The sequence below is a fragment of the Trachypithecus francoisi genome, unplaced genomic scaffold (assembly GCF_009764315.1).
Source record: "Trachypithecus francoisi isolate TF-2019V2 unplaced genomic scaffold, Tfra_2.0 Lachesis_group0, whole genome shotgun sequence".
In the NCBI taxonomy this organism is placed as follows: domain Eukaryota; kingdom Metazoa; phylum Chordata; class Mammalia; order Primates; family Cercopithecidae; genus Trachypithecus; species Trachypithecus francoisi.
Genome location: NW_022681453.1, coordinates 188,281,347 through 188,836,562, shown reverse-complemented (window position 1 = coordinate 188,836,562; position 555,216 = coordinate 188,281,347). Strand labels below are relative to the sequence as shown.

The 555,216-nt window shown below is 38.1% G+C and overlaps 2 protein-coding genes, 1 long non-coding RNA gene and 1 pseudogene across 3 annotated transcripts; 2 read left to right on the top strand and 2 right to left on the bottom strand.

Annotated features, from left to right (window-relative positions):
- The first annotated feature begins 36,468 nt into the window (after window positions 1-36,468).
- On the top strand, window positions 36,469-211,695 carry P3H2 (prolyl 3-hydroxylase 2). Its single transcript, XM_033213046.1, is given in 16 exon segments — window positions 36,469-37,097; window positions 37,100-37,290; window positions 172,386-172,538; window positions 173,536-173,725; window positions 178,936-179,067; window positions 180,562-180,704; window positions 181,035-181,124; window positions 183,000-183,040; window positions 184,262-184,356; window positions 192,814-192,941; window positions 193,495-193,590; window positions 194,131-194,281; window positions 195,176-195,293; window positions 196,298-196,373; window positions 204,034-204,174; window positions 210,430-211,695. Coding segments are annotated over 16 exon segments (2,115 nt in total). The 5' UTR covers window positions 36,469-36,820; the 3' UTR covers window positions 210,523-211,695.
- On the bottom strand, window positions 117,487-120,690 carry LOC117084378. The gene is made up of 2 exons (XR_004437420.1): window positions 120,597-120,690; window positions 117,487-117,639 (listed from the first exon to the last, which is right to left on the bottom strand). It is a non-coding gene; the product is annotated as an uncharacterized LOC117084378 (long non-coding RNA).
- Window positions 196,439-198,112, top strand: LOC117084377 (annotated as a pseudogene).
- Window positions 211,696-270,726: 59,031 nt separating the features above from the next.
- Window positions 270,727-535,709, bottom strand: TP63 (tumor protein p63). Its single transcript, XM_033213045.1, is given in 15 exon segments — window positions 270,727-273,635; window positions 273,638-273,785; window positions 277,118-277,211; window positions 278,506-278,650; window positions 281,494-281,651; window positions 295,363-295,499; window positions 298,911-298,993; window positions 299,598-299,734; window positions 300,371-300,480; window positions 301,513-301,628; window positions 303,863-304,052; window positions 359,395-359,649; window positions 431,725-431,857; window positions 432,636-432,764; window positions 535,466-535,709. Coding segments are annotated over 15 exon segments (2,043 nt in total). The 5' UTR covers window positions 535,528-535,709; the 3' UTR covers window positions 270,727-273,489.
- Window positions 535,710-555,216: the final 19,507 nt, after the last annotated feature.

Below are 555,216 nucleotides of genomic sequence, written 5' to 3'. Positions count from 1 at the left end.
GATCTGCCCTTAATCTGGTGGACATGATCTAATCGGCTTCCACTGAATATAAAACAGGCAGAAAAATGTGAAAAGACAAGACAGGCCTAGCCTCCCAACCTACATCTTTCTCCCATGCTGGATGCTTCCTGCCTTTGAATATCAGACTCCAAGTTCTTCAGTTTTGGGACTTGGACTGGCCCTCCTTGCTCCTCAAACTTGCAGACAACCTATTGTGGGACCTTGTGATCATGTAAGTTAATATTTAATAGGCCGGGCGCAGTGGCTCACACCTGTAATCCCAGCACTTTGGGAGGCCGAGGTGGGCAGATTACTTGAGGTTGGGAGCTCAAGAGCAGCCTGGCCAACATGGTAAAACCCTGTCTCTACTAAAAATACAAAAATTAGCCGGGTGTGGTGATGCATGTCTGTAATCTCAGCTACTCGAGAGACTGAGTCAGGAGAGTTACTTGAACCTGGGAGTGGAGGTTGCAGTGAGCCAAGATTGTGCCACTGCACTCCAGCCTGGGCAATAGAGCAAGACTCCATCAAAAACAAAGCAAAACAAAACAAAACAAAAAAAACACTTAGTAAACTCATATATATATATATATATCTCCTATTAGTTCTGTTTCTCTAGCAAACCCTGACTAATATGGGATATAATAGATATTTGTAGATCATTTCATCCAATAGTTGCAGCATACTCATTCTTCTCCTCAGCAGGTAGATCACTCTAAAGAAAAGACCATATGTTGAGCCACGAAATGAGTCTTTAAAAATTCAAAAAACTTGAAATAATATCAAGTATCTTCTCTGACTACAATGGAATAAAACAAGAGGAATTTTGGAAACTCTACAAATACATGGAAATTAAACATGTTCCTGAATGACCAGTGGATTGATGAAGAAATTAAGAAGAAAATTTAAATATTTCTTGAAACAAATGAAAATGGAAATACAACATATCAAAACCTATGGAATACGGGTGAAAGCAATACTAAGAGGTAAATGTATAGTCATAAGCACCTACATCAAAAAAGTAGAAAAACTTCCAACCGATAACTTAGTGATGCATCTTAAAGAACTAGAAAGCCCCTTTGTTACACCATATACAAAAATCTACTTAAGATGGATTAAAGACTTAAATGGGCCAGGTGCCGTGGCTCTTGCCTGTAATCCCAACACTTTGGGAGGCCGAAACAGATGGATAACTTGAGGCCAGGAGTTTGAGACAAGCCTGACCAACATGGCAAAACCCTATCTCTACTAAAAATACAAAAATTAGTCAGGTGTGGTGGCACATGCCTGTCAGGAGGCTGAGGCAAAAGAATCACTTGAACCCAGGAGGTGGAGGTTGTAATGAGCCAAGATGGCATCACTGCACTCCAGTCTGGGCAACAGAGCAAGACTCCCTCAAATAAATAAATAAATAAATAAATAAAATTTTAAAAGCTGGTGGTATTTTTGTTAGTACAGCTCTCTTAATTTTTTTTTTTTTTTTTTTTTGAGACAGAGTCTCACTGTCCCTCAGGCTGGAGTGCAGTGGCATGATCTCGGCTCAATGTAACCTCCACTTCCTGGGTTCAAGCAATTCTTGTGCCTCAGCCTCCGGAGTAGCTGGGATTATAGGTGTGCACAACCACGCCTGGCTAATTTTTGTATTTTTAGTAGTGACAGGGTTTCACCATGTTGGCCAGGCTGATCTCGAACTCCTGATCTCAAGTGATCCTCTCGCCTTGGCCTCCCAAAGTGCTCAAATTACAGGAGTGAGTCACCATGCCCGGCCTCAACTATCTTAAATTTTGTTTATTTCCCAGAAAACAGATTCGATATCACTATTTACCCACAAAAAAAACCACGTCAATAATTTTTTTTAGAAAGATCTTACTCTCTGGAAATTTACGTGTAAAACAACTATGAAATGATGGCCCTTATGAACTTAGAATCTTTGGCCTAACTGACAAGGCATTGAAAACCAAAAAAAAAAAAAAAAAGAAGGAAGCTTATCAAAGCAGGAATAATGCATCTGGTAATGCTGCTTCTGTTCTGAGTTAAATAATATAAGACGGGGAACTGATGACTGAATTTGGTTCATGAGGCTTGTTCATAACTTTGTTAAATGGATTCAGTGTAGAGTGGAAGGGATTTCTGATTAGAGTGTGTTTGGAGTTAACAGGAGGAAAAAGGTGAAGGTAGAATGTATGGACTACTTTCTGAAGAGCAGAAAACATCAAATTCATAAGGGTTTGTTAAAGGTAAAATATATTACAGCACATTTATGTTGATAGAAATTAATTTAGAGAAAATATAACATTTATGATGTAAGAATAAAGTTCTTGAGAAGATAATAAGAAATAGATTTCTCTCTTTCTTCTTTCTCTCTTTCTTTTTTACTTTCTCCTTCCTTCCTTCCTTCCTTCCTTCCTTCCTTCCTTCCTTCCTTCCCTCCCTCCCTTCTTTCTCTCTCTCTCTCTCTCTCTCTTTCGTCTCACTCTGTTGCCTAGGCTGGAGTGCAGTAGCATGATCTCAGGTCGCCTCCAGGGTTCAAGCAATTCTCCTGCCTCAGCCTCCTGAGTGGTTGGGACTACCGGCACATAACACCATGCCTGGTTAATTTTTGCAATTTTAGTAGAGATGAGGTTTCACTCTGTTGGCCAGGCTGGTCTCAAACTCCTGACCTCAAGTGATCCAGCCACCTTGGCCTCCCAAAGTTATAGGAATACAAGCGTGTGCCACCACACCCGGCCAAGAAGTAGATTTCAGAGCACAAGTGAAAATTCTGATCTTAATTCGGAAAAGAGATATAGCTCATCATTTTAACAGAAAGTACAGCACAGAATATGAATTCTGATGCAGCTCAGCTACAGTTTGCTGGAGGGAAGATGATGAAACTCTGTTCTAATCACTTCTATTTTTTTCAAGTGAATATTTACGTAAAACAAAGTCCTATGCTGTCAGTGAGAAGGTAAGAAAGGTTTTCAGATACGGGGAAAATACTAAATAGGTGTCTAAAGAGAGGAGAATATATTAAATCATGAGACCTAGGTGAATTGCTTAGAAGCCCTGAGGTTATAAATCTAAAGTGAGTTGTAAACATAAAGTGAGCCCATGTTTTCCTTCAGCCATGTTTGGCTACTCAGGTGTGAACACAGAGTAATAACAAAGTTATCTTTTCGTAAATGAGATTAATGGAAAGAGAAAGGTACAAAGCGTAAGTCTGTGATGCATGACGGCCGTCCATCATGGTGTAGTTAGATGAGGAGATCAGTAAATAAGAAAGTAAGCTCTCCATCCCACCTCCCACTTCTACCCCGTTCTCACCTACTATAACCTATTCACAACAATGTTATTCCTTGTCTTCAAAAGAAAACTGAAAGAAAAATGACTTACAAAAATTGTTTTGAAATTCGAAGTTTGAAATTTGAAATTTGAAATTAATTTGCTATTAATACTAAAATGCAATAGCACTTTTTTCTTGGTTGATTATCCTGAGTAGCCTAGTGACATGAACTACTGTGTACTGAACATCTCCTTTACTTCAAGAGCTCTTACACAAATGTTATCCTTCACGTGATGATTGTAACAATTTTATAAGTGAGCATTTTGTCTCCGATTTTAGTTACAAATAAATTGAAGATCCTGTAAAGTAAATAATTCACCCCTGGTTTCACAGTTAATAAAAGACCTTTATCAACATTTTCCACATTGCTTTCCATCTCCCAAGCATAGAGATGAAAGCCCTTGGCAAGAGTGACAATGTGGATCTTGAAAAGACCTTTACATTATGCTTTCCAAATTATTTCTTTAAAGAGAAGCACAGACCTTACTTTGAATTAACTCACAAACCTCTGAGATGTAAGATGGGTAAGCCTCCAACATCATCAAATGAGAGAAGATATCTGATTGGACCAGATGTTAGAAATAGAACAAGAACCATAAAAATAGTTCAAGGTAGTAGCCAAGCACCTAATTTGTCGCTGAAGGAATTCTACAGGAAGCCTCTGCCCCGAGCAGTGTAGAAAAAGCCAGGGAGAGTCGCTGGGACTCAAGATCTGAGACCTCCGGGGTCAGCTGAACTGCACTCATCTTCATCTAACTGGGCCTTGAACTCTTGCTCTTTCCCTGACACTCTGAAGATCAGTGGCCATGTTTAGATCATCTTTCCCCTGAAATGCTAGAAGGTAAACAGCCGTGTTTTTCAGACACATATTTTTCAGAATTGTGCTTCCTTTGCATGAATTAGTGGAAAGGATTTGAAAGGCCACTGAATCAGCATGCTGAATAAAATGACTGAGTAATGTAGTTATCATATTCTCTGCTCCAAGGTCAAGATGTAGTCAGTTGAGAAAAATTTAAAAAAAAAAAAAAAATTTACTCTCAGATGAGGGCCCTGGAATCCTGAGAGGAGAAGCAATTTTCTAAAAATCTCGTGGGAAGAAAAGGTACAAGTAAGACTGACTCAAAGGCCTCTGATATTCAGACCAATGTTATCTCCACAGGGTAGGGAGAGTGGGGTGAGAATGAGAGCAAAGAAAAAACTCTGTCTCCATTCAGAATGTCACTCCAGCAAATATGTAGGTCACTCACACAAATGCTTTCAGGGTCTTTGGTGGTTTATTGCAAATCCCTAATTTTCCTGTGGAGGAGCCAGTCTGCATTATTACTGCAGCCAAGGTGACCCACCCTTTGGCAGGTTCAACAGACTCTTAAGCATGTAGTTAAAAGGGGCTCTTGTTTACAGTACAACCATCCAAGAAAGCTGGTTTTTCTTCACAAATAAACCTTCTTTGCCTGGAGAGTGTTGATTATATATTTATTCTTTATATGAGTAATAGATGGTCAACAGAAAGCTTTCTCTATTGGGTAAAGAGCAGTTTTGTACTCAACTTTTCTGATTGTTTTGAGGCTCATATTAGCTTCTCTCTGAGGTGGCCACCGGCCACCATCAGGGCAATAATTCCAGTTCTGACCTTCAGTTCATTTCTGAAATGTTGAGACTATATTTGTAGTATGTGATGTAGAAGTGACTCACTAGATATTGACCATCATCTAATAATGAATGATGGGTTTCTCTTACCTAGATTCTTGTGTTCCTTTCTCCAGACTCACATCAGTTCAATCATCCTCCATATCAGCAACAGCATTATTTTACTGAGAAGTACATCTGTAGCCCAAACACCTTAATATGACATTCTGGGCCTTTTATTAATTATCCCCAATTTCCAGGTCTATTTTCTGTCATTTACCTTTATAATCCATACCCAATTTATAATCCAATCACACAATACATTGTGTTGTTATATAAAATGTCTACTTGTTTTATATCTCTATGCCTTTATTTCTGCTGTCCCCCATTCCTGAACATCCTACTCTTTCTGAGTGGCCAATCAAAAATGTTTTTCTTCTTTGTAGTTTTTCTTGACTTCCCTTTTCTAACAAAAAGTACTATCTTCTTCATACATGTTTTCATAAAAGTTTATACTTACTGTTGTAATTGCGTGTGTGTGTGTGTGTGTATGAGTGTGTGTGTGTGTCTGTCTTTAGATATCAGATGCTCCCTGGAAGCATAGACTAAATGTTATCCTTGACATTGTTAATACCCTATACAGCATTCAATACATCGAATTAATACCATTGATTAAATGTTGTAAAAAGCACCACATGATTTTTTTTCTGTTCATGTTTGTATATTTACTTTTGGTTGGTTTAAGACCAGCAAAAATATAAACAACACCTACAAGCCCACTATACTGAAATTATAATTGATGATATTATAACAAATGTACTTCATGTCTTAAAAAATAAAATATTATACATAGTGTTGTGTGATACCATCCCAAACCCCAATTCCCTCTTCAGAGGAAATTGTTTTTATTGAGTTGGTGCATATGCAATCTATATTTTTATTCCTTTTCTAAATATGTATATAAAAATAAATAAATTATATTACTGTCATTATTTTTTAGAGTCAAGGTCATGGTATGCTGTGGCTTATTCGCTGGCATGATCATAACACACCACAGCATTGAACTCCTCGTCTCAAGTAGTTCTCCAAAATAGCTGGAAATACAGGTTTGATACCCAGCCATGACACCCAGCTACCATTCTATATATTTGTGTATGTGTATATATAAATTTTGCCATACTGAATGTATCCTTTTTCAACTTGCTTTTTCACTTATTATCTACAAATGTCAATTCTTATAGTTATTTATTTAATGGACATATGGTATTCTCTTATTGAAATAAAACACAATAAATTTAGTTATTCTGTAACTAATACAACTATTTCTAAATTTTTGGTTTCCAATCAACATTTCAATGAGCATACTTGCAAATGTCTTCTTATGTACACATGGAGACATTTATCTAGAAGTTATACCTACAAGTGAGATTGCTGGGTCATTTTCTGATTTAGTAAATGAGGACATATTCCTCTTGAAGGGGATTTTATAAACTGGCAGTATGTTAAATCGTTGTGTGCCCATGATCTTGACACACTAGTATTTGCATAATGTTTTTGGAAGGGTCGATCTATGGCTGCTCATCTTTCGTTCTAATTTTCCTCCTAGCCCGGAAGTACTAAATCCATGGATTTGGTCCCCTTAGATTCCTCCTTGAGAACAATATTTCTCTAGGTATGTCTTTTTCATTTGACTTAACTTTTTTTTTCTGAGATGGAGTCTCACTCTGTCGCCCAGGCTGGAGTGCAGGGGCACTATCTCGGCTTATGGCAACCTCTCCCTCCCGGGTTCAAGCGATTTGCCTGTTTCAGCCTCCTGAGTAGTTGGGATTACAGGCACCCACTACCACACCTGGCTAATTTTTGTTTTTGTTTTTTTTAGTAGAGATGGGGTTTCACCATGTTGCCCAGGCTGGTCTCACACTTCTGACCTCAGGTAATCTGCCCTCCTGAGTCTCCCAAAGAGCTAGGATTACAGGTGTGAGCAACCACGCCCTTCCTGACTTAATTTTTATTTTCCTTTTTTGGCTTGTTGTCATTGGGGAAAACACTGGGAGGTTGTCTCCATGCCCTTTATGCTGCTAATCCTGAATTCTCTGCTTGTGGTGGTTGGTCATTGTATATAACACTTACAGTTCTGCTTTTTTCAAGAAGCCTGAGACCAAAGCACCACCAACGGCTGTACCTGGACTGGATCCTTTTCTTCTCTGATAATATGTGGCTAGATTATTCCTTGTGTTCTCCCTAGGACCTCACTTTCAGTTCCTACCGGGCTTTCCCTCCCCAACCAAGAACGCTGTAGTATACTAGTTTAAATTCCTGCCAGTCCCTTTTCTGCACTAACAGGCCTCCAGCCTCTTCCCATGTCTGCATTTCCCTGATATTTCCAACTGCCTTTTCCTGACCATAATTTGACACTGTCACACCAGTTAGCTAATTCATAATCTTTTCACTGTCTGCTCTTTGAAGCCTCTGGACCATGGCCCAGGAACAACAAGATTCCCTTTGCTGCCTCCACCCACTTCTAGTCATCAACAGCAGTGGCACCTGGTGTATTCAGCCTACACAAGCTCTAGACAAAGTACTCACGTACTGGCAATTTAAACCCCTATGATTTCCAAGGGTGTTGGCCTTTTAACACCTGTATTAAAAATGTGGGTGGAGTGCACATACTGTGATTCATCCTAGACCAGGCACTCCCTAGAGACAATGAATACCTGTGATAGACACATTTTCAGTTTCCTGCCGCTCCCACAGTCCCTAGAAGGAGTGATCTTATATATTATGTGCCTTACCTGACCCTTACCACCACCATTACAGATGGATAACTGATCAAACACACACACACAAACCATTGGGTTATGTGGCCTGGCTTTAACTGTTGATCTAGGCCACTGGGTTGCTGCCCTGTCTGAATATTAGAGTCACCTGGGAAGCTTTATAAAAATTTACCAATGGTCGGCTGGGCACGGTGGTTCACGCCTGTAATCCCAGCACTTTGGGAGGCTGAGGCAGGCAGATCATGAGGTCAGGAGTTTGAGACCAGCCTGGACAACATGGTGAAACCTCATCTCTACTAAAAGTACAAAAATTAGCTGGGCATAGTGGTGCACGCCTGTAATCCCAGCTACTGGGGTGGCTGAGGCAGGAGAACTGCTTGAACCCAGGAGGCGGAGGTTGCAGTGAGCTGAAAATCGGGCAACTGCACTCCAGCCTGGTGACAGAGCAAGACTCCATCTCAAAAAAAAAAAAAAAAAAAAAAAAAAAAAATTTACCAATGGCTAAGCACCTCTCCTAAAGATAAAAATTTCATGTCCTGAAATGGGGTAAATCACAATACATGCCCTCCCTCTGCCACACAATTTTAATAAGAGATGGCATTGTGAATTGAGAAAAGAAACAATCTAAAACATGTAGCTCACTGAGTAAATTAACAGAACTTTAGAAAACTCTAGCCCAGGAAGAAGAGGTTCCAACTGACTTTATTGTCTGCTTTAAGAACTTCTTCCAGAAACCATTTCTCTGAACAACAGATACTCCTCTAGCTCTCCTTACCTGTTCATAGGACAATAGGTCACTTTAGTAGGCTCATCAAAAGACTGTTTACTCTTTAAGACTCTGAGAAACCCTCACTTTCTTGTGTTGACCAGTCCTAAACTTTTCTTTCACTAACTTGCCCAATCCAAAGTTGGTTCCAGCATTGAAAGACTCACCTTAAAATACACCTCTGAATCCTCAAATCCATGCCTGAAATCCATCACACCTTTGTAAGATGCTATTGAGATGGTCAAGACATTGTACTCCTTTATAACAGCAAGCAATAAACTCTGATTTGCTTTATCAAGAGATTATTTTGGTGACCAACAAGTTATCTTAATGGAATTTTCAGGGAGTGGGAAATAGATAGAACCACTAATCTGGGCCAAGCCGATTGCCTCTTTGATCTAAGAGACCCAGAGACTGTCACCAGTGGGGGCTGGACCTAAGAAATCATGATGTATGGCAAGGGATCACAGTCATACTGGGTTAAGTGCAAGATGAACTTGCAGAGGAAGTTGGAGAGCAAAGAGAGGGGAGTGGAGCAAACTTATGCAAAGAGAAGAAGCAACGGGAAAAATGGTGTGGCCTCTGAGAGTTAGACTCTTCCATGCCTGGTATTCCAGCTCTGTTCTCTGTGAGGCCTGAGTATAGCACCTTATTTCCCAACTCAGAAATCCAGGCAAATGCTGGTGGTGTCATAAAGCAGAGAAACTCTCTTGTGTTTGGGGAATTTATATACTTATTTATTTGTGCTGCTTTACCAAGAAGCCTACTTGCCAACTGATCGTGTATCAAGAAGGAATTAAATCACTCTCCCTTTTCTCCAGCTAGAAAAGTGCAGCAGTTGTGTTTCTATGAATTTAACCCCCACACATTGAATGAGGGCATAAAGTGTATTTTATGTTGCTAAGTCATGCATTTCCATGTGATTGGGCCATTCAATTCTTTATGATTAGGCATTAAGCCCATGAAGGACAAGAAACTGAACAGGAGTTTTGAAGAAGAAAGCCTAAGGAAGATGCATCAAGAAAGCAGAAAGGGAGCAATGATGCCTTATAGACACCATTCATTAAAGTGGACCATTGATGGTCTGCATCATATAAACCAGCAGGGTCTGAGGACCTTGACAAGGACCATTCAAGGGCCCAGAGCTCTGTTCAATAGAACTGACTCAGTACCTTGGCCAGCCGCTGATTCCTTAGGAAAAGCTGCTTTTGTATAAAGAGGAACATTGTTCTGCATGTACTTCAGAACTAAACATCTAGCCAAACTGTGAATGAATTAAATACATTCTCTACGCTTCAAGTTTTCACAGACCAAAATAAGTGTAGTGTTACCTGGTGAATTAAGAGCTAATTCCCTCTAAGCTGGACTAGACAATGCTAGTATGTCCCAAGTTGAGAACAGAAGACAGTAGGCCCACCCTCATCCAACCATGAAGAGTATTATCCTTTGTTTAAAATAGTATCCCTTTATTTAAAATAGTTTCTGTTCTTTGCAAGAAAAAATAGGGCATGTAGAAACTTCTAAGGCATTTAATAAAAGTTGACTTTGTTGAGCTTCAAAATAACCCTGGAAAGTAAATGTACTCATCTCCAATTTACTAATAGCTAAATAGAGGTACCATTTTACAACTAAAGCCGAGGTTGAGTAACTTGCCCAAAGTTCAATAGCACATTGAAAGAAGAATGAGTCAAATCCAGGTCTTCATTCCCCATTGTGCCATCTAAACTTTTTCAGGGCAGCTTATCTTACTAGGACTGAAGTAGGCAGGAAAATGATGACATATCCAAACGTCCAGCATAATTTCCATATCTGTTGCTAAAACTACACTCTGAAGAGGAATCCAAGGAGAATTATGATGCCTAAGGTAATTTTATTTTTCATGGCTCAAAAAAAAATTCCCAATGCTTCAGATTTTATGTAACGAAACAAATGGAAGATTTTGGCTTAAAAGGGGAAAACAAAAAAGCAAAAAACTTCACTATTATTTTCTCTTGATGATTACTAATGACTTTCATCTGCTATCTTATATAACTATTGAAAGTTTCCATTTGAAAAATAACTTAATAGTTTTAAAATACCAAAGAAATCAATTTTCTTTCTGTATGGGTGCCTTTTAGTCCCAATCAATATCATATTATTTTTAAAGAATGTATTTACTACTGAAACATATAAATAAAAAGAAAAAATAATGTAATACTATATTTAACTTTATATAAATAAGAATTATTTCTAATTTTATTACACTTTTCAGTGTTAATACTCAACAGTTTCATCATCTAGCTAATTTAATCAGTTATAAATATCTATTTTTTCTCTTTGAGGCCTAAAGAATGATGAACAGCTAGAATTATCTGTTAGCAATAAGAAGCCACTCGCCATCATTTTTTAGAACAATATTCCTTCAGTAAATTACTCAAATGGAATAATTATAAAGATATTTGCTTTTTTTTCTGAACACAGCCCAATATCATTAAACATCTAGCAGAATCCAATGCTTTCTTAGTTTGTTTTTGTTACAAATACTTATGGCTTTAATAGGAAAACATTGGCACAGCTATGTGTAAACTGTGCATATTTCCGTGCTTTTTGAAAGCTTTCAGAGATTTGTTTGCTCTGCAAGCTTTACTCATTCATTCATCTACCTCAGCAAAGTTGACCATCTATGGACACTCTTGTTTTTTTTTTTTTTTTAAGATGGAGTCTCCCTCTGTCACTCAGGCTGGAGTGCAGTGGCATGATCTCGGCTCACTGCAACCTGCGTGTCCCGGGTTAAAGTGATTCTTCTGGCTTAACCTTGTGGACACTCTTAAGCAAATTGATTTATCTGTTGTCGAGTGTCTAGCCATCTAATCAGACCTGTCCATTTGTTCACTCCTCAAACATGACAAATGCTTGAGAAACAAAAATACATAGATCAAAGTCCCTGGCTTGAGAGGTTAAAGGGGGAAGACAGACATACACACTCCAATTTGTAGGAATTTGATACATAAATTTTAAAGGCAAGAAAGAACTCACCTGATATTCTTTGAGAACACTGAGGAGAGTATGCGTAACACTGAAAGGAACAATTAAGAAAAGCTAATTAGGAAAATGTGAGTTGAATTTTGAAAGGTAACTCAATACAACTAATACTTACTGAGTTCTACGACAAGCCAGACATGTGTTCAGCCTCTACTGTTTTAATTCCTTGAATACTCACAACAACCATCTGAATTAAGTACTATTAGTATGCTACTATCTCACTTAATCCTCGTTTTAAGCGTGGGGAAATTGTAGAGTCATTAAAACATTGTGCCTGTGACTTGGTCAGGTAATACAGGAAATAAGAAAGACATTTTTCCTATCTTATTTTTGACTGAGGGGCTGATAAAATAACATCAGTTACCCAAGCATAAATCAGACCCCTTCCCATCAATGCAGTTTTATACATAAAATGATGCCTTGTCTATAAGAGGGTATGGTCAGGGGGTCTGCAGAGACTTCTTTTGGGGAATAGGTTGTTATGCTCTAAATCTCCACCCTACCCATTTATGGTGGAAGGCTGTGAACCTCTCACTTTAAATATAGCCAGAGAGGCTTCAAGGAAATAACTGCAAGGCCCCAGAAATTGGCTTCCGGTAATTGGGGAGATAGAAAGCACTTTGCTTGCCTCCGTTTTGAGAAAGCTTTGTCAAGTTGTCACTAGAAAATCTGAAGGGTAAAGCAGGCCTGGTTGTGGTGATAGAGCCTGAAGGGGGCTTCTGCATTGGAATCTGTCACCTCACACTAAGTAGGGCAGCTGAGGCTTTCCAAAGTCAGATAAAGGTCACATGAGAGAAAGCCCACAAAGGGCCTTCTTGCTCGGGTCTGATGGTGTTGCCTGGAGAGGCAAGGAGACCTCAGTGAAAAACCGCTGCATAGGTAACTGCAGATAGCCAGGTGCTGATAAAGGAATTACAAACAGCCACCTGAAAAGGAGGCTTCAAGGTGATTTAAGACAGAGACTCAGAGAGGAATCTCCACAGAAGTCACAAAAGCTTCACTAAGGCAGGGCGCGGTGACTCACGCCTGTAATCCCAGCACTCTGGGAGGCCGAGGCTGGCGGATCACGAGGTCAGGAGATGGAGACCATGCTGGCTAACACGGTGAAACCCCGTCTCCACTAAAAATACAAAAAACTAGCCGGGTGTGGTGGCGGCACCTGTAGTCCCAGCTACTCGGGAGGCTGAGGCAGGAGAATGGCGGGAACCCGGGAGGCGGAGTTCGCAGTGAGCAGAGATCGCGCCACCGCACTCCAGCCTGGGTGACAGAGGGAGACTCCGTCTCTAATAATAATAATAATAATAATAGTAAAAAGCTTCACTAAGAGAAAAGATCTGACACTTATCTGCCAGCCCACTTAGGGGCAGCACCTTTACTTGTCTGTCAGGTCCATAGATAAGAAAACCCCCCACCGAGTATGAAATATCCTATCCTTTTGTCTTTCCTCCTTTTCCTAATAAGATTCCTACAGAAAATAAAACCTGAAAACAACTAGCGAGTTTGTGAAAAAGCAAGCAGAGAGGGGGCAAACAGAGGAAGGACCTTGCCCCTTTCAGCTCACCCCTTGACTCATTCGAGGCCTCCAGTCTAAAGTGGACCCAGACTCCACCAGGGAGACAATTAGCAGATACATCAGGCCCAGGATTTTGTCTGGTATCTTGGACAGGACATTATAGTTTCCAAATTCGGACTGTGTCTACACTTAAAGTCACCAGAAGACCCTAACCCAAGAGTTTAGGCCACAGGCTTGCGGGAGTGTCATCCAACACCCCTGGGGACTGGCTCCACTGATGAAATTTTGGAGGGCAGTGGGAGACATACACGTGGTTCTATTTCATTTATGCCAGAAGTTTCACACATAAATTATACTAGTGAACGCTAAAGCCATCATTTCTAACTCATCCCTCAAAAATATACAAATCTCCAAATGTTCTCCAGGATGACAAAAATTGATAATCAGTGATGAATTTCCATGTTTCTGTAAACCTGGTTTTTCTATCTAAAAAACAAAAAAAAAAAAAAGAAAGAGAGAGAGAAAGAATATCAGACACCTAAGTTTACAGCCATTCTAGTTAAGTCTCTTTTATAAATCCTGGCGACTCACTTAATATCCTATTTGTAAAGCGGGTGTGGGAGGGTTATTTCAAAGAAAAAATAACAAGAAAATTTTGTAGTTTACACAATAAATGACAAACGTGTGTGTGTGTGTGTGTATTTCTTCCCAACATGGATAAAAGTTAGAATATAATGTTGAATTCAAAAATAAGGGGAAAAACAATATATACAAGGAAAGTTACATAGAGTTTAAATACCCCTCATACACACAATACAAAAGAATACTATATATTGTTCATAAAGATATATGTGTGTATACATACATACTTGCATGTGAGATATGTGTGTGAATGCGAAAGGTGGAAGTCACAGAAAACTTCAATTTTTTTTGTTTGCTTGTTTTTTAGTCAGAGTCTCACTCTGTCACCTAGGCTGGAGTGCAATGGTGTGGTCTCGGCTCACTGCAACTTCCACTTCCTGGTTCAAGTGATTCTCCCACCTCAGCCTCCGGAGTAGCTGGGACTATAGGCACGTGCCACCACACCTGGCTAATCTGTGTATTTTTAATAGTGACGGGGTTTCACTATGTTGGCCAAGCTGTTCTTGAACTCCTGACCTCTTAATCCGCACGCATTGGCCTCCTACAGTGCTGGAATTACAGGCGTGAGCCACCACGCCCAGCTCCGAAGACTTCAATTTTAAGTAGAAGGTGTTCCTTTAAAAAAAAAATGGCAGAATGTTAATAGATACTAATACTGGGTGTGAGAACTCAGAACTGTGTTATTCTTTGTATGTGTTTGTGTTTTTTAAACTCCATTTTTATAAACCCAGAAACACATATACACACATAAAGAATTAGAAAATAGATGTTCTAGTGGTATACAAACTGCAAACAAATGTTACATAAACATTATATAATAATATTCTAACATATTAAAACTTTTAATCTTGCAGTTTAAACTATGTTCAAGCTCTTTATACATTCCTTTTGGATAAATAACAAAGAATAACAAATACCCTGAGTCAACAATTGGTAAATGAAAAGTATTTTCTTACAAATCAAAACCACAATGAGATACCATCTCACACTCAGAATGACTATTATTAAACAGTCAAAAACAACAGATGCTGGGCCGGGCGTGGTGACTCATGCCTGCAATCCCAGCACTTTGGGAGGGTGAAGCGGGTGGATCACGAGGTCAGGATATCGAGACCATCCTGGCTAACACAGTGAAACCCTGTCTCTAATAAAAATACAAAAAAAAAAAAAAAAAAAAAATTAGCCAGGCTTGGTGGCAGGCGCCTGTAGTCCCAGCTACTCAAGAGGCTGAGGCAGGGGAATGGTGTGAACCTGGGAGGCAACCTTGCCATGAGCCGAAATTGGCCACTGCACTCCAGCCTGGGCGACAGAGTGAGACTCTGTCTCAAAAAAAAAAAAAAAAAAAAAAAAAAAGCAGATGCTGGTGAAGCTGTGGGGAAATGGGAATGCTTATATGCTTATATACTCTTGATGGGATTATAATTAGCTCAGCCACTACAGAAAGCAGTTTGAAGATTTCTGAAAGAACTCAGAATTAACCTTTAATCCAGCAATCCCATTACTAGGTATATATCCAAAAGAAAACAAATTATTTTACCAAAAAGACATGTGCACGTGTATGTTCATTGCAGCACTATTCAGAATACAAAGACATAGAATCAACCTAGATGCCCATCAACGGTGAATTGAATAAGAAAATGTGGTACATATATACTATGGAATACTATGCAGCCATAAAAAAGAACAAAATTATGTTATTTGCATCAACATGGATGCAGCCAGAGGCCATCAGCCTAAGTGAATTAATGAAGGAATGAAAAGTCAAATACTGTATGTTCTCATTTATAAGTGGGAGCTAAGTATTGAGTATTAGTGCACATAAAGATGGCAACAATAGTGGACAACTTGAAGGAGAAGGGAGTAAGGGAGCAAGGGTTGAAAAATGAACCATTAAGTACTATGGGTGATGGGATCAATCACACCCCAAACCTCAGCATCATGCAATATACCAGGTAACAAACCTGCACATGTACCCCCTGAATCTAAAGTAAAAGTTGAAATTATAAAGAAAAGAGAAATATTTTCTTGTAATTACAAAGGGTAACATATGGCCTTTAGTTTCATCAAGTCTGAGAGTCTGAACCATACAAATATTAGTCCAAATTTCTGAGCTTGGGCTCTATTTTCTAGAGCTCATTCTGAGCTCAAATAAGTGAAAACATCTCAAAATTTAAGCATAAAAAAGGATTTTTTTTTTCTTTTTGGAGAAGTATGTAATTTGTGGAAGATTTATGGAATACAAGAGTTAAGGTTTTAAAAAATCAAAACAACTCGTAATTCTACTTCCCAAAGATAATCTTTTTCTTCAAATACTTTTTTCTATTAATATGTACCTAGAATTATTGTTTCATGTATGCATAGGTGTTTTGTTATCACCTCAATTCTGGCTCATGTCATCAAATTTTTTTGGAAGTGTGTTTTTACTATTATATTGTAGCATTCATTGATACCATTGTTTGTCTTACACTCTTATTGACGAATGGATTATTTTCAGTTTTTTACTCTTATGTATAACACTCAGAAACCTCATTATTTATAAGTATTTCTATATGCTACTATTTTTCCTTAGATTAAGGTCCTGAGGATCTCCAACTTTTGGATTTTAGAAAGGTAATGTGTTGCCTTTAACATCTATTAAGTAACATCCTATTTGGAGTCTAGGGAAATGCTTTCCTTAGCAAAATGTATTGATAGTCTCATAAAGTAGAAGCAATAAAAACTATAAACAGCATCGTATGAATTCAAGTCAGCGTTTAGTGGCAAATGAGCTATGAAAAAACCTTTGAACTTTGAAAGTGTGGATGATGGATTGTGAATCCATACCAATTTACACTCCTTCCCAGAGTAGATGAGAACGGTGATTCATAGAATTTTCAGCCAGAATTATTTTTAGATTTTACCAGTTTAATAAGCTAAAATAGGAATATTTAAACATTTTAACGTTTAACACTCATTTATATTTTTTCATTCAGAATCCCTATTATGCCTTTTTTCTTTCATAGTTGAAGCATTTATCTTATTAATTTGTCAGAATTCTTTATATTAATAATAATACTGTATGTGTATTTGAAATGTATCTATATAGCTAAGTATTTAAGTATCTTATTTTGTAATTTATTCATTTGTTTTTATGTTCAGAAGTTATTTCCCCACTTACAGATCAAGCAGTGACTTTCATTTTTACCTATACCTTTATAACTACAGATTTTATATTGAACTTAGATTCTATTGAGATTGTATTTGGTATATGTTTAATAAAAGGGAGCAATTTATACTTCAGCTTTCCCTGTTACAAGTGGAGCTATTTCAGAGGATCTTTGGAATTCAGTTTTGGGCTATATTGGTATGTGCGTGAACCACAGCCTTCATCTGCTTTGATTTACGATCAGTTTGATAGAAAAACAATGTTTAATTAAAAATGTGAAAACAGAGATGTACAATATTTACATATGTAAAATCTTTACAATTCATCATTTATACATATTTGCATATCTTATGAATTCAAATTATACTTTATATTTTATGTTGATTTGATTCAGCTAAGTATGGATAATAAAAATTCCAACTCTGCTCGAAATGTCAAAAATCATTGCTAATCCTCTCCTTCCAACTTCCACCCTCAAGTTGTTCTTATTTTTGTATTTGTTACTATTAATGTTATTTGACTGAGGTTAGCTTTTGTTGGTGGTGGTGGTATTGTTTTCAGAATCAAGTGCTACTCGCACTCATATCCCTGAATCAAGTATATGAGTGCAAGCAGCATGGTTGAAAGATGATCCCAGGAAGAACTGTAAGGAAAGTGGTGAAATGAGAGAGAGAATGGAAGGAAGCTGGCGAACATTGTATTATGGAACGTGTTAATACTGTAGGCAATCGAGGCTCAGTTATACCGGAGAAACCTCACAGAATATAGAACATGTCTCATTTATCACAACTGAGGTCTAACTTTACTATCTCCGTTACCTACACCACATCCTACTTTGGGTTTATAGTACTACTTTCCAAGACAATTGCAGTAACCATCTTACTGAAAAGCTCCTGGTCAAGGGTTCCAGAGTACCTATTTAATATAATTGATGCATATGTCCCAGTCTTGTAAATGTGCTACTACCATGTGCAAAAGAGCTTTAACAGATTGCTATTCTCTGTAAATAAATAGAACCTAAAGCTTGGGAATCATTGGCTTTGAAAAATTGCTTTCATGTCTCCTTTCAGTCTATGTCTTACTGCTTCTCATAACATATGTTGCAGGAAAACTGGGCTCCTTTCTGTTTCTCAACTGTGTCCTGTATTTCTAAATGTGTGCATCATGTCATACTCTTTTTCTTTCTCTGGAATGCTGTTGTTTCTCTCCTAACTTCATTCTATTGAAATCTCACTTGTCCTACATAGTTGAGCTCAAATATTAACTCTTCCATGAATTTTCTGGCCACTAGCTAGAGTTAGTATAATATGTTCTTTTGAAGTCTCTTATAACACAAGCCACCTTTCTCTTTGAATTGTTTTTGTTTCTATGTCCCCTAGATTGTCTTCTTTGAGGAAAGGGTGTGTTATCTGATGCATTCTCCACTGAATTAAGTAAGTCCCTTGCACATAACAGACACATAAGGGATATCTAGTAAATTAATTCAATTATTAAGAATCTTACTGGCCGGGCGCGGTGGCTCAAGCCTGTAATCCCAGCACTTTGGGAGGCCGAGACGGGCGGATCACGATGTCAGGAGATCGAGACCATCCTGGCTAACACGGTGAAACCCCGTCTCTACTAAAAACTACAAAAAACTAGCCGGGCGAGGTGGCGGGCGCCTGTAGTCCCAGCTACTCGGGAGGCTGAGGCAGGAGAATGGCATGAACCCGGGAGGCGGAGCTTGCAGTGAGCTGAGATCCGGCCACAGCACTCCAGCCTGGGTGACAGAGCGAGACTCCGTCTCAAAAAAAAAAAAAAAAAAAAGAATCTTACTAATGATAAAGTCTTATTTTCAAATATGTGAGGAGATATCAAATAAATGGACTTAAGTTTTTTCTACTGTTCTCCCAGGGGATAATGAAAACAAATTGATAGAAGTTGCATCGGGCATGAAGGTTAGAAAGGAAGCTTTTCCTGCATTTTTTAGGCTGTATATCAGCTGAGTATTTGTTAGTTTTCTCTTTAGTTCTGTATTTATTCATCATTTTTTTCAATTAATTAGTCAATTGACAATATTGATAGGAGAAATTTCCAAAAAATGAGAATATAGAAAGGATCTGAGATGGGAAAGATTTGGGCAAGTTAAAAAAAAGGAGAGTTGTCCCATAGAAATAGGATGAGTTTAACATTGGGTAGATCATGTATGATTTTGTAGAAAAATGGAAGATTTCATATTTTAGCTCAATTGCAGTGAAAATTCATTGAAGAATATTAAGCTGGACAATGACATAATCATATTTGTATTTAAATTCTTTTAATTTCTATTTATTGATCACAGTAAATGGTTTCCTCCTAAACGAACGATAATAGTTAATCAAGTATTATTATTTAAAATTAACCTCTTTCTTAAAAACAAAATAACATATATGCATATATATTAAAATATAATTCTTTAAATTGTTTATTAAATATGAAGACACACAATAGAATAATTATTTTGATACATTTTCATAAATTTTAATGTCTTCTTATTTTACTTCTACTATTATATTACTAATTTTGTTTCCTAGAATTTATGCTGATTTTCAATGTGGTTTCTTTTATTTTTAATGTTTAACAGATTTATTGAGGTGCAATTTATATACCATAAATTTCACCCGTTTTAAGTGTACAATTTAATACTTTAAAATAAATTTACAGGTTTGGGCAAACATCATCATAAGGGATTTATATTTTTAACTTTATAAAATTACTGGTAACATTCTTCCAATCTTTTTTTATAATTAATTAATTTGAAATTATTGACTTCAATGGACTCTTCTCTAGAAAGTATATTTTTAAGTAAGAAAGTGATCAGTTAATTGATGCTGAAGTTTTTGATAAGTTCATGGCAAATTCTATCATAGATATTTTTAATTCTAACTGCCTTTAATATAAAAATATGTACATAATACTATCTAATTATTTTCACAGTGTCTTTTTGTTTTAATCACATTATATTTCAGCAATATCTAACAACTATTATTTAAGATAACATTTTTCAAATAAGTTAACTATTTTGAATGTTTTGCCATATTAATCCTGCAAAACTGTGGGCTTTCTATATCTTTTCTGTTCTAGTACACTACATTTTTATATTTCATTTTATTTTTAGGTTAGTTTCAGATTCACAACAAAATTGAGAGGAGGATATGAAGATTTCCCAAATACTCCCTGCCCTCACACACGCATAGCCTCCCCCATTATCAGCATCTCCGAAGGAAATGCCACATTTGTTACAATTGATGGACCTACGCTGACACATTGTTATCATCCAAAGTCCATAGTTTACATTTAAGTTTGCTATTGATGCTGTATAGACTATGTTCAGACAAATGCATAATGACATCTGTTCACCGTTATAGTATCAAAGAGTAATTTCACTGCCTTAAAAACCCTGTGTTCTTGCTAATGCTTGGCAACTACTGGTTGTACTGTTTCCAGTTTTATTTTTTCCAGAATTTCATCTAGTTGGAATCATACTGTATGTATCGTTTTCTGATTGGTTTCTTTCAATTAATGAGATACATTTAAGCTTCTATTTTTTGTGACTTTATAACTTTTTTATTTTTGCACCAAATAATGTTTCTTTGTTTGGACATATCACAGTTTATTACCTATTCACCTACTGAAGAACACCCTGGTTAACTTTGGTGACTATAAATAAAACTGCTATCAACATTTGTATACACGTTTCTGTGTGGACAATAATATTTCAACATTTTTGTGTTGATAACAGGAAACACAAAACTGTTGACTCACATGATAAGGGTATGTTTCGTTCTGTCATAAATTACCAAATTTTGTCCAAAGCAGCTGTACAATTTTGCACTCCTACTGGCAATGAATGAGTGTTCCTGTTGCTCCACTTCTTTGATAATATTTAGTATTGTCAGTGTTCTGGGTTTTTGCCATTCTAATGGGTGTGTGGTGGTATCTCGTTATTCAAATTTGGATTTCCTTGATGACATATGACATGGAGTATCTTTCCTTATGCTTATTTTCTATCTGTATAACTTTTTTGGTGAGATGTCTGTCAAGGTCTTTGGACTTTTTTTTTTTTTTTTTGAGACAGAGTTTCTCTCTTGTTGCCCAGGCTGGAGTGCAATGGTGCAGTCTCAGCTCACTGCAACCTCTGCCTCCCGGGTTCAAGAGATTCTCCTGCCTCCTGAGTAACTGGGATTACAGGCATGTGCCACCACATCTGGCTAATTTTTGTATTTTTAGTTGAGATGGGGTTTCACCATGTTGGCCAGGCTAGTGTCAAACTCCTGACCTCAGGTAATTCACCCGCCTCGGCCTCCCAAATTGCTGGAATTACAGGTGTGAGCCATCATGCCTGGCCTGGACCATTTTTTAATCACTGTTATTTTGTTTTTTCTTGTTGCTGAATTTTAAGTTTTTTTAGTGTAGGTTTTTTGTTTGTTTGTTTGTTTGTTTGTTTTTTCAGAAGGGCCTTGCCCTGTCACCCAGGCTGGAGTGCAGTGGCATGATCTCAGCTCACTGCAACTTCCAACCCCCAGGTTCAAGTGATTCTCCTGTCTTGGCCTCCTGAGCAGCTGGGATTACAGGCGCATGCCCCACCATGCCCAGTTAATTTTTGTATTTTTAGTAGAGACAGGGTTTCACCATGTTGGCCAGGCTGGTCTTGAACTCCTGACCTCAGGTGATCTTCCCGCCTTGGCCTCCCACAGTGCTGGGATGATAGACATGAACCAATGTGCCCAGCCAATAAGGGTTTTTAAAGTATATTTTGGGTAACAATTCTTCACAAGATATGTCTTTCGAAAGTATTTTCTCCCAATGTAGCTTCTTTTTTTATTATCTTGAAACTGCCTTTCACAGAGCAGAAAAGTTAAATCTTAATAAAGTTATGTTTATTAATTCTTTTTTCTCGTGAATTGTACTGTTGGTGTTGTATTGAAAAAGTTATCACTAAACTCAAGGTCATTTGGATTTTCTGTTATGTTATCTTCTTAAAGTTTAATAGTTCTGCATTTTCCATGGAGGTCTGTAATCCGTTTTGAGTTAACTTTTTTGAAGGCTGTAAAGTCTGTGTCTAGATTTGTTACTATGTTTTGCATATGACTGTCCAGTTGCTCCAGCACCATTTGTTGAAAAGAATCTTTTCTCCGTTGTACTGCCTTTGCTCCATTGTCAAAGATGAATTGAATGTATTTATATAGGTCTATTTCTGGGCTCTCTATTCTGTTCCACGTATGTATTTGCCTATTCTTCTACCAATACGACACAGTCTTGATTACTGTACCTGTATAGTAAGTATTGACATTGACTAGTGGTCATCCCCCAACTTTGTTCTTCTACTTTAATATTTTGTTGGCTATCCTGGGTCTTTCATCTATTTATATAAACTTTTAAATCAGCTTGTCAATATTCACAAAGCAACTTGCTGGAAGTTTTATTGGGATTGCTCTAAATTTGTAGATCAAAATGGGAAGAGCTGACATTTTGACACTATTGAGTCTTCTTATCCATGAACATCGACCATCATTCTACCTATTTAGTTCTTCTTTGATTTCTTTCAACAGAATTTTGTAGTTTTTCTCATATAGATTTTGTACATATTTTGTTAAATTTATACTTAAGTATTTCATTTTAGGGACTGCTAATGTAAATGGCATTTTATTTTTAGTTTCAAGTCCACTTGTTCATTGCTAGTATATAGAAAAGCAGCTGACTTTTGTATAGTAACTTTGGATCCTGCAAACTACTATAATTATCTATTAGCTCCAAGATATTTTTATTAATAGAGTTTTTTGTTTGTTGTATAGAGAAAAATTTTCAGGGGACAAGAATAGAAGCTGGGAGACTGGTAAGAAGCTATTGCAGTTTACCAAGTGAGAGATACTGGTTGTTTGTTGTGGAGTAGTGGCCTAGATTAGAAAGAAAGAAATTGGTTTAGTGAGATATTTTAAAAATTTTCAGTGGACAAGGCTGAGGGATTAGCTATTGAGTATGAGGAAAAATAGATCTCAACAATAATTTTAAGGGTTTTTGTTGTTGTTTGAGCAACTTGGTGTATGTTGAGAGATTTAATGATATGGAAAAGACTATAAAGAATAGATGAGATTAAGGGGAGGGGCACAAAATAAAGACAGCTTCTTATTTCTCCAGTGTTCCAAGATTAATGTGTTTGATTGACCAGTGGTTCTGCCTTCGTTTTTCCAAGTTTCTTCAACTTGTCTCTTGGATTTAACATTATTATTCAGAGTCTATCCCTGATCCCTCATTGAATCCCCATTGTGTTTAGATCCATCTTCATACTCTGCTGCTGGATCACAGTTGCCTGATTTGTTTCCTTGGTCATCGTGACCTATAACCTAGAAGTAACTGAGAATATTCTTCTCCATGGAAATGGAGAAAAACACACCATAAATGCAATGGAAAGTAAAAGCAAAAGCAACTTCTAAACTCTTGTGCAGTTGAACAACATTGATGTTTCACCTCTGAGCCCTTGATAAATCTTGTTTGTTTTCTTTGTCCTCAAAAATGTCTTCTTCACAGATCCTGCCTGGAGTTTATGGGGTGTGTTGGCAGTATGTGTGGCTTTTCTGAAGCTAAGATTTTTCAAAGTGTGAAGTAGCAGTATCTTATTATTTTTCTAATACATTGTATGCAAATAAAATCAAAGAGTTCTGGCCAAAGTGGGAGCAGGGATTCCAAAAAGCCTCAGAGACTCTAAAGAGCATCTAAGGATTCCACATGCAGTTTAACTACAGTTTTCATTAAATCAGCAAGGAAGAGTTTTAAATCTCAATCTTGATAAGGTCATTCTTAAAAAAAAATGAACTTTATCTACAAAAATATGATTTTTTTCTTCTTTTTTTCTTTTTTAATAAAGAAAAGAGGTTTAATAGACTCACAGTTCTGCATGGCTGTGGAGGCCTCACAAAACTTACAATCATGGCAGAAGGCACCTCTTCACAGGGCAGCAGAAGAGAGAATGAGTGCCAGCAGGGGAAATGCCAGATGCTTATAAAACCATCAGGTCTTGTCAGAACTCACTCACTGTCACCAGAACAGCATGAGGAAACTGCCTCAATGATTCAGTTACTACCGGGTCCCTCCCATGACGTGGGGATTGTGGGAATTATAATTCAAAATGAGATTTGGGTGGGGACACAGCCAAACCATATCATTCTACCCCTGGCCCATCCCAAATTTCATGTCCTCATATTTCAAAACACTATCATGTCTTCCCAACAGTCTCCCCAAATCGTAACTCATCTAGTCCGGCCACCAATCACTATAACATTGTATGTTAATCACTTTCTAATCTAGGCTTCAGCGTCTTCACCTGAATCAGGAATCCAGACTAGATGAACTTAAAAGATTATTCAGTCTGGAGCATCCAATGAGTTTAAGCATTCAAGATTATCTCTGTATAATTTCCATGCTCATGATGAGCTCTTCAACTTTCTTTTGGAATAGTATGTCAGTGTGTGGTTGTAGGGCAAAGGGAAGGTAATAGGAAGTTTGGACAAGTATGATAGTAGAAGACCGTGTGATTTGCCTAACCACTATTGGAAAGCTAGTCACTGAGCCTCATTTGCTGATTTAGTTCTAGATTCATTGTGAGATTTGGGATAAAGCATATCCTGAGGTCATAGTCTGTTTCATTATCAGGAAAATCTGAGTTTTAATCTCTAATCATGGGGAAAAAACAGAGATTTTGAATAAATACATAATCTGGCTACATTGTTCTATTCCTAAAATGTCAGATCAGAGGCTCTCTTACAAGGAATGTCACTGAAAAAAAAGTGAATAAATAAAAATTTTATCTCTGAATTCTAATGTCCTTATCAGAAAGTCTTAATCAATTACAGCATAATCTTCCAAGAGAAGGGTCATAAGTTTTGCCAATGAACATGAGGTAGCAAGTGTAATACAAGGGTAGACTACTGTTCTTTTCTGTTATCTTGCAATAATAGAGAAGCAGATCCCTGGAGAATTTCACATTTTGTGTAACAGAATCTGAGCTCTGGCAGTCTTTCAGATGCAGAGTTCAGCAATTGTTTTTTAGTGAATATAACAGGAATGAAGTAAGGAAAAAACAGAGAAAAAAAAAGACATTAAATAGCATCTCTTTCATATACCCTAACATTTGAGATTCATACTATTAAGTTTATTTCTCAAAATGTGGGAAAACTCTGGAGTACAGAGAATGTCTCTAGAAAGATAAATGTATTGCTTTAATAAAATTGTTTTCCTACTAGCTAAAGTTTTCAATAATGATGGAAATTTGAGGACTACATTATTTTGAAGTATAGAGTCCCAGGGTATAGTTAAGCAGATTGTCATCGGTTTACTAATGGCAGTCCCAAGGGGCAAGCAAGATTTTGAATTTCTCCTGCTTTGCAACACAACCCAAAGCCTTTATATAGGAAATGCCCAGAAGACCAGACCAGGTGGAGATACAACAGCTGTCTCACTATCATTTTACACATGTGAAAAGGCTTTGAAAATGATCAAGGGCTACAAAAATTAAAGTAATATTACATTTAAAAAATCATTATTACTATATATGAAATGATTATTCATTAATCAAAAGAAAAGTCTTTGAACATTTAGAAGACTGGCTTCAATTGCTATGATTTTTAATAAGGGTAATTCTTTATCTTTTGAAGTTTACTCAAATTCAGGAAACATCTAAATGTTGCCTGGAGTTGATTTTGGAAAATGAATTTAAAAAGACTCTTCTTTGGTAAAAACGAAAAACAATCAGTTTTGGTTAAAAAATACCATAAGAAATTTCTCTACAAGTCCTTCCCAAAGCATTGATATCATCAACGAGATCAGCATATGTAACACCAAGGTGTCTACTTTGAAGGAAATTAACTGTAATTTATTTGATATTTATTTTAACAAATCAACCTATAATTTGATTTTATGTGATAGAACCTGAGGGCTGGCAGTCTTCCAGAAGTAGAATGTCAAGTTAATGACTCATGTTTTCTCATGGGTGTATTAGGACTGAAGTGGGAATAAAAATGGAGATTTTGTTTATACAACTTGCATCACTGAAAGTAAGGAGTCATCTAAAGCTAGTCCTAGTCCTCTGAGCCTAAAAAGGTTTTAAGCATACATATGTTTATTTTTATAGTACCTCAAAAGTATTGATTAAAAGCTTGAAACTGGTTTAGAGTTAAATAAGTTTATTTTAAAATATAAAGTGTCTCCCTTCTTCAGAATTAAACTGGCTCAGTAAGTTTACTACTTACATTCTGAATTTCTCCAAGGACCAGAGTGGCAAGGGGTTCAATCCAATAGAAGAGAGGAGTTAAGATATTGCTTTAACCAATCATTTGCTATTATTTTAGGTGAACTTCATCATTGCACCTGGGTCTTAGCTTCTCTATTTATCACGTGAAGTAGTAGAATAGAGTAGCTGCACTTCTAGTCATTATTTTCCCTCAGTCCTGGATTTTTTTCATATTTCTTCCTTTCTATGGATAAAGGTCCAAAGACAGAAGGCGAACACGCATGCTGGACAAGACTGAAGTAAGGAGGTTCCCTAGGGAGCTGGGCATATGGATCAATTTGGTATTGCTTAGAATTGTTACTATGCTACGGGCTGGCTCAAAACAATAACAGTAGTCTCTTGCTCTACTGGCTGAGTCCAGCTGAGATTTCTAGGCAAAACCAACAAGCTCTGAGTAAAGCGAGACTTTTAATGACCCCAGAGGGAGCTTCAAAATTTGCTTGGGAATCAAAGTTTAACTTTATCCCAGAGACAGATGTAGGAAGAGGGAGAGCAATGCTTTGGGGATCTCTAGGAATGTGATAAAAGTATATATTTTAAATGAAAGAAAGAATATGGAGATCTAGGAGGCATCTCAGAGGTCTAGTTTCACATTTTCCATTTCTGATGGGAGCAAAAGAAGCCCAGAAAGGGACTTGCCTAAGATATCAGACCTACTTAACAGAAGAAACAGACCGGATCCAAGATACTCTAATTTTCTATCCAGGGTAATTTTTTTTTTTTTTTTTTTTTTGAGACGGAGTCTCGCTCTGCTGCCCAGGCTGGAGTGCAGTGGCCGGATCTCAGCTCACTGCAAGCTCCGCCTCCCGGGTTCACGCCATTCTCCTGCCTCAGCCTCCCAAGTAGCTGGGACTACAGGCGCCCGCCACCTCGCCCGGCTAGTTTTTTTTGTATTTTTTTTAGTAGAGACGGGGTTTCACCATGTTAGCCAGGATGGTCTCGATCTCCTGACCTCGTGATCCACCCGTCTCGGCCTCCCAAAGTGCTGGGATTACAGGCTTGAGCCACCGCGCCCGGCCTATCCAGGGTAATTTTATGTGCACATCTCTTTTGAAATATAAATTTATTTTGTTCACTCAGCAAAATATTATTTGCTAGAACATAGACACAGTGTTGATATCAAATAGATCTCTTTTTTTCCCAAGAGGCTAAGAGAATGATGATCACTAGTTTATCCCTTCAAATACATTTCCATATGGGCAATCCGCATATGGTCAGATACTGCTACTGAGAGGTAATTTGGAAATAAACACAGCAGGACTGGACTGGTGTAGGGGCAGCCTGTTTAAAGAAACCACAGACAGGCTGGTGAGGTAATCAGGAAGATGGGATCTATTTTCAGGGTAGCCAAGATGAGTAGTGAAGTCACAATATAAAATACTCAGGTATGATGAGTGAAGATTTCTCCAGAAGTCACATTGGTAAGTTCTGCCATTGTTTTCCTCTGAATGCATTTTTTGTTTGTTTGTTTGTTTGTTTGATACGGTGTCTTGCTTTGTGGCCCAGGCTGGAGTGCAGTGACATGATCTCGGCTCACTGCAACTTCCGCCTCCCAGGTTCAAGTGGTTCTCCTGCCTCAGCCTCCTGAGTAGCTGGGACTACAGGTGTGTGCCACCACGCCTGGCTAATTTTTGCATTTTTAGGAGAGATGGGGTTTCAACATATTGGCCAGGCTGGTCTCAAACTCCTGACTTCGTGATCCACCTGCCTTGGCCTCCCAAAGTGTTGGGATTATAGGCGTGAGCCACCACACCCAGCCTGAAAGTAGTTTTTAAAATTACTATGAGGAACAAAATAATCAATTTAGTGACATATCTATTTGGTATTTTAGCTTTGATAATTTTATTTTGATCACTAAAACATCAAGCAGTTTTAAATTTCTACAGAGTGAATTCAAGACACTTTTCTTTATTAAGAAAAAAACAAATCTGTTCTTTTTCCTCTGAACCTTTTTTTGCCCATGTGTATATGGGAGGAAAAAAATATATATGTATATATTTATAAAGTTGACTCTTTATCTAATTAGCTTTTAATCTATACTTGATAGTAAATCATATGAGTTGTTAATCTTTGTGACTACAAATCATAAAATATGAGCTACTGATGCTTTATATATATTTAAAGTAAAAGCATTATGTATTACATCATTTTATTACCTTCAAAGCAATTTCCTTAGATTTGCCACAGACAAGGCTGCTAATCAATGAGATGCTGAGATTTCTGAGGCCAGAGGTAAGGAAGGATTGTGCATTTCCTTGAGACTTGGAGGGGCCTTGTCCTGCATCTGACTGGAGTGGGCTGCTAGTACCCACCAGGCACTAAAGAAGAGAACACAAGAGGGGCCTCAACAGTCCTGGGGGAAGCACATCTAGATGCTATTCCAAGAAGCAGGGATGCAAGACTAAGTGGGAAAACTTGGTGCCAGCTTACAGGGTACCACAGGTTACATGATTCATAATGTAGATGTGGGGAAATGGTGATAAAGGTGGGCAAAGCAGTCTAGAATCATTAGAGTGGTGGATACCCAGCAGTAGAATTCAGATGGTCTTAGTAGCTGAGGCTTTACTGTCCTAGCATTCGGCTCTTTTAGTTTCCCTGTGATCCTACCAGATGATGAGTTCGGAGGCTACCAGAAGTCTGAAGAAATTGACTAGAACAAAGTCTCCTGTTTGCAGGTGCTGAAAGGAATTCCTGTCTGGAGGTCCTAACAAGAGAAGGAAGACATCTCCAGCAAAGTGAGCTCTGGATTCAGATTCAGCTCTCTACTGCCTAACTTATTTTTTTTCCTGTGGACTTAAAATATTTTTGAAATCCACAAAAAATCATAAATTAGGCAGTAAAGACAAGTATCTTTACAAATGTCGTCATTCGTAAAGTTTGTATAGTATCATATCCTTAATTTCTCCCTCTCTCTACCCAGGGATCAAATAAAATCACAAAAATGTTTCCAGTTTAGAATCCTCAAATAGTATTAGTTGAACCTGAACAAAAATGAGAGTTTAATGCTAGGAGGTAACTTAATGTAAATTTTCTGTCAGTCAACTAATATCTTTGTATTCCTTCCTGCACTTTTTATATTTGGCTTTCCATCTAGATCCCCGACAAAATGTAAAAACTGCAGCAGCCTGCATTTTTCTGAAAATGGGAACAAGATATGACTCACAATTGAAGTGTGCATCTCCATCCTTTTCCCATGAAGCTGAGGCCAGAGAGATAAGCACATCAATAGCTCTGTTGTAGCCAGAACACGCCTCAGTGCACTGTGTCAGCTCAGGGGCCCTGTCAGAAGCAGGGCAGCCCAGATCCAGAGGGAACGTCCTAGCAACCAGTCAGAACACTTTAGTGGACCAGACTTAGGGGTATATAGGCAGCAAGCAACAGGATGAAATGCAGATGTCCAATAGCAAAGCAGTCAGTATTCGGGTAGCTTTAAAAGGAGACAGGAAGATGCCATACAAGAGAGACGAAGCTCATACCCAAGGAATTTGATAGCAAGAGCTAGGTGCTGGTCCAGGTAGGTTAGTGGCATTACTGATATCTAAAAGCTATGAAAGGGACTTAGGTTTAGGAGCAATTTCAGTTAGAGCCAGAAGGAGTAAGGCAAGGGATCCATTTCAGAGGAAATAGGGTGATAATTATTGAGATAAGTAGAATGCTGAAGGAAGCCCTCATTTTTCTTAAATGTCTCAATGAGGAAATTTCTACAGTAATACTTCACACTTGGCCTGGGAGTAGGCAGGTAAGTTTGATTTGAGGGTGTGGTTGGCTGTAGAAATAAAAAGACCATTTACTGAAGATTAAAACCCATGTTCTTACAAAACTGCTTATTCAGCAATAAAGGTAATATTTGGGTAATTATCTCAAGTGATTCCAAATTTGAAGTTGGGAAAAGATAAGTCATTAATTATCAACCCTAATATACCTAAAGAGGAAAATGCAAGGGTTCAGTTTCTAAACCAGTGTTCCAAGGTAGAGTAGGCCAGTAGGAGAACAGTGGTATCTACTTTGCCGTGGGACAAAGCCTCCTGGAACTACAGAATGACCAGAGCCAGACTCGGTTCCTAGAGCCTGCAACAGGGATGGTTCTGAAATATGATATCAGGGAGCCCTCATGAGGAAGAGTGTAGCGATGGAAATGGGAAGAGGGTCTCAGGGACAGGGAGGGCGTAAGGGTTATCTCAGGATGACAGAACATCCCATGCATACAGAATATTCTTCTCTTCCAGAATTTCTGATACATAAGGTTTTTCTTTGCACCCATGAACAGTGTTCTGGCATCCCTTGTGTAGAAATGAATTAAGACCTATTTATTTGTATTGTTGTGAGTGTTCCTGTACACATTACATCGTCTATCAAGTTGAGTTCAAAGTTGTATTCAGCTTCTGTTCAATACCTATGGCTTTACACACACACACACACCCCTTGTCTGTATTTATTTTGCAAAATAATTTTATGAGTCTGGGACTCTAGCTGAATGATTATTATAAAACAAAGTTGGTGGTTGAAGCAAAAATGTGGTCTGTATAAGTTGAACCAAGGCAGAATTTTGACAGAAGCTACGAAGGTATTTTAGACCTGGAAGCAAGCACTGAGAAGCAGTGAGAAAAGCACTAAATAAGCTTTAGTCCTGGCTCTGTCACTTTCAAACTATTGCATTAGGCAAGTCATTTCTCTTTTATAAGCCTCAATTATTTCAAGGGTAACATTACAGTACAAATGTCTTACTCAAAGGGACCCTTGAAGGTTACACAACTTAATGTTTGTGAAAATAATTGGCAAAATGCTATACCCAATACTCTGGATTTCAACCTGAATTGTGTTTTTAGCTTCAATGATTTGGGGAATACTTAGCATCGTTAATTATTTATTTATTTATTTATCTTGAGTTGGAGTTTCACTCTTTTTGCCCAGGCTGAAATGCAGTGACGTGATCTCAGCTCACTGCAACCTCTGCCTCCCGGGTTCAAATGATTCTTTTGCCTTGGAGTCCCGAGTAGCTGCAATTACAGGTGGGGGCCACCACGCCTGGCTAAATTTTGTATTTTTAGTAGAGATGGGGTTTCACCATGTTGGCCAGGCTGGTCTCGAACTCCTGACTTCAGGTGATCCATCCTCCTCGGCCCCACATAGTGCTGAGATTACAGGTGTGAGCCACTGTGCCTGGTCAGCATTATTTATTGCACTTCTTTGTTGTTGTTGTTCAACTAAATGTGAGTCTTCCAAGGAATGAAGTTAGAATGTCTCCATAACATGAATGTGAGGACAGAGTGTTTGCATGTTTTGTTTGATTTGGAATTTTAAAGCTCAACTGAGAATTAAGGTAAGCACAAGGATGGAGCTATTAAAGAAATTGGAAAGGAACATCCAGTCCTGGAATGCGGCAGCTCCTGTTTGATTTTAAATGTAAGTTAAATATTAATTTTTCTAAAAAAAAAAAAAAAACTCTCTTTCTCCAGGGAGGGCTTTCTCTCTCACTCTCTTATGTTGACAGATTGTTGGTGGCTTGCCTTTCACGCTAACTTTTTGGAGAAAAAAAAAGTCTTCAGATGATTCTATTTGCGTAAGAAAAAAATGTCTCCAAAACAACTCCCTTGTCACCAGCATCAACAGCAGCTGAACAAGGCACTGGGTTGTTGCACAGTGATAATTATTCCTTTCATTTCAAAGGAATCAAAGATGTTTGGGGCAAGCAAGAGCCCTGGTTACATGTGATCAAAATATTGCTTTTGGAAAGTCTTAAGTCTACTGCTGAAGTCCGAGTACACTTTTATTGTTCCAAAAATATTTAGTAGAATGGAGAAAAGTTGGTTTTTAAAAACTAAGCTGATTTGGAGAAAATAAGAGGCCCTTAAAAATCTCTTCTGAAGTCCTACTTGCTAATGGTTCTCTAAAGCAAGACAGTGCAATTATGGTGTTGACTTGTAAACAGAAGTCAAAAGGAAATTCAAGCTCTGTCAAGACTCATTCCAAATATAATAAAAAGGGCTCTGTCACCCAGAATCTCTTTTAATGTTTTTGGATGGATTCTCTTGTGCTCTGGTTATTCTTTGATTTTTGTAAAGAATAGGAACAAAAGCATAATTTCAGTCTCCCAGTTCATACCTATCTTAGTAGAAATGTCAACATTTTATGTTCCAATGTCATCTTTTCTCAAATCATATTTCTTTCTTTCTTACTGTCATGTGCTTTTTTCTTTTGCTTTTTAAAAAAAGAATTTACAAAAATACTATCACCCACTGCCCCATGACATCTAGCATATATGTTTTATATTTTGCTATATCAAATGAAGCATTGCACTCCCGCTACTGCTTACCTGCGGGTCTAAGTATCCTCCTTTTTGAATGAAGGGAATTAGATGAGCCTTGAAATGCTCAAACTATGCTATATGCCTCAGGCTTGGCACTGCTGATACATTAGACTGAATAATTATTTCTTCTAGGTAGCTGTCTTGTGTATTGCAGGATGGTCAGCACCATCCCTGGTTCTACCCACTAGACACCAACAATATGAATGTTCCGACCCACCGCGCCCCAGATCCGACAACCAAAAATGCCTCCAGATATTGTCAAATGTCTTCTGGGAAGTACAATCAGTCTCAGTTGAGAACCGCTGCTCTAATTGAAGCTGTGATTCTTAAACTTTTGTTAGTATCTGCATCCCCTGAGAAACTGGTAAAAATATAAAGGCCCACACTAGATTCTAGTTCAAAAATCCAGAATCTTCATGATTTTACTAGCTTTTTAACAACACAACAAAGTTTTAGAACCATTGTTCATAAGAAATTAGATAATAAAGTATGGCCAGCACATCATCAAGGAACAAGTTAGAAATGCAAATCTGAAAGCTCCACCCCAGGTTTGGTGAATCGGGAACTCTGAGATGGAAGTCAGTTCAATAGGTAAGAAAAGGTACATTCTTGGCATATTCTACAAGAAGTTAAGGAGTGTAAGAGACTCGTGGACGACTGTGTGTTCCAACATAGAGTAAGTACCACTGGGAGAGCATGATCTGGAATCAGCTTCTTTGCACTGCATGGCTCTTATTACCATAGGGTCGTGAACTTTTTGTCCTGATCCAGCCTTAAAAAGCAGATCAGGCCGGGCGCGGTGGCTCAGGCCTGTAATCCCAGCACTTTGGGAGGTCGAGGCGGGCGGATCACGAGGTCAGGAGATCCAGACCATCCTGGCTAACACGGTGAAATCTCGTCTCTACTAAAAAAAAAAACCAAACAAATTAGCCGGGCGAGGTGGCGGCGCCTGTAGTCCCAGTTACTCTGGAGGCTGAGGCGGGAGAATGGCCTGAACCCGGGAGGCGGAGCTTGCAGTGAGCCGAGATCGTGCCACTGCACTCCAACCTGGGGGACAGAGCGAGACTCCGTCTCAAAAAAAAAAAAAGCAGATCAGATTGGCTCTCTTGGAAGGGAATATCTGGGGGATTACACAAAACCCTACCTACTCATGAAATCTACACAGCACCTGGAGCCCCAACTCATAGACTGATTCTTTGGGCTGTGGCATTAGCTGTAGACCTGTGGTTCTCAACTTTGGCTTCGTATTATAATCACCTGGGAAATTTCTAAAACTCCCAGCGCTCAGGTTATATCCCAGACCAATAAATCAGAATCTTTCAGAGCAGGAGCCAGACAACAATACTTTAACTTCTTAGGTGATTCTAATGTTCAAGCAAATTTGAGTTGTCAATGAATAGTTTCTCTCAAGTCAGGCAGAGATTGTAGGCAAGGTATATTACTTACTTACTACTTGTAGTAAGATTTAATAAATAAGGTAGTAGTACGTGAAGAAGGCTTGAAAGAACCTGGCCAATTTGGGAATCAGTAGAACGTGGTTGCAGTCTGTAGACTATTGACTGTGTGCTAACGCCAATTCTTTCCCTAAGTCTTTTTAGATCCTTCCAGCCAGAAGCTATTTTTGCAACCTCTGTATTCCCAGAGCACTTTCTTTTCTTTTCTTTTTTTTTTTTTGAGACAGAGTCCCACTCTGTCACCCAGGTTGGAGTACAATGGCACAATCTAGGCTCACCGCAACCTCTGCCTCCCGGGTTCAAGTGATTCTCCTGCCTCAGCCTCCTGAGTAGCTGGGATTAAAGGTGCCCACTACCACACCCAGCTGATTTTTGTATTTTTAGTAGAGATGGGGTTTCACCATATTGGCCAAGCTAGTCTCCAACTCCTGGGCTCAGGTGATCGGCCTGCCTTGGCATCCCAAAGTGCTGCGATTACAAGCATAAGCCACCGTGCTCGGCCAACACTTTCAATCTAATCTAACATGTAGCACATTCTACCTTGTATTAAAGCTCTATACATCATATATATCAAATTTGTTTCCTATACAGTACTGTGAGCTTCCCAGAGATAAGAATCCTGACTTATTCATCTTCTCTTTCACCTAGAATATTTACTTTAAGAGTAGGCATCAAAAATTGTTAATGTAATTGAAATATATTAAGTGATGTAGAAATGTCACCAAATGTACAAATAGAATGTAGCAAGGAATCCTGGCACTTTGCCCTCAGTCCCACAGCAGGAGTTCCTAGCCTGATGTGCTTCAAAACCTTCCACAAGTGGACTGATAACCCTGGACTAGACTCCAAAATCTTTATCTGAAAACAGAGACAATCTCTAGAGAAAAAGTCTTGGCAGATGACTGATGTGCTAATTCTGGAACACTGACCATCCAAGGCATTCAATATACATTCAGCTCCAAACTGGAGCTTTTTCATCAGTGATATGAGCCGAATTAGTAACGTTTCGTGGAAAAAAAAAAAAAAGAGCTTGATTCATCCGTGTCTCTTGGAATTACACAGCCAGGGCTGTTCATGGCCTGAGTGGTCAAACCTAACAAAATGAATGAAGGAATGAGCATGACTCTCTGGCAAGCCCCTCAGCATAGTGGTGATTCCACACAAAAGTCTTCTTCGGAAAAATCACAGCAACTAGATACTTTCATGGGTCTTTTTCCCATTGCCTGTCCCTCTGCTCACCATTGCAGGGACTGAAAGACTGGTGAGATTCTCACAGGTACGAGAAGACCGCAGAAATGCCTCCAGGAGGCAGGCTGGGATCCAGGGTCCAATGCATACTTTTGTGAGAGTGTGAAGCCAAGGAACACGAAAGGGGAACACCTTGGCTAAAAATGTATTTGTGATAGAGGAGAAGGGGAGGAACAGGAAGCCTCCAACTAGTCGTTTGGAATCTGGCAACCATTTCTGTCAGCTTTTCCATTCCTAGATTGATGCCCATTGCTTAATTCCTTAAGGTAAGGGATATACTAAATTGCCTCTTTGTTCAACTCTTACAATAAGAATTTCCCTCTCCCCTCCAGTCTCGCAGTCTCGTCCCCTCTCCTCCCCTCTTTTCCTTTTTTTTTTTTTTTTTCTGACGGAGTCTCACTCTGTCACCCAGGCTGCACAATCTCAGCTCACTGCAACCTTCACCTCTGAGGTTAAAGCAATTCTCCTGCTTCAGCCTCCTGAGCAGCTGGGACTGCAGGCTTGCGCCACCACGCCCGGCTAATTTTTGTATTTTTAGTAGAGAGAGGGTTTCGCCATGGTGGCCAGGCTGGTCTCGAACTCCTGACCTCAGGTGATCCACCCCGCCCCCCTTGGCCTACCAAAGTATTGGGTAAGCCACTGCACCTGGTCCACAGCAAGAATTTATTTCTGAATAGCATTTCACGGTTAGGCGTCTGGCTGTTTAACAGATAAGGAAACTGAGGCCCTCAGTTGCCAAGGTCACACAGCTGGTAAACGGACGGAGCCAAAATGTGAGTACAGCTCCTCCTGCCTCCAAAGGTTCTCTGGGCCCTGTAACACCACGGCTGCACAGGAAAGGCAGGCTATATATATTGTTCTTCCCCTGGCCCAGCGCCCTGATCCAATGCCCGGACACACATCCACACAAAGTGGGACGAAAAGGTAAGGGAGAGGCCTTCCCCAAGAGGAGCGGTAAGCTTTGATTCTAAAGGCCCTGGGTTGGGTCCGTCCTTTGCCGCTTCTCAGCTGTATGCATTTGGGCAAATGACTTCTCAAACCTCCGCACCTGGGCCTACAGGGCCTCTGTGATATTTATTTATTTATTTATTAACTTTAGGTTCCAGGATACATGTGCAGAATGTGCAGGGTTGTTGCATAGGTATACATCGTATCTATGGTTTTATTCTGTCTGAAATGGCGTTCCAGTCTTCGTTAGAAGGTGAAGCACTCTGTAAACTGCGAGGCCATACACAGATTCCCTAATACGATTAAGGCCCTAACTTGCTAAGCTGGATTTTCTTTATTTCCCAAAAAGAAGGCTGATACTATCCACTGTGCAACTAGAAGGGAACCCTCGTGTAAAGCACCTCGTCCCCGGCTGGCCTCAAGCGGCGCTAGCTCTCTGGCTGGCGCTGGAGTGTGCCGCCCCTGGCAGCCCCGCCGCTGCCGCAGGGAGCCTGGGAGAGCCGCTCCGGAGGCTCAGGCAGCAGGAGGAGCGTGTGAGCTGTGGGCGTCCCTTTAAGAGCGGCTGGCCAGGCACTGCCTCCGCCTCTCAGTACGCGGAGCGCCGGCGGTCACCTGGGGCTCGCGGGGTAGCCAGATCGCGGCGGGGTCGGCGCGCTTCCCCGAGCGAAGGTGGGAGAGGGGACCCGGACGCGAGGTGCCGGGAAGCCCTCTTGAGCGTAACCGTCCCGCGCCTCTCTGAGGCGGAGGATGCGGGAGCGCATCTGGGCGCCGCTGCTGCTGCTGCTGCTGCTGCTACTGCCGCCGCCACTGTGGGGCGGCCCCCCGGACAGCCCACGCCGGGAGCTGGAGCTGGAGCCCGGGCCTCTGCAGCCTTTCGACCTGCTCTACGCCAGCGGCGCGGCCGCCTACTACAGCGGAGACTACCGGCAAGCGGTGCGCGACTTGGAAGCGGCGCTGCGCAGCCACCGGCGCCTGCGGGAAATCCGCACGCGCTGTGCCCGCCACTGCGCGGCGCGCCACCCGCTCACGCCCCTCGGCGAGGGCCCGGAGCCGAGCTGCCCCTTTTCCGCTCCTTGTTGGGGCGGGCGCGCTGTTATCGCAGCTGTGAGACCCAGCGCCTCGGGGGCCCCGCATCCCGCCACCGCGTCAGCGAGGATGTGCGCAGCGACTTCCAGCGCAGAGTGCCCTACAACTACCTGCAGCGGGCCTACATCAAGGTACCCACAGAGCGCTCCTCCACTCCAAAGACCCTGCGGCTCTCACATGCTCTCTTGAGTCCTCCCTGCTGCCCCCGTCATCTCTGTCAGTCTTTCACATTGGGTGTCCTTAAATATGGGTCTCAGTTTGTCAATCCAGATATCTGGTGGCCCTGTCTCTGTACGCAACAATTGATTAACTTGGACAAGTCTTTTTCTCTCTTTCTCAGAGTCAACTTCTCTCTCAAAAAGAGGACTGTCCTGATAAGGTGAGGGTTAAAGTACCCATTCAGCACGAATTCGGGAGGCGTTGACAAAGCTGAATCTGGTACAAGTTATCTTCTCCTGCTCGCTTCCCATTTCTCTTCTCTCTCCTCTCTCATCCTTCCTATACTGTAGTCTGCACCTTTTCTCTGAAGTTTAAAAGAATCTTCAAAATAGTGAAATGGAAAGACCTGTTCCAAAACAAATTTCTCTCTCTTCTCCCCTTCACCTACACAAAAGTAAAGATCAAAGGTTAAAGAGAAAGTATGCTTGGAGGAGGCCAAGCTGTTTGAGGCAGTCTCTGTCAAAGTATCTACTCTAAGTGTTGACTTTTTCTCCTTTGATAGAGGGCTTCCGTTTTCTGGTGTTAGGCATTGGACTGCGTTACTGGGCATCAGTCCTCTCCTTCTAGTTTTATTTTTATATACCTAACTTACCTAAAGTTAGTGACAGGAGGTATAGTGTGCATACTGACGTATTTTTCACATACATAACTTTGAAGATCTCTCTGGATGCTTCAGCAGAGGGAATTTGAATGAGTTCTTCAGCCTCCACTGCCACTCACCCAATTTTGCTTCAAATTGACTCTCTTAACCCCTCTTTCTGGTTTTCTATGTTAATATATCAAAGTCTCTTCTACAACTATTGGAAAAGTGGAAGCTTTGGGGTTGGTTGGTCATGCTAGCCAATGGACCAGGCTGCTTTTCTTTTCTTTTCTTTTCTGTTTTTGATGGAGTTTTGCTCTTGTCACCCAGGCGGGAGTGCAGTGGTGCAATCTTGGTTCATTGCAACCTCCGCCTCCCAGGCTCAAGCAATTCTCCTGCCTCAGCTTCCTGAGTAGCTGGGATTACAGGTGTGCACCATCATGCCCGGCTAATGTGTGTGTGTGTGTGTGTGTGTATTTTTAGTAGAGACTGGGTTTCCCCATGTTGGCCAGACTGGTCTCAAACTTCTGACCTCAGGTGATCCACCCATCTCGGCCTCCCATAGTGCTGGGATTACAGGCGTGAGCACAACCGGACCAGGCTGCATTTTTAAGGAGATGAAAGTACATACCATGTTCAAATATCCAAATGCCTTTTGCAGCTCATCCCACAAAATCTCTGCCCTCATATGTGGTAGGGGTCTCTCAGATTGGCAACTGTTGGTGGAGTGCATGAAATTTCAACTAAGTATAAATCTTAACCTCCTGTGTATTGGCTAAGGTGTTGGAGTTCACTGGACTAGTATCTTGGGCAAGAAATGAGGAGAAAGCCTGAATCCTTTCCAGGACTTGTCTTCTACTTGCTTGTACCTCCTGATTGCTAAGACATATATGAAGTATAACTCTGATTTCTTCTAAGTGATTTACACAGTTTCTGGTGGTCTCACAGAAATCAGTCAACACCAGGCAGAGAGGGATCCTTGAGTGTCTGACAGTGATGTTATCATAAGCTAGTTCCCAGAGAAGAACATGGGTGGTCCCTGTACCTTGCTCCTCCCAGGAGTCTCAGATGTGAGGCTAGCAGTCCTGCTGTTAATTCCGTCACAAATTTTGGACATATTTTCCTTTCTCATATCTGGAGAAAGAATACATATTCATGGTCAGTCCTATAAAAATAAATAACCATGAGGTAACTCTCAATATGTGGGTTTCCCTGTTTCTGGAATTCTGCTTGCTTCACTGCTAATGTTAGCATTTGTCAGTCATTTCCCCTCCCGTTCCCTGGTTGAAGGTCAAAGAAGGTGAAGCCATAGGTTTAACATACCTCAGATTTTTGTGGTGAATTGATTACAGGAACAAGTCACACTCTGTAAGTGAATTACTGGATGTTGTCTGATGAATTAATGAAGTTCAAGAAGTTCTTTCAAAGGTGTGTGGCTTCATGTGTTCATTTCAGTTCTACCAGCAATATTTCTGAGAGCAGAACAAGTCTTGCATCTTCTCCCTTACTTCTCTTCTCTGGCAGTTTCTTGGATCTACATAATTGATAATCTCTTAGGAAGAAAATATTTTTATCCCTTTGGAAATTCATTGTTGAAAGTTGGAGTTTGTGAACATCTAAAAATGCATCATGGTTTTTCTCTCCCCTGCACCCCTCCCCCCACCCCCAAGAACTACACAATTTTAGCCTTTTCTTGACTTCCTTGGAATTTCACTTATGAATATGCACACCCACCATCTTTTGAGACTGAAAAAAAACCTCTCTCAAATAATAAAAGAACATCCTTGAGCTCTGACAGGTCTGGATTCTAGGGCATTAATTCCCTGACGTTAGGATGAGGAACTCCGTGCATGTGACTGGATATGGTCATAGTGCTTGTATTGCTGAATTGCTTTTGACATCAGTGATCCAGTTTGCACTTTAAAGGATAATCCTGGACCAGATCAAATTCAGTGAGGGAGGACTGGAATGCTTCATAAAGCTAAGAAAGTACAATTATTCTCAGCTAAGAGATTTTCCAACTATAGAAGCTCTCAGGAGATGTTGCTTCTCCCCCAAATCCTGCTGAGTGGGCCTCCAATGACAGCAGGTTATTCATGCTGGTATGTTGGAGGGGAAGAGGGATGAAGAATCATGAAATCTGAGACCCAGAGTTCAATTTCTTGGTTCACAGATAAGGAAAGGGATGTTTCTAAATGTTGAACAGAAAGGTAAAGAGGTTTGCTCAGTGTCACATATTTAGTGGCATACCAAATGATTTGTTGAAATGAGCACAGGGCTGGGAGTCAGGAGTCTGGATTCTTCCAATAACTGATTCCCATAGCTTTCCTGTGCCCACTGGCCTGTGGGTTCACATCAGGTCCCAGAGAATGCTGCATACCCCAGGGCTATCCTTGTGCCAGATTTGGACAGCTCCAGGGATGAGTATGTCCTTGTCTTGCAGGGTAACAGATACTCACTGTATCCTTCATAAGCCTTGCTCTGTTGGATTTTCTCAAGGCCTGGCATGTTGGGAATTTGCCTAGACAGCTATGAGGCAGTAGTTTCACCTGGCTCCTAGCCATACTTTTTGTTTAAAGGCGGGGTGAGACTCTTCAAACTTTTGATTTTTATCACTTAAGATTGTTAGATATAACCGATGATTCATAGCCCAAGACGTAAGATATAGCTTTTATCATTGCATTCTCCGCTCAGAAACCTTCAGCGGACTTCCTCTTGCTACCATATAAAGCTCAAATAGTTTACCATAGCATCCACAGCCTGGCTCCCTCTCAACTGTCCCAGCCCTGTCTTCCCCAACTCTGCCACCCTCCAGCCAAAGGTAACAATGAGTGCTTTGTCTTATGACTGACACTTCTGCATCTCTTGGCCTTGTTTAGTCTTTCTTGGGAGGTGTAGAGGCTTTAGAATAGGATAGACATGGGATTAATTTTTAATGTTCCCAATCTCTGTCTGTGTGACTGTCAGCAAATTACACCAGATTTTTCAGCTCTAGTTCTCCCATCTGCAAAATGGGGAAATAATGGGACCTACCTTCCTGTTTTAGGTTAAGTTTAAGAGATGAGTGATATAAAGCACCCAGAATGGGTCCTGATTCTCAGTAACCATTGGAGATATGTTTATTCTTATTATTAGTTAAAATAATAGACCTTTCCTCCTCCTTTTCTACATGTTCAAATCATAATATCCTAAGGAATGCACCTATTTCTGTGAGTTCTTCCTTCACTCCATCTACAACTCCCAAAAGTACATCATTTCTCCCTTTTCTGAATTCCCACAGCAACAGATTTGTTCCTCTTCTGTCATTTTTCATTTTTAACCTCATTTTGGAAAAACTGATAATTTTGCTGTTACTTATGTGAGCTTTTTGAAATCAAGAATTGTCTTAGTAATTCTTGTATCTCCTAAAGCAGAGGTTCCCAGATTTGAATGATTACTAAATGGGTAATTATTATTAATCATCAGGGGCATTAAAATGTGATTTAAAATTAGAGATAAAGGCTCAATAGGTCCGAGCTGGGTCATCGGCAACCATCTTCCCTCCAAATACCTAAAGCGGGGGATGGTAGCAGTAGACATTCAGTGTACGTTTGTTGAATGAATAATAACTTGGTTCCATGCATATGAAATGTTGTTGAGGAAGATTTCTGCACAGTGGCAGGAGGTTTTCTCACTTTAGTTGTTTGGCTTCCTGGCTGGTCAGTTGGGAGGGAACATTACAGGACTGTTGACTCCCTGACTTCTCACTATTTTCTCCTTACAAGTTCTGGCTAATGTTGCAAACTTTCACCCCCTTTCCCACAGCCCTTTTTCTTCTTTAGTTCTTATTACTTAAAACTGTACTTCAGAATATCCTTGACATATTGTACTTGTTTCATATACAATTCTGGAATTTAAACAAACATGAGGGATATTTTTCTTTCTTATCTGTGTCCTTTATAATCAGGAATGGTTTGACAGGGTCTGTTTTGTTTTTTTTTTCTACCACTTTTCCCAGCCATTTAAGAAAAAAAAAAAGAAAGAAAAGAAAAGAAAAAAAAAAAAAAAACTAGTGCTGTTTATTTATTTATTTTTCTACTCAAAACAAGCTTACCCCTGCTTCTTTTGTTTCTGGATTGTTGCTTTGTTCCATTTGACCTTCGTTTTTCTTCTTAGGATGGAAAGGAAGGGGAAAAATACAGACACAATTACACTGGGCAATTCTGTTTTGGTCCTAGAGGCCTCTCTTGAAACCTCCTGTATCTTGATCATAAGCTATTTGATTAGGATTAAAAGGAAGGGGAAAGATAAAGACACAATTACATTAGGCAGTTCTGTTTTGGTTCTAGAGTCCTCTTGAAGCTTCCTTTATCTTGACCGTAATCTATTTGATTAGTGGTTCCTAGGGGAAAAAAAAGTAAACTCTAGGAACTTCCTCACTCTTACTCTGTTTCATCAACTGCTATCTCTTTCTAGAACGAATGCCTTAAAAAGAAATTGACAACCCAGACAAGCGCATCATATAGATCTTATTAGTTTAGAATAAAAATGCTTTCCTGAATCTCGTATTTAAATTTTTTTTACCTATTTGTAGAATATGTATATTTTATCTGCAAATTATTTCAAATAGAAGGTTGATTTCATATCTTCTTGAAATAGCTGTTATGAAATTGCTGTAATGGTTATTTCCTCAAAAGATGAAGCGTTTCCCCCCTCTGTTTAACAACTGAACACTTTTTTGTGCTTAAATCATCAAAATGTACAAGTCACTATTATGTCTCACTCCTTAGGAAGAAAACCTGAGAGATTGTTCGTCTGGCTAGTTTTTAGGTCCTGTGCACTAAGGAATTAGAATCACAGTTGTTCCTCATTGGGATTGTCCCATATTTAAAAGCCTGGTCAGCTCCTTACCAGTCATCCATTGCCCTTATAAGTGATACGTGCCACAGAGGCTTAAAATTTAATTAGATGAGGCTGGGCACGGTGGCTCACGCCTGTAATCCCAGCACATTGGGAGGCCGAGGCGGGCGGATCTCGAGGTCAGGAGATCAAGACCATCCTGGCTAACATGGTGAAACTCCGTCTCTACTAAAAATACAAAAAATTAGCCGGGCGAGGTGGCGGGCGCCTGTAGTCCCAGCTATTCGGGACTGAGGCAGGAGAATGGCGGGAACCCAGGAGGCGGAGCTTGCGGTGAGCTGTGACTGCGCCACTGTACTCCAGCCTGGGCGAGAGTGAGACTCCATCTCAAAAAAAAAAGAAAAAAATTAATTAATTAGATGAGGGCAGCAACTGCTTGCAAGTATTTTCCCATGGTTAACCAGCTTGGTTAATCAGGGATTCCTTCCTAGCCTTTAACAAAGGAAATTAATAAACTGCTCTCTCCCTTTCTTCATAGACCTTAGAGGCAAATGGATTCTGTTACTAATATCATCTGCTCATTTATAAACTCCAAAGGGGTAACTGTGAAATTCTCTTGGAAATGCTTGATAAAATGTCAACTTCCTCATAGGCAAGACTTGATACATTTTGAAAGGTGGATTGGTTCACCTAAAATGAAAACTTACTGGATTTGACATAATGACTGTTCTTTTGTATTGCTAAGGAATTAAGTAAACTGTAGATTTCTTAGAGTCACAGATTTTAGAGCTGGAAGAGACTCCAAAGGAACATCTTCAAGTCAGATAACTGCTTTGGGCCAGTGACGTAGAAGTGAGGGAGGGAAGGATAGCAATTTTGTTCAAGAAATGTAATCTAACAAGGGTGGAAGTGGTAGTTATTAAAATTATAAAAATGCTATAGCTTGAAAGGCCCTCAAAGATCATGAAAAAATCTATCCCTGTCACTTAACAGATGATGACACTGGCCTCATAGATTCTACAACAAATCAAGAAGGGCCAGCAAATGGAGCTTAGTCCAGAATGTAGGTTTTCTGACTTCCAGTCTCCTACTCTTTCCAGCCTCTATGTAACAGTCATGGCTACCTCCTTGAGGGGTGGTCTGGTGAATCAGTGGTGCACTTGAGACCTGCAGTAAACCCATTGCCTTCAGAGACAAAGTGGACATAAGACACATGTTCCTGGACTGCCCCCTCCACCCTGCATTTTCATTCACATGATACGTAAGTTATTCAGCCAAGAGTCACAGCTGTCCGGTGGAAAACGTTGCGTTTCTCGTTAGGAAAAATAATTTCTCCTGTCTTTTTTTTTTCCATTCATCTTTCTTCTATAATTCTTTTTCTGTATTTTTATTCATCCCTCCTTTCCTGCTGTCTGATTTTCTAGCCGAGTATTTTCCACCAGACCTTGTCATCATTTGCCAAATGGCCTACACATATCTTTAAAAAAAAATAATTTGGTGTCAGCCTTCTGAGTGGCATTCCTAGTGTTGTATGTCTGTTTTGCTGGTTTTAGTACTGAAGAGGACTGCAGACTGTTGTTGAAAGAAGCTATTTCTCTTGACCACACTCCTTTCTGCCTTACTGTACTATATTGTTTCCTCTAGTTATTTCTCGGTTTTTCCTTGGCCGTATTCCTGCATTGTCCTCTTAGTGGTCTACACAATGAAAGCACATCTGAAAAGAAGACAGCAGAAGAGAAAATGGGGAAAGAGAAAATGCTGGTAGACCTAAGGTCAGGTTTCTAGCTGTAATAAAATAAAAGTCATTGAGCCTCTTATGTAATCTGATAAACAGTCATAGGTATCTACTTTTTGATACTGTTTTTCTGTCACTTACCCTCATGTGTGTTGTGTAAGACCTGGGTATGGGTTGGAAGAAGGTGTTCGCCACCAACTCTCTATCTTTCTGCCACTGCCCCCTGCCATAGTCATGAAACATCAGTACTCCAACCATTTCATTTTATGGATGGGGAAATAAAGCTCAAAAGAGTATTGAGTTGATCAAAGTAAATGCAATCAAATGGAAGATCCAGGATTAGAATCCAGGAACCCAGACACCCTCAACCCCTGTGACATTGCCATTGACCACTAGTTGTAATGTAAGATCCACACTAGAATAGGGCTCCTCCCATTAATGAGCTCACATCTAATATAGAGGATTTCAAGTGGCGCATAATTATAACATGAGACCCATGGGGAAAATTGTCAACCATAATACAAGTTATAGGATTATTTTTATTGCACTCCCCATTATTCCATTAATGATCAAGTGACTTAACCCTAGGTACATTAACGATTTCAACAAGTTTCACTTTTCTCTCTCGGAGCATCTTCCATGAATTCCTGTGAATTGAAGTGGCTGGACCAGCTTAATTATTTAGGTTCCTTCAGGTCTGTGATTCTGACATTGAGGCTGTCAAGAATATTGTTTATGGCAAGAATTCATGCATCAGGTAAATTAGATGCATGGGATTCTTTACAAAATTTTCTTTGTCTTTGAAAGTTCATAAGAAAGAAAGAGTCACATTCAAGTGAGGAATAGGAAGACCAGAAACTGGTTTCGTGGAGGAAGTGATGTTTAAAATCTTTTATTCTAGAGGGGCCAATGCTAGTTTCCAGATCGGGGTTTTGGATACACAGATGAAAGCTACAGTGTCATTTCTATATAAAGTATATTAAAATAGAGCCCCTCTGATTGATTTTTTTTAAAGGCATTCTTTCTCCCCACCCTTTACCACCCTATCTTTCTGCAGCTGCACCCTGCCACATTAGTGGAACGTTAGTATTCCAGGCATCCATTTTACAGATGGAAAATAAAGGCCAAAAGAGAACTGAGTGGCCCAAATTTTACAGCACCGTAAGAGAAGGACCAGAATTAGAATCCAAGAACCCTGACTTCCATTTCTGTGAAATTGCCATTGACCACTATTTGTAAGGTCCACTGTGAAAACACAAGCTTAACGAAGTTAAAACAAAACACACAGCATGCCACTTGCATTATTTGCTAAATGAAAGAGACCCTGAAATAAAAGCCACAATCTTCTTATGCAATGTTATTTCTTGCACTACTGTTCTGCCTACTTCTGGGAAACACTCAGAAGTAAGAACGCAAGTCAATGCTGTCTCCCAGTTAGCTTAATGAAAATGAATGAGGCAAAGGATCTTCTTTGGAAGGGAAGTAGAGGAATAGGAGCCAGAAAGGGGGAGATCCAAAACGTCAGAGTTTCTAGAAGTGCAGAGCTATCAGAATGATCCTGCTGGAATTCATTATCTACAAATATTAGATTCAGTGTTTGTGCACATAGCAGAAAACTTCTGGGAATTGCAGTTTAATTGTACTGGGACCCTGGAAAGGAATGTATAAAAGCAAAATGTGTAATAAAATAAATGAATACAAAATAAAGAAACTGTTAACAAATCTGGAAGCACAGGAAATTTGAACCAATTTTGACATATTCTCCTTGCCTGAATGCCAAATTTGTAAGTCTGCCAAAATCAATAGATTTGCATAGAGAAATTGACACACAATTAAGACCCCAGGCACAGAGAATTACCTTAAAAACAGATTTGGCTGTTTTTTTTAAAAATGAGCTCAAATTATGGTATCAAAGACTAATCCAGTAGACCATACAAATTATTTCTCCACTGAAGCATGTGCTACTTTAAAATAATATTTTTATATGAAATCCAGGATCAACAATCAGCATTTGATTCTAATACATGCTATTTATAAATGCCACCAGGGACAGAGACTTTCACAGTCAATCATTGTTTCTATAGGATTACCAAGGGCTCAGTTAAACAGTGGGGTTTGCAGGTTTTCAGGTCAATAAGCATTTCAGTCTGGGTTTCTCAGCCTGGGCTGATTGATGTTCTGTGATGAATAATTCTTTGTTGTGTCAAGCTGTCCTGTGCATTTTAGGATGGCCAGCAACATTCTTGGCTTTTACGTGTTATATCAGTAGTAACACATTCCACTCCTCTCCAAGCTGTGGTAACAAAAAATGTCTCCATATATTGCAAAATGTCACTTGGAGGTCAAAATCACCCTAGATAGAAAAACACTGATTTTAACATTTAGCCATATTTAAGATGACTGGCCCAGGTGTGGTGGTTCATGCCTGTAATCCCAGCACTTTGGGAGGCTGAGGAGGGTGGATCACCTGAAGTCGGGAGACTGGGACCGACCTGGCCAACATGGTGAAACCCCGACTCTACTAAAAATACAAAAATTAGCCGAGTGTGGTGGTGTGCCTGTAATCCCAGCTACTCGGGTGACTGAGGAGGGAGAATTGCTTGAACCTGGGAGGCAGAGGCTGCAGTGAGCCGAGATCACGCCACTGCATTCCAGCCTAGGCAACAGAGCGAGACCCTGCCTCAAAAAAAAAAAAAAAAAAAAAAAAAAGACTGGACATCAAGGTTAGTTAGATAAGGACAATTTATACTGGATTATACTAGATGACAGTTTGCCCACTGATGAGTTATAATGTTTATTTTAAAAGTTTGGCTGCAGCTAGATATCTTTTAGAGGAGAAATCTATTGGAAATAGAACTTCTCTCTTCAAGATGCAAAGTGCTGGGCTCATGTCCCATATCTAGTTCTCCATAGCTGCAGTAGCTCAGCTTATAGAAAAGATCAGATAGTTTTCTCTACGTATTGTCCTAACATGATGAGACAGGTTGCTTTAACAATACAAACTAACACATCTTAGTTTTGAATTTCAAACTCCAGAATGACTATATTTCTTTTTCAACTTGTAAAGTTCCCAAACCAAATTATTTATAAATAATCCACTGCAACCTGTAAGTTTTCTTTGGGTGAGCTCAGTGTCACATATATTCTTAGGAAGCAGCTTGACACAAAACAAAAATGCCAACTCACAGAAGACTGGGAAGTGGGGCAAATAAGAGGAGGTCAGGTGAAAGAAAAAAATATTAGAGAGAAAAAGAGAGAGGGAGGGTGATATAGAAATAGAGGAAGAAGGATGAAGAGATAATGAACAAAAGGGAAGTGAAGGAAAGCCAAGAGCAATCAGATTGGAGTCCAAAGGTTTCAGGCATGAAAAGAGTCTCACTAAAGAAAACTAGGATGTTTCCCACTCTGATATCTGCCTCTGTTGTAAAATTAACAATTGGGAAACAGATGTTTGTCTTTCTTCCACTCTCTATTGCTGTAAGACATATTCTGTTGAGATACTTCTGCCTTGCTGAAGTGCAGAACAGCAGAGCTAATCAGCTTCTTCAGGAAAGAGAAGGAAATAATTCCTCTGGCTAGAGACTCCACATGCACAACACTGAATATTTACCAAATGATATAATTCCCCTCTAAAAAAAAAAAACAAACAAAAGAGAAAGATCCCAAATAAAAAATGCTAGCTATTAGTTTTCATTAAATTGAACTCTTTTCTCTATCAGCAGTTAAAAAAAGTACTGAGGCCTTTTAGATGTAACCTCCTTTTTTAAGGCCCTGGAGATATGAAGATGAGTAAGACACTCCTCCTATCTCCAAGTAAGTCACAGTCCACTGAAAAAAAACAAATGTGTATATAGCTATAATATTGATTAACAGAATAAACAGAGGCACTCCTATGTGATTATGTAGTGTCAATTCAGAGATGCTTTGTATCAAATCAGTGAAATTAAGAAAAATTAAAGATTTACAGGCTGGGCATAGTGACTCACACCAGTAATCTCAGTGCTTTGGGAGGCTGAGGTGGGAGGATCACTTGAGCCCAGGAGTTTGAGGCTGCAGTGAGCCATGATTGCACCACTGCACTCTAGCCAGGGTAACAGAGCAACACCCTGTCTCAAAAAAGAAAAAAAAATTATAGTGTGTGAAACCTGCCATTTAAAAAATACTGGTAATTTTTAGGCTGGGCTCAATGCCTCATGCCTGTAATCCCAACACTTTGGGAGGCAGAGGCGGGAAGATTGCTTGAGTAAAGGAGTTCAAGACCAGCCTGTGTAACATAGTGGGTACCCCATCTCTAAAAAAAAAAAATAAAAATAAAAAATAAAAAGTAAAAATAAAATATTGGTATTTTTTAATCCTTAGATAGGAAAAGGGGATAAAAAACAAAAAATACTATTGGAAACAGACAGTGAAAAATTTGGAAAATTAATTTAATCAATAGTACAGGCAGTTTTAAGAATAAATTTGACTAATCATAGCTTGTAAAAGAATCTGTACTATTCTGAGGCTTGAAAGAAATATATGTATAGTAAGATATGAAACAATGCCCTTTAGGGGATTTTACTAATAGTTATAAAATCTATTACCTCAAAGCTAAATAAATGTAAGTGAGTTGTAGCTTTAAAGATTTTTTAAGTTTGATAAGGGAAATGTCATTTTGCCATTTCAGGTTCCTTTGAAATTCTAGGTGAAGCTCAACCTTCCCTTTTACAGTTCTCCAGATTGTTCACCCTCTTTGTGTCTCAGTTTCTATCTCTGTGAAAAGATAAATAATATAAATTACCTAACTCATAGGGTGGTTGAAAGGACAAAATGAGGAAATATCTGTGAAAGTCATTTCTGAGGGAGAGGATACATAAAATTAGGAGTGAGAAAATGGGGAAGTTAAAATCTCTCTCATAGACTGGATTATTCAAACAAAAATGCTATGAAAGCACAACAAGAAGAAAATCTTCTATTGCTTCATACAGCTGAAACACAGGTCAAAGAATCTCCCTACTTTATCAAAATAACTTGGCGAATTATTTTTTACCTCAGTAGGTATAAATGTCTATCTGTCTATCTTCTATCTATCTATCATCTATCATCTAAATATATTTCAAGAAAGTCATTAAACTAATAACGAAAAATGGTTTGTGTATGTACAGAAAGAATCAGACTAAATATTCATATAGAAAAAATTGTTAGCCTTTGAAGACCATATTATATTATCTTCTTGATGCACTTTGTTTACAAACAGATTATAAAGAAACCTGAAATGGCAAAATGACATTTCCTTTAACAGACTTAAAAAGTCACTGAAATCAAACACTTGATCTTAGTTTTGAAGGCAGTTATTTTTTATGACTATAGTTATTAGTGATAATGGATATTATTGACTATTACTATGTACCCGGCATTATGCTAAAAGCTTTATGTAAATTTTCTCATCAAGTTCTTTCAACAATCGTAAGATACAAACTCTAGTATATTCTTCATTTTTCAATAGGGATACTGAAGCCCGAAAGATTAAATAATGTGTCTGAGATTATGCTGCTAGCAACAGAATCAGAATCTGAATCCAGATTTTTCTGATCACAAATCCTGAGTTGTCATCCACTTCCCATAGCTTGAGTTTTGACATCAAACAGATACATAGTCAAAAAAAGTTCTGACTTATATCAGTTGTTTGAGACGGTATGAAACTTGTCTACATGAATCAGAATTTTCTATCAGGAAAATGGCGATAATCACACCTATTTTACAAGGTACTTGTGAGAAGTTAAAAAAAAAAAAACAACGAAAAGATTGTTCCTTGCCTCATAGCTTCTAGGCAGGTGGTGAATTTCTAAGAGAAGATGAAGGGCAAAAGAATATTGAGGCAAATATATCATGATATGTGGAGAAATTAATTACGTCTATAACAGGTACAGAACACTAGGGGACACATAAAACAGGCACTTGACCCATTCAGTCTCAGTAACTAGCTTCACGTTCAACACTCTGCACATTGTAGCACAGACTTACCAGCCTCTTCACCATCAAGATAAAACAAAAATCATCCTCTTAATGGAAATTCGAGGCTGTGTGTTTGCTATGTTAAGAAATGTTCTTTTCTTTCTTTCCCACTAAATTCTCCCATTCTCTGATTTCACAGTTTCCTTCAGATTGTGTCCTGTTCTTTGTATTTTTTTTTTAAATGGACTCTGTTCAAACACATTCCAAATCTTCTCTGTTTCATATTAATAGATAAAATCTCTTCCCACAGACACGTCTTGGGAATTTTAAACCTCTTTAAGCCTCCTTCCTACCCTGATTTCTTGTACCCATGGGAGATGACTTAACTTTGAGAATCAACAAACATTTCTTCATCATAGACACTGAAATGAAACTGCTTTTTGTTTAGCAGTCAGGTAAATGGGAGAGCAGCTCACAAAAAGAAGTAGAGGGTTACTAGTCTAGGAATCAAGCAATTTAGGCTCTCCACCCAGTTGTGTCATAAATAACTTTCTCTAGTCCTTGGGGTTTGCATTTGGACTAGGGCAGCATTGGGCCAGTTGCTTAATAAGAGCTTTTCTGCATCTGCCAGGGTGAGATGCTAAAATACTTTAGTAGACTGGTACAGCAAGCCAACAGTCTACCTGTGAAAACAGAAAATTGATGAGATTATAAAATAATGGAATATAAAATGCAATGGACATAAAATAGTGTAAAAGGTCACAGGAAAGGAATGACTTCCAGTGTATCTAATGCTGGTCCTCAACTTGGGGCAGTGAATCACTTTAAAGTAAAACTTGAAAGGGAGTTACACAATGGTACTTTAAGAAGACAGAAAAAAATAGGCCATGTTCAAGAAAGACAAAGAAGATAGATAAACGACTCGAAACCATATATGAGAAACAGCTGATATAGAAGATGAGTAAGCTAATGAAGAAAAGACAAGCAACAGCAAAAAAAATCTCCTTTTGGAGGTTCAAAAAAGATTATCATTTGAGGCGATCATTCCTGATATTTATGGCACTGGAGAATTGAAGTGTTAGGACCAAGTAACAGAAATTACAGAAAACAAGATCTTGGCTCAAATATGAAAGACGTTCCTCACACTAAGAGCTATTCTGAGATCTAATAGGAAGTCCTAGAAGGTGTTCAAACATGAGTCAAACAAACACCTAATGTAGAGGTTGTATTTAAGGTGCAAGCACCAGAGTGATGTTGAAAATAGTGAGATTGAAAACATTTTCCAATCCAAAGTCTATAAGACTCCATGATTTTGTGAAGTGAAACTTTGTCTTGTACCCACAGCAGGGATCATTAAAGTCTTTTTCATTGAAAAAGTCATACAGTTTTCTATCTTGCTTTTGAATTCTAGTTAATGTATTTCAGGCCATGGTTGCCAGCCTACTCCCTATAAATAATTACATAATGCAAAAAAGAAAAGAGGAAAAAACAGTACCAAGGCCCTAAAACACACATGCCAGAACACACATGCATGCAATATTTAGCAGTAATAATATCCACATGCATGATTGACATCAGTCCTCTGATTTTTGACTCATGTGTCCATAAGATGACATCTGAAATGGATTTAGTTGTGGTTACATAGTACCACTGGGGGTTTTAAGTTAAATTTATTACAACTTATGAGGACATCCATGCTTAGGAATTAGAAGTAGATATGCTTCTCTGAGCAAATATATCGCGATATACTAAGTAAAAGCAAGTTCATTTATAGAGGCTTTGCAATCCTATTCTGATTTGCTTCCTGTATGTGCTGTCCAGAGGCCAATCTTTAACCCTGGTGATGTACTACACTGTAATTCATTTCTCAAACTTTTACATTGTTTTTTTTTTTTTTTTTTTTTTTTTTGAGACGGAGTCTCGCTCTGTCACCTGGGTTGGAGTGCTGTGGCCGGATCTCAGCTCACTGCAAGCTCCGCCTCCCGGGTTCACGCCATTCTCCTGCCTCAGCCTCCGGGTAGCTGGGACTACAGGTGCCCGCCACCTCGTCCGGCTAGTTTTTTTTTTTTGTAGTTTTTAGTAGAGACGGGGTTTCACCGTGTAGGCCAGGATGGTCTCGATCTCCTGACCTCGTGATCCGCCCGTCTCGGCCTCCCAAAGTGCTGGGATTACAGGCTTGAGCCACCGCGCCCGGCCTACACTGTTAAAGAAATTTAAAGGGTATTAAAATATTAAATGTTTTAAGATAATATTTAAAGAATCCCTTTATCCAGCTCCCTCCTCTTTGAAGTTCTTCCCTTACTCTCTAGTTGGGAGAGGAGGAGTGCCCTGGTACCGCCCGCCACTGGAGTGGAGGTGAATGGCTGGAAGTCTATGCTGTGTCTTGGACCAGTTGACATAAAAGGTGAATTGAGCCATGGTTTTTGCCCCATGCTGTTTGGCTGAAGTAGAAGAGATATTATTATAAATATTTCCATTCTGCTATGTCTAATCCTTTGACTAGAGAGAGCATGGTTTCTAAACAATCTTTGAATGATGATGATGATGAATATAATTTGGAATGGATATGATTTCAGATCTCTAGCAGAGTTTTGTTGCCAGTACTTTACCACAAAAAGCTACTGAGGGGTGGGCACAGTGGCTCACCCCTGCAATCCCAGCACTTTGGGAAGCTGAGGCTGGTGGATCACTTGAGGTCATGAGTTCAAGACCAGCCTGGCCAACACAGTGAAACCCTGTCTCTACTAAAAATGCAAAAATCAGCCAGACGTGGTGGTAGGCACCTGTAATCCCAGCTAGCTGGGAGGCTGTGGCACGAGAATCAGTTGAACCTGGGAGGCGGAGGTTGCAGTGAGCCGAGATCGCACCACTGTACCCCAACCTCGGTGACAGAGTAAGACTTCATCTATAAAAAAAAAAAAAAGAAAAGAAAAAAGGGCTACAGAAAAACCTTTCTAATGTTGAATAAAAATCTCTAAATCAACTTTGTCACCACCACTAAATGAACCATAAGTAGGTGAACCGGATTGTGCTATAGTTCATGTCAAGTTGCTGAGTGTTCTTTCCTACCTCTGCCTTAGAAGGATGGAGAAGTCCCAGAGCTCTTTCAGCCTTGCCACCAGCCTGCCCTTTCTCTTGTTTATATGTCCGTAGATGAGGCTCCTCTGGGACACTGTGATTTAACTCTTTGTAAATAAATACAGATTTGATCATCCTGGTCCACTTTCCCAATAGCATAGTTAGCAAAGGTTTACCTAATGTGTTATTTATGGAAAACCAATTTACTCAGAGTTTGGAATAGGGAAAAAAGTTTCTAAGTAATGATTTTTTTCCTGTAACCCATTGTTCCAGATTAAGTGTGATAATCTTATGATCAATACCTCCTAAATTCCAGATTATTACGTGTGAATCTTTGACCTAAACATTTACATATGGCTGATAGTACTATTTGAGTCTTGAACGTGATGGAAATTCATGCTTGTTGAATTTGAATTGTCAGTTCTCCTAGGACATAGGTTTGTCCATATGATTTTACACATAGCTATTTGGAAAACTAGCATACCTCGGAAATACTGCAGGTTAGGTTCCAGACCATTGCAATAAAGCAAGCCTCACAATTTTTATTGTTTGGTTTCCCAGTGCATATAAAATTTGTGTTTCCATTATAATTTAGTCTATTAAGTATGCAATAACATTATGTCTAAAAAACAATGTACATACCTTAATTTTAAAAAATACTTTATTGCTAAAAATTATCTGAGCCTTCAGCAAGATACAGTCTTTTTGCTGGTGGACAGTCTTACCTCCGTGTTGGTGGCTGGTGACTGATCAGGTTGGTGGTTACTGTAAGTTGGAGTGACTATGGCATTTAAAACAAAAACGAAAACAAAAAAACAAAGTTTGTCCCATTAATTAACTCTTGCTTTTATGAGCACTTTCTCTGTAGCATGCTAAGCTGTTTGATAGCATTTTACTCACAGTAAACTTCTTTCCAAAGTGGTCAGTTCTCTCAAACCCTGCCACTGCTTTATCAACTAACCTTACGGAATATTCTAAATCTTTTGTTGTCATTTCAGCAGTGTTCACTGCATCTTCACCAGGAGTAGTTTCCACATCAAGAAACCACTTTTTTTGCTCATCCTTAAGAAGCAACTTTTTATCTATTCGAGTTTTACTATAAGATTTCAGTAATTAACTAACATCTTCAGGCTCCACTTCTTGTTTTACTTCTCTTGCTATTTCTACCACACTTCCATTACTTTCTCCACTGAAATCTTGAATTCCTCGAAATCATCCATGAGAGTTGGAATCAACTTCTTCCAAACTTCTGTTAATGTTGAAATTTTGACCTTCTCCTTATGAATCACGAATGCTATTAATGACATCTAGAATGGTAAATCCTTTCCAGAAAGTTTTCAGTTTACTTTGCCCAGATCCACCAGAGGAATCACTGTCTATTGCAGTCATAACTTTACAAAGTATATTTCTTAAATAATAAGACTTGAAAATCAAAGTTACTCCTGTATTGCAGGCTGCTGAATGGATGTTATGTTGGTAAGCATGAAAATGACATTAATCTCTTTGTTCGTCTCCATCAGAGCTCTTGGGTGACTAGGAGCATTGCCAATTAGCAGTAATATTTTGTAAGGAATCTTTTATTCTGAGCAGATAACAGTGGGTTAAAATACTCAGTAAACCATACTGTAAACAGATATGCTGTCATCCAGTCTTCGTTATTCTATTTATAGAGCACAAGCATAGTAGATTTAGCATAATTCTTAAGGGCCCTGGGATTTGGGGGATGGTAAATGAACATTGGTTCAAGTTAAAGTCACCAGCTGGATTAGCTCTAACAAGAGAGCCAGTCTATCCTTTGAAGCTTTAACATCGGTATTTAACTTATTTTTCTCTAGCTAAGAAAGTCCTATGTGACATCTTCTTCCAAGAAGATGTTTTATCTACAATGAAAATTTGTTGTTTAGTTCAACCACTTTTATTAATTATTTTAGCTAGATCTTCTGGATAACTTGTTGCAGCTTCCACCTTAACACTTGCTGCTTCATCTTGCACTTTCATGTTATGAAGACGGCTTCTTTTTTTAGACCTCATGAACCAACTTCTGCTTGCTTCAGACTTTTTTTCTGCAGCTTCCTCAGCTCTCTCAGCCTTCACTGAATTGAAGAGTGTTCAACTCTTGCCCCGAATTAGGCTTTGGTTTTAAGGAGTGTTGCGGCTGCTTTGATTTTCTATCCAGACCACTAAAGCTTTCTCCATATCAGCAATAAGGCTGTTTCACCTTCTTATTGTTCGTGTGTGCGCTATAGTAGCATTTTTAATTTCCTTCAATCACTTTTTTTTTTTTTTTTGCATTCACAATTTGGTGAATTGATGCAAGAAACCTATTTATTCTATGTTGGCTTTTGACCTGTCTTCCTCAGTAAACTTAATCATTTTTAGTTTTTAATTTAAGGTGAGAGACGTGTGACTCTTCCCTTAACTAGAACCCTTAGAGCCATTGTGGGATTATTGACTGACCTAATTTCAGTATTGTTGTGTCTCAGGGAATAGGGAGGCCTGAGGAGAGGGAGAGAGACAGGTGAATGGTGAGTTGATGAAGCCATCAGAACACACACAACATTTTTCTATTAAGTCTGCCATCTTATATAGGCATGGTTTGTGGGGCCTGAACCATCAAAGATCAGTTATCACAGTAACATCATAGATCAGTTATCACAGATCATCATAACAGTAATGATAACTCTGAAAAAGTTTAAAATATTGTGAGAATGACCAAAATGTAACATTGAGACATGGGGTGAGCGCATGCTGATGGAAAAGTGGCACTGAAGGCTTGCCTTCAAAGCGATTGAAGGAAATTAAAAATGCTACTACAGTGCACACACGAACGATAAGAAAGTGAAACAGCCTTATTGCTGATATGGAGAAAGCTTTAGTGGTCTGGATAGAAAATCAAAGCAGCCACAACATTCCTTAAAACCAAAGCCTAATTCGGGGCACGAGTCGAACTCTCTTCAATTCAGTGAAGGCTGAGAGAGCTGAGGAAGCTGCAGAAAAAAAGTTTGAAGCAAGCAGAAGTTGGTTCATGAGGTCTAAAAAAAGAAGCCGTCATCATAACATGAAAGTGCAAGATGAAGCGGCAAGTGTTAAGGTGGAAGCTGCAACAAGTTATCCAGAAGGCCTGATGCAAAGTTACCATAAGCCTTCAATTTGTGGAAAACAGTATCTGGAAAGTGCGGTAAAATGAAGCACAATTGAAAGAGGTATGCCTGTACTCACACACTTCAAAAATACCATTTTCTGCCCTTGATCAGAGTTTTGTAAAGACAGATCTTTCGTGATGATACCTACTTCATAGGTCAGTTTGAGAATAATAGCATGAAATTGAGTGGAACATCTCAGAAACTGTATTAGAGGAAGGAATTTAAATAAAGTGTGGCTCTAGGTTTAATTATGTCGCTAACTCTGTAGGGCTTTATAATAGTTAACCTTTTCTTGGCCTCAGTGTCTTCTGTTATAAAATGAGGTGATTGTAATATAAAATCTTGGAAAGTCTCCTTCAGCTTCAATATATTTTAATATTTGGCAGAATATTTCCTCTGATAAAAAAATTTATTACATGCTATTGAACTATGAAACTATCAGCAGTTGTTCATTCCTCATTTTAATCTTAATAAATCCTAGTATCTTATCCTCAATACCAAAAATTGTGACATTTAAACAGTAAGATAATAAGCTTAGGAAATATAAAATATTGAATATACTGCAGAGAAAGGTGACCTTGGCAAGCCCTATGCAATCAGAGAAGTGATTTTGTGTGTGTGTGTTGCAGGGGGGGAGTGGGGACAGGGTTTTGCTTTTGTCACCCAGGCTGGAGTGCCATAGCATGATCTCGGCTCACTGCAACCTCTGCCTACCTGGTTCAAGCAATTCTCCTGCCTCAGCCTCCCAAGTAGCTGGGATTACAAGTGCCCACCACCACGCCTGGCTAATTTTTGTATTTTTAGTAGAGATGGAGTTTCGCCATGTTGGGCTGGCCGGTCTCGAACTCCTGACCTCAGGTTATCCACCCACCTCGGCCTCCCAGAGTGCTGGGATTACAGGCATGAGCCACCACGCCCAGCCAAAAGTGGTCTTTCATAGCAGTGTCAGGGTTCTGAAGAAATATTTTAGTTTCATCACTCAATTCTACAATTAGCCTCAGTACCTCTTGCTCCTAACTTTAGTGTTAAAGTTTTGTACCTGCCACACAGTTCTGCAGACTCTGCTCCGAAATGATATAAACTGATGGTTCCCATTCAACTTTTTTCACAATTTTCCTTATTTGCCATAATGCTAAAAAAGATGAAGATACGTATTGTTAATACCAACTTTTTTCTATGAGTAAAGCAGTTTATGGATTGTCATTCAGGTAAGACTTCTTATTAGAAATGTGCTTTTTTGCTGCACAAAAAAGGTCAGTTCTGTATCATTCTTTATTGGAACCAACCTTGGTTCAACACATCCATGTTCTGATTTACACAATATTGTGAATTAAACCAGAGCGACAGAATCTTTCTTGCTATGTGATAAAGAAACAAGAAGTTTTTGCTGATAAAACCTTTGTAAAAACTATAAAGTTTTGTGATAAAGAAAAAAGAAGTTATTCTCCATATATACCTGGCATGTATACCAGTTGTCCAGATGTAATTCTTCTCTCATGGTTGGTCCAACTATAAAGCAATGGCTGTTATATCTACACATGTGGTAGTCATTGTCTTTCCCCATTGTGTGTATTATATCATATTATATTATGTGATCTACAACATCATTTGAAGATGAAATTTTGCCAGAAGTGTATTCTTCTTTCCACTCATAATTTGTTGTTCATGTTGAGGCATTTTTGACAAGCTTCCTGGCAATAATATTTAATGTAAGTATTTTTGCTGCAAGAAGTGAAACGTTACAAAATGTTTTTATTAGTTAAATTACTTTTAGATCTAGTATTTGTTATTATTTTAATATCTACTATTAGGCTTCAGTAAATCATGACAGAACACTTTTTCTTAAAAAAAAGCAGAGCTACAGCAAAATATAGCAATGGCATTAAAACTGCAAATTTAATAAAAGTAAACAACATTGTATCAACAATATTAAGTAAACAAGATTAAATAAACCTTGACAACTAAGTGGTACATGACAGAAAATGCCTGAGAGAATCCAGTGAAGAGCTTGTATGACCTTAAGAATGTCATAATTATTAAGAATATAGGCTGGGCGCGGTGGCTCAAGCCTGTAATCCCAGCACTTTGGGAGGCCGAGACGGGTGGATCACGAGGTCACGAGATCGAGACCATCCTGGCTAACACGGTGAAACCCCGTCTCTACTAAAAATACAAAAAACTAGCCGGGCGAGGTGGCGGCGCCTGTAGTCCCAGCTACTCCGGAGGCTGAGGCAGGAGAATGGCGTAAACCCGGGAGGCAGAGCTTGCAGTGAGCTGAGATCCGGCCACTGCACTCCAGCCTGGGTGACAGAGCAAGACTCCGTCTCAAAAAAAAAAAAAAAAAAAAAAAGAATATAATGGGATTGCTAGGAAAATCATAATTAAACTTGCATATTAATTCTGTGAAATACACCTAAACCAAATCATTTTTAAGTCTGAAACTGTTAGTGGTCCATGTAATAAATTATGAATGATCAATATATTTTGAGAAACATGGATCTAGAGAAATAAATGAAAAATTGTTTCTTGATTTGGGATAAGTTACTCGAAGTCTCTTTTGCCTCTGTTTTCTCATCCGGAAAGGAGGGATAAATGACAGTGGCACTGTGAGAATTTCATTAGTGAATACAAGTTAGGCACTTAGAATACTAACAGCTTATTGTAAGCACCAGTAAATAATAATTGTTATTGGTGTTATCATTATCATTTTTCTAGTGGGCTATCTATTATCCTGTCTCATTTGTATCAACTAAGGAAAATTATGACTGTTGTCACTTTCAGACCTCATCTCTTAATTTTCAGTTTTGTAGAGATTAACCTATTGTCATTTAACCTAAATTGTACACAATCTGATTATAAAACAATAATAGCGATTCCACAGATCCCTGCAAAAGTCATAAATTTTTTGGAAACTTAGTTGCTCTTTCTGTAAAATGGGGGCTACTAATATTGATTATGGAACAAGTTTGCAGTAAGGACTAAGGAAAGTATTTTGAAATGTTCAAGTTTTATACAAATGTAATGTATACAAATGTAATGTATACATTTACACGATCGTAAAGTTATTTCTCATATGAGAATTTGCATAGCTTAAAGTTGTTTCATTTTTAAAAATTACTTTTACCTTATTAATAAAATGTTTCTTTTTTGTTTTTCACCACACTCATTGCTTATTTTTACTTTAACAATGACAATACCCATACTAGCCACAAAGCTTAATGTGACCTAAAGTATTTTTCCAAATGCTATTGCGCTTACATAAATCAGACATGGATAGTGCAGACACAGAGAGCATATGTCAGGGTTTTTGGGGGCCTTGAAATGTTTAAGGCTTCTGACCTCCTTTAATACATTCCAGACTCATGCATGCCTTTAGCCTGGGGGGGTGTGAGTGGGGGATGGAAGCCGCTGCTTAAAACAACATTTCCAGTAGGAACTGTTTGATAAGGCCAATGGTTAGAATATTTGCAGCTTCTTGTTTTGAATTCTTATGATAATATCCACTCCCAAAGATTTTGTAGCAATCCAACAACAATAAAAATTAGATTTTCGGCCGGGCGCGGTGGCTCAAGCCTGTAATCCCAGCACTTTGGGAGGCCGAGACGGGCGGATCACGAGGTCAGGAGATCGAGACCATCCTGGCTAACACGGTGAAACCCCATCTCTACTTAAAAATACAAAAACTAGCCGGGTGAGGTGGCGGGCGCCTGTAGTCCCAGCTACCCGGGAGGCTGAGGCAGGAGAATGGCGTAAACCCGGGAGGCGGAGCTTGCAGTGAGCCGAGATCCGGCCACTGCACTCCAGCCTGGGTGACAGAGCGAGACTCCGTCTCAAAAACAAAAACAAAAACAAAACAAAACAAACAAACAAAAAAAATTAGATTTTCAAGTAAGACTTTGTAGATATGATACCTGAGGCAGAAAGAAAGAAGGGGAATATGTACCTGTGAGGGAGGTCTGAATTGGCCCCAGAGCACAGTATGTGGGGGCCTCATGGTTTTGCATGTCATAGCAGGTATAATCATAAGTTTTGTTTTGCTTTATTTTTTAGTCCATAGTTTGTTTGTAGGTATAAGTCAGTCTCTTCTTGACTTCTTTATTGAACTATATATGAGACACCAGCAACATTATTTCTGATTTTCAAATATATGGGAAGAACCAGTATTGGGAAAATCATAGCAGTTTTTTTGATTGTTTGTTTTACTTTAAGTAATGCAGCACATCTGTGAGAGTCAGTGCTTGCATGATATGTTTCAGCACTCAGTTTTACATTGATTCTCCTTGCTTTTGAATGGTGACAATTGCAGTGAGAAGGAAGATAATCACCTCTCATGTTTGCATCATGCTCTGAAATGCATGCTCTGAAACTTCATCACATACATCTTCCCTTCCTCAAGAGAGCCCTGTGAGAAATCTGAGGGTTAAGGACTTGTCCAGTCAGACACCGAGAGTGTGACAGGACTATGGCTCAGTAGAGAAGTTTCCTGACTCCAAGGCCAGTGCTCTTGCCAAAATGTCACAGTTGCTGTCTGTTCAGATTTGAAGTTCTTTGTAGACACAAAGCTACAAACTAATAAATTTCTTTCAAGGCTCTCATCTCTCATGATGCTGCTTTTATCTTTTCATAAAAAGTTGTCTTTTCATGATGCTGTCTTTATCTTTTCTGATAGGTGGTATTTCCAAGCTGAAGAGATTATAATTTAGCAATTCACCCCACTCTTTAATATATGGAGACCTTTTGGCCTTGTTGGGTGTCTCTGCTCATTAATCTATGATAGGCATGGAAGAAGGTGGGTGTGAGAATACTATTTCCGGCCAGTTGCTAACACAGTTGCATGACTGAATGTGGGATTACCCAAAAACTTTTTTCCATCTGAAGTGAAAGCTACACCCTTCTCTTTCTTTCTTAAGCATCCTGAATGTATTAGTTCATTTCACACTGCTATATATGGACTACCTGAGACTGGGTCATTGATGAAGAAAGGAAGTGTAATTGACACAATTCCACAGGAAGCATGGGTAGGAGGCCTCAGGAAACATAGTCATAGTAAAAGGCAAATGGGAAGCAAGCACGTGTTACCATGGCAAAGCAGGAAAGAGAAAGAGTGAAGTGGGGAGTGCCACACACTTTCAAGCCACCAGATCTTGTGAGAATTCACTGACTATCATGAGAACAGCAAGTGGGGGAATCAGCCTCCATGATCTAATCACCGCCCACCAGGCCCCTTCTCCAGTTCAACATGAGATTTGGGCAGGGACACAAATCCACACCGTATCACTGAATAATATTTCCAATCGTTCATTATTGTACTTAAAGGAAATGGCAGTTGTATGGTCCTAGGTCTATTTGTCGGGTTCTTGGCGTATGTTTGTGTTGTTTGTAAACATTCTGTTTGTGCTCTGTGTACACACTGATGGGCAGTGCTGTGTTTCACTCCCTAATCAGTTAAAGGACTACATGATTTTCAGAATCCGAGATAGGGCATCAAAAGAGATGGTTTACAATGAGACGGGTTTTTGTTGTTGTTGTTGCCTTTTATGCTGTATTTACTTGCCTTTCGCTTGAGTTGTAGTGAGTTAGAATTACAACTTGTTTTTGTTTTTTAGTTTCCCTCTCAATTGACATGTCTTCACGGACAGCTCTCTCTTATTGTTGCTCACTGTGGAACCCAAGAGAAATTTGAAATTAAATTCTACTCATAAACTTCTGGGTGAGATTTTTTTTGTTCGCTTACATTGCAGAATTGTAAGCAAAGTGTTGAACATTGTGTAATTCTTCTTGGTGTAGATATAGGTTCATTGCTTACCATTTTGAGATGATAATCCTTTTATATATATATATATATATATTTTTTTTTTTTTTTTTTGAGACAATTTGTCTTTAAGACGTGCGTCAACTTAAAGTTCCTGTATATAGGTGTGTAAATTTGGGTTAGATATTTAATGTCTGTAAGACTCAGGTTTGTCACCTGTAAAATGAACATAATAATAAGTCTCAGTTTTCATGTCTGTACAATGAGCAACTTCTAAAAATGTTTTAATAATTAAATAAGCTAATGCATATAAAATGCTTAGATATGCCTGTCAAAACATAAGCATAAAGCACATGTTAACGTTTCTGTTAAAACTAATGGATCTTGCTTTGGGAAATACTGGCTCTGTTCTTTTACTAAGTTTTCAAACTTGTGATATTGATGATATTTGGCCTGGCTGTGGCAGAATTGTCTTGATACAATGACATAGTCGTGGATGATCAGTCAAAAAATCTGAATAATTGTTCTCGTCATTCCTTTTCTAGCTGCCTAACTTTGGACCAGTCATTTACACCTCTGAGTCTTGTTTCTTTTGTCTTCTAGTGAAGAAAAGCAGTCCTCTCCCTTTGTAGGATGAACAGAAGGATGTTTCTTTGTATTGGCTGTGTTAAGTGTTTTGCAAATTGCGAAGTACTATATATGTCTTTTTATTATCTCAGCTTTATCAGTTCCTGTTTGGGGTTGGGCAGAATATCAGAGAGACCTAGTAACCCACTCTTGTTGGTATATTGTACTTAGGCACAACCAAATTGTTACATCAAAGCTATGAGCTTGAGTCAGCCTTTCCAAGGCCACCATTGTCCCAATGGTTATGGAGCTGTGCCTGAGTTCTGTGGAACCTGTAGGGAAAATGTGAATCAGTGGACTGTTTTACTTGGCTGCTAAATTTGGTTCACTGTTTCATAAATCAGAACAAGTCTGTCTAGAATGGTTCTGGTTGCTATCAGCAACCAAGGTCATAGAATTCAAGGACATCAGACATGTAAGAGAAATGGAAAATAACTTTTCAAAGTAATGCCTTCTGCAAGAATCCCGAGGCTAGTTGCAATACTAAACAACACTAAATAGAAACTATAACTTTAAGCTTGGAATTTCCTGCTTGTCACTTGGATGTTGTCACTAGGATATGGTCCAAGATTTTGCTTTCCTGGGTGGAAGAAATAGTATCAGTATTGGATTACTGATGAGTGTCATTGCAATTTATATAGCTCCATAGTTCCAGTCAATAGAGCAGATGTTAATTTTCAGAGAACCACATTCCCGATTCTGCTTTTACAGTATATCAGATTTTCAGCTATTGCTCTGTATCAGCGTTTGTGGAATTCTTAGAATTAATCAAAATTATTTTAGTTGATACTACATAGCACTACTTTTTTATTCTTGGGAGCCAAGTTTATAATGGGAAAAGGATGTGAAATTTTTATCATGTAAAATGAAAACTAAATGACTTCATGAGAATTTTTCAGTGAACCATTTAAACTTATAGCATATAATCTTCAATTTTAATGAAATTTTCATTAATGATTAATATGGTGAATTTTTGTAAAACTTACCAAAAAAGCAACCAGCATATTAATTATTTTCAGTGTATCTACTGCAAATCGTTTTGACAACAGTGTTAAGCCAAACCCAAAACAAAGCAAACAAACACTATAAATAGTAGCAATCACTTTTTTCTTCCACTCAGTTACATTTTCAGCAGTGCCATCTACTCTCTCTCTTCTCCATCCTGGACGCCTTTGATGACTTCAGTTTCTGGCTTGTGGTTCATCACAATCCTTCCTTTTTGTCCACTCTCCATTTACCAATGCCTGTGAATTCAACAACCATGAGGACACTGCCTTAATAATTTTCCTTTAATTTTTTCAGATTTCTTTATTTGATTTCACCCTTACTAGCTATCCAGCAGAACTTTCCTCTATGGCCTTCACTCCTCTTTCCCTTTCTCTCCAGACCAACCCCCAACTCATCATCAACCTCTTTAGCTATTCACTTGTATAGAAGCATAGGAGCCATTTGTATTGCAATAAGGATTGATGATCATTCTTTTCCTCAACTGTCTGTCTTGTCGAGCTTTACAGCACTCAACTACTGTTCACTGAGCACTGCAGACAAATGACACAGAGCTATGTCTCTGCCGTCTACTACGTATTGGTACTGTATGATCACAGCTAAGGTTTTAGAGTTGTTTATCAATTTTCTATTATCGTTGCTTAATATTTTTTCTTAGAATTGATGTCAGAATTTTTTCTACTTCTCAAACTGTATCCCTTCATTCTTTTCATGATTTTGTCTCCCACACTACTAAGGAAAGCTCTAATAAAGGGAGGAATTTAGGGTGGTGAATTGGGATAGGAGAAGAGAGGTCACATGTATGAGACACTAAGCAGGTGAAACTAATAGGTATTCGTATCATTTTTGGGGGAGATTAGAAAGTAAAGGAAGGGGATCAGAATTGACTCGGATATTTAAAGCCTGGGTGATTGATGGATTGTGATTCTATGAGCAAAAACAAGAACTACAGGAGCGGCTGTAGAATAGGAAGGAAGGATATTATTTTCCTTTGCCACTTCTTTTCCGCTTTGTCCTTTTAAAAGTCTCACTATTTTTGCCTAATTGCCTTAAATAACATAGAAAAATTTACTGCTTGAAATGAATGAGCTTTCAAAATAAAAGGTCACATACCAGTACGACTGAAAAGAGTTCAGATCCTGGCTTCCTGAAAGAATAATCCTCTTAATAAGGCAGCTGTAAGCTCTCTAATGCTGGATAACTAGAACAGCACTCTGCCTTTGGAAAAATGCCATAAGTCCCTTGCACTTTTCCTTATTTTTAAAGATACCCGTGTAAGCGATATGTACCTCTTAATGAGAGTATTTTCTAGACTTTGTTCCTTGCCTTAAGCACCAGCTATTTTGCTAAGCAACTGTCTTCTTGGAGGGCTTTGCTTTTTAGCAAACCAAAGATTGCCAAAGATTGACAGAGTTGGTGAGGAAGTGACTCATGGCATTGGGGTTATTTTAGTATAAACTACTTGCCCTGAGTACATGGTCCTTGTATATTATTTCAGCTGAAATATTTCTCCTTTGATAGAAATTTAGAGTTGCTAAGACCAACTGGAATTTTTTTTTTTTTTTTTTTTTATGAAGTCTTTCTCTGTTGCGCAGGCTGGCGTGCAGTGGTGCAATCTCAGCTCACTGCAGCCTCTGCCTCCTGGGATCAAGCTATTCTCTTACCTCAGCCTCTCAAGTAGCTGGGACTACAGGTGTCTACCACCATGCCTGGATAATTTTTGTATTTTTAGTAGAGATGGGGTTTCACCATATTGGCCAGGCTGGTCTCAAACTCCTGACCTCAGGTGATCCACCTGCCTTGGCCTCCCAAAGTGCTGGGATTATAGGTGTGAGCCACTGCACCCGGCTGGAAAACATTTTTTAATGTAAAACATGGCCCCACTTATTTAATGCACATTAGTAAAACCTGGTTCCAGGTTGTTTCTATTCTAATACATCAGATTATGCTCTCTCTTCCCTTTCTATAGTGTTTTTTTGTTTGTTTGTTTTGTTTTTTGTTTTTTTGAGATGGAGTTTTGCTCTTGTTGCTCAGGCTGGAGTGTAGCGGTGCAATCTTGGCTCACTGCAACCTCCACCTCCCAGGTTCAAGCGATTCCCCTGCCTCAGCCTCCCGAGTATCTGGGATTACAGGCATGCACCATCACTCCCCGGCTAATTTTGTATTTTTAGTAGAGACGGGGTTTCTCCACGTTGGTCAGGCTAGTCTCAAATTCCTGACCTCAGGTGATCCGCCCGCCTCAGCCTCCCAGAGTGCTGGGATTGCAGACGTGAGCCACTGTGCCCGGACCTATAGTGTTTTCTTTAATATCTCAGCCTCTTTGTATGTAACCTTTCCAACTTCACAGAGAATGTCAAAACAAAACCAAAGAAACAAATATGGCATTTCCAACATCTCCTTGCTTTTGTACTGTCAGAATACTGTTTTCCTCTGCCAGCCTGTGTACTCTTTAAAAAGTCTCATTTGCCATCATTCTTTTCAGAATTAGCTGGTAGTCTATTTGTTAAGGATCTGGCTTGTGCTATCTTTACTTTGAAACTTATATTGATTGGTATTTTTAAAGAAAACTTTCTAGTATAATATATATAAACAAATAGCCATTTATAGACATTAAGATGTATCATTTTATAACCTAAATTGTCACCTATGCTAAATTGATATTGTAGTAACACTTCCTTCCTTTTCTTAGTAACACTGGGAAATAGTCTGGGACATCCTATTGTATTATTTCATTAACTATGAATTATGCAGAAGTGTGAAGTTGAGAGTGTGTATTCATTAAAATAAGTTAATGTTAAGGTAACAAATGTGTCCACTTCGTGTTTCCATGTGGCAATCAGGACTCTTAGAACCACTTCCATCCATCTGAATGCTTTATATCAGACCAGAAAGCATTTCGCAAATTTGAGCTTAATGCTTTACCTTGGCAAACACAATCCAGAAGCTAAAACTGTCTCCACAAATCCAAATCAATACTAAAAGCCAACACATAATTTTTGGATTACTTGCTTTTTGATTTTTTTGTGGCTGACATTCCTCTTCACTTGCACAATAAAAACCTAGCTTTGATATTTATTTTATTTCTAGAACAAACATTATATTCCAAATAAGACTGAATACCTGGGTTGGCAGGTAGAAAGAACACAGATATACCTTATTTGTTCATAGTGTTGAGAGACAGCAGGCAGAATAAAAAAAAATAGTACATGAGAAGGCTATGATAGTACTGATGAGGGAGTAGGTAACGGAGTGAATGAAGGAAAACTTCTGTGAGAAATTGACATTGACATTATGCCTTGCAAAGGAGTAGAACATTCCACACAGAGGAAATGGGGTGGGGCTCTCCAAGGAAAAGGAATAATATGTATAAAGACTTGGAAGTGTTTAAGTGCCTCGTAAAGAATTCTACTAGGTTTACAGTTTGTTTTCTAAGGTAATAGGTGGTAAATGTTTTTTGAGTATAAAATATGCTCAGTGAGAACTGGGAAAAATATGTCCATAAGACGTTTATTTGCCTTTCTGTGCAGATTAGTATTTTGTTTTCAGTAAGCATTTTATTCAGCATATTTTTTAGTGCCTTTGATCCGGAATACTCCAGAAGGAAAAGAAGAAATGGAAAAAAATAAAAACGAGTAGTATCTTCTAAAGAAATGTCCAATCTATTTGGGGATGTAGCCATGTTTATTTCGTTAAGAAGCATTTGACCTGATGCATAATGAGAAATGGAAAGGCTCTGTAGGGACACAGAGGAAGGAGCAGTTCTGAAGGCTGACACACAAACCCCTAAATAAATCTACCTACAGAGAAGATTCATTGACTTCAGTCTTTCTACTTTATGACACAGACACCAAACCACAAGTTCTTTACCTCACTGACCACTGAGACTCCGCCAGACCCAGAAAACCTCCCCAACAAACGTCCCCATTCATCATTTCTTCACTCTGTGACTAAAATGTGATGTGGTGTCAGGCATTACTAGCTAAATATGGGATCAAAAACCCCAACTGCACCAGGATAGTAGGTTTGTGGTATCCAGGTCTTTTTAAACAGGCCCCACAAATTGAACTCCCATCTTGTCCTGCCCATATTATTATGACTCCATGGGTTTGGAAAGTCCCACATGACAACCAGCACTTGTTTCCAAGTTTCTGACATACTTACCCTCCCATGTCTCAGACGCCCATGACTTATTCCTATAAATGCTACATCCCTTTACTGACAAAATACAGAAAGAGGGGAGGTGGAGAAAGAAGCATAAGGTAAGTATGTGTGACCACCCTCTAGAGTCAAGACAGAACATCCATCCAGTCCTCCCGTTGGAAGGGCAGGAACAGAAGGTCACAAGGAAGGAGACATTAAGGCGTTTTTTAATGAACCAGTCTCTGGACGTGTGTGCCCATCCTCTGTTGCCCTTGTTTCAAACAACTACTTTGGAATTTTTGGTGAAATTTCAACATCTGATTTAACAATGAATTTTCTTTTCTTTTCTTTTCTTTTTATTATACTTTAAGTTCTAGGGTACATGTGCCCACCTTGCAGGTTTGTTACATATGTATACATGTGCCATGTTGGTGTGCTGCACCCATTAACTCATCATTTACATTAGGTATAGCTCCTAATGCTATCCCTCCCCACTCCCCCACCCCACGACAGGCCCCGATGTGTGATGTTCCCCACCCTGTGTCCAAGTGTTCTCATTAACAATGAATTTTCAACATCTGATTCACTCATTTGGAAACTTCCTTAGTCATTTGGCATGAATGCTGGCCCTAGGAGATAAGATAAAGGTCTAGAGAATGTGGTGTCAGTGTGGAGCTCCCAGTATCTGCCTGGGGACACCGCAGGGGCCATGGTGAAGACTTCTAACAAAACTGGGTCTGTTTCTTGTTCCCTCTAGTTTTCATACACTTTAAGTACTTAGGGTGGTGTAAGTGTGGGAGAGTTGAAGTGTGTGATAGGTAGGGGTCAAACACGGTATATTCCAAAGGTAGAGGGAGTTTGTTCATCTATGAACATCTGCAAGTATTATAGGAACTGTTTTCATGGCTGTAGTATATATAAAAATGCTATGTAAAAATTTTAATTTTAATAAGAAGTAATCTCATTAAGTTTCTTAATTTTTTTAAAAAATGAGAAAATCGGGCCAGGCGCGGTGGCTCAAGCCTGTAATCCCAGCACTTTGGGAGGCCGAGACGGGTGGATCACGAGGTCAGGAGATCGAGACCATCCTGGCTAACACGGTGAAACCCCATCTCTACTAAAAATACAAAAAGCTAGCCGGGCGAGGTGGCGGGCGCCTGTAGTCCCAGCTACTCAGGAGGCTGAGGCGGGAGAATGGCGAGAACCCGGGAGGCGGAGCTTGCAGTGAGCCGAGATCGGGCCACTGCACTCCAGCCTGGGCGACACAGCAAGACTCCGTCTCAAAAAAAAATAAATAAATAAAAAATAAAAATAAAAATAAAAAATGAGAAAATCAAGTACAAGGGTCATTCTTTTCAATCTTTAACATTCTCACAAGCCCATAACTATTATTCTGGGACAAAAAACCTATACCCATTTGCCCTCCTTCTGATCTGGTCTCTGTTAATGTTCTGTTAATTTTGACAGTAATAATTCAGTTATCAAGTACCATTCAAGAGCAGGGTATGATAGCAGAGTCAAATTTTATCCTTCCCTTCCCAGTTATCACTAATTTTGGTGACCACCTAAATACAAGAGAGATCTATGTGTTTTTTTTACACATCAGTATTGTAAAAAGGAGCACAGGCTTACCTTGTTTGCATTTGTCACTTTCCAAATTAACAAAGAAATATAGAATCATTGAGCTTAATGAATAACCTGCCTTCTCTCCCTAGACATCTAAGAATGTGTCCAGTTAAGGTTTTTCACCTAATATTGCCAAAGGAATTACTCCATAGCATGTTTATCCAGATGTGTTAGACATATTAATATTCTGAGGAAATAATATTTTAGGGATTTAGTTTTTTTTAATAATGTGTTCATTTTAAGAACCTAAGAAAGAGCTCCTTTAAAAATGGCTTTAAATTTTATGATTATCATCAATGAGATTTAGATCTATTGAAATAAAGATTATTTCCATGTGTGTCATATGAAATTTTATGTTTGGTCTCTATTACGCTTACCTTGAGTAAAGCCAAATTGAAAACTAGCGCATTAAGTTTTGATAAGAGGCCGGGCGCGGTGGCTCAAGCCTGTAATCCCAGCACTTTGGGAGGCCGAGACGGGCGGATCACGAGGTCAGGAGATCGAGACCATCCTGGCTAATACGGTGAAACCCCGTCTCTACTAAAAAAAAAAAAAATACAAAAAACTAGCCGGGCGAGGTGGCGGGCGCCTGTAGTCCCATCTACTCCGGAGGCTGAGGCAGGAGAATGGCGGGAACTCGGGAGGCGGAGCTTGCAGTGAGCTGAGATCCGGCCACTGCACTCCAGCCCGGGCGACAGAGCGAGACTCCGTCTCAAAAAAAAAAAAAAGTTTTGATAAGAAACCTTGCACAATAGAACTCCTATTGAGAGGGTGGAAAGTAATCACTTTCAGGAACTTGTTGAACACTTGGACCAATGCCTTTATTTCCAATATTTGTTAATGTGTGATATATAATAAGGCATTTTTGAGATCAATTAGCTGTGAAAACATAGATGATCAGGTCTGCTTTTAACTTACAGTAATCCAGAAGAATTGTTGTCTTGAAATCTTCTTTCTTCCACTTTTGCTTACTTTTTCCCACTCCTCTCCTACCCAAGAATCATTACCAGAAACACTAACAAAAACCCACAAAATTGGGATCATTATGAGATTTTATAGATCTGAATTTAGAAATACTGATTGTATTCAAATACTGACTTTCTATAATGCATTTAGATATCTAATTTATAAGGAAGAGCCAAATAAGTGGATGACATTGCCTTTTCTTGATGGTATTTTATCAAAGCAGATGATACAGGTGTATAAACAGCAGTGATAGAGTTTGAAGAGTATTTTTATAGAGTTAAATTCGGTGTGTAATAAAATATGTAGAGTAAGAATTTGTTCTACCTGGTAGTATTTGTAAGGCTAACTTAATTTAGTCTAGGGAAATGAACAGGAGTTTGCTGGATTTTCAAAGTAGAGGAAATAGCATGGATTTTCATAAAGGGATTACAGATTTAATTACTCCTACTCTTATGTGTAAATAAATTAAAGCTTATACTCCATAGCAGATAGAGTCTGCCTCTCAAGTTCCCATCTTACTTAGGCTGGGCAATGGAGAAGAATTTTAAATTGCCAATCAGTCCCCTTCTGGTTTTGTTTGTTTTAAATGGCTCAATCTTTTGGGGAGAATGCCTGGTCTTTCAGATTTCTTCTCTATTCTCAATTCCCCTTTCCAACACATTGCCTGGATATTTGAGAGGCTTTGTGTGATTTCTTGGTGCAGAGAGTATGTCTCTTTCAGGTCTTCATGGAGTCCCCTGGATGCTGGTCTGGTTGAGTCCCTGGGCTAACACTAACTGAGGTATGGTGTGTCCCGCTTGACCTTGAAGGGAGAATTTGGATTCATGATTTCCCTAGTCCGAACCATTTGTGAAATTGAGAAATGTGTATACTGAAACCTTACCACAGAACCTCAGGCCTATGCACAGCCACGATCTAATCAATTCTGAGGCTTCTTCTGTGCAAGCAGGAGTTCTGATTCTTATTCAGCTATATGCAGGGTAAGGAATCCAGGAGAACTGCTGAAGGTTGGGAATTAGAGAGATGAGCCGGGCATCTGGAGGTCAGCAACTACCCCCAGGAAGCACTCAGAGAAGCAGACACCTCATGCTGTGGTACTCTCTTTTGTAAGTATCTGTTTTTCTAGAGAGGTTTCAGTCTGAGCTGTCAATCTTCTTTGTTATGCAGTTCGAGGGTATTCAGTGATAGCCCCTAAGAGACTCCAAGTGAGAGACAATGAGATTCTAAAATAGGATAGTGGCTTTGGGGAATAAAAAAAGATAATGAGTCCAAGATGTATTAGGAAGATTAGAATCAAACAGATTTCGTTTGAATTTGGGGGATGAGTAGTTCCAGATGACCTCAACATTTGTTGCTTGGGTCATGGGGTAGCTAATGGTACCATCGAGCAAAGTGATGGGTTTGGGGGAGAATTTAGTGAGGTCAGTTTTGGTAATGAAGAATAATCTTTATTTAAATCTTTTTGGTAAATTTTGCTGCACCCAATGGAATATTCCCATCTGTCTTTACCTGTCCAGTGAAAAGTGTTACTCTAAAAATTCAAGAATTAGACCATTACATATTATTAATTTTGTAAAATTACTAGGGATATATACAAGGATGGAGTTTTAGGTTTGAGACCCAAGTAAGGTAAAGAGAATATTATCAACAAAGTAAAATAATGCCTTGATTTTTAAATCTATATTAATGTTACTTTATTAATCTAATCAATTTAATTAATTAATAAGATTATTCAATGTAATCTTATTAATTATTATTTTAATCTGTATTAATGAATAGAGGGAGAATTAATAAATATATTAAATATGCCAATAATTCAAAAGTCACTTTGATACATAAATATTAGTATTTTCTCTCTCTAGGTTTTGTAATCTGTCTCAAACAAAGGGTTAGAAGTAGTTCTTACTAAGCAATGAAAAATAAGCTACAAAAGGGAAAATTGTGTAGTCAGTTCCAGTAAGAACAACAATTTTAAAGAGTTATTTATTTACAAGGAAGGAGCATATTAATCGATCAGACTGCATGGAGCTGTAAATGTTTAGATAATTTGTGCAAACGCATGTCAAGCAATTGGGAAATCAATCCTTTTCCTGCTTCGGCAACGTTTCTATTCTCCATTCAGAAGTTTATATATTTTATCACATATGTCCAGAGACGATTAAGCAGCGGTAAGCTACCTTTGAGTATGTCTGTATCAATAAACAGAAATGTCATAATTTTGATCTTCTTAGTTAACGTCACACTTACACTAAAAATTCAATAAAACAGCAGACATCACCAATGACTGCGTCATTAGAGGTAATGTTGTGCAACAAAAACACTGGGTTCTAGCTCCTTCTTCTCTCTGATTTATCATGCCCCCAAGCAAAAGTCACGATTTTTCTCTGTGCTTTGGTTATTACTTCTGTGGGATGAGAGTTTTACCAGAAGCAACACAAGAATAATTCGATGTCTACTACCCAAAAAGAACCTTAGGCCCAGGCACTACATACTCTGTAATTCTGTATTTGAGATGAACACCGTCTTAAATTTTTATCTGAAAGCTTTATAGTTTTCTTTCTTTTTTCTTTTCTTTCTTTCTTTCTTTTTTTTTTTTTTTTTTTGGTGTTGTTTCTCTCTCTTAGCTCTCAGCAAAAGCTGACTAAAAGGAATCATTGTTAGGTACAGTGCTATGAACTTTGTATTTACTATCTTACACCAGAAAACACCTACTGAGAGAGGTATTAAGTCTATTCCACAGGTTGTAGAGACTGTGGCTAAAAAAACCCTCAATTCAGAAAAGTTGTACCAAGGTCTATGTTAACCCTAAACTTGTATACTTTGCATTGTTTCATATTGCTTCATTACAGGAGAAATAAAGATATGGAATAAAGGCATTTCACAGAGTTGGTTCATTTTTATACAATAATATTTTATTCTTCATTTAATATTGATAAGATTTTAAAAATGCAAAACCACTTGTCAGAGTAACAATTTTAGATTCAGCACCGATGATTATTAATTTATTATTAAGTCAGCAGCATCACAGCCTCTACAATCTCCACACCTACCTTTTAAATGTGCTTTTAGGTCTTGAAAGTAACATAAGCTAAGAGAAAAGGTAGTTCTTCTGGCCAAGGGATGGAGAAAATTAATACAACTTTCTGAAGAAAATAAGATACAAAATAATGCTATTAGTGTGCTACTTAAAATTATGGCAAAAGGGCCGGGCGCGGTGGCTCAAGCCTGTAATCCCAGCACTTTGGGAGGCCGAGACGGGCGGATTACGAGGTCAGGAGATCGAGACCATCCTGGCTAACACGGTGAAACCTCGTCTCTACTAAAAATACAAAAAACTAGCCAGGCGAGGTGGCGGGCGCCTGTAGTCCCAGCTACTCGGGAGGCTGAGGCAGGAGAATGGCGTGAACCCGGGAGGCAGAGCCTGCAGTGAGCTGAGATCCGGCCACTGTACTCCAGCCCAGGCGACAGAGCCAGACTCCGTCTCAAAAAAAAAAAAAAAAAAAAAAAAAAAAAAATTATGGCAAAAGTTTGTGAAATCATCAGATTAATTGCCACCCTTATTTTCTTCTTTAGCAGAGATCACTTATTTATGTCGTCTTCCTACTCCGCAGGTTGTTAGCTGCAAACACGTTGAAGAGGTTTTGGCATAGTGTAAAGGAAGTGAATGGTGAGAAATTATTCAGGAAATCCTTGCTCTATATGCAACATACATAATCAGTTCGTTTGAGTCCTAACTTCATGTGTAGATTCAGATCCTTTCTCGGCTTTTTAATAGCTGCTTGACCTTGGCTAAGTCACTGAGGGAATATGCCACCATTTAAGTCATCTTCTTACTGAGAATCCAAATTGCTATAAGAAATATCTTTTGATTTGATGACTTTTTTAAAAGACATAATGAGAATGGAGTACATTAAGTCGACTCTTAACCTAAAAGAATGTTATTATAATGAAAACATCCATGTACCCATTTAAAAATCCAACCAAGCTTGTGGTTATTGTTCTTTCACTTGTAAACAAACATGTCTCTGTCAGAACACAGCTACAGCCCCCGTGGGAGCCACAAGGGAGGGTTCTGTTGTCTTATGTAGCCGAGAGTGGCTCTCAGGTCCAGTTGGCAAAAGGGAGAGAAAAAAGGTTTGATGTTAATCTGAAATGTCTCTGAGAGGCCATACCTGATTTGAGAATGGATTAAATATCTATGGGTGACTAGGGAATTCTTATACTCGGTTAATTTTAGAAAGAACTTTTATTTAGAGCCGCTTTTATGCCTGTGATGGGGCGGGATACACCACAATTACACATTTTCAGAAGGGTGGATCCTTTGATGACAGATGTAATTTCTACCCCCTCATTTTTCCCCAGTTAAAAGATTACCAGTTAAAAATCCTTTGAAAATGGTTTGATCCTTTTTATACATGCAGATTTTTTTCCAGTCGTTAGGAGATTTATATAGGCTGTAGTTTTTAGCCAAAAAGAACACATCAGGAGTTGAGTCTTTTCCTTGTCCAAAATAGAAACGGTGTGGATTTTCCTTCCTTGATGTGGACAAGGCATAACTTCTTCCCTAACACTTCTTTGTTAGAAATTCAGTGTGAGCATCCCATCCCTTCTCCACGTCTTTCCTATAAAATAAGATGTTTTGCATTTTTTGGAACATATGTCTTCTTGGTAAGTTAGGCTACAGAGGCAAAAAAGGCAAGTTATTTTCATAATTGTGTTTTCAAGACATTAGAAAATTAATTTTATCATAAGAGAAAGACCTGGATACCGTTAGAGCTGCTTGGTTGTGAGAATTTGATGACCTTAGGTGAATGCAGATAAGCTCCATGATCCTCTGCATTATGGGATCCTGATTATGTGTACATATTTATTCACCTAATCTTGGAGTATTATATTCCTTTATCAAATTGAGTATGATACAATTTTATTTTTTGTTTATAAATATGTGTACAATCCCTCTAAAGTGATTTTTCATTATTTTATGATTCATATTAATGGTAAACGCAAGGTAATTATATTCTTACCACTTGATTAAACAACAAGAAAAAAACATTAAAAAAAACCCACCTTTGTTGTCTACAACATTGGCTCTCAATACTCTATGCAAAGCATTCTGCTAAGCTCATCACCTTCACAAATTCATTTATTCCTCTTAAGAATCCTAAGGTTGGGCCGGGCGCGGTGGCTTACGCCTGTAATCTCAGCACTTTGGGAAGCTGAGATGGGCGGATCTCGAGGTCAGGAGATCCAGACCATCCTGGCTAACACGGTGAAACCCCGTCTCTACTAAAATAAATACAAAAAAATAGCCGGGCGAGGAGGCGGGCGCCTGTAGTCCCAGCTACCCTGGAGGCTGAGGCAGGAGAAGGGCGTGAACCCGGGAGGCGGAGCTTGCAGTGAGCCGAGATCGCCCCACTGCACGCCAGCCTGGGCGACAGAGCGAGACTCCGTCTCAGAAAAAAAAAAAAAAGAATCCTAAGGTTGAAAATACAGTTCAACAGAGAGAATAAATTTCAGTATTCATTAGTATCGTAGGGAGACTAGAGTTAGTAATAATTTATTGTATATTTCAATGTAGCTAGAAGAGAGGAATGGTAGTGTTCTTATCACAAAACAGATAAGTGTTTGAGTTGGAGGCTATCCCAATTACCCTGACTTGATTGTTCTACCTGTGCATATATCAAAATATCACATGTACCTCCAAAATATGTACAACTATGATATATCAATTTTAAACAAGATTTTTTGGGTGGGCATTATTATTAGTCTTTTTTTTACAGATGAGGAAACCAAGACTACCTTGTGTGTTTTCACACAATTAGAAGGCAAACTCAGGACTTGCATCTAGGTTCATCTCAAGCTAAGGTCAGTGTTTGTTGTTTTGTTGTTGTTGTTGTTTTTATTTTGTTTTTGAGACAGAATCTTGCTCTGTGACTCAGACTGGAGTGCAGTGGTGTGATCTCAGCTCACTGCAACCTCTGTCTACCAGGTTCCAGTGATTCTCTTGCCTCAGCCTCCTGAGTAGCTGGGATTACAGACACTGGCCACCACACCCAGCTGATTTTTATATTTTTAGTAGAGATGCAGTTTCACCCTGTTAGCCAGACTGGTTACAAACTCCTGACCTCAGGTTATCTGCCCACTTTGGCCTTCTAAAATGGTGGGATTACAGGCGTGACCCACTGCGCCCGGCGACAACCTAAGGCCAATGTTTTAACCATGTTTAGCATGCACAGCTGAATACCTTACGTCTGATGTCTCAGAAAGCCTTAGCTGTTCAGCACACTTTTATACTTCATAAATGATAATTTTGCTAGAATGAGTGGCTGGGTATAATCCTACAGCCCCAGCCCTCCGATTGACTCTTCCACTTGTCTGCATTTCATATGATAACTTAGTTCATATTCTAAAATAGAAGTGGTTAAGTTCATCATTCAAAGGTTTTGAGGAAGTTAATGCAATGCAAAATGATAATATGTAGGGCTGGCATAGAAACAATGCTGGCATATGTATCATAGTGCCTCTCCTCTAGATTAGAACGATAGTCACTTGTCACTAGTCACTTTGTCTCTCAGGCCTGCAGAGGAGAAAGTGGTGACACTACATGGTAGTCAACTTTTAGAAATCAGACTCATTTTCTTGAAAAAATTTGAAGGCCCTTTCTCTCTTTTCCAAATCATTCTTTTTTCTTTCCATTTATTTTGCTATTGTAAATAACAAAATTGTTATTTCCTTTCATTTTGTTATTGTAAAGATACACTACATACATACAATTCCATTTAGAAAGCCTTTTTTTAAGATAATCCACTTACTTTGGGGTTGATGGTAACATGAAGCTATCTTGTTTTTGCCCTTAATTATATACCAAAGTAAGGGGCCGGGCACGGTGGCTCACCCCTATACTCCCAGCACTTTGGGAGGCTGAGGCGGGTGGATCACGAGGTCAGGAGATCGAGACCATCCTGGCTAACACGGTGAAACTCTATCTCTACCAAAAAAAAAAAAATACAAAAAAATTAGCTTGGCGTGGTGGCGAGCGCCTGTAGTCTCAGCTACCCGGGAGGCTGAGGCAGGAGAATGACGTGAACCTGGGAGGTGGAGCTTGCAGTGAGTCAAGATCATTCCACTGCACTCTAGTGTGGCTGACCGAGCGAGACTCTGTCTCAAAAAAAAAAAAAATATATATATATATATATACACACACCAAAGTAAGAAAAATAATTCAGATAAGAAAGTCTTAAAAACTTCTAGCTATTTAAGTGCCTAATACTATAATCTCCATTTTGTTTCTAGATTTCTGTGTGTCCAAGTACCTTGTATACACGAACTAACAATAATAATAAATATCACAGAACACATACAATCTTTAGTTTACAGATTGATACCTATTCATCATTTTATTTGATAATTTCTTTAGTTCTATGTAAAGGACAGGAATATTTCTGCTTTTTCTATTATGCAGATGGAGACACTAACAAAGAGAAGAGCCAAGGGTTTGCTCAGAGTATCTGTAAGCATTAAGTATGCTAAGTGTGACTATCAGCCAGAGCTATTCACATAAACATGGTAATCTAAACTCTGAACTTCTTTTGAAGTAAATTATTGTCTGTGACAGAAAGAAACATCAGCATATTTTATTTATTTATTTAATTATGAGGCTCTGGAGGGTTTCTGTGAATTCAACAGATGGGAAAATCATTATTTTTATTTCATTATCTTTTATTTCTCCACTACAGATGTTGGCATATTTTTTTCTTTTGTTTGTTATGTTTTTATGATTTGCCTCTCAAATTTACAGATACCATCTACAGTTGGGTTTAGAAAAAAATGCTCAAATCTCGGCCGGGCACAGTGGCTCATGCCTGTAATCCCAGCACTTTGGGAGGCCGAGGCAGGCTGAGGTCGGGAGTTCAAGACTAGCCTGACCAACATGGAGAAACCCCGTCTCTACTAAAAATACAAAAAAAGGATGCGGTGTGGTGGTGCATGCCTGTAATCCCAGCTACTCGGGAGGCTGAGGCAGGAGTATCACTTGTACCTGGGAGGCAGAGGTTGTGGTGAGCCAAGGTTGCGACATTGCACTCTAGCCTGGCCAACAAGAGCAAAATTCTGTCTCAAAAAAAAAAAAAAAAGAAAGAAAGAAAAAGAAAAAGAAAAAATGCTCAAATTTAATTCTCTCCCAGCTCTGCCAACAAGATCAGATATTGTGTGGCCAAAACTCTTACCGTGGCACACCCGAAGTCCTTCACACAATAAAGCCGGGCTTACTCTGTAGCCTCAGTGCCCTCTGCTATGCCCGCATCTTGTTATCCAACTCCAATCAAATATTGGGATTGCCTGAAGGCATCATGCTCACCCGTGTATCTGTGATTTTTGTCTGTGCTCTTCCTTTTACCTGTCAGGCCCTTATGCCACCTCTGAACTGATTTTCAAGATTGTCCAGCTACTTTCCTTACCCATTTATGCCTTTGAATTGCCATACTATCTTTTATGCCTCTACCGTAAGAGAAATATGTAACTTGCCTTTTCCTACTCTATTATAATGACAATGATTCATTGAGTAGTTTTATTGTACAAGCACCGTCCTAAGGATTTTTCATATATTATGTTATTTAAATGATGTATCACAAATCTCTGAAATTGCCGTTAATACTCTCCTGCTCCCTTTTATGGATGAGAAAACTGGGCACTGACAGGTTAACTGCTTAGGTCACAGTTAGCAAATGATAGCCAGTATTTAAAGTCAGTTCTATCTGCTTTGAAGCAAAGGCTCTCACCTCGATAATATACAGCTTGAAATCAGTGAATGAAGAAAGGGGAGGTTCAATGGCTAATGCCTTCCTGTATAACAGTTGCTAGCCTCAGGTGTGGTGTTGGTAGGTACTCTGTTGGGAAGGTGGAAAGGGTGATGCACACCAGACGGTGTCTCTGTGTTTTGGGACATTAGTGGACTTTCAACTCATAAATATCAGGTATTAAGAAAATAAGTTTTCATGAGCTTTTGGCGTGTATCTAAAATGATTTTGCCAAATCATAACCTACTACTAATAAATTTTAAATTGATGTATCATTCATCTGTGCTTACATATAGTAACTCAATTCTCACAATACTTCTTTGTGGTAGGTACCATTATGCCCCCAGCTTTACAAATATGGATTATTTATTTGTTTATTTATTTATTGAGACAGAGTCTTGCTTTGTCACCCAGGCTGGAGTGCAGTGGCGTGATCTCGGCTCACTGCCACCTCCACCTCCTGGGTTTAAGTGATTCTCCTGCCTCATCCTCCTGAGTAGCTGGGATTACAGGAATGTACCACCATACCCAGCTAATTTTTATATTTTTAGTAGAGACAAGGTTTCACCATGTGGGCCAGGCTGGTCTTGAACTCCTGACCTTAGGTGATTTGCCTGCCTCAGCTTCCCAAAGTGCTGGAATTACAGGTGGGAACCACCACACTCAGCTCAAATATGAATTATTAAGTCATAGAGTGTTGATGTCAGAGGTCACATAGCCAGCAAGTGACTGAGCTAGGATTGGAGCATGTGGACTCCAGAGCCTAGCCTGTCAACCACTGTGCCTACAGTCTCATGTAAACAGTCCTTTCACCCTCCTGCACTTCCCAGTCAAGGGTTCAAGTGAGCTGTCTGACCATTCTTCCACCCTTAACTAAGAACATTAGGACATACACACGGATTTCTTTGCTACTTCCCTGGAAGAATAAAGTCTTAATGGGAAGGAAGAGAATGATGATCCTATAAAGACTAAATAAAAAGCAAATAAAAAGTTCAGGTATACAGTTAGAGCTCAGGGAACTGAGCCTATTTTTTCTTATCTATGAAACTATGAGTGAAGATAATAACACTACATTTCTGTATCCTTTTCCAGTTTGTGAATATATATGCCATTGGGTCATAGTATGTCTCCCTCATCTCACGGGGCTATTATAGCTTGTTGGTCTCCTTTGCTTGATTAGAAAGTTCCTCATACCCAGTTCCTTCTAATCAGTTGCCTTTAGTCGGTGGTAATGAGTGATGGTTGAAATTGATAATAGTAGAAGATAAAACAACAGATTTCATTTATTGAAATCCTATTAAGTGCTAAATGATTGACATATATTTTCTTGTTTAATAGTAATCCTACAAGTTTTAATCAAATTCATCATAAATGCAGTAAAAACTGCTAAAATGATCAATTTCATAGCCCTGACTACTGCATTTATCCCTTCTTCCAACAAATGTTTATCAAGTGGTTATCAAATGCTAGGCACTATCCTGAGCACTGAAGATACAAGAAGTAAAAAATAATACAAACAAACAGACATAATTTTTGGATTAGTGGAGCTTACAGTCCAGGGACTTTGAGTGCTGAATAAGTCTCATTCCCTCACCTTATCTACTTCCAAATTTTAGTTCTACTCCATTAGCCCTTGAGAAAGGGGATGGAGAGGATTGAGAGTTGCTATCCATCAATACTTTCATCTCTTGAACTATGTTGAGAGCTATAGGAAGGGCCCTTGATTTATTTGCCTTGGGCCAATTGGAGCAGTTTTGGGTCATGCAACAATTATTCAATTTAATGATATGTTGCTTCCTCTGGTCTTATACACGCCTCATCAGTTACAATCACTACTCTCTGTGGGTCCCAGGAAGGCTCTGGTACAAGTTGAAATTTGGATGATAAAAGAGAATAAATTCCATTTATATCTTGATAAGAGCTTTGTTCTTAAGTGAGTAGTGACTTTTTGACAGGCTTGCGTAGTTGTATCTCTTCCTAAATATATGTCTAAAAACATTTCCTCTGCTTATAGTGTAATAACTGTATTAATCGGTATAGCCATTATTGTTACCAAACCTTTCATCATTCACTGTATCTTCTGAGTCTCACAATAATACTTTGAGTTGAGTATTTATCATCTCCCTTTTACATGATGAGGCAACCAAAGAGGCACTGGGACGTGTCTGATTTCTTCAATAGATAAGAACAATTCTATGCTTGTTGTACTAGATAGTATTCCCATCTCCAGGACAGATTTCAGACCATTCTTCTGCTGGTTTGTGTGTGTGTCCATGTACATACAAATGTTTGTGTGTAAAAAAGAGAAAGAAGAAGAGAGAGAAAGGGAGCTGGAGACCTAGGAAGGAAGAAAATAAATTCAATTTCAACTGATTTTCCAGATCTGACTTTAGACGTCAGACCCCTTTGATTACAGGGAAGGTTTTTGGTTGTTCTGGACTGAAGATGAGAGCACAGCCATGAAAAAGAACCAATTGCTACAGATGACTAGGCAGAGAAAATGTTCAGTGTTGCTAGGAGACCAGGTTTGCTGTCAGGCTCAGGAATGAGAACATGTCGGATGGAGGGCACTGGGCTGGAATTTGTGTTTGACATAAACTATTGAATCATGCATGCCAGTAGGATTAAGTCAGAATCAACTGAAGCTAAAAACAGGAAAGTTTTTCTACCTCTTTTTGGTTTTTCCCTTACATTTTTTTTCTTTTCAGATACAAATGCCTAATGAAAGACTCAGCAGTATATATGTGATGCTTAAAAGTTTTTAGTAACACCCTGAGGCAGATGGTACTGTGTATGTGAATCAGCATTCAGAATGAAAAACCTTTTCCTCCAGAGCACTAAGCTGGAGGTGTCTTAACTTGCTTGTCATCAGAGTTACTTTGAGGTAGTCAACATTATTGATAAAATGAATCATCATTACTGAGTTAGAGTCTAGACTTTTTGCAGTGTTTATAAGAGAAGGCTGTGGTATGTCCTTACCTGGACTTGGAAGAACTCATTACTAATCCTTGTTTCCACCAAGCAACCATGTGGGCTTGGACATGTCATCTTTCTCTAGGAGTCTCCTTTTTCTCAGATGAATGAGGCTAGAATTGTGGGTTATAACACCTTATAAAATATTCAGCTTTATTTGGTTGTGGGGCCACAGGCAAATGTCAACAACCCAGATGTGCCTATATTAATTCTAAAGCACATGGATGCTGGGATCACAAGGTAGACGTAGAGAGGTGGATATGTGGATGAGTGAGCAGGCATTCTCACTCTGCTGCAGCTGTGGTAATAGCTGCCTCATCTTTCCCATCTTTCCCTGATTAAGGTAGCGCTGCACTGTACTGAAGAATTGCCCAGTGTTCCATTTCCTAGAGCCAGCAAAGAACTTCAGGGAATGTTCTGGCTTTTGATAGTTTATGGTCAAACACATTCTTTCTTGTCAAGGTTCCAGGAAGCAGGGAGCACTTGGCCCTCAAAATCTAGAGTGTGCTTCTGCCAAAGCACATAAATATCTCAAAATTAAGGACACTTGTCTTTAATTGTTTCTGTGTGTGTGTGTGCGTGTGTGTGTGTGTGTGTGTGCATGTGTGTTTGGTGGGGTTTCTTTTTTTTTTCATATATTAATATGGCTGGAAATCACCACTGCTGACATTGAAGGTTCAGCCCAGGGAGAAACAAACCCAAATTTCTCCAAAATATATGAACTGAATAGATGAAATGAAATCTGCCCAATGCAGGTCTAATACCTTGCAGAGTGACCTTTTGTGTTATCATGAGGAATACAAAGGTATGCTCAAATTTCCCTAGAGGATTTTTCTGAAAGGTAATTGATACATCTGCAGAAAAAAAATGTTTTAGTTTTGGCAAGTTTACACGTTTCCAAAGTAAAAATTCAATCATGTTATTCCTCTAAAATACAACCTGTAATGAGTCCTCTGTAGGACACAGAGTGTGACAGTCTTCAACTGAAATTCAAGGCTTTCAGGATCTGACCCGACCTATCTTTCAGCCTGATCTCCTACTAATCCTTTTTGGGTACCCTAAGTACATACCAAATGTCTCTTCCACTTCTCTCTTTCTTGATATTTCTCCCTCTTAATCTCCACATGTCCAAATCCTACCTTTTTTCTCAAGGCACTTCTCCAATGCCATATATTTCGGGAAGCTTTTCCTAATCCCTACAGTTTACCAGGAAGCTTTCCCTTCTCAGAAATCCCATGAGATTTTATGTGTACCTATCTATCTTGGTGCACTTATTCCTCCCCTCCCCACCCCTCCTCTTTCTTTCTTTCTTCTCTTTCTTTCTCCCTTCCTTCCTTTCTCTCTCTCTCTCTTTCTTTCTCCCTTCCTTCCTTTCTCCCTTCTTTCTTTCTTTCTTCTTTCTTCTTTCTTTCTTTCTTTCTTTCTTTCTTTCTTTCTTCTCTTTCTCTCTCTCTCTCTCTCATTCTTTCTTTTTCTTTCTTCTTTTTTTCCTTTTCTTTTTCTTTTTGAGATGGAGTTTCCCTCTTGTTGCCCAGGCTGGAGTGCAATGGTGCAATCTTGGCTCACTGCAACCTCCACCTGCCGGGTTCAAGTGGTTCTCCTACCTCAGCCTCCCAAGTAGCTGGGATTACATGCGCCTACCACACTCGACTAATTTTTTTGTATTTTTAGTAGAGACTAGGTTTCACCATATTGGGCAGGCTGGTCTCGAATTCCTGATCTCAGGGGATCCACCTGCCTTGGCCTCCCAAAGTGCTGGGATTACCAGCGTGAGCCACTGTGCCCGGCTGCACTTTTCTACTTTGCATGACAGTTATTGGTTTCATATCCCAGCCTTTTCTTCACTACTAGGCTGTGAACTCCTTGAGAACAGGATCTCTGTTAGTTTTACCTCTGTATTGGTCATAGCGTCACTCTCATTACATGCTAAAAAGTGAGAGTGGAGTGGATGAATGATAGCTGAGGAGGTGCTGTTGGTGAGATGTTCTTCAGGGCAAATTGAGAGCAGCACAGTGCAAAGTTAGAGAGCAAATCCCCTCTGACTAAGAAAAGAAGTTTCAAAAAGAAGTGATCATAGACGGCACTGTACATGTTAACCATGTATTCATTGATTATCTGTGTATATTTTCTTCTCTGGTGCTTTCAGGTCTTTCTTAATTTTATTTTTATAATCTATTAAAGAGAACTTAGAGGATGCATAAGGAAGTGAGATAAAAGACATAAAGCAAATTGTTGAAAATCAAAAGACAGATTGGTTAAGAAGATATTAGATTTACATTCAGTTGTACATGCAACCTCCCTCTCTTTTTACTTTTTCCCCGCTGGTTATAATGAGATGGGACTGCGTCTGTAATAAATATAGGAATTACATTGTGTTATGATAAATTTGGCGATATCTTTTTTTTTTTTTTTTTTTTTTTTTACAGTGGTGCTTTTGGTGTGAAATTCTACCTTGAGGATCATAGTATTTTATTTTATTTTATTTTATTTTATTTTATTTTGAGACAGAGTCTCGCTCTGTCACTCAGGCTGGAGTACAGTGGTACAATTTTGGCTCACTGCAACCTCTGCCTCCTGGGTTCAAGTGATTCTCCTGCCTCAGCCTCTGGAGTAGCGTGGATTACAGGTGCTTGCCACTGTACCTTTAAATTTTAAAGACTATTTAAAATTCCAAATTAGATGTATCTGTTCTTTAGTGCCAAATTCTGATAATAAATATTTTCACCACATTGATCACAAACTACTTTTTGTATTTTTAATAGAGACCAGGTTTCGTCATGTTGGCCAAGCTGGTCTCGAACTCCTGACTTCAGTGATCCACCCGCCTCGCCCTCCCAAAGTGCTGGGATTACAGGCATGAGCCACCACACCTGGCCAAGAATCATAGTATTTTAGATTTAAATTCACAATTATTGGAATAAATGGGGTCTCAAGATTAAGTTATCCAATCACACTTTACTGATTCAGAAACTGAAACACTACAAGATCAACTAATTTAGAGTCATCTAGCTTGTACATGAAGGCTCAAAGGTAAAATCCAAGTGTCCTAACTTATAGTTTAAGTGTCCTGTCTTTTACTGATACAACAGTATTTCTTAATCTAATGACAAATGATTCCCTGTATGATGTTCTTCAATAACTAATCCTTCCTCAAAAAAGTGAACTATCCCCAAAAGCATTACTTGTTAAGTTTTGTTTATCACTTTAAAAATTCAGGCAAAGTTCATACAGCTGCAGACATAATTCTCCAAACAGCCTTATTTGTAGCTCATTTGAGGTATGGCCTTGGCATAAAAAGAGCAAAAGTCCTTGGTTGCAGTTGAACCATTTCCTTTATTGCAAGCATCTCTTCCTTTAAAAGCATACATTTATTGAGTGTATATATACCACTTGCTTTGAAATGAAACTCAGTTTGCCATAACTGAGCCTTAGAAATTCTGGCCCTACCATTTATACTCATCCTATGTTCCTTGATCACACTGCAGTTTCTGGGCACACTGCTGTCAGCGTCCTTCAGTCATGCCCACCAGAGCTGCTGTGGCAGCCACAGTTCCCAGGCCAAATGACAGGATATACTCTAGGCCTTGGTGGTTAATAACCCTCTTACCATCTCCGCTCAAGCATGCCCATAACTGATTAGTTCAGAATCGCCTGGAAGTTGAAAACAAGCAGATTGTTTACCGTTCTTTTTGAGGAAGAGGGCTTTTATCAGGACTGTGAAGCAATGGAATGATACTCAAGGCATTGCAGCACTTCTTATCTGTAGAACTGAAGAAATGGGATGAGCGATGGGAGTAAATGACCTCTTGTGTTTCCCGCTAGCTTTGCTATGAATCTAAGAAATAACAGGCTGGAGTTACTTGTAATCTTTTTAATTGAAGTATAACATACACACACACACAGAAAAGTACATTGATTATAAATCACAAGGTGAGCAGCCATTTAATGAAGACTATTTAAAATTCCAAATTAGATGTATCTGTTCTTTAGTGCCAAATTCTGATAATAAATATTTTCACCACATTGATCACAAACTACTGTTTCTATTACCTGTATATACACCATGTGGCTTTGTTTTGTGATTTTTAAAGTTATATGAGTGCAGTTAAAATGGTACAGGAGATATGGTACTCTGATATGAGACTGTTACAATAGTGGTTTGAGAATATTTACTTTTTCTGGGATAATTTATGTTCATGGTAGATAATTTGCAAAATGTAGAGAAGCAAAGTATAGATAATAAATCTCAGAAATCAATGTTCAACATCATCATCCAGAACTAATCATCGATAACATTTTCCAGTATAACATTAGAAATGCACATATACCACATGTACATATAAATTTAAACAATATTTGAATGATATTGTGCATGTTGTTTAGTAACTTTTATTAATTAAAAAATATAAAATGATACTTAAAAAATTTTTGAATAGCTGTAATATAACTGTTATATGAACATATTGGCATTTACTTAATAAATACTGATTTTTAGTTATTTGTGTGCAGTTTTGCACTAATAAATATTGCTTGATGGTCACTGTTGTATCTGATTTATTAGATTTTTTAAAAATCACTTTTAAGTACATTCTTAGAAGTAGAATTGCTGGATTAAATAGCAAACACACTTTAATATATTTGATATATATTGCCAAATCATTCTTTAGAAAGTTGGTACCACTTATTACTCTAAACAGCAGTGGGCGAGATTCTCTGATTCCTAGAGCCACTGCCAATGCTCTAAATTATACTTTAAATAAAAGAGACTTAAAATTTGATGGATTGAAACTTCATTTTGGCTGGGCACGATGACTCATGCCTGTAATTCCAGTACTTTGGGAGGCTGAGGCGGGTGGATCACCTAAGGTCAGGAGTTCAAGACCAGCCTGGCCAACATGGTGAAACCCCGTCTCTACTAAAATTCAAAAAATTAGCCAGTCGTGGTGGCGCATGCCTGTAATTCCAGCTACTCAGAAAGCTGAGAAAGGAGAACCCAGGAGGCGGAGCTTGCAGTGAGCCGAGATGGCACCACTGCACTCCAGCCTGGGCGACAAGAGTGAAACTCTGTCTCAAAAAAAAAAAACAAAAAAAACTTCATCTTATTTTAATATGCATTTTTTATTATCAATATAGAAAATTTAAATGTTTTTTGTTCATTGCTTATGTCTTTTGTCCATTTTATTGAAGTATTTTTCTTATTGCTGTACGTATACAGGTACTGTTCTCAGTTCATTGTTGTCCTTTCAATTGTTGATCACCTATAATCATAGCTGAGATCAACAGACTTACCAGAGCTAATTTGACATGAATCCTAGATACTAAAAAAAAAAAATGTTCTTTTTCATCACTCTCAAATGACTGTTTAACATTTGCAACTTTTTCTTTTTGATTTCAATATGTATGTGCCTGGGAAAAATCCATGAATAGCATAATAAGTTGGTTACTATGATCTTTCCTCGAATGGAAAGGAGCAAAACAGCACAATCGTGCTTTTAAATTCTTCATTGGAATAATTTGGAATACAATTAATTGCCTTATTTTTAACTTTTCTAATACAATTTATAGTAGCTATTAACTAATATTTGCTTAGTGATTAATGTTATTCAGGACTGATATGGAAGCTGATTGGATTTACATGTTGCTAGAACTACGAGTAGATTTAACTGATTTGCCAGGAAAGAACTTAAATATATTTTAAGTTTTAATTCGATATTTATTCTAGGTGACAGATTCTTTTTAAGGACTGGCATTGAAAAGTCTATTTATTGTGGCTTATAATAAGACATTTCAAAATTAACGTAGGCCCTTTGAAGGGTATTTATTTCAACATTTACCTAGTAAATATCTGGATACTATCAGAGTGCCTGAAGCAAACCATAATAGCTAAAGTCAGTGTCACAGGGATTTGTTTAGTTCATCAGTTTCAATGCAAAGATGTCATCATGTAACATGATGGTATTTATTGAGAAAATTAGATGCTTCAGATTTGATGGATATCTTAGAAACTAGTGGAAAATGTTTTATAATCCAGAAAAAAACCAAAATTATTTTACTCATTAAATTTGTTCTAATATTGTTTTCCCTCATCTAATTTATTCTGCTTTAAGTTGTTTAAAAAGACTGTGTGCAGCCTACATGTAATATGATGATGATATTCTGGTCGGGTCAGCTAAAAGAACAACATTTTTTCTCAATTAACAGGAGTTAATGAAGTGTGAGCAATGCATAAGCGTGAAAACTGAAGCTGTAGCAAGGGGCTGGAATTTAAGGCAAGTTTGAGGTAATGGAAATTTCCATTTCAGGCAGACAATGTGTTGTTTAAAGATAGCTTTTTTGAGAATACTGGCTATTAATATGGATTGTTAGTAATAAGAATTTTAATGTGAGAAGGGGAATTGGCTACATATAGACAGTCAAGTTTTTTGTCTTGTAAGTTGTTTCCTCTTTGATGTAACTGTGACCACTCCCTCCTTGGGCAGTGTGCTCTTGATTACAGCACTATGATTATAATGCTGGAAAAGATGAGAGGAAGCTTCATGGCTAGATGGCCCTGGATACCCTCATGAAGGACACTTTCACATTTTTATGACTTCGGGAACTCACTTGATATTCCTGTGATTCAGTTACCCCAAATGCAAGGCAAGAAAGTTGAACCGGATGCTTACAGGAACCCCTTCTATATCTTCCTATGTACTGTGACTTCTAAGAAAACAAGATAGATCAGCTGAGGATAATCCTATCCTCTCACCACCAAGTCCGCCAATGCACTTAGCCAAAATATGCTTCTCTTCCTCTCTCAATAGTAATAATAATAACAATAGCAATAATAATAAATCTCTATGTGATATCAACACAAGTTCAACATTTTTGACTAAATCTCTGAATCTGACCTATTTCCTCTAGCCTTTATAAGGACTTCATGCTTGGAATTATCCTTTTTTTCTGTTTTCCTGTGTCATCAATTTCTCCATAGCCACCATGTGATTGACATCAGCACAACCTTAATGCATCTATCTTAAAACAAGTAAACCACCTTTCACCTCACTTCTCTGTTACCGCAACTTAAAAATAAGAGGAAAAAAAAAAAACTTGCCTACACTTGCTGGCTTTACCTGCTGGCTGACTTTACCCCCCTTTTTCTCCACAATCCATGCTAATTGGATTTCCATCTACACCGCTGCTCTGAAATGTCACTCATAAATGTTTCCAGTTGTCTACCCCTTGCTAGAGCCAATGGTCAGTTACTGGCCATCAGCTTTCTTGGCCTGTTAGCACGATTTCACTTTCATGACCTTGCATCCTGAAACCCTTTCTTCTCTGGACATTTCTTCCCATCCTCGCTAGATTTCCTTCTATTTAACTGGACATTTTCTCTCTATTTGTTTGTTGATTCTTCTACTGGTCCTCTGAAAGTTGTTGTGCTTCAGCATTTTGGTTGCTAAAGATATGGGTAGAATTTTGTGCTCGCTTCGGCAGCACATATACTAAAAAATGATATGGGTAGAATTTTAACACATAGAGATAAAGATGAGGAGGACTCGGGAAAGAAGAAAAGGTAAACATGCTATAAATTTTACAGAGAAGTTCTGTTTGGCTGGAGAGGAGATTCATTTATGGGAGAAGTTTAAAACATCCCATCAAATATATAAGATTTACTCTGAGACTAGGAGATTTCTAGGGACTGTGAACCTTCAATTTTTTTCTAGTCTTGAAATCAGTGAAATGTCAAAAGATGCTTACTTAGTGGGGTTGGGAAGTTAACTAGGCCTCATATTGAAGGTAGCAATATCCTTTTTTTGGAAACCCAAGTCTTAGCAATGTCCCAGTAGAGAAACCAAGACTGTGTCATCATAGACTTTTTCTTCTTGGTATAGTTTATTCAGAAGACACTCTAGGGTCTGGAGCTGAGCCTATAGATATTTAATCCTTAATTACCTGAGTATTTATTGAACTTTACCATGTGAAAGGCACCTATCTTGGGTTAATATACCAGAATTTTTGTTAGAATGAACTAAGGTGCCACCTATGAAAATACTGACCTCACTCATATAAAACATTGTTTTCCATGGTTTTTCGGTATACTACCAAACATGGGATGGTATTGATAGCAAAAGTTTAGTTGGTTGTAATAAGATATTAAATGTGATTTTTCTCTTTTTTGTATTTGCAATTTTTTTTTGTAAAAGTCTTATAAATTATATATTGGTTTGAATTTCTTGGGTGCAAAAGCATCTATATGTAGGGAGGCTGAAAATTATTGCCAAAGAAGAAAACACGTTATGTAGATCAGCAAATAGCTGTCATTTTACTGAGAACAATTGGTGACTCTTTTAAGTGATAAGCCTTCTCACTCAGGAAATCGCAACTTCAGCTTTTATGAAACAGCTCTATCTACTCGTCCATCTTCATCCAGGAATGAACTGGGCAAGCAGTAGTTTTTCAAAGAAAACAAATCTCCTACATAGACTTACTCTATGTATTTCTACCAGCTCCTTAGTAACTGTTCAGTTTTGATATCACTGAAGATTTAGAGTAAGCCTAATTTACCAAATCTAGCAGTTTTAAGACTCAATAACTTTTGTGGGAGGCAAGGGTGTGGGGTAACTTCCCATCAACGTATGTATGTGTCCAGGGGGCTGAGTCCACCCTCATGTGACCAGACCACTTGGCCACTTATAGAGTGACTGTCGAGGTTGAGGTATCAGGTATCTAGTAATATTTCAGAGGATGGGACAAGGTAGATTTCCCAACCTTCTTTTTAGTACTTGTTACTTAGCTATTGTTTTTCATTTTAATTATTGTTGAAGTTCAACCAGATTGATTTTCTTTTGAAGATCCTTTCAAATGTTTGGTAACAATGTATTCTCTTTAAATGTTTTGAGAAAATTGTAAGTGATTTATAAGATTTATCTTAGAAAATTTTTATAAACAATAATTCAGACATGAGATTGTGCTATCCCATTCATCTTAAACTTTCTTGATTTGAAAAAGATTAAACATTTTAAGCATAAATTTGACTTAAAATTCAATCAAAAATGTGTATTTTATTGTTATCATATGAAAAATCTAACTCATGCTATTTGTGGATGAAGCCTAATTTTTATATTTAAATGGCTATAACTATGTACGTTTTTTTCTTAGGTCTTCTTTTCAAATTCATTTTTCAGCATAAATATTGAGATGCTGATGCATATAACTTGTACTTGGATTTATTATGTAAGTAATGAAATGCAATATTTTATCTTTTTATTGGATTCCAGATATATAGAAATAATTTTTCTATACTTAAGAATAAAGAAAATACCCCCCCAAGAAAGATTTCATAAATAATTTTAAAACTTTTTAACAAACTCTTAAGAAGAGAAGAAGAATCAGAAGTATATGCTCAGTAGGTAAATGTGCCAGCACCATATGTAGAATTTTATGGCTGGAGGGGAGGTGAAGAGGAGATTCATTTTAAATTAATATACCAGAGAGTGACACAGAATCGCTAGTTATTCAAAAGAAAAACTCTAGAGAAATTGAGATAACATAGAATGGTAGCATTTATCTGAGAATTTGTCATAGGGAGTTTTTGAGTGACTAAATCTGTGTTTTTGTTTTGTTTTGGGTGTATGAGGGAAATAATTAGGAAAAGGGGTATGCAGGTCATGCAAGGATTTGTCTCTTTGCTTCTGTGGAAGAAACATGGAGCTCAAGTTCCTAGGTACAGGAAGACTGCTTGATAATTCATATTCCTCCCACTTCCTCCTTCCCCTTTCTCTTTCTTCACTTTTTATTTAGTAAATATTTCTTGAATACCTTGAGCCTGAAAGATAGATGAGACTCAAATCATGTCTGCAAAAAGCTATGAATCTGATGGTAGAGGCATCTACAAAAATACACAAATAATAGGTAAATGTAAGAATAGGGCTGAGTGTGGTGGCTCACACCTATAATCCCAGCACTTTGGGAGGCCAAGGCAGGAGGATTATTTGAGCCCAAGAGTTTGAGACCAGGCTGGGCAAGAAAACAAGACCCCATCTCTACAAAAAAAAAAAAAAAAAAAATTAAAAAAGAATAAACTATGTTTGAATATAGTGGAGAGAATTCTTGTTCATCTAGTAACTGTCAAAGAAGGCTTTCCCCAGGAAGTGACATTTGAGCTGGAACTAGAAAGGTGGGAGGAGAAGACATTCTGGGCAGGAGGAACAACATGAGCAAAAGCACAGATGAGGGGTTCCCTGACTTTTTCAGGGAGCCATGAATAGACAGGGCTGGAGCTCTGGGTTGGAGTCTGATTGTTGACGATGACATATTAAGAAATTTGGACTATAGAGAGTAAGTCCCAAATTATTTTAAGTAGAGGGATTTCATTATCAGATTTTTTTCATAAACTGTTTTTATATTGCATTCTTTTTTATTTTTTATTTCCATAGGATTTTGGGGAACAGGTGGTGTTTGGTTACACGGGTAATTTCTTTAGTGGTGATTTGTGAGATTTTGGTGCAACTATCACCTGAGCAGCGTTCACTGAACCCAATTTGTAGTCTTTTATCCCTTAACCCCCTTCCTATCCTTTCCCCCTGTGTCCCTAAAGTTTATTGTGTTGTCCTTATGCCTTTGCATCCTCACAGCTTAGCTCCCGCTTATGAGTGAGAACCTGCAATGTTTTGCTTTCCATTCCTGAGTTACTTCTCTTAGAATAAGAGTCTCCAGTCCCGTACAGGTTGGTGTGAATGCCATTAATTCATTCCTTTTGATGGCTGAGTAGTATTCCATCATATATATATATGTGTGTGTGTGATATAAACTGTGTGAATAAACTGTGAGGTGTATATATATGTATATATATGTGTGTATATATATGTATATATATACATATATATATCTCACAGTTTCTTTATCTGCTCGTTGATTGATGGGCATTTGGATTGGTTCCACATTAAAATTATATCAAGTACTCTCTCAGACCACAGTGCAATAAAACTGGAAATCAATTCCAAAAGGAACCTTCAAAATCATGCAAATACATGGAAATTAAATAACACACTCCTGAATGATCATTGGGCCAACAATGAAATCAAGATGGAAATAAAAAAATTCTTCCACCTGGACGACAAGAGTGACACAGCCTATGAAAATCTCTGGGATACAGCAAAGGTGGTGCTAAGGGGAAAGTTCATAGCCTTAAATGTCTACATCAAAAAGTGTTTCATAAACTTTTATAAATTATAGATTATTGGAGGTGAGATTGACGAAAGACCAAAGAGGAGGCTATTGCAGTAGCCCAGAATGGCTTACTTATATCTTGGTAACAGAGGCAGATATGATGACCAAATACGTGTAGGACATTTCATATAATTAAGGAAATGACAAAATAAGTCAAACAATATTTTTTTGAATCCTATGTTGACTAAGACTTTGGCTAGAGAGAGTCTTCAGTTAGAAAGTAATTCTATAGGAGCAGGTACTGAAAAAAAAAATCTCTGTGTCATTGCTGATGAACAGAACACTGACTGTTGTGAAAGAGAAACTCCTAAATCTCAGTGGCTTAAAACAATAAAAGTTTATTTCGCATATAAGGTTCAAGAGGTGTTGGGTGATGGGGAAGAGTACCCTTCCTCTGACATATTCAATAAATGGCTTCAAAATCCTCCTGGGTATTGACACTGGTCAGCCAGTTGATAGACAAGGGAAGAGAGGGAGGGTAATGGATTCCATGGAAGGTTTTTATGGGCCAAGCCTGGGAATGGCGTGTATCACCTGCATCCATATTCTCATGTATAACTCAGTCTTCTGGCCACATTAATGCAAAAGGACTGGACAATATTGTCTCACTTTTTGCCCAGGATGACAGGGAAGCAAGTTTAGTGAACAACTAGACAGACTCTGAAATTCTGTCATTGCCTTGGGGAGACTCAGTTTTTCAATGGAGACAGTGCTTTCCTGGAGACCTTGGGCATCAATGCCTTCTGGCATAAGCAGTTTTTAGGCAGGGAGTTCTCCAGTTACGGAGAGCCAGCCTACCAGAAAGCAAGAGCCCAAACTCTTTATACAACAACAGGTTTTTCCTAGAAGATGGAATTCGAGGAACAGCCCCTGCAGTCTACTGTTTGTGCTTAACGAACCTGCTTTACATTTTGATTTTGTTGTATATCAGAAGACTTGCTGACATAAAACAAGGCGTATCTTATAGCCTCTGATATGTCCTGTTACTTCCTGCTGCCAGGAAAATGCTTAAGATAGCATACTAATTTAGGAGGGATTTTCAAAACTGTATGGAATGACTCAAATTTTATATTTTTCAAATGTAGACATCTTTGTTATTATAAATGTATACATTTAGACTGTTACTTCAGTGAAGCCTGGAAGTATACCAATTTTTCTCTCCACTTGCCCCTGGTGCTTCACAGAGCATCTGGCATACCATTGTCTCAATAAAAATAGGCTACATAAATACATATATATGTGAATGCAAAAGACTGGAAATGTACATCAGATGTTATTTAAAGCTATCTTAAGTTGCAAAATATCCGCTTGCTTAAACCTGTCAACTTCAGATTCAGAAGATTCATGCCCTGATGAGATTTACTGAGCAGCTATCAGCCTAGCCCTTCCAGCACAGCCCTATTTGTTGACTCACTCCCTAGGAAGGATCAGAAACAAAATTACCGAAGTGTAGCCAAGAATTGAGTTATTAAGAATATTTATTCTGGCTGGGTTCAGTGACTCAGGTCTATAATCCCAGGACTTTGGGAGGCCGCAGTTGGAGAATCACTCGAGCTCAGGATTTCAAGACCTGAGCAACAGGAGTTCACCCTGGGCAACCTAGCAAGGCCTCTTCTCTACTAAAAAAAAAAAAAAAAAAAATAAGTTAGGTGTGGTGATCACAGTTACTTGCGAGGTTGAGGCAGGAGGATCACTTCAGCCTGGGAAGTCAAGACTACAGTGAGCTATGATTGCCCTACTATTCTCCAGCCTGGGTAACAGCGAGACCCTGTCTCAAAAAAAAAAAAAAAGTTTATTCTAAAATGATTTTTAAAAATGTTTGTTTAAATTTAAATGCTTAAATAGATATATAGTGAAGTATAAATATTCTCAAATCTAACTCATGGTGAAAAGAGCAAGGAGCCTGTTCAAATTCATTTCTTGCAGAAAGTAGGAAATGGACTGCTCTCTTTAAAGCCTCTGCCCGTCTCCTCCCAGTCCTTTTCTGCATATCCTGAGATAACAGCTTACATCCCAGAGGCAGCTCGGAAGTCTCTAATGGTCACCATACAGGCCTCACTCACTCCAAAAATAAACATTATAGTTACAACCACCACCACAGTGGGTGTGAGGAGACTTTGACACATTTATATGTCACAGAACATTAAGGGTGGAAATTGTATTGAAGCACTGTTATTTGAATCTCTAACAAAGCACACACCTGGTATTTCATAACACATTAATCATGCAAAGGGAAGCTTTGCAACTTAAAAAATGGAAGTCTGAAAGCAACTGCAGATATGAGTTTTAAAAATGACTTTTGTACCAAGCAGTGTCTGATGTGGTTGTCCTATTTAAAGAGAACCATGCCAAATGTATTGACCAGAGCAAAAGTTTAGCAAAATGCCTTTTTCCCCAAGAACATTTGCTTTTGCTTGTGGAATGCTGACAAGTAGGATGCTGTGCTCAGGCATGGAAATCATTAATACTGTCTCTTCATGTGAGATTACTGATCACATTTTAATAATCCACAGCCCTTGCTGTCCGCAGACTATCCAGCACTAACTAACTAGAAGCAGCTTATCATTTACCAGCAGTTGCACTCACCCCATGGCACCATTTTCATAGATTATGAAGCCATTGGTAACAAGTAGAACTCCTGAATTTAAACTAAAACGTCTCGGGAGCCGTTTGTTGGGGAGTGTGGTTTGGACCCAAATACACTGACTTAATAGAAGAATAGCTTTATGTAACTTCTCTGATTTCATCTTAATGATGAAAGCTCAAAGCTAATCATAAACAAAATTATTCAATAGAATTTGCTCATGGCCCTCAACTACTGCCTGCTCCACACTCTTGCTCCCAATTCTGGTGTTATCCCATTCTGGTATTCTTTTCCCACCAGTTCATTCCGCCAGGGTCTTGCTTCCTATTCAAGTCCTTGGTGATGGTTAGGGGATGGAGTTTGTAAATGTGAGATTGTATAGGTGGGGAATAAAGTTAGCTCACTGATGCAAGGTACTATTATTAACTCCATTTTACAGAAGAGAAAACCAAGCCACAGAGAGATTGAGTAACTTCCCCAAGGTTATGTCACTAGTTAGAAGGAAAGCTGAGATTCCAACAAAGGAAGTCTGGGTTTATTTCAAAATGCTTATATCTAATAATAGTGCCAGGCTTATTATTAATCAGTAAGTATTCACAGGACACCTACTAAGTCCACGACTTACAAGTGTGGATATTCTACATTTAGTGATAGAGCAGTGGGTAATGTATGGGCCACAGTTTTAGTTATTAGAGCTAGTTCTTAAGAGTGAAAAATTATTTATTTATTCAATTTGAATTTGTTCAATGGGGATATTCTGTGCAAGGAACTTTGAGACTAGAGCATTAAATAAATGATGCTTGCATCATGGATTGTATTAGGAAGGGATTTGTCATATACATTAGTTTATGATATAGGGCACAGAATTAGGAGGTGCCAAAAGACAGGTAATTATAAGGATCCATGGATACAGGGGGAAAGATTAGGGTTGAAGTAAATAAGGAAGGGTTTCAGAGCAAAGAGATAGTATTGCAGTTTAATTTTGAAGGATGGATAACGTATGAACACACTTGATATAAAATGACTGTGATGAAGCGTTAAGAAGGCTATGGGAGAATCTTAGAGGAAAGAGTTTAATTCTCTTTGATTTTGCCTGTTGAAGGGTAGAGGTAAGCTGAGGTTGGAAAAGTAAGTTAGCGTATCATGGAGGACCTTGAGGAGAAAGAAAATCCAACTACCATGTATTAAGTACCTAATATATGCCAGGCATTTTATATACTTTTCTCATGTAATTCTCACAACCACAAATAGTAGTTGTGTTTTGTGTTCTACCAAGAAAAAAACAAAAGCCTGGACAGACCGAGGAACTTTCTCAAAGTCATTTAGTAATCCACTAGGATTTGAATTCATGCTTGTGTGGATCCTAGCATCTGTTCTTTCCATTTCATCATGACCTCTTTTATTTGAAGGCAATAAGAAGCCCTTAAAGACTTCTTTGGATAGTACATGGTATCTGGCACCAATTTGCCTGAGTTAGAAGGAGGCAAGACTAAGGGATATGAGTGTCCTTAGCAGGAAACTGGCAGGTGAATGAAGAGTAAGAAATCATCTTCGGGACATGGCAGAAATGAACTCTAAAAGGTGTAATACTATTTAGATTTTGTAGTATAGTAGGAGGTATTGATAAACACAAACTGGGTAACCTGTTTTTAACTCTGAAATTTGTGGTTGAACCTACTTTCCTGTCATCTAGCAGCCAGTCTTTGTAATTCTGGAACCTTCCTTGAGCCATTTTTATCACTTTCACCTTCACATGAGGGTTTGCATTAAAAACAGAACCATATTGCACTAAATAAAATCCACCCATAGCTCCTGGCATCAACCTTTCAATGGAATGTGTGTTTTTATGGATGTCAGTTTTACCTCCATTGGGATTCCAATGGAGTTAGTTCCCAAACACAGAACAGTATTTAAATGCTCTCCTAAGGTCCAGAGGAAATAAAGTGAAGGAGCTATTCTCAGGCAATTGTGGAGCAAGTAAGGAGGATGAAGAGTGGAGGAAGAAGGTGTTTTAGTTTGGTTTTTAATTCCAGTTCAATTTTACCTTGTATATTCCTCTATAGTCAGAAACAATGGAATGTCCTAGAGTCCTTTAGTGAAGAATGAAGCAAGATGAGAAATTAGTAAATGAGTGTAGTGTACATTATCTGGGTGATGGAATAGCCTAGAAACGCTGACTTCACCACTAAGCAATCTACACATAACAAAAGTGTACATGTACCCCGTAAATTTGTACAAATAAAAAAAATAAAATAAATAAGCAGGCTCTCAGTGTTCCATAAAGGTCATCAAAATAAAACAAACCAGGTAGTGGTTCCTGCCATTTCTATACTCCCCTTCCCTATGTTTTTAGCATGTTAATACCTGGATTTTGATTTGCAATCAAGTTTTTATTCTCAGAAGTTCTTTTAAGCATCTTTATCCATTACGAGACAGTGGAACAAAATAGCACCAAATTATAGTTTGATGTGAAATCTTCGTTCTTCCCTTGGAGATAAACTTCATTTGAGTAAGTAGAGATCAGAGGCTAAATTAGGCCATTGTGGCTAAGATATAGTGCATCATCCAATTACATAAAAACAGAGTACTTGATTGAAAGCACTGATAACTATTAAAAAATACAAAATTGGAATTAGAGGAATTGAAGGGAAACCACTTCCAGGAGTCACTGACTATTTAAAATATCCAGGAAATTTTCCTCTTAAGTCTGGCTTGGCATTCATGATTCTTCTAATTCCCAGAAAATTAATATGTGAACTTGAACAGATTTTGTGTTCACTTGTAACCTCCAGAAAATTGGCGGACTTGGAAGCTGAATGCATTGTAAGCTTCCTTACAGATCTCCAGCCTAGGTTTAAAATAAATGCTGTGCATTAGGATTTAGCCAAATACTTCATTAGTAGTGGCAAATATTGTATTTTTCTATGACTACTATTTTTTTCGCTTAACATCCAGGCATTTTAGAAACCTCCAAAGCAGTGAATTTCAACAAATTAGGCGCTTCATCTGCTTCAGGACTAACACTGTCAGCTATTTGTTCTAAAACCTGGGTATTTTTCAGGCATTGGATTAGTCTTAAGAAAAATGTTTTCATCAAAATGTTCTAAATTCTTACGTTAAGTGTCTTAGATAAAGCCATTTTTAGAAGAAAATTCTTGATGTTGGCAAAAGGCAGATAACCTGGGAAAATTTCCTGTGTTCTCTCCTAAAACTGGAACTATACTCATTAGAATGTCCCAGTGTAATGTACTTCATTCATATGGTACCATGTGACTTTGCAAAATCTCAGATGATGAGCAGGAATCTTCATTTCCAAAGTGTAAAAACCAAGAAGTTAGTCAGACTTGTGAACACGAAGACACTGTGGAGAGTGGTTAGGGGTCTTGCAGGACACTAAAAAAAGATCAAGAATATATTTGGTTTTGTCCCCTAGCCAGCATTCAGTGTTTCTTTCATATCCTAAAGATGCTACCAGGATGAGGAGGCCAGTATTAGTGGCAACTGGTGGCAAGTGTTAGAGGGGTGGGTGGCAGAGGCAGTGAAGGTGAATGATGCTGGCAGTGGAGGAAAGCAGTGAAGTAAGAATAATGACAAATAGGAAAATGTCACTTTTTCCAATTCTGGTAGTTCAGAGCTTTCTCATTCCCTTAGTTTTTGCTCCTTTCACCATGACACTATGGCTGGAGATGCAGGAAGGAAAAGCATCCTCATGACTAAAACAAGTGACCTTTCCAATTTTCCATTCTCCAGTGTTGTATGACAATTCTGTGCTTTCGATACTTCTTGGTGCAGCTGTGCTGGGAGTCTCTTACTCATGAGACCATCTTCCTGGAATACAGTTACGGAACACATACTGACCACCTCCTGTCTGCATCAGTTATTAAAACACAGAGCTGCTACTCAAGGAACTCACCATCAGTAGGGGAGACAGATATGAAGGCAGATAATTATACCATCATGGCACAGATTGGGGGAAGTAGGGGAATGCCCACAGGGCTATAGAAGTGTAGGCTAGGAAGCTGCTGCAGCCTCACCAACTGCCATGAAGCACGGACTGCCTGTCTGAGTCTGCATCCTCTGTGTAGCCCAGCCTTTGTCCAAAGGAAGTCCTGGGTATCAGAAAATGATTGAGAAAGGGGATTATCAAAGCAGAGCTTTAACAACTGAATGTACAATGTGGGTAGCTAATAAGTATGCCCTCCTTCCCCAAGCCACTAAGCTAAAAGGATAGCAGGGAAAGAAGGAAGCCATTGTGTTTTGCTCTAAAGTCTCTTCAGCAAAAATCAGTTGTTTTCTCCCTGAACTAAATCTGGCCTTTGTTTAGTGAGTTTCCTTTGTGTGTGTGCCCTCTGGAGTCTTTTCCCAGCATCCTTTTATTATCAGGGACAGAACACTGCGACCTTTTGCGCAGGGTTAAAATAACAGCAGTAGCTCAAGTGAAGGTTGAATTTTGCTGACTGTTTTACATCCTCTCTGTAACTTGCTGTCTGTATCAGCAAAGCAGGTCACCCTTCTACCCACAGCTTCCAGTAATGCCGAAGCTGTCAAGGCAATTAAGTCTTTTTATCCTTTTAAGTTGATGTAACATTTTACCCTTTCCATTCCTGGACAGCTACTCACTCCCACTCTGTTACCAAGTTGTTTCTAGCATTCCTGGGACCATTTACTCCCCATTCCATTTTACAACTTTGACCCATATTTGAAACTTCAAGAATTTAACCCATTGTAGTTCCTATGGCTTCTGTAGTTTTCGCCTTGTTTTAGGACAGGAATGAATACTTTTATTCCTTGGGGGCAGGGATAGGTATCATCAATACCTGGTATCTTCACTGTGAGGTGAATAAATTGATCTGTAGGAAACTTGATAAATGCTACTTACACAAGAGAGGGTAGCTTATCCCCATCTTATTGAAAAAAAACTAGGACTTCAAGCCAATGAACAGATACGGACTAAAATCTGCGTACAAGGCATTTTGCTGGCCCCTTAGGGATATGTGTTGAGGAATATATATTCATATATATTCTCCTAAATTATATTAAGTCAGGAATGACTGAGGTGATATTGGAATTTTCCATGCTCTTCCTCACACTGTTTTTTTTTTTTTTGGTGTTGGGGAGGCCCCTTCAATCCTGTTTTTTATTTGCCCCAGCTATTCCTCCATTTCTAATATTCCCATCTTTCACAAATAGACCCAGATTCTTTTTCTCATTAATGGGTACTTCAAGTTGAAGGTCAGCTATGCCCTAGTTTGGGAAGTGACTGAGGAAGAGAGGGAAGAAGGAAGAGAAACTCAAGAAGGAACTTCACCTATCTTCCTTAGCCTCTGAAAATAGATTCCTACTGCTGAATACCTTCCCGATTCCTTCATCTTTCCTTTCACTCCCATGTTTCGATGGAAAAATGCTCTTAGTAGCCAGCGTTTGGATTTTTATTGAAATGTAGATGAATGTAAAGCTGTCTAAAACAAAGGCCACAGCACATCATCTCTGTTTGTCCCACTGTTCCCTCTGCAGGATGATCCTGTGAGATATACTGTGATGGCTTTTTTCTTTCCCCTCAGCGTCCACACCACTACCCAAATAGAAACCTATATGAAACTCTCAAAGGATAGCTTGCTTCAGATGGAGGAGTGATGTGGGATTCTGTTTCTAGGGAACCAGGGAAAGGAATAACACTGGTGGAAGGTAGACCTTAGAAGAAAGTTATGAGAAGGAGCAGAGAAATTCACTCCAGATGTGATTAATGAATCAGAACCAGTGAGGTTCAGATGTATCCCTGGGACTTAGCCTTCCATGGTTCTTACTCCTAACACTGAAAACTGTGCTTCTCAGACTTCCCTGTCCATACAGATCAGCTGGGGGATTTTGTTAACATGCAGTTTTAATTCAGTAGGTCTGATCTAGTTTGAGATTCACATTTCTAACAAGTTCCCTTTGTTTCTGGTCTAAGGATCACACTTTAAGTAGCAAGACTGTAAACTATCCATCATTATGTAAAAAGAAGCAGGATGAGAAGATACTTAGAGTTAGGCCTACTAAATTTTTCAAGTTGATTTGTGGGTAGTACAGACATCCCCTTTTCAAGTCATTCTCCTTCTGCTCCAGTTCCCCACTTCCCCTCCTCTCATGTCTGAAAGGTTGGCAGCCGTTTCGTCAGTCCTCTCTGCTGTAAATGAACCCAAGTTACCCTGGAATGAGGTCACATTTTCCAAAAGCACGTTTCGGTCTTTGGTGAAGGGGGAGGGTCTGCTTGAACAGTTGAGGCTTGGGAAGCGTATCCTTTGTAAAACACAGCGGAGTCTGGGTAGAGTGTGGATTTGAGGACTTTCCCTAGGCAGAGGAAGTGGAGAGGCTCAGAGCAGCTGCATGTGCTTTTCCAATACAGCTCCTTGGATTTATAGAAATGGACTACAGGCATGTTTAAGGCATCCCAGTGAACTGCAGCTGAGAAAGTCTCCATCATTGCTGACTGAGCTATCCAGGCTCATACCAAAGTCTCTATCATTTCTATTGGCCCCCAGAAGCTTAATCGTAGTTTGACTGGTGATGAATGGATTAATCCAGATTATCATCACGACTTCTTGAACTGTAGATTTGGCTTTTCAGAAAGAGTCGACATGTCAAACATTCTGAATGCAATGAAAATATTTAAAGGTTTTCCAGAATTCATTTGAGAACAATCTAATTTAAAACTACATATTTTTCCATGAACGTTTAGTGAGCCCTTGCTATGTGGACCTTGTGTTGAGTACTCAGGAATATAGTGGCGAACCAAGTGAAGGCAATAACTGCCCTCATGACCATAAGGAACTGCCTATGGTCTCTATCAGGTCTCTATCAGCCACTTAACAAGCTGTATCTGCTTGGGCTGCCAGGCAAATACTACAGTCTGGATGACTTCAACAACAGACATTTATTTTTTCACAGTTCTAGAAGTTAAAAGTCCGGAATCAAGGTTCCAATTGGTTTAATTTCTGGTGAGGCTGCCTTCCTGGCTTGAAGATGGCCATCTTCTCACTACGTTCCTCACATGGACTTTCTGTATGAGAGGCAGAGAGACAGAGAGCGCTTTCTGGTTTCTCTTCCTATAAGGTTATTACTAATCCTATCATGTCACAGCCCCATCCGAAAAGACCCCACCCCAATGACCTAATTTAACCTGAGGTACTCCCTTAGGATCCCCTATCTCCAAATATAGCCACACTGAAGTTAGGGCTTCAACGTATGAATTTTCGGTGGACACAAACATTCCACAGTACAAGTAAACACACAAGTAAATCCCAATTACAAAGCATAGTACATCCCAAGAAGGAAAAAGAGACTCTTTTTAGAGCTGCATTCCATGGAATTGCTATAGAAAGCTTACTTTTATTATCCACTAAAAATATAAATCAGAAGAGCCAGGAGAGTAAAATTGAGAATGATATAGTATTCTGTATTCTTTTTTGGAAGGCTGAATCTATTTTGTTTGTACTTGCCTCAAGGCCCACATGACAATCTTTGACTTCCTTCAAGAGAATATGATCGTTTTATAAAATGTAACTGTGGCCATTGCCTGACTCTTGAAATGTAATTACATTTCTAAGTACTGGACGTTTTGGTATTCAGCGAAATGAGAGAAATGAAAAAAAAAATAGCACTCTGTAGAGAGTTTCATTCCCATTTTTTTTTCACGATTTGTTTAATATCTAAAGACACTTCTTATAATGAATTTAAAACTTTTTTGTTATGGCGATTCTTTTCTAAGTAAAGGGGTAAAATTGAGAATGCACCGATGTGAACTTCAATTTTTCAAACTGAAGTTTTATAAATTAAATATAATGTGTCACTCTTTGGCAGAAGAAAATTGATGTGGGAAATTTTTAGAAGTTTTTATCCAAACGAAAACAAACTTGGCTAAGAATTGAGGAGACTGCTGAATGTGAGACCCTGTATTATGTGCACCTTGTAATTATTCCCGATTGTGAAATGCGCTATTAAAAGTTGTTTGTGGACACAGGGGTCAGTGGTCTCCTTGATATCTGATGCCCATGTTACGCTTTCCTGTTTCTATTGGGGAAGATGGGGGAGTCCCCTGTTCGAGAGAGGCCTGTGCCTCGGAGAACAAGCAAGATGTGCATCCACTTTAACTGCTGAAGGAAGGAAAAGGAATTGGGAGGCCTAATGAACATGGAATTTGACTTTCACAATGTACTTCTCATGGATAGATTCTTGGAGAATTGTGTCTGTTTGGGGTCTGTTTGGGGGCATTTAAGAGGGATATTGAAAGAGAAGGGCTGTTACAGATGGAGGACAAGATGGTGGGGGGCATCTAATTCTGTCATGTGAAGAAGAGGCGGGTAGTAAGCTTAGGTCCCTTAGTTTCTGCTCATAATACTGAATGAAGTGAGGTGAGGAGATGGGGGCAGTGCCTGAGTCTTTTCATATGCCTGATGCCCAGGTAGCTGGAAGCCATGAAGGGATACAAGATGTGGATGAATGGGTGAAAGATTCAGAGTCTTAGAAATTGTACAACGTGAGAACAATCTTTAAAGCAGTTAGGACTCTCCATAGATAAATGAGCTGCCTGGAGTAGTGGAGGGAGTGACAATGACATATCTGTAGAGGTCCAATCAACGCTTCATGACTGAGCAAAGGTATTTTACATGATAAAAAGCAAAACAAACCAAAAAGATCCTATTATCAAACAGCTGAACTACAGGCCCAGTAGTATCTCTCCCAATGTTGAGATTCTATGGTCTTTTTTTTTTTTTCTGCACCACATTCCAAAGATATGACAAGGCTGGACGTCACTACTGATGTCGGCTCTCCGTTCGGTCGGTCTGTGTCGTGGCTGATGGCTTCACCACATCCTCAGAGACCAGGCTAGTCTCCCTGCAAATTAGCCAAGATTCAATTTTCTCAGACTATGAACTTCCTTTGAATACCATAGTTATATAAGGCAGAATCTTTCATGTCCTAAATTGATTAATGATGACAAATAAAGCATTTAGAAAATAAACGACAGGTGGGGGTGGAGGGCTCTGATTGGGCATTATTTCAGTAACCTCATTATCCCAAATAGTAACCTATACTAGTGACCTTGGAGTATAATGCAGCATAGTGGCTAAGAACATTAGAATACAGTCCAGATAAAGCCCCTGTATATATGGCCAACTGATTTTCTACTAACGTACTAAGGAAGTGCAATGGAGAAGGATTTTTTTTTTCAGTAAATGGTGATAGAAACATTGGTATAAAAAGAAAACTCCATAGATTGTAGACCTATGTACAGAAGCTACAATTTTGAAATTTGTTTAAGAAAACAGGGAAATCTTAGTAACTTTGGATTTGAAAAATATGTCTTGATTAGAAAATAAAATAATAAACTATAGGAGAAATAGATCAACAAATTGGGCTCCATAAAAATTAAAAGTGGTTGTTCTTCAAAAGACACTTTTGGCCAGGTCCAGTGGCTCATTCCTGGAATCCCAGCACTTTGGGAGGCCGAGGCGGATGGATCACCTGAGGTTAGGACTTTGAGACCAGCCTGGCCAACATGGTGAAACTCTGTCTCTACTAAAAATACAAAAATTAGCCGGGCATGATGGTGGGCACCTGTACTCCCAGCTACTCGGGAGGCTGAGGCAGGAGAATTGCTTGAATCCAGGAGACAGAGTTACAGTGAGCCGAGATTGCACCACTGCACTCCAGCCTGGGTGACAAGAGTGGAACTCCGTCTCAAAAAAAAAAAAAAAAAAATAAGAAAACACTTTATTTAAAAATAAAAATAAAAAGGCAGTCATAGACTGAGAGAAAACGTTTGCAAAATACATACCTAACAAAAGACATGTGTCTAGAATATATAAAGAATTCTTAAAATTCAATAGGAAAATCCAATTTTACAACTAAAAATATTTGAATAGACACTTCACCAAATATGATATGTGGATAACAAATAAATACATTAAAAATGCTCAACATCATTAGAGAAATTAAAGACTTGTATCTGAATATTTTTAGCAAATTTATCTGTAATAGCTGAAAATTGGAAACAGATGGCCCTCAACAAATACATAACAAAACAAATTGTGGTATTGTCCTAGAATGGAATATTACTCAGTGATTCAAAGGAGTCAGCTATTGATATGTGCCACAACATGATTGAATCCTAAAATAGTTCTTCTGAGTGAAAGAAGCCAGATAAAAAGATATGCTGTATTTTTCTTTTCATATAAAGTTTTATAAAAATTTAAACTAACTTATAGGATAGAAAGCAGATCAATGGTTGCCTCCATATGGACTAAGGAAGAAAGATGAATTCAAAAGTGGCACACGGAAACTTTTAGGGAGAGTGGATATATTCATCATTCATCATCTTGATCATTGTGTTCGTTCATGGGGGAATGCATATGCCGAAATTCATCAAATTATATTCTTTTACATGTACAGTTTACTGGTCATCAATTAACCCTCACTAAAGAGAGATAGATAGATAGACAGATAGATAGATAGATAGATAGATAATCTATGTGTGTATACACACATGCATATATACACACACACATTTATATATATACACTTATATACATATTTATATATACATATATGTATATATACACACATATATAGTTATACATACAAGTATATATACTTATATACTATACACATAAACACACACAGCAGTATGTTCTTAGACAAGGTAATAACCTTTCTATCCTCGATTTACATTTGTATAAATTGGGGATATAATATGATTTACTTCATGGAGAACAGTGCTAAGCATGGAGAAAGATCTCAATCAATGTGAGCTGAAACTATTACTCTGTATTTTAGTCTTTGCAGGGACATGGATGAAACTGGAAGCCGTCATTCTCAGCAAACTAACACAGGAACAGAAAACCAAACACCACATGTTCTCACTCATAAGTGGGAGCTGAAAAATTAGAACACATGGACATAGGGAGAGGAACATCACACTCCGGGGTCTGTCAGGGGGTGAGGGGCAAGAGGAAGGGAGAGCATTAGGACAAATACCTAATGCATGTGGGACTTAGAACCTGGATGATAGGTGTAGCAAACCACCATGGCACATGCATACTTATGTAACAATCCTGCACTTTCTGCACATGTATCCCAGAGCTTAAAGTACAATTTTAAAAAATGATTTGTTTATTCTATTTCTCCATTTTTTTCTTTGTTTTTGAGGATATTTGTTACCAGGAAAGATACTGTGTTTCTTCAAGGACTATTTTGTAGTATGTACTTTTTAGAAGGTCTGACTCCTCGGCAAGTGTGAATAGAACAGATGGGTGAAGAAGCCTTTAAATGGCATTCCCAGGCCTAAGAGGGGAAGTCCTTGTGCTTAGAAATTTTCCATCCTCCTCCACAGCTGAAATGCCTCCTTTGGCTGAAATGCCTGCCTCAGCATTTTTGTTTTGAATGCCCTTTCTTGGGGGATCCTAACCCAGCTGCAAGAATTCACTGTGGGCTGAAACCTGGCAGATTAGATCTTGGAGAGGGAAAGTGATTTGAAAGTAATGTTTGTTCTTAAAAATGACAAACAAGTATTGCAGGTTTCTGTTATTTTTTGTGTTCCAATTAAAGAGAATTTTGAAGATCCGTTACAAGATCCTTGAATTTGCCAAATGGCAGGTTTCCTTTGCTCCTTTTAATTTTTAAAAGAAAATAAGCTGTAACTTGTAAAAATTGGCTCTTCTTTAAGCAAGACCTTCTAAATGCCCAGGATTTATCTCTATATGCTTTCCAACTATGGCCTCTAGTATGAAAAGTTGAGCAAATTTTTACCCTTTCCATATTAAATTGCATTGTTTGACCAAAGATTAAATGGCATTATCTTAATGCCATAAAATTCTATGTCATTTTTTCCTATTTCCATTTTTTTATAGAGAAAAAAAAAGTGTTATTTTGTATTGGTTGTTCATCATCCTGACAATAGCAACTTTTTCTTTAGTTGCCTCTTCAGTCGTTTCTCATCGAAAGTAACCTCCTAGCTGTTAATAGCCTACTTCCTTCAAATCCTAACCTGTACCCACACCAAATGTCATTAGCATCGTCCTGGTTCAGCATTATTGATTCTAACATATCAAATTACATGATGATACAGTTATTGATGCCACAGGTGAACTAACAAGACCTGCACTACCTATAGGTATGACTGGGCTGCTTGAGTTCACAGATTAGGAAGTTGCTACAGATTAATATACTGATTTCAGAAGGCATTTGACAGTATCTTTTATATTATGATATTCATGACCATCTAGATAATGTATTATCATTGGTATTGTGTAGGTTTGTGAAATAATTTACCTGGTATCAAGTAATGAATTGGTATTAAGGTGGAAGGAGGTCACTAGTATAGGTAGTACGTTTCAGGCTAATACTCTTCATTCTCCTAATGTAATAGAATTTGCATGAAGCTGAGATATGATAACTTTATAAGAGAAGGTAATGAGAAAAGATGACCAATTTTATTATAAAGCACAGTCTCTGTCATGAAGGGCAAATGAAATCTAATGGACTTGTGTTTTCCTAATATTCCTCAAAAAACTGATATATACACAAACAAATGATCATACAGATATAGAACTGTAGAGAATTGACTTAACCACAATATTTACGAGTACTCAAAAGTTTTAGTAAATTAATTGAAATCAACGATAAGACATGCCTTCCAGAAATAAACAAAACCTGACATCTAAGTCTGCATCTATAGAAGCATAGATACTTCTAGAGATCTGAATTTCTGTAATCATTTTGAAGCCCTATGTCTTAAATAAGACATTGACAAGTAGAGAGGATTAATTTGATGCATTCATTTAAGAACTAGAGATGTGTTTTCCTGCAAAATGGAAGAGTTTGTGAATATCATTGTCGCTTTCAAATATCTAAAAAGCTATTGCAGGAAAAAGGAATTGCATTACTCTTGTTTTTGTTCTTCTAAAGTGCAAAATCAAGAGCAATAGTGAAAGTTATAGAGAAATAGATTATGGTTCAGCGTAGGAAAGAAATCCCATTTTGACTTAGATCTTTTGTAGGACAGAATGAACTCTTTCGGAAAGTAGCAATTTTGTTCACATGGGGAAAGTTTAACCAGAGACTGGATGAACACTTTGGATTGACTTATATTAGCATTTTTCACTGCATGTCCTGCAAATTACCACCTCATAAGATATTTTGCAAGTTTCAGGGTCAACTAGCTTTGAGAGATATTATAGAGTATGTTGACCTCTTGAATATTTACAATGTGCATCAGCATATTAGAGACTCTGAAAGTTCCACAATAAAGAAAGCTGTTTAACTTTGTGTAACCCAGCATTTCCCAATTTATTTAAGTTCCTCAGTTTTTCACATATCATGTAACAAGTATGCTTCAGAACACACATTGGGAAATGCACTTATAGGAGGTGAACCAGATGACTTTGATTCCATGAAACTATTTTCTCCATATGTATTGACACTTTATTTTATAAATTCACACACATACACCTGTGTGTTTGTGTTTGTGTGTGTCTATGTAGCCAAGGGTGGGTTTTAAGGCTTGTATATATATATATATATATATATATATATATATATATATATGTGACAATTTTGAAAGAGTTTTTATGAGGGCCGATAAATTAATAGCATGATGAATAAATACTCCTTTAAGAATCTCAACTGCCTCAAGAAAACTACAATTCTTTACTTTCCATAGAGATGTCATGAAAGCAAAATGTATTTGTTACATATCAACAACCACTCATCAACCTGAGAATAAGGCTAAAGCTCCAGAACTTCTTTTTCTTCTTCTTTTTTTCCCTTTCCCTCCCCTGCCATTTAGGCAAAAAACCAATTTCTTGAAAGTGATACAGGAGTACAAGAGGGGATGTGAGCAAATACAGCGTAATGACTGAGCTACAATTTAAGCATCTGGTTTTATTTATGTGCAAGCACCGTGCACAGAACTTAATTAATATGAGTGAAAAAAACATGTGTCTATTGAAATGTTAGGTAGTGCCTCACATATATGTGTTTCTCTTTCCTAAACACTCCCCGATCCTGTTCTTTTTATCACACTTTCGAGATTCAGTTTTGTACAAGATTTATGAATGTGCAGTTTTTCTTCCTCTTCTCTTTTCTGACTTTCTATTTTTCTTTCCCTGTAGTTTTATATCTAGAAAACTACTACTTTGGCAAGGGTTGAGGACTGAGTCACGGACGTGCCCTTACTCACGTCTTCTGTAATTTGAAGGCAGAATCTGAAGCAAATCCCAACACAGCTGTGAGAGGCAGCCCGTTTTTGTTCTTAAAATGCTAACTACACACATTTGCACACCTGCAAAGCTGTTTTTCTCCTTCTTTTGGAAGGTGTTAAGGCTAAAAGGACAGGTAGACAGGAGACAGCAAGGAGAGTGCCTTTCCTGTCTCTGTTATAGAACTTCTGTTTCTTTTTAGTTTCTATTTTTTCACTTGTGAATGATATGATCCTGACCTGGAAGAAACACTGCTTCTAGGATATGTAGCTGATCTTCTGCTGTGGTCGCTATAGTCCACCCAAAAGTTAAAAGGCTTCAGTTATGATCATCTTCTCCAGGAGAATTTTTATAGTCAATGATGTCAAGTTTACATTTTAACTTTGTTTTCATCTGTTTGTTTTTTAATATACTCGGTTATTAATGTCCTAGTCCATCAATAGCCTACCAGGTACAAAAATCATCTAGTAAAATAAAGCAAAATCTATTGTAGCTACAATTATTTTCAAAACTTTTTTTGGCAGTTTCACTGTGTTGCCCAGGCTGGAGTGCAGTGGCATGATCTCGGCTCACTGCAACCTCCGCCTCCCAGGTTCAAGCATTTCTCCTGCCTCAGCCTTCCGAGTAGCTGGGATTATAGGCACCTGCCACCATGCCTAGATAACTTTTGTATTTTTAGTAGAGACAGGGTTTCACCATATTGGCCAGGCTGGTCTCGAACTCCTGACCTCAAGTGATCTGCCCACCTCAGCCTCCCAAAGTGCTGGGATTATAGGTGTCAGCCACCACACCGGCTCAAACCATGTTTAAGTTAGCAGAAGCTACTTTTAAAATGAAATCTCTTGAGTGATTGTAATTTTTTTAAAAAGAGAGAAGAGAAAATAACAATACATGAAGATAGCTGTGTTGGTGAAACTGCTCCTCTTCTATATTCAACCATCCTTGAGGCACCTCTGAAGTACCTTCATTGTGACAACCGCTTCTCTCAAATGCGAGAAATCAGAAGAAAGACCTGTATATGTAAAAAAAAAAAAAAAAAAAAAAAGGATAAAACAAGGGTAAAAGCATTTCTTTGTGTTGAGAGCTTTCCAAATCTTACCTTCTAGCTATTTTGCAATAGATTATAAATTATTGTTAACTGTAGTCTCCCTACTGTGCTATTCAATACTGGAACGTATCCCTTCTATCTAACTGTATTTTTATACCCATTAACCAACGCCTCTTCATTCTCACCTCTCCCACTACCCTTTCCAGCCTCTGGTAGCCACCAGAGGCTATTCACTACCTCTATGAGATCAATTTTTTAGCACCTGTATATGAATGAGAACATGCAATATTTGTCTTTCTGTGCCTGGCTTATTTACCTTAACACAGTGTCCTCGAGTTCCATCCATGTTGCTGCAAATGTTTCTTCACAGAAAACGTGGTGTATATATACACACAAGAATATTATTCAGCCGTAGAAAAGAATACAACCCTGTCATTTGCAGGAACTCTCATGCTTAGATATCTGCACTTTCATATTCATTGATGGACACTTAGGTGGATTTCATATCTTAGCTGTTGTGAATACTCCTACAATAAACATGAGAGTACAGATACCTCTTTAATACACTAATTTCCTTTCCCTTGGGTATATACTCAGCAGTGGGGTTGCTAGATCTTATGGTAATTCTACTTTTAGTTTTTTGTGGACTCTCCATACTGTTTCCATATTGGTTTCCATAGTGGCAGCACTAATTTATATCTACCAACATCATTGTCAGGTCAGCATTTGCTATATTAAGTCTTTTGGATTATAGCCATTTTAACTGGGGTGAGGTGATATCTCACTGTGGTTTTGATTTGCATTTCTCTGATGATTAGTGATGTTGAGCACCTTTTCATTTACTTGTTGGTCATTTGTAAGTCTTTTTTTGAGAAATGTCTATTCCGATCTTTTGCCCATTTTTAGATCAGATTATTTATTTTTTTGTTTGTTTTTTTTTCTGTTTGTTTTTGCTATTGAGTTGAATTTCTTATATATTCTTGTTATTGATTCCTCATTGGATAAATAGTTTGCAAATATTTCTCCCATTCTGTAGGTTATCTGTTCGCTTTGTTGATTGTTTCCTTTGCTGTACAGAAGCTTTTCAGCTTAATATAATTCTATTTGTCAATTTTTGTTTTGGTTACCTGAGCTTTTGAGGTCTTCTACAATACCAGTTAGAATGGCTTAATAGGGTAAATTACCCTAAATTAAGTTAAATTAAATTAAATAATTAAATTAAAAATAAATTACCATAAATTTCTTTAATTCACATTAATATTGGAAATTTACTTAGTTTAATTCTCTGTGGTTCAATTACAAATTTAATTGAGAAAAATCCATTTACATCAACTTTTGAATTAATATCTGATTGTTTCTTAAAGGTAAACTCTTACCTGTGAGATTATGGTGTTGAAATGTTTATTTTTAGTGTTACTGGCCGCTATGACCAGCTATTCTGGCAATAGCATCCACGGCTACAGTGGCCCACACATCCAAAATGGATGAGAACTCTAACTCCGCTCCTCTCTTCATCATCGTCTACCATTACTTCATTTGGCCAGAACCATGGAATTTGGCAGCATTATACCTGAGTAGACTGTTCTTCCTTTTATCTTCCACATAATTGAAACCATACTGTATGGGTCTCAGAAATAAAGGGATTATGTTGAACTTTACCCCTTTGGTGTTGGCATAAGTTATCTTTAAGACATTTATTCAAAATAAGTGTGATATCTTGTGTAAGTCAGGAGTCAACCAGAAAAAATAGAACCAGATAGATCATAAGAGGAAACGGCATACACGATTGTGGAGGCTGACTTGGCAAGTCTGAAATCCTTAGGGCAGGCACCAGGAAGGGCAGGTTTGTACTCTTTTTTTTGAGATGGGGTCTCACTCTGTCACCCAGGCTGGAGTACAGTGGCGCGATCTCAGCTCACTGCAAACTCTGCCTCCCAGCTTCACGCCATCCTCCTGTCTCAGTCTCCCGAGTAGCTGTGACTACAGGCACCTGCCACCAGGCCCAGCTAATTTTTATATATATATATTTTTTTAGAGACAGGGTTTCACCGTGTTAGCCAGGATGGTCTCGATCTCCTGACCTCGTGATCTGCCCGCCTCGGCCTCCCAAAGTGCTGGGATTACAGGCGTGAGCCACCGCGCCCAGCCTAGGTTTGAACTCTTAACCGTGAGCTGAGGCTTCTGTCTACGGGAGGCATGTCTCTTTTTTTCAGGAAGGAAGAAGTTATCTTCCTAAGGCGTTGCAATTCTATTCTTAAGGCCTTTCAACTGATTGAATCAGGCCCACCGAGATTATCTAAAAGACTCTGTCTTACTTAAAGTCAACTCATTATGGACTTGACTCATACTTACAAAAATACCTCCACAGAAACACTTATATTGGTGTTTGGGGACTGTAGTCTAGTTAAGTTGACACATCACAGCTCTGTAGCTGGTTCTTGTTCTGCCTCTCTATGTCTATCTTTCTTTCTGTCATACTTAGAACTAGGATATATGAAGGATTTGGTTGGGGGGAAGGAAAAATGAGTAAAAGGCAGCAAACAGGAATGCAGATTAATGGGAAGAAGAAAATTTGAATTTTTTTCAGATGTCTCTTCTTACAGCAAGAGCCCTATTTATTCTTGCTGAGGGAAAAGAATATTTAGAGATCCTAGCTGCCTCGAAGCTTATATCTAAGTGTGCCACACAATTGCATTAACTTTCTCATCATTTCAAAATAAATCCAAGCTTTTCACATTGGCTTGCAACAGCTTAGATGGTCTGGGCCTCGCCTGCTTGTTAAGCCTTGCCTAATTTTATTAGGTCCCATAAAATCTAGCATGTTTTTCTTTTCCTCAAAGATGCCAAAGGTCTTCCTCAAAGAGACTTTGCGCTTGCTTTTCTCTTTGCCTTGAAGGTCTTCCTCAAAGTATTTTCTCTCCTGGGCATTTTATTGAGTTCTTAGCTCAATTGTTATTAAATACTTACTCAGAGGCCTTTCTGGCTACCTTAGCTAAAGGAGTCTCCTCCTCCCAAATTCCTGCATCCTCCCATCCATTTCAATTTTGAGTGAAAAGTTGTATCTATATTAATCTTAGTGATTTCACAGGTTTGTTTAGTGCATGTCTTCACTTTATTCATGTTGTTGAGAACAGAGACTCTTTTTTTCCCTCCGCTAAATTATAGTGACAATAGCCTTGTTATGCCCAGACCGTTTATTCCCCGAAGAAGACCACCAGAGTCCAGAGTCAAAGCCAAGCGGCAAGGATCTTTAATGCAAGTTCGAACTTGGTCCCTCCGTTCTACAACATACAAGAGGGCCCCAAACAATGCGTGCGCTTGCTATTTATAGCTCGAGGTAAACAGGACTTGTCAGGTTACAGAGGAACAAGGCATTTCTCTAGGCTACAGCATTACAATTGGTTTACATGTTAATGTTAAGTTATGCTTTTAGCAGCCTTCTTCTATCGTTTCCTGTGCTTTTACAACGGTTGTAACCTTATTGGAGCTTCCCCAGGTGTTGTTTTTCTTTTTTTTTTTTTTTTTTTTTTTGAGACGGAGTCTCGCTCTGTTGCCCGGCTGGAGTGCTGTGGCCGGATCTCAGCTCACTGCAAGCTCCGCCTCCCGGGTTTAGGCCATTCTCTGCCTCAGCCTCCCGAGTAGCTGGGACTACAGGGCGCCGCACCTCGCCCGGCTAATTTTTTGTATTTTTAGTAGAGACGGGGTTTCACCGTGTTAGACAGGATGGTCTCGATCTCCTGACCTCGTGATCCACCCGTCTCGGCCTCCCAAAGTGCTGGGATTACAGGCTTGAGCCACCGCGCCCGGCCTGTTGTTTTTCTTAATGTGTTTGTCCTTACAATGTCTGGAGTCTATAGATAACCTTAATCGGTTAGGTCCGGGGTCGATCTTTAACTAGGCTCAGGGCGCCGCCCGGGCTGTCAGGGCGCCGCCCGGGCTATTTGCCTGTGGACTTCATTTCTGCCTCTTAGTCTCTTCGTTTGATCTCTTTCATTCCCCCTTTCTCAGGTACCTCTGGAGCCAATCTTGGGTCTTATAAGTCTGATTCTGTTTCAGCGTTTACAGGTTGGTATTGGGCTCTGAGGACCATGTGCTGTATGGTGTCAAACCTTTCCCTGACAAACCGCAAAATCTGTTAATAACACAAGGTCCTACGGTAAGCAGAAATAGTAGACTTAGCAGAGGTCCAAGGAAGGGGGCTAACAGGGGAAACATAGAGGAATTTTACCATTGTCATCATGACACTGAGATTACAAACTTTACAAAGTAATAGAATATTACAAAGTAAGTGGGGGCAGGATGAGAGCACAGGATGGTGTTAACATTAAAATTGCTAATGAAATTTTGGGCACACATAGTCATTGATAACATTTTATCAGGAAATAGGGTTTGAGAGCAGACAACCTGACTGACCAAAATCTATTAGGTGGGAATTTCCTCATCCTAATAAGCCTGAGAGCACTACAGGAGGCCGGGGCTTATTTCATCCCTTCGGCTTCAACTGTAAAAGGCGGCACGCCTCCAAGGGGGTCGTTTATAGGCCTACCCTCAGAGCGCATTCTCTTCTCAGGGATATTCCTTGCTGAGAAAAAGAATTCAGCGATATTTCTCCTATTTGCATTCAAAAAGAGAAGAAATATGGCTCTGTTCCGTCCGGCTCATCGGCGGCCAGTTCAAGGTTACCTCCCTTGTTCCCTGAACATCACTGTTATCCTGTTCTTTTTTCAAGATGCCCAGATTCCATATTGTTCAAACACATGCTCTACAAACCATTTGTGCAGTTAACTCAATCATCACAGGGTCCTGAGGTAACATATATCCTCCTCAGCTTACAAAGAAGATGATGGGACTAAGAGATTAAAGCAAAGACATAGGAAATACAAAAGTATTAAAGTAAAGACAGACATAAGAAATTACAAAAGTATTAATTTCAGAGAACTAATAAAATGTCCGTGAAACCTTCATATTTTATGATTTTTTTGCCGTGGCTTCAGCCAGTCCCTCCATTTAAGGTCTCTGACTCCCCGCAACATTCTCTCTCCCTTTTTTTCTATATAAATGTGCCATGGTGATGAAGGCTCGTTCGTTCTCTCGATTGTGGCATAGGATTCTTTGACTGGTCCAGCACACTAAAAACAAACCAATTAAACAGAGACACATAATTCCAAAATTTACTGCAGTAGAGTTCTCAATAGACTTAATCCAAGTCATGGGGTTAATCCATAAAGATTTTTTTTTTTTTTTTTTTTTTACTTGATCTAATGCCTTAGTTCCAGGCACAATATTTAAATGACTTTGAGAGGCTTCAAAATTGTTGTTCTAATTTAGAAATGTCTAAAGTGAGATAATTTCCTCTTCCCTGTAGATGGCGTTTTGCCATGTCCCAGTGATGTTTAGACTCATTATAAACTTGGGGTGTAATACAAAAATCTGAAGTATTCCAGTCACACTGTAACTGGAAACAATACCTAATGGAAATATTTATCATCAATTCTTTTTTTCCGGTTAGGCAGGGCAACAATCATCTGTGGGACCAGGTATCTACACACTATTATTAACATATATTTTAATAGGATTATCCATCCTTGTGACTGCCCGAATTAAGGGCGGGAAAGGCACATAAGCCCAGTAGGTATAGTTAGCTGCAGCTGCTCCTGCAGGCATGGGGAGACTTACCACCATTGATACAACCATTAAAGCTGCCAGCAGCATTTTTTTTTCTGAGGTTTGTGTCACCTTTGCGCTGGCTAGGCTTTTTCTAGCTAACAGTGTCAGCTTCTTTAACTGTGCTCAGGTCGGCAGCTCTGCCTTCCTGGTGCGTGGTGACTTTATCTGTTTTCTAATATCACCACTTGATTTATCCTGCGAGTCAATGGTGCTCGATGGCGGTGTTTCCGTCTCCGTGGAGGCGCTTTTCTTTGCATCTCCGATGGGTTCATTGTAGAACTCAAATGTTTAGTGGGTATCAAATAGGAAGCTGATTTTCTCCTAGTGAAACACAAGCAAAACTTCTTCCCAGGTTATCACCTTCCTCTATTTCTCATGTCCTAGCTTTGTTGTAACAAAGTGAACAGCTGGTGTAACTGATTATCTATGCTGTATTTAATTAGAGCTGTCTTAACATCCTTTGTAGCCTGTACTACATATGCAGAATCTGATATATATTAACAGGTTGATTAAAATCTTTTAACACTGTAATGACTGCAACCAACTCTGCTCTTGAGCTGATTGATATTGAGTTTTGATTACTCGCTCTTTTGGCCCTCTGTAAGTCACTTTTTCATTGCTGGAACCATCAGTGAATACTGTCAGAGCATTTTCTAAAGGTTTATGTCTGGTAATTTTAGGTAAAATCCAAGTAGTCAATTTTAAAAACTGGAAGATTTTTGTTTTTGGGTAATGATTATCAATAATTCTTACAAAATCTGCAAGGCCAATTTGCCATGCACCAGAATTGATAAAGGCTCGTTTAACTTGTTCCTTGGTTAAAGGAACAAATTTTGTCTGGGTCATTACCACACAATTTTATTATTCGTAATCTTGTCTGACCAATTAATGTAGCCATTTGATCCAAGTACAATGTAAAAGTTTTAATTGTACTGTGAGGAAGGAATGACCACTCTACAAGATCAGTATTTCGAAAATGATGCCTTTTGGAGAACGCGCAGTGGCGAAAATCAAAAGTTGGAGTGGGGCTAAAGATCTATTATCTATTTGCATCCTTAAATAATGAAAAGGAGCAGAGGTTTGGATCTTTTTAAATGCTATTGTTAGTCCTGTGTTGGCAACCTCTGCTTGCAGAAATGTGTAACAGTCAATTAATTTGTCTCTTGTTTCTGCAGCACATAAAATATCATCAATATAGTGAATGATATAACAATCTGAAAATTTGTTTCTAACTGGTTGAAGGACTTGACCTACGAAAGCTTGACAAATAGTTGGACTATTAAGCATTCCCTGAGGTAAAACTTTTCACTGAAACTGGTAGCTGGTTCTTTATTATTTATGGCTGGTATAGTAAAGGCAAATTTTTTACAATCTTGCTCTGCCAGAGGAATGGTAAACAAAAGCAATCCTTTAGACCAATTATAATTAAAAGCCAGTCTTTTGGGATCATGGCCGGAGAGGGCAATCCAGGTTGGAGAGGCCCCACGGGTAGAATTACAGCCTTTACGGCTCTTAAGTCCATTAACATACGCCATTTGCCTGATTTTTTTCTGAATTACAAATACAGGAGAATTCCAGGGTGAGAATGAAGGCTCAGTGTGTCCCTTTTCTAATTGTTTCTTTGCTAATAAGTGTAAAGCCTCCAGTTTTTGCTTTGGTAGCGGCCACTGATTTACCCATACCAGTTTTTCTGTTTTCCAAGTTAATGGAATGGGTTTAGGAGGCTCTACAGTGGCCGCCCCTAAAAAGGATACCCCATTCCTTTTCTTTTTTGATTTTTCTTAGTCTCAATTGGGACTTTAATGCCATTTTCATTTTTTTCATAATCCCTTTCCTGGTATATATCCCATCTTAGTCATGATTTTTTGACTCATGGGGCTGTATAATGGAGCAGGCATAATGATTTCTGCACCCCATTGTTGTAACAAATTTTGACCCCATAGATTAACAGAATTGAAGTAATCATTGGCTGAACAGTACTTTCTTGATTATCTGGCCCTAAACAATGTAAAATCATTGTACTTTCATACACTTCTGAAGCTGTGCCTACGCCGATAAGTCTTGTAACAGCCTTTTGTTTAGGCCAATTTTTTTGGCCACTGATTTAAAGCAATGGCAGAGATATCTGCTCCTGTCTCTACCAACCCTTCAAACTGTTTTCCTTGAATAATGGCCTTACACACAGGTCTGCTCTCAGAGACCAGACTTGCCCAATATGCAGCCTTTCCTGCCAGATCAGTGCTTCCAAACCCTCCTGTTCTTTTTATTTCACTGTTTCCAACTTTAATATAAGGTAGGAGTAATAATTGAGTGATCCTGTCTCCTGGACTGGCACTCCAAGGAATTGAGGAACTAATAACCAATTGAATTTCGCCTTCATAGTCTGAATCAACCACACCAGTATGAATTTGAACTCCTTTTAGATTTAAACTTGATCTTCCTAAGATTAGTCCTACAGTCCCCTCAGGCAATGGCCGTATACCCTGTGGGGACTTTTCGTGGAGGCCCCTGGAAGCAGAGAGACTGCTTGTAAAGTACATAGATCTACTGCTGCACTACCACTTGTGGTGGGGGATAATTGCTATATTGTGATAACTGGCTTATTCCCTGAGACACTTGTGACAGTGGGGGTTGTTGTTCCTGAAAACGCTGAGGAACAAAGCGTTGAATTTTAAATGCCCCAGTTTGTTGCGGGGCTGAGACTGGCCCCTCCTCTCATTTCCTGACAGTGAAAGGAGGGGCAGGCGGTTCCTGGGTCTTGGATTTTTCTCCCAGGTCCTAAGGCAGATAGCCCTGATTTGCTCAATGGCCTCATTTGGCATTATTGCTTGTTGGTCAACAGTGCTCCAATTTTGACCTATTCCTAATAGTTGATCTGCCTCTATGTTAATTGGAGGATTGGCAGTCCTATTTCTTCGGACCTGCACTTGTGCCCCATCAATCCACCAAGTCTTAAATTGTAAAAATTGAGAGGGTGAAAGTGAGGATTTTGCCAGAATCTCCCAATCATTCCATACTGTAAGTGGGATGATTTTACCTTCCCTACTTGCTTGTTTTAATCTTTGCCAATTTTTTTCCCAATCTTTTAGATCTAAAGTTCTCTGTTCCGGAAACCATGGACAAAACTGTTCTATTGTTTGAAAGAGCGTATTTAGATTTTTGCTAGACACTTTAACTCCCCCTCTTTTTAAGAGAATTTTTATAAAGCTGCGATGAGGCATATTTACTTTTAGTTTGCTCCATTGTTACCCTAGGTTCTTCTGAGCGCGCAAGCTTACCACAAGGCTGACTGTAGACGTACTCGGGAGTCTCTCGTCGACTTGTCCTCAATGACCATGCTCCGGCGTACCTTCACCTTAGAGAAAAGCTTCCAAGTTGGGCACCAGATGAAGGGGTGGCGTGCCCCTCTACACCTGTGGGTGTTTCTCGTTAGGTGGAACGAGAGACTTTAGAAAAGAAATAAGACCCAGAGACAGAGTATAGAGAAAGAAAAGCGGGGCCCATGGGACCAGCGCTCAGCTTACAGAGGACCCACGCCGGCCCTTCAGAGTTACTTTCCCTTGTAGTGGGTCCGGGTGCGCTAGCCACCTCCCGTCCGCCTGCTCCCTCCCGCGGCTCAACCTGGGCGGGGGCTGAGGCCTGCGGCCGGGAGAGGTATGGAGGGAGTTCTGTGGACAGTGGGTCCTCGCTATCTGGTAGAACAGGATGGGGGGGGACAGTCGGTTGCTTGGATTTTAGCGGTCGAGCAACCAGTGCCTTACAGGGTTCAAAGGCTAATTGGAAAGGGGACAGCCAAGGGGGCGGGTTCCCAGCTATATCCTGCCATATGAGGATATATGGGATATGATCCGGGTGATTAGCACGCCCAGGCTGGAAAACCTTGGACTTTACCCTAGTGATGACAGGGAGACAGAATGTCCCTTCGGGTGGCCACCCTACGTTAAGGGCGGGCCACTCGGAGCGGCACAGAGTAATAGCTTTCCCTCCTGATATCCATACCAAGATCATGGCCCCTTGCCCTAACATCCTTGAAATTACTTGTAAGGAGAGATAGGGGAGTGCTCTGGGTATTACCCATCCTGAACAGTAGCGCCCGGAGTGGCGTCTGCAACAGATCCTGCAAGGGAAAAGTGAGTTGCTGGAATATCAACAACAAGTTTACATCAGTCGCAGGTGCGCACCAGAAATCTGGGTCAGAATAAATTCAGACAAGAATCAGATGAGAGCCAGGGGACGTCTCCCACCGGTCTCCACTGGCTGTCCTATAGCGCGTCCGCCAGGACTTATGCCAGCTTTCAGCTTCAGACCTCGCGAGTCACAGATTCAGAGCGGACTTAGAGAGCCGCGGATTCAGACAGGCTAACAGCCTCAGAGCGGACTTAGAGATCCGCAGGTTCAGAACGGACACAGACAGACAAACAGACGAGCCGGCCGCAGCCTCAGAGAGCCGCTGATTCAGAACGAACACAGACAGACAAACAGACGAGCCACAGCCTCAGAGAGCCGCTGATTCAGAACGAACACAGACAGACAAACAGACGAGCCGGCTCACCTATTAGCAGATCGATCCTAGTAGATCCGTTGACCAGGGGTCTGGTGGGCTTGGGGAATCCCGGACGAGCCCCCAAATGTTATGCCCAGACCGTTTGTTCCCCGAAGAAGACCACCAGAGTCCAGAGTCAAAGCCAAGCGGCAAGGATCTTTAATGCAAGTTCGAACTTGGTCCCTCCGTTCTACAACATACAAGAGGGCCCCAAACAATGCGTGCGCTTGCTATTTATAGCTCGAGGTAAACAGGACTTGTCAGGTTACAGAGGAACAAGGCATTTCTCTAGGCTACAGCATTACAATTGGTTTACATGTTAATGTTAAGTTATGCTTTTAGCAGCCTTCTTATCGGTTCCTGTGCTTTTACAAACGGTTGTAACCTTATTGGAGCTTCCCCAGGTGTTGTTTTTCTTAATGTGTTTGTCCTTACAATGTCTGGAGTCTATAGATAACCTTAATCGGTTAGGTCCGGGGTCGATCTTTAACTAGGCTCAGGGCGCCGCCCGGGCTGTCAGGGCGCCGCCCGGGCTATTTGCCTGTGGACTTCATTTCTGCCTCTTAGTCTCTTCGTTTGATCTCTTTCAGCCTTACCTGACATTTAGTCGGGGTTTACCTCATACTCATGGAATAAATAGAGGCATCCCAATTTGCTTGCCAAGTACAATCAGTCTCTCCTTCATATGTGATAGTTTCTGTCCTAGCTTGTACCATTATATTTTCTGGCTATGTATATTATTCTGTAAGTTACCTTACACTATTGTTTTTGGAAGTTGTTAGTGTATACTCTATTGATAAATGTATGCTTTGGCAGAATTAATCAAGTGTCTCTGGTGAGGATTCTCATGCTCCAGTCCTGAGTGGAACAACATGTATCAATGTCGAGAATTCTTACCGGGGACCACAAGGGAGGCAGATGTCAGAACTACTTTCTGTGTGCACTGCATTCTAGCGAGAGGTGTGGCAGCTGCAAAGGATTGAGAGCCCAGAGAACGTGCCTTGGCTACAGTTTCTGTATTACTCCACCATTCTGATTTCTCTGTACTGTAAAATGTCTCCCATTTGGCATCTGGCTCATCTGAAACGAATGTGTCATGTGTGAGGGTTATGCAGAGTGGTGAGAAGGCAGTGGGCATCTGGGAAATAACATCTGCTCCTAACAAGTGCTCAAGTGTTAGCTAATGATTTTCAAAATATCCTGAGAATGGAGTTGAACACCTATTCATTCTCTTATTTGTGCTCTTGTTTTGTTTTTATTTTAAGGAAACACTTGTTTGACCCCGCATCTATTTTAAGAGGTGTGCAATAGGGTAACTAAAAATGAAGTAAAATATAACAATCTCTCTTTCGTTTTATACTTCTTTGTAAAATGTTTATGACTACTTTGGAAGTTCAGGAAAGCAATACAATTCTGATGTTTTGTTTTGACATCTCCCTTAAATTAATCCAAATAACACTATAAAACTCCTATTTCAGTAACAAAAGCATGATTTTAAGGCAGATTTGCTAGAAAAATGCTCCTGAGGTACATTGTCAGAGTCTGCTGCCCCTGAGAATCCTCCATCTGACTCTGGGAGACACAGCTGTGAACTTGTGGAACATGTTGGCTCAAGGTTCATAATTCCTACTCTCATTATTGTTTCTAATTATGATGTATAAACGCTTGGTTGATATCAACAACAGTATAAGGGCTGGATAGAGGTAACTATGGAAGGTGAGGGATGAACACACACACACACACTTCTATTACTTTGTGATAATTATAATATAAAAGTGATTTTGAAATTGTATCATTTCTTACATTTTCAAACACTTTCCTATACTTACTCTCTCACAACCCTTTGCTAATAGGGCATGTATGGTACTCTGTTCTACCACTGCAGATCAGTGTAGGAAGAAAAATTAATGGCCATTTCTAGTGATTACATTTTAAATGAAAAAAATCTGCCTTCATTTTCTGCGATAACATTGACTAGTCTTCATTTCTAGTCTGGCTTTCTACCAAAGTATTATTTTATGAGTAAAAAAAATGTTAAGGGCTCAACAGTTTTCTCCAAAATGTGGAACTCCAGGGATAAATTCTCACTGCCTTTTCTGCCTCTTGTTTCTAAGAACAGTCAGCATGCTGGAATCCCACTTACCCCTAAAAGGGAATAGTAACCATGCCAATGTAAAATAGGAACCATTCCTTTGAATTCAGGCCAAAAGGTTTACTGTAGGGACTGGAAATTATGCAAAGTAGAATATACTGTACATTTATTTGTAAGGTTGTTCTGAAGGAAGGTTCTACATTAATTTTGAAAATCTTTTATTACAAATATACTAACATCTTATATTGCTATATAGCTTTAGAGTTTGCAGTATATTCTGACATACTTTGATATATTCCACAATATGCCTGTGAGATAGATGGCCAGATTCTACATGCATACACACGTACACACACGCGCGCACACACACACACACACAATCTTACAAGGCAATGAAGTTCTTAGGATATCCTGACACCAAGGACACACAGAGTAAACAAGTAAAAATTTTTGGAACCATGCCCTCAGATTCCTAATACCATACACTTTCTGCTGTCAATTTCATGGTTACTTGCCACAGACTTTGTGGAATGGATAAGTTAAACATAAAACATCAAATATGGCAATAACCCTCAGCCCCTAATACAGTTCAGAATCTCAACTTCCTATTCATGATTATTAGGATAGTTACACTTCAGAAGATCCTAGTCAGAATAGGTCTTAACCAAAACACATAATTTTCTTCTACCCCTCCCTCCATACCTCCCTCATTGCATTCAGACAATAGAAGCCAGTTTTAGAGTTTAAAGCTGCTAATTACCAAATGCCATTGGTTTAGGCACTTACTGACTTTAATCATTAAGAATAAATAATTGCCCGGTGGGGAATGTGTTTTCCATGCATCTGCTGCTCTAAACTGAAAACAAACTAGGTAAGAAAAATAAACAAACTGGGTAAGTGATTACTTTCTTTTTACTTACTTCATATGCTTTTTTATATAGTAAAAAAATTTTTAAAGTTGAACTTCCCATGACCATGAATTTTTAAGTTCTATTCGCAGCATGGTTTTTCACTTAAAAATTAAAAATTGTCTTTGTGTGAAAAAATAAAAATTTGAAAAGCAGAGTATCTCTTTCCTGGTACTTGAGAACATAAAAAGCCATGTAAAAGTAATAGGGAGAAATTAGCTAATTCAGGTTTTAACATGCTAATAGAGGGCAACAATGACTAGACCAGCTGTGCTATTGACCTAGGTCTTTGAGGCCTTTCAGGTTGCAAAGTAGCTATTATTCTCCTTAAGTATTTGCAGGTCAGGCATGGAAACTTTTAAGCAGGCTCTGACTGAAGTACTGGTTTGCATTCTGTAATTGCAGTAAGCAGAGCCAGCTGTGAACCTCTCAGGCTTTCCCCTTATTGGACTAAGAATTTAAGCATTTTGCTGAGTAGGCAGTAAAGTTTTCTTCTCTTCACTGCCACCCTCCTTTCAAAAACTTACTCTTAATATGCTAAAAAGAAACAGGGTATGAAAATTAAAAATGAAGAACTTATGTAAACACAAATTTTAGTGCTTTCTTTTTTTAAGACAGGGTGTCGCTTTGTTGTTGCCCAGGCTAGAGTGCAATGGCACGATCTTGGCTCACTGCAGGGTCAACCTCCTAGGCTCTAATGATCCTCCTACCTCAGTCTCCCAAGTAGCTGGGACTACAGGTGTGCACCACCATGCCTAGCTAATACATATGTATATATATGTATATGTGTGTGTGTGTGTGTGGTGTGTGTGTGTATATATATATAAAATAAGGCATGGTTTTGCCATGTTGCCCAGGCTGATCTTTAACTCCTGAGTTCAAGTGATCTGCCTGCCTCAGCTTCTCAGAGTGCTGTGTTTACAGGTGTGCACCACCATAGCAGACCTTTAGTGCCTTCTTGAAGGTCACACACATCATCGTATGGAAATTAACTGGTACTATGTGTACTAGCTTTGTAGTAGCTGATATATCATAATCGTAAATTAAATATTTGTTGAATGGATTGCATGCTAATCAGCTCATTTTTTGCATAAAGTTCATAACGGAAATGTATCCAGTGTATCTGCTATTCCAGTAAATTTCCACAGGCAATAATGCAGTTTGTCTTAAGTCAGGGATACTTTGTGTGAAACCAAGAAATCAGAAGATGTAAATGACTTAAGACAAATATTATCACCATTCCTGGAAAAACACTGGTGTCCATGTTTGTGATGGTGAACATAAAAGCATTGTCTTCATTAGGTGATGAATATGAACATTTTTAGCTGTGTATCTGGTGCCCTTAGATAACCAGTCAGATCAGATTCCATGTTTTTATGAAAAGATGGTGCTCTCGTGTCTTGCCTCTAATGGAACAAGCTGCTTTTCCAAAGTTATTCTGCAGGTGGTGGATTCAGTAACCATTAGCTGGCATTCTCCCTTACAAGCCTCAGGTAACCCTGTGTACACACCAGGTTTATGGACCAGATGAGTAACACAATGGTTTATAGACCCAATAAAAACTGTTTAAATATCTGGTAGTGCTTTACAAATATCTTCATCCCAGATTTTTCGAATCTCCCCTGGAATCTATGCAGCCAAACGTGCAGTTGTTCTGTAACTGATGGTCGCCTGGATATCATTAGATAAAAGTGTAAGACAGGTTTTGTGTGTGTGTGTGTGTGTGTGATACCAGTTACTAGGGACATGAAGATACACATCTTGAATTATTACATAAAAAGGATTAAAAGGCTAAATATCTATTTAAGAAATATCTAATGCAACTATAGTCACTGTTCTCACTTCTCCATATTCCTGTGAGTTTTTGTTCTGTTCTTTATTCTTAGAGTGTAAAGTGATCATTTTAGGAATGAATATCATAGAAAGTAAATACAGGGAACAGAGAGCTTAATGCATTCATTATTCATTCATTTCCATCAATACTCTGAACACCTACAGAGTGTTCTAGGCTCACTGGGGAAACAAGAATCAATAAATCTAATTTTCTCCCATTACTGACCTCATGATCAGTAGAAAATCAACCCGAATAATCTCATATTGATTCCTCCTTCCTGTGAGTCCTCATGCATTCTGGAAGCCTTTGGAGGGATTTGTCATAGTCCATATTACTTTAGAGCTTATGGGCATTTCTTTTTATTTTTATTTTTTATTTTTTCTACTTTAAGTTCGAGGGTACATGTGCATAACGTGCAGGTTTGTTACATATGTATACTTGTGCCATGTTGGTGTGCTGCACCCTATGGGCATTTCTTTTATGCTCCTTGGTAGACGCTGAATGCCTGGAAGGCAAAGACTTTGTTTTCCCTACCTTTATATCCCTGGTTCCCAGTGTAGTGGGTACTCCATGCTATGTGCTTAACACATGCTTTTAAATAAAAGGTTCGATGGTTTTGTCATTAACAATATATAAGACTCTTAGCCAGTAATTTTGTATCTTTGGGGCCTGTTTCCTCATCTGTGAAGATAACACATGCTATGTTTCAGAAGCTATCATATCAGAATTAGATGCATTAAATTTTGCAAACTGAGAAGCAAAGCATTGTAGCAAGGTACAGACTTATTCTTATTAAAATTGAATACGTGCTTTCATTTAAACTTGAGTTGCCATTTAACTATGGCTGGTAGTTTTGTCTGGGGGATTCTGTGGGACGTTACTATTAGTGGAGAACTCAGCAATCATATGCTTCCTAAAATTTTCTTCCTTATAGTGCTCTATTCTTTTTTTTTTTTTTTTTTTTGAGATGGAGTTTCACTTTTGTTGTCCAGGCTGGAGTGCAATGGTGTGATCTCGGCTCACCGCAACCTCTGCCTCCCGGGTTCAAGCGATTCTCCTGCCTCAACCTCCCAAGTAGCTGGGATGACAGGCATACACCACCTCGCCTGGCTAATTTTGTATTTTTAGTAGAGACAGGGTTTCTCCATGTTGGTCAGGCTGGTCTTGAACTCCTGACCTCAGGTAATTCACCCACCTTGGCCTCCCAAAGTGCTGGGATTACAGGCGTGAACCACCGCATCCAGCCACAGTCCTCAATTCTTTTTTTTTTTTTTTTTTTTTGAGGCGGAGTCTCGCTCTGTCACCCAGACTGGAGTGCAGTGGCGCAATCTCTGCTCACTGCAAGCTCCGCCTCCCGGGTTCACGCCATTCTCCTGCCTCAGCCTCCCGAGTAGCTGGGACTACAGGCGCCCGCCACCTCGCCCGGCTAGTTTTTTTTTTTTGTATTTTTAGTAGAGATGGGGTTTCACCATGTTAGCCAGGATGGTCTCGATCTCCTGACCTCGTGATCCGCCCATCTCGGCCTCCCAAAGTACTGGGATTACAGGCTTGAGCCACCGCGCCTGTCCCACAGTCCTCAATTCTTAAACACAGAATTAAAGAGTAGGATTTCATGAAGCATACTAACTCCAGTTTATTCTTGAAAACTTTTAACCTCTGCCTTGTCCATAAATGTGAATTACTGTGGCGTATGGTTTCATTCAGTGTATGATAAATATTGTATGTACTTTAGGAAGGAAACTATAAGGTATATTTCTGGCTTGTCTTGAGGATGAAATAAATGGCCTCTGCAGTCATTTCCATCTCTGGCTTCAGTGATTAATGCATCCTAGAGGACCAACTTTCTTTTAGCTATAAGGCCAGTTTTTATCCTTATTTCATCCCTGGAGCTTTAGGCAGAAAGGGAAATGAAAAGTCATCAGCTTTTATTTTATGTGACTTTTTTCTACTCCTGGTTGGGTTTCACTTTTCTTTTTTTCATCCTGCTGTTAGTTCTTGTTGATATCTAGGTTTTTATCTAGGAGGACACCTGGGGTGATTGAGACAATGTAGGGGTGTATCTGGTGTTTGGAAGAAGACTATATACTCAGGAGGCTGAGAGGCCACAGCGCCTCTAGTGCCAAAAGTTCTGTTTATCTCATCATGTTACTCACTCAGAGTCTCCAGGAAGCTTGCAGCCAATCAGGTTTCCTTGTTTGTGGCAGATTTTTTTTTTTTTTTTTTAAGGTATTCTTGCTCTGTGCCCCAGACTGGAGTGCAGTGGTGCAATCTTGGCTAGGCTCAGGACAGATCTGACTTGCAGTGTGTTAAGCAAAGTAGATGAGCATTTTGTGAAACAGTATGAGTGGGAATCAAAAGTAATTTGATCTAATTTTCTCTTGAATTTAGTTATATCTCAATACCAACTTCTAATTCAGTTATATTTTTGCTGATTTTCTAAAAAGATAGTTTTCATTGCCTGTGTGAATTCGCTTGTCATTAGATCTTGGAGATCTTTGAGATCAGTGGAGAAGTTTCAACTTAGGCAGGAGAGTGGCTTTGTTACAAAAATAAATGTTGGTAATGACTTATCGATATTATTATTTGAACCCATGTGTGATGCTTCCATTGCTATAGAAATATTCTGTTGTCTCATTTTAAAGAAACTATTGTTTTACTTAACAAATATTGAGTGTCTGCAATATGTGACATAAAGGAGATGCAAAAAATATTTTAGACACAATATCCATAGTTAAATTGCTTATAAGTTGACTTTATTAAAATGTCTTACCATATAATCATTAACATTCATATCTCAAATTACTAATATGTGTCAGTAATTTTAAATGATCTTTAAAGTCATGCTGATCAGTAATTGTATAAAGAAAATAGAATCATGCTAATCAGGTGAATAGATGTGACAGATTGAGGTGTTGACATCAAGGGATGTCAAGGTGTTGACATTAAGCATCTTTCTGGGGAGAAATCTAGAACTTATACTAGATTCTAAAAGTAATGATCCAGTAATGTTAAGAATCACTGGCTGGGCACTGTGGCTCACGCCTGTAATCCCAGCACTTTGAGAGGCCAAGGCAGGCGGATCATGAGGTCAGGAGATCGAGACCATCCTGGCAAACATGGTGAAACCCCGTCTCTACTAAAAAAAAAAAACATACAAAAAATTAGCCAGGCGTGGTGGTGGGCACCTGTAGTCCCAGCTACTTGGGAGGCTGAGGCAGGAGAATGGTGTGAACCCGGGAGGTGGAGCTTGCAGTGAGCCGAGAATACACTGCTGCACTCCAGCCTGGGTGACAGAGCAAGACTCCATCTCAAAAAAAAAAAAAAATCATTAATATAGATTTCTACTTATAATTTGCTTCTTCTTTTAGGGAAGGCAGTGTCAGAATTCTAGAATTAAGTTGAAAAGGCATAAATTATACACCTCAATGCTCTCCTTTCCAGCTGTATGATCTCAAGTTATCCAACCACAATGTTGTTTTTATATATTAAATATATGATAATCCCTTCACTCCTAAGTGTCAAATGAGATGAGCTACATGATTGGCCAGAATAAACTACAAAAGATTTGCAGACACAAAGATTATTACTATTGTTTGGGATTCTGCATCTGCCAATCCATGATACTTTGTTGTTGTTGTTGTTAGTTGAAAATTTTATTCTATTACCAAGGAAATATATATACATATATTTTATCTTTCCAATGTTGCCAACGTAGTTTCTCAAAGAATGATGATTCAGTTTTTCCATGCCTTTGCAGGCCTTTGTTGTTAAATGAATCATTGTAAGTATCTAATGTACCATTGCTGCTGCCTGGTTTACATCACAGTGGAGGAGGGAAGAGGGATCATTGCTCACGGGCAGAGCAGAGGGTGTCCCTGGTCTTTGTCAGATTCTACAGAGGGAACTTCGGGGAACTAATTCTGTTTCCTTATAATTGAAGTCAAAGGTAGACTCAGTGAGTGAGATTGAGGAAGAAATAGAAAAGTGGAAATGAATGTGATTTGACATTATGAGTTTTAATTTCTGTCTTACCATCATGCAATCTTAAGCAAGTCATAATTCCTTTAAGACTGAATGTTAATTGTATTAAAATGAAGAGTTTAAAGAATAATCTCACAAGATTATGTTAAGCATGAAATTATCATATCTGTGGGATGAAACTTGTTGACTATAAAGTGATATACCAGTTTAGATGTTATTAATTATTAAGGCATAGTTATTTGCACAAAATTCTAAGGTGCAAAATAATTTGATCACTCCCTTGGTCTTCCTTTTGATGGGTTTTCAATACTGTTGTATTTATTCAAACATGTATGTAGTCCATATGTATGATTTACTGTTCCTTTGGAGACACAAGAAATAATGTGGAATGCATCATTAGTTAACAGCAAAATGCTCAAATCGGAAATTAGAGACTAACAGAAAAATGAGAAAGTTTGGGAGAAAAGGAAGGGTCATGTGGTTATACAAAAGAGAGAGACAAATTGTGACTTCATTTTAGAAAACAGCAGAAGTGGGACGGAGATGTTGGTGGCAACTGGGACTTTCAGAAGAAAAAAATTCATTCTGAATATGGAAAAATGGGAAACCAAATGGTGCAGAAGTGGAGACAATGCTTGTAATTGAATACAATAACTGGTAGGAAAATTCATCCAACTAACAGATAATTTCCAGGGACTCTTCCCTGCAGCTTACTGTGTAGAATTTAAGCTAAGTAACTTAACAATTGAGAATATAACCTGTATTTACCCTTTGTCCCTTGCCCCCACTCCAAATATTACTGCTAATTAGAAGCACATGTTGAAGGAAAAACTCTAATAAGACATTCCAGTATAAGATCTGGGTTTGCTTTAAATCCCCCAAGTAGCCTAAAGCCCAACAGAAGGTATTTAGCCTTTTGCCTTTTGTTTAAATGGGGATTATTTTGAGTTATCAGTAGTGCAATAAGCCCATCCTGCTGTCCTTTAGTGTAAATTAAGGCAAAGGACATAACAGTATCAATGAAAGAGCAAAAGTAAAAAATAAAACGCATAAGATTATTAATGGGGCCGGGCGCGGTGGCTCAAGCCTGTAATCCCAGCACTTTGGGAGGCCGAGACGGGCGGATCACGAGGTCAGGAGATCGAGACCATCCTGGCTAACACGGTGAAACCCCGTCTCTACTAAAAAATACAAAAAACTAGCCGGGCGAGGTGGCGGGTGCCTGTAGTCCCAGCTGCTCGGGAGGCTGAGGCAGGAGAATGGCGTGAACCCGGGAGGCAGAGCTTGCAGTGAGCTGAGATCCGGCCACTGCACTCTAGCCTGGGCGACAGAGCGAGACTCCGTCTCAAAAAAAAAAAAAAAAAAAAAAAAAAGATTATCAATGGGTGACAGAAAATTGCTATATACATCATAGCCAGTAGATTAAAAGAGATGCCCTGAGAAATTTACTGAAGGGTTTACAAGAGGGGAAAAAAAAAAAATTAAGAATTTAAGACTGTTTAATCTTTAAGAATTTAAAACTTTTAAATATCTCTTTAATAAGCTTTACATTCACATAACATTTTAATAGGATTTTGTATAGACTAACTCAATCATCAAATATATTAAGGCAGGTTGGGTGTCAGGTATCCTCTAATACATATTAAATAGAATGAACCAGAGAAGTTAAAATATTTTTGTAAACTTATGCAGCAAATAACGTGAGAGCCAACATTTAAACACTGGTCTTCTGATATAAAAGCTTCTGTTTTATGAACTATTCCTAGTTGCCAAGGAAGCAATTAAAAAAAAAAAAAAACAAAGAAAAGAAAAGAAAGAAAAAAATAGCCATTTGGGAGCAGGCACGGTGGCTCACACCAGTAATCTCAGCACTTTGGGATGCCGAGGCAAACAGATCACTTGAGGTCAGGAGTGTGAGATCAGCCAGACCAATACGGTGAAACCCTGTCTCTAATAATAATACAAAAATTAGCCGGGCGTGGTGGCACATGCCTGTAATCTCAGCGACTCAGGAGGCTGAGGCAGGAGAATCACTTGAACCTGGGAGGCAGAGGTTGCAGTGAACCGAGATCACACCACTGCACTCTAGCCTGGGCAAGAGAGGCTGTCGCAAAAAAAAAAAAAAAAAAAAAAATTTGGTCAGATGTTTTTAAATATTTGAAATTATTTAATGTAATTTAAATAAACATACAGCAAAATTCCCATTTTTGATGTATATATCTATTCCTATCAACAAATTCAGAGTAGGCCAGGCGCAGTGGCTCAAGCCTGTAATCCCAGCACTTTGGGAGGCCGAGACGGGTGGATCACGAGGTCAGGAGATCGAGACCATCCTGGCCTACATGGTGAAACCCCGTCTCTACTAAAAAATACAAAAAACTAGCCGGGCGAGGTGGCTGTAGTCCCAGCTACTCGGGAGGCTGAGGCAGGAGAATGGCGTGAACCTGGGAGGCGGAGCTTGCAGTGAGCCGAGATTGCGCCACTGCACTCCAGCCTGGGTGACAGAGGGAGACTCCGTCTCAAAAAAACAAAACAAAACAAAACAAAAACTAATTCAGAGTAACGTTGACCACCACACAGAAACTAAGATACAGAGCAGTTACGTCACCACCCAAAATTCCCTCATGCAGTCCTTTTATAATCAACCCCTCCCTCCTGCCCAATCTGTGACAACCATTTTTTCTTTCTTCCTCAAGTTTTGCCTATTGCAAGAGTCTATTAATGGGATCAAATAGTACGAAACATTTTGTTTCTGGCTTCTTTCTGTTTTCAAATATTTTATATGGGTGACCGAAATCACATGGAAAGTATGTGATTATTTTCCTATGTTTTTTACATATCTGAAACTGTGCAATACTGCAGAAACTTCTGAAGTCTTGTGTTTATTGTGAAACTCAATGTCCAAATTCTGAGACAAATTATTGTTCAAATTCTGCCGCTGAAGATTATGCCTAATATGCCTAGAGAAAGTACTACCACCAAAAGTGCAAGTCCAGCTGTCATCTTTTTAGGTGTCCCTCTCATTACTAAATCTGACTTTTGACTGAGTTTCTGAGGAATAATTATTGATATGTGATTATTTCAACTATCCCTTTATCTAGTCCTTTGGACAGGATTATTTATAAAAGAGGTCTATGCAAATTTTTAGATATCTTTACATCATGTTGAGTCTTATCTTGCCCCAATAACTACATTAAATTTTTTTTATAACACTGTGTTCTGTCTGAATATTATGAAAGTATTCTGTAATGTGAGCTTGAAATTGTAGCAAAACCCATGCTAGGAACGTAAATATCTAAAAGCGAAAATATAAGCTTCCCTAGTTGCCAAGAAAACCATTGTATGCAAATTTATGTTTATTAAATATTTGGTGATAAAATAACAAAATTGTTGAAAAGAGGAGATTGTCTTCACCCTGGGCAATAGGATATGAATATCATTCACTTTTGGTTGGAAAAATAAACAACAACATGAGATTTTAGGATAGGAGGTCTTCAGTAGTCTCTTGAAAATAGCTTAAATCATGGGGATTAAAAGGCAGCAAAACCAGGTACAGATCACTTGATAAGAATAGTTACTTCTCGGTGGCTCAAGCCTGTAATCCCAGCACTTTGGGAGGCCGAGACGGGTGGATCATGAGGTCAGGAGATCAAGACCATCCTGGCTACACGGTGAAACCCCGTCTCTACTAAAAAATACAAAAAAAATCTAGCCGGGCGAGGTGGCGGGCACCTGTAGTCCCAGCTACTTGGGAGGCTGAGGCAGGAGAATGGCGTAAACCCGGGAGGCGGAGCTTGCAGTGAGCCGAGATCGCGCCACTGCACTCCAGCCCGGGCGACAGAGCCAGACTCCGTCTCAAAAAAAAAAAAAAAAGAATAGTTACTTCTTTTGGGATTTTTACAGCCAAGTTGACAGGACCAGCCACATCCAAATGGAATGAAGGTGGTATGGTTTGCAAATGAAGACTGAAATGCTATGGCCAAACAATACAGAATGAATCCTGAGCTCATAAAGCAATAGACATGTACTAAACATGAGATTAGTGAAAGAAAAAAAATCGTAAGTTTTCTTTTTGCAGTCATAAATGACAAAAATATATTAAAATAATAGATAATTTTCTCTCAAGGAGTATGAGAAAAGTACCCAGTTGGTTCTACGTATTTTATTTTCTTTCACAGATTTCTGTCTATCTTTTTCTAAATTTCCAATATTAGTTTTAATAAAGGTGTATATTCTGGTTATTTTGAAAACAGAAAACACCACAGTATTACTAATTCAGTTAAATCCGAAGTCCAAAACCCCCAGGCCATGGAGCAGTACAAGTCCGTGGCCCATTAGGAACTGGGCCACACAGTGGGAGGTTGAGCGGCAGGTGAGCAAGCAACTGTGTTTACAGCTGCTCTCCATGCCTGCATTACTGCCTGAGCTCTGCCTCCTGTCAGATCAGCAGTGGCATTAGATTCTCATAGGAGCACAAGCCCTGTTGTGAACTTTGCATGCGGGGGATCTAGGTTCCGCGCTCGTTATGAGATCTAATGCCTGAGGATCTGTTACTGTCTCCCATCACCCCCAGATACGACCGTCCAGTTTCAGAAAACAAGCTCAGAGCTCCCACTGATTCTACATTATGGTAAGTTGTATAATTATTTTACTATATATTATCATGTAATAATAGAAATAAAGTGCACAATAAATGTAACCCGCTTGAATCATTCCCAAACCATCCCCCTACTCCACCCCCTCACAATCCCCACCGTAGTGCATGGAAAAATTGTCTTTCATGAAACCCTGGCACCGAAAAGGTTGGAGGCCGCTGAATTAAATCACACCTACAAAAAAAGCCAAAATTTGAACACTCCATCTCGGTGACTCCGTTGTAGGGTGATAATTTAATTTTATTGTAGACAAAGTTTCCAGGAGAAAATAATAAAGCTTCAAATTCTAATCTTAGAAATCCAAAACTCTAAATGTACCCATAAATGTTCTCATGTGTTTTGAGTCTGTGTCCAAAGTTTACCTTCATGTGTTGTGAGCCAACCGGCTTGCCTACATTTCCTCTTCTCCTCTCCTTCTTATCCTTTTCCTCTTTCTCATCCTTCTCTTCCTCCTTCTTTTTGTGATGTTACCAAAACTTTAACATTGAATTTTTACTCTGAATTTCTTGAGACTCAATCACAGAAATTGTGTGGAACTGAAATCTTCCCATGTTGACTTAGGACATGGAATTTAGAAAATATTCAGGCTCCTAAGGCAATTCATATAGTAAATTTTATACGTGCGTGAATGAATCAGCATTTTGACAACACACCTATAGAAATATAGCGCTTTGAAAAAAAAATTTCTTTGTTGAAAATAAACAATGTAGACCAGGCACTGCTACCATAAACATTTCTAGAATTGTAGAGATAGCAAATAGTTTTTAAAAATCCACTTCACTATAGGATGTGGAAGGAAGCATATCCTCCATCACACTGGACATGCTTTTCTGGAGTTTCAGCTCATGCCAGCTAAATGCCTTGTTACTCCCGTAAGACAGGGATCTCGTCTCAATCATTCTTGCATTATGAGGTAGAGCAGTAGGTCTAGCACTTAGTAGGCACTTATTGAATGTTTTGGAATAAATTAAAAAATGATAAAGCCCATCCTGGATCCCACATTGCCCTTAATTGTTGTCTTTTTTGTCTCCTCTACTCTGTGTCAGTTTCTTGGTCTATACTTGTCTTACATGACTTTGGTACATTGAGTTCTGATCAATTATTTCTAGCTGAGTCATTTGAAAGATGTATGTCACAAATCTTAGCTTAAATTTTAAATTTTTGTTACCAATCTGCATTTTTTTCTTTGCAAATTTATCTGATTATATCTATTAGACTTTTGGTGATTTTCCTTAAAAGTTAGAAAAGATCAGGCTGGGCGCAGTGGCTCACACCTGTACTCCCACCGCTTTGGGAGGCTGAGGCGGGCAGATCACCTGAGGTCCAGAGTTCGAGACCAGCCTGACCAACATGGAGAAACACCATCTCTACTAAAAAATACAAAATTACCGGGCGTGGTGGCGCATGCCTGTAATCCCAGCTACTCCGGAGGCTGAGGCAGGAGAATAGCTTGAACCCAGGATGCAGAGGTTGCTGTGAGCCGAGATCGTGCCATTGCACTCCAGCCTGGGCAACAAGAGCGAAACTCCATCTCAAAAAAAAAAAAAAAAGGTTAGAAAAGATCTTTGTATATTAAGATATTAACAGAAATTACATTTTTTTTTTTTTTTTTTTTGACATGGAGTCTCACTTTGTCACAGAGGCTGCAGTGCAGTGGTGTGATCTTGGCTCTCCACAGCCTTCGCCTCCCAGGTTCCAGTGCTTCTCCTGCCTCAGCCTCCCAAGTAGCTGGGATTACAGGCGCCTGCCACCATGCCTGGCTGGTTTTCGTACTTTTAGTAGAGACAGGGTTTCACCATGTTGGCCAGAATGGTCTCAAACTCCTGACCTCAGGTGATTAGCCTATCTTGACCTCCAAAAGTGCTGGGATTACAGGCATGAGACACAGCTCCTGGCCTACACTTCTTTAAAAATATTTTTTCTAACATGATAATATAATTTTATGTACACAAGGGTTTATTTTGGTTTTTTCTTCATTTCATGTATATGCATGTTGAATGACATTTTTTGGTTGTTTCTTCCATCACTTTTAAACATGAGAAATCCTTTCATCTATAAATTAGAATTATCTGCATATATTTTAGTCTTGTTGTTTTATGTTTATTTTAGAGAATTTAGTATTTTAATTCATTTGTAGTTTATTTTATTGTGCTGTTTTTCATCACTTCTCAGCATAGGAAATACATCCTTACCTAAGTGTTAGAAATATTCACATGTATTTTATTCCAGCTTTTTAAAAAAATATTTAACTTGAAAAAGCATTCACTACGAATTATAGTACACACTCTTAATACATCTGTAGTTTATTTTTAGCAGGATATGAGCCTAAGATCAAAGTGATGTTTTCCAAATGATCAACCAATTTTTCTAACATCATTTATTGATTTTATGTAATATTCTCATTAATTGACATTATCTCAGTTTTCCTTTATTAAGTTCCTTTATAGTCTAAGATCTCTTTAGGGGCTAATTTGTTCTACTGATTATTTTCTCCAATTTTCTTTCACTAACAGATTATTTTAGTTATTGTAACTTTGTTATAGCATGTTTATTTTCATTACTTTTAATTTTCAAAATTTTACCTCTTCTGTTCTGCCTTTTCATCTTTCCATTCAAACATGATAAATCATTTTGCCAACTTCCAATACAATGTCATTGTTTTTATTATTTATTGAATTAATTGCTTATTTATTTGAGACAGGGTCTCACTCTGTTGCCCAGGCTGGAGTGAGGTGACACAATTACAGCTCACTGTAGCCTTGACTTCCCTGGGCTCAGGGGACTCTTCCGCCTCAGCCTCCAGATTAGCTGGGGCTACACGTGCGTGCCACCATGCCTAGCTAATTTTTGCATTTTTTGTAGACAAGAGGTTTCACCGTGTTTCCCAGACTCGTCTTGAACTCCTGGGCTCACGCCATCTGCCAGCCTCAGCCTCCCAGACTGCTGGAATTACAGGCATTTGCCACCACCCCAGCCAAAATCTCATTGTTTTTCTAATATTTTAATTTTTCATATCTCAGTGAAATTTTATATTTTTTTCATGTCGCTATCACACATTGCTTATAAAGATCATGTGTTCAGGTTTTGTATATGGAATATATAGATATTATATTTTCTCATATATTTAAATTTAGTTTTAAAGGAATATGGAGAAGCTAAACATTTTATGTAATTATATACTTTTATACAGCTATTTAACTGAACTCTTACTAAGTTTAATAGTTCAGCAAATTATCTTTTTTTCTTTCTCTTTTTTTTTTTTTTTTTTTTGTTGAGACAGAGTTTAACGCTTGTTGCCAGGGCTGGAGTGCAGTGGCAGGATCTCAGCTCACTGCAACCTCTGCCTCCTGGGTTCAAGTAATTCTCCTGCCTCAGCCTCCCAAGTAGCTGGGATTACAGGCGCCCGCCACCAGGCCCTTCTAATTTTTTGTATTTTTAGTAGAGACAGGGATTCATCATGTTGGCCAGGCTGGTCTCAAACTCCTGACCTCAAGTGATCCACCCACCTTGGCCTCCCAAAATGCTGGGATTACAGGTGTGAGCCGCCGTGCCTGGCCAGCAAATTATCTTTGTCTCCTCAAATAATTATACATTTTGTCTTCTACTTTTCTCTAATTTTTTGACATCTTGTTTATTGGTCAGAATTTCTAGAACAGGTTTAAATAACAATGTGGATAAATATTCCTCTAATATTTAATTATTAAGCATTTTTTTTTTGAGTCAGAAATTATATTAAATGCATTGGTCAGATACTTTAAAAAGCAAAAAAAAAAAAAAAAAAAGGAAAGTCACCACTTTCCTTTTGCCTATTGGCATTTCTAGAGGATTATCAGTTGTGACAGCTGGAAACTTGGCATGTGAATGTGAACAGTTCTCACCAAACGAAATTGTCAAGTTGATGATATTTAAGAATAGATATGGGTAAGAGTATGGTGACTTTTAAAACTCCCCAGATTTCTCTGATTTCTTAAAATCTTCTTTGTAATTACCAGTATGAAACTGAGATTAAATAAGAATTTCACCTTTGATATAAACACTTCATGGTGGATTGAATCAGTGGTTCTCAGCTGCTTGGATAATCAGCTTCTATTCAGATATTGAGAGCTCCAAACTCACAATGGACACTTAATAAATACTAACCACCCCCACTCGAACTCTTAAGAGATATTCAAATATTGTCTTAAGAAACTCAGGCCGAGCCGGGCGCGGTGGCTCAAGCCTGTAATCCCAGCACTTTGGGAGGCCGAGACGGGCGGATCACGAGGTCAGGAGATCGAGACCATCCTGGCTAACACGGTGAAACCCCGTCTCTACTAAAAAATACAAAAAACTAGCCGGGCGAGGTGGCGGGCGCCTGTAGTCCCAGCTACTCGGGAGGCTGAGGCAGGAGAATGGCGTAAACCCGGGAGGCGGAGCTTGCAGTGAGCTGAGATCCGGCCACTGCACTCCAGCCTGGGCCACAGAGCGAGACTCCGTCTCAAAAAAAAAATAAATAAAGAAAGAAACTCAGGCCGGAACCCTAGGATTTGGCAAGAACCAGAGAAACATTTTCTTTAAGTCATGTAAATGACTTTTTGAGTTAGTAGTAAGTTCAGGGTTTCTACCTCTACCTTAGTTTCCTGGAACTTTCTCCCTGGCTTTCCTCACACTCCTCTCCCTAGACTGTGTAGCCCAAGTGCAAACATAGCATCCTTTTCTTCTCTCCTATCAGTCAGCAGAGGTATGTTTGGGGCTTTTAAGGAATGAACTTTCTGAGGAGACTCAGAGAAAATTCAAATAATTATTAAAATAATAAAATCATTGTATAACATAGAACGTCTCCATTCTTTTTTTTTTTTTTTTTTTTTGAGAGACGGAGTCTGGCTCTGTCGCCCAGGCTGGAGTGCAGTGGCCGGATCTCAGCTCACTGCAAGCTCCGCCTCCCGGGTTTACGCCATTCTCCTGCCTCAGCCTCCCAAGTAGCTGGGACTACAGGCGCCCGCCTCGTCGCCCGGCTAGTTTTTTGTATTCTTTAGTAGAGACGGGGTTTCACCGTATTAGCCAGGGTGGTCTCGATCTCCTGACCTTGTGATCCGCCCGTCTCGGCCTCCCAAAGTGCTGGGATTACAGGCTTGAGCCACCGCGCCCGGCCAGAACGTCTCCATTCTAAGAAGCACAGAATTTTAATTAATTCTGACAGCATTCAATGAGTGACAAATCCTATGCAAGGCACTATGAAGATTAAACCATGGCACTTGTGGTCAAAAAGATCATTGGTCTAAGTTGTGGCTTCTGATCTGTGGCTACTGAGAGAGCCCCTCAAGCATGGAACTATTTGACAAGTTCCCCTCTAACTGTGTGTCAACAAAAAAGATGGAGGATGTCAGGTCTCCAGAGTCTGGCTGGGATACCTCTTGAAACACATTTCTCTGTTTCTCCCGGTCCCGACATTCACTAAGCCTCTAAACCTGAATCCAAGAGTAGGGCTTGAGGGGAATATCAATAATGTGTGTTTTCTCTTCACTATGCTGGATGAGAGGCCAGCCTAAAAAGTATGCCCCAGTTGAGAATGGCTTTGCTATTTCTCTTGCTAAATACGGTAATTTTTTCCTCTAAAAGTGGGAGTAACATTTATGGTGTGTCTCTTATTGGGCATAGAACTGTGAAATTTTGCTTCCATATCATGGAAATTGTGAGAACTATCAATCATTCTTCTGGAAATGTGTGGAAATAGAAGGAACTTATTGACAGGAATAGAAAAGCACCTTAAATAAAAGGCTGAGGAATAGAGACCAGAGGTCTCAAGACACCATACGAGCAGAGGAGGTAGTGGAAGCCTGGTTCTTTTTTTTTTTTTTTTTTTGAGTTGGAGTCTTGCTCTGCCGCCCAGGCTGAAGGGCAGTGGCGTGCTCACTGCATTCTCCATCTTCCGCGTTCAAGTGCCTGGTCTTACAATGTATTCTGTGAAGCCAGAGAGGAGGCGAATGCCCAGACCCAGCACAAAGGATCTCCTGTGCGCAAAACACAGGCACTAGCGCTGGGTGGGAAGAGCAGCAGAGGGAAATCCTGAGCAGCGAATGATGATAGAAAATAATATGTTATGAATTCATTACCCACTTAAGATTCACTAAACACTAAACGTTAACAGTAGCTATAGGTCGGTGCAAAAGTAATTGCGGTTTTTTACCATTGCTTAAAAAGAAAATGGTAAAAACCACAATTACTTTTGCACCAACCTATATCTAAATATGTACTTTATTTTAGTGAAAATACAACAAATATGTACAAGCAGTTTTATAGTTTAATGAATCACCTCTTTCTCTATAACTTCATGTTTCTTTTATAAGGTCATAATTCCTCAGCGTTAATTATTTTATTCCAGTACTTTTCAGGTACCCAACCACTGTCCGTCACACGGGTTAAGAATGGGTTACTGTATTTTCCATAGTGGTGGAATTAGCTGGCTGTGAAACCCTTTTCTTGCCCTTATGGATAGAACACAGAGATAAAATGCCACAAGATGTGTTTACATCGTCTTTGCTTCATAGTATAGCGTTATCTGTTGGGTGCTTTCTCTCTCCAGAGCTAAGTGGCGGAGATTTAGTTAGGTATCATAGTTTAAAATTACAGGCCTCAGGGCCAAACTGCTTGTGTTTGCATTACATTTTCTGTTATTTCCAACCCATTTGTTTGGTGAAGTTAGTTGTACTTTTCGGTGCCTCAGTTTTGTCATATGTAAATGAGAATGATAGTAGCGCCTACCTTATAGAATTATTAGGTGTAATAAATGAGTGAATGTTTTAAATTGTTATGTGTATTACATCAGTGAAATCACCTAAAGCGGTGCTTGGCTTGTATTATAGAAGGCAGTTATGTTTTAAATAAAATGTAAATATTTTCTCCTAGCTTATCCCTTTTCATTTTATAGCTTCATACACCCAGCAAATATTCATTGAGTTTTGATAAATACTACACATTTCACAGATTGAGAAACCAGACCTGGATATTAGAACAATTAATACCTGTATGATATGTTCAGTTTATGAAGCATTTCTTATTTTAGTTTAATCTTTATGTTACCAGAAAGGGGTCTGAATCCAGACCCCAAGAGAGGGTGATTGGATCTCCCACAAGAAAGAATTCAGGGTGAGTTAATAGAGCAAAGTGAAAGCAAGTTTATTAGGAAAGTAAAGAAATAAAAGAATGGGTACTCCATGGACAGAGTAGCCAGAGGGCTGCTGGTTGCCCATTTTTATGGTTATTTCTTGATGATATGCTAAACGAGGGGTGGATTATTCATGCCTCCCCTTTTTAGACCATATAGGGTAACTTCCTGACGTTGTCACGGCATGTGTAAACTGTCCTGGCGCTGGTGGGAGTGTAGCAGTGAGGACGACCAGAGGTCACTCTCAGTGCCATCTTGGTTTTGGTGGGTTTTAGCTGACTTTTTTTACTGCAAGCTGTTTTATCAGCAAGGTCTTTATGACCTGTATCTTCTGCTGATTTTGTCTCATCCTGTGCCTTACAATGCCTAACCATCTGGGAATGCAGCCCAGTATGCCTCAGGCTCATTTTACCTAGCCACTACTCAAGATGGAGTTGCTGTGGTTCAAGTGTCTCTGACACAACAATACTGTGAGAAAGAGATTACAGGAATTCCCCACAATTTGACTTTTAAGTAAACAGGCTAAAAGAAAGGGATGAATTTATTCAAGTTCACACATATCATGTAAAAGTTGAGACAAAATTCTGTTAAATTTCATTTAAAAAAATGAAATGCTGCAAGTTTTGTAAACTAACAGAGCCTCCCCAGATGAAAGAAAAATGTTTTCAGGAGCCTGAGAAATAATGGTTAATAAAAACAAAAGATCAAATCAAAATAAAGTTAGCAACTCTAAAAGGTACTTTCCCTTACTAAAGACAAATACCTATTATTTGGGTCTTCAAAAGTGTACTGTAAATTCAGTAGTACATTTCTAAAATTAGCTTTTCAAAAAAATTTTAAAAAATACATAGTCAGGATTCTGCTCTTGATTTACAGATAATTTCAATTCTTGTTGGAAGCATTGATGGGTACTGCTAAGATTCCCAACTGAGGTTTATTATGTGTCAGTCCATTTGTAAATGAATCAGTTTCCAAAAATATCTCTTGAATTCATTTTATTTTCTTTCATTCATACTTCTATTTGACTTTTATCTATTTTGGGGCTGCAATATAAAGAGAAGAAGATATAAATGAGACATAATGATAATTGTTTTATCAAACACTCATATGCAAACGAGAGTTCTAAGTTCTCAACAAATACCGATTTACATCATCCTCATCATAACTCTCACAGGTGAATACTATTATTATGTCTTCTTTAGACTTGGGGAAAATGAGGCACAGAGAGGTTAATTAGTGATCCAAGAAAACAAAGCTAGTAAATTACCAAGTTAAAATCCAGCCAGTTTAGTTTTAGAGTATACAGTCTTGACTAACTCACCATGCTACTTATTAATGATTAAAATATTAAGAATTACAAAAGTAATTGAGGGATAAAGCAGTTTGGTTTTTTAGCCTGCAAAAGAGAAAAATAAAAGATAATAACTTTATGGACTTTTGGCTTACAAAGGATGAAAAGGTATGGTCTCTGAGGGAAATTATTCCTGGAGAAACATTATGTTAGAGGTAAAAAGAAAAAAAATGTTCTACTAGTGACTGTGGTTAAAAAATTCAGATGAGGAAATGATTCATTAAGCAGGAAGCCTGCATTTTGTAGACTTTACATATTTATAGATCTATTTTAAGAGCTAAATATGACAGCACATATCAAGGACTTGACAGAGTGCCAACTTTATAGTTCCTTTAAGAGTCTTTTTAAAAGGTTTTTTTTTTGTCTTTTGATAAGTCAGTCTGTTTTTGGACTGGATTTTCCTCTGGGTATCAAGGACAAAAGTACTTACCACATTTATGGTAGTGTTGGGGGGAGAAGGTTTTCCACTTATGACCCGTGTAGGTAAATTGAAATGACTCCAATATTAACATTGTCTTTAAGAAAAATGTAATTCTGTGTGTTTTCTCTCACATTATTTGCTTGAAATCCTCTTTGTATCTTCTCAGTCTTTCTTTTATATTTGGGACAATAGAGTTTTCTTCCGCTAGCATTACAAGTTCATATCATGGCAAGTATAACAACCTGTAGAGATACCCAATGCAGACAGAAGGCATTAGACACATTTACCAAGAGCTCCATCAATGCATATGAAAAAGGAAAGGAAATTCAGACTGTTGGAATCCATCTATTAAAATTTTTTTCTTTCATTTTTCTTTTTTTTTTTTTTGAGACATAGAGTCACTCCGTTGCCCAATAGCAATATCTTGACTCACTGCAACCTTTGCCTCCCCAGTTTAAGCGATTCTCCTGTCTCAACCACATGAGTAGCTGGAATTACAGGCATGCGCCACCATGCCCTGGCTAATTTTTGTATTTTTACTAATAGTAAAGACAGGGTTTCACCATGTTGGACACGCTGGTCTCGAACTCCTGACTTCGGGAACCACCTGCCTCGATCTCCCAAAGTGCTGGGGTTACAGGTGTGAGCCACTGCACCTGGCCAATCCATCTGTCTTAAAGAGTAAGATTTACATGTTACATTATTTGCTGACATTTATATATTGGCTGTATACTCTGTGCACCATGTGTACTATGATAGATATTTTAAAATTCAGGGACAATTATTTATACACTTAACTTATTTCATACCAAGCAGGGTCCCTGCATTAAAAAAACTGCAGGGGTACCACGCACCATTTCCTTATTATATTTAATATTATAGTGTATCCTCTAAAGCACATATGTTTATATTTTACAGATGATGAAACGGGACCGTTAACAGTTAAGTAATTCACTTTATATCTCACCAGCAATGTGTAGTGGATGCATAAAAATAAGTGATATTGGTAACAGAGCTTTCTGGACATCATGTTGCCTTTGTAATACTATATAAAACATTAGTACATTAAACCTAACATAATTAAATACAGTTGAACAAAATATACAAATATTTGGCCTTCATAGCAAATCCAAACTATGGACTTAATCTTTTGGGCTTCCAAGTGTAGACTTGCACAATACTTTTAAATACTGCCAACAAATTTTACATAGATAAATAGATTCTCATTGACAAGGTTAGCCTTTGTGTCCCCACCCAAAACTCCTCTTGAATTCTAATCTCCATAATCCCCACGTGTCAAGGGAGAGACCAGGTGGAGGTAATTGCGTCATGGGGGCCGTTTTCCCCATGCTGTTCTCCCGATAGTGAGTGAGTTCTCACAAGAGCGCATGGTTTTATAAGGGGCTCTTCCCCCTTCCCTCGGCACTTCTCCCTCCTGCCGCCTCACCAAGAAGGTTCATTACTTCCCCTTCGCCATCCTCCGTGACTGTAAGTTTCCTGAGGCTTCTGCAGCCATGTAAACTCTGAGTCAATTCAACCTCTTTCTTTTATAAATTACCCAGTCTTGGGCAGTTCTTTAGAGCAATATGAAAATAGAGTCATACACTCATCATCGCTATAACAATTGAATCACCTGACAGTACTTGACCTCCGTTTCCAAAACGGCAATTGAGTAAGGCTATTTAATTTGTCATGAGTTTCACCATTTCTTATAGCAGACTTCTAGTGTAGTCCTTGGATCAGCAGCACCAGCTTCACCTGCGAACTTGTTAGAACTCTCTCTCTCTCTCTCTCTCTCTATATATATATATATATAGCGCTCCATATTGGACTTCCTTAATCAGAAACTTCGGAGGAGGGGATCAGCAATCTGTTTTATTATGACCCTTAGGTGATTCTGAGGTATGACAAATTTGATAACCACTGCCTAATAGTTTTATAAAGTACCCACTTGATTATTGATATTATCTGCCTGGCCTCTAAAGGCAGTTGGGGTTTTGATCTATTTAGAAACCCTCTAAATTGACAACTTTGCAAACAGAGAAATTTGTGTATGTGCATTTAACTAATAAATAATGTTTCTTTGAGGATAATATGCTAAAGAAAAGAGTATATACAAGTTTATTCTGTATAAAATACCTGAAGGAGACTTTCACTTCATTATTTATATTTCATAAAGAAACAATGGTCTTACGGAATCGTGAGAGTTACTGCATTAGTTACCATGAGTTTAGAAAAGCAAAGCCACTTTGAGCTGAACATTTTGGTCCCCTGGCTGGATCTATTTTCTCGAATCCACACCCCACTCCTGAGGGGCTCATTTGTGCCTTACTTAAACTACAAATCTACTACTTCTTAAAAGCCTTTGGTGATTTCCAGAGAGCCAAAGTCACAAATGTTATATATGTAAATTTTAAGAATTTACTGTCTATTATATGGAATATTATTTGTGAGATGCTCTTTAATGTTTATTATGAGAAAAGTAAATCTGTGGTAAAATCTGTTTCTCAGTGATTGGGAGAAGTCTGGTTAGACAGTAATTAGTAACCAAGATACTCTCAATACCCTTTAGAGGCTAATGTCATTACACTTTCCTAGAAGAACATTATTTTTATCAATGTATCCCTAAAATAGTAATTGGCACATGATATATATTCATTACATATTTGTTGAATGAATAGGCAATAAAGTATCATTGACAGCTTTTAAGAACTGTCCTGCCGGGCGTAGTGTCTCAAGCCTGTAATCCCAGCACTTTGGGAGGCCGAGGCAGGTGGATCACGAGGTCAGGAGATCAAGACCATCCTGGCTAACACGGTGAAACCCCGTCTCTACTAAAAATACAAAAAATTAACTGGGTGTGGTGGTGGGTGCCTGTAGTCCCAGCTACTCGGGAGGCTGAGGCAGGAGAATGGCTTGAACCTGGGAGGCGGAACTTGTGGTGAGCCAAGATTGTGCCACTGCACTCCAGCCTGGGCAACAGACCCAGGCTCCGTCTCAAAAGAAAAAAAAAAAGAGAACTGTCCTGTAATGTCAGTTACATTACAGGAACACACTATCACATAATACTGTACATAGTTGTCTAACAAAATCCAGGATTTACAAATTTAGTACCACTGGAGTAGATCCTCAAGGTCAGAGATGCTTATTTTTTACACACTTAGGTCACCAGTACCTAGCACTGTGCCTGGCACATGAAAGACATTCATTAAAGATTTATTGAAAAAATGAATAACTGAGAAGATGGATGGAAGGATGGATGAATGAATGGGTGGGTAGGCAGATGTACAACTAGCTGGATAGGCATCTGTTGGTATGACTATTACAAATGTGTGCAATTTAAGCCAGAAGTATGGATTTTATTTTTTAAAACTGAATGAGAAATAGTTTACATAATTTAGGGATGAAATATTTGGAGAGAAGAGAAAGTTACTTTTTTAAAAAAGGAAATTATAAAAGAAAAAATATATTTGGCTAGAATTTATGCATTATAACATTGTTGAAAATCTATTTGGTACAGAACAAAAAATTGAAAAAAGGAAGACTTTAAAAACAAACTGAAATAGTTTAATAATTGAATTTTACTTTTTCAGTCTTAAGGAGATGGCAAAAGATAAACAGAGACAAAGGCAAATTATTGTTTTAATGAGCCATATTGATGCATAAGAAAGGGAACCACATTTGTTCTTCCTGATTGTGCTTATTTCTTCACCAGAGTAAAACATCTGCATAAAGGGTATGAAATCTCTGGAACCTCTCAAGTACTCTTTGTTGTTATATTAATTTTTCAAACCAAATTTCTGATTATTGGAAAGAGTTCATGGTGGCTATTGTGTAAATATTGGTTTCCAGATGGCTGTAGTTGGGCATTATTTAGAATAAACATCGGGGGGACTCTAACCTGGCATAAGGCAAAGATAGTTACTTAGGGTCCTGTGGTCTGAGATTTTTCCAATGATTTTGAAAACAGTATTTTGCGGCTGGTCAGGGTGGCTCAAGCCTGTAATCCCAGCACTTTGGGAGGCCGAGATGGGCGGATCACGAGGTCAGGAGATCGAGACCATCCTGGCTAACATGGTGAAACCCCATCTCTACTAAAAAATACAAAAAACTAGCTGGGCGAGGTGGCGGGCGCCTGTAGTCCCAGCTACTCGGGAGGCTGAGGCAGGAGAATGGCGTGAACCCCGGAGGCGGAGCTTGCAGTGAGCTGAGATCCGGCCACTGCACTCCAGCCTGGGCAACAGAGCGAGACTCTGTCTCAAAAAAAAAGAAAACAGTATTTTGCCTTTTTGAGTCTCAGTTTCTCTTTTTATAAAACTGAAGGATTTAGACTAAAGTATGCTTAAAAGTTCCTTGCAGTTCCATAGCCATCCAGCTTTTACCCCAATATTTTAACAGGGATTTTGTAGACATTGCTTTCTTTTGTTTGACATTTTTGACAGAGTCCACTCCTCCTTGGAAAAGGACTCCTTAGGAAGCCTTTCTAAAAGGCCAGTTAGGCTCCAAGCACTTCAGCAGGTTTAAAGTAATCAACGCGTGTGTAGCAGCCGCCCAGCCAGACCATGCATAGGAAAAATCGCCACACCCCTGGATGGGCTTCACCCTAGAGACCCACAGTAAACTGTGACCCTATTTAACTTTGCCATGTATCTGGCACTGATGAGACATAGGAGGCTTTCACGAAAGGGGAAAGCTCTGACTTTTAAGATGAGACCTGGAGGTCAGGCGTATTGAGCCACGAAAAAGATGCTAGGAGGGAAAGCCCCTCAAGAACTCATCGTGGTTTCTTTGAAGCTACCACTGATATTAATACTATATTTGGGAATCCAGTAAGTTGCTTTTTTTAAAAAAAAAGAAGAAAAACATGTTTGGATTAAGATGGAAAAGAGAAGGCAGTCTTGGCTATTGAGACAATTCTTCCACTCTTTTGCAAAAGAAAAATTCTAATTCATTTTACTTTTTTCTAAATCCTTTGACTTTTACATTAGCAAGATCACACATTTGTGTGCTAAGACTCATTCCTGATTTCATATCCAGTGCTGTTCAGATACCTGATGTAGGTTTCCTGAAACACAGTGTCTGTTTTGCCAGAAACCTGGTGTTGAATGCTTAGCCTTTCTGAAGGTGGCAGCCACCACAGATAATGGAAGAAACTTTGAACTAATTTGATAGCTTTTCACCATATTTCGGCAGTAGACCAACTATGAACCTTTCTAATTAAAGTCTTCAGGCTTGTGCCCCCGCCTGCTGGCAATGATCATGACTACTGGCAGAATTGTATTCATGCGGCAAGGTATGTTAAATTTCATTCTCATCATTATCATTTATATCCACTGAATGCCTACTCTTCTTAAGCACTTGAGATAACATGAAACATCTGGTAAGTTCTTGTCATCAGGATGGAGACAAGACATACTTAAATAGAAATAACTATGGAAGCATCAATTGTGGGTTTGTGAGTATATGTTTTTTGTTTTTTTTTTTTAATTTCTAGGTAATGTCAGTTGGATTTTTTCCTTTTCTTCCTCACAGCAACTTCTTGAGGCAACCTAAGCAAGGATCATCATTGCTATTATTATGAATGAGGCTTTTGAAAGGAGGGGGCCAATGGAGTGGCTTGCTGAAGTTTCAAAAATGAAAGACAGACCCAGGTCATCTGTCTTCTTACTATTAAAATGTGCAAAATTAATGGTAATAGAAAGGATAATGAGCATCCAGACCTCTGTGGATATAGGGATAAAGGGACAGTCTCATGTAAGAATAAATACATGTCACTGAACACATGCTATTGAATATTTTGACAATTTTTCGGTTCTGGAAACTAAGTTTAAACTCTCTCACGTATTCTGAATATGAAATTTTCATAGTGGACTTTTGGAATGGAAAGAAATAACTTCTTTTTTGGCATAAGAAGTGGCATGCACTCCAGGGGAAATGTGGTTAAAAATAACATCAGCATCATTAACCTCCATTGCCTGACAGGAGTGTTGCTCACAGACGCGGGGAGGGCCAGTCTTCTTTGGTTTCCCTCGCTTCTGTTTGTCTAACTTGCCCTTCCTTAAATGCCAAGTCAAAACAGTGAGTGCACTGAATCTTCCCAGCTATTGAAATGAATGGCAGATTTCCTGGCTTTCTCAAGGGAGGCTTTGGTCAAAGCATGTTCATATGTGTTTTGGAGAAGGATGAGTGGTATAGGATCCAGTAGTTTCTTCCTGTGTCTGCCACAGTGACACTAAGATTTCTGTATGTACCTCCATAATAGCCTGGGCCATTACTGTGTACGAAGTTTGCCGATGGCTGTATTCTAAGGAAAGGTAGAAATATTTGTTCTGACCTAAAATAGTGAATAATTTAGAAAGGAGTACAACAGCCAGGTGCAGTGGCTCACGCCTGTAATCCCAGCACTTTGGGAGGCTGAGGCGAGCAGATCACGAGGTCAGGAGATTGAGACTATCCCGGCTAACATGGTGAAAATCCGTCTCTACTAAAAACACAAAAAATTGGTCGGGTGTGGTGGCGAGCACCTGTAGTCCCAGCTACCCGGGAGGCCGAGGCAGGAGAATGGCATGAACCCGGGAGGAAGAGTTTGCATTGAGCCGAAACCATGCCACTGCCCTCTAGCCTGGGCAACAGAGCAAGACTCCATCTAAAAAAAACAAAACAAAACAACAACAACAAAAAAAAACAAAGAACGAAAGGAGTACAACAGTCTTAAGTGATGCATGCATAACTACATCAACAACCACTTAGGTTCATTCCCTTTTATGCCTCTATCTAACTTAAACTGGAGCATTAAGTAGTGGAGTTAGAAAGGCACTTATCTTTTTTTTTTTTCCTTTTTTGAGTCAGGGTCTTGCTGTGTTGCCCAGGCTGAAGTACAGTGGCACAGTCATAGTTCATTGCAACCTCAAATTCCTGGACTCAAGGAATCTTCTATCCTCAGCCTCCCAAGTAGCTAAGATTACAGGTGCTTGCCACTATGCCCAGCTAATTTTTAAACATTTTATAGAGACAGTGGTCTTGCTATGTTGCCCAAGCTGGTCTCAAACTGCTGGCCTCAAGCGATCCTCCTGCCTCAGCCTCCCACAGTATTGGGATTACAAGAAGGAACCACTACACCTGGCCTACTTATCTAAGCCTCTCAAGCCTGTAATCCCAGCACTTTGGGAGGTCGAGATGGGCGGATCACGAGGTCAGGAGATAGAGACCATCCTGGCTAACACCGTGAAACCCCGTCTCTACTAAAAAATACAAAAAACTAGCCGGGCGAGGTGGCGGGCGCCTGTAGTCCCAGCTACTCGGGAGGCTGAGGCAGGAGAATGGCGTAAACCTGGGAGGCGGAGCTTGCAGTGAGCTGAGATCCGGCCACTGCACTCCAGCCCGGGCGACAGAGCGAGACTTCGTCTCAAAAAAAAAAAAAAAAAAAAAAGGATATTAACACCTGCTTTATAATGATGTTAAAAGGATTAAATGCAATACATGCATTTTAAGTGCTTAGCAAGGTGGCACAATACATGATAACCACAATTTTGTTATTATTATTATTTTGTAGAAATGGACATCTAGATGCAAGGGAGATTGAATTAGTGGCAAATGTGAGTGATTAGTTCATCAAGGTAGACCACAACGATGGGTGAAATAAATTAAAATCGATGTTAAAATAGAAGTGATCTTTGCCAAGTAGAACAATACTTCCTTACAAAGTTTCATATAATTCTTGATCAACTGCTTGTGAAACCTTTCATAATAAGAGGATGAATTCATAAGGAACTACAGAATCAGTCACTGTGACTTCAGCCACCTGACAATTCATGAAAAGGGTAAACACTTTTATCCATTGACGTGCTCAGATCTGTTGTACTTGGGCTAGTATTTCTGTGTATATACAGAGACATATGTGTCTATGGCATTAGCAGGTTCTCTCTGCCACTGAAGCACTTTTCTGCCCTCTTGGGGCCAGTTTTCACCATTCCAATGTCCTGAGTAATTTGGCTTTAATCAGAAAGTCAGGATCATTCAAGTCAAAGAGAAAAACCTTTCAGGAAATAGATTGTAGAGGTTTTCTTGTGAATCCACAAACAAAGTGTTTCCTCCTTCTCCAAGACTAACAAGGGCTGCAGCATCAGCCATACTCAGCAACTCAGCACTTGCATAATACATTGTGGCTTAGGGGTGTGGCTCAATGGCAAACACATAACTGTACTGCTGGTGGTGAATGTGCTAAAGAGAAATCCAGAGGAGAATTTCTGTTCAAATCCATTTCCCATTATACAAGCTGTCTTCAGGACTTGTTTTTGTTATTTTCAGGAGTCACATGTATTTACCATGCTATTACTGGTTCCATATAGTCAACAGTTCATTTGCATCTGTGCGTATGCTCTTTAGCCTCTGGAGATAATACCTCTTTTTGAAAATTTTTTTGGGATGATTCCCAAACTTTTGTAACTGGGAAAGCAACAGTGTTATTTTTTTCCCCTGAGAGAGCAGCTGAGGTGGCTTAAATTTATATTACTAAATAGAATTTCATGGCCCCAGTCATGGCTAATTTATGAAGAACAAAAGAAATGACATTGCTGTATTTATCATGTATCTCTGGTTCTCTCGACAAAATTCTTCAGGATATGGGGAGACCTCTCCTAACTGATAGGACAGCTGGAAAGGGACTAAGGAACAAATGCAAGGAAACACAGAGAAGATGCAGCAGCTCCCATAATAGAGATATGCATGTACCTATTTAAAGGTATGGTAAGATATTGTCAGCTCATGATAAAAACATTCTTAGAAGAACAACATTTTCTACTGAATTAACCACATTGATTCAGTGTACTCACACTTGAATGGCTACCTTAGATCTATCTGGAATGGCTGTGACCAATAGATGGAGGGAAATTTGGTAGATATTCTAAGAAAACAAAGTATAGGACTTTGGAATGGCCAAAGCTGTCCAAAGCTGGAATGGGCTGTTTTGGAAGGTAGTGAATCTCCTGTTGTTGAATGCATGCAAGAAGTGGGTCACAGGACAACTGACAGAACTTTTCAGAAGATCCAAGTATCAGAAGAGAGAGTGGGGTTTGGCCAGATGAGTCTTAAGAACTTTTCAGTCTCAGATTCAATGGAAAAAAGCAATGAGACTACATTAAACATATGTTGGAGTTTTAATTTGCAAACTTGGCATTATTATTATTTTTTCTAACCAGTTTAGATCACAATTGGCATTCGTTTCACAAATCACATGACAGATTAAAAAATAAAATAAGCAGACCGGGTGCGGTGGCTCATGCCTGTAATCCCAGCACTTTGGGAGGCCAAGGCGTGTGGATCACCTGAGGTCAGTAGTTCAAGACCAGCCTGGCCAACATGGTGAAACCCTATCTCTACTAAAATTACAAAAAATTAGCCAGGCATGGTAGTGGGCGCCTGTAATCTCAGCTACTTGGGAGGTTGAGGCAGGAGAATTGCTTGAACCCGGGAGGCAGAGGTTGCAGTGAGCCGAGATCGTGCCATTGCACTCCAGCCTGGGCAACAAGAGTGAAACTCCATCTCAAAAATAAATAAATAAATAAAAATCAAATAAAATAAAAATTAGGATTTGGTATTAATATTCCCATTATACACATGAGGCAATTAAGGTAAAACAAGTTAGGATTTATCACATACCAAAACAAGAATAGAAAATCCCATCAATCATATATGTTGTGGATTTTTTTCTCCTTCCAGGATAAGGAAGCCACAGATAATAAAGAGGCAAAACAGCAAGCTAAAGAGTAAGGACATTTAATAGAGGTCTACCCTCATGCCTGAACTTTATGGGAAATAGGAAGTAGAATGCAAGCACCCCCACCCTCCAACGCAGACACACACATACACATGCACACACATTTCTCCACCCAAATGTCCCGTAACTGCTTATTTCCAGTGGACCACTTATCTCCAGTCCTATCCTTGGGCAGAGCTTCAGTCCAGGCAGAGTGTAGCAATTATGATCTTGTCTCAAGCAGCTCTCCAAGGGCACTGGTTCAACCTTAGCTTGGTCAGGGAATAACCAAAAGATTGAAGTAATCTCTGCCCTCTGTACGACAGTTCCAGGCTGAGTGCAATGATGCTGAGATAAATCATATCTTACCAATATCAGCTTGGAAAAATCAGAAATGCTGGACCCACTCTTGGGGAGGTATTTTATCTTGAGGAGTAGTTCAAGGTTGGTCGAAAGAAGATGATTGAGAGAGACAAAAATGTTCATGCCAGACTCCTGGGTCAGTGCTATTTCTACCATAGAACTCTCGTGTTGGCATGAAGGGAAAAGCCTGGGTTGGAATCAGTTATTCTTCAGTGAGTAAACAGAGCCAAAGGGGCTCTGAGTAAGGCTTGTTACACACTGAAGCATGCTTTACATTTTTCGCAATTTAGTTTCTAAAGTGGATTAAGCAGATTATACTATTTAAGGCTTTAATTCTTAGAATTTATAGAAACTAAATAGATAAACATAGGAAACTGGAAGTCATCTTAAAAATCATGTGTCCTGGGCTGGATGCAGTGGCTCATGCCTGTAATCTCAGGAAATTAGGCAACATAGTGAGGTTTCGTGTCGGCAAATAATTTTTAAAAATTAGCTAAGCATGATGGTGCACACCTGTAGTCCCAGCTACTCAGGAGTCTGAGCTGAGATCACTTGAGCCCAGGAGTTGCAGGTTGCAGTGAGCTATGATCAGCCACTGCACTCCACCTTCGGTGGCAAAATGAGACTGTCTCTAAACATTGAAATAAAATAAAATAAAATCATCTGGCCCAACCCTTCATTTTACAGATGAAGTAACATATTCAGAGATATTGAATGGTTTGCTTAAGGTCACTCGGCAGGTAGCCAGCAGAGCCAAAACTAGAATTCCTCTGCTGACTTCCGGTCTTACACATTCCCTTTTACCAAGCCTCCCTCCTTCCTCAGGTCTAGTAAGGAAGTTTCTGTGGCTCTGAAGACACTAGCCAGGGAGTATGGAAAGAATCATACAGAGCAGAATGATAAAGAGGCTTCCATGCTAAGGCCAAGGAATTAGAGACGCCACGAGGCCACGAAGAGCGGCAAAGAAGATGGCTTTTCATTATGACTCAAGCCACAGAAGATGTGGGCTCAAGATTGGTGTCTATGTTCACTCAAATACAACCACGATGTGAATGAAATCTCTCTTCTTTCCTAATGTCCCATTTCTCCCCAGTCGTCAGTCTCAGATGCAGCCAATTGAGCTTCTTTCCCAGCACATAGCCTGCACTTTCTGGGCAGCCTGCTTTCGTCCGTTATGATTGTTTACCTAGAAGATAGTCTTTTCACCTGAAGCTGCCAAACCCTATCCATCTGTCAAGGTTGCTCCTAAGCGTCTGCTCTTTTATGTGGAGTTTTACTTCTCTTTCCTAAATGATACGCTTCTCACATAGCCATACCTGTGGATCACCTGTCTACTTTTCTCTTAGAAGGGGTGATATTATTTGCATAAAAATGGGAGACAGAAATTTCGATGACAAGAAATCCCGCAACTTTACAAAGACTTGAAATAGTTATTCATTCCTTCATTCAATCTTTTAGTTTAACAAGCCTGGGCTGAGCCCTGCTTCTTATATTTAAACCTCATCTTTTCCTCCATGATCAGCACAAATGTTACATTCTTCGTGAATCATTCCCTAATTCCTCACCTGTAAGCAATAAGTACTTCTCATAAATCAACTATTTATTGTCCATATTTTGCCACCAAAAGTTTTTTTTTTTTTTTCCTCCCTAGTAGACAGCAAATGCCCAGAGAGTAATTTTCTTCAGGAAAAATATCAAGAAAACATAACACCTACTTTTTTCCTATTTAAAAAAAATAAGATCAAAGTTAAGATTTACTGATCCTCTACTCACACCAAATTCTTGATCTCAGTGTAATATTTCATATGCAGAAATGATGAAGTGATGATTTAATTACATCTTAATTGGTTTTCTTCTCTCGTGGAGGATTTTCAAGGTAGTAGCATTTGGCAGCCAGGACCATTCCGCTTACTCTCTGGACCTGGAAAAGATATTTGAAAACTGAGCAGCGGGCAAAGCCAGGGTTGTTAAAATCACCATTTCCCTAAAGGATGTTAAAAGTCCTAAGGGAAAATATTTACAAGGAAAACCTGTTTTCTCTTTGGAATTTACAGATTTTTATTTGTCTATTTTTCTCTTCTTACATGTCTCACCCTTGCCCTCTCCTATGCGTCAGGAAGACAGATCCACTTGTCCTTCCACAGATGGAACCATCATCCAGTAGCTGACTGAATTCTACACCTTTTTTAGTAAATGCCTTTCAGCTTATCAAAGTTTGTTAACAGATCTTCAACTGTCATTTGTTTATTTCTATTTTTAACGAATTCTTAAGAGTAACTTACTAGTTCCAGTTTAACTAAACTGCTTTTGAGAAACAGCTATCAGGAGACTGCTATAGTTTGTAACCAGCTGCCATAATTTTTAAAACTTGGTGGTAAAATAAATTGAGCTAGGTGTCCTTTCTATGTGTTCTCACATCATTCTCCTTTGCACTTGACTCACTACCTGGTAATTGTCACGTTTATTTACTGCTATAGCCCTCCCAATGCTATAATCTCTTATTATATTACTATTGATATATATTGAAGAGCACACCCATGCCCTGTGTGCCTATCATGCACAGTTGGTAACTAGCCCACAGTAGCCCATCCAGGGCTCTCAATCAGTGTTTGATGAGCGAACAACCCTATATGGACAGCTTTTCTTACAGCCCTTATTGAGAGCCCAAGGTGTGCCAAGAAGAGTTAGTCACTGGGAATACGACAATCAATCAGAGACACATAGAGACACAGCTTGTTATGAGCTAAGCAGACTTTCAAGTTTAAAGGGAGAAACTAGTTCTGTTTTTCATACAAATGAGTTTTTATTTTGACTTACAAAATCTCTTAATCTTCTATACGCTGGTAAACAGTGTCTTCAGAACTCTGCCCCCAGAGAGCCACTGAGGGGAATACAGACATAACAGTGGATAGTTACAGTACTACGAGAGAGGCACCATGAGGGGAAGTCCAGAGGTGGATGGGATCATATGGGATTTAGTTGTTCACGGAAGACATAGCAGAGGAAATGTTTAAGCTAGCCGCTACAGATGAGTGAGAAATAATCAAAGATTTGGAAGGAGAATTTTCCAAGAAGAGGGACACTGCAAACCCAGAGGGGAGACTGAGTGGAACTGAGACAAAATTCATCAGAACCATATTTTAGAAAACAGCAGAGAATAATGAGATTTAAGTCTGGGCAGGTAAACCACGAGCAGTCAGGCAAGAGCTTGTGAGTCATGTTTAGGAATTTGAACTTTATCCTTAGACCAGTGAGGAGCCTTTGGAAGTTTTAAATCAGAGAGGGATAAGATCAGATTTGCATTTTAGAAAGATCACTCTGGCTGCAGTGTGGTAAATAGATTAAGGAGAGCAGGAGTTCACAAGAAAATTTCCTACAGCTGTTTTCCTTTGTACATTTAAATATGTCCCCTCCCTTACCCCGCCCCCCCATACATCTCTACCTACACACAAGCACACACCGTTTCTGAATTTCACTTGTCTTACATAAATTAAATTGACTGGTGGCATAATTTGACCCAATTTCAAGATGAAGCCCTTTCATGTTTGAAATATTTATTTATTTAGGAAATCATGATTAAGCTCTACTTCTGCTTACTTTCTCATTCTACTTCCATTCCTGTTTCTTCATATACCATACATGTGCTTGTTTTTAAAATTAGAGAACAAGAAAAAAATTAAAAGTAGTCAATTATTAAGTCTCATTTCTCCATGTGGATACTATGACTATTAACATTTGGTGTATAAAATTTTTCTAATGAATTTATATTACATGAGTAGAATCATATTATACAGACTGTCATACAATCTGCTTTTTTCATTCGAGAGAATATCATGAGCATGTTTGCATTCTAATTATTCTCAGTGGGCATATAATATTCTACCATATGATTGTGTTATAAGTTAATCTATGCCTGTTAGAAATTTTGCTTTTAATTTAATCAGACCATCGTTTATCTGGAGTCTTAAAAAATCTGCTTAAAAATTTTGGGAATTAAGATGACATTCCCCAGGCAGCTCTTTGTGTTGGATGCTCTAGTATTTGGGGTTTTCAGCACTTTTCCGTAACTTTACCAGCTAATCACAATAGTATCAGAAAAGTATCTTCCCTTTGGGAAGCTTTCTGCATTAGGAAAACTGTTTACTTAAAATAAAATAAATGGAGATGCCTAAAGGAAGAGGTTCTTGATCAAAGTTATTTTTTAGGATAAACCAAAATGGAAGGTTTAAGGACCATAAATAAAAACAACTGTTTCATTCCAGAATGACTACAAAAATAATTTACCTTGAATTTTTTAGTCTTATTCTGAGACAGTATAAAGAAAATCAGACATTTTCATTTTTGATGGAACTCTTTTTTTTTTTGAGACAGAGTCTTACTTTGTGGCCAGGCTGGAGTGCAGTGGTGCAATCTCGGCTCACTGCAACCTCTGCCTCCCAGGTTCAAGCAATTCTCCTCTCAGCCTCCTGAGTAGCTAGGACTACCGGCTCATGCCACCAGGCCCGGCTAATTTTTTGTATTTTTAGTAGAGATGAGGTTTCACCATGGTGGCCAGGATGGTCTCAATCTCTTGACCTCGTGATCCTCCTGCTTCAGCCTCCCAAGGAACTATATTTTTTTCTTAACTTTGTTTCCCATTCTGTTTTAATGTCATAGTGAGTCTAACAAGGTCACTTTTTGATACCTTTGTAGAAAGAACACTGCATTAAAAGTTAGGATACTTTAGTTGCTAGCATTGTCATTGATCGTGCTGGGAGGATGTCATAGAGCTTAGGGGTCTGATTTCTGGCGTAAGACAGAAATGAGGCCGGGAGCGGTGGCTCACCCCTGTAATCCCAGCACTTTGGGAGGCCGAGGCGGGTGGATCACGAGGTTAGGAGATCGAGACCATCCTGGCTAACACGGTGAAACCCCGTCTCTACTAAAAAAATACAAAAAACTAGCTGGGCGTGGTGGCGGGCGCCTGTAGTCCCAGCTACTCGGGAGGCTGAGGCAGGAGAATGGCCGGAACCCGGGAGGTGGAGCTTGCAGTGAGCCGAGATCGCACCACTCACTCCAGCCTGGGAGACAGTGAGACTCTGTCTCAAAAAAAAAAAAAAAAAAGACAGAAATGAGTTTAAAGTCACATTACATTACATATTATTTTTAAATTTCTCAGTTGTAAAAGAAGTTATTGATGTTAAACTCATTATTTTCAGTGTATATTAGTTTGCCAGGGCAGCCATCACAAAAACTACAGACTGGGTAAGTTAAACAACAGACGTTGATCTTCTGACTGTTCTGGAGGCCAGAAGCCCAAAGTCAAGGAGTCAGGTTTGGTTTTTCCTGCAGCCTCTCTCCTTGGCTTGCAGATTGTTGCCCTCTTACTGTGTCTTTATGTAGAGTTTCCTCTGTGTGTACTCGTTCCCCTGGTGTCTCTCTCTCTGTCCTAATCTCCTCTTCTCAAAAACAAACAAACAACAAACCAAAAAACCACCAGACAGATTGGATTAGGGCTCAGCCTTATGGCCTCATTCTAACTCAGTTTCTTCTTTAGAGGTTTCATCTCCAAATACAGTCATATTCTAAAATACTGGTTGTTAGTACGTAAGAATTTTGGGAGACACCATTTAGCTCAAAACACATGGTAATATGTAATACATTTATTTCAGGTCTCTGGCCTATTACATGTTTAATAATAGTAGCAACTATTATTACTTGACCTCTCTGAACTTCATTCTTCTCATTTGCAAAATTGGGATATTAATATCTGCCCAGTCTACACATGATGATGACTTAAGATTATTTATATTAACATTCTTTGTAAATTAAATGGTAGAATACTCTTGTGCATTTTAGGCATACACACGTACACTCACCACCTTCTCTTTGAGAATATGCAAATTGCGTCCAGGCATTTTAGGCATATACACATATTCTCACCATCTTCTCTTTGAGAATATGCAAATTGCGTCCAGGCGTTTTAGGCATATACACATATTCTCACCATCTTCTCTTTGAGAATATGCAAACTACATCCAGGCATTTGCTATTAGCTTCTTTTTACATTAAAGCTGGAAGTTGGAAGGGTGGGACTTAGGCTCCTAGTCATCTTCCTTTTATTTTTATAGGGTCTCCGCATCCTCAGCTCCTAGACACACACATTTAGTAAGTTTCAAGCCTTTCCCACAGTACTTCCTTTGCTCACATGGGGCAAGGAGCAAAGATTAGTGAAAGTGGAACAGAATCTCTCTGCCTCACTGTCTCCAAGTAGAGGCAAATGAGATTTCCTCTAGTGCCTCATGGGAGTGTTTCCAAATAAAAAAGAACAAAAACTGCTTATATTATTTCACAATAAAACCACATGTTTTTCTGGATAGAAAGAGTAGAAATGGCAACTCTCAGATGGAAGGCTATATTCATTTTCATGACTTGGCTAAAATTTCTCTCTGGCTTAAAATTGGGCTTGCTATGGAGTCTTCAAAATAAGAAAGGTTTTAAATGAACAGAAAGTGAGTCTTCCAGAAATGTGAAATGTGGAAGTGTAGTAACTTATTGGGAGGCCCTACCAACTGAATTGTTAGAGTGTAAGTATGCAGGTTGATTCCATAACACTCAGCATTCAGGGCCAGGTGGAGACCCGGTTGGAAGGAGTAGGGTATACTGGCACGTATTGCTCAGTAAGATTGATCTAATCCAGCTCTCTCATAGACCATGCTATGCTAACAAACTAGCAACCTAGACTTTCTCCTCTCTCAGATGGAGATGTTTCTCGAAGGAAATTTTTTTTTTTTTTTTTTTTTTTTTTGAGACGGAGTCTGGCTCTGCCACCCAGGCTGGAGTGCAGTGGCCGGCTCTCAGCTCACTGCAAGCCCCGCCTCCCGAGTTCACGCCATTCTCCTGTCTCAGCCTCCCGAGTAGCTGGGACTACAGGCGCCCGCCTCATCGCCCGGCTAGTTTTTTGTATTTTTTAGTAGAGACGGGGTTTCACCGTATTAGCCAGGATGGTCTCGATCTCCTGACCTCGTGATCCGCCCATCTCGGCCTCCCAAAGTGCTGGGATTACAGGCTTGAGCCACCGCGCCCGGCTCTGGAAGGAAATTTTAAGAGCTACAAATCACTCAATTGCTTTACAATTTTCATGTGCTCCCCAAAATAAAACCGAATATGTGCTTAACTTTCAAACCCCTCCCCACTTTGGCATCAGACTACCATGTTAGTATTCTCTGCTCTTTCAAACCCCACTCCCAACACTGGTACTCCCAATAAACTAACTCTCAACTATAGATGACGCTTTTCCTCTGTGTCTTACTCATGGTGAAATGCCCTTCCCAGCACCTCTGCCTGTTGAAATCTCATCTGTCCATCAGGGTCTGTTAAAGATGCCATATCTGTAGTAAGATCCCCATGAAGACTTTCCAGATCCATCTATTCAGAAGTTCTTTCTCCTACTTTGAATAGTTATAGAATTTCTTTTTACTTCCCTTAAGGGCCCTTGATTAACCCCGAATTACAGATATTTGCCTGATTTCCCACCCCATCCTCCAGATTCACTACTGAAACGCAGGAATTATCTCGGATTTCTCCCCACTGTTTCCACCTACCCAGTGCTCAGCACAGGCCCCTCATTAACTGTTGCTCGGGTGGAATGGAAAGATGAAGTAGAGCAGCCTGAGCTTCAGAACCTCTAGAAATATAAAGCTTGTAGTCCTCTCTGCAGACAAAGCAGGACTCCATATGTGGAAGGGCATAGTGGGAGTCTTTTCTTAGCACAGACCAAACATGCAGCTGCTACACTCTGCCACACTAGAACATTTCAAGGGGAAGGGAGCCAATGTAAACCCACAGTATATATAAAATTGAAATCAGAAACCCTCAGTTTTTTTAACCACCGAATATAATTTCACAGTCTATTTGATATGATTTTTCTAGGCTGTGGTTCAATTCAAGCCAGTCTCTTCATTTAAACCCAATCCTATAGTACTCTTCTATACTTACTAGCAGTCGCTTTGCAACTTTAATTTGCGTTATTCTGGGTGGCATGGAGAAACTGATGTCTACCACTGACTTTTGGAGAGGTGCATTTTGGGTCTGACTTTTATATACGCACTTATTAAAAATGGTAGACTCTTAATTTTCCTGCTGAAGAAGGAAGATTGTCCACTTAGTCTCAGGCACAGTGGACTACACTAAAAACATTATTAACTTTGGATTAGAAGACCAGGTTTCAGCTCGTCTGTCAGAACCCACGTGACCCTGAGAAGAACACTTTTCACTCTATACTTATCTTATTCATGTAAGTATATTAGGGAAGCAGATGTCACAGCAGGTGAAGAGCTATTTCAATATCTGCATTTGGGATTCGGGGATCACTTAGGTCATTATTTTATAATAAAGTCATTCGTTCATCAACGTTACTAAAGTTTACTCTCTCTCTCTCTCTCTCTCTCTCTCTCTATATATATATATGTCAACAAATAGCAGACGGCTGATTGGTTTTTTGAGCCACTCTGAAACAGACTGGAAGGTTTTTGGTCGAAAGAGTTTGAAAAATGTGAAATACATTGAAAATTGTGAAATACAATGTCCCATTTACAGAGATTAACTGTTACAGTAGTACATTAAAAAAAATCTGAATGCTGTATCCTAAAGAAATATGTTTAACTCTTACTACAGTTCCTCTTACACTTTCTTAATTATAAAAGCATTTTTATAAGTCTTATGAACATCTAAGGCAATACATTTCTTGGCAAGATAAGGGCTGACTAAACATCAAAATAAACGTTTTTTTGTTTTTGTTTTTGTTTTTGTTTCTGTCCTTCTTGGTTGCTCTAACTTATTTATAATAATGGATTGCTCCTTCATTTAGGAAACTCTTCTCTGGCTTTCTCTCTGGGAAAAGACCTCAAGCATTTCTCAAGTGAAGACTTTGCTTGATATCAGATCTCTTGTCAAGGTTCTTGACTGCTAAGAAGATGTACTTATTTGGACACCTTTTCATTATATCAAACACAAACTAGCTCAAAGTGAAAAGAAAAATTTCTCCAACCCACAACCAAAATTTGCAGCCACCTAAAGAATACTGTTTCTATTGCTATTACCACCGTATTCCAAGTTAACTCGTTTTGAAATTTTAAGTATGCCTTTAACTTTGCATTTCCGTTTGACCAACTTACTTCTTTTCTATTATGTGAGAAAGAGAAATACAATGGTTTCCCCAAAATGTTGCCTCTTCCTCAGTATCCCTTTACTCCCAGTTAGTCCTACAACAACTAGGCTAATGTTTCCACAACTAAAATGATATTATCAAGTTTATCATAGGCCTCCAGTCTTACACTCTTCTCCCTGCCAATGAGGAAGTTTTTTCTGCCAATAAGTGAAGTTTTACTTCACATATGTTAGTTTTTATTTTTCACAGTCCTTTTTGGAATGAGAGAGATATATTTTCATGACTACATTCACAAACATTCACATATAGATAATACATAGATATATCTATCTGTTTCCCCTTTTCCAGGAATAAAAATCAAAACAACTCAGCTTAGTATCAAAGATCCCCATAATCCAGTCCTGTTCTACCTTGTTTCCCATTATTCTGGAATCGAAACTTTCCACATGAGCCAGGTTATCCAAAGCACTATCTTATAAATACATCTGAGACATTTCTACTGTACCATTATGATGCTATTCTGCAGCTGGGACATCCACATGTTTTCTGTTTTTTAAGACCCTCAGTCCTACTTTCTCAGTGAGGCCTTTCCTGAACCTTCCAGATTACTGTATTTCACATGTCTCCCAATTTTGACAGCATTGTGTTGCCTGCCACCCACCCATTCTGCCCTAAAAGCTTGTAAAATCCCAGTTCTTTTTTTTTTTTTTTTTTTTTTTTGAGACAGAGTCTCGCTCTGTTGCCAGGCTGGAGTGCAGTGGCACGGTCTCGGCTCACTGTAACCTCTGCCTCCCAGGTTCACGCGATTGTCTTGCCTCAGCCTTACAAGTAGCTGGGATTACAGGCATGCGCCCCCACACCTGGCTAATTTTTGTATTTTTAGTAGAGATGGGGTTTCACTATGTTGGCCAGGCTGGTCTTGAACTCCTGACCTCGTGATCCACCCGCGTTGGCCTCCCAAAGTGCTGGGATTACAGGCATGAGCCACCACGCCTGGCCAATTCCCAGATCTTGATATTAATAGTCCATGTATGTCTTCTTGTCCTAACTGGACTATATTTAATAAAAGATTAGGATCTTGTTGCATTTATTTTGTATCCTCAGACACTTGTCATCTATCACAGTTCTTTCTATGCCTGAAGTGACCAGCAAACCTGTTACATAAACAAGACATGCACAGACTCACCTCTACTTGGAAATCGTGGTGACTAAAATCCCAAGTGTGTATTTGTGAATATTTATTTTAATCAAAGAGGTAGCTTCTAATTATACTTCTGCTGCTAATATTATAGGCAGGTTCTTTATCCACCTGTAAAATGAAACAGTGGGACTATGTGATGTAAATAGTCTATCCAGCCCCAGTCTTCTTTTTTTTTTTTTTTTTTTTTTTTTGAGACGGAGTCTTGCTCTGTCGCCCAGGCTGGAGTGCAGTGGCCGGATCTCAGCTCACTGCAAGCTCCGCCTCCCGGGTTCACGCCATTCTCCTGCCTCAGCCTCCCGAGTAGCTGGGACTACAGACGCCCGCCACCTCGCCCGGCTAGTTTTTTTGTATTTTTTAGTAGAGACGGGGTTTCACAGTGTTCGCCAGGATGGTCTCGATCTCCTGACCTCGTGATCCGCCCGTCTCGGCCTCCCAAAGTGCTGGGATTACAGGCTTGAGCCACCGCGCCCGGCCCCCCAGTCTTCTATAGTTAATTGCAGTTACTATTTATAAGATCAATGCAAGAGCCACAAAAATAACAGAATTGATGCAACCAGATATGGTTAGTCAGTAAGTAGATCTCTCCCAAATTTTAGCTTTCTCTAGAATTTACATGGACTAGAACTTTCTTTGTAATATAGTCTCTTGGCTGAGGTACAAAGAAAATGTTTGAGTTTATGTTTAACCCGTATATATGGCAAGGATATTTCATATACTGTACAGCCTGAAGGTTATTGCTGTGGCTGGATACTTATAAAAGTGCAGGTGTGATGCCAGAGGAATTTATGAAACATTGAAATGAAAGAACTCTGTCATCAAAACCACCTCTTTAGTAAGAGCATGTGGCCTGTCAGGTTAGGAGTACCCATTAGTGAGCTTGATGGGTTACATACCTGCAGAGACCTTAGTCTCTTCTTAAAGATTCCTCCAGGAGGGGTCTTTGGAATACAATTCCCCTTGGCTTGCAGCCACAATGCATTCCTTTGCATGAGCTGAAATGCGTGTTTGGAAATCATTTTTGAAGTACATCTTCCCACTCCTATAAAAGCAAGAGTTTATATTTCACAGAAGAACGTGGCATGTTTATACCAAAAAGGTACAAGTGGAAAGGCTTTTGATTTGCTTGTTTGCTTTTCTTGCATTGCTCCCAGGAAAGTGATTTGAGTGGAATGTTAACTTTGTTTCATAAACACAAAATGGAAGGGAGACCAAGCATGTTGGAAATTGTCATGACAAAATTTATCTGTACATTCACTAAACCCGAAAACCCTCCTCAAATCATCAAATTTGCCAAGCTATTTTCAGTGTTATCCTAGTTACAATTTTCAACAAGCCAGGGCCCAAATGATTACTTCTTGTCCCTGATCTGTATGCCCCCATGCAATCTACTCAGGAAACATGTGGACTTACAGGAGAAACACTAAATAAACCCATACTTTGATTCACAGTTGCTTATGACATTTTATGTCTGATGCTTTGCCATTTCACAAAACAATGTTGCAGACACACCCACAAACTTTTGAAATTTTTTTTTCATATTCTCAAGACCAGAAAAATCATTCCCCAGACTGCATTAAGCTATTTCACTGCTGATTTTCAAGAAGATATCTTAGAAAGAGAAACCCATCGTTAACTGCCATTTTGCTATCGTAATTGACAAATTCAAAAGATTGTGACATACAGTTTGAGGAGAAAATGTGATCTGGCTGCTAATGGTTGCAGAGACCTAACTGTGGTAGTGAACAATTAGGAAGCTGGCTTTTGGCTCTAGTAACTTGATGGCCAGCTAAAACTTTTTTTTTTTTATTGAGTCACTAAGGAAAGACAATATTTTTCTCCCTTTATTATAATGAAAACCAGGAAAAATATGAGTCAAGTGTTATCACAACAAAATTTGTTTTTGTACCCTAAAGTTCTTTAAGGGGAACATTGTCCCTGGACAAGTTTTGACTTGATGCTATAAATTATTGTTTGTATCATAGTATACCCTTGTCAATAATTATCAGCCACTTTCTGCACTGGTCCTGAAGTAGAGGTAAGGGCTCATCTAGCTTTTTGAAACTGTCTTCTTGGTCAGACGCTCAATAAATGGCCAGTTTTATTTCTCTTATTTTTATAACTAATATTGTAAAATGCTTTGTGAACTATATAAAACATACAAACTATATGACAAATGCAATTTTTATTATTGGCAACCTCACACGTTAGATTGTGCTCAGCGGTACAGGGGTCATGTATAAGAGAAGCAGAGTTCTATGCTCACATAGAGAGACACTGGCAGGGTCATGTGTAGGAAGAGTAGAGTTCTGTGCTCACATAGAGAGACACTGGCAGGGTCATGTGTAAGAGGAGTAGAGTTCTGTGCTCACATAGAGAGACACCGGTAGGGTCATGTGTAAGAGGAGTAGAGTTCTGTGCTCACATAGAGAGACACTGGCAGGGTCATGTGTAAGAGGAGCAGAGTTCTGTGCTCACATAGAGAGACATTGGATTTCTATTTATTTATTTTTCAAAATCTGACATGAACTAGAGTCTTTAGATGTTAAGGTAATGACTACTACAATAGTCATGGGATGCTGGCAAAACTAGAGTATGAAATTAATGACAACTACCTTCAGAATAAACTTTGAAAAGGATTAAAGCTGATTCCAAAAACAGTAGCAGGAAGCAAATGTCAGCAAGGTCTTGGCCCACACAGCTTTTCGGTAACCATTAGTCATCATCTGACACCTCAAGGGAGAGTGTTGGACAAACACTGCAGAGGTTAAGATCCCTGCCCAGTTATTCAGTCTTACTGTGTCCTAGCATTTAAAACCAAAAACAACAGTAACGTACCAATAATCTGTGCACACTAACTTCGTTCGACCCGAGGCAGAGATGACTTGTCTACATTCCATCACTAAGATAATGTGCTCTCCTTCTTACCCAGCAGCCATTCAAGTTTTGGCTGTTGCCTTGGTAGGAAGTTAGACAATACACAGATGACTTGTGCAATTCTGCCCAATTAAAAGCACACACTTATTTTTGGCTTGTACTAGTTGGTTTTTTGTTTGCTTGTTTGTTTGTTTTTAACATAAAGGGCATTTCATTTTAAATAGTCTCTAATCAGAAATAGTATGTTTAAAAGTTCTGTTTCTTCACTTTAATGTTTTCCTTACCCAGAAAGATGGTTTCTATTTAGATAAGACATTTTCTAGAAAGCTGATGGAATCTGTTGTTTCACTGAGCTCCTAAGAGTATCCTCATTTGGCTGTGGCTGTTCACCATCAGTGCTTAACATTAAAATGTAAACATCAGATTAAAACTTCACTAGAGTGTTTAGAAAGAGCAGGAGTCTATTAATCAGAATTGGGACCATAAGTAATTGAGGGAAAGAGCATAAGCAGTTTGGCAAAAGAAAGCACTTTAAGAAAGCAGATTCTTCCTTTCCAATATACTCCACAGAGGAAATGGTACTCTTTAGAAATGTCATTTTCCATTTAATCCTTATCAAATTGCATTTTGAAAACTATAAATATTTACTTATAACTATGACTATATTTTACAGTAACATTCCATAAATGCAAAGATAAGTTCATTTTCTACGTTAGCATGGCCACCTAACTCGTGAATTAACATGTCTTCAAAGCTGGAAAGTTTAAAATGTTCTGCCTTGAGAGGTAGAAAAGGAATATACTGTATAAAAATTTCCCTTACTATGGGAGTATATATTTTAAATAGGTTGTACCTTTTCTATGTCCCTGAGTTTCCTTGCTAAGGCAACTATTTGTATAGTTAGAGTTTTGAAATGAAAACGAAAACACTCAAATAAAAAAGTGAAATATGCCAACTTTAGGTTGACACATTAGAAACCCAACATAATATAGTTACTGTAAATGACAGTGAATGTAGTCCTGAGCTTCCCAGTAGTCAAGGCAAAAGGGGAAACACAATATATTAGATAGCTCTCAATGGATGTAAAAATTAATTTTATAAATTCGCCAAGAGAAATAAACGATTATTTCTTATAACTGAATTATGAAAACAATTTCAAATATGGATCTTTTTACAAGTTATGTTAATGTATTAACATCATCAGTAATTGTGAAATAAAATGCAAAGTTATTTGCTATATGGGTATTATTTTACTGCAAAAATCTGACTGTTATTTAGAAATGTTTAGGAATTTCCTAAAATAAGATTGAATTCTCATTCAACAGCCTGTTCTTTACATCTAAAGACTGTAATTTACAGGATTTAGTTAAATCAGTAGGTTAAACAAACTGCTTCCAAATTTTCTTTCAAAATTTAATGTTTTGTAAATTTTAAGAATATTCTTTTAATATATTGTTCATGTTGTAAGAAATGTATTTATTTATTTGGTTCTGTGAAGAAAAATTAACCCAAGTTGGCAAAAATTCGAGTAAATTTGGAGACTTTTTAGCAAGTAATTAAATGTCTACAAACATGCCTTGTGACATATATATGTATATATATGTATATACATATATATGTACACACACACATCTTACAGATTCATCAAAGGATGAATTTTCTTGTTTAGTATGATATACATGCTGTAATTTGATGACTTCCTTTCTCTCTAGCTGTTGTGCTTATGCTGCTAGCCAGAGCTTAAAACTTATACTGTGACTTAGAAACAGGATGTCTTCAGTATCAGCTTACATGCTTGTCACTTGGGAGTTAAAAATCTCTAAAGTTACTATATTGTGAAATCTAGGTAAAAAAGCCAAGGCGAAAGCTATAACACTTCATTAAAATGTAATGGATAAATTCTCAAAGTTAGGGTAACAAAAGTAGAAAAAGAATTCATTCATTTATTGAAAATGTTGATGTTTAAGAATAATGGAAATTACTTATTTTAGGCTTGATGTTTTACTCTGATTGTAAAAAAACCTTCAAAAGAGTAAAAAGTGCTGCCAAATATTCTATTTTAGAAGCTTTAATGTGCTTTAGAATTATTACCTCCTTTTCTTTGTTGCACGTGCCTGACAAGCTGTTCTTAATTTCATAATCAAACTATTTGAGCTACATACCGTAATTCAGAAAATAGGGAACTTGTACATTTTCCATACAAAATGTTTGGAAATTTTAGACGTGTTTCCTTTTGTGTTATGTGTTTGCCTTCTGAATTAAGAAACATTGTTATAGCAAGGATGGGCAAAATGGAGACCAAGAGAAAGGAATGGACGCAGGGAACGGAAGGAAAGTAAAACAGACAACTGACTTATGCTATGCTACATTATTTTGCAAAGTGAAAGCATCATCTCTGACCTGATTACTGCAGTGCTCTTCTGCCCGCGAGGAAGATCTATTTTCCAAAAAGAAGTTTGAATTATCGTTTTAAAATGTGTATCAGATCTGATTATATCCCTCCTTGTTCCTTGTGCACTTAGAATGACATTTCAACTCTACCATAGCCTGCACAAATGATCTGTCCTTCTCTAGCTTCTAAAATTTCCATCCTTGATCTCTGCTCTGCTTTGAAAACACATCAGGGCTTTTTCCACTTCAGGCACCTTTCACCTTTCACATTTCTTGGACCTGGAATGCCTTTCCTCCGGTTCAGTTCATGCCTGGCTCCTCAACTTGGAGGTCTCAGCTCAGAAATTACATTGCAGAGAGATCTTCATTGATGAATGAATCTAAAGGTATTCTCCTTCCAGCCCAGTCCCAGCCAGTGCTCACAACTTTGTTCATTGTTTCTTCATAGCACTTAATACAATCTGAAATTACTTTCATTACTTATTTATTGACTTGGGATTTATCCCCTTCTATGAGAATGTCAACATTTCTTATAGAAAGCAGGGCCTTTGTCTGTCTTGACCACGTAGGTATTCTCTTTGGTGTCTGACATGGAGTTGGTGCAAAATAAATATTTGCTGAACAAGTAAATGGGTGAACTAATGAATTGGGGCATGACTGGAGAATTGGACCTATGCATGTGTTCTTGAATAGGCAGGCGGTAAGTTATAAAACTTGCAGAAGTTCAGTTTCTCCGGAAAGAGTTGGTATAATGGCAGAGAGGAAGAAGTGATGCTAGGAAAACCAGAGCCAAATCCCAGAGTTCTTGAATGTCATGGAGTGGAGTGTCTGAAACCTCTTTTCTGGTCAATGGATGGCTACTGGTGATTTTTGCACAGTCAATGCATGCTTTAGCAATCCCTCCTTTATTACTAGCTATGGAAAACTCTTTCTGTGTCAGAGGAACCTCATTTACACACAAGTTCAAGAATAGTGTAACTTCTGAATGTCAGCAGGCTGTTGATTTAGTCAATGTTCATTTCTTTTTCCATGCAGCGTGACTACCGCATAGTCATGCTTCTGGGCTGGCAAGAGAAAATGCTTGCCTTAGTTCTTCACAGCTTGAGAGGAAATGGCCCGAGCCTTCTTGCAGGCATTTTTACCAGTATTTCTGATATCTCAGTGGCCTCCTCTAAAAGTCAGTACCATCTTCATGACAGATTATTCCCCTTTCTTCCATTGTTCTTTATTTCACAATTTATTTTTCTAATGCATAGAGTTACCCCCATATTAGAGTTACTCGCTCCTGTGGTTTGTTTTAATTAGGTCTTAAAGGAGGTCCAGTCTGAAGCCTTTAAATGCAGTGTGCTGTTGGTTTGTTTCATTGGAGGAGTGCGTAGGTCCTTCTTTAGCTGAAACCTAGTACTGACAAAGCCTTGTAATAACCTCCATCCAATCGTATGACATTATATGTAGCATGCACATGTTTATGTGGACTTTTCTTACCACTTTGGATGTATTTAATTTATAAAATGGAAGACAGAGATATCAAGCTTCCAGTTAAAACAGTGGTTTATTTTATAGACGCTGGCAGCAAATTCTAGTTTCCTAAACTGGTTCGCAATAGTTTCATTGTATGTATGTACCACGTTTGCTTTATCCATTCATCTGCTGATGGGCACATAGATTGATTTCACGTCCTGGCTATTGTGAATAATGCTACAGTAAACATGGGAGTACAGACACAGCTTCAACATACTGACTTCATTTCCTTTAGATATATACCCAGCAGTGAGATTGCTGGATCATATGGTAGTTCTATTTTTAATTTTTTGAGGAAACTCCATACTGTTTTCCATAATGGTCTTGCTAATTTACATTTCTACCAACAATGGATAAGGGTGCCCTTTTCTCCACTTCCTTGTCAATGCTTGTTATCTTTTATCTTTTTGTTAATAACCATTCTAACTGGAACGAAGTTGTATTTCATTGTGGGTTTGACTTGCATTTCAGTGATGTGGAGCATTTTTTCACCCATCTGTCGGCCAATTGTATATCTTCTTCTGAGACATGCCATTTCAAATCTTTTGTCCATTTTTTAACCTTTTTTTTCTTGCTATTGAGTTTTTTGAGCTTTTTATATATCATATATATCCTTTTGGATATGAATATATAGTTTACAAGTATTTTCTTGCATTTTGTAGGTTGTATCTTCAGCTGTTGATTGCTTTCTTTGTTGTGCAGAAGTTTTTTACTTTGATGTAATCTCGTTTGTCTATTTTATTTTTATTGCCTGTCTGATAAAAAAAAAATCCTAGGCTCCTAGTTTCATTCTTAAACTATGAGATTTTGGACTGATCTTTGTATTTCTCTGAGTATGATTTAGAAATATTTGCCTTCATTTCGTCTTTTTTTGTTTTCTCTTTAGCTTAACCAGCTCGAAAAAGCAGTGGAAGCAGCTCACACATTTTTCGTGGCAAACCCTGAGCACATGGAAATGCAGCAGAACATTGAGAATTACAGAGCGACAGCTGGTGTTGAAGCATTGCAACTGGTAGACAGAGAAGCCAAACCACACTTGGTAAGCTCTGTGGACCCCAGCCCTCACCACAGGGAGCTAAGTGCTCCTAGGTTTCATTTGAGTCAAAGCAAATTTCTATGAATGAATATCTCATAAAATTTATTCTCAAATTTTAGTAACATTTTTAGACTTTCAGAGTTCTCAGAATATAATGATCATGCCTGAAAAAATTGAGATGATTTTTACAAATTTTAATTAAAATTTTAAAAATTGAAATAAAAAACTAAAAAATTAAAAATTTTAAAATTGAGATAAAAATTAACTTAGAAATTTGATATAATGTGATAAAAACTAGAACATCATATAATTATCTATAATCCTCTCTGAACCTTTCCAATACTTTTATTTTATACCGAGGAGGTGAGACCAGTATAAATTGTTCAGGATTATACTGTGATTTTCCAGCTCCCAGTCCAGTGGTTTGCCCATTGTACCTATACAATTCAATCTGAGGTTTTAAAAAGCGATGTAATTCTTTGTATACACTAAACATTACTTGAAATCACATGTTGAAAGCCTTTTTTTTTTTTTTTAAATTTTTGACATCACCATTCTCAACATGTAGCCTCCAAAATTATTGCAGAAAAGGATAAGGGAAGACTTTAGAAAATATTTTTTAAAAAAAAACACAGGCAAAGCCTCAAAGTGGATGTCACTTCCACCGACATCTGTTGTCCTGCGCTTGTTACATGGCCCTACCTATAGGCAAATGATTTCAAAAATACAGTCTTGCGTGTGCTAAGGAAAAAAAACGAAATTGACTGATCACATAGCAGCCTATTTGCTCAGTAAGACCCCTCTCACTTGTAAGTATTTGAAGCCAGGAATGCTGTTCTTTATCTCCCAGTGCAACCCTTCGTTATCCCTCCTCAGCACAGGCAGTCAGTACCCCACCTACCGAAACGATCCTCAGTCAGCATAAACCCTTCTCTTTGAAACTAAGAGGTTGTTTGTTTGTTTGTTTGTTTTGTTTTTTGTTTTGTCTGTTTCATTGCAGGAGAGTTACAATGCAGGAGTTAAACATTATGAGGCTGATGACTTTGAGTTGGCTATCAGGCACTTCGAACAAGCGCTAAGAGAATATTTCGTTGAAGATATAGAATGCCGAACTCTATGTGAGGGGCCTCAGAGATTTGAAGAATATGAGTATTTAGGGTATAAGTCTGGTCTGTATGAAGCTATTGCAGGTAAAGCTTAGTTTTTCATTTTGTTTGTTTCTTGATTATAAAAATACTACTTGCGGCCGGGCGCAGTGGTTCAAGCCTGTAATCCCAGCACTTTGGGAGGCCGAGACGGGCGGATCACAAGGTCAGGAGATCGAGACCACCCTGGCTAATACGGTGAAACCCCGTCTCTACTAAAGAATACAAAAAACTAGCCGGGCGAGGTGGCGGGCACCTGTAGTCCCAGCTACTCCGGAGGCTGAGGCAGGAGAATGTTGTGAACCCGGGAGGCGGAGCTTGCAGTGAGCTGAGATCCGGCCACCGCACTCCAGCCTGGGCGACAGAGCCAGACTCCGTCTCAAAAAAATAAAAAATAAAAATACTACTTGCGATTTATAAAAAACTATTCCAGCAAAATAGAAGAATATATTGTAAAAATAAAAGACTCTCATGTATCTATTCCAGCCTATCTCCTGTAGAGAAATTTATGTAGTTAAATTTTGGTGACTGTCTTCCCAAGCTTTTTCAGGTCCTTATGTAAAATATTTGTGTATTTATTTATAGTTATTATTTCATTTCTTATAAAATAGGACAATATATATTGTTCTTCAACTTTTGTTGTTTTATTTTATGCTTAACAATATATTGTGGACTTCTTCTCATGTAAGTACATAAGAGTCATTTTATTGTATTTAATGGCTGGGTAATGCTCTGTTATATAAACACATCAGAATTTAATTGACTAGTCCTTTACTGATGAGTATTTAAGAGGTTGAAATTTTTCATTATTATAAACAATGTAGTAGTGAACACTTTGATATAGTCTTCAACTACTTAAAATGTTTTGTTATTTAATAAGAATTTAATATATTACAAAGTGGCATTTAAAATAGTAGGTAATGCACATTATAGAATAATTTGGGAGATTGGCTAGTTAACCACTTATGAGGGGAAAGTGAGTTCTCTGCTGTATACCTTACACAAAAATAAGTTATATTTGTAATAACAATATAAGTGTAAAATATAGAACTGTTAGAAGAAAATGAGGGAAAATATTTGTATAATATTAGGAGAAGAAAAGCTCTTCTTTTCTCTTTTTGGGACGGAGTTTTGCTCTTGTTGCTCAGGCTGGAGTACAGTGGCGCGATCTCGGCTCACTGCAACCTCCGCCTGCTGTATTCAAGCAATTCTGCCTCAGCCTCCCGAGTAGCTGGGATTACAAGCATGCACCACTACACCTGACTAATTTTGTATTTTTTGTGGAGATGGGGTTTCTCCATGTTGGCCAGGCTGGTCTCGAACTCCTGACCTCAGGTGATCCGCCCACCTCGGCCTCCTAAAGTGCTGGGATTACAGGTGTGAGTCAGCATGCCCAGCAGAAAAGCTCTTCTAAGCATGACAAAAGACAAGAAAAATAAAAAACAAGTTAAAAACTTTACCTAAGATTTGTAAGTACAGATTTATACAATAAACTAAGCTGATCTATAAACACAAATAGAAATTATTGCAAAATATTTTGTAGGCAAAGTGTTAATATCTTTCATATTCAAAGAGAGCCTGTAAATTATTATTGTTCATAGTAATTTACTTCTTATTTATCAGTAGTAATAATAACCAATGTGGGCTGGGCGCGGTGGCTCACACCTGTAATCCCAGCACTCTAGGAGGCTGAGGCAGGTGGATCACGAGGTCAGGAGATCGAGACCATCCTGGCTAACACAGTGAAACCCTGTCTCTAGTAAAAATTGAAAAAAAAAAAAAAAATTAGCCAGGTGCAGTGGTGGGTGCCTGTAGCCCCAGCTACTTGGGAGACTGAGGCAGGAGAATGGCGTGAACCCGGAAGGCGGAGCTTGCAGTGAGCCGAGATGGCACCACTGCACTCCAGTCTGAGTGACAGAGCGAGACTCCATCTCAAAAAAAATAAAATAATAATAATAATAATGATAATAACCAACATGTATGTAGCAATTGTGACGTACAAAGCACTTAACATATTTTAATCTATTTAATGCTTTAAGCAACTCTTATGGATACTATTATTATTTACTCTCCTCTTCCTTTTGTAAATAAGGAATTTTTATCTGAAAAAGATTAAGTGATGTGATTAAAGTGAAGCTGGAACTGATATTTGGACTTTTCTGAATCTAGAATCTATACTTTTAAGGTCTACGTAATTGAAAAGTAGGCAAAAGATAATTTATTAATAAATTTTTCACAAATATTTTTGAACACACTTTTTTTCTGAGTTACCCACATATGAAAAGCGATGTTCAACTTCATTTACGTACTAAAATGCCAGTGAATACAATCAGTTTACTCTCCCCAACTTCCAATGCTTCCAGTCTTCCTAAAAAGCACTACTCATCCGGGAGCAGTGGCTCACGCCTGTAATCCTAGCATTTGGGATTCTGAGGCAGGTGGATCACCTGAGGTCAGGAGTTTGAGTCCAGCCTGGCCAACATGGTGAAACCCCATCTCTACTAAAATCCAGTTCTTTAATAAGAACTGTCATGATTGGGCACATGTGTATGTTTTCATTCATTCTCTCTCCCTCTCACACTCTCTCTTGCTTTTTGATTCCTTAAATATGCTATGCTTATTTCCACTTACAGATCTTCAAAGTGTTGTTTTCTTCTATCTCTTGGCTAAAGCCTTGTCCTGTTTAGTGCTCAATCTTCAGTGCCTAAGAAGAGTGACTGTAGTAGGTACTTAGTAAATACTGGTTAAATGAATGGGTTGATTAATGAATGAATGAAGGAAGGCGATGACATAGCCATCAGTCACATAGCAGGGATTAAAATGGTTAAATACTCCATGTTTATGAGGATGTAGGTTTAGAATTATTGTTAAGAATTATTGTTAAGTTTTCTTATAGAGACAATTAGGTTATAGCTATCAAAAATTAGACTAGGAAGTAGACTGAAAATTAATATGTCAAATGACCAATTTGGGTCACACCCAGTTACTCAAAATCAACTCAGTTCACCTAAATTTAATACAACGATCTCAATTATTGAGGATATTTTCCCAAAAGTTTTGTTTTCTTTTGGATCTCTGCAAGATCCAGTTGCCTAAATTTTTGGAATGTCAGTTTTATGTGTGGTTCACATTTTAATTGCTATTTCTCTACACTTGATCTTGTATTTGGAAATGGCAGATTCTTCCTTTATTATAGTTAACTATGTTGTGGTTGTGGGGGGATATGCATCCTGCTTTCACTCCCACATTGGCCTCTATACCTGCTTCTACCAATGGCGACTGAACAGTTTTGGCCAATGTCCTAGATCTGGTTTAGGAAAATTAATCAACGATTTCCCACAGATTAGCATTTAGTGATTTGCTCAGGGTCACCACAGCATGTTGGTAGCTGGAAAATAATAGAGATCTCATAACTCGGGTTCTTTCATTTTTAAGACTCAAACTTATTAAAAACATATTAATTGCACAATGTCATTTAAGATATAAAGAAGGCAAGGTTAATAATTATGTTATTATTAACATAATAAAAGTAATATGACCATTCTCACTATATAAATTCTTGTCTGGTTCAAAATTGTCCTAAATTAGGAATAAAAGTGGCTTTTTAAATAGCAAATGTATTAGAAAATCAGAATATTTGAATTTTAGAGTTTGACATTAACAGTTGGGGAAAAATACAAATGGCTCCTGAATGCAGTTATTTATTACCAGCCCTGCTATGAAACCCTAAAGGATACGTTTCTGTCACTCCTGTTTTGCTGCTATTTATATCCACTTTGAAAAAATATTCCCATTCAGATTTTGAGTTCTTGGTGGATATCTTTCACCTTTACCTTTTGCTTGTCACTTGGAATTAAAAGGAATGTGTATTAGAAAGTAAATAGAAATGCAAATGGTAAGTTGAGTAGGAGAAAACATTTGAAGGTTGTTTGTTTTTGTTTTCTTAAGCAATAAAACAGCTGGTTATTTATTTCCAACATGCTAATCAAATAAATAGAACTCATTCTTCCTTCACATCCCCTGGACTGGGGTTAATAACCAGTGGGCTTTAGAGATTCTATTAGCTGTGCTATAAATCATTCAGTTAGCCAAGTTATGCAAACCTGGCACATTTCCCCGCACCAGAAAATGCACATTTCCTTCCTGTTGTGTTTTGGGGTCCCTCTGCAAAATCATCAAGATCCAAGCCAAACTCAGACGAAACAGGGAACCTTTTGAAAAAAAGGCAGTTGTGGTAAATTAAATTGCACAGCTATGAGATCAATGATTTTATCATCATCCTCAAAAGAACACACTCAGCACAGGCATGAAGGAACTATTCTTTCTGGAAAATGCATCCATCTTCATTGTAAAAATCAGTCAAGATAAAACGTAGGAGGCATTTTCCTCTCTGGGACATTCACCACTTGTGTTTCCTCATCTCAGGCTTTGATAAGATAGAGTCCAGGGCTCAAGGAGACATGCAAACCCCAACACTTCAGGACCCTCCAGCAAGAAGAATGGGAGCGATAGAAAGGGGAGTGAAGAGAAATAGGAAATAAAATGCTCATTTAAATTCCTTTTATCCTTCTCCCTAGTTTACCAGTCTCTGGTAAAGAATATACAATATCCCTAATATTCGAATATATAATGTCTAGGCGATAGACTAATTTATAACTGTGTAGAATAAGTTTCTGACCAATAGGCATAAAAAAACAAAAAAAGAGTTTTTATTTCTCCTTTAGGACAAATTGGCTTGAAAATGTTAACAAAGAAAAAGAGCATTTTTGCTTCACTTCTCAGCCTGAATTTCCCCCATCCATGGCTGTTTCTTTTTCCGAACTGTTCCTTAACATTTACTAGCATCTGAACTTCCATTTCCACTTCCAGGGCCCTTCGAACCATCTAAGATATCCAAAGAGGGGCCCCAAAGTTGTTAAATATGAAAACTGATATTCAGCTGGGTGTAGGTGGGGGAAAGTGGACTGTGGGGCATAAAAAGTGTGCATGGGAAGGGAAGAGTGAGGTACAGAGAACAGACTGTGAGCTAGAGGATTTGGAATCTGCTGTCGTTCTAGTGATCACGGATCAGGAGACCTTGGCAAGTCACCTACTTTCTTTGTAAAAAGGTTTTGCAGTCCGAAAGTGAGGATTATAGTAATTTTGCTCTCCGAGTGTGGTGAGGTGAGGAATGCCCTGAGTAACTGTGACTGTGACGTTGACGTTTGGCCACTCAGCAGCCTGGAAGAACACATGTATTGGCTCTTGTCTTCCAGATCACTACATGCAGGTGCTTGTTTGTCAGCATGAATGTGTGAGGGAACTTGCCACCCGCCCTGGCCGCCTCTCACCCATTGAGAATTTTCTTCCTCTGCACTATGATTACCTACAGTTTGCCTACTATCGAGGTAAAGCGTGGATCATCCGTGAAGACTTCTTGGGGGGTTGTGGTTCGTCATTACAGACATCACATTTTTGTAATTTAATGTCCTGACTTCTTCAGTTTCTTATCAAAGCAATAGGAATTTATGCATTTCTTCTCTCCTGAGCCACAGGACAAGAAGAGCAGAAGGGGAACTCACCAATGGGCAAAGTACAAAATGTAATGCTGTGATAATTTACTGAAAATCATACTAGATTGACATTTTGCATGATTTTTTAGACAATATTTTTTAACTCAATTTATTTATTTATTTATTTATTTATTTTTTTTTTTTTTGAGACGGAGTCTCGCTCTGTCCCCCAGGCTGGAGTGCAGTGGCCGGATCTCAGCTCACTGCAAGCTCCGCCTCCCGGGTTTACGCCATTCTCCCGCCTCAGCCTCCCGAGTAGCTGGGACTACAGGCGCCCGCCAACCTCGCCCGGCTAGTTTTCTGTATTTTTTAGTAGAGACGAGGTTTCACCATGTTCGCCAGGATGGTCTCGATCTCCTGACCTCGTGATCCGCCCGTCTCGGCCTCCCAAAGTGCTGGGATTACAGGCTTGAGCCACCGCGCCCGGCCTTAACTCAATTTAAAAAGAACTTTGCAAAATCCTCTTCCTTCCCAAAAACAAAACATTATTTATTACCCTGGTGTTGATGGCACACAATGAATCATGTGAAGTCATAAACAGTGAATCAAAGTTGAGAGAGTTGCTTAATTTGTATCATTCTTTTTAAAAATCAGGGTCATCTCAGAGTGTATATATATACACACACATACATATACTGTAAATTTCCATTAGAAGAAATCCAATGTTGTGACCTTTTTCAAAACAAAGCATACATTTACAATTTCCCTTGTAATAGCTAAATATTTCTGTAATGAAAAGTTTATATTGGAAACATCTTTGTTGGTTCCTTTTAGTAGTTTGCTACTGTTGGATTTGCTCTAATTGTATAGTGAGGGATTTGAGGAGCTTCCTCCAGAACATCTGGGACTCTATGAAGGACTTTGCATTAAGGTACCAGTTTGTCACAAACTGCAGCCATGAAAAATAACATTTTAAAAGCACTTATATTACTAGTACGTTATGTACAAAATGATACATTACTGTTGCAAAGGTCATCTTCTGGATGTTTACCTAACCCAAATTCAGTACAAAAATCAGAATTAACTCATACAATTCTGTTTATCTGTGTTAAAGAATAAAAGTTGTCAACAAACATCTTCAGATAAAAACTTGATAATTTGTGCAAAACAACTAGCACCAAAGCAGACCAAAGGTAATAACTTTTGAATACCTGAAATAATGTCTTTCCTTTTATCTGTGACTGTTTCTGCTTTTACTGCTGAGCCTCAATTTATCTTCCCTCTATCCATGTTTAATGCTGACTTCTGTAGACATGTTGCTGGCCTCCCTTTAAAATCCTTTGGACAGACCTAAGCTGACTCTAATGCTGCAACTCCTTTGTCTTTCAGTTGGTGAGTATGTGAAAGCCCTGGAATGTGCCAAAGCCTATCTTCTGTGCCACCCAGATGATGAGGATGTCCTAGACAATGTGGATTACTATGAGAGTCTGCTGGATGACAGCATTGACCCAGCATCTGTTGAGGCCAGAGAGGTGAGACCAATGTTTTGAAAAGAAATTCTTGATTCTGCATGTGTTCTGGGAAGAGCTGACAAAAATACAACCCTGGTCTTAAAGATATCTAACAATTTAGCAAAGGTTCTAGAACTCAGTTCTTTCCAATTTTATTTACGCCGGAGGCACATTTTTATTCACACGTGCTAGCATGTGAAAGTATGTTGAGATGGGGCCATGTCTTGCAGCTCTGAATATTTGTTAGCTCACTTGTGACTATCTAATGAAAATATTGCCACCTGAACATTTATCATATCTGTTACCTGTTATTTAAATAAAAAATGTCTTTCTTTACTTTTTTTTCTCTAGGATTTAACAATGTTTGTGAAACGTCATAAGCTAGAATCTGAGCTGATAAAATCAGCTGCAGAAGGTCTGGGGTTTTCATACACTGAACCGGTAAGAGGAAAGGGGAAATGTTTATTAAAATAATGACTCAGTGGAATTCTTTTTATGTTTTTATTACCTGCCTCCATTTTTGCCATTTACCTCAAAAAGCTAAGATTTTAATGCCTTCCTTGAGGTCAAAATAGGGGTGGGAGATATTTACTCAATATATCTGATGAACTTGAAAAGACGAATGGATTTCCACATCAGTCATTCCATGTTAATGAGGTCCAAAGTCAAAAGCAAATCTATTGGGTAAAAGTGTTTTGTGTATAACTCATCTGCCCCGGAGTGTTTCCTTTTCCTAAATTCCAGATGTGGTGTTTTAGGTTTTCTTTTAATGCTTGTATATTACCTAAACATTAAAGAGAATTCAAAATACCACCAGTCACAATCCTACCACCCATCATGCTGACTTCACCGCATTTTTTCGTGTTGTCTTCTAATCATCGTTTATGTGAAGACTTATCTTTTGCAGAAACATATACTATGGTATAAAGAGATCTGTATTCTGATTTTTATTTAAGAAGATATCATAAGAAATTTCTACATTTGTATAACTTTAAAAGGTATTTTTAGATACATTTTCGTATCTAAAAGGTAGGTAGAATTTAGAATTTTAGATAGGTAGAATTGATGTACAATAAATAAATGAACTCTTCTGCTGAACATTTGAATTATTTCTGATTTTTGAATTATACAAAATGTATTAAGCATTTTTCTCTATTGAACTATATCCTTAAAATAAATTCCTAAGAGTGGAATTATTCTGTCATCAAAGGACATAAGGTTTTAAATTTCTTGAAACTAAATTGCTTTTCTAAGATAATTCTCTTTGAAATTACTTATTATTAATTTACAATTATATATATACTCATATGATTATTAAGAGAATAAATAATTCTTTTGGAATTATTTATTTGCACACTATTTTAATACTAACACTATCTCATGTGGGAAGATTTAGTGACTCCTCTAAAGTCTCATACCTCACAACAGATTGAACAGGGCATTTGAATCCTAGTAATGCACAAAAGTACCATTTTACCACAAATTTATCAGCAGTAAGAAATAACATTTTAAAATCACTTTTATTATTTATGTATTATATATGAAATAATACATCATTTTAACTTATAATTTTTTGATGACTAGCAAGAATAAACCTTTTCACGTATTAACTATTTTTTCTCTTCTTTTAATTATTTGGGCATGGGTTTTGTTCATTTATCCATTGATTACTATGTAAGTTCTTCAAATGATATACAAGTTAATACATTTATAAAATTATTTATAATATGTTCATTTACAACCTTGTCTCATTTCTTATGTCATGTTTTTATAGGCACACTTTTTAAAATGGGTTAATTTTAATGTAGTATTTCCAATACAACACCTTCTAATATATTACTATTTATATCTGGTCTTACTTATTATTCTTTAAAAATTATGTTATCCAAGAGACCTTAGAATATGTTATTTACTAATTTCATGATATATGCAGATGATTATTCAAGCTGGATTTTGTTTGTTTGTTTATTTTATTCAGAAAACATAAAGAAGTTGAACTGAATACTCTTTGAAATGTTTTTCTGTCACCAAATTCCAAGCCACTTTCTTGGACAAAAGGATGGATATCCAGGCTAATTCCATACTATTTAAAAAATCGATTTGTATTTCATTTTGCCCTTGCCAAATCTCCACTAACTTTAGCCTTTCTTTGCATTAATCTATAAAATATAAATATATTGTATCTTTACACAATGTACAAAATTCCTAAATTATAGATCTTTTGAATGTTTTGTGCATATTTTATTTTACCTTAATTCTGTAAGTGATGTTTTAGTGACAAAATTCCTGCGTTTTTTTTTAATCGATTCAAAACAGAATTATTGGATCAGGTATGGAGGACGACAGGATGAGAATCGGTAAGTCCATTCAGAATACAAACTGGTTTTTTTATAAGGAGAAATACTTAGTATCATAACCTATCATAGAGAGGTAAGGGGATATAATAAAATAATTGTAAGCTGTGAATTAGGAGTTCTGCAGCCAGGTCCCAGCTCTTCCTGCCACGTTTTTGTAACCTTAGGTAATATATCTTCTGCTTTCTGGGTCTCATGGTTTTTTTTTTTTCCTTCCAGAAAAAAAAGAGTTAAATCAGGCAATCTCTATGTGCTAACATTCCATGATTCCAAATCTGAGAAGATTGGATACTGTTTTTGATTTATTAACAGAAAAAACTATGAAATGGGTTTTTTGGTGGTGAATTCCCTTACCGTATTTACTTGAAATAATGAAGTTCAGAAAGTTATACTGCAAGCTAAAATATTAGGTGTCACTAACTGAATCAGAAATCAAGAAAGCTCATTATTTAAAGTGACAAAAGTCAATTTACATCTTTTAAAGAACTGAAACTCAGAAGGTTAGAAACACCTGCTTGAGATCACATGGTCCAGCTTATTGATTTTCAAATTGGGAACCTGAGGCCCTGACAAAGCAAGCAACTTGCTTAGAGTCGTATCACAAAGGAAGGACTGATCCAGATCTTCTTGTTTAGAATCTTGAAGTCTTTCACTAGACTTCAAAAACTCAACCCTTGGGTGGCATAAAATTATTTCAAGAGATCCAATAATGTATATACATATTTAGATTTGTTCGAATTTTATGTATATAAAGGACAGCCTGCTATCATTTGTGTGTTTGCAAATGACAAACCTGTGTCTTCTTTCTCACAATAGTCAAGAACTACTACATTATGACATAATTTATTTCAATCCAACAGTTGTTCAGTGATGCACGCCATGTTCCAGGCCACACTGGACACTCTGAGCATTACAAAGATGCGCATGATAATTTTTTTCCTACTTGAGATTAGAGACTAATCTGAAGAGGGTTACGTTATGAATACAATAAATTGTAATAAAGGTTGCTAAGAAGATTTAGAGGAGTGAAATAAGGCAAACTCACTGAGGAAATAGAGAACTTCATAGAGGCAGTGACATTTAATTTGACTTTAAAAGACAGGCGAACTTGTATACAACAAAATACACAATATAGAGTCATAGACTACCTGGTTAAAGTATTCTTTGCCTTTGAGCATCGTTATTCAGTGACAAATTGCCATTTTAAATTTTTTGAATGGGCAGGGTCCCTTCAGGAGTGAATATGGAGGGAGCAGAAGTTCACGGATTGTCAATGGGAAAAAAGTTATCACCCAAGATAGATCGAGACCTAAGAGAAGGTAAGTAGCTGTGGGCTTTTACTCTATAAAGGAGGAGAAGGGGAAGATGGGGCTTGACCAGTTCTTTTCCAGATCAAGGAAGAACCCACTTTCTCTAGAAAATAAAGAATAGGACTAAACTACTATACTCCCTAGTAGTCTGAAAGCAAGACTTACAAAAAGAAAAAGAATGTCTTAGATTTGTGTATTATTACCGTAGGTTTCCCAAAGAAAGAAAGAAAGAAAGAAAGAAAAAAAGCCTCCAAATTCACTCCCTCATCTATTTCCCAAGGAATCTTGCATGGTCATCACCATTCTCAGAATACCGGAGGCTTAGCAATTTCCTATGGGTTACTTCTGTTACACAGTCAGTAAGAGCTAGGTAGTGTGGGACAGACTGTATATCAGAGGAACTTGGAGAGGAGACCAGCCACATGGGATATTAGATTAGTTAACCTTAGATGCTTGAAACACATAGATCTGAGCATGGTCTTTAGAGAAAGCAGAATGTAGTAGAATGCATGGATGTAGAGGGAACCATTCTAGTGGTTAAAAGAAACTGAGCAAAGGCACAGAGATGAAGCAAGGGAACATTATGTGCCTACTTATGTAAGATGAAAATTAGTGGGGCACAGGTGGAATGTTGCCAAAAACAGTTTTTAAGCAGAGCCAAGCATTGTTAGATTAATAAAAACTATCAGCAATAGTAATGCTAACAGCAGTAGTAATTCTTAACAATTATTATTTCTATATGTTTTATGATCTCCCAGCAAATTTGCACACAATATATTTATTGGCACACTATTTTAATATTAAACAGCATCTCATGTAGGAAGAGTTAGTGACTTCTTTAAAGCCTCAGAAGCTCAGAACAGGCACTTGAATCCAGACCTTTGACCCAAAATCCCATTTTCACTTCTTCACCTGCTGCATGAAACATAGAATTGTATAGATAACAAAAATGTATCACCTTTTGATTAAATAATTGCAAGACAACAAGAGGCTTTCCAAATGCTGCACTGGGAAGACGTACAGTACTTCTTTCCCCAGGAGACCTTGTCAGCACATTCCTCTGGTTTGGAAACTTTTGGCTCCTACAACTCTCACATTTCCCATCCTTTTCCTTCCTTAGCTTCCAAGTCAGTTTGAAGCAGTAAACAGGATAATATGCTCATCTAATCTGACCTGGACCTCAGTTTGCAGCCACAAAGCCCAAGCTGTTTTACAAATGCCAGAGAGCTTCATGGTCAGCCAGAGTTCATGTTGCCTTTTAGGCTGAGAAATCACCCAGGAAGTTCATGCCAATAAGCCAACACATTGCTGTAAATGTTTGGGAAACTCCAGGACCGTTGCCAAATTTCAATGCATTTTTTCCCCCCCTGGCTACCAGGGAATCTGGTGTCCAGCAACTGACTGGAAGGTTAATAGAACAGCAGGACAGAAGACTACATGTGATGGAGAAGGATCATGATTAATTGGGCTACCCAAATCTACCATGTCTACAGAATTGTCTAGGTTGAAGTGGCTAATGGATTGTAGGATGGAATGTTTTCTGGGAAACTACTGGTCTGAAGGAAAAACAAACAAACTTTTTTGCCTACCATACTCTCATATTCAATACAAAATACTTCTGTGGCCAGATGTGTGTGAGGTTTCACCCACATGCACCAGTAATTCTCCAGTGGATAGCAACTGAGTGTGAGATAATCCAATTCAGTTCTGACACTGTCTGGAAATAGTGTCAGATCCCACAGGTTAAGGGCTTAGCCCACAAGACTACTCCCATTTCAGATGCCTATTGCAAGTATGAGATGTTACCTGTACTTCTGACCAACCCCTCGTTGACCAGCTACAAACCAGTGTTCCCATGATCCTGACTTTGGATTAGGTTAATTTGCTAGAGCATCTCACAGAACTCAGGGGAACTCCTGTGTTTACTGGTTTATCACAAAGGATGCAGATGAACAGCTAGATGAAGAGGTACATAGGGCAAGGTATGGGGGGATGGGAGGAGAAGCTTCCATGCCCTCCGTGGGCAAACCACCCTCCCAGCATCTCCGCGTGCTCGGCAACCTAGAAGCTCATCAAATCTTGTTGTTCAAGAGTTTTTATAGAGCTTGATCTGCAGGCCCGAAACTCCTTTCCCAGAGGCCTGTGGGTGAGGCTAAAGGTTTCACTTTCCTGATCACTTGGTCTTTCTGGTGACCAGCCCCATTCTGAGTCTTTTCAGGGTCCCTACCCTAATTCACCTCATCTGCATAAGCTTAAGTGTGATTAAAAGGATCTCATTATGAGTAAAAATGGACACTCTTATCCCTTGGGAAATTCCAAGGGATTTAGGAGTTCTGTGCCAGAAACAAGGGATAAAGACCAGCATATTTCTTATTATATCACCACTAAAAATCCTGTTGTGCAGTCATCAAATACCTAATTAGGATCTAAATTAAGAACAATTGCAGATAGAGACAAAGTTTCCAACCAGAAAACACTTTCATATCTTTTTTTTTTTTGATGGAGTCTCGCTCTGTCCCCGATCTTGGCTCAGTGCAATGTCTGCCTCCAGGGTTGAAGCAATTCTTCTGCCTCAGCCTCCTGAGTAGCTGGGACTACAAGCGTGGGCCACCACACTGGACTAATTTTTGTATTTTTAGTAGAGACGAGGTTTCACCATATTGGCCAGGCTGGTCTCGAACTCCTGACCTCATGATACTCCCGCCTCAGCCTCCCGAAGTGGTGGGATTACAGGCATGAGCCACCGCGCCCAGCAACATTTTCACATCTTAATTTCACTAAAATGGGATGTCAGGGAGGCATGTGCCGCAGAATCAAGTATACTTCAGCTTTTCTCATCTTCCCCAAAGAGATTGTCATCTACTTTGGATGCCTAACAGTGTTTAGTATTTAGTATTATTCCTACTGGACAGCTCCTAAGCATTAAGATGCAGTGACTCAGGGCTATTTACATCCCACAGTGGCTTCAGTCCATGAAACATGCGTGATATGGTAAGTCACTAAAAAACATTGCTGTCACTTGTCCATTCTCCTTTCACTCACCAGATTTATTTTATTTTATTTTATGTTTTTGAGACAGAGTCTCACTCTGTCACTCAGACTGGAGTACAGTGATGTGATATCAGCTCACTGCAACCTCTGCCTCCTGAGTTCAAGTGATTCTCCTGTCTCAGCCTCCCGAGTAGCTGGGATTACAGGTGCGTGCCACCATGCCCGGCTAATTTTTTTATTTTTATTTTTTAAGTAGAGACGGGGTTTCACCATCTTGATCAGGCTGGTCTCGAACTCCCGACCTCAGTTGATCCAACTGGCTCGGGCTTTCAAAGTGCTGGGATTACAGACCTGAGCCACCATGCTCAGCCTACCCACCAGATTTTTAAAGGTTGTCATGAATATGATTCCAGAGTCAGTAGAGGGGTAGTAGAAACAATGTTGAATATACCTGGAATCAGGAAGCTTAGTTTCTGGGATTATCTTAGTCTGATATGCTCCACGGTGATGCAGATCTAGTGACTCTATTTCTCCGGGCCCCATGATTTTTATCTATAAAAGAAGGATAGTAACTCTTTTAAGATGGTGAACATCAAAAGTGCTTTTTTTTTTTTTTTTGAGAGTCAGAGCCTCGCTCTGTTGCCCAAGCTGGAGTGCAGTGGGGTGATCTTGGCTCACTACAACCTCCGCATCCTGGGTCAAAGTGATTCTCCTGCCTCAGACTCCTGAGTAGCTGGGATTATAGGCATGTACCACCATGCCTGGCAAATTTTTTTTGTATTTTAGTAGAGATGGGGTTTCACTGTGTTGCCTAGGCTGGTCTTGAACTCCTGAGCTCAGGCAATCTGCCCGCCTCAGCCTCTCAAAGTGCTAGGATTACAGGTGTGAACCACCGTGTCTGGCCTTTTTTTTTTCTTAAACTGTGAAAGGCTGAATTCATATAAGGGCTTGTTAGCCTGCCTACCCCATCATGCTTTGTATGACACTATTGAATTTCTGATAAAGTGATTCTTCTTGCCATGAGCCAGACAGGGAGTACAAGGGAGTACTTTCTTAGATGATCCCTTTTTGTTGCAACCAGAGAGTCAGAGCCAGGCACATACTTTATGAATGAGAGAAGAATTAAGTTGTTTGACTAAATCTTCTTGGACTGTGGTTAAGAATTGGCTGAAGCCATCAAATCAGGCCCCAGAAACCACAATTTATTGGACTACATTTTAATTTTTATTTTAATGTTTTCCTCTGTCTGGTGTGCTACTAGTCATATGTAGGCTGGTTGACTTGTCTGTTGAATGATAGGGTTTAATTTATCTTTTTTTTTCCTTTTGGTTAGTGGATGGGTAAGGGGTCATTTTTGTTAAATGTACATGTGGGAAATATCTGTGTAAAGTTCTATACTTACTAATATTAATGATTACGTTAGCTACATGAAAGGCAGATTTCTAATGCAGATTCTCCTGGAACCCAAAATTCAGATATTTAAGACTCCATGTTGCATTCTTCCTTCACTTGATCTTTGCATGTTACTTATGAAATGCTAGGAGAATTGTCTATATCCCCATAGCCTTCTCTTAAGGCTCTATGCTTATTAAGGTGTCTCAGTCAGAACTTATTACAGTATTCCAAGTGTAGCTTATTAATTCAACAATAATGATAGTAATGATAATACATACTTATAATGGAGCTTAAGACTGATAGACATTTTCCTAAATATTTTAGTTTTGCTAACTTTCAAAATCATATTTTGAAAATAAGCTAATTATGTTTCAAATAATACACCTTCAATGTAGAAAAAGAGAAAAACTTGGCAAAGTATAAACCAACTTAATTCACTAAATCTCTCATCTGTCTTTCATTTATATTTTAGTTTTATATTAGCAAATGCTTTTCAGTGAATCTACAAGTATCTCATCCTTCCTGTTGAAGGAACATTTCTTTTTATACTTCTAAATTGGAATGGAATATACAGTTCACTTTTCCAAATATTCGAGGGAAGGCCTATCTCAATTTGACTACAAATCTTAATCAGCTACATAGATTAGAGCAGCCTTTTGCAAATTGTCTTCCATGCTAAGATGTTTTGGGGGGATTTTTAAAAGACTACTTGGCTGGGCATGGTGGCTCATGCCTCTAATCCCAGCACTTTGGGAGGCTGAGGAGGGAGGATGGCTTGAGTCCAGGAGTTGGAGACCAGCTTGGGCAACATAACAAGACCCTGAAAACAAAACAAAACAAAACAAAAACAAAAACAAAAAACACAAAAAACTAGGCATGGTGGCATGTGCCTGCAGTTCCAGTTAACTTGGGAGTCTGAGGTGGGAGGATCACTTGAGGACAGGAAGTCAAGGCTGCGGTGAACCATGATGATGGTGCCACTGCACTCCAGCCTGAGTGACAGTGAGACCTTGTCAAATAAATTTTTTAAAGATTACTTTTTTATTGTTGTGAAAAAAATAACAAAAATATAGCAGCTTATGAAAATATCCATTTATTATCTCATAGTTTCTGTGGGGTAAGAGTCTGCAGAGAGCGTAACTGTGTCCTTGGCTTCAGGCCCTCTCACCAGTTTCAGTCAAGTTGTTGACCAGGGCTGAGGTCTCTTCCGAGACTTGACTGGGAAGGATCTTCTTCCAAGTTAGATAGCAGAATTCAGTTCCTAAAAAGTTGTTGGACTATGGCCTTTTAGTTCCTAGTTGGTTGTTGGCTGGAGGATCCCCTCTATTTCTTGCCATATGATCCTCTCCAGTATGACCACTTGCTTCACAGCCTGCCAGCGGAGAAGGCAAGAGACTGAGTCTATTAGCAAGATAGAAGTTGCAATCTTATGTAATGTAGTCACAGAAATGACACCTAATCACTTTTGTCATATTCTACTGCTTAGAAGTAAGTTCCAGGTTCCACTTGCACTTGTGGGAAGCAAATTGCACAGCTGTATGAATGTCGAGAGGCAATGATCATTGCAGTCCATCGTAAAGTCTGTGCTGCAGGAAGGAAGTTGGGGGAGTTGGGGAGGGAGAGCGTTGTATTCAATTAAGGCTAAAAACTGCTGCATATTATATCACTGCTTAGGACATTAATAAGGCCTGTTCACATATTAAAAGTTCTGAGACGTCCTCTTATATTTTATTTAACCCAGTACTTTCCCAGAACTTTCAATGAAACAAAATTTGAGAAATAGTGAATTATAGAAAAGCATATTTTTCTATTCAACTAAAAGACGTGATACTGAAACAGAGGGCTTATGGATATATTCTTGGGTTCCGAAAATTCCATATTTATAAATTTTGATCACAATTTTCAAAAATTAAGAGAAGCAATTAGGGGTTATGTAAGGGATCAACTTCTAGCCAGGTGGTATCATGGGATTCCATAGTTCAGTGGGCACAGTTATGGTCATATTGACACCAATTAATAATACTTCAGTGATTAAAGACTTGAAATAAATGAAATATGATGAACTTATAAATCATGTATTAGGCTCAGGTGAAAGCTGATGTGGTTTGGCTGTGTCCCCACCCAAATCTCACCTTGAATTGTAATAATCCCCAGAGGTCAAGGGCAGGGCCAGGTGGAGATAATTGAATCATGGGGGTGGTTTGTTCTCCTCGTAGTGAATAAGTCTCACCAGATCTGATAGTTTTATAAACGGGAGTTTCCCTGCACAAACTCTCTCACCTGCCACCATGTGAGACATGACTTTCTCCTTCTTTGCCTTCCGCCATGATTGTGAGGTCTCCCCAGGTGTGGAACTGTGAGTCCATTAAAATTCCACCATGATTGTGAGGTCTCCCCAGATGCAGAACTGTGAGTCCATTAAACCTCTTCTTCTTTATAATTACCCACTCTCAGGTGTGTCTTTATTAGCAGCAAGAAAATGGACTGATACAAAGGCCAAAATTAATCATGATACATTAAGATTGTGTAGTAGTTTAACTAGAGAAATGTTGTGGTAGAATAGTAATTACACACCAACAGTACTATAAGGAATCCTGGCTCAAAAGAACCCAGACCAGATCAGTGAGTAGAATATTCATGTGGAAAGTAGCTTTTTATTTTCAGAAAAATAACATTCACCATTTCATTTGTTGATTGGAATTTAGTTCATTTTATGGTCTTGCTTTTATTTAGACTTGTAAATTAGTTTGGGTACTGTATGAAACTACTAAAATAAATAATATGCACATAATTTTATGATTGCATATATAGAAGTAAAATTAGAGTAAAAATAATTTGTCAGCACTGGAGCTCCTTAGGGAACTTTTGCTTTAACAGATAAATGAACGTTACTCCAGATTGAGAAACACTACCTCATTCTTTTAATATTCCATTAATCATGAGCTGTAGTGAGTCTTTTATCCTAGCTAGACTAATAAACATTTAGCTAGTGATCTTCCCTAGGCTGACTAATCTATTTTATAGAGATAAAGTAGACATCAATTTCAATTGTCTCTTCTTCCTCCTACAGAAGTGTTTTAGGCTAACGTGTTGGTGACCTTTGCTAGACCTGGGGTGGGAGGGAGTTGTGCCTTCCCTACCGCTGCTGTCCTTATCTTGAACTGTTGCTATGGACAAGCACGCATCAGGCCCTTTGGGAGTATGATAAATGGTTTAGAAGTAGTGTTTTCTTTTCTGTTCGATTTTCTGGTTCAAAATGTCTGCACTGTACTACATCAGGAGATTTCCTCTCTATCACAGGCTTTGTCCTTCAGTCCTACTCTATGAGAAAAGGACTTTGTCAGGTCTGGATTTTGTAATTTCACAACCTAAAATGTGATCCAAAAGCATCACCCTCTGAAGAGCCTATCCGGAGCTAATTTTATAAACTTGTGGTCTCTCTCTGGGAAGAGAGTAGATGCCTAAAGGAAACCCTCCTGTGCGGAAATAGAAACGTGAAGATTTTGCCTAGAGAACAGAGAAAAACACTCCAAAAGCAAGACAACCTAGAGTCAGTTATGTGGTAGGAAGAAGACTGAGGAGGAGTCAAGTGACTCCTGACTTGGATGTGACTACCTGAATTACCTGGTGAAGGTGTTGCTCTAGACACCAGTGAAACTGAGGTGTGCATGTCATACCTGGGGACCCAAACATGCAATTTATGGTGTTGCGACAGAGGTATGAATGAGGGACTGTGAACAAGGGTGGGCTTTCTCAGAAGAGAGTCCCATGAGATGCCCAGTCGACTTTTTGGGATCAGCATTAGAAACAAATGCAAAAATAGTTCTATCTCTCTCCAAATAATGTACACATGTAATATTATTATGACATTATGAGGAAACCTGATAGTCAGACATCTGCCTTTCTCCTGAATCTATATTGTGTTTATCAAGCTTCCTAATTCGCAATTTGTCTTTGCATTTCTAAATATTCATGAGGAAACGAACTCACTCGAATTGCACATTGAAAGCTATTTGGTATTCTGTGCTTCCTTTCTGGGGACAGAGGTAACAGGGAAGACAATGTGCTCTGTTCCTTTAGGTGGTCCTCTGCTCTATGAAAACATCACATTCGTCTACAACTCAGAGCAGCTGAATGGGACTCAGCGGGTTCTCCTGGATAATGTCCTGTCGGAAGAACAGTGCCGGGAGCTCCACAGTGTGGCCAGTGTGAGGACCGGGAGAAGGAGGGGAGCTCACTGCACTGGTCTGCCAAGAAGCTGGAACTGCTTTGGTCCTGGTCTCATCTGGAGCCGAGGAAAGGCCCTGAAATATTGCTTTCTTTCGGAGAAAGACATAAATTATTTTTGAGGAACTTTTATAGCCTTCGGGTTGGGATTATTGTAGTTTTCCCAGGTGGGATCTGGAATAGCTACTGGCATATTTCCTAGGCTAACAGCCATCTAGCAAGGTCCCTGCCCATCATATAAAGTTGCTGGATAAATCCTTTTATTTTAATTGAGAATTAGCCAATATATCAATAATTTACATTCTTTTTATTTTCATAAAAGGTGATAGTATTTGATAATAAAAATGTAGAATGAAGATTAAATAAAGATGTCTCTTTTAATTAAAAGAAATAGTTATACCAGCATCTTGGAATAAAATGGAGATGGTTCTTAGCACTGACTAGAGTTCTCAGCTTTCTGGCAGCCAAAGCAGAAAGTGACCCAATGAATTCATAGTTATCATTGATGAAGCATCTTCTTGTATTTGCTTCCAGGGAATCATGCTTGTTGGTGATGGATACAGAGGAAAAACTTCACCCCATACACCCAATGAAAAGTTTGAGGGTGCAACTGTCCTGAAAGCGCTCAAAGTAAAGTCTTAACTTCTTTTGGGTTGGAATTCCTTCGTGTCAGCCTCAGGCTTCTGTAAACGGCAGATATAGGAGAGAAAAAAGTTTCAAATATGCACCTATCAGAACAGTTGAAGAAAGCAAGTGTGAAATGGAACCTTCATTGTATTTAATCATTCCTCCATTCAGGCATCAACTTATCAAACTTTAGATTTCCTGACAAAAAGTATACAAGCCTTCTTTGTAAGATCATGATCTAATAGTGAAAACATATTCAAACAAGTCATTATTCTCTACTGCAGGAAGGGTTGTTAGAGAGGACAGTAGAACATATTATAATAGAAGAGAAGAGGAACCAAGTAGCTTTTAGCTTTCCATCTGCTATTGGGAAGTTTATTCCAATGGCACAATGTCCTAACCGAAATCCACAAACACGTAGTAGTCTTCCCATTAGTCAATGCAGACATGATAATTCTATGTTGGCTCAATGCAATGTAATGCCTGCTTTTCTTACATCCTCCAATGAACCCATTTGTTTCTCATGTTCTTTTTTTTTTTTAGTCTGGTTATGAAGGTCGAGTTCCACTGAAGAGTGCTCGTCTGTTTTATGACATCAGTGAAAAGGCTCGAAGGATTGTAGAATCTTATTTTATGCTGAACTCAACTCTGTATTTTTCCTATACACACATGGTCTGCCGAACAGCCCTGTCTGGTGAGATTCCAGTCTGAAAGGGTTCCCTTCTACCCACAATACATTGGGAAATGAAACAAGGTGAAGCAAAGCTCTACAGCAGGGTAGATTAATATTTTAGATGAATTCTAGATTTCTAAAACAAAAGTAGCTGATGAACTCTCATTCTGCTTCTCTCTTTTTCTTCATTTTGGTTTTCTGAAGTTCCAGAAAACCCTCATTCTGAACATTTTCCCTTCCAAATCAATTTTCCCCAATTGCTGAAGTCTTGAAGAAAAAAAAAAATGCTCTTCTGCTGTAGGTTTGCCATTTTGAGGAATCAGGAGCATGGAAATCACAGTCACCATGATGTCTACCAGCATTACGTGGAAGCGCAGAAGATGAAGGGATGATTGCAAGAAATAATCTTAAAAACACAGAGACCTCCTCAGTCCCTGCTCATCATTATTTCTCCTCTATGTCTTATGCCCTCCTGTGTCTTATGGCCCCCTGAATGGGGCGGCGGGAGGAGAATGATGTCACAGGAGTAGACTTTTACACTTGGGAAGTTTTAGCTGAATTAAATCTTTTTTTTTTTTTTTTTTTAATTTTTCACTTCCTCCCCATTGTTTTGCTGCCCTACATGAAGTACAACCCATGAAATGCATGGAATTTGTTCATGTATGTTTATATCAGAAATAACTTTTATAGCTGAAAAGACAGGTGTGACATGCTCAAGGTTTCACAGCCACTTCATACCAGAACCAGAGCAGAGACTCAACTACTTGTCCACTGTTCTTTTATCTGTTCTTTCCTGTTGTCCGCCTCCCCCCATTTGCAACGATCATCAGGACTGGGAGAAGAGAGATTGTCAGTTACTTTGGTGGAAGTTGCTGCACTTCATTTCTTGTTCTTCCCTATTCCCTTTTCTGGCAGGTCAGCAGGATAGAAGAAATGACCTCAGTCATCCCATCCATGCTGACAACTGTTTGCTGGATCCAGAGGCCAATGAATGCTGGAAAGAGCCTCCTGCTTACACATTTCGAGACTATAGGTATAGCTAGAACCTGCTTCAAAACAAAGCTTTTACCTAACAGTTTTCAAACAATGAAAACCGGAAAGGTGCTCTGTTTTGCTTGATGTCGTGTTCATTTCTCCGAGGCAGAAATTCTCAGATAATCTTCTGAAGCAGCTGCCATAACCAATAAGGGGCATTATCATCTCACTTTCATCTTAAAAACTGTGTACATTGTGCAGCCCATTTCACAAAATGTCCATTTTGTTTTAATATGAAAAGTAAATTTTATGTGTTTTTTTTTTTTTTTTTTAAATTCCTGTTCTCCCTGGAACATTCGTTGTAGTATGTGTATTTCAGTCAGAATACAAGGGCATGGAGTCTTGGCCTACATAAGGACTTTATCACATCACGTATCTATTGACACCCAAGAAGAACGATGTCTGCATTTTACAAATAAGACACTAGAAACTCAGGAGAAAAGAATGTCCTAACCTACTGAGAGATATTTCAGTGTGTAAGGAATCAGGAGTTATAATCACCATGTGTTCATCGTTACTACACTGTACTCTATTCCAAAACATTTATTAAGTGCCCGCTATCTGCAAGGCGTGGCTGGGCCACAAGGAACTCTCCAGCAAGTTAAAGAGAAAAACAACAACAAGAACAAAACAAACAAACAAACAAACAAAAATCCTTTAGAGTTATATAAGGGAAGAAGAGTTGTAAATAGGTGGGCAGGTTCAGAGGGCTAGATTAAATTAAAACTAGTTAGGTTTTCTGTGGAGGAAGTGAAATATGAGACAAGCTTTGAAATATGATTACAATTTTAATAAAGGTGGAATAAGTAACCTCTTCAGAGGTATAACCCAAATTCTATCTGATCTTCTCTTTAAGAGTTTGGAGGGCCAATTATATCAATGTCTAGTTCAAAGGAAACTTACTAATGGAGGCTGGACGGTACATCAGCAGTCTTCAGTATTCTATGACCATGCTATCATAAGCATATAAGAAGACAAATGGTTTTCTCTTCGTTCTTCTAGTGCTCTCCTATATATGAATGATGACTTTGAAGGAGGAGAATTCATATTCACCAAGATGGATGCTAAGACTGTGACTGTAAGTAAACCTATTCTTGCATACTTATTTAGTATTTTTTAGCCCAGTATTGCCGTTTTTCTAAGGACTTACAGACTGTTGGATTTCAAATACTTCTGAGCTCAAGATTTCAAGAGGTTAAGAGAGTCTCAGTAAATGTATAGATCATAAACTGTTAGAAGTAGCCATAGAAATCTAGTACGTTGTAAAAATGAGTAAATTAAAGAATTGAGATATTAAGCATTTTATCACGATTGTATAGCCAGTTAGTGTCAGACTTGGGACCAAAACCTAGATCTTCTAATTATTTGTCAAGTAATCTGATGGAAACATAGGAACATCAGTTCCTAAGTCACCCAAGTCTAGAATAAGTCAAATGATTCTATAAGGTATCTTTCAAGTAACCCAGTGTTCTACATACTTGGACTGACCATTGGCCTTCAAATATCTATTTACAAAAATTATCATATATGTGTGTATGTGTGTGTATATATACCTATACATACAAGTGTGTGTGTGTGTGTGTGTATATATGCCCACTGCAGCTTCCTTTCTCATGCAGACATGGCCATATATATACACACACACACACACATATGCATATATATATGCATAGAGAGATATATGATTGTGACTGTATGTAATAAACCTATACCTGAAAATTGGTGTACACACACACACACAAATATGTAAATAAAGAGTAAATCAAAAGTTCGATTTAACCACCATCTTCCTAAGCAAACCCATGCCTTTGGAAAGAAGACTACTTAACGACCATATAGGTAGCATCCTTTGGTCTGTAAGCCGAAGAGCGTACACAATGGTAGAAAAACATATTTTCAACAGCTGCCGCTCTTTGGCCCACTTCGTTCCCTTAGTCCCAAGTGCTCACCCACTGCAGCTTCCTTTCCCGTGCAGACATGGCCTCAAGCACCACCACCACTGCCATGAAGATTGTAATAATTGGTGCAACAGGCCTGGATGATCCAGAAATTTTAGAAGGAAGGACTGAAAAATATGTGGATACTTCATTTGGCAAGCCATCTGATGCCTGAATTTTGGGGAAGATAAAAAAATGTTGATTGTATCCTCCTTGCAAGGCATGGGAGGCAGCACACCCTCAAGCCTTCCAAGCTCAGCTACCAGGCGTACGTCTGGGCTTGGAAGGAAGAGGGTTGTACTCGTGTCCTAGGGACCACAGCTTGTGGCTCTTTGAGGGAGGAGATTCAACCTGGCAATATTGTCATCATTGATCAGTTCATTGACAGGACCTCTTTGAGACCTCAGTCCTTCTAGGATGAAGTCATTCTTGTGCCAGAGGACTGTGCCATATTCCAATAGCCAAGCCGTTTTGCCCCCAAATGAGAGAGGTTCTTATAGAGACGGCTAAGAAGCTAGGACTCTGGTGCCATTCAAAGGGGACAGTGGTCACAACTGAGGGACTTCGTTTCAGCTCTTGGGCAGACAGCTGCATGTTCTGCACCTGGGGGTAGATGCTATCAACATGCCCACAGTTCCAGAGGTGGCCCTTGCTAGGGAGGCTGGAATTTGTTATGCGAGTATCGCCATGGTGACAGATTATGACTGGTGGAAGGAGCACAAGGAATTAGTTTTGGTGGACTCGGACTTAAAGACCCTGAAAGAAAATGCTAGTAAAGCCAAAAGTTTACTGCTCACTACCATACCTCAGTAGGGTCCATGGAATGGTCAAAAACCCTCCAGAGCCTGAAGAATATAGCCCAGTTTTCTGTTTTAAAATTTTTGCAATCTATCCATCGGACAAAGGGCTAATATCCAGAATCTACAAAGAACTTAAACAAATTTACAAGAAAAAAGCAAACAACCCCATCAAAAAGTGGGAGAAGGATATGAACAGACACTTCTCAAAAGAAGACATTTATGTGGCCAACAAACAAACATATGAAAAAAAGCTCATCATCACTGGTCATTAGAGAAATGCAAATCAAAACCACAATGAGATACCATCTCACACCAGTTAGAATTGCGATCATTTAAAGGCAGGAAACAACAGATGCTGGAGAGGATGTGGAGAAATAGGAACGCTTTTCCACTGTTGGTGGAAGTGTAAATTAGTTCAACCGTTGTGGAAGACAGTGTGGAGATTCCTCAAGGATCTAGAACCAGAAATACCATTTGACCCAGCAATCCCATTACTGGGTATATACCCAAAGGGTTATAAATCATTCTGCTATAAAGATACATGCACATGGATGTTTATTGCAGCACTGTTCACAATAGCAAAGACTTGGAACCAACCCAAATGCTCACCAATGATAGACTGGATAAAGAAAATGTGGCACATGTACACTATGGAATACTACACAGCCATAAAAAAGGATGACTTCTATCAGGAGAACCCACTCCTGGTGTTTAACGTGGGTTTTTTTCTATTTCCCAAGTGTCTCGGCTGGGTTGATAAATAAAGGGAAAGAGCACAAGAGAGAGAAGTTTAAAGCTGGGTGTCCGGGGGAGACATCACATGTCGGCAGGATCCATGATGTTCCCCAAGCCATAAAACCAGCAAGTTTTTCTAAGTGATTTTCAAAAGGGGAGGGAGTGCACGAATAGGGTGTGAGTCACAGAGATCATATACTTCACAAGATAATAAAATATCACAAAGCAAATGGAGGCAGGGCGAGATCACAGGACCACCGGATGAGGTGAAATTAAAATTGCTAATGAAGTTTCAGGCACGTATTGTCATTGATAACATCTTATCAGGAAACAGGGTTTGAGAGCAGACAACCTGTCTGACCAAAATTTATTAGGCAGGAATTTTCCTTGTCCTGATAAGCCTGGGAGTGCTACAGGAGACCAGGGCTTATTTCATTCCTTTGGCTTCCACCATAAAAGACGGCACGCCTTCTAAAGGGGCCATTTATAGGCCTATCTTCAGGGTGCATTCTCTTTCTCAGGGATGTTCCTTGCTGAGAAAAAGAATTCAGTGATATTTCTCCTATTTGCTTATGAAAGAGGAGAAATATAGCTCTGTTCCATCCGGCTCACTGGCGGCCAGTTCAAAGTCACCTCTCTTGTTCCCTGAACATCACGGTTATCCTGTTCTTTTTTTTTTTTTTTTTTTTTTTTTTTTTTTTGAGACGGAGTCTTGCTCTGTCGCCCGGTCTGGAGTGCAGTGGCCGGATCTCAGCTCACTGCAAGCTCCGCCTCCCGGGTTCACGCCATTCTCCTGCTTCAGCCTCCCGAGTAGCTGGGACTACAGGCGCCCGCCACCTCGCCCGGCTAGTTTTTCGTATTTTTAGTAGAGACGGGGTTTCACCGTGTTAGCCAGGATGGTCTCGATCTCCTGACCCCGTGATCCGCCCGTCTCGGCCTCCCAAAGTGCTGGGATTACAGGCTTGAGCCACCGCGCCCGGCCATCCTGTTCTTTTTTTAAAGATGCCCAGATTTCACATTGTTCAAACACACATGCTCTACAAACAATTGGTGCAGTCGACACAATTACAGGGTCCTGAGGTGACATTCATCCTCCTCAGTTTACGAAGAAGATGACAGGATTAAGAGATTAAAGTAAAGACAGGCATAGGAAAACACAAGGGTATTGATTGGGGAAGTGATAAGTGTCCATGAAATCTTCACAGTTTATGTTCAGAGATTACAGAAAAGACAGGCATAAGAAATTATAAAAGTTTGGGGAACTAATAAATGTCCATGAAATCTTCACAATTTTTGTTCTGCCGTGGCTTCAGCTGGTCCTTCCGTTTGGGGTCTCTGACTTCCCGCAACATCTCTCCCTTTCTTTTTATATAAATGTGCCATGGCAATGAAGGCTTGTTCATTCTCTCGATTTTGACGCCGGTCCCTCCGTTTGGGGTCCCTGACTTCCTGCGACAGAGTCCATGTCCTTTTCAGGGACATGGATGAAGCTGGAAACCATCATTCTCAGCACACAAACACAGGAACAGAAAACCAAACACCGCATGTTCTCACTCATAAGTGGGAGCTGAACAACGAGAAAACGTGGGCACAGGGAGGGGAACATCACACACCGGGGCCTGTCAGGGGGATGGCATTAGGAGAAATACCTAATGTAGATGACGGGTTGATGGGTGCAGCAAACCACCATGGCACCTGTATCCCTATGTAACAAGCCTGCACATTCTGCACAGGTACCCCAGAACTTAAAAGTATAATAAAAAAAAAATGTCCAATTGAGGAAGTAAGCAGATTATAGATTACCAGGTATCTCTTACCACCATACAAAATCTAAGTAGTTGGGATACGTATGTGATAAACTTCACAATTTTGGCATTATAGAAGCTATTTCTAAACTTTTCTTGAATTTTATGCTTGTCCCTCTTAGCTTACATGCTTTTCTCATTATTGTAACATATGTATCATTCATGACACACATATGTCATTCATGACACAGTACTGTGGTATAAGCAGATAATATCAAAAAGTATGTATTACTGGGTTTAAAGGTGATTCCTACAAGGATTCTGGTTAAAATTGTCTAGAAACATTGTAATAACTAGGAAAAAGTATTTCATGTAACTTCATACAGTAATGTATCTTAAAAAGTCATGATGCCTCACTTTTTGGGTAAAAAGCTTAAATGTTAATATGGGAGTAATTTAATGCTCCATAATCTGATAAATTAAATCAGGACTGACGATCTGTATTGGAGTTTAAAATCCGGTTTTTTTTTCACTTCTGGGAAAGCTTGTGTATAGGAAGCATTTTATTTCTAGTCTCTGCTAACACTGAAACTGAGGTACAAAAATACTGGCATTTCGCAGTTTCAAAGAAAGTCAGACAGGTGGTTGAAAAGATTTCTTCGCTTCTCCTCCATCTAGTGGCCATATTTGGAAATGCTTTCCAAAGCATTCATTAACTTTTCATTAACTGTTTCATTAACTGTTGCATGTCAAGTTAACTGGAATTCTGCTTTTTAAAGATGTGGAAGCAGATAATATTCTTCTTTTAGAGTGCTACAATTTTAATTAAAATCTATAGCTATTTTTTAAAACTCTGAATCTAGCCTCCCCTAAAATAAGTAAAACTGATTTAAACAATTCTTTAATCCAAAAGTTCCTGTTTGAGAACATTTATTTCCTCAGATGAGTTATACTTCATATTAATGCATACAATGCCATTTTAGGGAATAATGTAGATAACTAAAATTCTTACATAAGCCAGTTCTTATTCCTTCCCCACAGGAAGTTTATTCTAGTACCAGTAACAACAACAACAACAAGAAACGGGTATTTTTCTGTTTTAGTTTCCCTTTGACTGTGGAGGGACAAATGGAGCAGAGAAATGGCGTAACTTGAGGCAACACAAGGAAGCAAAGTCTTCTGAGTCCTTTACTTTGGAAAAATCTAAATTATCTGAAAGGTGGCTGAAATTTTTCTTTTATTAAAGACAATTACAGCACAAATGCTTTTCTAAATCAATCATCAGTTAGACGGAAAGCAAAAGGATTATTTTAAATTATGCTTAGTATACTTGGAAGATACGTGGGTTCTTTTCAATAGCAGCATTTGTTTATGAGACCTGGGAATTCAAGGATGTTGGTTTCTCTGTGCAGGTTCAAAGAAGATAAAAATTAATGAGTTCCATTTGTTTGATGAAAAATTAAATTCAGTATAAACGGGGCTGTGTTACAAAAGTATGTTTATAATCATTTATCTAAACTTCACAACATATTTTTGCTATAGAAACAATGTGACACATGGAAGCAGGTTCACTAAAGCTTGTTTATTCCTCCAAATACCTGACATGTAGCAATTGATGTATGCTGTGTGATGAGATGGGTCTTAGAGATCCTTGTGAATCCACACCTGTAATCAATTCCAACTGCCTCATGCAGTTCACAGCATCTTTTCCTAAACTTTCCCAAAGTTATTCATGTTTAAAAGTACTTTCAATTCCAGAAGAAAGAAAATACTAATTTGTCCCCACACCCTTTCTTTAGCCTTATAAGATGTTACCAAGACTTGGTAATCACACAGAAGCACTGGCAAACGCGTGTTTGAGGGAGTCCTGACCAGCACCAGGGAGTGGGCAGCCCAGAACACCTGAAATTCAAACATCCCAAGGCCACTTACTCAGATGGCTTTTCTATCTTACTTCATATGTTTTACATTTCGCTTATTTTGCTGTTTCTGTGTGGAAATGTACAAATTCCTTCTCCAGAAAAACAGAATCAGATTGATACTGAGGATACCACTAACTAGTGAACTCTCTAGATGTACATCAGAAAAGTTGCCTTGGTAAAGCTGTTTAGCAAAAGCAATTCCAGCAAAGACAAATCACTCTTCAGTTATTGTGAATATGAGAATAGCGAGAAACTGCTTTTTTCCTGCTCTTCCCTTTAACACTCACACACAGGTCACATATACACACACATGCGGACTCACACAGACACAAACACACGCACACACATAAACACATATGCGCGCACCTGTCTCTCTGGCTTTCTGACTCCTCCACCTACCTCTGACCTTCCATATGGAGTCACATAGTCCGGGAGTACCTATGTTATGTAGCGATCAAGGACTTTAGGAAATTTTTCTAATATTCTTCCTGAAGCTAGCAGTGAAAAACCAGCCAGCTCATTTTATGCAGAAGGAAACCAAAGATTTATGGGCATGTGTCAACTCAAGTCAATTCAGAAAATGGCTAGTTAGAACCAGTCCGTGCTCTCACCTAGAAAAATGGCTAGTGCCACCTTTCTGGTTTTACTTTATTTTTCTGAGCTATACAGAGGAATAATCAAGTTTCTGTATTTCCCAAGAAAGACAAAATGGACGCTACTCACCTGAGACACTTCTTTAAACACAGAAGCAAGGCCTGTAATACACAGTTGCTTAAACTCACTCAACTTGAAGAGGCAGCTTGTTTGATGTTCTACCCTGGCTCAGTGAGCCCAGCAGTATTTCTTCCTCTCTCACTATGCTCTTCTACCTAAACGCTGTAGACAACTCCACCTGAGCAGTGTATAGGCTGCGAAGGACTGTGTCAATCTTAAAACACTTAAAGGCCATGGCGAATAGGCCACACCAAGGGATGTCGGGTTCTCACCACTGGAGATGTTCAAACAATGCCTAAAAGATCACTGGGAAACAATAGTGTAAAGGAAATATACAGAGTCATGACTTTTGACTTTTAAAAATGTTTATATTATGAAAAGCACATAAACGATGAATGTACAATTTAAAAATTAGAAAGCATACACCCTCATGTAACCCCTACCTAGATCAATAACAGAACTTTGGCAGCACTGCAGATGTTCTGTGTGTTTGTTAATTCCACAAGTATGGAGTGGACACCTACCTTGTATCCAGATGCTTCGCTAGTGTGAAAGCTACAGAAATGAATTATGGGAGAAAAACTTTGCCTTCTTTGAATTTGCAGGCTGTCATATAGCATGTATTGAATGATTACTATGTATGTGGACTTTGCTACACATCTTTCTTGAAAATTTTTTTTATTTTCTGAGGTATATATTATTTTGAGCTTACCTTTGTTTTGCAGGTGAGAAAACTGAGATAATTTACATCATCTTCAATCACAGGATTCCTTTATTCTTGGCTTCAGTCTTTAACTCAAATAATCGCATAGGCCAGAGAAGCAGGAGTTGTGGAAATGTTTTTGATACAGCAGTTGAAGGTCTAATTTTTTCTTTCTTTCTCAGGCTTCTATAAAACCAAAATGTGGGCGCATGATCAGCTTCTCATCTGGAGGGGAGAACCCTCATGGAGTGAAGGCAGTCACCAAGGGAAAGAGGTGTGCTGTGGCTCTGTGGTTCACCTTGGACCCACTTTATAGAGAATTGGTGAGTTTCTCACCCACCCAGAAAGCCAATTAGACTTGCTTCATCAACTGCTTCATCTGAAAAGTCCTTTAAATTGCTCCATCTGAGGAAGAGAAGAGGGTAAAGGTAGTTCTTGTTTTTTTTTTTTTTGAGACAGAATCTCGCTCTGTCACCCTTGGAGTGCAGTGGTGCGATCTTGGCTCACTGCAACCTCCGCCTCCCAGATTCACGCCATTCTTCTGCCTCAGCCTCCCTAGTAGCTGGGACTACAGGTGCCCGCCACCACACCCGGGTGATTTTTTGTATTTTTAGTAGAGACGGGGTTTCACCGTGTTAGCCAGGATGGTCTCGATCTCCTGACCGATCTCCTGACATGATCCACCCACCTGGGCCTCCCAAAGTGCTGGGATTACAGGCTTGAGCCACCGCGCCCGGCCAGTTCTTAATCAGATATGTTCTACTAAGTGAAGGTGTTTGTAGAAATAGCTATGTCAATGATATTTGATAGTCACTAATCTGTCTTGAGCTTATTAACAAATTGTAAGGCTGGGAGCTGTGACTCACTCCTGTAATCCCAGAACTTTGGGAGGCCAAGGCAGGTGGATCACTTGAGGTCAGGAGTTCGAGACCAGCCTGATCAACATGCTGAAACCCCATCTCTACTAGAAATACCAAATTAGCTGGATGTGGTGGCAGGCGCCTGTAGTTCCAGTTACTCGGGAAGCTGAGGCAGGAGAATCGCTTGAACCTGGGAGGCGTAAATTGCAGTGAGCCGAGATCACACCACTGCACTTCAGCCTGGGCAACAGGGCAAGACTCTGTCTCAAAACAAAAACAAAAACCCTGTGGCATCAGGGAGGAATCACTTTTTATTGGTCACCCAGAAGACTGATTTGTTTTCTCGCAAATCATAAGAAATAGTATTGAATCATTTATGAAACGTATTTGAAAGACAGCAAGGAAACCTAAAAGATTATTATTACTTATTACTATTATTACATTAAATATTTAAATATTATTATATGCAAAGTAGCTGAGGACACTTAGCTAGGAGGAGACTATGATCTCATCGTTTTGGAAGCCCATGGGCAGATGTCATCGTCTTTACTTGTGGAGCTGCAGAGGCAAGAATTAAGACCAATGGATAGAAGCCCTGGAGGGAAAATTTGGGCTCAATCCAAGGAATAACTTTCAAATAGTCACCACAGTTTGGCAGAATTGTCTGCTTTGGAAGCGCTGATTGGATGGCTCCAATCAAAGCCCAGGCAACTGCTTGGCATGGAACGCTGAAATGGAATCTAAAACATCGTAGCAGAGGCTTAAATGGATGACCTCCAAATCTTCTCCAGCCCCAAGTATTGATGGGCTATGAAATTCTATTCTTAAAACTGGCATTCTATCCAGTTTTCCTTCTTAGTTTTCTGAATTGAATCCAATGTCATCAGAAACTATTTAAAAATAATGCCTTTTTCTCATATACTTTTCACCATCAAATCTAGCTCACAAAGTGTTTGCCACATTCCCTAAGCCATTCTTTCATATATTTTACAAAAGACCTATTATGACCTTTGATTGTACAGAAGAGCTATTATTATCTGCCTGGGAAACTCTGCTAGGTGGGCTCTAGGGGTAGACGGGTGAACAGAACAAGGTCCTGGACTATGAGGAGCTTGGACAGATCAGCTAGTAAATAGGCTATAAGAAGACAGCAGTATACGCTTCGTGGCCCGGAATCAAGGAAGACTTCTAGAAGCTCAGTCTTAAGCGAAGAGGATAACTAGGCACAGAAAAAATGGCCCTGGCTGGGCGCGTCGGCTCACGCCTGTAATGCCAGCACTTTTGGAGGCCGAGGTGGGTGGATCACCTGAGGTTAGGAGTTGGAGACCAGCCTGGCCACATGGTGAAACCCCGTCTCTACGAAAAATACAAAAATTTGCCGGACTTGGTGGCGCACGCTTGTAATCCCAGCTACTTGGGAGGCTGAGGCAGGAGAATTGCTTGAACCCAGGAAGTGGAGGCTGCGGTTGCAGTGAGCTGAGATCACTCCACTGCACTCCAGCCTGGGTGACAAGAGCGAGACTCCGTCTCAAAAAAAAAAAAAAAAAAAAGAAAAGAAAGAATGGCCCTAACAAAAGGACCAGAGCACAGAGTCCTGAAAATCTCAAGGGGCAGCAAACAATTGCCTTCCCCTATCATTACTTTATATCCTGGTATTTTCCATCTCCAAAATGCCAGCATTCCATCAAAGTATTTTTTTTTTAAACTAAGGAACCTACGTAAATGGGTAGACAGTGAAGATAAAATTATTGAAAAGTTACCTCACTATTTTAGTATTCAGTTCAGCAGACATTTAATCTATTTCATCATTCACTATCCAAACTCTCTCTTCCAAGGTATTGTTCTCTCAAAATAAGCCAACCCAAAGTAAGTTCTTTTTGCTCCTTTGTAATCAGGAAACATCAGTGCCAATGTCCCTTCCTCTGGTGGAAAAGTACTAGAAAACCTCTCCAGTCTTCAGGACGTAGCGGCATCTAGTGGCCACAGTGGGAAATGAGCAGAACTTTTTCCGCAGCTAAATTATCCCAGGCTGTGAAGGATCGTTTGCTACACGTGGAAATCATCTATTGAGCTTTACGAGCTAACATCTGTGTTTCGGGAGTTTTAAAAGCTCCCGAGGTGATTCGAACGTGCAGCAGCAGAGTTTGGGAGTTCCTGGCCTAGACGTCTTTTTTCAGATTGAATCTCTGAGAAAAAAAAAAAAAAAAAAATGCCTATCTATGAAGAAGTCATTAGAGCTGGTCGATTCTCGTGCTTAGTATGAATTACTTTAAAGCATCTCACTTCTCAAGGAGTATTTAGCAACATCTTTTTAAGGATGCAAGGATGTTCAAAGCTTCATATATATTGGTTCCAGCTCTTGAATTTCTTTCCCTTAATGAGAGACAGGATTACAACAATTTTTTGTGGTCAACAGATGTGAAAGCTTTATGTGTGTGTCCATTTGTTAAGCATCAGGATTGTTTTCCTCGGCCGGGCCCAGTGGCTCACTCCTGTAATCCTAGCACTTGGGGGAGGCCGAGGTGGGTAGATCACCTGAGGTCAGGGGTTCAAAACCAGCCTGGCCAACATGGCGAAACCCCGTCCTCTCTACTAAAATTACAAAAATTAGCCAGGCGTGGTGGCACATGCCTGTAATCCCAGCTACTGGGGAGGCTGAGGCAGGAGAATCGTTTGAACCCAGGAGGTGGAGGTTACTGAGAGCCAAGATCACACCACTGCACCCCAACCTGGGCAACAGAGTGAGACTTTGTCTCAAAAAAAGAAAAGAAAAAAAGATTGTTTTCCTTATATTTGTAAAGTAGTACTCAGGCTTTTTACTTAGATGTGGCAGCAATTTAGTTTTCTGTTATTTAGTATATTTGGTCCTTTTAGTTGCCTTTTTGTCAACGTTTTTTATTACAAGCTCTTGCATGAAAGGGGCTTTGTTTTCAACTCATAAAATAGTTATTTATAATTTAACTTACTGTGCCCGGGCACTGCGTTAAAGACTGCCTATGGGGAATGCACACTAGTAGGATATCATTCCTATTTTCTTTTTTTTTTTTTTCTGAGGCAGAGTCTCGCTCTGTGGCCCAGGCTGGAGTGCGGTGGCACGATCTCGGCTCACTGCAAGCTCCGCCTCCCAGGTTCACGCCATTCTGCTGCCTCAGCCTCTCGAGTAGCTGGACTACAGGCACCTGTCACCACGCCTGGCTAATTTTTTGTATTTTTTAGTAGAGACGGGGTTTCACCGTGTTAGCCAGGATGGTCTCGATCTCCTGACCTCGTGATCCGCCCACCTCAGCCTCCCAAAGTGCTGGGATTACAAGCTGAGCCACCGCGTCTGGCCTATAAGGACTATTTTCAAGGAGCTTGGAGTCAAATTGGAGAAATAATACAAGGACCCAACTAATTAAATCACAAGGCAAGGTTTGGTAAGAATCCTTAGCAGCAAATGCATGGTTTGAGAGAGAAAAAAGCAATCCAAAAAGACTTCTTTGAGGAGATGACATTTGAACAAAAGCTTTAAAAGATCAATTTCTTTAGGGAGAGGCATTTTAGACAGAGAAAGGCTTCATCCATTTATACATTTACTCATCAAAGAAAACAGAAATCTTGCCAAATGTCAGTGGCTTTTCCGAGCACTGAAAATACAGCAGGGACCAAGAAGATAAGACGCCTTGCTCTTCTCGAGCTTACATTCTAGTGGAAGGAAACAGATCCCCCAGAAGTAAAATAAATAATCAAGAGATTTTCAGATAGTGACCAATGATGTGTGGAAAATGGAACAAGACAACTAATTTTGGAGTGAAAGGGTAGGAGCGGCAAATTGTGAGGCCTCGCCAAACACGTGGCATGTGAGCTGAAACCTAAGACATGAGAAGTCCACTAAGATAAATGTCTGGAGGAGAGCATTCCAGGCAGAGGACAAGCTGCAAAGGCACAGAGACAATAAGATGTTTGGAGTTGCCAAGAAACAAAGAAAGTCAGAGCATCTGGAATATGGCAGACAAGAGGGAGAGTGGCATGAATAGAGGACATGGAGGAGGCAGGAGCCAGATTCCATAGACGTATTAGGGAATGTGAACTTTATTCTAAGTAGTGGAAAGTCACTGTAGTCCCCCAACCCCAGCACACACACACATCTCCGGTCCTGGAGAGTTACAGGATGCAGAAGATTACTTTAGCTAACATATGGGCTTAGACTGGAGTAGTAATAGAGAAAGTAAAAAGAGATGGAAGGTTTCAGATACAATTTGGAGGTAGACCAACTGGACCTGCTGATGGATTAATGTGAGGAATAAAAGGAACTATAGAATATAATGGGAACATCCAGAGAAACACTTAATTCATGAATCAGATTAGGGAATTCTTTTGAAAGTGTTACATTCAGGGAGCTTGAGGTAAGTTAAGAAGTTGGAATATAAGGTGAGGAGAAAGAAGACAAAATAGAGCTAAAGAAGAGAGCAAGGTATGAATAAGAGACAGGTATAAGGCAACTTCTTATAAGCACACCAAGAGAAGTAGATCTGGAACTGCAAGCAATAGGGACCCATTGAAGAACTGTGGGCAGGAAAGAGATATAATCAGATTTAAGCCCATAGGATTCATTAGAAGCATGTGAGGGTGAGTAGTGAAACAGGGAGAGCAATTTGGAGGCTGCGGCAGTAATTAAGAGATGATGAGGGCTTACAACAGTGGCTCTCAAGAGGGAGCGATTGGCCGGGCACGGTGGCGCACTCCTGTAATCCCAGCACTTTGGGAGGTCGAGGAGGGTGGATCACCCGAGGTTGGGAGTTTGAGACCAGCCTGACCAACATGGTGAAAACCTGTCTCTCCTAAAAATATAAAAAATCAGCCGGGCATGGTGGTGGACGCCTGTAATCCCAGCTACTTGGGAGGCTGAGGCAGGATAATCGCTTGAACCCAGGAGGCAGAGGTTGCAGTGAGCCAAGATCGCGTCACTGCACTCCAGCCTGGGCAAACGAGCAAAATTCCATCTCAAAGAAGAAAAAAAAAAAAAAAAAAAAAGGAGCAATTGTGCCCTCTAGTGGGCATTTGGCAATATCTGGGGGTTGATGGGGGAGGTTATTACTGACTACCTGTTACTACAGTAGGTAGAGAGGATAGGGATATCACTAAGCATCCTGCAGTACACAGGGCAGCACCACCCTCCCACCCAACAAATAATTAGCTGGTCTAAAAATGTCAATCAGGCCAAAATTGAGAAACCCTGACCTAAACTACGGCAACAGTAGTGCATTGAGGAGAAAGGGGCAGAGACAGCAGATAGAACATAGAACTTGGCTCAGGTGACTTATCAGATGCAAGAAACCATGGTCAGGCTTTTAAGGCAAATAGGTGAACAATGCTGGTCTTGACTGAGAGAGAGCCTGTGTGAAGAACAGAGCAGGTTCTTGGGGGAGAAAATGGTAAATTCAGCTTGACCACTGAACTGAGTTGGAGATGGCTATGGGGCCATGAAGTAGAAGGGGGAAGAAGCAATTGAACATACAATAGTTCTTGCAGGAGAGAAATCTTAGAAAGTAATTGCTTAGGACCTAGGAATGTTAGGAGAAGGCATCCGTCTGGGGATGAAGAGGAGGTGTTCAATGCTTAACTGGATTTAGCATCAACCCATGTACAGATGGATGCTAGGAAGTGTTTGGGAAGCGTCTGCTGATGAGACTGATTATTATGCTTGTAACAGAAATGTGTAAATTGTCTTTTTTGCAGGAGCGAATACAGGCTGATGAAGTGATTGCAATCCTGGATCAAGAACAGCAAGGGAAGCATGAACTGAATATCAACCCTAAAGATGAGCTATAAAAATGAGAAAGAATGTTCTATCAAATATTTATTTAAATTGTTAATCTTATGAGAATCTTTTTATTTTTGTACAGAGCCATGGTATAAATTAACAGGTTAATGTCAGTCATCAGATCTCCCTTCTGTTCCTAAGGATGCTTGTGTTGCCTCACTCAATCTATCTTTCTTGTTTTGAGTTCTCTCTCTCTCTCTCTCTCACTCTCTCTCTCTCTCTCTCACTCTCTCTCTCTCTCTCTTCTCAAAGACATGGTCTATACCATGTTGTCTAAGATAGAGGGCAGTGGCGTGATCATAGCACACTGGAGCCTCAAACTCTTAGGCTCAAGTGATCCTTCAAGCCTCCTAAGGAGCTGGGACCACAGGCACGTGCCACCATGCCCAGCTCTCTTTCCTGGTTTTTCATCATTTCATGTATCTATCAAAGCCCAGTTCACCTCCTTACACACACACACACACACACACACACACATTAATTTGTTGCAAATCCAAAAGCTCAGAGAGAATAAGCTTGTTGGTGGTGAAACTACAACTCTCATGTGTGCTCCAGTTCTAAAATTAACATGTGCCTGGTCTCTGAAGCCCTTTCTTGGTCTGTGCCTTTCAGCCACGTCCTCTTAGGCCATGAGCTCTGACTTTCCAAAGTGAGCTCCACTTTGGGTCTGAGGACCCCCTGGCAGAGTCCATGCTGCCTCAGGTATCATGGGCGTAATGATCACCCAGGCTCCGGAAATCTCATGGATGATTACTGTATGAGTCAGAGGGGCCTCCAGGCTTTCCAGGGCCTTGCTGGAATTTTTGGCTCTGGTATTTTCACCAGACAATAAACTTACACTGGAAGCTTCGATTCATCCTCCACAGTACTCTAGAAAGGACTGTCCTATAAGTTGTACACTTTAAAAGGTCATGTAGATTTTGAAGTAGAATGACTTTTCACCCTGGTGACTTTGGAAGAAAATCTTGAATACTGCCTGCATCCGGGCACCATGGCCAGGTTGCCTACGAGTGGGGTCCACTGATGAAAAGAGGTTTTTTGTACTTACATAAGAAAAATAAATTTCTGATTGATTTTAACCGTCATCTGCTTATATTTTGGGGCCCCTCCTCATTGCTGCTATCCAGCACACAGATTTGTGCTTGCGCCTTATTTGTTTAATAAAGGGAGCCTCATTTTAATATCTGGCATTTGTTTTTGTTCTCCCAAATGTTTGGTTTATCTTCACAGAATGGTTTTGTAATTACACAGGAGCTTTTGGGACCACCTAGGGGCAACATTGGGACATGACTAGTCTAGCTGGTGCAGTGGCCTCAGGAAAGGTGGGGACACCGTTCTTGAAGAACAGAGAGGGCGACCAACCTGGGTATTGATCCAGAGCATGCTTGGTTCCGGGTCCCACTTCTAAGGAAGACACTACAGAGGCATAGTTCATGGGGGCCGGGGTTCTTCTCACCTAAGGGAGCCTTTGTCATTCGCCCCTGTGAGATCACCTGCCTTGGTGGTGCTGGAGGGAAGATTTACTTTCTGCCATTTACAATCTTGGTGAATGGTTAATAACATTCATCCATTGAAATTGAAAATTTGAGTGAGTGATGTATGAGCCATCTGTTTTTTACTGAACCTTCTGGTTGTATTTTAATCATGGGAAAGTGGAAAGAGCATTGGATTATACTCCCAGCCCTATCAAATCCGCCCTGCTGCATGACATGGAGCTACTCTCGTTCCCTTTCCAGACTTTAGTTCCCTTCTCTGAAAATGACACAATTGATTGTAATTAGGCCCTCCCTCCTACTCAAAATACGAACAAAGCAAAAAGCAAAAAAAAAAAAGAAACCAAAACCAATTTTAGAAATAGTCACAAGTACAACCAAATTTATTTCTGCTAACATTTAGAGAGTCGTGAATGGTTTTTTTTTTTTCTTTTTTTTTGAGACGGAGTCTCGCTGTCGCCCAGGCTGGAAAGCAAGCAGAGGCGCGATCTCGGCTCACTGCAGCCTCCACTACCTCCCAGGTTCAAGCGATTCTCCTGCCTCAGCCTCCTGAGTAGCTGGGATTACAGGTGCACACCACCACGCCCAGCTAATTTTTGTATTTTTAGTAGAGACGGGGTTTCACTCTGTTGGCCAGGCTGGTATCAAACTCCCAACCTCAGGTGATCCACTTGCCTCAGCCTCCCAAAGTGCTGGGATTATGGGTGTGAGCTACCGCGCCTGGCCGTGAATGGGTTTTTTATGTGTGAACCTGATTTTTACAACCTTAAACTGAAATTTAGGCCTACAAGTTCTTGAGCTTTGCAAAGGTAGATTGCTATTTGTCCTCCCACTGTGGAGAGCTTGTTGGCACTCAGATTTGCTGATTGGAGGATCTGGGTGAGGATCTGATTTCTGTTTTCTGGCAGCAAGAGGCATCAACGTAGAAACGGTCTTGTTTGGCGTCTTAAAAATCCCCCTTCCTGGGTGCAGTGGGCACCAGGGGCGAGGCAGGGACTTCACTGATGCTTATATTCAGTCCCACAGAACGTGGGTGAAGGCTGAATAGATGTCGTTGTGTTAGAGCCACATCTTGTGCCGTTTGCTGACAACACAGGGTAGTTATTCTTGTTTTGCCGGTTAACCGTGTTGCTTTACACCTGAAACATCATGTATATACTAAAGCGTTTACTTCTTAATCTGCTCCACATCAAACCACACATCATTTCATTCAAATATTTAGGGAGTGTCATCAGACGCCTTAAAAAAAGTCAAGCTTAGAAATTGCAGTTCGTATGGTACATAATCCCTTGTGTAGAAGGATGGAAAAGCCCATTAGGACTCTTGTTGCTTTTACAGCTGAAGGAAGGCATAGAAATCCCAATTCAATTTCATCCTTCTTTTTGGGTAGAAAGTGAGGCTTAGAGGTGGTAAAGATGATCCCATGGGTACAGAATTTGAGCAACAGAGCCAGAGCTAAAGCCAGGACTGTTGAACTCGGTTGTGCAAGAATGCCTGCAGGAGTGTCCACGGGGCCTGGAACCCTGGCACAGGGCTTTGTCCAACTGGTGGAAGGGATGTCTTATTCTATTTGCCCAGAGATGGTACTTCTTACCCATCTATGGAGCTGCAGGGCTATATCTTTCCAGAAAGGGTGTCTTTTCTAATCCTCACAAAATGCTGAATGTGCTTGAGTCAGCCTAGGCTAAATAGTCCAATGTGTATGAATAGTACATCTCATCTGTGTTATTTGAGGAATTACCATTGGTCTTGGTGATGATCCTTCCCTTGTGTGAAAAGCCTGCAGCTCACAAAGCTTTTATTTTCACCTATATTATTGTTTTGAATGCTTATAACACAGAGCATGTTCACACACTGGGAACCCCAGGAGGTATTCTGGGCGTGGATTGTGATGTCCATTTTGCAGATAAGGACATGGAGAGCAGTGGAGTGAGGTGGTTACCTGGGGTCACTCGGCTCAGAGCGTCCAGGTCTGAGCTAGAAGCACAGTCTTTTGGGCCTCATCAGGATTGTTGCTCCCCGGCCATGCTTCCAGGCATACTAAATATAAAATAATAAATGTGAATAAAAGTCTGATTTTACAAAATCAAGAAAACGTTTTCTCCTCTTTTATTTTCCTGCTGAGGGATGCGTGTTGGCATACTTCCTCTTCTCTGTGATATATTCAATCCAAGTTGGATTATTCAATTTGATTCAGCCCTATTTTAAAAGACATACCCTGAGCCTTGCGCTGCTTTTATGAGCTCACAAAAGGGAAGAAGATTCTAGTCCGGTATCATTTTTCTCTCTCTCAAAGGCAAAAGTAATCTTGAACTTAAATTTCTTCTTTAGAAAAAACTGACACAGGGCAGAGTGATACTGTGAATGTGTGAAGGGCTTTCTTCACAGCCCGGAGTATACATTGTTTGACAAGGAAATCTCAGTTTTAATGCACTCTTAAGACTTTTAATGCACTCTTCATCATCAACATCACAACATTTTTGGCACTTCCTCTGCTGAGGAGAAGCTATGGAATGAGTCAGTGCTATTTGATAATATATACCTGTAAATTTTAATGGAAGTACAAATGCTGAATTATTTCACATAGGAGAGCCAGCCACAGGGAATGACTCCCTCACTGACGTCAGGAAAGGAGGTAATGGGGCCGCCTCACCCATTCCTTATGCCAAAGCATGAAACATTCTGAGCTGACTGACAGTGGGATGGCTGAGAAGTGGGAAAATGTTGACCTGTTCCCACATCCAGAGCTCTTGAGGGAAACAGGAGCCACTGGCAAAAGCTCCAGACCACAAGTCCGTGTTCCAAGCCCTCTCTGCCTCCTGCCAAGAGACCTGTGATGTGAAATGACGTCTCACATAGTTCCAATTGCCCACCCACAAATCCTCTCCTCCCAGATAATTTGATGTTTCCAACAGGAAACATCATATAGGCTGTTTTTTTGTGTGTGTTTTTTTTTTTCTTTCTTTTTTTTTTCTGAACCTGGTTGATTTCTTCAAACACATCAAAACGATTACTGGTTGAGCTCAACCACTCGTTGAGCTCACTGCTGGGTTGGAGCTACACACTCATTCTGTCAGAGCTTCCCCTTTACCTCCTCCTCCTTATAATTCACAGAGTTTTCCGTGCCCACTGCTGACCTCTGAGGCCGGGCACAGCCAAGTTGGGAACAATCTGACTATTGATTCTGTTTCGCTCTACAATGGATGGCATCAGCTGTGAAAAGTTGGGTTAATGAGTCACCTCTGGCTTCAAAAATCTTGTTAAGGCCCTGCAATAAAAATAACCAAACAAGATGTTCCTATCATTTTTTTTTTTTTTCCTGACACATTGCTGGGGAGGAAAATCTAAATGAATGCTTCATTTAGTCAACATATGACACAAGTTTTCTAGTCATTTTATATGGTACATTTAGGAGAAGGGAGAACAAAAGGTGAAGAAGACATGCTCTACCCTCTCTTTTTTTTTTTGGTAGAATGGCCACAGAGCAGAGCCAGGGTAGCCTAGAGTTCGATAGTCTTTCCACCTTAACAGTTCCTCTTCTAATTATCTGATATCTTCTGCTTTTGAAGGGCATATCAATTTTGAATAGATAAGGCCAAGTGCCTTCTTGATTTGAGACTCATTTCAACAGTGAATTGGGTGTTACCTGTATATAAGGGAGTCTTGCCCTGGGCCTCTCTCATCAGACTTAGGTGCCTTCCTGCATGATGGCAGCGTGATGACATCGGTCCTAATAATCTTATCCAGACCCAAGGTAAACCCTCCTCTCTTATTCCAAGTTTATGTTTTTACCTCTGAGTTACTACCTGGTGGTGGGTGGAGGTAGAAATAGGGAATGGACAATAAGTATTACCAGATATGTCTCATCTCTTTCCACTTGTTAATCGTATATTCCATTGTTTCAAAGGTTGTAATCGTAGTTGACTTTATAAAGCTTTTTTATGGTCTTGAAGCACGTAGCAATCATATGTAACTACATAATTATCTTGAGAGACACATCAATGCCATCTTCATTGTGTAAATGGGAAAAAACAAACAGGCACAGAGAAGGTGATGTCGTAAAGCCCTGGTCATGTATGAATTCATTTCGCAGAGAGTTTTGAGTGGCCATGCAGTTGGAGGCATAGGGAGGCATTTAAAGATGAATAACATTTTATCCCTTCTTTTAAGGACCTCAAAATAGAAAAAAAATAGATGTAAACAAATGATCAACTTAAAGTAGGGTGAATGTTACGGCAGAGGATTGTGATGGGGTAGGAGGAGAGGTCATGCAAGCGGGAAAGGAGTGGTTGGTGGTAGGGAAAAGTTGGAGAGAAGGTGACAGGTAAGCTGGATCTGGCATGCTTGATCTGCCACCAGTAAGTGGGAATGAGCCACTTGACCTCTCATTGCATCACAGTGTCCTCAGCTGAAAAGTGTTGCATTTGAATTGAATGATTTCTTGGGTTCTAAAGGATTGAGCCTTCAGAGAAAATGAGAGTTCAGAAAGTTGGTGTTTTGGGGTGGAGTGGAATGAGATAGCCTTGGGAAAGCAGTTTAATGAATGCTGTGAAAATCTTAATAAGTACCAGTTAAAGAGTAAGTTTTATTGTATTCCCTTGCAAGGGAGGTATTATTCAAGTGGGTAGTGTGAAGCCCTGACGGACTGAGCCTCCTTCTGAAAAGCAGAGGAGTAGCTACTATCAGAACTAGATGAAGTGAATTCATCTGAATTCATCGTTCAGACTAAAGTCAGTGGGCTCTACCAGCCCATGAGTCCATGAGTCCATGACACTTTCCACCTTACAGGACCTGGAGCCAATCTACTTCACTCAAATTATTACACTTTCATCTCAGAAATGGGAATAATGACAATATTGCAGCACACAGGTACATTGTCTGAAAAGCCTAGCAATTGGTAAACTCAGTCAGTCTTTTAATAAAATCAGAAAGCCATGTAATGCTTTACTAATGACATCTTTTCCAATGTCAAATGAGGAACAGAAGGAATCATTGGAAGAAAATGATCTCCAACAGGAGTTAATTGGGGCAATTTACCTCATTTAAAACCAAAGGGTCAAATAGGACATAAAGCAACAAGTATCCAATCACCCTTATTTTGTTCTCTGTACCTGTTTTTTGGTGTGTTAAACTTTGCAAATGCCTTTGAAGGTCTTAGGCAATCAGACTACTTAGATTTAGAATAAATTATAGAGTCCCTGAGGCTCAGATGCTGACTTCAAGGCTGCTGGTCACTGGAGTAATATTCTGGTCTATCATGATAGTCCAGTGTTTAGCAACATTTACTGAATCGATGCTAGAATTTTTATTATATTTCAAGTTCAGAATTTCAGGACTTTTTTTTTTTTCACAAGGTAATATGAACCAGAGTTATATTTCCTTGAAGTTAACATTGGTTAATTAAATAAAGACTATTTGGAGGTTTTCACCCCTTCAAGATAAAGGTGTTAACATCTTTTAGAACAGCTGGATTCTCAGTGGTCTTAATCTGCACTTTATTCTAACTTTAGCTACTTAGTATTACGTAAATAACAGGCATGGGCAGTATTGCTGAAGCTCCCTTGTCCAGACAGAGTAAAGATTTCTGGGAAAGTCGTCCACTTCATCGTTTAGCATCGGGTTCACTAAGTTTTTCACGACATCCCAATAGATGTGTTTATTATTCTCATATAGGGGATAAAAAAACACCAGAATAGATAAATAATCTGACAGAAGTCAAAGTCAGTAGATGTCAGTTCCTCAAGTTAAAAAAAAGTTGCTGAACTCTCTAAGGATATTTTACAGTTTGATGTGTTGAATAACTAGGAAGCAGGAGGAATTATGATAAGCTTATCTGACACTAGATCTCACCCACTCCTCCACACTCCAGCGGAAATCCAGAAGGAGGCAACATCTTCAGCAAGATGGCTGCTGCCACTGCTCTGAATTGGTCAGACATGATTACAGCTCTGTCTAAACACGCCCTGGTTTCTTCACAGGGAGCACTTTCAGCCTTCACTGAACTTCCAGGCCGCAGGGCTAAGCACAGGGTACAGATTTTTCCTTGCAGATGTTTGGCTTCTGAGTGATGTTTTTTTTTTGTCTCTAAGGGTAATAAAAGTACAGAAGATGTTGCTCCCTGTACCAGGAAGTTTGCTTTGAAGAATGAGTGAGCCGCTTCAAAGGCTAGGCACCCTGCGGAGACGGCTGTCCCCGGATTCTGTGAGCTATCGGGGTGTGCCTATCAACCAGGGACACATTGCCCACCAAGCCACTTACCGGCTAAAGGCTGATTGTCAAAAATGTCAAATGTGACAAATTGGCATGCCAAAACTTAAAATTGCCCTACCTTCAGAATCAGCGTAGAATATACTATCATGCCTTGAACTCTGTGGTCAAAACATGTCGTTTATATGTAGAAGGATTTACAAATTAAATAGAATGATATTTGAATGACATCAAACTTGGCACAGAGGGCTTTTCATTATTCATCTGAGGTCAGCGTTGAACTCATCAGAGCAGGCTAAACAGGGAAGATCAAGTTCATGGTAGGGACCCCAAGGAAGAATCATAGCCACAATTGTGCTTTGTATTTATAGCTTTGCAAATGAAGGACACTGCAAATAACTGACTCCAAGTTGGAAGGGACCTTAGAAAGCACCTGAGCGTATGCCCTTTATTTTAGAGTTGGAGAAATGGAGGCTCAGAGAGGGATGTCAGTTACTCAACTTTACTGAAATGTTAGTAGCAGAAATATGGACTCAAAACCAGGTCCTCTGTCTCCTAGAGCAGAAGACTATCTGGGAATGGAATTGCAGGGAAGAGTGCAGACTTTGTGTTACATGGACGTGTATCCCTTTCTGCTTTTTACTAGCCTTTTTTTTTTTTTTTTTTTTTTGACGGAGTCCCATTCTGTCGCCCAGGCTGGAGTGCAGCGGTGCGATCTCAGCTCACTGTAAGCTGTGCCTCCCGGGTTCACGCCATACTCCTGCCTCAGCCTCCCGAGTAGCTGGGAATGCAGGCACCCGCCACCATGCCTGGCTAATTTTTTTTTGTATTTTTAGTAGAGACGGGGTTTCACTGAGTTAGCCAGGATGGTCTCGATCTCCTGACCTTGTGATCCGCCCGCCTCGGTCTCCAAAGTGCTGGGATTACAGGCGTGAGCCACCGTGCCTGGCCGCCTTTTACTAGCCTTTAATGCACATATTTTCAGTATCTTTATCTGTAAAGAAAAGGCTGGTAATACCTATTTCATAAATTATCTAGAGATTTAATTGGCCAGGCTTGATGGCTCATGCCTGTAATCTGAGCACTTTAGGAGGCCAAGGCTGGAGGATCACTTGAAGCCAGGAGTTTGAGACCAGGCTCCACAACATATGGAGATATCATCGTGAAGGGAAAGGAAGGGAAGAGGAGGGGAGGGAAGGGGAGGGGGAAGGAAGGAGGGAGGGTAGGAAGGAAGGAAGGAAAGAAGGAAGGGAGAGACAGAGAAAGAAAGAGAAACAAAGAAAGATAAAGAGAAACAAGAGAAGAAAGAAAAAGAAAGAGAGAGAGAGAAAGAAAGAAAGAAAGACAGACAGACAGACAGAAAGAAAGAAAGAAAGAGAGAAAAAGAAAACGAAGAAAGATTAATTGAGATTATGAAAGGAAAGAGCCGAACACATAGCAGGTAATCATTTAAAGACAATGCCTTGTGAACGTATCAGAACACCTAAAATGAAGGAAAATGAATAGGACTGTGAATTATCTGGCAATATTTTATGGGCTCTCATGACTTTTTTTTCAATGCATTATCCCTTGATCAGCCTCAGAACCTTCAAAGTTAATTTTCATACAGTTACATTTAGAAATAGTCTCTGATCATAAATAACACACTTATTGCTAGGGCAGGGGCACAGGAGAAGAGAAACTTGTGACAAAATTACAAAATTGAAGCTGGTTGTCAGGGTTCAGAAAAGAGAGGCTTGTCTTTTCTGCAGCCACCTCATTTTGTCCATCTGACATCCTAGCTTTCTGTCTGCACTGTGACATTACAGCTACTTTGTTTGTGCCAAGCACTTGAAAGACACAATCTTTACCTTTTTCCTTTTACTGAGCTTTCTGTTGCTTGCTTTTCAACTGTGTAAAAAACACAGAATTGTTAGTCAGCAGCAGAGGGCACTATTAGCATATTTTGTTATGGGGGTTAAAAATAAAAAAGAAAGAGATGCCTCTATGCATTCATTAATTCGTTCATTTTAGCAAGTCTTGATTTAACATCTACTATGTTCTCAGCATTTAGAGAAATGCTAAACAAACATGACATGTTTGCATTTGGAGTCCAGGTGGGAGCATGATCTAAAATGATACATGTGGTACATGCCTGAATGCAAAGGATATATATGTTTTGGAGGTTTTTGAGGACAGCAGAGTTCAGTTGAGTAGGCTAGTGTGACCCAGGAAGTATTTGGGAAGAAGTTAGTCTAGAGCTGTTTCTTAAATGACGAGTATGATATGGAGTGGTAAAGATAAAATATATAAAAGATAGACAGCATTAAAAAAATCAGTAAGTCATGCCTTGCCATGAACATCAACACTAATTGTTGACAACCACCGCTACTCTGACAAGTATTACCTCTACTGCTTATAATAGTCCCTGTGGCTCACCTGGGTAGCTGCTTTCACAACCATGATGTCATTTTGCCCTTACTGTAATCCTGTGACTTCAGCTCTATAGGTATTATTATCCTAATTTTACTAATGAGAAAATCAAGGCTCTCAGAGGGAACGTGACTTGCTTAAGTTCACACAGTCACTGGTACTGCTGGGATCCAAAACTGGTTTTCCTCCCTGCTAGTGCAGCAGGAAACCATAAATTTTGTAACACAGACTCCCCTGGAAAAGAGGGTTTGGGATGCAGAATAAAAAGGAAAAGTTACAGCTGTTAGGCTACCTACAGGTTACCGAGGGCTTGATTGAAAGCTAAACTGAGGTATTGGGGCTTGATCCTATAAACCTCAGGGAGGATTCTGAAGTTGCAGGGAGCTCGACACAGGTGGTTACAGTTTGTAGCTGTTAGATTAGCAAAGTCAACATGAGAAGGATTGGAGGAAAAAGGGTTAATTGTCAGGGATACCAATAAAGCAAGTGTTACACTAATCAAGGCTCGGGTGGGAGGGAATTTGGGAGTAGTCTGCCCTAGTGGGAAGGAGATTTTATCTTTGTCATTGTCTATAGTTGCTGGCACATAGAAATAATACAAGGCAGACTGATTTCAAATTGATTTTATACTGGTTTTAGACCTCTAAAGACAACACCTCGTCATTGCCTGCACCCAGGGGTAGCCAATCCTACTGATTGCCTACCTTAGCCCACCACTGCCAAGGCACATATGAGGAAGCCTGAGGCAGGCCGGCAGCCGTGGAACTTGCAAGTAAAGGACTAAGCAGAGACATCCTGAAGGAAAAACAAATCAGAACTTGGAGGCTGTCAGAGTCATCAAGAAGAAAAGATAAAAATTATGTGCCTGAGATGTCGAGCCTAAAAAAATAATGATGTCAGTGATGCAAGTAGGGAAACAAGGGAAAACATCAACTAGTTTCATAGGGAATTTGACCTTATTACACAGGCCTTCCAAGTAGCAACTGAACACGTAGCTGGAATGTTTTCATATAAATGTATTTCCTACTCTGTTTGTTGAGTTCTTGCTTATCATCTTTTTCTTTACCTGAAAACTTGTAAATTACTTTTAAAAGCTCTTCTACAGGTAAATTAACTGAGGTGACATGTAACACTGAGTTGTTCGTGCTAACACTCCTTGCTTCAAACCCTTCCAATGATGTAGAAACAAATCCCAGCGATCTTCTGGCTTCCTCACCATACACTGGTGCCTTTGCCTACCTCCTCAATCCTGCGTGCTGCCACTTTCCTCCTCTTTACTCCCTACCCTGTAGCATGGCCCTTTCTCCTCTCTCAGATGTTTACATTCAATTCTCTCTGCTGAAAACACTGTCCTCCCAGCACCACTCTGGTTTCACCAGGAAACTCCGACAGTGGGTGGCTACCCGTTCTGCTTTCCCTGGGACTGAGGGGCTCTTAGAACCAAACTCGGACAGTTGGTCACTCTACATCATGTTGTGGCTTAGGTCTGGAATATTTCTTCCTCTAGGAAGCCTTCTCTGATGCCATGTACTCCTACGCTAAGTTCAGTCTCTCTGCAGAGTAGTCCAGACCTGCCCTTCCTTACTCTTCTCACACCCCTAATTATTGAGTTTATGTTTATCTCTTCTGCTGTCCATGGAGTGGACTTTGTGCCATCACCACTGTCACCATCTTGGTCTAAGCCACCAACATCTATCTGCCTGCTGAATTACTGCAGTATCCTCCTAACTTTTCTTTTTGCTTCCACTCTTGTCCTCTTTTGGTGTATTCTCGACCAAAAAGCCAGAGGGATCCTTTTAAACAGAAATTAGCTTATGTCATTCCTCTGCTCAAACATCTTTCGTTGGTTTTCCATCTCATTGGCTACGTCATTAGAGCAGCCAGCAAGACCTGAGGCCGCTACCTCTCTGTTCTTATCTCCTATATACTCTCCCCTTGCTTAGTTGGCTGCAGTGGCACTGGCTTCCTTACTCTTCCTAGAACATGCCTGTTGCCTAGCAGGCTCCAGCCTCAGGGCTTTGCATTTACTGTTGTTTATGCTTGAGCCATTCTTCCCCCAGGCGTCTACATGGCTCATTCCCCATGTCTATCAAGTTGAGATCAAAGATCACCTTCTTGGGGAGGTCCGCCATGACCTCTCTCTACAACTGAACTCCTGCAATCAGCATTCTCCCTCACTCTCTCTGCTTAATTTTTTTCTTTTCTTTCTTTATCTTATTTTATTATTATTTTTTGAGATGGAGTTTTGCTCTTGTTGCCGAGGCTGGAGTGCAATGATGCCATCTCCGCTTACCACAACCTCCACCTCCTAGGCTCAAGCAATTCTCCTGCCTCAGCCTCCTGAGTAGCTGGGATTAAAGGCATGCACCACCATGCCCTGCTAATTTTGTATTTTTAGTAGAGATGGGGTTTCTCCATGTTAGTCAGTCTGGTCTCGAACTCCCAAACTCAGCTGATCTGCCCACCTCGGCCTTCTGCTTATTTTTTTCATAACCCTTAATATCATAACTTCCTACTTATGTGTAACCTAACTTATTTGATTTATTGACTGCCTCCTTCTGCCCAGAATAAAGTTTCTAAGACAAGAACTCCATTCATTGCTATATTTCCACAGTTTAAAATATTACATGACATAGAGAAGAAATGTATAAGTATTAATTAAATGAGTAATTAATTAATGTACACACAATTAAATGAAAGAGTGAACAAACACATTGGAAAGGACAATTGACTGAAAGTCACAAATTTTAGCTTAATCACTCAGGATTAGGGAGACTCTGAGAAAATTACTCTCTAACTCAAATTCTTATTTTTTCCAACTAAAAAATGAAGGCATTAGTCTCAATACTCTTTGAGAATAAGTAATGGTACTCTCCAAGTCTAGGAGCCAATGATAAGTATAAACTAGAATCCAAATTTGTTGCTAAACAGGGTCCAAAAGCAAGAAACAATAACAAGGGAAAGAGAAGCATTGTGCAAATTCCAACTGAGAAAAAAATATATACCAGAAACATGAGAATTCCATACGTGAGGAAGCACACGAAAGGCAGGTGACTGGGGCAAGCTGACACAGTCAATTTGTTACAGGGCTGGGATTCAACCTCAGCCCAGGGATATGTCGCCCTGGCAGCCTGGAAGAGAGAGTCAGTCCCCATCTGATTTCAAAGCCCTGCACTGATACAGTTTGTGACAAGCACACTGCCTGGAAATCTTGCCTGGTACCCGCCTAATGGCCCCCGGAGTGGGTGGATTCTCTAATTAGTCACATGAGAACAGAAGGCCTAAGAGAAGACACATCTAACTTCTAGGCTGTTCCACTTAGAAAAGTATCACGTCTTCAGAAATTGAAAGTAGTTTCACCATGCGCACAACTTTCTGCCTACTGCGACACTGTCTCCGGTGGGAGCAACAAGTTGGCCACCATTTTACGGCACATAGGGTGGGTGGAAGGGACTGGATTAGTAAATTTGAAACAGACACTGTAAGCACTACGGCTGCCACACCCTGAGTGCGAGGAACAAGACCGGTTATTCAACTTCCCCTGTATAGCTGCACTGTATGGAAACGGTGCCCAGTAAGGTCAGAGAGTTATTCTGCAGTAACCAAACCCATGGCGTTGCAGTGATGATCAGAGCGATCTGCTTCTGCAGTTGTGGTCAAATAGGATTTTGCTGTTGTCACCTTGTTTGGTAATGCAGCCATGGCAAGTGTTGCAGATGTAATTGTCCCTGTTAAAATATCCTCTTGGCAGTTCCTGGTGTGTGTGTATGTGTGTGTGCTCATGTGTATCTCTATGTGTTTACCAACCTCCTCAATCTTCACAGAGCAGCTCTGGGAACCTGGTTTCCACCTTAAGGAAGTAATCATAAATGGGACTAAGATCCAGCGAACAGATATCAAACTCCTACTTCATGCTAGTCATTTTCTTGGACGCTTTGTGCTGCTCTAAAACCTTGAGAGTCAGAATGACTGGTTCCATTTATAGACAAGAAAACTGAGGCTCAGAGAAGTTGAGAGGTAAATACTCAAGACTCTACTGAGAGCAAGTTGTCAAGTCAGGATAGAAGGATTTTAGGATTTGTTCGCCAGACACAGAAATATTTCGTCAAATAAAATCGTAGGCAGACTACCACTGTAGAAAGCAGGAGAAATCAGAGCTTCTTGGGCTGAAGCAAGAGTCAGGAATTTGGAGCTGTCTCCGCTCACCCCTTCTCATCTTTCCCCATGGTCTTCCTAGAGCTCTGTGGAACATCTAAAAAGGCTTGCTGGGTGAACTCGATTTCACTCCCAGCTCTAAAGTTCTATTAATCTAAGATTTGCCGAAGTTCCTACTCATATCTGGATGCAGACTATTTACTCCTTTCTTTGGTTGAACACTCAGTATTCAGACCTCTGATATGGGAATCTGAATTTATTCACAATTGACAGAATCATAGACTGTTAAGAGTGGAAGGGACCTTAGAAAATAATAAAGCTGGTAACTCTACATTGTACCTATATGATAATCCTTTTTTATTTTCACGGAGTGCTAGAAACCCAGAAAAAGAAAATGATTTTCCCGGGGCAGTCATCCAGTCAGTTGTCCTCTGTCCTCCAAAGAGGTGATATTTGAAATATATAACAAGCACTACATTCTCAACAACCAGAACAAATAAAGCATGGGGCGGGGGCCAGGCCCACAACGTGGATTGTGAGGAGGTCTCAAGGTGTTAAAGGAGGAACTGAGGAGGCTGGAGGCAGAGGTTGCTGTGGCTCAGGGGCAGGGGCTGGGGAACGTGGCTGTTTATGAACTGTCTGAAGTTTTGCCCCTACTGCTGATGCTGCTTCCTTTTCAGAAGGGGACAAAAGAGGCAGGGAGGAGCAGATCTGCTGCCAGTCAAATGTCACATTAAAGAATTCCACCCAGATCCACACAGGTGCAGATACCTGAGGGGCATTGCCATCCAGATAGTGCTGTCTTGGTAATTGGGTTGACATCATCTAGCAGCCTTAGAGGATTTGAGTCCTTTCCATGACTCCCGTCCCCTTCTATCTGGTGGGGAAGACCGCAGGCTGGAACCTGGGTGATTACACAAAAGCAGACACAGGGAACCTAGAAGGTCACACTGCTCAATAGAGAGACTTTCTCCTAAGTTCTAATCCAAACACCGGAGGAAAAGCAAAGGGCTGACACCCCAGATGCCTACAAATGAATACAAGGAGGGAGCCAAGAGTCACTATGAAATGACGTGCCCATGGGAGTGGAAATCTCTCTAGTGGTCACTTCGTCCAACATGCTGTCTAAGGCTTGAATTTTCAGGATGAACCATCATCCCCGGCCCCAGCCAGACTGAAAGATGCTTTGTTCCTGAATGAGCCTGTGCTTCCTCCCTTCTAGGTCTTTCTCTATGTAGTCTTGTCCGCCTGCAAACCCTTCCTCTTTCTGTGCTTTTTTGGGGCCTGTCTTCTACTCGCCTTCCATGTCTCTTTTTAGATAATATTTTTTTGCAAGCAGTTTTCTCTCGTCCTCCAAGTCTGCATTACAAGCCTCTTAGATACACATCTATAGCTGTTGGAACTTCACACATGTAGCATTTATTACAATCATGTTTTCATCACTCTCTCTTTCCCTAGACTATGAGCTACATTTGGATGGGAGGGATTGGTTCTGTTAAAATTTTAACAGCAGGGCCCACCACAGGGCCTAACCCAACAAGGGCATTCAAAAAACATGAATGAATGAATGAATGAATGAATTGCTACATCTTGACTACCAATAAAGCGTTTACATTCAAAATTTTTTTTTTTTTTTTTTTTTTTGTTGAGACGGAGTCTCGCTCTGTTGCCCAGGCTGGAGTGCAGTGGCCGGATCTCAGCTCACTGCAAGCTCCGCCTCCCGGGTTGACGCCATTCTCCTGCCTCAGCCTCCCGAGTAATAGCCGGGACTACAGGCGCCCGCCACCTCGCCCGGCTAGTTTTTTTTTTTTTTTGTATTTTTAGTAGAGACAGGGTTTCACCGTGTTAGCCAGGATGGTCTCGATCTCCTGACCTCGTGATCCGCCCGTCTCGGCCTCCCAAAGTGCTGGGATTACAGGCTTGAGCCACCGCGCCCAGCCACATTCAAAATTTATAATCGTACCAGACTTATGACAAAGATAACATGTTTTGTGATTATAAGTAATATTTTAATTTTCATTTTATGAATGAGGAAACAGACTCAGAAAAGAAAGCAATTGATATGTATTTAGTACACATGTGAGCCATTTATTGTACTAGGTGTTTTCAAATCTTTTATTATTATCCTCACCCTTATTTTAATCACTCTCTTTTAGAATTTATTTGCTTTGAAAATGTGTATACAGTACAATTCATTCCTTTCAGGTTCACTTCTTTGGGTTTTGAAAAATGCCTGGAGCTGTGAGACCACCACTGCAATCACAACACAGAACTTTTCTCCTCCTGCCCACCCTGCTGCCCTTCGTATCATTCCCTCCCGACTCATTCCCAGGCAATCACTGGTTTGCTCTCCGCCCCCTACGGTTTGTCTAGACACATTTTTAACAAACAAAAAAGCTAAGGCTCAGAAAGTTTAAGTAACTTGCCCAAGGTAAGCAGCTAATAGGTGATTAGATTTAGCCTTTGAACCCAGCACTTCTGATTCCCTGTAAAGGTTGGAAAACGTGAGTGTGGAGCCAAGGAAAACAGCTGTCACATTCTCTTGTCTACCTCCCACCTTCCATAGAGAGGGCTTTGTTCTTAGTGTTCTATTAGAGGCATGGCAAACACGGCCTCATGACCAAAGGCAAAATCTGATAAAGTTCCACCTCTGATCATCCACTACGTGCTGAGGGAAGACTCTGTTCCTACCCAGCAGAATAATCTGAAAACCATTCTGATCTGCAGGCTGTTTAGCAGACTATGGTGTAAGGCATTGGTCTTTTTCCAGTTCCCTCACTTATCTCCAAGAAAAGAGGGTTCTGAAAGGAGGCCACTGCTAAACATCTAGCCTCCCAATTCACCAGCTTCCTCACTAAGGCCCGGGGGCCCTTTGCCAGACATAGGTAAGACTACAGGTGGGCCTTGCTTGCAAAAAGTGGGTGCTGCTGCTAATTGGGTTGATGTAATTAACTGTCATTGTTGTTCACCCGGGAAGCCAGCCACAGTCTCAGCATGAGCAGCCTATCTGGGCCAGCCTGTGGCAGCAAGCGCAAATCTTATTAGAGCTCCAAAAGCAAACAGGTTTAGAGGCGGCTTCAAAGGTGAAGAGCTGGGCTGCCACTGGGAGAAGGCCATTTCCCTGGGAGGTGTTGGCTTTGTAGCCCATGAAGGGATAGAGAAATCATTTTATGTTCATCCTGCTTTTAATCAGGATGGCAGGCTATTGGTGCCACTTTTGTTTAAAGCTAATCTCTCTCTTTTCTTAAAAAAAAAAAAAAAACTTGGTTGAGGCTGAAGGAAAATAAGTGAGCTGTGATCTGCCCTAACACAGGCAGAGAAAAGCTATAGGCCTCCTATTTCTACACTGGGCCCCGTTGCAGCTCTTTCTCCCCACCATCCTGAGACCCCAACTCTCTTTCTTCCCTAAGAAGATACCTTGAAAAATTATTTGCAATTCATGAAGGCTGAACCACTCCCCATCCCCAGCCTTCAGGCTCATAGCGTTTGCTACAAAATGCCATCTAGCTGTACCCAGTTAAGTTAGATCTACCTGTGAGGGCTTCTCCGATCAGTGGCCCAGACGTGTTATTTAGGTGCAGGACCCTCCAGAATTTGCATCCTGCATTCTCTGTAACAGACCAAACCCAAGACTCTAACACAAAACTAGGAACAGCAAATAGTGCAAGACATTTCACAGGCTATGGAAACCTCAATTCTGTCCTGGTTAATAACTAGCTGTGGGATTTGGGGTGAGTTTTTTGTGTTCTGAACATTATCTTCCTCCTCTGTGCAATGGAAGAAATAATACCTATTTTTACTTGGTTGTAGAAAGAATAATGCATGTAAAGCTGCATACAGAACACATCAATAGCAATAATTATGATCATACTATCATCACCATCACCATTTACTCAACAGAGTTTTGTTCAGACAACAATATTTGGATATTTCTGCAAATTATATCCCTGAGTTGTTCTCTGCCTTTTGCTGCCAATCCACAATATGATACAAGACAAGGAATACTCCAGCCAATGTCCTGGATAGAACATTTGCCCTGAGAGCTTCTTTTTTCTACCTTAGACTGAGTCACACACTAAGAAATAGATAGAAGGATCCTGTCTCTCCCAGAGAGAGCCCAGAGCTCAGAGCCTAGGAGTAAGTGAATGCCACTAGCCCTCGCCTTTTCCTTCCACAACCTACCTGGTCTCTCCGAACCCACAGAATCAAAATTCTCTCCTAAATAGCAGGCAATTTATGAAAGAACATCTCAAGAAACCATAGGCCAGCAAGGCAAAAATGAAAACCCAGATGTCCTCTATTCTTGTTCTTCCCCAACTAGCTTTCCCAGTCTGGAGAGGTATGCCCTAAAGGTGAAGCCATTCCTTCCACCCCGGGTGGACATTTTTTCATCTCCTCCAGTCTTTGCCTGTTCTAGGTAGGGTTCTCTTGTTGCGATGCTGGCATCAGAGGAGAGGGTATGAGGCCTACAGAACAGGTGTGTTCAAGTCATTAAGTGGGAGATAATTTGAATGCAGAAAACTATCTCTCTTTTTTTTTTTTGAGACAGAGTCTCACTCTGTAGCACAGGCTGGAGTGCAGAGGCGTGATCTTGGCTCACTGCAACCTCCGCCTTCTGGGTTCAAGAAATTCTCTTGTCTCTGCCTCCCAAGTAGCTGGAATTACAGGCACGTACCACCATGCCCGGCTAACTTTGTATTTTTAGTACAGACAGGGTTTCACGATGTTGACCAGGCTGGTCTTGAACCCCTGACCTCAGGTGATCCACACGCCTTGGCCTCCCAAAATGCTGGGATTAAAGGTGTGAGCCACCACGCCTGGCCAGCTACCTTTTATACTACAGCTAACTACTAGTGTAGGATGGTTGATGTGATGATTCCCTTGTTGCCTAGGTTTTTGGATTTAAATGATAGAAGAGTTGCTCATCTTACAGTCGTTTAAGCTACCTCACCGCTTTCCTTTCTTAGACCTTGACAACCTGAAAATACAGGCATAAAAAAAAGGATGTAGATCAGGTAAATAATTAATTCCTGTGGCTGGGCACAGCGGCTCACACCTGTAATCCTAGCACTTTGGGAGGCTGAGGTGGGTGGATCACCTGAGGTTAGGAGTTCGAGACCAGCGTGACAAACATGGAGAAACCCTGTCTCTACTAAAAATAAAAAATTAGCCGGGGGTGGTGGCGCATGCCTGTAATCCCAGCTACTCGGGAGGCTGAGGCAGCAGAATCACCTGAACCCAGGAGACAGAGGTTGTGGTGAGCCAAGATTGTGCCATTGCACTCCAGTCTGGGCAACAAGAGTGAAACTTCATCTTTAAAAAAAAAAAAAAGAATTAATTTGTAAGACAGTCCCTTGATATACAGAAATCCTGGTAGTAGCTCTGAAGTTAAAGGGTGTATTTTGGTGTCTTTGTCTACTGCATGATGTAGACTAACTTCTCATCACATTAATTCTTGGTATTTAAGATTTAACCTTCAACTTAGGGCATTGAGCTTGTATTGACATTGGCTTCAAATTTCCTGCCCTTCTGTAGGGGCAAAAATTATGGACTAAGAGAAATTTTAAGGTCTACTCAAGATTACACATTAAGTCATCAGAACTACTGATTCTTTCTCTCCATTCCTGAACTACTGTTCCAGCCATCTTGCTATCTCAGATCCTCCTCCATAAATAAAAATTTTCATTATCAGTTTTTTACTATATTAGGAACTATGTAATTTAATAAAAATAGAAAAGAGAAACACAAAAATATGAACACTAGTTATATTTAGATGATGACATTATATGTCAATTTTTTGTTTTTCCTCCCATATTTTCCAATCTTTAACACTGAACCATTTATTAATTTTATCCTAGATATCTGTGTGTGTGTGTGTGTGTGTGTCTACACACTTTATTTCATAAGGCTGCATGCAGTAGTATACAAAAGTCCTTTAACTAGTCAAAAGACATAACCCATCTGAGTATTATTGCTACTCAGTTATTAGTCAATCTCTTGACCACTCTGCAAACTCTTAGGCTTTGTCTCATGCTTTTTCTGGAGAGCAACCCTAAATGAAGGTGTTAGGTTCAAGTATACTCAGAGATGCAGTTTGCCCTCTTCTAGCCATTGAAAGACAAATCACCTCAGCCCATGCTTTCCTGTCACCAAAGCAAGATGTAGCCAGTAGCACAGGTATAGAATCACATCACACTCAATTTCGTGCTCTGGAGGTCAAGGCCCAGCAGAATGAAAGGAACTGGTGGGTGAGAGAACCTTGGGTTGGGGATAGAGCACTGAGTCATTAAATTCTCACCAGATGTTAACTGGAAGGCTTCAGCCCACCCAATAGCCTTAGGCAAAGTCTCTTGGCCACTGTTTTCCCATCTGTAGGCTCTAATGCTGACCAACCGTCCCCTCTGGCACCTTATAAGGGAAAGCTAATTAGAAAACTCATCTTGCAAGAATGCTGCAGAGAGACCTTTCACACATGGAGTGGAACCACAGTGCCTTGAGGCACTGTGACTCAGTGGTGTATCTGACTTCCAACACCCAGGCCTGATCATTCTGCAACCAAAAGAGAGGGTGATCTACACGGCAAAAGCCAGGTAAATTCCCACGGGGCCAGTCACAGGGATGGGGCATGGGAGTGGCAGGTCCTCACAGTGCCCTAGAAAGCACTAATTACACCCATAGTGTCAGGAAGAGAAGGGAAGAGGTCAGCCAACTCATTTGCCCATTTGTTTATTTTATTAGTACCTATCGTCTGTCCCTAAATATATTGTTCACTCTTCATGTACCAAGGATTGCATTATTTGCATGGGGAAAACAAAGATGAATCAGATAGCCCTGGCCCTCAGGTCTACTTAGAGGGAAAGATAAACCTTAAAATATTAAACACCTTGTAATTGCTGTGAATGAAGGCATATACATGGAATGAAATAACATGGAATGACAAAGCCAGGTGTAGCTTAACCTGAGAGGAAAAGTGACGGTTCACATGAGAATGAAATCAATTGTTAAATGTAGAAAAATGAAAAGGAGTTTGCCAGGCAGTGAAAAGCATGACAGCTAAGGGGATACATGTACATAAGTAAGTAAATAGGACCAGAAAACATAGAGTAAACAATCCAAGTGTTTGAAACTCATTTCATGCTCTAAACGTTCCATAGATCTCAGCCATGTCATTCTTGAAAATTGTAATAAACATTTTACCTCTGTTCACAGTAAAATTGTTATTTCCAAAGTAGTACAGCACATTACAAGAGGGAGAATGGGAGAAAAGTAGGAGTTGAACAATCTGAGGCCTCCTTAACAAAACAAAACAAAACAACAACAAAACGAAAAACGAAACAAAATAAAAGGTGACCGGCGTCTTTTCTCCCAAGGCTCCAGGATGCTTTATCTTAGAAACAGTCAGAGGTCCTGCCCAAGCTGGCTCTGGGTGGTTCTTCCACTCCATCTGCCAACTTAATTATTTGATACACTTTTTCACTAGGATGGGTGGGAACCGCCCAATAACCATCTGTGTGTATGTGTATCTTTTAAGGTTGTTATTCTTCATGTTTTATCTTTTGTTTTTATTTTTCTTATTTCCCAGCTTCCCCTAGCCTTGGGTGTGTTCCTGTTTGGCCTCTTTGGGAGACAGTTATGTGTCTCTCACTACCTTGTCAGTGTTGCTTTTTCCCCAATAATTTTCACCATTTCTCTCCCCTCTTGAGACTAACCACTCCAAACAAAGCTATGATATCTTCGCCTCATTCCCTTTGCTTTGCTCTTCTTTTTTCAGCTTAACATGACAAGGAAATAAGGTGCAGCCACGACAGCGGAGAGGAAAAGGAGTTAGATATTTTGGAGACTAGAGTGCCCTTCTTTTCCCTGGAGGCAAATGTGAGCACACTGGTAGAGTCATCATCTTAACACATTGTTCTGAGCCCGGATCTTGTGTCATATATGATGCAATAGATAGATCGTGCGGGCCTTGAAGTCAGACTAATGATTATGTAATATCATTCCATAGAGAAAGTAGAATCTCTCAGGAGATTTATAAATGTCAAGGTAGACATGGAAAGACCAGCAATGCCTTTGCAGGGCATTCTTCTCTAGTATTTTGGTGCCTTTCTTCAGGAGCACAGACTTTGATGCATAGTCCGTGGGGACAAACTTCAGCTTCTGTCCTTAGACTAGAACAGATCCACACACACACTATTTTACTATTTTAAATGAACAGAAATAGGCCTTTGCCTGCAATTCCTTTCTTTAGTTCTCATGACACTACCACATCCATCCTTCTGGAAACATCACTCGAACAACATCATCCTTCTCTTTAAAAATCTTCATTAGGTTCCCTCTCCATGCTATAGAGCCATGCAACTTAAAGTTTGTAGGCATTCATCTGACTCTCCAACTTTATGTGTTAGTAGCCCCAGCCACATGTCCAGTGCATATAGATTCAATGTAGTGCCTGAGGATCCAGGTCATATGCACACGCACCTGCTCACTGGAGACTGACTCATCTGTCCCTTCCTGTTTGCATTGCATTTCTTCTGAGTCTCCAAAAAAGAACAGAAAACAAAACAAAATGGGGCTGTAATGTATGGATGACATTCCTTGGCTCTCCCTGATCCACTGTAACCATTCCACCTTTCAATGGAATCCTAGTAACATTTTATCTGTGTTTCTCATTTGAGTTCTAGCAACTTCTCTCTCTGGGTACCATTAAATTTTCCCCTTGTGAGTACAAAAGCAACTTGAGAGCAAAGATTTTGTCTGTTTGCTTCAATGGTATATCCCAAGCACCTATAATAGGGTTTGGTAAGTACTACATGCTCTATGAATAATTATTGAATCAATTAAATTAAATTTCAATGAATACCTGTTGATCACCTATACTATGCTAGATACTGTGTTAGAGTTACTTGTGTGCATATCTTGTCTTTCCTAATTGACTGTGTGTTTCTTGAAGGCATAGAGATCATGGTTTATTCATCTCAAATGTATTTACCATAAGGCCTGCCTGGCACATGCTAAGAACTTGGTAAACATTTGTTCAATAAATGACATAATGAATAAAGACATATCTATATAGATGACAAACCTCACCCAATATCCTTTTATGTTGTAAATAATTACTTTCTTTCTGCCTCTATTCTTCAGATTCCTATGACAAGGTTCTGCATTGCACTTGAATAGAAAAACCAGTAACACACATTTGTCCTGCCTTTGTTACTGCAAACATTTTCTACCAGTGCTTTACTCACACTCTGAGTATCCATTTCATTGTTTACTATGGGGTTTGGTAAGTGTTAGTGGTGAAGGGGAGTGATCAGGGAAGAAAGAATTACATTGACTGATTAAAGAAGTCAAGAAAAAAGAAAAATCCCATATCCACCAGCTTCACAAACTTTATTTCTTAATCCCTTTGTTTGCATAATAGATATATTTCCAACTATAATTTGTGCTATTTGAATATCTTGAATATCTACTGAAAATTTGCTTTGCAGATTTCTGCTTGAAACTAACTTTCATACGGAGGATCTTTTTGTTTGGCCAAGTTTTGCATTGACTGTGGCTCCAACTTTAGAGTAGATACCATAATTAGAACAATTCTAATTTAACCACGTCTCAAGTAGTGTCTGGGGATATCCACAAAGACAGAGTTTAGTTTGATTCACCCGTGTGTTGCCATTAATTAGCCCAGTTTCATACACAGAGTGGGATCTAAATATGCACTTAGTTATCACATGGTTACTTCTTTTTCAGTTGATCGGTTGAATGAATGAACATTTATTTAATGTCTTCCTATATGCCACACAGCTTGCTACATTCTGGGATAATACAAATTAAATATAACATCCTAAGTTCTTCATGTTAAAATGAATAAATAAATCCGCAATAAACTGCAAGTTATATGAAGCAATTTTATAATACAGTTACAACTACATTTAAAAATCCATAAATTACAAGGTAGTTGACACCCATGAATGTAGATGCAAAAATCCTCAAGAAACTATTAGCAAATGAAATGCAACAACCTACAAAAAGAATTATACATCATGACCAAGTGGGATTTATTTTGGGGATGGAAGGCTATTTCAGCATTCACTAAATTAATTAATTTAATCCACCACATCAACAGGCTAAAAGCCTAGGCAACATAGGAAGACCCTGTATCTACAAAAAAAGTTTTTAAAAAAATAGCTGGATATTATGGCATGTCCCTGTAGTCCCAGTTATTTGTGGGGCTGAGATGGGAGGGTTTCTTTTTTTTTTTTTTTGAGACGGAGTCTTGCTCTGCCGCCCAGGCTGGAGTGCAGTGGCCGGGTCTCAGCTCACTGCAAGCTCCGCCTCCTGGGTTTACGCCATTCTCCTGCCTCAGCCTCCCAAGCAGCTGGGACTACAGGCGCCCGCCATGTCGCCCGGCTAGTTTTTTTTGTATTTTTTAGTAGAGACGGGGTTTCACCATGTTAGCCAGGATGGTCTCGATCTCCTGACCTCGTGATCCGCCCGTCTCGGCCTCCCAAAGTGCTGGGATTACAGGCTTGAGCCACCGCGCCCGGCGGGAGGGTTTCTTAAGCCCAGGAGTTCGAGGCCGCAGTGAGCTGTAATCACACCACTGGACTCCAGCCTAGGTGACAGAACGAGACTTTGTAAAAAAAAAAAAAAAATTCACAACATAGGCATAGGCAAAGAGTTTATGACTAAAACACCAAAAGCAATGGCAACAAAAGCCAAAATTGACAAATGGAATCAAATTAAACTAAAGAGCTTCTGCACAGCAAAAGAAACTATCATCGGAGTGAACAGGCAACTTACAGAATGGGAGAAAATTTTTGCAATCTATCCATCTGACAAAGGGCTAATATCCAGAATCTATAAGGAACTTAAACAAATTTACAAGAAAAAAAAAAAACCATCAAAAAGTGGGCAAAGGATATGAACAGACATTTCTCAAAAGAAGACATTTATGCGGCCAACAAACATATGAAAAAAAGCTCATCATCACTGGTCATTAGAGAAATGCAAATCAAAACCACAGTGAGATACCATCTCACACCAGTTAGAATGGCCATCATTAAAAAGTCAGGAAACAGCAGATGCTAGAGAGGATGTGGAGAAATAGGAATGCTTTTACACTCTTGGTGGGATTGTAAATCAGTTCAACCATTGTAGAAGACAGTGTGGCAATTCCTCAAGGATCAAGAACCAGAGATATCATTTGATCCAGTGATCCCATTACTGGGTATATACCCAAAGGATTATAAATGATTCTACTATAAGGACAGGTGCATACATATGTTTATTGCAGCACTATTCACAATAGCAAAGACTTGGAACCAACCCAAATGCCCATCAATGATAGACTGGACTAAGAAAATGTGGCACATATACAGCATGGAATACTATGCAGTCATAAAAAAGGATGAGTTCATGTCCTTTACAAAGGCATGGATGAAGCTGGAAACTATCATTCTCAGCAAACTAACACAGGAACAGAAAACCAAACACTGCATGTTCTCACTCATTAGTGGGAGTTTAACAATGAGAATACGTGGACACAGGGAGGGGAACATCACACACTGGGATCTGTTGGGGAGTGGGGAGTCAGGGGAAGGATAGCATTAGGAGAAATGCCTAATGTACTGACGGGTTGAGGGGTGAAACAAACCACCATGGCACGTGTATACCTATGTAACAAACCTGCATATTCTGCGCATATATCCCAAAACTTAAAGTATAATTAAAAAAAAATCTAAAGAAGGGAAAGGTCATATTGTCCTATCAATAAGTGCAGAAAAAGCCTTTGATATAATCAAATACCCATTCATGATAAAATCTTTCAACAAATTCAACACAACATTGAAAGAGAAGAACAAAGTTGAAGGATGGGCACTACCTAACTATAAGACTTAATATAATGTTACTATAATGTTAACAGTATTCAAGACAGTGTAGTATTGGAAAAAAAAGAAAAAGGAAAAATACGTAAGTCTATTTAACACAATAAAGAGCCCAGAAATAAATCTTCACAAATACAACCAACTCACAAAAGAGCAAAGGCAATAGGATGTATAAAAACAGTCTTTTCAATAAGCGACACTGAAACAACTGGACACCCACATACAAAACAAAATGAATCTAGACACAGACCTTATACTTTTCACAAAAATGAGCTCAGAATGGGTCATAAAGCCAAATGGAAAATGCAAAACTGGGAAACTCCTGGAAAACAACGTAGAAAATTCAGTTTACATTGGGTTTGGTGATAACTTTTCATATATGGCACCAGAAACACAATCTATAAAAGAAAAAATTGATAAGTTGGACTTCATGAAAATTTAAAGCTGCTTTAGGAAAGACATGTCCAGAGAATGAAACTATAATCTACAGACTTAGAGAAAATATTTGCATAAGATATATCTCCAAAGGACTGATATACAGCATATAGAAAGATCTCTTCAAACTCAACAATAAGAAAACAACCCAAATAAAAAGTGGTCATAATATATGAACAGTCATCTCACCAAGGAAGATATTTAAGTGGCATGTAATAATATGAAACGATGCTAAATATCACATGCCATTAGAAAAGTAAAATGAGATACCACTACACACCTGTTAAAATGGTTTAAATCCCAAACACTAACAACATCCACTACTGGTAAGAATGTGGAGCAACAAGAACTCTCATTCATTATTTATGGGGATGTCAATGGTACAGCCACTCTGGTTGATAGCTTGGTGGTTTCTTGCACAATTAAATGTAGTCAGCCCTCAATATCCAAGGGTTTTGCCTCAGCATATTCAAACAAATGCAGACTGGAAATATTTGAAAAAATAAAACCACTACAATAAAAATAACAATACAACAATAAAAAATAATACAAATAAAAACATTACAGTATAACAACTACTTATATAGCATGTACGCTATAATAGGTATTATAAGTAAGATGATTTAAAGTACACAGGAAGATGTGCATAGGTTATATGCAAATACTGTGCCATTTTATATAAGGAACTTGAGCATCCATGGATTTTGGTTTCTGCAGGGGATACTGAAACCAATACTCTATGACACTGAGGGATGACTCTTACCATATGATCCAGCAATCATGCTGGTTAGTATTTATCCAAACAAACTGAAAACTCATGTCCACATAAAAACCTGCCCATGAATGTTGACAGCAGCTTTATTCATAACTGCCAAAACTTGGAAGCAACCAAGATGCCTTTCTATAGGTGAGTGGATAAATAAACTGTGCTACTTCTATAAAATGAAATACTATTCAGCACTAAAAACGAAGGAGCCATCAAGCCATGAAAAGACATGGAAATGCCTTAAATTCATTTTGCCAAGTGAAAGAAGCCAGTCTGAAAGGCTACAACCTGTATGATTATAGCTTTACAACTTTCTGGAAAAGGTAAAACTATGGAGACAGTAAATAGATCAGTGGTTGTCAGGGAAATATGCCTGAGAAATATCATGAAAGAAACATTGTCAGCATTTGGCAGTCACTCAATTAAAGATGCATTTATAGCCTGAAAAGTTGTAGGAGCAGTAACAAGAACACGCAGTGAAAAATTTAGGTAGGAGAGGTTTTGGGCTTAGGTATCAAACGGGTTATTTTATAATATTATTTATTATTATTATCAGTGCTGATGGGAATTCTAGCAGACATCTGGCAGGGAGTTGAAATTGTGGGACTAGAAATGAAGAGAAATTTAAACACTAAAGTTGTAAATTCAGAAGTCATCTGTGTAAAGCACAAGAGCTGGCTGATATTACACTCCTAATAAATGCATGTTAGTCAAAACTATAAAACTATATGAGCGTCTTTAATAAATGTTCTCAAAGGAGAAGTAAAGGGGGTCAAAGACAAGAAGTTTGTGCTAAAAATTATCTTAGCAAGAGAAAAGATTGATCGTCAGAGAAGACAAGATTAATAAGGAAGATGGACGATGGGGAGTGGGTTTTGGAAACAGGGAAGGAACTACAAACCCAGACCTTGACTCAGTAAAAGGTGTGTGTATATGCATGAATCTATGTAAAGGCCGGTTTGGAATGACTCAAAGGCTATTGATTTTGACCCTAAACCACTCCATAGCTGGATCCTAAAACTTCAACATTACAATAATCTCACATGGTTAGATAGATGAAATTATTATACCAGAGACTTGACTGAAGATAGTTAACCAGCATCATAATGTTTAATTACCCTTCATCATAATCGGATAATTTTATATACATTTTTAATGATTTATGAGCACTGTCACAAACATTAAAGATAAATCCTAAAAAAATCTTTGAGATAGATCTATTTCTGATTTTCACAGGTGAGAAAAATGAAATTCATGGAACTTAAATTGCTAATAACAGTCATGAGAATAAACCACAGATTTTCTGACATTATCCAATGCACTTGCTACTGCATCACACTAACATCACCTTGCACGAAAGGGGGCCATAGAGTTCCTAACACAGTAGACATTCTGTTGCACATCCTGAAACACTGGGACATCTTCATAAGACAGAATGACAGGATAATATTTCCAATGAAGCGGAAAGTGTCTTGGGTATCCTGGGTTTCTGAAGAATGAGAATATCATCTAATTTGTAACAGTTTCCTAGTTTAGAGGGTGCCTTCTTAATTTTAACATGACATTACGAAGTCCCAACACCTTATTAAATCAGAATTACTAGCTCCATTTTACAGATGAGGGAAATGAGATTCAGAAACAATATGTTAACGACTCACACTCATACAGCTGGATCAAAGCCACATGTAAATACAGTCTCTTTACATCACTAGTACGGAAATAAACTTTAAGAGGTTATGGAAACGCGAGCTGTCATCTTGTAACGTTGCAGCTAGAATTAATGGTGGTGGTGGTAGTGTGGGGTTAGAGATTTTGTAAACTGACATATATTCTGCCAGAATAGTTAGGAGTGTGAATTGGTGAGACCGATACTCTGGTGCAGGTAAATATGAAGGGGCTTGGAGCAGTGTTGCAGGTCTGAATACTTTTGCAGCTATCAGAGGGCCAAGGTGGACAAATAAAGTCTCCTACCATGTCGTTCTGGTGCAACAGCCTCTCTCCATCATGTGGTTCTGCTTCTTAATTTCAAAATAAGATTGGAGATTAGGTGGTGATCTGTATCAGAAACCTGAAATGAATCTTATATGAGGTAAAGGACCTTATCTAGACTGATGCCTGAATAATTTAATGATTTTTTCTGAACTAATGGTACCCAGAGGCATGTATGTTGAATATATAATGTGAGATCAGCTATCTTTATCCCCACGTTGGTAACAAATCTCTTCTCTCTACCATCTTGCATTGCTGTCATCATTCTGGAGATGACTCAGTCTCACCTGAAGGGAAATGGAACTAAATGGTTGGGATGGCTGATGACATGTGGCTTATGACTAAGAATTCCCAGAAATGAAGGGTTGATCTTTTCCCCTGCAGCAAGGTACAGTATGGCAGCTTTTCCTGAGACTCAATTTAGTTGCCAATTTCCTTAATCCAAGGCCAGCGAGTACCTAGAGGAAGCAATGTTGAAGGACAGAAAGAAAATGGCATGTTTGGCAGCTCTGCTCATGCCCAACATAAAACACTGCTGATTTATGGTCAGAGTGGAGCTGATCCTAAAGAATCCAATGAATCAGTTCTACAGCAAGAGTTTATCAGTGCTTATTCATTTTTAAGAGATTAAATAATTCGCTAAGGCAAAATTGTAATGATTGGTCTAATATACTGGTTCCTAAACTTGGTTGTACACTGAAATCTCTCAGAAAGTTTAAAAATATATATACTAACGCCTGGGCATCAGAATTTTTGAAAGCTCCCCAAGATCTAATATAAAAAACAGTTTGAGGACAATTAATCTGAGAAATACTCTTTTATTTTGAAATTTGGTTTTTGAAGCTTTCTCATTTCTCATTTCATTTCCATAACCGCTGTGTACACTGGTCTAGGCAGAGGTTGTTCTCTATGTTAGATTGGAGATACTAAGGTGAAACAAGCTATCAAACGTCCTGACTCTACTTTGACACTTTCTTTCATTTAATAGCCAGTGTCATCTTTGGGGTGAATGAAGGATAAGAGACAGAAGTGCTCATGCTTAAAAGGACACTATTCTATGGCAGATAATCTTCGTGAAGGGCTATTTGGATTCTGAAGCCTTTTCACTGTTTGCCAAACATCCCACATGAAAAAACAAGTCTGCAGGGTTTTATAGAAATGTTCCTAATAAGTGCCTGCATTAAAATTACATGGAGATCTTGTTAAAATGCAGATTCTAACTCCAAACCCCCAAAATTGATTATGCTCAATCAGAAATAGATCTTTGGAGTCTGCATTTAAAAACTCTCCAAAGTGATTCTTATGCCGACTGAAAGCTCTAGGACCATTACACCATGAAGCTCTCAGACAGTGTTGCCGATTGTCCCAGCGTTGACCTAGATTCTAGTGACTCTTTGCACTGGAATTTAGAATTAAGATTTAGCCATCTGTTAAGCTCTATCAATTCTGTTGCAAAATGAGAATCTAGAACACTCCTCAAAATCTGGTTGCTGAGGCAACAGAAATATTTCTCCTAGAATGTCAATATACCTGAGGTTCAGCTAAATAAACCTGGTAAAAACAAACAAACAAACAAACAAAAAAACAGAACTACAGTGAAACAAAAATAAGTTTTTATATTGGTACATGGGTACTGGTTATGTATAGTCAAGAAATGCCATGTGCTTCTTAAGCAAAATCATGATTGATGTTTTCTATTTATTACAGAAAAACATCGCGGGAGACCAAAGATGTAGTGGAAGGACACTGATTGAATTTAGTGTCAGAAAATTAAGCCATGATTTCACTGCTGATGATTCAGGTGACTTTGGGTAATTCACTTAACTTCTCTGATTTCAGTATTTTCATTGCTAAATGAGATTAATGCCTTCTTATGCCAATGTAATAAAGCTATTTTAAGTTGCAAATGATATACTTAGTATGAAAGGGCATACTTATAAACTAATTAATTTTATACAAGTATAATTATTTCATGATAGTTACAATGGGATCTTCTTTAATAGCTTTAGATAATTAGAGAATTGCTTCCATGTGGGGTCATATTTTTGGTGGTAGGGGAGGGTAAAGATAGATGTATAAATCTTAAGAGAAAATTACTCTAACAAATATTTACCAATATGGTACAATGAAGTAACCCTGGAATAAAACTATATTTTATCCTGGGGCCAGTGTAATGGGTAGTATCATAGTTATTCTTAATTTGTTTACTAACATATAATAAAATATTGTGTAGTAAAATATTGTGCAGTGTGTAAAATGCATTTTCAAATGCATATAGCATGATGATACTGACAAATGGGAAAAAAAATTTAACTTGTATATATTATTATGCCAATATTGTAAAACACATAAAAATAAACTAATTCAAGAAATGATGAGCACCTATTGTATAAAATGCGAAATGTTCTCATGCTCTTTCCTCAAAAACATAACAGTTGAATGAAAAATGCTCCATTATATATTAATAACAATTCTTTGACCCATCTCTTCCAAATGGCTATTTTGATGGTTGACATTGTTGTTGCTGCTATTGTAGTATGAAGTCTCAGCAAAAAAACCTCACTGATTAGAGAATCCTCTTTCGGTCCTTTGAGCCTATAATCTCACATAAAGCAATGCTGTAAAAATTGTGTGTGTGTGAAAAAAATTACGTGTACATATACAGATTACTTATTGGCATACAGATGTGTATATATATACACACACGTGTGTGTGTTTAGCTCTGGATTATAAAATTATAGTTTTGTTTTTAGTTAAAGGGCTATACATCTCTGTAAACAACCTAAGGTGATGGGAAGAAAAACATTATTTAAAAAGGTAAGTCACCAAATAGAGATAACTTCCTAGCACCTAAGGAAGATGGGTGGATGATCCCAAAAGCATATGGATAAAAAAGCATCCTAATTTTAACAGAGAAAGTGCAACTGCTAGAACCTAGAGCATGACTTCTGGTTAGCACTCGTCAAATCAATGCTCTACTGAATTGAATAGATAAAAACTTTGTCCAAACTTTTCCAAGACCGGGCAGTTTCACAGGATGTCATCTGCCTTCAAACACCTTGAGGAACATAGCATTTCTTTTTTTTTTTTTTCTGTTCATCACCTATTAGCTGAGAGTCTCCTTTGATTAGTCCTGTCATCAACAGGGTTATCTTTTCTTTGCTGGCTTAAGGAGAGGTAACAGGATAGTTGTATGCCTTTCCTTTCTCTTTGTGGGAGGAGGAGGAGGGAACAATTTAGTTCCTAAATAATTTTGAAGGCAAATTGTGTTCTCTAAAATGAAAGTTAAGTAATCTTATCGGAGTTTTAAAGTTCAAGTTCAATACATGGTTCTACAAATAAAAACAAATTATCCAATGAACTTTCTTATATATAAATATTTACCTATATCTTTGATAAGATCCTCTAGTAGATTCTAAAAGGTAAAAACTCTAGGTCAAAGGATATGATCGTTTTAAAGTTCCTTGAACATGTTGCCCAGCTTATTTCCTGAAAGATTATACCAATTTACATTCCCATGAAAATGAATAAAGTGCTTATTTGACTTTGCCTGCAATAGAGATTAATTGTCAATTAATAGGCAGGAATCAAAGAAATAGTTTCCTTGTTTTCTTCAAACCTTATCATCAGGACAATTTTGTCAGATTTTCTTTTACTATTATGTATAACCTTAGCACCCTGTTTTCACTGGGTGCTCTTCATCAAGTTAAAAAAAATTACCTTCTATTCCTAATTTGATGAGAGGTTTTTTTAAAATCATGAATGAATTTAATTTTGTCAAATGCTATCTCTCCATCCATTTAAATGATAATTTCACATTTATTGTTTTTATTATAAATTCCATTGATTGAATATCTAATGTTCACCTAACCTTGCATTCATGAGTTGAAACTCTATATGATATGGTGTATTATCATTTTGTATATTGCTAGGTTCAAGTTGCTAATATATTAACAAGAAAATATATTCCTGAAAAAAAAATAGTCTTTCAGAGTCATTTCTTCTAATGTTTTAGTCTGGTTGTTTAAAACAATGTGATGTTGTCTTCATAAAATGACTTGGCAAGTCTCTCCTATTTTATGTAACAGTTTATGTAGAATTGGCTTTATATTTTTAAACTTATATTTGATGGAATTCACTCATGAAAGCATCTGGGACTAGAGTTTTATGTGGATGAAGGTTGTAAATTACAAGTTCATTTTTCCTAACAGATGTAGAACTATTCTTGTTTTCTATTTCTTTTGTGTACGTTTTGGTCATAGTGTCATTCAAGAATTTTGTCCATGTCATCAGCTAATCAAACCAAGGAAAGATACTAATTGGTGCATATACACATATTTATAAATATTTTAATTGTAATAATCTATATCTATAATTTAAGCAAACAAGAGTTCATACTGATGTCTCCAAATGTAATCCATTACCGTGCAAATACTTGTGGCATACTTTTTTGCTTATCTGTTAACTCCCACTCCTAAACTGAGAAACTGTGTCCACCATCCACCATCCATTTACTTAATTGTTCAATTTCAGTGTACAGTATAGCACCATCAGTATTGGTACCTGCTAGAAACAGCTTTACTAACTAGAGTAGAGCACTTGTACATAGTTTATTTTACTTTTCGTTTTACACTCTCAAGTAATTTCCAAAGTTTGTTTAACCAGTATCTTTTCCCTCGAAACCTTTTATTAAGTTTTTCATACATCTGTAATACAGTAAGATTCTCTTGCCACAGTCCACACTTCTTCCTAAAATCCTCCAACTTCAGAGATGATTTTTAAAAATTAGCATGCATTAAGGTTCACACTATGTATTGTGAAGTTCAATGGATTTTGATAAATGAATAATGTCATTATAGTATATACCATTATAGTATCATACAGGATAGTTTCAATACCCTAAAAATCACGGGAAGTTTACCTATTTAACTATCTCCCTCTCTCACTGAGCCCTGGATATCACTTACTTTTTAACTTTATCTGTAGTTTTGCCTTTTCCAGAATGTCCTCATAATGAAAATCACAGGGTTTGTAGTCTTTTCAGACTGGCTTCTTTCACATAGTAATCAATACTTAAGGCTCTTCTATGTATTTTTATGACTCGTTATCTTACTTTCATCATTGAATAATGTTCCATTGCATGAATATATCACAATTTGTGTATCTCTTCACCTATTGAAGAATTTGGTTCTTTCTAGGATTGGCAAATGTACATAAAGCTGTTCTAAACACCTGTGTGTAGATTTTTGTTTCATTATAACTCTTCACATCAATTAGGTATGTACCTAAAAGTGTGACTGCTAGATCATAAGACTAAATTCAGCTTTGTAAGAACCTCACATACTGTCTTCGAAAGTGGTCATATCATTTTTCATTACCACTAGCAGCAAATGAAAATTCTTGTTCCTCTGCATTTGCACTAGCAATTGGTATTGTTAGTGACTTTTTTCTTAGTTGTTTTGTTTTACCCATTCTAATAGATGTGTAGTAGTACCTCCATATTATTTTGATTTTAACTTTCTAATGGCAAATGTTATTGGGCATTTTATATGTTTATTTACCATCAGTGTATCTTTTTCGATGAGATGTTCAGATCTTCCACCCATTTTTAGTGGGTTGTTTTCTTATTGAGGATTTTTAAGCGATCACTCTACATTTTGGATGCAGGCCTTCTATCAGATATACGTCTTGCAAATATTTTATCCAAGTCTATGGCTTGTATTTTTATTTTCTTAACATTGTTTTCAGTAGAGAAGTTTGTAATTTTAATAGAGTTCAATTAATTTTTTTATTTCACAGGTTGTGCATTTTATGTTATATCTAAAAATTCATCACACAAATTTTCTCCTGTTTTATTTCAGAAGTTTTGTAGTTTAGCAATTCATATTTTAAACTAAGGTGCATTTTGATTTAATTTTTGTGAATGGTATAAGGTCTGTCTAGTTTACCCTTTTTTTGCTTGTTGAAAATCCATGCTTTCACTATTGAATTGACTTTGCACCTTTCTCAGTTGATTGTATTTGCATGGGCTTATCTATGGCCTCTCTAATCTGCTCCATTATTCTTATCCCTCCAGTTCTGTTCTTGAGTATTGTGTTAACTATTCTAGGTCTTTAGCCTTTAAATATAAACTTGAGAATCAGTTTGCTAAAGAGCTTACTGAGATTTGGTTGCAATTCCATTGAATCTATAGATCAAGTAGAAAAGAATTGACATCTTAATAATATTGGGTCTTCCAATCCATGAACATGGAACACCTCCATTTATTTAGGCATTTGATTTATTTCATCACAGCTTTGTTGTTTTCCACAATTAGATTGTACACATATTTTGTTAGATTTATACATGTATTTTTTTTAGTATTACTGCAAATGGTATTGTTTTTATAGTTTTAAATTCCAATTGTTCATTGCTAGTATACAGAAAAGCAATGGGCTTTTGTATAGTAACTTGTAACCTATCACCTTTCTATACTTGCTTCTTAGTTCCAGGAGGGACTTTCTACATAGACAATCACATTTTCTGCAAAAACAGTGTTCCTTTTTCCTCATCTATATTTATTTTATTTTATTTTCTTGTCTTATCACACTAGATAGAACTTACAGTACCAGGCTGAATAGAAATGGTAAGAGAGGGCATCTTTACCTTGTTTCTGATCTTAGGGGAAAGTGTCCAGTTTCTTACCATTAAATATGAGTATAGATTTTTGTCAAGTTGAGGATATTCCTGCTAAACCTAGTTTGCTGAGTTTTTGTTTGGTTGGCTTTTGCTCGTTTTCAATCATGAAAGGTTGTTAGATTGTATCAAATACTTCATGCATTTAGTTATATGATTTTTCTTTCTTTAGCCTTTTGATGTGGTGGATTATGTTGATTTTCAAATGCTGTACCAGACTTGCATATCTGAAATGAATTTCACTTGATCATAGTATATATAATGCTTTTTATACATTGTTAGATTTAATTTGTTAATTTGTTGAGATTGTTGCATCTATATTCATGTGAAGCATTGACCTACAGTTGTTTCTTTTTTCCTTGTAATATATTTATCTAGCTTTGTGACTAGAGTCGCCTTGTCCTCATAGAAAGAGTTGAGGTGTTTGCTTTGCTTCTATTTTCTAGAAAGATTGTGGAGAATGAGTACAATGCATTCTTCAGCGTTTGGTAGAATCCATCATGAAACCATTTGGGCCTATTATTTCTTTTATTGTAGGTTATCAATTATTAATTCAACCTATTTGATAGATACAGGCCTATTCAGATTATCTGTTTCTCTTTATATGAGTTTTAGTAGATTCTGTCTTCATGGAATTGGTCAATTTTCTCTAAGTTATCAAATTTGTAGGCAAAGAGTTGTCATAGTATTCCATGATTATCCTTTTAATTTTCATAAAATGAAATATAATAACCTCTTTTTCATTTCTGATCTTGGCAATTTAAATCCTTCTCTTTTTCTTACTTTCTTACATATTAATTTTATTGATCTTTCCAAAGAAATAGATTTTAGTTTACATTTCTCTATTTTTTTTTTTTTTTTTTTTGAGACAGAGTCTCGCTCTGTGGCCCAGGCTAGAGTGCAGTGGCCGGATCTCAGCTCACTGCAAGCTCCGCCTCCCAGGTTTACGCCATTCTCCTGCCTCAGCCTCCCGAGTAGCTGGGACTACAGGGGCCCGCCACCTCGCCCGGCTAGTTTTTTGTATTTTTTTTTTGGTAGAGACGGGGTTTCACCATGTTAGCCAGGATGGTCTCGATCTCCTGACCTCGTGATCTGCCCATCTCAGCCTCCCAAAGTGCTGGGATTACAGGCTTGAGCCACCACGCCCGGCCACATTTTTCTATTTTATTTTTTTTTTAATGTAATCAATTTCTGCTCTTTTTTTTATGTTTTTTTTCTTCTGCTTGCTTTAGGCTTACATTACTCTCTTTTTCTCAAGTTTCCTAAGGTAGAAGATTAAGTCATTGATTTAAGATATTTCTCTTTTTTTCTAACATATGCATGTAATTGTAAATTTTCCTCTAATCATTGCTTTTGTTACAGCTCACAAATATTGATGTTTAATTTTCATTTAGTTAAAACATGTTTAAATTTATCTTGAGGCTTCTTTATTGATCATGTGTTATTTAGATGCACGCTATTTAATTCCAGATGCTTTGATAGTTTTCACCCAACTTTATATTACTGATTTCTTGTTTATTTTGTGCATCGAGAGCATACTTTGTATAACTTCTATTCCTTTAAATTTGTTAAGCTGTGTTTTGTGATTTAAAATGTGGTCCTCATTGGTGAATATTTCATGGGAGCTTGAGAAGAAAGTACATTTCATCATATTAAATAGAGTTTTCTGCCAATGTCAATTAGATCACTGTGATTGATGGCGTTTTTAAGGTCATCTATATCCTTACCAGATTTCTACCTGTTGGAGCTATCAATTATTAAATGAGTGGTGTTGAAGTCTCCCACTGCAATAGTGGACTTGTCAAATTTTCTTTGCAGTTCTATCAGATTTGCTTTACATATTTTTTTGCTGTGTTGTTAGGTACATGCACATTAAGGACTGGTTTCTCCTTTTAGAAAGTTAACCCTTTTATCATTATGTATTACTCCTCTTTATCTTTCAAAACTGTCCTTGTTCTGAAGTGTGCTTTGTTTGAAATTAGCATAACTACTCTAGCTTTCTCATGGTTAGAGTTAGCATGGTATATCTTTACATTTAACCTATCTGAGACTTTACATTTTAAAATGGGTTCTTGGTAGACAACATATAGTTGCATCTTACTTGTTTTATTCACTTTGATATTGTCTTATTTAGTGTATTTAGAGCATTCACATTTACAGTGATTGTTTATATAGTTGAATTCAAATTTAACATGTTTTAAACTGCTTTCTATTTGTTGCATTTGCTGTTTTTTCTCTTCTTGTAAAAAATTCTCCTCTCATTAATTATTCATTTTGCATAACTGCATTTATCTCCACTCTTAGCACATGTATTATATGTATATTAAAATTTTAAATTTAATTTATTATTACTTACTATACATTATTTAGTGATTACTGTAGTATTTGCATTATTCAATTCAAATTAGTCAAAGCCCATTTTCAAATAATACTGTGCCATTTCACATGTAGTACAGATATCTTGTAATAGAGAATTTCCAATTCCTCCATCCCGTTTATTTTTTTTTTTTATTTTTATTTTTTTTGAGATGGAGTCTCCCTCTGTTGCCCAGACTGGAGTGCAGTGGCGAGATCTGGGCTCACCGCAAGCTCCGCCTCCCAGGTTCACACCATTCTCCTGCCTCAGCCTCCCGAGTAGCCGGGACTACAAGCGCCCGCCACCACGCCCGGCTAATTTTTTTGTATTTTTAGTAGAGACAGGGTTTCACTGTGTTAGCCAGGATGGTCTTGATCTCCTGACCTTGTGATCCACCCGCCTTGGCCTCCCAAAGTCCATCCCATTTCTTACGACCAAGTTGTCCTCTCTTTAACTTATCTATGTGCTATAATTATTCAATACACTGTAACTATTAATAATTTAAAGTTACGTTTTAGATTAAAAAAACAAAACACTTTATCTTTATTTGTTATTTGGTGATATTCTTTCTTTTATAAGTGATTGGAAAGATTTTCTGTAAACCCATCTGTGCCGGGAAATTTATTTGTAAAATGTTTTAAAATTACAAGTTCATTTTTAAAAATCATTTGTTGGATTACTTAGATTTTTCTCTTTTTCCTTGTGTTTGTTTTGGTCAATTCTGTTTCACAATGACTTTGTTCATTTCCTTTGATTTACAAATACATTGATCAAAAATTATTCTCAGTATTCTCTTATCTTTCATATGTATATGAAAGATAATATATATGGAAGATACAATATTTTAAATAATAAATTTTGTAATTTACAAAAGTATTCTGGAATTTATATTTTGTAATATACATAATGCCCATTTTACTTCCTAATATGGTAATTTGTACTTTTTTCTTTTCTTGATCAATCTTTTTAAAAAGGCTTATCCACTTCACTAATTATTTTTCAGAAACCAATTCTTGCCTTTTTGATATTCTCTGTTGTACTTTTGGTTTTAATTCATTCATTTCTAGTCTAATTTTTTTTCTTCTGAGTTCTTTGTGTTTACTTTAGTGTTATTTTCCTAAGTTTTAAGATAAAACATTAAATCATGAAATACAGCCTTTCTTTTCTGGTAGATGATTGCAAATCAGTGGTTGTTTATTTTTATTTTTATTTTTTGTTACATTCAGCTGTGTATGTAAAGCTTTAATATACCTGTGTGTGTGTGTGTGTGTGTGTGTGTGTGTGTGTGTGTGTGACAGGGTCTTGCTCTGCCACTCAGGCAGGAGTGCAGTGGCACAACCACAGCCTTGAACTCCTGGGCTCAAGTGATCCTCTTGCCTCAGCCCTTGTGTAGCTGGGAATGCAGCTGCATACCACCATGTCTGGCTTATTTCTTAAATTTTTTTTTGGAGAGACATGGACTCTTTATGTTGCGCAGACTGGTCTCAAACTCCTGGGCTCAAGTGACCCTCCTACCTGTACCTCCCAAAGGGCTGGGATTACAGGCATAAGCCTGACCTCCATGTTTTTCTTTAGAAGTCATTCAAAATATTTTGCAATTTACACTGCAGTTTATTCATTGGCTCATCAATTATTTTAGGAGTTTATTGGTTAACATCCAAACATTCAAATTTTATTTTATTTATTTATTCATATTTTTTGAGACAGAGTCTTGCTCCTTTGCCTAGGCTGGAGCGCCGTGGCATGATCTCGGCTCAAGCAATCTCCCAGGTTCAAGCCATTCTCGTGCCTCAGTCTCCCAAGTAGCTAGGACTACGGGCACCCGCCACCATGTCTGGCTAATTTTTGTATTTTTAGTGGAGATGGAGTTTTGCTCTGTTGACCAGGCTAGTCTCAAACTCCTGACCTCAAGTGATCCACCTGCCTCGACCTCCCAAATTTCTGAGATTAGAGGCGTGAGCCACCATGCCCAGATATTATTTTTATAAAAGTACTGTGTAGTATATTTTTCCATTGAACACACTCTGTATTTTTTTAAACTTTGAATCATTAAGATCAAATTTATTAATTATGTAGTTCAAACCTATTGTATTTATGCTGACTTTTGTCTGCTTGTCCTATGAGTTACTGAAAGTTGTAAATCTCTCATTATGACGGCAGTTGTGCCACATTATACACGTTTATATATTGAGACTATGTTATTAGGTAAAGACAGATTTGTAATTGTTACAGTTTTTATTTCTTATTATTTATAATAATGCTTTTCACTTTAAAGCCTACTTTGATTTATTAGTTTCCTAAGTGAATTTTGGTTAATATTTGCATAGTATATTCTTTTTCCCATTCTTTTATTTTTAACCTCTCTACATATTTGTCTAAGGTATGACTCATAAATTGAATGTGCATTTTTATTTTTATCAAATCTGAAACTTGTAGTCTGTTTACAGGCAATTTATCACTGATTTTTTAAAATTGAAATCTACTGTATTGCTATTTTTTTTGTTTATCCCATCTGTTCCTTTTTCTCTGTTTCCTTCTTTTTAATTAGTTATTTTTTTCAGCTATCATTCCATTTTGCTATCTATTAGCTTATTAGCTAGAAATTATTTTTCTCTTATTTTAGTGTTTACACTAAGAATTACATCATAAACCCTTAAATTATTAGCGTGTACTCTTAATTAATACTTTGTTCATTTCTTAGGAAATGTGAGCACTTGAGGACTCTTACATTTCATTTACCCCACTCAGGCTTTTTTGTATTATTGTCAAGTATTTTAATTATGCCTGCATTTTAAACCCCATGTTGTATTACCATTGTCATTTTATACTATCAGTATTCGTTTCTGTTTCCTTACATGTTTGTTCTTTCTAGTGATTTTACTTCTACTTAAATTTTTGCCTGGATTGATTTTCTTCTTGCGTTTCTGTCTAGGATCACTTTCTTTCTGCCCAAAGGATATTCTTTAGCATATCTTTTAGTTCATATCAGTTGCCACTACATTTTCTCATTATTTTTCTGAAAATTCTTTTATGTTCATTTAAAAAATGTTTTCAGTTGGCATATATGTTTTGTTTGTGAATTTTATTTTTCAGTAGTTTAACATTAGCATTTTGTTATGTTCTGTACTTCATCATTTCCTTTGAAGATACACAGAGCTTTTTAAATCTGTGAATTAATTTCTTTAGTCAGTTCTGAAAAATTCTTTTTTTTTTCTGTATACATTTCACTTGTTGGGCGATTTCTAGTGTTTTTTTCCCCCTTTTGGTCATTTTGTCTTATTTGGAAATAACTAGTCATTTGGGATTGAATGCTTGATATTGTGTATAAAAGATTGTAGCATCTATGTATTTTTTTTAAGTTCAAAGTTAGAATACGAGTATAACATCTCAATTCTATAAGGAATTGTGCTAATGTGAGGCTAAATTTCAATCCTTGTAACAACTGTTCTATTTTCAGTTCACCATTACTCCTCATTAAGTCATGAGAAATATGTAATCCATTAGTTATATTTTTTTTCATTGGTTTCCTGGAAGTTTCATGTTAAGTTTAACATTTAAGTGCAACAATTATATTGACCTTGAGCTTGTTTCCTAGTTTTATAACAAACTTTTAAAAATTTTAGTTAATTGTCTTACTGTACTTGTATCTATTATTATAAAGATTCTCTAGTACTTTATAAAGTTCATTCACTCATTGTTTATTATCACTTGCATACATTATTTGGGACATCAAATTAGTCTATAAGGATGAATTCCAAATTTCCTGACTTAACAGGTCTTGCAATCAAATAGCTAGAATAGGAGAGAGAAAACTGTGTAACAGGTGCATAAACCACATGCTGTAGGGATGCAGACAAAGGAATAATAAAGGTTTCCTAGAATGATGAGGGAGAACGTGGTGGGTTAGCATTGGAGCACATACTTTGCCAGGAGAAGGAGGTTACTTTAGGTTAAGAACACAACATGAACAAAGGTACAAGAATAGAAAAATAAGGTAGTTTGAGAGAAGAGCCTGATAAAGGAAAGGATAAATAATTGGAAGATATTGTTATGGGGCTGAACCAGGGCTGGGTAAAGCTTATTTAAAAACTAGTTTCTGAGATTCTTAAGTTGGTGATTCTGTTGCTAGAAATACGATCAAGTATTATTCTTTGGTGATTTTAAAATATGTGCCGGTTCTTTACCTCCCAAGAGATGTATTTACTAACTAAAAATCAAGAAACAATTGCTGCCTCCAGGGCTAAGAGTATCTAAGGAAAGAGAAACACACCTGCTTTTTTGGTCACCAATACTAATATTTTACTTTCTTGCATCTTGAATGGTAAGCTGAAGCTGGGAGTTGGAACGGAATACAGGCCGCTCTAGGGTGATGATTCAGGATGACTATTAGACTTGCAAAACTGAATGTGGGTGGTTTTGTTGTGTAATCTTTTGCCTTAATCTTTCTGCCTTTAATGAAGTGCTTTGACTGTCTCTTTTTGTGTGTGCCTGTTAGAAGTAGGACATGCATAGAGTTTCTCAATGGAACCTCATCAAATGTAAAGTCATGATTGAAAAATTGTTTGCCTTAGGTTAAAAAAGTCCCCTTTAGTTCCAGAAAAAAAGGAAAATAAAGGAAAATAAATATTAATAATTAAAGCCAGAGTTAGCTGTTGATATTACTTTATCTTGGGATAAAAAGTCCAGAGAATTAAATAATTTGGTCAGATTTCCCTCCCAATTTAAGTGAATTTCATATCTGAGATTTAGTATGTACAAAGTTAGTGTACACATGCAATGTTGAAGAGAAAATTTGGCTATAAACAGCAAAAAAAAGTATCTAGTAAACAGTAAATCACCAATTGAAGATTTTATCATTTTAAAAAAAACACTAAACATTTTTCTAAGTAGCATGCTATTACATCAACTTTCTCAATATTTCAGTCAATGTTTCCTCAGCAAACATTTATTGATTGTCTACTATATGCCAGATTCTCTGCTAGCCTTCAGAGACAGAGATAAGCAAAATACAGATACCACTTTTAATATTTTGAAGACTAGAGTCTAGTGAGATTCATCATTTATCAAATAATCATACTTATGAAAGAAGAATTCCAAATTTAAAAAAATGCTCAAAAGAAAGAAGCACAATTCTGTGAGTGCCAATAATGAAAGGATTGTAAATAAACACCTTCATTCTTTTTTGACCTCCAAAGTGGGTAGCATACAGAAACTTGCTACCATGAGCTGCTTGCTGCTGTGGAGACAACAGAAGCCTTAGAATTAGACTCTTGTTGTCAAGATGATTAGAGCTTTTCCATGATGTCCTTCAAGGTCAGAGACTGCTAAGAGGTTCCTGAAGTTAGATTTGTCCTATTCCTACCTGGACTAGCACCTTTACTAGTCCTTTGCTTTCCTCCAACCCACCTCTACAGTGCTGCCGGATAGACGGTTTTAATACTCAGCTGGTAGAGTGCCTCCAACCTTCCCAACACTGTCTGAAATTTCTTCTTTACACAGTTGCATTTCTCTCCTTCATATTCACTTAAAATCAAGTTCTAAATCCTGGCAAACAAGTTTCCATAATCTTACCAGACTCCAGCCAGTCTTACCAGATTTGCTTTTGTATCCCTCTTCTCCACACTCCTGTACCCCAAGTTACAGACTCAGTTAATATTTTCTAGTAGAATTATTTACTTCCCTGAAACAGGCATGTGCTATTTCCTTTACTGGGAAGCGTTCCCTTTCTTCTTTGCCTGGGAAGTCCCAGTCCTGACTTCCTCACTGAGGCTCTCTCCTAATCCCTAAGATAGGGTTGATTACTTCCTTCTTGGTATTTCCTCAGCACTTTGGACCGGCAGCAGTTATAGCCATCATCACTTTGTACTGTAACCATTTGCTTTTGTGTTATTTCATAAGTTAGAATGTCAGCTTTCGGAGGATGAGGACTAGGTCTGATATACTTCTGTAATCTTATTTTGGTTCTTCCCAGGAGGATACCTAATACCATGCTTTGCATATATGAATATGATTGTTTAAGGAAAGAAGAGGCCTACAGGTCCTTGGTGTCATACCTTTTTTATTTCCAACTAAATAATGAGCCCTAGTGCCTAGTGTGGTGGCACACACCCTGTAATCTCAGCTACGCAGTAGACAGAGGAAAAGGATTGCTTGAGCTTAAGAGTTTGAGGTTATAGTAAGCCATGATCATGCCATTGCATTCTAGCCTGGGCCACAGCGAACAAGACCCTGTCAAAAATAAAAATTTTAAAAAATGAAATAAATAAATAATGACCTTTGGTATATTTTTAAAGAATGTATGAATGAAATAAAGAGCTCAGGTGGTTCTTAAAACTAAAACTTTGAGGACCAAATTAGAGGGCTCTTTGATACTCAGGGGAAGAGTAGTCCCTAGCTCATATGGTAGCTACGTGTTAATTATAAGATGCTGTCCTTTTCTTAAGACCCTTTCCTTCAGTTGTTGTCCTAAATATACAAGGCTATGATAGCTACAGTAAAAGTTACAACTTTGGAATGTTGTGCCTGTTTGCACTTCTCAACCTGAATGACTATAGGTGTCTTTCAGAAAGATAATATGCTCCCTGTTATTAAAAAACACCATATTTCTGCTTTAAAAGGAAAAATAAACTTACAAGTGGAGCTGCAAATGGACACCATTGTCATTATCATGCTGAACAACAAATGACTGCTGAATACCTAGAACATGTAGGCGGTGAGGTGAAACTTAAGGAAGACGAGACGAAATAAATTATTTCTTTTTCAACTGAACTTCGAGCACATATTGTTTCTTCTCCCTGATGGTTTATCCCTACCTACTTTGAAGTTTGAATTATTTCACTCATTCTGCTTTTCTCAAGCAGAATTGTTTAGGCATTAATGTTACCATTAAACCTAATTTTACACCAAAGGATTCTCTTTGGTGTTGGTTTATGCACAACAAGACCAATGGAGATGGGCAAGAGAAAGAAGTCTAAGTTCACTACCAAGTTAATGGATTAGGTAGATGAGAAGTATACATTTACACCAATTACTAAAATAAATGTTGCTGGGTAACATTTAAACCCATAATCGTTTTTTCCCAGTAATTTATCTATATGCTCCCATACCTGCTTAATCAAAGCAGTGGTTGATTAGGGATTATTGCTCTAAAAAAGAGAAATTTTCAAAGTACAATTAGAAAATTATTTGCTAGTGTTTTTCTGGAGTTTGGTTATAAATACTTAAGGTTAACTTAAATAATTTAGACAGAAAAAATATATTTGGAAGATGAGAGTTGGCTTCTTCCAGACCATAAAAGCTTTCCTCACTTGGAAAGACAGAGTTATGATGCAGAGATGAGAAGATAGGCATTGGTAGATACTGGAGAGAAGAGTCTTGCTTCAAGAGCAGAGCCTTGAGAAGGCAGCAAGACTTTAATATGCCCATATTGCACATGAATCTAGGCAGGAAGAGCCCAAAACTGCATCAGAGAGACTCCCATACTTCTAAGCCTGAGATAAAGCTGCAGGCCTTGGATGGCTATGGCGATGAGAGAAAGAAGCCTTTCAGGAATGACGCTAGTGGATTAATGACTAAGGAGCTGATAGGATTATGGAATCCTTAGTGTATGTCTGAGTGGACAGATGGCTGAGTGGACAGTTGGCTGAGTGGATCTGAAGCACCCTACCACAACTTAAAAAGGGAAGAAAGCCTGAACTGACCTAGAAGTTTTTTATTTTTTACCACATTGATGCAAAAAAGCATGAAATAGAAATTAAGTCAATATTTAATGAAAATAAAGAAAAGCAAATTTTCTTGCACATTTAAGTTTGTGGACTGAGATTCATATACGTTACAAAAGGAAAAAAAGGAGTAGGTGTCTTAGGGGTGGAAAGCAGTGTAAACTCAGCATGGATGAACCATGATGACTTTGAATTATCTATGGGAAAGTCAGGTGCTACATGCAGTGTTTCTACAATACAAAGATTTGTAAGACATAATCACTATCTTTTAGAAGTTTACAGATAGCCTATAAGGATGTGTTCTTTAAAAGATCAGTAATAATCTCAGGGATGATGTGCTAACTCTAACAACTGCAGAAGTAGTTGAGATGACAGAATGATCATTGAGGTTTTTGTAGTGAGGAAAAGCCCCACATAGGAGACTTGAACTTGGTCTTGAGAGAAATATAACACTTCAGCAAATAAAATAAATCAGCAGTGGTGTGGTAACAAAATTATGCCTGGTATGTTGGAGGGACAGTGAAGCCTGGTTATGTCAGGGCAGGTGGTTCTCTTGTGCTAGGACATAGGTAAGGCACATTGGAGTGCTCTACTTGGTTCAGGGAAGAGGAAGTATGGAATGCTCAGCTAAGGAGTTGAGCTTTAATCTGAAATCAAAAGGTAGCCATCAGAGGTGTGTAAATGGAAGGACTTCCTGTGAAACAGGATATTTCAAAAAAATTAATTCCCAAGAGCATGCAATTTTGCTTCTAGCAAATCAGGCACAGTTATATAAGATCATCCTAAACAGTTATTCCAATGAGAGAGACTATTCCACTAAAAGGCAGAAAAATTAAAGTTACAGACTCAAGGTAAAGAATGCCTGGATGATGCATTTGTAACCTTATCTTTATATTAGAGATAGCCTATGTGGACTTGATTTGCAAATGTTAGAGACAATTACCCTTATTCCCTGAAAGACAATACTGACACGTGAATGAACCAGTAACCTACGTTTACTATTAGTTTAGTTTGCTCATTGAGCTTGAGGATTGTGTGAACTCCAGGTCTGTTTCTCAGAACTGGTTTGCATAGATGCTCCTGTGCCCTGTGGCGGCATATAGTCAAAAGTGTACTCTTTTACAAACAGAACCAGATGTATTCCTCTCCACTCAAAATCCTCCAATAATTTTTATCAGTCAGGTTAAATGAAATTGCCACTGCTTACCTTGGGTTACTTGACTCTATGTGATCTAGTCTGTTCTCTGCCACTGTCCCTGATTTTGTTTCCCAATCCTCTTGGCCTGCCTCACAAAACTGCAGTCATACTGGACTTCTTCCTATTTCTTTAACATTACAAGTATATTCCCTCCCAGGGTCTTTGCTTTCACTGTTATCTTTTCCTGGAACTCTATTCCTAAGATTGCTTATCCTTTCCACATATTCAGAAGGTGTCTGCTCAATTGTTTTCCCCGGAGAGGAATTCCTGGACTTCATATCTAATCATAGATATGCTGAATTTCACATCTAATCATAGCTTCCATCTTTCACTCTACCACTCATTTTTGTGTTTTGTTTTTTGCCTTGCTTCAGTTTTCTTTATTGTGCTAATCAGTAACTGACGTTGCATTAAATACTTATTTGTGTGCTTATTATTTATCTCCCTTACTAGAATGTAAACTCTGCAAGGTCGGGGTCTTTACCTAACCTCTCTGTAATTCCTGGCCTGGAAGAGGCTCTGACACATAGAAGGTGCTTGATAAATATTTGTTGTATAAATGAATAATTAAAGACCATTATTATTATTATCATTGTTAATAACCAGTATTTACTGAGACTTTATCATGTGCCATGACTGGGTTATTAGAGGTGGTACTTGCTTATTTCATTCCTTTCTCACAGGCACTCACCTACCTGCTAAGTCATAGACAGGTGAAGCAACTTGAGCAAAGTCACTCATCTGAAATACGGATGAGTCAAAATTTAAACCAGGAACTGTTGAACTTCAATGATCTTACGATATCAAGATTATGCCTGCTATGTCTGTCAATTAGTAAATCAAGGTAACTCTCTTAAATATAGATCCCCTTGTTAATATTAATTTTAAAAAATGGTAAATGTAGCTGCAAAGATGCTATTAGATTAAGGTCTAGATATTCTAAGAACATGTTTTCCTAGATAATTTTTTTTTTCTTAAATATGTTCCCTGGACTTTGGTATGTTTCATTTCCAACAGCCAGCTGTTGTGGTGGTTCTTTTTGGGTGACTACTCCTGGGATTTTTGGAACACACAGAAAACTGAGAGTTCCTAGGAGTTATATGCCCCTGGAGAGCCCTCTACCAATGATTGGTAGGCACAGGATTATGAAATCTCAAGTTTCCCAGCCTCAGGTTGGGACTATTTTGGGAAACTTGACATTTCATAGTTCAGTGTCAAGTTCAGGCTGAAGCTATTGTCTCCCATCTTGCTGGACGCTGTATTCTTGCTTGTGTGGCTGCTGCTTCTCTCCTGCCCTGTTTCTGCCACTGTCTTACATTTTTTCTTGGCTAACTTTGTTAATAAATCATTTGTACATTAGGAATTTTTGTTATGGGTCTGATGGTAGGCAACCTAACCTTAATTAGTAAATCAGCCAGTTCATGTTATTGCCAGTGAGAATGCTATGGCCACACCTTAATTTCCTCTTCATGGGCATCCATGCCCTTCTCTCCATTCATGGTCTTTCCAGACTTGCAAATGTGAGATTCATACTCACTGGAGCCAAGCGTTAGGGGAGACTTACTGTAAGAAATAGCATTTGTAGGAAAATCACCTTGGGTGTGTATAGATCCTGGTTCTTTGCATTATGAAGCTCAAGCATAGATTTGCCCTAACTCACTTCCTCCCCACATTCCTGGCTGATAGACAAAGGCAGGGAAGAAGAAGGAGCTGAGTCACTGAAGTTTAATTCACTTTTCTGTTTCTTAGCCCCTAGAGCTTGGTTTAATTGAAGGTGGTTTCAGTAGGATTAACTTTGCTCCCAAAAGCATGCTTTTGGTTATATTGGAGCAGCATGACTACTTAACGTCTTTGAAGAATGTAGGTATTTTCTAACAGTGATGGGACTACCTCTCCAAGTGGGCCCATGGAAGTCATCTTCCCCTGTATTTTCTCTGTCTCTGTGTTGAAAATCTAGAAACAGCAGTGTATGGGTGCAGTGGCACAAGCTAACAGCATCAGATGACCAAGGTAGATACTCTTTCTAGAGACCCCAGTGGAATTCCCAAACACTAAGAGGTTTAAAGAAAAAACAGACTTGCCTCTGTATTTTGTAGGACCTGAACAGTGAACGCAGGTTGCACTCTTCACCTAATATTCTAGGGAACAAATTTCACTCTCTGGATCCTCCTAGTGTGCTCTTGCTTGACTGAAGCTAAACTGGAGGATGCTTTGTGCAAGAACATTAAAGAAACATATAGGAGTGTTATTACCATGGCATGCCAGGAAGAGTATTGCACAGGGTGTGAAGAAGAGACATGAGAAGTCACTGGAGGTCAATCACTGACTCTGTGACCTTAGGAAAATAACTCAGATTATCTGAGTAACAGCATCCCCATCTGTAGAGAAAAGCAGTTCCTATGAGTTCACTGTGGTCAGCATTCTGCAACTTCATTCCTCTCTCATAATATCCTGTGTTTCTGTGGACAATGAATGGTTCCTGTATCAGCTAGCCACAACACAGACAACTAGGAAACTCACAATCTGGTGCTCACCCCAAGTCACTGGAGCCTTCCTGCTTCTCCCACATGCCTTCGTGTAAAACCTGCAAGTTACTCCAGGGGTAACCGAGCAATTGTCTAAATATTATGAGGGGTGGCTAGCCCCACTAGTGAGTTTTAGACGTTTAGCTGAGTTGTAGAAGACCAAGAAAACAGAGTTTTTCTAAAATTCTGTAAACCTTTCTGAGGCAAAAGTCCTGAAAGTAGGTACAGTGGCCTGTCTTTCCTGACTTTTGGTTATATGTAAAGCTGCGAGTCCCCATTCATGTTCCTAGCTTAATGAAGCGGTCTGTTGACTTACCCGCTACATTGCCATGTCGTTATGGCTTTGCCTGTGATATTCATTCTGCAAGACAGTCCAAATGCTTCTTCTCCTCTGACATTTCTCCAGATTTCTCTAATCAAAAACATCTTTTCTTCCCCTGGGATTCTCCCAAGTAGTTCATACTGCAGTCTCACTTGGAAGGACTTTATACATGTTTGTTCATGCATCCCTACCTTCTCCCAGACTCTAAACTGTGCTCACCTGAAGGGCAAGGGCTAAGTCTTACATCTGTCTTGCTCCGAAGAATGATTCATGGACACTGGTACCGCTAAAAATGATGGACTTCCAAGCTCAGTAGTATTGGCACGTTTTATTCAATCATTATAGAAAATCCAGCATGATGCAAAGGGGAGAGCAAAGCCTTTGGAGTTAAAAAAAAAAAAAATCCTTTCAATCCTGCTTCTTCTATTTAATCTCTGCATGGCCTTAGGTAATTTGTTTCAAATGTTTGAATTTCTGCTTTTTCATCTGTGTGACAGTCAATTTTAGATGTCGACTTCATGGGCCCAGATCGCTAGAAAAACATTTCTGATTGTGTCTGTGAGGATGTTTCTGGAAGAGATTAGCATTTGAATCAGTAGACTGAATAAAAAAGATCACCTTGACCAATGTGGGTGGCATCCCTTGAGGGCCTGAGTAGAGCCAAAAGGTGCAGGAGGACAAATTTGCCCCCTGGTTGAGCGGAAACCTGCATCTTCTTGTGCTTTCAGACATCGAGATTCCTAGTTCTCTACAAGGATGCACACAATCCACCAATGCCCTCCTCCTCTCGCCTTGTTCTTGAGTCTTTGGACTCAGACTGAATTATACTGCCTGCTTTCAAGGTCTTCCAGCCTGCAGACAGCAGATCATGTGACTCCTCATCCTCGATCATCACACCAGCCGATTCTCATTATATATATCCTATTGGTTCTGTTACTTTGGAGAAGCCTGACTAATACAATCTATAACATGGCAATTCCACCACTTAGCTTGACTGTATGGAGGCAGAGAAATTGGATGAAAAAAAAAAAAAACTTAATGCAGCAACTGTTATGATTATGTTTAAGATTATTATTCTGGCCAGGCGCGGTAGCTCATGCCTGCAATCCCAGCACTTTGGGAGGCCGAGGTGGGTGGATCACGAGGTCAGGAGATCGAGACCATCCTGGCTAACATGGTGAAACCCCGTCTCTACTAAAAATACAAAAAAATTAGCCTGGTGTGGTGGTGGGCACCTGTAGTTCCAGCTATTTGGGAGGCTAAGGCAGGAGAATGGCATGAACCCAGGAGGCAGAGCTTGTTGTGAGCCGAGACCACGCCATTGCACTCCAACCTGGGTGACAGAGGGAGACTCCGTCTCAAAAAATATACATCTATATATCTATGTATATTATTCCAATACTATGAAGTTTACTTATCTGTACTATAGAAAGCAAAACGATAATAGATTGGAGGAAATACTCTAAACTTATGGTGCAGATTAATTCTGGCCCTAGATAATGCAGGGACGTAACAGAGAAAGATGTGTATAGCTATAGGTGGGCGATAAAGGGGATATTTACTTTGTTGAGTTTGACTTATATTAAAAACACAGAGATACATAGATTTGTGGTAAATATGAAAAAATGTTAATCATGATTTATGGGCAGTAGGTATATGGACATGTATCAATTATTTTTTAAACTTTTCTTTATTTTTAAAAGAATAAATTCTATGTATACTAGAAAATTTCCATATCACATCATAGAGCTTAATGTATGGTTTGTTGACCATGAAATCCTCTTTCTTCAATAGAAAGTATGCCACTAGTAAATCAAGGGACAATCAAGGAGAAGCTAGAGTAGGTTTTCATAGAGCTTTAGACTCCCAAATGAAAATAGTAAAACCTGTTGAGATCTCTAATATCCTAAGGGGTTATTTCCTAGCTAAGAATTAGGAGTTACCCTATCTGCAAAGCTCTGTCCCTTCTAGATAGGAGCTGAAACCACAGCTGATGTCAGATCTAGTGTGACCGAAAGAAAACCTTCAAAGAAAAAAAAATATGTATGTGAAAATAAATTTTGAATACACCTATCTAGTATCTTTTAACCTTTCTACTTCCTTCCACTGACAGCTATTCAGAAAAAGCAAAACACACTACCTGTTTTTCCTGTTTGCAAAGTATTTATTAGCATTTAAAGTAATAATCCATCAAACCTTCATTAAACACTCATTATGTCTTAAACACTTTATTTAGGGGTTGGACTAGAAACATTTTGAATGGACACTGTGAGGGATCAACTTTCAAGTGGTATATGACCACAAAACAGAAAACACAAAGCAGATTGTGGTGACATCCATAGAGGCAGGGGTTATATTCAAACTACTTAACGACCCACAAAGAGAATGGGCACAGACCACTCAGAATGTACACATTTACTGATCAGAACAGGCAGTTTGCCTTAAAAGATATATTTTTAGGGGGTTTGAAGAAAGAATGAGCTTTCTTGTATCAGGGAGAACCTGAGATTTTCAAAACGCATTTTTCAAAGACAGGTGGTTTAATTGGCCATAGCTGAGAGTTTTATATATGTATATATTATATTGTGTGTGTATGTGTATAAAATTAAAATGCTTTTTAACATTCAGAAATAGAAAAAAGAAAAAGAAAAGATGATCAAACTGAGAAGTCAAGTTTGTTCTTATCTATCATGAAAACAGAAATACATCTAAGTCCTACAAAGTCTTTCCAGTGGTAGATAATCAAGGAAGCTTTGTTGTGGAAGTAATAGTTGAGGTAATTTTTGAAAGACAGAAAGAGGTAGATTGAGATGGGTGACAGTAGGGTCGAAGCATTCTGTTGAAGAGAACAACATAGAAAATGCACAGATATCTGAAAATTCAAGAATTGATTTGTTGAATTCTACAAATAGTTATTGAGTGAAGGCTACGGTAGGCTTCATCAATTAACAAGGCAAGGAAACCTGCCTTGTGAAGATTATATTCTAGCTGGGAATGTTGAGTAAACAGAATTGGTTGGAGCATCAGATAATATTAGACTTAAAGGGCAAATCAGTGACAAAGTTAGATAGGCTTTATCCTGCTGACAATGGCCAGTCATGGAAGGGTTATGTTTTCAATAAGGGGCTTAAGGGGCCTAGTTTAGTTGGATGTAATCTAGGGCTGACAGATTTTGGAACACATACTCTGTGTCCACCCAGGGAAAGTCCACAGGCTTCTTTTCTTTGAGGTGTGTGTGTGTGTGCAGCCTAAGAGCGTGACCCAGTGAGAACTTACTTTCTGATTAGAGACAACAGTACCATGGCAAAAAAAAGAGCCAAACTAGAATAGAAAGACTTGCTGATTCTATCACTAACTAGAACAACTTTGTGAACTTAGACATGCCTGTAACTTCTCAGAGGCTCAGCTTCCTCCACCCTTTGTACTGATAATGTTTGCTCTGTCTATTCCGCAAAGTTGAAGAAATAAACAAGGTAATTTATATGAAATGTTTTAGGAAACAGTGAATCAGTATATATTAAGAATATAAAGATTTTGTGTTTATTTATACAATTCATCTAGATCATCAGACCCATTGACAGATATACTTTAGCTATGTTTTACTTGGTTGTATTTTTTTAAATATATAAACTAGAAAATTGCCACTTCTTTTCCACTACGTTGATGTCATCTCTTCTGTTTCCTGAGAGATTAGAAGAGGGTGTCCCAGCTGAAAGTCATGCTATGAAGGAATATTGTCATGGAAAATACCTATAGCTGTTGCAAAAATCTTTGCTTTTATCCCAGCAATTCCTATTAGCACCTTTGACAGCTTTTACCTAAATGTTATTAATTCTCAAGGCCTCTTCATTTTAGCTAAGTAATGTCAGTATGTAACCAAAATCCCATTTTCTTTCTTAAATGGTGGCCTACCTCATGGCGAAGTATACATTTCTAGAACACTGAAGCTAGCAGAGGTGTTTGAGATCTTTTACTCCAGCCTCTTTCCTCTTAGAGATGGGAAAACTAAGGCCCATTGTGTGAATTCCAGAGTTCTTTAGGCCAGGGGTGTTTGTGGTAAAACCCAGCAGCATGGGGATGAAAAACAGTAAAGCAGAGAGAAGGAATCATTCGTAAGCACCACTCAAAAGTATTCATTGACAAGCTCCATAGAGAAATAGCAACAGCAATACAAGGGCATCACTGCGGTACGGAAGAGAGACTTCCTCTAAGTAGAGGTTGGGTTGGGTTGTACCACAACTGAGAAAGGGAAGTCTGAATCACCTGGTTCTTCTTTGCCTTGGTGAGAGAATCTGGATAGTTCCTTTTCCTGCCTGGGCCTCAGTTTTCCACTCCAGAAAATGAAGAGTCTAAACTAGATGGCTCTTAAGTTCCTTCTAGGTCTATACTTCCGTGATTCATAGAGCTGTTTATTTTTCAACTTTGAATCTCCCAGTGCTTTGCACATATGAGAGTCTGACAAAGGCAGCTGAGTAACCCCTGGGTCAGGAAGCACAAGGACAACCCTCACCGAAGCCCATGTGCGTCCTCCATGCAGACCTTTGCTGAGGTCCACCTGCTCAATAAGATTCTCTCATTTTCTCTCTGTTCACTACCTCTAGTTTCCTCACTGAATGCACCCAACCCATTCAACATGAGGAGGAAAGACTGGTATTACACAAGGACACAAGAATATCATGGAAATAATTGGAATGGAGTTCACTAAAAAAAAAAAAAAAAAACATAGTCTTTCAGCCAAGAGACAGGGAAGCGCTTTTCCTCAGGGAAGGAAAGAACTCATTACAATCATGGGAGAGAGGCAGACACTCACCACTCCTGATGCTCTACCAAGGGAGGTCAAAGTGTTACAGAGGCTGTGATGATGAGCAAAGACTGTGGTATTGTACCCCAGGACAAGAAATAATGAGGCTTAGGAGATGAAAGATGGAGGAGAGAGCCAGCCAAACTATGTTCTTATGAATAGGATATTATACCAGGGAAGAAGAAGGGCTGTATCTGAGAAGACAGAACTCTATTGATTGCCAAATGCTAATTGAACACTGGCCAGCCACAGGACAGTATTGCACCTTCTGCTGAACCTTTGGTGAGACTAGGCTTAGCGATGGTTTCCTGCCTTACATGTGACTCTTGAAAGAATCATGGGCCTTAAAGTGGGGATTGGTAAGAATGAGGTGGCAGGTAACCACCTCCAAGGCATGGTTAGAAACTCCTGGCAAAATGCACATAACTGTAGTATCTCATGCACTATCAAGGAAATTACCATCCAGCTAGGAACATCAGGTTTGAGGACAGAAGACAGAAAAAATGTGAATGTCTTCAGCAGAAAGGACAAAGAAAGACAGGCATGGAAATGGAATATTCCAAAGACAACTTTCATATCATTTTGCTGAGTTTGTGCTGCTTATAAGCGAATTACTTAGGGTGACAACAGGACTCCGAGAAAGCAAAAGACAAGGAAGAGGGATATTGAGATGTCCCTATCCCCAAGTAGTAAAAACAAAAATTATATATATGCACATACACACACACACACACATATGTGTGTATATATATATATATATATATATATATATATATACATCTCAGTGTCCTGAAAGCCATTTTGAACACCAGGTGGTGTTAGGCGAATATTTCCTAGGGCTTCTTCTGCGTGAGTGAGGTTCACAAAAGTGTTCTATTTCTTAGAATATTATTTCATGACTGCCATTGGATATTTATGGATGTCAGCATTTGTTCTGAGATACCAAATGTGCTGATACCTGGATGCCACTGTCATTCCAGAATTCTTTAGAACAAACTTTCTAAACATTTCCAAAATGCATTTGGCAAGAGGCCCCATGAAATGACACAGCACAATTTTCTCTATTCATTTCACAGTCCAGAATCTGACAATGGGTTGATCTTTTTGTTCTCTCTCCTTTCATTCTCTTCTAAAATTCCACCATTTCTGTACTTTAGGGATTGTGAGTGCTTTCAAGTGCTTTCTCTTTTAACCATCAGTGAGACAAAATCGTATTAGGAAGGTATTGATAAGTTAGAGAAATATTGAAGACCGCTGATGCAAGCTTAGCTAAAATACAGAAGAGCAGGCTGGACGCAGTGGCTCATACGTGTAATCCCAGCATTTTGGGAGGCAGAGGCAGGAGGATTGCTTGAGACCAGGTGTTCGAGGTTGCAGTGAGCTATGATCGTGCCACTGCACTACAGCCTGGGTGACAGAGTGAGACCCCATCTCAAAAAAAAAAGTAGGAGAGCAGAGCAACTTATAGAAGGTAGTACCTAGAATTTAGGAATATTGAACCATATTCAAAGTCACCATAATTTCTTTCACAGAAAAATAACAGCATTTCTAATTACAGAGCAAATGTCAGAGAAGTTAAAGCATTCATAGGATTTGTACTTTCTGCCTGGTGTTTCTGATGCCAAGCTCTCTCTGCAGAAAATTTTTGTCTCTTGTCCTGTGTCAGACTTTTACTTGAATTGCAAAAGGTTGGTTCTCCAGCATGCTAGGCGTTGAATTCTAATCAGAATCACAAAAGGGAAGTTCACCTGCCAGTACTTGCCACCCACCTGGCACATAGACAGAGTCAGGATTAGTGTAAGGAGTTACAAATCTCATAAATTTCAAAGACACACCCAACATGACTCTAAAACCGCAAAGTTAAATTAGTGAACTACTCTTATCTGAGAAAAATATATATGGTTAGTACTCTATGAAAAACCTTTCTAAAGAAGAAACAAGATTCCCGTCACTTTTAGGTCTGCATTTAATGAAGATTACAGCTTTGAGATTGTTGAATTTTTTCTCAAAACTCTAAACCCATTTCTGTATTGGAAGAGTTTTTTCATGCCATCCTTCAGCTGTCTTCCAAAAGATATTACTGAAATACTGGCAAGTTAGGGGTTCAGACCTCTCATCTCGCAGATGTTGAAACTGAAATGCAGAAGATTAAGCACCTGGCCCAAGTCACCAGAATCCTCTCAGTCAAGTGTTCTTTTCACTCTGCCTCTTCATATTTCCATGAAATCTACACATCTACCTAACTTTCTTTGGAATAAGTCTGGCGCACCAGGGGAAAAGGCATAGTGTAAATCAAATTTGGAAGAATGATAATGGACACCAAAGTTTTTATGGGTACAAAGAGGAAGCTAGGAAATCCATACTCAAGGCTGACAGTGTCCTATGTTCCAGTTTACCTAGTAAGAGAACTGTAATCTACGAAAGAGAAAGAATGGTAAAACGGATAATAACCACTCCCTTCTGCCAGTCTGTGGATGCCCTGACTCAAGATTAAGGGTATCTTTCCTGGATCTAGGAAGGTTCCAGTGTCTACCCACCTATGTGCAGACCTTTATTCCATACTTTTATTTTGCTACTAGGAATACAAAATAGTGTACCAAGGAAAGTCTTTGGGGTACCTTCTTAGATAATTTAGAAACTGCACCCAAAAGCAGAAATATGTTCTTGGAATCTCAGAGATTCTATGCAAATTATAGATAATTCAAGAGTATTTAATGAACATTGCTTTCGGCATTCTATAACAATATTAGATAAGTTACTCTAGCAAATCTCAGTCATCATTATCCATATCTTCTGGGTCTCATTAATGCTTTATATTTTTACCTTAGTAATTTTATAAAATACAGAATATATGTTGTAGAATAATTTTATAAGAAATTTTAATATAGACATAGTATATCTAAAATTTTGTTAATGATTTCAGTGGCATATGTACATAAAATAGAAAATATCTTCTGAATGCAATTAACTACTCATGAACTATCATGCAATTTGGGACATAGCTACCTTATATTGATTTCAAATACGCCTCTGATAAGTTCTAACATCATTACTTCTAATTGTTTATCTTGTATTTACACCATCAAAATAAAATACTTGAACAATTTTTTTGAATCCTTGATGGCTCATGCCTTTGTTGAAGAGAGGATGACTATGTTCTTCACTCCAAAACTGCAAAATAATTTTTAAACATCAATTAGAATGATTAATCCAATAAGTTAAGTTTCTACATCATCTGTTTCCTTCCGATTACCTTTGATACACAGCAGCCTTTATTTGTCCACTTGTGAAGCATACTGGTAAATTTTGGTGCACAAGAATCATTAGAACTAAAATACTACTATCACATGTCCTTTTAGAAAACTGGATGGTCAGATGATTGTTGTGTAAACTTAAATGGTAAAATTCTTCCTGTTGAAGAACTATCTATATTAAACATATACACTTTTTATCTTTAAGACTGTATTCCTTGGCCACTGAGCCTTGTGCTTGAGAAAATTCATCTAGCATATCATTACATGAAAACTCAGTTTAAAATTTAGCTTACACAAGCCATTTCACCATCATCAGAGTCTAGAGTGCCATTGTGTTTTGTATTCATATTCTGATGTCACAATTTTGAAATGTTTTTCTCTATCAGTTTTAGTATCTTTACCATTATGGGGAGAAAATGAAAAATCCTAACTACAAAGATATATTCTCCTATTCTACAGTTTATTGAAAAATGATGCAATGCTAATGAGCATCCCAGTAAAAAAAAAACAAACAAAAAAAGTGGATAATTACACAATAGTAAATAGTAAATTCATTTCATCATCCTTATAGGCTTCTTATTACATCATGTTTCTAGCCAATTCCCAATAGAACTACAATGAAAGCCATTTACATAATTTTAAATTTTCTAGTAAGCACATAAATGGGTAAAATTAAACCCAAAATATTTAATTTTCAACATATAATTGAAATAATTATCAATGAGTTATTTATATTTTTATTGTGATTCTAAGTCCCTGAAGTCTAATGTGTATTTTGCATATACAGAACATCTCAGTATTGACTAGCTCCATCCACGTGCTCAATAATTACACGTAGCTAGTGACTACCATATTGGACAGCAACAGTTTTGGGCAATCCTACCATTCTTCTTGTTTTTTATTCTTTTTTTTACTCATTAAAATTGATTGATAAAAATAAAGCCATTTCTAGAATGGCTAAAATAAAGTCTGAAGACACACACACAAAAAATCACCAAGTTTCCACAGTGCATTTTGGATTTGTAAAAGCATTTAACAGACCTAATAATTCTAAGAAAATGCATTTTTTTAAAGTAGGTTTTTCTTTTACTCCAGAAGACCTCTAAGAGTAAATAAAAGTCATGAACTACCAAGCCATACACATAGAACTACTGAAAAACCAAAAATAAAAATTTAGTCAAAAGAGCCAAAATGATAGATCCATGATTAATCATTTTTATAGCTCTTTTAAATTCCTCATACTGGTATCATTGAATCAACTATTTCATTTCTGGCGCTCTATCACGTAGATTGCAAGGACTAAGAATTGAATCTTTTGGTAGTTATAAGCTGCACCTGCTTGCCTATATGAACCTATCTTTATAATGTGATTATATCTATAAATAGAAAAACAAATTGATTACTATATATTTTTGCTATTCTGGAATTTTTTAAATAAATCTAAGGCATTATATTGTATTTATGCCATCCAATGTTATCGCATAAAGTAATATACATTCTTATTTAATAAAAATAACTCACCCATTTTGATAGAGATAGTATTGGGTGAATCAATGTACATAACTGAAGGGTGATATTTAGCAATGAGTTTAAAAGGGAACATGGCCCATTCAGGGCCCACCATCTGCAGCATGCTCCCACATACCACAAGCTTATCTGCTTTCCACTCCACAGTTCGATGAGGTTACTGCCGAGTGTCATCGGAAGGTCACTAAGTTAGACATTAGGAATATTTGAAGTCTAGTCCCTGTTCTAAAGCAAACTCTTTCTGACCTCAATCAAATAAAGTATTAAAACTTTGAATGTCTCATTCACCAAATGAAAATGCCATTCTGGTCTTTCCTATTTTGTAGGTTGGCTAAAATGAGAAAAGAATGATTATTTGTTCTCAGATGAGAAACATCAACATTTGAACCTCTGCAATGTTTCTCTCGGTATCTCTCCTTCCTCGATAATATAAGTAAGGTCAAAGGATGGAAGAATGGACAAATAGGCAAACAGACACAGATAGACACACACAGTTTCTTAATGAGTTTTTATTTATTTTCTGATTTTATTGCATGTCCTGGCAAAACAAAAAGAGACTGCAGACTGGCTTCTGGCTCCCCAAAAGCCCATAACAGAAAATACCAAAAGACAAGCAACTGAAGCTTAAAAAATGTATCACGTGTATAATACCTTTCGAAAACATTAATAAAGCATATAAAACTTTTAACATTTGCTTCATTTTGTACAATTATAAAAATAATAGAAAAAATATCCCTTTAACATTCAATATCCCACATACTGTATTTTAGGGAAATACCAAGAAAAAAAAAAGGTAAAAGGATTTAATGAAAACTCTGCTTTCCATTTCTGTTTATAAACATCTCCAAACAAAAACACTTTTCAATTCTTCAGCTAACTGTATGAGCTGAGGCCACGAGAACTCCATTAAGCCCACTTCTAGTGGTTTCTGTGCTTAGTATTCTTTTACCCCTTTCTCTGGCTACTCATACACTCAAGGAGAGTAGGTTGCCATGAGGAGGTAAGCCAGTAAATGCCTAGCTTTGGCTAGTGCCAAATCCAAGAGACGTAGTACAGGAATTTGCAAGGCCCCAGTGTCACCTGAATAGTACTGAAATAGCTCGGAAGTCCTAGGTTTATTCAAACCGTCAGTAAAGTAAGGAAGCAGTTTGTCCTTCTAGGACCAAGGAACAGCTTTCATTCTTCCCCTTAATGGGTTTGCAAAGCTACCTGCTCGTTCCAGAAGTTAACAGTGCTTATTACCATTTAAGTACAACAAAACTTTGAAATCAAGGACTCAATCTCTTTAACATACAAAATTTTAAAAAAATAATAAAAAAAAAGACTTTCCCTTCCCTCCCCTCTTAAAATTGTAGCATTATTTCTTATTTGATGTGGTATTCTTACTAAATGGTATTTTCATGAACATACAAAAATAATAAAAAAAGGTTTCAAGTGTGGTTCTGGAAATCCCACTATCCCAAGAAGAAAAAAAAAAAAAATAATCAAAATACAAAGTATGCAATTTCACACAAAATATATATACACTTTTCAGAGGCAGCCCATACATTACATTTTAGAGCCATATTAGCCCTTTTGCACTTTAAAATTAAAATGGAAGCCTATGTGCAATGACAGCCCTTGACCAGAATGCATGGGAAAATTTCAGAGCTCATTTGCATGCATGCAAAAAATGTCTTATATTTCTGAAAGATCTATGAGGAATATTGTCATTTACACGTTTTCCCAAAGTTTCAAGGCAACTCTTTGTTTAAGTGGTTTAAGCAACAGCAGCCATGAAAGCCTTATCCCTTGCTCTGTGGGGACCTTTTCTTGTCTCTGGGTAGTCCCTAAGGGAGATGGACGGGAAACTGGGTTCTCACAGTTACTTGCCAACAAACTGAAACTCTTACTGGTTAAAAAAGGAAATAATACAGTGATGCAATTTATGCCACAGGAAAACCAATCTCATAATTTTATATTTTTCAAATCACCATTCCTATTGTAAACCTTAAAGATAGAAAGGTAAACAAGCCTCTACATGCAGAGTTTTATAGAATAGGAGGGTCTTTAAAAGAAACACTTACCAAGCAATATTATCTATGCTTCAAAAGATTTTTACAAAGTTGAATTTATGGTTCATTGAGATATCTTAGTGTTTAGTACAGACTCAACATTTCTGAATGATTCCTATTTACCCTGAATATTAACAGACAGTAAAACTTCACTGTTAGAACTAGTTAGATGGCACTTGTCCCAATCAAATCAATCTGAATTCTTAGAAGAGTAGCACATGTGTATTTGAGTTAATCAATCTAGTAGTGAAATTTAGTTTTAATACCTCTGTAATGGCAGCAAATGTTTTCCCAATCAATATTGTAAGATAAGGTATCTGGTATTAAATTTAAGGGGGTTATTGATATGTTCAAATACATGACAGCAGGTGTTTTTGAACTGGCTGCCATGGGCCTTTTAAGAATTTTCCTCATTCCCAACCAAAAACTAAAGAGGATGTTTGAACATAAACTTTTACTTATAACTGGATTAAATCACCCCAACGTGAACCATCATCACTAGAGGAAATGTCAGTAATATAAAATATACCAACACTGAGAAAAGAATACATATCTACAGTCTTACCTACATAATAAGCCATGGAAATGGATCTACTCAAAGGTTTGATGTGGCATGTATTTAGGATCCAAAGAACTGAAAGGACCTGTACATCATTGTCACTCACATGTAGCATTAAGCTCCAGATACCTATCGCCATACATGATACCCCTTAAGAGAAGGGGTATAGACAAACTATCCAAAACAAGTAAATTAAAAAATGGTCAATAAGTGCATCTCAATTTTCTTTCATTTAAATTACATTTTAAACAACACTCAATGCCCCCCACCCAGAAATCTATACTGTATATTTATATATTTATATATATAGTCTTAGACTATAAGGGTGAACATGCTTTATAAAAGTCAATGAGAAATCTCTGCAGCTTAAGGAGACAACCAACTCTTTTTTGCTCACTTCTACCTAGCCATGGCAGCTACAGTTCTGCAAGCTCTAGTTTTGAAGGCTTAAAGCCAGAATCAGAATTAGATGCCAGGTCAGATGTCAGGTAAGAGGTAGCCTCTTACTTCTCCTTCCCCTAAGAAATCAGACAGAAGAGGAAGGTGGGGAGGAGCTAAGGAGAAGGCTTTGAAGATTAAGCAGGAGTGCCTCGTAGGGGGCGGGCAGTTAGGAGAGGGTTAGGAAGAGCTCACGTGGTGAGGCTTCACTCCCCCTCCTCTTTGATGCGCTGTTGCTTATTGCGGCGAGCATCCATGTCAAAGTTGAAGTCATTCCACTCATCTCGGGGTGGGAAAGAGATGGTCTGGCGGAGGGTGAATCGCACCGCATCAATAACGCGTTCACCCCGGTCTCACTGGAGCCAACACTGACTGTAGAGGCACTGCTTGGGGTCCGCAGGAGATGAGAAGGAGAGGAGAATTCATGGAGCTGCCGGTGGTCCAGGATGCCCTTCCAGATTGCGTGTCGAAATTGCTCAGGGATTTTTAGACTTGCCAAATCCTGTGCAATAGGGGAAGGTGTCATGGAGAATGAAAACAAGGAGAAAAACTGACATTTAGTCCATAACATGGTGTCACTCCCTGATGCTCTGGTTTAATTGATCTGAATCGACCACAAATTAGAAAATAAAATTAGTTCTCTGAGTCTTCAACTCTATGTAACTAAGCACAAAGGCACAGCCTTGAGGTGCCATTCCTGCCTGTGTATAACACTTCACTTAGTCTCTACTGGCCTCAGTTTCTTCATTGGTAAAATGGGGATAATAGCTAGATGAGAGGACAAAAATCCCAAATAGAAACATGAGGTACGTACTGATGCTTGAATTTACCTGGCTAGTCACTAGAAGAAAGGTATTAAGGGAATGTCACCACCACTTGGTTGAGGAGATAAGAAGAAAAGATTGAGTACTTTCTATGTGCCAGGCACTGAATTATTTTATATTCATGATATCATTTAATCCTCAGATTAGTAGTAAACATTATTAGACCTGTTTTATAGATAGAATAACTGAAGGCCAGAGAGGTTGACAAGTTTAAAGTCACATAACTAAGTGAAAAAATTAGGGACTTAGGGCATCCTCAGAACCTGAAACGGCCCTTTTATCTAAAAGGTCTTTTGGTGTTTGAATAAAGCAAGGTATCAAAATGCAGAGCAGTTGTGTCTATGTTCTGTGAATGGGTGCAGAGGTCATTACAAATAGGGTCAACCTTAACTAACTGTGGTGATTTCGCTCACATTTATCTGCATAAGCTCTTTTTTAGATTGTTTCAGTGATAGCTCATATTTTCACGGGGCAGAATGGTAGGTAAATAGCACATTGTGCTTGGAGTGAGAAAACCGTGGCAGAGGTTTTGATTGTCACTGACTGGCTATAGGACTTTAGCAAGTCACTTATTCTCTAGCAGCCTCAGTTTCTTCATCGGTAAAATGAGATACAATTGCTTTATGGGGCAAAAGATGCTATAAGACTCATAGGTAAATACAGTTATGAAAGTATTTTATAAATTAGAACATACTCTACTATATAAATATTAACCATTTGTGTTATTACTATGTTGTATTGGTACCTCATTTTTGCTTGTTATGGGGACACTAATGAAATTCCCCAAATTTAGGTCACATTCCTTTTCCAGGAAGTGATGATGCGCAATAACTTAGACTGGCTCTAAGAGAAAAGCTGAGAAAAGGGTATCTCTTTCTAGAAATATGCAGGAAGAAGCTGAGGTGAGGAGGAGAAAACTGCACAGCTTCCCAACATTTCTCAATTTGGAAATTTGTAGTTTGGTGTCATATTTTCCTATCTATGGTGTGGATTTTCAGGCCATTAGAAATATTCCTAATCTCTTACTGTAGCAGAAGAATACCTTATAAAGAAGGTCAATCACAAATAAATAAGCATAGTTTTTTTTTTTTATGTTTTATTTTTAAGATGTAGTCTCGCACTTTCAGCCAGGCTGGAGTGTAGTGGTGCGATCTCGGCTCACTGCAAGCTCCACCTCCCGGGTTCACGTCATTTTCCTGCCTCAGCCTCCTGAGTAGCTGGGACTACAAACGTGCACTACCACACCCAGCTAATTTTTTTGTATTTTTAGTAGAGACAGGATTTCACCGTGTTAGCCAGGATGGTCTTGATCTCCTGACCTCATGATCTGCCTGCCTCAGCCTCCCAAAGTGCTGGGATTACAGGTGTGAGCCACCACACCTGGCCTAAATAAGCACAGCTTTTTATGTTTCTTGGATTGTTCCTACTTTTGAGGCTCTCAGTAAATGCAAAGCTCTTTGTAAATTAGACTCTGTTAATTTTCATGATGCCCTGGATAGATTTTAACTAATGACTGACAGGTGAGAAAGCTGTGGCCCACCGACTGGCATAGGACTTAGTCGACATCAGCAGAAATGAACTTACAGAGGGCATCTGCAGATCCTAATGATCAAGGGAGCATCTTGACGTATTCCCCAGTGGAAATAAGTGAGCCAGTGGAAAGTACAACTTTAAAAATATAGGGAAGAGGAGGATTCCCTGTTCCAAAGTGTAGGAATCTACTACAGGAGGCTCTCTCAAATACAGGGCAACTCTGTTCTCTTCAGTGGATGGAAGTAGTTGTAAAGTTCTCAGAATCATATTGGAACCCACTCTTCAAGCTTTCCCTGCAGTTTTCACTTACAACTGATTCTATCAGGGAGCAGCAGCCAGGAGTGATTTATGGGGTGAAGAGGGGTGGGCACAGGGGCAGTACACAATGTACATGTCACCTCATGGTGGGGGGCATTCTCACGCTGCAGGGGCATCTCTAGCATCGGTGCTCAAGGAGGGGGAAAAAAGAGGCCCCAACATAGAAGTAGCAGCAGAGGCAGAGAATGTCTTCTTCCACCAGTCCAAAGTACCCTCTGGAAGCTAGAAGAGAGGCTAGTGAACCCCAAAGAGAGCAACATGAAGAGCGCGGCCTAAGAGACAAATCAGATTGCCATAAACCAGAGCAACACTAGCTCCCGTGTGAGCAGTAGTTCAAAAAGTGGAGTAGGAAGCAAGAAAAAGTCCCCTCTCACCCAGCTTGTTTCAAAGACAAATCAAAGGATATCAAAGCCAGAAAGGAGTAATTTGAACCCAATATTTTATTAACTGAGGCCCAGAGAAGCAAAGTGATAACCCCAAGTTCTCACTGCTACTAAAAAGGGTGATTGGGATTTGACCCCATGGCCATTGATCATGCCCAATGACTAGAAATGGCTGGGCACTATTATAAAATTGAAAATTAGTAAAGGAACGTATAGTTTTAATTGAGAGGAACGGCTGAATCTCCCTTAAGGTACTAATTTAAAGAAAGGCAGAAAAGGCCAGTTAATAAAGTTAAAGACTGTAAGTTACACCTTTGTGTTCTATTCCTAGTTTTGTCTGACATAGTCATGGCACATGACTATTGCGCTATCTCTCCATGTTTTTAAGAGAATAGCACCACCGGTGTCCTGCTGTCCTTTCTGGGAACTTATACAGATTAATGAGAACACTCGAGAATTTCTGCTAATTCTTTAGAAATTACAAATTTTTTGATTGTGGGAATAGCTCCTCTTTCCCATCTTGCTAATAGTATCTGTGCAATAGACAATTGTTGACTGATCAGACAAGCTGAAGAAGATTGATTGCTAAGCTTCCAATGTGTACAGGTTGAGGCCTGGGAATCTTTCTAACATAGTTATGGGTTCCATCAAAATGGATAATTGGGGGCATGACAAAAACAAATTTTTAAACTATCAGGGATTGAACTACAAGGCAGTTGTCATCAGAGGAAAGAAATGAAGAAATAAAATTTGAGAAAAGTCTAACAGTTACTTACATCCATGGAGTAATGCTCAATCTGATAGATGGTGGTCAGCCCCTGGGTCGTGAAATAGTCCAGACATGATGAACAGCCCAACCTTGCTAAGAAACTGCAGAGGGAGGAGGGAAGAGGAAGGAGGAAACAGAAAAAGAAAGTTCACCCCAACTGCATTGGCGAGATAAGGGAAAACCCAACATTTTGCCCTTGGATGCCCTACATAAGAGATTAGGAGTGGATAATATATATGCGGGCCTTAAGTCTGAGGTTTGGAGATTATTGGTGACATGAAGTTTAGGTCTATAGAAATTAAAATCGACTATAAGGATTCCTGCAGATCAGTGATTATCATATGGTGATCTGTGGAATTCTAGGGTTCCGTGTAAGTGTCCTAGAAACCATTGCAAAGGGTGAAAGGGAAGTCCAGTGTTCGGGTTCCTAACTTTCTTGCTGCTTGGCTCTTCACTTCAAAAATAACATCTCTACTTTATTTGTTTTGTATCTGGGCTTTGTGAGAATGGTTCATGTGGTTAAGAAAAAATTGTAGGCCTCTACTCCATGAAGTCATTCATGCCTTTTGATTTATCTCCTCCTCAGGATACAGATCCCCTTCCTTTTGGTGCTGGTCTTAGACTGATGATGATGCCACCATCATTACAGAACAGATCCTGGGTGGACTAGGCCATCACTTTGCCATCCCTGTGACTGACATGCAGGAAAATCAACACAAATTGTTCCAGTAGCCAAATGAAACAATCATTCTGCACATGAAGCAGAAGAAGAAGATACGCACTGGGCAAGAGATCTGGGAACCTACTCTTGCCTCTGTGGGAAGCAAATCTTTCAGACTTCATGCATTTCTTTATTCTGCCTATCTGAACCCCCCTTTGCTGGAGTGTGCCCATTTCTCATAGGCAAAGTAGTAAAGGCCATCAGTTTTTGAAAGTCCCTGTCATTTTGGGTAACATTAAAACTCTTTATGGACATCCAACTCCAAAATAATGGTCCCATGGTGGCTGAGAGCTATGAGGATTAGAGAGAGGAAAAGGAGCAAGATAGCAAGTTTATTGCCCTTTTGGAAACCCAGCCCTGAGCACCAACTTGAGGGCCGCAACTGACAATGTAAAAATGTGAGAGAGGAGGAAGGGAGTAAGTGAAGGCGAGGGAAACAGACATGAAAACAATATGCCTATAAACACACATTTTCCCTTGTTTCCATGCTGATTATAGTTTTCCTTGATAAAACATTGCTGACCACTCCACAGATCAGAGATAATAGTGACTGAACTCCAACCATAGGATTGCTGTCTTTCCTTCCAACTGTTTAATGGACTATAACAGTATCCGCCCTCCACCATCCCGGGATGCTTAGGACAGGCCCCCAGAGGCACATGCTGTGGACTCACCTGACGATGCTGCAATCTGTGGGATATGGAGGTGGGGGGGTGCAGTGGGAGGTGGATGGCATGGAGAGTGGGGGAGGGAGTGCCTGGGTGGGGCTGAGTCCATTCATGTCTCCAGCCATTGGCATGTGGGTGCCCATCATGGGAACTGAACAGAAGCAGGAGGAACAGAAAGGGTTACTGCCATCATCATGCACCAGCATCCCTGTGGTCCATCTTGTCTGGTTAAATTTTATCAAGGGCCTAAACTACCAGCCTTCCTTTTTAATCTTCTCTCTCACTACACCCCTTCAAGCGGCCTACATCTAGTCAAACAGAACGGTCAGACTCCAAACTAATTAGGCACCTCCTGACTTTTGTACCTTGTCCTAGAACAATCTCTTTCCTCCCCTTTCTCTACTTCTAATTCTGTAGTTGCTAATTGCTCTTAATGTTAACATATTCTTCCTTGTGTTTGCCTTCAAGGGTTATATTTCTGTCTCCCTCACTAACCTGTGCAAGCAGAGAGATTAGATCTTACAGGTGTCTAGATCCCTACGGTCCCTAGCACAGTGCCTGGCCCAGAGTAGGTGTTCAGTAAATTTAGGTTAAACCGATAAATGCACAAATCTGTGAATGAAAGAGTGACCCTTGGAATATTTATTTGGGAATAGGAAGACTGACTTCAATATTTAGAAGGACTCATGTGCCTAATAAATGGGGATACAATTAAATATTCTATTACTTATGGTCCATTTTCAGGGCTGTATACAGGAACACCACCAATACTTGCTGATATTTTACTAAACCATGAAGTGCAAACATTCACTAATAGAGAAAAAAAGCTTAATATCAATATTTATGAAATGAATTTTGCCTTCATGTCAAAAAGAACAAAATAATTTACTAAAAGATTAATGTAATTTGTTTCTACTTTAGTGAGTAGCAGTATGCCTAGAAAACATCTTTGCCACTAACTAAAGAGCATAATCGATCACATCTCAGTCTGTTTCCCTTCTGAAATAATTGTGAAGTACAAATATAAACGTCATGCACATGTACCCTAGAACTTAAAGTATAATTAAAAAAAAAAAAAAAAAAAAAAAAGAAAAAAGTAGGCAAACTGTAACTTATACAAATGTGAACCATCATCACTATTATCACAATTTTGTCATCCCAAGAAGGAACTTGAGGACTCTAAGATGTCACAAGAAATAATATAAAGTTGAAAATAAGTGGTTTCTATTCTTTTTATGTCAAAGTAGACCTGTCAAGGGGTCAGGTTTTAAGCCTTATGATGCATTTGTCATTAGTGAGTAATCTCACTCTAAAGTCTATGTTTGCCATAACAGGCAACCATTCCAAACACACACACCTCTATCTCATTAAAATATGAATGTGTGGCCAGGTGCAGTGGCTCACGCCTGTAATCCCAGCACTTTGGGAGGCCGAGGTGGGCGGATCACCTGAGGTCAGGAGTTCGTGACCAGCCTGGCCAACATAGTGAAACCCCATCTCTACTAAAAATACAAAAAATTAACCAGGCGTGGTGGTGCACGCCTGTAATCCCAGCGACTCGGGAGGCTGAGGCAGGAGAATGGCTTGAACCTGGGAGGCAGAGATTATAGTGAGCCGAGATTGCACCATTGCACTCCAGCCTGAGCAACAAGAGCGAAACTCTGTCTAAAACAAAATAAAAAGCCAAAACAATGACTGTGTGCCACTAGACCACAGAAAGTCATAATCCTAGCCTCCCCTGATTTCTTTAGAAGAGACAACACTGAAATGCATGTGTAGAGGTTTGATCAAAATAATTAGGATTTCAAAAGCCAAGCTTGAGGGTACTGTTTTTTAGGTAGTAGGGACTATATGATAGCCATGCAATGTTCAGTCTTCTGAATCCTCAAGGGTGTTATACAATCTTTTGCATTTTTAACACCACTTTTTTTTCCTTCAAGTTTGTGTATCCACTTTGCTAGATTTAGTCCTAGTGGAGAAGATAACTGTATTTATAGTAAAGCTATATGCCAGTCAACATCCACTTGGAGGCCCAATTCTTACAGTGTCTTTTTCATTTGTACTTAGCTGATATGAGGAATGTGTGTGAGAAGAAATAAAAGGCAGGCTGCTTTGTAGGTCAATTCCTTACTGACTGTGTCTGGAATAGAATAGGTGAGTTTAAAAGGCCAGGATTATAGAGAAACAGACATAAAACGTTAAGTATATAAAGTGATAATTTTATGGATAGAAAATGAAGTATTAGAGAAGTAACTTCTTTGTTATTAGAGGTGTTTTTTTCATAGAGTCCAGACTATAATCTACTTTTCTAGATTTTTTATTATTATTATTATTTTGAGACCGAGTCTCACTCTGTCACCCAGGCTGGAGTGCAGCAGTGTGATCTCAGCTCACTGCAACCTCTGCCTCCCGGGTTCAAGTGATTTTCGTGCCTCAGCCTCCTGAGTAGCTGGGATTACAGGCATGCACCACCAGGCTCAGCTAATTTGTGTATTTTTAAGAGAGACAGGGTTTCACCATGTTGGCCAGGCTGGTCTCGAACTCCTGACCTCAAGTTATCCACCCGCCTTGGCCTCCCAAAGTGCTGGGATTACAGGCGTGAGACACTGCACTCGGCCTATTTCTCTAGATTTTAAGTTCACTGAAACGTGCTACTTTATGCATGTTGCATCCATTTTCTTTTGACTATTTCAAAGGCTGCAGGAGGTGAGTCTCCATCCAGGATAGCAGGAAGTAGACTGTTCTTTTCACAGAAATCCTTATCCCTACTGAAGAAACATCCTTCTCTATCTCTACCAGTAGTATATTTTGCAATGAACGACAAGCCGAAAAAGTGAAAGGTCCACAGTCAGAAACCCAAGCCACTCCACTTTGATTTGATCTGTCCCACTGTGCCTCTCATTTAGCTTAAGAACATGCTTTTCCCCATCCCAGAGACTTGTCCTATGCTAGGCTGTTCATCCTTCAGCCACAGCTAAAAGGAGATGCTCTTACTGTTGGCCCCCATGCCATCAGGAATGGTTGTAGGGGTGAGGGCGTTGCGCTGCTGAGGGTTGATAAGCTGGCTCACAGACGGCAGCTTGTTCATGCTGTTCATTTTGTTCAGAGGTGGGGAGCTGTTACCATATGAAGACTGGGACTGTATTGAGGTCCTAGGAAGACAAACGTGGAAATGACGGTGAGCACGGGACACTGAAGAGTGGGGACTGTTGATTTTCAACAGGTCTCTGTTTAAAACATGGCCCCCAACCAAACATTTGAAAACATTCCTCTAGGATTAATGGTAAGAAGTTAATTTTGTTTCCATCTGAGAATGTTTCCTGAATAGGCAGAAACTGATTGCAAGGCTATCATCAAATCATATTTTTCCTGAATGTGCAGAGTGCAAGGTTTAGTATTTCCTTTGAGAAAGAGAAAATTATTGCCTCCTTTTTTCCCTTCAATTGTTTTCTCCATTCCCTTTTCCTCTTTTCCCCTTCAACTCAGATAAGTTTGAAAAGCAGTTAGGGAAAAGAATTGAGCAAAGACTTAAAGGCTGACGAAAAACATGGATATCCCACGCTCAAACTGCAGCTAAGGCATTCCATTTGTAGCTTTCTGCATATTCTATTTGGGATAAGCAGAAAATGACTATGAAGCCAATCAAACTGGGCATTTGGCAGCTCATCCTGCTGTCATGCCGAGGCCCCTACTTGGAAACATGCATTTTCAACAGAGATGTTCATGATGTATGAGAGAACCTACTGGAATGCCAAAAGCATTTCTACACAGGAGAACACTGAAGCCCAAATAACTATTCTATTGACTTTCCATAAGTCTCCTGGAAGAAATGAAAAAAAAAAAAAAAAAAAAAAAAACAAAGCAAGATAAAAACCCAATAGTTTTCCATTCAGCATGACCTTCAATTTGGAAAGTTACTAGAACTGGTTTGTCACATTATATCTTACAGATAATATTCTCAACTCAACTGTCATTCCTGATGTTTTATCTTAATATAAAAACTAGTGATGTGTACTACAACGAGAGTCACAAAGTCAGAGCTGAAGCCTTCCTCCATCATATATTAGGATACGTTAGATGCCCATGCGAGCATCCTGGCCTTTGTTTTCTCACAAGAAAACTATACCAACTACATACATTTACAATTGCTGCATGAGTCGGATGTTGGAGTTAATAAAACTGAAGACATGGTCCCCATCTTTGAGACACTCATAGAGTAGTGGAGGCAATGGATATAATAATCCATCCTACCTTATACGGCTATGATGAGAACTGAAAAAGAGACGATGAGGAAGAAACGTACAGACTATGCAGCAGCTACATTGAATTATTGTGACCACAGAATGAAGACTGAACTTTAAGCAAGTTTCTAGTCTGTTATGGGAAAACTCCCCTTTAAAAATTCTCAAACAAAATGAATTATGTTGTTCCTGTTTACCTTTTCCCTGTCACAGCCTTATTTACATTAGAGGGGAGATCAATTTTTTCTTTGAGTTTTAGCTGCAAATGTATGTATAATTCAAATTTTAGAGGTTCTGTAAATGGACCCAGGTTTCAAGCATATATGGCATATTTGAAAACATAATTTTTAAAATGGCCCTCAAAGCTGGTCTTCGAAGCTGCCACTCTGCATTCTCCATAATTCCATGAAATAAGGAAGGCTCCATTCCATGTCAACGAAGAGCCACAGCTAGATGAATGCAAACAATATGCTCTATTTTAATGTGTATAAGTTATCATGTCGATTAATGTAGAATCAACAATTCAGGTGTATTTTGCAATCACTGCCTTTAAGGTAGGAGGGTATTGACTTTTCTCTTTAGCCCTTATCAAATACTCACAATTATAGATCCACATTGTGTATATATACTGGTGCTGATACAATAAATCCTCCCAACTATAAAACATTTTCTGAATGATTGTCACACCATCCTTGTGGAGCAGGTCATGGTATAGCAGGGCAGAGATGGACAGAAATTACTATTCCAAATATACATATGGGTAAATATAAGGTTCTAAGAAAAAACATACGCCCAAGGTCACATGTTGCTAAATGGATGCATTGAGGACAGAACCAGGTCTCCTGGTACCTATTGTTTTTTCTAGGTTATAGGGACAAGAAATAGATGAAGTAGTAAGAGAAATGTAGGAGACCAAGATGGAACAGGGGCAAAGGAGGTAACTCCAGCTACTACCAAGCACTTCTGAATCCACTCCGTCCCTGTGGGGGAGCCTTTCCAAAGAGTCAGCACACATGGCTATACTTAGGATCATCCATTAGTCCACATCAGAGTATAGGAAAGCATGGGGCAAGGCAGTAAAGAGATTCTCTGCCAGCTGATGTTTCTTCGATTCTCTTTGCTCACTGAAAAGTACCTAAGATTCCAGGTAGCCCATATTCCTGATGCAGTTGGTTCTCTGTAACCTAAGGAGATCTCTCTATCTGTCCCTTCTCAAACCAGTCAAATGTACAGTAAGAGCTAATAGCAGGGCTTGAATTATTAATATCTGCAATTGGAAAAACAAAAATACGTTTAAAAGCTTTGCATCTTTTTCTGGACACTGAGAGTAAATTCCTTCTTACAATTCCTGTTATAACCTCCTGCTTTCTTTAGCTTGTGGTTACTATTTTTGACTATCTTATCAGTTCATTTACCATTTTTCATCATAAGCCACTAATTTGAGGAGGGTAGGTCAGAAACCACAGATGAAGAAAGAAGGAACATAGATTTCAAGTCAATCAAAACATCTGGGTCGCCTTCTGGATCTAACACAAACTAAGTGACGCAGGATGTTGTATAAGTCTCTTGAGTCTCATTTTCTTAACCTGTAGCCCAGATATTATACCTACCCTAGAAGATTTCTAGTAAGAATGAGATCACGTGACAGCCCTGGACAGGGTCCAGTGATTTGTAGGTGCTCAGGAAACATCAGCGTCTTTGACTCTTTCCCTCTAGCCCCGAATATTTCACACTCTGATGTGTGGCCCATGGGATAGAAGTTAATGATGTAAGAATTAATAAGAGGAGGTGGCCAGAGGTGAGTTGGATTCTTAATTGAACATATCCAGAAATGAAGGTGAACAGTTGAATGGGGCTAACAGTCAGGAAAGGTCAGAAATTCGGAATGCCTTCCCTTTAATGTAAAAGTGAGTTTTAAAGCCACAAGGAAGGGGAGCAAGGTACTCTGTCTATTATTAATTTCACAATGACTGAACTAAAAGAAACATTCTGATAACTTCTACATACTGTGAAAAAGGAAGCAAGGCTGAATAAACTCACAGCCAATTTGAAAGCCTTGAAGAACAATCTTTTTTTTTTTTTAAATACAAATTTAATGTAACAGTTCTTAGATGAAATATTCCAAAAATTTCTGGAGAAACTAAAGAGAAGGAAAATGTGTTCAAAAGAATAACAGGACCTGTACCATTCTGGTTTTCTTGCCTACACTCTCCTCCCCTATTCAAAACCCAAAATACCCAAAAAAGAAAGAATCCAGCTTTCTGCAGAAAAAAATCATAAGGTGTATACCTCAGGTTGTTTTCTCTAGAGCCTCACTAGATTTTTCTAAGAATTCGGTGTAACAGAGATGTAGAAAATAATATTTCACGTATTTCTAGTTTTGAAGAAAAATCCCATTGAAGCCAAGTCCCAGTTCTTAACTTTTAACAATATAAGCTTCTGTACAGTTTCTGAAGGATAAAATTCAAAATTGAAAAGCGAGAAGTGGTTTTAGGACGTACAGGCCTTGAAGTCAGGTTTTCTGGTTCCAACCCTAGTGACTATCTACGTGGTAGAATATCAAAATTCCTGCAAAGACACAAGTTACGTTATCTACCACCGAGATGCCCAGAATTCCACTAGATTCCTTCTTTTGGCCAAAATCTTCCATCGCTAATTAAAAAGCAACTCTCTAGTAGGATTTGGCGATAGCTTAGGCTAAATCATTTCCACAAACCATTTCTGGAGTAAAGAATTTGGGAGCGGAAAGGGATACTGAAGGCAGAGCAGAGCATCTCTGTTATGAGAAAGATCAGGAAAAAAACAAGCATTGGGGGCAACATGGACTATCAGAAAAAGAATCGTGTCTTCTCTCAATTTTAGCCAGTAATGCCTGCCTGTGACTTTTCTCTCTAGCTATCTGGCTTCTAAAGACAGTGCAGCATTTATTCTCTAGATGGGAAAACTGTAATTTTCTAATATTTTCCATCATTTCAAATATGTGCATTTATATACAAGTCATTATAAACACATCAAAAACTTACTTAAAAATAGGCCGAAAGAAAAGAAAAACCCTTCTTTTTTTTTTTTTTTGAGACGGAGTCTCGCTCTGTCGCCCAGGCTGGAGTGCAGTGGCCGGATCTCAGCTCACTGCAAGCTCCGCCTCCCGGGTTTAAGCCATTCTCCTGCCTCAGCCTCCCGAGTAGCTGGGGCTACAGGCGCCCGCCACCTCGCCCGGCTAGTTTTTTTGTATTTTTTAGTAGAGACAGGGTTTCACCGTGTTAGCCAGGAGGGTCTCGATCTCCTGACCTCATGATCCGCCCGTCTCAGCCTCCCAAAGTGCTGGGATTACAGGCTTGAGCCACCGCGCCCGGCCAGAAAAACCCTTCTGAAAGAAAAAGCAAATATCAAAAAACGAAACGTACTCACCAATCCTTTAAGGGCTTTGTGAATCAAAGTTATTAGACCAATTGAAAAACACTTTGCAAATATAACAGAAGCATCGGGTTTTACTAATGTACTTTTATCTCAAATATAAAGGTATTTTTTTTCTGAAATATTTATCTAAAATACTAGGTTTTTTGGGGGGGGTTAGAACTTCTTATGAAGCTTTTCAAAGCAATTATTGAAGGCTCAAAACATATTATAACTAAAAAAAAAAAAAAAAAAAAAACATTGGACATAGGTTCCGCTGTTGGTTTCTGGCCAAATATTTGCTAATGTCTATGTCACAGAAACCATGTTATTTAAAACATCTGGATTTGATTCAAATTCATTTTAGAAAATTTAGCAAATTAACATACAGGAAGTTTGTCAGGAGTGTCAATAAATGATTCTGTGGTGCCTGGCTTCCTATGACAAACTTTAAAACTCACAGGGCTAAAGTATTTCTTCAGTTAGTTTAGGCATTTGAGTTCATTGTTACGATTGGTGACCTTGATATAGAGTATCTTAAATAAAAACACCGAATACTGACAGAAGAAATGTACACAGGAACAAAGTAACGATTCTATTCTTCTTCTTCTTCCTTAGACCTACACGTGCTACTGCAAGCACTTACATGAGAATATACTAGTATTTAACAGGAAAAAAGTGAGAGAGACAGAAACAAAAAAACTGCAAGATAAACCAAGATGCAAAAGTTTATTGAAAATTAAAACCACACATCCACAAAAGCAACAGCCTCAATAACAAGAAATCATTGTCTTGGTGACAGAAAATACAGAGCTGGTGACTGGGTGTGGGAAGTTGGAGGGGAGGAAAAATTTTAAAGTCTTTATGCTATTATCTTAAAATATGTTTTTAAAATGGAAAGAAACAGAGATTCTCTAAACTCTGAATTTAAAAAAAGTGGTCTACCCTTTCAATCTTTAATTTCCAGTCCAGGAGTACTGATTTTAACACATGGCTGCTTGGATCTCATTTACTCAAAACATAAGTCTCCTGGCTAAATGCATTGAACAGTATCAGTGATATGGCTGGCTTTATGGTAGACAGGCTTGAGGGACAGAAGCTCTAATTAAGCAAATTAATCACAGATTTTGTGAGAGGACTTTAAATTCTATTTTAAGCTTTGAATAATGGTAAACAACTGCGTAAGGGCAATATTACTGGGGGGGATTTGTCTTTCTATTAAAAGCACAAAATGAGTTCACCTGCTATGGGGGGGGCCAAACAACAGTTTTGGTAGTAGGTCTTCCAGGGTTTCATGTACGAGAAAAACTTTAGCATATCAGATGCCAACATACAGTGGTAGAGGCAGGTACACAGCATTAAGAAATGTTCCACCTACACATGAGGGGAGGATACAAATAATGAAAGTTCTCACAAAGAAGACAAAGAAGAACTCTCCACCCACAAAGTTGATTACTTTTGGTAAAGATCACCTCACTGCCCAGCAGTACACTTGACACCTTTGTTTCTTACTACTTGCAATATTATTACATGACCAGCATTAAAAGGGTCTGACTGAGTCTCTCAGTCACCTACAACTTACTTATGCACAGACAGTAACAACTTCTTCTCCTTTTCTTAAAAAGACATCTTAAGTTTGAGACCTGCTCAAAAGCTTCCCTATGAATTTTAGAAAAACAACAGAAGAAAACAGAAAAGGGTTCCAATAAACATCTTAATGCCCCTTTCCCCACTCCACCCCTCCCTCCCAGGAAACAACAGAAAGCTCACAGACAAACACAGTGGTTCCTCACCCACCAATGGCAGGTCTAAGGATACAAAATCTGCAGAAAACATCCTTTCTTGTAAAGTTTTGAGTCCCTTCAAAAGATTCTCTCACTAGTGGCTTTGTGCCTTTGAGCAGTTGAGTCTCTGAGCCAAAGTGTCTTCAAGTCCTGTTATGAGGGCTAGATACACACACACACACACACACACACACACACACACTCACATATACACATGGAAATACAACACACACACTTAAAATATAGAGATAGGGCTCTATGGGTACACTGATCGGTTTGGGGGGTTGGAATGTCTAAAGAAGACGTCAGATTGTTTTGGAGTTTCTCTCCGGGGTTCCACAAGCTCATTCCTGAAGCAGGCTGAAAGGAGACTGCAGAGAGGAACCAGAGAAAAGAAAACAATGAAGGCTTAGGATTTCATCTATTCAAATCAATTGAATACAGAAACACATTCCTTATACCTTCATGATCATAGTATAGACAGAATAGAGTGCCTGAAAAGCTATTTTTGTTCTTCCAATTGATCTTCTTTTAAAATTGCTGAGACTTCTCAAGATTTTTATGAGGAAGAAATGGGATAAGGCTGTAGTAACAGAAATAAACATCAGAATCACTTGTGAAACTTATAAAAATGCATTTTCCTGGCTCCCTTCCAACACAAGCTGGCATTCAGGAAAACATATTTTTAACAAGTTACACGAGGCGATTCAGTCGAGGACCACTGAGATAAGGTAGATCAAGGTATTTAACACAGTGCTTAGCATATGATTTACCGGACTCAATTAGTTAAAAAAAGGAATGTAAAAGAAGAATAAACTTTAATCTTTTGTAAAATGTCATCTGGTCAATTATTATCCCTCATTACAGTTCTTGTCTAGCCTAAATGTGAGGTATGGAGAAATATGATATTATCAGAATGGGGCCTGTGTCATCACGCATTTACAAAGAACTGTTTAATGAGTATTTTGGATATTCCCAGATTGAGACAGATAAATACCTTAATCCTTTGAGTAACAAACTCGGCCTATGAATGTATATATCAAGCCCAAGAAAGCATTTTTTTGCATAATTAAGAAATTATTTATGCCACAAGGATGCCAGAAATAAACCCTTTTATTTTGCTAAAAGTTGGGCAAACTCATGAACTGTTTGGAAATTGTTTCCCAGACTGGCTTGTTGAATCACATTTGGCTATGACTTTCAAAAGGACAAAGCCATTTTTATTTGCTTAATGCTAGGATTCAGTAAACCATGTCACCAGCAAGAATTCATATCATCTTAACAGAATATGCCCTAATAAAAATGGATAGGGAAGCAGTGTACAGCCAACAAAAGACCTGTAAGACCTGGGACTGAGCCTGATTCCGCAATGAGGTGAGAGAAGTTACAAAAGTAATGTCTAATTGAGTTTTTTCTTCACTACCAATTCAGAGATAATAAATCGTTGCCCTGAAAACTTCGTAACCATGAAATTCAAAAGTAAACTGTAGGCTGAGTACGGTGGCTCACACCTGTAATCCCAGCCCTGTAGGAGGCCAAGGCGGGCGGATCACAAGGTGAGGAGTTTGAGACCAGCCTGGCCAACATGGTGAAACCCATCTCTACTAAAAAAAAAAAAAAAAAAATACAAAAATTAGCCAGGCATAGTGGCAGGTGCCTGTAATCGCAGCTAAGCAGGAGACTGAGGCAGGAGAATTGCTCGAACACAGGAGGCAGAGGTTGCAGTGAGCTTAGATCACACCACTGCACTCCAGCCTGGGTGACAGAGCAAGACTTTGTCTCAAAAAAAAAAAAAAAAAAAGTAAACTGTAAAAGCTTGTGTAGTTCCATAATAATGATAAGGATGAATCATATGAAATTATCAATATTCATCTGTTTTTAACCTATGAAGCTGGTAATTCCAAACAGATATTCTGGAAATGTGGAGGATTTCTCTGTCAAACCTAGAAATATGGTGTTGACATTTTCTGTCTGTTTGGAGATTTGTGTACCTTTCTCTCTTCTACGTTAATAATCCTGAAAATATTGCCTGGTTCTTTCTTGGATACATGAGTCTGAGACAAAATATCAATATTCTTGATAACCATTGCCAAACAAGTTTAAAGATACAGGACTTTAAACTGAATCTACAAGAATAAATCCCAAGTAACTGAAAACAGAGTCAGAAAACCATGCCAGGCACAGTGGGGTGTGCCTGTGGTCCGCAGCTACTTGGGAGGCTGAGGCAGGGGATTGGTTGAGCCCAGGAGTTCAAGTCCAGCTTGGGAAAAATAGTTAGACTCCATCTCTAAAACAATCATACAAAAAAGAGACAGAAAAATGAAAGTAGATGTTTAAGTTTTATAATTAACTACTTACTTAACTGCCAATGAAGCACAACACAACATTACAAACAGCTCTGTGTTCTAAATCTGATTCTAGTCTGAGCTTTATTATAAACTGGCTACAAAATCACAGAGCCTCAGTTTCTCTGGCTATGGTGTGAGGGGCTGGAACCATGGATTTAAGATCCTGCTTTGTTCTAATAATCTCTGACTTGTGTTACTAATGAGCCGCAATTATCAAGTCATCATGAAAGAGAAGGAAACACTAAGGGCCCATCAGGGTGTCACAGATCTGTTTTATCATTTAAATAAAATTCATCCTGTAGAAGCTCAAAAATAAATTTCCAGAGGAAAGTAAGAGCTAACCTAAGCCAAACTGTAACAAAGCGATGTCGGCCTCATTTTTATGTTGGAAGCCAAGAATAAGGGAAAACTATTAAAAGATGAAAAAGAAACAGTACTGATCTGAAGTACAGAAGTCAAAACATTGCTAAACAGGTCTCAAGAGGCTTCTGCAAATCTGTCTTAACCGTTAATGCCCCTTGATAATATGAAGGCAAGAAGTCTAAAGACAGGTCCGATTTGTCTTTCCATTAGATTCTGGCATCTAGACACATAACTCTCTATATTTATTCCAATATATGCAAATTAACTAAAATCACATTTCTTCATAGTATAAAGCCTACTTGTATCTGTAACAATTTGATTCACAGCAACTCTGCAAAGTCTATCTTCCATAAAACCTATGATCATGAAGGTAATTGTGAAGAAATTTTTTAGAAAAGAAAAACCATGCACAAATGAAAAGCAAGCAGAAGAAAACACATAGTGGGAACCTAATAGAAGTAATTAAGGTAAAAAAATATTGTAGTGCCACCTTACAGAAAGTACATTCTCTTCCCACTAATTTTCCCTCTACTATAAAGAAAAATACAAAATTGATTCCTTACCAGCATAAAATTGGTACTACATTTTTGGAAAGAAAATCACAGGCTATTATAGGTATTTTCCAAGCTGATTTATTCTTTTCAAATGATTGCCAGGAAATTAGATTTTCATTTTTCTTTGTTTAGTCATTCACGCTCTTTCTTGGAGATTTGCATGAAAATAAGAGCTAAAAAAACTCAGTTGAAGAATACAACTGAAAGATGTATATAGATGCATATCAATCACTGGAGACCCATGTATATATAATGTTACAAAGATTATTAGACCAAATAGACCAAATGTCTATATTTTGCAAAGATTTAATTTTGCAGTCTGTTAATTTTCATGCACAAGTTATTGCAACTGTGAGATATCAACTCAAAAGCATGCATATAACACATTTGAATGAACACACAGGGAACTACGAAGCTACTAGTTCCTTATTATCTATCTGTGGTCACACATGCAAAAAGTGTAAATATGTCCCTAAAATCTTGTGTGCTTTTAAAAATAACACAATATTAACATGTGTTTTCTGCTCTGGTGACACAGATTATTTTATGAAATATGAATTAAAAATTCCCTTTAGAGCAATGTGAGCTAGTCAAACAATAAGCAAGGGATACTCCTGGTATAAAAAAAGAGGGTTGTGTATTTTCGTGTATGCCATAAAAACAAATACATTTAGCATATGTCCCTGAACTGAATGGTGTCAATCCTCCTGGCTTGTCAAGTCTCCAAAACAATGACACGAAACTATTCTTTTACTCATATGATCCACGGAAACTGTTTAAAATTGTCCTATTAACTTGCACAATGCTGAGAATAAATTTCCAGAGCTTTCTTCAAACTCAGAATGTTAAGGTTAGAAATTCACCATTAAATTGTAGACCATGGGAAGGCAGGAGTTACATCTTTCTCTCTTCTATCCTTAATGCTTTCACATAGCAGATCTTCAATAAGAACGTGTGACGTGAATCAAGTCAACTATTCCAGCCTCATCTGACACTGAGGTTGTCATTAACTGCATTTTATTTCTGGATGGGCATGCCTCACTTTCTCAGACAAAAAAGATATCTGTTCAAGGCTGGTGTTGTTTTTATTAGATACTGAAATGCCACCTGAAAAACCACTTTAGGATTTCCTAAAATCTTTTAATACCTTTCTAGTTGGGAATATACATATTAACTTCCAAGTACACCTATCAAACAAAATTGGAGCCTCAAGAAGCAATGAAAGGAGAACCACCTCATTTATCTGTAAGACAGACTATCAAACTACAGCAAGCTAAGAGTAGTTTATATATATATGTATTTTTTTTTTTTTCTTTTTCTTTTTGAGATGGAGTCTCTCTCTGTTGCCCAGGTTGGAGTGCAGTGGCACAATCTTGGCTCACTGCAACCTCCACCTCCTGGGTTCAAGCGATTCTTCTGCCTCAGCCTCCCAAATAGCTGGAACTACAGGCGCGCACCACCATGCCCGGCTAATCTTTGTATTTTTAGCAGAGATGGGGTTTCACCATATTGGCCAGGCTTGTCTCAAACTCCTGACCTCGTGATCCGTCCCCCTCGGCCTACCAAAGTGCTGGGATTACAGGTGTGAGCCACCACACCCGGCCTACAATTTTTAGTAGGGGGACAATCAAAAGGAGAATAATATTTCATGGCATGTGAAAACTACATGAAATTCAAATTTTGGGGTCCATAAAGCAAGTTCCATTTATGGAACAGCCATTCTCTTTCCTTTATGCATTATCTTCAGCTGTTTTTGTGCTACAACCACAGAGCTGAGTAGTTGGCAAAAGACAATATAGACCAGAAAATCTAAATATTTACTACCAGGACTTTACAAAAAGCAGCTTGCCAATTCCTCTACTACATTTGAGACCTTTCCCTATTAAGTGAAAAAAAAAAAAAAAAGACAGGAAAGCCAACTGAACAGTGACTAGTTCAGCATGATACATTACTTAGTGATTCTTTGGGGGTCATTTTGGTATAGTCAAGCTTCTAGAGTGAACAGGAGGAAATTTGGGGGTGTTTCTTAATACCATGACATGCTTCCCTTGGGAAAGGTAGATATCCCTCCTGGGTCTATAAATGATGTTACAGGCCTGTTTCTTTGATCCTGGTTGTAAGATTTTATAAAAACTAAGTCATTTTTCACTTAAGTATGTTAGTATATATTTCCATCTGACATCCCAAAACATCCATCTGATTAGCAATGGAAATTGTGCCCGCAACAGTAATTCGCCTTCAGAATACTCTATGTTTAATGATTAAACTTTCTGCTCGGGCTTACAAATAAAGCCATACCATTAAAAGTTGCAAAACTTTTATGCTAAAAGTACATGGTGAGATCCCTTCTGGCCAAAAAGGATCTTGGATGCTCAAATAGCGTAAAGTCCTCTGAACACAGAGTGTGCTTCTTTTCTCCCTGCCGTCCACTCCACCCTGTAGACAACAGGTGCTCAGAAAATGTTTCTTCACCATCAGAGATACATTCATATTGATTAAAGAAAAATAATAAAGCCAGGCACGGTGGCCCATGCCTGTAATCCCAGCACTCTGGGAAGCCGAGGTGGGTGGATCACCTGAGGGCAGGAATTCGCGACCAGCCTGGCTAACATGGTGAAACCCCGTCTCTACCGAAAAAATTCGCTGGGCATGGTGGTGGGCGCCTCTAATCCCAGCTACTTGGGAGGTTGAGGCAGGAGAATCGCTTGAACCTGCTAGGCAGAGATTGCAGTGAGCCAAGATCGTGCCACTGCACTCCAACCTGGGTGACAGAGCGAGACTTAATAATAATATTAATAATAATAATAATAATAATAAGCCCTCTTTATTACGTTTTCCAAAGCTAACTCCCTACAACAGCTAATAACATAGAAAATAACCATTTTTATTGTTCATTTGTATTTCTATTGTAAAACATAATCTTCACCTCTGGAAGATAGTTTTTGACTTCTTTTTTGCCTAAAGTATGAAGTTGAAAGTCTACATTACTCAAGTGGGCTCGTAATGTATATATTTTACACTTATCTACAGTCCTGACAATACTTCCAGGACACATATAATATTTAATTAAACCAGTGATTATTTTTAACCACAGAAAGGTAAATATAAACAGGGTCCTGATTGGTCAACCTCTCATCCTTTCAGAAAGGTAAATATAAACAGGGTCCTGATTGGTCAGCCTCTCATCCTTTCAGAAAGGTAAATATAAACAGGGTCCTGATTGGTCAGCCTCTCATCCTTTCAGAAAGGTAAATATAAACAGGGTCCTGATTAGTCAGCCTCTCATCCTTTCAGAAAGGTAAATATAAACAGGGTCCTGATTGGTCAACCTCTCATCCTTTCAGAAAGGTAAATATAAACAGGGTCCTGATTGGTCAGCCTCTCATCCTTTCAGAAAGGTAAATATAAACAGGGTCCTGATTGGTCAGCCTCTCATCCTTTCATAAGAACTGTTCTAGTCAGTCATAAAATAACATCATGAAAGATCCAAGATTCAAGGCAAAGCTTAACATACAAATAGGTTATACGTACATGGTAATATACTTGAAAAATCTGGCTTGATTTATATAAAAATTTGTACTGCCGGAATACAATCTAGAGCAGAGATGCTAAAATATGGCAACACGATGCTACTTTATCCTTCTGCACCCAGATATTTCCCAATTATTATGCACTAGGTTTCAGAATTCTTCTCACTACAGCATTCAAACAAGCCACTTTATGTTATAGCAAAGCCTATTTGCTATCCCTGGGTCTACAATGTTATTCCCAAGAGTGGATAGTGTGCATCCCAGGAGATTTACAAGACAATCCATTGGGATGAGAAATGATTTCATGTTTTCAAATATACACATTAGTACCAAATAGAGTGTATACTTACTGTTAGTGTGTATGGGTCAGGCATATAGAGAAGAGAACTAACTGTTAGTGTGAGTTTCTCTGCAATTCACCAGAAATGGTTTGTATTTAATTTCAGAACATAAGCGGAATTCCCAAAGGAAGGTTATAAGACACATAAAAAGGTTGCAACTGAAAGAGGGTTGCCACACCAGGTCATCTCAATCTATGACAATCTGCTATCTCCCATTACGTTCCACATTGCCCATCAATCACCCTATTGCTGATCTAAATAAAGTCACCTTCACTCATGCCTCCTAAAATGACACGTTGATACACTCACTGTTTCTGAAGTAAGTGCTGGTGCTGCTGCTGTTGCTGTTGCCTGTACGTTTCGATTGTGTGCTGAGGAAGGTACTGCATAAGTTCCAGGGACTCTTTAATCTTCAACAGCATTTCATAAGTCTCACGGCCCCTAACCTATGGAAGTAAGCAGAAGGAAAGAAGGAAATATGAAAAGCTGTAGAACTGTTAGAAGTGTCTTCAATCCTCATTATTCGAGGATTCCGTAATTGCAATTTGTTTATTTGCTAACGTTTATTTGTAACATGAAAATCAATACTCTGGACCCTTTTGTGGTCATTCAGACCTGTGCAGTGATGAAAAATTTGAATCACCTGTGCGTGTTCCCAGCTGAGTTCGAACAAGGAGATGCTATGTCATCTTGTAGCTCTTATGCCGTAAACCCACATTCTTTACATGATCTATTTAGCACTATATTTTTACTTTTTTGTGCTTTTCATTGGTGATTTTGTTATTAAAAAGACCCTCAAGGACAGTGCGGAAGTGCTATCTAGTGTCCCTAAGTAGGAGAAGGTTGCTCCATGCCTTATGGAGAAAATATGTGTGTTAGAGAAACTTCATTCAGGCAGGAGTTATAAGGCTAATTGGCCACGAGTCTGATGTTAATGAGTCAACAGTATATATTAAATAAAATGTATCTTAACAGAAACACACAACAAATGAAGTTTTATATTTATCTGTTGATGAAATGTATGTGACCAGAGGTGCATTAACTAATCCTATATTTATCTTATGAGCGATGAGATGATTCATATTTACCAATACCATTTTTGCAACAACTTCATAAAACTAAACTACTACAAAAAATAAGAATAGATTGTAACTATGTCTGATAGGATAAAAGTTTTCATGTGCGATCAAATAGGTTTCTTTAAGAGAGTACCTCATAATCTTTTTTTAAAAAGGTCTTAAAAGCTTTTACAGTTACGAGCAGGGGCCAAGCATGGTGGCTCACACCTATAATCCCGGCTATTTGGCGGGGGACAGATTGCATGAGCTCAGTAGTTCAAGACCACCCTGGGAAAAAACTCCTTCTCTACAAAATGTGCACAAATTAGCCAGCGTGGTGGCCTGCACCTGTAGTCCCAGCTACCCGGGGAGGGGAGGTGGGAGGATTGCTTGAGCCTGGGAGTCTGAGGCTGCAGTGAACCATGATCCTGCCACTGCCACTACACTCCAACCTGGGCAACAAAGTGAGATCCTGTTTCAAAAAAACAACAGCAAACAAACCAACGGATAAGCAGGGCCAGGACTAGAGTGAGGCAAGAGAGGTACTTAGCACACATGTGTGTTGCCCTGGGAGTGAGGGACTATTTAAATTTTGCACCCTAGGCACTTTACCTGCCTCACGCCAGTTGCTGCACCCAGTAGGAAAGGCAGAATTAGTCAGAATTCAGAAATGAAAGATGTTTTCCACCTTTGGTTGAATGAACTCTTACTCATCCCAGCTTCGGGGCCCCTTCTCTGAGAAGCTTTTCTTGATCTTACTCTTACTAGTTTGCATCTTTGGAACTCTTGTGTACTCACACAGCACTAGACCTTGATCTGGGAAATGTTTATTTTATTACATTATAACTGCTTGTGCCCTCAATAGAAGGCAAGGTAGTTGAAAGTAAGAATTGTGTCCTACTGAACTCTAAATGCTCAAGGTCTAGCACATTTGCCACTCACCAAAAACCAACAAAATACATATTAAATTAATGGAGTTTTTCCTCACCCATAAGTTATTTAGACTAAGCCTTCTCTCAACTTGAGACGTAACACTAAGAAGGGTACCTCCTTCTTAGTACAAACTGAAATTTTAAAATAATTTTTCAAGCAGTTCCTGTTTTATCAGCTGAAAACATATTAAGACTTTTGGAATATTTAGTGTATCAGGGTAATGTTTTACTTTAATGTCACAAGTCAGTTTCCATTTATAGCTTGAGAAACAAGACACTGAGAATCTCCGCTAACTCACCATCTGATTGGTCTACTGGGAATTTATTTCCCCGAGAGTCAGGACCCAAAGAAGATGAGGAAGAAGGTGCAGCACATCTAAACCTGTTGAGTTTCGTTAGTTCAATCCCAGGGTAGTAGTTCATGGTTAAATCTCCTGGCCCTGCTTGGCTGTGTCTCATGTCACTTTAGATGGCATCAAGGGCTATACCAGCCACCAAAATGTCATTGCCACCCTACATGGCAAAGACCTAATGCAATAAGAATTCAACTAACTACCACCAGAATCTAATAAAGTGATCTCATTAGTGATCTCAAGAGAAGTAATGTCCCTTGTAGGAATTAATGAGGTTCTTACATAATAACTGGGCTAAGACTTCTGGCCATTCACATACACAGTTGTCTTTTGGTATCAGCAGAGCACTGATTCTATGACTACCCACCCCACCTGGCCTCCATGGATACTAAAATCCTAGGTAGCTCAAGTCCCTTATATAAAATGGTGTAGTATTTGCATGTAACCTAGGCACATCCTCTGTATACTGTAAATTACCTCTAGATTACTTATAATATCTGATATAATGTAAATGCTACGCAGTTAGTTGTTATACTATATTATTATATTTGTATTATTTTGATTGGTGTATTATTATTTTTTATTGTTCTTTTCCAACTATTTTTGATCTGTGATTGGTTGAATCTGCAGATATGGAACACACAGATAGTGAGGGCCAACTGTAACTCAGGATTCTGCCTTGCTTGGCTTTCTTTATAGTGCTGCCTAAAAGACATCAAAGTCAGGGCTATAATTGCTGCATTACCAATTTTGTGAACTTTTTCTGACAAAATTTTAGGCCTAAATTTCTATGGCCATGCTACCTAGGATAATCTTATCATTCTGAAATAATGAAGGGCAAATTAACTTCAAATATTTGGGTAAGAAAAATTCTATTAGGAGTTTAGCTTTAGTTGGGTGGGTAGGTCAGTAGAGAATCTCATGCTAGTAACACAGTCCAAAACTGTGCAGAGAAAGAAGAATATTCTAATTTAAAAAAATAAATATTTTCTCTCCTGTGTATCACCAGCTTTCAACCCCTCTCCCCCATCCCAGTTATGGACTGAAAGTTTGTGTCCTTCCAAAGTTCATAGATGGAAATTTTAACTCCATTGTGATGACATTAGATAATAGGTGAGTCCTTTGGGAAGTAATTTAGGTCATGAGAGTGGGGCCTTCGTTAATGGGGTTTGTGCCCTTATGGAAAAACAAAAAAACAAAAAAACACCCTAGCGAGCTCTCTAGCCCTCTCCACTGTATGAGAATACAAGGAGAAAATGGCAGTTTGCAACTCAGAAGAGAGCTCTCACCAGAACCCGACCAGAGGGGCACCTTGATCTCAGACTTCTAGACTCTAGAAAATAAACTTCTGTTGTTTACAAGCCCTCTAGTCTAGGGTAGTTTGTTGTACAGTTTCAACTGACTAAGACACCTCCTTTCCCATTGTCACAGATAACGAGATGACGATCATACTGTCAAAGCTCATTCAAAGAAAGTTAAAATGAAGCCACCATGAACACCCAAGGGAGACCTACCGGTAAGTACAACAGTTCATCATCTGGGGATCTTCGCTTCTTGATGGATGTCATCTGGATACCATGTGTGTTCTGACGAAACGCTGGTGGAGGAAAAATACAAGTTTCATCCCGGGAACATTTCTAAAGCAGTAATGCATATTAAATATACCTAATAATTAAATATTAATATTAATCAGATTTAACAATACATATTAAACAGACAGTAGTACCAGCAACACGTGTAAGATTAGAGGCTCTATTCCTCAGCATCCATTTAACTGGGGACAATTGTTTTTACATTGATTGTGATCCTAGCCATGAGGAGGTGGAAGGATGATGGGGAAAAATAAAAGAAATTCAGTATGCTGGGAAATACCCTCTGGCTTAAGTAACGTTGCAGGAAACCCCGTATCTTGCCGGTGTGTGTCTGTGAAGAGATAATGTTTATGCTACTGGTGTGGAAGTCACATTTTGAGACTCCCTGGACTAAGACGTTGTCACAATGACTACTTGCTTGTGTAAAGCTGTAGGACATGCCTGGAGTCGACTTCAATGCTATTCCTATTCTCACTGGCTCTGAGGGCTGACGTCCCACTTGCTGCTGAAGGTCACAGGTCTTATCATGCAGCTTCTCCAATATCACCCCATTCTCCAACATCTGGAGTAGACTCAGCCCTACCCCATTTGGCCACTACATCTACTTACGGCGCTTCGTACCATCACCGTTCTTTGTACTGTCCGAAACTTGCTGCTTTCTGATGCTATCTTCATCCGCCTTCCTGTCTCTTCCTGGGCAAGCACAGATCCGGGCCTCAAAGCAGCGTCGGCCCAGGACTTGCCCACTAGACATTAGAATAAAGGGGAAGAAAGAGTTAAATTCAAAGCATTTGGAAAGTCCCCTGGAGATCTCCCAGTTCCATTTCCCACATGGGCCATCGCTAATGTACTACCAGCTTAGCCATGGCGGCTTTGAGAATGGACCCAAAAGTACTTGGCAGAACACAAAAGTGCTAACATGCCACAAGTAATATTAGTAAATAACATTCCATTTGTTCTCCAAAGAGCCTCCAAGCTATTAGCTGAACAGCTGTATTTAGCTACATATTTTGAAGGAAACTTGAGTTAAGCCAGTGGATGTCTCAGGATAAAATCCCCTAAGGCAGCGCAAACTTAAAAAAAACGGTCAAATGCCTTGAGGACCACTGTCTAATCAGAACAATTCCAGTCAAATGTCAAGAATTCAGGTATGAAGTGACTGCACACCTTTGTAGCTCTTTTTTTCCCTCTAACTTTACCCACCTTCCTTTGTCTCCACTTTCTTAGATCTTTTATGTAACTGTTTGTAGCAAGGATTTAAAGCACAAAGGACAAGCTCTCCGCTTTACATGCAAAATTAACGATAAAGCAGCCACAATTTCACTTTGCCCTCTGCTCGTGATTTTTTGTGTAGGATGACAATTTTTACGTATGCCACTTACTCTCTGGTTTCCAGAGTAACAATGATTAAAATTGGACGGCGGTTCATCCCTCCAACACAACTGCTGTTACACATGAAATTGTACAAGACTGTGGTGAATTCAGTGCCAACCTGAAAACAAGGGGAAAATCATCTGTGTTAACAATGGTTTAAACTGACGTTGTTCCCTCTCGGTTCTTCCCTCTATTTAAGGAATTCCACTTCTGATGAAGTGATACGCTTCCTCCTAAAAGGGCAAACTCTGACCCCTGCTGTAGGCTTTTCTTCATCTTGCCTCCAGGGAAGCTTAAAGCTAATGTTTGCAACGCTGAACACTACATTAGGTGAGACAGGCTTTAACAGATTTTGTGATCTTTGATCCTGTTCATTTGTAAGCTGATCCACATCATGTAATTCAAATAGGCTCTACCACCTTCAGGAATATCACTGAAAAGGGAAAACTGGGAATAATTGCCAAAAACAGTAGCAATGCTCCAAGAATATTTCCCCTATGTGGATAAAACGGTACAATATAGATTTGAATATACACTTGCATTAATAACATCTTAGAGCTCAAAATGTTCTCAGAATTAAAAATAATCCAGTCCAAAGTACCTAGTTATGGGTAAGGCAACTGAGGCCTAGAGAGAGAGAGTTGCCGAAGGTCCACACAGCAAGCCAGCAAACCAAAGAACCTGGGTTCTGTTATACCAGTGTGTTTTCAACCACACTACTCTGCTTCACTAACAGATTTACAAATCTATCATCTGTTCATTCAAACTTTAGCTAAGAGGTCCCTCTTGGGCTTTCCCACTTACGGTAACACTTGTATCCACTACTGTTGCACATCCACTACCCGTCCAACTGCCAGTTGGAGAAAACAATCCCATGTATACACCCAATTGCCAGTTCAATTGTTATCTGCCCTTAAGATGGGAACGTGGGCACAGAGCCGTGTTACCAAGTTAATTCAGTGTATATTTAGATATTCTGAAGGGAAAGCATGTGGAGAATAGGTAGAAAAAAATACAAAAATATTACATATTTGATGACAAGAACTACGACAGTGATAGATGCTAGAAACATCCCTGTTGCTGACAGAGATGTTCTCTCAAGTCTGCTCAGTCCATAGAGTGTTGTGTTTTGGTTTGGTTTGCTTTTTACCTGGGGTGGCTCATAAGGTACCAGCACACTCTGTCTTCCTGTGATGGGGTCTTCTACATACTGGGCATGGCTGTTCCCCTCTACTCGAATCAAATGACTAGGAGGGGCAATCTGTCCTGCAGAGCAGAAAATGATACAAGAGTTAGTTCTTTACCTTAAAAATAAAGAAAATAACATGAAATTGCATGAACAAGATGTTGGTGGCAAAAGAAATAGTCCGTAAAGAAAATGTGCATCCTTGAAGAAAGGAACAGATTCCGTAGCCAGATATCAAATACATGAAGGTGTCTTAACCTTTATAGCAACAGAAAGGACTGGAATGTACATCTATATTTAAGGGAACAGTCCTATAATTTGGAGTTTAAGATGAATGATTCAAGCTTTATGGAACTCTATAACTACATCTCTGACCTCATCCACGGAGGAAATTTTGCCAGCTTCCTGGAAAATGAAAGGGAAAGAAGCAAATTAATTTTTAAAACATCAGTTTAACTGAGAAAATGCCGCCCAAAAGTCTGACCAGCAAATATACGGAGAAGCAGAAGACAGCAAGGATATGACTTCCACTTTTTCTTCTTTCCTCCTCCTCAACTTTTACACATTGTGTTGATTATAAAGATAAGAAACGTTCTGGCATTTGTGTGCTGAAGGTGTCCCAAGCTGGGTATAAGAAAAGGGATGCAATTTTTAAAAAAGAGACTGAGTAAAGGTTCATAAAATTGTGATACTTAGCAGAGCTCCAGAAGAAAGAAGATGCTCCAAGACGTCGGACCTGTAAAGCTGTTTCTAACAGCTCTTAGTCCCACAGTCCCAGTCAAAAAAGCCATTCAATAAAAGTAAAAAGTTAAGTCTATCAGAATGTTCTCTGCTGCATCATCTAGTATGGTTAAAACTAAAAACCATTATTATGTTTAAAAAATGAGAAAACACTTAAAAATAGTGTGCTATCTTGGTGAAATACCAAGTTAGGCTGATAATGAAGTCTATCTATATTGCAATATTCTTTAAGGCAGATTGCTAAGTGAAAAGCAAGACACAAAGGTACGGATAATGTGGCCATGTGGGCAAGGACTCGAAATTAAAAATAGTTGTTTAAAGAGTATTTTGACTTTATCTTCTTCTTTTAAATTCTGATCCATTATCTTTCTTCTTCCATTAATTTTCTCTAAAATTATATTCTCTATATTTATCAATCTTTACATTTTAATATTTTTTCTATAAAGTATCCTAACCCCCAACACCTTTGGCACCCTCAGTACTCTCTGAGGATTGCTTATGCTTTATCCTGTTCTTACTTTCCACTTTTCAGCACTCTCTATTCAGTCTCCCTTCATGGAACTATAATATCAGATCTAAGGGAACTCTTGGAAATACCGACCTTTTCTGCTACATGGCTGTAGGATCTGAGATGCAGAATATGAGGCATGACTTATTCATGCCGAGAGCCTAAACGTGGCCTTCAAGATACCTCATCCCTCGACTCCCAGTCCTTTATTTGACTGCCCACAGTAGGCTCTAGGCCTTCTATTTATTCCCCTTACCCATTACTCGCCTTCTCATCTTCTTTCCCCCTTTCTTCTTCTGATTTTTTTCATCATTTCTTTCGTTTGGTGCTCCTTTCTCTTACCCTTCCAGCTCTCAACTGGTCTAGACTTGAGAATCTTTCTGGGAAAACACTAAATCTGAAGATATGGTAGCCTGGGCCAAGTAGAACAGCTACCATGTAGTCTCCTTGCACCCTCTTATTTATTTATTTTTTTGAGATGGAGTCTCACTCTGTCACCCAGGCTGGAGTGCAGTGTCGCAATTTCGGCTCACTGCAAGATCCGCCTCCCAGGTTCACACCACTCTCCTGCCTCAGCCTCCCAAGTAGCTGGGACTACAGGTGCCCACCACCACGCCCAGCTAACTTTTTGTATTTTTAGTAGACACAGGGTTTCACTGTGTTAGCCAGGATGGTCTCGATCTCCTGACCTCATGATCTGCCCGCCTCGGCCTCCCAAAGCGCTGGGATTACAGGCGTGAGCCACCATGCCCAGTCTCTTCTTCTTATTTTTTTAAAGGCAAGAAAAATAAAAAGAAGGAAGCAGTAAGGAGTAAAGATAACCAGTAGCTCAGATCATCTAGTAATTACTAATATCAAATAGTTCAACTACTATGAAAGCCATGGATTTATTTATCATTATTCTTAGACACTCTGTCAGCCATAAAAAAAAAAAAAAACAAAGGCAGACTGATCTGCCACCAGAGTGCAGAAGTCTGAACCAGGTAGGTAGGTCTCAAACAAAAACACCCACAGAATGTTGACCTTCAAGGAGGTTGGACAGTTAGAGCTTCACATTCTGCTTACCCTCATTGAATTCACGGCTCAGCTCATGGTTGGGACACCGCTTCACCACCTCAGTGACGTGCTCAGCTTTTTTGTAGACAGGCATGGCGCGGATAACAGCTCCCTGAGGAGGCGGGGTCATCACCTTGATCTGGATGGGGCATGTCTTTGCAATTTGGCAGTACAGTTTCTTCAGTTCAGTGGAATACTGCTTAGAGTGGGGGCCAGTGGAGAAAGGAAGGAGATAACCAACAGGAGATATTGTTACATTCCAAATCAAAACAATGAAAATCTGTCCACTTTTTATAACTGCATGCTGCATGTTTGCTACTGGCCACTACAGATGTGACATATGTCAATGTTATTAGATTGTTTTTTGCTATCATAATAAAACCCTATGTTTACAAAAGGTTTTATGTTTATCAAAACATATTTGTGCCATTATTTCCTGTTATTTTCCTTTAGGATGAAGAAGCTGAGGCTCAGAGGGGTTTAAATGAGTAATACCGTGAGTAGCTTCATAGATGACCAGACATTAAGTGAAAGAAGAGTACTGGCATGTACTGAGTGATATTAAACAACAACCATAAAGACAAATTTCTGCCTAGATTATAATCAATCCAGTCTTTAATATACTTTAGAGAGACTCATAGGAATTACGGTTCATGGGATTTTCTTTAAGATGGAATACCTGTTAGAGTGAAGAGATTTCGCCTGAGGTCAGATCGCTTGAAACTGTAAAACAAGAACTCCCCTGAACGCCTGCACTTTTCTTCTAATGTCATAGGTAGCGGAATGCAAGAGCTGAAAGGGGCCACTCTGCCATAAACTCCTGAAAACACCTGGCCTGATATAGCACAGCTAATCATGGCACAGAAAGGATCTGGATGCAGATCTTCTCACTCACAAGTGAGTGAAATTTTTTCTTTTTCAGGGAGAGGAAGTTCAGTAGTAGTTAGTTGGTTGTAGAGTTGGCAAAATGGAGTGGAGAAAGCCTGAGACCTAGAACCAGATAGAAATCCTATCCTGTGTTGCTTCCTCTTCCCACTTCTGAAGCAGAAGAGAACCTTCGTTCTAATCTGTACAACTATAGTAAACCTTATCACCCCTGTGCTCTGGGTCAAAGCCCTATCCCTACATTCCTACCCACTCAGGCACTTTGCTCAGGCAAACCACCCAGGCACTGGAATTGCTGGCCAAGAGTGGGGCACCTAGTAACATGTATCCAGACAAAGGATAAACACACACACAGGTTGCAATCATAAGTTGGCCCTAACATCCTCCCAGAGGAAAGACGGGGGGCCAGAGCCATAGTGGCAATCGGATTCGTTACTGATATGTCCCACCCTAACTCTCTCTAATGGCAAGTATATTACCAAAAATCACATATTTAAAATGTTGCTTTATTTCTTCATTTAAAAATATAGTATTGTTTAAATGACCTTTCCTTTTCTTCCAAGTATTCCAGCATACGAAATTTTTAGTTAAAAGTTTCCCAATGCTAGAAAAGTATTGCAAAATCAGTCCTCCATGCCCGCAGGCCGTGGATGAGACACAGCAAAAGGGTTTTATATAGCTTGAAGAAATAGGACACATGCCAAAATTCAACCACAAAAAGAAAATTCTACTTGGGAAACACTGAATGAAATCTAGATGGGTATTTTTGCTCCTGTACTTTTAACTAATGACTTACACGGAAATTGTTTTATGACATATTAAGAACTTACTTTTATTGAGAACTTAAAGAAAATAAGCATATCCATTCGTGTTTTCATTAGGAGGTATATAATGCATAATCTAACCATGAATTTCATAAGATGACCCTTAGGAAAGATGACTGAAAAATAAGTCTGTCAACTAATACCTAAAGGCAAATAAAGTATCCTTCCAAGTACGTAAAGACTGCAGAAATGAAGGTTAAGTGTTCAGAGTAGAACAGCTTCTTAAGAGACACATTCCATTTTAATAACTGATATACTATAAATCAAGCTTGACAGAATAAAGTATAAAAGCATTAAGAATAAGATTAAGGATCATTAAATGTTAATTCTTGTTCATTCTCAGGGATGGGGTGGGAATCCAATTTTTAAGCTTAATTAATGATAAATAATAATAGCTTCATCATTTACTGAGTTCTGTTTTAAGAAACTTGATCCTGTTACAACCCTAAGAAGAAGGTATTACAAGCATACCGTCTCTTATCTGAAACCCCTGGGGCCAGAATTTTCAGAAGCCAGAATTGTTTAGATTTTAGAAAAAAAAGTAAAGTTTGTATAACATATAAATATATCCAGCAGAATTTAGGGTAGCACCAAAAGATCAAACATTATTTCTGCAGAATTCATAAATATTCACACTCACTGACTGAGTACAAAGCCTGGGTTTCACCATCAAATGAATGTGCCACAAACCTAAGAAATCAGCATAAAACCAAACCAACTTCTGATTTTCAGAGCTCTTGGACTTCAGAAATGCAGATAACAGATAATTGACTTGAATTATTATCCCTATTTTATAAATAAGAAAATAAATGTACAGAAAGGACTTGGCCAAGAACCTGCTTAGTAACTGGTGCATAAGTCTATCTCAGTCCTGTAATAACAGTTTCGTATCTGTTCTCTTAACTCAGCCATGCAAATGTTTACCTTTTTCTGGTTTCCAACATTGTGGTTCTTTTGTGAATCAATTACCATGTTTATACTCTTCTCCAAGAATTAAAATGGAGCTCAAAAGTGGTCTATTTAACATAGTTTTATTAATTTCTCAGTACATCGTTTAATCATTTAATTTTAGGGAGACACAACAAGTGATAGAGTTGAAAAAACTTTGGGCTAGGGCGAAGACAACCTGGACGCTTATACCAGCTGGCTCTGGGAATTCAGGGATAAAGTCTTGCTCTTTATCATGGTTTACTGAGGACTTTATGAGGCCCTCTGTATTGCAGCCTTATCTATCTCTAACTCCCCCTACCCCTCCATCCCCACCCACACACATTTCTCACCCCCGTTCTACCCATACAAACTTTTTAATGCTTCAAACACACCATATGATCATCACTCAAAATTCAAAATGCTATTCCCTGAAATCATGTCCTTTGCAGCAACATGGATTGAGCTGAAGGCCATTATCCTAAGTGAAACAACTCAGAAAAAGAAAATCAAGTATCATGTGTCCTCACTTATATATGGGTGATAAGTAGTGAATACACATGTGTTTGGGCACAGTGGCTCATGCCTGTAATCTCAGCACTTTGGGAGGCCGAGGCAGGCAGATCACTTGAGGTCAGGAGCTGAAGACATGCCTGGCCAACATGAAGAAATTAAGTCTCTACTAAAAACATGAAAAACAAAACAAAACCCGAAAAGGATACACATGGACATAAAGATGGAAATAATGGACACTGAGGACTCCAAAAATTGAGGAAGATAGGAGGGGATGAGGGTTACAAAATACCTATTGGGTACAATGTTCACTATTTGGGTGACAGGTACACTAGAAGCACAAACCTCACAATATTGAACATGTACCCACTGGATCTGAAACCTAAAAGAATTAAAAGCAATAAGCAAGCAACAACAACAACAACAAAAGTGATATTCCCAGCGTGGTACACTTCTCTTTTTCCGCTATTCTCCACATCATGCCAGGACAATTCAGATATCACTATTCAGCTAGTAGTGTATCTGGTACTGCAAACCATATTTTCCAATTTTAGTGGTGAGGGTTCCATATTTGACTAAATCAAAATATCTGACCACCGCCAAGATGCATTATGTTTATTGCTTTTGGTTCAACTACCAGTCCTGCAATTCAGCAACTAGAGGCGCTGAAGTGGTCTGGCACAATCGCTTTTTTTCTTTTTACAAAGCCAAATTTCTGCTACTCTATTTACTTCATTGTTTGCAAATCTGTTCCATGATGACCTTTATTTTTTTACCCAGTACTAAGTTCAGTCTCCCTGGTCTATGTGTATTAACAATTCCTTAGACTTGCCCACTTCCCTATCCCTTGCAGAATAGCACTATCATCTCCAATTTTCCAGGCTTCTGCAAGATTGGAACATGAGAATCTGATTTACATCAAGATTTTAAAATACCTTGATGATTCAACTCAGCAGAAATTGTAAATTTGAACACACATAGCTTATTTTACTATCTTTCTTTCTCTGTGGAATTTTAAAAATTCACCTCTAAATTGCTCCTCAACATTGACTTGAGATTCCTTTCATTCTAAGGCCTAATTTATTCTTTCTTTGTATGGGAGTTTTGTTTTATGTGGTATACTTTTCCACAAGGTATACTAATTTTTAAGTGCAAAAGCTGATGGCTTGACAAATGTACACCATTGTGTGACCACTACTACAATCAAGATATAGAATATTTCCATCCCTGTTCCAATTATCTTTTGCTTCTTTGCAGTTAATCCCCTCCCCAGCTCCTGGCCTCAACAATCATGTACCTGTTTCTTCCACTAGTTTTACCTTTCCAGAATTTTATGTAAATGGAAAAATATAGTATATAATCTTATGTGATAATGCTTTTGAGATTTATCTGTGGTTTTTGCATGTATCAGCATTCCACTGCATTTTTGAATAGACTTCATTATTTATCGACTCACCAATTATTTCCTTTTTTTTCTATTGTGTATAAACCTACTACGAACATTCATGTACAAATTTTTGTGAGGATGCCCATTTCCATTTTTCTTGAATACCTAGGAATATGATTGCTGGGTATGTGTATGCTTACTAACAAACTACCAAATAGTTTTACAAAGAGCTGTGCCATATTACATTGCCACTTGCAATATATGAGGACTTCATATCCTTGTCAGCATTTGGTATTGTCAGCTGTTATTTTAATTGATGTCATTCTGGTATGTAAGCAGTAGATCTCATTGTGGTTTAAATTAACATTTCTCTGATGATTAATAATGTTTAACATATTTTCATGTACTTATTTCATTCATATTTATATATAATAAAAATAAAAAACTTACATTATATAATTCTATACAACTATTTGATATTTTTTGAAGTATCTGTTCAAATATTTTGTACCTTTTAAGTTAAAATAATTGTAATACAGACTGTTTTCCCCTGTTGTAATACAGAAATTTCACTTTTTAGGTTTATTTTATGATTGACACATAATAATTGTACATATTTATAGGTAAAATGTGATGTTTTGATACATGTCTATATTGTATAATGATCAAATTAGGATGTGTAGTATATTCATCAACTTAAATATTTATCATTTCTTTGTAGTAAGAACATTCAAAATCCTCTCTTCTAGCTATTTTGAAATATACAATACATTACTGTTAACTACAGTCACCCTACGGTGTGATAGAACGGAACTTATTCTTCTAACTGTAATATTGTACCCATTGACCCATCTTTTCCCCATTTTCCCTCACCCCACCTCCCCTTCTCAGCCTCTAGTAACCCCTATTCTACTCTCATCTTCTATGAGATCAACATTTTTAGATTCGATTTGAGTGAAATCATGTGGTTACATCTTTCTGTGCCTGGCTTATTTCACTTAACATAATGTCCTCAGATTTATCCATGTTGTTGCAAATGACAGGACCAGGATTTCTTTTTTTTATTTTTTTGAGACAGGTTCTTGCTCTGTCACTCAGGCTGGAGTACAGTGGTGCCATCATGGCTCACTGCAATCTCGACCTCCCAGACTCAAGCAATTCTCTCATTTCAGCCTCCTGAGTAGCTAGGGCTACAGGTGTGCACTACCATGCCAAGCTAATTTTGGTGTATGTTTTTTGTAGAGATAGGGTCTCACTATGTTGCCCAAGCTGGTCTCAAACTCTTAGGCTTAAGTGATCCTCCTGCCTCAGTCTCGCAAAGTACTGGGATTACAGGCATGAGCCACTATGCCCAGCCTCAGAATTTCATTATGTTTTTCTGACTGAATAGTATTCTACTGTGCATATACACAACATTTTCTTATTCATTTATCCTTTGATGGACACTTAAGTTGACTACATATCTTGACTATTGCAAATAGTGCTGCAATAAACACAGGAGTGAAGATATTCCTTTGACACACTGATTTTTTTTTTTTTTTTTTTTTTTTTCTTTTTTTTGAGACGGAGTCTCGCTCTGTCGCCCGGGCTGGAGTGCAGTGGCCGGATCTCAGCTCACTGCAAGCTCCGCCTTCCGGGTTCATGACATTCTCCTGCCTCAGCCTCCCGAGTAGCTGGGACTATAGGCGCCCGCCATGTCGCCCGGCTAGTTTTTTGTATTTTTTAGTAGAGACGGGGTTTCACAGTGTTAGCCAGGATGGTCTCGATCTCCTGACCTCGTGATCCGCCCGTCTCGGCCTCCCAAAGTGCTGGGATTACAGGCTTGAGCCACCGCGCCCGGCCTGACACACTGATTTTATTCCCTTTGGATATATGCCTAGTAGTGAGATTGCTGGATCATATGGTAGTCATATTTTTAATTTTTCAAGGAACTTCTCTACTATTTTCCATGATGGCTGTACTAATTTACATTCCCACCGAGAGTATGCAAAGGTTCTCTTCTCTCCACATCCTCACTAACAGTTATCTTGTTGTTAATAGCCATTCAAACTGAAGTAGTATTTCACTGCAGTTTGATTTGCATTTCCCTAATTAGTGATATTGGGCATTTTTCATTTGCTTATCCTATTTTGAGAAATATCCATTCAGGTCTTTTGCCCATTTTTTAATTGGGTAATTTTGGTGATTTGGGGTAATTTGTTAATTGGGTTGCTTTTGTTCTTAATCTGAGTTTTAGGAGTCCCTTATGTATTCTGGCTACAAGTCTTTTATCAGATACACATTTAAAAATATATTTTCTCCCAGACTATAGCTTGACTTTTTTTCCTGCTTTTCCAAAATACTTAATTATCGATATTTTCCCTTTAAAGCTCTTGCTTTTTATATCCCAAGAAATCTTGGCCTAATCCAACATTAGGAGGATTTTTTATATTTTCTTCAAGTAGATTTATTGTCTTAGCTCTTCCATTTAGAACTATATTTTCAGTCAATTGTTGTATATGGTGTGAGTTAAGGGTTTATAATTCTCCTTTTTAACAGATACTCAATTGTTCTAACACCATTTGTTGAAAAGATTACCTGCATATTTTCCCTTGTTGAGCTGCCTTGGACTCTTTATTGAAAATCAATTTGTCATATGTGTTCATGTCTGTATCTGAATACTTCCTTCTTTCCTGTTGATCTATTTGTCTATCCATATATCAATTTCAGATTGTCTGGGTTAATCTACTTTATAGTAAGTCTTGAAATCAGGTAGTCTGATTCTTGCAATTTTGTTCTTTTCAAAAATTGTTCTGGCTATTTTAGATCGATTTTTCCATACAAAATTTACATGCAGTTTAAAATTTCCATAAAAATACCTGGTAAGATTCTGCATGAGATTATGTTAAATATGTAAGGTCCTTTAGGAGAGAACTGATACCTTAGCAATGTGGTGTCTTTTAAACCATAAGTATATGATATCTCTCTATTTAAACACAGTATCTTTAATTTTACTCAGAAATGTTTTATAGTTTTCAGTGTATAAGTACTGTACACATTTTGTTAGATTTAAGTGGTACTTTTTAAAATGAAAATTTCTTTTTGTTCCTAATGTGTTTTATGTCATGTTTTATGCATAATTAATTCATGTATAATGACCATGTATCCTGTGACGTTGCTAAACTTACTAGTTCTTGTACCTTTTTTAGATGCCTTCCTTATGATCTTCTACATAGATGATCATGTCAACTATAAACAGTCTTTTAATTTTTACTTTTATGTGGCTGCAAGAATTAAACCAGAGTTGAGTTTGCTATTTTTTTGAACTAGAATCATATATCATTCGTTTTAGACTTTCATGTTTTTTTCTAATATAAACATGTAATTCTACCAAGTTTCTTCTAAGTACTTCTTAGCTACATCCACAAAATTTTGATATATCTAATTCTTAATCATGAGTAATATGTGAAGCATTTCTTTTAAATCTTTTATCAGTCCTCATAACTAATATATCAAATGACAACACTTACTCACATTCCTAAGAAAATTAATTCTCTAGGTCTTCTGCTTGTTTCACCGGTTCCATTTCTAGCTCAAACTTATTTTCTCCTTTACACATTTCTTTACCATTCTATACAGATTTTTAAATTGCTGTTCCCAGGGTTACCTTATATCTCTACATAGGTTTCTCCTACTTATAGGCATTAAGAACTCAGTTGATTTTATACCTGCAAAAATATCTTCCATAGCTAAGAACTTTTTTTGATTATGCCAGCTCATTGTATTAAATTTCCAGCAGCGCTTTGGGTGGATAGCAAACATTTCAAACCTTCTATGTGAAGGTATAAAGTATCTTGCCCTGTAGTGTTGTCACTATGAGAAGCAGTTACAGAAAATTTAAAACTTTTATTAACGTCTTCTCAACTTCTCTTTTTCTACAATCTGCCTTTTATTAATATTTCATCATTGTCAAACATGTGCACACAGAATTCAGGAAAAAAATTCGTTGCTTACTCAAGAGATACATACCATTATCAACACTGTAGACTGTTTTCTGTGCATACACACACACACACATACACACACACACAAACACACGTACACTGTTATACAAACTAGGGGCATATAATACAAAGGATGGTATTCTTTTTATAATTTAATATATCATGAGCATGTTCTAATTTAAAAACATGATTTTAAGTGGTTACTGTTACAGTATTAAAGAGGGATATACCATTATTTAATCATACCTTTTTAGTATAATTGTATAATCTAGTATAATTGTAGTATAAAGTTTACTCCAGGTAAAAATAACACCATATAGCACAGTTTAGTAAACAAACTGGTTTTAGATGGATCCTTTAAAATAGAGTAAATGACTCAATGTACATTTTAGTGTTGTAGAAAAGTCCAAGGCCAATCTGAATTTTATTTCTTTAAATTAAGTAAGCTGCTTATTTCTCCCTAGTTTCTTGTAGAATTTTATTTAAAATAAATAAATAAATAAAGTGGCAATGCCTCTAAATGTGCTTTTTAAAATTGAAGTTACTTGGAAATTGGGGGGTCCTTTTCACTTTCATGCTTAAACTCAATACATTTTGTTCTTCAATTGTATTTTTGTTTCTTCTGCTCATATCAGTTTCCAGAAACATGTCAGTCTTACTTTAGGATCTTCACTTTCTATCCACCATACATTTGATGCAGTTTTTCCTGTTGTTTGCATTTTGAGAAAGCTTGTTAAATTTGTCTTCAGTGTGTGTATGGTTTTCTACAGTTAATTCTGCTCTGTTCTACTACAAATAATACTCTCACTTCTGCTGCTGCATTTCAAATGTTCTTATTTCATCATCCCTTTTTACTAGTCCTCCTTACATCTCAGCCTGCAATTCCAGGTTTGTCACGTTTTCCCAACTTTATAGTGTTACTGTCTTATTAATTTGCACTAAAGTATCTTCTAAATATTTCTTCCACGTCCTAAGATGATTTTCTTGAGTATTTAAAGTGATGTTCCCATATAGATAGGATTTTGTTTTTAATATAAGCCCTTTCTTGCTTTTTTACTTTTCTATGAATGTAGCAAGATAGAGCCATAGCCAGTGTTTGCAGCTTTCATTTCACTTTGCCATTTTTCAGTTTGATTCTATCAGGCTTTTAAGATATAAAGGTATTACAAAATTCTGCCAATGGCTTGAGTGTCCAATTTAATTTTTTCTGGAATTTATAATATAAATATTTTAATAAAACTTTAGGAGAGGCCGGGCACAGTGGCTCACATCTGTGATCCCAGCACTTTGGGAGGCCGAGATGGGTGGACCACCTGAGGTCAGGAGTTCGAGACCAGCCTGACCAACATGAAGAAACCCCGTCTCTGCTAAAAATACAAAACAATTAGCTGGGCGTGGTGGCACATGCCTGTAATCCCAGCCACTTGGGAGGGTGAAGCAGGAGAATTGGTTGAACCGGGGAGGCGGGGGTTGCAAAGAGCTAAGATCGCACCATTGCACTCCAGCCTGGGCAACAAGGGCAAAACTGCTTCTCAAAATAAATAAATAAATAAAAATGAACAATAAAAAAAAGAAAAAAAAAAAACTTAGGAGAGACTACACTAAAAACTGCTAGTCAGTTGCTGTCATAAACCACAAATGAGAGCTAGCTCTTCTCCTCATTTGTACAATATTCAATACTTATCTAGCAAACTCTTACTGAGCACATATTGCACAATGCTAGTTCCTTATTCTGTACTGGGAACAGATAAAAGTAAGATGTTAAAGCTCTGGAATGCAGAATTTTATGTATCCATACTGCCTAAGATGGTACTTGAAATATAAAATAAATTGAAAGAAAAAAAATCAATCTTTATCCTCAAGTTGCTCACAGTCTAGAGGCAGAGTGCAGCACAAACAACCAAAATACACTGGTTTAAGGAACCATATGACGTGTTATGGGATTACAGAGATAGAACAGTTAGCTACCGGGTAATAAATTTGATTTTTATTGAGCATATACCATTACCAAGGCTCTGTTTTAGGTTTGGAAATTCAGCATTAAACAAAAACAAAGTCTATGCCCTAAAAATGCTAAAATTCTGGAATAAACAAATAACTACTATGTCAGATAGCGATCAATGCTATAAGAAAAAGTCAATCAGGGTAAATTTAAAGGGGATGGATTATAAAAAGCCAAGAGTTAGGGGAGTGAATATGAAGAGGATATTATTTTTTTCCAGATTGTTAGGAAACAATTCTTTAATAAGATGACATTAAAGGAAAAACTCTGGAGGAAGTAATGAACTGGGCCATATATATATACCTGGGGAGATAGTGTTCCAAGTTCTAGAGACAGCAGGTGCTAAGGTCCTGGCTGAGTATGCTTGCCATGGAGGCCAGTGCACCTGCAGAAAAGTAAGCAAAGCCTACAGTGGTAGGAGTTAAGATCTGAGATCAGAGATAATAGGGAGCCCAGATCACGCAAAGCCTCGTAGAGCAGGATGGGTTTTGAGCTCTTTCTGTGTGAGACAGGAAGGCTAGAGAGGCTTGAGCAGCTGATATGGTCTGATTTTCATTTCTATAAGACAACTGTAGCTGTTATGTGAAGGACAGACTTTGTGGAACAAAGACAGAAGCAGGAAGACCACTCAGGAGGCTCCTGCCAATAATCCAAGTGAAAGTGAGAGTGGCTTAGACCAGCGGTAGTGGTGACGAGAAGTCACCAGATTAGCTGATGGACTGACTGGGGATAAGAAAGAGAAAAGTAAAACAGAAAAGACCATTTTCGTAGGGGTAGTGATATTTAAACTAGGCCTTCAAAAAGAAGTTATTATTCACCAATTGGATTGTGCACCCAAGAAAGAAAGGAAGAAAAAGCCAGGAGACAACAGTGGGCTTTCCATGAAGACAGAGTATCATCAGTAAAAGCAAGGGGACGTTAACTGTGGATGAAATATAGATGGGATGGGGGAAGGAGGAGGAGCAGCTGAGCAGAAGTCAATGAGGCTGAGCTAGAAAGGCATTTACCAGATTCTGAGGAGTCTTGGATGTCACAAGATACCATTAACTACTATGAGCAGGCACAGAGGTGTCACTGAGGATTATAAGGTAGGGGAAAAGCCTAATCAGTTCTTTGTATTCAGAAATACAAAGGTAGTGGGAGCAAGCGAAGTAAAAACTGGGGGTGGGGGGTGTGTGGGGGTGGGGGGAAACCCATCAGAGCTATTCAGACAAGAAATGAGGAGGGCCCAACCTAGGGCAGTAGAAATGAATGAAAAGGGAAAAAGATGGGGGAAACTCTTTGGATTTACTAAATTCAGCCTTCTTGGTTTTAACATGAAATATATCCATGGAAGTACCAAAACAAACCAATAAATATTATGCTTTAGAACAAAAGATGCTTGCGAAAATCATATCAGTTATTTGCTTCTCCGTTTTCTAAAGTCAAAGCAGGATGAATGAGTTAATTTTAACACAGGGCTCCTGATACTCATCAGACAACGGAAACCTGGCCTAGCCAATGGAATCATCAACAACAGAGAAAGGAGAGTTTTAGTTCTGGACAAATAAAAAAAAAATACATGAAGTAACAGTGGAATTAATAGGCCAATTTTGTTGTGAAGGAGGAAAGGGCTCAGTTCTCAGATTTAAGAGCAACAGGAAACAGGTCTTAGACTCTTGTCCAAGACCAACAACTGTGGGCATCATTTATTTATTGGACTAGGAGTAAAAAAATCCTATTTAAATTCTGCCTCCTCTTTTTATTCCCTCCCTCTGCCTTCATGTAGTTGTAACTGAGTACTCCCATTTTTTTCTAAGAAAAAGGGAATGAGTTACTATTATTTTTATTATTTTTTCTTCTCCTGTCCCCTTCTCCTCCCTTCCCTGTTTCCTACTTAGCCCTTCAGAAATGCAAATATAACCCTTCACCTCCCCGTCACCAGATACCCCAGCAGAGTAAGTTCTAACTGTGTGCTCCAAGACAGATCTCTCCTGGGAAGTTGGCAGTCCATTTGCAGACCAGAGCACACCTGCCATGGAACTTTCACCTTCAGGGGGTGGCCTTGGGACTTTCATCCATCAGGAGGGCAAATCTTAAGTATGCCTGCTTGGCCATTTTCACAATTTATTTCTGCCCAGGAAGGTGCCAACTCAACTATTGGGTAGATAAGGCATCAAGCAAGCAGGGGGACCCCTTTCCCTTGTTCACTTCCTTCTTTCCCTTATAAAATTGTCCACTTCTTTCTGCTCCAAAGGGGAACTAACACATTTTATTTTAATTAATTAATTAATTAATTAGAAACAAATTCTCGCTCTGTGGCCCAGGCTGGAGCGCAGTAGCACGATCTTGGCTCACCGCAACCTCTGCCTCCCAGGTTCAAGCGATTCTCCTGCCTCAGCCTCCAGAGTAGCTGGGATTACAGGTGCCCACCACCACGCCTGGTTAATTTTTTTTTCTATTTTTTTGTTCAGTAGAGATGGGCTTTCCCCATGTTGCCCAGGCTGGTCTCTCACTCTTTGGGCTCAAGCGATCCACTTGCCTCAGCCTCCCAAAGTGCTGGGATTACGAGCGTGAGCCACCGTGCCCAGCTGGAAATAATACATTTAAAGGCAGAACGTTTTGCGCCCCTTCCCAAGCTAGCTTTGGAATAAAATAAATTCTCTTGCTTTGTTATCAGACCTCACTGTTGTTAACTGAGCTCTGTAGGTGGCAAGCATCTCACCCACATTTTGGCCACTTCACTATTACAAATATAAAATGGAACAAATTATAGTCACATCTCTTAACGTGAAAGAAACGACAGACAAATCCTTACTCAGCTGCAAAGATCAAAATAAAAGTCACATAGAATGATTACTGAAACTTCATATTTCTAAGATTCTCCACATAAAGTATTTAATGCAGCTTAAGTAATTTTGAGACAGCACTGTGAAAACAGTATCTCAACCTAGTGAGAAAGTGGTTGTTGACATAATAAAAGTCTGCCAAAATTTGAATGTTAACCATTTATAATACATCACACGGTTCGTATTTATCTACTAATAATCAAGTTCTCAACCATTTCAAATTACTAGATTCATTTATTAAAAACATGAATTTTGTTTATCTACGCCCATACATTTTTCATACACATCCATATGTCCATAAATATATGTAACATAATTTTGCATGTCCTTAAAATTTAACTAATTTATATCATCCTACATTTAGCCTTAGTAATCTATTTTCAATTCCCATGCTTCCCAGATTTATCCATGTTCTTAGATACAGGTATATTTTATTCATTTTAATGGCAGAAAGAAGGGAAATGAGATAAATGGAGGAGTGCTTTTTGCTTTATATTTTATTTAAGCAAAATATTTGAAACAATATGGAAAAGTGCTAACATTTTGTCTTTACTCAGATGTCTTAATTTACTTACTTTTTTTCACGTTAGAAATAATTCTTTCTTTGTGGCGGGTGGGGGAAGGGGTACAGGGGGATGGAGTCTTGCTCTGTCTCCCAGGCTGGAGGGCAGTGGTGTGATCTCGGCTCCCTGCAACATCCACCTCCTGGGTTCAAGCAATTCGCCTGTCTCAGCCTCCCGAACAGCTGGGACTACAGGCGAGTGCCACCACTCCTGGCTAATTTTTGTATTTTTGGTAGAGACAGCGTTTCACCATGTTGGTCAGGCTGGTCTCAAACTGCTGACCTCAAGTGTGATCCGCCTACCTCAGCCTGCCAAAGTACGGGGATTATAGGCATAAGCCACCACCATGCCTGACCTTAAAATATTTCTTACTTAAAATGTTTAATACATAAATTATTATGAGTAGCACCAACCTGTAAACTTGTTGCAGACCTATGATTTTAGAAGACAGAGAATGCAGAAGATGTTAGAACTCAGAAGGAACATTATAGCATCTCTTGTCCAAACCTTCTTCTCCTAATTTTCTGATATAAAACTGAGACTTAAAGAGGTGAAGCTTATTAATTCAGCAAATATTTATTGATCACCCGCTTCATGCCAGTCCTTGTCCTAACTATTAGGGAACCAATGGTAAACCTTACACTAAGGGAGTTGATCTAAAGGAAGTACCGACCTTAAAAAAAGATTTGTAAAATTGCGACACATGTCCTGAAAAAAAAAGCAAAAGGAGAGAAGGTAAAACATGGGGGTCTATTTAGTTTGGAGGATGTTTTGGGAGAATGCTGAAACTGTGTTTCTTCCTCTCCTCTCACATTACCACAGCAACAATCAGCAACACACCAGATGACTTCTGTGACCAAATGTGTGGGAGTTTTTCACCACTCACCAAGCAGGAGACACCAAGCTGGGTGTCCTCCAGTTCAACTCTGACACTGTCTACCTGGAGATCCTGTCATGTCTCACAGGTTGAGGACTCAGTTCCTAAGACCACACACAACCTACACACAACCTCTACCCACAGCCAGGAGCAAATCCAGGCCTCTGGAACTTCTGACCAACCAGCTTCAAATCCGGGTTCCCATGACCCCGATATGGGTTTGACTAACTTGCTGGAGCAGTTTACAGAATTCAAGGAAACACCTACATGGACTGTTTTATTATAAAGGATGTTGCAGAGGATGAAGATGAAGAGATTTCTAGGGCGTGGTACGGGGGAGGGGTGCAGAGTTTCCATGCCCTCCCTGGGCTTCGACCTCTAAAAATCTCCACATGTTTTACTATCCTGAAGCTTCCTGAAACCTGTTCTCTTGGGTTTTTATGAAGGCTTCATTATCTAGGCATGACTGATTAAACCATTGGCAACTGGTGACCAACTCATCCTTCAGCCTCTCTCTCCTTCCTGGAGGCTGGGGGGTGGGGCTGACCCTCTAATTGTGCCTTTGCCTTTCCAGTGACCAGACCCCCATCCTGAACCCATCAGCCAGCATTCGCATACAAAAAAAAAAAAAAAAAAAAAAAAAAAAGGCAGCACTTTGGAAATTCCAAGGATTTTAGGAGTTATATGCCAAGAAACTTGGACAAAGTCCAAATACATATTTCATGATATCACATATGGTCAGGAGTGCATCCTTGATAAAATGATTTCTAAAGGTTGCACAACTAAATTTGGGCAACGAAGGAGTGAACTCAGATTTCCTTAGTTCGATGAAGATAATGCTTTTACTACAATATTATATTCTAATTACAGAATTTCTGTAGAAATCCAACTTGACATTTTAAAGCAAGGGCTTGGTTCTATGCTTCTATTACTGAGTCATCCCATTTCAAGGCATTTTTAGTTTAACGTGCCTTCGCTAAGATTTTCTTAGAATGTTAGATCAGGAGCCATGTTCAGTGGCTCATGCCTGTCATCCCAGCATTTTGGGAGCTCTAGGCAGGAGTATTGCTTGAACCCAAGAATTTGAGACCAGGCTGGGCAATACAAGAAGACTCTGCCTGTATAAAAAAAAGAAAAAGCCAGGTGTGGTGGCACCTGTAGTCCCAGCTACTTGGGAGGCTGAGGTGCAAAGGATCACTGGAGTGCCGGAGGTTGAGGCTAGAGTGAGCCATCCTCAGACCAGTGTACTCCAGCCTAGGTGACAGAGAGAGAGAGAGAGAGAGAAAGGAGGAGGAGGAAGAGGGAGGAAAAGGAAAAGGAAAAGTTAGATCAGGAAAATTCAACCTTAAAGATCATTTGGTTCAGCCACTTTATTTGCAGATGAGGAATCTAAGTCCCAGAAAGGAGAAGAGATTTGCTCAAAAATTCTCAGTAACCGGGATCATCTTGACGTACAGACCAGTGTTCTTCCTCATGTCCCAGTTTTAACAGTTTTAACAGTTATACTATGAGGCCGAAGTGGAACTGGTGTATTTGTGCCAGAGGGAATTTGAGTGAATAAACATATGATTAGAAAATATATGTTTAGACAATCAAGTATAAAGCTCAAGGCCATATTATTAATAAAAACAAAAATATGATCACTAAATTCTTATAGGAGTATATATACTTATTTTTAGTTAAGTAAAGAAGTTTGTGTAAGAGTTGAGATTTTCTTCTCTAAAGTGAAACCATATTCTCACAATGGGAGCTTGAATATAAAAACAACACAAAATGCCCACTAATTGCTTTAAGAATCAACTCTACTCCATCAGGTCCTGGGCTCAATAAGTCAGCAGTGGGTTGTACTAACCTTGCCGCATATTTAGAAGGGACCCCCAGTGCAGCTGTGTCTCTTTGCATTATGCAAATGTAAGTGAAATCAGAAATAAAATACTGTGATGGGGGGCGGGAAAGAAAGCACATTTGAAAGAATTTTCAAAAATGACTGGCCTCTCCAAAGAAGTCATAAATATCTGACACTCACTGAGAAATACCTGGCAACTTACATGATCCCCCTAAATCTTGAGCTAATCATTCATAGAGGGGGAAAATAGATAATATATAGTGTTACCTCCATTTTATTATTATTATTATTATTATTATTATTATTATTATTATTGATGTTATTTTGAGACCAAGTTTCGCTCTGTCACCCAGACTGGAGTGCAATGGTGCAATCTCAGCTCACTGCAACCTCCACCTCCCGGATTCTAGTAACTCTCCTGCCTCAGCCTCAGCCACCTGAGTAGCTGGGATTACAGGCGCTCGCCACCACATCTAGCTAATTTTTGTATTTTTGTTAGAGACAGGATTTCACCATGTTGGCCAGGCTGGTCTCGAACTCCTGACCTCAGTCTCCCAAAGTGCTGGGATTATAGGCATGAGACACCACACCCGGCCCCATTTGATTTTTTTATAATTTGGTGCAAATCTCTTAGAGAACCCAGTTACCAGATTTGCACTGGCAAAGCGACTCTTTAATAAAGAATGTCGAAGGCCAAGCGTGGTGGCTCACACCTGTAATCCCAGCACTTTGGGAGGCCGAGGTAGGAGGATCACGAGGTCAGCAGTTTGAGATCAGCCTGGACAACACAGTGAAATTCCGTCTCTACTAAAAATCCCAAAATTAGGTGTGGTGGTGCACACCTGTAATCTCTGCTACTAAGGAGTCTGAGGCAGGAGAACTGCTTGCACATAGGAAGCAGAGGTTGCAGTGAGCCAAGATCACGCCATTGCACTCCAGCCTGGGCAATAGAATGAGACTGTCTTTAAAAAAAAAAAAAAGAAAAAAGAAAAAAAGGAAAAAAAAGAATGTGGAAAACAAAGTGTTAGTAATCTTTCTGATACACACATACACACATACACAGCCTACTGGCTATTTCTGATCATATATGTATATACATAAAAAATAGAACTCAATATATGTTCTTCTGTATACATACTGTATATATATTCAACAGTTTGTTCATTCCCAGGAAGCACCAGCCCATGGGCGAGAATGACGAGTCTAATTTTGTATTGATCTTCAACCACATTTCCTTGTATACTGACATGACAGTTTTGGCCATCCATATGAACTAAATATTTCAACAACGACATGGAAAAGAAGCTCCTGAAAACTAACAAATGAACTAAACTCCTCCTTTTTATATAATATCCTGGTCAAAATGGGTAAGTAAGCTTTGCCTAAATTTTGTTTTCCTTTGTGAGAGAGGGGAGGAAGTTTGGAATACTGAGGAGTGAGCTACTTAAAGCCAAATATCATGTTCAAATAAAACAACTCCAGGGGATTTTGGAAAACAAGTAAATTCAGCTCTTTTACTAATAATATGTTGTGAAGAGAAGGGGAAAAAAAAGAATTCCAGTGACTAGGACCCTACCTTTACCACCTGCCTCAGTAGACATACTATATTACACGCTTTTGGCTGGCAGACTGGTGATTCAGTATCACAATGCATAGAGGTGCCAGGTAATATCAGCACACACCTGCGTAATTTTTCAACACCTCCCTTTCCTAAAGGTAGGAACCCTTCTGCCTACCACACCAAAACCAGAAAACAAGAACTTTAGTTCTTTCAACGTCTCCCAGAAGAAATGCCATACCATATGCAAATCTCAAATCATGTGGCTATCTTGAGCCCTAAATGTTAGAGAATATGGATGAAATAAACTCTCATGAAACAAAAAAATCATTAATTCTATAACCTACCTCTCTTCTCAATCCCTCTTCAAGGAAGGCAACTAGATAGAGTGGCATCAAAGCCCTCCTGATTCTGCAATTCCAGATCAATTCACATCTGGCATGCTCTTATACTGAGGATGGCTGGGTCTTAAAAAAAACTAAGAAAGGCTTCAATACACCAACAAACCTATTAGTCTCACTTTATGCCTGGCTTTCTGAATGAACTTGAATTTAGTTTCTTAAAAAGGGGGAGAAAAATAATGAGATTTACAAATACAGTGAGTCCTCATTTAACATTTTGGACAGATTTTTGGAAACTGTAACTTTAAGCGAAACACATATAACAAAACAATTTGTTTTTCTCATCACCTTTATAAGAAAGTAACATTGTATGAAACAATTACTGGAAGATCTCCTGCACATTATTTTGTTTAAGGTCACAGTTTCCAAGAACCTATCAATGACACTGAGGACTTAGCTGTTATCTAAAAGATAGCAACTAGTCCCAAACAGGAAATGCCAGGTGCACTTCAAATTTATGGCTTCTAGTTCAAAAAAATTAAGGGGTAAAATGTTGTCTGTACTATCTCAAATAACCCAAAATACCTGACAAGAAGAAAAAAGGTCAACCTCTAAAGCTCTCAGAACAATTCCATTAATCTATGTTTAACCATTATCAGGTACAAAGTCTGTCTTAGCACTATCCTAAAATATTCAGTGACTTATTATGTTTTTTCTTTTTATAAGCTATATTCCTCGGGACAACCAAATTAAAAATGTACTTTTATAAGGGTAAGAGGGTGATGAAATCAATAATTAGAACTAGTAGGAATGAAAAGTCATACAAAACAGATGGGGTGTTGCCAGAGAAGTTCTGGCAGCTAATTTGATGGGAGACAAGATTTAGGGAAGAGAAATGAGATACATGAAGATAAAACTTTGGGGGTTCAACAATTTTTGATAAGGAGGCTTTGAAAAATTAATTCTAAAGATCCAATTCAGTAAAATGTAAAAAGACCCTTAGAGTTAGACACAGCTTCAGTTTGGTCTGCTTCAAATACACCGATTAACTATTACATCAAGTTATATGGGCTAATTATATACTATACTTTGGATTTGCCCTCTACAAAAAAACTCACTTGAAAAACATTATAAATTTCATATCTAGAAAGACATTATTTTTAAAAAATTTAATGTTTAAAAAGTATTGCCTGGGCACAGTGGCTCACCCCTGTAATCCCAGCATTTCAGGAGGCCGAGGCAGATCACCTGAGGTCAGGAGTTTGAGATCAGCCTGGACAACACGGTGAAACCCCATCTCTACTAAAAATACAAAAATCAGCAGAGTGTAGTGGCACGTGTCTGTAATCCCACCTACTTGGGAGGCTGAGAAAGGAGAATCGCTTGAACCCAGGAGGTGGAGGTTGCAGTGAGCTGAGATAATGGCATTACACTCCCGCCTGGGAGACAAAGTGAGACTGTCTCAAAAAAAAAAAAAAAAAAAAAAAAAAAGAGAAAAGGAAAAAGGAAAACTGTTCATTTCAATGGCTTTAAATATATCCATCCCAACAAACAACAAACATCAGGTCAATGTGCTCTGAGAGTCAGTGTCCCAAACTACCAAAACTAAAAAGGTGGGGTGAATGAGTACGGGTGGTTTGGGGTTGGGGTGGGGGGCTTCTTGAGAAGCCAGCTTTTAAGTGGTTAGGTTGAAAACACTAATATCTTTCAAGAGGCAATCAATCATCCTTCCTTTGACTAGGACCCCAGTTCTGTCATTTCATTTCTAAACTACACGCGTATAAGGAGGCAGTAAATATAGCCCAGTGAATCATGGAAACGAAGCCAGTGGGCTCTGAGTTTGGCTTCTAGTCCTCTACCTGCCTGCTGACTTACTGCATCATCCTGGGCAAATCATTTCTCCTCTGGGGCTCCGACTTGGGCCCCAGATTTTTTGATTCACAAATGAGGCATTCCATTTTAAGACTGTATCTACATCAAAGGAAGGGGAATTTCGCAAAGTGAGCTTGCAAACAAGTCCAAGGCTACCATATCCTTCTGGATCTATCATCATGATCAGGCAGAAGCAGATCCCAAAATTGGCCCCACAGTCGTCTGGCAAGGTATTTACTTCTCCCTGTCTCCCTTCCTGCCACAGCCGTCTAGCTGCCAGACATGTACGAATTGTGCTCTTGATCGTTTTTTTTTTTTTTAAAAAATCCTTCCTCCAAGCACTTTTCCTGATGGCCCCAGCCAAAGGGCCGCCTGTTGCCACCTGTCAGTTGCGGGGATTAATTACCTGAGCCAAGGAGGCTGGGAGCGGCACATTCTTCCCGGGCTGCGCCCACAAATGTTGACATCAAGCAGGTGGGCTGTCTGCTACTCACTTACCGTGAGGACCAGCCAGGAGCCCACTGATCCTGGCAGGTGGTGGGAGTGGGGCCACACTTGGACTGTGCCACAAAGCAGCGAAACCTCTGCAGGGAACAATGTGCCCTGGGTCTTCTTGGGGAGGCCATAGCCAGCTTTGTGGCTAGCCCTGGGCACTGGCCCCAGAGGCAGCTGTGTCCTCCCTGCTGAAGGACAGCGTGTTGGCACCCACCTTGGGAAGGGGTGGGGGTGGAGCTGGCCAGCCTTGTTCTAGTTGCCTGAGGGTATGGATTTGGAAACCCAGTCTAAAAAGATTTGACAGACTTGATCAGTAATTTTGCAACTTTATCTCCCCAGGAGGGTAAAGTGACCTTTCATTTAGTGTCTCCTGCCAGGGCCACCTCTGTCAACCCCACCTGACCAGTAATATCATTCACAGTTACCTTCACAGAGCAGACACTGCGAGGCGTTTGTCAGAGTGACTGTTATACAGCAGGTACTCAGGTAAGGTTGGCTTGCTTTTACATGTTTCCTAAAGTCACAACTGTCATGAGAAACAGGCCAGGGTGAGATGACACTGATTATGTTAGAGGTGTAGAAACAGGAGCTCAAAAGTTGAAAGCAACCCTCCAGTAAATGGTGGAACTGGGAACTGAACTGCAGCTAGCTTTTCCTCTTCTCAGTGCTGATTAAAGGCCTGCAAACAACTTTCCTGACTACTGGACATCTATGTGTTCCCCTGCCCCTCAATAAAACAAAACTGGACATTCCTCAGCGATACAGGAAGACACAATTATCTGTAGAGTCAAAATTCTTCTAGTAGAAACCCTGGTGGGCAGAGAACGCTTACCCCTCACCCCCACTGGACATACCTAGTTTATCTCCCCAATAAATGAGAAACCCAAGAAAAGATGACACCAGAAGTTGGCAATGAGACATAATGAGAACTTGCGGCTTCTAATTTCCAGCCCTGTAATCTTTTCACTGTAAAACATTCCTATACCTCTTCTCTTTAAGATGTTATCAGTGGGGGGCAGGGTTGGCGGGCAGATCGGAGAGCTTTATGGACACAGACATGACAGACACGTGCATGCTCTCGCTCTCTCGCTCCTGCTGTCTCTCTTGCTCTCTCTCCAGACAGAAGACAATACATTGTAACCATCCAGCTCCCCTTCCACTGCAGTAGCAGCATGTCTGCCTCAGTGTACTGCTCAGAAAGTCAGCTATCATTTTCCCTTAAGGTAGAGAAAACATTATCCTTCCCCTCAGGGTAGCCTGCTACTCCCAACTGCCTGCAAAACTCCAGGCTACTACACCTATCATTTCTTTCCCTTCACTGGATGTCCCTGCTCCTTCCTCAGCTCTTACCTTGTTGTATCCAGAAGTCAGTCTTCTACAAAAACAGTAGCCCTACCTAGAGCTCAGCATCCTGCTTGAGATATGTTTTATCCCCCCACCCCGGTCCAAGACAAAGCCTCACGCAGTGGCACCCAAAGTAGTAGGAGTCCTTCCCTGGTAGCTGACCTCCTTCAAAACCTGGCCACTAGAGGTGCAAGTTACTGTCTGTGCTTCCACACATACTCTTTCATTCTCTTTTAAAAGGACTCACGTTATAGAATTCTTAAATCTCTGGTCTCGACTGAAGGTCTCATCATTCCTAACAGAAACACGTTCAGAAACCACTCATTCTGGGACTCACAGCTCAATTCCTCTGAAATGACTCAGGCATCCTTGGCGACATAATACCACACACATTGGTTCTCTTTCCTTGTAGATTAGTGGCTTGGTTTGGAGTTTCATTTGTACATCTGCTCTAAAAGTGAGTTCTCAAAAAAAAAAAAAAAAAGTGAGTTCTCTGTTTCAGTAGTGGTAATGTGTTTGTATCTGTGGGATATTCTTTTACCGGGAGACTAGGTAGGCCAGTCTGATAAGAAGAAATGGGAGACTATGTATCGACAGTATGGAGAATAATGGCATCTACCGATTTCCATAAAGGACACCATCACTCACCCATCTGCATAGTCCTTAACAGTTTACAGAGCATTTTCATATACACTATTAATTTAATCCTCAGCTAACTCTAGAAGAAAATCACCTGTATTCCCTTTCTGTCAAGGAAGAATCAGAATCAGAGATTTAAGTAGGTAAACTACTTTGCTCACAATAACACAAGATTACAATTCTCCATTCTAGGTTTTACCTTTAAATTCAGAGCCCTTACTGTACATATAGGCATATACTATATGTACATTGTAGGATGTCTCCCTGTGCATTTATGGTGTCCTTGCCATGTTCAAATCATTATACTGCATGCTAGGAGGGGAAAAGGTGGGGACAGAGTATCTACCCTCTATTTACAAAAGATTTATATATACATATATATAAATTTACATATATAAATATTGCTGACATACAACAGTATATAGCATTAAGATACACATATAATGGAGCATGAATTCCAAAGTGCTCTCTAGCTTCAAAGCCCAAGAAGATTATTGGGAAACTTTAAACAGTTTTTTTTTTTTTTTTTTTGGAGACGGAGTCTTGCTCTGCTTGCTCTGTCACCCAGGCTGGAGTGCAGCAGTGCAATCTCAGCTCACTGCAACCTCCACCTCCCGGGTTCAAGCAATTCTCTGCCTCAGGCTCCCAAGTAGCTGGGATTACAGGTGCCTGCCACTACACCTGGCTAACTTTTGTATTTTTAGTACAGATGGGTTTCACCATCTTAGCCAGGCTGGTCTTGAACTTCTGACCTCGTGATCCACCCACCTCCCAAAATGCTGGAATTATAGGTGTGAGCCACTGCACCTGGCCACTGTGAACAATTTTTTAACATTTCACACAAAGAATACGTGCCAAGCCCTTACTGTGTATTCTCACCCTCTCCCATCTCTCTCTGTCTCTCTCATAAACACACACATGTACACAGTTAATCTATTTTTAAAACAAAGTGTTTAATACCTTTTGCCTGAATTTGGAGAAGAAAAAATAATTTTTTAAAAAAAGAAGAAAAGAAAAAAAGAATACTCAATTCCTAAAACAATTGTACATCCTCCAGTTGGAGCAATAGACTGAATTATGGTAGACATCTACATTTTTGAGGATTACTGCATGAAAAAAAAAAAAAGTTAGGCTCTGAACTTTCAATGAAAAACAACATTGACCACCCGCACATATATACTCAAATACTCTGAATACTGGGGAAAGGGTAATAAGACAGATGTAAAAAGTAAGACTTATGCTTGATGTATAAGATACCGAAAGCTAACACTTGCTGTGATCTACATAGCACTTTGCTAAGTTCTTTATGTCTCATACGATCATCACAGTAAGCTGTGAAGTAGACATTGTTATTCCATTTGCCAGGTAAGTACATTGAAACTCCAAAACGTGAAATAAGCTGCCCAGTCTTTCACAGCTACTAAGCAGTGGAGTCAGATTCAACTCCAGATCCCCCTCACTGGGGCACCCTTGCTCCTCCCCTGTATGGGGCTGAAAAAGAGGATAGTCCTCTCCGCTGCAAAACCTGGTGTGACTCATCTCCAAGACAGAGCTAATACTACCGCCCACTGCAAGCTTCTCCTGAGCGTGGAGAAAAAGCCGCATGACATTCAGAGTCCAGTGCTTGGTCCAGGGTAAATGCTTGATGAACAGCAGCTATCGTGATTGCATCACATGATTTAGCTGAGCTCTTGTTTCCACTAGGCAGTTTAATCGCTAAGACAAGTAACACAAGGAATTTTCTCAGCAAACTTCTAGAGATCAATCTTTGATTAAGGTACCAGCTAATATCACCGTATAAGAAGATAAGCTTTGGGGGTGAATCAGAAAACAAAGAAAATAAAGGGGAGGTAGATTGAAATAAACATAGAAGGCCTGTTCCAATACTGGGACTTAAATCACTATAAATGGATGCTCCATTCTATGTCTGACGTTCCTATGATATTTTATAGGAGCCACACTTCATTATTTTTCTTCCAAGGTCGGGGAAGTGCAGGTTCCACTTTGTGCTTCTAACTGCAATATTTAAACCGTAATCCCTCTGTCCTATCCTTCCGGCAGGAATTAAGTCAGGTAAGCAAAGAGCTTTAAATCTCTTCGTGAAAGAGTACCAACAATAATTGTTGAGAATCATTGTTACTCTGACATTTTAGATCCTTCATGCTTTTCTCTTCAGAGAAATGGATGCCCAGGTGTAAATATAATAGGATTTAAAAATGAGGAAAATGAGTAGCAAATGGATTTCAGAACATAAACAGAGTCCATGCTCATTGGTATCCTTAAATCTACTTTTTCTTTTTTCTCTTTTTTTTTTTTTTTTTTTTTTTTTTTTAGCTTAGGATACCAGTTGCTTTTTAGTGCACTTTAAAAGTGAACTCGCAAATGCTGAGAAGTTTAAGGACTCTAAGGTCCCTTCAACTACAGCTGCCCCTAAGGTTTCAAGTGAACAATAATGAGATAATTACTTTCAAGGCCCTACTATCCTATAGGCAAATTGCTGAGTTTCTTTATTCTGGGTAAGTACAGGACACCAATATGCTGAAATACTGAGATCCTAGGGGTAGTAAGATACTGCCAAAAAGGAAGAGCGCATTAATAAATTAGATCCGATTTGCTTTTTAATACCTTTAAACCAAGTTTTAGACTTTTGCTCTCCTCTGCTTTTTAAGGGAATCCCTAAGAACTAAAACAATTTTGAGACATCCATTTCTATGGTTGATAATTAGGTACTGTGTGGGCCACTAATATATAAGCATCTGGGCTAGGTGTAGGGGGTGCTTGGCGTGAGATTTAAACAAACCCTTTTCCTCTACTTGCAACACCTCTTAAAAGCTTGTCATCATGTTACTTTCTATTTCTTTAGAGTTCATTTGTTTAAGATGGAAACGTGCTTCATCTTGTTCGCTTTTTCTGCATTCTTTGTAAACTTAATATTCTAATTAGCCCCAACAAGGAAAAGAATGTAACCTAACTGTCTTAGTTGTGCCACAGAGTTAGAATCTATTAACATGTTTTAGTAATAACAAGAAAAATAATAAACACAAACCTATTGTGAGAAGCTGTCCAAGCCAATAAATTTGAAACATTACTAGGAATATAAAAGGAAGGAAGGAAGCAGGTTAAGACACTCACAACAACAACAAAAAAGTAGGAATAATAAATAGGAGAGAGGAAGGGAGGTAGGGAGGAAGAAAGAAAAAAGGAGAGAATGGGGCTCAGGAGACTGTGGAAAACAAGTGTCATAGCTTAGCTCATGTTTAATCTTGTCACCTCACTAATCCTGACCTCACTATGGCAAGAGAGATGAAAAATTTACTTCTGCTTAGAGAGTTGGTGATTGAACTGGGAATGGGGTTACCAGATTAACATCCAGCAAACCTAGCTAAAATTTAATTGTAAAAGCAATGAAGTTTTTCAGCATAAGTAGCGAGTATTAGTCAGGCACAATGGCTCATGCATGTAGTCCCAGCACTTTGGGGGGTCAAGACGGGAGGATTGCTTGAGCCTAGGAGTTCGAGACCAGCCTGGGAAACACGGCAAAACCCCTATCCCTAAAGAAAAACAAAAACAAAAACAAAAAAACTCCATAAATTAGCCATCAGGAAGCTGAGGTGGGAGGACTGATTAAGCCTGAGAGGTAGTGGCCGCAGTGAGCCGTGATTGTACCACTGCACTTCAGCCTGGGTGACAGAAGGAGACTCTGTCTCAAGAAAACAAAACAAAATAAAACAAAAGTAATAACTATTGCATGGGATTTCCTTATGCTAAACATTTTTATGGTTTATTTCAAATTCATATTTAACTGACATCCTTGGTTTTTATTTGCTAAATCTGTCAATCTAGCTAGGAAGGATAAATAGAAATTTCTTAAATTTTTTATTATTGGAAATTTCAAATTTAATTCCAAATGCTCATGATCTATATTCAATAGTTATTAACATTTTGCCAATCTTCAAGGTAGATTGGCAGGATGATACCAACTCTTAAGTTTCTGGTAGATAGATTGAGAATTATTAACCAAATTACATGGAACGACCAAATTATATGACATAATTTTGGTAGGCAGGAATGAGAGGAAAGAGAGAGAGAAAAGTTTTGAACAGAGGAAATAGCAGGAGACAGGGCATGCAGAAGGGAAAATAAGACAAAAATCATCTTTTGTTGACTGCGAACCGCCACCTCGGGCTGTTGGGAAGAGCATACATTTGGAAGCATCCTGCACCATGAAGAACACGGTACTCACAGAGGCAGAAGGCTCATTCCCCTACTTTCCAAACTGAGGTATAATCTCAAGAAAGGTTACATAACTTTGCATTTGAGAAGTGAGAATAATACCTGCCAATGTGACAGGTTTGTTATGAGGATTAAATGTGATAATACATACATGTGTGTGTTTTGAAAAATGTAAGACATTTTCCAAACAGAAAGGGATTATTGTTAGCCGTGGGGAATTGGGCCAAATACAAACCCTTTGATCAGAGTGTGACACGCTTAGAGGTCATCATGCAGTCACTAACAACGGACCATCAGCGATCCATGAACTGAGGCGAGTGTTAGAAAGATCCTTCTGCCTGACACTGAAGAGGAAGAGTTGGAAAAGAAAACGTCTAGGAGCACTGATAGGGCTCATCACACCAGTTCAACAACAGGTAGGTATATGGATGGGTTTGCCAAGGAACAGGGATATTAAAATTGGGGAAGAGAGACATTACCAAAACCAAATCAGCAGGATGATACCAACTCTTAAGTTTCTGTTAGATGGATGAGAATTATTAACCAAATTATATTAAATAAACAAATTATACAACATAATCATTTCTACAGGTTACAAATAAAAAATGCTTTGCTTTGCCCAATCCTATAAGGGTTATTATACTTTCCAATGCTGTCAAACACAGAAATACTGCCTACTAGTCCCCATGCTAGAAGGTAGCATTCCATTTTCTTAGGAGAAAACGGTCATTAACAAGTGCTGATCATGTCTGTAAACCTCCAACACTTTGGGTATATTCAGTTTCATATTGTTTGCCAATTGAAATAAGAAAATCTTCTCTTAAAACAGGGATTCTTTGATTTTAAGTTGCACATGTACATTTGATTAATTTCCTTAGAAGAACCAAGTAAAAACAATCTCTTCTTCCAAAATTAACAGTTTCCTGAATGTGGAATATGGATAAAACCCAAAGTGAAATCTCTTGAAAACAGCAGATACTCATGGAAATAAACCACTACCCATGTGGTCAAAGGAATAGGCACTCTGAGTACTTGCTTCAAAGACAGACCCACTGATAGGAATGTTTGACTAGTGAGCCAAATCTTGCCTTCCCCACTTTACTTTATTATTATTATTATTGTTTTGAGACGGAGTCTCGCACTGTGGCCCAGGCTGGAGTGCAGTGGTGCAATCTTGGCTCTCTGCAACCTCCGGCTCCTGAGTTCAAGTGATTCTCCTGCCTCAGCCTCCCAAGTAGCTGGGATTACAGGCACCTGCCACAATGCCCAGTTAATTTTTTGTATTTTTAGTAGAGATGGGGTTTCACTATGTTGGCCAGGCTGTTCTTGAACTCCTGACCACCCACCTCGGCCTCCCAGAGTGCTAGGATTACAGGCGTGAGCCACTGCGCCTAGCTGCCTTCCCCACTTTTATGGAACATTTGAAAATGCTTTGAACCCAGACTTGCTTTAGTTGTAGGCAAACAGTTGCTGACAAGACAGGAACTGAGCATGCGGTAAGAATGTATTGCAATGCTTTCATTATGTTAATTATATCTGAGATACCAGGAGGTTGGTATATACACACCATGGTAAATATTCCTACTCATTTGATTTTACTGGGCACCAGATTCATTTACAATTGGGACACAGGTCAAAAAGTAAAAATGATCAAGTTATTCTCAGTCAGAGAACTTAAGGGAGGAAACTGGCAGACATCTTTTGTTTTACATGCCTTCATAACCTATAATTTATTATCTCCCCATTTAGCCTTTTATCATTAGGAGTTTAATTTTTATAAAGTATAACTATTCATCTATGTCCTTTTAGACAATATGAAGTACCCTCCATCTAGTTTAATAAACTGTACAGAATCTGAGAATATAGAGTTAAAAAGATTTTAATCCTCAAACCCTATAGCCTTATATGTGTGGGATCTCAAACTAGGAGATTTGACTCCCTCCACCAAGGTCAAAGTGAATTAGAGACTGCATGAAAAACCCAGCATTTTTGTCTCTCAGGACTCGTTCCGTAAGATCAGGCCACTCTTCCCTGTCTCAGTGAAGATTTAAATGTTTAGAGACATATGACCCAGTTCTCAGTCTTCAAGATTAAAAAAAAATGTACCATTTGACATTTAGCAAAGACACACACACAAAAAAAAAAAAGAAAGGAAGAAAACCATATGAAATCAACAACTATTATGTTTCAACAAAATATCAGAACATATATAATTGCTTTTTTCAAAAATCTGACGCATCCTAAGCCAAGATTTAGGTGCGGAGATTTAAGAATTGTGCTTCCTATGAAAAAAGGGTGTGCTTGCTCTGTCTAGAGCACCAGACTCTCTCATCACACCACTTGGTTTATGGTCTTAATCACCAGACAGATGAAAGCAACCTACAAGGTTGGGAACCCACAGCCTAAGAGCTAGGAAGAATCTGTTCTGTGTGAACAGCCACAGTGCAACTGTGGAGACACATGGCACAACAAGTACACAAAATAAACAGTAACGTATTTTCTTTTCTTTTTGGTAGAAATTCCTAATGGAAAATTCCTGATACAGATTTTATTAGGAGGAAAGGCAAGTCCATAGCTGTAAATGGGGCAAAGTCTGCTTTCTCCACCTTACTAGCAAGTGCATAAGCATAAGAATCTACGTTTTCCAAAAATCATATCAATAATTTCCCCCGTCTCTCCTCCCAAAACTTAAAAAAGACTGTCAGACTATCAAAGTGCTGTCAGTGCCAGTAAGACACATCATTAAGGTGAGTAATTTTCCTGTTTACTTCAAACACTTTTTTTCCCAAACTCCAACCTGGGCAGGTCTGATCAGGTTAGGCTTTGGAACGAGTAAAAGCATCCCCAATTTCTACATAAGCGCTGCAGGCCATGGGGCAAAGACAAGTCTCAACTAGGCACTCCACGGTAGTCAAGCTTCCCGGCGCCTCTGGTCTTGTCTCCCTCATACCTAACAAGTATCGTCATGTCTCTCAACCTTCAAAATCGGTTTTATCTGCAACACAAATGCACATATGCTCACATACATCCCACTTGTTTTACTTACAATTAATATCTACATACATTCTCAACACATTTGCTTTATAACAATTCTTTCCTCTGCACTTTTCAAAAGGAAATATTTTCCATTCTGAATTCAGGCATTCTTCATGTAAAGACAAATGGCAGAATGCAAAATAATAATCACTTTTAATTGTAAAATGCTACTCTAATTTTTAAATTCAGTGGAGTAGAGATCTGGCTTTTCTATTTTTTTGTGGAAATAGATACCATTGTCTTAATTAAATGTTTTCAAGATCTACCTTTATGCAAATATATCTACTATGTAATTTGTGTTTTCTTTAAAAAAAAAAAAAAAGAGAGAGAGAGAGAGAGAAAATTGCTACCCTTGACATAAGATTACTCTTTCAGTGTGGTCTACTTCTAAGAAGACAGGAAGCTGGAATTAAGAGTTTAGTATTAGAAAAAGGATGTGTTTGCGTCCTTTGTAGGGACATGGATGCAGCTGGAATCCATCATTCTTAGCAAACTATCACAAGAAGAGAAAACCAAACACCGCATGTTCTCACTCATAGGTGGGAACTGAACAATGAGATCACTTGGACTCGGGAAGGGGAACATCACACACTGGGGCCTATCATGGGGAGGGGGGAGGAGGGAGGGATTGCATTGGGGAGTTATACATGATATAAACGTCATGCACATGTACCCCAGATCTTAAAGTATAATAAAAAAAAAAAAAAAAAAAAAAGAGTTTAGTATTAGATCTATTTTGTCAACGTGGACAGATTGGTAGGTCTCAAGTTCACTTCTCAATCTATAAAAAATAATGCATGAAAATACATATAAAGTCCCCAGGTCACAGGGGAATTGTGAGTTCTACTGTTTGCAAAGCGTTTTGCATTCTTTGGGTAAGAGGTGCTGGGCTTGTTATGAAGACACTGCACTTACATAATTCTAAACATGCTCATAAATTGGAAAGGCAGTTTTCAAGCCAAAGGCATAATGTTCTTTTATACTACAAATGAACTTGTTTATATACTGGTCTGAGGTACTTATTTGCTCCTACTCATTCACCCTCTTTTCCTCTTGAGGCCGTCACTGTCATCACTGTTCCTTCCCCTAACTATGCCGAATTTGTCATAGGTAGAAGAGGGAAATGGAAGGAAAATTAAACAATGAGTGACAAAAGGCTTAAACTAAATGGAAACTCAATTTTCAATCTCAGGGTAGTGGAGGCAAAGTGAAGAAACAAAAAAGGAGAGAGGAGGCCTTAGCAAATTGGATTATATTTACTGTCTATCAATAAGGGAAGATCCCAGTCTCACCTTTGCCTCTGTTCTCTTTATCTCATTAAACATGCTTAAATTTGGACAGGCGAAAATGAGAGCTGTCAAATAGTAACAGATACATAGTAGCAAAAGTCAGAATACTAGTAGGAAGTGCTCTTCATTCAAGGATCACTCATCCCCAGACTTACAGCATAGCTCTCTATTCATTTGGTAGGTGACAGGTGTTGTCAGGTCTAGAAAGACACATAACTCTGCATCTGTCAAATGGGAATATTAACCATCCATCCTGGAGAATTGTTACATGAACCAGTCACCACAATGTAAAGTGCCTTATGGAGTTTTTGACCTGGTACTCAACATACATTAACTACCAATTTTATCTCTATCATCTAAATTTTGGAGCTGGTCATCAGCAGCCAACTCCTGACAGCATAATAATACACACAGGATAATAAGCATAACTGACTATGTGGCCAGAGGTTAAAATTTATGTCAAACATTACGCTTCATTAAAAAATGAAGGAATAAGCCAAGAGCCTTTAATTTTACCCTTGCTTGCTGTGTCACTGCTGTAACTTTTAGTTTTAGCTGGTGAGCCATCCCCTGTTGCAGCTATTGTACTTGAGTTGTACTACAGCTAATGTGACCAGCTAATGGAATGAATGATACATTCTTAGGAAAGTTGGCCCTGAGCGACCTCCTTGGATTCAGGACTTTGTCTCTAACATCTGTCCATCCGTCAGTCCCTGGGGTTGACTATAAGAAGAAGAGTATTCCCCATCAAGCCCTATGCAGAGAAGTCTCAGATAACTTTCCAGTTTTCCATTTGCCAGTCATTTAGAAAAACCCCGAGAGGAGAAAAAAATTAGGATGCTGGCATCATCTGAAGATTCATTTCCCTCTATTAAGAGCATAATAGTGCCAGGCGTGGTGGCTCACGCCGGTAATCCCAGCACTTTGGGAGGCTAAGGCAGGTGGATCACGAGGTCAGGAGTTCAAGACCAGCCTGACCAACATGGTGAAACCCCGTCTCTACTAAAAATCCAAAAATTAAGCAGGCTTGGTGGTGCATACCTGTAATCCCAGCTACTCAGGAGGTTAGGTCAAGAGAATCACTTGAACCTGGGAGGCAGAGGTTGCAGTGAGCTGAGATATCACGCCACCGCACTCCAGCCTGGGTGACAGAGCGAGACACTCCGTCTTAAAAAAAAAAGAAAGAAAGAAAGAAAGAAAACAAAAAATAACAACAACAAAAAGCTTAATAGCTCTCATGGCACATCCAATTCTGGTTCAAAAATTACAATGCCAGCCCTATGTGTTATAAATCAAAACCTACTACTTCTCAGTCAAATACTACTTTAATTACAGGGCTCCCATATTAGAGACACAAGATTAGGAAGGGTAGGAGCTCAGACAGTGCAGAATGGGAACAGCCTCACACTGCAATCATCAAATGAGCACCTGGCCAGAAAACCAGAGTCCGAACTCCACCATCTATAGCCTAAAGACTCAGGTTTGTTACTTTACCCGTGAGCTCCCGTGTCCTCATCCTCAACATGAAGATGAAGATAACGACACTGAACTTGGAGTGTGGTTGGGAAGCTCGAATGATATCATGGAAATGAAAATGACCTCTGCATATAAATGTATAAATAAAATCAGTATATAAAAAGGAAATTAAGAAATGCCCTCAAAGCAAATTAGACAACCGTCTGCCTATTTAATCTGCCCTCTGTAATAGATTTATAAAGTCAATCGATTAGATGGAAAATAATAATAAGGGTCAATATCCAACTCAAGCAGAAATATTTAAGAGAGAATGCAGGACCCAAGGAACCTCAAACAGCGGATTTAAATTATCATCCCCCACATCAAAATTATAAGTGCTTTTGCTGTTGTCACAGACAGCGCAAGCCTGTTCTCACCTAATGAGACTCTGAACCCCTTATGGGTTTTCACTGGAGGGGAGGTTGAGCACTGGCACTGGGAAGAGAAGGCACACTGACAACAGAAATACAGGCTGCCTTTGCAGTTAGTACTTCTGGCCCATCTCATCCAGCAAAAGCTGGTACAGGAACTTTGGTGTTCTTCCACTTCCCTAGTATTGCAGTGAGAAAATTTTACACATTTTCAAATCTTAAATAATCCCACATAATTGCTTTGTGTTTAAATTGCCCCAGACCTTATAGGTGAGGTTTATGCTCCCTTTACATACTCATTCCCTTCTTCAAACAATATTTACTAAATGTCTATATGCTCCCTTCCTCCTTCAAAGTCCCAAAGAAATTCATTAGTATCTTTAGTTTTTCTTGTGCCACATATTAAATTTTCTAGTATTATAATTATAGGCCTTTATTTGTCTTCCCTGCCAAGAGACTATAAATTTCTAAATGAAGACCTTCCTTATCCATCTTTTACTCAAGTGACAGGCATAATAAAACAGCAGCAGCAGCAACAAAATTGCATGTTATGTAAAGAGAAATGATACTTGTGTAAAACAAGTAAACGAATATATTTGAGATAAGCATACCATTGTGGTTTGTGATGAAAACTCACTATTAGAAGGAAAAATGATGACTTTCAACTCCTGTTAGTAAACTGGAGGTTTTGCAGTCCAATAAAATTAATGCTGATATCCAATTTCCAATGGTTTCAGAATATACAATTTTTTTCAAATTTTATAGAATGAATTTTGTCTCTATCCCTTGCCATGAACATCAGAGTTTCAGTAAGTCAAACTGAAGAGCAGATGCTTTTTGTTTGGTTTGGTTTTTCAAACCCACAAATTATCAATCTTTTATATCAGGAACTGTGGCAGACTGTTACAAGGGTAGCTCCTGACTACAATTCGTAAAGGCCTAGCTTTTTTCACTAGCCAGATTCTCCCAGTCAGATCTCAGATCTGAACTCCAGATATACTTGAACTGTTTTTCTATAACCAACAGTTCAATACTCTGTCACCAAAGTCTCATTCCCCATCCTATTCCAATCCTAGTAAATGACCGTTGACCTTTCTTTCCAGAGTTCAAGAAAATGAAGGCTTACAGTGCAGCTAATACTTAATCCCAGACACATCTCATCTGATATACAATAATTTCTCTTTTTATAATTTAAGAAAATATTGTATATCAGATGAGATGTGTCTGGAACATAAATACAAATTTACTGCAGAAAAATTGTTTATCTTGGTTGAAAAAAATAAGGTTACATTGGTTTGGTAATTAAACAATTAAAAGGGCGAATATTTCAAGAAAAACTGTCAGCAGTATAGAAATCTTTCACACTGGATTTATTACATTGGTGAAAAAGTAACAGCAAAAACTGCAATTACTTTTGCACCAAATAGAGGTGAAGTACATTTTTATTTTTCTTTAGGAACTCCAAACTTTCCAGAGTCTTTTTGTCTTCTAAGCCCTCACCAGACTCTAGGCTTTTAGTAGCCTGCTCCTCCAAATCTAGTCTCTGCTCATTCCCTAGTTCCAAAGCTGTTTCCACATTTTCAGTGAAATACACATTCACAGAAGCCGTTCCAAATACTTCCATTTGTAACTCTAAAATAACACGTGCTCTTCCACTCCCTCCCCTAGGATCTGAGACAAATAATTCAGTAGAGGTACAGGGAAAGTGGATTTTCTAAGAATTGATAGTTGGATTCTAACTTGTTTACATGGGTCTAGTTTTCAGAATAAATGCTTAAAACTCATATTTAGTGTCAATTAGAGCAATCTCTGTAGTCTATTTCTGAGAAACAGTACGTTCAAGGCATGAAAGCAGGAAGAAACATGTAAGTTATTTCCTTAGTCCTCTTTTAAGAGGATTGGGTCTTGGGTCTGTAGATAGGTGATTTACAGAGTCTTCTCTCTTGGTCCAGCTCCTATAGTTAGATTTGGTAACATGGTATCTGTCAAGATTTCTGAATCCTTCTTTGGGTATCAGTAAAAATAAAAGTACTTTATTATCAGTAAATATCACCTATAATAAATTTATGGTCTTTAGTACTCAGCAAAAAAGAACAAAGAGATTTCATAATTCTATCTACTGAACATTCAGTGAGGGCCAACCATGAGTCAAAGGCCAAATACATTTTCCTTGCTTCTGATTTTGTAAAATGGCATTGCTATTTATAATAATAGCATACATTTCTTTTCATTATGCTCAAAAAACTGAAGCGGAAGATGCTTCCATTTTCTTTAAGCTACCGTTAGATTATTTTCATTCAGTACAAGGACGAAAGTGTAATTTCCATATCATGTTAAGAAATAGGAAAAAGATACCAAGATTTAGCTCAATATGTTTCCCTAACAGATAAGAAAACTGAAGCTCAAAGCAGCAAAATGGCCTAGCCAAAGCCATCAAGCCAATCAGTGGCTATTTGGGCAAATTTCTTCCTTCTTAAACCAATCAATTTTTTACCCAAACATTTCTAGTGCGAGGCATAGACATAGAGAATAGTAAACGTTCTTTTGTCTGACCAATTACAGGTATGTGGTCCTTCTATTCTTCAAAGCAGTAGGATAAATAGCCAAGACTAATCCTAACTAAAAGTAAAGCATGGCACCAAAGAGACCCCAAACACTTGAAGAATATATCATTCAACTTGTTTCTTGGTACAGTCCTCAGAAGAAGTACCTCTAAAAACAAATGTCTAGAAAATGCTACAATGATAAGAGTCAAAATAACCCCAATTATGGAAAGTAGGTTTCTATCTCTAAAACGTATACTGCAAAACCACCCCAAACTCCATACTCACCTCCATTCCCCTTTGCCTGCCCATATCTCTCTTTTTTGTCTTGTTTTGAGATGGAGTCTCGCTCTGTTGCCCAGGCTGAAGTGCAGTGGCACAATCTCAGTTCATTGCAACCTCCGCCTCCTGGGTTTAAGTAATTATCCAGCCTCCGCTTCCTGAGTAGCTGGGACTACGGGTGCCCACAACCTAGCCCAGCTAATTTTTATATTTTTAGTAGAGAAAGGGTTTCATCATGTCAGCCAGGCTAGTCTTGAACTCCAGACCTCAGGTGATCCGCCGGCCTCGGCCTCCCAAAGTGCTGGGATTACAGGCATGAGCCACCTCACCTGGCCCCCATATCTCTTATCTAAAATATTGCAACACCTTTCCAATTAGCCTCCCTGCTTTTCATCTCCCTACGTCCAAACTGCTACCAGTTAGCTTCCTGCAACAGAACATGATGTCATCTCCCAACTTACAGCCCTTCCATGTTTTCTTAACACTTGCAGGTCTAGAGCCAAACTCCTGAAGGTGGTATTCACAGCCCACCTCAATCTGGCTCTGTGGACTTCTCTCTAACCTCATTTTCTGCTACTCCTGTTCCTGCAAACATTCTATGGTCCAGGTAAACCAAACTGTTTCCCACTCCTAGACTTATGTAACATAATCATGTCTCCATGCCTTTACTCTCCCCGGTCCCTCTACCTGTAATGTCTATTCTTAGTTTTTCCCAAGACTCTGCTTGTCCTTGAAGACCCAACTTTAAATGCTATGTTTTCTGGGAAACTAGGAAAGTTAGTTTTCTGTACTACACTCCACTTTGTTTAGGCAATAAGTGTTACCTAACAAATATTTGTTAAGACCCATTATATGTGCCAGCAGTAAGACCCAGAGATGAAAGACAAAGCTACTGCCTCTGAACTCCTGAGTATGTGTCTGCAAGGGGGAGCTGGTGGGGGCTGGGTATCGCAAGGCAAGTGTTCATCTACAATTAATGCTTCCAATGAGTTTTAAAGAATGAGTAGGAGTCTGCCTGGCAGACAGAGGTGGTGGTGGCTAGGGGAACATTCCAGACAGATTATAGCACCTGTCACACCAAATTACAACTAGGTTTATCAGTTTGCCCTTCTTGACTGTGAGCTGTTTGAAAAAGGGCTACTTTATCTATTAATATAATTACCCGATAGTGTCTAGCTCTAATCATAACTAGCACAGTTTATCAAGGGCCTGCTCAGTGGCAGGCACTATACTGTGGGCTTCATATATTGAACTTTCAAAAGTCTTCAATGGAGATTATTTTTACCTCACAGAAGAGAAAACGGAGTTTCAGAAGCATCAGGTCACTTGCCTAGTCAACCCAGCTAGTCAACGGTGGGGTTATATCTGTTTTTCTTCGAAGTGTACCTTCTAGTGCATAGAAAATGCGTTTTGAAACTAAAGGTGCTGTTCAGTGAACTCTAACATTTGAGACCTCATCATATGGGGCCTTCAACTTGCCTCCACAAACGCATCTTGGGACACGTGTGCACAAGCATAGGATACAAAATATACAAGGCACCAGGTGGAGAGATCCTATGAGGGCCATGCTATGTGTCCTCTTCCTTATACCAGTTTGGGTGGTTAGTAGTTCTGAAGCTTATGAGGAGATAAAATTGAAAATATTTCAAGCCAAGATTATTAATACTGAATTTTCATGTTGTAGAGCTCCACAGATATCCTGAAACTTACTGATAAAGAATGCTTTCAGTTTTTTAATTGGGGTATTTCACTGAACTCCTGACTTTGGAATAGTTCCTTCATATTCTATTTTACTAATATGTCCCTCAAATAAAAATTCTATGTGTCTTGGAATGCCAGAAAGTTCAAAATGAAATAAAAAAAAATATATACAGTATCTCTTTCCACAGAGACTCATTGTTTACATTACAGTGTCCATAAAATCATTTTTAAAGTAGTATAAGCAAAAGGGAAATTAAATTTCTGGATGTGGACTAATGCCTTTTCCAAGAAGCTCATCAAATATGATCAACCTACCTTCATTTAAGAGACAAAATGCTTCTGAATTTTCCAGATCAGAGGATAACATTTGTCCTTGCCGCAGTCAATACTTAGAGTGGGCTCAGTCGGTATGTAAAGACTTGGTTTTATGAACTAGAAAACTTTAATTACACTAATTTCCCCATGGAAGCTCAAAAGATTCATTTGGCTAAAAAGAACCATAAAACTTTTTAAAGTGTTCTTAATATTTTTCTCACCATTCTTTATTTTTTTCTTCCCTTGTCTGCCCTGTCCTCCATGTAGCTCATATCCTTTTTCAGAGAAAGAAAGAAAGAGCAAGAAGCAGGTGGGGGTGAGAGAGAAGGAGGGGGAAGAGTGGAGAGGTCCCAGGGAGAGCAATCTTTCTTGTAAACTCTGAACACTGGGTACAAATTACAGCTCATACCCTTCACTTTCTTTCCAAATGATGTATTGAGAAGTACCTGACTACCATAAAATATCATTTTCTTTAAAGCACATGAATTTAAGAAGGTGCATAAGCACTACATAAGCAATGCCTATTAAAAACAAAAGAGAAAGCTTCCATTATCTTTCCCAAAAGGTATTTCCTATTTTGTGTAAATATATGATAAAGGGAAAGAACAGAGACAATTAAAAATCATGTTGTTTAATAGATACTGATACTATTTAAGCTTATTCTTTCTTATTGACTTCCATCCTCAATTCTGTTATTTTATTTTTAATCAAGTTTTGAGCAATACCTCTGAGTATTTTGAAGCAAATATCCATGTACTTCCCTTTTATTCTTTGCATAAATTCGCTATCAGGAACATTTAAAAACTCGGAAAGCATATTTTTTGCCTGCTGCTGGATTAATTGGTACACTCATAAATGACTGCAGATATTCCTAATATTTTTATATCTACTTCATATTGATAACCATTTTTATATCACTTAGCTCAATATTGGCACTGCTCAATCTCCAACAGGGTATATAGTTTAACCACCACACTATCAATGTATATGCCTATTATATGAGGAAATAACATTTTAAGGTGATTCCTCCAAAACTTTATAAATCATTTTTAAAATTAGACATGTTTGAACAAGCACTAACACACAAACAGGTCTTGGCTGTATCTCATGCAGAATATGAGTTTGTTACAGATGTTCTCCTGCAAGCTACATCTTGCCTATTACAAGAACATTCATCTCCCAAACACACCATTTCACCTTTTTTGCCAGAAGCAAAACAAAACACACGCACAAATCAGAGCTTTTATTACTATTATTTTTAATTCTTAAATTCTTCCACTTATTCTACATCCTTACAGAGAAGACGAAGCAAACATCTGATTTCTAAAATGCTTCTGTCTGATGATAGCTCAGTTTGCTTTCCCCCCGAACAAGCTAGTGATATTAGGGGAGCCTAACCCATGTCTTTTTTTTTAAACCTACAAAACCGATGCCTGGGCCAGCACTGACTCATAAAACTGGAGACATTAGCTCATGGCAATGATTCAGTCGTGAGAATTCTGACAAGGGCCTCTCCCTCCCTGGTGCTTTAAGAGGAAAATCAGCCCTGAGTAAGTATGGCTTGTGATCTAGGCACAGAGGTTACTGGGTCTGTGATCAAGTACTATAAGGAAAGGGGCAGTGCTGTCTGTGTGACAACAGCCATCCTAAGGAGAAAATCACTGTCTTCATAGGAAAACAGTTTCACAGCACCCCCGGCACAGCCTAATTAGAAAAGTCCAGGCTGGGCACCGTGGCTCGCTCCTGTAATCCCAGCACTTTGGGAGGCTGAAGCACTAAGACCTCAGGTGGATCACCTGAGGTCAGGAGTTCAAGACCAGCCTGGCCAACATGATGAAACCCCATCTCTACTAAAAATACAGAAATTAGCCAGGCGTGGTGGCAGGCACCTGTAGTCCTAGCTACTGGAGAGGCTGAGGCAGGAGAATGACTCAAACTCGGGAGGCGGAGGTTGCAGTGAGTTGAGATTGAGCCCCTGCACCAGCCACTTCCATCAGCCCGGGAGAAAAATATGAATTTCATTCACTAGACTACTTTGGTCTCTCCTCAAGGAGAGAGGAAAGGCAGAAGGATCAAGATTTGGGGAGCTATTAGGCTTTTGGCATTTATTACTAGGTGTGAGAGAGAGCATGAAAGGAAGTCTTGAGATTAGACTGGATAAGAATTCTCTCACTGAACCAGTACTTCATCTTGGACCCCAGGTGAGAGGATATCAATGTTCATTTTGCAAGACAGAAAGCTGAAAGGTATATCTGCTGCCTCTATCCAAAGGCTATCATGCGGTTTGCAAGAGAGACTTCCTAGTTTACAGATCACTTCCACCCCATCATCTCATTTACTCCTCACAATAGCCCTCCAGGACAGGTAGCATCATCCTCATTTTGAAGACAAGAAAACTGAGGCATCAGGGAGGAGGCCATTCGTCAAGGTCCCAGCTAGAGAATGGCAAGCCAAGACTTTAGGACAGACTTGCTCTAGTAAAACAGCTAATCATTTTGGCTCCTTTTCTGGCTCCCCATTCCTCCTCCCTACCTTTCTATCTAGCCCTTTGAAGTAGTGACTTCAGCAACTGACTCCTGCCCTGTCTCACCTGTGTCCTTCTCCTGTTGAGTGAGCCACATCACCGAGTAAGTGCTCAGCTCCACAGTATGTGTCTGCAATGCTGTGGCATTCTCCCAACTGCTCTCCTTTACTGCAGACCCCTCCCACCAACCTCCGTCTGCTGTCAGGTTAATCTACTCTATATATTGATCTGAAGAGGTGCTCAAAAAGTATGCAATGTCAGCACACTGCCCATGCGATAGTGTTAAGGTGCCTTACCCTACATAGGCTGGCCTATCCTTCCTTTCAGCTTCACCCTATGCAGTTTTCTACATAGAAACACAGCTTCAGAGAGAAAAAAAGAGACAGTGTCCTGGGAAAGGCACAGAAGGCTTGCTGTGTGTTTTGATGTAGGCTGACTTCACTACCTGTCTGGAGGGTCTACTCTCTTCAGTTAACCAATGCTCTGGCATAGAAAAGGTCAATTGCAGTCATTCTGTTTCTTTCCGGTCACAAAATACTTCTCTTCTGGATGCACAGAATTTGAATTCAAGGGGAACTTCAGAGGCCGCTTGATTGTTTCTCTCATCTAAAACTTGAGTCAAGGGTCTCTCACTCTCTGGAGGTGGAGAACTCACCACCACTGGAGGCAGTGCATGCCACCCATAGAGAACCCTGACCATTCGTTGTCTTCTGCAATCTGCCTTCCTGTGGCTTTCCTTCTTATGTGGTTATTGTGTCTTTGGGGACATCCAAAGAAATCTAAAATATCTCTAGGAAAGCTGGCCGTAAAGAAGGGGCTCTATACAACTGATGAAGAGTGTTATCATTTTGTAGCATGAGTCCCAGTCATTTTGGGCTAAGGCTAGAAAAATAAACAATGCTCTTTCCCAGGGCACTTGAACTTACCTCAAAATTGTGCTTCTGAAACAATTATTGAAGGCACTTATACATGGGAAGTGTGCCTGGTAGTGCGCCTGGGTATAATAACTCAATGTTACAAGATAAATACTACTCATCTTCCTGGAACAATAATTTAAAAGATTTTTTTAATGAGGGGAAGAAATATTTAAATGCAAAGTTGAAATAAGTTATTCAAAAAGAAAATGATATGTCTTCTATGGGCCATTTCAGATTAAACCCTCAGAATGCCTAATGTAGCCATTCATTTTCCTCTGTCCTTAATTGGGGTAAAAGTTTTAAAGTACTATCCTAATAAATCATCTCTACTAGGCACCAGAGGCTAGAGCTACTTTATGGAGATTTCCTGCTATGATTCTGCACAAATCTATGAATAAGGCAGGTTTAGTGTAAATTCTAATCCTAAATCTATGATGCATCCTAATAGAAATTACCATTTACAGGCATTGTTTTAGGTACTTTATACTTATTATATCAAATCCTACTGATAACACTGTTACCTAAAAGAGTATTATCCCCATTTGAAAGGTGAGGAAGCCACTCTAGAGACAGTGTTTAACCCAATGCCATACAGCTAGAGAGAAGTGAAATTCAACCCCAGGTCTATCTGACCACAAAGCTGAATTCTTTCCCCTACACTATCCTGTTTCCTCAGGCACTTTTGTTTGTCCTTTAGTAAAAGAGCCATAGTCCCTGCTTTCAAGGAGAGTCAGGATGTGCTAAATATCATATTTGTAATCTTCATCTTGTAAAACCACCAAAAAAGATATACTGTAAGTAACATATGCTTTTTAGGATATCTTGTAATTAGCAGTTAAGGGAACATTTTCACTTTAAATCAGGAACTTATGGAAAGAAGATAATTCAAAGTATTGCATTTTTTTTTTGTTTCTGAAGTCTAAATTCCAATGTCAAATTAAGAAAGCAATAAATTAGGAGCTAATCTATGCCCTACAACCACATGCCCAAATAACAACTTAAAAACAAAATTTCATAGCCATTAAAAACAGAAAATCTGTTAGCTGGGAATGCTTTAAGCAAGGCGTAGGAAAACATGACCTCCCTTACTGTTCATATAGCGGTGTGGGCAGTACCCAGGCAAAACATGCTCACTCTAATTCTTTCCTTGTTGTTCTGAAGCATCCCTCCATGTGGTAAGCACACTTGACCCTCTATTTAGACCAGTAACAAAAGATGACAAAGTAGCTGTGGCCATTTCTTTCTCTCTGGCTCTGGAGGAGGTAGAGATTACTGCAGTCGCCAGAACCCTCAAAAGCAAACAGTATGAATGCGGGAATGAAATCTAAGCACTGTGAAGTGAGGCTGTATTCTGAGTTAGTGTAAGGGAAACATATATTCAAAAGTAACTATAATAAAAGAATACTTCCAACAAGTAGAAAAGTCATGTAAGTAAAAAATGCTTCTATATGAAAATACCGCTTCAATTACATTATGGTATTACCAAAATAAAACCACTGCTACTACACATGAATCAAAGGTCTTAATTTGTTATTGCTTCTTTTGTTCTTTTCACTAAAATTCAAATTGATATTTAATGGGACCTTCTTTCCCGGAAATTTCAAAGCATTTTAGAAAAGTATATACAATTATGTATTATTCATTCATTAAGACCACCTAATGTATTGGGTATATTTTGAAGAAAATACACTGTTCTCAAAAAGTGGCAAGGCTTACTAGGCCAAGGAAAGTAAGACATCTTCTTTCCTGAAATAGTTCAGTCAACTCTCCTAAAAAGAAAACTGAAGGAAATAATAGGTATGTCCTTATATTTGGAAGCAAAAATACCCGAGATTACAGAATGCAATAATCAAGGACGTGAAGATTGTAGATAGACTGAATTTTAACATGCTATTTGAATTGGTTCTTCCTCATATTAGAAGTTTATATCCATAAAAATATACCATCAGAGCTACAAATGAATCTTAGAAAACATCTAACAAATGTAAAACGTGTGCATTGTACTTTTGTAAAAGGCTCCACTCACTAGTATCCAATAAACCATTTCACTTCCCCTTTCTCCTTTTGTTCCTTCTGATGATGCTCTCCCTATCTCCACCTCTAAACTCGAAGTGTCTAAGATGACAATTACACTTAGGTTGGGGGAGAGGTGTTAGAAAAGAGTCTATAAAAATTCAAAAGATTGTTCCCAGAACCATTCTTATACCTACTAACACATAAGTCTACCACGCTTGTGCAAAGAGAAACATTATAACTGATATCCATGCTGTGCTAGGTAAGAAATCAGTTCTGAAATATGAATGCACTGTAGAAACTTATACAAATGGTCATATATTTAATTGCTTTTTGAAGAGAAAACCAGACTGCAAGAAGTCTGCAGTTCCTTGCGGTTCTGATGCGGAGTGAGTCCTTTTCTTTTCCCCATCTATATCACTTGCTCTATAGCTTTTACAGCAAAAGGTACACAGATGAGTTAATGTTTGCTAAATTATGTGATAATTCTTTGAAAGTATAAATAACTGCACAATATGCCTTTGTTACATTTACATACAAAAGTATTCGATGTAGTCATTGATGATAGATAAAAGTAAAATAGAGCTGGGCGTGGTGGCTCATGCCTGTAATCCTAGCACTTTGGGAGGCCGAGGCGGGTGGATCACAAGGTCAGGAGTTCAATACCAGCCTGGCCAAGATGATGAAACCCCATCTCTATCTTTTGTAAAAATACAAAAATTAGCCGGGCATGGTGGCACGCGCCTGTAATCCCAGCTGCTCAGGAGGCTGAGGCAGAGAGTTGCTTGAACCCGGGAGGGGGAGGTTGCAGTGAGCTGAGATTGCACCACTGTACTCTAGCCTGGGTGACAGAGCAAGACTCTGTCTCAAAAAAAAAAAAAAAAAGGTAAAATATAATCCGTTACCAGTGAGTACTGTGAAAGAACAATAAAAATCTAAAGAATGAAATATCTTTTGGTAACTCTTGCATGTTGACAATTCTACTTGTAAAAGACTGATTTAAACAGTATCAAAAATAATTATTTGCCAAGTATCTAAACTTAAAGGTAACAAAATTAGACTAAAGCATTTTTAAAAGCAGTGTACATTTACTTATACTTGTATAACTTCAACACAGCCTGGTTGGGAGAATAAGCAAAGGAGAAAGAGGTTACTTTCTTACGTGTCTTAGTTCAAAAAGAGATTTTTAATCATCACAATAAGGATTCATTTTCTAGGCATCCATTCTAACTATGGGAATATAGAAAAAGTTATTCCAAATTCCTATTACGAAAATACTTTCTATTTTTACCTGTTGATCAGTCTGCTTTATCTATCAACTATCCACCATTTTCCAAATGCTTTATTCACTAAATCCATGGATTTGTATGGAAAGGTTATAAGAAAGGTGATAAACTTGAATTGTGTTTAAAGACAAATTCTGGCTCTAACACACAAATCATGCCCTCAAATTCCTTTTCTAACATCAAGGCAAAGGTCTAGGAGTCTCCCCATTAGCAATTCAAACTCTTCTCATATCTAGCTGTCTTTGAGGAGCTTTTATTTCCTCAAGACTGCTCTGTTTTGGGGAGGGGCATCAGGCAGGAAGAGTAAATACACTCCAAAACTACATTTTCAAATTCAGTCAGATATAGTTTTTTTTTTACAAGCAAAATTCTTAAGTAATATCATTAAAAATGGATTCAGCTGCTTAAAATTAAGACTGACCTACACTACAGAATTTTTTTGAGCATCATTCCTAGTCATAGGAATTATACAAGTATCCATCCTAATTTTCCTATGAAAATTTTGAGAAACACAGGCTTCTCAAATTATTCCCCATGAAATGGATCAAAATTATGGCATGTCGAAATGTTAAAGTATTTGTTATAATAGCAGTCAGTTCTAGATAAGTTTATAAAAATAACACTTTATAAGTAAACAATACATACATGTCAAGGCATACAAAATATTTAAGCAAACTTTTTATGACAATGAGAATCATTTTGCTATTTCAAATAATTACAGTGGCTTGTGGTGGTAATAGCTTTGCTTTTATGACATAGAGTTAAATATATCTATGACTTACTTAATGATAATACCTTGGTCAGAAATGTTATCCATAATTATGACATTGTTCTTATGGGAAAATGTGATTTGTTTTTCAAGAATACAAAGTAGGAATAAAAGAATTTTCGAGCAATTTGTATTAACTCCAGGGCTCTATATACATTTTTATATTTTATAAATATGAAAATCTCAAATGAACACACAGTAGAAAGAGAAAGTAAGGCAGAAAGATAGAAGGAAGGAATATCTTTCTAGCCCAAATTATCCAATTCTAATTATTGTAAATAAATTCCATTGTTATTCAACTGGAGTAATATATTTATATGTATCTAAATGTGCATATTTATTTACATTTAAATATGTATTTACATTTTTTAAACGGAGTGAATTTTTCTTCTCATGACCCAGTAAAGATGATAGCATTTTAAAACTTTTACTGGTTCTGCAAAAATGTTACCAATAAAACACTGAAATGCTTTAAAAAAAAATAAAGCTGGTTAACAGAAATGAGATTCAATTAAACATTTTTTAAGAAGAAACTCTTTTACATCAGAAAAATTATGTACAATTTTTCAACCCATATTAATGTCTAGAGACTTATATATTTGTGTTGTTTTATTTCACGTCTTTGTAGAAATAAAAAACCTCAGAAAACTGCCTGAATTGTAAGCATCGTTATGATACAGATTCAAGCAGGTATATCTAAAAACAAAAATCCAGGATGAGATAATAACATATTATGTTTTTAGAGCTTCTTCTCTCAGGCTCCCAAAGCACTTTATAAACTTTAATTAAGCCTCACAGCAATCTTGCCAAGTAAAAATTATAATACTCATTTAACATAAGGACAGAGACAAAAGACCTGCCCCAGTTCATACAGCTTGTTAGTACCCCAACGTTGTCCTTCAGAGTCCCGTATTCTACTTAATGAGTCACACTCCTCGGGAGCCTGTCAGATGTCTTCTCAAATTCAAATGAGAACCCTTAAGTAATCATTAGTCTTCTTATTTAATACAACTTGGAAACCACTCAAAGGAAAAGTCTTTAGAAATAGTCTCCTCAACTTATTCATTATCGTTTTTATAAGATTCAATGCAGATGATACTGGCTGAAGAGTACACAAAGCAAAACAAAAATACTAACTTAGGCATTAACCCAAGAAGGAACTCCTATTTAATCAATGAACTTGAAAGTTTGGTACTAAGACAATTAGAAATTAAGGTCCCTGCTCTGTTTTCAGTCCTTTCTGATACAATAACAAGGTGGCAAATTGTAGTTTTTGTTTTGTTTTTTTCCCACATGAGTCTTCATTATTAAATTCAAACTAAAATGAGAAGTCTCATTCCATCTGTAAAGTGAGAATCCCTCCCTAATCTACCTCACAATAAATTAGATCTAGGGTCTCTGACTACTATCAAATTTTCTTTTAAATTTCACGTGGTGGGCCTGATGATAAGGTCATGATCATTACTAAAAACCACAGGAGAGAAATCTACTAAGATCATTACCTTTAGGCCTCTGTGTGCCTCATTACAGGATCCATCGTTCTAAAAACTATTCCATAGCTACAAAATGTCTGCAGGGCTTCAAAGAACTGAAGAATTATCTTTCTATTCTACCATAAACTCTTCTCTAATTTTGAAGAATTGGAAGTTGTTGGAAAGCTACATTATCTCAAGTCTCCTTTCAGTCACAGTGACCTGACTAGACATACCAACTGCTGAAATATAAAACCAGGGGGTTTTATTTTATATACAGTTATATGCTTTTATTCATGACATGACAGCTGAAACTGCCAAATACTTTTAATGAGAAGCATACATCGGCCCTTTACCAAAGCGGGTAGGAACCATTGCATAGACGTGGTGATGTTATGGAAGTAGCTTATTTGGGGCATGCGAGCAGGAGAAAGTGCAAAGCTCATGTATGGAAATGTACCAAGAGCAACAATCCCACAATAAATGGTACACACAACTCAGGGCTGATTTTAAGTTTACATTCATTTTAAGGGATCTCTGTTGAGCTTAGTGATATTGTTTTCTAGAGTCATTAAAAGTTCTTATGACTTTATTTTCTCTTTGTACTTCAATTATCAGGTGATTTTTGTTCTGGCACACTATGTGCTAATTAAAAATAAGCTATCTGTTAGTAAGCTGAGAAAATTGATTAGAAGCCCTTTAAATCACAGAGCTCTTTTCTGAGTAAGATTTTGGCCAATTTTAAGGAGTTAAGTTACAGAATTCCATAATTCTCTAATGATAAGCCTAGGAACAAACAAACAATAAACTTTTTTAAATGCCAAGTATCCAATATTGCATATCATTAGATTTTTAAAATATAAAATGATATAAAAATGAGAAGCAGAAAGATCATTTGCTGTAAGAAAACAAGTTGAGAAAAATATGTTCTGATAATGTATTGCTTAGTTAAATGCAGCAAGAGATTAATCTATATGACTTCGTAAAGGAATAAAGAATTATTATTTCTGAATAAAATACACCTCCTAGTAACCTTTCTCTTAGATGTTGATTCCAGTTATGTTAGTTATTTTAATAACTAACTTCCAGTTAATTTATTTAAACATTCAGTAATCTCCCCTTGTTACCATTAACACATTACACAGGATGGCATGAAGCCTGTGTACTGTTTTGTGTTTTACAAATATTTTTTGAATTAGTCTCATCATTTTAAGATATGAAGTTATTACATGCAAACCCAGGTTCCTAGTTGCTCTTTTAAAAAATTAATATTTAATAGTTTAATATTGCGATAATTTAATATTTTAAATAATTTAATCCTAGGCCTACTTTCCCCTGTGACAACAGTCTGGGATTGTAAAGCAGATGTCCTTGTAGATAGAGTATATAAGCTCATTTTGCCACAGTCTCTGTACTTATCATTTGGCTCATTTATGCCACCTCCCTGACCCCAATGACATTTGAGTTTGCTATCTCTAAAGCAGCCCATTATTACTCATCAAAGTGAGTTGTTATATGAAAAGGGTCTGATAATTTAATATTGATAAAAATTTCCATGCCATGTAGCTGATGATACCTACAAAACCAAATTAACTAATAATAATAACATAAATGAAGAAAAAAGAGAAGGAGTAGAAGGAAGGGGGGAAAAGAAATGGGGGAAGAGGAGAAGAATAGGGAGAAAGAAGAAAAGGGAAAAGCAAAGGATTTTCCTGTTACTCTTTTAGTAGGAAAAGAAATATAAGCTTTATTTAAATTATTCGTTTTTAAAATCAATAGTTTTTATAATGTTCATATGCAAGATCAGTTTAATTTTAAATAGACACTCCATGGTGCAGTGAACAGATCACTCAAAATAGTATGGGAGGCTGATAAGCATTACACTGGCTCATCAAATACACTAACCTAGAGTCAATCTAAACAAACTCAGGCAAGAATGCGGATTCAGTTATTCTGCTCTGGACCAGGGAACAACTCTTCGGAAGCATGCCTTACAATGAACATTCATTTTAAATCCAAAACCTAGAGGTAAGTTACTTGAACCATCACCAAGAATCTCTAAGCACTTTATTTAGCACATTCTTCCTCAATACTCTGTGAACTAAGAAATAGCTTAGATAACAGATTAATATGCTCAATGTTACTATTTTCTTCATCATGGAAGAGGCACAAAAAGGCACGGGATACATATCTTACATGATTTATGAAACAGCTATGGCAAGAAGTGAAAATTATCTTGTTATGATAAACACGTACCCATGTATTAGTGGCACGAGCTACTGACTTCTGCCCCTCACCAATAAAATCTAACAGCCACTCAATTGTAAGATTAGATCAAGCCCCAGATGACACTTAGACTTTGATGGAGGAAGTGCTTCCATTGTGAAAGAAAACTGATAAATCTTATTTACCATCGAAGAGTTTGTCTGTACATCTTGTCCTTTGATGGGCTATTCTTAAGAGTCTCTAAATTCCAGAGGGCCACGCAATTGGCTGGGTTGCATTAGATTTCTGCAGAGCTGGCAGCCTTTTTCTAAAAGTCTTACATTACAGGTAACCTGATGACAGGGAGGGTGGGCAGCAGGCCGCATCTCAGCCTGCCTGCGGAGCCAAAGGGAGTGAGCTTGCGAGCCCAAGACCCATAGGCTGAGATCAATGGAACTCTCCGGGGAACTGGCTGTTCCCCTTTCAAACGCCACCTCCCTAATCTCTCCACTTGCTCAAGTCAAATTCTCCAAAGCTCTGAACATGACACGAAGCTGGCATGGTTAAGAAAGGCAAAGGAAGAACGCTCTCTATAAATCATGGGTGAAGGCTGAAGGGAACAAATTTATGGGCAGTTAACAGAGTCAGAATTGAGGGCTCCTGCTGGGAATGACAATTGTTTCCTTTAATTATGAGAAAAAAAGTTTCTTCCCATTTATTAAAGGTTTACCGTATGCTGGACATTGTGCTGGGCGCTAGATCAGGCTGTCTGCCATACAAGACCTTGAGGTCAATGACAGGAGAAAGATATACCAGCAAAAAGTGATCCTATGTCCCAAGGGTAGGATCCTTACTTCAGTCTGAGCACAATTTAAAAAACAACAAAACAAAAAAACAATCTGAGGACTTTCATGGTGTGAGAACAGAGAGAGTACTCTTGTACCATGAGCTGTGAAAAATAGCTCTCAAACGGGCAAAGGTGTGTGAGGCCAATAACTGAGACAGACTGACCTGTATTCACCAAGAAGCCTCATCACTAGAGTGAAGCACAAAGAAACGCTTCCCCTGCAAGCGGGGTTCCTTACCAGGACTCTCAATTCTCAAGCAGGTGCCACAGAAAGCTTTCTTTTTCCCTCACCAGCAACTCCCACAGCCTTCCTTATCAGTACAGAGAATTCTTTCTAATGGCCATATGGTTATTTCTTATAATATACTACAATTTATTAACGCCACCAGTTTTTCACTGGTGACTGATTAGGTTACTTCCAGCAGTTTGTACATTAATATGCTGACTCTGCAATAAGGAAGGCCCACTGTTATTCTTTAACACCAAGAATACAAAAAGGCATTCCCATAATGAAGCCTCAGGTTAAAAATGAGGAACGAATGTCAGAAATCAACAGGCTGTTAAATCTGGAAACGGCGTTTCCTTGCACTGGCAAGGAGAACCTACATCTGGCTTGGGCAGGCTTCGGAAAGCGGCAGAGCCAGCCTGCAGAAGTCTGCATTCAGGAGAGGCTGCTACCACCCTTTACCATCTAGTCATATATTTGGATAGTGGATAGTATCACAGTCCTTCTATAAAGTGTGCATGTTAATAACCCAAAAGCATTAAGAAAAAAACATTAGTTGGAATTTTATTTTTCATTCTCTCCAATGGTTACCTTTAGTACAACTAAAGGTACTAAAGTTTTGTCGAAGCCTCAACAAAACGACAATAAACTCACAAACCGAAGAAATTCAAATTCAGACTCAATAAACACTTGGGACCATATGAGCAGCTAGGTGGTAATAGGTATGTTTACACGAAGTAATCTTCACGATAAGGAAAGTATTAATGTTCCCATTTGTAGGTGAGAAAAGTAAGGTTTAGAGACATTGAATTTTTGGTGAAAATCCCATATACTGTTAGTAAGTTTCATAGTTGAAATCTGAATTTAAGTTTCTTGCCATCTCCACACTACCATTCTTTCAACTGTTCTATGACTAACGATTCCCAGCTACAATGCTAGACCAGCACTACATTGTATTAAATGGTAGGCCTCTGTAACTAGTATCAATTAAATTGTGGAAATAAGAAAATCTGAAACTAAAGTAAATGTTGGTTCGTGGTGTATGTATGTGTGTGTGAAACAGAGAAGATGAAAAATGTTGTCTTATTTTACCTCATTTCATTGAAAGAAGTTTAAAATAAATACCATATTTTTGTAGAACTGGAAACACAATCACATTTGTTATTTAAAACACAGAAAAGCAAAGGAAAAATGCACATATATTTTAAATATATTAGCTGTATTTTGACAGTAATCCTGAGGGTAAAACCAGAAAAGTTAAAAAAGAAAACTTGACATGAAAGGATTGCAAGTGATAAAATGGTACTAAAAATATTTTCATTGAAGAATTACCAGAAGACTGTGCGATAAACATGACCTCCCTCTAATGACAGTTGCTTCTGTTTCTTCCAGTTTGTGGGCAGTTCTAAAATGCAGCATTTTATTTTGAAAAATTGCTTAAAAAAGGACAAATGCCTAAGAAATAGGTGTTGCATGATAAGGCACAAAAAATTTCTCTAGCAGTTGGACTCTGTGACATAAGAGGCAAGCTCCAAACTACACAGGCAGTGCCTGCTCCTGTATGCCCCTCCCTGCTCTCAATCCAGAGGAGAGACAGTCTAACTAGGATGGTGGAGAGACTTGAATTGGGGTGAGAAAGGCCTGGATTCTTCCCCATCCTTGGCTGGTTATTAACCATGTGACTTTTATGTCTCCGAGTTTCCTCATCTATAAAACTGAGGATTACAAACTTGGTTAGGAGGCTCAACTGAGACAAATAGATGAAAAAATCCATTTTAAAATGGGAAGTCTGTTTATAAACACGAGGCTAGGCCAGGTGTGGTGGCTCCCGCCTGTAATCCCAACACTTTGGGAGGCTGAGGCGGGCGGATCACGAGGACAGGAGATGGAGACAATCCTGGCTAATACGGTGAAACCCTGTCTCTACTAAAAATACAAAAATTAGCTGGGCGTGGTGATGGGCGCCTGTAGTTCCAGCTACTCGGGAGGCTGAGGCAGGAGAATGGCGTGAACCCAGGAGGTGGAGCTTGCAGTGAGCCCAGATCGCGCCACTGCACTCCAGCCTGGGCGACAAAGCAAGACTCTGTCTCAAAAAATAAATAAATTAATTAAATTAAATTAAATTAAATTAACATGAGAATATATAATTTGGCTCAAAGAATTAGAAGCTAAGATGCAGGTATCCATGACGAAAAACTTACATCATTTTAGGTGATCTCAGTAGCTGTTCAGATAAGGGTTCAAGTACCCTAATTTAGAAGAAATGCAACTGGGCCTGAAATAAGCCTGATTGTGAACAAGAAAGAAATTTAATACAAATATAATTACCGTGTGATAAATGAGTAGAAACCTTATTGTAAAATATATAGGTAGAATGCAGCAAATTGAACAAAAATCCAAGAGACGCAAAATCACTTAACCAAGGACACTCACGAATGGCAGATGATACATCGGTAAGAACCAAAGTCCTTCTAAAAACTTTCTGTGTTAATTATTAATACTATCATCTCACCTTAAGAAAACAGAGTAGGTTTCACCATCCTCATCCTCTTTCTGATCTGAGGCACAGACTGAATTTTAGAAAGATAAAGTAACTTGGCTAAGTGTGCATCAATGATCAAGACCGTAACACAGGTTTTCTGTCTCCCAGTCAGTGTTCTTTGCTCATCATCACAGTGCAGCCCTTTTCTCAGGCCACTGATATTACTGCTGTCACATGTAAGGAAATTTTACCAGTGTACTCCTCCAGAATATTTTCTTTTCTTTTAAACCTACGATTTTGGTAGAGATCTCCAACCTTTTTGAGTGAGACAATTAACTTCTCTGAAAGAGGGGCTTTGATTGATGGTTTAGGATTGTGCTAAACCGGAAAACAACTTTAGTTTTTTTTTTTTTTTTTTTGGAGGGGGGAGACAGACTCTTGCTCTGTTGCCCAGGCTGGCGTGCAGTGGCGCCATCTCAGCTCGTCACAACCTCTGCCTCCTGGGTTCAAGCGATTCTCCTTTCTTAGTCACCCCAGTAGCTGAGACTACAGGCACCCACCACCACGTCTGGCTAATTTTTGTATTTTTAGTAGAGACAGGGTTTCACTGTGTTGGCCAGGCTGGTCTTCAACTCCTGACCTCATGACCCACCCGCCTCAGCCTCCCAAAGTGCTGGAATTAGAGGTGTGAGCCCATCACGCCTAGCTGACTTTAAGATTTCTATATGAGAAAGTAGTGAGGAAGGGACAGGGAAGGATAACTAATCTGATGTCTTACTTACACCAAGCTTCATCTCCATGGTTTTCTAACAATTTTACAGCGAAAAAAAGCGATTATTCATTTAGCAGCTCTAAGATGCCCATCATCTCGTCAGACATGCCCACTCCTCATACAGTGGAGCCCTGGTGGAGTAAACTAAACTAGGAACTGTTAGCTTTGAAGACTGGTGATTGTAAATGTCCAGTTGGTGACCTAAGAGAGATCAGTGCTCCATTTATAAAATGGTTATTCTAGTGGCTCTTCAGCAAGATCCTACTTAGATCAATCAACCAACTATTTGAAGCCTATAAACTCTAAGTTTACTCACCTGCAGTATCCATCGCCTCCAGAATTATAAATGTAAAGGAAACTAAGGATTATGACACAATTTATGAGTAACAAGTGGAGGAGAGATCAAGTTTTAAGCTGATACTTGTGCTCTACAGTTGAAATATGAGCCACAGGAGACTTATTTCATAAACCACAAGAGGAAAGAACTAAAATAACATTAATTTTTAGACAATTTGGGGAGATCCTGATATAAAATGGTTGAAAGAAAGGATACAATCCAGTGAGAGGGAAGAAGAAATGAAAAACAAGCCCAGCTACACACAAGTTTCTGTAACTTTAGGCATGCCTCTTAACTTAACCTCCAACTTCTTCAGCTTTCCTCGCTAGTATAGTGAGACTTATAAAACTTGTCCTGTGTACTTCACAAAGAAAGGAGGTGAAAAGGAGGAAATGGATGTAAAATGATGGTAGAGTGTAATAGGTTTTATGCATGCAGATCATTTTATAAAATACACAACTAAAGACTGGAATGAACTAGGTACTATATATGATAAACATAGAAATGCTTTCCAAAGAAACCCATTTGTCAAAGAGGGAAAAAACTGTCAAAACAATTCTAAAGCTACTTTTTATTAAGATGATGATATTTGGAAGCATTTCTACAATCCATATAAACATTAAGTTGTTTGACAAACATACCACTTGGGTCTTGAACATTCTTTGATCAACCACTTAAAACCAACTTTGTAGGTGTCCTCTTTTATACTTGACCTTTATTCGTGTTATAATACATTTCAAAATGCACTTCGAAATAAAATATTCTTGTATCAAATTTATGAAAAAGAAAATTCCACGCTTCCTTAGAAAAGTTATATGCAGAAAGATTTTTTTAAACCATTTCTTTGGACTAATTCAGGGCCCTGATATGTACATTTAAGGGCTTCCTTTTCGAAAAGAATATTTCTAAATTAAATAAATATATACATATCAATAAATTATAATTCACTGATAAATTATTACAATAAATAGTAATTTATTATAAGAAATTATACAATTTTCTGATAAATTATAATTTATTGATACCTACATGTATAAACATATTCATCCTTCCTTCATAAATAGGATTTTATTTTCTGAATTTTTATAACACTATATTTATTATTTTATTCAGTTTTTAAAATCACACCTTAATGTGACACTTACTTCTTTGACAATAATGAGACTGGCAAACACTTTTCTGGAGACCGTAAACACATATCCCATGATTATGATACTTCTTGTTGGCACAGTGCTCTTTACTTTGCCATCAACTTTCATATACAACAGTGTGAAGCAGGCAGGAGCACACTGACTGAAGTTGCCAGGAGCTGGCTAGAATGCAGACGTTTGGTTCCTAAATTGGGACTTTTCCCACTAACTGGCACTCTCTGTCTCTCTGTGGTTCAGTATTAAATATTCAAAGGCAAATTTTCCACCATTGAACGTGGAATCGCTAAACTGGAAAGGGGGAGAAATCCCTGCGATGTGGTGAAGCCCGTCCTTGGACTGGGGTCAGGCATGTGCGTGCCCGCTGCTCTTACCGTCCAGGTGGCCGACTTGGCGGTGCTCGACTGCTGGAAGGACACGTCGAAACTGTGCGGGCCTGGGTAGTCGGTGTTGGAGGGGATGGCGGGTGATGGCGAGAGGGCATCGAAGGTGGAGCTGGGCTGCGCATAGGGCGAGGGCGCCGTGACGCTGTTCTGCGCGTGGTCTGTGTTATAGGGACTGGTGGACGAGGAGCCGTTCTGAATCTGCTGGTCCATGCTGTTCAAGAGCCCCAGGTTCGTGTACTGTGGCTGCAAGGACACCCAGAAACCCCAATATTAGCCGTTGAAGCCACAGATCATTGCTCCAAAAAAGGCATCCATGGGTGAATGCATTCTACAGAGATGGACCTCAGGTCGGAAACACTTCACATTCAAAGTAAAACCGTTGATTTTTGACAAACAGAGAAAACAAGCAAAGTCTGAGCATGTGTGTGTGTGTAATGGCTTTTCCAGATCACTCAGCTCTGTGTGCTGCCTCTGGAGACTGACTTCCTAAAGAGCATTTGAAAGTAGAGTATATGCTTATTCACAAACTAGGCAAAACGTTCCCAGTGCTCAGTAGCTACTTAGGAAGTCTTTAAATGAATACCGCCTGTTATTCCATTTTGAGGTTGTTGGGGGGTTGTGGGGGGAATGTTACACAAAATGAGAAAGACCACTTGGTAGGTATGTTCCAGAGGGGATTTAAGTGTTAAATTGTTGCATAGGGGGCAAAATCAAATGACCTTCGAATTATCTCTTAGTCTTACAATTCTACATTCTGTCCCAGAGTACCAATAGTGTATCACCCAGCCCCCTAAGGACTGGTTTCACAAAGCCTGGAGGATCATGCGTAGCAGGGTTAGAGAGACCCAACTGTGTATTTTAAAAAGTAGCATGCTAGTAAATCATCCAAACTGGTCTAATTTTTTTTATTTGTTCTTTCATTTTCTTAATAGAAATTTATTCTTTTCTAGAGTAGAACATTTGTAAGAGAAATACCAACTAGTTATGAAGAAAATTCTATGCTCAATGTAATTCAAAAATACATTAGCTCATGTATTTCCTTCTGCCAGATGTTTTTATGTCTTCTATGTGAATGGGCCCAAGCACAGAGTGAAAGTACTCAAGAACATATTTATGAAAGAGTAAGTTAATTTTGCCTCAGTTTACTGTATAGAAAACTTTACTGTATTACTATCAGAGAGGTAAAGCCTTTGGCCTAGCATCCGCTAACACAATGACTGGGGCGTTCGGAGCTGAATCTTCTGGTTCAGAGTTCAGGGCTCTGCCCATGCCATCAAAACTGTCAGCCTGAGTAGGCAAATCAGCCTATCGTCATTTCTAAACCTGAGCCAAAATGAACAGAAGGAGCAACCAGCTTATGGTACAGTTGTTTTTCCTTTGTAAAACCTTCCAACACATAGAAATCTTGTTTCATCAATCTAATGAACGAGAAAAAAAAAAAAACAAAAGCAAGATTAAGGCAGTCCTATTCATACATATTTTATAAAGGAAATAGGCCTAGCTCTTCAATTGAAATGTAACTGAGAGTCCCAGATTAAGTAAAACTATAGAGAAGAACAAACTTACAAAGAAATAGGAGATAGCCTTATCTTTTTTAACATTTCAAACTTTTAATTATTTTATTAATTAATAATATTATTATTATTTTCACAGGGGGAGGAGAAGTAGGCTCTGCCATTCCATTCAGTCCGGGAAGCATTTGTCTAAATATTACTAGTCGCATGCCCATTCCATTACATTCATGCATTCGCATTCCACTGCCAAATGCCATGTCCCCATTTGCTCTTCAAATAACTATTAATCTCTTTACACTTATCCCCATGCTGACAGGAGCAGCTGTTTGTCTCGCCTTGTCTCCGCTCTGACTTCTATAGCTGCTATCCACTGCTTATCCACCATCTTCGGCTTTCTCTCCCGGTGAGTATGGCCAAACTGCAGGTAAGACAACTAGGGGACAAAAAATAAAACCTGATCCCATATAAATGGTCCCCACCCCGGCTGAACTACAGTTCTTAGGTATCCAAGCCTGAGGCAACAGCCTGGGAAGGGGATTGAGAAGATACTCTTTGTGTTGAAGTTAAGGGTCAGTATACAAAGCACTCCTGAACGTCCTGTAGGAATCAGATAATGCTTCCAAAGGCACGTGCCTCCCTATAGCAGTACAATTAGGGAGGCAGCCGTCCCTGACAAAAAGGACAAAGAAACTCACAGCACTTTCTCGCAGGCAGTAAAATGCCTGTTGGGCCACCCCCTTCCCTCCTGCTTCTAGCTGCACAGAAGGAACCCCAGCTAATTGTGGGCTTGGATGAGAACAAAGACGCATGGGCCCCTTGATTTTTGTTTTTTAACCCAAAATAAATGAAGAAAAAAGTTTTGGGACCACACTTTAAAAGCCAGTGAGCAAACACTCTTCAATTCAACAAGGACTTAAAAAAAGGGAAAATTCCATGTAAGGGGCAAAAAAAAAAAAAAAAAAATGTTGTGCTTCTGTTCTTGATTGAGTGGGTTCTGAACAGCAGGAGATCCATGTCCAGGGTGGTTTGGAGAAGGCCCCTATCCCCAAGGGTGTAGCAGGAAAATGTCCTTGACTTGGTGAACTTGGTCTGCCTCTGAGCTGCCTGAGGAACCTGTGTTTCGAGCCAGGGTTTTTGGCCTTAAGGCAACATTTCCTCAGTCTCCCTTTGCAGTTCAAAGTATACGGTGACTCTGCTGCAATATATTTCTTTCTTCAAATCCTGCCATTGTTTTGTTGACCAACAATGAACGGGACCTCAAAATAAGCCATGCTACTTTGCACACTAACTGGCTTTCCTTCCTATTTCTCCTTGTGGGTGGGCCTGGACAAGGCTGGTTCAGGCTGAAGGCCTCCCAGGCTGTTCTTCCACTGTCCTGAAACAGTGTTTGGTGCCATATAATGCCAGGGGTAAACAAGCCTGATTTAGGCACTGCTTTATCCTAGGGCTTCACCGGTGAAATTAATAAAACTTACCTGAGCAACTTGAAAGTTGGTTCCCAGAAAATACATTTCTGGTTTATAAATCTCCTGTTATGCTCATATAACATTAATAATTATCTGTCTTTGATGATGTGTTTAAACTGAACAGCAGAAAATAAAAAGGTCATACTTTCTGGGAAATTTTAAAGGAAGAAATCATTTTTAATGAGATGAAAATGTTTTAATGAATAAAAAAAGCTAATGACAATTTTGAAAAAGGGTTTAGGGTTTAGGCTGTATATTGCTATATGATTTCTTAAGTAAACTGATTTTATGGATATTAAGAAAAAGAAAGGGAAAATTCCATTTACTGAGGAGTCACAAAAGTGTCCTTTGGAATGAAAGTAAGACTGAACAATTGAGAAGCAACAAAGAAGCAGAAACTATATTTCAAACATCATTAATAGCACTGTGGGTACTGATGGGTCTACTTTTTTTTTTTTTTTAAGATGGAGTCTCGCTCTGTCGCCCAGGTTGGAGTGCAGTGGCATGATCTCGGCTCACTGCAACCTCCACCTCCCGGGTTCACGCCATTCTCCTGCCTCAGCCTCCTGAGTAGCTGGGACTACAGGTGCCTGCCACCATGCTCGGCTAATTTTTTGTATTTTTAGTAGAGATGGGGTTTCACCGTGTTAGCCAGGATGGTCTTGATCTCCTGATCTCGTGATCTGCCCACCTCGGCCTCCCAAAGTGTTGGGATTACAGGCGTGAGCCACCGCGCCCGGCCTAACCTCCTGTTTAGGCCTGATGGGTCTATTTTTAAGTGTCATAGTTTTAAATTATATACAGTTCCAGGTGAGATTTTGTACATAAGAACAAGATCTGTTACCAATGCTAAATCCTCAAATAATATAACATAAAAGTATATTTCTTAGGATTGATGAGAAACAGCCTACTACACAAAATAAAAGTGGGAAAACACATTTCAATTGAAACTCTTCTCAAGTAATACTTTACAGAAATATAAGCCAAGTAGTATACTCCATTGTCTTTTCCTGGAAAGCATACCACCGACACCACTAACTTTGAATGTTAGCTTAAAATGAACAGAAACAACAAGCCCACCAAAGTCAGAACTGAGTGCTTAGAAATCCATTTACATACTTTTCTTAGTTTATTAAAAATCAATAAATCATAAGCCTGCCATTAGTTCTTCAGAAGTTAATTTTTAAAATATCTAAAGAAAATATTCTTATTTACTTATTCCTTTGATTTAAAGAAAGATCGCCTGTGTTAACAGGGTACAATTGGAGGCCAAGGTTGGGCCATTATAGCCAAGAAGAACAAGTGTTACCCAGACGGGTCCAGTAAAACAATTTGTAGTGCTCAGTGCAAGATGAAAATGCAGAACCACTTGTTCATAGGTTAAGAATTTCAAAATGATGATAGCAAAGCATTAAACAAAGAATGGTGCTTTTCTAAGATAGGGCCCTGTGTGACCAATTGCAGTTTTTGTGCCCATGAAGCTGTACCAGGTCAAGTGAATAATATCTATCCCTTATTTTCTATCACAGCAAATCTGGTGGGGTAAAGGGAGCAGTACCTGTTGCCTTATTTACTGCCAACAGTTCCATAACAGAGGAGAGAAATGTGTATTATACTGGGATGTTAATGAAATGCTTATTGACCATGACAAGTCAAAGAGTCAGTCTCAGAGATTAGAACATGACATTTTCAGATCAGCCATAAAAATGGCCCTTGGAAGAAGTCCATAGAGCCCCCATGTCCCATATGCATGTGTCTCTTAGGAAACAAAAGTTATTGGTATACTTGAAGTGAAATAGGAAGTAGGTTCTCCCCTTCTAAACACAAGGTATCTTGATTTTGGAATAACCTTAACATACTCTGCAGACACTCAAATAATGAGTGAATGGAAAACAACTTCTGTGATATCTACTGTGAACCTTCTAAAGTAAAATAAACAATTTCCTGTGATTCCAAACAGATGCTTCATTTCCTATAAAATAACTTTGAAATAGAAGACTCACTGCTTGGACCCTGGAAAAGTTATTTGTAGTTATGATATATTCAGGTTCCTCACAAACTAGCTGATCTGACCACAGAAAGGATGAAGTACACCTTGGTCACAGGGACTTGACATATTCCATGCGATCACAGAACACCCTGAGGGCATTCGGAAACATACAGCTTGCATGTAGATATAAGGATACCCAGGAGCTGAATCTCAAACTGTTTTCACCCTGAAGAAACAAAACTGTGTCTCTATATATTGCTATAGCTCAATAATAAATTTTGTATAAAAGTATTTAACATCAAAAAGGGATTCCAATGAAGCCATTTGACCAGTGCAATAGAAATAGGGATTTTCCTGTAGCTTGTGTTTTTGAAAATCTCTCTCCACCAATTTAGCTATCAAATATGTATATTATTTTCTTTGAGATGGAGTTTCGCTCTTGTTGCCCAGGCTGGAGTGCCTTGGCTCACCACAACCTCCGCCTCCCAGGTTCAAGAGATTCTCCTCCCTCAGCCTCCCAAGTAGCTAGGATTACAGGCAGGTGTCACCACGTCTGGGTAATTCTGTATTTTTAGTAGATATATGATTTCTCCATGTTGGTCAGGCTGATCTCGAACTCCCGACCTCAGGTGATCCACCTGCCTCGGCCTCCCAAGGTGTTGGGATTACAGGTGTGAGCCACCGCACCTGGCCAAGAGAATTTTTAAAAACATTCTCGGCCGGGCGCGGTGGCTCAAGCCTGTAATCCCAGCACTTTGGGAGGCCGAGACGGGTGGATCACAAGGTCAGGAGATGGAGACCATCCTGGCTAACACGGTGAAACCCCGTCTCTACTAAAAAATACAAAAAACTAGCCGGGCGAGGTGGCGGCGCCTGTGGTTCCAGCTACTCGGGAGGCTGAGGCAGGAGAATGGCGTAAACCCGGGAGGCGGAGCTTGCAGTGAGCCGAGATCCGGCCACTGCACTCCAGCCTGGGCGACTGAGCGAGACTCTGTCTCAAAAACAAAACAAAACAAAACAAAACAAAACAAAATTCTCTTTTTCAGATATTACTATGTATAATAGTAAATTTATGACACTATAGAAACGATAGCCAACACTATATAGTAAGAGATTATTAAAAAATGGGATAGGGACCAAATCAGAGATAGAAGAGATTACTGTTGGGATGTATAATCATAATTTATCTCAATTCAACCTGATGTTTGTTACAAGATACAACAGCATTCCCAAATTTCACTTGGAAGAAATTGTATTTATAATCCATGAGTGACTGTTAGATGAGACTAGGGGATTGAACATGCTTCAGTACTCCTTACACTCCTGTACGGATCTTAGTAATGCAAAAGAACTCTGAACTTAGACTTGTTTACATGGAGTTTAAGTCCCAACACTGCCACGAGTGTGCTGTGCACCCCTGGGCAAGGTAGCTGAACAACTTGTGGACCTTAGTTTACCATAATCCAAAGTCTATGTAAAATTGAGGAGACTGAATTTGAGGATTCGGTGAGAGGGAACTCCAGTTCTAACATTCTGTGACTTAATGGCCATCCTCAACTGTGAAGCTACGTTAAAACAATGCTATAAGGCTGCTTTGGAAACAGTTTTCTAAGGTAACTGTTCTCTCTCTATACAGATGTCCCTGGCCAAACTTAGAAATCTGAAACATTTTAGGCAGCACATACAGTTTCCTCGGCTGATAACCACTTTTCACCTGAGGCTTCATGGAGGTGCTTTTATGAACATTCTACAGCCCCTCATGGGTAAAGAAAACAGCTTTACTTCATGACCCTGGCTTTAAAAGCATTCATTCAATTATACTTTAGCAGAGAGTACTGCATTTCCATCCCCAAATATCAGCAGGATAGTGACTTTTCAACAAGCACTGCCTAAGGGAGACATACTTGTCATTTTTTCGTCTTCTGCCACCTGCCCCACCTCAGAGAATGATGGTTTCTTTTATGCTAGAATTAAACACAATTGACTTACAGTGTTCTACTCCAGGTTAAGAAAAGGTATTGGTATAAAAATGTCAAGTTAAAACAGCATCTTTCCAACTAAAGAATTTATTTAGCATCACGTTTTTCTCAAACCCAGATTTTATTAGGTATAAAATATTTCACTCATTTTGATTTCTAAAATTATTCTAAAAAGTGAATACTTAAATATATACTCATACATTACAAAGAACAAAATATAAGAATAAAGTATTTAAGCACACCTAAAACTATCAAGACTGTGAGCAGAGAGTTTACTAGATGTCCTGTGTTCTGACACAAAGTGTCAGGACTCCTTTAAGCACCAAGATTCCATGATGTAAGAGAAAGAGCTCTAGAAGCCCCAACAGCAGGTGAGGCAAATAAATACAAAGTTGGCTGATCAGGTGGACAATAATGTCAACAAACATTAGACACAGCATTTGAAAAGACAGGAAGTGTGAAAGGTATTAAAGTTAAAACTTGATCCAAATGCAGCTAAATTAACATGTGTAGAACTCAATTAAGAAAAATAAACTTTTAAATTCTATTTTTTTAGTACATACTCCTATAATAATCATGACAAATCAACAAAATAAAAGTCAGAAGGCATCTCAATTCTGAAAGAATTAATATCATTTTATGTCAAAGAAGTATTAAACTAAGCAGAAAGCAGGATAGAATTTTAATATTTAATATTTTTTAATTCTGGTATTAGGGAATATTCAGAATTTCAGTTTATTCGAAGTGAATCAAAATAGGTTTGAAGAGATTTTCAATCTATAGCAATCAATATGTTTTAGTAACTCTATATAGCAGATGTGGTAATATTCAAAGAAGAAAGTACATAGTAATAAAATTCTTCAATGAACGTTAACCCATCTTTATATTAAGCATTCCATACTGCCTTTAGAAGTTCAGCAGTAATGCATACTTGGTTTTGAAAGTGAGCTTAAAAATATTTTTAAAATAATGTTGGTAGTATATTTGTCTAGTTCTTATCCTAAATTGTGACTTAAAACAATGGGGTGATTAAATGTGATTAACATTTCATCACAGAAAATAAGCTTTAGTTACCATGACATGAAACTGAAGACATATCAATTTCAGTAAAGTAATGGTGATTATCAGGAGTAAAAAAATGAAATAAAAATAAATTTTAAAACTCTGAAATCTACTTATCATCCATCTTCCATCCCCTCTATAAAAGAATAGGAGTTATTACTTCTACTATTATTAATTCTCTTACTGAGTTCTAATTATGTGTCTCAGAGTGTTCAATTGCTTTGCATGGTTTTACTTATTTCTCATGAGATACATGGCATTAATATCTATGTTTTATAGATGAGGAAACTGAAGTTCCACAAGATTAAGTAACTTGCCCAAGGTAGTGAGAAGAACCTGGATGTAAAACCAGTAAATCTGGCTCCAGAACCCGCTTTCCTAAGTAGCTTTCATTCTGATTGCAGGTAAATAGGAATCGCTCACATTTCTGCCTGGAATTTTAATCTAAAAGTTACAATCAAGAAAGGCACACCTCTTTTATTTGCTTTTTTTTTTTTTTCACTCATTGAAGACAGGATATAAAAAGTTTCCCCCTTCTTAGTCAGAATGGGTATAATTGCAAAGGGTCAGAGACCCAACTCCTTGTAGCTACCGCTTGAAAGCCATTGCAAATCTGATCTTGTCACTCTGAAGCTTAAATTCCTTGAGCAGCTCCCTATTCTCCTAGAATAAAGGCCTCAGGTCTTTAACGTGGCCTGTGAGGCACTATTTGAAACTCTGCTTTGGCCAAATAGAACTTTCTTCATTTTGTTAAAGGCTTACTCCTTCAGTCCTCAAGTCTTTTGCACATGCCAGCTGTTTTCCAATTCACTGTTCAACCTTTAGCTCAAATATCATCTCCCAGAAGTCTTCTTTGACTGTTCAGATTATTCTCTTTCGTTCCACATCTTCCTCGCACTTTCCCTTTGTATCATATAATCATAATAGAAATTAACTATATGTATAAACTTTTAAAAAATGTTAGTCTTCTCTGCTAGGCAATAAGTTAATGAGAGAATATATCTGGCTTATTTAGTACTGAACCCCCAATACCTGGGATAATGCTGAAACATAATAGATGCTCAGGAAATAGTTCCTGAAAGAATAAATGCAAAACATTTCAAAATAAAAATTACTTGCAGAAAGTATCTCTTTTATTCTAATGCAACTAAGCATTTGTTTTATCCTGAAGTAAGTCTGTGTCCAAATTTGATTCATTTCTTTATATGCTACTGTCAGACAAATGTTATAGTGCATCGCTAAATAATCTCTATGATCTTTGCTTTTTGTTTAGCTTTGTCTTGGTAGGTGGGAATTGTGCTTTTAGCTTCAGCTTTTATGGGAACTAGTAGCAGAACAGCCAGTCCTGTCACTCACAATGCAATGAGTAATACTTGGTAGCTCACACCTAGCTGGGAAGTTTATTAATGAGCTTCTACTTCCTTAAAACAAACACATACACACTTTTGTGCCAAGGCAGTGTTTTCTAACCTGATGTTCTAGGTTTTGTTTCTAATGCATCTAGGTCAGCAATAAGAACCCATATCTTTGTGGTCATACAATTATTCACTTCCTACTGATGGTACACATGGCCAAATGCAGGTTGCTTTGAAAAGAAACCACCCCGAAACAAGCTTAGAGAAAGACATCTAGTTTCTGGTAGATAGGCCACAAAATTGGTCCCTCCCTGCCTAATTTCCATGATTTTATGCCCAGTTAGGCAGAGACTCAGTTTAGAAAAGAGCCATAATTAATAGTTTACAAATGTATGTTTAAGGAACTGAGATTATAGTTTATCAGACTTATAAATCCTTTCTTGCAAATAATGTAAATTTATGCTCCAATATAACAAACACTCAAAGGTTGAAACACTAGTTTTTATTTGCAACTGGAAAACCGAAGCTTGAAACAAGGAGTGTACTACTCAATCTTGTTAGTCTATAGGTATTCAAGTGGGGAACACTGTTTCATGAGTTCTAATTTGCTTCTGTTTGTCAAATTCTTTGCTGATTGCTGCTTTTTAAATTATATTTGAGATAATTAAAGTTCTTAGTGATTACTTTGCAATTAGATATGGTGACTTATATAACATTGGATTGTTCCTCTCAGCTGTCACTTCAACTGCAAAATAAAACTGAAGTTTTGAGCTATGCAGAAGATATGTCTTACTTTTGAAAAGACACTCATTCATTTTATTCTATTTATCCTATTACAAAAGATATGAGCATAAACAAAAAAGTTGGAATACCACGTTTAAGAGAAAAATTGCTTTGAGATTTCTCAGACATCCTTTAGTGATAACACTATAGAGAATTAAAAGGAGAGAGCGTTTGCAAATCATCAAGCTTATTCACCCAGATCAAACTACCTCCATCTCTGGTGAGGACAGAGAGACCTGCAGGGGATAAGCTGAATCAAGGGAACAGTGCAGACGCAAGGAAACACTTTTAAAGAGGGCCTGCAAAGCAAGATAAAAATCTAATTTTTTTAAATCAAACACATTCTCTGTCCTTATGAGTAATCAATTATATGAAAGCAGCACATACTTTACAGTAATTACTTGATACTGTACAAGTCATCTGCCCTGTCTTTTAAAAACTTGTTATTTAAAAGATAATGGAAATAATATCGGGCTTATTAAAACAAATAAACAAACAACATGACTTGCAAGATGTAAAGGAAAACGATACAATTTGGTTACCTGCAGAACATAGAGATAGAAGAGGGTTGTATAATATGTGGGCTCGCTTTATTTGTGTGCAAAAGTCAATTACAAACAGCCTTTTAAGTATATACAATACACCATATATTCCTAGGTGAAGATATCTCTTCAAGCGACAGCAACAGATGCATGTTCTCATCACATTCAGGGAACGTTATTGAGTGGCCCTGTAGGGGATACAGAGATAAGCGTAACACATCCTCTACTCTCCCAGGGTCTTCAGTCAAAGGATAGGGAGGAAGGATCTGGTGCACACGGAGAGCAATGAGGAAGAAACAGAGTCAAAGAGTTCAGAGGATGGACGTGTTATCCTGAATGGGGGAATCTGAGAACTTTTTCAGGGTGAAGTTTCTCCCCAGCCCGGCTTAATGACTGGAAAGGATTTGACCTGGAGAGAAATATTTGGGGGTGAGGTATTGGAGCGAAGTACGAAGGCAGAAAAGCCCTCTTCTCTGAAATTGTACCATTTTGATTTTTAGCCTTTCAAGCATTTGGGGATTGTCTGTTGAAATAATTTCCCAGGCCTAAGGCTTATGAAGAGCTTTCTGCCTCATCCAGTATTACTGTTTCTCTTCATGTGTGTCTTGTGGAGTCCTCAACCTCAGTCTGTGGCGGAGTCTCACACGGTCTATTTAAAAGTAATCATGCCATTCCCCAAACATCTGATGTTGCCCTTTGAGAGGGGTAATGGTTTTCCTTTTAATTCTGATTCCATCAATAGAGTGACACTAATCCAGACTGATTTGAGTAAACAGGGCATATTCCCCATTGTCTCTGTGATCTGAGAAAGAATAAACCTGAGAAAGATCACTGGCTGGATTGGAAACGGCCCCTTTGGGTGTTTTGCGCAAGCTTAAAAGGAAAAAGAAAATGCCTGTACAGAGTTCTTTCCAAGGCAAGCTCACTTCGGGGGTGGTAATTCTCATAGGGGTATTATACTAAACTGCACCTATTAGTGGCTTTAGCACCAATAAGAAAGTAGAACTATTTCTTTTGTAGTGTTTCCAGCATAGCTGACAAGAGTGTTTCATAAATTTCCGCCTCTGGCAACACACCACAGCTTGACTCAAAATTCCCTCTTTCAGCTTGTATAAGGAAATCTTTTTGCCATTTAAGAAATACAGACAAGATGCAATTCAGATTACAAGTTTTGCATGAAATATCAATTTATGTTACACACACATTCACTAACATTCCAAAAATGTTTTATTCTTGCCAGTTATTCCCTCACCTAGAACCAACATGTGCTCTATCTTAACCCCAGTCACTGAATTTTAAATTGACAGGTGAACATTATCTGGTGAAGCCATCTCAGCTCGAATCCATACAAGCATCCATTTGTACTTTGTCTTTGAAAAAGAAACATTAACAATTTAAAAATCAGAATATATAAAGTTAGTCCATATCAAACATGAAATCAACCAACTTAGAAATAAGAAATTTATAATTTTTGTTTTGCAGAAAATGGAAAAGAATAGTTTTTGAATAGTATAGGTGCTATATTCTCAGACCAACTAAGGACATCAACTGTGGGGAAGTATAAAGTAAGACTTTTGAAAAGATTTTACAGACACTTCATAGAACTACTTATTTCTTTTAAGGAGGTTGTATTTAGTGGAACCTCACTGTTTCCCCTAATGTCTGTAGGACAATCATATGCTAACATTCAATGCTTTCAAATTCTACTTTATGGAAGTGGAGGATTGGGTTGCTTAAAAAAGAGAAAGAAAGGAGTACAAGCTTAGATGTCTCCTCATTTATCTTGAAGCCCAGTTCTCCTCTTATCCACTCCCTTTGGCTTTAAATCAAGTCACTGATTCACCCCTTCCTCTTGCCATGGCTTACCCTCACCTGCCCTATTATTATCTCTTCAATTGCCCACATGGTCTTCTTGGGTGAGATGAAAGTGATGAAGGAGGCTGTGGAAAGGGAGAATATTAATGTGTGGAACAGACGCGTCTTCTCCCAATATTTATCTTCACATATTACATCTTACGTACGTATCCTTGTCCCAAAGTCAAATTAAAAAATTTTATGGCAAAGATAGTATCTTAAATTTTTGCTGTTTTTACTTGGTGCGGTTGGTTTTTAAATGGGATATTCACATTTCCTTCTGCTCTGTTATTTATTTCCCAGCTGGGATTCTCATTTTGAATAAATGTCTTATATTCAGCTTCAGGATTACTATTTGCATTTAGAGCAGTGACCAGGGAAAAGACTTCTGGTCCTATTTCTAAGACGACTATTTAATAAGTAAAATCAACTCATAATAAACATAGCAAGTCAGTTTGAATTTTGTTCCTAGCTTTGATTAGTTTTAAAATGTCATTACTAAGTCCCTATAAATGATAAGATACCATATCTGTCTCTGTAGAAGTCTAAGGAATGGGAAAAGGTCATTCTCAACTTTTCAGCCCAAGGAATCGTTCAGGCTCATTTTCTTTCCCTTCCTGCAAGATGTCACTCATCATCCCTAGAGTGTGTCAAGTTTTGCATCTCAAATTCTGAACAATGGTCACACTTTTAAAACACACATAGGTTTCCGCTTTTAGTGAGATCAATATTCCAATTAACTTTTGTTGCTATTTCGACAAAAGCGTTCCATTTTGACATAAATAGTAAATACATATCAGTGTTTAAATACATTTTCTTTTTAAATCAATATACTATGTTCCTTCATCTTGTCTGGCACAGTCCTCCCTTGTATTTTTATTAATTTTATTCCCTCTAATTAGAATGTCTTTGCTCCCCTCACTCCTCATCTGAATTTCAGTTCTCAAACCATATAAAATGTTACCTTTATCATAAACAGTTTAAGCTCTATTTCACTCTTTTAAAACTTGGGCTATCTTGGTTACACTGGAGTCATTTATGAACCCCTCATATACTCCCTAAGACTGTGAATTCACTGAGGTTAGAAGCTGTGAATTACTAATTTCTTCTTTCTTCACAGTGCCTATCACAGTGACTATTAGTAGTTTTCAGTAACTGTTGGATTGGAAGGAAGTGCTTCGTTTAGTGGGGGAAATAATCAAAATGGTTTGTGGTTGGTACTTCAAAATCATTGTATCTGGCTTACAGCCAAGTTTATACTACTTTTTCATTTTAGGGTGGAGTGTTAGGGTGTGGAAGAGAACGAAATAAGGAATGGGGTCTTTACAGAGTGATTATGTAATTTATCTTCTAAATGGGACAGTTTTGAAAGTGAAAAGGTGTGCTATTAGTAATTATGCTAGAATAGCAGGCATAAATAAAGACAAACCAAGACCAATATTTCCCAATTTGTCTATGGCAGGGACCATAGTTATTATAAAGAGCACTGGGCAGAAAATACACAGGTTGTATGAGACTTTAGAAACAATCCATTTGTATCCTTCCAAAGGTTCCAGAGAAGTGATAGATATTTCTGCAAAACAGGCAGCCAATGTGCAATGCAGAGAAATGCATTTTGATACTGCTAGGCAGCCTCAAGCAAAGCCATTTATTCTCCCTGTGCTCTCTAGTAGAGCTCCAATTACACAATTACACCATTCCTCTGTTCAAAATCCTTCCATGGCTTGTCATTGTCACTATAATAAATGTACTCTCCTCTCAGTGTTATGGTCATCTCTGAGCCACTCTATCTTGCATTTCCAACTTTATTTCCTGATTGTCTCATAATTTCAATTGCATTTGAACTATTTGATGCTTCTGAGTGTATCAACATTCACTCCTCACCCCCCTTCCCTTTGTTGATGCTTATTTCTTCACCTAAAATCCTCCTTCCTTCTTTTATTTCTAGAACTTGGAAATTTTGATCTATCTTTGCAAGTGCAGCTTCATCTTACATATGCATGTAGATTTTCTTGACACTCCTACATCACGGGCTCTCTTTCCCTTTGATGCTTGATATTATCTTGCTCACACACTTAAAAATCTCTCCTGTATTATAATTGCATCCATATTAGACTCATTCCCCCAATGAACTATAATCTTCTTAGTGTAGGAATTGTTTAATTATTTTTAGATCCTGTGTACCGTTTTACATATAACTGATGCTCAGTAACATTTTTTTAAGAGTTGGTCAGTTCTCCTTCTAACCTGTTTCTCTTTCTCAATACTACTTTTCATGAATATTGACAATGTAGAACTTAATCAAAAAGTATAAGTAAAAATTATAAAATGTTTAGAGAGGTGGCCCATTAATAAGCCACATTTCACTATTTTCTTGGGCCCATAAATTGCGTCCTTAAGATTAGGAATAAGATTTAAAACTTAACTTTTGAATCAAATGTTTCACTTTGACACTTGAATCCATTCTCTTCCAGACCCAAAATGTAGTACTCTATTGGATACCATTCGTAGGTTCCACTAAATTGGCACTGGGCAATAATGCTATATTAGTCATCTGACGTTTTCCTCAACATACATCTAAAGAAAATTGAGTGCCCACTTGGGTTTAACAATTTTTTATCTTCAAAATAGTAAAACTTACAAACTGTGGAAATCATCAAGTTGTTTTCCACAGAAGTATCTTTTTGTTACCTGTATTCATTCTATTTGTTGACATAAAACAATTAGAAATTTAAAAATATTCAACAGGAGAAAAAAGTTGTACTAGGAAGGAAGGATTTTTACCTGTGTCCCTCTGTTCTACCAGCTCAGATTCCACCCAAAGCAATCATATGCACATCAAAGAAAACCAGGGTGTATTTGTGGTAACATATTTCTCAACTGTTTGATCCAAATTCCTTTTTAAAATCTCATGACATTAGATATATACTCCCTTTATAGGCAGAATGTAGAATCTAAATTCTGTACATAGTCATTGAGGAATGTTTTAGCAAGTCTGCATTCAGAAAATGTATGTGTAATGAAAAAGAAACCATTTTTTGGTTGCTCTAGAAAATCTAGACATCCATTGATGCTTTCTGTTGTACCTGTGACATCCTGTTGAGAATCACTGCTCTTCTAAAAAGTAAAACAAACCAAACATGGTTTTCCTTATCGAGGTAAAGGATAAGTGATTTATTATCTCAAAATCATTTTTTTCCAGTAGTACTGAAGGAAGGTATGATGTGCGATCTGTGATCTAAGATGTCTTTCTCCTAGTTCCCTCTGGGCTCGAGGACAACCAACTGTAAAACAAGTAGTGCAATCTATGGCCACAGCATGGAGTAAGGAATATGACGTGGCAGACATGAATTAAACCTGCAGCTTCTGCTTCTCACCCACTGTGCTTTCTCCTATGATACTAAATAGCTCAGAAGCACAACATGGGGCAGCTTAATACATTTATTAACTATCAACAGAAAACTCACACCCATATCTTTTAAATGGTTGAGTCAGTAGAAATAGCACTAGGGGCCAGGCGCGGTGGCTCACGCCTGTAATCCCAGCACTTTGGGAGGCCGAGACGGGCAGATCACGAGGTCAGGAGATGGAGACCATCCTGGCTAATACGGTGAAACCCCATCTCTGCTAAAAAAAATACAAAAAACTAGCCGGGCGCGGTGGCGGCGCCTGTAATCCCAGCTACTCGGGAGGCTGAGGCAGGAGAACGGCGGGAACCCGGGAGGCGGAGCTTGCAGTGAGCCGAGATCGCGCCACCGCACTCCAGCCTGGGCAACAGAAAGAGACTCCGTCTCAAAAAAAAAAAAAAAAAAAAAAAAATAATAATAGTACTAGGACAGGAAAGATGTTTTTTCCTAGACCAAGCAGACACAGAAGTCAATTAAGTGAGAATGACCTGGGCTACAGGGAGTTTACACTGCTGCCTCCACACTTTTTTTCTTGCATTCAACTGGCTTTGTACAACAGTTCTTCATGGAAACTTTTTTGGAGCACCTCCTATGAATCATCCCATCTCTCCTGGGTATTAAAAAGAAAGTGGCTGAGTAAAGGGAACACGATCATATACATACAGCTCTCTCAACTACAGAAAGAAAAATCATTAACCCTCATTTGTAAAATGAGGTGTTTCTGTATGCGAACCTTGGTTTCCCATTTAGTTCTAAAATACTGTAACCCATTTACCAAAGTGTCTTTCCTTCATCATGTAACACCCCGGATGAGAAATTTTAGTAAATATCTCTTTCTAAGAAGGAGTTTCAGATCCTCCCACTCACACATACACATACACACACTTACACACACAGCCCTGTTTTGTTTTGTTTTTCCAGAAAGTTGAAGTTAAAACTTGGTCTTAACCAAGTTTTGGTTGTGAAGAAGTTCCTTTCTTTTGACCCTCTCTATCTCTAAGTCTGAGACCATTCCCAGAGGCTCTGTCTTTCCTAGCCTGGCACTGGGGAGTGGAGCTTGCTTGCGGACTCTCCACTGTACCCAAGGGTAGAGCCTTCAGCCTTGCCTGTTATATCCTGCTCATGGTCTCCTCCCTTCTGGAACCTTTTCTATTAATTAGCAGCACCCCCAAATCCAGATCTGCTAGGGGCTGGGGAAGAATTCAAAAGTTATAGAAAAAGCAGTAGAGAAGGAACAGTGTTCTTATATCGTTTTTGAGTTACCAATTCAAAGAAATTGCTAGCAAATTACTATACATTTATTTGAAGTCAAAGAATAGGTTACAGTTTTTAAATAATTTTCACTCTTACAGAACGTTTTATGCCTTTTTCATTTTTAATCTATCCAGTGTTTAACAATTCTTGTGTGATAACAGTAGATTGCTTTTTCTGTATGGACAGTTACTAATACACATAAATCCCCACACATTATAACTTTTATATTAAATTTATGGTTCTCAGAGCCATGTGGTCCCAGGCATTTCATATACTCAGATGTAGCACTGAATTTTTACAGAGGACTCGATATGAAAGCATAATCCTGTACAGAAAGAAAGCTGTTTGTACGTAATAGAATGGAAGTCAAGCTATGAAATTATGAACTAATACATGCACTGGTGGAAGGATATGAAAGTCATGTAGGCAATATGCAAAAAGACATAGAAAGGTAGGGAAGTGCAGCCATGTTTTCTCACAGATATTTTTTGTCGCACTTAGCGGCATTCCAATAGAAAACAGACAAGTGATGCCTTTTGTAGCTCTTGATTACATATTTACCTGAAGTTTTGAAAAACTAAAACCTGTGTACAAAACTATTTTCTTTCATAAGCATGCCATATTCTCACATACAACACGACTCTTTTGCCTCCATAAAAGGAAACAATTTCTACAAATATCCTCTAATCACAACATTAGTGCAATTGCTTTCTTTCACAACATTATATTTAGCTTAAAAATAATCATTTCTTGCCACTTTACATCAACCTTGTGCTTCACTTAGAGATATCAATGAACAGACTTTTGCTTCTCCCATTTGATTTACAAGATCCTAGGTGCCTTATAAATACTGTGTGTGAAATAGTTCATGAATAAAGACAGACAAACTCAGGTATGACATGATGGACGGATCATTTTCTGAATGATTAAAACTGGACAAAATTGGATCCAATAGAATCAAGAAGATCTTAAAAGCTCCTTCTATTTAAAAACAAATTGGTAACATTTTAAGCTAACTTTCAATATTACAGCAAAACAAGAAACTCAAGTTTTTCTACCGAGGACAAGCAAGCCTGCTTGAACGTTTTAAAGAAAAATAGGCACTTCCTTTTCCTTCTTTAGATAACTCGCTATTTCCCCTGTTGTATTTACACAGTTCAGGAGTCTAGACAATAGTGTGGTCAATACGATAGCACAGGCCTGCTTAGCAGCCCTCTGCTCCACTCTTCCTCTTGCGGTCTGCACCGGAATACTATGCATTTTGTTTTGATTTTTAAGGAGCTCAATTTGAGTACTCTAGTCCACTTTTCCAAGCACTCACCTGCAAGCATTTTTATCTGAAACACCGAACTCTCTCTCCACAACACCCCCCACCCAATCTGATTAGTGTCAACACAGCTGCCCATTCTGAGGAATGTAAACTAATATTGTTGTTAGACCTCCCTCAACCTTAGGAAACTTCCTCAAAGCCTTACAGTCTCTTCAGGATTTTTTTTTATCCCTTTGCACAGGTTTAAATACCTAAGACAAACTTGCTGAGAAGAGATCAGAAATGCAAATAATCAATCCCTTCAATAAAATCCTGTATGCTATAATACACATTTACACGCATGCATGTATAAATATTTAACAACGCATCCCTCCAAAGTAACTTTATTTGTCATCACACGTGAAAGTACAAGTCACCCTCCAGACGACAGAAATGTTATTACAGTCCCTTCTGGATTTAGGTGGGTCTCTGGATTGACAGACTTAAAAATGAAGATGGCTTTCAAAAATCTCACCTGATTATTTTGAAAAAAGCTTCATTTGCTTTTAGGATGAAGTCTGGAAATAGACCTATGCTAAGAAGTTAAGACACAGTCAACTTGTTTTTCTTACTGGTACGTGAATACCCATGATAGGATTCATTGCAATGTATCCAGCAGAGTGTAATCTGCTGAGTCTGTTTTTATAAAAAGTGACTTTATAAAATCCTGAACGTTAGTTTTTCAAATACATGTCATCCAGATTTTTTTTCTTTTTCATCTTCTCCTACTGCTTCATCTCCTACTTAATAATAATAATAAAAAAAAAATCTTACAGCCACCACAGAAAACATTAACCAAGAAAAGGAGATTCCTACATACAATTTGCAAAACATTACATTGGGTGACCGAGAACCACAAATATGTAAGTCTTTTAAAAAATAATAAAAATTAAAAAGCACCTCTAAATGGAGTGCTAAAATCTAAAATCCTTACCTCACTAAATTGAGTCTGGGCATTGTTTTCCAGGTACAACATGTTAGCTGTAAGATTGATCAATGCTGCTGTCCTCTCTTCTGGCTCCAGGATTTTGCCAACCCCCCCACCCCCTCTGAGACCCTTACGATATGAATCTACTAAGAAGATAACAGAACTCAAGTCCCTCTCTCTCTTTCTCTCTCTGTACATAATTTAAGGTTTCCTAATATATACCCAACTATAGGCATGAGGAGGCGGGACTCTTCTCTTTACCTGTCCAATCCATCAACTTCCACCTGGACTCCTCCACTCCAATGGAGTGAGGCCTCTCCCATCTCATTAAGTAGTTAGAATTCCTTATCACCAATCTTTAAAAGAAAAAGAAAGAAAGAAAGAAAAAAAACCCAGGAGACAGACAGGTAAAACTTTCCCTGTCTCTTTCATAAGAAAGTGCACTCTCTTTTAAAAACAAAACAAATCTCCCCAAACAAACCGCACCACCACCACCACGATTTACAGAAGGCATTTCAGAAAGTTATTTTACTCTTTGCAACTGAAAAGTAAACTTCAGGAAAACTTTTAGAAGGCTTCTTTTTTTAAATCTAGATTTGAGGTTTCAAGAATGAATACACCAAGTTAGAAATTAGGAGAGAGAACTCAAATCCACTGTTACATTTAATCAATATAAAAAAATCAAAACCCACTGCCTGATAGCTAAAGAGTATTTAACTTATTTTCCCCAGAGAAATGCCAGAGGTCTCATATCAAGCAATGACAAAATAAGCTATGCGATTTTTTTGAGCATGTTTCAATAACAATTTAAACTACCGGTCCCGTTAACTTATAAAAACAAGCAAACATCCATATTACGTACAGGAATTAGGAATCCTGATAAATATGTCTTTTTTTTTTTTTTTTACAAAACCCTTATATATTTGAATATTTCTTTTCTCTATTTTATTGTACCCAGTTTATAATAATATCTTTGCTTGTGAATAGGTAATAAAAATGATTACAGCACATGATGCATCTATGTAAATGATGAGTAGAATAAGTATTAAAGCATAAGATAGCAATTCTCTTTTGTCTTAAAAATACATTTACCTAACTACATACCAACATTCATGCAGAATCTGGCCTTGGTTTGAAGATTTGGTGGAGATGAGATGCACCCTGATGGTTATCATGTGATTCATTAAAATACTCTCTTTACTGCTATTTGTAATTCAGTTAGATTGATTTCTCCACATCATCCTACAACCCCCACTCAGGAACCCAATGTCCTCTATTTTGCTTGAAAAGTTGTAAGTGGTAAAGACAACTATAAGTGAATATTGTGATTTCTTCTAAAATTTAGAAGACACAAAATTTAGAAGAGAATTGGAAGCCAGAAGAGACTAGAACATACATTTCAGAAACAAAGTTTGCAAATATGTTCACGACTTTCGATTTGCCTCCCCTTTACTTCTACTTTTGCATCCATAAAATGTATGCACTTGAAGGATGATATGGTCATGGGCTGATATATAGGACCCATAGGTTTCTGGTAATAATGCATCCTTCTTTTATAAACAGAAACCAAAAAACTCCCATAATATAATTTTATCTTGAGTATGCAAGAATATGACAGTACTCTGTAACACTATAAATTTATATCAGACAGAACATTCATTTCTTCACACGTACATTGGGAAGAATGATCTCTCTTTCTACCTACAATTAATCAAATGAGCACTGCCTATGAGGCCAAAAAAAAAAAAACAAAAAAACAAAAAAACAAAAAAACCTGCTTACAAAATACAGTATAATTATTTGTACAATGTATTTAAATTCTACACCTACTGACAGTTTAAGAGTCAATAGCAGAAAGCAGATGGTTGCTCCCTTAAAGGTGTGCATGATTCCTGTGGCCCAAAAACTTGGATGATCCTGAAAATCATCCAGGGTGCTTTTTAAAAACAGATTTCTGGACGTGGCCCCAGATCTCCTGAATCAGGCTCTGCAGGGCTACAGCCCCAACAACTGGATTTTATACAGCTTGCTAGGCAGTTCTGTATGAGTTATGCTTGGGAATCAATGATCTAGAGGAAATGATGTTAGCACAACTGCCTACAAAAGTCATTATTGAATTGTTTTTTACACTAATGGGATCATGTAGCCATTTGAATACCCAAATCTAAGGCTCAAGGTCTCAAGTATTGATATCCACTAAAAATGTAAACAACTTCATCTTTCACGAAGTCAAAAGATTCCCAGCAAGATTTGATGGATGGAAAAGTCAGATTCCTTTCACGTGCCACCTCAGCTATCGGCATGAATTCAGATACGGTCTCTAACATATCTACAAAGATTCTGGACAAAATCTAAGACAATATATCCACTGTGGCTACTTGAGAGCTTTGAGTATTTTGGAAGAAAAGAACACTGGACTGGGAGTTAGGAGATAGGAGCTCTCTGCCCTTGGGGCAAGTTACTTAACCACTCTGGATTCAGATTCCTCATTTGTGAAATGAGGGGCAGAGCTAAATGATTTCTAAAGACCATTACAAAGATAAGAGCCTGTTTTTGTCCAGAATCAGGGAAGTGATTTAGAGGATATTCATCTTATTTTACTTGGATATTTATTTGTCCCTCAATTTGCTCATCTCCATATTGTACAAATGAAGTAGTCAAATTGCACAGCTACTTAAGATACTTAAATGACATAAAGAAAAAGGAACAATATATTGGTGGAAAATCCGTATTTTTTGCTTTAAGGTATCCTCACAATGAAAAATTAGCTAATGGTTCATGTAGATTTGAACTCAGCACAAACATTTTCACAAAAGAGCTAATAAAAGTACATCTGATGTTTGATTTCAGAATTAGTGTGAATAGCTGACGTAAATACCATGCATTGATTTAAGCAGGTTACAGAGCAGTAACAATTCTCTGCACTCAATAAACAACAATGCTTTATACGTGGATCTCAAAGGTTTAGTAACATGCATTAATTTTCCTAACCACCTAGTGGTGTAGGCTAGTATTATTATCTACATTTTTCAGATAAACAAACAAATTCAAGGATTTTAAGTGAATGCCCCAAGTCCTCACTAGTTAGAACAACTCTAGTTAGAGCTCTTGCCTTTTCTCAGGCACTTCCTCAGACTCCTTAAAGCTGCACGGTCTCAGAATTAGGGGTCAGCACTGCCCCCTGGGTAAAAATGCCAGTGCTGTGAACCCACAGCTTTGGGAATAGAAGTCCAAGATGTCAGATCGAAGCATATGCTTTCCAGAAGTAACAAAATGCTAACATTTTGATGAATATCCTTTTCTAACATCCAACTTTTTATTATAAGTGCTATATTTTCCTGTGTTTGTGTGTGTATTTGTGCATGCATGTATGTGTGTGTGTTTAGGTATGTCTGGTCTTTCAAACTTGCATACAGTATTACAGTTTGCTTTTTGGTGTAGGAAAATTCTAATTTTTCCATAGTCAACTTTACTATTTTTTCTTTGATGACTTATTGTGTTTCAGACGTAGTTTGAAAGGCCCTTCCCAGTCCAATGTAAAATTTTGCAACCACATTACAGTATTATGAGTTTTGAATGTTTTCACATGCAAATCTTTTAACTTTCCAGAATATATGTCTGTATGAAAAACAAAGGAAAATCTACTCTCGCCCATTGAAAACTGATCTTTATTATCTATTGAATATTTTTTCTCAGATTTGAAATGCCATTTTCATAAAATACCAATGTCAATGGCTCCATTTGACATCTCTATGTGAAAAAGTCAAATAGTTATATTGTATTTTTTTGGTTTGTTTGTTGCATTTTTATTTTTTATTTTTTTCCTGATTTACAATCCATGGTTGTTTGATTCCATGAATACAGAACTAGCAGGTACAGGGGGCTGATAATCCTTCTATGTTTTAATAAGAAATCCACCTGAATGCGGCCGTGCGCAGTGGCTCACACTTGTAATCCCAGCACTTTGGGAGACCAAGGCAGGCGGATGACAAAGTCAGGAGATTGAGACCATCCTGGCCAACACAGTGAGATCCTGTCTCTACTAAAAAAAATAGAAAAAATTAGCCAGGCATGGTGGCAGGTGCCTGTAGTCCCAGCTACTTGGGAGGTGGAGGCAGGAGAATGGCGTGAACTCAGGAGGCGGAGGTTGCAATGAGCCAAGATCGCGCCACTGCACTCCAGCCTGGGCAACAGGGCGATACTCCATCTCAAAAAAAAAAAAAAAAAAACACATATATACACACATATGTATCTATGTATCTATGTATATATACACATGTGTGTATACATATAGATACATATGCATATACATATATACACATACATATATACATATGCTTATGCATATATACATATACACATATGCTTACACATATATACATATACCTACATATACCTATACCTATATGTATGTATAGGTATATGTATATATGTGTAAGCATATGTGTATATGTATATATATATGTGTGTGTGTGTGTGTATATATACACCTGAATGTTGAATGAGGGCAAAAAAGGAATATACAGCAATGTCTCCACTTTCTCTCCTCCCTGCTAGAGCTCCCTCACTATCAATTCACCTTTCCTAAAGGGCAACTCTGATCACGTCCCTCCTCAGGGTGTCCCAGTGCCAACAGGACCAAACAAATTATTTACAATGGCATTCAAGGCCTTTTCAAATCTGGCCCCAAACTACCGTTTCAGCTTCACTTTCCTTATAATCCACTCTGCTTAGCAAACGTGGACCCCAGCTGGCTATTTTTGTCCTGTTCAATCTGGTCCCTGAGCTTGGAATGCCTTCATTTGCTTTCCTGATATATTCAAATACTTTCAGATTCTTTAAACAATTTCTCTAAATTTCTCTAAATCCCTAAAGTTAAATCTTCTCTTATTTTATATGAATATAAATAAAAGCAGTAATAAAATTCTACCTTTTAATGCAAAAAGTTGTATACTTAACTGTCTCCTCAACAAGATTTTGAAGTTTTTGAAGTCAGAATACATTTATGTTCATCAGGTCACATTTAGTACTCCAAAAGCTCGATGAGTATTAGCTCAATTAAACAGTTCTATAATTCTATAAGAGAGAACTAGAAAGTAGAAGAGTATTTACCCAAAGCATTTATTATAAGACAGACACAGAGAGATGTCTTTTTACAGAGAGATGCCTTTTCATCTTGTAAAAATCAAAGCATAGCATCTAATTAAAATAGAAGAGAGAAAAAATATTGCTTTCAATTCAACCTCAGTATCTCAAGCCCTCAATAATTATTTGTGAAAAGGAAAAGTTGTCAGCATGAAAAACCTGTAATAGTCAAGAAAGGTTGGGGTTTTTAGAGCATGTGTGAAAGCTAAGAAATCGTGGGGCTTTCCAAGCTGCTGCAAAACAAAACCAATGAGATCTTTTTGATATCAGCTACCATTAATTTGAAGGATGATCTACAAAACACACTGAGTAACTTTTAAAGTTCTAATACTGTGTGAATTAAGTGTTTACCTCCCTCTCCTGCCTCAGATAGGTGATAAGAATTAGCATTTGAGGAAGCTACTAAAGGCCACTAAATTAGTTCAACAAATCAATTTTTAGTCTGAGGCTAAGTTCCAAAACAAGATATTAGATCTCATCCATTTGAGGATGACCAGCTAAGTTCTGAAAAATGGGTAAGTCTTATAGGCATAGAAGGGGAGATGAGTTCTGTCTTAAATCTTACAGTGTATTCTAGATTTAATTTTTTATTTGTAGACATGTTCAAGTAAATGATAAAATGGTAGACAGAATTTAGATTCTCTACCATTTTTATGGTTAAGGTACTCAAAGCACTTTACATATAACAAACTCATTTAATTCTCATAAAATTATTCCTTAGATACTATGTTCATTGCTATTTTACAGATGAAGACACTGAAGTGCAGAGAGATATTAAACGATGGAATTGAGATCTGAATCTGTGTATTTTGAGACTGGAAAACACTGTGCTTCATGGCTAAATTACATCTTCATATTTACTTTTCCCCCTTACTCCTGTATTTATCCTTCTTCAATGTCACCTATGTCCTACAGTTCATTTGCCATATAGCCAATGCTATGATTTTAATAACAACAGTATTTTACCACTTACCTGGATTTAGATAGTGCCTTACAGTTCAAGTAAATAGATGTACAAATGTACAGAGATAAGATAATCTCTCCTCATATTGTTTCACATTATGGATTTAAAATTTTTAGATTACAAAAATAGTGTGAAATTTAGAAGAAAAAAGTAAAATACAGATAAAAAATGAAAGTCAACTGTAAGTGCAACTCTCATAATTACATTAAAAGTTTCTATGGTCTTCCTCCTATGTTTATGTATGTAAACAAGATTGAGATCATACGCAATATAATTTTTTTAGTTATCATAATATTTTGAGTATTTTCCCCTGTTAAGTATTCCTACAACTAAAAGTACTGGGTCAAATGTTATGGACTTAAGTCACTTCATGGGTATAGTATCAAGTTATTTTCCAGAAAGATTGCAACAAATTACATTTGAGTGAGGCTATTACAGCACTGAGCGGATTATCTTTTCCAACTTTATAAATAAAAAGATATTTTATTTTCATATTAATTCCCTTTATTGCTAGTGATATTACATGTGTTTCAATATGTTCATTAGCCCTCTGCATTTCTCCTTTAAATGGTGTTAATGTATTTTGCCTTATTCCCAATCCCTGCTCCATTGAAGTAGTGTCTCCTTTATTAATAAAGTTTAACCCTTTAATAGATATATCAAATATTTCCAAATTGCTTTTCTTTTTAGTATTTTATACACTAAAATAAAAACTATTTTATTATATAAAACTGACTTCTTTAGGATTTTAAAAATACATGTATTTGTGTAGATTACAAATATGTTGCTGAAAATACAGAAAATACACAACGGATGGAATAAATTGCAGTCATTTATCCTAGAAACTACAGGTAGACACCATTAGCATTTTGGTTTATTCTCTTCCAGAGATACATATGACACATAAGTATGTGTTTTACCAGCTGTACACATACTCAATACTAAAGATATATTTTGTTAAATATGTACATATGTATCTGTGTATACAGATGCATATACCTACTTTTTGAAATTAATCTGCTAAAATGAGTACATTCTCAGGTCATTAAATGCATTATATTAAATTAAATTTTAAAATTAAAAAAATTAAATTGCTACATAGTTACTGAATTAATTTAGCTATTTCCAACTAATTGGGAATTCAATTTGCTTCCATTTTTCTTTACCACTATAATCATAAAGCAAAAATTATTACACTATTTATTAAAGTACACTACCATAAGCAAATTATTCAATTAAAAGACAAAAATATTTTAAAGCCCGATAGATACATTAATTTCCAAACAGGATACCGGTTTATGTGTAGGCCAACAATGCATTACAGAGCTTACCTCACTACAACACTAGTACAAGCACTAGCAGCTACTATTATTTAAAATATTTAAAAAAATATCTTAGAGTAAAAACTCATCAACAAAATTAAGTTCCTCCTATTGCTATTATATGTTATTCATTAAAATAAACATACTCATCTGTACTCCCACTGACTGGTCTACTTTGGAAAGAGAAGGTCTTAAATCAAACTACATTGTGTTTGAATAGTGATGTGTTGAGTTTCTTTGAACCTTCATCTCTAAAAGCAAAATATCACCTCACATTATAACATTTAACTTCCCTAATCAGCCCTATGGCACTATTTAGTTTATGACAGATTCCAAATAAATGTCAGTATCTTGTATTGTTGTATTTATCAATATGTGTATTTCTGAAGATGGCTACTAAATATCTCCTATAAATTCTTGTTTTTTAAAGCACTGGCTTGTCTTATGTTTGAATAGACTGATTAAAACTATATATTTCAGTCCCTGGCCCTCCTACTTACTGCCACATCCTCCATACAGCTGCCACCATGGCAAATGGTCATAGACGCAGTCAATTGCCGGCAAGGAACAGTGGAAAGAACTCTGGAATCAACATCAGGAAACCTGGGCTTTGGGTTTCACCTATTTGATTTTGAGTTTGTCTCTTTTCTGAATGGATAATGAATAAGTATTCACTCAAGTTCATTGCATAACACATCACTTTTCCTTCTGATTCCACACTGGGATATATTATAATACAAGCCCAGATTTCCATAATTCATTCTACCTTGAAACCATAAAAACGAAACCCCTCTTGCATTCAGGATCATGCATGAAAGGGTACTGTTCTAAGAGTCATGAATTTTGGGTTAAATTCTGCATCTGCCAGTAAATTCATTACATTACTTGAAGCAAGACACTTCCCCTGCCCATGCTTCAGGTTTTCAAGCTGTTAATTGGGTTTAGTGTTATTATATATTCGGCATCCTATATAATTGTGATCCTACTCTCCTTGGAGATGGCATTTGTCTATTCAACCTAGATTTGATTTACTATTGACGAAGACAAGACAACTTCCCTCTCAACTTTACATCAGACGTCTGTTCCTCGTGGTATTTCCACCCTAAAGGGCCAGTGAGGCAGCTAATTTTATAGACCAGTTGATTTCTACCAAGATTTCAGCCCTGGCAATTTTAGGCTTCACTTTTAGTTCCTCAATTTCTCTCTCCTCAGCAGGAATAATAGGTTGGGCAGGAGATGCCTCATTCTTTCTGGAGGCTGTATTTTGAGGCAACTCAGCTTTCTTACGTAAATCTTCTCCACCCTTTCCAGGAAAAAAAGAAAAATCCCTAGGCAAAATAGAAAGGAGGTGTATTTACTGTGGAATCCTAGATGAACTCCAAGTGGGGCGGGGACTGTATTTTGCTCTTTGAGAGTTCCAGCGTCTGTCTCTGGTTTTAACTGCTGCCGGTCTGCACCTTTAGTTACAGTATATGTGTCCACTAGTAGCCACAGTTGTTTTAGAAAATAGGAGAAGTCACAGGTTTGTGACATAATCTCACCTGTGAATCTCCCATCCAGTATGCACACCACCTTTGCATCATAAACCACGAGGGTGGATAAGCCACTCCGAGAACCCTGTTTTCACTAATCCTCTCTGCTACACTGTTCAGGATTACATTACCCTTAAATCCTAAGTATACAGAAATGATGAATGTAATGGTGGATGTAAATGTGGTATCTGTAGCTATCTATAGTTTTTAAAGGTCCACTTGTTTCATGCTGTGACTTGCTATCAGGCCTTGACATAGCTATCTAGTCTGTCTGTTTCTCAGCCCCTTGCAAGTACAACAAAGACTTGGCCAAATCTTGTGGGATTTCTAAAGTTCTTTCTGGGCCTGACATTCTCAGATTTTCTCTACACTTCTGAAGGACACTAGTCCCTCACTATGCAACTGCTTTGATAATGTCTGTTTGGCAGAAAATAGCCCTTAACATAAACACAAAACAAGAAAAATTGCATTTTAAGAAGAAGAAGAGAGTCAACATGATCAGGAAAACAGAAAGACTGAAACCTTAACTGGACCCAGGATAACTGACATCACTGCCACCGCCAGCAGAGAGGTGGAAGTAATTTAGGTATGACAAACCATAGTGTTTCTTAACACTGGGGAAGCAGCATGGACTGGCAGCTCTCCCAGGCACAAATGTCACCAGGCTGGTGTCATCTTCCTTCTGTGACAACAGGCCATGGGAGGAAAAGCACCTATCTCTGGCAACAATTTCCACTCACTCTAAGTGTGGGGTGTAGAAGATCTTAGTCCAAAACAATAATAAAGACATAAAAATAAGTGCCTCCCTTGTGTCATTTTTGTCCCAGTGACCCTGAGTACAGAAGAGAGTTAAGTGTACATAGAATTAGGAAATAGGGGCCTATAAGTAAGGTATGGAGGAAATTGTTTTCCAAAATGAAAAACCAAATCCAACTTCAAGAGTGTAAGAAAATATTTTGATAAGAACGTAATGATCAGTTCTAGCTTTAAAGTATTCTATATTTCTGTCTAGGATGATCTAACTTGAGTACTTCTTTTGAAAAAGTCTTGTTAGTGGGCAAAGAAGGGTGCAGTGATTTGGGGCTGGGTTATAAGAGCTTAAGGATATGTATCCTGCATTGCAGCTTACAAAGCATACATCTCTTATATTTCACAGTTTGGCAGCTCTGTAGACCCTAGTTACTCTATTATCTCCAACAGGCAAACTCAAAACACATTCTTTAACACCCACATAACTGCTACTTCCATTTTATTCCACACTGGTTGAGTGTCTTCTATGTACTTAGCTTGTGCTTGCTAGGATCTGTCTTCTTGCCTTTTTTTGTAATTTCTTGTCTTTTCTAGGCAGTCAGTTGCTCTCTCCATTAACATTTTACTAATTCTTGGGATACCTATATTATTGTTGATCTGATCTTATTGCCTTTTAGTTATGTTTTCATGAATCCCACACTGAAATAGAAGCTTGAGAGCAAGGGCAATACCCAATTTAGTTCTATATTTCCTGCAGCTTGGAAAGTATGCAGAGTAAGCACTCACATTCTGCTTGGGAGATGTTTGTTTTGGTTTGATCCATATAGTAAGTCTGTGAAGTTGGCAGAATCTTACTGTCCTCCATTCTCAGATAAGGAAATGAGGCTCTAGAGGGGTTAAATGTCATACTCAAGTTCATATGATAAACTATACTTAAGGCTGGAGCTTGGAACTCGGGTTTGCTGGCTCCAAATTTCATGCTTCCCTGTGCTACACAGGTTACTCTGTCACAGAAGAGATTACTGTCTTGCACGCATGCCTGAACATTGTGCAGGAATTCTGTATCAGAGCAAATCACGTTTTTTACTTGCATGCTCTGCAAGGGAAATTGAGAGGTCCTGTGGACACAAATGGCTCCCATGGATTTTCTTTGCAGCTTTTTTCCCTACATGTTGGTATTCTGAGCTTCCTACTGTTACAGACACAATGAACTGACTTAACTCCACTTTCCCAAGCCTGATTCACAAGTCGATTAAAAAGTGGTGCAACCAAGTAGGTGTGACTCTGTGACCCGGGTGGTTAAGCCAGATCTTCTGGCCTATGGAGGTTGCTGGTTTGATTTTGTAAGAAAACATTATCTGCATTGATCATGAACTAGACAATTCTGTAATAATGTCACAAAGAGATTAAAAAAGACTCAAGACGAGTGATGCATTTTAAAAATATAGGTAATTTCCAGCAAAGATTGCAATTTACTTTAGGGTTAATATATATGTGGCTTAAAAGTAAAGGGAAACTAAAGACTATGGCCTCCTAATAATGATGAAATCATTTCTTCAAATGGAATTCAGTATGAGTGTTGCATTTAAATCACAAAAAGAAATGCATAGCAAAGTCAGACTTCATTATAAGTAATATAAAGACACATCCACGCATCCACACACACACAAGCTATGGAAAAGCTGGCTTCAGCAAAATAAAAAAATAAAGCTAAGGAATTATTTGTAACTCAGTTGCTAAGTGAATGAATGGTAATATTACACCCATCTAATTTACTTATATTCTCTACTTTAAGTATTTCTTCGATTTATGAGGTTTTGTGATGCAGATAGTTTCTCTATGGGGTAAGGGATTTAAGCTACAAAGTTAAAGGGCCAAGTTGATAACAATGTAAGTGGTGTGACCAGATCTGTAAGATTATGGACAAAAAAGAGAACTGATGTTTCAGTCTAAGCATCTCTTTAAAAGATATATTCAGCTTCTTTTATCCTAACTCATTCCTCAAAATATCCACATTCTTACAATTCCTGTTTAGCAACAGTCATAAGTTCTTGGCCATGATCATTAACTAGAAGACTACTTGAGCAAACTAAAACCCATGTACAATCCTCACCCATCAGACAAGCTCTACTTTTGATTCCATTATGACTCCAGAATGGAAAAGATAAAAAATGTTTACTGGTTCACGTAATAGAAAAGATTGTCAAATTTGAGTTTTGCATCCTCTTACAGGGAATCTAGACAAAAAAAAGTGAAGGAGAACGTAAATAATAACTGATTAAAAATTAGTTGATTTTATTTTAGTGATACATCAAACCATAGATCCATTCAGTGTATGTTAATACTAGAAGGGCCATCAGTATGTTAGAGGCCATCAGTTAGAGACCATTTTATTTCTCCCACATACACATGTAGACAAGCACATTTCCTTTCAAACATTAACTGAATATTTTATTGTACATTATCCTGCAATAAGACCTTTTTTTTTTTTTTTTTTTTTTTTGAGACGGAGTCTGGCTCTGTCTCCCAGGCTGGAGTGCAGTGGCCGGATCTCAGCTCACTGCAAGCTCCGCCTCCCGGGTTTACACCATTCTCCTGCCTCAGCCTCCCGAGTAGCTGGGACTACAGGTGCCCACCACCTCGCCCAGCTAGTTTTTTGTATTTTTAGTAGAGACGGGGTTTCACCGTGTTAGCCAGGATGGTCTCGATCTCCTGACCTCGTGATCCACCGGTCTCGGCCTCCCAAAGTGCTGGGATTACAGGCTTGAGCCACCGCGCCCGGCAATAAGACCTAAAGAAGAATAAGACTCGGCCGGGCACAGTGGCTCATACCTGTAATCCCAGCACTTTGGGAGGCCAAGGCAGGTGGATCACTTGAGGCCAGGAGTTCGAGACCAGTCATGGCCAACATGGTGAAACCCTACTTCTACTGGAAATACGGCAACTAGACAGATGTAACAGCGCATGCCTGTAATCCCAGCTACTCAGGTGGCTGAGGCACCAGAATCACTTGAACCCGGAAGGCAGAGGTTGCAGTGAGCCGAGATTCAGCCACTGTACTCCAGCCTGGGTGACAGAGTAAGACTCTGACTCAAAGAAAAAAAAAAAGAAGAAGAAGAAGAAGAAGACAATGATGACTCAGCATCTGTCCAAAGACTTCCTCATCTAGTATAGGAGACATATACTTAAAAAAAAAAAAAAAAAAAAAAACTAATATGTTTACAAAGTCGAGTGAAGTGCATGTGAAATAGCAACTAAAATGAATGCTAAGTAAGTATAAAGTTACAGACATAGTTCTATGGGAACAGAGAGAAAGGAGTGATTAATTCTTCATGAAGAGATAAGAAGTTGAATCCATAAGGTAAAAAGGAAATAGAAGAGGAAGAGGAAATAGACATTTAGGAATCTAATTAAGAAACAGCATAGGACAAAAGACAGAGACATAAAATTATGCATTCAGAATAACAGGGTGAGGCCAGGCATGGTGGCTCACACCTGTAATCCCAGCATTTTGGGAGACAGAGGCGGGTGAATCACCTGAAGTCAGGAGTTTGAGACCAGCCTGACCAACATGGTGAAACCCCATCTCTACTAAAAACACAAAAGTTAGCTGAGCATGGTGGCAGGTGCCTATAATCCCAGCTACTCAGGAGGCTGAGGCTGGAAAATTGCTTGAACCCAGGAGGCGGAGATTGAAGTGAGCTGAGATCCTACCATTGCCCTCCAATCTAGGTGACAGAGCAAGACTCTGTCTCAAAATAAAATAAAATAAAAATAAAAAAAAAACTGAGTTAGGTGAGCCTGGAATGACAGGAGATGGAAAACAGAGTAGGAAAGACATGTTGAAATAAGACTGTGGTGGACTTGAATTATCTGTATCCTTCTCATACTTGAAGTAAATATGAGAAATATACTTCAGCTTTAAGCTTGCAGAAAGGTTTATGACTTATCTTCCCTGAAGATAAAGTTATGGGCTAGATCACCTTTTATTTCCTATGACTTGATATTTCAATTCCTTGGATTACAAAAGGAAGCCTTTCATTTGAATTGAAAGGATATTTAAAAGACCATAGAATTTAGGGAACTGTCTTCTGCTACTGCTATCACCAAAGATCAACATCAACCTCTCTTCTCGCTCTTATCCTACATAGAGAAGTGTGCCAAGTCCACCCAACTGTCACAACAGCATTTACCCTCTGACCCTCAGTAAACAATTGCACAGGATGCCTTTTTAAATTGCTGGAGCTACACTCTCATTTCTTTCAAGACTGACCTGCAGGGCTAATTAGAGAGTTCAACTCTCTGCCCATCTGAGACTAACATTTACATCTAGGTCTGTAAGGCGAAACCAGTGCTCCTAACAGATCCCTAGCTTTGGAGGACTCTAACCTAGCAGGGGCTGACTTTTGTTTTCAGGATAAATTTAGGAATTCAAACATAAAAATCCATTTCTTCATTGCTAATCTTCTATAGGATTGTGAGCCTTTAATAGAAAGCAATCACTTAAGCATCCACTCCTAAATCCTTTCTTCATTATTTCCTAGGACTATACATGTATTCACCCATAACAATAGTGCCCCTTTCTCTTCTTAGGCCCCAGCAAGACAAGAAGAGAAAGGAGGAAGGGCTCTGCCTCTGTCTCTGGAGGGAAACATGGTGTTCCAAAGATAAAGGATAAAAACGAATGTCAGGCTTATTGTAATAATATGGGCAGTAATTGTAAGCAATGATAAAAATAAAACTAAAGAATATTACATCAAGAGACTTTAGAAATCATATAACCACACATTTTCATTTAGAGAAAGACAATATGAAATCCAAAGATTGAAAATAAATGTCCCAATGCTTTGCAACTCTTTTTTATATTTTGTTAAATACAGGGTCTTGCTATGTTGCCCAGGCTAGTCTGAAACTCCTGGGCTAAGCAGCCCTTCTGCCTCAGACTCCCAAATTTGCAGCTATTTTGTAAATGTCAAGTGGCTCTCCTTCTCTCCTCATTCTTAGGATTGCATCCCATATTTGAAATAATTACATTACTCATTACATTTAACTATGAGAACTACATATATTTTTGTTTATGGCCGAAGGCTTATATTTCAAGTGTACCAAAACTTTGTCTCAGTCATCCCATTGGGCTGCCTCAATTTCTGCTTTAAATTCAGTTAAGTGTTGGTGACTGTTACAGGTTTCCAATAAACACACTAAGGTAATAGTAAAAGGTAACCTCTGTTTCTCTAGGTGAAAAGTTTTCACTTCTATATTTGGGGCTTAAAAAAGATATTTAAAAATGTGTGAATTAGAGATAGAAGGTTAGATATCACTAAAAAGAAATGAGGACAAGATGCTTATGATATTCAGAGAAGTATAGTAGCTGCTCAACTATATTGGAAGATACTTTACAAAAAACTTGATCCAAAGAGTACCCCCAATCAAATAGAAAGACAAAACTAAGTCAAAACAAGGAGAGAGAGAACATGACATGTTATGATCTAGGAAACTGTGTGGAAGGTAGTTTTCATCTTATACTGAAAGGGTAGAACCTAGAACCCAGCAAGAAGGCAGAATCCTCTGGGTTTGGGGTGAGGACAAGAAAATAAGACTGACGTGAGGGAGAATGCGTTTGAAGTTGTAAAAAACAACACAGTGGACTCAATAACACTCAATAACAGGAAATGACTTTTTTATATGACTTTTTTCAATTTCTTTTTTTTTTTTTTTGAGACAGAGTTTCACTCTTGTTGCCCAGGCTGGAGTGCAGTGGCACGATATCGGTTCACCACAACCTCTGCCTCCCAGGTTCAAGTGATTCTCCTGCCTCAGCCTCCCAAGTAGCTGGGACTACAGGCACCTGCCTGCCACCATGCCTGGCTAATTTGTTGTAGTTTTAGTAGAGACGAAGTTTCACTATGTTGGCCAGGCTGCTGGTCTTGAACTCCTGACCTCGTGATCTACCCTCCTTGGCCTCCGAAAGTGCTGGGATTACAGGCATGAGTCACTGCGACTGGCTGTCAATTTCCTTTCTATAGGAAAAGATTTGTACCTCAATGGCCAACTGCGGACCTAAGTCTTGAGAATATATTCGATAACAGTTCTGACATTTTGTACAGCACTTCATCGTAACAGATGATTTGCTGTATCTGATGCCCTATTTGAAACCACTTCCCATACTTGGCTGCAGTCAAAAGGTCTGGGTTCTGATACTTTCTAGGTTGGCAGCCTTGGGGAAAATTGGAAACTGCTTTTACAGTTATTGAATAGGGATAACAACACCTACATCATCTCACAGGTAACTGTAAAGGTTGTCAAATGAGATGAAATGTTTATAAAGTGGGAAAAACATGAGATTATAATCAATACTATATGGAGATTCCCAAAACAGCGATGCATATATCTTTATGTTCTACTTACTGCAAGGCTCCCTTCAAACACAGATGCACATACAATTCCTGTCACATTTTATCTTTAATTATCTCAACTTGAGACTTATCGGCTCACAAAAGTATTGGATCACAAGGAAAGATGGTTGCAAAGGTGCTACACATAGTTCTTTTAAAATCTTCTTCCAAGTATAAAATTTGTGTCCTAAAGGAAATTCAGTTTGTTGGAAGAAAGCATAGACAAATTATAAATATGAAGCCAAGAACTTGGTGTGTTGTTTTTTTTTTTTTTATATTCAGCGATATTTTCTGATCTTCAAAGGACAGAATACATGGATATGTGTTTTCTTACTTCCTAAAGGAATTATAAGCCAGTCCTTTGCATATTATAATGATAGAGTTAAAGCCCAGACAGAATGGGTGGTTAGATCTGATGACCTTTGTGATCTCAAAGTTTTCTATGATTTAACAAATACTCTCACATGACATAAGCTAGAAAAAAAAAAAGCCTTTGATGGAGAGGATGATTAAACAATATTTGTAAGGTCACTGGGTATTTATATTTGGTGATTTAATGATTAGAAAATTATTCTAGTCTCTGTTAAAGAGCAAAGTCACCTAAAAAAAAAATGCGGCAGCCAGTATTGTTCTTTAACTCTCCTAGGAATCAGCTTCTGAATTTTGAGTCATGGTCTGCTAAAAGGAAACAATTTTGGCTTGGCAACTTACTCTCTTTGTGTGAATTAACAAGATGTGTACAAAATTAATGAAGGCATACTCAAAGAGATCTCTAACAGGGTCCATCAACCTTATTAAACACAACTTCACTTCACAATGGTTTCTTGGAGCCATAATGGCCTGAAGCTGTCTGAAAGATTTACTGTCTAAGGACTTTGACCTAAAATAAGATTTACAAGGGAAATTTTTGAGGAGCAAAATAAATGCAAGAATGAGAATTACTCAGAGGGAATGAGTCTGACACAATCAGAAGGGATTAAAAAGACAGTAAATGCCTTACTTGGTACAGTAGAAGTTTCTTTTTTCAGATCCAAACATTGTAGGAGAAAGTGCATACAAAACATTGCATCAAGATCAAGATAACTTTTAGAGCGATTGCTTCATATCCTGGTGCCTTAGCTTCACAGAGAAAGGGCAAAAACACATCTTTATCGCTGATCTTTCTTTGGAAACATTTTCACTGATTTATTGATTATGGAGGAGGACCACAGAATAAAAGGAAAGACCCCGTTTTCTCCTTACACTAACGGGCCTTGATGTTTAAGTACACAGCTGCTTTCAGATGCTCAGATAAAAGACACTAAGTGGAAAGTAGTATATTATCTACTTATTACCCCACTTATCTGCTTATTTCTTCCTTGAAGTCTGTCTGCAATATCAATCACTTCTCTGGCAGCTTGCCTCACTACAAAGGGAGGATTTGATCCCCTGCTTAGTCCTCTAGAAGCAGCAGACTCGTGCAAGACTAATTCATTTACACCACCAACGCTGTTAGACAAGATTATCAAGGGGTTGGGGTTGGCATGCTCTTACAGACATTTCTTGAAAATGAGACAGAAATTAAGTCTACTTTTCCATTAAACATGATGCAGTCTAGGCACTAAACAGCAATGAGTAACCACGAAACGCATCAGAGGAAAAGCCTTGATACTTTCTCCTAGTAGATATGAGCTGCTGTTAGGCAAAATGACAGCGTGAGAGCAACTATGGAACATACCAAAAAAGTTTGCTAGTCTCAAGTTGGTGTGTACTGATTGGTGAAATATAGAGCTAGTTTCCAGAGATTTTATACAGGCATCTAGCCTGTATTTCAAAGGAAGCATCATAGTATAGTGGAAACAATGAGGAGACCTGGATTTTAGACTGGCTCCTTCACCAATTAGCAATGTGATCCAAGGCTTATCACTTCACTTCTAGGAGCATCAGTTTCCTTATTGGTAAAAGCATTAGCTAGCTAGTAGCTAATCTCTAAAGCCAGTTTGAGCAGTGATATTCTAAGTGAGTGAATAGAGCATTAGGTTATGAAGGAAAACAAACTAGCTCTCCATTAAATGTAAAATAGTTGTTATGCTTGGGAAGACATACATAAAACTTTGGGCCCGGGACAAGAAGCAAATTAGCAGAATGTCTATATGAACTCCTAGATTCATCATAATGGTTTGTTTATTTAACTGTCTTCATTAGCTGCTCTTAGTACATCAAAGGAGTGTTTCCAAACCCTTACAATTAGTCATGTAAACAAAAGCCCAATTTATCACTCTACCATGCTCATCGGTTTCCGATGTGCTATCAAATCCTATTGAGAATGATATCTATACTAAAGCCATTAGATTATCATACAAACATTAAACAGGGTCGTATGCATAGGAAATTTTCAACGTATTTTAAGAATAAATGAATCCATCAATGAATTTGCTGAATGTTGATGTGAACTGACCCACTGATTAGCAGACACTGCCCAGACATTTACTGCTTTAGCCAAATGAGAGCCAAGATCTCACTCTCAGATAACGAGGCAATCAACCAAACAAACCTTTATTCAAACACAAGTTATACGTATACTGTCACATGTGCCCAAATGTTCAACTCAGGAGGGCTAAAAAAGAGTCTGTGACATTATTAACAGGAGAGCAATCGTGAAAATTAAAGAAAGTGAGGGTATCTTCAAGGCCAATCAGCTGATCAGTGCTTTCATCCTCCATATATATACGTATATATACACATATATAAATATGTATATATATATTTGTATAAATATACACATATATTTGTATTATACATAAATATATATGTATAATACAAATATATGTGTATATATATTTGCATAAATGTATATACATATTTGTATAATACATATATTTGTATAAATATATATACATATATAAATATGTATATATGTATATATATATTTGTCTCAGCTTTATCATAAATGTCACCTGTAGGTAGAATAACATGAAATAATAATAAAACATATCTTTGAGATCCCATTCAACTTGGAGCTCCCAAACAATAGCCACATTTGTACTTGTTTAATGTTAGTATAAAATATTATGGGCACCTTTTAATTAGTCATACATACTAACCTGTTCACTAATGAAGTTAAGTGGCTTTTCATAACATTTAATTAAGCCAAAAATCCAACAAAATAATGCACTTAGAATGGTGGTAGATATATATTGCCTGTTGTTGTGAGGAGCAAGGGTAATAAAAGATGTGAAATAACTTTTTAAACTGTAGAGCATTACTCAAACATATTTATTTGTTTGTTTTTGATAAATAGGTATCATTCTTCAAATCTTTACTGCAGTTAGCTTTAGTCCATCCAAACAAAAACCTCTGACATATTAAATGATTTATACAGCGGAAGTGACTGATAAATTTCAAGAGAAAATTTGAAGTATCAAACATTTCGTCTTACCTAACAATCTGTAGAGATGACTTGGATTAGCCTCCTCAAATTTGCGTCAACTCAGACAAAAATGTTCTTCAAAATGAAAAAGAAGGGACAGTCTTCTAGGCATAATACTATTCAATAATTCCCCAAAGGTGTAAACTGTTGTTGTTTAACTTTGCTGCAAATTTCTTAATAGATGCCAAAATATTTTTTTTTTTTTTTTGAGACAGAGTCTTGCTCCGTTGGCCAGGCTGGAATGCAGTAGCACGATCTTGACTTACTGCAACCTCGGTCTCCTGGGCTCCAGCAATTCTCCTGCCTCAGCCCCTCCGAGTAGATGGGATTACAGGCATGTGCCAACATGCCCGGCTAATTTTTGTATTTTTGGCAGAGACGGGGTTTCATCATGTTGGCCAGACTGGTCTCAAACTCCTGACCTCAGGTAATCCGCCCGCCTCGGCCTCCCAAAGTGCTGGGATTACAGGCATGAGCCACCACGCCAGGCCCAAAATAATTTTAGTATTTACACATTCCAAATAAATAGAACACAACAGATAACATAGAAATGATAAAGAATTCTAACAAGGATGGTGTCCCAATGATAAGGATTGTGTCTGGTTTTCAAAACTTACATCAAGGCAATATGCAGCATTTAGAAGATTCAGATTGTACCATTTTTCTAAAGGCGCTGATAAGTTAGTTCAAGAAATGAGGCTACTACTCCGTCAAACCATTCAACAAACATTTGCTAAAAATGAACAGGTGCCAGGCTTTGTAATATGTTTAACACACACACCAAAAAGATATAATTTCTGATTTCATGAAGTTGTAACCCTGGTAAACAATCTGTTGTAAGTTATGAACCAGTCTGTGATTTATTATTGGAATATAACCATCGGTAACAAATTTTCATCTTTTTAAAAAATGTATTCAGCCAAATTTAGAGTGTAACATGAGTGGTCAAATTGGATAAGATAATTTTAATTCAGAAAACGAATTCGCATTAAAATAGGGACAGTTTTAACCTCTGAAGAATCTTTCACTGAAGGTCAGTGACAAGGAGGAAGTCCAGCAACTTAACTGCCTAAAATGGCTACTTGGAAACATTTTTAAGTGTCTAAATGGGTACAATCATTGAAGAAGTTTTATTTCTTTTGATACCTCCTATATGGTACACGAACCATTTATTGGGTATATTTATTATCATATTTTTACTCATAGACCGTATTAACTTTATTAATTGGATTAATTCTAATTTATGCCATTGCAGGGCATAAGTTTTGGAATTTTTGGTCAAAAGTGTTTATAATAAGGAAAAAAAGCAATTGTTTAATAATAGTGTGTTGACTTTAAAATAATTTTTTACTATTTGTCTTTCAGGATTTTAGAGCAGTTTGACTGATGATTAGAGGTTGCAAAAACAGTTTTAAAAAGTAACATGCAACTATCTATGTTTGTGATTCAAGATATTTTAAAAGAATTACATAATTATGAGAATAACACTGCTACCAAAATAAGAGGAACTGGATGTTGATGCTGGTAAAACATTGTAACGTCTATACAAAATCACCCCTTAAATTGTGTTTATTTAAAACAGCCCCTTGTGTTCAATTTGTGACCTATTTTGAAAGGAAAACCAATGAAGTGGAAGAATACTAAGAAAAGATCAAATATAGTTCTTACATCCACTGGACACACAATTTCTAATCCAAACTCATGGTAGAGCTGACTTGTCAGACTGAAATCACCACAAACGTATACACATAAATAGGAATATCTATAATAGTGTTTTACTGTCCAATATTCTCAAAAGAACTGACTAGAAATAACATTTAATGAAATAAAATTGTACTTTCATTTTTACCCAGAATAAAGTTCTACTCAACTTGATCCTTACATAGAATCAAGGTATTGGAAGATGATATAATTTATAGTGCCTTTAATGCAATAGTAAACATTGAAAAAATATATTTATGCATAAACAGAGTCAGAGAATGACAACAGTGACCATTTGTTAAACACTTTTTAAGTCAAGACATGATTCTGAGCACTGTATATACATGGTTTGTTTTCTTACATCAGCCTATGAGGAAGGTACTACTATAATCCACAATTTACAAATGAGGGAATGAAACAAGGGGATGAAATAACTTGCCTGATGTTACACAAATAGTTAGTTTTAGATGTGAGCTTCAAAGAGTTCTTCTGCAGCCAGATTAATTTGCTTTTGTTCTGACCTTAGATTGAATCTTCTCTGTCCATCTCTGTGAACATACCTATACTTCTTGTAAATGTCATTTACTAGGAAGTTATAAGTCTGTGCTTTTGTGCTGTTGTTCAGCTCCATGCTTTATCTATTACATTCATTTAATCTGTCCGTGAAACCTCACTATGGCACCCATCTGCCATTGTCAAATAAGTGTTCAGTGCATTCTCTTAGAACAACCCAATATTAAGTCAACTATAAAAAGGCAAGTCAATCCTTAATGCACAATGGGTGATACTGCATCATAGGCCATTGCAGGGCATAAGTTTTGGAATTTTTGGTCAAAAGTGTTTATAATAAGGAAAAAAAGCAATTGTTTAATAATAGTGTGTGGACTTTAAAATAATTTTTTACTATTTGTCTTTCAGGATTTTAGAGCAGTTTGACTAATGATTAGAGGTTGCAAAAACAGTTAAAAAGTAACATGCAACTACCTGTGTTTGTGATTCAAGATATTTTAAAAGAATTACATAATTATGAGAATAACACTGCTATCAAAATAAGAGGAACTGGATGTTGATGCTGGTAAAACATTGTAACGTCTATACAAAATCACCCCTTAAATTGTGTTTATTTAAAACAGCCCCTTGTGTTCAATTAGTGACCTAAAAAAGTAAATATTAAAGAAAAGCCCAATTTATTGAACCAATGCTATTGTGATAAGCTCTTTATATTTACTATCTCAATTAGTTTTCACAATAATCATATTAATCCTGTTTTGCAAAACAACAGCAACAATAACAAAGCCCCTAAAACCTAGAGATGGTTAGTTATTCATACACGCAGGGTGTTTGAACACAGAGCCTGAAGTACTTAGTTCTTAAAATAAATCTCTAATAATAAAATATGACTTAATTTCTTTTATGTGCTATGCTGGCATACTGTATGTGATTTCACATATATATTATTATTCTAAAAAACTGGATTAAATATCAATTATTTAGATTATTGCAAGTGATGAAACTGACACTAGAGAGGGTTAGTGACACGTGTCAGGTCACATAACTGAATGGTATAGAATTCATGACCACAGTCTAGGGTCCAAAACTTCTAAGGTAGCTCCTTTGTCTCTGTTCAAACAGTCTATTTATTGAGATATTTGAGTCTGAACATTCTTTCCTCCTGTAATTAAGCCATAAGATGATGACTTATTTCCTTTGCCTATCAGACAATTTAGTATCCTAGCCTCTATATGGTAAAAGTTGAGACTCACAGTTTTCCAACCATGAGCTCCTGTTTAGCTGAACTTCCTGATGAGTATGACTGTTTCATCATATTGTTCCAGAGGAGTTAGAAATGAAAATCAAACTTCAAATTGATTCAGATTCTGGGGATGTCTTCAAATATAAAACTAGCTAAGAAAATGACTATTCCATTCTTGGCCATTCAGATTTTAGCCAGAGAAAGCAAGAAATTAAATTTTTATAACACTTTGAAAAGCATCCTGATTCCACTGCACAAATTGAGAGACTTGGCACAATGCTTACTGTTTTTTGTCCCTTCACTGAATTCAAATCACAAACTATCCCTATATATTTAATAGTAACTACACACAACCAGAAGAAGAAAATGTTATGTAAGTCATTACTGTTCACGTTTTTTCTTTTTTCCTGTAGAACTACTGGATGAGAAACCGGTTCAAATAAAATAAAAAAGGAAAAGATTCCATTGACATCTGTTATTGCCTAAGATGCTATTAAATAATAAAGATAAATTTTGAAGTATATACTCTACTACTATTACATTTTTCACCATAGACTAAGAACTTTTTGTTTCTACGAAAGCAAGATTTGTTAGGGGGAAAGATTTGTTATATGGCAAGATTTGTGGAAATATGTGATTTTTATACTTTGTTCCAAATTTTATAACTTGTTTAAAATGCCAGCAAAGAATATATATACTTAACATTGTCCTAAAATCACTCCCAGGCTGCAGGGTGAGGGATGGAAGGAGATGTGCAATAAGGAGGAAAGATTTCATCAAGAGAGTTTAATCCCTGTCACCTCAAAGAACAATTGCAACTCAGAAAGGTATTTTCTTTAAAAGGAGAAAAGCAACTGTTGTCCTAATTGTTTGTGTTTTCGTTATTGTTGCTGTTTCAAAGTGGTAGGTAGGTTTGTGCATTTTTTTAAACCAGAGAAAAGATTTTATGTGCAATATTTACCACTCTATTTTTTTAAACATGATTTATGTTTTTAGCGAGGTTAATTTTCTGAAGAAATCTGAATGAGGAGACAGTCTGGAGAAAGACATTCCAATGAACTGGTTAGGCAAGTAGTTGTTTGGAAAGAACGCTGCCTGCAGGGCTTGCGAGGAAGCAGAGGCAGCATATTAGAGGAGGGAACAGGAGAGTAACAGAAAGCGTTAGGAACTTCTCCTTTCACCAACTCCAGACAGTATTCACATTTATGGCTGTCTTTATTAGTGTAATATCTTACCACCCACCCCCACCTCCACAAGAAAAAACAACTGATTAGGAAGTATTTATTTTCTCAGATATATAAATGTAGCTTTTGTGTTTGGGTTTTTGCAACACTCACCCCGGATCCAAAAACAGAAAGAAAGAAGAGACATCATCAAACTCTTTAGATTCCACGCTACAGCTATTATTTAGAAGAAATGTTGTTTTACAATATTTCATACAGATTACATTTGTTTATATACGCTTTCACTAATTATTATTTTTTTAGATGAGGTCGGCCGGGTGCGGTGACTCAAGCCTGTAATCCTAGCACTTTGGGAGGCCGAGACGGGCGGATCACGAGGTCAGGAGATCGAGACCAACCTGGCTAACACGGTGAAACCCCGTCTCTACTAAAAAATACAAAAAACTAGCCGTGCGAGGTGGCGGCGCCTGTAGTCCCAGCTACTCGGGAGGCTGAGGCAGGAGAATGGCGTAAACCCGGGAGGCGGAGCTTGCAGTGAGCTGAGATCCGGCCACTGCACTCCAGCCTGGGCTACAGAGCGAGACTTCGTCTCAAAATAAATAAATAAATAAAATAAAAAAAATAGATGAGGTCTTGCTATGTTGACCAGGCTACAGTGGCTCCATACACACTGCAGTCTCCAATTCCTGGATTCAAATGATCCTCCCCACTCAGCCTCCCAAGTAGCTGGGACTACAGGCATTCACCATTGCACCTGTCCACCAGTGTTTCTTAAAAACCTGTTGAGATGTGCTGGGTGCCCACCATAGCCACATGGAGACCCAAGAGGAATCCTAGCAAGATGGAATTCAGAAGCAAGGGCATGGAGATTTATCCATTATGGAGTATAAGAAAACTAAGTATTCGCCTAGTCCAACTCCATGCTTTTACCCATAAGGAAACCAAGCCCAGAGGGGGAGTGATTTGTTCATGAACGGAAAACAATTAGTGGCAGCAGTTTGAAGAACAGAAGCCAAGGTCCCTGGCTCCCAGGCCAATGCTTTTTCACCAAACTGCTGCTCCTTTAAAAATGCAGATGACAGGATATTTACAAAGCCCCACATTGAAAACCCCAATTTCCCTTTTTATGTCAAAGGACTTCCAAAGAACTTAATGTTACACGAGGAGATTAATTCTTGAATCTCAGGGGAAAAAATAAACAATATACTGGGGTACATTTGTTTCTCGTATCCGTTAGTCACACAACTGATTTTTTTTCTGCTCTATATTCCCCTTCGTTTTCTATCAAACCATAAAATCTCATCAAGCAGCTGAGTTGTCTCTTTTCCTAAACTGGCTTATTGCTAAAAAATGAATCAAACATCTTGGTTAATTGGGAAACTGGCTGCATCTATTTAATTCAATAGCAAAGATGTTTTCTGCTGATTCCTTTCATCTAAGGCAGCCAACATCACTAAATCCATAATACTCCAATAAAGCTTTGATTACAGAAAAGTCATCTGATACCCCACCCAGACATCTAAAAGAGAGTTCTTTTTTAAAAGCCACATTTTATAAGGCCATCTAGTTCTAATTTTAAGAAAAGCAGGTAGTAATATTTACTGGAACAAAGTGCACTCAATTCCAGGACAAAGCACGGGTTTTATTTCTAGTTTATTTTCTGATTCATTACGCTGTGCCACAGAGGTACAAAAATGAGATTTTAAAATACCTGGACTCTTTCTACCTCTTCAAGAGGGTGTGGTGAGAAATGACTTGAATAATATCCATTAAGAGCTCCCAGCTTCTTGGGAGGATGATAAGTAAACACAATGAAGTTAGAACTAGTTTTTTTTTTTTTAAATCTACAAGTGAATTATATGTCTTTCCTAAACACAATGAATAACTTTAGTAGACAAAAGAGACTAGAATTAAGCTCACATCACTGCAGACAATACACTCCTGATGAGCACCCCAGTCAGCCGACCTATGTCCACAAAGTAGAGAGCCAAGGGAACATCTTCAAAACAGCTCCCAGTAAACAGCTTATACTGCACATATTAAGAGTGTGACATATGTGTGTGTGCATGGGTGTTTAAATGTTTACCTTTTACCTGATGAAGACTCCTATAATCTTCCCAGTCAGAAATAAGCCATCCAGCTACTGGTTTTATCAGCCCTATTTTCTGTTTGTATTCTGGCATTTTATCAACATGGTTCTTGTTTCCTAGGTAGTGGGATATGAACCTGCATTCCTCCTTAGACTGAAAACTAAAGAGACTCTTATTTTCCTCTATTCTTACTCCAAGAAATAGCATTTAGTCTATTCTAAATGGATATTGGGAAAGAAAAAGTAGACAATTCATAGGGCCTTATCTGCAAAGAACAGTGTGCCAGAGGGACTTAATCATACTCCCAACACACCCACCTCTTTTGACAATGAGCATACAAGGGTGCAGAGTTTGAGGTCATATGCATGCACAGGGACCTTCACACCTCCAGCTGCCCATCCTCTAGTTACCACAGTCAACTCAGCAAGAGCACCAGGTTAGAGAGTATTCCTATTTCCCTTTAATTGACCCTCAGCTGTTTGTTTATTCCCATATAATTTATCTTGCTGTAGGGTTCACATCAAACCAAGCTGACCCTCCTCCCATTGCACAGTCTGTCAAAGTCATGTTTACACTTAAGTAAGGGTTGTCAAACTGACAGCCATATATATGTTCTGCATGTCTAGTAAACTTTTAAAAATTAATTTAAATACTTTTGATGACTCAAGTATTTTTCAGCTCTAAGCATCACCATTTCATGTTAGACTGAGTGTTTCACACATTGAAGCTGGCAGCCTATTTCTTAACTACCTTAGACATAGTTCCTCTCCCTAGTATAACCTCTCCCCACCTCTCTCAAGTGACCAGGCTCTTTCCTGAGCTTTCAAATAGAAATGATGATCAGAATTTCTGCTCTTTACAGCTTTACTTTCCTCTGGCACTTAGCAATTTCTACCTTGACATGAGTTGTTTGTATTGTCTCCTGTCCATAACAAACTAAGAAATCCTTAGGGGTAGAATTTGCTTTTTGTTTATTAATTCATTCTCCATATTGCCTCAAGTTTAGCAAGCATCAAATGTAACTGAATGTAGGACCACTGAGCTGCCTGATGCCAAAAGGTATTATTCATATAGAGTATGACATAAATACTGTCTCTAAAGTTATATAGCCCAGCAGTACCCTCCTTTTTTATTATTATTTTTTAGAGACAGAATCTTGCTCTGTCTCTCATGCTAGAGTGCAGTGGCACAATCACAGATTACTGCAGCCTTGACCTCCCAGGCTCCAGCAACACTCCCACCTCAGCCTCCTTAGTAGTTGGGAATACAGGCATGCACCACCATGCTGGATACTTTTTAAATTTTGTTTATAGAGACATGGGTCTCACTATGTTACCCTGGCTGATCTTGAACTCCCAAGCTCAAGCAATCCTCCTGCCTCGGCCTCCCAAAGTGCTGGGATTACTGGAAGGAGCCAGCACACCTGGCAAGCAGTCCTTGTTAATAACAGAACTCTGGTCTGTGGTTTAATGATGGATGCCCATTTATTGTCTTTTCTATTGATCCCTCAATATTTAAGCAGCAAATATTTTCCCAGATACAATAATTTAGATCATTGATAATCTAGTTTATTGACTTCATATCTGTCCCCTCACCAACCTTAAGTTGTAGGCAGTGATAGACTCAGCTCTTTTAAACTTTGCACTCCTAGCAGAGCGTCTTGAACTTAGCAGACACTCAGTAAGTGCTTCTTGAACTAATAAGCACACAAGCTTGACATTTTAGTTCTTTTGCCAAGGAAGAGATTTTCATGAGAATTCATTCAACATCTTACTTATAAAGACACATGTAGCCAACCACTGAATAACTACATTTAATTACTATTTTAAATTATTACATTTTACCTTTTAACTTTTTAAATGATAAAACCCAGCAGACCCTTCCACATGTTTTAAATGAGTCACAGTCAGAAATAACTATCTTAGAGATGGGTCTAGAAATTTCTTCTCTGTCATTATAGCTGCATATCTTTGGACCTGAGGACTAAACTCTGACCTTTTTTCTCTCTGGCCCCAAAAGCTATCTAAGGGACCTAAGGAGTCATGCCCTACAAACTATAAAATCCCATCACAGGGGATTCACTGAACCTTAAACACCATGACTTGTTTTCCATCCTGACTCTGACGTATCAAATAACAGATGGAGAAGTCAACAAAATATTTTACCCCAAAATATGTTCCTTTGCCATATTTTGAAATGGCCCTAACAGGCAGTCTTTGTGCGGGAAAATTTGCATCTGTAAAGAATCTCTATTAACATTAACTAGATCTTTCCTTTTCCAGGCCCTCCCAATCCTGAAGAAATTAGCTGAGAGTGTAGTGTATTTTAAAGTTCTGAGTAGGAAACATTTGCCATCTGCCATGGTGTGGCTCTGTGTCCCCACCCAAATCTCATCTTGTAGCTTTCATATTCCCACCTGTTGTGGGAGACACCTGTGGAAGATAATTAAATCACGGGAGCAGGTCTTTCCCATGCTGTTCTCGTGACAGTGAATGAGTCTCAGGAGATCTGATGGTTTTAAAAACGGGAGTTTCCCTGCACAAGCTCTCTCTACCTGCTGCCATCCACATAAGATGTGACTTGCTCCTCCTTGCCTTCCTCCATGATTGTGAGGCCTCCCCAGCCAGGTGGAACTGGAAGTTCAATAAACCTCTTTCTCTTTTAAATTTCCCAGTCTCGGGCACACACACCACACACACAAACATCCACAGCATGTATACATGCAGGTGCACACACATGCAAACACATGAACACACACAGGACATGCTAAGATATGCATACACGGGCACGTGTGTACACACGCACATGTACACAGTTGCACAAATGCACATATATGCACAAAGATGCACACACTGATATACACAATAGTATAAATAGCAGTGTAAAAATGGACTAATATAGTAAATTAGTAACAGAAGTATGGTGTTACTGAAAAGATACCCAAAAATGTGGAAGCAACTTTGGAACTAGGTAACAGGCAGAGGTTGGAGCAGTTTGGAGGACTCAGAAGAAGACAAGATAATGTAAGGAAGTCTGGAACTTCCTAAAGACTTGTTGAATGGCTTTGACAAAAATGTCGATAGTGATATGAACAATAAGGTCCAGGCTGAGGTAGTCACAGGTGGAGATGAGGAACTTGTTGGGAATTAGAGCAAAGATGACTCTTGTTATAGTTTAGCAAAGATACTGGTGGCATTTTGCCCCTGCCCTACAGATTTGCAGAACTTTGAACTTGAGTGAGATAATTTAGGGTATCTGGTGGAAGAAATTTCTAACCAGCAAAGCATTTAAGAAGTGACTTGGGTGCTGTTCAATGCATTCAGTTTCAAAAGGGAAACAACACAAAAGTATGGAAAATTTGTAGGCTGACAATACAACAGAAAACAAAATCCAATTTTCTGAGGAGAAATTTAAGTTGGCTGCAGAAATTTGCATAAGTAACAAGGAGCCTAATGTTAATCACCAAGACAATGGGGAAAATGTTTCCAGGGCATGTCAGAGACCTATGCAGCAAACCCTCCCGTCACAGGCCTGGAAGTTTAGGAGGAAAAAGTGCTTTCATAGGCAAATCCAGGGTGTCTGTGCTGTGTGCAGCCTAGGGACTTGGTACCCTGCATCTCAGCCATTCTAGCTATGGCTGAAAGGGGAAACGTAGAGCTTGTACCATGGCCTCAGAGGGTGCAAGCCTCAAGCTTTGGCAGCTTCTACATGGTGTTGAGCCTGTGTGTGCACAGAAGTCAAGAACTGAGGTTTGAGAACCTCCACCTAGATTTCACAACATATATCAAAATGCCTGGATGCCTGGGCAGAAGTTCACTGTCAAGGCAGGGTCTTCATGGAGAACCTCTACTAGGGCAGTGCAGAAGGGATATGTGGAGTGGGAGCCCCCACACAGAGTCCCTACTGGGGCACTGCCTAGTGGAGTTGTAAGAAGAGGGCCAGTGTTCTCCAGACCCGAGAGTGATAGATCCACTGACTGCTTGCACTGTGTGCCTGGTAAAACCACACTTAACATCAGCCCATGAAGGCAGCTGGGAGGGAGGCTATACCCTGCAAAACCACAGGGGCAGAGCTCCTCAAGGCCATGGGAATTCATCTTTTGCATCAGCATGATCTGGATGTGAGAGATGCAGTCAAAGGAGACCATTTTGGAGCTTTAAGATTTGACTGCCCCACTGGATTTTGGACTTACCTGGGGCCATTAGTCCCTTTGTTTTGGCCAATTTCTCCCATTTGGAATGGCTACATTTACCCAATACTTATACCACCATTGTGTCTAGGAAGTAACTAACTTGTTTTTGATTTTACACGCTCATAGGGAGAAGGGACTTGGCCTTGGCTCAGAAGAGATTCTAGACTGTGAACTTCTGAGTTAATGCAGAAATGAGTTGAGACTTTGGGGGGACTGTTAGGAAGGCATGATTGGTTTTCAAATATGAAGATAATGAGATTTGAGAGGGGCTGGGGTGGAATGAAATGGTTTGGTTCTGGGTCCCCACCCAAATCTCATTTCGTAACTCCCATAATTCCCTTGTGTTTTGGGAGGGACCCAGTGGTAGATGATTGAATCATAGGGGTGGGTCTTTCCCGTGCTGTTTTTGTGATAGTGAATGGGTCTCATAAGATCTGATGGTTTTTAAAACGGGAGTTTCTCTGCATAAGCTCTCTCTTTGCCTGCTGCCCTCCACATAAGTTGTGACTTGCTCTTCCTTGCCTTCTGCCATGACTGTGAGGCCTCTTGGGCCATGTGGAACTGTAAGTCCAATAAACCTCTTTCTTTTGTAAATTGCCCAGTTTTGGGTATGTCTTAGCAGCATGACAATTGAGTAATACAACATCTATTGTCTCTAAGGGTGGTCACCTATGAGACTTCATCTACATAATAAGAACTGTGGCCTCCACAAGTCCTTATCTCAATTCAGACACTTCTTTCTATTGATTCCATGTTTTAAAATAAACAGTTGCCAATTAGAAAATCTTGGAGTCCACCTATGACCTGTGAGCCCTTAGCTTCAATTTGTCCCATTTTTCCAGATCATACTAACGTATACCTCATTTGTATTGATTGATATCTTACGTCTCCCTAAAATGTATAAAACCAAGCCGAAAACCAACGACCTTGGGCACATGTTCTCCAAACCTCTTGAACTATGAAGGCCATGGTCACTCATATTTGGCTCACAATAAACCTCTTCAAATATTTTACAGAGTTGTCCTCTTCCTTGACAGGTTAGTCACTTCCCAAAACCTGAGTTCTGTCCCCTCCCATAAAAATATATACTAAATCATTTGTCCCACTGGTTCCCAAAGATCTGAATCACCTGGAGGGCTTACAGAAAGATCACCGCTCTCACTTTCCCTCCAGTTTCTGATTCAGTAGATCTGGAGTGATATCCAATAATTTGCATTTCTTAACAAGTTCTTAGATGATGCTGACGCTGCTGGCCCTGAGAACACACGGTGAGAGCCACAGAATTAAACTATATAGGAGATCATTCAGCTCTGGCTTCATTATCATGCTAAGATTTAAACTCAAGTATATTGGTGTGCTCAACTCCAAAGCCCATGCTCTTAATCATTAGACTGTCAAAGGGAATATGTTGTTATGTTATCACTACTGAATGACACCCAAATAACTTAAATAAAATTAGCAAGTAAAATAAAAGTTTTCCTGTGAGTTCTCTGAGACCTGAACAGACAAAAGATTATTGGCTTTCATAAGAAGTCTGTCTAGTTCAAAATCCTGATTTTAGTTTGAAGAAAACTCAACCTTGTCTAGTTTCAAATGGGAAATGATGGTCAAGTCAGATTTCACAGCCTGCCAGTGTCAGCAGCGGAATGTATCCAAGTCATGCAGCACCAAAGTATGTCAGTGGCAACGAAACTGTACGGGTCTGCAGAGACCTCAACTTTTGCCTCCTCAGAAGAAAGACTGCAACTGAGGGGCATAAGGCAGAGGGAGAGACCAAGACAAGTTTTAGAGCAGGAGTGAAAGTTTATTAAAAAGTTTTAGAGCAAGAATGAAAGGAAGGACACTTGGAAGAAGCCAAGCAGGTGACTTGAAAGATCAAGTGCCTGGTTTGACCTCTGACTTAGGGTTTTATATGTTGGTGTACTTGTGGAGTCTTGTGTCCCTTTTCCCCTGATTCTTCCCTTAGGGTGGGCTGTCAACATGTGCAGTGGCCTGCCAGCACTAAGGAGGGGCTGCGTGTGCAGTGTGTTTACTCGAGTTGTATGCATGATCACTTGAGACCAGGGGCCCCCAGCCCCCATTCCATGTGTGACTTGTTAGGAATTGGACCACACAGCAGGAGGTGACAGGTAGGCAGGCCAATGAGCATTACCACTGGAACTCCGCCTCCTGTCAGATCAGAGGGGCATTAGATTCTCACAGGAGCATGAAGTCTGTTGTGAACCGCTGGTGTGAGGGATCTAAGTTGTGTGCTCCTTATGAGAATCTAACTAACGCCTGATGATCTGAGGTAGAACAGTTTCATTCCCAGACCATATCTCCACCCACCGTCTGTGGAGAAGTTGTCTTCTTCGAAACTGGTTCCTGGTGCCAAAAAGATTGAGAACCATTGCTTCAAGTGTTACTACTTTACTAGTCTGAATGTTCCTAGAAGATTATATACTAGTTAAACTCTGCCATTTTGCTCCTTAGTACACATGGCTGAGCCCATTCCCCCAACTCCTGAGGTCTTCTTGGGAAGCTACTGATCACCAGTTTCGGGTTTTTTTCTATCTATTGGAAGACTGCTTTTCCCTGGTGCTGGCTGCTACCATGACCAATTATTAATATTATTTTAGAGAAACAGTGTGACAACTGCCTGACCATCACCTTATGGTCATCTGAAATTGCTTGTGAGGGTTGGGGGTAGGAGGTGGAGCCCTCTCCTGTCCTGCTCATGTATGACTAGCTACTTACAGTAACACTAGTATATCTTCAAATAATACCTTAGTTTTTGGAAAAACAAAAATGCAAATCTATGTAGACTTCTTTATTGTCCTGCATCAGTAATTGCTCTATTTAGGATTAATAATTCACTGTTTCCAAATTTAACACATTCTAAAGAGTAACAGCAACAACCATTTCCACTGAGTACTGGCCACATGCAATGTGTTATGCTAACATGCCTTATCTCAGTTATCAGAACAGCTCTTCCATAGGAAGTCACCAATATCAATCATTATCCTCATTTTGCAGATGAAAAAACTGAGGCTTAGAAACATTCTGTAATTCACCCAAGGTTACCCAAATACCAATAACTGAGCTACATTCAAACACAGGCAGCCATCTATCTCTAGAGCCTGACCTCTTTACACCACCTCTGATAATAGATGGAAAAACGGGTCTAGAAATCCAGAAAGTTGGGCGTAGCCCTGGTTTTCTTGAAAACTCTTAGCAGAAATTTTGGAGAAGTCACCACTAATGAACTTGGATCTTAATAGTTTTCTCATCTACTAAAGGTTGGACTAGAATTAGCATGTCTAAAGTTCCTAAATATAACATTGTAGAATGTTTCGTGTTTTGCAGATTGAAACTATATATATGTATATGTTGCCAAAGGAAAGGGACAGGTGACTAATAGCATGAATATTACTTCAAACAAATCAGATTCTTCTTAAGCCAGCACGATAGGATTTCCACCTGATCAGTTTTTAAGAGGATGCAAGGTCAGAATCAGCTCCTGTGTTTCTGGCTGAAATCCCTTTTCTGTTTATCTACCCTCTTCAACTTTGTCATTCTGAATGCATAGAGACTGAGCACAGTGTCTTAAGTAACATTGCTGAGGTTACACCAAAGACAGGTGTTAAGGGAACTATTTCCCTGGGGCTATCATTTCCAACTCTCCCTCCTTAAAAAGAGAGGGAGGAGACAGAAGGAAAAGGGTTTCTTTTCAGATTAAACACAGCAACTGCAAACACCTTCCCCTAGGCAATAAATTCTCTGCCAGTGCATGCTGCAGTTTACCCAAACACCAAAGCAAAAGGCAAACAGCCCCTTTTGTAAGGGAAGAACTGTCACCTGTCAAGTGATATTTGTGAATTTCTAGAGAACAGAAGAAAGAAAACTCTGTCCCTTATTTTATTAAGAAGGCTGTTTGTTCAAGGTTTGAAATGCATACTTGTGTTTAAGGTAAAGTCCCCGACTTGGCACTCTTGAACAAAGTGGTGGCTTCCCATTGGCTATACTGTACAAAGAACAGAACAGAAAAACAGTCTGCTCTTATGGGGACACCTGAATTCAGTCTAAATGGAGTGAATATTGAGCTACCCTATAAGCCACATAGGTAGCTACAAATCCACTTTCCAAAAATTAGAGCATTTTTGCTATGTGAAATATATTTTCTTATTTAATATTTATAGATTCATACTCAAAGCCTATTTGACACAAATTATGCTTAAATGATTATTTTAATAGTATAAGCCAAAGGGATAACAGCATTTGGGATACTAAAAGCAAGGGTTAAGAAGGAAAAGGGGAAAATGTTACGTCCATTCCCTTGTTCAACACTAACCTTAGGTGAAAGTCTTGAAATAGACTTTGTCTATCCCTCTTTTACCACCTCTTCCCTCATATTATTTCCATCCCAGCTAGGTCTGCTCACCCCACTCCTGGATACTCCATTCTTCAAGATGTCTTACTCACCTCCAGCCAAAACTACTATCCCTTCCATAGACCACAATCAAAGGTGTATCTAGAGACACTATTGCAACTTGATGGCAAACAACTAGACAGGCCTTCAGTCACCTAAAAGTACTTGCATGTTTCAAAGAGGAGACTGGATCATCAAATTGATCTCAAGCCTATAATCAAACTGATTTCAAACCACACTTTTGCACAGTTGGTGGGAATGTAAACTGATAACAAACATTAAAAAAACAGAATGCATGAAAAGAAGTTTGGTTAGACTAATGTTTATACAATTTTACCCAATAATTACACTTCTAAGCATGTAGCCCAATAAAATAATCTGTATTTAAATTTTTTTCTTAAAAACATGAGAATAGCTAAATAAACCATGGTATATATACACAATAAAATATAATAAATAATGGGGCAATTTAAGTTTTGAAGATTAGTAAATAAGAAAAAAAGTTTGTTATAGCATGCAAAAAAAGTATATTACAACATTTAGTATGACATGATCACACATGTTTTATTAAATCTTTTCTAGAAAAAAATTAAAAACCCCCAAAATGTCCAGTTATTATCACTGGTTTGGGATTTATATCCTTTTGATACTTCTAAACTTATTTTAATTATATTGCTTTCATAATATGAGAAATGTATACATTGATATTTTATTATAAAAAGAAATACATATTTACCTTCTTCACAGAGTTCTAAGGAAAAATGGTACGGACAGACAACCGGTAAGAATAAAGATAATTTATATTTGGCTGTATATTTATGCATCAGTAACTCTGAATAAAACTAACCAGTAAAAGGTATCATCACAATTCTCTGAGATCAATGAGAAATACTATGTTTATCTATACAAACGAGGAAGAAGAAGCCTATAAAGATTATAAAGGTCACACCTAAATTAGTGCAAACAGAATTTCAGCTCTAGTGTGTCTGAGTAAAAATCCCATGCTATAATTCCAGAGTAAATAGTAAATCATAAAGCCCTAAAAAAGAAAAAAAAAAGCAGCAGCCTTTAATCAAATCTGCCCACACTGAATTTTAGTGGTTTTCTGGGTAACCGAGAAAGTGGATACCCAACATGGGGGAAAAGTAGGGAACTTGAAAAGGAGTAAGAGAATGTACAGGAAGAACACAATGAGGATGATAATGGCGGTGTGAGAGTGGCTCTAGGAGCCTGATAGAGACCAATACAGGAAGAGAAGAGAAGGAAAATAGAGATGCTTTCTTTGTAGTGAGCTCGATATTGGTGTCAGACTTAAAGTTAAGTGACATTGTGAATTCCAGAAGTCTAAGAGACCAAAACACATAGAAAATGGTTGCTGTTTATATGACATATCAGAAATCAGACCCTTTCAACCTTCTTGATCCAGGAGAAGGCACACAACAAGGAAGATTTAGAGTGCTTAAGTGACTCGCCTGATAATATTGTTAACCAGCTCCTTGTAGGCTGACTGGAGTTTGGTCAACGTATTTTTCAATAGGCCACTGAAATGTTCATACAATATGTGTTTAATATATATTTAAATATTAAATTTTATCAAATGAAGATTTTAAATAATTGGCATATCAGAAAGTTTTATAATCCCATTCTATGCAGAAAATATAATTGGTTCAAATTGAGTTATATATGGGTGATTGTGTATGTGTACCTGCACATGCATGCAGATGCAAGGATGGAGGAAAGAAGGAAGAGAGGTATTAAGGAAATATTTATAAAACTTTGATCAATCCAAAATTTAGCAAACTAGAGCTCTGACTTGGTTTACGGCCCTTGTTATAAAAAACTCATCTGATAAACAAAAATAGAGGTGCATGCAGTTCTCTATTCTTCCTGCTAATGTCCAGGCAGAATGTTAGCTTTGGCATAAAGAGCAACAGCAATAATAAATATTATATTCAATAAAATAGACTATTATTCTCTTGAGTTCTTTACTCTGTCAAAAGTAAAAATTATAAGCATCTGATGATATTTTCAGTGTACACAAATAAAATATATATGACTATCACATAAAGGTGTGAGGGTTATAAAGCCAATATTATGGTAATGTTTCTACCTTCCATTTGAATTCATAAAATAGTGGTTCTCAGCAGATTATGAAAAATAATGAATATTGAGATTTCTAGAGCCATCACTAAAAACATGATATAGCCAAAACTAAAACAGATAAATTAAAATTGAATACTAAAAATAGGTTAAATAATTTGAAAAGAAGTCAGTATAAAAACAAAGGGAGGAACACAGGAGGGAACCAATAGAAAACTAATAAATGGTAGTTCTAAAATTGCCATATTGATAATTACATCATATGTAAATGATGTAAATGCACCAATTAAAAGACAAGAGCTATCATAATGCATAAGAATGATCCAACCCTATATTGTCTAGAGAAACTCATTTCAAACATAATAATAAAAGTAGGTTAAAAGTAAAAGGATGGAGAAAAAATTTACCATGCAAACATAAATCAAAAGAAAGCTAGATTTGCTATATTAATATTAATACAGACTAAAGTAGACTTTGGAATAAAGCAATTATCAGATATCAGAAATAAAGAGAAATATTACATATTAATAGAAGAGTCAATTCATTAACAGAATATAACAATGTTAAATATGACACACCCAACAACACAGCTTCAGTATACATGTAGTAAAAACCTGACACATTTGAGAGGAGAAAAGGACACATTCATAATTACAGTTGAAAAATTCAACCCTCTTTTCTCAGTAATTAATAGAACTAGTAAGCAGAAAATCAGAATGGATGTAAAAGAACTGCACAATACCACAATCAACTATAGCTAATTGACATTTATAGAACATTCCACCCAACAGAAGCTCATTAAACAGTCTTTTCAAGTGCCATAAAACAGTCACCAAGATAAACAATATCATGACTCTAGAAACAAACCTTAATAAATTAAAAAATTTTGAAATAATGCCAAGTATGTTTTCTGATGATAATCAAATTAAACTAAGTTAGTACAGAAAGATAACAGCAAATGTCCAACTTAGCAATTAAACAAAATGCTTTGAAATACTTATGGGTCAAAGAGGAAGTCTCAAGAAAAACTAGACAATATTTTGAACTGAACAAAATAAAAAATAAATATATCGAAATGTATTGTATGCAGCTAAAGCAGTGTCTAATAGAAAACTTATAGCAATGGATGCTAACATTAGAAGTCTCAACTCAATAATATAAATCTCTAATTTAAAAAACACAGAAAAGACGAAAAAACATAAACCCAAAGAAAAAGAAAGAAAATAAGACTGGAAATAATCAAGTTGAAAATAGAGAGAAAAACAGTGAAACCAATAAGCTGACCAACTTCTTTGAATGATAAATAAAATTGATAAATCTCTGGTAAGACTGACAGAAAAGAGAGAAAACGCAAGTTACCAATATGATAAATGAAAGTGGAAGATATCATTACAGATTCCTCTGACATTAAAAAGGATAGTAGCTGGCACAGTGGCTCACACTTGTAATCCTAGAAATTTGGGAGGCTGAGGTGGGAGGATTGCTTGAGCCCAGAAGTTCGAGACCAGTCTGAACAGTGAACATGGTGAAACTCTATCTCTACAAAAAACTACAAAAAGTCAGCTGGGTATGGTGGCACATGCCTGTAAACCCAGCCACTTGGGAGGCTGAGATGGGAGGATCAGGTGAGCCTAGGAGGTTGAGGCTGCAGTCAGCCGAGATCATGCCACTGCACTCCAGCCTGGGTGTAGAGGGACATACTGTCTCAAAAAATAAATAAAATAAAACATATTCCCAATAATTTGATGTAACTCAACAATTTTGATTAAATTAACCAAATCCTCAAAAACCACAATTTACCAAACTCACCCAAGACAAAATAGATAATCTCAAGATTCCTGTAACAATTAGAGAATCACATTCACAATTAGAGTGTCCCAGAAAAAAAAAATCTCAGGCCCAAATTGTTTCATTGTTGAATTATATCCAATATATAATAAGATACATCAATTCTGCACAATTTTCCCCAGAATATAAAAGGCAGGACATAGGCATGTGCAAAGACTTCATGACTAAAACACCAAAAGCAATGGCAACAAAAGTCAAAATTGACAAATGGGATCTAGTTAAACTAAAGAGCTTCTGCACAGCAAAAGAAACCATCATCAGAGTGAACAGGCAACCTACAGAATGGGAGAAAATTTTTGCATCTACCCATCTGGCAAAGGGCTAATATCCAAAATCCACAAAGAACTTAAATTTACAAGAGAAAACAACCCCATCAAAAAGTGGGCAAAGAATGTGAACAGACGCTTCTCAAAAGAAGACATTTATGCAGCCAACAGACACATGAAAAAATGCTCATCATCACTGGTCATCAGAGAAATGCAAATCAAAACCACAATGACATACCATCTCACGCCGGTTAGAATGGTGATCATTAAAAAGTCAGGAAACAACAGATGCTGGAGAGGATGTGGAGAAATAGGAATGCTTTCACACTGTTGGTGGGAGTGTAAATTAGTTCAACCATTGTGGAAGACAGTGTGGCGATTCCTCAAGGATCTAGAACTAGAAATACCATTTGACTCAGCGCTCCCATTACTGGGTATATACCCAAAGGATTATAAATCATGCTACTATAAAGACACATGCACATGTATGTTTATTGCAGCACTATTGACAATTGCAAAGACTTGGAACCAACCCAAATGCCCATCAATGATGGACTGAACTAAGAAAATGTGGCACATATACACCATGGAATACTATGCAGCCATAAAAAAGGATGAATTCATGTCCTTTGCAGGGACATGGATGAAGTTGGAAATGATCATTCTCAGCGAACTATCACAAGGACAGAAAACCAAACACTGCATGTTCTCACTCATAGGTGGGAATTGAACAATCAGAACACTCAGACACAGGGCAGGCAACATCACACACCAGGGTCAGTCAGCAGGTGGGAGCCTAGGTGAGGGATAACATTAGGGGAAATACTTAATATAAATGACAAGTTGATGGGTGCAGCAAACCAACATGGCACATGTATACCTATGTAACAAACCTGCACGTGGTGCATATGTACCCTAGAACTGAAAGTATAATAAAAAAATAAAAATAATAAAAACAAAAGGCACTTTATGTCAAACAAATACAGAAGTTCCATCAATGATCATAAACAATATGATCAAGATAAAAACGACTACACATCATAACTACTACTATCGTCTCCCAATGGTGGGGTTAACTATTATTTGCTTTATAGTTTCCTTCCTGTCAGAGTCCAAAGTTTTATTACCTTTTGGGATCCTCAATATTTTTTAATTGATACATAATATTTTACATGTTTATGGGATATATACGCTATTTTGTTACACGCATAGAATGTGCAGTGATCAAGTTAGTATGTCTGGAGTATTCAATACCTTGAGCATTTATCGTTTTTGTGTGTTGAGAACATTTCAAGTCCTCTCCTTTATCTACTTTGAAATATATAATATATTGTTGGTAATTATAGCCACCCTATTCTGCTTTTCTATAATGTATGTTTGTACACGTTGACCAATCTCTTTTCGTCACCCCTTTCCAACAACACATCCTACCCAGCCTCTGCTATTTACCATTCTACTCTCTACTTCCATGAGATAAATTTTTAAGCTCCTACTTATGAGTGAGAACTTACAGTATTCGTCTTTCTGTGCCTTATTTCACTTAGCATAATGACTCCCAGTTCCATCCATGTAGCTGCAAATGAAAATATTTCATTCCTTTTTTTCCTGAGACAGAGTCTCGCTCTGTCACCCAGGCTGGAGTGCAGTGGTGGGATCTCGGCTCACTGCAAGCTCTGTCTCCCAGGTTCAAGTGATTCTCCTGCCTGAGTCTCCTGAGTAGCTGGGACTATAGGAGCCTGCCGCCACACCTAGCTATTTTTTTTGTATTTTTAGTAAGGACCAGGTTTCACCTTGTTAGCCAGGATGGTCTCGATCTCCTGATCTCGTGATCCGCCTGCCTTGGGCTCCCAAAGTGCTGGAATTGCAGGTGTGAGCCACTGCCTGGCTGGCCTTCATTCCTTTTTTATAGCTGAATAGTATTCCATTGTGTATATATACACCAAATTGTATTTATTAATTGATGGACACATAGGTGAATCATATTGCTATAAACATGCAAGCGCATGTATCCTTCTTGATATACTGATTTCTCTTCCTTTGGATAAATATTTAGTAGTGTGATTTCTGGATTTTATGATAGTTTTCAAATTTTTGAGAAATCTCCATACAATTTTCTGTAGTGGTTATATTAATTGAAATTCCTACCAATAGTGAGTAAGAGTTCCCTTTTCTCTGCATCCCCAATAACATCTGTTATTTTTTGTCATTTGAAAAATAAGTTAACTGGGATAAGATGATATCTCATTTTGATTTTGATTTGTATTTACCTGATGATTAGTGATACTGACAATTTCATATAGTTATTGGCCATTTTTACATTTTTTAAAAAAATGTCTTTTCATATCTTTTGATGTCAGTAATCTCATTTTTACAGGATTATTTTTTACTGTTGACTTGAGTTCCTCATATACTCTGGATATTAGTCTCAAGGCGGATGAATAATTTCAAATATTTTCTTCCATTCAGCACGTGTTTCTTCATTCTGTTAATTGCTTTCTTTGCTGTGCAGAAGCTGTTTAGTTTAATAGCCTCATTTTTAGTTTAATAGTCCCATTTGTCTTTTTTTTTTTTTTTTTTTGTCTTTTCTTTTGAGGGCTTACCCGTAAAAATCTCCACCTAGACCAACATTCTGAAGTGTTCTGTGTTTTCTTCTAGTGGTTTATAGTTTTAGATCTTACATTTAAGTCTTTTATCTGTGCTGATTTTTGTATGTGGTGAGAGTTGGGGATCCAGTTTCATTCTTCTGCATATGAATATCCAGTTTTCCCAGTACCACTTATTGAAGAGTGTGTCCTTTCCCCTATGTATGTTATTTGTGCGCTTGTTGAAAATCAGTTAGCTGGAAATATTGAATTTATTTTTGGATTTCCTATTATGTCCTATTGGTCTATGTATCTGTTTTTATACCAGTGTCATGCTCTGTTGGTTACTTTAGGCTTGTAATATATTTTAAAGCCAGTTAGTGTGATGCCTCCAGTTTTGTTCTTTTTGCTCTAGAATGCTTTGGATATTTGAGCTCTTTTTTGTTCCATATAATTTCTAAGATTTTTCTTTTCTGTGAAAAATAATATTGGCATTTGGATAGGAACTGCTTTGAATCTATAGATTGCTTTGGGCAGCATGGTCATTTTAACCATTTTCATTTTTCCCATCCATGAGCATGGAACCTCATTCCATTTCTTCCTCCTCCTCCTCCCTCTTCCTCCTCCTCCTCCTCTTCCTCTTCTTCTTCTTTTGTAGTTTTCTTTGTAGAGATATTTTTGCCTTCTTGGTTAAATTTACTCCTAGGTATTTTACTTTTGTTGTTTTTGTAAGTGAAATTGCCTTCTTTATTTCTTTCTCAGCTAGTTTGTTATTGATGTATAGAAATGCTACCGATTTTTGTATTTTGATTTTGTATCCTGCAACTATATTGAATTCATTTATCAAATCTAAGAGTTTTTAGGATGAGTGTAGGTTTTCTTAGATATATCATCAGCAAAGACAAACAATTTGACTACCTCTTTTCCAGTCTGCATGCCTTTTATTTCCTTCTCTTGCTTTACTTCTCTGACTAGGACTTTCAGTGCGATGTTAAATAGAAGTGCTAGAAGCGGCCTTTTCTTGTTCCAGTTCTTAGAGGAAAGGCTTTTAGCATGTCCCCATTCAGTGTGATGTTAGCTGTGGATTAGTCATATATAGCCATCATTATGTAGAGGCATGTTTCTCCTATGCCTAGTTTATTGAGAGTTTTCTTTATCATAAGGAGATATTAAATTTTATCAAATGCTTTTTTTTATCTATAGGGATCATCATATGGTTTTCATCTTTCATCCTATTGATGTATTACATTTATAGATTTGCATATGTTGAATCATCCTTACATTTCTGGGATACATCCTATTGATCCTGATGTATCATTTTTTCAATGTGCTATTGGTTCAGTTTGCTAGTATTTTGCTGAACATTTTTGCATCTATGTTCATCAGGAATACGGTTTATAGTTTTTTTTTTTCTTCTTTTTATGTCCTTGTCTGGTCTCAGTATCAGGTTAATGCTAGCCTCACAGAATGTGTTAAAGACAATGCCCACCTCTTCAATTCTTTGAAATAGTTTGAGAATAATTGGTGTTAGTTCTTTGAAAGTTTGGTAGAATTTGGTAGTGAAGCCATCTAGTACTGGACTTTTTACAGGTGGGTTACTGATTCAATCTCATGACTTGTTATTGGTCTGTTCAGGTCTTCTATTTATTCCGTATTCAACCTTAGTAGGTTGCAATGTGTCCAGGAACTTGTCAATTTCTCGTTGGTTTTCCAGCTTCTTAGTATATAGTTGTTCATTATAATCTCTGATGATCTTTTGCCTGTCTGTGATATATTTTTCATTTCTGATTTTGCTTGAGTCTTCTCTATTTTTATCTGGGTTAGTCTAACAAGTGATTTATCAATTTTGTTTATCTTTTCAAAAAGCCAACTTTTGGTTTTATTGGTCCTTTGCAATTTTTTTTAGTCTATATTTTGTTTAGTTTTGCTCTGATCTTTACTATTTCTTTCCTTCTACTAATCTTCTATCTGGTTTGTACTTGCTTTTCCATTTCCTTAAGGTACATTGTTGGATTGCTTATGTGAAATCTTTTTACCTTATTGATGTAGGCATTTATTACTATAAACTTCCCTGTTAGCACTGCTTTTGTTGTATCTCATAGGTTTTTGATACGTTGTGTTTATATTTTCATTTGTTTCAGGAATTTTTTAAATTTCCTCTTTCTTGCCCCAAGGTTAGAAACATGTTATTTAATTTGCCTGTATCTGTACAATTTACAAAGTTCCTCTTGCTATTGTTTTTCTAGCTTTATTCCATTGTTGTCTATGAAGAAACTTGATGTAATTTCAATTTTTAAAAAATTTTTGAGATCTGTTTTGTGTCCTAATATATGACCTGTCTTTGAGAATGTTCCTTGTGCTAATAAGAAGAATGTGAACTCCATAGCTGTTGGGAAACATGTTCTGTAAATGTCCATTAGGGCAATTTGGTCTACTGTGCAATTTAAATCCCATATTTCTTTGTTAACTTTCTAGATGATTTGTCTAATGCTGCGAGCGTAGTGTTGAAGTTCCCAACTATTTTTGTACTGAAGTCTTTCTCTACCTTTAGATCTAATAATAAATGCTTTATATATGTGGGTGCTCTGGTGTTGAGTACATAAATATTTAGAATTGTTATATCCCCTTGCTAAACTGATTACTTTATTATTACATAATGACCTTTTTTTTTTTTCCTTAAAATCTGTTTTATCTGATGGAAGTGTAGCTAGTCCTGCTAGTGTTTGGTTTCCATATGCATGAAATGCCTTTTTTCATTCCTTTTCTTCCACTTATTCTTCCACCTTTCAATCTATGTATGTCTTTCCAGGTGAGATGAGTTTGTTGTGTGTGTGTATGTGTATATATATATTATATTAATATATCATATATATTTATATAATATATAATACATATTATATTTGGGTCTTTTAAAAAATCTATTCAGTCTGTATGTTTTGAGTGGAAAGTATATTCCATTTAGATTGAAGGTTGTTATTAATATATGAGGACTTATACCTGCCATTAATTACTGCCTTTGTATAGTCTTTGTTCCCTTCTTTCTCTAACAGTTGTCACTATTTTTTTTTTTTTTTTTTTGAGACGGAGTCTGGCTCTGTCGCCCAGGCTGGAGTGCAGTGGCTGGATCTCAGCTCACTGCAAGCTCTGCCTCCCGAGTTTACGCCATTCTCCTGCCTCAGCCTCCCGAGTAGCTGGGACTACAGGCGCCCGCCACCTCGCCCAGCTAGTTTTTTGTACTTTTTAGTGGAGACGGGGTTTCACCGTGTTAGCCAGGATGGTCTCGATCTCCTGACCTCGTGATCCGCCCGTCTCGGCCTCCCAAAGTGCTGGGATTACAGGTTTGAGCCACCGCGCCCAGCCTAACAGTTGGTCACTTTATGTTATATGTTACATATGCTTTGATTATTTTTTTTTTTTTCATAATTGTGATTTGGTTGTTTTCTGTAGTGTTACCATTTGAGACTTTTCCTTGTTTTTGTGTTTGTTGTATCAGTGTTGTTTATATTTTTATGTTTTCTTGATGGTAAATATCCTTCCCTTGCTTTCAGGGAATAGAATTCTCTTAAGCATTTCTTGTAGGCCAGTCTAGTAGCAATAAGTTCTCTCATCTTTGGCTTATAAGGAAAGAGTATATCTTCTTCATTAATGAAGGATAACTTTGTTGAGTATAATGTCCTTGGCTGACATTTTTTTTCTTTCAGCACTTAGAATACATCATTCTATTTGCTCCTGGCCTGTGGGTTTCTGCTGAGCAACCCACCCTTTGTCTGATGGGGTCTCTTTATAAGTGACTAAACTTTTATTTACTTTTTTTTTTTTGCTGCTTTTAGAATTCTCTCTTTGCCTTTTGAAAGCTTGACTATAATGTGCTGTAGAGAAAACCTTTCTGAACTGTGTCTATTTAGAGAGCTCTGAACCTCATATCTGGATATATTAACATCTTGCTAGACTTGGGAAGTTTTCATGAATTATTTTGTTAAATAGGTTTTCTAATCCTTTTATTGGATTCAGAAACACCAAAAATTCTAATGTTTTGTCCCTTTATGGTATCTTATATGTTATGTTTGCTTTGATCTTTTTTTTTCTTTTATTCTTCTGTTTTCATTTGTATCTGAGTTATTTTTTAAAAACCTGTATTCAGTTTCTGAGATCCTTTCTTCTGCTTGATCTAGCCTATTGCTGAAGTTTTCAAATGTATTTTGTGTTTCACTTAGTAAATTCTTCAGTTTCTGAATTTCTTTTTTTTTTTTTTTGAGACAGTTTCGCTCTTGTCACCCAGGCTGGAGTGCAATGGTGCGATCCTGGCTCACTGCAACCTCTGCTTCCCGGGTTGAAGTGATTCTCCTATCACATCCTCCTGAGTGGTTGGGATTATAGGCATATGCCCCCACACCCAGCTAATTTTTGTATTTTTAGGAGAGACAGGGTTTCACCATGTTGACCAGGATAGTCTCAATCTCTTGATCTCGTGATCTGTCCACCTCGGCCTCCTGAAATGCTGGGATTATAGGCATGAACCGCAGCGCTCAGCCTGTTTGGTTCTATTAAAGATATCTATCTCTTTGGTAAATGTCTCATTTATATCCTGAATTATCTTTCTGACTTCTATTGCTTTTTGGTATTCTCCTACATCTCACTGAGCTTAGTAACAATATTTTGAATTTGTTTTATGACTTTAATAACTTTTACTGGGATTTATTGCTGGAGAATTATAGTGTTCCTTTGGTGGTATCATATTTTCCTGTGTTTTCATGCTTCCTGTGTCTTTATATTGGTATATGCACATCTGGTAGAATAATCATTTCTTACAATTTTTTTGAATTTGCTTTCATAGAGGAGAGCATTTTCCTGAAGATGTTATCTATGAAATTAGATGGGTAGGAAATTTTGGCTTCTATTCTCAGTATGTACTGTCCTGTAGCCTCTGTATAATATCTTCAGTTGTAAACAGCATCAGCACTGTCTATTATTTCCTTCGTGGCTTAGGGTGTGGTTGTTAGTGGAGGCTGTAGTAAACTTTTGCTGGGATTTGGACACCAGGTAGGTCAACCTTTGGACACCTGCAGTAGCAGTAGCAGGCTGAGTGTGCCTGTCCTTGGACCCTAGGGCAGTGTACACTGGTACCATTGTTAGTGAATCCAGGCAAGCCAATTTTGGGGCCCCCAGGTGGCTTGCTCAGGTGGTTCAAATGGCAGTGGTAAGGTAGATGGGTAGGGAGGTTCTTAAGCCCCCGAGGGGCTGGCATGTCATGAGTAATGGCATTAGCAGTGGCAAGGCAACTCTCTGGGACCCAAATCTTCCATGCTGATATTGACAGTGGCTATGCCAACCTGAGTGGGCCAGCCCCCAGGCCTGCAGGTGATGTGTGTAAGTTGGTGGCAGTTATGGTGGTAGCAGCAGTGGTTGGGTGGGCATGACCAGAAGGAATGCTCAGGTGCCAATGATGGTATACTGAAATGGACAATCTTCAGGCCCCTGGATGGTGTTCCTGGGCACTGAGGGGTAGGACTGAGCTGGGCAAACCTGTCCTTAGGCCCCCTGGTGGTGTGTGCGGGCACTGGTTGTGGTAAGCAGAAGCAGGGTGATCCCCTGGGAGGCCAGTACAATGTTAAGGTAAGGGCCACAGCAGGTGTACACCATGGCCCTCCTACTGGAAAGGAAAGAGCTGCTTTGAGAGTGTGTACTTTGCTTGCATCTCAGCCCCACCACAGTGGCGGCAGCTGTGGGCAGAGAAATTTATCCTGAGGTACATGAAAATATGTAGCTGCTACTCTATTGTGGGATGAAGGGGTCACTGCCTGTGGCTCTTGCCTCAGTCTTGGTGGCAGCCAATCCAGCCAGGGAATGTCAATGGTGCTTCAAGGATGTGGAGATGCATGGGCTGTTGGGCATCAGGGTAGGATGCAGTCTGGTGGGGGCTGGGTCTTTGAAATGGTGTCATGCTGCAGCTGCCTAGGACTCAGAGGTTTGTGGGATTCAACATGAGTTCTCTCTCTCAGAAGAAACACTGTTGAGTGGTCTTCAGCTCCTTATATTAGTCTCAGGGTCCATGATGGTCAAAGGGCTCTTCTTTGGCTAGCACTATAGGAGCCTGTGGTGGGAATGCGGATTGTGAGAGGTCTCCCACTTGCCCTTGCCCAACATTAGGGAGCCTCTCCAGGCTCCCAGCGAGCCCTCACTTCCCTTTCCTTCCTTTTTTTTGGTGCTTCCTGTCACTTTTCTGTTGAATTCCAGTTTTCTCCCTTAGATGATCTATTCAAAATGTGACAATCTACTTACCATTCTGGCTCCTCTCCATGGAGTAGGTGCATATGATGAATCCAGTCAACCACTTTGAAGACTCCTTTCTAAAACTTTGAAGGCTATAAAATTTTACCTGGACTTCCCATTTTAGTTATTTTAAACAATGCTGCAATGAAGCCTTCGTTTCTCTCTCTCTCTTTCTCTCTCTCCCTCCGTGTGTGTGTGTGTGTGTGTGTGTGTGTGTGTGTGTGTGTAGGTCCTTATTTATATTTGAATAGTTTTGTGGAATAAATATCTAAAACTGGAACTTATAGGCCAAAGGGAAAGTGTCTTTAAAATTCAATAAATTAGAATGGACAAATTGCCTTCCAATATATTATTTCAATTTATACTCTCATAAGAAATGAAAAGGTTGCCTGTTTCTCAACAATCTCACCAGCATTGGTTATTATCATTAAAATTTTTGCTGATCAGAAAGATATAATAATTAACCTCATTATTTCAATTCCCCAATTTTTTATTAGTGGAGAGTTTGAACACTTCGAATCTGTTAAGCATTTGTACCTTAATCATTTGTGAATTGCCTATATCTTTTTCCAACTGGAGAAATTTATCTCTCTTATTAAATTTTGAATACTTAGTTTATTGGGGTTATTAAGCTTTTGTCATTAATTACAATTTTTAAAGTTTATGTCTTTTTAATATGAACTTTAGCCAATTTTTTAGTCTTATCTTTTAATACTTATGAGCTTCACATTGTGTTTTTATAGTCAATTATTTTTATACCCAAACCTGATTATTTTTCCTTTCCCTGTTTTGATCAATTTGATTCATATTTTCAGGCCTAAATAGAAAATTGCTTTCTCTGCAATATGTTGCCAATCTCAAGCACACGGAATCATTCCTTTTTCTGTGCCTTATAAAAACACATAAACACATATATCTAACTACTTTTCATAGATAATTTTATACACATTTGCCTTTTCTGCTGTGTTATCATCTTCTCAAGGACAGAGATCATGATCTGTGTCACAAAGATCACAGGTGCAAAATTATTACGACTAGACCTACTGTATGTGCTTGACATATCTATGAATCTTGGATTATATAAGATGTAGGGCATTATGCTAAGGGCTGTTGCCTAAGCCTTTCCAGACACAAATAGGCTACATAGGTATTGGTTTTTGATACTTAGAGCTGAAGCCTCCTCACATATATCTGGAATGATTCAACAATTATTTATAAAATGGAATAGTTTTAAATAATTACCACCAACTCCCTAGGGAAAAAGCCGATACAGGTTAAAAGGGTTTCCTTCAAAGTTTACAAAGAATAAAAAGAAAATTGCCAAAGTAAGAGTTATGTAGTTAGCATCAATCATTCTGGGAGAACTTTTAAGTGTTAATATTATTATCTACCTCGTGAAGACATGACGGGCATGCTTACACAGTCTATGAATAATACAAACATGGGATATAAAGTAACATATTCTTATTCTTTTTCTTTTTCTTTTTTTTTGAGATGGAATTTTGCTCTTGTTGCCCAGGCTGGAGTACAATGGCACAATTTTGGCTCACTGCAACCTCTACCTCCCAGGCTCAAGTGATTCTCCTGTCTCAGCCTCCTGAGTATCTGGGACTACAGGCACCCACCAACATGTTCGGCTAATTTTTGTATTTTTAGTAGAGACAGGGTTTCACCATGTTGGCCAGGCTGGTCTAGAACTCCTGACCTCAGGTGATCCACTTGCCTCGGCCTCCCAAAATGATGAGATTACAGGCTTGAGCCAATGCACCTGGCTGAAACTGACATACTGGACAACAGAATCAAGAACCCAGAAGTTCCTTGAAAACAGACTGAAATGTCAAATTGTTTGGAGAGACTCCACTCACCTTTATTTACTAACCTAATGGAGTTCATTTTTCAGTGATATTAAAATAATTCAAATTAAAAAGGCACACATTCTCTGCCATTCAAATATCCTTTGCTAACAATCAGAACAAAACATGGTGATTCCATTTCATGACTGGTTATCAATGTTTAGATTGTATCAAAAAAATCAGTAAAACTGGGTTAAATTTCTCAATTTCAAGATTTCTATCTCTAAGAATCTGACATATTTTTTCATGTCCCTAAGTTCCTGTTTCTTGTATAGTGAGAGAATGCTTGGCTAAGATCCTCACTTAATGAATATTGTATTTAAGAGGAAAGTAGTTTATTTGCAGACTTTAGGAATTATTTAGCTTTAACCTATACATGGAAAAGAGTAAAGAAAATATGCTACCAAGTAATGGGAAAAAAAGATCCTCACACCAGTTGTTGTAGCAGTTCAGAAAGACTAAAATTCTAAAAGGATCCTACTGCCTACTTTCTAAACCAGAACACTAACCATTAACATCCTGGGTAAGTTTACCATTTTTCCATTCTTGTTATCCAACTCCATTTTTGTGGCCTTGACACATGGACATATATGAGGATATAAAAATGTTGGAATAGTCATAGGTTTTTTTTTTTTTTTTTGCACCGACAGAGCAGCCACAGATAGGCAAGTTTACTCAGTTAAATTCTTTCTCACTCTACCTTTACGTTCCTTTCAATACAGATGCCTCCAAGTGCCCTATTTCGTTTACCTCACTGGCAAAACCTCATTTGTTTTCATTTTGTCTTTTAGCTCTTTCTGAATCTCCTCCTATGGGGACCCACTGTGTACCTTCAAGCACTGGGCATGACAAGCACAGCCCTGTCCTCCTTTAGGACAAATAAACAACTACAACACTGTGTAAGAAGTAATTATTAGGCATTACGGGGCAAAGAAGAATTATCCAGAGAGGAGAAAACATGGAATGGTATGCTCCAGGAGAACATTTCCAAGAATACAAGGAAGTAAGAAACAACATGGCACATTAAGAAACTACCTGCTAGAAATGGGTGTGGTGGCTCACACCTGTAATCCCAGCACTTTAGGAGGCCGAGTCGGGTGGATCACCTGAGGTCAGGAGTTCGAGACCAGCCTGGCCAACATGGTGAAACCCCGTCTCTACTAAAAATACAAAAATTAGCTGGGCATGGTGGCACACGCCTGTAATCCCAGCTACTCAGGAGGCTGAGGCAGGAGAATCGCTTGAATCCAGGAGGTGGAGGTTGCAGTGAGCCTAGATTATACCACTGCAGTACAGCCTGGGAGACAGAGGGAGACTCTGTTCATCAAAAAACAAAATTCAAAAAACAAGCAAAAAACTACATGCTTCAGTGTGTAAGAGAAAATTCTTCATTTTTTAACTTCTTTAACTTTTTGCCAACTTTTATGAGTCCAAGACTCAGAATAGAAAATCCCTGGAGAGAATAACAGGTTTTCCTAGGTGGATTCTATCCCTCAACTTAAGAGATGATATTTTATGAAAATTGGGAATGTCCTAATTTTTCACTGTCAAATCAGAGTTTACACATATTTACGTTGAATTCTGACATATTCCAAGGCCTTGAATGACCTGCCCCTGGAATTATTTGATAGTTTCATTTCACTAGCTCAAGGATTGAGAACTATATCTGTCTTGGAATGAAAGGGGCCAATGAAAAAATGTATTTTTCCCTAATCAAATTAGCGACAAGGATCTGTGTATTTGCTGAGTTATAACTTTCATTTTTTGTTTCCTCTTGCCTTTCTCCACTTGACTTCCTCCCAATATTAAGCAGTATATTATATATCCAAATGTACACAGCAAAAATTCCAGTAAAACATATCAAACAAGGTAAGCCATTTTAAAATCATTCCCCTTAATCTTGTCAACAGATACTCTATGATATCCCACTGTCTAGCTTAGCCCCACTATTTTTCTAGAAATTTTTGGTAGAAAAGATAGCAGGACTTGTGCAGTAAATAAGTGATAAAAAAAGAAAGAAAGAAAGATCCACCAACATTATGAAAATGCACAAACACAGGAAATCTAAACATCTCAGAAAGGTGTTCTAATATGATTAATCCATTAAACTCCTTAGCTTACCTGGGAAGTATGTAACATCTATGATCTCACCACTTTATAAATGAGGAACTGGGGCCTAAGATCATGAGTGACTCAGTGGTATAGCCAAGAAAAGCCTGTTTCATGTATTAGTTTTTTCTTTCCTCTTATTCTATCACCAGGTACTTAAACCTACATATGCACATAGAATTCTTGTGCATAAATTCCTCCTGCATTAAAGAAGGATAGAGAAGTGGTTTGTTATGGTAGAAAGTGCTCTGGATCGGATTCAGATCTAAAATCTGATTCTTTGCCGGCCACAGTGGCTCATGCCTGTAATCCCAGGACTTTGGGAGGCTGAGGTGGGCAGATCACAGGAAGACAGGAGTTCAAGAACAGCTTGACCAATATGGCAAAACCCTGTCTCTACTAAAAATACAAAAAGTAGCCAGGTGTGGTGTTGCATGTCTGTAATCCCAGCTACTTGGGAGACTGAGGCAGGAAACTCACTTGAATCAGAGAAGCAGAGGTTGCAATGAGCCGAGATCATGCCACTGCACTCCGCACTCTAGCCTGGGTGACAGAGTGAGACTCTGTCAAATATATATATATTTATATATTATAATATATATTTATATATTTATATATATATTATTTATATATAATATATATTTATATATATTATATAATATATATTTATATATATTATTTTGCTGTCCCTACCAGCTAGAAAGCCTTGAGCTGGTACCATCTTTTCTAAATTGGGGTTGACATGGGGAATGATCAAGATAAAAGATGTAAATAATCTCCCTCCCCACACGAATGGAAACACATGTATTATAGATATTTGAGGCAGACCCAGAATCCATAATCCACACCAAATCTTCTCTCAGCTAACAATGTTGACTCTCTTCCCAAAGGCCTTGGCCATTCAGAGCCACTTGCCTTTTCACACACTATTGAAAAGACAGGTTTAACAGAGCTACAAATAGCATAGGCCCAAAGACTGAAGAGAAAGCCCATGCCACTCACCCACATGGGGTCACTGAGGTCCGAGTCCTGCATGCGGATACAGTCCATGCTAATCTCAATCTTATTTGTCGCACCATCTTCTGATGGTTCATCCACAAAGTTCAAGTCAATGGGCTGAACTGAACATATAGGCCTAACACATAGGAAAGAAAAAAAGTGAGTTAGGCATGGAAAGGGACTAAAACATACTCATGCTATTGTTAACAACAAGCACTTTCTAATTCAAAGTCAGCAAGGCTCATTGGTTTCTTGAAGTTAGAAGCCCTAGGTTTGAGTCCCGGCTCGATCACTTATCAAAAGTGTAATTTCAAGCAGTTCAAATCCAATCCTCATTTGTTAAATGGGGGTCATGACCTCCGCCCTCCTCAGATAATTACTGGGTATGATGCAGGAAATAATGGCTGCATCTGTGATAGAGTATTTTGTATTTTATACTCTATTCCTAAGGGTCTCCAGTATGCTGAAATTCTCTTTTTACCTTTTCTTAATTTATTCACTTATCCAAACCTGCTTTGAATAAAAAAAAATAATACTTTTCACAGCAAGGTATAAACAACACAATTTAGTGTTTTATCTTCTCAGTGAATACCTGCATTATAAAAGTAGATAAGTCTTCAAGCCAAAGGAATGGATTCTGAGTATCAGAGAAACACTGGGGAAGTGAATTTGGTGCAGGAGGGCTTAGGTCCTCCAAAATTATATCACCTTGCATTAGTAAGGATCTTTTGGAGTTAGAAATGGAAAAAAATCACCACTGAATTTTGAACAAAGCGATGGCATTGGAGTCATTAACTTTTCCTAAATAACTTCTACTGATTCTAGAAAAAACATACCGTGCTAAGCAATATTTTGACCACCCACATTTACCTATTTAGCTCAAGCATAACATTTCTTGCTTGTTTTATACTTACTGTTCTAGAAAATCCCAGATATGCTGGAAAACCTCTGGACTGAGGAATTCATTTGTCTGTGTGCTCTGGGACATGGTGGATCGGTAATAACTTTCTTTCCAAGAGAAATGAGCTGGGGTTTCTACGAAACTTAAAAGGACAAAAATGAAGCCAGTATTACACTTTCTGTATTTATGACACTGAATATTTAAATTAAAGCATACTCTATCATGAAAACATCAAGTGAATCTATAAAATCATGCAGGTATATATGTAGCACATGTTACAAGTTACACAACTGGTATTTCTTCAGGCAGTGTAATGAATCCAATTTTGCCAGAAAATCAGGCAGATCTCCAATGCTAGACAATCTCATCTTCTATCAAAGCTCTCCTTTCCTAGCTAATAGTATTATTATGCTCTATACCTCCACTATCCAACATCTGTGTTCTGTAGATTTTGAAAAGAGAATAAACATTTCCTCATTAAATCTGACAGCAAGTCTGACCTATCATTAAACCCATTTTGTAAGAGTCTCAAATGATTATCTGCCCATTCTGCCACCAGCAGGTAAGAAACAGAATCCGGAAACAAAAATGAGCTCAGAAAATTTAAATTTTTCCCCAGTTTAATCGTCCCTCCCATAACCACAATCTTAGAATCACACTCAGGGACAATGAACTCAAACCTGCGGACCTAATATTTTTTAATCTTTTTATTGCCAGTTACTTACCTTGATGTGTGGGTGGTTCTTAATTAAAGTGTAGAATTGTATGTTAGACTTAATAATAAGCAAACATCTCAACACTTTGCAAATGAATCCTATTTCTGTTTGCTTCATTTTGCTGCTGAGCCCTGAAGTTTGCTTTACTTATTTTTTTTTTATTTTTGAGATAGAGTCTCGCTCTGTCGCCCAGGCTGGAGTGCAGTGGCTGGATCTCAGCTCACTGCAAGCTCCGCCTCCCGGGTTTATGCCATTCTCCTGCTTCAGCCTCCTGAGTAGCTGGGACTACAGGCGCCCGCCACCTCGCCCAGCTAGTTTTTTGTATTTTTTAGTAGAGACGGGGTTTCACCATGTTAGCCAGGATGGTCTCGATCTCCTGACCTCGTGATCCGCCCGTCTCGGCCTCCCAAAGTGCTGGGATTACAGGCTTGAGCCACCGCGCCCGGTCTGCTTTACTTATTTTTTAAACATTTATTCCTATATATTTGGAGGAAAACATCAGCTTTCTCAGATGATGCATTCTCCAAATCTAAACATCATCTGGGCAGAACATCTTAATATGTGATTTGTGATAATCAGTAGACTAATTTTATCCCAGGATAAAATTGGTTAAGTTCTTAATTGTTACTGTTCCTGTTATAAAGAATTTTAAAAAATACTGTATTAGGATAGTCAATCATCTTCTTAAAATTTCAAATATGTGTTCTGGTCTAGTAATACAGTAGAAGTTAATAGTATTAGATTTATTAATGCTGATTTCTAAGCTACCTGTGATAGCACATTGATTTGCTCAAGTTAAACATGCATAGAGGATTTATTTGCCAGGAAGCATAATGGAAACTGGAAATAAAAGGTGTATAATAGTGTCTCATCGTCTAGGAATTGATGGTATAGAAGGAAAGACAGGAAAACAAACCTACAGTTAATGTGTTAGCAGTGTAGACAGCACTACGAAAACATAAAGATGAACAATGTAAAGGAAAGAGTCTTAACTGATGAAAATTAGGCAGGTCAGGTAAGAGCTAATGGTACAGAGTGGGCACTCTATGATAACAGCATAAACAAAATACTATAATGGAAAATAGCTTGATATGTGTGAGAAAATCACAAGCAACTCTGTGTTAATATGGTGAAAAATTTTGGATAGAGAATGCTGGGAGATTAAGCCAGAGAGATAAGAAGAAAGTTATATACTATGTTTTTAAAAAGGCTATGTCAGTGCTTGTGGTGAGTGTGTCTGTGTGTTTACATATTTCAAAATATATTAAATGATATATATTTATATATTTAAATGATATAAATATATATCATTTAAAATATTTATATATAAATGATATGTACATTTTAAATATCTCAGAATATTTTAAATAAATTTTAAATTGAGGAAATTACAGATTTACATGCAGTTGTAATGAATAATACAGAGAGATCCCATGTACCCTTTACCCAGTTCCCTCAATAGCAACATCTTGTAAAACTACCATATAATATAAAAACTGCAATAGTGACATTGATAAAATCCAGTGATCTGACTCATAAATCCTCAGTTCTACTTGTACTTATTTGAATGTGAGTATATATATATATATATGTGTGTGTGTGTGTGTGTATATTTCATTTAATACAATTTTATCACATGTGTGGAGTAGAGTATCTATCACCACAGTCAGTATTAAAGAATTTGATTCATGAGACAGACACAGTCAGACTATGTTTTATATTGGTAAATTTGGAAGTTGTGTGATGGAAGAATTTACAGCATGTCAGCTTATGGGTAAAGTGACTATTTAGAATGTTCCTGCATCAGTTCAAGTAAGACAACAAAAGGGCAAAATCAATGGGAATGGAGAAGATAGGGACAAAGTCAATTATTAGTAAAAAGGCTAAATCATACATTGGTTGTGTTACTAGTGAAGGGAGAATGAAGAGTCAGCGATGACTTTACGTTTCCAGCTTGATTGAACCGTGTGGTTGATGATTCTACTAACTACATCAGTAGGTATAGTTGAAAGATCTGGCTTAAAGAAAGGGAGATGATAAATTGCATTTTAGCATGTTGAATTCTAAGTACGTAGAACTCAAACCTAGTTTTATCCACACGTGATAAAATTGTATTAAATGAAATACACACACACACATATATATATATATACTCACATTCAAATAAGTACAAGTAGAACTGAGGATTTGTGAGTCAGACCACTGGATTTTATCAATGTCACTATTGCAGTTTTTATATTATATGGTAGTTTTACAAGATGTTGCTATTGAGGGAACTGGGTAAAGGGTACATGGGATCTCTGTATTATTCATTACAATTGCATGTAAAACTACAATTTCCTCAATGTAAAAAGTGAAACCAACTTAAATAAGCCTTACACTCTAGGAAGAAAAACAGACCACAAATTTAGAAACAGAAATCTTCCTCATAGGGTAAAAATGAATATGTGAGTGTGGATACAATGACCTATGCCGAATAGGTGCAATGAGAAAAGGTATGCGGGGCTCCACTTAGAAAACCTGAGAACTAACAGACCCTGAGAAGTTTATGGTATTTTAGAAGCCAAAGTAAAAACAAAATTAAAAATAATCAACATTACTCAATGGCAATGGGATCTAGGAAGATAAGACCTGAAAAATACCTACTAGATTTGACATGAGGAGGTCATCGCCAACCTTGACGTTAGAACCTTCTGTAGATTAATGATACTCTCAAAATATTTTAGTGTTTTGAGGAGTAAATGGGGGTGTGCAAAAGAAATGTTTTTTTGGATACAATTGGATTAGAAGAACCTAAATTATGCCTAAAGAGGAAGAACCTAGTGTGGAAAGAGAAAATTTCAAGATACTGGAAAGAAAGGGAATGGCATGGTAAGAAACCCTGCAATAGGCAGGTAGGAAAAGGTCAAGGCATAGGTAGAGAGGATGGTCTTGAACTAAAACCCCTTAACTCCTCACTCTAGGATGAAGTAGATGGCAAAATTAAGTACAGATATAAATATTTTCATACAAGATAAATAGAAGTCAAGGTTGATGACTTCAATTTTCTTGATGAAGCAGGAGGAAGACAAGGCCAGTTGCTGAATATTGAGGGGGTCAGACATTAAGAGACTATTTGGGGAAAAAAAGGTGAGGGTTTAGAAATGTGAATCAGGTTAGAAAACATGAATTTGTCATATCCCAGCCTACACAGTTATGTGATTCTCTTCAGCTTATACCACTGGGGAAAGGAACAAAAAAATAGATAAAAACAATACTACTGTTGTTTCACTGAACAGGTTACATCAGAGAATTAAGGGAATTGTGAAGACTAGCTTTGGATTCAGATTGGAGAGGGCAGGAAGAGGGTCTAGGGCAAGGAAACCCTGTCTATTCCAAAAAATACAAAACTTAGCTGGGCGTTGTAGCAGGTGCCTGTAATCCCAGCTACTCTGGATGCTGAGGCAGGAGAATCTCTTGAACCCAGGAGGCAGAGGTTGCAGTGAGCCGAGATCGTGCCACTGCATGCCAGCCTGGACGACAAGAGTGAAACTGTCTCAAAAAAAAAAAAAAAAAAAAAAAGGAAAAAAGGAAGGAAGGAGAGAAAGAGAGAGAAAGAGGAAGAGAGAAAGAGACAGAGAACGAGAAAGAGAGAGAATGAGAGAGAGAGAGAAAGAGAGGGAGAAAGAAAGAGAGACAGAGAAAGAAAGAAAGAAGAAAAAGAAAGAAGAAAGAAAGAAAAAGAAAGAAAGAAAGAAAGAAAAAGAAAGAAAGAGAAATAAAGAGAAAGAAAGAAAGAGAAAGAAAGGGAAAGCAAGGAAAGAAAGAAAACTATGTCTCTATGAGGTCAAAACAGTTATATAGGGCAGGAATTAACAAAGTTAAATTGGTAGAAATGGAAGAGTGGGATATCAGAATTGATGAGGTCCCTATAATTAGAAGACCATCTGATAATCCAGTATCTTTAAATTAAAAGGTTACATTAATTTTCTTCACTTCTCTTTTGAGATTGTGGCCTACTTGGTTTATTTACTGCCAAATAGCTAGTAGAGAAGAAGTAAAAGTTAATGGATTTAACACTGAAGTGAAATTTAATACTCTCATGATGATGCTTTTGAATATGCTTGATTCACATTAAAATTTGTCTTCAGATAAAACTGAAGTACAAGAAAATAGGAAAAATAAAAGTAAATGCAATTCATAACAAATGTGAAAAATAGAAGTGAACAAAGGCATGAATTATTCAAAAACCAAAATGCAGATAAACTCCCATATGAGTGTCCATATACATGGACCCATAAGGACATCTCCAGCATCCAAAGATCTAAACAGGATGCCTGATAGCTTGAAAGCCAGGTGAGCACTAGAAGGTAAACATTACCATACAAAGTAGGCTCTCAACAATAATGATATTAGTGTGTGAGATTCGAAAAAGTAAGAGTTTTTAAGTTGGCAGAAGTGTAGATTTAGTTTCTAAAGAGACTGATAGATAATGTGATCAACATCTTCAATAATAAAGACCAAGGCAGATTCTAAAAAGAGTGTTATATAGAAGGAAGACATTATCTCTAAAGCAGAAGAGAGAAAAACAGCATTGGTTCCATACTCATCATCTATTATTTCCCTTATTTCCACATAGTAAGTTCTGGTTCCTGTCTTATTTTGTTATTTTTTTTGTTTTGCTTTTATCCATAGGTTCTGACTCCTAAAAGTCATTTCCCTGTATTTCTAACATCACCGTAATCAGCTGTGAAAACCTGGACAAGCCTCCCGACTCCTCAAACTTCAGTTTCCTTGCACGTGACAGGATGGAGACGAGGATTTCCACCCCACTGCCTTTCTCATGCCTACCCAACCCTCAACGTTCTCTTCCTTACATAGTACTTCCTAGGTCCTAATTTAAGTATAATTTTTCTCCTTTGAACTTTGTTCTTTTATTTCATCTCATCAATGCTACTTTGTCACACTTTGCTTGTTCAACAATTAATCTACTGCAGAGGATTTTAGGTAATTTATGGGTGAAACATATCTCTCTTAACCCTGTATTTCTTGTGGTTTTATAGCTCCTTGAGGATCGAATGGAAGAATTACACGTTTTGGAATGGGGCTGACCTAGGTTCAATCTCAGTTCTACTAATGACACGCTTTGAGGCCATGGCCAAGTTACTCAATGTCTTTGAACCTTAGTTTCTTCAACTATGCTTCCCTCAGAGGGTGGCTGAGAGGTTTTCTTTAAATGTGCTACAAAATTTTTATACAGAGCCTGGTACTCAATGCATTAGTTCTGTCACAAAAAGTGCTACATCATTTGCATCCGGGACATACTTGCTGAATTAAACTTATTAGATAGTGTGTTTGAATGGTCTGTTCAAGTTTTTAAAGTGTCACATAAAAATAAAATAATTATATGAAATTTATCCCTCCCTTCCATCTGTGACCTTGGGTCAAAAAAATACCCTCATCACCACTCGTTTTCTTCTAGATCACTTTTGTCTTAGACTGGCTACATTAAATGAGGCAACTTTACCCTTCTCGGGGCTTCAAGGGGCTTTACTACAAAAGTCAGGGGTGGGGAGTTGGAATTACAAAAGACAAGAGAGGGGAGTTAGAATATCCTAACTAATTTCTTTCTTAAAGGTAATGATTTATCTGAATATAATCCCCTTCACTCATGCTCCCCATCCCACTAAACTTTCTTGCCTTTTTCATTAGTCAGCGTTTTCTCCTAACTTAAAGGACTATGTAATGATCAGCCTTTTCAAGCAGAATTTCCATTAGGTTACTCCTTTTGTGACAGAGAATTTACAATCATTAACCCTGCATCCTTGACAAAATCTAATCACCTTTGTTTCTCATTCTTTTGAGCAAACCCTCCTTACAAATTGTTTAGCCAGCTGATATGGTTTGGCTCTGTGTCCCCACCCAAATCTCACCTTGAATTGTAATAATCTCCATGTATCAAGGGCAGGACCAGGTGGAAGTAATTGGATCATGGAGGTGGTTCCGCACCACCCACTCTGTGCTGTTCTCCTGATAATGTGTGAGTCTCATGAGACCTGATGGTTTTGTAAGTATCTGGCGTTTCCCCGCTTACACTCATCTCTCTTCTGCCACCCTGTGAAAGAGGTGCCTTCTGCCATTTTATAAGTTTCCTGAGACCTCCCCCAGCCATGTGTAACTGTGAGTGTATTAAATCTTTTTTCTTTATAAATTACCCAGTCTCAGGTATCTCTTCATAGCAGCATGAAAGCAAACTAATACATCAGCTGTATCCTACAGGTTGTTTTCATCCTTGAGCCCTTACAAATTGACCTTTTACATAATCCACCATTTTCCCCCAAGTCATATTCTTTACATGTGCCAACAGTGAGCTCACCTAGAAAGGATACACTATTTGTATATCTTGTTTGGGTTCACAGTCTCAATTTGGCATGCTTTAAGCATTCTTGTCCTTAGTTCATTCTATCATAATTTACCCACAAATTTACCCACATTGAAACGGTGTTTCCATTTTGTGTAGGTAGGTCTGTTGCCCCAACTAATAAGACATTGGCACTCAAAATTATTATTTTCCTTATTTTTTTTTTGACAGATCTGTAGAAGGGAAAAACTAGAAAGGGCTTTATTTCTCATAATCTCTACTCCTTTCTTTTTATAAATGAAACTCATAGGGATTTGACTCATATCCCACAGGAAGTCCACAAGTATCTAGTTCTGGAGCCTAGCCATCCTGGGTCCTTGTGCAAAGCTCTTCAGACATAAAGTATACAGTTCGCACTTTTGCAAACTGTACTGTCTAACTCCACAAACATAAAACATGTTATCAAACTTCACTCTACTAAATTCCTCAGTTAATATTCTGACCCATTTCAGTCTAGAATCTGGCATTTGGTAGAAGACACAGGTAAGGAATACTTGAGTATCTTGTTTAAAATGCCATTTTAACATTATAGCATGCAAACATAGTAACCTGCATGCTCACAAACAAGGTATTTATTGACAAACTGCCCCCAAATTAGAACTTAGGAGACATTTGAGTAAATGTAATCACCATGACATCAGGTTTGGAATACATTAGGGTTTTACACAACTGTGAAAATTTGACGGAAAATGCATGTAACATCCACGACTCAGATATATGAAAATGGAGCTCAGGAAGGACTATGGGGAAATTGAAACCTGTAGAGGAGGTTTCTTACGATTAAACAATGTGACAAATTGAACTTAGACAAAAAAGAAAAGAAAATATGTAAAAAGAAAAAGTAGACCTTCTTGGAAAAAATTATAAGGTCTAATGGTTGGAAGTCATCTAGTCCAAACTCTTAACTTATTAACAGTGACCTTGCAACTTCAGTCAAGATAGATATCTGTACCATATAAGGCTGCCCACTCTTTGTGAGACAGCTCAGAACACTGAATGAGAGATTTAAAAATTGAGGAAAGGTTTACTGCCCTAAAACCTCCAGACACTAGTCCGATGCATGCAGAAAATATTCCAATTGCAGTGGCCTTCAACATTTTCTCAATTATAGACTCTATTATGGGAATCTGATGATAGTTCTGAACAATCGTATACAATAAACAAAAAAAGTAAAAATGAAATATGCGTACTGACATACATATAAGTGATTGGGTTTGATTTTCAAAGATTTTATAGACCTAATCCACATTCCTAATCCAAGTCTCATCACTGAAAGCTTAGTTAAGAATCTGCACTGTAATCTTTCATCTGGATTAGGTGTTAGCAAACTACTACTCACAGGCAAAATGCATCCCACCTGTTTTTGTAGGCAAAGTCTTTTAAGGACACTGTCATATTTATTTAGGTGTTGCTATATGGCTGCTTTTGAACTACAACAGCAGAGTTGAGGAGTTGAAATAGCAACCACGTGACACACAAAGTCAAAAATATGTTCTGGCCCTGTATAGAAAAAGTTTTCCAACCCCTGATGTATATAAAAGACCTTTAAAGATTTTAAAATAAATTGCAGTTTGAGTTAGTACTTGTGAAGTTGTAGAAACTTTCTCTTGGACTATTATATGTGGAGTACAAAATAGAAGTGGGAGATCATTGGGCTAATATTTGTCAACCCAGGGAATTACGAGCAATCAGATATGGACCTGGAAATAAGAAGTGACCCTGGACCAATGAGGCAGGATCCTTGGTTCACACCTGATTTTTCTAATTGTTTTATTGTAACTGTTCATGTATTTTTCTTATCATCCTCGTTAATATTTTAGTACTTTAAATATGGGATGGTGACCCAATTCCTAAAGCATGATATATCACACAGATAATATTCAATAGCCTGTTGCCACATAATGATTCACACCTGTAATACTTCAGTACAAAACCACTTTCACATATACTCCACTTGATAGTCATCTTATGAATTATGTATCACACTGAACCTTAGGAACTTACTGTTTTGTAGGTTAATGGTGGAATGCTACCAAGTTTACATGGTTCGAAGTCATAGAATGAACATTATTGTCAACACTCTACAGCTGAATAACATTAAAATACTTGTCAAGATCACATATTCCATCAATAGGTGGCAGACCAAGGTCTTGAGCCTCATTCTTTGGACTGCTGCTACTCAGTGATAAGATGACCGGCCCACCCAGAGAGTAAGACTGAGTGACATTTATATGGAGGAACAAGATACATGTTTATGGATTTTTCTTAAATATAAATTTGCCTAATCTGTACGTGTTTTATTCTAAAGACTCACTAACAATGATGACAAAATACCCCCTGCCACCCGAGATGAACTCATAAGTCCCCATAAGTCCTATGTTTTATTTTTTAAATTTTCTGTTCATTATGCTTTAACTCTATTTAAAAGTGGTCTTTACCGGGTCTGTCTTGTTTATACACCTCACATTACCATGTTTACCTAATTCCTTAACATTCAATGTAATACTTATTAATATTATGTCTGTTTTAATTATTTGTCCTGGTAAATTTCATTTTTAGTAAATTAAATATACAAAATTGACTAAAGACAGGAAATATGGTTTATATAATACAAATCACAACCTTTAGACTTTTTTTCAGAATGAGGTAACACCTTGAAAAAGTAGTATCTAGTACTAAAGTCTGATACAAATCATAAGGATTTATTTATTAAGCAACACATTTGTGCAAATTATGGTGGGAAGTAGGGGAGCAAAAGAAATCCATCACTGGTTTATCCTTACCCCATGTTTTTATATCAATTATCTAAGACTGTGTCATATATTTACATGTTGATTGTCAGTCTCTCCTGCACCCCGGTCCACCCCACTGCCTGAAGAATGTAAGCTTAACATGAGCTGATTGCCCTGCTCACGGATGCATCCCCAGGGCCTGGAACAGTGCTTAGCACGAAGGTGTTCCATAACCATAAGCTTGTGAATACAGAATGTGAATAGAGGAGATGGAGTGGATTTGAATCCCAGGTGTATTTAATTGTATTTATCTTCCACTCTTGCAAAACGTCTCCATTAGTTACTGCCCCAGCTCCACTGTAGAGATGCAAAGGAATTATCAGAGAATATTATTCTAAGTGAAGATACCTAGGAATGGAAAAACAAATATTTTATGTTCTCACTTATAAGTGGGAGCTAAGCTATGAGGATACAAAGGCATAAGAATGACACAATGGACTTTGGGGACCCAGGGAAATGGTGGAAAGAGGGTGAGGGATAAAAGACTACAAATTGGGTTCAGTGTATACTGCTTGGGAGATGGGTGCATCAGAATCTCACAAATCACCTCTAAAAAACTTACTTATGTAACCAAATACTACCTGTTCCCCAATAACCTATGAAAATAAATCATTGTTAAGAATTAAATATAATATAAATTACATACCATAAAAAAGTAATGAACAATTAGGGAAATTTTGACACTGTAGAATCTTGAAGATATATTCATATCTCACATCCCTACGCATAACAGAATTCCTGATATAATAACTGGGCATTCATAAACATTTGTTGAATGGATGAATGGCTTAATTCATACAGCCTGAAAGGGTTAGTATAAAAATATAGGTTGGATAACTCCTAAGTCTTTATTCTTTCTGGTATATTGCAATGACCTCTGTGAGAAGTGAAGTGGATATCTGCAACAATGAGACCAAAAAAAGAAAAAAAAAATCTGAAAGCCAGGCACAAGAACAAAAAAGTACTTGCAAAAACCCCTGAGGACTTTGGTGTGATAACACAATCCGATAAATAAGGTTCCCAATGGTAATCCTGAAGGTGCACACTATTTTTGGCTTAAAAAGTATGTATTATATTCAGAAATATCTACCTTCCAATACAAAAAGAAACATAAAATGCTATCTAACAAGTGTATGTTCAACTATTACAGAAAACCCACCCACCCAGAATAATGTATTTCTTAAAGACACCTGGTAAGTAAGTTTTGTTTTTACTAAATCATTAGGGCACATTTTGTTCTTCTCTGATCAGGATCACATTTTGTCTATGGTACAGATTTTTATTTACAGTTTCTACCTGACTGGTTGGTTCATGGAGAGAAGAACCACATTGTAGTTTCTGGCCTTTGTGGGTTCACACATTAGCACAGGATATGGTACAGAGCAGGTGTTTAACAAATGTTTGTTGAATGAAGTATTTGAAAAGGACAAGTAACAATGCTAACATCAATAACAGAATCAGCAGCTATCATTTGATTGTTTCCATGAGCAAGGTATCTGCAATATGCCTGACAGAGATTGTTTAATTTTCACAACATCCCTTGAATTAGATACCAATATGATCCTATTTAATAGATAAGAAAAATGCTCAAACTCACATGGTAACCGGGAGAATGGTAACTCTGGGTTGTTAAGGATACGGCTCCAGAGTCCCTAGTCTGCCATTTACAAGATTAATAACTTTGGGCGAGCTATGCAACCTCTCTAACCTTCAATTTCCATATCTGTAATGGTGAGAAAGAGAATACAGTACCTATATCACTGAAGGAGAAAAAGGTCTTGACTCTCCCTTAGAAGGTTACTCCACTTCCCCAGTAAGGAGCCGTAGGTGTTACTTTACAGTTCAACAGAAATACTTGGGAGTACATTTGGAAAATGCCAGTTCCCTGTCCCTACCTCCAAGAGATTCTGTTTCAAATGATCTGGACTGAGGCTTACAAATCTGCACTTTAAACAAACTGCACTTGAAAACACATGGCTTCAGTATTCACCTAAATTCTAATCTGTTTAGAGTTTTTATTAAAGACAGAGCACCTTAATAAGTCTGCATTTTCTCTAAATATCTTTCCTCAAATAGACAAGATATCAGTCTTATTCACTATGATGTGACTTTAATACTTGAACAAAATAGTGTGATGTAATAATTATAACACATACTGCATGCTAGGCATTGTTCTAAATGCCTTATGAATATTTAACCCTCCCAACAAAACACGATAAAGTTGGTGCTTTATACACACCCACATTTACTAGGTGTATAACTTTGGGGAAGGTAAATGAGCTTTCTGTGCTTCGAGTAGTTCTTAACTATCACACTGTGTGGACTTTCCTAGGAGTGAACAGAGTTCAGAGGCCTGCCTTACAGGCCCAATGCGTTCACTGGCTGGGATCTTGGGCAAGTCCCTGCCCCTGTTTGGGATTCAAGTTCCTCCTCTGTGAATTGAAGGGGTTGATTCCCATGAGCTCTAAGGCCCTCTGGTCCAAAGATTCTATCGTGCATTTTACAGGAGACTTTTGACCTTGTTATCTGATGAACTACAGCCCAAGGATTGCTGACACTAAAGACGCACTCATCCTTCTAAGGCTGTTCCCTTATTATTTTTTCTTACCTGCCAATTCCAAACACTTCCTGCTGAGTTATTTGTCCTCTGTCATTCCTTTTTGCTGAGGAAACCAAATGTACTTCAGTTTAGAGAGGGTAGAACAGCGTCTTCACAGAATTCTTTCCAAGCCCTGCTGTCTTTGTTTAATCTGGCTCCCAGAGTGCTTGCACCTGAGCCTGTTTGAACCTCATTACTCTCCCAGGGAGGCTCACCTGCTTCTTGTCTCTCCTTTCCTACTCTCCTCTTGAGCAATGACACTCTTCTGACCTAAGTTATCCTCAGCAACATCTCTCCAATCCATCCTTCCTCCTTTCCTACTTTCTTGCTGTTGTTTAATTCCAGGCTTAAACCTTCAGGCTTCCTTTAGCCCTGTATTTCTCAAAGCTGGCTACACATTAGAATACCTGGGATGCTTAAAATACAGATGCCTGGGCCCTACCCCAGTCCAATTAAATCAGAACTTCCCAGACTTAAATCTGAGCTGGAATATTACTTAAAAGTCTAGAAATTCCACAAGACATTGCAATGCTTGTTGAGGTTCAGAACCATTGCTGTCTAGACTTAAGGAGTCTCAGGTGGAGAGGATAAGCAAATCAAAATCACTTGGGCAGCTGGATACTCCTTATGCCCAGGGAGGTAAGTCTGGGCATGTGAAACAAGCAAGAGCCTCCCAGGTGGTTTGAAGAAGTCCCTTTATGTAACAAAGTTCTAGCTCAACCTCCAAAGCAAGATGGATCATTATACCTTCCTGCCGCCCACCTTAGCAGAGCAACCCAAGGCTTCTTGTTGTGTCTTGCCACCCAGTTAATATTTCCAATCACAACTGGCAATGCAGAGAAAAAAATAAAACACTTGATAGAAAGATTCATATATTTTTCACTGTCTGCTCTAACTAGCCAGGTAACTACGGGGGAATCCCTTTTTCTCTCTAGTTTTCATTTTCCCCATGTGGAATAGAAGGTTATTGTATTACTAGAAAACACTAGAAAATCACTAAGCATCCTTCCTACTTTATTATTCTATTATTTTAAGGCCCACAACCTATTGTTCCTCTATTACACAAGTAGCCCTAGTTCTTTCAACATTCAGCTGACAACAGGCAATTCGTCTGAGAAAATCTATTTACGACTCCTGGTAAAGATGGTCCACTGTAAACCGATAACTACTGCTGCAAAGACTTCTTCAAACTTCCTACTGCACCAAAAACTCTCTGCTCAAATTGCAGATCAGGTCTCTAAATCTCTGCAAAGATCTTCCCTGTCAGTGTCCTCTTATAGCAGCTTCATCGGAAGGCAATCACCTCCTACAGGCAAATGCCTTTATGGACATGGTTGGGAGAGACTTGTTTACGAACAGGCCCTGTGGCCTCATGCCTCCAGCTGTCCAGTGATGCACAGAAGGTAATTCCGGTGTGATTGGAGTGTGGCTGCTGGGAGCCTTCTCTTTGTTTGCTTTCTCTTAGTGTGAGATGGCTGAGTCTGTTAGGAGATGCTGGATAGTGAATATGTAGCAGAGTCTCTCCCTATCTCCCTATCTGCTCCCTGCTAGCCTCCAGTCTTTTTTTTTTTTTTTTTTTTTTGAGACAGAGTTTCACTCTTGTTGCCCAGGCTAGAGTGCAATGGCATAGTCTTGGTTCACTGCAACCTTCATCTCCCGGGTTCAAGTGATTATCCTGCCTCAGCCTCCTGAGTAGCTGGGACTACAGGCATGTGCCATCACACCCGGCTAATTTTGTATTTTTAGTAGAGACGAGATTTCTCCATGTTCGTCAGGCTGGTCTCGAACTCCTGACCTCAGGTGATCTGCCCACCTCAGCCTCCCGAAGTGCTGGGATTCAGTCTTATTTAATGTAAGAGATACATTATCTAAAGGTATTGGAGACAGGATGACCTCTAAGGCCATGTCTAATGAGAGCATTCTATGTACAATGTATAAGAAGTTTTGTCACAAGTAAATGAAATATACTTAAGCCAATAATGATAATAAAAATAATATTTAACAGGAGAAACATTTAAAATCAGGAGTGTTCACAAGCTTGGTCTTCCCTTCAATGATTCTTCCTCCTCGGCCTGGTTCTTTGGCTTTTGTATCTGAGAATGATGGAGGGAGAAGAGAGATGAACAAATTTAGCAATGATATTTTAGTCTATCTACAAAACAAAGAGCTCTGAGATAGAGGTGGTGTGGAAAAAATGAAAACCTTGTGGGCCGAGCTTGCTGGGGGCAAGAATTTGAGACAGGGTTTGGCAGAGGAAAAATGAATAGATTGTAACTTGTGAAGGCAGGAGAGAAGACAATGGAAAGTGCTAGTGAAGATTATGCACTGGATCTTCTTTAATATCCTTTTAGAAACAGAATAAATGAGATTAAATGAATAAGAATCCTTTTAAGTTTTATGTGATTGTTCAGTGCTTCTCAAATGCAGTACTGCTTAGAGGACAAACCCAAGCTTTATCTACGTTTCAAGAAAGAAATTTGTTTTTTAAAGTTCATAGAGAAAAAGAGGAGCATAATTCCAAAGAAAAGGGCTCACGAAGAAAATCTGGCTCAAGAAAGACTCTCTGAAACAAGGATCTACAAACTGCTATACACAAAATTACTCTCATCTGTTTTTGCAGCGTTTTTAAGCCACACTCATTTGTTTAGGTATGGTCTATGACTGCTTTCAACCTGCGACGGCAGAGTTGAGTAACTGTGACGGAGACCACATGGCCTGCAAAGTTGAAAACATTCAATCTGATATTTTTACAGAAAATCTTTGCTGGTATAGAGTCAAAGATAACATTTTATGGCACAATCATGCCATAAAATGGAGGGACTAGATGTGTTGATTGGTCAGGTAGAACAAAAGAAATCTGGAGGAATCAACAGATCTCTGGTAAATCGGATGCGAAAAGAGTACGTATGAAAGAGTGAATATGGGCACATAATCAAGGGAGGACCAGCTGGCATCATGGACTCTGCAAGCACAGATTAGGAAGCTTATAACTGAGGACAAGTTTGAGCATTTTCAAAAAAGGCTGCAGATTCGTTTGAAAATAAATGATCTATGAGTATGTACAAAAGAAAGTTGTGATTGCTAGGAGCTGCCTGACTTCCCAAAGAACAAGTTTTCTTACTCCTACCAAACCGAGAACAGCATTTTTCTGTGGGCGGGTTTTTCCTTCATGCGTCTATGACTTTTGTCCTTGTCTGCACCTATGAGTTTTGTTCTTGCTGCTATTTTCCTCTTACCCTACACTTCAGTTATGGCAACTGAGAAATCTGTGCTTTTTCATTCAGTTATGTCTGAGAGATGTCAGAGCTCCTCACATACAGCTAGAGACATTCATATTCTGAAATATTCTTTATATTCTTATTTCTGTTAAATATACCCCTCTCCAAAAGTATCTGCTACATTAGTTTTGTTGTTTGTTTTTTTTTTAGATAAATGATTCAAAGTAAACCTCAAAAGTGATTTCCATCTTTTTCCATCTTCCCCCAAAATGACAATCCCATCTTACAGGTATAGGTTCTCTGCCCCCAGGGAAAACGGAATCACTTATGTTAGTTTGCTAACTTAACAATATTATATGTTTACATGTTTCTTTAACAATATGACTATCTTCTTTAGTAAACCTTGAATTTCTAAGTGATGTGATAAAGGTCTTTACACTTAGGCTGCTAAATGTTATTTATGCAGTATTCTTAGTTGACATGGTTTGGCTGTCTGTCCCCACCCAAATCTCATCCCCACATGTCAGGGGAGGGACCTGGTGGGAGGTGATTGGATCACGGTGACGGTTTCCCCCATGCCATTCTCATGATAGTGAGTGACTTCTCACAAAATCTGATGGTTTAAAAGTGTTTGGTAGTTCCCCTCCGGTGCCACCATGCAAAACACGCCTTGCTTCCCCTTTGCCTTCTGTCATGATTGTAAGTTTCCTGAGGCCTTCCCGGTCATGTGAAACTCTGAGTCAATTAAACCTCTTTTGTTTATAAATTACCCAGTCTCAGGTAGTCCTTTATAGCATTGTGAAGACAAACTAATACGTCAGGTTTATTTTTCCCTTTAAATAATTCATTCCGAAATAAACACAAGATCACTCCTATCCCAGGAACATGTGTCCCCTTATTCAATCATGGGTTTCTGGTCACTGTAAAGTTGTCCCTAGGAGTTTTCTCCAGACACTTGGCAATCAAAATCCATCCCTTGTAGATACTTGTGATATATCCTTGTAGTTTACCCTCTTTAAAGATTGGCATTAGTTGCTGTTTTTCCAATATAGAATTTTCTCCATCAGCGCATTCTCTTATGTTGTTATCTCTCTTGAATAATTTTCCATTTTAGATTCTTGGAGTCTGACAGAAATAGTAGATTATATAGCAAGCTTTCTCATTTTTCCACATTAACACATTATTTAATTCTATCCCTTGCATTCAATATATTCCCTGTTACTACTAACTCTGTGTCTTCCCTATCTGAGCTCAGGGTAAAGACTGACTTTTGGAGGCTGGGTCCAATTTTAAGCTAAAAGAAAAAAAGAACACAAAGAAAACTGCTTTAAAGGAAAGGACTTATGCAGTGCAGAAAAGATATCCTCAAGCCTAATACCCAGATTTTTCAGAAGCATTAAGCAGCTTAGGGACTGAACAAGCATGATTACTTTTGGTTAATGAGACCAACTTCATTTAATCAGGATGTCTACTATCCTAATTTCAGATTTTATCTGTGACCTACAGACTTGTGAGGTCATATTTTTAGTGTATTGAGTTTAAAGAAATTCAAATTCAGTATAGCTATATGAAAACAGTATAGCTGTTATCACTTCTCATTCCATCCAGATGCTTCTGGAAGCAGTCAGCTTCCCACATCTTAGCTATTAAGCAAACTTTATTATTCAAAGTTATCATGTTTGTCAAAAGTTATATGACACACTCTCTCAAGCTGATCTCTTGATCAGTGTGAAAGATTATATTTAGTACATTATTTATTATGAAATTATCTGTGATTGATCCAGATGAAGTATGTGTTTGCATGTTGGAAAGGTTATTAAACAGTGGTAATAACTGTTTAATTTCAGAGATGTTGAAACATGGGAGCAGCTTTAGGACAGCAAACACTGTGTGTGTGTGTGTGTGTGTTGTGTGTGTGTGTGTACATATTTGTTTAGTTTGTACACGTGTATGTTGATGTATCAGTTGTTGCAATTGATAGTGTGAATTAGATATAAAGATATTAAGAGGCTGGGTGCAGTGACTCACTCCTGTAATCCCAGCACTGTGGGAGGCCAAGGCGGGTGGATCACCTGAGGTTAGGAGTTCTAGACCAGCCTGGTCAACATGGTGAAACCCCGTCTCTACTGAAAATACAAAATTAGCTGGGTGTGGTGGCACTTGCCTGTAGTCCCGGCTACTTGGGAGGCTGAGACAGGAGAATCACTTGAAGCCGGGAGGTGGAGGCTACAATGAGTCGAGTTTGTACCACTGCACTCCAGCCTGGGTGAGACAGAGCAAGACTCCGTCAAAAAAATAAAAACAAAAAAAACAAAAAACATACTAAGAGATTCTGATAGCTCTTCCTCGGAGAAGAAAAGTGCTTATCATGAAGTAGATGAACTAAAAAAAATTCAGATAAGATAGACTAGTGCCAAAGGGGAAAAAGAATGCAATTGAGAGAACTGTTAGTTTATTTTGGTTCCTTTAAAAATGTTGGGCTATAAAATTCAGACTATCATAAAATTTTGCAATCCTTTCAGAGTAAGAACTATGGATTTCTTGCATCTCCACTGTGTTTACTGATGTGAAAGCTGAAAAGTTCCTTTTCTAAGAGTGAGAAAGAAGATTGGAAAATTCTCTCTCTTTAAAAGGGAAGGGATCATGGAAGTGGCATTTCCAGGGTTTTCAAAATTTGAAATTCAACACACAAATTATGACATTCTTTCCACAATGTACCCAAAGTCCAGTGACTAAGAATCTAAACAAATTTTATGATGTAAGATCATTAAAACAAAATGGCCCTGAGGAAATATGCCATCCCCTGGGGTTTGATCTCACTCAAGAAAAGAGTAAATAAAAATATATTTTATAAAATTGGGCATTACACTTAAAAGGGAGGTATCTAATACAATTACAGATAAAGAATACAGAAGTCAGTAACAGATACATTAAGCACTGATTAGGAACATGAATTTCAGAAATGTGGTTTTGCTACATTACAGATGTTTGACTTGAAACGAGTTGCTTAAACTTTCTAAGCCTCAGTTTCCTCATATCGGGAACAGGAATAAAAATAATGTGTTATATCACTGTATGTATGAGTAAATGAGATGTACATAAAGTTTTTAGTACAGTGCGTAGTGAGTACTGAATAAATGGTAGGTAATGGTTGTCACTATTCTAAGCTAAAGTGGTCGAAAGTAAAATCCACATCCCTCTGAGAATAATGAGCCAAGGGATGTACACAGAGGAGCATGGTTCAGTTCCTGAAGCCTCAGTGCTCACGTAGACTTAGAATTATTTCTCAAACAATTTCATGGTCTCTTGATTTTTCTAACAAAAGAAAAACAAACAAAGCAATCAGGGCACAGAAATTTATATAGTGATAAATCTTCACTATTCCACAATAAGATTCATTGTGGTTTATGTACAGTATCCAAATTCTTCACATGGCTAGCTGCTCCAATTTTTAGCATCAGATTTACATACCATGGTGGCTATACCCCAAACCACCACAGAGATGGTTTCAGACTCACAACCCGTGACCTTATTAAGGGTATAGAGTAATTTACCATCAATGTCAGTTTGTAATTGCAATCATCTTTTGCTGAAATGTATATACCTAATAGGTTTTAATGTTTATCAGGGAATATTCCCTAGAATAGCAAAGGTAGCACATTCTTAGAGAGATCAAATCTGGACGTTATACCTTATCTTCTTCTAAGTGATCAGAACATACCATCAATGCTTCTTGTTTTAGATTAAAAGATAACCACAGGAAAAAACAAATGCCATAATTTCAAAACAAATGCTATCATCAGACTTCTCACACAAAATCTTACACGGACATTTCCCTTCCGGCAGCTCTCTTGTGTGGCTTTCCTACTTGGGGTGACTAAGAGGTCTAGCATCCTTCCATCTAGTTGCTTAGCTGTCCTGTAGGGCCTCAAAGACTTCTTCTGGGTCCTCTCTACTCAGCCTATGATAAACAGAGGAGAGGAGAAGGGAGGGGAAAGGGAAGAAACGAGGGCAAGTGAAAGGTCAGATGGTAATTTTATGGCCACATCTGGAAGTAGCATGAAGTTCCCCTGCCTGTATTGCACTAGTTAGGACCAAGTCACATGCCCATGCCTAACTTTAAGGGAAATTGGAAAAATACAGTTAACTACATCCAAGAAGAAAATAAAATAGTTTGCTGAACGTACAGCACTGTTTCTCTCTCAGTGCTTCTCTGGTTGGGTAGGAAAATTGTTGAGTTTTTGGATTTTTGTTCTATTTTGGCTTTTAGACAGCACTTTAAAAAAAGAGATGCCTTTTATATGAATATGTACATGTATGTCTGTGTGTGTGTATGTACAATGACTAACTCTGAGAAGCAAGCTGAATTAACTCTTTGTCATTTATGTATGCCCTTCTTCCGTACTCCCTCCCAAGAAACGAGGTCTCTCATATTTGAGAGAATTTTGAAAAGATGTAAGGATAAACTCCATCCAAGGAAAACCTATCAGAAACTGTAGTGTATGTCAGTGAGAGATACAATCTTGAAAAGGAGGCCTCCAAGTCACAACCAAGTCACTCAAACATTACTAGGATGGACAGAAAAGAAACTTCTCAAAATTTCCACATAATCAGTGTACAAACATACACTTTAACAAATCTCTGTCAAAACAAGATTTTTATTCTGTACTTATCCTTTGATATTGATATTTTTGCATTATTCTCTGTTATATTCTATTCTTAGCCAATGAGCCTACACTATGTGATGGGATAATTTCTGGAATGATTGCTAAAATCTAATCTCTTTGCATATGTCTCTGTAAGCTTTCAGGACAAGTAGAGCTTCAGGAACACTGGGAACATGACCACTTTCCCAAATGTCATGTCAGAGAATCATAGAACTTGAAGGTAGAACACTTAGAAGTTTAATAGTACTTTTCCCAAAGTCTACCTTATGAGGGTCCTGTCTTCACACACACACACACACATTTCCACTTACGTGGTGTCTTTAATTCATCTACAGATAATCATATGGCACTGAGTATCTGTGAATACCACATATCAAATGAAGAGTTGGAAACCCAACTTTGTTTAGGTTTCAGAGGTATTAAGGATAAACAGAAACTATTAAAAACATACTTTGGAGAGAATGAGGACCAGGTTTTAATCACTTTTTCCATACTGGACAAACAAAGTTTTTACTCAATCATATATTTTCTAATTAGTGATTTGTAAAGCCTCTCAGACTTAGACATTGATTTGCTACTCATTTTATTATATTCTTATGGATTTATTTATTGAAATAATATTCAATTACAGAAGTTATAAAACATCAATTATAATTATGAAGAGGAGTATAAAGTTATTCACAAAATATACACCTAATATAAGAAGCTTAACAATTAGATTAGACTTGAACTTGTAATTTAATTGTTCAACTGTGGTATATATAATACTTTCTTGAGATACTTTTGTTATTTTATGCAGGCTTCAGTCTCTAATCTTTTCAAAATTCAACAATCCAATAAATTTCGGAGATGTGAAGCTTGGCTTTCTGAAGTTAAAACTGTATCAGTTCATTGGAGATGAGGTACATTTGAGATTACTCCCTAAATGTTTAGAATAAGATGAACTCATTTCAAATGAAAAGAACTCAGCTCAGGAAAATGAACTATTTATCCAAAAACTCAAGGACCACAGGATGGTATCAAAGGCTAGTTTTCTGTCAGCTCAAAACCAGATTCTCATGTGTAGATTGTTTACTCAGGCTCTGATAATTGGGTTCTTCCCCATTGTTGAAACAAGCTAGTAGTTTGTTCATTCATTCAGTAAACATTTACTGAGTACAGTTACTTGCCAGGGAGTGTGTTAAGTGTCAGAAATACACAGAATAAATAGAATACTATAAAAGCCCAAAGGCAGGGGTACAAATGGAGATGAAGTGGCCATAAAGCCTATTTTGAGGTTTTTGCATCTCAAGCTATCTGACCATAAGCCAAATAATCAGGAATTCCAATCTTGACCTCTCTCTCTACGCTATGGTGGTCTGGGAGAATTCCCAGGCAAACCTAGCTCTTTCTTAGAGGTTTAAAATGTGGCAAGAGTGGAATTTCCCAGCACCCCTGAGTCTAAAAACAGATGTCCCCATGTCACTTCACAGCTCAGATATTTTCCATGGCTCCCTATCAAGATTGAAGCCCAAACTCAATGGCATGGTTTTGAAGATGCCTAATTATCTGACCTTAAACTCATCTCATAATAAGATATAATTCATATCCCATCTTCATTTCTGAAATAGTCCTCACATTTTATAACCTTTCTCTTTGCTTACTTTCAATCTGAAACACCTTTCCATATTTGTCTTCTTATTGCTGTGATCTGAATAATTGTGTCCCCAGCCTCACCCCACCAAATCTATATGTTGAAACCTAACCCCCAAGGTAATGCTAGTAACAGGTGGGGTTTTGAGGAGGTGATTAAATCATTACTGCCTCTCCTCATGAATGGGATTAGTGCTCTTGTAAAAGAGGCCCCAAGGAACTGCTGTGTGCCCCTTCCACCATGTGAGGACAAAACAAGAAAGTGCCACCTATGAAAAACCTGGTGCTCATCAGACATGGAATCTGCTGGTGCCTTGATCTAAGACTTTCCAGCCTCCAGGACCGTGAGAATTTCTGTGGTTTATAAGTTACCCAGTGTATGGTATTTTGTTACAGCAGTCCTAGCGGACTAAGACTTATTAATAACCTAGCTAATCTTCACTTCTTACCTCAGAATATTTCAGAAAAGTTTCTTATTTCTCTCCAATACAAATGTCTTCTTCCATTTTTATTTCTGTGACAAACTGACCTCTGTGACTGAATTCTACCTTGTGCAGTAGTTAGTTGTTTACCTGTCTGTTTCCTGTCCTCGTAACTGAGGACAGGGAAATGCATTATTGTATCTCAGTGTCTACCATGGTGCCCATTGCAGTGTTTGTGCAAGGTATGTGCTCAACAAATGCACATCAATTTTAATCGTTTTGTGTTTTCCTTCCCCAGACTCAGTACTGAAACTTTCCAGAAGAAAGTCGACTCGAGTCCTGCCTACGATTTAGCTACTACTTTTCTTGAAGTGGCCTCCACACTTCTTCCACTTTTCCCCTTCATATTTTTGCTCTTCCTTTGTCCATCCACCAAACCAATCTAACAACTTCCTATCATGGAAGTTGCATCCATCTGCCTATCTCTTCCTCATATTCTCAAGCCCATACAAGGCGCATACATCAATGTAAGGATCCAGCTGGTATAAGATCATAAAAAGTGGATGGGCCCAACTGGAGACATTATACACACATGAAAGAAAACAGGTTATATATTTTTTAAATTGTCAGAGTACTGTAGGCTGCCAGTTATTATGGTACCACTACAACATAAGGTAAGACACTATTCTGACAATTCACTGAATTTCTCCATTCTCTACCCATTTGTTTGCATTCTTCCCTCTATCTGGAATACTTCCAGATTTATCTATTAAATCCCTCTCTTCTTTAAAGCCTGAAGCCAATGTTACTTCCTCCTTGAAATATCTCCAATCCTCCAGGTAAAATTTATATTTTTTTCCCCAAGTTCCTGTGGCACTTTTTAACAACTCTAGTGAACCACTCATCAGCACTTACCTCACACGGGTACTATGAATGTATTATCAGCCTTGTCTTACTAACGTTGTCATTGTCTACCGCGCCCAGCACAGGACCTTGCACACATAAACTCTCAATTTGAATTGTTGAATTAAATAAACACCTCTTCCATACCTACTCTGAGCGGTAGCAACCAGGTTCTTGGCCTAAATTCCACAAGGCTGGTTTCTGAAGAGCAAATTGTGGATGGGAAAATCTATGCTGTAAATGATTAAGTAATGGTTCCTGGCTCCACTGGAAGAACAGTGGCAGCATCAAGGTCAGAAGTCTTATCGTTGACAACAGATGACCCCTACCATATTGCCTTAGACACGGGCGCTGTAACCAATGTGTGTATATACTATTCCAAACTCTCCAAGAGAACAGAGAGGCATTATAATAGATGAAAACACTCTTGATATTGAACTTATTTATAGTTTTTGGAGAAGAGAGAGGCAGTTTGATGAGCGTGCTGTTAAAACTCTAGGAACTTGGCAGCAGTCGGTGTACAGGAATTCCCCCTGCTCTGCATTTTTTAACACTGCTGTGATTTGTAGACATCACTGTTTAATGAAGCACACAGCTGTGTAAGAAGAGCAGGAGGTGGAGTTTGGCAATGAAGGGCCAGCAGGAAATCTGGCAACCCATGTCATCTGGAATTTCCCTGACTCTGTTGAGTCACCCCTCCTTCCATCACCCTCCTCTAGCTCAACCTTCAGGCACTCTCCGAGATGACCATTTTGATCACATAAATAACCATGTAGAGAAATTGCAGTATAAGTCATGCACTTTAAAGCATCTTTAGCAAGTATATTTTTGTGAACTAGAGTTGGACAAACCAGCAAGATAAAATAAGAAATGATCCAAAACTTCAACTAAAGCAGTAATGGAAACATTGAGGGAAGCTAAAAAAAATCTATTTGGTTAACATTATAAATTAAGTATTTTAATTCAATTATCCCTGTCCTTTTCTATTTTCATTGCTAACATGTTTCCAAAGCAGGCATCTGAAAGCTGAGAGGTGTCCTGTAAAGCTGAGTTTTGTGGCTGAGTTCAAATCCTAGCTCAGTCATATACGGATTATAAGATTCAGGCAAGTTATTTTGCCTCTTTCAGCTATATTTTCCTCTTCTACAACAGGGAGATAATAATATCTATCCCCTAGGCCTGTTAGGAGGGTTACCTGACAAACTATACTTACAAAGGACACAGTGAAGTTATGTTTTTTCTTTTCCTTTTCTCTCCCCATGCCTTTCCCTAACACATACACAGACTTCTATGATTTAACAGTATAGTCTAAGTCTAGTGAAACATGGGCCATTTTTGAAAACATAACAAACTCAAATAACTACTTAACATCTGGAGTGTCACACAACACCCTGTTTTTGCTATTACTAAGTAAATGATATGGTTACAATGTCTTGAAAAAACTGAAAGCATTTATTGATAAATATGTTTATTCATTTATAAAATATTCCTATAAAGTGTAAGCAAGGCAATGCATGTCCATCTTATGGATGGAGAAAAAGTCAGCAAAGGTTAAGTTGTATAACCCATCTTCAAAGGAGAACTACAATCCTGAGTTATATCATCCCTCACTGTAGCTTATCCATATTGTATTGTCTCCCATGTATGACTCCTAAAGTGTCCTCTTAGGAATTACAAATCAGAGAACAGGACTAATGATCTGCAGAAATACTTATTAAGGACAGCATAAATGTAAAAAGCAAGTGTAATTCTTTTTTTGTTTTTTTATTTTTTGAAACCGAGTCTTGCTCTGTTGCCCAGACTGGAGTGCAGTGGCACAATTGTAATTCTTTAAAAAAGCAAATAAAGAAAGTTCTCTTCACTACATTTTCCATTAAGAATAAATAACATAAAGCTGTCTTAAATATAGACAAATTTAAAATAAAAATGAAGACAAATTAAAATTGTAATAGTATACTTCATTTTCAGATTTTGGGCTCCATAGTGGAAAAATAAAAGAAAAAAATCATAAATAGGACAACAGAAAAATGAAGGGATTAGGCAGAAAAATAACCTTGATGTTTGTTAAAGTTCTGTGAAGGAAAGCTCTAACAAATTTATTAATTCAACTCTTATGGAAAAAAAAAAGGCTATTTAGATTCAGAATAGAAAACCATCATAATAATTTGTTCTAAAAGCAAATTTAAAATCATACCAAAAGAGGAAAATAGTAATTTATTTCATATTGTATCTTCCTTGTTCTCAAAAAAGCTGAGCAATAGTTACATACAAAAATTCATATTTCAGCTGAGGCGTACGTTTAAATGATGTAAAAGAAAAATAATATACTATAAGATAATGTATTAAAAGTGAGATGATGAAATAAAACAGCAAACAAGGATGAATCTGCATAACTATATGGGGATAATACTGAGACATACCATAGTAAAATACGTTCCAGGTATATAAGAAGATTGCTTTTGGTGGAGGCTGTGAAAAAACAAATGGACACTCTAAAATTTCTCGAACACAAGGTAAAGGTTCTTTAGTGTTCTAGCAGTGTCTCTGAGCAGTGAAGCAATGCATGGGGATAAAGAACTCTAAGAGGCGTAATCCTATTTTAAGTACTATAAAAAATGAAATTTTTCCTTCCTTTGCATATTATTATTATTTTTTTTTTTAGCAGTTTAGGCGATGTTCATTATAGATTTTAGTAGAATGGTGGATAATGACAGAATTACTGAATGAAATCTGTGTCTCTGAGTTCCAGGTGGGTTTAGGGGTTCAAGACCCTGCCCAGTCTACTCTTAAAAGCACCCATGCATGTGCTTCCCTTTATAACCTGTTCATTCGTGGTCAGCAAATACGCTTTACAGATCTATTTATGTCAGGTACCACCAGCCACTTTGGCATGCCATCTCTCAGTAAGGACATGTCATTCGAGGTTTTCCTCAGAAATTAGATGCATCCATTCCAGAGAAGAAATTGATCTACCAAATTAAATACGGCTGTATGCCAACCATACAGTTCGGGTTTCGGCACAACCTGTATAAATGACTGAACCAAAAATCAGGCTGTAGCTAACAAACAAATGAGAAAACAGAAAGATAGATTGTGGTTTCTTTTAAACTGTTGTTCACAAAACAACAGGTTGATTTCCTTAAGTCCATGTATTTCTCATGACTGCTACTACTGGCAGAGACATTGTTTGCTGAAACTGGTTCCAAGTTTGAAGTTAAAAGATTGTACAAATTGAATTCAGTGTTAGTAAATGATTTTTAAGCCCTAGATATTGTCAAGACTGCTTTAAAAGATGATTTTTCACTCTGCCGATTGAGATCATGACAACAATTTAGTGGGCCACAGCCAGCTTAAGAAAATAAAGAATGAACGAAAAAAACATAGATGACCCTGAAATGGAATAAAATGCAATGGAACAACATGGAATATATCAGATTTCACTGCATGTAATATGAACAAGTAGTGTTTCATGAATTTTTAGGTTTCCCCTTATAGATATAGATATTTGCATTTCTTTGTGTATGTATGTACACAATGCACAATGCCACATAAACAGTACTTTTATTATAGCCAGTAGTCAAAAATATTGGAAAGCCACTCTAAAATATAATTAAGGTCTATTTTAAATTAACAAGGAGTATACATAAGTAACTTTTTTAAGTTCTAAATTTAGGCAATACATTTGCCTTACTGATGTTTAATTTATTGTATTTGTGGTTATAATAGTTATGATGTTAGTAATAATATTTAGAATAATTTTTTTTAAGTAATAATTTTCTAGGATAATAATCTAATTTTTAAATTGGCAGCATTCTGCTTTGGAAGGTTTTACTGTGAATATGTAAAACAGCAAAAAATTGATTATGCTATAGACATAAATATGTCCTTATCCTCTGACACAGCAAACATGTCTGGGAATATCTCCAAAAGAAAATTTGTAAAACAACAAAAAATGTACAAATGTATACAGAAGATGACTATAGATTTTTTAAATAATAGTGAAGAGTATATAATTCACCTAAAATTCAACGTAAAAGTTTGGGTTTATGATATTCTGGCAAATCTACATACTACAATATTATATACAGTAATTAAAATGATTACTCTGTGGCAAATTCAGCAAAATGAATATACAATCCATTTAAGTAATATAATTTTATCAGTACTGTGATTACAGATATGCAAATATTATGCAAGCATGTAGCAAGATTTTGGAAAGGAACAGGAAAACAGAAATGTTTAATTTGCTGAAGTGATAAAATAGTAGAGGTTTTTTAAAAAAATTCCTTTTTTAGATAGTATTATCATAAAACTGTACTATTAAAAATGATCATGTCTTAGTATGGTTCTAAGATGCAACCTGTGTTGACAACAATTAGCAAAGCTAAAATGCTTCATCTATATCTATACTGCTAAAATCTTATGAAAGCGAACTAGCAAAAGAACACTTTTAAGGAACCATAACAAAATAAAGCAAGACCTGTTACACAGTTTGGGGGTCTTTCAGCGTGTAGGAGAAATTATATAAAATACTCAAGATTGTTTCTCCTGGATTTGGATTGCCTATTTGGACTCTCCATTGAAGTGTCAGAAATAGAGTCAGAACCACTCTTGCCCTAGGCAATGTTACAGGTCCTCTCTGTGGCCCTCCCTTATCTATCAAACAAAGCTGGCCATAACCTGTGTCCCTTGGTCTTAGAGTTTTAAATTTGCCTAGTTGATACATAGGATATAGCAAATTCTGAGTCTGATTAATTGGTACTGGTTGGAAAAAACGTTTCCCTGCATGAGATGTATTGCTGGATGTCACAAGATGCAGAGAGCCCACGGCAGAAGATGGGAAGAGTCTCCAAGGGAAAAAACAGAATTAAGAAGTAAGTTCACGGCCGGGCATGGTGTCTCACACCTGTAATCCCAGCACTTTGGGAGGCTGAGGCCAGTGGATCACAAAGTCAGCTGTTCGAGACCAGCCTGGCCAACATGGTGAAACCCTATCTCTACTAAAAATACAAAAATTAGCCAGGTGTGGTGGTGGGCGCCTGTAATCCCGCTACTCGAGAGGCTGAGGCAGGAGAATCATGTGAACCCAGGAAGCGGAGGTTGCAGTGAGCTGAGATCCTGCCACTGTACTCCAGCCTGAGTGACAGAGCAAGACTCCGTCTCACAAAAAAAAAAAAAAAGAAGTTCACAACACAATGGCAAGCTGATTTCTCTTTTTTTCTAAAATAATGTTTACCGTAATTGTTATACTGTGTAACAACTGTTTGTATTTGTGGGGGAGGGTGGGCTGATGGGGCTGAAATCAGGGGGTAATTATAAATTAATATGGTGTGATATAGAGATTTTCTCCATATTTAAAATGCACAATTCAAAGCAGAGTGGGAGAATTCTAAACTTTGTTAGACACAGTATCTGCCTGGACACTACAGAATTAATGAATTTTTCCTTAATTTGTAAATCAGGTCAACATTAGCCTTCTTTATGGATATCCCAGTCCCTGAAGTGTCACAGTTACTGTTAAAGGGCTGCTGGCATTGTGAATTCACAGTAGACTGATACTTTCTCCCTCATATAATAAGCAGTTGAAAGTGGCAAATGATCTCCTTTCAGGTCTAAGCCAGGGTTCCTTTCTACCTTTTGACATACAAAAAATCTCCAACACACCTGGAGAATTCAGTGTACACCTTGAGAATATTTTTCTTTATCAAGGTTCTTGAAAACAACAGATTCCTTTAAAATTTTCTAAATATAAATGTACATCTTACAATAACTAAGTCTTTAAAACTCCATATGCTCTCTCATTGACTGGAGGTTCTGATCTGGGATGGGAGGCGTGCACTGTCTAGGTGAGACGACTGCTTTGCACTCAGGAGCAACTTCAGGCATCATAAGGATGTGTTTTAGGTATTACCAACCATAAGCTAAATAATCATGAATAAAAGGAATTGAATAAGAATGAAAAGAAAAATAAAAGAAAGAAATGAATAAGAATGAAAAGAATAGAATAAGAATTGAAAGCATTGAAATTAAGAAAAAACTCAGTTACTCATTACTTACTGTATGCTAAATACTGGGCATTATCTCATTTAGACCTTATAATAATCCTATAGGGTAGATCCTATTACTATCCCCATTTTACATATGAGGAGACTGAGGCTCAGAATGGTTAGGCAATTTGCCTGTAAGACACATCCAGTAAGGGGAGCTGAGGCCATACTCATTCTGATACAAAGTCTAAGCCCTTGAGTCTTGAGTCTACACTATACAGCTTCTCAGATAGCTTGAGCACTGAAAAACCTGGGTTGTTAGTTGCTAAATTAGGTTTTTAATGATGACATGTTATTTATAAAAATATTGTATATATGTAAAAAATATTGAGGAAAATCATACATCTGGGTAAATGTAAATTTAAAAATCATAGCACTTTACAAATATTTGGAACACTAGGTTTCTGTGATTTTAATGTTTCTCAAGGAGAAAGGAAGTGATAAACCAACTGTAGGAATTTTTCTAGCTGGCTAGCCAGATATACAGGAATTTCCAAAATTTTCATAGATGAGAGATTTTAGCCTATTTTATTCATTTTATTCCTTCAAATCTTTTTAAAAGCATTTTCTAGTGGCCAACACTCTTTGCCAAGCTCTAAGGAAACAAAATTCAGTGAGAGTATCTGAATTGTGAAAAATTATATACAATTTAAAAGAATGCAGGTAACCTATTCTGTTGAGGAATATTTATTGAGAGACTATTCTGTGCTGAGCACTGTGGTAGGCCCTGAGGAAATAAAGCTCTGAATAAAAGAATCTTGTCCTTCCTTCAATTTATAGCCTAGTCACGAGACATACATTAACCAAGCACAGCAGTTGCTCTCATAGAACTTTGACAATTGCATGAAGAAAAAAACAGAGGGTACAATGAAAGCAGGTATTAAGGGAATCTAAGCCTGATTCGAAGGTATGTTTCCCTGAGATCCTGACATTTACAGTGAGATCTGAACAATAGGTAGATATTATTTAAGTGGTGGGCTGTCTAGAAAGCTGGAGAAACTACTAAGTAAGCTATGGGTGGCTTCACAAGGGAAGTAATGAAAATTGAGACTTGAAAATTTAATTCAGTATTACCATGTAGAGAACCAGAAAAAAAAACATTCTGGGAAGAAAAACAGCATAAACCAACATCACCTTACTACTCAACCTTTTAGGTTGGAGCAGGACAGCCACACACATATATACACACTATTGCATACAGGAAATTGTACTTTTCTCCCACCATTGTAGCTCTTATCATCTAGCCTATTGCACAGGGCTAGCCTCAAGTGTAGGTAATATCTGGTTAGTAAGCGGAAACAGGATATGTATGGCTTAGTTGTCCAAATGTGATGTGAACCCAAAGAAATGTTCTCTGGCACAGGGAACAACAAAGTGTCCTTAATTCACACTAAAGTGTAAGTGATTACTATAGAGTCCCTTCTAGTAAGTGAATTTTTATTAGAGAACTTGAGGCTATCTCACTGACAGTACACTCTCCATCAGAGGCCAGGTTGAGGTTGCGTAGAGTATGGCGGTCTGGTGTGGTAGAGACTTGTGTTTTGGCCTCAGTTTTCTCAACAATTCCCTGTATAACTCTGAATAAGTCATGATCACTTTCTTAGTTTCCATTTCCTTGTCTTTAGAAAAAAAAGATACAAATGAAAGTGCTCTAAATTATCCTATAGGATATGGACAATGCCGTGACCAAAATATGGGGTGTTAGTGCACTTTCTGACTGTTCTCTGTATTAGTATGTAAGTATCTGAATTTAGAAAACTGCTTTTATTTAAAGTTCTAATGACTCTGCCTTCTACTTTTTCTTTCAATCTCATCTTCTGCAAACCCTACTCAAACTGGCAGCCACCTGCCTTTTCTTTTCTTTTTCAATAGGAAGACCTATGGATTGGGTCCCTAGAAAACAGCAGCAGGGAGAGGTCTTCTCTCTCTTTCTTTCTTTCTTTCTTTCTTTCTTTCTCTTTCTTCTTTCTTTCTTTCTCTCTTTCTTTCTCCCTCTCTTTCTTTTTCTCTCTCTTTCTTTCTTTCCTTCTTTCTTTTTTCTTTCTCTCTTTTTTCTCTTTCTTTCTTTCTCTTTCTCTTTCTTCCCTCCCTCCTTCACTCTCTTTCTTTCTTTCTCTCTCTCTCCCTTTCTTTTTCTCTTTCTTTCCTTGTTTCTTTCTTTCTTTCTCTTTTTTCTGTTTTTTTCTCTTTTTCTTCCCTCCCTCCTCTCTCTCTTCCTTCCTTCCTTCCTCTTTCTTTCTTTTCTTTCTTTCTTTCTTTCTTTCTTTCTTTCTTTCCCTTTCTCTCTCTCTATACACACACACACACACACACACACACACACACACACATTTTACATGGGTTCTTACTCTGTCACCCAGGCTGGAGTGCAGTGGCATGATCTTGGCTCACTACAATCTCCACCTCCCAGTCTCCTCCTGCCTCAGCCTCCTGACTACCTGGGACTACAGGTGCATGCCACCACGACCAGCTAATTTTTCTATTTTTAATAGAGATGGGGTTTCACTATTTTGCTCAGGCTGGTCCCAATCCCCTGAGCTCAAGAAATCCACTGGCCTTGACCTCCCAAAGTGCTGGGGTTACAGGCGTGAGACACTGTGCCCGGCCTGAGAGAAGTTTGTGAACATGGAGTGGCCTTTGTAGTTAGCCCTGATCCCAGTTCTGATTGCACCACTCATCAGCTGGCTGGGAGCAAGTTCCTTAACCTAGCCTAGTTTTTCTGATCTGCAAAATGGAAATGACAATGGCACCTACCTTGCAGATTCAAGAGGATTAAATGTGATAATACACATGAGGTACATTGCACAATGCCTGGCACACATTGCCTGAGTCAGTGCCTACAACCTGTTGTTCATGATGTGAATTTACTAGTTTCTTGCTATTCTTTATACATATATTATTTCCAATCATATCAATGGTGCTTTAAGATAAAATTTATTTCAGCCACTTTACAGAAGCAGAAAAGGAGCATGAAAGAGGTTTATGTTTCCCAAGATCACATTTTTTACGACAGAGGTAGGACTCAAATTCACGTCTGTACTTTTTGCTCGGCTCAATCCTGAATAATTACATTTCTCAAAACAGTGTAGCATCCATGGTAACCTTCTGTGCTGCTCAACCTCAACTTTCCCCTCTGGCTCTTTCCTGTGACTTGTGCCCTGCTCATTATACCCTTGGCAGGGCCCAGGCTGGTTTCCTTGGGACCCAGGCAGGAGAGGAAACATTTAGAATGCACCACAGGCAGAGTCCTACTTATCTTCTGAATGAGTAAAGAATTTCAGGCTGTAGGGAAGAGGTGATTTACCAATCAAACCTCCTCTTCTACAAGTCAAGAAACAATGGTGAGATAATCTATGACAGCAAGGAAAAAGCTCCCTAATACCCTAAATCCCAGAGAAGTCCCTGTAGGGTTTCAAATTTGAATCATTTTGGCTTAGATGGAAGTTAGTTTCAAATGAACCTTTGGAAAGTTGAGATTCATTGTCAATAAATCTTCCCTGCAGTTTCTGTCTGATGTTTCACATTCAGTTAAAACCTTTAATTCCCTCAGGAAAGCTACAAAAACAAGAAGAGCCCCACTAGAAGCTTAGTCATTAACCCACCAAAGCAGCTCCAGAACCAGAAAACCCCCAAGGGCCAATTCAGTAGGACCCAGACCGTGGTACAGGCCTCCAGGGCTAGTGTTAAGAATCATCTGGCCAACTCAGTAATACTGGGGATGTCTCAGGTTCCCTAAGATAATGCATTTGCCCTCAGGAATTTCAAACTTGCAGACAAGGTACACATTTAATTAATGTATTAAGGTAAATCGTGTATGTGGTGTTCATCTACATGGAAAAAGAAGAAAAAGAAAAAGGAAGAAAAGATTAGAAGCAAAGAGAGGTCCTACAGATTTGAAGAACACACTCAACTAATCGTACTTAACATGACCATGGGCCAGGTCCTATCACCTCTGCTTCAAAAAACAGGAAAGTACAGAGACAATGAGGAATCCATCCCAGGTCACTTATCTAGCAAATGATAGAAAAGGAATGGAGTGCCACATCAGAAAATTTAACTCTAGGCCTCTTTGCACTGGACCATGTAAATTTTTGAACTTTTCCCCCCATTTTCTGTTGGAGTAAACATGATCCAAATAGTTATTCTTTTGTATTCCTCTCACATTTCCTGCTGAAATTAAAAATTACATATATATATATTATATATATATATATATATATATATATATCTCCTCACATTACTGCAAATCAGTTCTCATACACCCTTATCTCCAGCTTCCTGAAATGTGGCTTCCGATATTCAGTTAGACTTTGCCTTGATTTGTTGTTCATGTTTGGATGCCTCACTTAAATTACTACTGTAATCCCTTCTCTGGAAGACTCACTCCTTCATTTATTGTGATACTTAGAAATATGCAGGAATGAATTTTCATAGCCTTCACATCTTCACAGAAACAGACTAATTCTTAATTCCCTTTCATTAGAGATAACTCTTGAGGATCAAGTACTGGAGTTGTATTAGTCCATTCTCAGGCTGCTATTAATCTGAGGCTGCTATTATATCTGAGACTGAGTAATTTATAAAGAAAAAAGGCTTTAATGGACTCACAGTTCCATGTGGCTGGGGAGGCCTCACAATCATGATGGAAGGTGAAGTAGGCACAATCTTCAGTTTCAAAGCCTATCTCTCATTTTAGAAAATTTGAAAACTAATATTAAATGATCCTTTCTAAAATCACATATCACAGATTTTCTGGTTTGGATGGGCCTTGGAGCACTTCTAACCAGGATTCATTAACATTGCTTTTGTGATATATTTACTTTAAAAGAGATTTGGGTGATATTAATATGATCCATACCTTTTTATGCTCCTAGCATGGTATGTTGTGATTATTACCATCCCATCCCAAACATATTCCTAAAATATCCCTTGAATATTCAGAGGATGTAAAAGAACTCATTATCTTAACTTCAGAAGTGGGGAAGTCAGCACTACTAGACACTCCTGTTTCCAGTGCTCTATGTACCAACTGTTCATTAGAGCACATCGGTATTAAGATCAAAATGGAAAGTTTACCCTGCCCACATCAAGGGACATAAAGACATGTTATTGTGTTATAACTACCCAGCAGTAATTCCCATTAATCTCTGATCCTGAATGGTGATGCCACATTCCAGCCATGATACGCATCTACCTACCTACCTCATGTTAGAGTTCCAGCATTTGCAACTAGGAAATCACCATGTACTTTATTTCCCTTCTTCATGTGGGCTTCCATTTCTCATGTAATTTTGGGATATTAATAAGTACTTGAGCAGTAGTACAATAGTGAGAAACAAATAAGATGGAGGACACGGAAGCACCAAATACTGGGCCAGATCTAGGGTAAGGTATTCAGTAGGTGTTTGTTGAAACGGAATCAATGAATGATGGCACCATTTTTTCATAATGCTTATATTACTTAAGATTGAGCTGTACCAGAAAACGATCCTGCTGGCTTTTGCTCTCATCACAATGCTGCCCTACAGCTGCTGTTTAACAACCTCAACTGGAAAAATCAAAAGAATCATCTTTAGGAGCCTCTGGGAAGGCATTTAACCTCAAGTTATTGCACAACCTGTTGATCCACCTTTTATCAAAGCTCACTCCAGACACTTCAAATGTCCAAGCAGATTAAGCAACTAAGACTTCTTAAAGGCACAAAGGGATTTATCCACTCAGCACTGCAGTCAGACAAGTGTTCCCCAGTCACCAAACCACATCAGCACACATAACTCTTTTGTTTCTAAAACAAGATACTGCCAAAGCTGAGATAAATTAAAATACATTTCTTCAGCAGTTAAAATCCATGTTGGTAAATATTTGTGTAAGGAATCATAACTCAAGCTTCATTAATGTTGAAATTTAAAATACGAATAATAGTTTCTTTTCCTTTTTTTCTTTGAGAACAAGCAAAAAGTTTAAATTCTCTGTAATAACAGAAGTGACGTTAATCAAATCAGTGATGGTATCCATAAAGCTATGCCAAGATACCTAGATTTATAGTTTCATAAATGCTAGGATTTTTAAAAAATAAATATATTCGTGCCATTTCTACTAGATATTAACCTATGCTAATGAAGGGCAGATAGATCCTACTTTCCTAGTCTTTAGTCATTGTGAATTTCTTATATCATTGTTGTGGATAAAACGACAGACAACTGGATGATGGACTGATGGTACTTGCATTCAGGCTCAATGTTTTAGAATCATTTGAATGCAGTCTCTAAGTTCCTCTCCAACTCCAAGACAGAATAGGAAAAATATGTCCAGACTTTTAATTTCTTATTGTTCCAATTTGACATGTGACAAGTTAATAAACTATTTTCTGGACACCATGCTAGCTTGTAGAATGTGGAGACTTGTACATGAAGAGCAATAACTTTTCAGTCATGAGAAATCAGTGAATTTAAGTCACGTTAGTCTTGGGACCTGAGGCAAACCTCAACTTCTCTCTGTTTTAGTTTCTCCATGAGTAAAATAAGGGTATTAAGAGCAACTTCAGAGGGTTACTGTGAGTGTGAAAATGAGGCAGTGAGTATGGAACACTGTGGACAGAGGAAATGCTCACTGTATTGTATGAAGGAAATAATTTACAGAAAAATTGATCTTTCTTTCCTACTTGATTGTCAGCTTTGTGAAAGGAGGAACCACGCTGGCCATTTCATCACTATGTGCCCGGGAGCTAACCGTGGTCAGCACTTGGTAGGCATTCAATACTAGTTTAACTCAATACACTTGCATTAATGTCTGTTATTCTGTTTTATACCAATAGAATTTCTGTGAGATAAGTATAATAGATACTATTCTTCCTATCATACACTGTCATTTCCACAATATTATAGCTCTGTATTCAAAAAGTAATGCCAATATTTAAAATATTGTGTAAAATATTATCTTGACCTGTAACTTAAATATTATGTAGCTGAAATACGATCAATAGGCTCTTATTTACAATGTGAAAAGCAATGTGCTCAATAATATGAGTGCTAGGATGTAATAAATTATTTATGTAACGTACTACATGCAGATACTCTTCTAAGAACATTACATGTTTCAGCATATTTAATCCTCACAAGACAGATCTTACTATTAGCCTATTTACAGATAGGCAATGTAAAGGAGTAATCTATCTATCCTCTCATGGCTAATTAAAAGGTAAAGCTTGACAGGTAACACAGACATTCTGGCTTTACAAAGGTATCATTACACTCTCCATTCCCCCTTTGAGAAATAACACATAGCTTGCCTTAAATAAAGGAATGATTGCCACCTCTAATTGAGGTGGAAGAAACTGAGAAAAATAAGAGAAAGGAAGGAATAAATAAGTAATTTTTGAATTTCTAGAGACATTTCAATGTAAACTTTTAAAAATTATTCACTCACATAAACAGACTAAAGGAGATAAATAGGATCCTATTAATTGATGGAGAAAAAATAATTTGACAACATCCGATATCCATTTATGACCAAAAAGTCTCAGGAAACTGGGAGTATAGAAGAAATTTCTCAACTTGATATAGAACATCTACAAAAAACCTAAACCTGATGTGTAATGGTGAGAAACTGGATGTTTCTTAAAATGCTCAGAATGAGAACAAACCAAGGATGTCTTTTATCACCAGTCCTATTCAACATTGTCCTGGAAACCCTAAATAGTGAAGTTAAATAATAAAATCATATTAAAATATACACATTGAGAAGAAATATATAAAACTGGTTTTATTCACAGATGACATGATTGTCTATATAGAAAATCCATGAGTCTTCAAGTACCTCCTGAAACTAATAAGCAACTATAACAAAGTCACAAAATACAAGGTTAATATACAGAAGTTGCTTTCCTATGTGTCAGCAACAAATAATTAAAAATGAAAATTTATAGAAATTTATAACAGAACTGAAAAAAGAGAAATATTTAGCTATAAATCCAACAAAACAGATACAAGATCTATATGCAGAAAACTATAAAACTGACAAAAAATCAAGCAACATCTAAATAGATAGAGATATGTTTTGCATTGATGGGAGAGGAGACTCAATATTGTCTAGTTCCTCCCAACTTGATGTATACATTCAACACATTCCAAATTAAAATCCTGGAAGGTTATTTATTTATTTTTTGATATATTGGCAAACTGACTCTAAAGTTTAGGTGGAGAAAAAAATGATCTAGAATATCCAACACAATACTGAAAAAGAAAAAAATTAGAAGATTCATTCCACCTGGTTTCAAGTCATACTGTAAAGCTGCAGTAATCAAGACATTTTATATTGATGAAAGAATACACTTATAGATCAGTGAAACAGAATAGAAGGTTCAGATATATATATACAGACACATACAAATAACAACAACTGATCTTGGACAAAGAAGAAAAAGCAATTCAACGGAGAAGTAATAGACTTTTTTCCCCCCAAACAAATGGTGCTGAAACAATCGAGTGTCCATATGCAAAATAAACAAAAAAGAACCTAGACATATACTTTACATCTTCCACAAAAATTAACTTAAAATGGATCACAGAACTCAATGTAAAAATTAAAAGTATAAAGAAGGTCTGGAAGAAAATATGAGAAAAATCTGGACCGCTGAGTTTGATAATAAATTTTTAGATCAAATGTATAATCTCAGAAATAAAATAATTGGTAACAGACTTTACTAAAATTAAAACCTTTTGCTTTATGAAGGAAACTGTTAAGAAGGAAACTGTTAAGAGACTAAAAAAACAAGCTTCAGGCTGGGGAAAAGTATTTGCAAAACACGTATCTGATGAAGGGCTTACATCCAAAATATACAATGAACTCTTAAAATTCAACAATTAGAAAATGTTTCAAAATGGGCAAAAGATTGTAACAGACACCTTAACAAAGTACATACCAAGAAGGTGAAGAGGAGTATGAAGACATTTTCAACATAATTTGTCATAGGAAAATAAAAGTTAAAACAATGAGCTATCACTATATACTTATTATAATGGCTAAAATATAAAACACTGCCAAACAATTGCTGGTGAAGATATAGGACAAGAAGGTGGTGGGAATTCATTCATTGCTGGTGGGAATGCAAAATAGTATGTGTGTGCACTTTGGAAAGCAGTTTGACAGATTTCTTACAGAGTCAAAAATGCCCTTACTATAAAAGATTCATCACTAATGTTTCTGGTTACCCAATTGATTTAAAACTTATAGCTACACAAAAACACACACTGAAATGTTTACGGCAGTTTTATTCATAATTACCAAGAATTGGAAGCAAGCAAGATGTCTTTCAGCTGGTGAATAAATACATTGTGGTATAACCGTACCACGGAATATTTTCAGCAATAATAGTAAATGAGCTATCAAACCACGAAAAGATGCAGGTTAATCTTACATGCATACTGCCAAGTGAAGAAGCCAGTCTGAAAAGGCTACATACCATATGATTCCAATTATATGACATTCTGGAAAAGGCAAAAATTATAAATAAGATAAAGTGATTAGTGGTTGTCTGGAACTTGGAGGTGGTGGCAGGGAAAGGATGAACAGATGAAGTACAGGAACTCAGGGCAGTGAAACTATTCTGTATGGTATATTAATGGTGGATACATGCCATTATGGGTTTATCAAGACCCACAGAACTTTATAGCACAGGTAATGAACCTTAATGTGTACAAATTAAAAACAAAATAAAATACCAAGGAGGTCGGGAAATCTTGGAATGGAATATAGAATGTGATAAAATATTCTCACTCTATTACAAATATATGAAACAACTTCACTAAAGAAGTGGAAGGGAAGAGACACTAACTTAAGTAACTTTGAAATGAGTGGATCTATGAAATTTAAGGTAAAATGAACCGAATGAACTGCACATGAGCACTGTACTTTACTCGATAAAATTATTTTCCACAGGCTACATTTTAACAATTCTGAAACCACTATACATGTACACTGTGATAAAATAATTAAGTAAATGGATGATGCATGTATGAGAGCGAGGTTTTTCACTTTAGTCTGGGGGGATACAGATAAACAAGGCAAAAAGGCTAGAATGATCCATGTGGTTGAATAAAAGTTGGAGAAACCAGTATAGGTACAGCTAGTTCCATACACAAATATTTATAGATAGGTGCATATACACGGGTCAGTATATACCCATATATTTCCTTGCTCTGTCAGCTAAGACAGCCCAGAAGCAGCAACACCCCAGCAGCAATGAGAAAACCTAATGTCCAGTTCTTGGTTTCTAAAACTATTCTCCAATAAAAGAAACCAGAGATCCTTGGATAAGTAGCTGCTTCTATGACTGAAACAGGATATATGTAAGATGAGCCTGAAACATCTTGTACCACCACAAATTAAAGAAAAGCAAAACAAAACAAAACAAAAATTAAAACCGTGCTCAGAATAATATGAGTATGTCAAAGGAACTAACTGAAAGAGCTTTCAATGACCAAAACTGGAGCAATACAGCAAGGAAATAAAGTAGTATTTAATTATATTCCAAAGTATAACATAACTATCCATGAGTTTATAATGATATAAATAAATATTCAAATACATAAACAAAAGTGAGAAAAAAGATGTCTCCCATGCAGAAAAATTCCAAACAATTTATGTAGATATTCTACCTTCAAGAAGATAGAAAATAACTCTCCATTCTTAAAGAATAGCCTGTCAAGGTGGGCAGATCACCTGAGGAGTTCAAGACCAGCCTGGTCCAACATGATGAAACCCCATCTCTACTAAAAATAAAAAAATTAGCTGGGTGTGGTGGTGAGTGCATGTAATCCCAGCTACTTAGGAGGCTGAGGCAGGAGAATCGCTTGAATGCAGGAGCTGGAGGTTGCAGTGAGCCAAGATCGCCCCACTGCACTCCAGCCTGGGAGACAGAGAGAAACTCTGTCTCAAAAAATCAAACGAACAAACAAACAAACAAACAAAAGGCTGTAAATAGTGGCCTCCTTTCAAAGAATATGGCATGGAAAAAGAGGAAAAAAGAGTTAACTTCAAAGTGAAAAAACCTGACAAACAAGACTCAGCCAGGTGATCAGCATCAACAGTGAAAATTGATGTTGATAGTATGTACTCTTAATGTAATGTATTGAAAATGGCACTTTACCTGCATGGTCTTCCTCCTCAAAGAACATAACCCCAGGTTTATCATTAAAAAATGCAAATTCTAATTGAGGGGCATTCTATTAAATTTCTGAACAGCATACCTTAAGACAGTCGAGGTTACCAAAAGCACGAAGAGTATGAGAAAATATCAGAGCCAAGGGGAAACTAAGGCAACATGATGGCTAAATATAGTGTGGTATTCTGAATAGGGTCTTGGAACAGTAGAAGACATTTAGGTGAAACAAAGAAAATTTGAATAAAGCATGGACTTTAGTTAAAAAAATAATGTATCACTATTAGTTCATTCATTGCGGCAAATATACCATAGTAACGTATGATGTTAGTGACAGGAAAAACTGGGTGTGGGTTATGTGGAAACTCCTTTGACTATCTTTCCAATTTTTCTGCAAATGTTATACTGTTCTAAGATTAAAAGCTTATTTAAAATGAGAAAACTATATTCAAAGGAAGTGAAGGATATACTATTGGGTTGATCTTAGTCAAATTTCTGTTCCACTCTTTAATATTCTGGAAGAAATAACACCAACATACTTTATTATGGTCCCTGGCACTCTGAGCTACACCTTTCTTAAACCTCAGACAGTCTAGATCATTTCATGTACAGCTTTTGAATGCATACGCATACAACAATATGGTCGCATAATAAAAGATAACACTAAAATGGTGTTGTTGAGGTGTCAGAAACTGTTTTAAATCATCTTCATCTATTCACTCACTGAACCTCCAAACAACCCTGTGAGGTAGGTATGTATTATTTTTATTATCACCACCTACATTTAATAAATGAGACCATCAGGCACTGCGAGTTAATCGGCCCCAACTGTACATCTAATGATCAGAGAGCTATCATTTACTCTAAGTCCAGATTGTTTTATTTACCTCTACCTCTACTGCTTTCCATTTTACTATTCAAATAGGCAAAACATAAGGCCTAATTTCTACCATAATTTTCTGACCTTTTAGAGTAGTACAAATTCAGAATAATCGTCCCCAAATTCCATTCAATAACTCCTTTTTTTTAGTATAGAAAGCACTGCATGATTTGTAGAATAATTTGTTGGTTACTAGTGCAAAACCCTATTTGGATTTAGCTATTATCATTCCACAAATAAAGATTCAGGCTTCAGGTATTTTACCCAGCTTAATTCACACAGAAAAGCTGTCACACCTTGTTCTCTTCTCCCCTGGTTTTAATTAATGTGTATTTGGGGGTAAACATTTTGTTGGGTATCTGTTCCTCAATCTGAAATCATTCTGCAGAATACGAATGTAGGGAAGAGTACCTAACCTTTAATGGATTCGTGCAAGTAATTGGAAGAATTAGTTTGAATTCTAAAATGTATATACTTTATAAATCACTTTATTTTCATTAATCACCTTTCCTTAAATGTAATAAGATATGAAATTCTGGAGTCAGAAGAACAGTCATCCTATCTATTTCCATTACTTTATTGATGAAGCCACATAATGAATAGATGCTTGAGATAAGATATAAGCCAAAGGTTGTGGGTAACAAGCACCTGTAACATAGTTTTCTCCTGAAAACGCTGATTTTTGTTTGAGGGGGTGCAGGCAGGAAAGGTTCAGATATGTCATTTTCTAAAGATTTTCATAATACTCGTCCACGTACAGGACATGACTCTCTTGTACGGGTGTTGAGACCATATTAAATAGATTCGAACACACTTGCTGCTGGCTGGCTCCACCATGATTTAATCCATGCTAGAGCTGCCTGAAGGAGATAGAAAAGACACATTTTGCGTGGGAGTTCAGTAAACAGATTGGCCACTTGTAGCTGTGAGCACCTTCCGGCAGGTCATTGCTTGCCACATCTCAGTATCTTCACTTTTCACAGCTCTGGATTGTTTCTGGATCAATTACTCTGTGATGATTATCCTGTTTCCCCTATTGCTCAATTGTTCAGAGAGTCTTTTTCTCTCTTCCAAGTCCAAAACTAAAATGCATTTATATATAATTTTTATACTTACATTATTAAATAATGTAGAATTTATTTTCATTTGTGGAGTGAGGAAAGGCTATATTTTGTTCACTGTGATTACTGCCTATTTTTAGCCTATTAATTGTAAGTTATGCCACATTACTTTTGGAATGAGGTGTAACACATAGTAAATAAAAGTGGTGAGGGAGGAAGGGGAAGGATGAAAAGGGGAAGAGAGGAAGAAGAAAAACAGGAAAGAAGACGAGATGGAAATAAAAAGACAGATAAAGGAAATAAGGGTTGAAAAGAAGAAAGAAATGGTAGAACAGAGAGAAAGGAGAAAATAAGAAAAAAGAAAGAAAACAAGAGGCATACATTCTCACACAAAATCTAAAGCTGTTTCAAAAGTATTTTGTATTTGTTCAAGTAAATGTCAAGTTCATATAGAAGTAACTTTTAAAAAGAGAATACTGGTATGTAGAGATAAACTCAAGTAAGTTTGTTACATATTCAGTCCTGTCAGTGTTAACTCACAGTTGCTGTTTATCAATGAAATAATGGAGAGTGTTAGAAATAATGTTATTAACGTAAGATTATAGGTGCTTCCAAAAATGACAACCCATAGCAATAATATAAAAACATTGAATTGTGTCAGAAAGAAATGATGAAGAAATCTGTATTGCAATCCTGACATTAACAAGCTTAATCTTGAAATGCACACTTGCTTAAACATAATTGACTTGGGCAAGATGATCTATTTGAATGGTTCTAGGTATGATATTCTATGTTTCTATTAGTCACTTAATTTTTTTTTAATTGGCCTATTTCTATAGTAAATAACAATGGAAACCACAACAGAAACAGACAACAGAAGAACAAAAGAGAATGGTCTTTAGAAGGAAGCATCTAGTGCTATAGATACCAGAGGACTGTAATATAGACTCTTACACAGCTAGAGTGAGACGTATGCTTTTCTTTTACTGATAGGAACCCCAAAGCTTAAACAGGAAAACTGATTATTTAAAGCAGTGTTTCTTAACCAGAGGCACTTTTGGCCCCCCAAAAACATTTGGAAATATCTTGAGACATATGTGGTTGACACACCTTGGGGAGCAGAAGTGTCATATTGGCTTCTAATGGAAAGAGGCCAGAGATGCTCCTAAACACCTTAAAAATGCATATGACAGCTTCCCACAACAAAATACTGTTCAGTTCAAAATGTCAATTGCCCAGATTGAGAAATCCTGAGTTGCCACACACAATCAGTTACCTTCTCCTTCCCTTCCCTTCCCTTCCCTTCCCTTCCCTTCCCTTCCCTGTCCTCTCCTTCTTTTTTTTTTTCTTTCCCAATGGAGTCTCATTCTGTCGCTCAGGCTGGAGTACAGTGGTGTGATGATCTCAGCTCACTGCCATCTTCACCTCCCAGGTTGAAGAGATTCTCCTGTGTCAGCCTCCCGAGTAGCTGGGATTACAGATGTGCACCAACATGCCCGGCTAATTTTTGTATTTTTAATAGAGACGGGGTTTCACCATGTTGGCCAGGATGGTCTCGAACTCCTGATCTCAGGTGATCCACCCGCCTGGGTCTCACAAAGTGCTGGGATTACAGGCAGAAGCCACCGCACTGAGCCATAATCAGTTACCTTTCTAAATCTCTGGTAGTAATGAAGAAGTTTATATTGTTAAATATACTGTGAATAATTCAAATCACTCTATATCGTGCTTGTTCTGGTGAAGTAGTTCCTGAGAGTGACAACTCCAGTTTTCTATTATGTAACACACTGGGTTCAAGAGTCCAGTCAAACAAGCATCTTCAGGACAAACTCCAAACATGTGGACATATGTTCCAAGTCTATTTGAAAAGGCAAAGGTCACAAAGAATGTAATGTGCCTCTAAAATAATCCAGTAATGATCAGAAATTGCATGAATAGAAGGATTCTATAAAAATGAGTGATACCCACATTGAATTAGGAACAAAACAGCTAAGCATGTAAATAACAGGCCCAAATCATCATTCCTCATTTCCCCTTATTCTACCAGGGTTTGGGTTTTCCTTCTTGAGGCACTCAGTTCTTGAGCAGCCTTGTGTCACCTAGGACCAATTTAAATAAATGTGTCTACAGGAAGTTCTTCAGAATGTAGCTGTGGGGCAATCACAGAATGACAATGATTTCAGCAGATCCACGTAAGACCTCACTGACAACTGGAGAGACCACAGAATTTTAGAGCTAGAAAGCAAGTAGGAATTACTTGTTTTAACCAGCTCAAGTCTCAGACAAAGAAATCGATGTCCTGAGTTGGGAGGAGTAAGAGAATGTCTGGCTGAGTGCCAAACACCAAGTTACTAGCAGGGCCAAGATCCTGGTCTCCTAAAGAGCCTGGACCTCATCAGCCTGAGAAGAGATGGAGACGTGCAGATTAAATAAGTCCATGTTATACCTCCCCTCTAGATTGTGTGTTGGGTTTTTCATATGTAGATGATTGTTCCCACCTAGTAGAAAGCATGATAGTACATTCGACTGAAAAGGTTTACCAGGAGATTGGAAGTCTGAAAAGAAAAAGCAATTTTCCCAAGGCCACAAAATTAGCAAGTAGCTGAGTATGAATTTAAACCCATGTCATCTTATTCAAAGTCCAGAAATTTAATTGTTTGGGACGTTCAGTGTGGCAGGAGGAGGGGTGAGGTAGAGTGAAGGAGGCAAAAATATCCATTACCTTGGAGGTTAAAACCCCAAGGACTTTCCCTGTTAAGACACAATATATAAAAGTTCAGAAATCTGCCTCATTGTTCCCAATATTCACCCTCCTCTCTTGCCATGACCTGTCCTATAAAGTGACTAATGATATTTCAAGTGGACCATTCAGTATAAACGCTACTTTAGCAAAGAGATGAACTGCTGGAGTTTCCCAACAATTCAAGACAGAAACTCCTCTTATGTATGGCCTTAAGACATTTAAAAATGTATATCATAAACTGCCACAATGAGCAATAATCTAGGACACAGACCAATGTTACCCATCCTTTTTTTTGAGTCATGATCCTTCTGAATATCTAATACAATTTCTATACTCAGAAAAATGAACATATTTGCACACAATTTTGGCACACTCCCAATATACATGATTCATGAAAACCCCAATAGCTCATCAATGAACCCCAAATTCTTTAGGTGAAGAATTTTTGCTGTAGAACTAGTTCTGCAATGAAGTATGTGTATTGCCTTATACTTGTTAAATGAACCTCAGGGTCTCAGTTTTTCCACCTATAAGAAGGTAGATTTGGGCTGGGTGTGGTGGCTCACATCTGTAATCCTAACACTTTGGGAAGCTGAGGCAGGCAGATCACCAGAGGTCAGGAGTTCGTGACCAGTCTGACCAACATGGTGAAATCCCATCTCTACTTAAAAATACAAAAATTAGCTGGGCGGTATGACACATACCTGTATCCCCAGCTACTTGGGAGGCTGAGGCAGGAGAATCGCTTGAACCTGGGAAACGGAGGTTGCAGTGAGCCGGATCATGCCACTGCACTCCAGCCTGGGCGACAGAGTGAGACTCCGTCTCAAAAAAAAAAAAAGAAAAGAAAAAAGGTAGATTTGAATGCTAGCCACTCTGTCATTCTATGTTGCTGATGGAATGAGAAGAGTATGGTGGAAGATATTCTAGGAGTCCCAAAATCCCATCTGTCACTGCTTTGTGTTTACTTCCCCTCTCTGGGACTTAGTCCCTGCCATTGTAAAGTGAGGAACGAATACAAGATGACCTGTAAATCATCTTTTGGGTCTAGTGTTTTGACGTTCTTAATTCAGGAAAGAATAAGGTGGTACAGGAAACAGTTTTAACTCCCTAATAAGCATGTAGAGATAGATTCACCTGCTATAAACAAAAATCCTGCCAGGACCTCTCCAGCGACCACTTACATAAACAACAACATACTTGCTCTTGGCTAGGTCCTACAGTGTGACTGGTGAAGTAGGATACTGTAACAGTGGATATCAGGTTTTTTTATCAGCTCCCTTACCAACCTTTGTGGCCATAAACCCCTGCAGCATTGACCCCTATCAGTAGCCACATCTTTACTAGCAAAAGGGTACAGCGATAAGAACTCAAGTGGATTTTGAGAGAGGATAGGTCAGGAAGTAGCCTCAGAGCCAGAGGAGACGAAACAGCTGTTTTTAGCACACAGAGGTATTGTAGTGAATAAGCTCAGTGTCAGAAGTGTGTGTGAACTGCATCCTCTTAAGCAACCAACTGTCTGTTTATAATCAAGGAGCTTTCCCCAGGCACTAAAGAAGGGGATAAATCTTTCTTATCTTAGGAAGGATTATATCCTGTACTCACATTCGCTCCTAACATTTCTGAATTTGTAAGACCTAGAAATGTGGAGACTTTGGTTAAATTTTATTTCACTTGGACATCTCAAGTTACTCATTTCTAAAATGGAGGAAGACAACATTATCTCTAAAGCATTTTATAATTTGAAGATTTTAATTTTCATGCATTTTCCTCAAAACCAATTTCTTTAAACTCAATCCCCCAACCCCAAAATCCTTTGAAGGAGACAAGTATTGAAGCTTATTTCTGCACTTTTTAATACAACCATTGCTTCCCTTCTCCTCTAACAGAATTACCAAGCTTTAATAGATGAGGCAAGTTGCTAGTTGTTTTTTTTTTTTTTTCTTTCAGATCACATTACTTTGAGAGCTTCTTTGAAATGAAAGGGAAATAAAGAGCCATAACATAGTCTAGTCTTGACAGATGTCCTTCCAAAGGATCTCCAATTGTTTGCTTCACAGTTTTTATGTTCATTCAGTTATTTAACAGGTATTATCGGACACCTGCTACATTTCAGAGAACTGTAAATAAGACATTATTTCTTCTCTCAAGATGTTTATGGTAGAGGAGAAGACAGTGAGGGTAACAATACAATACTCATGGTTTCTCTACCATCTTATATTAGAATTAGAAGTCATTTTAAAGGGCACGTTGTCCAGTCACCCCTTTGAAGCTTGGTATTTCCCTCTAGTGGCCCTAATACATGGTTGTCTTGCTATTCTTTAAGTAACCTTGATAATTGGGAGTCTCACTGTTTTCTGTAGCAGCCCACTTCACTTTCATTTGCAATTCTATATTCCCTTGAAATTATACAAGGAGACTACAAACTAGGTTCCCCTTTTACTCAGGAAGTAAGACTTCAACTGAGGCAGGGCTGTAAAGGTATCAAGCTCAGGGAACAGGCACGCATCAAAGATAAAATAATGCTGATTTCTGACACAACTGTGGGATCATTCAAACTAGGCAAGTGCTTTTCCATTTCTCGTCTTGGTTTTCCCGTCTCTAAAATGATGGTATTGGATTGTATTAAAAGAAAACTTTGCATTTATGTGAACACTCACCTGGAAAATAGCAAAACTATGTACTGTTTCATCATAACTGAGTCAAATCAAGTGGAGCTGATTTGACCATGGACTTGAATGATCTGGGTACTCCAGACTCTATTGAACCTAACTGAAGACAATGGAGCTTATTTTGCCCAATTGTGTACAGATCTGTAGGCCCCTTCTCCCTTATCTAGAGCGCTAATTTTCAATCCTTCATTCACCCAACCACCAAGGACCTCCTCTTCCTAGCATTAAAAACCCTGACCCTCGGCCAGGTGCAGTGGCTCACACCTGTAATCCCAGCACTTTGGGAGGCTGAGGCGGGTGGATCACGAGGTCAGGAGTTCAAGACCTGCCCGACCAATATGGAGAAACCCCGTCTCTACTAAAAATACAAAAATTAGCTGGGCAGGGTGGCAGGTGCCTGCAATCCCAGCTACTCGGGAGGCTGAGGCAGAAGAATCTCTTGAACCTGGAAGGCGCAGGTTGCTGTGAGCCAAGATTGTGCCACTGCACTCCAGCCTGGGTGACAGAGTGAGACTCTGTCTCAAAAAAAGAAAACCCTGCCCCTGCCCCCGACCCCTTGAGTAAAGTTCTCAGTGAATTCTTTTACTGGTGGTATGCTCCCTTACCTGGCAAATTTGTAAACTTTGCTATTGTTTTTAAGCTCTTGGGCATTATTTATTTATTATTTATTCTTTTTCCACTGGGTAGACTTTAAGTTCCTGTCTAGCTCCAGTAGTTCACGAAATTATGTTTCTAAAAAAGCCTCAGTCAACAGCCACCTACCATTCACTTTTTGAAAGCCAAGATGTGAGGGTCCATGGTCCCCAAAAACTGGAGACATCCTGTGGTGCCACATCTTAGTTTCTTTGAATGGCATTACCACCCGGCCTGTGAGAGAGCTCTATGTCCAGCCATTCTTGTTTATGACACTTCTTACTCATTCACTGTCTTCTATTGCCAGCTTCAGTATCAAGGAGGTGAAACTGCAAAGACTGAATCTAAAATATAAGTTTTGTCTAAAAAGAAAAACAGGTAAAAGTTCAAGGGACAAACTCAAAAATTAGTGCTCAGGATGGAGGCCTGAACCTGCACACCAAGAGTATACATTCCTCTGTGCTTTCTTTTCCCTCCTGAAATGACGAGTCACAGCTCTGCACCTTCTCTACTTTACTTCCTGCCACACAATCAAACAATTTGGAGAACTTTGAGCCAAACTCCTCATTTTACAAGAGAAGAAACTGTGACTCAGAAATAGGAAGGGCAATATGCAAGACAGCAGAGCTGCTTAGTGCAGAGTCAAGACAGGAATGCAGGGTTTCTGATTCCCAAAGCAAAGCAGTACTCTTCTCACCATTTTATCCCCCTTCTCTTTATTCATTTGTTTCTCAGATAGTTCCCTCCTTTTAGAAAACTCATATTGTCTCGGGGTTGTTGTTGTTTTAAGAAGGAGAAATATATGACCTCTGATTCACATCCTACAGGTCTTGGGTAAGATGGCTGGAAAGATACAAATGCATTATTGCTATCAAATAGTGCTTTCAAATTTAATATCAATGTTGTTATCAAATTTCTAATTCTATAGAAAAATCAGTTGTGAGAGAAAAAGCTTTTCTTTTTCCTATTCTTCTTCCTTTCTTCCATTGAACACACATATATCGAAGACTTGCTATACAAACCAGTTTGGGAAATATAAAGTTAAAACCTTTTATGCCTTTATGGAGTTCACAGGAAACCATATGTTATGAAAGAGGTTTAAAGTAAGTGCTACAGAGGTTGGCTGCAGAAAGCTTCATCTTGACTGGGCCTTAGAGAGCAAAAGAAGCTGGAGTGAAAAGAATAAAGGCAGGAGAAGTGAAAGAAGAGTAACACTGAGGATGAAAAAAGGAAAATACTGGATGTATCCAAAACTAAGTGAGGGAGAGGAAGAAACAACCTGCGATTCAGGGCAAAAGGAGAAAGATCAACCTAAGAAGAAATGAAAATCTCTCTAGTTCCTTTGACTCTGTCTTTATCACCTCTAACCCAACCAAGCCCGTCAGCATCCTCCCTATGCCATCTCCTGCCACCACCTTGCCATCTCCTCCCCTTTTTGAAGTACCTTTTGTATTATGGTAATCTACTCACTGATTTCTCTCTTTGTTTACATTTAGAATAATCTCATATACGTTTAGGAAAAGTCATAATTTCCACCACATTCTGATTGTCTATTCTCATTTATGGTTTGTCTAGGGTCTGCCATACTTTGTAGCCTTCCTTTTGCTCTTTCCATTTTTTCTAAACTATTCTACTCTATATGTATTTGTTTGATTATATCTGTTACACAAGTAATATATAAGTATATCCTTGGCCAGGCGCGGTAGTTCACACCTGTAATTCCAACACTTTGGGAGGCTGAGGCGGGTGGATCACCTGAGGTCAGGAGTTCAAGATCAGCCTGATCCCTTGACATCACTAATAGGCATCATATTTCCCTTCTGCTCTAATCTACTCTCACTTCCTGCCCTTACCTTCAGGTACACTAAACAACTCACAATTCTCAGAAGACAGTCTTATTCATACTTTACACATATTTGCATGCAGTTCTCCTGTTCTGAAATTCCCTCTATTATCCTTTTTGACTTTGTAAAGTGGAGTTGATCACTGTTTGAATTCTTTAACCCTCAAAACTCTGTTCAGATTGCCACCACAGCATTTATAATGTGTGTGATGATTAACTATCACTCTTCCCTACAGGATGATAGGTTTTAAAGACCTAGGTTTTGAAGAATGTATCTTATTCAGCTTTATATTTCTGGCACCTAGAAAAGTGTTTTACATACCATAGGTACCATATAAATGTTGAATTACTGAATTAAAGAATAAAGATTGAAAGGAAACTATTTCTTTTGAGTAATCGCTGTAATCCTAAGGTATAGCTATAATTGTACATAAAGTCCACGCCATGCTACGGGTTTTCTTTTACCCACTCACACCTTGTATTACAGTCATAATGATATTTTACCAACTGCTTTCCTGCAGTTGCTGAAGCTGCAGATGTCTAGGATGTAATCAAACCTTGTTAGTTTTGAACTTTGAATGTAAAACCTTACTGAATCTATTTTTCATCGTAGGTGACATGTCTGAATGCTGCGAATTTCCTTCTGGTGAGAACACTGGGCACTTTAACACTTTGAGAGCAGGTGCTGAGTTGTTGTTATTCCAGGTCATGCAAGACAGAGATTCTATAAATTCTGAAGTAGTGAGGAGAGGGTAGGATTGGCAGGCTACTGCAATGACTTCATGTTCAAGTATAAAGAGGAGACCGAGTTTCCGACAAAAGAGCAGAGGATGAAATCATCTTGGCTGTGTTTGGGAACTGAAATTGTCCAACTATATGGTGGGACATTCAATATGCTAAATATGATAGGTGATGGAACTGATTCACTGGCTGTTGAGGAAGAAATATAGCTCTTCATGCTTTAGAAATGGCATTTTTCCTGTTTCCTGTGTCTGCTGCTCCAGCATCTTGTATTTTAGCAACTGAGTTGTCAAAGATTTGTTTCTAAAAGAAAGTGAATGAATTAAGCATATGTTTTAAATTATTATCAAAACATCATGTAGATGGTACGAGCTTCACAAGGCAGCAAAGTGCAATGCATGTGGCTTTATTTTAGCTCTGCCACATACTGACATAAGCCTTGGGCAACCTATCTTTTGCGTTGTGCATATTTTCTCCTCTGTAAAATGGAGATAATAATGATACTTATCTCAGAGTTGTTGTGAAGCTTAAATGAACAGATACATATAAAGCGCTTAAAGCGCTTAACACAGTACGTTGCACACAGTTATCTAACATATGTTAGATATTATTAATCCTTTAGGTAATGTCTTTATAATTATTAAGAGTTTGAGCCACAGAATAAGGTGAACCCGGGCTTATATCTCAACTTTGCCACTTAATAGGTGCATGAAATTGACAGGCTAATTATCTGCTAATCCTGAGTTTCCTCATCTGTATAATGGAAATAATAAAAGCATCTAAAGCATAAGGTTTTGTAATCATTAAATTAAATAGCATGTTAAATGAAGTCCCTATCATGATTTTTGATGGATGTAAGTGCTCATTAGTATCATTTATAAACCATTCTCTGTGTAGTTCAGAAATGAAGACTTCAGAGATCCAACGATTCACTCTCCCCAAGAGTTCTAGTCTAGAAGTAAATTTTAGGAAGTAAAATCACAGTTTGGGGTCAATGAGGTAAAAGGAACCCTGGCACTATACAGAAAAGGCCATTAGGTCACAGAGGCAGGAGTGATGCTTGTATTACCTTTGAGTAGAAGTGTTCAGTGCAGACTAATGGTGACAGACCTTCTAGGTGAAATAGACTAGCTAAAAGTCATTTCCTTGGATTTTTTTGCTATTATAAATAATACTTCAATAAACAACCTTGTGCATAGTATATATATGATTTTTTCCCTTAGGACCAAGTCCCAGAAGTGAAACTGTTGGGTTCAAATGATCAGCATTCTTGAGACTTTTGCAAAATATCATCCTATTTTTCTCCAGGATAATGTAATACTTTTAAGGTAGCAGTGTAAGAAAGGTTCCCCTCCTAGAAACTTCTCAACACTAAGTAGTAATTTTTAAAAAGAAAATAAAGGTGCTGATTTATTCAGCAGAAAATGGGAGTTTATTATTAATTTTCCTCTCTTTGATTTATGGCAAAGTTGAGAATTTTTCATATATGCATTGGTCATTTGTGGTCTTTCTTTGGGAAATTATTAATGCTCTTCATTAATTTTCATTTGAGGTCTTCTGTGTTGCATGGAATAGGAATATAGATATAAAGAATATCATCACTCTGCCATATATTAGAATATTTTCCCAAGTTTGCTTTTTAAATTTATATATAGTGGTATTATTTCAATATACAAGCAATTAAACTTTTACTTAGTGAAATCAATTGGTATTTTTCAATGGCTTCTATCTTTGCTTTTTCATTTAGCAAGGGCCTCAAATTAGGGTAAATACACACTTAAAGGGACTAGTTTTTGTTTAGTTTGTTTTTGGTACTTAGCTGTTAGACCTTTTTATTTTCTCACAGGCATGGTCACTATTAACTTCCCCTTAGCACTCTCATGTGTAACAGCAAATAGCAGAATCTACTCCTTGGATTTCCATTCTGTTTGATTGATTTGCTTGTCTATTCTTGTACTTGTATTACTATACAGTTTTATTATCATGATACTGTAATATGTTTCAATATCTAGTAATGGAAAAATCTGACTTTTTAACATTTTTTTTGACCTTTTATTTCCCTAAGATCTCTTGTCAAATTCTAACAGCAAAATGAAAGTCATTAGCATTGTCATTGGAATTTCATTGCATTTGTACCTTTTATGAGAAAGAACTAATATCTTTACATTGTCAAATATTTCCATCCAGAAATTGCTTTTTCTCCATTTATTCAAGTGTTCACTTACATTTCTCAGTGAAGTTCTGAGGTTTTCCTCATATATATCTGGCACTTTTCTTGTTAACTTATCTTTGAGTATTTTATGTTCTTGCTATTGTTTTAAATAACATATATTTTCCCATTAAAACTTTATGTGGTTTGTTAATATAAGGGAAAGCTGTCAAATCTCAGCTCACTGCAAGCTCCGCCTTCCGGGTTTACGCCATTCTCCTGCCTCAGCCTCCCGAGTAGCTGGGACTACAGGTGCCCGCCACCTCGCCCGGCTAGTTTTCTGTATTTTTTAGTAGAGACGGGGTTTCACCGTGTTAGCCAGGATGGTCTGGATCTCCTGACCTCGTGATCCGCCCGTCTCGGCCTCCCAAAGTGCTGGGATTACAGGCTTGAGCCACCGCGCCCGGCCAAAGCTGTCAATTTTTAAATATTTAAGTATTATTTTTAACCTACCTAATTACGAATTTTAAAATTTATGCTAATGGAAGTGACATCAGCAAAATAGTGAAATGGAGGTTCTAGCTCTTGTTCGGTTACAATTTGGGTGACTATTCACATATGAAAACATATTAACAGGAGCTGAGAAATCCAGGTGAAAGATTATAGGAGCACAGAAGTAAGAAAAGATACATTTAGCAGAACTGGAAGGACATTTTTACAATTACCCATGTCACCCCTTCCTCACACCTAAGCAGTGCTGCATGGAAAGAGATACTAGCTGTGTGATGGGATAAAAGTGAAGGAAGCACCTGACTTTACTGTGGACCCAAACACCAGGCCTTCACCAGTGTACCCTTGCACCAGGCCAGCCAGCCCTTGCAGACCAAGATTCCAGGCCCATCTCTGTTGTTACTGCCTCCAAACTTGCCTCAACATCAGGCTAGCTAACATAAACTCCGGTTCAAGAACCACCCCAGCTTTAGGATGGACCCCTTGGACCTAGGCTTCAGGATAGCCCCCACAGACACAGGCTACAGGTCCATGTCAGCATACCCAGTCACCAGGCTCACTCCAGTGGACCCTGACTCCATGCCAGCCATCACAGAACCAGGATACAGGCCTGTCCTTGTGGACCTACACTCCAGGTCTGTCCCTGTTAATCCAAACACTAGGCAGGCCCCTGTGGATCTGGAAACCAGGACCCACCTACCTACTGACAAAGGCACTGGATTAGCCTCCCTGGAAACTCCAGCAATAAGCCTAATCAGTTAGCTCACTCAGAGACTCAGGGTGGGCTGACTGGTGAAGGATTTTCCCTACTGAAGACAGTCTCTAGGAATCAGAAAAGGTGACTGCTTTGTCAACTGCACAGATATCAAGGTCACAAGCTTACAAATAATCAGAGAATCTTGACATCAACAAAGAAACAAAATAAAGTACCAGTTACTTGCTCCCCCAAAATAGAGATTTATAATTCCCCTGACAAAGAATTCAAAATGCCATCTTAAGGAAACTTGATGAACTACAAGAGAAAGCAGACAACTAAATTGTCAGGCAACTAATACATGAACAAAATAAAACATTGAATAAATAGATTTAAATAAATAAGAAACAACCAAATAGAAATTCTGGAACTAAAGAACACAATAACTGAACTAAAAAATTCCAGAGTGTCGAAAGTACACATGATCAAGCAGAGGAAAGAATTAGTGATCCCTTGAAGACAGTTTATTTGAAATTGCCCAGTTGGAGAAAAAAAATCAAGAAAAAGAAAAACAGTGCAGAAACATGAGATTTATGGAACACAATCAAGTAAACCAATATTAGCTAGACTAAGGAAGAAAGAGATAAGTCAAAAAACATAAATGAAAGAAAAGACGTTACAACTGATACCACAGAATTAAAAAGGATCATAAAAGCCCAGTATGAATAATTATATGGATAGTTATTGGATAGCCTAGAACAAATAGATAAATTCCTGGAAACATGCAATTAGCTAACACTGAATTATAAAAATATAGAAAATCCGAATAGGGCAGGATTGAGAAAAGAGATTGAATTGGTAATCAAAAAACCTTTCAGCAAAGAAAATCCCAGGACCTGAAGACTTCAATGTTTAATTCTATAAAACATTTAAAAAATAATTAATGCCAATCCTTTTCAAACTCTTCAAAAAAATTGAAAAGGAGAGACCATCACCAAATTCATTTTAGGAGACGCGCATTCCGCTGATGCTAAATCCGCCTAAATAAAGAAATAAACCAGATCAGCAGATCAATATCCCTGGTGAACACAGACATAAAAATTCTCAACAAAATACAAGCAAACCAAATTCAACAACACATTAAAAGCATCATATACCATGATCAAATGTGACTTATCACAGGAATTACAAGGATTGTTCAACACATGCAAATCAATATATGTAACATATCACATTTACAAAATGAAAGCTAAAATCTTATATCATCTCCATAGATGCAGAGAAGCATTTGACAATATATAACATCATTTAATGATAAAAACTCTCAACAAATTACAAATAAAAGGGATGTACCTCAACATAATATAGGCCGTATGTAACACGTCCACAGATAACTCAATGGTGAAAAACTGCAAACTTTTTCTTAAAAATCAGAAACAAGACAAGGATGCCCACTCTCACCAGTTCTATCCAATATAGTACCGGAAGCCCTAGCCACACTAATTAGCCAAGAAAAAGACATTGGCATGAAAATCAGAAAAGAAGAGGTAAAACTACATCTGTTTGCAGATAACATTATCTATATATAGGAAACACTAAAGACTATCAAAAATGTGGTAGAACTCAAATTATATAAAGTTGCAGGATATAAAATAAACATATAAAAGCAGTAGCATATCTATAGTGATTTCTATGCTACCAAGAAAATATATGAAAAAGAAAATAAGAAAACTATTTTATTTATACTTATGAACATATTTGACCAAGGAGGCTGACGATCTGTACACTGAAAACTACAAAATATTGATGAAAGAAATTGAAGAAGACACATATAAATGAAAATATATCCCATGTTCATGAATTGGAATAATTAATGTTTAAATATCCAAACACCCAAAAGATATCTATAGATTTAATTCAATCCCTACCAGAATTCCAATGGCATTTTTCAGTGACATAGAGAAAAAAAAACACTAAAATTAATATGAAACCACGAAAAAGCCCAAATAGCCAAAGTGATTTTCAGGAAGAAAAACAAAGCTGGAGACATCACATTATCTGGTTTCAAAATATGCTGCAAAGGTATACTAATTAAGACAGTATGGTACTGTCATAAAAACAAACATGCATACCAAATGGAACAGAATAGAAAGCTTAGAAATAAATCTATGCATTTATGGTTAATTGTTTTTTCCACAAAGTGCCAAGAACACACAATAGGGAACAGATAGCCTCTTCAATAAATGTTGAAAAAAATTGAATATCCACATCAAGAAGCATTAAAACTGGATACTTATTTTATGCCAAATATAAATATCAAGTAAATACTTTACATAAAACCTGGCGCTATAAAACTGCTGAAAGAAAACATAAGAGAAAGTCTTCTTTATATTAGTCTGGGCAATGATTTTTTAAATATGACACCAAAAGCACAGGCAACAAAAGCCAGAGTAGACAAATGAAGTTGTATCAAATGAAAAACTTTTGCACAGTAAAAAAAAAAGTCAACAGAATGAAGAGGTCACCTAGGAAATGGGTGAAAATATTTGCAAGTCAGACATCTGACAGACAGTTAATATTCTAAATATAAAAGGAGTTCAAACAACTCAATTGCAAGAAAACAAATAATCTAACTTAAAAATGGGCAAAGAACCTGAAAAGACATTTCTCAAAAACAGTCTTACAAATGATGATTAGGTATATGAAAAAAAATGGTAAACATTACCAATCATCAAGGAAATGCAAAACAAAACCATTGTAAGATATCACCTCACATCTGACAGAATAGTTATTATCAAAAATACAAAAAATAGCAAATGCTGGTGAGGATGTGGAGAAAAGCAAACCTGTTGTTGATGGGAATGTAAATTGGTACAACCATTATGAAAACCAGTATAAAAGTTTCTCAGAAAATTAAAAATAAAACTACCTCATGATTCAGTAATCCCACTTCTCAATATATACACAAAATAAATGAAATCAGTAACTTGAAGAGATATCTGCACCCCCATGTTCACTGAAGCATAATCACAATAGCTCAGATATGGAATCAACCTGTGTTCATCAAAGCATGAATGAATTAAGGAAAGACTCCTAGATTTGATAAGTAACTTCAGTATTTTGGGGCTCTTTGCTCATTTTAAAATCAGGGTACAAAACCAACTTACAATAATCAGTAGCATTTATATACATCAATAACAACCAAATTAAGAAACAAATCAAGAAGTCAACCTCATTTACAATAGCTAAAAAAATAATATTGAGGAATACATTTAACCAAGGAAAAGTCTCTGTGAGGAAACTATAAAACACTGATAAATGAAATGTGTTTAATGAAATGTTTGTGTTTTGGATGACACAAACACATGGAAAAACATCACATGCTAATGGATTAGAAGAATCAATATCATTGCTATGACCATACTGCCCAAAGCAATCTACAGATTCAATGCAATTCGTATCAAAATACCAATGTCATTTTTCACGGAATTAGAAAAAACAATCCCCAAATCTATATGAAACCAAAAAAGAGCCTATATATCCAAAGCAATCCTTAGCAAAAAGAACAAAGCTGGAGATTTCATGTTATCTTACTTAAAATTATACTAGAAGATTTTTAGTAAACAAAACAACATGGTACTGGTATAAAAATAGATGCATAGATCAATGTAACAGAATAGAGAACCCAGGAATAAAGCCACATATCTACAATCAAGTTATCTTCAACAAAGTCAACAAAAACACATTCTGGGGCAAGGACACCCTATTCAATAAACGGTGCTTAGAAAATTGTATACATGCAGAGGAATGAAACTGCTTCTCCATCTTCTACTATATATAAAAATTAACTCAAGATGGATTAAATACCTAAATGTAAAATCTTAAGCTGTAGAAATGCTAGAAGAAAATTTAGAAAAAACACTTGGACAGTGGCCTTGACAAATAATTTACGACTAAGGCCTTAAAAGCAAATACAAAAAAAAAAAAAAATCCAAAATAGACAAATGGGACTCAATTAAAATAAAAAGCTTCTGCACAGCAAAAGAAATGGAGAGTGAACAGACAATCTGCAGAACAGGAGAAAATATTTCCAAACTATGCATCCTACAAAGGAATAATATCCAAAATCTACAAGTAACTCCAACATCATAACAACAATAACAACAACAACAACAAATAATCACAATTGAAAAAACGGGCAAAGTACATGAACAGATACGTTTCAAAAGAAGATATACAGATGTCCAAAACATATACGAAAAAATACTCAACATCACTAATCATCAGAGAAATGCAATTTAAAACCACAATGAGATACCATCTTACACCAGTCAGAATGACTATTTTTAAAAAGTCAAAAAAAAAAAAAACAAAAAAAACAGATGTTGATGAGGCTGGGGAGAAAAAGAAATGCTTATACACTGTTGGTGGGAATATAAATTAGTACAACTTTTATGGCAAACAATATGGATATTTCTCAAAGAAGAAAATATAGAACTACCATTAAATCCTGTAACCCCACTACTGGATACTGACCCAAAGGAAAATAAATCATTATACCAAAAAGATGCCTGCATTTGTACATTGACTGTGGCACTATTCACAATAGCAGAGATAGGAATCAACCTAAGTGTGCATCAACTGATGATTAGATAAAGAAAATACTTTATATATATATATACACACACATATTTATATGTGTGTGTGTATTTATATGTGTGTGTGTATTATATACACACACATTTATATATTTATGTATGTGTGTGTATATATATACACACATACATATTTATGTGTGTGTATATATAATATATATAAAACATTTATATAGTAGTATTCCACAGTGTGTATGTATATATATACGCACATTATATGTACATGTGTATATATATACATGCAATATGTATACACACACATATACACACATGCATATAAACACACACCGTGGAATACTACTCAACTATAAAAAGAATGAAATTATGTTTTTTGCAGTAACATGGATGAACCTGGAGGCCATTATCTTAAGTAAAATAACTCAGAAACAGAAAGCCAAATACCACGTGTTCTCACTTATAAATGGGAGCTAAATACCCTGTACGTGGACATAGAGAGCAGAATAATAGACACTGGAGATTTAGGAGGGTGGGAGGAGAGTGAGGGATGAAAAATTGCTTAATGTATACAATGTATACCAGGAGCCCACAACCTTTTGGCACCAGGGACCGGTTTTGTGGAAGACAATTTTTGCATTGATATTGGGGGATGGGGGGTTTCAGGATGAAACTGTTCCACCTCAGATCATCAGGCATTGGTTAGATTCTCATGAAGAGTGTAAAAACTAGATCTCTCTGCTGTGCGGTCCGGTTCCTAACAGACCACATATGGGTACCAGTCTGTGTTCAGGGAGCTGGGGATTTCTGATGTACACTATTCGGGTGGTGGCTAGACTAAAAAGCTGGACATCACTACTATGCAATGTATCCATGTAACAAACTGTACCACGTGTACTCCCTAAGTCTATTTTTTTTAAAGGAACATACGGGATACACATACACACACACAGACATATATGATATATTGTATATAATACAATATATATTGAAATATTATTCAGCCATAAAGAGGAAGATTCTGTTATTTGCAACATGATACAACTGAAGGACATAAAGTTAAGTGAAGTAAACCAGGCACAGATAGACAAATACTGTATGATCCCACTTACATATGGAATCTTAAAAAAAGTCAAATCATAGAAACAGAGAGTAGCTTGGTATTGCCAAGAGTTTGGGAGTACAAAAAATGGGGAGATATTGGTGAAAGGGTGCAATGTTTCAGTTATGCAGGATGAATAAATTCCAGAGATTTAATGTACAGCATAGTGAGTATAGTTAAAACTTTTATATTGTATACATGAAACTTGCTGAGAGAGTAGATCTTAAGTGTCCTCATCACACACACAAAAACAGTAAGTATATAAGGAGACAGACATCTTCATTAGCTTGCTTTTGGTACTCAGTTAACAATATATGCATATATCAAAACATTATGCTATACAACATAAATCTATATAAATTTTATATTTCAATTATATCACAATAAATAAAGCTGAACAAAATAAAATCTTTACTAATGGCTTTTCAAAGGGTTCACAGTTCTTTTTAATGAATGTGTTAACGGCAGCAAAGGGTTTCTGGCTCTACTAGAAAAAAAAGGATTTGTGGGAGCACATGCTTATTCTGTTCCTCAGAAGAACTAACAAACCAGAAGAACATTTTCCATAAGAATTAAGCCTCTGTCCTTAACCTTTTAAATGCTATAACATTTAGGAGAACAGCAGACACACATGACACCATATTTCTAGGCTATAGCTGGTTTCATTTTATTTGATGCAGCCCACCCAGCAGTGGTGGGTGAGGGGGAGCCGGAGACATAACCGTGCCACAGTACTCTTTCATAGCAATCCATTTATGAGTCAAGATTGATTCAGGCATCAAAGCAGGTGATGTGGATAAAGGCTGAGTAGACTAGTGAAAAAATTCTATGGGTTGGGAATATGGGGAATATTTATGACCTTTAAATTTATATGTGACTTATATATGTCTAATATGCGACCTGTTACAAATAGCGCTGCTAATCTGGACTTTATCAAATTATGATGTTTAGGTTATATTCTAAAGGCAATCTAAATTTTTTGACCTTATATTTTTATAATCTTTTAAAAATGACCTATAGACATAGTCATTTTTTCTGTTTTGTATGATGATTAAATATTAAAATTCAATATTTGTCTTTTGATGAAAGTCTTCTTGCTATGGTCTTAATGTTTGTATATCCTCAAATTTCATGTTGAAATCCTAACTCCTAAGTTAATGGAGGAGGTGATTGAGTCATGAGGATGGAGCTCTCATGACTGGGACTTGTGCCCTAATTAAAAGACTCCAGAGAGCCAGTTAGTCGCTTATATCATGTGAAGTAACAGTAGGAAGGTACCGTCTATGCACAAGGAAATGATTCCCCACCAGACACCAAATCTGCTAGTGCCTTGGACCTCCCATTCTCCAGAACTATGAGAGAGAAATTCCTGTTGTCTACAAGCTAACTAGTCGATGGTATTTGTTATAACAACCTGAAAAGATTAAGACACTTGACAAAACAGATGATTCACTTCTCAGCATTAGTAGAGTGAACAAAACCTAACCTATTTTTAGACTTGATGTCCTACATAGGGTCTTCTACTTAATGTCCTTGTCACCTTAGCTCATTTCTGATTTCAGCCTTAGCTACAGAGGGCAGTTCTGTGCCAGTTCAGATATGCCACACATTGATAGAGTCCCATCTAAAGTTCATTTTGTAGGATCTGTACTCTGCTTCAGTGCCTTCTCTGATACGTTGGGAATCTACTTAGCCTGGTACACATGCAAGCCTAGATAGGCAGAGTGTTAGGGGGGTTAATGCCTTCATGTAATTTTCAATTCATGGAGCTTGTGGACAAACATTCTAGATTTCTCTTCGGTTAAGGGAAAATTTTGGGAAGCTTTCTGTATGTTTCTCAGGTTTTGGAAAAAATCCCTCATTGCCCACAGTGTAACCTCAATAAATCATTCTATATTGATGCTTCTGTGTCCCTGACCGACTTTATCTGCCTCCCCTTTCTTGCTTCCTGGATCATCACTTGAATAAATTACCAGAACCAAAGCTCCTGTCTGGGTCTCTGCTTTTGAGGGAACCGGAACTAAGACATTTGAGAATATCATCCCAAACAAGAATGATCACCGTGGTTTTGGAGATATACAGACTTACACGGAATGGTTCAGGATTGAATAGATCCCAGTCAGAAGTCTGGAACAATGCTATCTCATTTTGTTTGAAAAAAAGTTTCTCATACTAACATACTTTTGAGCTATTGCCACTTCTGCAGAGACCTGAAATTATGTGCACTGGTGTATCTACTATGCATACATTGTTTTATGACTTCTCTTCAGAATTTGTTAGTAAATAAAAGCTAAAGAAACCTGTTTTTTCACCATTATGAAAATTACTCTTCACTTATGCTATCAATCATATGTTATTTTCTTTATTCAAAGTCTTGCCTAGGGTTTCTTTATTGCTAAAGTAATAAATATATGCATCTCAGTTTATAACTCATTATTCATAATAACAGTGATGAAATGATTTCAATTTGCTGTACTTCTATTAGGTTCAGGCTTTATGCCAATTACTTTACATGTTTCCAATTCTATTAATGACCTATCTAGAAAGTGAATTTTATGAATGACAGAGATTTAGAAATTGAGTTTAAGCTAAGTAAAAATGCAGAAGTGAAACAGCTGCAAATAATTGAATTGAGTTGTGATTCCCACCCCTCCACCCAAGGTATAACAGACATTAAAATATGTGCTTAAATTTCTCTCATCGATGTTTCAATATAAATGTCCTGCCTATCTTTTTGTTAAATTTCTTCCTGTTTTGTGGTGTTATTTTAATGCTATGGTAAAGAATATTGTTTTTCAATTGTTAGTGACCTATATACAAAAATAAAATTCATTTGTTTGTATTTATATTATGTAACTTTGCTAAATTATTATATCTGATAGGTTTATTTTCATAATTTTTAAAGATTTTTTTTTGCTTACTATATATATTTCCAATCTTTATGTTCTACTTTGCATGTTTATTTATATAGGTTTATTATCCTAACTGGAGCCTCTAGAATAATATTGAAAATAATTGCCAAGAATAAACTTTCCCTTTTCTCTATTCTTAAGAAAGATTTCTTTAATCATTAAGTAGAATGTTAGCTGGAGGTTTTTTACAGATAACTTTCATCAGATTGAGGAAGATTCCCTTCTAAATACCCCGTAGTAGAATTACTGGAACATATGATAGTTTTGTTTTTAATCTTTTGAGAACCCTCCATACTCTTTTCTATTTATATTCCAAACAAGAGTGTATAAGAGTTCCCTTTCCTTCACATCCTCACCAGCATTTGTGATTTTTTTTTTTGCTTTTTGATAATAACCATTCTAACTGAAGTGAGATGATATCTCATTGTGGTTTTGATTTGCATTTCCCTGATGATTAATGATGCTGAACATTTTTTCATATTTTCTGTAAGTTTGTATGTCTTCTTTTGAGAAATGTTTATTCAAATCCCTTGCCCATTATTAAAATCATATTTGGGGGTTTGTTTTGCTTTTGAATTGTTTGAATTTTTCGTATATTCTGGATATCAATCCCTTAACGGATGTATACTTTCCAAACATTTTCTGTCTTTCTACAGGTTGTCTCTTCACTCTGCTGATCATCTCCTTTGCTGTGCACAAGCTTTTTAGTTTGAGATATTCTCATTTGTCTACTTTTTGCTTTTGTTGCCTGTGCTTTTGAAGTCTTACCCATGAAATCTTTGCCTAGACCAATGTCCTAAAGCATTTATCATGTTTTCTTCTGGTAGATTTATCATTTTGTATCTTATATTTAAGTTTTTATTCATTTTGAGTTGATTTTCATATATGACCAGGGAAAGGGTTCTAGTTTGATGACTTTCCCAGTAGTATTTATTGAAGAGGATGTTATTCTCCCAATGTATGTCCTGGCACCTTTTGTCAAAAATCGATTGGCTGCAAACACGTAGATTTATTTCTGGGTTCTCTGTTCTGCTCCACTGGTCTATTTTTCTGTTTTATACCAACACCAGGCTCCTTTGGTTACTAATGCTTTGTAGAATATTTTGAAGTTGGGTATTATGTGCATCCTACAATTTTTTATGTGTTCTGTTTTTATTTCTGTTCAATAAATTTTCTTTTATGACTACTTTTCACTCATGAGTCATTTAGAAGATTGTTATTTAATTTCCAGATATTTTATGAGTTTTAAAATCTTAACTTTTTATTGATTTATAATTTATAACATTAGACTCCAAGAACACAATTTGCATGATTTCCATATTTTGAAATGTATTGAGAGATTTTATGGCTCAACATGTGGTCTATCTTGGTAGGTAAAAAGAATGTATATTCAGCAGTTGTCATGTTTTGTGCGCTACAAATATCGATTGGTTCAAGTTGGTTGGTAATGTTGTTCAGATCTTCTGCACCTGTTCTGAACTCAACTTTTCTATCAGTTACTGTGAAAGGATGAAAATAACGAACTATATCTGTTTATGAGTCCATTTCTTCTTTGGATGTGTCAGTCTTTGATTCTTCTTTTTAAAAATCTCTGTTATTAAGTACATACACATTCAGGCTTGTTATTTCTTCTTGACTCTTTACAATTATAAAATATCTATTTTCATTTCTAATAATATTTTTCTTGTTGGTTTATACTTTGTTCATTTCAGCTCTCTTATTAATATAGTTTATATGGTATATTTGGACCCTTTTTGTTAATTCAATAGGACAAACTCTACTTTTTAACAGGGATGTTTAACATTTAATGCAAACATTGATATAGCTGTGCTTAAACCTACCATTTTGCTATTTGTTTTCCACTAGTCCCTTCTGTTCTTGTTGCTCTCTTATTCCTGTCTTGCCACTTTTGGGTGAGTCACATACTTTTGTTTTATTTTATTTCTCTATTGGCTTAATTTACTATATATCTTTTTATTATTTTATGATAATAGCTCTAGAACTAATATTCTGTATCTCTAACTTATTAATGTCTACTTAGAGCCAATATATTATCACTTTAGATTTAAGCCTCAGAGCCCATACTTCCAACTTCCCACTTCACTGTTCAGAAATGTAATAAGCTTATGGGGTATACCTCTAGCTCCCTTGTCTTTCCTTTCACTATTGCCACAGCTTTTACTTACAGATTTTATAAGCCCACTTTACAGTGTTATTATTTTTGCTTCATACAAACAGTTGTTTCTAGAGGAAAATTAGAGAAACAAAAAATATTTTCTATTTGCCCAATTATTTATCATTTCTTACGTCCTCTATTATTTCTTGTAGGATTGAGTTTTTATTTGGTATAATTTCCTTTTAGCTTGAAGAAAATTCTTTAAAATTTTTCTTTTTTTGATAGTATGTACCTGGTAACAACAAATTATCCTCAATTTGCTTTACCAAATATGTCTTCATTCTGCTATTGTTTTTCAAAAGCATTTTTACTAGATATAGAATCACAGTTTTATAGGTTTTTTTGGTTATTAGTATAGTTTTTTCTTTTGCTATGTATTAGCACCACACTAACCAACTGAGCTAAACAGCCAACACATCCCATTGCTATTTAAAAGATGCTACTCCATTAACTTTTGTTGTCCATTTTTCTGATGAGAAGTCAGTCATGATTTATATTATTTATTCCTTGAATAATTGTTTTTTATGCTTTCTCTGGTGGTTTTTAAGGTGTGTTTTTTTTTTTTTTTTGCTTCTTTTTTTGTTTCTTTAATCTTTAGCTTTAAAGAAATGAATTTACAATATGCCTAGGTGTGACTTCCTTTGTATTTTTCTGTTTGCTTTTCTCTGAGTTCCTTAAGGATCTGTAAATCAATGTCTTTCATGAAATGTGGGAGAAATCTCGGCTATTATTTACTTACTTATTTTTATGTTTAGAAATAAGATCTCCTTGTGTTGCCTGGGGTGGTCTTGAACTCTTAGCCTCTAGCAATCCTCCCACCTTGACCTCCCAAAGTTCTGGGATTACAGACGTGAGCCACCATGTCTGGTCAGCTATTACTTCCTTAAATACTTTTTTCACCCATTCTCACTTGTCTTTCTAGGATATTAAACATTTGCTAAGATCCTTTGATATTTACCTACATGCTTGAGTTGCTATTATATTTTCTTCTATCTTTTTATTTCTTAACATTGGATAACTTCTATTTATTTGGTTAAAATCCATTGACACTTTCTTTTTCTACCTTCAGTCATCTGTAAAGCTCATATGAAATTTTAAGATTTTAGTTATTCCATTTTTGTTGTAGATTTTCTATTTCATTTGCTTTTATAATTTTCAAGTCTCTGTTTAGATACCTCATCTATATTAAATTATATATTAAATATATTAAATATAATATTAAAAGCATATTTTCATTTTATTCCTTGAAATGAACAATAGTTCCCATTAAGTTTTTATTTGATAAATTAAACATCAGGATGACCTTAAAATATGTTTTATGTATTTCATTTTTTCAATTTTGTACTTGACATCTTGGATGATATAATTTAGATAAACTGGATTTTGTATTTTGTTTTTGTTATTTTCTTTCAGAAAATTGCTGATTTTTGTCCAAATAAGTAGCTCTATCACAGCCTATTTACCTCAAACTTGTATTAGCTTAGTTTTATGCTTTGTTGAACATATCTGTGTAATGCCTAAATTTTTTTCTCAAGCCCCTGTAACTTGGTACGGCTTAATTTCTAAACTCTGTCTTCCTGTGGATATTGTCAAAGTTGAGTTTTATGCTTTAATAAGTGAGTGTTGTACAGGCCTTACTCTAGGGTGGGATCAGCAAACTATATGGTCTGTGGGTCAAATCTGGACCGATACCGGGTAATTTTATGATTAAAGCTTTAGTGGAACACGGTCACACCTATTTATGTATGTATTTTCTAGAGATGCTTTCACATCTCAAAAGCAAGGTTCAGAGTTTCGAACAGACTACAGGGACCAGGGTCAGAAAACATTTGCTGCCTCTTGCTGTAGAACATGGTCTATACTTAAGGATTGACCTTTTTGATGTCTTAGTTGAATACTCAGGATATTAACAAGATTTTTTCACTCTAGCTGAGTTGGGGCATTGAGTTCTTCCATAACCATGCAAGCTTCAGCTTCTGTTCTACTCTCAAGTCTTTAATGTTTATTTGCTTTGCAGCCTCCCATAGTCTCTTCCTGAGCTTATGAAGATTATCCCATAGCCAGACACCCTACAAGAGCTCCCACACAAACTCTGAGGTTCCCACTCAGATTAGATCCCTGCTCTCTGGTGCCCTAGTCCACAGATTCCATTTCCTTCAGCAACTCTGAAATCTGCTTTCTCATGCCTCTAATCCCAGCACTCTGGGAGGCGGAGGCAGGTAGATCAAGAGGTCAGGAATTTGAGACCAGCCTGGCCAAGATGGTGAAACCCTGTCTCTACTAAAAATATAAAAATTAGCCAGGCATAGTGGTAGGCGCCTGTAATCCCAGCTACTCGGGAGGCGGAGGTAGGAGAATCTCTCGAATCCAGGAGGTGGAGGTCGCAGTGAGTGGAGATTGCACCACTGTGCTCTAGCCTGGGTGACAGAGCAAGACTCCAACTCAAAAAAGAGAAGAAAACAAATCTAACTTCTGTCTTAACTTCAGTGGGACTGGTGTGCTATGCTTGTGTGTCAGCTCCTTCTTTCCCAGTTTAGGAAACTGTTCCTCAGGCAGAGAGTAGGTTCAATCATGAGACAGACTTTATGAGTTTTTCTTTTTTTCAAAAATTGTAAGCTTGTGCTGTCTTTTGTTCAAGGCCTGAAAAGTTTTTATATATTTTGTCCAATATTGGCGTGTTTATATATGGTCACAAGTATAAGTTTCTCTACTGTCATTTAAAAACGTCAAATCCATTTTATTTTGTAAATGCATGTAAACCCATTTACATACACACACACAATTTACCTTTTAATAGATATTAAGCCAGGATAGTATTATACTCATTTCATGTTACTTGAGAACTACCCATATACACTAAGCTTGAATTTAGGAGAATGAATAACTCACTTCTTCTAAGAAACTGCCAAAAGTTTCTTCAGTTACCTTTCAGATTCTTGACATCTCACAAGGTAAATCAACCGCCATATTAACCAATGTTGTATTATTTATTACTATTTTACTGTTTACCTATTCTAAATCATTTCTTAATATTCTTCTGTCTCTCCTCTATTTCATTCTCTTTCTCTCCTTTTGCTAGAATAATATTGGATTTCAGACTATAGGTTTAATTTAAAACCTCCCAATTTCATTCTTTTTGCTAGAATACAAAAAGTCATAATTACAATATAAGTCTATTTCATTAATTAGTATTTACTCATTACATAGAAGAAATAACTTCATACAATCATTCTTTTTGTACTAGTTGATGTAAATTTTGTGTAACCAATCTCAGGGGTTTTGAACTATAGTAGAATGTCAAATATGTCTTATTAAACCTAAGGGAAGATTCTCTGTTAAAGGGTCACATTTTTAAAAGCATAAAATCAGAATACTTTGTGCTCTTTCTATAACTACTAGAGTTTTCAATGAATTGTAAGAACAATGTTTAATAAAATGCTACTCATTTGTTTATAATTGGAAATGTGCTTATTTATTACATGTTTGATAAGTACCTTATGGCTATAAACAACCTCCCCAAATAAGAAAGGCCTAGTACATGTTTGAATAACTGAGTTCTGATATCTTTTCCTTTGCTAAGGAAAACTATATTTATTTTCAGTTAGATATTGGATATGCATCATAGTCATTAGCACTCATTATTATACAAATGTATGTCTGCAGTGCTTACACTTTTTTAAAGTTTCTGGTTGCATTTCACATTGACCCAGGTTCAAATAACACTTTTGTATACTGGAATCTATAATTAAGTCAAAGTTATACTTAAAATTAAAAATAAAAAAGACAAGCCTTTAAAATAGAAGTGCTAATAAGACCTTACATGAACTTTCCTAAATGTTGTGGCTGTAGGAATTAGCTGACTTTTATCTATAAAAAGGGTAATTGGTGTATTAGTTAAGTTACTTTGTACTGCAAGTAATACACACCACAATTAAAAGTGGCTTTAAAAGAATATATTTTTTCACATGACAAGATGCCTGAAGTGTGACTCCAGAATTAATTACTGTTGTGATTCAATATCATCATCAAGGATTCATTCTTCTCTTCCTGCTCAGCCATCCTCTGCATGTTAGGTTTTGCCTTCAAACATATCCCCTCATAGTTGCAAATATCAATAACTTCAAATATTACATTCACTTCATCCTCAAACTACACAGACTCTAATCGATTTGGGAATTTTACTCAGAACATATCAAAGTAGGACCTGATCCTGAAAAAAAGCAGTTTATCAGGTTTGAACACACGATTACAATGTTGAAGTAAGGTTGAATTTGTGAATAGCAAAAGCTGATCAATATTTGTGATATTCCTCTATTCTCAGTGGCATGCTGACACATGTTTAACAACTGGATATCTGAGATAAAAATCCCTGAATCGTAGCATGTGTCAATTTCTACAGCATAAATACTCCCACCATGGTTAATTTTAAGCTACAAAAATTATGTCATTGAACATAGAGTGAAAAAAACCACGGGTACCCTCTCATAAGGAGTCGTTTTACCATGCAAAGGCAGTAAGTGTAAAATAACAAGAACACAGGTAATAGTAAGATGTAGTAAAAGAATTAAGAAGTGATGAGTTTAGTTATTTATGCTTTCATTCTAATATTATTTACTTAGTTATAAGTCTATACAGTTTATTTTTTAATAATGGTTGTATTTCACAATTGGTTTGTAAAATTCCTGAATATTTAATAACCAGATGGTATGAGCAGGTTCAAGCTAGGTCCAATACAATGCTGTCTCCCCACCAGCTAGATCTCTTCTGCTTTTAGTGAAATTATAGCTTTCCACCACGTACACACATAAAAGGCTATGGATTTTCTTAAACATTACATAAAAACAAATATTACTATTTCCTTCACTATGAAAGTAGATGGAACTTTATTATGTTTAATATCCAAGCACACAGTTAAGCAATAGTCAGAGAACACCAAAATATTTTATAAACTAAAGGAGAAATAAGAGGCACATACAAGAAAGTCTTACTGTCACATTTTACTGAAATTTGATCTGGAGGAAAAAAATACAAACTGAAAAAATGGCATCTTGAATCAACTAAGGCCAGAAGTCTTGAATTCTGAGTCACTGTTTTTTTTTAACTCGGGCTCTGGTTCCCGTGGGATTCAGATGTCTATGTAATGTGGCATGTTGCAAGGCATGTTGCATCACAGAGCATCATTTTCCTCAGTTAGGAAATAGGATGGCAGTACCAAATATTGAACATCTCTAGCTTTAAAGTTTGTCATTTTGAATGTTTTTGAAAAAATATTTCTATGTAATTTTGAGCATAGCACTGCCCTTCATATTTCAAACTTACAAAAGATTTTAGTAACGAGATAGGCACGCAATAAATTATGTCAGATTTATGTTAAATTACTTTGCTGCACATTGTGATATTCTTGATGCTGTTTACATGTCTAATATTGTTCCATGTGTCTATTTTTACTAAAAAGCTCTTAGTCTCTTGGCGGGATAGGAAAGATGAAGAAACACAGTTTACGGGTAAGTCAGACCTAAGTTTTAAGTTCAAATCTGCACTTACTCTCTATATAGGTTTGGATAAGTAATGTACTCTTTCCCAGTCTCCATGTTTTTAGAAATTTAAAATGCTTTGGAAGTCAATTGAGCTAAAGGACTTAGCAGACACTCAAGAAATAATAGATATATATTAGTTTCTGTGTCCAAGGCACCTAACACTGAGCTTGACATATATTAAAACATTATTATTTGCTACATGCGTAAGTGAATTAAAGAATAAGAATGAAAGAATGAAATGGCCGGGTGCGGTAGCTCAGGTCTGGCACGGTGGCTCATGCCTGCAAACCCAGCACTTTGGGAGGCTGAGGTGGGAGAATCACTTGAGGTCAGGAGTTCGAGACCTGCCTGGCCAAGATGGTGAAATCCTATCTCTAATACAAATATAAAAATTAGCTGAAAATAGTGGCATGTGTCTGTAATTCCAGTTACTTGGGAGGCTGAGGCAGGAAGATCTCTTTAATCTAAGAGGTGGAGGTTGCAGTGAGCTGAGATTGTACCACTGAACTCCAGCCTGGGTGACAGAGTGAGACACTTCTCAAAAATAAATAATAAATAGATAAATAAATAAAATACGCCTCTTAAATTGTGAATTCCATGTTTTAGTTCATCTTGCCTGAAATTGTACTGAAATTGTAGGAGCTCATCTTTGTGGACATCAAAGGATAGCATAATCACTTTAAATCATTCTATAAGATGCTTTAAGATTATGTTTCTATAAATCTTTTCCTTTGGGTCTTAACTTCTTTCATTGATGAAAAAGAACTTAAATGGTAAGGACTCCATGGTTCTTGATAACTCTGAAGTCCTTCCAGAACCTATATTATATTTTTAACTATAATCACTATTGTACAGAACTCAATGTTGTAAAAGTATTTTGATACTTACTGATACTTGTCAACAGTAGTCAGAGCGCCATCTTCCAGGTCTCCACAGAATTAAAACCCCAGCTACAAATATCAGTAAGGCCAGAGGATCTTAACCACTTTGTGGGTAACGGATAATTTTAAGAATACGATCAAAGCTCTAAACCTTCACTCCAGAAAAATGTTTATTTTGCAATAGTTAAATTTGCAAAAAAAATTCAGAGCACTTATGAAAGCCACATAACAGGTTAAAATCACTTAATCTATTCAGACCACTTCATATACATAGAAACAAAAATAAGTCCCAGAAAGGCTCTCTTAATCTTATGTAAATAATTAGTGATCAAATTAGGATTCCAACAGTATCCTTATCTTTGGTATTCTTCATAAACTGTATCATACATCTATAAATGTTTAAGAAACTAAAATAGAGGAAAGAACATATCCCCATAAAAGACAAATTGAAAGTAGAGATGTAAAGTCATATATTTATTTAAATTTTTTTCTTTCAATGACTAAGATAATTAGCTTATTTAAGGACTTGAAATACTGTACTATATATTTTTCTACGTATTATGAAGAACATAAACACTAGATGTTTAAAGATCTTCCACTCAAGTGTAGAAAGAAGCCTATTCGTTTAAAAATAAACTGTTATTCTGTGTGCAGATTAATGTACACATACTTAACCATACAGCAAGTCTCAATAAATTAAAAAAAAAACTGAAATAATACTAACGATAGTCTCAGACCACAGTGGAATAAAAGTAGAAATCAACACTAAGAAGATCTCTCAAAACTAGACAATTTACATGGAAATTAAACAACTTGCTACTGAATGACTTCTGGGTAAACAACTAAATTGAGGCAGAAGTCAAAAGTTTTTTTGAAATAAATCAAAACAGAAACATAGCATACCAAAATTGTTGGGATGCAGCAAGAGCAGGATTAAGGAATGTTTATAGTGCAAACACCTCAAAAAGTTAGAAAGATCTCAAATTAATGATCTAACATCACACCGAAAGGAATTATAAAAACAAAAACAAACTAAACCCAAAATTAGTACAAGAAAAGAAATGACTAAAATCAGAGCAGAGCTTAGGAAACTTGAGACCCCAAAATTCACCCACAGAATCAACAAAACCAAAAATTGCTTTTTGAAAGGATAAATGATATTGATAGACTCTAGCTAGATTAACAAAGAAAAAAGAGAGAAGATCAAAATAAGCACAATCAAAAATACAAGGTGGCATTACAACCAATCCAGAGACATATAAAAGATTCTCAAAGACATTATAAACATATCTATTCACACAAACTAGAAAATCTAGAGGAAATGGGTAAATTTCTAGAAACACAACCTCTCAGGAATGAAGCAGGAAGAAATTGAAACCCTGAAGTGGCCAATATGGAGTTCTGAAATTGAATTGGCATTAAAAATCCTACCAACCAAAAAAGCCTCAGACTACATCAATTCACAGCCAAATTCTACCAGACATACAAAGAGGGCAAGGTACCAATTCTATCTAAACTATTTTTAAAAATCAAGTATGAGGGACTCGTCCCTTACTAATTTTATGAAGCCAGCATCACCCTGATACCAAAAGCTCACAAAGGCAAGATGAAAAAAGAAAACTAAAGGCTAATATCTCTGATGAACATCAACACAAAAATTGTAAACAAAATACTAACAAACTGAATCCAGCAGCGCATCAAAAAGTGAATTCACCATGATCGAGTAGCCTTCATTTCTGGGATGCACGCTGGGTTCAACATATACAAATCAACTAAATGTGATTTAACACATAAACAGAATTAAAAACAAAATCCCCGGGGGCCGGGCCCGGTGGCTCAAGCCTGTAATCCCAGCACTTTGGGAGGCCGAGACGGCGGATCACGAGGTCAGGAGATCGAGACCATCCTGGCGAACACTGTGAAACCCCGTCTCTACTAAAAAAAAAAAAAAAACAAAAAACTAGCCGGGCGAGATGGCGGGCGCCTGTAGTCCCAGCTACTCGGGAGGCTGAGGCAGGAGAATGGCGTAAACTGGGGAGGCGGAGCTTGCAGTGAGCTGAGGTCCTGCCACTGCACTCCAGCCTGGGTGACAGAGCGAGACTCCGTCTCAAAACAACAAACAAACAAACAAAACCCCATGATCATCTCAATAGATGTGAAAAATATTTAGATAAAATCCAACACCCCTTCATGATAAAATCCCTCAAGAAATGAGGCATCAAAGGAATATACCTCAAAATAATAAGAGTGATCTATGACAAACCTACAGCCAACATCATGCTGACTGGGCAAAAACTGGAAGCATTTTCCTGGAGAACTAGAAGAAGACAAGGATGCTTACTCTCACTACTTCTATTCAACATAATACTGGCAGTCCCAGCAAGAGCAATCAGGCAAGAGAAAGAAATAAAAGGCACCCAAATAGAAAAGAAAGAAGTCAAAGTCTCTCTTTGCTGATACGATTTTACACCTAGAAAACCCTAATGACTCCACCAAAAGGCTTTGAGAACTGATAAATGATGTCAGTAAAGTTTCAGGATACAAAATAAATGTATAGTTATACTGATAGAAATGCTATCAGTAGCATTTCTATACACCAATAATGTTGAAGCTGAGACCCAAATCAAGAATGCAATCCCATTTACAATAGGAACACACACAAAAATGCCTAGGACTACATCTAACATTGAAGGTGAAAGATCTCTACAAGAACTACAAAACAGTTAAAGGAAATCATAGATGACACAAACAAATGAAAAAACATTCCATGCTCATGGATTGGAAGAATCAATATTGGTATAATAGCTATAACGCCCAGAGCAATCTACAGATTCAGCATCATCCCTATCAAACTACCAAAGTCATTTTTCACAGAACTAGAAAAAAAATTCTAAAATTCACATGGACCAAAAAAAAGAGCCTGAACATTCAAAGTAATCCTAAGCAAAAGAACAAAGCTGGAGGCATCACCTTACCCAACTTTAAACTATAGGCTAGAGTGACCAAAACAGCGTGCTACAGTAACAAAAACACCATGGTACTGGTACAAAAACAGACACATACACTCATGGAACAGAATAGAGAACCCAGACATCTAGCCATACACCTATAGCCATATGATCTTTGACAAAGTCAACAAAAAAAAGCATGCAGAAAGGACTCCATATTCAATCAACGGTGCTGGGACAGCTGGCTAACCAATACACTGAAGAATGAAACTGGACCCCCTACCTTTCATCATAAACAAATATTAAGATGGATTACAGATTTAAATTTAAGATTACAAACTATAAGAATCCTAGAAGAAAACTTACAAACATCTTTCTGGACATCAGTCTTAGGAAAGTATTTCTGACTAAGTCCTCAAAAGCAATTGCAACAAAAACAAAAATTGACAAGTGGGACCTAATTACACTAAAGAGATTCTGTGAAGCAAAAGGAATTATCAACAGAGTAATCAGACAACCTACACAATGGGAGAAACTATTCACAGACTATGTATATGACAAAGGTCTAATATCTAGAATCTAAAGGAACTTAAACAATTGGAAAAGCCAAAACCAACAAATCCATTAAAAATAGTCAAAAGATGTAAACAGAAACTTCTCAAAAGAAGACATACAAGTGGCCAACAAACATATGAAAAAAAAAAGCTTAACTTCACTAACCATCAGGAAAATGCAAGTCAAAACCACAATGAGATACCATCTCATACCATTTAAAATTGCTATTACTAAAAAGCCAAAAAGTAACAAATGCTACCTACTAAAAGGAATGCTTATACACTGTTGGTGGGAATGTAAATTCGTTCAGCCACTGTGCAAAGCAATTTGGAGATTCCTCAAAGAACTTAAAACAGAACTACCATTTGACCCAGCAATTCCATTACTGAGTACCTACACAAAAGAAAAACAGTATTTTATTAAAAAGACACATGCACTCATATGTCCATCTCAGCACTCTTCACAATAGCAAAGGCACAGAATCAATCAAGGTGCCCATTTGAGGTGCCCATTTATGGTGGATTAGATAAAGAAAATATGGTACATATACAACATGGAATACTACACAGCCATAAAAGAGAATGAAATCGTCTTCTTTGCAGCAACACAAATGCAGCTGGAGGCCATTATCCTAAGTGAATTATGCAGGACAGAAAACAAAATACTGCATACTGTCATGTATAAGTGGGAGCTAATCATTGGGTATACGGGGACATAAAGATAGCAACAGTAGACACTGTTGACTACTAAAGTGGGGAAGGAGAGATGGGGCAAGGGTTGAAAAATGAACTATTGGGTACTATGCTCACTCCCTGGGTGACAGAATCAATCATAACCCAGACTTCAGCGTCATGTAATATATTCATACAACACAACTGCACATGTACCCCATGAATCTAAAATAGAAATTGAAATAATTAAAAATAAATGAATAAATAAGTTAATAAACATTTATTTTAGAATAGCATTATATTACAGAACAATTGAAAGATAGGACAGTTTCCCTTTTCCCTGACCCCAGTTTCCCTATTATTAACATCATATATTAGTATGCACATTTGACACAGTTAATGAACCAATACTGATACATTATTATCAAAGTCCGTAACTGAAGAGTCTCATTCTCTACCAACTGAGTTAGATGGGCTAAAGTCCCATAATTTATTCAAATTTCCTTAGTTGTGCTTATCTCCTTTTTCTTCTCCTACAGAGCTTTTGCCTATGGAGACACAATTTAATAATATTGCAACAACAAATGTATACTGGAATTGAACAATTAAACAGGATACCACATTATGTTTATTCATCATATCTCATTTGGCTCTTTGTTACAACAGTTTTTCAAATTTTCTGTTTTGATGACATTTAAAATTCTGAGGAGCACTAGTCACGTATTTTGTAGAATGCCCCTTAACTGAAATTTGTCTAATGTCTTCTCATGATTAGACTTAGGGTTATGGATTTTTAAAAGAAAAACCATGGGGGAAAAAAAGCATTTTTAGTACATCTTGTTAAGGCTACACACTAGCTACCTGAATTGTCACTGCTGATATTTTTCTTGATCACCTGTCTGAGGAGTGTTTGCAAAGTTTCTCACTTTTAAGTTCTTTTTTCCCCTTTCCATGCTGTGCTTTTTGGTCGGAAGTCACTTCGTGCAGCCTGTACTTAAGGAGTGAGGGCTTCACCTCCTTGAAGGCAGAATATCTACAAAAATTATTTGAAATCCCTTTGTGCAAGTGTTTCTATTCTCCTGTATTAATTCACTTACTCAATAATTTATTCACATTAGTGTGGAATCATGAATATTCATTTAATATTTTGTATTACAACCCAATACTACTCTATTAATTTTGTTACTGAAATCGTTCCCTTTTTGTGCTTCAGGAGCTCTTCAGCTGGTGCCTTTGTACCATTGACATATCCCCATTATGTTCTGTGGATTTTTTCTGTTGTTAGAAAAGCTTTAGTTTTTGAAAACACAAGATGCATCAGTTTTATCTTGTATATGTCTTACCCTAGTTTGAGAATTGCCACTTTTCCAAGAAGCTCTCATAGTAGGAACAGATACAAGAGGCTGGTATTAGAAATCAAATTCTAGATGAAGGTGTGCTTGTAACTACTTGGGTGTCCTTGCTTCTATACCAGTCCTAGAATCAAGGAATATGCCCTTTGCTCCTGGGACGTCACTCCTCCGAGGCCATCAGTTGGTTGAGCAAGGAATTTTGAAAGTATACTAATCCTTGAACATACACATATTGATATTTCTATATATAACCATCCATATCTAATACAAGGTAAATATATATAAATTCACATTGACGTCTCTAACTCTAATCCATTACCACATGAATCACTCTCATTTTCTCTCATTGCTTATCTGTTGTAACTTCCTGCTCCAATATTGAGAAATATGGTTCTTACCATGTACCATCCATTTGTTTAATTGTTCAATTCCAGTATACATTTGTTGTTGCAATATTGTTAAATTGTATCTCCATAGGTAAAAGCTTCATCAGTGAGAGTACGATTTTTATGTCTAGTTCTTTTGTCTTCATTTTATAGTCTCTATTTCTAAAGTTACTTAGCTCAGCACCTTTCTTATCTCCTTCAGTGAGGTTGTTTCACTAATGTGTAATATAGTAAAATTGTTTTACCACATTCTGCCTTCCACTGGAGAATCCTTGATCTCCAAATTTTCACAAAATTTATATACATTGAGGTTCATTTTTTATTCCATAATGGTCTCTTGGTTTTGACAAATTCATCATATCATGTATGCATCACTGCAGTATCATACAGAATAGTTTCATTGCCCAAAACATAAATCTCCTGTGTACCGTCTATTAAATATTTTTCCCTTAACACCAAACCCTAGCAATATGTAATCTTTTTCTTCTCTCTATAGTTTTACCTTTTACAGCATGTCGTAAAATCGCAATCATACAGTATAAAGACTTCTCAGACTGGCTTCTTCCCCTTAGCAATATGCATTTGAGATTCTTGTCTGTTTTTGCATGCTTCATAATATTTTTTCTTTTTTTTTCTTTTTGCTGAGTAATATTCCATTGTATGAATGGAATGCATTGAAGTTTATTTATTCAGTCACTTGTTGAAGAACATCTTGGTTGCTTCCAATTTTTGGTGTTAAAATTTCAAACCCTAATAATAAAGTTGTCTCTTTTCCCCTTCAGTTCTTTCCATTTTGGAGACATACGTTTTGGTGATATGTTGTTAGGTGCATACACATTTAGTACTGCTAAGTATTCTTGGAGAATTAACCTTGTCGTTACTATGTGCACCTCAGACTTTGGAAATCTGTTTTTTGTCCCTTATGAATACAATTATTCTATATTGTTTTTAAAATTAGTGTTAGCATGGCATATACATTCTATCTCTTTACCTTTAAAATATCTGTGTCCTTATATTTAAAGTGGGTTTTTTACAGGCAACTTATATTTGAGCTTTTCTTTTTATTATTCTATCCTGACAATCTCTTTTAATTGGTATGTTTAAACCATTCACATTTAATGTGATGATTGATTGAGGTAGATTAGTACTTACCATGTTTGAAACTCTTTTTATTCATTTCCTATGTTCTTTGTTCCCAACCTCCCATACATATCCTTATGCCTTCTTTGGTTTTAACTGAGCATATTATATAAGACCATTTTTTCTCTTCTATTTATGTAAAAATTGCAATTAAACATTCTTTTAGTGATTGCCCTAGAGTTGAAATATGCACTTTTAACTAATCTAAGTGTGTCTTCAAATAACACTACACAATCTTATGTGTAGTACACGTTGTCTTATAACAGAGAACTCCTAATTCTTCTCTCATCCCATGCAATATTGATGTAATTCATTTCACTCTGCTATATGCTTTAATCATTTAATACATTGTTACTTACTATTGTTTTAAACAGTTTTCTTTCAGGCCAATTAAGAATAAAAAAGTAAATATTTTATTTTATGTTTGTTTATTCTTCAATTACTATACAATCTTGTTGATTATGTTATTTTTCTTTCTTACTCAGGCATTAAACCTGGATAAGTCAGAGTTGGGAAGAATTTCCTTCTCCCAAAAGCAATGAGTCCCTGTCAATGTCTTTTCTTATGGAGAATAGGTCATTTGTGGGGTTATGAAAAAATTCTGTGTATATTTCACAGAAGTTCCACTTCCTCACTGCAGTAGTCACTGCAGAGTCCTATATAGTTCAAGAACTGTTCCATGATATTTCCATCCAGGTGTTCTCAGTGGAATGCAAAACCTAAAATTTGGCTTCTCTCCTCTAACCCAATTAAAATCCCTTCCAGCTCAACACATTGAACAAGACATTACATTGAGGGCGTGTTACAATGGAAAATAAAATGACATGGCAAAATAGTTGAGCCAGGGGATTTTATGCTGAAATCTGAGTGAAACTCAGCACACACAAAAATTTCTACATAACTGGATCATTCATACATATATAAAAGGACTTTGTGATTAATTGATTTTTTCAGCTTGCATATTCCATTGATCATTTTTTAGGGTTTTTAAATATATTTTTATAAAAAGCCATTATAACATTAGCATATCTGAAAACCCCAGGCTATCCCAAGGTAAACGTTGGTAATATATCTCTCCCACAAATATTCCATTAAAAAGTACTTCTTAAAATTAATTTATGCAATAATAAAAGTATAACATCAAAAAAATTGTTTATTTTTTACTCCTTAGTAAAATTCCTAAAGAGTAACATGAGATTCTTTAGTTCTAATATCAAACTCAGCAAGCAAAATAATTAGTTAATCTAAAACCAAAGCGGTTTTCTTGTCCTACAGCACGTGGAGGAAAATGAATTTTTTCACATACATTTCAGTTCAATAATCTATATATGTTTGCATTCTGCCATGATTCCTGCCATTTTGATTATTTGTAATGATTGCAATTTTTCGTTTTATACAAAAGGCTTGGTATTAACATTCTTTTACTCAAATGTTTATTTCACATGTTTAGCGAGACACTTCAACTGGTTTTGTCGGCAAATGAGATACATGTTTTCTCAGCTTTAGCTAATAAGTACAAAGTTGTCTCACAAATAAATGGGAGACTAGGTATACAGTATTTACTGTGAATAACATAAATGCATGAAGAGAGAGATTCTAGTCATTATTTGAATCTTTAAATCTCTTCAGCCATAGTGGAGGATGAATTGAAATTCAACTATTTCTCCCCTAAGTACTTAGCACCCCATGAAAGACTTAAGATGCTTCTCTCTAACACTGTTTCGGTGCTAAAATAACAAACAGTAAGAACTCTGTTTAGATTTAATCCCTTAAAAATATAAAGATTATGGAAAACTAGACAAGCACCTTTATTATAAGTTAAATATGGTTTGTGACAAAAGCTTTAAGAAAATTAAATACTCAATGAATCTTTGGTTAACAATTGCAGTTTATGAAAGATTGGGTGCCATATATTCACAAAGGTTTAGTTCTAGGTTGACTCAACTGACACATTAGGAAAACTGGTTTGAGTACAGTGATAAAAAAAAAAAAAAAAAAAAAAGCAAAGCCAGGTACTAAAATTTGAAAAGAAACTGCACTTGTTTTGGTATAACCAGCTGAATGTAACAGATAAGTCTACTTAGTAGAAATCTAGGAAAATTATATAACATAGTTTATAATAGTGACATATAATGGTTACAACATAGAAACTCAGAAATAAGATCGATTGTCCTCATGAGTTAAAAATATACATACACTGGATCTGATTGACCAAGTCATCAAACAGACAGACTAATTTCAGGTTAAAAAGAGAGTGAAACCTATCAAATATATTAACATATCTAAAGTAGAAATGTGCGAGTCAGGCTGTTGGAGGATGTTTTGGTCTTCAGTCAGGGTGGAGAAACCACAAGAGAGAAAGATACATCTTGACTCTAGGTTCTCCCACTCTGTCCTGGCATATGTATGTTCTGGACCAAGAATGTGAGTAACTATATGGTCCTTTTAATAGGTATATCTTTATGGCATTAGCCATAAAGGGTTGAATTATGCTATTAAGTTATCTATTTATTTTCTATTTTCTACTATGCCATATTTATCTGGCAACATTCTGGACCTAATTTGCTGTTCTCTATGTCTATAGAAAAAGAACATGCTGATTATATTAGCCCATTATCACACTGCTAATAAAGACATGCCTGAAACTGAATAATTTATAAAGGAAAGAGGTTTAATTGACTCACATTTCCACATGGCTCAGAGGCCTCAGGAAACTTACAGTCATGGCAGCAGGAGAAGCAAACATATCCTACTTCACATGGTGACAGGGAGGAGAAGAATGAGTGCCCAGCAAAGTGGCAAACCCCTCATAAAACCATCAGATCTCATGAAAATGAACTCACTACCATGAGAACAGGATAGGGGAAACTTTCCCCATGATTCAATTATCTCAACCTGATCCCTCCCATGACACATGGTGATTATGGAAACTAAAATTCAAGATGACATTTGAGTAGGGACACAGCCAAACCATATCATTATGCACTGTGCCCCTCCAAAATCTCATGTCCTTATAATTCAAAACACAATCATGACTTTTCAACAGTCCCCCAAAGTCTTAACTCATTCTAGCATTAACCCAAAAGTCCAAGCCCAAAGTCTCATCTGAGACAAGGCAAGTCCCTTCTGTCCATGAGCCTGTAAAATCAAAAGAAAGCTAGTTACTTCCTAGGTACAATAAGGGTACAGGCATTGCAAAAATACACCCATTTCAAATGGTAGAAATTGGTCAAAACATTGGCGCTATAGGCCCCATGCAAGTTTAAAATCCAATAGGCCGATCCTTAAATCTGAAAGTTCCAAAATGATCTCCTTGACTTTATGTCTCACATCCAGGGCATGCTAATACAAGAGGTAGGTTGCCATGGATTTGGGCAGCTCCACCCTGTGGCTTTGCAGGGTACAGCCGCCCTCCTGGCTGCCTTCATGGCTGGGGTTGAGTGTCTGTGGTTTTTCCAGATGAGCTATGCAAGCTGTAGGTAGATCTACCATTGTGGTCCTCTTCTCACAGCTCCACGAGGCAGTGGCCCAGTGAAGATGTTGTGTGGGGGTTCCAACCCCACATTTCCCTTCCACACTGCCAGAGGTTCTCCATGAGGCTCTACCTCTGCAGCAAACTTCTGCTTGGACATCCAGGCATTTCTACACATCCTCTTAAATCTAGATGGAGGTTCCCAAACCCTAATTCTCGTCGTCTGTGCACCAACAGGACCAACACCATATGGAAGCTGCCAAAGCTTGGGGCTTGCACCCCCTGAAGCAATAGCCTTAGCTGTACCTTTTCCCCTTTTAGCCACGGCTAGGGCTGAAGCGTCTGGGACCTGGGATGCAGAGCACTATGTCCTGAGGCTGCACAGAGCAGGGAGGTCCTGGGCCCAGCCCAGGAAACCATTTTCCTCTTCTAGGCCTCCCAGCCCATGATGCAAGGGGCTGCTCTGAAGGTCTCTGCATGCCCTGGAGACATTTTCCCCATTGTTTCAGTGATTAACATTTGGCTCCTCATTACTTGTACAAATTTCCGCAGCCAGCTTGGGCTTGAATTTCTCCCCACAAAATGGGTTTTTCTTTTCTTCACTTTTTTTTTTTTTTTTTTTGAGATGGAATCTCACTCTGTTGCCCAGGCTGAAATGCAGTGGCATGATCTTGGCTCACTGCAACCTCTGCCTCCTGGGTTCAAGTGATTCTCCTGCTTCAGCCTCCTAAGTAGCTGAGATTACAAGCTTCTGCCACCATGCCCAGCTAAATTTTGTATTTTTAGAAGAGATTGGATTTCACCATGTTGGCCAGGCTTGTGTTGAACTCCTGACCTCAAGCGATCCGCCTGCCTCAGCCTCCCAAAGTGCTGGGATTACAGGTGTGAGCCACTGCACCTCGCTTTGCTGGGTTTTTCTTTTCTATTACATCATCAGGCTGCAACTTTTCCAAACTTTTATGTTCTGCTTTCTCTTGGACACTTTGCCAGTTAGAAATTTCTTCTGATACCCTAAATCATCTCTCTCAAATTCAATGTTACACAGATCTCTAGGGCAGGGCAAAATGCTGCCAGTCTCTTTGCTAAAGCAAAGCCAAGAGTCACCTTTATTACAGTTCCTAACAAGTTCCTCATCTCCATCTAAGAGCACCTCAGCCTGGACTTCACTGTCCATATCACTATCAGCATTTTGGTCAAAGCCATTCAACAAGTCTCCAGAAAGTTCCAAACTTTCCCACATTTTCCTGTCTTCTGAGGCCTCCAAGTCTCTAGGAAGTTCCAAACTTTCCCCTGTTTTCCTGTCTTCTTCTGAGTTCTCCAAACTTGTTCCAACCTCTGCCTGTTACCCAGTTCCAAAGTCGCTTCCACATTTTTGGCTATCCTAATAGCAGCACCCCACTCCTGGTTTCAATTTAATGTATTTGTCTATTCACACATTGCTAATAGACACACCTGAGATTTGGTAATTTATAAAGGAAATAGTTTTTAATCGACTCACAGTTCAGCATGGCTGGTGAGGCCTTTGGATACTTACAATCATGGCAGAATGGGAAGCAAACACATGCTTCTTCACATGGTGACAGGAAGGAGAATGAGTGTCCAGTGAAGTGGGAAGCCCCTTATAAAACCATCAGATCTCATGAGAACTAACTCACTATCATGAGAACAAGATGCGAGAAACTGCCCGCATGATTCAATTTTCTCCACCCAGTTCATCTCACAACACATGGGGATTATGGGAACTACAACTCAAGATGAGATTTGGATGGGGACACAGTCAAACCATATCGCTCGTCCATCAACAGAAGCTTATTCAAGATAAATTACATTTCTCGTTGTTAAGAGGTAATGCATTGATTGGTTTTCTCCTTCTCACATATCAATCTTTGAGTGTTTTGTTAAACAAGAAATTGATCTTTGGCTGACATATCAGGCTTCTAAGTTCTCTAGGCTGAGAACCAGCTTTGGATTGACATGTATTCACTCGGGTAAGGTAATGCCAAGCTGTGAAAACAAGATACCCTCCTATGGATGACACCCAAGAATTAAGTAAGGTCAATCTCTATAAACATCAACTATTCCATTGGTCAACTTTTGAAATGGGTCCTTGATACTACCATGCTTCCCCACCTCAGTACATAGCACCATAAATTCTCATATGGAATAGTAGCCCCTAAACTTGGTCTATACATCTATTTCCCACACAGCATAGAGTCAAAGTCATTCTTTAAAATATGAGACAATAAAACCCTTTGGAAAAAAATTAATCATGACTTTTCCCTATACTTCACATCCCTGTTACTCATCAGTTGCTCTCTTCTCCTATTTCTCTGTTCTTGTTCACTCTGTTCCAGCCACTCTGATCTTACACTCCTTGTCTGGAATGCTCTTTCTCTACCAAATTCCATCCTCATTCCCCTCAGATTTCGGCCACTCAGATCTCTAAAATGCAGTTGAATTCGTGGAGTCTCTTAATCTGACAGACCTTATTAGATACAATCCCAGTTAATACAGCACTGTTTTCCTTTCTTTTTAACTTTTAAGTTTGGGGGTGCATGTGCAGGTTGGTTGTATAGGCACATTCATGTCACAGGGCTCTGCTGTACATATTATTTCATCATCCAGGTATTAAGCCTAGTACCCATTAATTATTATTTTTTTTGATCCTCTCCTTCCTCCCACCCTCTATCCTTCAATAGGTTCCAGAGTCTGTGTTTCCTTCTCTGTGTCCCTGTGTTCTCATCATTTAGTTTCCACTTACGAATAGAACATAATGCCATTCGATTTTCTATTCCCGCATCAATTTGCTAAGAATAATAGCATCCAGTTCCATCCATGTTCCTGCAAACAACATGATCTCATGATCTTTCTTACCCTGCATAGTGTTCCACGATGTATAGGTACCGCATTTTTTTTATTCGGTCTACCATTGATAAGCATTGATGTTGATTCCATTTCTTTGCTATTGTGAATAGCATTGTTTTCAACCCTGTCATTTTCTCTGTATATATCTGTTATTTTGCCTCATTTTTATGCAGACATACCACCACCCAGTATATCATATGTTCGTTTATGGACTGTAGATACACTTCCATAACAGCATGAATAACTTTTTGTTAACTAGTGCCTGGTATAGGGCTTAGCACATAGATGGTCCTTAGTACATTTTTAAAATGAACAGGAACAAGAGAGAACTATGTAATAACAACAAGGCTATTTGATTAGATTCCAGGAATTTAATCCTGCCTTTGCCATTAATTAGGCATCTATGTGATCTTCAGCAAGTCATTAGCACTCTAACCTTCAGTTTCTTTATCTATAAAACAAAATTAATAATAGTTCTATGGCTCAAATACTATATGTGAAAGGGCTTTATATGATAAAGTCCTGAACACCTATGAGAGATTTGAGCAAATAAGATATCTAGATGTATAAACAGGCTAATGGTAAGATTTAGGAAGAACACTGAATTCTGAGTGTGACATTCTGGCTATTAAGTCTTGGTTCTCCCACTAACCAGCTTTGCTATTTGGAGTTAATTACCCAATCCTGTTAAGTTTCATTTATCCTAACGAGAGAAAAAACTTTCTTTTTTTCAATAAGCTTGTTTTTTACTCATTTAAAAGACATTGTATCCTACTGGTCAGTAAAAGCAATATAAGTAAATATGACTAAGAATTATTTATTAATTATTTCTCCATAATTAATTCAGCCAGTAGTTATTGACTGAGGACCTCTGTGTGTCAGGCTGTGGCCCAGGTGCTTGGGATGAATTGGGGCACCAAGTAGACAAATGCCTACCCTCTATGGAGCTTACTTTCCAGAGTGAAAAGACAGATAAGAAGCAATAATCATAATAAAAAAAAGTGAACTAAATTGTATTTTCAAAGGTGATGTGTGTTATATGGACAAAATAACATAAATAAGAAACTAGGAATTGAGAACGTGTGAAGGGAAGGGGGTCAGGTTGCAATAAATATGGGGCCATGGCATTCGAGCAGACACTGCCATTTAAAGACTTTCCTCCTCTTCCATTACTTCTCGTTAGTTTTGGTTTCTTTAAATGTTTAAAACTGTATTATAAATATGCTTTCTTAAAATTACAGAGCCTACATACTTCTACTGGAGTAACCAGTTACAATAACGTATCTTTTAAAAATATTACTGTAAAATCTTTTGAAATTAGTTTATTTAATCTTTCTATGTGAAATCTTTAATCTTAGTTATGAAATAAATACAGTCTGTATCATAGGCTCTCTTAATAGCAACTGCTTTTCAAAGAAGCAACATTTTCATTGCAAGAGAAATAAAAAGCATTATCTTTAAAACTTACGCATACTTTTTAGTCCACTTGTTTTGAATCTCATGATTTTCATTACTAACTTTTCTATTCATGGAAACTTCTATAGCAATGGATGGCAGAAGGAGGGCAGAGGCTTGTTTCACATTTGTTTTCTTTAAGACAATGTTCTTTGGTAATTTGGCTTTGGTCTTCCTATAAGGGCGGCATACACAATGATCAGGCAGCTTGTGTGTCTTATAGCATGACGTAACTGACAAAAGAGATATCAGGCTTCCTGAGAGATACCACCCCATCTCCCTAAAAACAATCCATGTAGAGCTTGTGATGGCTTTCCAGATAACTATAATCAACAGATCCTCTGTCAACCTTCTGGATCATTGTGTGTGACTAAAGAAGCCATCAGAGGAGGACCTGTTGAGCTGGACCATCTTAGAGGTAGGTTGCTGAAATATGAGTCATATTTAGTGACTTGGGTTAACTGCTCATCACGAAACTTAGATATTATTAATCAATCATTGCCTTAACACAGATATTGATACTTTTAGACATTTTAGCACACCAGGGAAGACCTACTGTTTTAGGGTATGGCTAATTAAGAGAAGTCTAGAATGACACAATAGCCATCGTTAGCCTGAGATCTTGAACTGAAGGATCTCATCAGTATTTGTGTTGCTATCTACTTACAGCACCCCTCTTTACTGGGTATTAAAAACTAACCACCTGTGAGCTGGCAGAGAACACTGATGCCTATCTGTTAAGGCTGTTGGAGTTCTTGGAAGTGACAAAGTGCTAAACAAATGCTATTATTTATAGTCTGTCCCTGTTCAATGAAAAGGATCCACAAAACACTGCTGCCAAGAGTCACCATTAGTTATCCAGCCTGACAATTTCATTTCACTGGTTGAAACTAAGCAGTGTGCTTTGAGCAATGAAAATCGCGGCATTCTCTTACGACTGGAAAAGCCTATTTCAGACCCAAGCTGCCTTTGGTTTCCAACAGTGTTTGCACTCCACATGTTCTCACGTGATTCAACATGGCAACCAAAGGCATTTTATAAAAGAATAAATTATGGGTTTGGCCACCAACTACATGTAGTCTCAAACCAGATTTATTTGCTTCTCTCACTTTTATTTTCAACTTTGTTTTTATGATTTATTTTTGTTATTATGAGAAGATAAATTCCAATAGGTCTGATTCCCACCTGCCTTATATCTTATATTTGGTCCTTCACGTGGTCTGAAACAGTGTGTCATGAAAGGGAAAGGTGTGTGTTGGTCGGGGGTGGAACCAAAAGTAGAAAAATGTATAACAGAATTATTTCAAGTTAAACATTTATTGAATATCTGTAATATACATGAATCAATGTTAGCTATAATGTATATTCAGAAATAATTAAAAGTTTGGTCATTTAAGTAAATGTAAATACCATATGTGAAGTATAAATAAAGTTGTATCAGAGAAGAAAAAAATACACATTATCTGTGAGATAAGCAAGAGCATCCTTCACTCATTCATTCATCCATTTGCTAAGTCACTTCCTATGGATTTGTAAAATGCATACCCTATACCTACAGAGAATACCAAAATTAACAAGACAGCCCCTCCTCTTGTCAGTTGTGTAGTCAGGTTCTCAAACTTACGTGTGCATCAGAATCCCGATAACTGTGTTAAAATACACATTGTTGAACTACAACTTCAGGTTTTTAAATTCAATAGTACACATGTGAACCTGAGAATCTGCATTTCTAATACTATTCCCAGGTGCTACAGTTGTACTCTTGGGATCACATCTTGGGAACCACTGGATTAGATCCATACTTCTCAAATTGAATGTGTTCACAAATCACCTTGAGTTCTTGTTAAAATACAGATCCTCACCCAAAGGAAAATAAGTCATTATATGAAAAAGACACTTGTATACGTACGTTTATAGTAACACAATCCACAAATGCAAAAATATGGAATCTGCTTGAGAGCCTGCAACCAACAAGTGGATACTGTGGTATATATTCCATGGAATACTATGCAGCCATAAAAAAGGATGAGTTCATGTCCTTTGTAGTTTCATGGATGAGGCTGGAAACCATCAATCTGAGCAAACTATCTCAAGGACAGAAAACCAAACGCTGCATGTTCTCACTCATAGGTTCTCACTCATAGGAATTGAACAGTGAGAACACCTGGACACAAGGTGGGGAACATCACACACTGAGGCCTGTCGTGGGGTGGGGGGAGGAGGGAGGGATAGCATTAAGAGAAATACCTAATGTACATGACGAGTTAATGGGTGCAGCACACCAACATGGCACATGTATACCTATGTAACAAACCCACATGTTGTGCATATATACCCTAGAACTTAAAGTATAATAAGATAAATAAATAAAACAAATAATAAATAAAAAACACATAATAAAAAATAAAAAAATTAAAAATAAGATCATACAATCCTAGAAATAGACTGGCTGGAAGACCATGGAGTAGCAGAAGTCATTCCGACAATGACAGACCAAATTGCAGCTGGAACACCCAGTACAGTTCTGCTTACTAGACTTCAAGAAAGATCTGAAAGTGGAAAAAGAACCAAAGAAGGGCAGTTCAAGTGACCAAAGGGTGTGTGGAAGGTGCTGCAGTATGAATACTGTACGAATGTTTTGACTCTGGTCTGAAAAGATAAAAGAATGTTATCAAAAACTACATGGAATAATTGAAGTCCCTTCAAGTTTGAAAGTAAGCATTTTAGGACAAATAAAAGGAAATTCAACTTTGTACTTGTGGAAACTAATCCCTAAATATGAATAGGTTTATACTGATTCATGGGTAACATGTCCATAATAAATAATTGGAAACTGGGATGTCTGAATATTAAGGAAGACAGCCATAGTCTCTTACAGTGCCTCTGTTGGTCTGTCTCAAACTGAATTGGGTGGGAAAAGGTATGGTCCAATATAAAAGTTCCATTTCACCATAAAAAAAAAAAAAAAGAAAGAAAATGTGGTGTATATACACCATGGGATACTACTCAGCCAAAAAGGAAAGAAATAACTTGGGTGGAATTGGAGACCATTATTTTAAGAGAAATAACTCAGGAATGGAAAATCAAATATGGTATATTCTTACCTGTAAGTGAGAGCTAAGCTATGTAGGCTCAAAGACATAAGAATGAGATATGGACTTTGGGGACTCAAGGGGAAGAGTGAGTGGGAAGTGAGAGATAAAAGACTACTCACTTTTGGTACAGTGTGCACTGCTTAGGTGATGGGCACACAAAATCCCAGAAATCAACATTAAAACACTTATCCATGTAACTAAAACCCACATGTTCCCCCCAAACTATTGAAATAATAAAAAATAAATAAAATGCAGATTCTCATTTAGTATGACTGATGTGGGCACCAAATTTTGTATTATTCTATGCATTTCACTTTAAGTAGTGAGGGTCTGGTAGGTGAACAGAAACTTGTAAGTGAATATGCACAAAATACGTTATGAAATAAATAGAAATTAAGAAAAACTTTGAAGAAAGGAATGAATTTTTATAGGAAAGATTGTGAGGATGTGCAGAGGGAGCAGGCTTGGTGCAAGCTTGGGGTATGAGAGAGAGAGGAAGGGACTTGGTGCAAGCTGTGGGTATGAGAGAGAGGAAGGGACTTGGTGCAAGCTGGGGGTATGAGAGAGGAGATTGGGGCCAGAAAGGAGCAAAATCACACATTAATACTGTATGATTTGGGCCTGATAATTTCAGGTAATGAGGAACAACCCAGGGCATTTGTGTGGACTGGTACCTGAAGTGGCAATGGGAGCTTCTTGAGATGAAAAGGCAGAGGGACTCTAAGACAATACTGTGGGAAGGCAATCAAAAGGGAAATAGAGTTCCCAAAGAAATGGCAGATGCTATAGTAAAAAGGAAAAGGAGTCATGTAACAGAGGAGAGTTTTCTGAAGGTCAGTATATTGTCATAAAGGTCAGTACATCACTTTGATGGTTGAGATTTCAGAAAACATGAGATTATTGAGTAACCGTGGGTCAACTATAATCCAAAAACAGCAGTGTTGTCTAAAAAAATATGTCAGTTTCTTCTCTCGTCCACCTGAATGAAAAGGAGTTTGTGCAGAAGGCATTGCTTCTACTAAAGAATCATGGGCAATGTAGATGCTTTCAGAGAAAGAAAAGCCTTCAGTTAAGACAAGCTAGCAAAAGCAGAGAAGAAAAAAAGGACAGAAATGGAAAGACATGATGGTGAGTCAAAGCACCGCATTAGGGGGAAAAAAGTCACATAGGTAGAGTGGAAATGAATTAATCTGATTGTGTCAAGAGTTCATGGAGGAGGGCTTGATTCACATCACCAAATTTCAATAACAGAAATTGGTAAATGGGAGATTTCTGAGTGATCAACAGAAATGGGGGAGCAAAAGCATTGAGGCTTTTTTGTTTGTTTGTGTGTTTGCTTTTTAATCAATTAAAGGATAGCTTTTGAAGTGAGCGACCCCAAGTTTCCAAACTGGGCAACTCTAAGTTTTCAAAGTTAGGCCCCTGCCTGTAAGGGTTCTGATGGAAACATTTATTTCCAGAGGTAGAATAGACTGTCCTCAAATTTGACTGTCTGGGGCCAGGTGCAGTGGCTCACGCCTGTAGTCTCAGCACTTTGGGAGGCTGAGGCGGGCAGATCACCTGGGGTCAGGAGTTCGAGACAAGCCTGGCCAACATGGCAAAACCGTCTCTACTAAAAATACAAAATTAGCTGGGCATAGTGGCACGCGACTGTAATCCCAGCTACTTGGGAGGCTGAGGCAGGAGCATCACCTGAACCTGGGAGGCAGAAGTTGCAGTGAGCCAAGATTGCACCATTGCACTCCACCCTGAGCAACAAGAACAAAACTCCATCTAAAATAAATAAATAAATAAATAAGGTTGTCTGGGATTAAGTTACAGGTATGAGTGATACTTGGAAATATACTTCCTCTTTAGACTCAGATCATTTTTCCACAATGTTAAATTATTAGTTTTTGCAGTTTTCTGTCATAAGTTTCATTTACGCTTTCAAATCATTTCTATATAGAATTTACTGAGAGTTAAGGCACTTACTGTTAAAGAAAATGTGATAGAAATCAGAATCCTACCCATAATCACCAACTATTTTACCCTGAACAGCTTACACAGCCTCTCTCTGCCTCAATTTCTTCCTACAAAATATCAATAATAAGACCTAACATCCCATAGTACTTACTATATGCCAGACTCTGTCTTAAGTCATTTGTACAATTAACTAATTTAATTCTTAAAGCAATCCAATCAGGTAGGTACTACTATTATCATGCTCCTTTATACGTGAAAAAACAAAAACAAAAACAAAATAGACATATAGATTAAGTTAGGAGGTATAACATTTGCCAGAGTGAGATTTTTGAATCTCACTCTGGGGCGCACTGGCCCCAGAATCCAGTCTCTTAAACATTATACTACTGTCTCTTGGTTAGAAATAAATAATAGTAATAACTACTTTTTAAGGTAGTTTGAGAGTTAAATGTGTAAAGTGCTTGGAATAGTTCCTGACGTATGGTTAAAATTCAATAAATACTCGATATTTTGCTGTTCATATCCGTTTTCATTTTCTAAAAATACAAAGTCAAACGTTGAGGTCTTTTAAAATTAGCAATTGTGGTTTCTGTAGTTGTCCTAGTTAACAAAAAAGTGCTAATCAAACCATATATCATCTTACCTCTATTAACTTAATGAAATTTAAAAATTATACTATTCAAAGCTGCAACTCTTTGGCAAAATACATTGGCATACTGTTTAAATAGTAAAGTTTTCCAGAAACTTGAAAAAGTGTACCCTCATTTACTACCCAGCCCTCTTCTTAGGTGGGAGGACGTTGTGGGGGACGCAGTAAAATCTTTGGGTCAGATAGCCCTGACTCAGATGAGAATGATAGTACAAACAGGTTTTTCCATTTATTAGTTAGGTCACCCTTGGTTAAGTTAGTTACCTCTGAGTATCATTTTTCTCATCTGCAAATTGGGAATATTAAGAATTGTGTTATATGAGATAATTTAGGTAAATTACATACCTAGTTTAGATTGAACATGTATAAGTTTGCTTTCCTTAAATATTTGGACCATTGAACTATCCCAAGGAAATAATTCAAAAGAAAGGTGGTTGTATAACATTCTTAATTAATAATAAAAATTATAACCAAACCAAATGTTCAAAAATAAGGGAAATAATAAACGTAGTAGATTACACAGATATGATGAGATACTGATACAGTCACTTACATCATAACTGGAAAGTGCTCATTAGATTATTTATTAATGAAAAACACATCGAAATTATTTATGATTATAACTTGTTTGTAAAAAAATTACGAACCTAGAAGATGGCATGGAAAAAAATTGTTTTACTAAAGTTTTCTTTGTTGGCATCATGATTATTAGAAACATATCACTTGTGTAATAAATACTTATTGAGATATAAGTAGTAGCAAGTCACAATTACTTTTATCTGAATATGTTTTATCTGAGAATACCTAAAATGCTCTGACATTTATATTTCCACCTGAGCTTCAAAGATCTTCCTTTACCTCATACTTAATTAAGATTATTTCAGAACCAAATTTGCTACAGTAAAAACAAATACATAAAAATGTTGAAGTTGTAAATTTCTCATCATATATCCAGTATCGAGTATTTAATAAATACGTGCAGAACATTATTAAATAGTTTTATAGCTTTCAAACTACAAACTCAACTACTAAGTTTACAATGAAAGTGAACTATTTCCCTTCTATTGTTCCTTGTCCCCCCAGCCAAACAGAATTTCTGAATTTATTTAAAGATTAGCTATTTACAAATCTTGTTAAATGTATTTAATTCAGAGAGGCTAGGTATTAAAAACAAATATCATACAAAATCCAAAAGGCATGTTTTGTCAGTTTTATTTATGTGTTTATATTTTTGATATGTTGCTGTTTCAATGTCTTAGTTCAGTTTACACAACGGCCCAATTTTACTTTTGCAAAGCAAAGCTTGGACTGTTTTAAAAAAGTGTTCTATAATATTTTTAGCTTTTTCAGGTATATTCTTTACTAACAAGCAGCAAAGAAAGAAGAGTTTCTATGAAAGAGAGAAAGAGCAAAAGGAAAGAAGGGAGGTCAAAAACTGAAGGGAAAAATAAGCTTTCCACTTCACTGCTTTAAAGGATTGAAGATATAGAAGTAAAATTGTATATACATTTTATATAGGAACACAAGCTGGCACCTTGCACACCATACAGGAGGTTCAGTAGTGCATTCATAGAGCATCACTGAAGCCTTTTGTTCAGCAAGAAAAAAATGATTGAACCTCTGACTGTCAGTGTGACAGCAACATTTACAATGGACCACATTTACAGCAGTACTAACTTGAAGATAAATCATGCATTAATATCTCACATTTTGTTGCAGAATTCTTAATTACAGCCACATCAGCCTCTATAGGATACTAAAAAAAGAGCTTATGCAGGTACAAAGATTTATCATATTCGATAGTATCAATTAAGATGCTGAAAGAAAACCCATCAATTTTACTTTTGATTACTCATCATTTAGTTTGGAAAATTCTGTCAAGTATAAAGTCTCGTTTATTGTCTGAGATAACAAAAGTGTTAAAAGGAAACTAATAAAATAGAAAAATACATCTTATTAAGACTTTTTATATGGAGGCAGTTGCAGTGTCATGGAAAAGTTGGAAGAAAGTATATTTCTTCATTGAAAGCTTTAATGAATAATATATTCATTGTTTATGTAGTTAAGAAGTAAATGACACTATTAAATTCAAGTGCAAAAACAGAAGTTTCTTTGAGTCAGAAAATAATAAAGAAGAAAGAAAAGCTAAGAAAAGCTAAGGATGAATTTTAAAAAAATATTTAAAGTTTGATGTTTTTAAGGAAGCTGTAAAAATTGAACACATCGATAAAATGTCAGCATTTGTTGGTTAAGTTAAATGCAGTCAACAGTCTTAAGGCATAACATACTTGACGTTAAAAGAAAGAGTTCATATAGTTCACTATTATATATTTGTATATGTTCCATTATTTATTCCCATGATAAATCAACATCTGTTTAAAAAGATTAAACATCTAGCTAGTCAAATGGCTGACTAAATAATCACTCTAGGTTCAATTTTGTATGTCTTGACTGAAAATGCTTTCTCAGTCTTAACATTTTTATGATACTGGTTTTGCCCTCAATTATGAGAAACCTCCCTGAGTTAATGGAATTTGAGAATGAGTGTTTGCTGTTCAATTTAACAGATTAGGTTTACCCATTTGTAACAAAAGAAAAAAGAACTGGAAATTTGAAAGTGGCAAGAGATTTTGAACCCTGAAATTTATTCTTCTAAGCTTAATGATTTCATTCTGAACTTCAAATAATCTAATTCATCATAAGAGAGTCAGATAGAGTAGAGAATGGAAGGCAAACAATAAAAATAAGAATAAGGATGGAGTGTGAATTAATTCCCACAATCTAAGTGATCCCCCAAATATTATGGTTTATGGTAAGACACACATGTTAATAACTGTCATTTCCAAAACCTTGACTAACCAATAAGTACACATCACCTATGTCCATTTCTCATTCTATTTTAAATGGAACAAAGTGGCTTCCAGAGGTTGGGAAGTGTGTAATTACATAGATGGAGTCTTTGCACTTTGATCGTAATTACAGTGTTTTATCTATCCATCACTTGTTGCTTGAGGATTTTTTCCTTGGTGAATTATTTAAAGAGATAGAAACCCTGTCAGGACAAATTTGAGCTTCAAAATAGCTACTCAGAAACTTGGCTCTCTTGTCCTGAAACAGAGATTGAAAATTGTCACTTTAATCTTACAATCCATTTGGCTTTGAAATAAAGTGAGAACGTGAAGTCTTCCTTTGGGAGCATGTGTCTCTGTTTTTCTTTATCTCTGGTTGCCTTTTATGAGCATGTATTGGGGCATTGGGTCTAAGTTTGCCTCACTGTAGGTAGTGGTTTTCAAAATTGGGTGTGCAAACAAATGAATCATCTGAAATGTCTGATAAAAATGCTGACCTTGCATTCATTCCCTTGGCTCCTGATTTCTCAGAGAGAGGCATCGATGTAATCTCAAACCCCAAATTAACTGAGAACCTTACAACACCAGAAAGTGTAGAACTACTTCTCCACGTGTGGTCTGATAACCTCCCGAATCAAAATTGTTTGTTTATAGTTTACAGCACGTTTCCAAGGCTCCACCCAAGCCCTCTCAATACCTGACATCAGAAGTGAGTAAGTGCATGCCTGTGTTTCCTGGATCTAAATTTGGCCTTCAAACTTTTAGAGCTGCCATCTAAGAGTCAGATATATCTCCGTGTAAAAGAGTTTGAGGAACTTTAACAGAAACTAGTAATAAAAATCACTGTTTCCATTGACTGCCTCAAGAGCGGATGCTTGCATCTGCAGTCCCCAGGCTAGCTTGTCCAGTGGTTTTCAACCCCACCTTGTACCTTGCATTATTTCTATACAGTTACTTTTACCTTGGATTCCCTGAGGTCTAGGATTGTATTTCACTCATATATTCTACCTTCCCCACTTTGCACCATAAAAACATAATAAATTCATGGAACAGTTTAGTTAAACGCATCAAAACAAAACTCAGTTTTCTAGTGTCCATATCTACAATTGAGGGATAACAATTCCTACCTTGGTGGATTAGTTTTCTATTGCTGCCATGACAAGTTACCACAAATTTACTGGCTTAAACTAGCACAAATTTAGTATCTTACAGTTCTGTAGATCAGAAGCCTGATGTGGGTCTCCCAGAGCTGAGATCAAGGTGTTGGCAGGACTTCGTTGCTTTTGGAGACTGTAGGAGAAATTCAGTTTCCTTGCCCTTTCCAGCTTCCTTGGCTCCTGACCCACTTCCACCTTCAAAACCAGCAATAGCCTGTCAAGTCTTTTTTTTAACAACACATCACTTTGACTCTTCTACCTTCTGCTTTCTTGTGATTACGTGGTGCCCACAGGGATGATCTGAGTTATTCCACCTGTTTTAAAGTCAGTTGATTAGCAGCCTTAATTCCCTCTACAACCTTAATTCTGCTTTGCCGTGTAACATAACATATTCACAGGTTCTGAGGATTAGGATGTGGCTATCTTTAGAGACTATTATTCTGCCTGTCTCCCAGGTAGGTCAGATGTGCAATGCATTGGGAAACATTTTGTCAACTATAAAATTTTATACAAATCTGATAAAACGCTATGTTTTATGTTAAAGAGAGCTTTGAACTGGCAGTCAAGAGACTTGAATTACCATCCTGGTTCTGTTGCTGTTTTTGCTGTGTGATCTTGGACAATTCACTGAACCACTCTGGGATTCAGATTCCTTAATTCTACAGTATAAGAACTGAGGGGGACAAGCCAAGATGATGTCAAGACCCCAAATTATCTTTCTTCTGAAAGTTGATATACAGTGGAACTCGAGGTATGCTTACGTGAAAACACAATTGTCGGAAGGCAGCTCCAGTCCACTGGCACACTGTACACATAATATGATAGTAGAACTGAACAATACAGCAGGTCATGGAAAATGTTTTGTTTAACATCTTTTCCATATAACGCTGATGAGAAAAAAAGAAATCAGTTCCCAACTGAGGTCACTGTCTATGTGGAGCTTTTGCATTCTCTTCATGTCTACACGGATTTTCCAGGTACTCCTGTTTCCTCCCACATTTCAAAGATACACACATTAGGTTCGTTGGTGTGTCTAAATGGCCCCATTGTGAGTGAGTGTGTGTGTGTGTCTGTGTGTGTGTGTGTCCTGCAATGCAATAGCATCCAGTCTAGGGTTGGTTTCTACCTTCCACCCTGAGCTGCTGAGATAGGCTCTGGCCCTGAGATCCTGAACTGGAATAAGCAGGTTGGAAAATAATTAAATGAATGAATACACATTATTGTAAAATAAAAATTCACAAAGTATACGATAATCATAAAATACATGATGATAAATGATGCAGCCGAAAAGTGCTCAGCAAGCCTACTATATTTTTATTTGCTTTTGAATTGTGTGGCGGTAGGGGGTGCTCCTTACAATTTTTGCTTTGCGAAGATTTATTCCTTGATTTAACATAGTACCACTATGACCATCACTCATTGATTCACCAAAAATTGGGTAAATAATTATCTTACTTCTTTGTATTAATCTTTCTTAAATATATGTGTAGCTCACATTTATCTTAATGTTTAATATTGGAAATCTTGCGGGTCTATATTTAGAAGATTGGTGATGGTTTTGTGACCCGAAATATGCCATAGAAACTTAACTGTTGTGTATATCAATTAGCCTATGGTAAAATTGGTTTCGTTAATTACACACTGTTTTGCTTAAAATCACTATCTCCAAGAATCTATCAATAATGTTAAGTGAGAACTTACCATACACTACCGGAGTGTATTTCAGAGTTGAGTTGAGTTTATTTTTCAAAGTTCTAGTTGTGAACAGTAAATGAGAGGTTTTCATCCCTACTTTACCCATGAGGAACTTTGATTTAGATAGCTTAAGTGATTCCATGAAGGTCACATAATCATTTAGTGGTGGAGTTTACTTACCGCAATTCAAATCTTTTGCAAATCCTATGTGCACTCTGCTAATATGACTCTCTGCTATTTAAATGCACTCACCGCTTAGATGCAGCACATGGAAAAATAGTAGCATTATGCTTTTGGCTAACCACAGTTGGCCATAAATATATTTTGAAGCTTATCCATTAGATACTGAAGAGTTTTTTCTTGATTACAACCAATAGATATGTTAGATCCTGAAGATAAACTGTAACTTAATATTTCTTTAAAAGTGTGTATAAACAACTGTGTATAAACAACATATGCAGACTGTAGCATGCTGGCTCATTCCTTTCAGTCAGAGAGACTTAGTGATTACGGAGATGGCTAAAAGCCAGTGTGCTCATTAAAATGGATGGATATATCATTTACCTCATATCAAAAATTGTTATACTATTAATTGCTATATCAATTATTTTGGAAATCTTCATATGTACATAAACAACATCGCGGCATACTTTTTTAATGAGTGTAGTTGTCACGATCCTGGCAGGAAAAAAAGCATGATACTGGCAAGAAAAAAGGTAATTGAAGAAAGTTTAATGAAGAGTAAGGAATATGATGTGGCTCCCTAGAATTAGCAATGGCTGGAAATGGTTACCCTTCCTAAGCTTTAAGAAAAGGAAAGGGAGGGAATAAACTACTCAAAGTCAGGGGACTTGGACCTGCAGCAAGGGCCTCTGAGAGGATCTGCAACCTTTAGCCAAAAACCAACAGGGAGTCAGCCAGGGAAGCTAATATTCCAACTTCACTCTCCTGCAGGAGATTGCCGCTGGTTGAATTCAACAGGAAACCGGAGAAGAAAAGACCTGTTAATGCAATTATCAGGAAGCAGCCTCTTGAGGAAAAGAACAAGAAAGAAAAAGACAGATGTGGAGGAGCAAGTGAAGGACTCCCAACACAGAACTGCGTCTGCCTTTAGGTGATTTTATCTTATAAATGAAAGGATCTTCCACTATAAGTTCATTGTCATCACTCTTCTTTTTGGGATATATTTAGAAAGTACAGCTAATAAAGTTGACCTTTAAGCCAGTAAAGAGTACAATTCACAGCAAATATGTAATTCACACAAAAAACACTTCTTATTATCCATAGAGTATTTTAATAGCTTGATGCCTCTTTGGAATGACTAAGAAAAAATAATACAAAATATTTTACTGGTGGTTCAAATTGAAATAATGTTTATTTTTCTCTAATTTTTAGCCCTCAGTTATCACATAATTTCAAAATTTAATTTCGATTCATGTTTACCATTTTAACTGGTTTATTTTGTGTAAAAATACTTTGAAAATTTAATATATTAAAATTGCTTTGTTAAAAAATAAATTGTACAAAGTATATGGAAATTCTAGAAATGAAAGAATGGAAAATTGCCCAAGTTGTAGCCCAAACAACACATTAACAAGGATGTATCTTCTGAAGTGCTAAATTTTAGATTCATTTTCAATATTCACCTAATAAAAAATAAACAACAAACAATTTATTTTGTACAAGTTTCTATTCATAAATTAAAGGTAACTAACCCATTGACTTATTTATTGAACTTTTATAATTTTATCTATACATCAATATTTTTAAAATTAAGTTAGTAATCAAATGGTAATGTGATTTTATCCAACTTTTTTTCCTATTGGTATTGTTAATATTATCAAAAGGGGAACTTAATCAGCTCTAAGGTTTTAACTGCCTTTTTGGTTTTCAGAAAAGTTTCTGCAAAGACTAAAGTAAATTAGCATTATCATCAAGGCACAACCAAATGTTCAACATGCTAATATGTTTAAGTGGAAAGGAAAAAACAGAGGATGAAGTCCCAGTTTTAACTGAGAGAATGATGACCATCATCCTTTGAAACATGCACTTAAACACTTTTTTTGGAATGGCATTAACATTTCGTAATAAAAGATAACATCTGTCATTTTTTTCTATTCTGTAAGGGAATTCATAAATTAAGGTAGCTTGGAGTTAAAAATATCAAGATATCCTGTTCTTTCTTTAAAAAATTATCTTTCATGACTTTTTGCTAAACACAAGGTCAGTAAAAGACAAATTTAACTATGTAGATGACTATGGTTATGGAATGATTAAATTTGGTCTTTCTTAAAATAGCTTTTGTAAACTGAGAACTACAACGGTTGTCTGCTTAGAAAAATCAGCTCAAACCCATTCACTCGTGAGGTATCAAAGAAAATATTGTTTGATCCTTGTTTCGACAATATACATTATCATACTAATTCCTTTAGTGATATTTCACTTACTCATTTATTCACTAAGTAGTAAAAGTTGGAAAATAGTAACAATTCAGTCCTTAAAATATATGACAAACAGTTAAAATATTTGAGGAAAATATATTTTAGATTAAATATATAAGTACTGTAACGTTAAATAAATGAATGTAACAGTCACATCTAATTCATTTTTGTATTTGCAATGCCTTCCACAGAGCAGATGCTTAGTAAGAGCTACGTTTCATCACCTTAATGTTTTTGCTGGTTAAGCTTGCATTACAAATGAGAAGTACATATTCTTGCCTAAAATTATTAGGCAAATAATTGCTCCCTGACCATTCTGAACCATAGTCTCACAGCTTCTCAACATGACCCCCTCCCTGCCCCAAAAGTATCAGGCACCATGATCAAAGCCCAGGGCATTCTAGGAAAAATTAAAACGACTTAAAAATACTATGCAGCCACAAAAAAGAATGAGATCATATCCCCTGCAGGGATTTAGATGGAGCTGGAGGCCATTATCCTCAGCAAACTAACACAGGGGGAGAAAACCAAATACCGTATGTTCTCATGTGTAAGTGGGAGCTAAATGATGAGAACACATGGATACAGAGAGGGGAACAACACACACTGGGGCCTTTCAGAGGGTGGAAGGTGGGAGGAGGGAGAGGATCAGGAAAAATAACTAATGGGTACTAGGCTTAGTACCTGAGTGATAAAATAATCTGTACAACAAACCCCTATGACACAAGTTTACCTGTGTAACAAACTTGCACTTGTACCCCTGAACTTAAAATAAAGGTTAAAAAAAAACCCACAAAAATACTATGATTGCTTAGACTGTTACAGTATGTCAAAAACTGAGATGACATTTGCTCCATGAACTAAGAGATCATCAAGGTAATATAAAAAGTATTTTCTCTATTTCTTTATATTTATAGGCCTCTCTTATGAATCATTAGAAATGCTTCTAGAGATGTATGCAGGATTGAAGTGTGGGTTATTAGTCAATAGAAGGAAGTTTCTTTAAAGCTTCCCTGGATCCAAGCACCTACTTTAGGAGAGATGCCCTAAAGAGCAGCATTACACAATTACTGTTTCATCACAACTACGTTCTTAGAACTATTATTTCCAAAGATATGTATTGGAATAGATAATTTTGTGATTAGAAACAATTTTGAGAACCAGAAAAACCTTTCGTGTTTTTCTTATTAATCAACCCAATCCCCAACTTCAGCTAAATCTAATTTTCACGTTATACAAGAACATAAATTCTAGAGACATTCATTTTTTGCTAATACCGTTGTTCGCAGCAAACAGCAAGACACAAATCAAGCCACCACCACCATTTTCCACTGAAACCTTGGAGACCCCAAGCTTGCTTCCCCTCTCTCTTTTTTCACCCTTTTCTTTTTCTCTCCTCTATTTCATTTACCTCTCTGCCTTGCTCTTTCTCTTCTGCCTTCTCACACAACCCACCAGAAACCTCACAGGAAGAGAAACAGTCGGCATAGCCCACATTAGTGTTCTACATGGCGGCAAATCATGTTCATGAAAGAAGATCATACATCTTTCACACTCTGCTAGTCTACAGTAAGTGAGTCCTGCCCAGAGAGAGCAGAATCTGCTTCTTGTATCAAGCTCCAACAGACACAGGTGGTAAATGACCAGTTAACCCTTTGTAACCCCATCATTTTCAACACGCAAAGGACCTCTCTCATTTGTCTTATAAAATAAAATACGAAATCTCATGCTGTCAAACTAACAACATCACATTGCTCCATATGACTTGAATATCTCCCATAACTTTATGACTGGAAAAACACTGTTCAGATTTCATTTACCAGTTTAAAAATAGCAAAGTCTAATTTGAAGCACATACACACACAATTGTGCACCCTCACTAATATTCTCTCTTGGTACTAGGAAAATGTTTCTAAATAAAATTTACTACAATCACAGGCTTTTAAAGTCAGATTTGTCAAAAGATATTTGTTATCAAACATATCAAAAAAAATATTCCTTAGAAAACACCATGACAAGCCACAATCTTTTTGGTACAACAATGGCTAGTTATCCATTTCTTAATGTACAAATCAAAATTATTTGGTGTTTATTTTGACTTGAAGATTATCCATACATTTTTATATCCCTGCCCAGTGAAATTCTTATTGAGTGAGTAGGTGCTGAACAAGGCAAATAATATATTTTTAAACATTCTTAAATGGTGTGATAATTTTTTAAAATGGGAAGATTAGCTTCAAATTTTTTCACTTTGTAGATCCAGATATCAACCAAAAAAGACATTTAGAAAATATGCCCACAGACCACTGTAAGTCCACAGAAAGTCCAAAATAATATCACTGTGCTCACTAAACAAGGAGGAATTGTTCTTTGTACACAGCTGAAACATTCACAATACACAAGGCACTTCAATAAAGTTTTGAGAGAAGTTATGTCACATTTAAACTCACCGCTGGATGTAAGGGTCAGGGCAGTACTGTAGGGTGGCACACCGTGAAGTTTCAAAATTCATTTCCTTCAACTGTCTTTGATGTCAACAAATGGAGAACAATTATATAAAATATACACAAACACCTGTGTATATATAGATATAAAGCCAGGAGGCTAAAAGCAATAGGGTCAAATGCTATCAGACATAGAAGTTTAGGCACTTCTCCCCTTCACACATATTTGCAAAGAGGCGGAGCGTTTCTTGAGTTTAGCCAATGAGATCCATCAAGTGACTAAAACTTCATAAACGCTCGATTCTTACCAGCTGGGCATCCTCTCTAATGTTGTTCTTCCCCCTCTCTCACGGCTTCAGAGTCCTTGACGTATAGTAGCCACACTTGTTGTTGGCAATTTGGAGCTGGAGGCATCTCTGAACTTCTGATCTCTGTCGTGATTGGATGCTGGCATGAATGGCATCAGAGTTTAATTTCAGCAGCCTGGACTTTTGTAAGTGAACTGAGCCGATGAGTGTCCACCCTGCTCCGGCTACATAACACTTCCCTGTATCCGGATACTGATTTGATTTGAGGATTTCTGTGACTATTTCTGGGGCTAAAATGTTTTGTAGAGCTGCTTAGGGAAGTTTTGTTTTGTTTTGTTTTGTTTTGTTTCATCTATTTCCCTCCCTCCCCGCCCTTCAGTTTCCCTTTCAGCCAACCGCCTGTTGTGGCCACAATCTCAAATAGCAAAGACAGGGAAATTCCTTGATTATATTTAACTTAGAACTCACTCTTCCTCTCAGCTAAGAGAAAGAGATATCCCTTTCACATCCCCTTAGAAGTTTTGCCTGGCCCGAATAAAAGAAAATAACCTTTATTGAGTTAAATATCCTACCTCAAACACATGCACATATACTTACACATAATATAGTAATTTTCTTAAAGATATTAAAATGGGAAATAATATATTATTATAGAATATTTTGAAATGCACAAATTATTTCAAACTGCCTGTTAATAAAAATATTCTAGTTTATTTTAATCTCTATCAGTCGGCTCCACTCTCTTCTTTATGTCTTACAATTTTTGCTGTTTTTGGTTTTGCTTTGACTTGACCTACTTAGAAAGGAAACCATAAAATTGTTCATATATTCCCAAATCAGTATAATACCAGGAAAGTCTACATACAAAATAATTTATTTCCTTTCTGAATATGGGCTGTAAACTTATCCTGGTTTTGTGGATTTGGAAATTGAATGAAATATGTTTCAGAAGTTAAATTAGGATAGACTCCAACAGCGGGGGGAAAAAAACCACTCTGTGTATCTAACGGTCACTAACATGGCAAGTTCATATCTTCCATTCACCGCCTAATCACGGGACACACCTGTAAACAGGTGACATCAGTAAATGTCAAAGTTGTGAGACAATCTAAAGCCCTTACAGAGAAATTTGACATTTCCCTGTGAGTAAATCTGACTCAAAATGTGTTTCATAAAAATATTTTATTTGTTACTTCAGCCAGGATGGAAGGGAGAAGCTATTTAAAACTTGACATTCTCTTCCTTTACTTAGCCGGAGAGCGGCTAACATCTGTGAATTGTGAAATTCACAAACAGGCCAGCCTCAGCCCCAGCCAAATCAAACAGCTTGCTCCACAAAATGTAAAACTAGAAGGGAAGATTATTTAACTAATTAATTATAGATTTGTTAATTGGAGTTAAAGAGTTTGGCTTTCTTCTCTGCTATTAGCAAATACGGATGACCTAAATATAAGGTTCTGAAATTAAAAATCAATTTCCTGTGACCACAGCCAAGTAATTCCATTTATAATGAAAGGTGCTTCTAGTGCAGAGCTTCTCAAGTTTTAAGGTGCCTGTGAGGCACCTAGAAATCTTGTTAATGCAGATTCTGGTTCAGTAGGTCTGAGGTGAGGCCTGAGACTCTGCATTTCTAACACGTTCCCAGGTTACTTGATGCTGCTGGTCCTTGGACCACACTTTGGAGTGCTGAGCCCTAGTGTTCGTTACAGGCCTAATATTTACAATTTGACATCTCTAGGAAATGAGGAAGGACTCTTCTGAATATATGTGTGTGTATATATATATATATATATTTTTTTTTTTTTTTTTGAGACGGAGTCTCACTCTGTCGCCCAGACTGGAGTGCAGTGGCACAATCTCCTCTCACTGCAAGCTCCGCCGCCTCCCGGGTTCATGCCATTCTCCTGCTTCAGCCTCCCGAGAAGCTGGGACTGCAGGCGCCTGCCACCACGCCCGGCTAATTTTTTTGTGTTTTTAGTAGAGACGTGGTTTCACCGTATCTTCTAAATATTTTAAATTAACTTCCAGGGATATAGACTCCCAAATAATCAATCTGCAAACATCTCTGGTATGTTGTGTTTTTTAAATTTAATTAATTTTTGTTTTTTAAAAGTTATTATTTATTTATTTATTTATTTATTTCTGATTTTTGAGACGGCTTCTCACACTGTCACCCAGACTGAGTGCAGTGGCACAATCACAGATCACTGCAGCCTCAACCTCGTGGGCTCAAGTGATCCTTCTGCCTCAGCTTCCTGTGTAACTTGGACTACAGGTGAGCACAACCATACCCAGGTAATTTTGTTTTGTTTTGTTAGATATGTGGTCTTGCTATGTTGCCCTGGCTGATCTCAAACTCCTGGACTCAAGCTCTCCTCCCGACTCGGCTTCCCAAAGTGTTGGGATTACAGGCATGAGCCACCGCACTCATCTATTTTTTTTTTTTTATTTAAAAGGATTCTAGCCTAACTTATTTAAATAATATCATTTAAATGTATGTCATGATTTCAATAGTTGTTATTTAAAAATCCTAAATTTACTAAGAGGGACAGAAATTAAATGGCAACAAATTTTAAATAAATGATTATGAAAAAGATTGGCTCCTATTGCATTATGGAAACAAATGGAGAGAGTTGACCAAGAAAAAAGAGGCAAACTCTCTAGAATTCAACAGAACACCAATAGTACACAACCATACACGATCGAGTGAAAAGTGAGTGGTAATTATATTATGATTACCGTAATTGCCTCTTATATTTATATTTTATCCTTCTTCTCTTAGGGGACTAAGGTTACTATGCAAATGCATAAATTATATCTTTGGTGTGCAAGGTGGAAGCTTTCCCAAGACTTTGAGTCTTTTAGGCAGAGATTGTAATATAATAATGTACATAGAAGTCTAGGAAAAGTAATTGCCTTTCTGACCATGACCTGCCTGTTTAAATGATGTTCATGAAGACTTTAGGTTTGTATGGAGGGGAGAAGAAAGTGCTTAAGGAAGAAAAGGTGTTTTGGACTTGGACCACTGAGCATAATGTAGGAGAAAGGGACACTTGTACTTCTCGACTCCTAGGAGCCAAGAACATGCACTCTGCCAAACTCAGGTGTCTATGATACAAATTCTTCTCACTTCCATCCATGAAAATTATTTTACAACTGTTCTCCTTCATGCACATTCCTCTAGGTTGCATATTTTTCTGGTTGCTCTTGTGCCTTGGATCATATTTTGCCCTCCACCAGGAACGTTTTAAAACCCCATCTGCGCATATTCACATCTTGCTCATCCTTCAAAGACCAAAAATTCTCCCTTTTTTTCCATATAAAAGAAACCTTCCCCACTTCTACTGTCCTAAATAATTATATCTGCACTTTTTTGTGTAAGGTCACCTATAACTCTCTTCCTGGATTCTAGCTATTTTTGAGTAGACTCATCTCCTGTACTGGATTGTGAACAGCTTGAGGGCAGGCTTACTATTCTAATTCACCTCTGTGTTGTCAGGGACTAGCAAAAATATTGCACAGTGGATGAATAACATGTTTATATATTTGCAAAAATCATCTCATAAGTATTGCAACTGATTAAAAATAATTTCCACAAAACACGTGACCTCTTAGAGTTACTTTATTGACATGTAATTTACATGCAATGAAATTTGTCAATTCCAAGTGTTCAGTTTGAGGAGGTGACATATTAGACACCACACAGCCTCCATCGCAATCAAGATTCCAACATCTCTATTACCCAAAACTTTCCTCATACCACTTTGCAATCAAGCTCCCCTCACCACTGGCCTTAGGCAATCACTGACTTGCTTTTTGTTGTTATAGATTATACGTATATTTTCTAGAGCATTGTTTTCCAATAGAACTTTCTGTTACAAAGGAAATAATCTATATTTGCACGGTCTGATGTTGTAGCCACTAGCTACATGTGGCTAACGTTACTGAAGAGCTAATTTTTATTCTCACTTAATTTTAATCAACTTAAATTTGAATAGCCATGTGAGGCTACTGGCTACTATGTTGGACAATACAATGCTAGAATATCACATAAATGCAGGGATATGGTGTGTATTCTTCTGTGTCTGGATTTTCTTTTTTTTTTTTTGCTCATTGATGCCATTGTTTGTGAGCTATATTCATATTGTCAACTGTATCAGTAATTCATTCTTACTACAGCTGCTGAACCTGTGGATCGCTCTTGTTTGTTTGTTTGTTTAGCTATTAAGAATGAAATCTGGTCTTAGATACACAAGTATGGCCAGAAGTCCAACAAACTTTTTAAGAGCTCAATCATCACATATCCCAGAACTTGTTCTTGGTTCTCTTGAGGTCTTTGGCAAAATAGTAGTTTCTTTCTTCCATGACTGCTATAACTCTGAAGGAGAGAGCAAATATTGTGTAAAGAAGTTGGCTAACCTGGTTAGTATGAGCTCTGGTACTAACTCATTCCCAGGCCTTAGGCAGGTAGCCTACTCCCTTTGAGACTTAGATGCTTTATTTTTAAAGGAGAAGGATGTATCAATTAGGATTCCTTGGGTATAAACAATAGAAACTGATTCTGCCTACCTAAAGCCAAAAAACACACAAACAAACAAAATATGAAAATGTATGAAAAGAAATATGAAAATTCACAGATAATAGGAGACAGTTGAAAAAAAAAAAACAAAACCAGATCTTGGAAAAGGCTGGAACAAGGATAAATTCAGGGACTTAAGAAACAGGAAAGAATAGTCACTTCGCAATGCCACTGTAGGCATTGCTCAGATTCAACAGCTTTTTTTGAACTTGAGCTATTCAGCTTAAGATTCAACTTCCCAAAAGAAAGATGCCATGTTTGGCCAGGAGAGGCCTGATCATCTCGATTGATAGCCCTACCATGACTTAGCAGAGAGTTTTCAGAAGAAAATAAAGGTTCTGTTAACCTAGGAAAGAGCAATAGGTACAGGGCTGTGGAAAACAACAGATGCCACCACAAGAGGCTTAAAGCAGATGATCTTGCATGTTCCGTAGAGCTCTGGCAGCCTGTGACTATGAGATCAGAGAAACTGAATTCCTTTGTGTCAGGGTAACTGAACCTCAGGTCCTAGACTTTCCAGGTCATCCTGCATTTATAGTGTGGAGAGCAGGAAAGAACCTTCAAGGATAGGAGGTTGTGGAGCAAGTTCGCCAACATCACTCAAATTGAAGAGACTGAGTTTGGTGATTTTTGATTGTATGACCCTTTTCTGTACACAGCTGCAGCCCAACCACACAATCTCTATTTTAGTAAAGTGGAAACCAAAGTTCTGTCATGGGGAGGAACCTGCTAACCTTTCCAACTTTGGACCCAATATTTGCTACAGTCTGACATCGATTAGGAGCGAAGCTCGACCTAGAACTTAAGTAACCTGAATGGTATTCAAATGAGTTTAATTCAATGAAAAAGCAAGAGAGTTGCAACCTTAGCCATGTGCTTCTTCTGATTTAACCTTCATCTCTCTTCAGGTCACTGAAATTCGTCAAATAAACATTTATGGTTAAGTTAATGTCAAGAAGATGCCTTAACAGAGTGTCCCGAGGAAAGGGGCACTTTTCTGTTCAGAAGGCATGCTAGGGAACAGAGGCCAATTGGGGCAGGAAGAGGTTGGCAGTTTCTTTAACAGACAAACCTGATACCCTCCAAGTCACACCCAGTGTCCAGAAGCAATGTGGGTGGGCTTCTTTTCCAGACATCCCTGAACAGCTGTGTGAGGGCTGCTCCTCACTCCCACCCCTCCTTTGCTCAAAGCTCACGTGAGTGAGAGATAAAGAAAGAAACACAGGAAGTCCTTATTTGGCATTCTCCAGATTTGTTTTTCCCTGAACCATTTGTCAGTTGCAGATATGATGCACCTTTATTCTAAATGTTTCAGTGTGTATTTCCTAAAATGAGGAAATACCTGACATGATCTCAGTTCAATTATTGAAATTAAAAAATTATATCCATAAAATATCTATTCTACACTGCTTATTCATATTTGACAATTGTCTTAATAATGTCCTTTATAGCAAGGAAAAGTCTTGGATTATATGTTGCATTCAGTTGTCCCCCCTCCCTTTTTTTTTTTTAGTATCTTTTAATTAGGAACAGTTTCCCAGTCTTCTTTGTGTTTCATGACACAGGGATTTTTGTAAACCACAAGGCAGTGGTTTGTAGATAATACGTTAGTTTAGGTTTGAAAGCACTTTCGGCAGAAATACCATAAAAGTGATGCTGTGTCCATCTCAGTGCATCATATCAGGAATTGCTCTCCTTTTAGAGCCTACCAACAGGTTTTCCCCAGGCCTTCTTTCAGATTTACTGTGATTCTAAACATTCAAATGTCAAGATTTGCAGAGTTCCTTCCAAGGTCCAGGGAAGTAGCTTAGCAATACGTCTACATTGTCATAAATTGTAACATAGACAAATGTGAAATATTGTATCTGCAATATTTTAACACTATTATCCATCTCTACTCCAATGCTCCTTTCATTACCTTTTACCTCAAAAGAGTTGTCATGGAGTGGCTGTGGGATGTTTAGGGTCCAGCTAAGAGCAAGTTGAACAGGGAATACTTTTAGTTTGGGTTTGAGAAGATACATTTATGTGTTTTTCAGTTACATTCACAAATAGCTAAATTACTGCTACTCATCCTGGTGTAGAATGGCTTCCAAGAACACGCCTCCTGCCCACGTGTGTTGGTTCAACTATGGCTGGAGACTACATCACAATATGAATATGTCCCACAGTAATTGGCATGGGAAGTATGTGAATGCTTTTCTCTTTTTACCAACCATGAAAAATGTGAGTGGAGAAATTAATATTATCAATATTTAATCAAAACCCCCTGTCTATTATTCAGCATATGCAATTATAAATACACCACATATTATATGCTTATTTATGATGAGAATGCATGAAATAGAATTTATCACTATTCTTGTGTTTGTAGGAAAATAAACATGGTAGTGCTGCAAACAGCAAGTATGTCTATCAAGCCTTAGATTGGGGCTGCAGGAGGGAAGGCTGTTATATGTTATATTAAAGATTCTGTTCAACCCCAAGAGTCTATGATTTTATGAGTATAAACTTCTTAAAGGCTATATTGACATATGATTCATCTATTATTCTATCTACATAAAATCACTTTGTTTTAAAATGATTTGAGTTAGCTTATGAAATATTTATAACCTCAAAAACCACACATATGTAAAGTTATGGGGGCGGGGGTGACGGGGTAATGAGGAGTGGTAGCTTAATGAGTATAGAGTTTCAGGTTTGCAAGATGAAAAATTTACTGTGATCTGCTGCAAAAGAATGTAAATATATTTACCGCTATGAAACTGTACACTTAGAAACAGTTAATATGGTACATGGCATTAATATACGCTTTTTACCATACCTATGGATTTCTAAATAATTTCAAAAACATATGTAGGTATATGAGGAAATTAATACTCAGCATAATCAACAATGGTAAGAAAAATAAGACAAAAATCAAGGATAGTATTTATTCGCAAACTGTATAATGTGAAGTTCTATACTTGTGCTAAAGCTCCATGCATTTATCTGTGAACTTCTAAACAGCCAGTGTCGGAGGATTTATATTTATTTATTTTTTATCCACAATAATAGCTTTGACTCTTGTTATACATCGCACATTCCAGGTTTTGAAAGAATAAAAGGGAAAGATAATACATACTGAGTCTTCCAAATAAATTGGCCTTTAGTGTGTCTGGTCTCTGATTATAATGCATTTGTTTGATTGCTTATTGCAAATACATTACAATGAATGATGTTGTGATGAGACCTAAATTTCTAGTGGAGTTTCAGTATGATTCTCTCACAAGACTACATAGCACTCATTGATTTGACAGCTGATTAATGGATTCAACATGAATATTCTTTTAGGGCCTCCTCTGTGTCCCCATCAGTGTGCTAGAGGCCATTCGTAGCAGGTTGATCAACAAAATCCAATTCCTATGCTCAAATAGATCCCAGTAGAATCAAGAATGATTTTCTTTTCCTTTTTATCACCTTTAACTTCATAGACAAAAGGATAATTATGGCATGGCTGTGACTCTAAGTTACAAATGATCAGTTTGCCTGCTGGGCTTTTGGGTTGAAATATCTGGTACCTGATGAATACTGATGCAGTAAGAATATGTTTATAGTATTCATGAAGCATGTGTGTAGGTGGGAGATAATAAAATGAAGCATTCTTATTTACCTTCCCTTGGTTAGTGTGAACCCATCAGACAGCTGTTGCTGGACCTCTCTTTCAGACATAAATTCACAAATTTGTGCCTTGCTGATTTGGGACTGATCATCAGGAAGTCATAAAAGCCCCAGTTTCTGAAAGGCAAGGAGAAGAAATTGAGACAAGAAAACAAAAGCCTACTGTGTTTATTTCAAAGGCTGTGCAAAGTGATTTCTTTTGGGGGTGTAGCTTCTCGAAATAAAGTGTTTACCTATGGAACACAGCTCACAAAAGAGGGGCTAGAGACATTGATCCATCTCCCTTTTTGAAAATTAGCCATACTGAAAGTTAAAAAGAAATGTAGAGATCTAGAGATCATTTACTTAGAAAAAAAATCTCAGAAATCAGAATGACTTAAAAATAACAAGACTTTGTATCTTGGTTTATTTTACGGAACACTTTCACAGACTTTATCTCATTGCAACATCTCAACTGTCGTGTGAAGTAGACGGCTAGAACAAGTGGTGCTGTTACCTCCATTTTATGCGTGAGGAAGCTAAGACTCAGACGGCTTAAGAAACAAACTTAAAATCACACGATGAAATAACCATCAGACACCGTGGCCTGTAATGGACCCAGCTCTAACTCCCAAACCTGAATCCATCCGCTCAATTACATAACATTAATTAAATGCCTGTGGTATGACTGGTGTTGAGACGGGATTTAGGAAAATAAAGGTAAATAAAACAAAGATCTCTCCTCTTTATATTGCATCTTCAAAACCAGAATTTTTATATAGCTTGCCACTTACTAAATATTTTATGTCCATGACCTATTTAGATAACTACTAAAAACCCTAGGAAATAGACAAGTTAGGTTAACTGCATTTCACACAGGAAGGGATAGTTGGAGACTCTGCATTAATCATTCAGTCAGATAGTGGTAGAGCCAGGATCTGATCTCAAATTAACCCATTTCCCTGACATTTATGACCACACTTTTGCTTTTGACTCTCAGAAAGAGTCATAATACATTTGTGCACATTCAAAAGTGTCAGAGTCCTACCTATGCATGGTTTCCAGCACATGTCCCTCAGTGTCTCCTTCCTGGTCCAGTTAGCATGATAACATAAGCCCTGCAAATGCCAGCCACAAAGGAAGGCATGAGCTCATGGCGAGTATCCACATTTGGGCCAGGAGTCAAGAATGTTAACTCTGCTTATTTTGAAATCTGGGTCGTGCGCACAGTTTAAGCATGTGGGGGTGGATGCACTGGTAAAATGCTTCTGTGGGATGGACATGATTCTCAGGGCATCTTTACAGGGGAATCCCCATGGGGTGACCCCTGAGTAGGTCTTGTTTACAGCAACATCTCTGTGTCAAGTTTCTACGAGGTAAATTTAAAGTGCTACCTTGGAAGAATAACCTCAGTCTGAAAACACAACTAACCTTCACTGTCTTTGGTTAGTTAGTACACTATTCTGTTGCTCTGCCACTGATTTATTTAATCCATCTGAATTCCTCTTCAGTTATCTCTTATATTATACTACTGGATAGAATAAATAATTTTCCCCATGGAACTGAATTACCATTAGTATTATTATAATAATTACAAAAAATATTTCCAAAGTAAAAAAAAAATCCTTCTTTTCCAGATCGAGACCCTGAATATACATAAATAGAGAGGGAAATGTGAGAAGAGAGAGAATAAATAGATATAGAGTGATAATATTATATAGACATGTACGTATATATGCACATTTATGTGTATATATGTATATGTATATATTGCACATAATGTACATATTTACTTATACTCATATGTATATATTTCTCTCTATATATAAAATACACTATAGTGTAATATGTATCATAAATATGCATATAAGTATGCATGTATGTATGTATGTCTGTGTGTATATATGTATGCATATACAGAGAATATTTATTGGCCAAGTTTATTCTCTAGTTTTCTTACTAAAGTCTTCTATATAATCAAAGTAAAAATTATTTTTAAAACCAAAAATAAATCATCTAATAGAAGAAGCAAAGCCATCTACACGGTGCATTTTCATGGTATGGAAAATGTAGGTTTTCCATATCACAAAGGCAAAGGAAAAGAAAGAAAATTCATAAGCTCTTAATTGTAATTATTTCTGAGTTATGGAGTGAAAATAATATTTTCTTCTTTATACTTTTCTGTAGTTTTCAAATTTTGCACGGTGAATGGGCATCATTTTTGTATTAACCCACAAGAAATAGCCATTACAAACACTTTCCCGGAGAAGTTTTAGTCATGGAATAAACGTACATGAAAAAAAGTGTCTTAGATGGTTCTACCCTATAAAAACTATACAGATGAAAGTCATTGTCTTTCAAAGGTGTGCATAATAGATGAGTGAAAAATATTATGCCAAGATGAATGAAAGCTAAGAGGATGTGTCTCAATTTCCTGATGAACTGTCTTGTGGACAAAACCTCTGGTTCAAGAGAAAAAATGACCGTCATGAAAGATTTGTGGTGCAGAGCGTGGGAACCATGGAAATGTAAAGTTTAACTCTCATAATGTGGAATGTACAGTTGATGGCAGCCTCATGCCTGCTCCTTGGATTCACTCTGCTGTCACATTTATTGAGGCCACACTTCTGGGCTGCTTCCAACCAATGACTGAACCTGGTAGGGCTACAAACAAGGCCCGTTCTGGCAGCACATGGTACATCTTTGATGCATGATTTTGACTCAAGAATGCCTCATTAGCCTGGGCAAACCTTCCTTGAAATGGCTTTCAATCTGAAACTATTTCTATTGTATTCTTTTCTTTTCTCCTCTACCTTATGGCTGTCAGAGAGGATTGTTTTGTTTTGTTTTTAGAAGGAGTCTCGCTCTGTCACCAGGCTGGAGTACAGTGGTGCAATGTCGCCTCACTGCAACCTCCGCCTCCTGGGTTCAAGCGATTCTCCTGCCTCAGCCTCCCAAGGAGCTGGGACTACAGGCACACACCACCATGCCCAACTAATTTTTGTATTTTTAGTAGAGACAGGGCTTCACCATGTTGATCAGGTTGGTCTCGATCTCTTGACCTTGAGATCCACTGGCCTTGGCCTGCCAAAGTGCTGGGATTATAGGCGTGAGCCACCACGCCTGGCCAAGAGTTTTTATTACACTCTGAAGCATCCCCCTTCTTCCGCTCTTTTTTTCTTTTACCTCCACAGGCATTCTCGCTAGTATATCTTTTGTACATCCAATTCCTTCTTTAGCTCTCTGCTTCTTTGAGTACACAAAATAACACAAGTGGCCCTGACAGAGGTTCAAGAATGGAGAAACGGGGGTTTTGGGACTGGCTCACTCCCTTATTAAGCAAATAGGATGGCTTCCTGAAGTATGTGGACTACGGACAGTTTGGGGCTGAAGGTGAAGGCATAATTGCTATACATTTTACTGAAGTTGATCTGGAAAAACATCCATTGGAGGGAGAGATGCTTATAGGTCCTCAGATTCAGGCTTTTGGCAGATACAGTGGGAACAGTGCCTACAGATATGGTAGCAACAGTGCCTACAAGGATAGCAGAGCTTTATAGTTACTGCTAAGTTGTACTGCTACCTTGAAGAGGGATATTAAAAAACTTAGGGCTCTTAGCAAGCAGTTAAAGGCTAAGTGTGAGAGCCAGTTGACATCTTTGGTGTCTTACACAAAGACAAGGCCCTCTTTGCAAAAACAAAGCTAAGCAGCCCACTTAAAACCTGGTAGTTAGAGTCACAGAGCTCTAGAGACATTTGAATGTTTAGCTAAGGCTGGTTGGAAACACCTGAGACCTGGAAATATAGATAGTGGCATGAAGTGGATACCCCTGATGAGTTGGTTTTGCAGACTCTCCTAAATCCTCAGAGATTATAGAGATGGACCATCCTTTCCTAGTAAGAGCTAGTGCTTCCCTCACACTGACAGATACCACAGAGGCATTACTTTATAAAGCAACAGATATCCCCCCTCGCAAATGCTTTACTTCCTTTTTTTACTGCCAGGTCCCAGATAGTGCTGATTTCCAGCAGAGCTCAGCTGAAGATGTACTGGTCATGACAAAGTAAAGCATGAATAATATACCAAAGAGTTGCCAGAATTAGCTAGCATGTATCAGCAGAAGCCATGGACATCCCTAATTGATTTTTGCAGGTACTTGATTGAGGGGACTACAAAATAAGTCCACATATGATAGAGTTTATTGACTTGGGGGCATTTTCTTATCACATGGGCTTTAACACCCTGTTAAGAACCACTGTGCATAGGGCAAGCTCACAGCTAGGGTGGCTTGAAAAAGTCTGGAAAAAGTGATGATCAATGCTAAATGAAGAGAAATTTTGCAGGTTTCCCTGCAAGATGGTAGATAAGAAATAAAGAGTCTGAGGGAAAAGGACATGGCTAGTATGGATATATAATATGAAGCAAGAAAATTCACCAGAAGACTATGTTAGATGAGGGAGCCAAGTGGACACTGGAAAGTCATCAGGATTCACTAAGGCCATCAGGAATTTGCTAGTTAGAAGGGTAGCAGGATCACTAAGAAGTTCAATCCTGGCTCTCCTCTGTATCTCAGGGCTGGGGGTAGGAGAGGTGGTCATAGACCTGGGACTGTTAATATCCATGTAAATGATGTCCCTCTACCCTCAAGAACAGAGACCAGGGGTGGCACTTACCTACCACATGCTAGGAAGCCGTATTTACCATTATGACCAGCAAGGTCAGAGGCACAGCCAGGGGACTTGACCTGCAGGGAGTTCTGAAAATGATTGATAGAACATGGCATCCCTAGAGGAAGAATAAAGTGGCAGCCAATGAGAGTGCTGCTTAACAGCTAAGAAAAGGAAAGAATGGGTCAGTAGGAGGCCAAAGATGTTCATCCCAATACAAAGAAAGAGTTTCTCATTAGATTCTTTGACCTGAGCCCATTTTGAGATATAAAATTTGTTGACTGAAGAGGTAGCTGGGTTTCTCAGTGAAATAAATTTGTAAGTATATACTGTGACAATTCTGTTAGGCTTCTCTAAAGAGACTTATGGCCGGGCACTTCAGAAACATATACCGAACTCTGCTCTTAGAAGGGCCCCTCACTTGGTTTAGTGTTTTGCCATTACCATTTTGAAATTCTTTAAACAAAGGATCCCATGTTTTTATTCGTACTGGATGCTGCACATTGTGCAGCCTACTGCTGTTGACTTGAGTAACTGCATATTGGGTATAGACAGTTTGAGTTAACATTGCTATCCAGAGACCTTAAGAGTAATCATGGACCTGCGGAAGCTCACATGGTTAAATCATAAATAAATTTATTATTACAATCCAACTCATAGTAAGTTTACTGTGTTTGAAGACCCACTTAGTTGTCACTTTTTCAGTCCACAAGAGTTTTGTTGGAAATGATATACTTGGCAGCCACAGTGATGCCCACATTGTGTCCTGGCCTTTGAAGTAAGAACTATCAGAGTCAGAAAGGCCAAGTGGAAACCTCTGTATCTGCCCTCTACTCACTATGCCACGGGAGTAAATAAAGGGTAATGTTACATTCTAGGAAGATGGTCGATGTTAATGCCACCATTAAACAGCCAAAGAATGTTGAACAGGGTTCAGTAGAGTGTCCTTATATCTCTCTTTGTTGACTCAATATGACCCCTAAAAAACTCAGAAAAATTCTGCAGCATAGACTTTTGCAACCTCAATAATGTAATAGCCTGATTGTAACTCTTATGGGAGGGTGATATCTTTGCTAGAGCAGATTAAAAAGATCTCAGGTACAGGATAGGTAGCCATAGATTTGGATGAATATATTTTTGTTTATTCTTATGATGAAAGAGGATCAGAAACAGTTCACATTCATGTGGGATATACAACAATGCCCATTTATAGTTTTTCCTCAGGGCTGTGTTAACTGTTCTGCTCTGAAGACACCTGGGCTGTTTGGTCAACCCACAGAACATTGCACTGTATATGTTACATCAATAAGATCATGCTGATCAGGCAGGGCAAACAACAGATGGCTAGTATACAGGAGGCCTTGAAAAGACATTTAATACATGCATTCCAGAGGGTGGGGGATAATCCCAATGAAGATTTAGACTCCTGACACTTCGGTGAAGTCTTTACAGATCCAATGGTCAGGAGTTTGCCAGAATATATATTTTGCAATCCCCTGCCACAAAGAAGGAAGTAGAAAGCCCGATAGTTATTTTTGTGTTCTGGAGGCAACATATTCTATACCTAATGCTCTGGTCCGTAATCTGAGTAACAGGGAAGATTTCAGGTGTCTGATGGAAAAAGATGTAGCATGAAACTTATGCTAAGCCCCAGTGGAGACTCACAATGCAAGCTCTGATATTCAGGAATAGGACAATGCCATCTATAGCAGAGAAAATAATACATTTTTTTGATTAAACAGCTCATGGAAGCAATGAAAATTTGACCATGAGACTCTACATGACCACATGCCTGGAGCTACACATCATGAGCTGGATTATTTCAGTTCTTCTAAGTCATAAAATCAGCCTCGCATAAGTCAACCAAAAGATGAAAATAATGTGCCCAGATTGAGTCCAAGCAGGACCAGAGCTTAGCTGCATGAGCAGTAACCCAAACATCCCTATTACCCACCGCAGTATATGAGCAGTGTTTCCCTACTTTGCTTGTAAGACTAGATGAAGGAGGTAAAAAGGTCTGAAAGTACCCTCCAGCCAAAGACAACTGGCTCTATCTGTTGCATTCATTATTTGTTGTAGCAAGGAAGAATATACACCATGAGGATCCATGGAACATCTCAATAAGAGGGTGTTAGAAAGAACCTAGTATAGGATTTAGGTTCGTGTGAGCTTATTTTGGAGAGGGTTCAAGGAATTAGGGCTTTGCTGTCTACTCAATGCTGTCAGAAAGTGGGACAATTCCATGACTGGATATCATAATAAATCTTATAAGGCAGGATGCAGGAAGTGAAGCTAGTTATAAGTAGGTAAATGAGCAGCAGTAATTCACATTACCTGGGATGAGAGGATGTTTGGATATTTTTGTGGTTTGAACAATGTTCTTTTTTTTTGTATTGTGTTTATAACTGATTACAGAATGCTCTTATTTTTGTCTTGATCCATGACACTCATGAAGAGAGTTTGTCTGATGCTGATTTCATTAAGTAGTTTTATGTTCAGTAAGAAGACACCAAAATCTAACTGTGAGTTCTAGGCCAGCTTCAGCAATGCCAGACTCAGCTAATAGTGCCAGATCAGGTCTTAACAGTCAGGGCCTGCTTTTCTCCTTCCCAAGGCCACGCTTACTTTACAGATGGGTTAACTTGGTAAGTGGTTGAAGGCCAAAAATGACAGTGAAAGTCTTCAAGAACATCTGAGGATGGCACTGGAAGTCAACAGAGAAGAAATCTTCCTAAAGTGTGGAGTTGTGATTTAGGAGCTTGGGCATCTACTTCATGAAGAAGAAGAAATGGCCTGAGGTAACAACATAAATTAAGAGATGCTTGAGTCATGACCAATGGCCTGCCTATCTTGTCAAGGGCCTAGAATAAAAGGAATGGGGAGATTGGAGACAAAGAGGTCTAGAGCAAATATATGGACATATGGGAGTGGAAACTGAGTATGAACATTTTGTATCACATGTTAACTTTCATTAGAACTCAGGAAAAAAGACCAAACACATAAAATTATGTTAATGGTGATGCATGCCAATAAAGAAACCTGAAAAGAAGCTGCAATTATAAATAATGAGAGGGAGAGGCGATAGTGATAAACCTACGTGACATTAAATAGTTGAGAAAGACCTTTCTGAAGAGGTGATCTGAAGGCTGATGTGAAAGGCGAGGGAAGAACATGCCAGGTGGATGGAGCAGTTCATTTCTGAAGTCAGGTAGGGGAAGGCCAGGAATATTTAAGAGACTGAAGAAGACAGTGTACATGGGCTAAAGTGAGTGACAGGGAGATGGCACAAGAGTCTTACATATTCAGAAGCCAGGTTATACCAGGCCAGAAAGGGAGTTTAGGTTTTATTCTAAGAGTAACGGAAAACTTTTGAAATTACCCAGGGATGTGGTATGACCCAATTCATGTTTTAAAAATATTACTCTGGCCTGACTGTGGGACAAGAGTGGAACACGGAGATTTGTTAGGAAGCTACTACAATCATCCTGTGGATTAATAACAGTCCAAATTGAGCCAGGACCTCACCCTACTTTGTGAATGCATTCCATTGTCTATCCTTCAGTGGGAAGTAGCTGTGTAGGTGGATGGCACAGCCTTTCTTTTATAGCTGACTTTCCAGTGTCCAGTTCGGTTCCCAAAATACATGTGGTATGATATACATATAGTTCAGCAGGATAAGTGCTAGGTTAATATTCAGAGATTACCCCCATGCCACATCCTCTCAAATATCTGCCCCCACACCTTATATTTTAAAAGTAAATTTGTACAGTCAACTTCAGATTAAATGTACTCCACATGAGTCTCTGTCCCGTATCCAATATTGAAGTAAAGCAAGAGATACAAAGTAATGAAGGAAATTAAATATGTATGTACACATATTACTGTATACATAGGATGTCTTACAAGGGAATGAATGTCAGAAGAAAAGAAAGAAAGAAGTTCCCACTTAGTCCTAGTAAGCCAGCAAAGTTGCCTGGGGTGCTGTCAATACAGTGCAGCTATATTAGTCCATTTTCATGCTGCCGATAAAGACATACCCAAGACTGGGTGATTTACAAAAGGAGGAGGTTTAATTGGACTTAGAATTCCATATGATTGGCGGGGTCTCAGAAGCATGGCAGGAGGCAAAAAGCAATTCTTACATGGCAGCAGCAAAAGAAAAATGAGGAAGAAGCAAAAGCAGAAACCCTTGATAAATCCATCAGATCTCATGAGACTTATTCACTATCAAGAGAAGAGCACAGAAAAGACTAGTTCCCATGATTCAGTAACCTCCCCCTGGGTCCCTCCCACAACAAGTGGGAATTCTGAGAGATACAATTCAAGTTGAGATTTGAATGGAGACATAGCCAAACCATATCATTCTGCCCCAGACCCTCCAAATCTCATGTCCTCACATTTTAAAGCCAATCATACCTTCCCAAGAGTCCTACAAAGTCTTAACTCATTTCAGCACTAAGCAAAAAGTCCACAGTCCAAAGTCTCATTTGAGACAAGGCTAGCCCCTTCTGTCTATGAGGCCTGTAGAATCAGAAACAAGCTAGTTACTTCCTAGATGCAGTGAGAGTAAGGTATTGAGAAAATACAGCTGTTCCAAATAGGAGACAATTTGCCAAAACAAAGGGGTTACAGAGCCCATGCAAGTCCCAAATCCAGCAGGGCAGTCAAATTTTAAAGCTCCAAAATGATCTCCTTTGACTCCAGGTCTTACATCCAGGCCACGCTGATGCAAGAGATGGGTTCCCATGGTCTTGGGCAGCTCTGCCCCTGTAGTTTTGCAGGGTATAGTCTCCCTACCAGCTGCTTTCATGAGTGTCTGCCATTTTTCCAGGTGCACGGTGCAAGGTGTCAGTAGATCTAACATTCTGCTGTCTGGAGCATTGTGGCCCTCTTCTAACAGCTCCACTAGGCAGTACCCTAGTAAGGATTCTGTGTGGGGGCTCTGACCCCAAATTTCCCTTCTGCACTGCCCTAGCCGAGGTTCTCCATGAGGGCCCTGCTCCCGCAGCAAACTTCTTTCTGGGCATCCAGGCATGTTCATATATCTTCTGAACTCTAGGTGGAGGTTCCCAAACCTCAGTTCTTGACTTCTGTGCACCTACAGGCTCAACACCACATGGAAGCTGCCTAGACTTGGGGTTCCATCCTCTGAAGCCACAGCCGCAGGTGTGTGTTGGCCCCTTTCAGCCATGGCTGAAGCAGCTGGGACAGAAGGCACCAAGTCCTTAGGTTGCACACAGCACAGGGACCCTGGGCCCAGGCCAGGAAACCACTTTTTCCTCCTGGGCCTCTGGGCCTGTGATAGGGGGAGCTGCCATAAAGGTCTCTGACATGGCCTGGAGACATTACCCCTTTGCTCTTGGGGATTAACATTAGGTTCCTTGCTACTTAAGCAAATTTCAGCAGCCGGCTTGAATTTCTCCCCAGAAAATGAGTTTATTTTCTATCACATAGTCAGGAAGCAAATTTTCCAAAGTTGTACGCTCCATTTGCCTTATAAAACGGAGTGCCTTTAACAGAACCCAAGCCACCTCTTGAATGTTTGCTGCTTAGAAATTTCTTCTGCCAAATACCCTAAATTGTCTTTCTCAAGTTCAAAGTTCCACAAATGTCTACGTCAGGGCAAAATGCCACCAGTCTCTTTGCTAAAACTCTTTTGCTAAAGAGTCACCTTTATTCCAGTTCCCAACAAGTTCCTCATTTCCATCTGCAACCACCTCAGCGTGGACCTTATGTCTATATTGCTATCAGGATTTTGGGCAAAACCATTCAACAAATCTCTAGGAAGTTCCAAACTTTCCACATTTTCCTGTCTTCTTCTGAGCCCTCCAAATTGTTCCAACCTCTGCCTGTTACCCAGTTCTAAAGTCACTTCCACATTTTTGAATATGTTTTCAGCAGTGGCCCACTCTATGGTACTAATTTACTGTATTAGTCCATTTCCATGCCGCTGATAAAGACATACCCAAGACTGGGCAATTTACAAATAAAGGAGGTTTAATTGAACTTACACTTCCACATGGTTGGGAAGGCCTCTGAATCATGGTGGGAGGTGAAAGGCACTTCTTACATGGCAGTGGCAAGAAAAAAATGAGAAAGAAGCAAAAATGGAAACCCTTGATAAAGCCATCAGATTTTATGAAACTTATTCACTATCATGAGAATAGTACAGGAAAGACCAGTCTCCATGCTTCAGTAACCTCTCTCTAGGTCCTTCCCACAACATGTGGGAATTCTGAGAGATACAACTCAAGTTGAGATACGAATGGTGACACAGCCAAACTATATCAGTAGCACTTCCCAAAGGAACACAGTCCTCAAGAGAATTTCTGAACCCTGGATGCAATCCATTAGGCAAGAAAAAGAAATAAAGCACATCCATATAGGAAGAGAAGAAGGCAAATGATCTTTGATTGCAGTTGACTTGATTCTATATCTAGAAAATCCTATATTCTCAGCCCAAAAGCTCCTCCAGCTGATAAACAACTTCAGCAAAGTCTCAGGATACAAAATCAATGTACAAAAATCACTCATATTCCTATACACCACCAATAACCAAACCG